At 38.0% G+C, this 576,716-nt stretch overlaps 3 protein-coding genes across 14 annotated transcripts; 1 reads left to right on the top strand and 2 right to left on the bottom strand.

The window, feature by feature from the left end:
- The first annotated feature begins 13,802 nt into the window (after window positions 1–13,802).
- Window positions 13,803–39,642, top strand: LOC131038956 (uncharacterized). 7 transcript variants are annotated; one of them, XR_009104582.2, is made up of 5 exons: window positions 13,803–14,146; window positions 22,734–22,818; window positions 22,961–23,054; window positions 38,957–39,135; window positions 39,318–39,642. XR_009104582.2 is itself a non-coding variant. In XM_057971574.2 (4 exons), the coding sequence occupies exons 1-4, from the start codon at window positions 13,886–13,888 to the stop codon at window positions 39,325–39,327; spliced, it is 450 nt and encodes a 149-aa protein (XP_057827557.2). In that variant the 5' UTR covers window positions 13,803–13,885; the 3' UTR covers window positions 39,328–39,642. The 7 variants fall into 7 exon arrangements, 5 of the variants coding, with proteins under 5 accessions (XP_057827557.2, XP_057827554.2, XP_057827556.2 ...); XM_057971574.2 differs by lacking the exon at window positions 38,957–39,135; XM_057971571.2 differs by lacking the exon at window positions 38,957–39,135 and having other exon boundaries at window positions 22,961–23,058.
- Window positions 39,643–176,887: 137,245 nt separating this feature from the next.
- LOC131038920 (uncharacterized) lies at window positions 176,888–479,526 on the bottom strand. 3 transcript variants are annotated; one of them, XM_057971506.2, is made up of 12 exons: window positions 479,311–479,521; window positions 436,794–436,949; window positions 436,466–436,648; window positions 399,848–399,930; window positions 399,467–399,665; window positions 341,330–341,451; window positions 303,085–303,151; window positions 273,241–273,291; window positions 232,736–232,788; window positions 206,614–206,824; window positions 189,999–190,169; window positions 176,888–177,193 (listed from the first exon to the last, which is right to left on the bottom strand). In XM_057971506.2, the coding sequence occupies exons 1-12, from the start codon at window positions 479,389–479,391 to the stop codon at window positions 177,134–177,136; spliced, it is 1,437 nt and encodes a 478-aa protein (XP_057827489.2). In that variant the 5' UTR covers window positions 479,392–479,521; the 3' UTR covers window positions 176,888–177,133. The 3 variants fall into 3 exon arrangements, with proteins under 3 accessions (XP_057827489.2, XP_057827488.2, XP_057827487.2); XM_057971505.2 differs by lacking the exon at window positions 176,888–177,193 and adding an exon at window positions 189,814–189,906 and having other exon boundaries at window positions 341,330–341,445; window positions 479,311–479,526; XM_057971504.2 differs by lacking the exon at window positions 176,888–177,193 and adding an exon at window positions 189,814–189,906 and having other exon boundaries at window positions 479,311–479,522.
- Window positions 479,527–544,159: 64,633 nt separating this feature from the next.
- On the bottom strand, window positions 544,160–570,573 carry LOC131038937 (putative pentatricopeptide repeat-containing protein At3g13770, mitochondrial). Of its 4 annotated transcripts, none has more exons than XM_057971548.2 (3): window positions 568,345–570,573; window positions 568,133–568,228; window positions 544,160–544,956 (listed from the first exon to the last, which is right to left on the bottom strand). In XM_057971548.2, exon 1 carries the CDS (start codon window positions 570,490–570,492, stop codon window positions 568,570–568,572), a length of 1,923 nt encoding a protein of 640 aa, XP_057827531.2. In that variant the 5' UTR covers window positions 570,493–570,573; the 3' UTR covers window positions 544,160–544,956; window positions 568,133–568,228; window positions 568,345–568,569. The 4 variants fall into 4 exon arrangements, with proteins under 4 accessions (XP_057827531.2, XP_057827533.2, XP_057827530.2 ...); XM_057971550.2 differs by having other exon boundaries at window positions 544,160–544,914; XM_057971547.2 differs by lacking the exon at window positions 544,160–544,956 and adding an exon at window positions 558,620–558,932.
- Between the last annotated feature and the right edge of the window lie 6,143 nt (window positions 570,574–576,716).

Here is a 576,716-nt window from a genome sequence, read left to right as displayed (position 1 = left end):
GGAGAGAGAGAGAGAGAGATAATTGCCCCCCAAGTGTAGGGACAATGAGAAGAGTTTACACAATCTTCTAGAGAGAGTAAACATAAGCAAATGCACAATGTACTTTCATGAATGCATGGAAGGAAAGACATTAGTATATGTAAAATACATGTCTCAAGAAGTGGTAATCTTCTAAGAGAAGAGAAAGAGTATCACATATTCCCCGAGGGGAATTAATCATAAGACCGTACCATTGTTAGAAATGATAATCACATATGAAAAATGCAGACCCTAAAGGAAACATTGATACATGAGAAAAAGGAGGGAAAATCCTTGCCCCCCAAGTGAGGAAGACAAAGAGAAACATTACACATCTTCTAATGGTGAGTATTGGCAAGTGATATGCCTTCCTAGTGGAACAAATCCTTGCAAGGAAGGGATACATACTTCTCAAGAGATCATTCCATGCCAAGGGGCGTATCCTGCTTGCTAGTAATCGAGACCATGGAAGAGGTAAGTTTCCGAGAGAATGAAGGAAAGAGAAAAAGAGCACTACTCATTAAAGAAACTGCTCTTTAGCAAAGAGAAAAACCCAAGAATAATTATATGCTCACATAGGAATGATTCTTATGCTAGAAAAGAGATCTAATAATGTATAATGCACCAAGATAGAGATGAACATAAAGAGAAATGAATTTCATGTTCCTGCCCCAAAGTATGTAAAGTTGAAACAACACCACCACAAATGATAAAAGTCCCCAAACTAAGCTGACTATTTATGTAATAAGGGTGAGGAGCAACATGAAGAGAAAATAAGTGCCAAGGCACTATTTTGATGTCAAGGAAGACAACTAGATCTATTGTAAGAGAAATTTGTGCAAGGTCATATTGCTTTTGAACAAATTTATTAAATGCATAACATTTCCCAAGAGAATGTGAATGTGAATCATGAAAATTGCAATATTCACTACCTTTCACTAGCTCTACCTTTCACTAGCTTTATATTTTTATTCTTATTTTAAGGAGGAAAGGAAATGTTCCTATCATATTTCAATTTCTAATCGATTCTTGCAGCTAGTCTTTCAGGATGATAGATATCATCTTGACATAAAGAAGAAGAATGAGTAGAAGAAGGATGTTTATCATCCACAATTCTAATTTTTCCACTGTCTATGCCATCTTGAATAGATTTTTGAAAATCAAGGCAATCATCAGCATTATGGTCATGGGTTTGATGAAATGAACAAAAAAGATGTTTTTAAGAAGAAGCGTTCTTGCGGGATCTTTTGATTTGTTATTTTTAAAGATAATTTTCAAAATTTTGGAGCCTAAGGAGTTCATCCGTAGAAAGAGGAGCATCATTTCCTAGGCCTTTTGTAGTAGTGTGTGTAGAAAGATTTACAAGGACACAAATTCCTAGCTCAAATTTCTCAATTTCGTGTCCTTTAAAACCTTGTTTTGTGATTATATGAAAGCCACAACTATAAGAATGTTGCAATTGACTAAATGGAGGAACAAGATCATGAATTTATTTGAAATCTGATGTATAAGGGGGAAGAAAAATATTTTTAGATGAATAAGGAGTATCATGTGAAATGACAATCTCCTTTCCTTTATCGAGCTTATCCTTTGTGGGGGATTGGGGATGAACATCTTCATCATCTAGAAGCTCATTTTTAGTTATTTCTATGCGAGGGGAAAGATCGTGAATAAAATGCATGACACCATCCTCCCTAAATATACTTTGATGTTGAAGATAGGTCTTAGGAAAACAAGGAGGATCTAAAGATGTAAGAATGTTAATGTTTTGGTTTTGCCCCCCTTGCTCAAGGGTATGTATAGAAGAAGGTGGGTCTTTGTCACTTTCCAATGCTTGCACTTGTTTAAAGAGAGCATTGGGTGCATTAGGTCTCGTCTCATCTGTGTAAGATACCCTAGGAGAGGTACAAGGGTTAGGATTTTTGGGTTTAGGATCTACAAAATCCTTAAGGTGATTAACATAGGAAATGAATTTTGTTAACAACATCACCATAATGCAACATAAATAGTACATGAAAGCTTGGAGATCTAATTGAAAGGAGAATAATTTGGAAATCCTAACTACATAATATGACCAAGTGCTGTGAATAAAGAGAAGCAATAGGAAATGAAAGAAACTCTTATCCGACACATGATTGTAGTAAATATATGCAAAAAGCAATGTGATCATATGCGAAAAAACAAGTAAATCCAATTTATTAATCTCCATTGAAAAGTGTCTTATTTAAAATCTTAATTTGCTAGAAAAGAAGATCTAAAATTACGACCTTTTATGAAAATTAATTTTAAATTTGTGTTCGACCTTAGGAGGTGTTAAAATTGATAAAGTATGCCAATTTTTTAGGATTTAAGCAGAAAAATATAGTCAATTCCGTTTCCCAAAATTTCGGGAAAAAAAACCAAGGACCGTGTTGAAAGTGCACACGGTACGACCAACTTTTTTTGAAAAATTTCAAGGATGATAGATATTATGATTTTATTGCACAATCCAAAAAAACAATTGATTTGGAGATGTCTAGATTGGTCAAATTGGCAGTCAAAGGTTGAAAATAAAAGGATTTTAAAAATTAGGGTTTTGTTGTTTAACCACCGAATTTCCAGAATAACAAAGCATATTTGAATTGCAATTTTGAAATAAAAACCAGATCTGAAACAAGCAATTAATATTTTGCACTTCACAAGTTTAATGTTCACAAAATGAAAAATTAGGGTTTCAATGCAATTAACCTCTAAAATTTGCAAATAGATCAAACTTGGAAATGAAAATTTGAAATTCAAATTGCACTTAATCAGATCTAATAACGAGAATTCAAAATTAATGTGTAAGACATCGGGTTCACCAAAATGTAAAGTGGAAAATTGGATCCTAGTGACTCCCCACCTAGGAGAGAGAAAGGAAGCCACTAGGATGATTTTCACTTGAAAGGAATTTACATTCAAAAGATGGGCTTGAATCCACTAGATCCAAATCCAAGGAAAACAAGGATGTGAATTCTAGGCGGATTGCAAGAGTTGAAGTGTTATTTACCCTCTTTTGTAAATGAGAAAGTTGACTATGTAGAAAAGAGATATGAAATGAGTGAATTGAGGGGCTACCGGTTCGAGATCATGTTGTAACTTCAGATCTGAGATATCTAGACTGGTACAGATTTGTCCTACGAATTTGAGGAACATTTGTGAGGACCGTGTTGAAAGTGTCCACGGTCTTCCAAAAAATCCGCTGAACGAAAAGGGTTTCTCCATCTTTGTAAATGAAGCCCAAACCTACAATTACAACTACAAACCTGCAAACTACATACATAAAAGAGGGGAAGAAGGTTTGTGGATAGGGATTTGCCTCAGTGAAACCCCGGTTGAGGAATCAACCTTGAAATAAAGTAATTGAAAATGCTTGAATGTAAACAATGGAAATGTATACTTTGTAGATCTGCAATTTATTGATAATGGTTGCTTTGCTTCTTGAATGTAATCACAAATGTTGTATGCAATGGCATTTAACATGACAAAACCCTAACACACACATATGCTTGCAAATGAATGTTGTAAATGTTGCTCCAATGGATGAATGAAGAAGACACATGAAGAAGAATACTTGATGAATGCTTGAAGACTTGAATACTTGAACTTCACCTATTGTGTATATTTATTCCTTTGTCTCTTTTTGTATTTCCCATTCATGTATATTAAAATGAGAGGATCGACTCCCTCTTATACATGCCTCAGAGGATCAATTCACCGAAGGCCGACATCAAGGAAGTTCGGAATCCCGAAATGCAAATAGGACCGGAGGGACCTATCTTGGGACCACCCTAAGAGGGTGGGATAGGGGTGCCACATCCTTGTCCTGCCCTATCTTGGGGTCTGGACAAGGTCCTGAGGTCATCTTAGGGCTTTAACAAGCAGAGGTTCAAGGTGGAAATGCATCTAGAGAAGTCCCGGTTGGGAAGGAAGATGTTGTCGCTAAGGTGATGACTTCAGATGTTGTTAAAATTGGTAGGGTCGCAATTTTATGACACTACATCCCCATAAGATCTTCTTGTTGTTATTTCTAATGATGTGGATGTACTGATACATCCATCAATTCATAATGTGTATTTGAAGTAGGAAGCCCTTTTATCTTGCTAAGAAGAGTGATCAAATCATTCACTTCTTCCTTGAAATCACTTCTAGGAAAGGACTTGGGCCATCTAACAACTGTAGGCTTGGGAGTCTTCAACCAATCATCATTAATGATTCTCTTACATTTATCTAAATGTTTCTCATAATAGGCCTCATCAGATTTTATATCTATGTCTATATATTGCCCTATACTTGGACACTTGAACAAATAATCAAAGAAATCTTCATTCAACATAATCACCTTCTTACCATCTGTATCCTTCACACTTCGACCTATAGGATCAAAATGATTAGCCATTGCAAGAATGAACTCTGGATTCTAAGAGAACATAGGAAATACTGCAACCAAATGAATACTACTATTGATGGTAGGCTCCACTAAATAGTAGTGTGGAGGATTTTCAACTCATCTCAGAAACTCATCAATGTCCATGTGGCCTATTTTAGTGTCCCTAATGTTTGTAATGTTTGACGCCACTACAAATGGTGGAAAGACTAGATGGGGGTCTTGTTTCTTAAACTTCATTGTCTTATTTCCTAGTGACGGATTTGACATTTGTAAACATCTTGAACTGCATCGGAGTTCAAAAAGGTCCTCCAGAATTAGATGAAAACATCATCATGGAAAACATCTTCAATACTTCCAACATTGATACATTTCTATACTTATAAAAAATTATAAGTATTAGGAGTAAATCTGGTCTGTAGACTCGATTTGGACATTGACAAACTAGGGTAAAACACATTGTTAAGTGAAATTGAGTTCACAAACTTGATTTACACCTAAAATGAAATGAGTATATACATTGTGTAAATCGGGTTTGTGGACTCGAATTACACCTTTGAAAAATGGTGTAAAGCATAATGTGTGGTTTGGGTCCATAGGCTCGAAGAACACATGGAAAACATGCATTTGGGTGTAGTTCAGATCTGTGGACCTAAACCAAACCATTTTAGGTTAAAGCTTAGCAATGAATTTTGGCTTGTGCAGTTCAGATCCACATATCCAAACTACACAAGGGAGCATGATGCTAAGGTGCAGTTTAGGTATGTGGACCTGAACCTTACCTTTAGCTCGAAGGTAAAACTGTGTCGACAAACTTGAACCACACCACATGACACTTGATAATTGTGTGGTTTAGGTTTGTTGGCCCGAACTACACCACATGAATTTTTAGTAATGGGAAAACGGTGTAGGTAGGGCATGTCAACCCGAGCTACACCACAAAAAATTTCATAATGTTTAGCTTGAGTCGATAAGCTAGCTACACAATACGATAGTGAATGCCACAGGCAATAAAATAAAACCAGTTCAGGTCCATGGACTCTAACCACACCTTAAAGCATTAAGGTGTGATTCGAAGCCATGGGCTTGATTCATTATTTGAAAAGATCATTTCACAATATGAGAAAGAGGGGGAGTTTGAAGCCACAAGCCCGAACTAAATACAAACCCTAAACTTGAAAGCAAATCTGAAACAAAACAAAAAAAATAAAAAGGAAGAACAACAAAATACTTGGAAGAAATGACAACTCTAAGCAAGATGAGACGGTGAAAATTTTGATGAACTTTGCCTTGAAATACAAATGGCAAGGTGAAAATAAAAGGGATTCAATAGGATAAATGAATCCTATTAAAACTCAAACTAAGAAACATAAATACCCAATACGTGTGTATTAAATGAGATGTATATCAGGTTCTTAGACCTAATTTGTACTTTAATGTGCATTTCAGGTCCATGAACCCGATATGCACCTGATCCACATTCTAAGTGTAGAGTTAGGTTTAAAATCTAACAATACACACAAATAGCCAAAAAAAAAACAAACTCTAAAATGATCCCAAAGATGAGTTAATCGCTCCAAATAAAAAATGAGCTTAGAGTTTATGGGCCACGATCTGGACAAAAACTGTGGGGGCTATCCCAAAATTTTGCTCAACTTAATTTGGGATAACAGAGTTCACTTAGAGACACTTCTAGTTAGTTTTTTTAGTTTGTAGTTGAGATTAATTTAGCTCCTACTTTGCATTGTTTTAGCTCTTCTAATTTTAGGATTAGGGCATCTCTTGATTTCTATAAAGCAAGTCTTTCATTCATTTTAATTGCACCTCCAATATTGTATCTCCAATTGTTCTGTGCAATAATATAAAATTATCTGGTTGTTATGGAGAATACAATCTTTGCTTGATTTCTTTTGTGTGATGGGTGTTTTGCTTGCAGATGATTCTTGGTTCTTGCGGTTGATCATCAACTTTTACATGGTATCAGAGTGTAATCTTAGGTCCTACATGGTATCAAAGCTTTTATGTCAAGTTCCTGTCTGCATGGTCGAGGGATCCAACTTGAGGTGAATTATTTTCAACATTTAGATATGGGAATATATCTTAGCTTCAAAATTATTTGTATGAGAGAGAAGTGGATTGGTATAGTATTTCTAAGCACCTATTTGGAGGTACCACCAAATAATTCCCATGTTAAAAATGCTAAAAAATGAAGCTAGAATGACTAAGAACAAAGCTTGAGAAGTTTTGAGTACAAAAATTAAACTACAAATTTTGAATACAAAAATTAAACTACCAATAGTGTAGCATCCTTCAAAAGACAAGTTAGTATGTCACTAACTTTGAAACTCTATTGGATCTAGCAAATTTTGTTAAAATTATCGTCAAAGTTAGATGTCAACTAGATAATTTGAGAGGAGGTTAAATTTAGGGAAATTACCAAATTTAGTGGCTTACAAAGAAAGAATCAATAATCCCATCATCAAGATGAGAAATATTTTTTCCTTGTTTTATTGATAAATCATTAAGTGATTCAAATGTTGATGCAAAACACAAACACAGTTAAATACAAAAGAACTCATACTCATCTCCATTAATTGTGAAAAACACAATTAATTAATACTAAAATATCCACAAAATTAAAAATAAAAAAAATTACCATAATACTTTCATATTGTTAAACTAGTAATCACACCTTATTATGCACTGGGTATGACAAAGAGGTGTGGAAGGTCAATTAGAAAAAAAAATTGATCTATTTTTTGAATACATATGTGTTGTATATGATGTCAATTAGTAGAGATTGATATAGGAGCAGAGAAAGGGAGATAGGGGTAGAGAGAGATGGGAGATACAAAATAGAGATAAAGGGAGAGATAAATATGAAAATATATAGATAGAGACAAAAATATATAGATATAGAGGCCTTGGAAGAGGTGGAGGGAGAGAGATGGATGGATAGAGAGATGAAGACATGTCTATAGATAGAGGGGGAGAAATAAGATAGAGTGAGAGGATGAGGGAGATAAATAGATACATATATATGTGTGTGTGCGTACATACACACACAAACATGTATGTATGTATGTATATAATACACACACATATATTGAGATATAGAGAGAGTGGGAGAGAGAAAAAGATACAAAAAAAGAAACAAACAAAGAGATGGATAAATAAGGTGACGAGGAGGGAGATATTTGGAGATATACGAGAGAGAAGGGGGAGATAGAGAGGAAGGTAGAGAAACATAGATAGATAGAGGCGGGGGGGAATTATATAGATAGAGGGTGATAGAATGAGATAGAAAGGGATAGGGAAATAGATAGAGATAAGGACAGATATAGACAGATGGGAAGATAAAGGTAGAAAAAGATACGGATAAGAGATAAAGAGAGGAGTGAGAAGGAGATAGAGAGAGAAATATAGATAAAGATATACATTGTAAGAGAGGAGAGAGTGATGTTGATAAAGGAAGATATAGAGAGAGAGAGGGATAGATAGAGATAGATAAGGAGATAGAGATAGAGAGAGGAGCGAGAGGAAGATATATATATATATATATATATATATATATATATATATAGAGAGAGAGAGAGAGAGAGAGAGAGAGAGAGAGAGAGAGAGAGAGAGAGAGAGAGAGAGAGAGAGAGAGAGAGAGAGAGAGGACCAACTACTCTAACCCGTGGGGGCTCCCCCTTTTACTAATTATTCTCCCTAATCTTTTAATATTTCATCATTTAACCATCTTCTTTTCAATAATTAATTAATAATTATATTATTTAATTAATCTTGATATCACACTTTAATTAAATAATCTTAATTATTTAATTAAATGTTCAATTTCTATCTCCCATAATTGAGCAATTTATTTAAATTACTTAATTAACTAATTTGTGTCATAATTAAGTAAATATCTTTATTTATTTAATTACTTGTCCTAATTATCCTCCTAATTCTCGAGAATGGCAACAATGTCCTAGATATTTTATGAGATTTTCCCTAATATCCTCTTTGATTTTCGAAAATCCATCTTTTTGGAAAAATATGCATTTTTGACTTTTCCCCGCTTTTTCCTCATCACACTCATCCTTCCTTTGAATGACACCTCTACTGTGTGCTCAATCAAGTTTGGTCATCCAATCAAAAGTATTTTCGATCTTGTCCATATGTCGAGTTTCTATAAATTGGGAATTCTTTGTCAATCAAATCATCTAATTTTTATGCATTGTTATTATGTTCAACGATCTAACGTTCGAGTAATTTTATTCTATCAAATTGTTTACATCTAGTTTGAGCATTGTTATTCTATCACATTAATTAGTCACCATTCTGTAAAAATAGTGTAATAATCTAGTTTTCATGTAGTGAAATCATTTCATCTTAGAAATCACACTTTCGAATTATCCTTGGTATCACCCTTGCTTTCATTCATACTTGCACCTGCACAATGAGATCAATATCAAATTAGAGGAGAAAGAAAGAACAATGGAGCCACATTGAAGGAATGATGATATATGTATCTAATTCTCATGTTTTGTTTCAATGTCTCTATTGGTAGGATTAAGATAGATTAGTATAATTGTTTCAAAAGTTTGTGATTTTCTTTAGATTATGTTATGGTTTGATTTCTCGTCTAACCCTGAATCTTTTCTTGATCTGCAATAAATAATATCTTATTTTCATTAAATAATTATAAAATAAATAGTTTCAAATATAAATAACTTTTTCAAAATTATTATTAATATTTTAGGTTGAATGATTAAATTTATTATTCTGCTAAATTCTAATATTTTTTTGTTATTTTAAAATAGTTTAATTATTCTATTTAAATATTGAGTGAGTGATTTAACACTTAGACAATTAGCAATAAAGACGAAATAGTGTAGTAACTAGCAATCACACCTTGGTGTGTAATAGGTACGTCGATGAGGTGTGAAAGGTCAATTAGGGAAAAATTTGGGTTGTTTTTGTATGCATTTGTGTAATACATGAGGTCAATTGGTAGGATGTTTGCCAAATGATGTTGTTTGTGCAAGAAAGGTCTGAATGGAGAAGTGATAACTTCAAATCAATGATGCATCCACTTATAGAACCGAAACACAACTAAAACAAAACCTCTAAATCTAGAAGATAATCAGGCTCTATTACCAATAGACTCATGTTATATTTGTAATAGGGCTCAGACATGGAGAGAGAGGGGAGAGAGGGATAGAAGTAGAGAAATATATAGGGGGCATAGAGAGAAAGGGGTAAAGAAATAGAGAGAGAGAGGGGGCATAGAGAGAAAGGGGTAAAGAAATAGAAATAGAGAGAGAGAGAGAGAGAGAGAGAGAGAGAGAGAGAGAGAGAGAGAGAGAGAGAGAGAGAGAGAGAGAGAGAGAGAGAGAGAGAGAGAGAGAGAGAGAGAGAGAGAGAGTTGTCATTGCACACTATAATGAGAAATTGTAGGTGATTGAAGGTATTGTCATTTATGGCAACCTTGCAATCTTATGGCACCGACAGGCACCGACACCGACAGACTCTACATCGACAGAGAGTTCACCGACAACGACAATAATGTTTACCGACATCTTAGCCGACAAGACTTTGATTATTGTATCTTGTATTTAATTGTAATATCTTTTTGTAAGCCGACATGGCATATTGTAATTAGAATCATATATAAGTATGAGATCTTGTAGATCATTTTTTGCGACACAACATAGAGGATAGATATGATGGATATGTAGAGCGAATATTAAGGCATACTTTGTAGAAGGGTTTATGGTTATTGTATGAGCTTAAACTGGTACTGAACCTGACATAGCAGATGATTTTTGTAGCAGTACATTAGATTGGATTTTCATAATCCATTTTGTAAGTCAGTGAGACTTCCTATTGCAATCGAGTAGTGAGCTCTAGGTAGTTGGCCTTCTTGCATGTGCATGCATCTTGTAAGTAATATCCATTCATTGGCCAGTGAGTGAATATTGTGGGTCACAAATCCCACCAAGGTCTTTCCCACACCGGTTTTCCTCGTTAAACATCTTGTGTTATGGTATCCTTTCTATGTTGTCTTTACTGTTCATATTTACTGCATTAATTCTTGTTTACCAGTACATTGTTTTGGAATGCAAAATATTTAATAAGGTTAGAAATTATGTTAACCGGTTAGATATTGATTCACTCCCCCATCTCAGTATCTTTGGGAATCCTAACAGAGGGAGAGATAGACAAACAAAGAGAAGTAGATATAGAGGTATAAAGTGGGATATAGAGGGAGAGGAAAGAGGGAGTGATGTAGCCAGTTAAAACATAATCAATATAACAAAGGATAATCGGAAATTAACACAAGTCTGGATCAAATGTTCTCCATTATTCTTCTCTTCAAACTCCAACCATTATGCGATTACAATAAAAAAGTCCCTATTTTAAACAACAACCCAAAATTTTCATTTTGGGCAGATTTTTTACAAAATTTGAAATTTGCCTTCTATGGAAATTTTCAAATCTATCCCAAAAATCATGAAATCTTCTAGAAATCTAAAAAATATTCATACGACACAATTTGCCAACTTTCTAACCCCATAAAGATTACGAGTTCAAAATTAACTAAAAAACCAACTTTCTAAAAACCCGAAAAAGAAAGTAAAAGCCAATTTTGAGGCCTTAGATGAAGGAATCCAACCCTAAGAATTTGAATGTTTTGAGGCCCTGCTAAAACTAAGTTTGGTTGACAATCCAATCAACTCCTCAAGATACACGTCCACGTAAAATTTCAGCCTAATCGAACAACCGAGTCAAAAGTTATGACCCTGCGAAGTCCCTACATCAGGGAGAGAGATATATATGGGTAGAGAGAGTGGGGAGGAAGAGAGTTAGGTATAGAGGGAGAGATTGTTCCACTAGTAGAAATATGGCCAATAAATGACTACATGACCAAATTTTTTTGTCACGAGACCAAATTTTAGCAATTTTTTACAAAAAGCTATGAATGACTAAATAAATGACTAATTTGGTCATCGGGTGAGACCACACAAATAAAAATGACTAATTTGTTAGATGATAGAGAAATTTCTAAATAAATGACTAGATAATTGTCTGGCTCTTCTCTTGAAGAAATTAGGTACTTGTGGAAATGATATAAAAAATTGATTCTAATATTTTTGTTTGTAAATTATTTATCATTCAAATATTATTTTTATTTATAAATAATAAATTATTTTATTAGCAGATGTATTATATTATATATTTTTATTTCTATTAAAAATATAATAAGAATAAAAGCAATATAACATGGCACAACATGTTCATTAACGGTGATCATAATTAATACCATCTTGATAAAATTTTGGGACATAGGACTCAAATTTGAGGTGAAAGATTGACATAAACAAATTGTAGAAATAGGACATAATTAGTTGGCCTATCTACTACAACTAGAATAGTGTTATTTCTATGTCAGTTTCTAAACAAACCTAAATCGAAATCCATGCTAACCACTAACCATTTATGTTCTAGAATGTCATGTGGATCTACAATAGGCCACTATAGTGCCCATGTTTTTCTTTTACCTTTTAGCACTCCAATTATCAAACCCCAAATTGAGTCACAATAACCTTCATTTCAAGCCAACAAATGTGTTATTTCAAAATATGCAACATTTTAGCCACTCCTAGATGAATATAATATTAGATTTTGTGCACCTCAAATATAAAATTATATGCCTTAAATTTTTATTTTATAGAATATAAATGCATCCTTTGAATCTCAATATAATATTTATATCAAAATAATATCGTATTTTTTCATTTTTTTATGGCATAAATTTATGGTAAAATGAATCCAATTTTGTTGAACTTGGCTATCTTTTTATTTATTTTTCACTTTTCCTACCTAAATATGTGAACCAAATACTGACAATCTATTTTTTATTAAAATTTTTTTCCCATAAGGCAATGACTCCATAAATCGAGAGCATGCATGAAACTGACCAACTCTAAATCATGGTTACATAATTTTTCCCATGGTCCTTGTTTTTTTGTGGCTCATAAGCCACGACTTACCAATTTTGTGTCAAAGTCCTCCAAATCCCTCTAACGAGGCATCTATCCACATGATGAACTACCTATTGTTCAAATGTAGAATCAAGATACCTACCTCTCTTATTCACTTGATCTCTCCTACTCTATTTCAAGTTGATTTGAAGCTAACACTTCTCCATTGATACCTTTGTTGCACAAACATCATCTACTAAATGACCAACCAATTGAGTTCATGTATTGTATAATTGTATACAAAAAATCGACCAATTTTTTTTCCTAGTAAATAAGGTGTATTTCAGATCTATGCATAGACAATTCACATTTCACTTTGGGCAACCTATAAATTTATAGTCAAAGTCGTCGCTACTAGCTGATACGTCCATTGTTAGTCCAATTGACCCAAAAACCGCTCACAAAAGTTTTGGAGTATTAAGAAAGAATATGCTAGCGGGAAAACTATTGTTTTTCCTAGTTATTTTTGAAAAACACAGACATGTTCTTAACACGGTTTTTCCTCCAAGCTCAGGGTTTGTAGGCTTTTTATGGTGTCATTCTGTAAGTTTAAAATAATATTGTATTTCAAAATTAATTTTCAATTAATTTTAATATTTATTTAAAATCAAGAGTTATAATTAATATTATGTAAATATAATTGAAATAATATAATCTAAAAAATAATAATTAATAATTAGATTTAAGATTAAGTTTATTATTATATTATAAATATGAATAAATTTGTAAACAGTAAAAAATATAATAAAAATTAAAAGGTAATAATTTATCTTCATAATTATAATTGATTTTTTTTTAACTATAGTTGAAATCTAAAACACGAATAAAATATCACAAACTTTTATTTGAGAAAATAAAAATTGCATCCTTCACATTATACAAGCAAATTACATAAATTCTTAAAAAATAAAATATACCAAAAAATAAAAGAGGAAATTCTAAAGATTAAATTGAATACAAATTTCTAAAATTTAAACACTTAATTTGGTGATCACTTCTAGAAAATAATAGTGATTATCATTGATACAAAAAAAAACCTAGGAAATAGCTGTACCTAATGCCGTGTATTTAAAAAATAAATCTAAGGAAAGTTTTGATTATGAATTGAAGTGGTAAATCAAAAAGATAAATTATTACTTTTAATTTTTATTATACTATTACTTATTTATAAAATTATTCATTACTTAAATTTAATATTAGATTAATTTATTAATATGTATATTATTTTTGTAATATTAAAATATATTTAAAATTTATATTTCATTTTCTTTCGGCTCTCCCTTGAACCTCCTAAAGATCCAAGTGCTAGTTTTTAATTATTTAATTGTCTCAAAATAAGACAATAAGAAAAAACATTTTTCCTGAAGTAAAATTTTTCATTTTCCCCCCTTTTTCCCTTATTCTCCCGCGTGGAATTACATTTGGCATGCAACTTTCAATAGCGGGAAGGATCATACTTCATTCAATGACTCCTTTAGATATCTGCAACAGTCGATGGAGAATCAATGGGAGAGGAAGGTTTGTGAAGGAAGGGGCAGTCACGCTGCAAGACTCGAGAAGGTACCAATTTTGCCACATACTCTCATCATTGAATGACTCCTTTAGATATATGCAACAGTCGATGGAGAATCAATGGGAGAGGAAGGTTTGTGAAGGAAGGGGCAGTCACGCTGCAAGACTCGAGAAGGTACCAATTTTGCCCCATACTCCCATTCCCCATTCGATTGGATGCATCTCTTTTGTTCATTCTCCTTATTTGACCTGTTAATTAGACACAACTAGATTATAAATGCTCTTGATTGTTACTTTCATTTTCTTCACTTTCTGTACATCCATATCTACTTTTTCTTGTCCTTGTATAAGGATTATGGACTTCGTTTATATACCCTACGCAAATATTTCTTATCGAATTAATGAATCATGTTTCTTTATTGCGCTTTAGGTTCTCAATTTACAAAATGTTTGACCAATAAATTTGTATTTCTGATTCAACCCACTGTGGTCATAATTAGCCGTTAGGCTATCCATCGGATTTGTGTGATGTCTCACGCTGGAAATATTTTCCGATGGATCCCATTTGGTCACGCTGAAAAAGTGAAACCTCAAGCTTTATACTGGCAATGTCATTGGCTAAACAGAGAATGAATAACTCTGCAAATTTTACAGTCACAAAATGACATTGCAACTCCTACTCGTCTAAATCTCATAGCATACCGCCCATTTAAAGAGGGCCAGTTGAAGGAGACGCTGAACATTCTGCTTGCTAAACACAAACCCCTGAAGACTACTCCACAGATCCCCAATTATTTCATACTTGTATTCTAAAGAACACCCTTTTTACAAGGCAAAAATGTCCACCATTTCTTCTCATTTCCTCACTCACAGGCAATTTGCCTTTGCTTCACGCACAACTTTTTTTTTCACAATAAGCTTATTAACATGTATGCCTAGGAAAGACATGAAAGAACAAGACAACACCTTATGGAATACAATTATCGCAGCATAAAGAAGATACATATATCCTAACGTGGTAGTCATACTATTTCAATATATGCAACAAACAGGTTTTCAAGCCTATAAGTTCATATTTGCTAGCGTGATCCCAGCCTGTGCCCAAATGGGAGCTTTGGAACAGGGTATGGACATTCATCAAAGCATAATGGAAGGAGGGTTTTTGTCAGATATCATAGTTGAAAATTGTCTGATAGATAAGATGTGGAAGAATGGAAAGGCACGAAAACTGTTTGACAAAATGACTCAAAGAGATGCCATCTCATAGGCTACAATCATCGCAGGATACACACAAAATGGATGTGTTGATAAAGCTTCAGAAATTTTTAATCAGATGCAATTGGCAGGTGTAAATCAAAATTCCACAACTTTTGCCTTGCCAAATTGGGAGCTTTCAAATAGGGTATGGACATCAATCAAAGCATAAGGGAAGGGGGATTTTGTCAGACTTTAAAATTTTGATTGCCTTGGTAGATATGTATGCAAAATGTGGAAGCATAGATAAGGCATGTGAGTTGTTTGATAAAATGCCTCAAAAAGATATCGTCTCATGGAATGCAATGATTGCAAGACATGCACAAAAAGGATTTGTTGATAAGGCTTGAGAAACTTTTAAGCAAGTGCAATTGGAAGGTATAAAACCAAACTCCAAAATCTTTGCCAGCATCCTCCCTGCTTGTGCAAAATTAGAGCTTTTTACCAGGGTACAAATATCCATAACAGCATAATGGAAGGGGATTTTGGTTAGATATTGTGGTTGGAAATGCTTCGGCAGACAGGTATGCAAAATGTAGATGCATATACAAGGCAATTGTAGTATTTGACAAAATACCATAAGGAAATATTATTTCATGGACTGCAATGTAGGATATGAACAAAATAGATTTTCCGAAAAAGCTTTAGAAACGTTCAAGCAAATGCAATTGGTACAAATTTTATGTCTGTGTTTAGTTTTAGTTTCGAAGATTGGAGGGTTTCTTTCAATTTATGAATAGTTTATGATTTTTCATATATAATTTTTTTAGGATCTCAATTTGGTTTAATTCTATCTAATGTTTCAAATTATTTTGTTTTGATTTTAGTATATGCGATAATTAGAGGTGGTTCCTCATTCAAATTATTCTTGTATGATCTTGATTTGGAAATTTTTCTTTCTTTCAAATGATTTAAAGTCTGAAACATATCATGGAAGCTCTTCATTTTTTGTAAGGGTTATTTTGATATTTGTTTTATTTAAATAATTTAATATTTGTCTTTTGGATCTCAGTTAATAGAGCTAGCCTAATTGTGTATGGAGCTCATCTTTTTGGGAGCAGAATGTTGCCCTGAACATGAACACTATAACACACCTCATTGTTGTATATGTGACCACATGGAGGTGAGGAAGCATTAAAAACTTAATGGAACAATTTTATGTTTGTTATTGAAATATGGATTTATTTAATGAAACATTTTACAAAATTAACCTAACTAGAATGTAAGATTTGGTTAGCGACCTGCACATTGTCAAAGTAGATAACACCCTGTTTTGTTCTGGATTGTCTATCATTTTCCACCATGACCCATTAATGCATCAAACCCATTATATTGTTTTCCTCACAAACTCTCTATTCAGCACCAGACATGCCTACCAAATATCACCACATCTTTGCTACCATTCTCATATCCAAATTCTCATTCAATGTTTCAGTATATTTGATTGATCTAATATATCTAGATACCTTTCGGTTCTCAAATTTGACTATCATCTTGCAAGAATTTGAATTTGAGATGCTTGCAGTACGAGTAATGAAGGAAACCTTGACTACAAATGTCAGGTTCTCATAAGTGTTTTCGTTGATGGCTTCATAGGGAAAGTAATCAAGTAGTTGAGCGTGTTTCAATAGTTGTTATAAGACTTGTTGGTTTAATGCCTAATATTTTGACAATATTGTACCAATAGTTATGACCATACCTTGTGTTTCCTCTAAAACAAGATAGAAAAAAGTTAGTTCACAGACTTAAAAATCCTACTTCTTCTAATGGTTGTAGTTGCCAACCCTCCTCCTCCTTTAATCTTGAAATCATAACTCTTTTAAATGTGGATAGGGAATAGAAAATAGTAATAGACATTGCATACTATATTGTTTCTTTAAAGATCTTCTATCATAACTGAAACCTCTAGACTATAAAACTCTCTTAACGATTCATTTGTGATTTCCAATGAGCATATACTTTATGCAGATTTTTTTGTTTTGTGTGTACCATTGTATTGATAGTTTATTTCTTCCTAGATCGTTAATAAATCCCAAATGGAGAGGCTAATGAATGTCTCCAATTAAGTGGGAAAGGAACATCATACTTTTTCTCGGACTATCTACCCTAAGTATTCCACTTCATAAACATCCTAAATCAAATTCCTCGCAACAAAATTTGAATAAGGAAGTGGAGAAAGACAATGCTTAACCAAAACATTTTGTATTACAAAAACATTTTGCATAGTTTGACAGTTTAAATTATAAGTTGTATCCATTCATATTTAGTTTTTCCCCATATTTCAAGATCAACTCAAATATATCCTAAATAATTACTCCTAACAAAGGTTTCTTCCAACTTTTGCCCACCCTTAAAATATATTACCCAAGGCATATCTTACTATCGACATAACTATTGCACCTCTTTTGAGGTGCAAGTGCTAGTTTGTAATTAGCCGATAGGCTATGTATAGTGTGAGATTTCAGGCAAAAACCGTCTCACGCTGCAAAACTAGTCTTCTCTTTGGTAAACTGTACCAGAAAACTAGCCTCAAACGCTCAAAATATCTCCCAAACAACTTTCAGGGGTCAACGAAATCTTTTCGATTATTCTAGATCAGATTGTTATCTTTGTAGTAAATGCAATATCAAATACTTATGGTTGATATTTATTGTCTCATGGATGATATTTATTGTCTCAGACTCATGAATCTAGTAGCTTTGAAACTCCAAGATTTGCAGATCTAATCTTCCTTGGTTGTCAGGAGATTGAACCAGCCGCCTATGTATCCACATTTGATTACATCTATTTCCACTACAATGTTGACAAAAATTCCCTTTCCATCATGATGTGATGGATGTCCATACTCAGTTTTTTTTAAGCTCTATTTTGAGCACGAGTTGAGATAATATTGTCTGAGATGTGAAATTTGGCTCTGCACCAGCCAATGATATTTTCTTGAAAGCTTCTCAAGCTTTAGCAATAAATCTAATTTGTGCATTCACATTGAAAATAGGGAAATTACAATTACAACATACAAAATTCATGCTTTGGTGACTGTCCATGCTCCTCTCCAAGCTTCATTGCAATAGGACACAACTCTCACAAATCTGCATTGTAAACTTCCCCTCCATGGTCATGGTCATGTTGGTATTATGGATATGTTGCATTGGTTTTGTCATTGATGTCAACACTTATCCTTCTGGAGATCTTTGATTATGTTCACCAACAAGTTCATTGATTTATGCACAGTCACCGATATTTGGTTCACCGACAGGTTATATTGTTCACTGACATTGAGGATGACTTGTTATCATCTAGAGATCACTTGATTATGTCGAAGACATGGTTTGGACACTTGGTTCTGGAGATTTGGTTATTGGTCTAACCGGGTTGACATATTTGCTATTACCGACAAATTGGTCTAGGTTATGGACTGACATGGGTTATCTATTCCAGATCAGCACGACACGTTATGGAGATGGTTTAATCAATTAATATTGCTGTTGAGCCGACATGATGCATCGCATCTTGACTTGTTGTAATTGATTTTATTGTAATATTCTTAGTGAGATGACCTACATATTTGGTCTTAGGTTTTGGTATATATGTAAGATCTCAATTGTGAGATTCATATAGAGGTGATAAATAATAAGGTATTATAAGGTTGTGATATTCGGTATATGCGAATATAAGCAGAGCTACTCACACATACATCATTTGAAGATTCAAGAAAGGTTTGAAGAAGACAATCAGAGCTTAACTGGTACTGAATCTAGCATTGGAGATGCTACTTTGAGAAGTACATAATCCATCCAATTGTAGTCAGTGTGACTCCTATTTTGTGATTGAGCAGTGAGCTCTAGGCAGTTGGCCTTTCTGCATGTGCAGACCCCATTTGTAAACACATACTACTGCAGTAGTATCATCTGATTATGGGTAAGGTTTCCCACCGTGGTTTTTCCCCTTACAGGGTTTCTACGTACAAATCTTTGTGTTATGTGTTGTGGATATTGTTTCTCTTTCCGTTTCATGCATTAAGTTTCACCGGTACTATTAATTTGTTTACCGACATTAAGTTTGGTTTACCTGTATTAAGTACCAAGTTTGGTTAAGTTGTATTTGAGATAAAATTATTAGACAACTGATTCACCCCCCCCCTCTTAGTTGCCTCTGGGTCCTGACAATTGGTATCAGAGCTAAGTCCTCTTTTTGCAGAAGTTTAACAACTTGAAGAGATACCATGGCAACTAACTATTTCAGGAAGGACAGTCTGAAACCTGATGGAACTAACTATGTTATATGGAAGATTAGAATGGAGACACATCTGAATTGAATTGGAAGAGACATATGGGATGTTACACAGAATGGTTATGTTGGTCCTACACCAGGTCAACCTAATCCACATACATTGGCTAAGGATCAAGAGAATGATTGCAAAGCAAGAGAAACACTCTTGAGCGCCTTGTCAGATTAGCAAATAATGGGATTATCAAATCGATCTATGGAAAAACACATTATCCTTTGGGGAGAGATTGTTACTCTCTGATTTGTATTGATCTATTCTGGTGATTGTTGGTTTTTAGTTTATTGGCATTTCTGCTTTGGCACTTAGATGGTTTTTCCATCTTGTGTTGCCATCAATGCCAAAGGGGGAGATTGTTGGTATTATGGATATGTTGCATTGGTTTTGTCATTGATGTCAACACTTATCAACACTTGTCCTTTTGGATATCTTTGATTATGTTCACCGGCAAGTTCAGTGACTTATGCACAGTCACCGGTATTTGGTTCACTGATAGGTTATATTGTTCACCGACACTGACGATGACTTGTTATCATTTGGAGATCACTTGGTTATGTCGAAGACATGGTTTGGACACTTGGTTTTGGAGATTTGGTTATTGGTCTAACCGGGTTGACATATTTGCTATTACCGACAAATTGGTCTAGGTTATGGATCGACATGTGTTATCTATTCCAGATCAACACGACATGTTATGGAGATAGTTTAATCAATTAATATTGTTGTTGAGCCGACATGATGCATCACATCTTGACTTGTTGTAATTGATTTTATTGTAATATTCTTAGTGAGATGACCTACACATTTGGTCTTAGGTTTTGGTATATATGTAAGATCTCAATTGTGAGATTTATATAGAGGTGATAGGTAATAAGGTATTATAAGGTTGTGATATTCGGTATATGCGAATATAAGCAGAGCTACTCACACAGACATCATTTGAAGATTCAAGAAAGGTTTGAAGAAGACAATCAGAACTTAACTGGTACTGAATCCATCATTGGAGATGCTACTTTGAGCAGTACATTATCATTGGAGATGCTACTTTGAGTAGTACATTATCATTGGATTTAATCATCCAATTGTAATCAGTGTGACTCCTATTTTGTGATTGAGCAGTGAGGTCTAGGCAACTGGCCTTTTTGCATGTGCAGACCCCATTTGTAAACACATACTATCTGCAGTAGTATCATCTGATTGTGGGTAAGGTTTCCCACCATGGTTTTTCCCCTTACAGGGTTTCCACGAACAAATCTCTGTGTTATGTGTTGTGGATATTGTTTCTCTTTCTGTTTCATGCATTAAGTTTCACCGGTACTGTTAATCTGTTTACTGGCATTAAGTTTGGTTTACTGGTATTAAGTAGCAAGTTTGGTTAAGTTGTATTTGAGATAAAATTATTAGACAACTAATTCACCCCCCCCTCAGTTGCCTCTGGGTCCTAACAGGTCAAGCTTTTACATGCAGTTCTTTAGTGTCATAAACATTATTTATTTTCAAAGTGTTATTTTGTGCTAGAAATAAAATATGTAGAACAACTCATCTATTCTCATAAAAACTTTGGCTCATACTCATTGCTAATAAATTATTTTTTCCCCCTCTAATAGGGGTAAATTAGGAAAATACTAAATTGTCTATGATAAATATAGCTTTTTAATATGCACGACAACTATCTATTCTTGTGATGTTTTTACTGAAGACAAAACACAAAAGAGAGAAATTTGAGCCAATATTATATTTACACAGTACTCAACATAGAGGATCTATGTTGGATTAAACCATTAAAAGTTTGTTGTAGTTGATAGTCTGTTAGACCACCAAATAAAAATGCTTCTAGTATCACTATTTTTAAGAGCATGAATTGATTTAGAATATCTCCTACATTTATTTAAATGCCAAACAATCATGTGAAAGTCCAATTCCAATCTTGCATAAAAGAATGCATTAAAAAAACTCCACTTGCACTTTTCAAATTCAATATGTTAAAAAAAATGATTTTGATATATCATTTAACCTTGAATTCTGTTAGTTGATCTTTTGCAATCTTCAAAACACTTAATGACTGCATTAATTAACCTTTTGACTGAACATGAATTGGCATCCTATGGTTCATCAATATCTTTGGAAGGCTTGGGATTGCTTATGAATCCACTGCTCTTATTCTTTATGAACTGAAACATCTCATTAGGACTGTTGCTATGTACTTAGACCTCTTCTCTTCTCTATGCTTTTAATTGCTTCTTGGACCGCTTCAGGGTTATCGTAGCAGACCTCATAACCTCTTTAGGTTGAATAATATATGGGTTTTCAAATATAGATCTAATGATAATATTGATTGGTCATCTCTTTGCCCATGATGTTGGCTTATTACTGCCCTTTAAAGTTGACAACTGTAAACTTGCTGTCATCACTTCTTTGATCTTTGGCTCTCATTATGACAGTATCTACAACTGCCTGTATTACTGTCATAATGATTTTTTGATCAACTTTTTCTATTCCTCATTTGATCTACTACTAAGGTCTGAGACCATAAATCATTACCGTCTTTTTGATATAATTTTTAAGAATCCTGCTATCATTGCAAATGACTCTTTTGGGATTGTTAAAGCATTCATACAATAACCCTTTATGACTATTTGCTGCAAGTTGAGTTCATTCATCAATGGAGCTACATTGTCTAAATCAATAGTGGTTTTCAGATAACAATCCTCCTCAAAGGGGTTGCTTCTAATAATACAGAGCTACAATATATTATCAATTGAATGAACTCAAGACAAGTAGAGTTCTAAGGAAAAACCCATAGTATGCATGAAGAGTTCTTTTATTAAAATCTCATATGCTATAATGCTGCTTTAAACGTAAGATAAAACACCCTCTAAATGCATGCCAATGACCTTTGCACGAGATATAAGAGCTTGGCCAGTGCTTGACCCTTTGCCATCATATGGTCAAGGTAGGGAACTAAGTGGAAGACAATATAGAAGCCTTATAACTGCATTCAATGTGACAAATGTTTTAATAATAGGTGTAAATTTTCTTTCTATGGTGTAATCTTAAACAACTAGATTATGAAAATCTAATATTTTATTGGCAACACTAAAGCTGGACAATTTTTTTTGGGGTAAGTCTATGTTCTAGGCATTTATCTCTATTTTTGTCTTGGTCCTTAATAAATTTACTTACAAAAAATCTCATATGTTCATGTGTTCCCAAATCTATGTAGAACCATGCACATGGGATCCAACGGGTATTCTCCCAATCTTGTTTATCACGACCTTTCCTCGAGTGTGAAATTTCATCAATAATAGGTAAGTCTGTTCCTGCTTTTTTATCGTATTTTAGATTATCCCTTTAATAGGGACATAGGTGCAAACATGTTCCTACGACTTAGGTTGAAAGATATTATGGCCAAGATTTCATTCTCCTACTGATACGCTCCTCCCATGGCAGCCACTCATCAAGGACACGTTGTTGGTCTCTCGAATGGTCTTGAAAATCTAGATTGGAGTAAAATATTTCAAGTTGCAGTTGATAGTGCCACGAGGTTGGTAAGATTTTTGCAATCTTTTAAATGAAGATATTAAATGCGAGTCTTTTCTAGTATGAAATTAGAACGTTTCAAACTACTCCAGAAGAATTCATTTAAATGGAAAAATAGATTTTGGAAGAGTTTAGGTTTGTATTGGTAATTTTGTAGCATTTTGTTGGTTAACAGATTTGCCTTTTCTTTGATTTTTATATTTTTTTTTAAAATAATGACTTGTGCATACCCTTCATGAAAAAGCAAATACACCAATAGTTGGGTGAACTGAGTTTAGGTTTACCCTCTGCATAAGAGTGCAACTCTTCATAAGATGTTCAATAATTTTTTATGCAGATTACTCAAAAACAAACACACTTTTCACCAGAAAGCGAGAAAGGCTTTCACATTCATTTGTCAAGACAAAAGAACACTACAAAATATTTATTAATAATTGTAAAGCTCACAGACTTTACTCCTGCACATATCCATTCAATATAAAACTTATTCCACCCAAAATACTCAAAGTAGTGTAAATGTTGATCGATTCTCGTTCATGCCTCACAGGACAAGGGGGGATCAAAGTCATTTAAATAACAATGAAGCACCTTTTAAACAAAAGAAAATCAATGAATTCACAGACTAAGAAATAACTCGTAATGAAATAGCATGTTCCGCACATAAGCATACATCCCAACAGAGATTGCTAATCTTTCAAACACACAGATTTGAATATCATACCAAAATATCATTTCATTCAAGTACCAGAAATATCTATACTGAAAATCCAAAAGAAAATTAAGTCTGTTCCTTTCAATCAAAATTTTTCGGACCTTTTAAAACACTTTCAAAACCATATAAATAGCCGCCAAGCTATGATAGTCTATTACAAATAAAACCAAAGTTAAATGATTAACTCTGTCCCATAGTTAAAGAAGTTTAGTTTCTTAAAACTGAAAAAGAAATAACCAAACTAGAAAAGCGACATGAGTCGCGAGCAACAGAGGCACGATCAGGCTCCACCAGATGACATGGCTTCGACCTGTTTGTCTTGTGATGTGGGAGTACTTCGAATGTTCCGCCATTCTAGGTGAGCTGAAGAGAAGTTTAGAATGAGCTGGTAATGTGGGGGGCCTATATGTAGGATTCGTTGCTTCCATACCTCTTTATTTTTGCTTACTTATAGGACCTTACCCTTATGCATTTCCAGATGATCAAAGCAGACAACCAACATATATTCAATTCTTGCAACCTTTGAGAAATCTTCAATTGTCAAGGACTTTGCTTCCTGAATCTGCTATACTTGATCTTTGAAAACTTGAATCATCTCTGATGAATCGTCAAGCGTTTGCTTATCCTCTTTTAGAAGTTGAAGGTCTATGCATTTCATGTCTTTTTGCATAGTGTCAGTCAATTCCTTCAATTCTTTTAGAAGTTTGAGGAATACCTCATGTCCTTGCTGAATGATTGAGTTTCTCCACTCAATATTTTCTTTGCCAACGAAGAGTACATTATCATCAAGGCCGTGCACTGGCTTCTCAACGAGGAAGTTCATCACTCCATACCTTTGAGTATCTCTCGTTTGCCTCAACACAACCATCCATTTACTTTTCTCTTTCTCCCAAGCAACTGTTTTTGTTTCTAATTCTTTCCCAACATACTCTGCATTCTCGAACACTTTGACCAAATCAGAAATATAGCTAGTTTCCTGCTGTGCGATCGATTCAAACCATTCGCTAAAGACATCGATAATCATTCGGGTCCTTTGAACCTGATCAAGTAACTTCTAGTTCATGGGCGATTTCGGATCGAATGATAAAGAAACTTGGGAAAGAGGTTGGGGATTTGGATTTTGGATAGCATTAATATACTGAGCCATCTGTATTATAATCTGCTTCATCTCATTCTTGTCTTTTTCATCCTTCCAAGTCCTAGTGATGATCCTTTTGGTTGAAGACTCCAAATGTTTAACATCAGTAGCCCGAGAAGTTTCCCCTAGATCAATCTTTTCAATGATAAAATATTTCTCAGTGATGTTCTCGACCTCCTTATTTGTCGGGGGTCTAGCCACTTCTGCAAACCAATGTCCCGTTTGTTCATCCACATCGATCATGGTTTTTGTTTTGAGTCTTTTGGACTTTGAAATCCTTCCCAGGCATTTGCTAACCATACCCTCCATTGGGATTGAAATAGGAATTACATTCCTCTTTTTAGTAAGTGAGGCACTCAACCACTTAGGAGTGGTGGATGTTTCCCTTGGTAATGGTGATTGTTGGTTAATGGTGATAACAACCATGGTATTCCCAGAATCCTCAGGTTGCAGGATATCCTTTCCTTTATCTATAACATTTGTGATGGGCTGGTCTAGCATCTAAGTATCCATTGCTCCTTGAGTTTCTTCCTCATAATCTAAGTCCACTACCAGTGAACTTGACAGGTTTTTTTGGTTACTTTTCCTACTATGTGATCTGGTAACATCGACAAAGGCGGAACCCACAGAAGACTCTCCTAGACTTGCAATTTTGGCCTTCTTTGTCCTCTGTTTCCCTTCACTTGCAATATCAACAACAACGTTAGAAGAAGGAAGAGATGTTTGGGAAGCCACACGAGTTCGACCAACTTTCTTATCCTTAGGTGCAGGTATAGGCTTTTGTCTGAAGTGGCAATATTTCAACCATTTTTCTATTCTACTGATCACATTAAAGGTTTTGGCCCGAATGCTATCGGCCCCTTTCCTATTCCAATCAATTTCTGGGATAGGTTGTCCCTGTATCCTTTCATCGAACTCAGGGTCAACTACTTCCTCATCTCCATCTTCTTGCACCCCAGAAACATTAATGGATAAGCCCATTGTGACAATTTGCTGAATCGTGAACCTTGACCACAACCCTATTCTAACTTCAAACTCATCAGCACAGTTCTCCCAATAATCCTCCAAATGAGGTTCATGCCGAAAATCACTATCAACCTCTAAATTCTCTATAGAAAATGCCCGACTATCAAATTTGTATCTGACAACTTACGATTGCAACTTGAACTATTTGAGTTCAAGTTCAAGGTTCAATGCATCTGAAATAGATGTACAACTATAGTGACCAAGTTCTACAGGAAATACCACCCCAGACTTCCCTCCACACTTTTTGTCAATGTATGCTAGTTGACAACAGACTTCGATTAAAACATAACTATCCAAAACAAACTGGGGTAACTTGAAAACCGCCAACTTGAATATAGGTGAACTGAGAGAATTGGATAAAGTAACTACCATAAATGCCAATGAATTCCATGGACTCCATTGTCAACCTCTTATTAGTGTTTCCCTGCAATTCGTAAACCAATCTCCTTGCAAAAATGTCATTCCATCTCCTAAAATTCTCTGCATATCTCTGTTCTTGTAGGTGAGGGTAATATTCGTATATCTTTATTCCATCAATCCAAGGTTCATGATACATGCCATTCCAATCCCAGGTACATGCAAGCATATAAAATAAATATGAAGACATAAAGAAACTACTCATTCTTGCAAACCTGTTCAGACTCTCGTGCAATCTTTCTGCAATTACCTGCCCCCAATCTAGGTAGACGCTTTTGTTTAGCATGACTTGGATGTAGAAGTACATCCATTCTTCCCAGTAGAAGGCATGGACATTTCTTTTTAACCTATTCAACAGAATGACAATGTCTCGCACCTCTGTTATGAAGTGTTCTTTAGTAAGCGGCCTTGGCAACCTGGACTCCCCCTTTTGAATCTTTAGTAACCAATCCCTGGCAATCACACTTTTACAAGTACTCTTCTTCTTAGAAAAGAATGAGTATGATGTGCCAATAGTCCAATCCTCATATGGCTCCTTATGAGGAATACCCATGGCTTCCATTATGGTCTCCTTGTCAATTTTTAACAGCACTTCGTCATTGATGTTCCTGATACACCAGTGCTTCGTGTCATACCTATTCATACATTCCAATACTAACTCTGGGCATGGTGCAACAATGGGAAATGTGGTAGCCTCAATCAAACCACTCTTCACTATTCTATCCATCATTGAATTCTGAAATGGGTTTTTGGCTCTCTCAAAAAAATTGGAGAGATCTGCTAGGGCTAATGAGGTATCTCCCATTTCTGGGAGTGAACTAACTAGGCAAGAAGTGCGACCTAGTTTTGGTAGAGTAGGCCTCATAATGGCCCCTCTCATTTTAAATAAACAATTACAGGAATGCAATGAATTTTGTACACAACAAAGGGGAACGAACAACAACTTGCTTCCAAAATAAGTAAATACAACAGAAGAGAGAATGACTGAAACTAACTTGATCTCAACAGCAAATTCTCGGAATATTTTTGTGTGCAGATACAATACCTCCAATTTTCCTCGCTTGCATTGCTACTGAGAAAATTCTAGAAACAATTGCTAGATTTCGCAACAAAGATAGACAAAATAACACTCAAGACTTAGCTGGTTGTACTAATTAAGTTCGTTTGTGTGAGCTAACGCCTGATTTGATGTATAGCCGACATGCATTTAATTTCGGATCACTCCATCACATGACTCACGAATTATTATGATTGCTTGTCATAATTTTAGAAACTAACATTTTGAATCCCCCAGAATATTCTCTTTTCCCGCCACCACATTCACTTTATGATGCATGTATCATTTCTACATAAAACTTCGGTCCTTAAGAATTCGAGCTTTGAACTTTGAACCAAGAACCAAGAGGTTCAAAAGTTTAAGTTCAATATTGAGAAATAACACAGAGCAACACAAAACACCGACTACACGACAAGACAAATTACAGTTAATGAGCAAAGACAGAACCGATGCATGACTGACTTTGAACCTTGAACGTTGAACCAAAAAGGTTCAACGGTTCAAGTTCAATACAAATTGCAACAAAGCGCTCACTTTACCATAAAACAAAGCCATGAAGAAGAAGATTTTTTAAAGTGTGTTTTGAACTTTGAACCTTGAATTTTTAAAAGGTTCAAAGACTCGGGTTCAAAGAGAGGAAATATATGACCGAAAGAGAAAAGAAATGCCAAAAGGCGACCTCCGAGTTTGAAATTTTAATGAGAATTGGGGGGAGGCTAACACATTTACTTAGCCATTTCAGGCAATTTTATATACTTGTCCTCTACACTGAGATACTGAGATACTGCCACATAGTCATTGCTTCAGATTGTATCATTGCAACATTGATTCACATTGTTGTATTTTATCAATTCTCTCAATGGTCACTTGTTATTGAAGCCTTGCCAAATATTGTTTGTTGCTAGGGTCTGCCCTTATGGTTACTTTCTTAGGTTTCAAAAAGAACACACCACCATTCTTTGATCACTATTTTGTTTATAATGCTTTGTGCCATTTTGTAACTTTAATTGCAAATGTTTGTTGTATATTATCCTTAGAAAGCTCACTTTGTATGTCTTATTTTGTGACAGTCACTACAACGGTATACATTGTTATTTTTGCTTGCTTTCACTATGATTCTTTTACAAACATCATTTCTTAGTTGTCAATAAAAGTGAAGAATTTATGTCACTTCCCAATGGTGACTGCTACAATTCATTTGACCTGTGAGATCTTCTTGACTGGTATGCTGCAACTCATTAATCTTTCATGCTTTTGATGTTGATCTTATCTGGTGCTTCAAGACCAATATTTATGCTTTTTCATTGAAGCCTAGATGATTGCCTTCCATACTGTTCATTCTTGGCAATCACTGTATTCTTTTCTATGCTCTATGACATGATTTGCCCCATTAGTTGGCTATCACTACATGGTTCTAATGACTGTTCTTCTTTGAATCTGCATTGATTTTCAATGTATTTGAAGTTGCAAATATGTATCTTTATTGGTGGCTTGTTCACTATTATATGGCCATTTTCCCTCTGTTCCCTGGCTTTGATTCTCAAGATATCAGAAAGCAAATATTTGATCATTATCTTTATGACTTTGCAACTATGGTTTGCCCTTTTAACTGTCCAAAAATGGACTATACTTTTTTGTGTCATAGAACCTTGCATTTCTTATGGAGGACTGCTATCTTGTCTCAACAAACCTTTGCACTGTTATTTTTTGATATTGCTCTTAGTTGTGGTCATGATGATCTGTTTATACACAGTCAAAAGTGACTATGTTGTTTCTCCGATCACTAGTTTGACCTTTTTTTAATGTTGTATTCAAGATTGTCCTCTTTCTCATTCTTCATGGAATGGCGTTGTGATCTCTAATATAGCACTGTATTTCTATCAAAAATGGTATCAAACAGTCTAGTAGGCTTCTTTGATCTAGCTCTTCTTGGGACTGTTAAATTGTCCTCTATGAGGTTCATTGTAGTCCTTGCCTTTATTGCCATAAACTTGTACATTCTATTATGCCTTACACCTGAAACCCTGCACTTTGATACTTGTGCCTTGGTCACTGTCACCTTATTGTCCTTGTAGGAAATGGGACTATGTCATTGACTTCTCTTTGGTACTCTAATGGCTGCTATATCTAATATCTCTGCAATTCTTCTTTTCATTTCTATTTTCTATCCTTAAACCATGGCTGCTTTCATTTACAAAAAACCTGCCTTCAACACTACATATACTGCTACCTCGATCTAACTGTACTGATCACTGATTCATCACAGACCTCTAATAAGGTCACTGTGGCATAGTGATATGAGGCATAAATGTGTTGGCTTGATGATGATTGTAATGTATTCATCATATGTTGTCATTGATTAAACACACACACACACACATGATTATATTGACTACCGGTGTAACTTCAATTGTTTACACTGTCAACCAATATGTTAGAGGTTATACTAAGAGGTTTATCTCTAACCGGTACTTTGTGCCAATTGATATGTTCATAAGAGACAACCTGTGGTTATACTAAGTCGACATCAAGATGAAGATCAAGATGGAGATCAAGCGGAGATTCAAGGATGACGGTTCATATGATTTACTCAAACCGGTATTTGATTGTTCCAACCGGTATTCGGTAATTTTGTGGTGAGTTACTAACACCGACTGCTTGGTGGTAATTTTTGTGATGAGTTATGATCACTTGTCCAGATACATTGCACCTAGGAAATTGTGTTATGATTTCTAGAGGCCGACATGAAATCATAAAGTATATATATTGACATCGCAATGAATTATTTGATATAAGTGAAAGTGTTATATTATGTACGAAGGGAAAAAGAGTTAAGTTGTAGAGTATGCAGAAGAACAGTGTTGAATATGCTTAGAAGGATCTGATCAAGCAAGTATTGTGCTACTCAGAACAGATCAAACCAATCTTGTTGTTTTTTAACAATTAAAGCAGAATCAAATCCCCTAACCGGGTAAGCTCTAACAAGCTTAAATGTATAAATCCTTTAATAGGGTGATCCATTAGTTTGGATTCAGAAATCTTCCACCGAGGTTACTCCTAACAGGGTACTACCTTTAACATGGTATAAGCTTCTAATCAAGCTTTGGGATCTCTAACAAGATTCGCTCCTAGCAGCGCACTTTGTAGACCTTAACCGACCAGTTATCTATTATTGTAGATAGTTAACTTGTGAGTTCCATCTCACTGTGGTTTTTACCTATTTGGGTTTTCCACGTACAAATACTTGCGTTATGGTGGATGCCACTTCCTTTCTTGAAGATTTTAAGGAAGAACATATTAGAATCATTTTGAGTTGAGTTCATGGAGAGAACATGTATTTAGAGAGAACTCACACATTAACTAATTAAGCCATTTAGGCTATAACTGGTTATTTGTCAACCGGTGAAATACCCGTTCGAAGACGAATTTCAAAAGATACGGTATTCTCTTTAACCGGTTCTACTTCTGATGGGCGTGCCTTTTCTGTTAACAATATTAAAGACCCTGCAGTGAAACTAGCAGCAATGGTGATAGGCTACCAAGTATTTTACTCTAGTAGACTTAATAGTGTTCCATCTGCAACAATTCATACAACTCACAAAATGATTGTTGATAATGCAAATTATGATCTCTGTGAAGCTATCAGGAGTCAATTGTTTCTAAATTTGCAATCTATTAAAAAGGACAACAGTCAAAAGTTCAAATTTGGTCAGTTATTAGCTGGGTTATTCTTCTATTTCCAGAACTTTCTACCGGGAATTGGAGACATTGAATGGTCAAAAGACCTACTAGTCTCTGCACAAATCAAGAACAAAATTAAGGCCATAAAAAATACTTTCCCTGTAGCCATGAATAAGTATTTTAATGAATTTCAGAAAAAGATGAGCATGTGAATGAGATTACCAGAAGATGTGGTAAGGCACTTTACAAAAGACATAATCTTTACTGTTACCACTGACTTTTGCTTGATGCAAGCAATTGAGCCAAGAGAAAAGAGATGGAAGACATGAGTTATGAGGTGAACTATGATCTATTGGTTGGTTATGCTAGTACCCTATTAGCATCTCCTAAAGACAAAAAGAAGGCAAAATTGGACATTGTGGCAGTCCAAGTTGCAGCAGTAGAAACCAGTACCACTCATGTTACTAATGTGAAAGGAAGGAAAAAGAAGTGTGCTTAAGCACCTCAAATGATAAAGACCACAAGGGTGATTCAGAGTATCCAATCCAAAAAGGAACAGGCACCTAAAGTATATACAAAGAAGGAGAATGCACCAAAGAAGAGAAATCGAAAACTTATTCTTCAACTAGAATGCGAAGGTTCAGATACTGAAGAAGAACCTAAGAAGAAAAAGGATACCGGTAGAGTAGAAAAATCAGTTAAGGAAGTGCCAAAGGCAACTGTGCCTATTGATATAGCATCTTACAAGCCTGAAATCCATTTTGAAAGAACAATGAAGACACTAGGGAGGAATAGGTTTGACAATGTCAAAGAGCATTTTGATTCCTTCACTGAAAATGAGAAAGAGCAAGTCATTCAACAGGTAATCACTCATTTGTGTCATTACAGTAGATATCCACATGAACTGGAAAAGGATATCTCAAATTCTTTGTACACTATTCTTTTGGGTAAATGGGAGGAAGCTATAAAATTAGAAAAAGAAATCATTGATGAAATATTTGTACAATATTTTTCTAAACTTTCTAAAGATGATATTAGTGCCTTAGTCGCTCGATACAAATCTCAGTTTATGTTCAAAGCAAGAAGACTGAAGTTACTCAACAGAAAGAAAGCAATTATTGAAACTGAGACCCATCGAATAGCCTGTGAAATCAAAAGAATGGAAGAACTCGTCCAATCCTCTATGAATGAGGATAATGTTGTAGATGATGTTAATCGATCGGAAATGGATGAAGAAGAGATTATATGAGCTGATGAGGTCTATCCTATCAGGAAAAAGGATGACTCCATTATTCATGTTGTTGATGATGTTCAAGACACAGTTGATCTATTTGGAGACAACACTACACCAGATATGGAGCCTCCTGCAATTACTAATGTACAGGTTACCTTAGTTGAGCAACTAGAAACTCAACTAAAAGTGGAAAATCCACCAGAAACAACACAACTGGAGAAACCCCAATCTCCATCGGTCATTCAAGTTACTCAGAAGGAGTCTACTGAAATTGTTGTCACACAGTCCTCTGAAAAGGAAACAGAGAAGAATATAGAGAAAGCAATCATTAAGGTTGTATCCTCTGAACCAGCAAAGCAAAAGAAACTTGATGAGGATGATGATGATTCTTTAATTATTTCAGGACCTATTGATATGAACAACCTGAGCGCATCAGAAATGATGAAGATTGCAAGTGTCATGCAATCTAGAGCGCATAAGAAGAGACTCAAAGAGCAAAGGGTTGAAGCTGAAACAATTTAGACAACAGTAGATATTTTATCTGGTCTGCTACCGGAAACATCAACAACACATCTACCTACACCTATTAGCAAACTTGGTCAGTTAGTTGCATATGCATCTGATCAAATCAAGTCACTAGAAGATGCTGCCCAACTCTATGCTGAAAAGAGTCACAAGAAGATATATGCAGAAAAAATGGCAAAGGATATTGATAATGGAAAAATGGCTTTGTCGCACAATAAAGATCTATTGAGTAAAGCTATTGAAACAAGAGGAAAGTATCTTGCTTCCACCTCTAATGTTTTTTTCTTTTATTTTGACATTTCAAAAAGGCGTACATAAACAAAGCAAGAGCTGGAAAGGATATGCAAGGCATATGTCCCACTTCAAGACTCTATATTTGCCTTTAGCAAATTTGTAGATGATTTGCATAACAAGCTGGATATCTATGATAATGAGAAGGCAAAGAGACTCTGGTCTCTCAAGGAACTCAAGAGTCTGCTCACATCACAAGTAGACATATTACAGAGAGCCTACTCAAATACAAAAGCTATCTTAGCAACTCCTGAAACCAACACACTGGACTCAATGGAAGAATTCCATTCACAACTAATGTCTACATTCGAGTATATTGAGAACGTGTTGGAGTCATGGACCAATTCTTTGTCACAGTTGAAGAAGAGCTACAATGTTATTTTCATGAGAATTGCTTATGCCTGAACTTTGATTCAAGTTTTTCAGTTCGTATATGCTAAACACTTTGATATAAAATTTCTCTCTCTCTATATATTTTGCTTTTTCAATTTGGCATTGTTGTCAAAGGGGGAGTAGAAATATGTATGTGTGTTTTTGAAAATTTCGTATAATTGTATGCATTAAGGGGGAGCATGAGTATATGTTTAAATTTGTTGTGTATGCACACTTAGCGGTATTACTGTAAAATTTTCTAGGTGATGCCATCAATGCCAAAGGGGGAGATTGTTGGCTTGATGACGATTGTAATGTATTCATCATATGTTGTCATTGATGAAACACTCTCACACACATGATTATATTGACTACCGGTGTAATTTCAATTGTTTACATTATCAACCGGTATGTTAGAGGTTATACTAAGAGGTTTATCTCTAACTGGTACTTTGTGTCAACCGATATGTGCATAAGAGACAACCCGTGGTTATACTAAGTTGACATCAAGATGGAGATCAAGCAGAGATTCAAGGATGACGGTTCATATGATTTACTCAAACCGGTATTTGATTGTTCCAACCGGTATTCGGTAATTTTGTGATGAGTTACCACAGATCGTGATGAGTTACTAACATTGACTGCTTGGTGGTAATTTTTGTGATGAGTTATGATCACTTGTCCAGATACACTGCACCTAGGAAATTGTGTTATGATTTCTAGAGGCCGACATGAAATCATAAGGTCTATATATTGACATCGCAATGAATTATTTGATATAAGTGAAAGTGTTATGTTATGTACGAAGGGAAAAAGAGTTAAGTTGCAGAGTATGCAGAAGAGCAGTGTTGAATATGTTTAGAAGGATACGATCAAGCAAGTATTGTGCTACTCAGAACAGATCAAACCAATCCTGTTGTTTTCTAACAATTACATCAGAATCAAATCCCCTAACCGGGTAAGCTCTAACAAGCTTAAATGTATAAATTCTTTAACGGGGTGATCCATTAGTTTGGATTCAGAAATCCTCCACCGAGGTTACTCCTAGCAAGGTGCTACCTTTAACAGGGTATAAGCTTCTAATCAAGCTTTGGGATCTCTAACAAGCTTCAGGCCTACAAAGCACTTTGTAGACCTTAACCGGTCAGTTATCTATTAGTGCAGATAGTTAGCTTGTGAGTTCCATCTCACCGTGGTTTTTACCTATTTGGGTTTGTGAGTTCTTTCTTTGTCCTTAGAGTTTGTGGGTCTGCTCTATGTTCTTGAAGCTCATTGCTCACAATGACTTCAAACCTGCCTCTTTGACTATCTTTGTGTGTCACTTGATTGATTTTAACAGTGATTTGTGATGAATGGTTCTTTGAGTCCCCGTGACAACTTTGTAACAACAAAAAGACTGCAACTATCTTTTAGTATCCTTATTTCTTTGCTCATTGATCGTCCACTGTTCTGTTCAAGAACTATATTGCTATCATAATACTTATAACCTTCAGCTTCTTTAAGTTGTGATGCCCTTTTTAAACAGACCTCTGCAGTTCTATGACTGGTGATTTGTATCTCCTGTGACTTGCATGGTGGGTGCTTATTACTGGGCTTGCTCCATGGATTCATTGATGCTGCACTTATCCTCACTGTTCTGTTGACTCTTTATCAGAAAATATGATTGCTACTTTGCTTCTGAAGTCTTGGACAGGCTAGTAATCAGCATGCCCTCTCTATAGCACTGATTTTTGTCTTTAAACCCTTTTTGGCTCTATTTATAGCTTTGATCAATGTCCCCTCTATTTTTTCATTCATGTATTCATGTGCCCTTTAGACTGCTGCTAAGAGTATCTAAACTCAAATTGGGCTGCTATAGAAAGACTTGATCATGACTGCATTACATGTTTTTTTTTTGTTGGGCATACTCTACGATTAATGGTGTAAAACACATGGCAAGAAGTTTCTCAAAACTACACATGATATTAATTCAAACAAAATATTGGCCTTATGATAAATCATTTAAAACCCTTTCATGAAAAACTTGAAGCCAAAAGAATAATCAATACTATGCCTCCATGAAACTCTTATTGAACAAATGTAGAGCTCTATACTCTCTGCATGGGTTTACTAACAATGCATAAGGTAAGATACATACCTAAGGCATGTGTGGAACTATTTGATGAAGTTGTATGACTAGTTCTTAACATTGGGATCCATCTGTTACAAATTCCCTTTATTACTGCACTTTGAAAACAGAGAACTCCACATTCACTGTTGGTTGCCTCATGCCATTATTTTCTCCACCAAAGCAGCTATTCTTTGTGAGATTTGTTGTTATTATCTTGTGATTTCATGGTATTTTTCACATGAATCCTTTTACATTGATTCTCATGACTTCCTTTGTTTCTATGAGTGCCCCTTCCCAATTAATGCTTATGACTGTCAATATTGACATCTCTGTCAATTTTGTTCATACATGTAGACTGCAACTTTTCTTTCTCTGTCAACATTCTTTGCTTCAAACAGCCCCTTCACATACTCAAGGTCACTTCACAACTCTAATTCTTACCACAAGAATAGGCTTCCAACATATTGGCTAAAATACCAATCCTTTTATCACTCCTCCATTGGATTAGACCTGTCCACACACACAAGCATTAGTATGAACCAAGCTTTATTGTCACTCAACATCAAATGTTACCTTCAAATCTGATTAGAGTCATCAACCCTGATCAACAAGTCTTGATTCTTGACCCTTTAATTGTTCATAACCTATAACAACCATCATGAGCCAAATTCCAATATTGATCCACACAACAATAACCAATCATTTAACAAGTTGTCCTCTCACAAATGTGACTGTCATAATTGTGACAGTCTGACAGTACCACACTCTGTTATTCACGAATTTAATTTCAGACAATATTTGGAAAATCGCTCCAGTGAAGATGTAGAGAACTAGGATTAAAAAAACATATCCAAAATATATCCAGATCCAACGGTTCATTTGAGAGTTATGCTCCCCATACTGAGACCCATTTTTACTGCCATAAAGACGGGTCTGTTAGTAAGGGTTTCATGACAGTTTTCAGAAAAACCAATGGATCTCTCATTACAGAAAATGACATGAGTTCAAACTTGCCTCAAAAGAGAGTTAAGACACCATGTTAAACAATCCAAATGATTAGAAGACCGTTCCAATCCATCTACTGACATGAATAGGCATAACAAACTGTGAAAACATGTTTGAACCAAATAATGAACAACAAATCTGCAAATTTAACACAATGTCTATTCAAAACTTTATGGAAATACTTTACAAAAATTTTGTTGATGGATACAAGCCTCCTTTATTCCATTCCTTCCCCTGTTGCAATCCAAACATGGATTTTATGCAATTCAAAATACTTGACTGTCTCCTTCTGCAGAATTTACAAGACAGTCAGAGGTGTATATGTTCCTATCATTCCTTGCACTCCCTCTAACTTGTCTCTATCCCTAACGTTCGACCATTACTGACTTTTATAATGTTCTTGACAGTTTACAACTGCCTTAACCAAGCTCAAGGACCGAATACCCTTGTTTGCAACCTTTTTTTCGCTATTTTAGCAACTTTTGAGAATGTTGCTTTGACAACTTTTTGACATGATTGACATTTTGCTACTAATGGCCTTAGAACTTTGTATAGACATATTTAACATCTTGGAATGGACCAATTATGGCCTTTTACAACACAGTTACCCTTTCATGGGTACATTTACACATTTGACTCTTTTGTCCAAAATAGGACTTTAATGGACAACTTTGACAATTTCATTAGATTGCTTTATCAAATACATCAAAATGACTTTGAATGACTCTTAGTACATCAAGAATGACTTAAGAACTCATAACATTTCATATTGATTTACTGGTATGCTTGTGTGCTTAGGTGCCTCTGCACCAGGAGGTCATCTTGGAATGACTAAAATACACATGGATCAAATCCCACAAAAATGAATAAAAATTGTTTATGAAAGACTTCAATATTTGATACAAATACGTGACTGTGTCATACTATTTGCTTGAACTTGTATTGAGATTATCATTTGATTTCCCTTAAGACTGTGATTTTCATGCTCATTGTACTCTTAATCTGCTCATTGACTGTGAAGATGCCTCAAGAAGCTTTTTCATCTGCTATGTGCCCTGTTACTTTGTCTTTATGATATAGAACTATCATCTAACAATATGCCCTGCCAATATGACTGCTCTTAATGCTCTGGGTTGTCATCATGCCACCATTAATTGACTGTCTTCTTTTTGGAGCTCATTGCATGCCTGGAATTGTCTTTGCATGCTTTTGTGATTAAGAAATGCTATTGATTGATGGTCACAAGGCTTATTCACTCCTTTAACAATCTTTCAATTGTCTTTGGTGGCTTCTTAAAAGCTGATCTAATAGCTCTTACACAGATTTAGGCCTCCTTTCTACCATTGCACACCTCTATCTATGAGAAAGATCTCATCATGTGTGTGTCTTATATTTAACTGTCTTTGATAAGACTATCTTTTGGTCTTTTTATGAATCTTTGCTCCATATTTCCAGAAGACTAACCCTAAAGGGTTTCAAGAAGAAATCTTACAAACTAATTAAAAACTTTCTTTCATTATGACTGTTACAAGTTGTCAACTCAACCTACTTGCCTACTTGCAGTGTCTTGGTTGACTTTGAGTAATTGATTCCATTTGACAATCTGTGTTCTCCTATTTTCTTGTACAACAGGTCAAATCAGGAACCTTATTTGATAATATTTTAGTTTCCGATAACCCTGAATATGCAAAGAAGTTAGCAGAGGAGATATGGGGCAAAAACAAAGATGCGAGTCAATCTTGTAACAAGGTGTTTATCATTGTATTGAGTCTGATGTTCATCGATATCTTTTGCTTCCCTTATTTTGCAGGTTCTCTATGAGGCATTGATTGGACATAGAGTAAGTTGGAAAAAAGCCCTGCAATTTCTAAATTAACGATTCTCAAAATCAAAGCAGACAAGAAAGAATGATTGTCAACCCTACATTATGCTTATAGATGAGCTTGATCTTCTTGTCACAAGAAATCAATTGTTAATTCTATACTTAACTGATTTTTTTTAATTGTAGATATGGAGAAACAAGCTAGAAATAGAGAAGGAATGAGAAACTTTCTATTTTTAAATCCATAACTTTGCAAGTTACGTCAATTGTATTTTTGTTTCCACGTGGACTAATTTTTGTATATGACATAGAATAACCAAATTCTAAAACATCTATTTCTCCTTTTTAGGTTCTATACAATATATTTTATTGGCTGATTAGAGCCCATTCTTAGTTGATAGTCATTGGTAAACAAATTTCAAACTACTACTTGCACTTACTACAAAGATCATAATAAAAGCATTGTATTTAATTTGGATTGTTGAGATGTTGATTGTTATTTGGAATTTATAATAGGTATAGTAAACACAATGGATCTGCCAAAGAAATTGCTTCCACGTATAGAAAGTCATATGGGAATGAAAAGATTGTGCTTTGGCTCCTATTCTTATCAGCAGCCGTAGGAGATTATTTCTAGTCGTTTAAATGGAATTTAGGCATTTGAAAAACAAGTTGTTGAGTTTGTTTTACGAAAGGTATGCATATAGTAATGAATTTTTTTTTATTGATACACTTTGCATAATAAGATTAAGAGCTTTGCTAGGTTTCTGTAAGAGATAAGTTGCTTAAACTAATGCAATTTTTTCTTCTTGTATCATCAAAACATATTTTAAATAGTTTCTTTCCAAGTGAACTTTTGGATAAACATGTATTGCAGGTTGCAATAGTTTTTGGAGATGCTCGTTGAGCATTGGAGCTATGTAGACGTGTTGTAGAGCTTGCAAAATTCAAAGTCCAACAGTTGGATGCTCCTCAATTTGCTATCTCGTTGCAGATTATCTCTTCCTTTGTGGATGTTGGGGATCCTCCTCTTGTGAGCTCGAGCTCTTGGTTTTTGGCTTCTTGACTGTTGGGTTGATTGGGTCTTTGTTTTGGGTTGCATCTACATGGTTGATGCTTTTTGTTCTCAACTATTACTTGTATCGGGGTTGGTAATGATCTTCATGTATTCGACTTCTATATATATTGGGGGATTTTTTGTATCTTGACTTGTGGGGCCTCTCTAATGTAATGGGTTTTTTGGCATTTTGGATAGTGTTAGGCTTTTCTTTTTGTGGGCTACAAGCAAAGGTTTTCTTCTAGATTCTTTTTTGCCGGTATGCCCTTTTGAATCCGGTTGTAAATGACTTAATATTAATTAAATTTAATGGCTTTGCCATTTTTTATTAAAAAAAAATGATTAAATTAATGACTATATGATTAAATATATGACTAAATAAATAACCAAATAACAACAATCAATGATTAAATTAATGATTAAATATATGACTTAATTAGTGATTAAATATATGACTAAATTAGTGACTATCATGACTAAATAAATGACCAGATAACAAAAATCAATGACTAAATATATGCCTAAATTAGTGACTATCATGATTAAATAAATGACCAGATAACAACAATCAATGACTAAATATATGACTAAATCAATGACCAAATTGATGACCAAATTGATCAATCAAAATAACTAGTGGTCACATGACCAAATTGATGACCAAATTGATCAATCAAAACAACTAGTGGTCACATGACCAAATTGATTTATGATTGGCAATAAACTACCAAGGGTCACGTGATCAAATTTAGTCATTTATCTGCAATTTTTGGTAGGTTATTTAGTCATATATTGTTGTTTTTGTACTAGTGTTCAATAGATAGAGAGGGAGAGATATAGATTGAGGGTGATATGGAGAGATATACATGGATAGGGAGAGAGATGAAGGGATAGGGAGATAGTAGTGAAATATATGGAGAGAGATGAATGAATAAGAGGGGGGAGAGGCATATATATATATATAGGCCCAATAGTAGTAAGTATTATAGTAGCCGCCGCATTATCCAACATTTCTGCGTGTTCATCAGCTTTCCATGAGTTCTAGTTGGGCCCTATATCTGGAAATGTTATATATATATATATATATATAGAGAGAGAGAGAGAGAGAGAGAGAGAGAGAGAGAGAGAGAGAGAGTTTCTAAATATTGTCGACATCAAAATATTCAAAATTGACATTACATTAAAATTGAAATAAATCCAATTCAATCAATATATGTATGTATGTATGTGTATATATATGTGTGTGTATATACTTACACACACGTGTGTGTATGTGTGTGTATGCATATGTGTATATATGTATGTATGTATATGTATATGTATATGTATATCTATGTATGTGTATATATATATATGTATATGTACACACACACACACACACATGTCAATTACTCAATTTCATTTTCAATTAATTAATCTTAGTTCATATTAATTTAAAATTTAAATATTTAACTAGACATAATTTTTGTTGGCATCAAAATAATCATTGACATTACACTAAGGTCAAAGTAAATCCAATCAATTTTAATATATGTTTTTTTGTCAATTACTCGATTTCATTCTTAAATAATCAATCTCAATTTATGTTAATTTACAAATTAATTATTAAACTAGACATGAATGGTATGTTTTCTTGCCTAATTTAGTAACAATTTAAAATCCTATTTTATTCACATGTATGTCAAAGTTTCATTAGAATAGTGATCATGTAAGGCGAGAGACCTACAAATCATGGACTTTGTTACATGGAGCATTTTGTATTGCCAATTTAGATATCAAATGTCACACTAACGATTTTAATAGAATTTGACATGTCCATATTAATGAAGTAGAATAACTAAGGAAAGTGGTCTAATTATAAGAAATTGTTGACTTGCTTAATTTAACAATTCAATAAAATATTGACGAGAGACAAAAGTGAGATTAGACAATCCAAAGAACTTGTATTCATATAAGGGTGGCCACCACTTTAAAGGTGTTGCCTCTTTCAAGTGAAAAATTAACTGGGGGTACTGCTACACAGTTTAAATTTAAGATTGCATTTTACAAATTTAAAATTTATCAAATTCTATAATTTTGATTTGTTATATTTTATATATAAATATATGATTATAATATTATAGATGATATTATTAGTAAATGTAAAAAAAACTACAAGTAAATACAATATAATTTTTTAATGAAAATATATACTAATTCAAAATATTTCTAAATATAAGATTATAAATAATTTTTTGTTTTAGAATATTTTAAATATTTTTTAATATCAGTATAGAGAATTATTTTCATTTAATAGCAAATTTAAGATTTTTTGTTGTGTGTGCAAGTATTTTATGTCTATCATATTTATTAGAGAAATATATACTAATTTAAGACTATGTTTTTTGTCCTTTTAGGATATTTTAAAAATTAGATCCTGACCATGTTTTAATGTCAATTTAGAAACTTATTTTTGAAGTGATCCAACTTTAATATGACTATAGACTTATTTGTAATTTAATAGTAAACTAAATTTTTTGTTTTGCATGCAAGTTTTTAGTATATCATTTTATCATATTTATTAGAAAAACACACTAAATTACAATATTTCAAAGATAAGATTACAATGTTTTTTCCTTTTAGAATATTTTAAAGATCAAATTTTGAATTTTTTTTAATATTAATTTAGAAACTATTTGAAATGATCCAACGACTCTTAAAATTGCAATCGTCTTGCAAGTCTCTCCATAAACATGGACTATAGCTCACAAAAGTTAGAAGATTTAGTTCATATAAAGAACACCTTTGGCATATTTAGGTCAGATAAATTTGGACCTTTCTAAAATTGAATGCTATTAGAAGAAGTTGTAAAGAATGTAGATTTTTGAGGGTCTTCTTTATTTTACCAGTAAATGCATATGGGTACATTACTAGAACACTTAAAAAATGCAATATATAATGCTCTATTTTTTATTGCAGTCTTCTACCAGCATCTAGCCACTCTCACCTAAGATTGTAGGAGAGTCATGTTGGAGATTGTTGGAAGTATGCTGCAAATATGTGCCCGAGAGATATTTGAGAGATATGTTGTCATTGATGTCAACATATTTCTCTGTCTATGACAGTGATGCAGCGAAGTTCAGTAAGTGAGTTGGTTTGTTTAGCATGTTGATGACCAGAGTTTGCAGATTAAAGGGTTTTTAGAGGATTGTCTATAGTTGATTCAGTGCAATTTTTAGAGGTCCGCATGAAGATTTGAGTGAGTTATGGCTATATGTGTTTTGGTTGGTTTTTCAGTTGTTCGGTGATGACAAAGTGTTAGTATTTTAATTTGCATTGCTCCACATTGTAATATATTGATCTGCAGATTTGGAGGAATGTTTGGGACATTGATGTGTGTCCTCAATTCAAGTGGTTTGTGGTTTGGAGCTCCGCAAGTGATTTTTCAAGGTTGTCAGTCATTGCAGTTAGTGTTCTTGAGGTTCGGTATGAAGATGATGTGATTCTAGTAATTTGTGTTGATGTGGATGTTGCAATAGTAATTCATGATGCTTGTGGATGTTTCTGGATTGTGTGCCTTTTGTGTTGGTGGTCCGCATTGATAATTGAGCTCGTAATTGATGATTTTCTCTGGTGCATTAGTGTTCTTCATGTTTTTGGACAACCGAATGGTGGTAGTGTGTTGTAGATGTTCAATGTATATTCCTTGGAGGTGTTTCGTATTTGAGGCGTATGATTTGGGTCCATGCTATGTCTTGGCTGACATTGCTTGGTCTGCATGTGATATTGTATTGTGTGTGGTTATATTTTTATAATTAGGTGGTGAGTGTTGAGCCGACCTTGTTGATTTTTCCAAGGTCAATGTCATGTATAAATAAATGTAATATCTTTGTCTTTGAGTGGTGTTGTGAATGAGAGTGTGAGTATATGAGTGAATAATGTATTGGTCTTTCGGAAGCAGAGAAGAAGTGTGAAGGAGAAATTGAAAGTTATGCGTTTAACTGGAATTGTAACCAACATTAAGGAGATGCTATTTTCCAATTCATTACTTCCGGATGTGATATGAATCTATCTATAAGGTAGTGATCCTTCCCTGGGTTGTAGCCCTTTTTGTTTTTGAGTAGTGAGCTCTAGGCAGTGTGCTTGAATGCATGTACATTCCCCATTGTAATACTTCTATACTTTTAACAGAGTATACTCATATTGTGGGTGTGTTCCCACCATGGTTTTTCCCTTGATCAGGTTTTCCATGTCAAAAATCTTGGTGTTATGTGTGTTCTTGATATGTTGCTGATTTATGCTTTCATGCTTAATTATCAAATCTGAGAATAAGTTTAAGTTGTATAAGTTTTTGAGATAACTGATTCACCCCCCCCTCTCTTGGTTGTCTGCCCTATTTCCATAAAGTCAAAACACTACCCAAATAGTGTTTTACATTTTCTAGCCACATGAAGTTGATTGTTTTTCCTTGAAATGGCCAATCTATGTCTTTCAAATCATTTTTCAGGCACAACTGCTTCAATTTATATACTAGTAATTGCGCTTTGGTGTGCAATGGGTACACCAAAGAAGTGTGGAAGATTGTTTAGGGAAAATTTTGGTGTATTTTGCATATTTTTTTTTAGTGCATAAGTTTAATTGGCAGGCTATTTCAAAATTGATGTTGTTTGTGCAACCAAAGTTTCAATTGAGAAGTGATAGCTTAAAATGAACTATGCATCTAGTTATAGGGATCAAAAAATGACTAAAAAAAACTTTGATTCGGGAAGATAATTATATTCCATTACCAATAGGTGGAGAGGGAGATAGATATATGAATAGGTAGAGAGGGAGGGAGAGGAAATGAGAGATGTAAAAGGAGAGAGAGAGAGAGAGAGAGAGAGAGAGAGAGAGAGAGAGAGAGAGAGAGAGAGAGAGACATGGAAAGATAAAGACACAATAACTGATATATAGAGAAAGATAGAAGGATATATAGAGAGAGTAGGAAAGATAATATGAATAAAAGAAAGATAGAGATAATGAGATATAGATAGAGAGGAAGAGGAAAATATGGGAAGATAGAGCTTGAGGGAGAAAGAGAGAGATAAAGGAGGTAATAGAGAGAAGAAGAGAGAGGGAGAGAGATAAAGATAGGGAGGGATAAACAAGGAGTGTGTATGAAAGTGTGAGAGATATTGAGATAGAGATGGAGAGGAGTAACAGGAAGTATGTAAGAAAGATTTAGAGAGATAGATAGATAGAGGATAGATAAATAAAGAGATATAGAAAGAGGGAGTAACACAAATGTAGAACACAAGATATCACTGAGAAGGGGGTGAATCAGTGATTATAAACAATTTCAAATAGTGTGTGAAACCGGTAGAATAATGAAAACACTAACAAGAAATCACACACAAGAGCACATCACATAACACTAGATATACAAGGAAAACTTAATGTGGGAAAAACCTCGGTGAGAAATGCTGCTGGAGATCTACTGCTCCAATCTAGCTTCAGAATGATACAACAATTTTACAATGTTTAGGGCACCAACCCAAGGAGCACCAACCCCTAACAATTTATGGGCACCTATCCAAAGGAGCACCAACCCTTGATCTATTCTAAGCACCAACTCAAGGAGCACCAACCCCTACACTGAGCACCCACTCAGTGAAATACAATGAGATATAAAATCAATACAATGATAAACATCTTTTTACAAATGAGTTTTAAAACCTTTGCAAGCTATTCAATGTGTCGGTTGAACTATTTTCTGTCACACTGCTTTTCTACTGGATCTTAGTTCTCTATGTTTGAATCCTCTTTAACTCAGCTTCTGCCTAGCCGGATCTCCTCTCACTCTCTCTCTGCTCTCCTTCACTCTCAGTGGCTACCTTACCAGTTCAATCTCTGTCTGTTTGATAGACTTTTATGCTCTGTAACAGTTTACCGGTTACCTTAAACCTTGGCAGTTCTTCTTCTAACACTCAGTCACTTCAATATTTTGTTGTCAACTCTCAGACTAGTCAAATATCCTCTAGTATAACCTGACGCTCTTTTCTCATCAACCATCCCATTTGCTTAAGTCTTTGATCTGGATATTTGTACACATGCTTTCCCACCAAAAACAAAGTTCAAACTTTACGCGCCTAGGGTTTTCTTCACTGACTCAATCCGTACCAAATCAAATCAGATCTTATTTCTTGGATTGACAACCTGCAACAAATCAAACATCAATGCCATTTTTTATCCCTCCAATACATGTTCACTATATTTAGCAAACTGGATCCTGTTCATCGGCCTTGATTTTGTCGATTAAAATAAATGATCTAGTTGTTTCCTTCTCCAGATCAACAAGATGATAAGATGTCCTACTTCGATCATAACAACAAAAAATCCCTACCTTTTGATCTTCTTCGAGCCGCAATCCTTTGCAATCGATCTGTGATTTCTGCAGTCTTCATTTAATATCGACCTAATCAGCAACTACCTCGCTGATGCACTATTCACCTACCACTGCATGTTCGCCACCTGGAGTCCACGTGACATCTCTGTCAGCATCCAATTCACTTGATTGTGTCGGTTCAAACTCGTTCACTGACCGAACATACTATTGGTATACACCAACCAGTTAACCTTCATATCATGCACTTCTCTGTTCTGCTAGTTAGGACTTGTTATCATTTACCGGTGACAATCCTCAACCGTTTTGCCAAAGTGGCAAACACTTCACATCCTTTCATCTTCTTATCCAGGTCCCTCAATTTGTCTCTTTGCTTGCTTACCAATCGACATACTTACCAGTTGACATCAACATGCCAACAATCTTCAATACATCTACTTGCATACCGGTAACATCAACTTGCATACTGGTTGACCTCAATGACAACACAATGCCAAAAATCTCCCCCTTTGGCATTGATGTCAACACATAATGTCAACTCACATTTTATTCACAACTGCACTCTTTCTCCCCCTTTGACAACAATGACAAAGGGCTCAACCATCAACTTCACTCCGGTTCACTCTTCGTTCCAAACTCAATACACTCTCCCCCTCAAGCCGATTGCGACTTTTGTAGAAAGACAAATTGAATAGATAACTTCTCTAAATCTCAAACCTGTCGATGGTGCACACTCTCCCTCTGTTTACAACATATGGTCCAAGAGTCAAAATATGTATAGCTTTGAACTCCCCCTGAACCACAGATCTCCATACACATTTAAGTGCAGAAAGCTAGTGGGATAACTCCTAACGTATGTCTTAGATACTCAAATGTGTTTGCTGGTAGAGGTTTTGTGAAGATATCAACAACTTGTTCACTTGTAGGGACATATTATACCTTTGCTTCTTTCTCTGCAACCTTCTCCTTGAGAAAATGGTATTTGATGGCAATGTGCTTTGTCCTTGAGTGCATAATCGAATTCTTTGAAATGCTGATTGCACTTGAGTTATCACACCGGATAGGAATAGGGTCAAATATTTCTACTTGAATGTCCTTGATTGTCTTCTTCATCCATAACACCTGAGAACAACATGTAGCAACAACAATATACTCTGCCTCAGTAGTAGATAAGGAGACGAAATCCTACTTCTTGATGTGCTATGAAACCAACCAGTTACCCAAAAAGAATGCTCCACCACTTGTGCTCTTCTGGTAATTAATGCAGCCTGCCCAATCAACATCAGTGTAGGCCTGTAATGTGAAACCTCCTTGCTTTGGATACCATAGTCCATAATTAAGTGTTCCTTGTAGGTACTTGAAGATCCTTCTAACTGCATTCACATGTGACTGTTTAGGTGTAGCTCGAAATCTTGCCACCATAAATAATGCCTACACTATATCCGGTCTTGAGGCAGTAAGATATAATAGACTACCAATCATGGATCTATACAAGGCCTGATCCACTTCCAGTGACTCATCAAATTTTCTCAACTTGCATCCGATCACCATGGGGTACTTACTGGTTTGTTGTCCTCCATCTGAAACTTCTTCAACATATCTTTGGCAAACTTGATTTGAGAGATAAATATTCCTTTATCTTGCTGTGAAATCTGCAAACCAAGAAAATATGACAACTCTCCAAGCATTGACATCTCAAACTCTAATTGCATCTGATCAACAAACTCTTTATACAAGGCATCCTTGTTGCCTCAAAATATTATATCCTCCACATACACAACAACAATAATCATGTGATGTCCATCTGCTTTGATGTACAAATTACTATTTGCATTTCCCTTTTTGAAACCTCTCTCTCAAAGATACTTATCTAACCTTGAATATCATGCTCTTGGAACCTGCTTCAAACCATACAATGCCTTATTCAATCAACATACAATAGTTTCATCATCATGCAGCAGAAAACCTTCCGGTTGTTCTATGTAGACTTCTTCTTCCAAATTACCATTCAAGAAGGTAGATTTAACGTCCATTTGATATACCTTGTATCCTTTATAGGCAGAGAATGCTAAGAACATTCTAATAGCTTCAAGTCTTGCAACCGGTGCAAATGTTTCTTTAAAATCAATTCCTTCTAGTTGAGAATACCCTTTGCACACTAATCTTGCTTTATGCTTGACAATCTTACCTTCTTCATTTATTTTGTTCTAGTAGATCCATTTAGTACCAATGACATTCTTATCTGCTGGTCTAGGAACTAACTCCCAAGTCTTGTTCTTTTCAATCTGCTGCAGCTCTTTTTTCATTGCATCCATCCATTTCTCACTTTTGCTGGCCTCATTAATTTTTTTGGGTTCCATTTCAATCATGAGGCAAAAATTCACTTGTTCATTGTTCCATGCAAGTCTTCTTCTAGTGTGCACACTGTCATTTTTTATTTCCTATAATCTGCTCTTCGAGGTGATTTTTTTGCACATATCTATTAGGGGTCTTGTTGAGTGCCTCTTCATGTTCACTTTCTTACTGCACTTCATCTTCATCACAAGAGTTATCATACCGGTTTACTAGTGTTTGTCTACCTTTATGCAAGTCTTCATCAAATCTTACATGCACACTCTCAATGACTCCTCTTAGTCTTTTGTTGTAGCATCTATAGGCCTTGCTATGAGTTGAGTAACCCAATAAAATACCCTCATCACTCCTAGAATCAAAACCACCTAAACCATCTTCATCTGTCTTGACGAAACATTTAATTCCAAACACTTTGAAGTGTTTGACTGATGGCTTCCGATCATACCACAATTCATAAGGAGTCATTCTGCTATTTACTCTTAGCTAAACACGGTTCAATGTATATACATTAGTATGAATTGCTTCCTTCCAGTATATATCTGGTATGTTTGCCTCATTTAACATTGTTCCCACCATCTCCTTGAAAGTCCAATTTTTTCTTTCTACAACACCATTTTGTTGTGGTGTCCTTGGGGCTGAATACTGTCTTCTGATTCCATGTCTCTCACAGTAGTCTTCAAACTTATTTAATGTGAACTCACCACCCTGATCAGATCTTAGACACTTCATCTTGCATCCACTTTCCTTCTCAACCATCTTACGAAAGATTTTGAACCTCTCATATGCTTGTGATTTGTCATGTAAAAAGGTGACCCATGTCATTCTTGAAAAATCATCAATGAATAGAATGAAGTATCTTTCACTGGCTAAAGCTCTTGTTTTGGTTGGTCCACACAGATTAGTATGCACAAGATCTAAGGGCCTTGAGGTATTATGTTCTTTGGTCTTGAAGGTCACTTTAGTATGCTTACCTCTTAGACATTCATCACAAAAGGTGCTTGCCGACTTGATGATCTGCGATATATTTCTCACATAGCCTTTCTTGCTTACTTTGACCAAATTGTCAAAGTTTATGTGGCCTAATATTCCATGCCACAACCAACTCTCATCCACTTGTCCCATCATGCATTGGGATGCAAAGCATTCCTTCAGATTGTACACATTTCCATTTGTCCTTTTTCTTTCTGCAACAATCTGTCTGGTACTCTCCTTTCTTATCTGACAACCAATAGACTCAAAAGTGAACTTGTATCCTTTGTCACACATCTGACTCACACTCAACAAATTATGTTTTAGGCCTTCCACATAGTATATATCACGAGCCTTCAATTTCCCATCTATATTTAGAGTACCTTTGCCTTTTATCTTGATGGATGAGTTGTCTCCAAACCTCACCGAACCTCCATTCCAATCTTCAAACTTGATGAACTTTTTTTTTTCTTCGGTCATGTGATTGGAACAACCACTGTCAACTACCCATAGATTTCTTCTTTCTCCATGCAGGGCAGTCTGGACAATCAGACTTGATTATGCTTTATTCTTATCCTTTTCTATCCAAAATTGTTTAGCTTCCTTCTCCTTTCCTGCAACACCTTTCTGCTCCGGTTTTTCTTCCGGTCTCTGATCCGATATTGACTTCTTTTGCTTAGACGTCCCGAGTTTGCAATTCTTTTCAATGTGTCCAAAATTTTGACAATGATAGCATTTCACATTGACATTGAAAGATGAACTTGAAAAACTGTTGTACGACACCGACAAACTTCTCCTACATTCATAACTTTTATGACCAAACCCATTACACTGATAACAAATAACATTCATTTCCCGGAGAGCAACAAACAAATTTCTACTTTCAAAACTATGATGGGGCTTATGCATCAAACTACAATCAACAATTCTATGTCCAAACTTATTACACCGGTGATAGTTGTAATACCCTAAAAATGGTCATCTAAACAATGAGCCCCTAATCTTGGCAACATCACCAAGGTCCAAACCAAAGGCAATTAAATTAATTTTGAGCACACAATTAATTTCTAAAATCATCAATGTCACATGGAAAATTAATCAACCAATATTAATTAAATATTTATTTAATTAGTTAAATCATTCCAAGTAAATCATTTTTAAACAATTATCCTATTTATTTTATTGAATATGCTTTGCATATTTAATTAAATAAATCAATTTGCCATTCAATCATCAAAAAAAGAATTAATTGGAAAAAAAGAATTAAAATTTGAGAAAAGAAATCAATTGGAGATAATCTTGAAAAACAAATTAAAAATTGATAAATATTCTCAGAGAAAGCAATTAAAACAATTAAATATTAAAATTGAATGAAATAGAGAATAAATCAGTTTTTTCTGATTTTATCTTAATTTTAGTTCAATTTCCTTTAAAACTGAGAAAAGCATCCAATCACATCAATTCACTTGGATTGTGCTTCCTCTTGGAAAATCTTGACCGCTCATCATCATTAGATCTTAGCCTTTGGTTTCTTTTTGAATTTTCTATAAATTTAGGCTCTCATCTCTCATTCAAGGATCCTAGAGAATACATTGCTATTATGTTGTTTTTGCTCTAGGTTCACTGAGAATTTGCATTGAGATATTTCATATTAGTTATTTCATATATTTCTTAAATCATTTAGCTTAAATATTCATATATTGCTTAAATCACGTTAGAATAAATCTTGCATTCATCTAGCTTAAATCTTGCATCCATTTAGCTTATATTCATGCTCATATAGATTAAAAATCCTTCGTTTAGGTGTTGTCTAGTCACTGGATAGCTTAGCAATCTGAGAGCAATCTAAACTCACATCTACTAGAAGGCAATGGGTCGCTTTGTAATGGTTTATTATTCATTGATTATTGATTTACTAACCATGCATCTAATGACTTAATTGAAGTGTTGTGTATTCTAGATACAGATATAGGTCCACTTTTCACACACACATTTTTGGCGCTTACCGTGGGGCAGAAGACTACTTTTTTTCGGCCTCAAAATCACTTTTTTGTATCCTACAGGTCTTGTCCATACAATCGCTTCTAAATATTGTACGAGTAGTATTACTGCATCGTACGACATTTTGTCAAGATCTTTGTTTTATCGTACGAATTAGGAAATGGACTCGTACGAATTTCTGCTCTGAATATCCGATTCTGTGTTTTGTCATTTTATGCTTAGTTATAACTCGTACGATAAAAGGCTTTTGTCATTTTATTTTGTGAGAATTGTCCTACCAGGCTGTATTCTGTTGGGTTAAAACAAGTTTAATTCTTCAGGTTTTCTGTTCAATTTTGATTGCACTGACGCTAACCCTGAATTGTCTTATGTCTGCCTAAGATTTTCACAGCCTAACCAGTAAAAAGAATTAATTGGAAAAAAAGAATTAAAATTTGAGAAAAGAAATCAATTGGAGATAATCTTGAAAAACAAATTAAAAATTGATAAATATTCTCAGAGAAAGCAATTAAAACAATTAAATATTAAAATTGAATGAAATAGAGAATAAATCAGTTTTTTCTGATTTTATCTTAATTTTAGTTCAATTTCCTTTAAAACTGAGAAAAGCATCCAATCACATCAATTCACCTGGATTGTGCTTCCTCTTGGAAAATCTTGACCGCTCATCATCATTAGATCTTAGCCTTTGGTTTCTTTTTGAATTTTCTATAAATTTAGGCTCTCATCTCTCATTCAAGGATCCTAGAGAATACATTGCTATTATGTTGTTTTTGCTCTAGGTTCACTGAGAATTTGCATTGAGATATTTCATATTAGTTATTTCATATATTTCTTAAATCATTTAGCTTAAATATTCATATATTGCTTAAATCACGTTAGAATAAATCTTGCATTCATCTAGCTTAAATCTTGCATCCATTTAGCTTATATTCATGCTTATATAGATTAAAAATCCTTCGTTTAGGTGTTGTCTAGTCACTGGATAGCTTAGCAATCTGAGAGCAATCTAAACTCACATCTACTAGAAGGCAATGGGCCGCTTTGTAATGGTTTATTATTCATTGATTATTGATTTACTAACCATGCATCTAATGACTTAATTGAAGTGTTGTGTATTCCAGATACAGATACAGGTCCACTTTTCACACACACATTTTTGGCGCTTACCGTCGGGCAGAAGACTACTTTTTTTCGGCCTCAAAATCACTTTTTTGTATCCTACAGGTCTTGTCCATACAATCGCTTCTAAATATTGTACGAGTAGTATTACTGCATCGTACGACATTTTGTCAAGATCTTTGTTTTATCGTACGAATTAGGAAATGGACTCGTACGAATTTCTGCTCTGAATATCCGATTCTGTGTTTTGTCATTTTATGCTTAGTTATAACTCGTACGATAAAAGGCTTTTGTCATTTTATTTTGTGAGAATTGTCCTACCAGGCTGTATTCTGTTGGGTTAAAACAAGTTTAATTCTTCAGGTTTTCTGTTCAATTTTGATTGCACTGACGCTAACCCTGAATTGTCTTATGTCTGCCTAAGATTTTCACAGCCTAACCAGTTTCTTGTAGAACGCTTGTAAAAGAATTTATCAATCAAACATACGCCTATCAAAGAATAAAAACAACATGACTACTGATGCATTGTTTTTGCAGGTTGCCTAAAGAGAATCAACCAAACATTGTGTATACTTTAAATTCATTTTTAGGCACCTAACTTGCTATTTGGTTAAAGAACAAATCTGTATTTTGTGTTTTAAGAGAATTCTGAGAGGTAGGAGAGTATGCTCTTGTCTATATAGATAATCAAAAATCCAGACCCTTGAGGCATTTTCTTTAAGTTTGAGATTTGTATATCTTTAGCGGGCCTGCCCTCCCGAGGAGCTAATAACTCTATAGCCATTACGACCGGTGAGAGGGGAATGACCTAAGTGGGAATGACTAAACACCACACTATAAAACAAACATGATTTGATGAAAATTAAGTCAACGACAGTGCTCGGGAATAACTCTCCTCTATACCTTCGTGTATATTAAACCTTGGTTTTCAAGGCTGGGAGACCTCTTAATTGAGTTTATACCTCAACGGGTTGAACAAACCCCTTACTAGTTCCAATTAAAATTAAAATCTACCCGGTTCACTTCCGAAAGGTTGATAATCTTTGTGCAAGAGAGATAGTAACTCTCCCAAGACACTTGTCATATCGTGCCCCCATTAGCGTTTGGAGTTGGCTAATACAACGTTGAGAATTTATTGTGTGAGACTTAGAGGCCGTATTCTGATTAGCTATTAGGTGTGTACCTAAGTCAACAAGCAAATGTTTTCTTCTCTAAGCCAACTTCCATAGGGCTTGCATGCTGTGATTGGAGTTATTATTCGTATTACGTGTTTTCTGTGTTTTCATCCCTAAAACTAAAATTGGAATACCAAAAATGGAGAAAAAAATACCAAATAACTCAGTGATAAACTTCGTCAGTGTCAAAAATTAGTCCCTGTCGGTCATTGAAAATCAATCCTATATCAAAAATTGGTCCTCGTCAGTCAGTAAAAACTCAGTCCGCCTCAAAACTGGTCATACTTAGTCATCGAAAACTCAGAATTTAACCTTTGTCGAGGCACAGTCGTATGAGTCTTCTGATTTATCGTCCTGCTTCATATTCTGTGTCGTACGATATTCCATTAGTCCTAACAGTCTATCGTTTGAGCCCGAATTTTGTGTCGTACGATACCTAATTATTTGTCATCCTGTTTAGGGAACTATCATTTTATCCTGCATCCTGTATCGTATGATAAATCATTGCATTGAACAGTTTGTCATTTCAAACATACCCATTTGTCGTACGGTACTAGGCAACAACTCGTACGAAATAGTACTGTCATTTTCTTGAAGCTATTACATTGTCGTCTGGTCCTAAAAAACCTATTGTACGAGTCTCTGATTTTGTGAGTCCAGAACAGTCAAACTTGCCTAAAATAGTCTACAGCGAGCTTAAAACTGGTTGTCATCCTCCTGAGTATAAACAACCTTGATAGTTTACCCCTGTAGTTGCGTTGCACAATTTTGTCGATCATCATTAAGCTACTTCAAACAACATCTTATCAAACCTAAGTTAACTTAGATAACATCTTACACAAGATAGATCATTCCTGAAACCAGACCAGATCTTAATTACTTCACTCAATCACTACGTTAAATGAACAACTAGCTACAATTTGATCTTGACTTCTGCAACACATCTAGCTCTCGGTCCTGTTGGTTGTAATGCCCATTCAAACCAGAAGTTCTCACAGCAAAACAAACAAAGGAAAAGAAACACCCTTTTCATCAAACGACAATCCATTCTTTGTAGAAAACCTCGTCCTGAATAGACCGTCATCATCACAAATACCAGTTTACGATCTACCAATCTTTGGTCAACCCCTATCTCCCACCATGTTTGGAGAAAGGCAGGAAAAACAAGCTACTAGACACAAAACTTATGATGACATCAGTATCCATGATACCAAGATTGATTCATTATCAAGTGAATCTGAAGCCTCTGAACGTCCAGAAAAATATATCCATAAGTGTCAAAAGGATAAAGATTAACCAAAAATGATGAAGGTTATCATGGCTAGAGAAAAAGAAGACTGTTTCCTAGAACTAGCAAAACAAGGCGCTAAGCTTCCTACTGGTTATGATGTGGAAACACTCGTCACTAAAGAGGAATTGGCACCATTGAGAATGCTAAACCAACAATTACAAGTGTTGTGAACTGAGATCACATAACTGAAAAACAAAGATAAATCGCCAAAACAATATTCTCTGGACACAATATGCCCATTCCCATTTGACAAAAATCTTTACATTGCTCCATTTCCCTCAAACGTAGAAATGCCTAAGGTTGACAAATATGACGGAAATATAGTTTCTCAAGATCATATCAGAGAATTTTGTGCTTTATGTATGGAGTTCATGCACGACCAAACGTATCTCATGCGCCTTTTCCCCAGAAGTTTAGGAGGGCAAGCTATGGAATGGTTCTTAAGTCTACCTATGGGATTAAAAACTTTTGAAGAATTAATCCAACTATTCCTACAATAGTACTCCTATAACATTCGTTACCTAGTCACTATGATAGATCTTTGCAATACCAAACAAAAAATAGGAGAACCCTTTCTCACTTTTCTCCAACGACGGAGAAAGATGTTCTCTAGATATTCACGAATAATTCCAGAATTTGAGAAAATGGATATCTTTGTTAACAACTTAATCCCTGAATTGAAATACAATGTCCAGATGCAAGTACATCCTTCATTCAACAAAATGGTAGATAATGCCCTCAGAGTGGAAGATGTGTTTATAAAAACGAGAGATATATCACTTTGGAAAGAAACATTGCAAGGTTCTAGTTATAAAGAAAAGAACAAATACTGGAAATACAACAAAGATAACAAAAATGTTGTTAATGATGGAGTGGTAGAAAATGTTAAAGCAAAAACAAAATCCACCATATTTAACTTGGCTAGTGGCATGCAAGCACTCAAGGTAGGTGAAACTGTAGCAAAAAATCCTCCGAAGAAAGCAAGAGAATGGTTTAAAGAGAAACCTTGGATTTCAAAGCCTAAGCGTGAGTTTACTCCTGTAGATGAATCATATGAATCGACTTTTAAAACTTTATTGGCAAATGATCTGATAACATTGCCAGACAATTCTAGACCATATGATTCAGAAATTAAACCCAAATGGTGGAGAGAAAATGAATACTGTGACTACCATCGGAACAAGGGACATAACACAAACAACCGCATGAAACTCCAACATGAAATTCAAGATCTCATCGACGCTGGAAAAATCATTGTTGGAAATCATGCAACTAATGCTGATCATAAGGCTTTTAAAGATCCCTTACCGACTTATGAACAAGGAGATTCCTCAAAATCCAAGGGAGGTGCTAGAGTCAATTATACCTACACTAACAACGACAACGTGATCAACATGATTGAATCTTCCCAACCTGAATATTGCAATGTGATCATAATCAAAGATAAACAAAATCAAGCACAAACTGCTAATGCTGTGACCCACGCTCAAAAGAAGGTTACTCTCCAAGGAGTTAGTTCCTCAACTTTCACTCAAACAACATCAAACCTACCAACTCCTTCAAATAGACAAACAAACACAATCACAGCCAAATCAAAACAGCTGGCTTCATCATCCTCTCTTGGTTATATCATTGTTGAACAATTGAAAAGAACTAACGCTCAAATCTCCATTTTGGAATTGCTTAAGATCTCTTCTGCTCATAGAGAGATCTTGGACAAGGCTTTGCTCACCACTAGTGTCCCTAAAGATTTAGACGTAGATTGGTTTCGATCTATGGTGGGTCACTTGACTTCTCCTCATTACCTCACTTTCTTTGAAGAAGAAGATAACTCACTGAGTTACCCACATGACCAACCATTACACATCGAAGCTATGATCCATAAACACCGAGTTAAACATGTTTTGATAGATGGAGGCGCTGGGTTGAATATTTGTACTTACAATCTACTGACACAGATGGGAATTTGTGAAAATGTTATTGATCCAACAAAGAAAATAACAATCAAAGGTTATGATGAAGAAGAAAGAACCTCTAAGGGTCTGGTACTATTACCAATCAGGGTAGGACCTGTAGAAAGAGATGTCATCTTTCAGGTCCTTGACCTTCCTCTTTCATATAACATCTTACTAGGCAAGCCATGGATTCAAAAAATGAAAGTAGTACCATCTACATATCATCAGTGGTTGAAATTTCCTTATAATGGAGTTGAAGTCAGTATTCCTGCTGATACAAGCTATACCCGCAATGCATTAATGCAGAGTGTTGATGCTTTTGTTCCTCATAATAGAGTAGCCTCTACAGTTGAAAGTTCAGAATCTTTGCTGAAAAATTTAGAGAAGAAATTGAAAATCACAAACACCGGCATGGATGGCTACAAGATAGAGCCTGTACTCTCACTAATGTCTCTTCCTCCATCACCAAGACAGTCGGGAAAACCATCAGAGGTTACGAAGCCACAAATTTCAACTCCAAAAGTCATTTATGATGGTCTCTTTATACAGTCCTCTACTTCACTTGTAGATGAAATAGAAGAGGATGCTGCTCTCAAATGGCTTTTCAAAGAAGATAATGCAAACAAAGAAATGTGAAATTGTGAGATTTCCTTGACACAATATGGTCCAGGCTATAAGATGCTTCAACGCATGGGATATTCAGGTACTGGTCCTATAGGCAAGCGTCAAGAAGGTATTGTTGAACCTATTCGGTTACAAACTAAGTCTGCAAATGATAAAGCTGGACTGAGATACGATCCAAGAAAGTCATCAGATTAGAAACGTACTCCTCACCATCAACCTAAGTAGAGAAAAAAGGTACTACCTTCAACACCACAAGATATTAATACTCAACACACTTAGGACGAGTGTGATGATGAACAAGAAGAATCGCCAACCCAGAGAGAGGAAGTAGATGGTAATCAAGTTTCAATCGTATCAGCTATAATGCTACAGGAAGTAGAAATCCCAGAGGATATAAGAGAAGAAGTATACAGGATCAGAGAATTCTTTGCACCACTGAACATTCCAGTTACATATACTGGCAGACAACAAGTAGAGGATTCATAAACTGATTCAAATGAGTATGAATGGGGTCCAGACCATCTCTCAGATACATCTACTACAAAAACCCCTGAAGAATCCAGTGATATCACAAATGACACACAAGAGCTAATATGCTTAAAAATGCAAAAGGAAATAGAAAAAATTAGACTAAAAAGACAAGAAGACTATGAACAACAGCTGGAGGAAGAAAGGACACAAGAAATTTCTTCACCTAATAACTCCCCCTCTAATGAGATATGACAAATCAGGTATGGAACTACAAAATAAGAATTAGAAGTGCTATAGAAGCAGGACTAGTTATTAGTCCAGAGGAAGCTGGATGGAAAAGACGACATGGATTAACAAAACCATCAAGGTTATGTCCACAAGTGTGTCAAATACAAGTGATCAATGACCCAAATCACGAAGGAACTTGCAACATCAAAGATGTAGGTATTTATACTATATATAATTTTACTAAACCACTTGAAGACGAGTCATAAACTTCATCTTATGACTCTAATAAATCAGACAAAAGCTCTATTTATAACAACAACTATTCAACAACACATTATGACTACTCTGTCATGAATGTTGAGATGCTGTCTGCTGACCCTGTTACTGTCACACCACAGTATGTAGTCCAATCTTAAGTAGGGGACGACACTAGGAGTAGGTCGGTTGGGTTAGGTCCAATAAATACTAACATAATCTTCGATAATCGTATTGTAACTCTTTCTGGTCTTGAGGCACCTACGCAAGGTAGTCTTCTGGAACTCGACTGGTCGGTCCGAAGTCATAATGATAGTACCGTGAACTCCCTTGAACCTGTTCAAAATTTATCTTTGATACATTCTGAACTGATTGACTGTACTCTTTATAACCAACCTTTGAATATACCCACCTTTGCCAATGACTACACACTATCCTGCTACCTTAATGCAGTAGAACCAATGAACTCTTCCACCAGTGAGCAAAGAGAGAAAATGACTGAAACAAACATCAAGTATCTCAGTCATAAAAATTAAAAAAAGAGAAATAAGATATTTGATGGCAAAAACCACATTGTGGCGATATCAGAATAAAAAATAGTAAAAATAAAGGACGTACCTAAAGGTGAAAACCTCTCTGAGGCACTTGAAGGTGAGATACTTGATATGCTGCCAAGTCACTTCCAAGAAAGGTCTTCAATATTGATTGAACCAACTCAACCAGTCAATATTGGAATTCAAGAAATGCCACATATCATTCATTTAGCTCAATCACTATCAGTAGAAGAGTTAAAAGATTTCAACAACCTCTTTTCAGAAAAAGAAGATCAACTTTGCATGGACATACTCCGATATGCCAGGACTAGATCTTGATCTCATCATGCATCATCTCTCTATTACACCAGGAGTTAAACCAGTCAAGAAAAAACTTCGTAAGATGCATCCTCATGTGGCACTGCTAGTCAAGGTTGAGCTAGAAAAATTGCTAAAAGTTGGATTTATCTTAGCTATAGACTATGCATAATGGATATCAAATATAATACCTGTATCAAAGGTAGACAAATCTATTAGAGTTTGTACAGACTTCAGGAATCTCAACAAAGAATGTCCGAAAGACGATTTTCCATTGCCCAACATTGATATGATAGTAGATATGATTGCTGTATATGAGATGTATTCATTAATGGATGGATTCTCTGGTTACAATCAGATCAAGATAGCTCCCGAGGATTAAGAAAAGACAACCTTTACATGTGCATGGGGAACCTTTTGCTAGACTGTCATGCCATTTGGACTAAAGAACGTAGGAGCAACTTACCGAAGAGAAGTAACCACTATCTTCCACGATATGATGCACAAAAACATGGAAGATTATGTTGATGACACCCTAGTAAAAACCATGAAGAGATCTATGCATATCCAAGAACTAGGCCTCATACTGGATAGAATGAAAAGATTCAAGCTTTGACTAAATCCTAAAAAGTGTGCATTTGGAGTAACATCAGGAAAATTGCTTGGCTACATAATTTCAAAGAAAGGAATTGAGGTTGACCCTGAAAAGGTCCAAGCTATAATGGAAATGCCTCCGCCCATGAATATCAATCAAATGAGAAATTTACAAGGACGTCTTCAATCAATAAGGCGCTTTATATCTCAGCTAGCAGACAAAGCTCAACCTTTCACAAATGTATTAAGGAAAGGAGTTCAATACAACTGGGATAAAGATTGTGAACAACATCTAAAACAAATCAAAGATTATCTTTCTAATCCACCCATATTGATTCCACCGATTCAAGGTAAGCCATTGATTCTATACATATCAGCTACAGATACGTCACTGGGGGCATTTCTGGCACAACAGGATGAGAATAAAAAGGAAAGGGCCATATATTATATTAGTAGAACATTGGTGTCTTATGAAATGAACTATACAATCATAGAAAAGGCCTGCCTAGCTTTAGTCTTTGCATCACAAAAATTAAGACACTACACGCTAGCACACTCTATTAAGATGGTAGCTAAAATTGATCCACTCAAATATTTTCTTAGCAAAGCAACACTCACAGGAAGAATGGCTAAATGGGTCATGGTTCTTACGGAATTTGATATTTGAATATGTGGAACGTAAAGCCATCAAAAGAAAAGTTATTGCAAACCAACTTGTTGATGCTCCACTTGAAGACAATCAACCTCTGCATATAGAATTTCCGGATGAATCCATGATGCACCTTACTCAACAATCATGAAAGATGTTCTTTGATGGGTCTTTCACTCAACATGAAACTGGTGCCAGAATACTTTTTATTACTCCTCAAAAATATTCAATCCCCAAAAATTACAAGATTCTCTTCCCTTGCACAAACAACATTGCAGAATATGAAGCTTTGGTAAACGGGATCAAGCTGGCCATCGAGTGGAAGATTGTTGAATTACACATCTATGGAGATTCTCAACTTATTATCAACCAAATCAATGATCTATATTAGACAAGAGATGAGAAACAAATGCCTTATAAGAGAATGGTGGATGATCCCAAGAAATACTTTACCTTTGTATCATTTCAACAAATAAAGCAACTGATGCAATGACCACCTTGGCGTCTATACCACAGCTACATGAATCTAATTTCCACTTTGAATTCCTGGTGGAAGAGTTACAGTATCTTGCCTATGATTCTCCCGAGTCCCAGATGGTCTGTTCTGTTATTGGACATGACTCATCTCGCTATAGCCATATTTACACTTACTTGTGTGACCAAGTAGTCCCTGCTAATCTTTCCCGAAATGAAAAAAGGAACCTAATCCGAAATGCGTCACAGTACGTCATCATTGTTAACGACCTATTTAGGCGAGGTTTAGATAGTACTTTGCTTAGATGCCTAGAAACTGAGGAGTCTCAACGCACATTATCCGAGGTTCATGAAGGTGTTTGTGGATCCCATTCGAATGATCTAACCTTAGCACGAAAAATACTAAGGATTGGCTACTACTGGCCAGACATGGAGAAAGAAGCTATAAAATTTGCTAAAACCTGTGAAAAGTCTCAGCTACATGGGAACCTTATACACGCTCTAGCAAGGGATCTCATACCCTTTGTTACACATTGGCCCTTTCAACAGTGGACGTTTGATCTAATTGGCCAAATATATCTTGCATCATCTAATAAACACAAGTTTATTATAACTACTATTGAATACTTCACTAAGTGGGCAGAAGCTGTTCCGCTCATCAAAGAAACCGGTAAACAAGTAGCTCTGTTCATCCTTAATTATATCATTTGCAAGTATGGTATACCTTCATCCATTATAACTGACAATGGAGGATAATTCAAGAACAAAGATCTAAATGAACTCTGTGAAAAATTCAAAATAAAACAACACTGGTCATATGTGTACTACCCTCAAGGTAATGGACAAGCCGAGGCATCTAACAAGAATTTGTTGACTATTTTACACAAAACAATAAATAAATCTGGAAAGGATTGGCATCTGCAGCTCAATCCTGCCCTGTGGGCTTATAGAACAAGTATCGGAACACCTACTGGGGCTAAACCTTTTTTTTTAGTGTATGGTTCCGAAGCAGTATTACCTATTGAACTGGAAATACCGTCTCTAAGAGTTTCTTTGGAAGGTCTTGTTACTGATGAAGACTATAGAATAACTACATTGCAAGAACTCGAATTGCTAGATGAACGTCGGCAAGTGGCGTTTGATCATCTAAGAGCATATCAAAAGAGAATGTCTAGAGGTTATAACAAAAAGGTTCGACAACGAGAATTTCAGGTTGGTGACCTTGTTTTGAGAAAAAATCCTAAGAATCAACAGTTTTGAGACAACAAAGGGAAGTTTGAACCCAACTGGCTCAGTCCCTACATCTTTACTGCAACCTTTGGCTCAGGTTCCTATCAACTCTCCACATCGGAAGGAGAACAACTCTGTGAACCGATCAACACCATCCACCTGAAGAAATTCTTCACCTAAATATTCTCTGCTTCAATGGCCTATACAGCTAAAAAGTCCTGAAGAAATCCTAAAAATCAGAAAAAGTCCTGAAGAAATCATAAAAATCAGAAACAGTCCTGAAGAAATCCTAAAAATTGGAAAAAGTCTTGAAAAAAATCCAAAAAAAAATCAGAAAAAGTCTTGAAGAAATCCAAAAAAAAAAAAAAAAAAAGAGAGAAAAAGAGAGAAAATGCCTTGGTGAAAACCTTGTAAACAGGCACCTTGGTAAAAAAAAAAAAAGAATCTCTGCCAAGTAGGTGAAAACTTGGCAAATAGGCGCCTCTTGTACTCAAGAGCTCCATCTATCAACACAATGTTGGCATTCCCGCTTTCATGCATCTTTGCTTTCACTTGTACATATTTCAGTCACTTTTGTGACATCCTGGTTCGTTGGAACCCTCATGGCATGAAACTGATCAATGTTCTTATCTTAGGATAATCAACAGAGCAATTTACATGTCCTAAGTAGTATCAACCAAGTCATCTTTACGTTAGTGAAACTTGGTCGTCCACTCCGAGTCAGTCACCTATCTCTTGACTACTGAAGAGTTTTATCACTAAGTACACAAGCAAAAAAAAATTACTGAAAACAATTACTAAACAGTTTGAGCTATGCATGAAATTTTCTTTGTGTGTTGTCTTTTATATTGGTTTTCGATTATTATCCCTCTGAGTAACTCGAGGACGTCTATCTTGACTAAGAGGAGAAAGGATTGGGGGCATAATATTTTCTTTGTTTTCTGCTTGTAGGAATGATTTCGATGATCTAGAAACATCTAAATTAGTTGGGTGTCTGTGATAAGAGCCTTCACATCAAGGTGAAATTGCCACACATACCTCGACTCCGCTTATTTGAATGCTACAGGGAGGTTCACATCACTTCTTTGTCTGTTTCAAGGGAATTTCTTTATCATGCAATCCAGGTCCCTACAAAATCTGTCCAAGGATATGAACGAAAAAGGGTCATTGCGGACGAGATAATTAATATTGCACATGAAAAACAAGGAACTCTAATCTGCCTGTTATGGTTGTAAAAAACTCAATGATGAAAATTAAGCATTTTAAATCCAGTGACTAGGTTTAGGTTGCATTTCATTCTGCACTTTGTGAATTGAGAGTGATTTCGGTATGGTAAAAATGATCTCTTTATCTTCTGAATGAAAGTTGGAAGCATCATCATTTCTTAGCTAAGTGGTCCCTTTTTCATCATTTCTTCGATCGAGTACTTGTGTATTGAGATGTTTAGCTGCATACATTAGCATTTTATATCGATTCATACATTCATTGTCACTCATTTACATTTATCTTATTGCATTGAAAAATGAAACAAATTTGCATTACTAGTTACTCATTCTACTCATTACTCATTTGCATCATCCATTTTATTTGCATATGAAAACAAACAAAAACAAACATCCATATTCATCTGCATTACATACATCCATACTAAACATATATGCATACATATAGAATAAAGCATATAGAAAAGCATCTCATAAATCGATTGACACAAGTACAATGAAGTCAAATCAAGATCTCGTATATATAAAATGATCAAGTCTCGGGGTACAAAATAATGTCAACTGACATATACAAATTCCCATCGGAGCAAGAATCGTAAGGGCTACAAAAAAATGGGTGTGTCTACAAAAAATATCAGAGCTACAAAAATAAAATCTATCTCTCTGCCTCTCCCTCATCGCCAGGTGGTGGAGGAGGTGGAGCCTGCTGACCCAGATCCTGCCTAGGTGCCCGAGCTCCCTCCGATCGAGCCATATACTAAGAGTATGGTACAACCTGCTGCACTACTGGAACTGCTACACTTTAAGCCACAACATAATAGGCTGCCCGACTCGTCTGATTGAGAACCTCCTGCTGAAGAGTGTCTTGCTCTGCCCTCATCGTTGCGACCTGATGATCACGCTCTACTCTGAGCTCAACTAACAAATGATCTCTCTCCACTCTAAGATCCGCCAGCTATCGGTCTCGCTCCGCCAGCTGAGTCTGTGCCACTGTCAGCTATGAGTGCAAACCCGCTAGGCATGCTCTCATCGACTGCACTGCATCGACCCCCTGATCCCTCGCAGGCTCTCCGCCTCCATTGCCTCCTCCCTCTCTGCCTCCGACTCCCCCTGCTCGTCTCTCCTTTGCCGAACATGTCTCGGAGCTGCTCTCTCCTCCTCTCCACCACCCTCTGCTACCCTCGCTCCGCTCAACCTCGCTCCAACCATCCCTAGGAATCCATCCTCTCCTCTCTGCTGCCTACCACCAGTTGGTACCCTGCTGCTGCTAGCACCGGGATCACCACCTGCTCGCCTTAGAGCCTTGACTCTCTGTCCCTACCTCTGTCCATGTCCCTACCCCTGTGCGGGGGCATCATCCTCTACCTCCTCTATGCGAGGTGCCTGCTCTGTTGGATATGTAAATCTCGGGAATGGATGCTGCTGAAACCAATCCCTATACTAGGGCAATACCCCCGCATCTACAATATCATCTAGGTAATCCCATCTCAGCCACTGTAACCTAGTCAACTCCTACATGCCCAAGGCATATGATAGCCTAGGTCCCCATCCTTGCCTCTCCTCATTTGCATAACGTGCGTATGCAGTAAACTCTTGTGAGATCCTCTAAGGTCTACCATACTGCCTCATCACTCGAGTAACAATAAACCGCTCGACCACTGTCTATGATCTGCCTATGAGAGGCCGTGTCATGAAGAGGTCTCTATGAACAACTCTTCAATCATCCCAAGGCTCCAGACCCCTGTAAGGTCTCCATGTGACAACTATCAGATCGTCCAGCTGCCGTCTCCAATAATCGGTCTTGCCCAGATTGGGCTGCGTCACATATCCAACATATGTATAAACAATAGGCTGTTGTGGATCTCTGGCAGCCATACTCTTCCCCTCCTGGTCTATGATCTCATGCATCTCACTATACATGTGTGCCAGTATACATGAACCCCATCCTAATCTCTGGGGGTTCTCCACAAGTCTCTCCAACATCTTGCCCCATCCGCATAAAAACCCATGCTGTCCCCTGTCTGGCATAAGAAACTAACCAATGAAACCTGCCAAGACACAAGCCAGTTGAAAGTCCTCACTCTATCTGGTCATCATCTCATCCCAACTGATCAACCATGTTAGAATGTCTGCATCATGAAATACCTGCCTCAGGGATAGAAGGCTAGGACGCTGTGCTGTATCATAGTCTACCTTATCCCCAGCAAAAGGGATACAAAGAATCTGGTATACATCCTCGGGAGTGATGGTCATCTCCCCAACTGGCAAATGAAATGTATTATGCTTTGAATGGAAACTCTCCACTAATGTAGTGACTATACCATGATTCACACAGATATCAGGCAACCTGAGAAGATGAGTCAATCCACACACATCAATAGGTGCCCAGTCTATATCTGATAACTGATGCACTAAAGTCATCGTAGGTGGATATACACATCTGAATAATACATGGGGCAATCGAACTTGCAAAAATAAAACAAAAGATCATTAGGAAACATTCCAAATTAGCCTATAAAGGAAGCAAAACATCATGCAAATCCCACTACATTAATTGCAGAATTAGAATTTCCAATTTACACCTTAAAAAATACTCACTATTTTCCAAACGACAAAACATCTCAGAGGCAACAACTCGTACGAGTCAGAAATTGGTCTCATACGACAAAACAGGCTGATACGACACATGACTAGCCCTTAAACGACAAAATGGGCTCTTTTGAAGGTTCTCGTACGACAGAAGGGTAGGTCTAGAATGACAAAACTAGTAGACTTAAATGATAAAACAAAATTGATCAATTTGTCGTACGAGAGAGGATCCTGTCTCGCACAACAAAACGAGATTGCCCGACTAAAACATGCCCAAAAATTGAAAAATTCAACAAAACAATTCAAAATTGAAATGATTAACAGGCTTAAGATCGATCACTTACCGCTGGCTCATAGTTCTGAGGTCGATTATGTCATCTCTGGCACTTGAATCGACACACATGAGTGAGAACCACCATTTTTCTTCACATGAAGCTTTTTGAATTTTCAAACTTGGAAGGTTAAAATGAATTGAAAATGACACTTTTACCCCATATATAGCCTAAACCCTAATTTTTCAACTTGCTCCGATGGACATGAAAATTGTACCCTTAGCTAATTTGCCCGTCCTGATTCCATTTTTGGGATCGAAATCAAAATTCAAGATCATTCTGCTAGTCAATTTCCAAAATTTGGACCACTTAGTGCTTTCATCAAAAGCTCATTCTTTCTTCAATTTTGTGCTCAATTTCTCGTTAATCAACACTAAATTTTCAAATATTCCTCTGATTTTAATCTTCAACATTAATCTTTGTGCTCAAATAACTTATCATCGCTAAACAATTGCCTATAATCATGCACCCTCGCTATCTTTCGATTTCGCTCCTGAGGGGGCATACTCATGACCTCAATGTCGAGACAATTTTCAAATCTTCATTAAAAGTCAAGCAAAAATATTTTTTAACTAAAGAAAATCAAACAAATTCTTATCGCTAAGGGCATATCAATTTTATCGCTTTATATCAAGCTGACATTGTCTTTGTCTGAATCAGTCTCTTAACGTTAATCAGTTTCATCGCTTTTTATCAAGCTGATTATTCGTTTAAACTCAATCAAAAGTTTAAAAAGTATCTTTGATCACACACTCAATCTAAGCAGGTGTTAAGTTTTATTGCATCGAATCAAGCTGGACAGTTTATCTTCGCTCATCGTATCTTGATCAATCAAGTTCAAGATCGATTTTCTCTTTGCTCACTATTTCTAGATCAATCAAGTTCTAGATTAGTAAGATCCGTTTCTTGATCAATCAAGTTCAAGTTCGATATCTTTTCTCTTCATCGATCCTAGTTCAATCAATTTTGAGATCAGTATCTCTTTAATCAACTCTGTTCAATTTCATCGCTTCAAATCAAGCTAAGCACCTCGCTCTTGATCTAGTTCGTGATCAATCAAGTTCAAAACTGGTATCTCCTAGACATCAACTATTCTTTGAACCAATGCGCCGCTCACACATTAATTCAAAGAGGGGCAAATGTAATACCCTAAAATGGTCATCTAAACCAAGAGCCCCTAATCTCGACAACGTCACCAAGGTCATAACCAAAGACAATTAAATTAATCTTGAGCACACAATTAATTTCTAAAATCATCAATGTCACATGGCAAATTAATCAACCAATATTAATTAAATATTTATTTAATTAATTAAATCATTCCAAGTAAATCATTTTTAAACAATTATCCTATTTATTTTTATTGAATATCCTTGCATATTTAATTAAATAAATCAATTTGCCATTAAATCATCAAAAAAGGAATTAATTGGAAAAAAAGAATTCAAAATTGAGAAAAGAAATCAATTGGAGATAATCTTGAAAAAAAAATTAAAAATTGATAAGTAATCTCAGAGAAAGCAATTAAAACAATTAAATATTTTTTAAAAAATAAATAAAAGTGGTAAACCACTAAATTTTATTAATATTATAAATTTTTACAACCTCGTTCAAAGAGCACTGGTAGGAAAGAACCAGGCAAAGAAAACCTCCGGTCTAGCTCATACATAAACCCAGATAGAAGCCCACTCGAGATTACAAAATTGCCATGTTGGCCAACAAAAACCCAACCCCTTGTAATGAGTATGAAAATTTCTCTGTCTGAGAAAGTTACAATGAAGAAATCATATACCACGAACTAGTGGTTTCCAACGGAGGAGAAGAAGGGGGGGTATCAATGTCAATGAGAACTGCAAGAGGCACCATCTGAATAGGCAGAACTGATGTTGGTGAAGACACTACATCGTGCATCGAGTCTAGGAGGAAGTGAATACCTGAAAATATATTTACAGCTGCTGCCAAATAATCTGGTGATACATGATCTAATAGAGCTACCATAGCAAACAAAGTATCATCATATAGGTTAGAGATCAAACCATTTCTCATAATTGAAAGAAGATCCCCATACCAGCCAGAAGATAATAACTGAGAACGAGATAGGAAACCATCATACTCAAAATTACCGAATTCAAAATGATAAAAAGATAATGCACTATCCAAATCATTAGCAGTGTAGAAATTGGAGATGAAGTATGCATAAAAAAGTGCCTCGACCATAGCAGAATCCAGAAGCACATCCATACAAATAGTGAGAAAACGAGATGCAATTTCAGCAAGAAAATAACCTGCATTCTCCACCAGCCATCGCTTTCCCAAAACCTTGCAAAAATCCAGAGAGAAATCTAGAGAATACACTTGAAACAGACGCCCAAGATTTTCCTCATCAAAAACATGAGAATCTTGGAAGTCATACTGCTTGGGAGGCATCAAAATGCGATAGCCCACAGACTCCATAAAAGGATAATGCAAAACCAAAAGAGAGCATAGGAATATAAGGAGATCAAATGCCATTATGAGAGAACAAGTTCGGCCACCAAAGGACACAATAGTAAATATCATCTCAAACAAACCCACGACATTCGTGTGAAAAAACAACTAGAGGCCGCCACCTTCATACTAAATGATGACCACTTCTGCACGAAACTCATAGCCATAAATCAACATAAGCATGCGAAACCATAAAACAAGATAGCCACATGAACGAAATCCCCCACACGAAATGAAATAGCTCAATAAACTACCACCGCAAGAGATGAGGATAAATGAATCATTAAAATTGTAAGCACGCCCCTGGGACTGAAGTACAATCATAAAGAAATCAACACAACAAAAAACACCGTACAACCATCATGATTTAGACAAACAAAAAACCACATGGCAATAAAGATAAGCACAAAGCAGATTTGAAGTGTGTAAACGGTGGAGAGCATAATTATAAGATGCTTCCGCACACCGCAAGTCCCAATAAATAACAACAAAGGCAAAAACCCGTACCTAGATTGATATTACACACAAAATGCAGACATGATGAAGTGATGAAGGCCAAAAAGGCCATCAACACTACAATATGCTGCATGGCTGAATATAATCGCCAAACAAGGTACAAGGTCGTGCTTCTGCCACCTTATTAGCTTCCTTGTAACAATGGACCATAGAGAAGGAATTGAACAATTCAAGTTGAGCAAGTATTCTTGTCCAACCAATACTTTAGATGCCAGGAGTGCGATGAGCTATTAGTGATCATGTAATACCCTTAGATTAGATCAAATACCCTAGGAGAATATCTTGAGGAATGTCACTTACCTCCACATTCTTAAGTTGAGAACCATAGTCAATTGAAATATTAGCAAAAAAATATGCAAGCTTATTAAGTTCTCTATAACAATGCGAAATCGAAAATGTATCAAAGAATGACAACTTCTCCAAAATATGATCCAATATGTACTTCAAATGCCAACAATTGCTCTTACTGAACAAAACACTCTTAATAATGACCATCGAATCCCCCTGAATTAATAGGTTTTTAATCCCTAAAGAGATAGCCAAATCAATCCCTAGAGATAAAGCTTGGCACTCAGTAAAATTGTTTGACTGGGAACCAAGGGCATGACACTAAGTTGCTATCAAGACTGCCTTATGGTCAAAAATAGCCATACCAACCCCAACCAACCCCGGATTACCCCTAGAAGCTCCATCAAAATGTAGCTTGAAATGTCCCAAAGGAGGAGGATCCCATCTAGAAGCAAGTCTCTTATTAATAGTTAAAAGACCTTTTGCGACAGACCCATGAGAAGGGATGACGAAGAGAGATTTCCAGGTCCTTGTAATCCTACCATCCCAATGAGAGAAGGATGTCAAATTCTCCAAATTTTTATGTATGTATGACAGAGCCACCTCCGAGATAGAAGCCTCAATCTTGATTAAAATGTCAGAGAACGAAGATGATTGCTTTCTAAAAATCCTATTATTTCTCTCTAACCATATGTTCCAAATGATAATCGAAGGAGAGATGAGCCAAATACAAGCATAAAAGGATGAGGAAAACAAGATAGGCCAAGCTCTAAAGTGAGAGAGAAGATCATATCCAATAACAAAGTACAGGCCTAGTTTCTCAAACAACCATTGCCAACACCCAAAAGCAAAATCACAATTCTTATTGCACAAAACAGAAGGGAAAACAACAGTCAAACCCATCCTGTCCAATCTCATTCCTATAAGAACCCTATCTTGTACAACAAGCCAAGAAAATGCACCTGCCTTAGGAAGGCAAGCCGAATGCCAGAACAATTTATAGGGCCAAGAAGACAAATCCTTAGCAGGCATAAGGGAATTATACCCATCTTTCACAGAGTATTTGCCTGAAACACTCTTAGTCCAAATAAGCTCATCTTCCTTCTCAGACAAGATGACAACTCTGTTCTTAAGGACATTACAAAATTCTAGTTTCAAACTTAAACTTCAACATTCAAATAGTCAATTGATTTCCATTTAGCCAACTTCACATGACCACATTGTTCAATATCAAAATAGTCAGCCACAAAAACTCCCCATCTGACAGAAAGGATTGACTTCAATGGGGACCAATCCCTAATGGAGTCCAAAGGACAATGACCATTCCAAGCATCATCCCAAAATCTAACTTTGCTACCATTATGCACAACCCAAGAAAGGTGAGGCAACAAGACACTTCTACATTTAACCAAAAAATTCCAAATAGCCGACCCATGGGGCAAACTCAAAGCACGAAAAACACTCTCTCTTGCCCCATTGTTGAAATACTTAGCAAACATAATCTTATCCCAGACGGAATTTGGCTTATCATACAATTTCCAAACTAGCTTAGCCCCCAAGGCCAGATTTTGATTCTCCAAGCTTCTAATCCCCGACCCACCAAACTCTTTTGGAAGACAAACTTTATCCCAGGCTAGTAAGGGTATCCTACTTTTCCCATCCTTACTATTATTCCAAAAAAAGGATCTCAGAGAATCCTTCAAACTAACAAGAACAAACTTTGGAGCTTTGAGAATTGACATTAAGTAAATTGGCACCGCATTCAACACAAACTTAATCAGAACAATTTTCCCTGCCATAGTAAGCCATTTGTGGTTCTAGGACAGGATTTTCTTTGATATCCCTGAAATTAATTAATCCCAAAAACCCACCTTGTCCTTTTTAACAAAAAAGGGGATCCCAAGGTAGGTACAAGGGAGATCCCCAAGTGGGAAACCCCAAAAATTCTGAAGCCTACCCTGAATCAAGGGATGGGTATTTAAGAAGAAAATCTTAGACTTATCCTTATTGACCTTCTAACCAGAAAATGGAGCATAATTCTTAATCACTTTATTAATAATTATAGCCTCATTCAAAGATACATTTCCAAACAATAGGGTGTCATCAACAAAAACACAATGAGAAATCCTCTGATCAAAATTATGAACTTTAATACCCCTCCATAAACCACTCAATCTAATTGTTCTAATTGCCCAACTCAAGGTTTCAGCTAGTAATATAAACAAAAAAGGGGATAGGGGATCCCCTTGCCTCAAACCCCTAGAATAATGAAAAACCCACAAGGAGACCCATTGACAAGAATCGAGAATCTAGGAGAGGAGATGCATGACATGATCCATTTTATCCAAGCCATCGAGAAACCCAACCTAGATAACATAACTTTTAATGCATTCCATTTGACCCTGTCATATGCCTTCATCATATCTAACTTTAGAATCATGGCAGGACATTTTTGAACTGATATTTAATGAAGAACCTCGTGTGCAACTATTTCCCCCTCTATTGTTTCCCTTTTTGGGACAAAACCTCCTTGGTCTAAAGAAATAATTTTCGGTAAAAGTTTAGCCAATCTTATAGAAATCACTTTCGCAAAGATCTTGTAGAGGGTATTACATAAGGCTATAGGATGAAAATTTGCAAAAGTTTTAGGGTCCTCCTTCTTAGGTATAATGACTATCAAGGTAGTATTCATTTCCTTAAGAACCGACCTATTTCGTCTTGCTTCCTGAAGGGCCAAAAGAACATCCGGTCCCACAAATCCCCAACATTTCTGGAAGAATAATGGAGTGAATCCATCAGGCCTAGGTGCCTTGTCCGGATTCATAGCAAAAACAACCCCCCTAACCTCTTCTAATGAAAAAGGAGACATTAACATTTTATTGTCATCTAAAGAGATTAAAGAGGGAATATGAGATGTAATATTATTAGTAACATCATTATTTTCTGATGAAAGTAAGTTCTTAAAGAACTTAACTGCTTCACTAGCAATATCATCCGAATCAGAAAGAATATTACCATGACAGTCCTGAATACAAGTAATCCTACTCCTAGCCCTTTTCAATTTAGTAGAAGAATGGAATTTTTTTGTGTTTTTATCCCCATCAGATAACCATATCTCCCTAGATTTTTTTCTCCAATATACCTTGTCTCTCACCAAAATTTCTTCTAACTCACTCCTAAGAGACTTAATTTCATCAAACACCCTAGGACCCATTCCGTGCTGGATCACATGACTGTTCAAGGCTTCAATCATATCCAAAATCCTTTTCTTTTCCTCAAAGATATTCTTAAAATGCAGAGAATTCCACTCCTTAATTTTTTTCTTTAAAAGTCCGAGCTTCTTAACAATCTGAAACATTCTAGAACCTCTTACGAATGAAGCCTCATCCCACCATTTCCATAGAAGGGGCAGGAAAGAAGGGTCCCTAAACCACATGGGTTCAAACTTAAAAGGCAACTTATGAGTAGATCTATCTTCTATAACAGAGAGGGAGACATGAAAGTTATCCGACCTCGAGATTGGAAGGATAGAAGGAAAAAACTCAATATCTGAGTCAAACCAATTGTTAGAAAGTCAAAACCTGTCCAATCTCTCTGCAATTTGAGAGAAATCCTTCCTCATATTTGTCCAAGTAAAAAGACCATTATTTGGCTTATAGTCAAAAAGAGTCATATTAGAGATAAAAGCATTAAAGTCATCCATAGATTTCTTATTAGGGAAAATACCCCCTGCCTTTTCTCCCAAATCCAAAATTATATTAAAATCCCCCCCCAAAATAATAAAAGAATGATCCCTTAGGGGGGATGACACCCTTATAAGTTCTTGCCATAGACTCCATTTAGCCAAAACACCCGAGGGGGCATAAATATTGAAAACCCATAATTTGAACATAGAAGTTTTATTAGACACTAATAATAGCATCCAATTAGGAGCAGAAGCAACAAGTTCTACATCTACCACAAAATCATTCCATAACAAGGCTAAACCCCTCAACGCACCTGAAGCCGGACAAGAAAAAAATTTCCACCTCTTCCAAGAGGAAAAAATAAAATTAAAATTCTCCAAAGAGAGCTTAGTCTCTTGAAGCATACATATATCCCACTTAACCAAGTCCAATTGAGACCTGATCAAGCATCTCTTGTTAGGGGCATTTAAGCCCCTAACATTCCAGGAAATAATCCTCATTTCCCTCAAGGGGAGGTCGACACTCCCCTCTTTCCATCCTTAGGGGAAGAAGTATTCTCCCCAAATTTTTTATGTAAACTCCTCTTAACAGCCACATATCTAGTAACCGGAGGACTATTTAAGCATTTCTTTTTCTTCTTAATGGAACTCGATCAATGCCCAATGTTTTTCCCCATATCCAAAGACAAGGTTGAACCCTTGTTAACCCCAGGAGAAGCGGACAACACTTGCTGAATACCTGCATCAATTTCTAATTGAGTTTTACGATTTTTTGGAGGTCTACCCCTACCCAGTGACACAAATGGGATAGGGAATTTCATCTCTTCTTAAGCAACAGGGGGACCTATAGGAGAGGATGACATTTTTCCTGAAGTTAACAAAGGAGAAGACACCATTCCCTGAGGTTCCACCTTATTTAAAACATCCTGAGAAAAATCATTATTGAGAACCTCGAAAGGGTTAAAGGAAGGGGAAATAGGAAAACTCTTATGAATTGAATTCAAATCATTCTTGATAGAGCACACAATCCTATCTGAAACCTCCTCATCTAGCTGATCCTTATTACTATTGAGAAAATTCTCAACTTGCTAAACAATATGTTCATCTGGAGAAATAACTGGAAGCTCCTGAGACTTGCCATAACCCAGATTAGGCTTACTATATGCTTTACCTTCTGAATTAAGAGAGCATCATCTTGACTTAAAGAAATAGGCTTAAAAGGAAAATTATCCCCTTCAACCCCATTATGCTCTCTAATGTTCACCTGAACACCCGACCCTTCTAAAGAAACAAAAGCCTTATCACCCATTTTACCATCTAGCCCACCCCCCTGTATAAAATTAAAAGTAATGTGAACTTGGGGGGAGGAAGGTCTTTTATGAACAAAATGCCAATGATTAACACCCTGTCCCTGACTAACAGGCTTAGAAATATTAACCCCCTTTGGACCTGCCTGATTTAAATTGTTCAAAACAACCTCCACCTTATCAGAGGAAGCGTTATGGATAAACTAACCTGCATTGTTCCCTTCAGGACCCTCCCTTGGCTGATAATCAGAGTCAAAAGAGACAAGGAGAGAAGGAGTTTTAGCAGAAAAAAGATTCAAAGGAACATAAATACCACCCTTATCATGTGTAACAGTTTTGGAATTACTAAGAAAATCCAAAAACAAAGGGGCATCCACAACAATCAGATTTTGAAGGACATTATCCAACTTGTCAATAGATTGTTTCCGAATACCCTCATTTGACTTAATATTACATGAATTCGGGCACATAGAAGTAGGGTTAACCAACACACATATTTTTACCAGAACCTTCCCTTCCACAAAATCAGATTTAGATGTCAAAAACGTCCCAAAATTATCTCCTATCGATTTCAAAACTTCTGGATCCATGAATTCAAAGGGAAATTTAGGCAACCCAAACCAAACCGAAATATTTTTAGATTTGGACCATTTTGGGACAAAAAAGGCTTCCAAGCATATAACATAAGTAAATTATTGCCAAACCAATGAAACGGATTCGTAAGAACTTCATCCCTAAAATGAGGGGAATAAAAAACAAATACAAAGGTATTTGCAGATAATAACTAAAAATAAACCAATGCAGACCAACGTTTCCTCAATTTAGAATGCAACTTAGACAAATTAGTTTGAGGACCCCAGAATTCACCCAAGAGTGGAACAAAATGTAACCTAGAAGCCCTCTCTGCCACAAAAGATCCGCTAAAATCAAAACAGGGAACATGAACCCATACCTCTTTTGGCAGGGCTCCATCAACCCCCTTACCTTTTTCCAAACCTGAAACAGAGTGGGTCAAATTACCATCATTCATCTTGTCCTTGCCAAAGCTAGAAGCCTTCAAGTTTAGAATCTCCAATGCGTCTTCCGGTTTCAAAGAAACAGATGCCCTAGTTGTTTCCATGCTTCCAGAACCCACCACTTGAGAAAATGATCTCTTATCACCTTTGTAATTGGCCCACTGATTCTTGGATTTCAAATGATGATTATATTTTCCCAAACCATTACCACCCCGATCTCGCGAATTAAACCTTCCAATGTGATGCTGCCGCCTGAGATGATTCCTAAAAAACCCTTGAAAGTATCTCGAAATCAGGTGAAAAAACCCGTTTTGCCTACCTTGTATCGCCTGCGGAGCCATATCCTCCCATCTTCCCTTTGAAAAAACCCATTGGGGCACATGTGGTGGATCCTCCCATGCCACATCTGCCCATGCACCAAGCTGCTTTATGTCGCCCATCGAAAATTCGCTCCCAGAGAAAACATTAAAACAATTAAATATTAAAATTGAATGAAATAGAGAATAAATCACTTTTTTCTGATTTTATCTAAATTTTAGTTCAATTTCCTTTAAAATTGAGAAAAGCATCCAATCACATCAATTCACCTGGATTGTGCTTCCTCTTGGAAAATCTTGACCGCTCATCATCATTAGATCTCAGCCTTTGGTTTCTTTCTGAATTTTCTATAAATTCAGGCTCTCATCTCTCATTCAAGGATCTTGGAGAATATATTGTTATTATGCTGTTTTTGCTCTAGGTTCATTGAGAATTTGCATTGAGATATTGCATATTAGTTAATTCATATATTGCTTAAATATTCATATATTGCTTAAATCATGTTAGATTAAATCTTGCATTCATCTAGCTTAAATATTGCATCCATTTAGCTTATATTCATGCTCATATAGATTAAAAATCCTTCGTTTAGGTGTTGTCTAGTCACTGGATAACTTAGCAATTTGAGAGCAATCTAAACTCACATCTACTAGAAGGCAATGGGTCGCTTTGTAATGGTTTATTATTCAATGATTATTGATTTACGAACCATGCATCTAATGACTGAATTGAAGTGTTGTGTATTCCACATACAAATATAGATCCACTTTTCACACACACAATAGTAACCATGGAATTTGGGTACATACCAATCTTGTCTCTCTGGACCGGCAAACCTTTGTCTCACCGGGTGTCGTCTTCTCACGTTATTGACTTTAGTGAACCCTTCATTATTAACCTTGGGCTTTCCTTTAGGATTTGCATTCTGGTACAATGAGTGAGCCTCCTGGTTCAAAATTGAGCATTCCGGTTCACAAGCTGATTTCTAGCAGCTTCAACATAGGTCTTCTTATCAGTATCTTTGCTGATTGTAAAGGTTTGTTTTTATTTACTTTCACTTGAATAAATAAACTATATCTCCTTCCAGGGTGTGTCTTTGTTGTTGAAACTCTGTCCCTCTTCAAATCCTATACCTTTGGTATCTTTTGAGTGCTTCTGATTACTCAACATCTTGTCCAAGGCTTCAGTGTTGCTTTCATATTTGCTCCCCATCTTTAATTCATTATTGCTCTTTTCAAGCTCCTTTCCGAGCCTTACATTTTTTTCTTCCAGATTCTGATGCTCCTTCTCCTTTATCAAATCAGAGGATGTAACTTCACATATCCTTTTAGCTTCTTCCAACTGGAGTTTTTGATCAGAATTTTATTTCTCGGACTCCTCCACAAATTGATCTAAACGATCTTGTTCTTCTATAGCAGGATACTTACACTTCTTGAGTTACCTTCTTGTTTCTCTCAACTCCTCAAGAGCGCCACTTATGATCTCACCTTTCGAGTCCACTTCAGCTTCAATGTCTTCTTCTTCATTAGCTCCATCGACCGATTCATCTTGTGCCATGAAGAGATTAATTTCTCTTTCATCCTCACAACAGTCATCTTTTGAGGCACTTTCCTCATCTGTAGCATCATCTTCAAAAGTATACAGGTTGTTCTGCTTCCGATAGCTTCTTCTTTCTTGTCGGTAGGCTTTCTTCTTTTTATCCTTACTCGAAGGTCTGCTGGTGCTTTGTTGCTGCTCTCCAACATTCTCACCATAGGGACATTTTGAAGCAAAGTGTCATATTTTTCCATAGTTAAAACATTTGAAAGGCAATTTTAGTTTGTACTTATTGGATCCTCTTTGAAGCTTCCTTACAAATTTTTCAACCACTGTATCCGAGTCTTCACTAATTTCTCTATGAGAAATTTCTCCCTTACCCTTTTTGATGGAGTTGAAAACAACCTCTTTCCTTGAAGTTTATTGAATGGGTTTTCTCATCTCATAAGTAGTTAGGGACTCAAATAAATCATCCATTGAAAAGGTTTTCAGATCATTGGCTTCTTCTATTGCAAAGACCTCTGTATCATACTTAGATGTGAGTGATCCAAGTACCTTTTTGACAATAACTTCATCATATATATCCTCTCCAAGTACTCTAATAGTATTCACCGTTTCATCAATTCTTTGAAGATAATCATCAATCTTTTCTTCATCTTTCATTTTTAATCTTTGAAGATGAGCTCTTAGTGTTTGTAGTTTAGCCTCCTTGACCTTAACATCTCCTTCAAATAATCTCTTCAACTTATCCCAAGTTTCGTTGGCGGATGAGTAGTGCATAACCTTAACAAACTCATTATCAGACAATCCATTGAGAATAACATGCTTGGCCTTGGCATTGTTTTCATACTCCTTCTTAGCATCTGGATATGTAGGGGGGGCATTAGGGATAATATACCCATTCTTCACAGACATCCAAACATCAAAACCTAGGGAAGACAGATAGGTTTCCATTGTTCTGCTCTAGAAGGTATAGTTGGTACCATCAAACATGGGAGCTTTGGAGGAGGAAGATTCATTCTGTAGCGTCCTAAAATTGCGACACTTGCAATTTCGACTGCATTTGGGTCTTCACGATGGCGGCGCAACATTGAACTTGAATGGAGACCTCGAAACCTGCTTGTGACATCAAGAACTGCATTTTTCTGCACCCTGCTGTCCCGGGAGGTGGGACCATGGCGCCCAGTGCCCTGGTCCCCCAGGACCATGGCGCTCAGTGCCCTGGTCCCTGGCCCTATTTTGGGCCCGGTCTCCTTTTGGGCATCGGGTCTTTAAGTTTGCAAATTGGGAAATAATGTTTCCTGGTCGGCCTAGGGTCGGAAAAATCAGTCTATCAACCCTAATTGACAAGTATATAAACTACTTTTCCTGTCCTAGAAAAGGAGGAAGGAAATAAGCAAGAGCAAGACGCGGAAGCAATATTCAAACATTCAAACATTTAAGCATTCAAGCATTCCTTCAAGTAATTGAGCATTCTAAGTCTCCATTCAAGGCTAAGTGTTGCATTCAAGACAAGGATTCAACCATTGAAGAGGAGATCACTTACAACACATTACATACAACATACATTACACCTTCGCATGTAAGAATACAAACATTCTTACAACAAGGTATCAGTACTTGTTTACATTACAAACATTTACATTTACAACATTCTCATTTCTTGGTTAATTCCAAAACCGGGGTTTGACCTAAAGGCAAACCCCTCATCCCTAACCCCCCAATCATCCTCTCTTTTTTGTGTGTAGGTTGCAGGTACGCGGCTGTAATTGAATATCTGGAATCCTTGTGCAGAGACGAACAGATCCACCTTCGTTTCGCGGATTTTTCGGAGGACCGTGTGCACGCCGGGCGCCATCGTCTTGTCAAATTTCGCTCAAACTTGCAGAACAACACCATCTCAACATTTTACTGCTAATTCCAGGTCCGCAGCTTCATCTCGTATCCCTATCTCTGTTTATAACTGAATCTTTCTTGCTTCTACATACATTCCTAGTTCAATCATTCTATCTATATTCTTTACAAAAGAGGGTATCCTTGATGTCTTAAACCTTGAAACTCATTTAGAATCCAATCCTGCATTGTGTGGGATTGGATCTTGTGGGTTTCAACCCCTCTTTTGAATGTAAAGTCTCTCCTAAGTGAAAACCATCAACCCTAGTGACTCTCCCTTCTCTCTCCTTGGAGTTGGGGAGGGGAGAACAACTAGGGTTCGATTTTTCCGCTTTACATTTTGGTGAACCCGACGTGAACATCCTAATTCTGATTATTCATGGTGAGGTCTAAAAAAAATTTGTTCCCTTAATTACATTTCCATGTTTGATCTTTTGCAAATTTTAGAGGTTGATTGCATAAAAACCCTAAAATTTTCTTTTTAGTAATTGAGCTTGTGAAATGTTTAATTGTCAATGCTTGTTTCAGATCTACCCTTCTATTACAAATTGTCAATTCATATTTGTGCTTTAATTCTGAAAATTAAGTGGTTAAATGTCAAAACCCTAATTTTTAAAACCTTCTTGATTCAACCTTTGACTGATAATTTCACTGATCAAAACACCTCCAAATCGGCTGTAACTTTGGATTCCGCAACAAAATCACAATATCTTTCATCCCTGAAAATTTGGAAAAAAGTTGCGAGGACCGTGTGCACCCCGAGTGCCATTGTCCCCGACATTTTTTTCGAAATTTCGGGAGCTAGATCTTACTGTATTTTTCTGCTAAAATCCAGAATTTTGGCTGATTTTATCAATTTTAACACTTTCAAAATTAAAGTCAAAGTTGGTCTAGCGATTGCTTGGATTGAGGCTTCTAATCATTCAAAAATTATTGAAATTGAAATTCATATCAAAATTGTGTTTCTTACAGTCCTAAATCTGAAAAGTGTGTTGGCATTCATTCGAAATTTCAGTGCTTTATTCAAATTTTTGCAGTTTGTGACTTTTGAAATTAAGTGTTTAATTGCAACAACCTTGATTTCCATTTTCAAAATTGAATTTTTCGTGAAATTGAGTCAATTCTTAAAATTTCAAAACTTGCATTGCTTTTAGTATTTCCTCTAAAATCATAAAATTCAAAATTTCAGTTTCCCCCTCTTTTTCAAAATTCAAATTTTACATTTTTCAACAATCTTGGTAGGGTTCAATTTTGAGATTGCAACTTTAATTTGGCCTATCTACAGATCGTAAAATCACTCAATTTTTTCAGATTAGCTTTAAAATCATCATAACTTTCATCCCTGAAAATTTCGAAAAAAGTTGCGAGGACCGTGTGCACTCCGTTCGCCACGTTCCTGGACATTTTTTCCGAAATTTCGGGAGATTGTCCTGATTGTATTTAACAGCTTAAATCTAGGAGATTGGCTGATTTTATTGAAATTTGCTACCTCTAAAATTCAAAATCTTCTCTCTCTCTTTAGTGCATGAGTTTTACAAAAATAAGCCCTACTTACACTATTCCCGTTAGACGAAGCCTTAGAATTAAGTCTTTCCAAGGTTTAATTACTGAGGAGATGGAACCTAATTTGAATGGCCTTTTTAATGAGGACATGGGTAATTCCTCTAATCCTCTTAATGATGAAGAAGCTCTCCATGAGGTTTCTGTAGAACAACTTTCGAAATTGGATAACCAATTTGATGATTTTCGACAATGGATGTCTCAAGAATACCCTGATAGCGAAGCTCTTTCATTAATTGAGGGTCTAAAACGTATGGTTCAAAGTGATAAGAATGGAATTGATATTTTGCATGGTATTGCACACATTGTGGATTCGAATGTGATGCCTATGAAAAGTTGTGCCGAAACTTTAGGTTATACACAACCTCCTACTCAAGTTAATCATTCTATTCCTTTGACAACTCCTATTGCTAGTATACCTACTTTTACATGAAACATAATGACTACTTCAATACAAGACATTCCCCCTATGATCACCAGTCATGGGGGCAATCCTTCCTCTTCAATCAATCCAACTTCTTCATTCATTCCTTCAATAAGTGTTCCTATTATATCTCCACAAATGAACATGACGCAGGGGGCAATTCATTTAGCCATTCCATTCCTCCTTGTAGTGTTCCTCCTTTCCAATCATCTCCTATGACTAACTATCATAGTGTCCCGCCACCTTACTCTCTACCTTCTTTCAATAACATAATACCTCCATCACAATCTAACACGTCTAATATGAACTCTTCGACTGAAGCGACCATTAACAATCTTGCACAAACTGTCTCTTCTTTACAGCAACAAATTGCCTCTATGAATCAATCTAAGTTTAGTGTGCCCACATTTGATGTTGCGAGCCCACTTTCTCTTGACATTGTTTGAGCTATTCCCCCTAAACATGTTGAAATTCCGCATTTGGAGCTTTATAATGGTAAGGGTGACCCTCTAACACATGTTAAGACCTTTCAAACAATATGTACCGATTTTGCTTATGACCAAAGGTTGCTTGCAAAACTGTTTACTAGAACATTAAGAGATAAAGCCCTACAATGGTATTGCTCGTTGCCTTCTTATTCTATTATTTCTTTCGAACAACTTGCAAATGCTTTTATTCAACAATTTCAAAACAATATAAGTCCTAAAGTTACTTTGATTGATTTAATGCATTGTAAACAAGGTGTTAAAGAAAAAGTGACTGATTTCATTGGTAGATATAAGCATTTGTATGCTCAAATTTCTTTTCCAGTACCTGACAATGATATTCAAAGAATCTTTATTTCTAATTTACAAAAAGATATTAGAGAAAAACTTCTGTTTTCTGAGTTTACTTCTTTCCAACAGTTGTGCGCAACTCTTCACAATTATCAACTGACTGTGAGTCAAATGGAACAAGCAAATCCTATGGCTCCGAGTGATAAGGGTGATAGTAGTCAACAACCATTTGGGAAGTTTAAACCGAACAGAGAGTCAATTAAATTCAATGAAAACATCATCAACAACAATGTGAATGCAGCATCAGGTGTACCTCCTATTTCTAAGTTTTTCAAGAAAGAAAGAAAGTCTACTCCTTTGAATGAATCATTGCATAGTATTATGAATAAGTTATTGGAACAAAATGTGCTTACTCTTCCTCCTATAAGGCAAATAGATCCTGCAAAGATTAACTCACCCTATTTTGATAACAAATATTTTTGTCAATTTCATCGTCATCCTGGGCATGATACTGAAAAATGTTTTGCTTTAAAGGGTAAAATTCAAGATTTGATTGATAATAATACTATCTCTGTTTCTGGTGTGAATGATAAAGGCAACACATCTGTAGCTCCTCCTAACCAAAATCTTCAGATTTTTACTGATCCATTGCCTTCTCATACCTCTAATGCGATTGATACTATTGACTCCTCTGTCTCACCTAATGATCTTGTGTCTATGACTCCGAATGTGATTAACTTTGTGGAAAAGCAGAAAATCCCTAAAGAACCTTCCATCACAATTGATTCCAGTGAAACTATCAGGGCACCTGATGGTCCTTTATATATAGTTGCAAAAGTCAAGAATACACCTTGCCGTGGAGTGCTTATTGATCCTTCTTGTATGGTTAATGTCATTACTGAAGAATTTCTTTTTACTTTGCAATTGAATCAAGTGATCTATGACGAAACAAATGTGGTTGTGAAATTATTTGATGCATTTTCTTCTCCTGCAATTGGTTCTATTACATTACCTATTGAGGTCCATAACAAATCCCTTGATGTGAGCTTTGCTATTATTCCATCGTCCGAACAATTTCGTGTGAAGCTAGGCTATCCTTGGCTATCTTCCATGAAAGCTATTGCTTCTCCTATTCACAAGTGCTTGAAATTTCCCCATAATGGTGAAGTTGTTACTGTCAATCATAGTCTCTTTAAACCTGCTGAAAGAACTTCTAGCATTCCTATTGATTACTTTTGGCCTAAACAATTCCAATCTCTTCCACCGCGAAGTGATCATCTTTTCAAATCTTATCAAAAGTGGAAAAAAGATATGATCCTATCTCTAAGTGAACCTAGAACACCCAAACTTGACATTCCTATCATTCTTGAGAAGGAAGTTCTTCCTTTGAAAGATAAAACTAATGTCTTTCCTCAAGAAGATTCCCAACCCATCCCTATGAATGTGACTATGCCTATATCTGATAAACTTTCTAAAAGTAGACCTATACCTCCTCGTCATGATGGACTTGGTCTCCTTCCTAAACCAAATATTCCTCCTTTATATGGAGCAGTTCCTCCTCCTTCCTCTTATGGAGAGAAGAGAGCTTCCTCTTCTCCTATTGTTCAACCTAAGAGACCACAACCTAAACACCCAAGTGATAAGGATGAGAACATTCCTCCTCCTCAATCTTCTCAACTTCCTACTAAGACTAGACGAAATCGTTCTGCACGTGAACGCCGATGAAAGCGTCGTCTTAGAGCTCAGGCAGCTGCTTCTCAAACTTTGCAATCCCCAAAAACACCTTCAGCCAGTATTATTCCATTTTCTCCTCAGCCGACGATTGAGCCAAAATCTCCTAAACATAAGATGCATGATGGTCTTGATCCTGTGCGAATTAAAGATCCTATTTTTATAAATCTTGATGATGATATAGATGAAAATGTTATTCATGATGAAAATGTTACTCCTGTTCATTTTGATAGTGAATATGAATATGTTGATGTTGATAACCATTTATCTAATAAATTTTCTAAAGCACTTATCCTAGCTCCTAGACAAGAACAACGTGGCTCGGAACATGAACATAGCCCTTGTTTGGATCTTGTGATAGCTCCATCTGCTGTGTTGGATGTTCCTCCTCTAGCGTGTTTCCTACCTTCCCGAAATATTGATCAGCAAGATCGGGGGGTAGATGACGTGCTAGACTAGTTCATTAGCATAGCAGATTCTCTCCTCTTCTCTTGATCTTTTGTTACTTCTTCTATGTGTTATTCTCATTCTTCTATTTGTTGTCCTTAGTGTTGTCTACTTGAGGATGATGCAAAGCATTGAGATCTCTTTTGGTCTCTCTCATATTGACTCAAAAGACACATGTGTTCCCTTCTTCTAGGTGACCTTCCTTGATTGGGGAATGAAGAACAATTATGCATACATACGATATACATGAATTATCATACAACATACTGACCCCAAGGAAAGCGAAGTCACCTCGTGCTTTGTGTTTTGTGTCTATTATCCTTGGGCTTATCTCACACTTGGGGGCTAAATCCTTGTGATAACGTGCTCCTTTCCCTTCTCATTTCTTATATGTATCACTACCTTAAAGCAATCACCCCCGATGAGGCGTGTGCGATCGCTTTAACGTAGGGCGGCATACATCCCATTCATATCTTTTCAAGATAGTTGAAAATTTCTTGACAAATTTAGCTTTGCCTTGAAAATTTTTGATATCTTTCTTGCATGACTCATAGTGAGGGAACCTTACTACTGACAGTCATGGTTCTCCCTCGTGATCTTCCCTTTTACTTTGTCAATCGAATTTGTAAGATCCTTAGTCCACTGGGGGCTTGGTGTATCTTGCCTCCTTGACATGGTGAAAGTTTTTCAATGTTGTTTCCTTGTACTTTACCGGAAGTATTGGCGTACGCCTATACTCCCGCTAAAGTGGGGGCTAAATGTAGCGTCGTAAAATTGCGACACTTGCAATTTTGACTGCATTTGGGTCTTCACGATGGCGGCACAACGTTGAACCTGAATGGAGACCCCGAAACCTGCTTGTGACATCAAAAACTGCATTTTTCTGCACCCTGGCCTGATCCCTCCTTGCACCCTGCTGTCCCGGGAGGTGGGACCATGGCGCCCAGCGCCTTGGTCCCCCAGGACCATGGCGCCCAGCACCTTGGTCCCCCAGGACCATGGTGCCCAGTGCCCTGGTCCCCCAGGACCATGGTGCCCAGCGCCCTGGTCCCTGGCCCTATTTTGGGCCCAGTCTCCTTTTGGGCATCGGGTCTTTAAGTTTGCAAATTGGGAAATAATGTTTCCTGGTCAGCCTAGGGTCGGAAAAATCAGTCTATCAACCCTAATTGACAAGTATATAAACTACTTTTCCTATCCTAGAAAAGGAGGAAGGAAATAAGCAAGAGCAAGACGCGGAAGCAATATTCAAACATTCAAACATTTAAGCATTCAAGCATTCCTTCAAGTAATTGAGCATTCTAAGTTTCCATTCAAGGCTAAGTGTTGCATTCAAGACAAGGATTCAACCATTGAAGACGAGATCACTTACAACACATTACATACAACATACATTACACCTTCGCATGTAAGAATACAAACATTCTTACAACAAGGTATCAGTACTTGTTTACATTACAAACATTTACATTTACAACATTCTCATTTCTTGGTTAATTCCAAAACCGGGGTTTGACCTAAAGGCAAACCCCTCATCCCTAACCCCCCAATCGTCCTCTCTTTTTTGTGTGTAGGTTGCAGGTATGTGGCTGTAATTGAAGATCTGGAATCCTTGTGTAGAGACGAATAGATCCACCTTCGTTTCGCGGATTTTTTGGAGGACCGTGTGCACGCCGGGCGCCATCGTCCCGTCAACTTTCGCTCAAACTTGTAGAACAGCACCGTCTTGACATTTTACTGCTAATTCCAGGTCCCCAGCTTCATCCCGTATCCTTATCTCTGTTTATAAGTGAATCTTTCTTGCTTCTACATACATTCCTAGTTCAATCATTCTATCTATATTCTTTACAAAAGAGGGTATCCTTGATGTCTTAACCCTTGAAACTCATTTAGAATCCAATCCTACATTGTGTGGGATTGGATCTTGTGGGTTTCAACCCCTCTTTTGAATGTAAAGTCTCTCCTAAGTGAAAACCATCAACCCTAGTGACTCTCCCTTCTCTCTCCTTGGAGTTGGGGAGGGGAGAACAACTAGGGTTCGATTTTTCCGCTTTACACATTCCTTGCCGTTGTGTTCTTAAACCAAAATCTACCCAAGCTAGAGAAAAATTTAACCAACAGGGAACCTAAGGCTTTGATACCAATTGTAGAACACAAGATATCACTAAGAGGGGGGTGAATCAGTGATTATAAACAATTTCAAACAGTGTGTGTAACTGGTAGAATAATGAAAACACTAACAAACAATCAAACACAAGAGCACATCACATAACACTGGATATACGAGGAAAACCCAATGTGGGAAAAACCTCGATGAGAAATGTTGCTGGAGATCTACTACTCCAATCTAACCTCACAATGAAATAACAGTTTTACAATGTTTAGGACACCAACCCAAGGAGCACTAACCCTTAACAATTTATGGGCACCTACCCAAAGAAGCACCAACCCCTACACTGAGCACCCACTCAGTGAAATACAATGAAATATAAAATCAATACAATGATAAACACCTTGTTACAAATGAGTTTTGTAACCTTTGCAAGCTATTCTCTCTACCGGTTGAACTATTTTCTATCACACTGCTTCTCTACCAGATCTCAATTCTCTCTATCTGAATCCTCTTTAACTCAGCTTCTGCCTAGCCGGATCTCCTCTCACACCCTCTCTGCTCTCCTTCACTCTCAGCGGCTACCTTACTGGTTCAATCTCTATTAGTTTGATAGATTGTTATGCTCTGTAACAGTTTACCGGTTACCTTAAACCTTGCCGGTTCTTCTTCTAACACTCAATCACTTCAATATTTTGTTGTCAATGCTTAGACCGATCAACTCTCCTCTAGTATAATTTTACACTCTTTTCTCATCAATCATCCCATTTGCTTAAGTCTTTGATCTGCATATTTATACACATGCTTTTCATCCAGAAACAAAGTTCAAACTTTATGCGCCTAGGATTTTCTTCATTGACTTAGTCCATATTAAATCAAATCAGATCTTATTTCTTGGATTGACAACCTGCAACAAATCAAACATCAGCGCCATTTTTTATCCTTTCAATACACGTTCACTATATTTAGCAAGCTGGATCTTGTTCATCGGCCTTGATTTTGTCAATTACAATAAATGATCTGGTTGTTTCCTTCTCCAGATCAACAAGACGATAATATGTCCTTCGATCATAACAACAAAAAATCTCTGCCTTTCAATCTGCTTTGAGCCGCAATCCTCTGCAATCGATCCGTGATTTCCACAGTCTTCATTTAATATCGACCTAATTGGCAACTACCTAGTTGATGCACTATTCACCTACCACTGCATGTTCGCCACCTAGAGTTCATGTGACATCTTTGTCAACATCCAACTCACTTGATTGTGTCAGTTTAAACTCGGTCACCGAACAAACATACTACAAGAATACACGAATCGGTTAACCTTCATGTCGTGCACTTCTTTGTTCTGCTGGTTAGGATATTTTATCATTTACCAATGACAGTCCTCAACCATTTTTCCAAAGTGGCAAACACTTTACATCCTTTCATCTTCTTATCCGAGTCCTTCAATTTGTCTCTTTGCTTGCTTATCGGTTGACATACTTACCGATTGACATCAACATGCCAACAATCTTCAATACTCCTACTTGCATACCGGTTGACATCAATGACAACTCAATGCCAATAACAGAGAGCAAAGAGGGAGAGGTATAGATAGGGAGAGATAGGGATAGAAAGAGAGAGTGATACAAATAGGAATAGTAGAAAAGATAGATGTGTGTGTGTGTGTGTGTGAGAGAGAGAGAGAGAGAGAGAGAGAGAGAGAGAGAGAGAGAGAGAGAGATGCATGGAGAGGTAAGGAGATAGAGATAGGGGAGAGATATATAGAGAGGAATGTGAAGATGGAGAGGGGAAGATAGAGAGATAAAGTAATGGAGTATTATATAAATTAAAATAAAAATTCAAAATATAACTATTCTACAATAAACTAAAATTTTAATAAGATAATTATAAATTAAATTAATTCTAATAAATTCTAATTATTATTTGTAATTTCGTAAAAAGATAAATAATAAAAAAATAAATTTCAAACTTAAATCTAAAATTATAATTAAAATAGAATAAACTAAATGCAAAGTTAAAATATATGAAAATCCAAATATTAATAAAAATAATAATTTAAATTTTTTATAATAAATAATATTAAAAACTAATTAAATAGATGTGTTCATGGGTTCTCAAGGGCTCATTCTTCGACTACACTGGTTAGGCGAGAGGAGGAGGTGTGGACCAAGCTGAAGTAGGGTTGGATGAAGATAAACTTTGATGGGGCGTCAAGAGGTAACCTGGGCATCTCGAGTGTGGTATGTGTTGTTCGTGACAAGGAGGGGGAGATCATTTTCAAAAGTGCGTAGAGACTGGAAGATAGGACTAATAATGAAGCGGAGGTACATGCCACTCTATTAGCAGTAGAATTGGTTTCTAACATTAATATTTCGAGTGTGCATTTAGAGGGAGACTCTAAAGTGGTGGTGGATGCAATTGTGAAAGGTGTATCCTTGAGCCAGAGATTAAATAAATTTATATCTATTATTTGTTCAAAACTAAATTTTTCCAGTACTTTCAAATTACTCACATTAGAAGGGGGGGGGGGGGGGAATGCAGTGGCAGATGCATTATCCAATGTGGCATGTGCATTGGATAAATGTGTGACAAGGTGGTGGGGAGCTAATGATGCCATTGTCCAGTGGTATGCTTAATCGGCCTGTACGGGTCAGTACATGTTTGTTAATGCGAAGTATGTGAGGAGGACACTTAGTTCTTTGCCCGAGCACTTAGGCTGGCTTGGATGATATTGGTAATTAATGTTGATATTTTCTGCAGTGGCGGTGGAGCCTGTGGTGATTGCATTAATGGAGGTAACGAAAATAAGGATTTTTTCTGCTGCGTTTGATGGTAGTATTTTGGTTTGTGAGCGTGGGTTCAACCAGAAAAGAAAGGTGGTTAGTCTGGCAATGAAATGGAGACAAATTTTAAGCTGAAAACAACTAAACCGCTGACTGTATTTTTGGGGTCGGTTTCAATGAGATGATTGAAGAACATGTTTCTTTCATCGAACCCCTTGTTGCTGAGGAGTGTGCAGCTAGTTCTAGGCAAAGATGTGGAGATGATTGGACACCGTTATCACATAAGGGTGGATGTTTACTATCTTATCATGGTGTGGGGGATCGAATTGGACTCCTCATGTGCAGAAGTTCATAGGGTGATGCAGGCAATCGTACTTGCAGACTACCTCAACAATTTGGAATCACTGCTGGAGTGGGCTATACTCGGTCGAGGGTTCGAGGTCTCTAAAGGAATTCTGGAATTCCACCTTGAACTCAGAGGCAGGTACATTCCTTTTCTCAGGAGGCAGGAAGTGGTGAAGGCAAGGTTCAGAGAGACGACGAGGAGAGGATGGGAGGCCTTAAAAATGTTTGCTCAGATTATGGAATTGGAGGAGGTGATTAGGCAGGATTGAGAGGTTGCAGGGGATGAGAATGTGAGCAGCCGAAGGCTAAACCGAGGACTGGATGCATGAAGGCAGAGAGGGAGAACAAGAATGTTACCCTGGCAATCATCCTAGGTAGTTCTGTATAATTTGTTTTTGTTTGTGTTTCATTGTTGGGAGATGATTCCCTTTCCTGTTTAGTGGACTATATTTTTTGTTTCAGGCTCTGTATTGATTATATGTTTTTTGTTATTTGATACAGTAGATTTTTTGGGCCGATATGAAGTTTTGTACCCAGGAGGGTGGTTTTTTCTATGTTAGTGGTTTGGAGGTGGGATGGTTTGGTAGTTTTGGACAAAAGTCGTTTCTTTTTGAAGATGCAATTCCTTTCTATATTAATAAAATCCTATATTATCGATCAAAAAATAATAATTAAATTAAAGATAAAACTATTTTTTAAAATTTATTAGAACTAAAATATTCAAAAAGTTGAAGTGCAAAATAGTCAAAACTTCATGCAAGATGTAAACAAATTATATTTCTTAATAAAACATGTACATAAAACATATAATTCATAGATTACAAGCAACATTAACATTAATTGAATCACAATCCAAATCCTAACCTTAAGATTTATCATATCTTGAATGATGCATTATGTAGTTAGCCAGAGTATGTTCTCGCATTATTTAGATCAGATCTTTGGATATTGTATTGTGTATAATAACTTGACTATAATTGTATTTTTTTTTTCAATTGGTTCTATGTGCACCTTAGGCTAGAATCAAACCAAAATTAAGTATTATAAGGGTTATGATTAGGATTGTTATAAATTTGGTATTAATAATAAATATTTATTGTACTTTAAAGTACAATTCTATTTCTATGTGGGATTAAGTATTATTGGATCTAAAATAATCAAATCACTACAATATTTTTTAAGCTTACAATCAACTCTAAAATTATAATAAATTGTAATTTATAAAATTCATAAACGTTTATTATCTAATACAAATAAATTAAATTTAAAAATAAATCAACAATTACTCATTATATAATATTAGAATAAATAAAAGACAAAAATGTAGATTTAAAACTAACTTTCAATTCTAATTTACTCTTTTCAGCATGCAAAACATTTTTTATAAGAATTTTTAAATGATTAGTAAATCAAATAAAATCAAATATATTAGATACCAAATACCAAATAGATATATATTAACTAAAAAAAATTCTGTTTTATATAACAAATCACTTTTAATGAGAAATTCAACTTAACATAAAAAAGAATTTATGTCCATAATTATCAAAAACCATTGTATTTTATGAAATGAAATTGTCTTTAAATAAAACTCTAAGATTTAATATATTTATGGAATTTAAATAACATTTTGTGGGATTTTTGTTGCTTTTCCATCTAATGGTTGTAAATGTTTCAAATGTCTTGTACGTCTCTAAGATGATATCATTAAAGGATTGTCCAATTGAGCTTGTAAAGCTCACATAGGGAATGCCTTTGGCGTAACAATGTTTTAGCTTTCTTGACCACTCATGAGACAATGGACAAAGTCTAAATGCCAATATAATTAGATTTAATATATTCATGGAATTTAAATAATATTTTGTGGGATTTTTGTTGCTTTTCCATCTAATGGTTGTAAATGTTTCAAATGTCTTGTACGTCTCTAAGATGATATCATTAAAGGATTGTCCAATTGAGCTTGTAAAACTCACATAGGGAATGCCTTCGGCGTAAAAATGTTTTAGCTTTCTTGACCACTCATGAGACAATGGACAAAGTCTAAATGCCAATATAATTTCTATATAGGTATTCCATTACAATTATAGATTAAATCTGAAGTAATTTGCATTCTAGGTTGTCAATCTGAGAAATAAATGCATGATGTAGATCCATTTCTGAATGCTTGTAACAAATTAGTAGCATCTTCACAGAAATATACAATTCTATAAGTGGTGTCATTAACGATTAATTTGGGATTGTTCCTACTACTAAACACTCTTCTCTTCTCTATACAACTTTATTAGTTTTCTGCATTGTTAATACCAAATTAGTAGTCTATATAAGTATCTTCTATACGACCTTCTTGCTGCTATACTTAAAATGCATAAAACAAAAAGCTAAATAAATTTACATTCATGCATGTTATCTTTTGTTCTTTACTTGATGTCTTCATAACCCAAGTGAAGAGAAGAAACTGAAAAAATAAACTAATAAGTAAATTGCTACATGGTTTGTCTTGAAGACGATAAGCGATGGTTGTTTTATTGTTAAGAAAAATTATATATTTATGAAATTATGTTATTGTTATTATATCTTATAAATTTTGTTTATGTTGAATTCCTTACCTTCTTATGGGTTTCAGAAGCTAAGAACATGTTGGTGTTTCCAACTGATGTCTCCAAACAACCTCTACGAGAAGCCAACCTCAATGTTCAAGGGTTTGGATTAGTGGCCACTTGACTAGATAATAACTAGGGATAAGGAACTAGTTATATCCTCTACACTTTAGGCTCTATTAGACCTAGGCGGGTGTCTCCTTAACAATAATTTTATAATCCTAATTATCTTCTTGTAGTATTGTAACGGATATGCTCTCAATGCATAAAGTAAATCAGAGCAATATTAACTTTTATCAGATATGGCTTCTAACCCTGACTTGTGCACTTTGAACCACTGTGAGAGTTAGTCTATCTACTACTAAAAAATTAAATTCAAAATAAAAACTGATTCTGAATAATGATAGCTTTTATTTCATTCCTAGTGCCAAGGATAGCAACTGGTGCAGGAGCACCTCATTGATCTTCAAGCCTCTATGAGGCAAAATATGAGGGTTTTACGTTTTTATGGATGTTAAATGTAAATAAGGTTAATTATGATCATATGTGATGTAGTAAGGTCAATAAGACCATTAGTTGTGTATTGAACTCCTAATAGGTGTTGCATAGGCGAGGTTGCTCAAAATTGTCAATTGTTGTCAAAATGTGTATAAGGTGTCTAAATGTTCTAATTTGAGTCAAAATGTGATGTAAAGGTGTTTTTTCACCTATTTGGACCTATTTGTGTCATTTGGAGTCATTGAAAATCATAGGTTGGGTCTAGGAGTTAAAATTTGCAAAATTGCTCACATTTTAAAAAAATGCTCAAAGCAACTTTTGCATTATTAGAGTAATTAGGTGTTAGTTAGTAATACAAATTCAAAAGGTGGTTGTAAGAGGTTCTAACTGCCCCCTCAAGTCTTAAATAGGCCTTGAATGGTCGGCCATTAATTTGGATGGGTGATTGTATTGAAGTTTGAAGAGCAATCAATTGAAACATAGACATTTGCTGCACTTTCCTTGTAATTTCCACGTGTAACAGTCTGATCTCAGGCTCGAATCGCATTGATTTATCATTCTTTTGTTTTGAAAACCAATTTGTGATGATACCTTGATGAGTTCTCTACCATATACAATTTGTTTCACGTGATTTGGTTTCATATTGAGGAAGATCCAATAATTTTTGTAAAAAATGTCATAATCTGATCTAGGGTAAACAGTGACCCTTAAAATGTGATATCTTTTATTTGTATTGCCAAATAAGCCCAAAAATGGGCATGAATGTATATTAAAATGTATAATTACATTTTCAATCATGTTCAGGTGTGTCTCATAAGGTTTGGCACGTGCTAATGAAGATATAGATGACTGTAACAATGTTTCAAACTGGTAAAATTCTGATTTCCGTGTATTGCAAATACTTGCATTCTTTTGTATGGAATAATTATGGTGAAAATATCATATGGTTGGAAATATTATTGATTCTACTTTCATTTTCTTCAAGTCTGATTGATTTTTATTGAGAAATGAATAAGTTATGACCATTAGACAACCTGTTCAGAAAATGATTTCCCAGAATCTGCAGTTAGAAAATATGTTGGTACGGCTATGTATGGTCAAGTAAGGATCTTAAAATTGGTGTGTAGATAGATTATGAAGTGTTGAACAAATTTTATTCTTGCCAGAAAATTTCATTTTATGATTTGAGGGGTCAAATGAACCAATCTCTAAAAACTGTTCTAAACCTATATGTGACTGTTCTAAAACAAGTTGTTGACTACCCTTAAGACAGTGGATTGAGTTGTTGAGTCTGAGTTTGTAGGGTTGAAATATTGAGTAGGTTGGAATTTGTTGATTTCAAGGGAGTGTAGAGAAGTATTGTTCCATTCCCATATGAGTTTCTCAAACAAGGGTATTGTGATTCCAAATAAGCTGTCCTAAATGTTGAATGTGAACCCAATGAGTAGTGTTATGGCAACCGGATGTGTTGAGTCCTTGAAGGATGTATGAAGGTGTTGATTCTTGTATGGAGGCATGGAAGAGAATGCACTGTCCCCTACCTGATCTATTTCAATATACTAAAATTGATGGATATTCTTCAATTAGTTATTAACAAGTTCTTATTTATTTTCCTCATTAGATGATTAATTTCATTATTTATAGTTCTTAATATAGTTATTAGGCCCTGCTACTACTTCAGTTTTAAGGGAGAAGGGTTTATGTATGTTACCAAAGCGCTTAAAGACCAAATACAATAGGTTCCCTCAAAGTTTACAGATCCAAGCCCTTACCTATCTTGGGTCTATACCCTCAAGGCTTATGGGTCGTTGATCCCCACCCTATCTTGGGACTTAATCTATTGCTTGGATTTAGACTGCCCCTCTTTGGAACATCTCCTTCCCATCTTCTTAAATATTGATAGTAATAACATGATTTAGACTATAAGTATACTAATTTCTCATGTAATGTGAATATATATGAAATTAAGTATGATTATCATGCATATTGCGGTCCATATTAATGTTACTATTAGTTCTGCATAAGAACATTATCAGGGTTCATATATTAAGCATACTTATTAAACATATCCCCATGCATACCACCAAGAACAAGGATGTTACTTCCTATTACTCAATAATAACAATTCTGATCTGATCTGCTTGATGGTGCTCTTACTGAATGCTTTTATTCCTTTCTTTTATATCTCTCAATGTGAGGGAGAGGTCACACCTTTTCATCATGCATGCCTTTTGGCAAGAGACACACACTCTCACCATTAGCACCTTTTGAAAGAGTGCAACTCTTCATTATTTCTACCCTTTGAAAGGGACACAACCTTTCATAATCAGATTTGCAGTTCTTATTTAAATCAGATCTGCACTTCTCAATTTTCAAATTCTCCCCCCCCTCAAATGAGTTTCTCTTCTCCCTTTTATATCTCACGTTTGAGGGAGTCACAACTTATCATTTCATGCCTTTTGACCTTTCATTAGGTTTAATCAAATTTAAATAATATTTAATTATATTCTTTTATATTTTAATTTTAATTTTTATATTTATTCTTTTGTATTTTAATTTTTATTATTATTTATTATTAAATTATATTTCAAAGTAGGGATATTATAGAGAAGTATCATGAAGGGTGTTTGATAATCTTTGGTTGAGGGGTGATGTGTGTTTGTGAGTCAATACAAAGGAAAGGTGTTGATGAATTAGGAGAGTGAGAGCACCTAATTGATGAAACACACCTACTAGATAGGTGAGTTGGGATAGATTGTCCCTAGGTTGTGAGTTTGTGTGTGGATGCTCTGCATCAAAGTGGTATTAGAGCTAGGCAGTATATTGTCTAAAGTTTGAGTAAGTGTGGGCAAGGGGTTATAGTCAAGATGTCTCCTAAGAGTGTTGGTACTACCAGAGAGTTGCAAGAGTTGAAAGAGTAGAATGCAAGGTTGCAAGAATCCTATAATTTTGTGATAGCAAGGCTTGAAGCCTTAGAGTCCAATCAAAGAAGGAATGTTGATATAGGAGATGTGAGTGATGAAGAGGAAGAAGAAGAGGAGTTACAAGAAGCACAGGAGGAAGAACAAATAGATCCCGAGGAGCAACAGACACTTAGATTGTTAAAGGTAGTAAAAGGTGATCAGTACAAGGCAAGAGTTGACCTACCTATGTATGGTGGGAATCTAAATGATGAAGAGTTGCTTGATTGGGTAGCAGCCATGGACATGTATTTTGAGAGTGAAGATATGCCAGAGGATCAAAGGGTTAAGGTGGCAAAGACAAAGTTGAGGGGACATGCTCTCCTATGGTGGGACTATGAGCAAGCAGAAAGAAGGAAGAAAGGAAAGGAAAAGATCATCTCATGGGATAGAATGGTGGCAAAACTAAAAGGTAAGTTTCTCCCTAGAGACTATGAGGTTCAAATGTTTAAAAGAATGCAAAGTTTAAAACAAAGGGATCTAGATGTGAAAACTTATACTGATGAATTTTATAAGTTGAGTATACGAGTAGGAAGGGATAAGGATCAAATTGAAAAGGTGGCTAGGTATCTTGGTGGACTTAGGTTCAATATTCAAGATGAGTTGGTGATTGCTAACCCCAAAAGTGTAGAAGAATGTTTCCAATTGGCACTCAGGGCTGAGGAGAAAATCAAAAGAAGGCAAGAGAAATCTACAAGAGGAAGAGGCATCAGTATTAACAGAGGAAGAGGTGCACTTCCTTCACATAAGAAAACCAATGATGAGCAAGGTGATACAAGTAAAGGTAAAGAACAATCATTTTCTGATTTTAGAGGTGGATTTGGTAACAATAGAGGTGGATTTGGTAGAGGCTCTAATCAACTCCTAGGTAGATGTTATAATTGGAATGAATTTGGTCATACTTCTTTTAAATGTCCTGAAAAGGTAGCATCATCATCATCTAAGGTTGATAAAAGGGTTGCATTTGCACAAGAAGAGGAGGTTGATAGTTCAAAGGTGGTTGAATACAATTATGAAGTTGGTGAAAGTTTGATGATCAAGAAGACTATCTTGAAGACCACACAAGGACAAGAGCCCATACAAAGAAGAAGCCTCTTTAGAACAAGGTTTCAATGCAAAGGTAAAGTTTGTACTATTGTTGTTGATTCTGGTTCTACTGATAATATGGTCTCCACTGAAATGGTTGAGAAATTGAATTTGGAAAGGATACCTCATAAGAATCCTTATAGAGTTTCTTGGGTTGATGATGATGTTACTTTGTTGGTGAAGGAACAAGCAAAGGTTGATTTTCAGGTTGGTCAGTATAAAGATAGTGTTTTATGTGATAAATTGCGCATGGAATGTAGCCATATTCTACTTGGTAGACCCTGGCAATATGATAACAATACTTGTTATGATGGTAGGAGGAGCACTTATACACTTTAAAAGAATGGGGTTAAGTATACTTTGTTGCCAATGAATGATTATGTCAAGGGTAAGAGTAAAATTGTGATGTTTGGTAAGAAGGCACTTGTCAAGGGTGATGAAGTTGTAGCCAATTCAAGGCTAGAGAAAGCTGAAACTAGTGGCTTGTTTGCAGGAGTAATGGTTGGATCTGTTATGTGTCCTTTTGTGCAGGTTAAGGGCAAAAATAAGCATGAGATTGCTAGTGTTAAGGGGAAGGTACATCAGGTAGAGACTGAAGATGTGTTGGAAAGGGTGCAAGTGCAAACACCTCATGACAATTCTTGGTGTAAACCAAGCATGGTGATAGTTTGTAATCCTTTATGGACTGATATGAAATTGTATTGTGTTGTTTATCCTTTTATTGAAAGTGTTTCAGGTGTGAAACAACATAAAGGAGTTGGGTTCCCCTCATGGGATGTGAGTTCTTTTGTAGGGGGGGAGTATGGTGCAGGAGCGCCTCATTGATCTTCAAGCCTCTATGAGGAAAAATATGAGGTTTTTATGTTTTGATGGATGTTAAATGTAAATAAGGTCAACTATGACCATATGTGATGTATTAAGGTCAATAAGACCATTAGTTGTGTATTGAAGTCCTAATAGGTGTTGCATAGGCAAGGTTGCTCAAAATTGTCAAATGTTGTCAAAATGTGCTTAAGGTGTCTAAATGTTATAATTTGAGTCAAAATGTGATGTAAAGTTTTTTTTTCACCTATTTGGACCTATTTGTGTCATTTGGAGCCATTAAAAATCATAGGTTGGGTCTAGGAGTTAAAATTTGCAAAATTGCTCACATTGTCAAAAAATGCTCAAAGCAACTTTTGCATTATGAGAGCAATTAGGTGTTAGTTAGTAATACAAATTCAAAAGGCAGTTGTAAGAGGTTATAACTGACCCATAAAGGATTAAATAGGCCTTGAATGGTCGGAAATTAAGTTGCATGGGTGATTGTATTGAATTTTGAAGAGCAATCAATTGAAACATAGACATTTGTTGCACTTACCTTGTAAAGTCCACGTGTAACAGTCTAATATCAGGCTTGGATCACATTGATTTATCATTATTTTGTATTTAAAAACAATTTGTGATGATAAATTTATGAGTTCTCTTCCATATACAATTTGTTTCACGTGATTTGGTTTCATATTGAGGAAGATCCAATAATTTTTGTAAAAACTGTCATAATCTGATCTAGGGTAAACAATGACCCTTAAAATGTGATATCTTTTATTTGTATTGCCAAATAAGCCCAAAAATGGGAATGAATGTATATTAAAATGTATAATTCCATTTTAAATCGTGTTCAGGTGTGTCTGATAAGGTTTGCCATGTGCTAATGAAGATATAGATGACTGTAACAGTGTTTCAGACTGGTAAAACTTTGATTTCCGTGTATTGCATAGACTTGCACTCTTTTGTATGGAATAATTATGGTGAAAATATCATATGGTTGGAAATATTATTGAGTCTACTTTAGTTTTCTTCAAGTCTGATTGATTTTTATTGAGAAATGAATAAGTTATGACCATTTTTGTAAGGACAACCTGTTCAGAAAATGATTTCCCAGAATCTGCAGTTAGAAAATATGTTGGCACGGCTATTTATGGTTGATTAAGGATCTGAAAATTGGTGTGTGGATATATTATGAAGTTGTGAAAAAACTTTATTCTTGCCAGAAAATTTCATTTTATGATTTGAGGGGTCAAATGAACCAATCTCTAAAAACTGTTCTGAACTTATATGTGACTGTCCTAAAACAAGTTGTTGACTACCCTTAAGATGGTGGACTGAGTTGTTGAGTCTGAGTTTGTAGGGTTGAAATATTGAGTAGTTTGGAATTTGTTGATGTCAAGGGAGTGTATAGAAGTATTGTTCCATTCCCATACGAGTTTCTCAAACAAGGGTATTGTGATTCCAAATAGGCTGTCCTAAATGTTGAATGTGAACCCAATAAGTAGTGTTATGGCAACCGGGTGTGTTGATTCCTTGAAGGATATATGAAGGTGTTGAGTCTTGTATGGAGGCATGAAAGAGAAGTATCATGAAGGGTGTTTGATAATATTGGGTTGAGGGGTGATGTGTGTTTGTGAGTCAATACAAAGGAAAGGTGTTGATGAATTAGGAGAGTGTGAGCACCTAATATATGAAACACACCTACTAGATAGGTGAGTTGGGATAGATTGTCCCTAGTTTGTGTGTGGATGCTCTGCATCAGAAACACATAACATATGACCAATGCCTGTCCATTAGGCTAGATGAACCATTATTACAATATAAATTATGTATACACTGCAACATCTTTCGCCTTGTATAACTAACACCCGATATTAGTCATAGGATAAAATGAATTATCCAATTGCATCCCAACCAAGTATGATCTCTACAAAATACGTGTGAATGAATAAAGCAATTTAATCTCCTACTTTAGAAGAAGCCAAGATTCATACACAATTAGTAGCACAGTGCAAAGGTAAAATAAAAAACCCTTGATTTATTGATTGAACAAGATTTTGGAGCACAAATGATGATAAAAACTTGAAAACCATTAAATTTGATTCCAAGATGTTTTTGTAACTGCAAAGTACTTCACATATCCATTGTAAAAAGATTGCAAATAGGACATGAAACTAGAAAATAGTACTGTATTGCAGAGCCTTTGGACTTTCTGTGTGAAAGTTCACTCTTAGTGAAAATTCTTTTACAAGACTTGAATAATACTTCTAATATGAGCCTAGAGACAACCTTCAGACCTTGAATATCCTTGATAGAATAATAAGGATGCAAGAAGCTTCAGGGCTTTTACAATCTAAAAAAGTAGTAGGTGACCGCCTGACAGAATAAGACAAACAACTTTTTGGATTTTTAGATAGGGACAACTATTCTCCTTTTTCACTTTGTAGGTGGTAGTTGTTATAGATGACTAGAACTCTCTTCTTTTATTCACACAAGCTCTCTTATCACGCTGGAGGATCAAATAACCCTACAGACCTATTGAATGCACATGAACATAGAACAACTTACCATATATTTACAAAAGATATACATTAAATAGAGAAAACATAAGTCAAAATTCTCCAAAAATGTCATAAACAGGTCACCTAATCAAAATTAATATCCCTTTACATCTATACATTTCGAGAAAACAAGAAAGACAAAAATTAAAAAAGGCGGGAAAGAATAGCTAATTGCTAAATTCAAAATTCAAAATTATAAAAATAGAGAGAGAGAGAAGAATTAGAGAGCTCCCCAATCTATTTTGCTTGTATTGTTGAAGTCTCCCAATATGCCGCTAGTAGTCTTCATCATCTATTGAAGTCCTGTATACCTCAATTATGGTCATCCCACCATCAAACTTTGACAGTGAATCAAAGTAGGTCCCAAACTTTTTCAATATATGTATTTCATCTGTAGCACCATCAACCAACACAGGATCCAAGGCAGTCTTGATCTCTACCTTCAAGTCTAATTTTGATCTCAAAACCCTTCTCCCTTTAGGATCCCTCCTTTCCCTATCAAATAGGGCAGGCATATGGCCATTGACAAGACACTGTAAGCCTGATAGCTTTGACTTGATCTTCTGAGTATATATCACGTGAGTGATGAAAACTTGTTTCATCAGATTATGCCATGATCTGAAACTCATCATAGTCTCATGTAGATGAGGAGGGAGAGGTCTAACCAAAGCAATTTCCAACATAATTATTATCTCGCTCAAATAAGATAGAGAGTGGGTAAGGAATCTTTTCCATCTCGAGTGCTCCTAATAAAATCCTAAAAGCTCCTTGTGTTCATCCCATGCTGCATTAGCATGATCAATAATTGCATCAAAATTAGATTCTAACAAGGCCCTTGCCATTTCCTGTGACTGCCTTCTTATCCATTCTTGAGGCATCCAACCTTAGTTGGTCAATTTCATTATTCATCTTTGAGATGTCTAGTCTAGCCTGAGCTAGATCTCTTCTTAATCCCACACCCTCCTTAGAAGGATATTCTTGTGAAGTAGGAGGCTTGTATGTTGGTCCTGAATATAACTACTCCTCAAGATGCTTCACTCTCTCCCTTAGGATGTGAAGTTCCTCATCAATTTTTAGTGTCTCCTTATGGGAAAACTTAGCCATATGCATTGTCATATATGTGGCCTCTGTGACAAAAGTATTTGCCACTCTCTTGACAATTAGACTTCCAAAAAGTCTATCCATTTCCTGATTTATTGTAGGTCTTTGTGTAACTGGTTGTAAGCACCAAATAGCTAGTCGATCCAGGTGATCATAAAAAATAGTGCCAAAAAGCAATTTATGCCTCTGTTTAGGATCCATAGTTTCTAGATCAATATCATGTCCTCTTCTTAGGGCATCGAATGCAATGGAAAAGGAGATATACCACCCTTCAAGAAGAAGCACACCACTTCTTTTCACCACCTACCTCCCCATTTCGGGGGTCATGATAGCTAACTGTTCTTTTGCACTTCTCAAAAGTTCTTCCTTTGCTCTAAGTCTCTCTTCTTCTCCCAAATGGTCAAGCTAAATACCTTTCCTTCTCTACATTTCATCCACCATATTCCTTATCATAAATTGTTGAAACTCCCTTGTATGGATGAAGTCATCATCACTCATAAATTCCTCACACGCATTACACTTTATATCATCAGTGAGGTACCCACCTAACTTGAATGGGTCAAGTGCCCATTCTTCAAAGGGGTCCTCTATCCTCACACTAAGTCTGGTGTCAAATCTGTGTGGGGGCATAGGTGCCTCACCTTGGAAGTCAAAACCTTCATAGGACTGCAAAGGAATGTCTCTACCAGGAGACAAAGTATGTAGAGGAGTTATAGACCTGGGACTTTTTGGAACATGATGGGGTTGTCGAATTGAGAAAGAGGATGGTACCATAGGATTCTTCATGGTGGATTCAACAAGCAACCTTGGTGGTGGAAGGATTTCTCAGGGTAGTGGTTGTGATGTCTCAGTAGTGGGAAGAGCAGTTGATGGCTTCTTAAAGCTAGGTGGAGGGGAAGCAAGGCCAATTGGAGAACCAACAAACTGAGGAGAATCAGGTTCCCCCTCTTCCACTTGTTGAACTTGGGGCTCTACCACTCTATGCCTTTGATAAGGCAAAGGTATCCAATCCACATCTATATATGCACTAAAAATGCTTCTCATCCTTGCCTTTGGTATCAAGAGTTGCTCCAATGTAGGGGAGTATGAGCTATTGGCTCTTCTTTTCTTTTGAGATCTTCCTTATCAAGAGTTGCTCCAATCAGGAGAATTCCTTATGAGATCTTCCTCACCATCCCATTGATGTTGTTGGGTCTTTTCTTTCCTAAGTCCCTGCACAAACCAGTCAGAGTCATAATATCTATATTTGGCTTGGGGGAGATTGTATCTATTCAACATATCATCCAAAATGTCACAAGCTTTTCTATTTGTAAAATGATACATTCCCACTATGACCTGAGATGGGAGAAGCAAACCCTTCTTATGAGCTCCTCTAACTAAGGACTTCTTTGCTTCAGCCAACTGATGCATAATTTCTAGAAAAGCAACTTTGTCTGGCATTGTTATAGGAAGGAGCCTAGGGGTGACATGGCTGCCAAAAATTTAGATAATTGTATGATCTTTAAAGTAAAACCATGATCCCCAATTGTGGTTAATTCCTAATGGGGGCAAAATGTCCCTAGGCATCATAAATCCCTTTGCCTCCCTACTCAAACCCCATCTCACCCCCCTTGAAGGATACTCAACAATTTCTTAACAAAATGATTTTCAAAAGCAAGATAGTTGGACTCCTTCAAATGCATATCCCAAACATAGGTCCATTCTTGGACATGGAGTGATTCACCTCTTAGAACTAGTACAACTTTGAGGTCAAGGTACCAAACCTTGAGACCTTTATAGAGAAAATGTTCATTAAGATAGAATAATACTTAAAATTCAATGAAGACCCCTTCTTAAAATCATAGAGGGTTTTGTGAAGTCCCTTGACCAACAAACTAGCATAGTCAAAAGGCCTGTTTATATCCCTATTCTGAATATCTATACACAAGACAAGCATCCAATTAGGGATTATGCTTTGAGCATCAACTCCACAAACTTGACATAAAGCATAGTAGGTATCTTTGAAGTGTCCAACAAAGAGGTTGATGCTGTAGGGTGCTACATCCTTTGAAGTCAAGGTTCTCTCATCCCTCTTCAAATGTATGGGCCTAAAATTTGGAATCTTGTCCCTATATAATCTCTCATGGGTCTTCTACTCCTTTTCAAGTTCCTCTGGGTTGATGGGCCAATCAGTATTGACATTGAGAATGAAGACCTCATCAATCACCTCCTTGGTAATGGTCACCAATCTTCCCCCATCTTTGGCCACAATTTCTCTCACATCTGGTTTGTAGTTATGAGAAATTATAACAACCAAATCAATGATTATAAAAACATTCAGGACAACTAACCTTGCCAAATTGTGGTTCCAAATATTAGATACAGACATCCATTCCTTCTTCTTATTAATAGCCCCTCCTCTAGAGGCTAAATGCCCATGGTTCAATTATGGGGTCCCTGCATCCTTTGGTAGGATCAATTATGAATTCATCTAGTTGAGCATGACTTGGATCTCTTTTGAGTCTCAGTTGACCCCAAAAGTTGTGCAATTATCTCCTCTAAAAATTTCCTCTTGCCTTAGCTAGAGGATTTGACCATCTTCTTAGGCTTAAGGCTTATATAAACAGGTACAAACAATTGCTAGGGTTTCAAAATAGAATTCTATAGAAATGACTCCTCAATAGCACTTGACAATGCAACAATTTAGAAAGATAAAGCTTTGAAAGAAAACACATAGACTACTGAAAGAAGCAAGTGTAATAACTGTTGTCCAGAAACTCTAAAGTAAGACCCTAACAATTGAAAATTCGAATTGCACAAACTATACAAACTATACTAGAATACCACAAAAGCACAATAAGATCAGAGTGAAATTAATTGAATCAAGAATCCAGGTTATAACAACAAACTTAGCTCATTAACTGCAGGCATGTCTGCAGGTGGGATGATGCGAAGTAGCCGTTAAATTTCATATTTGAATGTTGTGGCTCAAACAACTAATTCCCCTTCTTAGGTGGTGACAAATAGGAGAGGGACACATAAATTTGTTTTATATTTATAAAATAGCTACCGCTCATAAACTTTTTGGGGCTGCAGAGTTAGGTTTCACGAGCATGTTTCACTAGTTGCGCAGTTGCACACTCAATTTGAGTTGTCGATCTCATTAGATACAAGAACTTGTTATCTCGCCTACATGGTGGACATTTGGGGCCCATAATCCTATCATGCCACATAATGGTAGATATGTGACAACTTGATTTGTCTGTGTGTAACATGTCATCCATAGTGGAGCCCTTGTACCATGTCCACGGGTGGGGTTGCCCGGGAGAGCAGTTTGGCCTAATCATGCAACTACACAAGAATCATAACCATTGATCACAAGGAACTTGCACGACAAAGGGAAAAAGACTTGGACCACGATGATGGGTTGGCTAACATGTGGGCCCGATTAAAGCGATGAATTAAAAGACTTAAGTCGTAACTAAAGAGACCAGAAATGGGTTGTAGTAGGTCAACACATGAATATAACAAAAGAGAAAAAAGGATATAGGTGCCAAAACTAGGGTTTAGGGTTTAAGGGTCAAAGTTTAGCCTATCAAGATATAAATCCAAACAATTTTTCAACAAAAGAAGCAAAAATTTGCACGTCCCAACAAAACATTAGAGAGTTCAATCTCTGTTTCAAACTCTGTCAGACCTTGTTTAAACCGAATTTTCTCTTTTCAGTGCAACCAAAACACCAAAGGTTGGGAAAATATCTTTTGATATAGAAAGAACCTCAATTACACTAATGAAAGCGAAGGATCCAGACATGGGAATAAATATTACTACAAGCTAAACGCTAGGATTGACCACATTAATAGGGCACTCGTCCATTAATTGGACAATCTTAGGGCTTCCGTTTGCTGAACATTGCATAATGTTTATCTTATTGCTTATTTCATTAGAGATGTTTAGATTGGATAAGAGTTTCAAAGACCCAACATTTACAGAGAAAACGGAGGAATTCACGCTATAATGGATGAATGAAAATGGGTAGAAATAGAGTCAAAGCAATGACGACTGGGGCTAACCTCTAGAATACATTGCATTTTTATCCACTTCAAAATGATTTGCAGGGATTCCAATTAGAGAAAACATAACACTCATAGAAAACGAATCCAACCCATTTCTGGTTGTATACACCAAAAATTGGTTTGGTGATAATTGATTAAATGTGAAGTTATTTAATTAATTAAAGTCTTTTATTCCTCTACTATATAAATGAATTTAATAATTTATTTATATAGTTCACTATTTCCAATTTCTCCCACCTTAATTCATTTCTTCTATTTTCCTAATTAAATAGGCAAATTTAATTAATTTGTTTATTTAATTATTCCTCACCATTAAATTTGAATTTTGAATTCAAATTTGGGCACGTGTCCTAAAATTTAACCACCTAACCTAGCCACCTTCTAGCCTAACCCATCCCACCTAACCATGGGTTTAACTAACCCTATCTCCTCTAGCTTCCTCATCCTAACCTCTTGTGGGTTGGTTATCTTCTCTTGAGGACACATGGCATCTTTGCCACATGTCCTTTATCTCCTTGCCACTTGCCTTCTTGTTGGCATTTGATGGAAATTCCTTGACACTTGTCCCTCTAGGGATGACAAGTGTCCTATCCTTCAACCTCCTCTCTAACTTCTTCATTTCTGACCGTTGATCTCTCCAAACCAAATCCTCATCGTTGAATCTTTCCACCTCAGCTTTGGCTTTGGAAAATCTATAAATAACCCCCTTCTCAGCCATGAGAGGACTCCTAGAAATCTTAGCAATCTGGAGATCTTAGCAAATTTCAATCATAGCATCATTTTCATAGTTTTAGCATCATAATTTAGTATATAAATAGGATCATTGCATTCATAGCATAGTTATCATGATAATTTAGAATTGAACATCATCATAGAGTATAGAATTGCATCATTTCATTTTCGTTTCTTAGGTAGTCATCTTGCGATCATGTATTTGAGAGCCAACATCTAAACCCACAAGGTCCTTAAGAATAAATAACAATAGGACGCTTTGAGGGAGTTTTCTAATTAATTTATTTGTTTTAATCTCTCTTGTAATGTTTCATTGAACATGGCTTTAATGTTTGATTTAATGGATTAATACACACAAAATTTTACACTACATTATTTTTGGCACACACTTGGGGCCCAAGCCCCAAAATTTTAATATCTGTTTTTTGGTAGGTTTTTCTTGACAGGTGCATCCGAAGACTCAAGCTAGTGTTTTGACAACTAAGTTTGGTGCATTAGGCTTCCTACTGGCATATATGTCATCCAGATTAGTGTTTGGATTTCATAGATTAGCATTTTGGTTTCTCGGATTAGCGTTTTGATTTCTTAGAATAACATTTTGGTTTTCTAGATTAGCGTATTGGTTTCACAGATTAGCATTTTTATTTCTTAAAATAGAGTTTTGGTTTTCTAGATTAGTGTTTTGGCTTGCACGATTAGTGTTTTGGTTTTCCAAATTAGAGTTTTGGTTTCACATATTAGCATTTTGCTTTCTTAGAATAGCGTTTTGGTTTCCTAGATTAGCGTTTTGGTTTCTCATATTAGCATTTAGGTTTCACATATTAGTGTTTTGATTTAACATAATAGTGCATATGTATCATAGATTAGCACATAGATGAGTTGTTTTAGCGTTCTCACTCCTGCTTGCAGAATTTTAACTTCCAGAGACTAATTTACACCCTTCTATTTTGTAGGTACTTTTATGCTGCCAGAGACTAAGATTGGAAAATATTACGCAACCAAAGACCTTTATGTGAAACTACTAATCTTGTTTGCAGTCTCTGGAATATTGCATTTCTTTGTTTAATTTTGGCACATAGTATAATTAAGGGATCAATAAACACCATGTCTCATGTGTCTGAGAGAGTAGGTGAGTGTTCTCTCCCCTTCAATGGGTGATTAGAAAACTAGACCCATCAAATATTTATTTTCAAGTAGTGCAATAACTTTAGTGGGCTTGCCTTCTCGAGTAGCCCAGGGTGAGAGGGGAATGACCCAAGTGGGAACAACTAACACCAAGTTCATCTAACCCACTATAAAATAAAAGTGATTTCAATGAAAATTAAGGTCAATGACAATGCTTGGGAATAGCTCTCCTCTATACCTTCAGATATATCAAACCTTGGTTTTCAAGGCTGGGAGACCTCTTAATTGGGTTTATACCTATAAAGTGGAAAATTGGATCCTAGTGACTCCCCATCTAGGAGAGAGAAAGGAAGCCACTAGGATGATTTTCGCTTGGAGGAACTTTACACTCAAAAGAGGGGCTTGAATCCACTAGATCCAAATCCAATGGAAACAAGGATGTGAATTCCAAGTGGATTGCAAGGGTCGAAGTGTGATTTACCCTCTTTTGTAAATGAGAAAGTTGACTTATTGACTTTATAGAAAAGAGAGATGAAATGAGTGAAATGAGGGGCTACCGGCTCGAGATCGCACTGCAACTTCGGATCTGAGATATCTAGATTGGTACGGATCTGCCCTGTGAATTTGAAGAAAAGTTATTGGGACCATGTTGAAAGTGTCCACGATCCTCCGAAAAATCCACGAAACGAACAGGGTTTCTTTGTCTCTGCAAATGAAGCCCAAACCTGCAATTATACTTGTGCACTTACAACTTACACATAAAAAGAGGGGAGGAAGGTTTGTGGATAGGGGTTTGCCTCAGTCAAACCCCGGTTGGGGAATCAACCTTGAAAGAAAGTAATTGCAAACGCTTGAATGTAAGCAATGGAAATGTATACCTTGTAGATCTGCAATTTGTTGATAATGGTTGCTTTGCTTCTTGAATGTAATCACAAATATTGTATGTGTATACATATAAAATTGGCTATGAGTGATTAAATAAATATTATATATTTATTTAATGTTTATTCTTCTATTAAATAGTTAATTTGAAAAGATTAATTTATTTAATTCATTTCGTGTCTTTCTATTAATTAATATTTTATTAATTAATTCATTTATTCTATTCCTCTAAAATAATTAAATATCTAATATTTAATTATTCCTTTTAACCAAGTTAATTAAATATCTCATATTTAATTATCTCCTTCAATCAATTAAATATCTCATAGTTATTCTCCTATCCTATAGTCTCAAATATTAAAAAATTTCTTAAATTATTTAATCCCCCTCTTCCAACTCACCTTCCATCTCCACTTCATCTTCCCTTTGCCAACTCATCAAACATGTGGCTAAGGAAATTAATATTTCTTAAATATTAATTCATCATTTATCTTCATCCTCCAAATTTAATGAATATTGTGTACGTACACATATTTCATAACCATCTTCTATATTCTCTCCAATACCCCCTACATCTTAGGAAGGACTTGAGACCACTTGTCCTATCATGCCTAAATATTCTCCAACCATCCCTATATTCCTTCAGTCAGCAACCCAGTCAAGGTGAGATGAGTGAAACTTGTCTTCTCCTTCCCTCTTTCTCTCAACCTTCACCTTTTCTCACAACCATCCAAATCTGCAAATCTGATCATGACCATTGATCTAAGCCACATCATCTCATCCTCTCAAATTCTATAAAATCAAGAGCTTCAGTTGAGAGAGAGTTAGACTTCAAGTGCATTTTCAAGCAAATCATTTGTGAAACTTAGGCATGTGTGAGTATTAATCTTGAAGCAAATAGCAATTATCATATAGCCTAATCATTTTAGCATAATCATGTAGTATTTCATATCATAGCATTTGTTAACTATCAGTTATCAGTCCATTCTTCATATGCCATCTTGGAAGCTATCAATGCATTGTCTGAGAGCACACCATCTGCAACCAGGAACAGTGGAGTTAGGACACAATGAGACATAAATCATGAAGGTAATATTAGTATTTTTATTTCATATGTATTTCATGTAGTTTCATTGGTTGAGTTTGGATTTCTTGTAGTATTTCCATTGGTATTTTGTGAAACTAACTTGTTGCAGGTAGCATTCTGAGGATGAAATTCAAGTCGACACATTTTGGCACCCATCGTGGGGCTCATGGACCTCGCATATACCTTTAAAAATCTCACAAAAAGTAAAATTAACGCATTTGTAATGCAGATTCACGCATATGTGAATTCTGACAATGCTTTTGCTCACAGGTTAGCGCATTTGCATCATAGGTTAGTGCATATGCCATGCAGGTTAGCGCTTTTGTCTAAAAATCTGCGCATTAGCATCGTTGATTAGCGCTTTTGTCTTCTAGGTTAGCACTTTTGTCTTCTAGATTAGCGCATTTATTAAAGAAATCACACTTTTGTATCTGTAGAGCAACGCTTTTGCTCTACAGGTTAGCGCTTTTGAGGAGAAAGATAGTGCATGTGTTTAAATAGTGCTTTTGTTTCCAACTAACAAAATTTTCTTGCAAGTCTGAATGTCCAAGAAATTAGATTTTTTAAACTACTAACATGCATGTGCAGGATAGTGTTTAAGGCAAATATTATGCATTTCTTCATCTAGTTAATTAAAGGCCTTATTTTGGGAAGTAATATATCATGTCTTGTTCATTTAGTCTAACTAAGAGGATAAATTGATAGCATGCGACTTGCATTTTTAGTAACTTCTCTAAAATAGTTGCACATAGACTTCTAAAAAGGCATAAATAAACACCATGCTTGTTGGAGCAACATCTCCAAATAGGACTTAGCCAACAATTGCTTTGAAAAGGTTAAAAAGAACACTTATATTATGTGTCTCGAAAGTGGTAGGTATATCCTCTCCCCTTAATTGGGTGACCAAAAAGCCAAACCCACTCTTTTATGCTTTCTTTACTTTCAAGTAATTAAATCCTTTAGAGAGCCTGCCTTCCTGAGTTGCCTTGAGGGGGATAGTGAGAGGGGAACGACCTAAAGTGGAAACGGGCTAATATCGTGTCCTTCCAATCCACTATAAATAAATCGTGTTTGTGATGAAAGTCCCAAGCAACATGTGCTGATAAGTTCATACCGATGCTATGTTTCCCCATAAACCCTATGGAGTGTAACCTCTATAGGCTAGGAACCTTATGTATTTACAGATCTGAAAGTGCCGCATGTATGGCCACATGACCAGAAGCCTTTACTAAAAACCACTTGTACTAGTTGCTAAAATCCTTCTAGTTGTTGGCGCAGGAGGTCAGACCTCTAAAGCGACTCACACACATATGGTTCCTAGTAGAGATATAAAGTTTTCCATGGGGAGTTTTCATGGAAACTGGTGCTTGGTTGCCTCAAAGAAGTGAGTGCCGAGGGTGGAGCCAATGGGGTCAAGCATCTAAATATCCGCTTTGAATAGTGTAGCCTTGGGGGAAACCCCATGTGAGATTCAACAACTATTGTCTTAGCCTACCATAAGATTTGTACTTGCTTGTGCATTTTGTTTATTAGACATTGTGTCTTCTATGTCTGTTACATGTTCCAAATGTTAAAAAAAAATTGAAGAAAATTATCATCTACGAGTGAGCAAAAATCCAACAAATTGCTGAAAAAGTTTGATCTAAAGGGTAATACAAAAGCTTTCCAACACTTGAAACACTAGATCAAAACCAAAGAGTCAAAACGTCAGTATCAAAATACTTCTTGAAGTAGGTTTGTCTCTAAACCATCATGTATTTTCAAACTAGCTCAACAACTAGGTCACTAATCCAACAGGTTATTCCCAAGAGGTTTTTATAAACATCAACATTCAACAAGCTATTGATTCAAACATCTTAAGTGCAAAAAAATCAACATCATTGTGAAGTCTCTCATCAGGATAATCAAATCCTCTATCACGAAGCTTGATCAATCTATACTAGGTTCATAATCTTAGATATATCTTTCCTATTTTGAACCTAGGTTATATCAAAATCAAAATTGCACCAACATTGGAATCAAAAAAACTTGTAAATTATCAAATGCTTATATGACTTTTAAGTATCACCTTAAGAAAAGAAAACCCAGTTATAAAGCTACTCAGAAAAGAATAAGATTCTTGTATATGAATCGCAAAATCTTATTAAAACATAGGACATTCCTACACCATTTTCGTCACTACTTATGTGGCTGTGGTACATAGTTTAACGATGAAATTTTGCAAAGACTTGCTTTTCAACAAAGAGACACTTTATCACAACAAACAAACAATAGCGGTAAAATCAACAAAGCATATCTCCCTAAACCAATAATCACCTATTGACTTTGTCAATTGGAAATTTCAACAACTTTGAAATAATCACATGCCAGTTTGGACTAGAGCCCAATACGAACAACTTAGAAAACAACAACAAATGGAGGAAGAAGATAATCCTATATTCCAAACTTTTGGGTTTACTGCTGTTGACGAAGAAGCAGTCAATAGCACCATTAGAGACCTCGAGCAAGATTTCAAATTTGATAGGCTAATGGAAAAATTGTTGGCAAAACAAAAAGAGAAATATCTCTTGATGTTGGCAAAATCTGGAGGTAAACTACCACAAGACTTTAACATAGAAAGCTTGAAACAAGATGTAGAGGCAAGTAACACCCAAAACACAGATGATCCAAATAACAAAGATATGAACAAAGAAATTCATGAAGAAACAAGGAAAGAAAGGGATGACACAAGAAAAGAACGTAGTGATAAAAGAACTCACGAAGAAACAAGGAGAAACTATGTGGATAATCCATTATCAAACCTTAATCAACAAATGCAAACTTTACAACAACAGATACAAGACATGCAAAATGGAACAAGCTCCAAGAAGTATTCATTAGAAGATATATGCCCATATCCTTTTGATAAGAATTTGAATATGATACCATTTCCGCAACATTGCGAGATTCCTAAATATGACAAATACAATGGAAAATCTGATCCTTAGGATCACATTAGGGAGTTTTGTACTATGAGCATGGAATTTGCTCATGATGAAACTTACCTTATGCGTCTTTTTCATAGGAGTTTAAATGGACACTCAATGGAGTGGTTTTCAAGATTACCATCCAGAATCAAATCTTTTGAAGAACTTGTGAATAGATTTATTTCACAATACTCCTACAATATAAGGAATGAGATAACGATGCTGGATCTCTGCAATGTTAAACAAAAGAATGGTGAATCTTTTATGATCTTCTTACAATGATGGAAACACATGTTTAATAGGTATCCCTGAGATATACATCATCAAGAAAAAAAGGACATATTCATTGATAATCTTATGAGGGAAATGAGTTATCTACTAAGAATGCAATGTCCTCCCTCTTTTGCCAAAATGATCGAGAATGGTCTGAAAATAGAGAACGCAATGGTAAAGAAAGGAGAACTAAAACTTTACAATAATTCATACAACAACAATTCCAACAACAACAACAATAACAACGACAAACCCAAGATCTAGTCAAAGAATTGGAATGTTAGCAATGAAGGAAATGACGATAATAGTACTACAAAACAACAACAACCAATTTTTAATCTATCAAGTCAAATCTCACGCAATAATAATCCAAAAAACAATAAAGCCAAGTCCTTTTTCTCCAATCCTCGGAGGAAATTCACAAACATTGGAGAACCTTTGGAATCATCTCTAAAAATTCTGCTTGCCAACAAATTGATTGTTTTACCAGAAGCAAGAAGTTATGAAACACGAGTCAAGCCAAATTGGTGGAATGACAATCATTTTTGCAATTACCATCAGAATAAAGGACACCTAAAAAATGATTGTCAAAGATTGAAACACCTTATCCAAGATCTAATCGATAATGGAACCATCACAATGGATAGCCATAAGATAAATGAATCACACCTAGCTTTCAAAACTCCACTTCCAAATTATGACAAAGGTGAACCATCACAATTAAAAGATGACAAAGGGAAAGCCAAAGTGAATTACACTTATTCATATGATGATGTGGTAAATCTGATCATTGTTAAAGATAATCCATCTTCAGAGCCAATCAATGTTATTACTAGAAGCAAAGGAAAGGTTACCTTTTCAGGTATAGCAAAAGATCCAACATCCACTTCACAACAATACAATTTAGTAGAGCAATTACAACAGTTTCAAAAGATTTGGATATAAATCAGTTCTAAAACATGGTAGGACACCTTATAGCTCCTCATTGCTTATCGTTTTCTGAAAATGATGACTCATCCTTACAACATCCTCACAATGTTCCCTTACATGTTGAAGTCTTCATTAATAAAATTCGTGTCCAACGTGTACTCATAGATGGAGGAGCCGGCTTAAACATTTGTGCATTAAGTTTGATAAAAGCTTTGGGATATTCAGAAAATGCAGTGGACCCGAAAAAGAAAATAACCATCAAGGCTTATGATGAAGTAGAATGTTCTTCTAAAGGAACTGTTGTGCTACCAATAAAAATAGGACCCGTGGAAAGGGATACATTGTGTCAGGTTTTAGATTTGAACCTCTCTTACAACATTCTTCTAGGACGACCATGGATTCACAAGTTGCAAGCAGTTCCTTCTACATATCGTCAATGTGTGAAGTTTCCTTATGAAGGACAAGAGATCACTATAATTGCAGATTCTAGTCAATATTGCAATAATTTGAAGCCAACACAAGATACAAGAGTTCCACATAACAGAGAATCAATATATCCTACCAAAGAAATTCAAGCAAAGTTATCGGAAACTTTTGAGGAAAAGCTCAAATTAAATGATGAAGGAATGGGAAAATATTCTTTGCATAATTTTCCACTTCCCCTAAGTCATATGGAAAGCCTACAGATATTCAATCAAAGACATCAGAAAATTCAAAACATATGTTTAAAGGGACATTTGTTAGTGCTGGAACTCTTAAAGAAAAAAATTAAGACAAAGACATTCTTGGTTGGTTGTACAAGGATGAAGATAAAACTATAGCAATAGCAACAGAAGTCAATATTCCCATAAAACAATATGACAAAGGTTATGAAATCATGCAAAAAATGGGATATGAAGGAAAAGGACCAATTGGTAAGTGACATCAAGGTATTTCAGAACTTATTTGTCCACACTCGCAATCCAAAAAAGATAAATCCAGGCTTGGATATCTAAAATCCAATCAAAAGCAACATAATCATCCACAAGAAAAGTGGAAAGAGAAATCAGTTTCTAAAGAAGAAAATTGGCAAGAAAAGCTACATCAAGCGGCAGAAATAGTAACAAATAAACCAAAGGAGCAAGAAGAACATGAAAAGAAAGACAAGGAGATTACCATCAAGGGTAAAGAAAAATCTTGTCAACAAGTTCTGGAAATACAAAAAAATGTAAAATCTGAACAAGATATTCCAGAAGTAGTAAAAATAGAGATGGCAGAAATTAGGGAACTTTTTGCGCTAGACAACATTCCTGTATGGTATAGTGGAGTAGTCCTAGATCATGATTCAGAGACAGATTCAAATGAGTATGAATGGGGTCCAGATGTCTTATCTACTACATCAAGTAAGGAACACAATGAAGACCAAGAAGCTATCACAAAAGAAGACTTGTCTATTGCAAAACAAAAGATGGAGTTAGAAACAAGACAAGAAAAACTCAGAATTCAGAGGAAAGAGGCATATGCAAAAAAGAAATAGAATGACAAAGACAAAGAAGTAATGCCACAAGAAGTACAAACAAGGATAGATCAAGCATCTGAAAATACAAGACTTTTATCAAAAGAGGAACAAGATGTATCCAGATATGGCAGAACCATAGAAGAATTAAGAGATAGTCAAGTTGGATTGACTATTAGTCCAGAAGAAGTTGAGTTTGAAAGAAGACAAAATATAGCAAAAGAATCCTCTTTATCATGTACACAAGTATGTCAACTCCAAAATGCAAATGAGGTCAATCAAGAAGGAATTTGTAGCATTAAAGACGTGTGTGTTGATATAATCCATTCATTTAAGTGACAAACGTCAGTTGGAGAACCAGTTGAGTGTGAACTATAAAATGCTAATATTGATTTTGTTAGAACTAATTCGGAGATGCTTGAGAAAGACAATTCTCAAAAACATTTAATCTATGACAGTACCTATTCTATGCCAAGTTATGATCATTATGTCATGAACGTTGAAACACCTAATGATGACAGTGATTATGATTTACCCCTTCTTCATCCTGAACTAATTGATTGGGATAATTTAGACAACCCTGAAATGAATGTCTTTTCCAATGATCATGACTTAGCCGCGTACCTTAACGTTGTTGAACCCATCCCACCTAAGATATCTTACATTGCAGAATCAAGTGATGTTTCTCATAGTCAGGAGAATGCCAAACTTTCCAGTCGCAAAAGCGAAATAAAGCAAGGAAAGAGACCTATTGTTGAAAACCATTTCATGGCAACACTAGATCAATCAAAAGAGAAAACAAAGGACGTATTTGATGGTGAAAACCTCTTTGAGGCGCCAGAAGATGGAAAGTTTGACATTCTTCCTGCATATTTTCAGGAGAGATCTGCTATCCTGATAGAACCAACAGAAGCAGTAAACATTGGTACATCAAAGGATCCTAAAATACTTCATTATGCTGCCTCATTATCAGAAAAAGAGAGGAATGAATACATGGAATTCTTTAAGCAAAGACAAATAAATTTTGCTTGGTCCTATCCAGATATGTCGGGACTTAATCCAAATCTTATCATGCATCATCTTAATGTGGATTTAAAAGAAAAACTAGTTAAGCAGAAGCTAAGAAAGATGCATCTGCACATTGCTCTTCTTGTAAAAACTGAGCTGAAGAAACTATTAGAAGTGGGTTTTATAAGACCCGTTGCTTATCCAGAATGGGTTTCAAGTATTGTACTAGTATCAAAACTAGATAAAAGCATAAGGGTCTGTACAGATTTCAGAGATCTGAATAAAGCATGTCCAAAAGATGATTTCCCACTACCAAACATTGAAATTATAGTGGACTTATCAGCAGGGCATGAGATGTTTTCATTAATGGATGAATTCTCAGGATATAATCAAATAAGAATTGCACCTGAAGATCAAGAAAAGACAACTTTCACCTGTGCATAGGGAACATATTGCTAGAATATTATGCCATTTGGGCTTAAGAATGCAGGAGCTACTTATCAAAGGGCTATGACAATAATTTTCCATGATATGATGCATACATTTATGGAAGATTATGTCGATGACATACTTGCAAAATCTCATACAAGACAAGAACATTTGAACATTTTAAGCAAGATTTTTGACAGGTTGGAAAGATATCAATTGAGATTAAATCCAAAGAAATGCGCATTTGGGGTAACATCTAGAAAAATCCTTGGCTACATTATATCAGCTCGTGGAATTGAAGTAGATCCTGAAAAAGTCAAAGCTATCATGGAGATGGAGTCACCTAGGAACATAAGTCAATTGCGATCTTTACAAGGAAGATTGCAATCAATCAGGAGATTTGTTTCTCAGTTAGTGGATAAATGTCTTCCATTTACCCATGTTCTACATAAAAATGTTCCATTCAAATGGGATCCAAAATATGAAGAAGCTTTTTTGCAAATAAAAGAATATCTTATGTGTCCTCTAGTATTGATATCACCAACCAAAGGGAAACCATTGTTGCTCTATATCTCAGCAACAAATGTATCATTAGGATCCCTCCTAGCCCAACATGATGATGAAGGAAAATAAAGAGAAGTTTATTATATCAGTAGAATGCTTGTTGGCTATGAATTAAATTATTCCTCAATAGAAAAGACATGTCTAGCAGTTGTATTTGGAACTCAAAAGCTGCGACATTATATGTTGATTCATTCTATAAAACTAATAGCAAAGAGAGATCCTCTCAAATATTTGTTGAGCAAGTCAACATTGACAGGGAGACTAGCCAAATGGGTTATGATACTGAGTGAATTTTATATAGAGTATGTTGATCGGAAAGCTATCAAGGGACAAGTTATCACTGATCAATTGGCTGATGCACCTTTACAAAATAACATGCCTTTGCACATCGAATTTTGTGATGCAGATATCTTGACAGTAAGTACAAACTTTTGGGAAGTGTACTTTGATGGTTCTTATACAGAATATGGATTAGGCATAGACATCTTTTTTATCACACCTCAAGGATACACAATTCCCAAATCATATAGACTATAGTTTCCATGCACTAATAATACTGTAGAGTATGAAGCATTGGCTATTGGGCTTAAAATGGCTATTGAATGGAATGTCAAAGAACTACATGTCTATGGTGATTCACAACTTATCATCAACCAAGTAAATAATGAATATCAAACAAAGGATGATAAGCTTATGCCATACAAACAACTGGTGGAGGAGTTTAAAGGACACTTTAAAGAAATATCATTCACACAGATTCCAAGAAATGAGAATAAAGTAGCAGATGCAATGGATACAATAGCATCTCTCTTGCAAAATAAGGAGAATCAACAACGTTACAAATTTCTCGTGGAAGATATCTTAACCCCTACCATTCAATCCCAACATACCTACCGAATTTGCCATATATCAGGAACCAATCAATCCTCATACGGTCAAACTTATCAGTATTTAAAAGAACATATCCTTCCTCTTGACTTATCTCGCAATCAAAGAAGGAATTTTATTTGCCACTCCTCTTGCTATACTATAATTTTTGATATCCTATATAGGCATGGTCTAGATGGTGCTTTGTTAAGATGTCTTGAACAAGGAGAATCTGAAAAAGTTCTTGACGAAGTTCATGCAAGTATTTGTGGCACACACTCAAGTAGTTTAACATTTGCTAAGAAACTTCTTCGTATGGGTTACTTTTGGCCTACTATGGAGAGAGATTCATTCACATATGCTAGTAAATGCAAACAATGTCAGATCCATGGGAATCTCATTCATAGGCCAGCACAAGAATTATATCCTATGACAAGATCATGGCCATTTTTCACAATGGGCCTTGATTTGGTAGGAAAGATAAATCCGTCATCTTCTAATGGACATAAGTTTATTTTGATAGCTGTTGAATATTTTACTAAATGGATTGAAGCAGTGCCTTTAACAACAGTGACATGAAAACAAATATCATCATTTATTTTTAATTATATAATCTGTCGCTATGGAGTTCCTATGACCATTATCACTGATAATGGAAGACCATTCAAAAATCAAGATGTGAAGGAGCTATGTGAACAATTTCATATCAAACATAGGTTTTCTACTCCATATTATCCACAGGGAAATGGTCAAGCTGAGGCATCAAACAAAACTATCTTGAAAATCTTGAAGAAAACAGTTAATGAAGCTGGAAAAGACTGGCACATTCAGCTAAATCCTTCTCTTTGGGCATACCGAACTAGCATTTTCACTCCAATAGGGGAAACTCCATATTGTTTTGTCTATGGATCAGAAGCCATATTACCTATAGAAGTAGAGATACCTTCTCTACAAGTATCCTTGCAAGTCTTATACCAGAAGAAGAACAACGAGTCTCTCGACTCCAAGAACTGATTTAGGAATGTCGCCAAAATGCAACAGATCATTTGAAAGTATATTAACAAAGAATGGCAAGAAGCTATAACCACAGAGTCAAGCTGCACATTTTTCAGATTGGAGATATAGTTCTAAGGGAGAATCCAAGAAATCAACAAGATCGAGAAAAGAAGGGAAAATTTGAACCAAATTGGCTAGGACCTTTTGTCATAGTAGCAACATATGGATCAAGAGCATACAAGTTATCTACCCCTGAAGGTGATTGGTTTGATGAACCTATCAATTCTATCCATCTGAAGAAATTCTATGCTTGAGATGTAAAGTCCTGAAAAAATCAACAAAAAGCATATAAAGTCATGAAAAAATCAACAAAAAGCATATAAAGTTTTAAAAAATCAAAATATGGAAAAAAACCAATAAATTTAGATAGTGAAAACTTGGTAAACAGGTGCTATCTAAGAAGTAAGTTCCTCCATCTATAAGATTGCTTTGCGCACCTATCTACTCCATCCTATCACATCTATCGCTTCCATATATCTTAGCTTATCCATTCCATCTTTTGCATCCATTTGCTCTCAACCATTTAGCAAGAAATATGCAGCTTACCAACAATTATCAATCTTTGACATACTTGTTGTAGTCACTGTTTAAGATTTTATCAAAATCAATCATATGTGCATTTGTATCCTGCCATGGTTTGGATCTTGATCAATTCATATATCCATAATAATTTTGTTTCCACTGGGGGCAAAATCCTAATTTATTTTGCTAAGGTGATCTTTTGAATCTTTGAAAATCCCAAAACATTCGAAAAACTTAGAAAAACCAAAAACACCTAGGATTTTGAAACAGATAACGAGCAACAAAGCAACAAATCAATCAAGGCGTTTAATCAATAATTGAATCGTGAAACTCAGGAAAACAAAGAATCAATCAACAAGTAATAAAGGATTATCAAAGATCATTCATCAAGATGATTATATCAGTTAATGACCATAAGAACATGTGAATGACATGCAAGATTCATTGTTTATATCTTGATTTTATTGCTAATCATGTACTCTATGTGACTCAAGGATGTCCATGACTAGAGAAACTATGATGGGGCATGCTTATTTTTCTTTGATTGCTGTCTGTGGTTTATCTCTTACTACAATATGAACTTGTCTCAGGATATGATCGACAAAAGATCAAGGAGGACATTCCAAGTCATGCATGAAAGGAGATAATCCTTGTCTATTCTACAAGCAATACTCAGGTCAACTTGATCCATTATATCAAGTTGCTTGTATTAACTTGATATATCAAAATCCATGTAAGGAATACTCAGGTCATCTTGAATCATTATGTCAAGTTTCTTGTATTTTCTTACAACATTTAAAAGCTCAATGATGAAATCAAGCACTGTTACAAAGATCTCATATGAAGAATGACATTTCATTTTTAGTTAGATCATTTCATTAGCTCATTATTCGTCTGCATTATAAGCATTCATGGTCAGTTACATTATAAGCATTTCATTTCATTAACAGATCAACGGTCATAAATAAAGATTGAGTATACTTGGACAAACAAAAACAATTTGCATTTAATCATTGTAGGTGCATTCATTTTTAGAATCATTTTAATCATCATCCATTTTCATTTAGTTGTATATATAAATCATTGCATTAATTTGCATTCAATTAAGTGCATTTCATTCATCATATAGTGTATCATCATTATTATTTGCATTATCATTCCATTAACGATCATTTAATTGCATCTTTGCACTTAGATTCATAAACATTACATATAAAATAAAAAACATTTCATATAGATCATTTGCATCATCATAAGCATTAAAACAATCATTCATTTACATTTCCATATAGATCATTGCATTTGTATCATTTACATATCATTTAAGTTAGTAATCATTTTCATTTGCATCCAAGATCATCAAAATAAAAAATCAACAAAAGCATTTATCATTGCATCATCATATGAAACATCATCATCAAAAAGAGTAACATGCATAAATATCATCATCCATCTAATCATGCATCCATATAATCATCATATAAAGCACTATCATCAAATAGAGTAACATGCATAATAAAGATCGTCATCATATAGAGTCCATGTCTGCATATAGATCATCATAAAAACAATAAAAGTCCAAGTATACAATGATATCAAATAAACAATACAAGTGTCTCCAAATCAAGTCACGACTGTCCTGTACCACTACCACTTGATTCTATCCGTTTCTATGGCTGTGGGCGAGAAGATCCTCCAAATGCTTGTCTCCCATGATCACCACTCCTCTGAGGAGGTCCCATGAACCCACCACTGCTAGTATCCATCAACATGGTGGTATGATAACTACCTGCTCTCTGGCTCTCTACAACTGCCTCCTCATATCGTCATCCCTCGTGGGAAGTCTCCTTCCTGGCCCAAACTAATGATCTAACAGTGTCAGCTGCGAGAGTACCTGATCCAACCAACTGAATATGATCAAGAAGGCCCTGAGTATCCCACTGTCTCCTAACAGCTCTATCCCTCTCAGCCATAAGAGTCTGCACTTGTGCTTGAAGTTGATCAATCTATGCTCTAAGACTATCAATGGTCTTCTGCTCTAACATATCATGCTCTGGTGCATCCTACTCTGGCATATCATGCACTGGTGCATTCTGCAATGGAAAATCCTGCTGTGGTGCATGAACCCCAATCCCCTCCTCACCACCACTCTGTCTAACTGCTGGAATCTTCGTCCGAGTAGCTCTTGCAATCCGTCATCTAATAAGGGGAACATGATCCTCTGGATCCTCATCATCTCCAACATGATTTGCAATAACCCTAGGGTCTGGCTGAATCTGACCAAAATCAATGGCTCTCCCACAACCCCCATCCAGTCCAGTCACCCTGCCTCCTCCTGTCAATGGCAACCTCTCGGTGATCTCATACCTGCCCTACCATGCTCCCTCCCAATCCATCCAGCATCCCTCCCACCCATAGGACGTGGTCTCCTAATCCTGCCAACCGGTCTAAATGGTCCCCCATGGACTCTCAATCAACCTCCCCTCCGTCCAGGTCTCCTACCACCACCACCTCCATCCCCACCTTCATCTCCACCTCCCCCAGCCTCCTGAGTAGCTCTGAGCTCTCATCTCCATCTACGTCTCCTAACACCTGGATCATCTGAATCATCATCCTCATCTCCTGAGTTGGGAGGAGGATCTGATCAGTAATACGAGGAAATGGATGAGCTAGTATGTACTGAGCATAATCTGCAGTAACCCCAGGATCAAGATTGTGTAATCTCATATCATAAGCCATTCTCAGAGTAGCAAGAAACTCTGCATGAGCAATATCAAATGACAAGTAAGGTCCCCAATCTCATCTATCTCTGTACCACCGAGCATATATTGTCACACCAGTAGGCATAGGCTGGATGATACCAAACTGTCTAAGAATGCGACTAATCAACTATCGCTCAACAATGTAAGGAGTCCGACCAATGAGATATCTATTCTGCATGATAAATGGTAATGTCCGTGCATCATCCATCCATGGCTCACAATCAACATATGGTCTCCAAGTAATGCTATCTAATGAATCAAGCACCCAACGCCAAAACTCCATCTTACCCAGCTTATGCGAAGTAAGGATACTTGCATAAAAATACACATATGGATGCCTCTCTCCATGAACTCTGTGATGGATAGGCCGAGTAATAGCAATGTGCTCCCAGCATCAGATCTACAATAAAGTGCATCTTGTAGACAAACTAGCACTCTCATCATACACCACCTGATGAAGATCATGATATAAATGTGCCAACATACAAACACCCCAAGCATATCGAGTATGATGTTGCATCATACTTAGGGGAATCTCACCCCATCCAACAGCAAAACCTCGTGATCTCCTATCAGGACAAATAAATCCTCCAATCAAACCAACAAGAATCACAGGGAGAGTCGCGTAATACATCACCATATCCTCCCATTGGATCTCTCCTCTAGCGATGCTATCATCAACAAACACGACTCTACAAGCCTCTATCCCAACACGATCTTGAAAATCATACTGCACTAACTCGTCAGTCACTAGGATGTGCAGAATCCTATACACATCCTCGAGCATCACATTAATCTCACCAGTGGGCAAGTTGAAAGTGTTATGCTCATTGTGCCATCTCTCGACTAACACTGTCAACAATCCTCTATTATACGTAATCTCAGGCATATACAACAGATGGCGCAAACCATAGGCATATATATGTCTAACCTCGGCATGTGTCAACTCTGGCACTAAATGACGTATTGTCGGTAATTTCTCCCGACACTGGAGAACATCAAGTTTCTCCTATTTATCAAGAGAATTCAATCAAGCATCAACTATCAATCTATCAAATCAAACTGAAGCCAACCTACACTATCAATCTATCAAATCAAACTGAAGCCAACCATCAACTATCAATCTATCTAATCAAACTTAAGCCAACCATCAGCTATCAATCTATCAAATCAAACTCAAGCCAACTTACACTATCAATCTATCAAATCAAACTCAAGCAACTTATGCTATCAAATCAATCAAATCAAATTGAAGCAACTTAAGCTATCAAATCATTTTAAAACCTATCAATCATGGTTTTCTATCAATCACTGAGTTCAATCAAAACTCTGCTAAACTCTTGCATCAGAAACTAAATCGGTTTCTTAGAGCTCCTCTATCAAAAAAAATCAAATCGATCTATCCAACAACATCAATCAATCAATCAAGTCCCTATTCGTCATACATGCGCATCAAACACGTTAAATATAATCATCAAAGTAATTTTTAGCTTTTGCACTTATCAAAAACATCAATTTTGAGCAAAAGCACTCAACTATAACATTTGCACTATCTGTTGGTGTAAATAATTATTCATCTTGGATATTATTACACCTTATTTAAGTTTACTTAGGTACATGCATTTCATAATAGTTTGGGTATGAGACACTTGGGTGTTTGTGCCACATTGGAATAGTGTGTGTAAGAGAATTTCCACCTTTTGTGGACTTATCTTGTTGTTACATTCCACATTTAGTGGGTGATCCACCTCATGTGGAATATCATATTGTTTCTCCTACCTACCCACACCTATTTCCTACCTACCCTTGTTTCTTATTGAGCCACATGTCATGTTTGTATGCTCACATATCCATATAGCCTTGCCTATATAAGCAGACTCATATTCATTGTATGTAACATCGATTGATGATCCAGTTGATAGATATTTTCATCTTGATAGAATACAATTTATTTCTATCATATATTTTGTCTCTCTTATTTGTGTTTTCCATTGCTTCTTGATCTTGGCAAAAATCTCACATGGTATCAGAGCCATTAGAGTGTCATTGGTTTGCCAATTGAGAGAAATTTGATGCTATTTGGGGTTTGCATTTTGGAGCTTTCTATTGCAAGTTATTATTGAAGCTTGATGGGTCAAATCTGAGGATACCATTGGATTGAGGAGGTTCAAGAAAGTCAGTTTTGCCTTTTGTTTCATCCAAATCGGACTTCGGAGGCCAAATCTAGAGGTATTTGAAGTTTGACGCTGTGACGGAAATTTTCCAGAAATTATAATTTTGTAGGCATTTTTCAAATAGCGATATCTCACTCATTCGGACTCGTTTTTTCGAGCAATTTTTTTTGTTTTAGAGTAGAATTTTGTGATCTGTACAGTGGTGTAGAATATTTTTGATTTTCTGATACAAGTTTGTTGGAAATCATGAAATCCCGATTTTTACAACTTTGGAGGCTTCGTTTGGGCTCATATGGACTCCTTTTCAGGTGCCGTTTTTTTTGAAAGTGCATATTTTTTCATCTACTTTCATAATATGCCATCTATTTGCAGTGATTTTAAGTAGAAATTGTACTTTCAGTATTTGACCATTTTTGACATATTTGGTACTTGCATTTTGCTTGGATCTCAATTTAGATCACTAGCAGTATTTGTTGAAGTCTCTTAGATCTCATTTTGAGAAGTTGTAAATTGAAATCAGAAGTCCACTTTGCCTTGTTTTGCAAGTGGCTCATTGTATACGCACTAAGTATAAGTGCCAAAATCACCATTTTGGGGGGATTTCTTGATTGAGTATTTTGGGGGGGTGTTTTGTGTGATTGTGCCTCTCTCTATCTTGTGTTTTTTCATTTTGGTGCTATGGGTTCTCCTAAATTTCCACTTTTAACTCCTCATAATTATGCATCATGGAAAATTAAGGCATGGAGTAAACTAATGGAAAAAGGACTCATTCATTATGTAAATGAAACTATAACAACACCACCTGATCCTAAGGCTGATCCTAATGCTCAAATTGAATGGCTTACTAAGAATGCTATGGCACTTGGAACTCTTAGAAAGTATGTATCAGATGACCTCATTTTTCACATTGATAAGTGTACAACAATTAAAGAGGCTTGGGATATTTTAAAGAAATTGTATGGTTAAGTTGATGAGATTAAGGGCTACAAGCTTGATAGTGAACTCACAACTTTGGATCCCAAGGATTTTGATACAATCCAAGATTATGTCACAAAAACAACCGAGCTAAGATCAAAGCTAAAGGATTGTGGAATTGACAAAAAAGATGCTCAATTGGTTTATAACTTGTTGGACAAGCTTCCTTCAGAGTATGCAGCCTTTGTATCTAGCTTTCACACCCATAGATTAGCTCAAGGTTCCTCATACACTTCTCCCTCATTTGATTCATTCACGGAGATGTTGATACTTGAGCAATCTGAGTTGACCACGATGGGGATTCTCAAATCTTCAAAGTCACAAGCTTTGGTGGCTAACAAAGGGAATTAAAGTAATCAAGGAAAAGGCAAGAATCAAAAGCAACCTAAGTCCAAGCCACAACAAGATGGAGCACAATCTTCCTCTCCACAACAAGGTGATTCACCATTCTCACCTAAGAGGAAATCATATAAGGACAATCTTTTTTGTGGATATTGCAAGAAGTCAGGACATGATGAACATCATTGTTATAAGAAGGATATTGATGAGTTGAAGAATCTTCTTGAGAAGAATAGAATCAACCTACCTTCTAGAATGTCTACACCGACTTCTTCTTCCAAGGATAAAGGAAAGGATCACTCTTTTGGGACAGATAAAGGAAAGGGACAAGCTCTTTGTGCTACTACAAGTCATGATTCAGGGAGATGGCTTCTAGATTCAGGGGTTTCTCATCACATGGCATCTTCGCAGTCTATGTTTTCTACATTTGAGCCTTGCCGCATACCGCAGATTTTGATGGGCAATCATACATACATGGATGTGATTGGGAAAGGATCTATTGCCATTGGGGATAACTCCTTCAATGATGTGTTGTGTGTACCCCACTTGACAAATAACCTTCTTTCCATCTATCAAATCACACATGGGGCAACTAGGAAAACTGTGGAGTTCACACCTGATTCAGTTATCATTAGAGACTTGGAGAGTGGAGCTATCATTGCGACTAGGGTGGTTGATCATGCATCTCGGTTGTACTCTTTTTCAGATTTTGGTCCTATTGATAAGGTTGGTTCTTCCTATGTTGATGATTCAGATTTTGAGGAGAACTTTGGGCATTTGAACTTGGGGATTCTCACATGTGACCCCGTTCTTGAGCCTTGCATTTCATCTCCTTCTATTGATATCACACCACCTATTGCACCTGATGATGCAACTAGTGTGACCGTTTTGCCTTCTTATGATTTAGTGCAGCAGGATATTTCATGTCTTCCAGCTTCAGTTGATTGGGATGCATACTTGATAGACATTGCAGATTTGAGAGACACAATTGATGGCATTAATCTTCTCTTCTCTTTGATGATCCTTTTTCAGCAGTGTGGCGCAATTTACCACCTTTGGAGGGGGTAACCTTCAGCACTGACATGGGGACACTTGAGCAGTTTTCAGAGATTCCTTTCATCATGAGTATTTTTCCTACATCTTCCTTTCATGGTTGGGGAGATTTTTTGGATACACCTTTAGTTTTGTTTCTTCCTAAGGGGAGGAACGTGGTTCGACGTTCATGGAGCAGTTTCTTCATTCATCTTCGAGCTTCTATCATTGGTGCATATTCCAGATTGAGGGGGGTTTCCTAGTCTCTCTTCTTCTTCTCTCATATGGGGGGGGGGGGGGGGGACTTTTTCCTCACATGGGGTTTTGTCCTTCACATACTTCTATGAGAGTTCTTTGTATCTAGTTTTCATCTCTCTTTTGGGGGAGGGTTTTTTCCCATTGGGTTTTTCTCTCTTTCCCCACTTTGTGAGAGATTTCATTGCATTGGTTTGCATGCATTTGCATTTGTACATGGATACCTAACATGGCCTTGTAGCCGGGACCCATCTTGCATTGCTTAGTTGCATTGTAGAATTAAGTGCATTCCCCTAAGTTGCACTTAAGGGGGGGTGTTGGTGTAAATAATTATTCATCTTGAATATTATTACACCTTACTTAAGTTTACTTAGGTACATGCATTTCATAGTAGTTACATTCCACATTCAGTGGGTGATCCACCTCATGTGGAATATTATATTGTTTCTCCTACCTACCCACACATATTTCCTACCTACCCTTGTTTCTTATTGAGCCACATGACATGTTTGTATGCTCACATATCCATATAGCCTTGCCTATATAAGCAGGCTCATATTCATTGTATGTAACATCGATTGATGATCCAGTTGATCGGTATTTTCATCTTGATAGAATATAGTTTATTTCTATCATATATTTTGTCTCTCTTATTTGTGCTTTCCATTGCCTCTTGATCTTGGCAAAAATCTCACATGGTATCAGAGCTGGTCCATGTCTCACACTATCCTATTGAGAAAAAGTGCTAAACAAAAGCATATGCGCTATCTTTTTGATCAAATGCGCTAACCCTACAAACATATGCACAAAACAAAGCAAAAGCGCTAACTTTAGCTACAAAAGCGCAAACAAACAAAGCAAAAGCGCTATCCTAAGTATATGCGCTAACAAAATTATCATAAGTGCTAATCTATGCATATGCGCTAAATAAAAAATGCAAATGCGCTAACCTAATATCGAAAATCGCGAAAAATTTCAAAAATTCACAAAAACGTGCCAAAAACATGAAAAGTTGCACAACAAGTTGAAAATAAAGCTCGGGATAAGATACATATTGGATACCCATATTCGGGAGGTCGCTGATATTGTTGAACACACTCAAAATGATGGTTCTCCACAAGAACCACCATTTCGCCACCTCACCAAGAATATTTTCTTCACAAAGCTGACAAGGATAACAATGAAGTTAAAATTAGCCTTGGTTAATTTTATATTTACTATTTGAAGAGTAATTAATGCTACTCAATGGGGAAATTTATTTTGTTTTTTACAAATTAATTTAATTGAAAGAATTTTTATCAATTATCATGAGATCCATCGTTCAAACCAAAGTTTTGAACAATTTCACGATCAATCTCTTGAGGGGGCACACAATCAGGATTGCCATCTTCATCAGGCGCATTATCGAGTCTTGATTTAATATTTGAAACAATGTTGTCTTGACATAATTTCAAAGAGGGGCAAAATGTATACATATAAAATTGGCTATGAGTGATTAAATAAATATTATATATTTATTTAATGTTTATTCTTCTATTAAATAGTTAATTTGAAAAGATTAATTTATTTAATTCATTTCGTGTCTTTCTATTAATTAATATTTTATTAATTAATTCATTTATTCTATTCCTCTAAAATAATTTAATACCTAATATTTAATTATTCCTTTTAACCAAGTTATTTAAATATCTAATATTTAATTATCTCCTTCAATCAATTAAATATATAATATTTAATAGTTATAATCCTATCCTATAGTCTCAAATATTAAATATATTATTTAATTCCCCTCTTCCAACTCACCTTCCATCTCCACTTCATCTTTCCTTTGCCAACTCATCAAACATGTGGTTAAGGAAATTAATATTTCTTAAATATTAATTCATCATTTATCTTTAACCTCCAAATTTAATGAATATTGTGTACATACACATATTTCATAACCATCTTCTATATTCTCTCCACCACCCCCTACATCTTAGGAAGGACTTGAGACCACTTGTCCTATCATGCCTAAATCTTCTCCAACCATCCCTAGATTCCCTCAGTCAACAACCAAGTCAAGGTGAGATGAGTGAAACTTATCTTCTCCTTCCCCCTTTCTCTCAACCTTCACTTTTGCTCACAGCCATCCAAATCTACAGATCTGATCATGACCGTTGATCTAAGCCACATCATCTCATCCTCTCAAAGTCTATAAAATCAAGAGCTTCAGTTGAGAGAGAGTTAGACTTCAAGTGCATTTTCAAGCAAATCATTTGTGAAACTTAGGCATCCGTGAGTTTTAATCTTGAAGCAAATAGCAATTATCATATAGCCTAATCATTTTAGCATAATCATGTAGTATTTCATATCAAAGCATTTGTTAACTATCAATTATCAGTCCATTCTTCATATGCCATCTTGGAAGCTATCAGTGCATTGTCTGAGAGCACACCATCTGCAACTAGGAACAGTGGAGTTAGGACACAATGAGACATAAATCATGAAGGTAATATTAGTATTTTTATTTTATTTGTATTTCATGTAGTTTCATTGGTTGAGTTTGGATTTCTTGTAGCATTTCCATTGGTATTTTGTGAAACTAACTTGTTGCAGGTAGCATTCTGAGGATGAAATTCAAGTCGACACAGTATGCAATGGCATGTAACATGACAAAACGCTAACACACACATATTATGGCAAATGAATGTTGTAAATGTTGCTCCAATGGATGAATGAAGAAGACACATGAAGAATAAGACTTGATGAATGCTTGAAGACTTGAATACTTGAACTTCGCCTACTGTGTATATTTATTCCTTCGTCTCTTTTTGTATCACCCATTCATGTATATGAAAATGAGAGGACCAACTCCCTTTTATACATGCCTTAGAGGATCAATTCACCAAAGGCTGACATCGCGGAAGTTTAGAATCCTGAAACGCAGATAGGACTGGAGGGACCTACCTTGGGACCACCCTAACAGGGGCGCCACACCCTTGTCATGCCCTATCTTGGGGTCCAGACAGGGTCCTGAGGTCATCTCAAGGCTTTAACAAGGAGAGGTTCAAGGTGGAAATGTAGAGAAGTCTCGGTTGGGAAGGAAGATGTTGTCACCAAGGTGAGGACTTCAAATGTGGTTAAAATTGCTAGGGTCGCAATTTTATGACACTACAATACCCTGACACATCGAACAAATGCTCTTACTAGTAGCGTTAGAGTAAAAGCCACCCTTATAAGCCTTGGTGTGATAATTTCAATGCAAGGGGATAGCAGGTTTTCCCCCCAAGACACTCACCATTTGGCTCCTTGGAGGAGAGGCAAAACTCCTCGACTTTGTATAGGCTACTTGTAGCCTTCTGAGGAGAGGGTGATTGAGTTATCCTTACAGTCTTGGAGGCTCCTATCTCCCACCCCTTGACAACGACAAAAGTGGACATCCCCTTTTAGGGTGTTTACACTTGGGCCACAAAGATTCCAGGCTGTGGGCTCAGTTATCGCATTGTATCCACCTCCTTAGGATAGAACCGCTTGAAGTGTTTTCATTGTGCAAACCTGTGGAAATTTGGGCTTTCTTCGAGCCTTGAAAATACACTTGGTGTTTAGATCCTAGGACATAGACAACTATTTGGCTTTTGTTTTCTGTGTTTTCAGATCACAAATTAGAATATCATCCATTGAGATGTGTGAAATTTAACCTGAAACTCAACATAAAACTGTCAAACTGTTTCACATCAAACTTCACAAAGCAGAATAGCGCATAAATATCACGAAGTAGTGTATTAGTCTCAAACATTAGTGGATTAATATACTATAATAATACATCGACCGTAAACTTTAGTGCATTAAAAAAAAGGTCTAGCGCACTAGTAGTCTAGACTAGCATGTAAAGAGATCAGATTAGCGCATCACCACAACATCTAAACATATCATTAAAACATCACATAAAACCCAGACTAGCGCATAAGTGGTTCATATTATCACATAGCAGGGACAACATAGAGAATTAGTTGTTCAGATTAGTGCATTTCTGGGTCAGTTTAGTGTTTCAGGTCTCTATTTTAGCATATTGATAATCTTATACCTCAGACAAAGAGCAAAATTGGACTTTTCCAAGGAAGACAATCATAGATTTGGATACCCATTTTAGAGTACATTTTGTTTTCATCATTGTTAGATTGATTCAAAACTGAAAAAAAATGGGCGCAACAAGTGAATCCCTTTTGAAAGCATAGATCAAACGTCCTAAGTTCATAGTTATCAATCTCTAATATGTAATTTCTTAGCATAGTTACATCATCAAGATTTATCATCCTTAATCAATAAAAAAAGGCTTTAAAATCAGATCAACTTAATCTTATCAATAAGATCTTTCCTATTTGACTTATTTGAATCATACTAAACTTGCACTTCAAATAAATATCGAAGCTTAAGCATCTTTAATCACTTGTATGCCAGTTTTGACTAGAAATCAGAGGAGGAAACAAAAACAATAGAAACAAAAACAAAAATCTATGATAGTTGAAGAAATTTTTTTCTATAGATTCCGTAATCAAGATGATGATGGTGAGGAAATAATAGAAGAAACTATCAAAGAAGCGCAACAAGATCCAAAATTTGGTAAATTCGTGGAAAAGGTCAAGGAAATGAATAAAGAGAAATACTTCCTCATGTTGGCAGATCGGGGTGTTAAGTTACCTCATGACTTTGATGTCACACAATTGAAACAAAGTGAAAGAACAAGTGAGACTTGAAATGATACGAGTGAAACTCATAATGAAAGAATCCAAAATAACCGAGACAACGAAACAAGGAACAATGTGGAAAATTCCCTTTTGGCCCTCACTCAACAAATACAAGCACTTCAAACACAAATTCAAGATATGCAAAGAGGAAATATAAAGAGATACTCGCTGCTAGATATCTGCCCTTATCCTTTTGACAAAAATCTAAACATTATACCATTCCCTCCAAATTGCGAATCCCTAAATATGACAAATATAATGGTAGAAATGACCCGCAAGACCACGTGAGGGAATTCTGCACAATGAGCATGGAGTTTGCACATGAGGGTTCACTTATCTAATGAGGTTATTCTCAAAGAGATTAGGAAGACAACCCATGGAGCGGTTCTCTAAACTCCCATCAGGCATTAGAATGTTTGAAGAATTAGTGGATAAGTTCGTATCTCAATACTCATATAACATTGAACATGAGATAACCATGCTAGACTTGTGCAACACAAAACAAAAAAATGGAGAACCATTCATGACATTTTTACAAAGGTGGAGACAATTGTTTGCAAGATATCCTTGTCCGGTTCCTGATAATGAAAAGATGGACATTTTTATTGACAATCTAAATGAAGAAATGAGCTATATACTCAAATTGCAATGTCCACCAAGTTTTGACAAGATGATAAAAATTGGAATCAAGATCGAGGAAGCTCTGGTCAAGAAAGGAGTGTTAAAACTTTATAAAGGGGCTAATTCCTCCAACAACACTAATAACAACAACAATGACAAACCCAAAGTGTGGAACATGAATAGAAATATTGTCAATGATGGAATAATGGATGCTACCAATTTAAAACCAAAACAACCCATATTCAATCTATCAAGTCACATAGAGATGGTTAATCAAAACAATAATAAACCTAAACCACCTTTCACTACTTTTCCCAGAAAATTCACACCTATTGTCTTTATTTTAACTTTCAAACAAACGTAATGGGAAAATAAAAACAAAAGAGATTCCATTCTAATAATGAATTTGGCCCATGGCATACAGAATTTGCAGAGCTTGACGATAGACAAAACAAAAATTAGCAATTTGTAGTCGAAAAATTTCCACAGCGTGAGCGATCAAAACAGAGAAGATTAAAGTCACTGATAGAAATTATTGCAAGGCAGAACGTGGAAAATAAATAATCGGTGTATAAAAAACAACTAAATTCTTTGCAGCCCCTTTTGAACATTCTGTGTTGTCGATGCGCAAGTCAACAGTTCACTGCACATGGGAATTTCGGCGTAATAATCAAACATGATCTAATAAGATCAAATAATCATCATAAGAACATGCCACAACGTGGCATAAGCATCCAAATGAATGGTGCTGCAATATGCAACAAGTGAGATAATCATCAATATAAAAATTACCGTGAAAGTGAAGTAGCTAAACAAAACATCCATGACATAAAAAATAATAGTATATATTTGCATCTTCATTATGTTGAAAGCAATAAGTTTAAAAATTAGATGGTCAATATAGAAAGCTCACAACTTATAAGCATGCCTTGATTTCAAAAGCGATTACAATCCCAAATCATGGGCAGTAGTTTTGGCATTAGAGAAACTCAATGAAGATGCATTCCGCCTATTGGTCCTCTCAGAAAGAATAGGGTCACAATCACCATCATTTCACATGCCCATAGCCAAAACCATATATGGTATGGGCTATCCTGAGTATTGAGGTGGTTTCTCAACTCAAGTCACATGGGCTTATCAAATCCAAAAACACTAAATGCTAAGAAACTGAAAATCTGTTTATCTTTGAGCTTTTTGAGACAGTAGCAATGGCATTTTTATAAACAGTCCACAAAGCAACAGATTCAGGATGTCCTTGTATGATTTGGGCAACAAACTTGGCCTCGGTTATCTTCAACATAGTACAAAGTTGGGTTGGATTAACCTTCCCCGCTCCATTCATTGTTGTCATAGTTTTCAAAACTAAAAACCTGGGCCTCATTACCCTGTCCAAACTCATTGACAACATGTGTGGATGCTTTGTCACAAATTCTATAGAGATTTCCTTTTGATTGAGCATAAAGTCCATCTTTTTCTTAATGTTTTCCTCCAACTTCTGGAGGAATGAAGGGTGAACCCTAACTAATTCATAGGCTTCTTTAGGTGAGAGGCTGTAAAGTTGAAGATTGCCTATCTTAGCCTCTAAAGCTTCCATGCGGCTCTTGGCCACAATGCTCACAATGTACTTGTACATTTTGCTTTCCCTGTGAATGCCAATCTAGCTAATGAGATCAGTTGCTAGGGTGTCAGAGTATTTCGTGTCAAAATCCAAGGGTATAATGACAAAAACTTGGTAAATTCTATTCCACGGAAACCAAAACCCTCCCAAAAGGCAATCGAGGTTTCCAGAGTCTTCTGGAAGTGAAGCCCAAGAATATAGGGATCATTCATAAGTGCTATAATCTGGAAATCTCGTTTTGGGAATATAGTCTTGAGAAGCTCGAGTCTGGAGCTAAAGGTTTCCAGCTTAGAGTGGAAAGATCCTCGGGCACTTGGTTATAATATTGGCAATAACTTCCCCTCCACATCGAAATCCTTTAGCAATTGAATCTTGGGCTCCACCACTTTTACCATACTGCCAACATAAGTGAGGGCCTAGACCTGATTATGTTTGCAATTTGATCTTCGGTGCAGTCGTGTCTGTTGAGCATTTACATGAACTGTTCAACCTTATCCAACATTTTGAGCCACCCCAATGAGGGCACGAATTTTAACAATTTTGGGGCGTCGACTGAAGATATGTTAAATCTGGTGCTAACCAAGTGCACAAAAAGATTTTTGAAGGGGCATTGTTGTTGCTGCATTATTCTTTGAACTGAGGAATTAAAGAAAAAATGACTTAGGCTGGGGTCTCATGGAGGGGCTTCCTAAAAAATAGAATTGGAGCTGTTGAGTTTTTAAAAGAAAATTTTAAAGTTGTTGGTCCCATGAATTTTTTAGTGTGGTGCAGCTTAAAAATTTAAGCTCCACAATTTAAGGACGCTGCTGGTCTCATTAATATAATATCTTTGTCTTCTATATTAGGTGCATAATAAAAACAAGTAAAAATAATTTATTTTCTTACAAGACTATTTTTTAATAGAAATTAAATTTAGATGTTTGACAAGTGCTAGATAATATCCCTAAGCTGGTGGGACAATTTCTAGCCCCACCCTTTTTTCACCTGCTCAAATTTGTAGGCCTAAAAAGTAGGTGGTGCTATTTTTTTTTGGAAAAGATTCCAAATAATCCCACAACACAATTTTTTTAATTCATGGGACCACCTCTTCCTAAAAAATAGAGCTTAAGCTCCCCTCATGGGATCCTTGCCTTAGGGTTTTGAGGAAAGGTAAGCAAAAGAATAGTTTGGTGATCATGTTTCAATAGATGCCACAGAGAAAGAGCCGCCTAAGGTTTATATGCCCCATAAACCATTTATATTTTGTAAGTTAATTATGTAGATGCAATCGAGAATATATATGTGTGAGAGAGAATAATTTTTAGTGATTTCATTAATAGAGAGGAATTTATTATGACAAAGGGTGGAGTGTAATATCTTGAGTGTTCATAGTTTGCAATTTCTAGATTTGATTGTGTGAGATTTTTTGTATTAACATTTTTTATCACACTCCATGATCCATCATTAGACTAATGATGCATCACGTAGTGTGATCCAAAATGTTAATGCAAACTATGTGGAAATCTAATGTCATTATCTTGAGTGTGTTAACAAAAGCTTTTATATTTTATCTTAAATTTGACAATCATTTACATGTCAAAATATTAGTATTAATTGTAAATATAATATTCTCAAAAGAAACACCACATAAAAAGCAAGATATATCCTCATCAAAATTATAAGTTTTAGACAAACTAAAATATTAAATAAAAATAAAGATATTTAAAAATAATAATCTACTATTTCATAGTTAAGAATAATTAATTTAACTAAAAAATTTAGTTTAGAAATAAAAAAATTCTTTATTCTATAATTTTTTTTTTATCTTTGATGAATTTTTTAAATAGTAATAAGAAGTTTAAAATTTAACTATAAAAAATGAGATGTAAATAATTGATTCTAGAAATTAAAATAAAAAATTGTATTAAGAAAATAATAATTAGATACCATGAAATTTTAAGTTAAATAAAATAATTTTAAGGTAAATAAAATAGTTCCAATTATATTGGGCGATGACTCCATAACGCAGTGGTTAGCCGCAGTGGTTAGTTCAAATCATGCACTAGATTTGTGCTCTATTAGGGGTCATTTTCACATGTCTAGGTCAAGTATGTAGTCTTGGGGTCATATTCTAAGACAAAACTCAATCTTACATAATATTTGGTTCTTTTTTATCATTTACTCAAATGCTAAATATTTACTTTAATTCTTGATATTTAAGGGCAAACAGTATTTGAGAATACATTGGAAGAGTTGGGTTTATGTTCAAAGAGACAAGTTCTTCTACATCAACTTCTAGAATAGGTTGTGTACCATGCTTCTTTTATTTGAACCTGCATGAATGACTTAGTAGATATTTCAAGCGATCTTGTGGCTTTGCATTTAACTTCAGATACTTTGATCTCATTTGATGGGAAATGCAAGATGAATGGTTCTAGTACCAATAATTTGGATGTTAAGAAGTATATGAGTCAACACTCTAAATGAGGATTTAGATTTGATGTATGTGTGCATAAGAAAGTGGAGAAATTACAATAATTAAAATATAATGTTTCATTAATATGTGCCTTTGGTACATGATGATAGACTTATAAAGCACGAGGAGGGCGGGGGGGGGGGGGGTGAACCAGTGATAGCAAAAACAATAACACTTTAAACACAAACCGGTAAAAATAATTAATCAGTTTACCTAAAACTTTGCATGCAATCCAAAGTGTTATAACAAAATCCACAATAAGTAAAACATTCACCATAACACAAGTGTTTATAAGTGGAAAACCCAACAGGGAAAAACCACGGTGAGATGGGACTCACAAGTTAACTATCTGCAATAATAGGTAACTGTCCGGTTAAGGTTTACAAAGTTCTCTTTTGGGAGAGAATCCTGTTAAAGATCCCAAAGCCCTATTAGGAGCTATACCTAGTTAAAGGTAGTACCCCGTTAGGAGTAACCTCAGTAGAGGATTTCAAACCCAAACTAATGGATCACCTGGTTAGAGGATTTGTACAATGAAGCTTGTTAGAGATTATCCGGTTAGGGGATTTAATTGTTGTAGTGATTAGAAAACAACATATGGAATGATCTAGAAATAACACATATTGCTTGCATAGATCCTCTTCTGCTCACTCAATACTGTATCACCGACATACTCTGCAGTTTGCATCAACTCGAACTCATAACATCACTTGTATCTCACATCATAAAAATAGTTCATCTCAATGTCATTTTATAGACATTAGATTTCATGTCGGCCTCAAGAACCTCATCACAATTTCCTAGGCTCAGTGTATCTGGACAATCTTTCATAGCACATCACAGATCACCATCAAAACTATCGGTTAGAGATAACTCATCACAACTGGTGATAAATCATCACATAATTTGTGAAACCGGTTTGAACACCGATACCGGTAGAGTGTTAACCACTTCCAACTCATATACACATTGTCCTCCATTCACCTCCTTGTCTATCTCCACTGTATCTCCAAACTGGTAACAATGGAATTGACTAAAACAAATTGTCATTCCCCCATATACTGGTTGTCTACATATACCGGTATAGACACCTTCATACCGGTTGGACTTCACTATACAAATGATACCAGTTTGCAATACAAAGACTTAGGAGTAGTACCGGTTTGACTTAACTAATATGTGTGTGTATATGTGTTCCATCAATGACAACACATAAAGTCATCCAATACAAAAATCATCATCATGCCAACACATGACATATTCTCAAGGGAGATGTATGACTATGCATCCTCTCTTATCTATCAAATATTGACATATTTCTATGCAATGTTATAGATATGCATTTATAGATTACAAAGATTTGAGTTGTGAATAGATTGACAATGATCCTCGATCCTCAATTTTACAATCAATATAACTAGACAAATCTCCTTTAATCAAAACACCATCAAGAACTTGAGACAATGCATTGTATGATTCTATTTTATTTGATCCCATAAACTCCATAGCTTCCGCAGTAATCATAAGACTCTCTATAGGTGTAGACGACGATGCCATTTGAAATAATCTGACTTACAAGGGAAGATTGATCAAAATACCTTAATCCCTTCGAGCTGGTAGGGTTTCCGGTTGATCTCTCATTTTCACACTCGTTTTGCCTTTTCTTATCTTCGAATCCGATTCAACTTTTGATCCGTAGCACAAATCCATTCGCAATCAGCTAACAATGCTCCATTTCGCTCTGCAAGTGCTCAAAACTCTTCTTCAAATGCAATTAGGGTAATAATAACTTAGTTAAAATTTCTTTTATAAACTTACCCACTGCATTAATTACACTAACGATAGGGTAACAAACCCTAATTACTACTTAACAAACTCCCTTATACCGGTAGGCATATAACCGGTTGGTAATCCTTAGAAAACCGATAGGTAATAATATAAAAAATTCTCATGTTACAAATCAAAATGCAAAGCTCTCTTACCATACACTCTCCAAGGGGTTTGGAAGTAGATTTACCACTATGCTCCCCTTAGGCTTGTTGAAAAGCTCAGTTCACCGGTGTAGGATTCTCCACACTAGATGAAGGGTTAGATTCTTCTGCTGGCTTGTCCTCACTTTTCTTCTTCCATATTCTGTTCATCTCCACTCTGGTTTCTTCAACATCAACCTTCTATTTTCCTTTTTGATCTTCAGAGTGGTTTACCAGTTTGTTCTGCTTTGCTCTACAAAACTTAGCCATGTGTCTCGATTTGTGACAATGATAGCAGGCCATCCCAGATGCTCTCCAAGGTCCTGCATTACCTCTTCTAGTCCTTCTCCTATAGTTCATAGCCACATGACCAAAGTTATTGCAAATTGTGCAAATTACATTGGTTACCTTTTCCATCTCATAGGGACTGAACCAATTGACATAGGGTTTTTGCTAGTTCATGTTTCTCCGGTTGTCATAAGTCCTCTAGTCACTGATAGGTCTTGGATTCATGTGAGGTGTCGGATTGTTCACTCCATATTAGCATTCAACTAATCTATGTCAATACATATTACATGTGTAACAATGACCTTCAAATCTCCTAGACACATATCTAATATTTGCATTATAGCCCGTGTTCTCATTAGATTTGCTTCTACACACATTAGCAGTATGTCCAGGTTTGTGATAGATAAAGAAAACAGGCTTGAAAGCTTTCTTACCAGTAGGATTCTTAGCCTTAGGAGCAGTTTTACCTTCATGCATGTTTCTTTTGGTACCGAAAGATTCTCCTTTCTCTGATGTGTTGAATCCTGATCCAGATGTGTCACCTTTCATTCTCTGAGATTCGATCTGTTCATCCAACATAGAGGAGCTCTTGTTAAATTTGTCAAGCTTCGCATTAGCCTCAGTAATCTCTTTGGTAAGATCTTCATTATGCTTGGTAAGAGTCTCTCTAAGAGATATTGCCATCTCAATATCTAACTGCAGTGCTTCTTTCTTTTCCTTCTCCTCTTGCCAATGTTCATGTAAAGCTACATTCTCTTGCTTGATATTGGAAATCTCATGATCTATCTCTTTGGTCAGGTCTTTAGCTTCCCTCCTTGCTTCAAGTTCTTGACTCATATGGATTGTTAGGGCTTCAAGCTCTCTCCTCAGGTTTAGCTTTTCACCATTCAGTTTTTCCACTTCTTCGACCAATGCATCAATATTAGCCTCATCTGAAGAACTGTTATAAGAGATCTCCAATAATTGCTCAGCCAACTCTCTCCTCTTAACTTTTGAAGCTTTGAATCTACCTCTCAGGGTTTCAAGTTATTCCCTGGTTGCATCAAGTACTCTAGCCATCTCTCTATAACTCATATCCCCCATATTGACTGTAGGGTTTCCTTCCAAGCGGTTAGGCCTTAAGGAAGTTAGGCTCTAATACCGATTGATAGACTTATAAAGCACTGAGAGGGGGGGGGGGGGTGAATCAGTGATAGAAAAAACAATAATACTTTAAACACAGACCGGTAAAAGCAATTAACCAGTTTACTTAAAAATTTGCATGCAATCCAAAGTGTTATAAAAACATCCACAATAAGTAAAACATTCACCATAACACAAGTGTTTATACATGGAAAACCCAACTGGGAAAAACCACGGCAAGATAGGAATCACAAGTTAACTATCTCCAGTAATAGGTAATCTACCAGTTAAGGTCTAAAAAGTGCTCTGTTGGGAGCGAACCCTGTTAAAGATCCCAAAGCCCTATTAGGAGCTATACCTGGTTAAAGGTTGTACCCTGTTAGGAGTAACCCCAAGGATTTCAAACCCAAACTAATGGATCACCTGGTTAGAGGATTTGTACAATGAAGCTTGTTAGAGCTTACTCGGTTAGGGGATTTAACTGTTGTAGTGATTAGAAAACAACAGGTGGAATGATCTAGAAATCTCACATCTTGCTTGTATAGATCCTCTTATACTCACTCAATACTCTATCACTGACATACTTTGCAATTTGCATCAACTTGAACTCATAACATCAGTTGTATCTCTCATCATAAAAATAGTTCATCTCAATGTAATTTTATAGACATTAGATTTCATGACGGCCTCAAGAACCTCATCACAATTTCCTAGGTTCAGTGTATCTAGACAATCTTTCTTAACACATTACAAATCACCATCAAGACTGTCGATTAGAGATAACTCATCACGATTGGTGATAACTCATCACATAATCTGTGAAACCGGTTTGAACAACGATACTAGTAGAGTGTTAACTGCTTCCAACTCATATACCTATTGTCCTCCAATAACCTCCTTGTCAATCTCCAATGTATCTCCAAACTGGTAACAATGGAATTGACCAAAACAAATTGTCATTCTTGCATATACCAGTTTAGACACCTTCATAGTAGTTGGAATTCAGTATACAAATGATATCGGTTTGCAATACAAAGACGTAGGAGTAGTACTGGTTTGACTTAACTAATATGTGTGTGTATATGTGTTCCATCAATGACAACATATAAAGTCATCCAATAAAAAAATCATCATCAAGCCAACACATGATTTATTCTCAAGGGGGATGTATGACTATGCATCATCTCCTATCTATCAAATATTGACATATTTCTATCCAATGTTATAGATATGCATTTATAGATTACATGACCAAGAAGGCAAAAGAATTGTTATGGACGTTGAAATAGTTAAGACAATTGAACTCCCATGTGTGTCATCAACTTTTTATAGTTTGCTCTTGCTTATGCGTTTTGCCAACTAACGTCTTGTAATAAAACACATCTAGAAGTTGTGCCAAATAGTTGCTTCTATGAATTGGAATGGATGTGGTGTTTTCAAGTGTTGTACACAAGGTTTTGCATTGAATTTTGGATTGTGGGCTTTGTTTATGGTAGCATGCATTAGTTTAGATGTGGCACCACCAAACTTAATAGAGTTGCTTATGAAATTATGTGCATGAGTGTTCTAGGATATTTTGGATGTAATTTTTTATTTTCATACACTTGGAGGTGTCATGACCTTTTACTTGATAATATTCACAATATTCATTGTCTTTGTACTATGCAAGTTCTAGTTGGTTTTGTCAACTGGTATTGTCATCAAAAATATAATTACATTAGCTTGGACCAATTTTTGGAAAAACCAATACCATGGGTTCCCCAATAAAGTGTACTTATATTTAGGGTTATTGTTTTGTTTGGGTTGTCCCAATGGAATAGTGACACTATTTTGGACAACTTGTATGTTATGATTATTTTGTGACGATGATGGTGTCGTTTGTATGTGTTTTGTATATGCAATACTATTGAATTATTTATTGTTAGCATCTTTCCTCTCTTTGTAAATGTTAACTAGTCCTTTTAGCAATGAGGTTCATCTTGATAAGTATCCCTTTGTCTATGATCTCATCAAAATAATTTACATATTGGACTTGTACATGGAATCCCATTTTCTGATAAAGGTTTTGGACATATAAATTTGCTTGAGAGGTGTCTCCACCATTGCAAGAAGGTCACAAAGCTCTCACTCTTGTGTTGTTTTGTGTTGCATAAATATAGCACAATGATTTCATATTCGATGTTATACAAGAAGTGTAAAAAATAATAGCATTTGAATGGTGTTATGGAGCCATGGGATAAATGGATGAACCATTCTAAGGCTTGGCCCCCCAAATTCATGGGAAGAACCACATGAGATATAAATCACTACAAGCAACTTATTAAGAAGCCATGTAATATTCATTGACCCATTTTCTAGGTTTTCCCTTTTAAGGAAGTTATGGTAGTAGAACAACTAACTACACTAATCTTGAGATGAGGGTAATGAAAAACTTATAGAAATATTTACAACAATTATATAAACTTAACAAAAGTAAATATAAATAACATATATACCACAACACAATGATTTACGTGGGAAAACCCTTTCGAAAGAAAACCCCCACACTCTAAAAGTCGCCCAATATATTATTTAGAAATCAACAATAGATTATAATATACTTGTAGAGAAAACTTCTCAAAGGAGTATTACTAATGGAGATCCAAAGGCAACTCAAAAATTGTCAAGCTCTCAAAATTCATCACAATACACAGTCATAGTATAATGTCCTCATAAAATAGGTTTTCCTTCTAGGGCAAACAAAGTGCACAAAATATCCACCATTAGATCTACGACCTAATGATAAATGGCCACAATTCACAATGATAAATTGTAAATGAAATTTTGTCATGCCTTGTTGCAAGTATCTAATTTGTCAATGCCTGCTCATATTCCTTTAGTGGAGCTCCATGAGAATATTCTTCTACCTATGTACCATGCCATTCTAAGTGGTCAATCCTAATTGGTAGCACATGAGTGCACAAGTACCAAAGAGTTAAACACTATTAGAATGCGCTAGTGCAAAATCTTGATAGATGTCCCAGACCCATTGTTAATATCAATGTAAGCTTTGTGTAGTCCATGTGGTAGCATAACACATGAGCGTAGAGGAAGAAGAGGGGAACCTAGCACATGCTATGCAAATATGATATGGAAAAATGCATCCTCCTTCATTACGCATATGTTGCCCCATGATTGGTCTCGTACACCATGTAAAGTGACTTGATGCATGACAATTTCTTATTGAAGGTATAAGTTTTCTATAGTCCATGAATAGTAGGTGTAAACATAATTTTTATTCAAAAGTTTGCATCTACAATTTCCTATGTTACCGACTTCCAACACATCACCGAGGATTTTTTAAACCTGGTCAAACCTGCAATTGTTGTTAATCTTTCCTATGTTAATCGTAATCAATGGTTGACATTCGAAGTTAAGAATAGCTAGTTATGTATGCTTTGTTTACTTGGAAAAGTAACAATGGATTTGAATACTACCAATTTAATTGCCAATAAATACTATAATGGTCAATAAATACTATAATGGTGTTGCCATAATGACAACTTTGCATTCAAAAACATATTTGGATGATTTGTGAGTTGTTTGGTGTGTTCTAAAGAAAACTATGGTTTGCAAAAAAAAAATGTGTGCATATTTTGAGCTTTGGTTATCAAATTTTCTTCAAAATTTTGTTTCCTTACATATCTAGGATTGCTTCAATGATAATTGTGAAAGGGGAAAGGTGTTTTAAGTTAAAAATTTTAAACCCTAAGCATGTTTTAGAAAACCTACAAAATGAGTCAAACAAGCTTCCAAATGTCTTCTTTGAAGAGACCCTTAGATGAAGATCATATAGAAAAATTACCTAGGTCATCACTTATGTCCTCTAGAAGACGTATACATATTCATGACCTAGGAGTTACAAGTGAAAAATTATAAGATAGTGATAGAAAATGTAGGCACATAAACATTCCTATCACAAGTTGGTTATAGTTTGAACATTGGTATAAGAAGAGACAATACCATCCTCTCCCCTCAAATACATGGACTTTGGACCTAGCAAAGATAATCCTGTTGTAGCATTGTAAATTGTACTTGCTTACAATTTCATCCTTACCTAGGCCTCACTTTGGCGTTCCAACCTCCAATGCCTAGCTACCGTGCTGATTCTACTCACACCCCCTACCAATCTTGTATTCTCATCATTTTCTCTTATTCCCCCTCATGATGAGTCCTAATTTTTCAGGACCAGGGCGTTGGGTGGCTTGGTCCTAAATCAAGACTAAGGCTCTCAATGCCTTGGTCCTCCTAATTAGGACCCATTTTTGGGCCTTAAAACGATCATTTCATTTGAGTGAGATATTTGGCCCCGTGTTGGCATACTTCAAAAATTTAATTTTTTTTCGAGCAATCAAATATAAAAGGAGGTCTACCCCTCTCATTTGAAACCTAACCCAATTAATCACCTAATAAAAATCAAGATCTCAATTACATTTAAGTGAGAAAGCAATCAATCATTCATCAAGCATTGGAGTGGAAGTGAAGTCAAGATCAAGTATTGGAGATGACATCCATGATTAATGTTTAATAGAGATATCCTACATGAAACCCTAAAAGCTTTGTGTGAAGGTCAAACAAAACTCCATCAAGGTATACATTGTTGTTTCAAGCATTTCAGCCATTCCCTCAAAAGGAAAGTATTTTATTATAGTCTTTCATTACATTTATCAATTCAATTTCATGGTTAATTAAAAAATGGGGGTTTGACCTAAGGAAAAACCCTATTCCCAAATTCTTTCCCTTTCTTTCTATGTGTAAAAAATAGGTGCAAGAGTTGTACTTGGGAATTTCATGAGTGTCAATAGTGACGAATAGGTTTAGCTTTCGACGACAAAATTTTTGGAGGACCAGGGCAGGATTTGTGCTACTTGGTCCTGAAAAATTAGGCCGAACTCCAGGAATAGGTTCTAAACATCTTTTTTTGCGCATATATCAGTTTGTGACTCTGTGGGATATGTGTAGCAGTATGTTTTCGATAATTTAATCATACTTTTACCCTAATTTCACAATTACATTCCAAATTCAACTAAGAAAGAGGGTAACCAATTCGAACTAGTGAATCCAATTAGAATCTCAACCCTTTCCTCATTTGCATTGAGGATAGATCTATTTGGGTTCACTCCTCTTTCAATGTAGTTATGTTAATTGGATTATTTAGTGGATTTACTAGTGAAACCCTAATTCCTATTTTTCACAACATTACATTTTAGTGAACCCAACATCTTTCATGTTTAATTATGATTTATTGTCTTAGATTTGATTTTGTATGTGTTTTAAAATTCAAATTTGCACTCATGATTTTTACTTTCAATTAAATTACATAAATTTAGAGGTTAAATTCACAAAAACCCTAATTTATTATTCTAAAATTAACTTGTGGGTTGCATAATTATTCAAGTGTATTTTCAAATTTGATTATGATGACATGTTAGGTTATGATTTAAAGACATTTATTGTTCAAATTCATAGTTCACATTGTTTAATTTTTTGGTTAATCAATCATTGTTATAACAAATTGCATTGCTTAATCATAGTTTCAATTTTGGCATTCAAATTCCCTCCTTTATGCATGAATTTTGTTACCATTACTCCTACATACAATATTCCAGTGAGAAGAAGTTGTAGACTTAAGAGTTCCCAAAGTTTAAACACTAAGGACATGGGGCCTTCATTGGATAACTTGTTCCATGAGAATGTTTGTGTTTCCTCTAATCCAACAAATGACATCATTTATCCCTATTCTCCTAATACTTCTCATGATGAATTAATAACAAGAGTTACTATTGACCAATTGGAGAAGATTGACAATTAATTTGAAAATCTTCAACAATGGATGAGTCTACAATACCTAAAAAGTGAGGCAATCCCGTTGCTTGAAGCATTAAAAAGAATGGTGCAAAGTGATAAAATTGTTGTTGATTTGTTGCGTGGCCTTGCTCATATTGTTGACACTAATATCATGCAAATCAAAAGTTATGCCGAAGTCCTTGGTTACTCTCAACCCACTAGTCAAGTCAATCATTTCATTCCTATGCCTACATCCTTGCCTAGTGTACCTACATTTACATCTTCTATCATGACTACTTTCACACAAAATGTTAATCCTACACATGTTAGTCATGGGTGCAATGCTGTTAATCAATATTCTTACATATCTTCTTTCGTGAGTCTTCCATTTGCATCACAACCATGTATCCCATACCAACATACCACAATGTTCCATCTTCTTATTCTCAACCTCCACCTACATGTAATAATGTCACTCCTCCATCTCAATCCAACACGTCCAATTTCAATGCATCCACTGAAGCAACTATCAATAACTTAGCCCAAAATTTTACATCCCTAAAACATCAATTGGCTTCCATTACTCAATCCAAGTTCAATGTTCCCACATTTGATGTAGCAAGCCAGCTATTTGATGACATTGTCAATGCGGTTCTCCCTAAACATACATATGTCCCTCAATTGGAGTCGTATAATGGAAAAGGTGACCCCTTGACTCACGTGAAGACGTTTCAAAATTTGTGTAGTTATTTTTCTCATGACCAAAGACTTATGGCTAAAATATTTACTAGAACCTTTAGAGATAAAGCTTTGCAATGGTATTGATCTTTGTCTCTTTATTCTATTTCTTCTTTTCAACAATTGGCTAATGCTTTCATTCAACAATTTCAAAATAATATTGGTCCTAAAATTACTTTGAATGATTTGATTCATTGTAACAAAAGAGTTAAAGAGAAAGTGACTGATTTTATTGGGAGATATAAACATTTGCATTCTCATATTGCTTAGAAGTTCCTAATCATGATGTTCAAAGAATATTTATTGATAATTTACAAAAGACTTTAGAGATAAGCTTCTATTTTCTGAGCTTACTTCCTTTACACAATTATATGTAGTACTTCATAATTATCAACTTCAAGTGAGTCAACTTGAATCATCCTCTTCAATGGCTCCAATTATATAAGAATGAGGGTTCTCAACAATTGTTTGCAAAGTTTAAACCCAACAGAGGTTACATCAAGATAAATGACAACAATAACACTCAAGTGACAACCATAACATCAGGTGTGGCCCCTTTATCCAAATACTTTAGAAAAGAATTAACTCCTCTTTCTGAGTCTTTGCATAGTATAATGTCAAGGTTGATAAATGCTAATGTGTTGAAACTTCCTCCCATCAAGCCAATTGACATTTCTAAACCATTGCCACTCTACCATGATTCCAATGCCTTTTGTCAATATCACCATCAACCTAGCCATGATACCAAGAAATGTTACACGTTGAGGAATAAGATTCATGACTTCATTGATAATAATAATATATTCATAGCTGGTGTGAAAGACAAAGGAAAAACGTCCATAGCTCCTAATCAAAATCTCCAAGTCTTCACCAATCCTTTACCTTCTCACTCTGCCAATATAGTTGAATATAAGTGTTGTGACGTTTTCACACATCACCCCATTGCAAATGGAGACCCCCTTCTTTTTAGGCCCTTTCGGTCTTTTGGCTTTGTTTTTTGGGTCATTTTCGCAACAGTCTCGCCAGTCTCTCTGCTTTGCAAGTGTTTGGGGGTCATATTGATCAAGTCTGCTTTTCGTTTGAGCAAATTTGGTGAAGTCTAGGGTTTGTTTCATCAATTTTAGGGTTTGTACCTTTAGTCCTAGATTTGAGGGATTTTTGTTAGGGTTTTGGAAAAAATGAGCATATAATTGGAATCAGGACCCTTTAAGGAACCTCCCACTAAAATTTGAGCCAAAATGGAGCAACTTTCTATTTTTAGAAAGTTCCTACTTTTTAGGGATTTTACTGAGTCTCGAAATGTCTTCATTTTGCCAAAAATCAAACTTTCTATTTTTAGTAAGTCATCTTGCGTCCTATTTTGGGCTCTAACTCTGACATTTTGGAAAGTTCCTATTTCGGGAAAGTCTATTTGTGGCAGGATCAGGCTAGTAGACAACAAAGAATCAACATGCACAATCACTTCTAAATCTAGAAAGTTGAAAGTAGATAGGTAGGGGTCTAAAATGGCTAAGTGTGAGAATCATCCCTGAAGTGGAAGGCACAAAATTGTTCTAAGTCTGGAAAATCCACCTTCAAAGTCCCAAAGTGGCATCTCAACACAGACAGTGGTCAAAATTTGGCTAAGTATGCGAATCTGTTCAGGAATGGAAAGCTTGAAAAATCATCTAAGTCTGGAAATTCACATCAATCCACCAATGTCATCTTGATTCGAAAATGACTTGAAATTTCACTAAGTTTGAAAATGTGAAAGATCTTCCAAAATCCAGATTATGGACATGAAACCACTCTCAAACATCCTAACAATATATATGAAATATAACTTAAAGTATAAGAAAGGAAAAAGACATATTGAAGATGCCACTTATACTTAAATGTTATATTTCATATATATATATATCCTGACGAAGAGCCTGGAACTTGTGAAAAGCATCAAAATCTGACATGCATGAAGAATTCCGCCCAAGGAAATGTTTGGGTGCTGGATGAGGCAGGTTAGGAAATGTTTAGAAATTCATGAATCCTCCACAGTAGTGAAATTCTGCCCAACTGTGGACTTGGGCGCCAAAAAGAAGGTCTCAAGGATTCACAAAAAATTGTGAATTCTTCCACTTAGTGAAAATTCCGCCCTACTCCAAGGGCGGGCGCCAAAGTGGGGTGCTCAAGGAGAATGGAGAAAGTTTAGAATTCCACACCTAAAGGAGATTAGCGCCCAAGGCATGAATAAGGCGCTGAAATGAGGTCCTCAAGGAATTCATAAAAATGAAGAAATCCGTTGCATAGTGATTATAGCAAAGGTATCCATGGAGAGCAGGAAAGAATAAATATCCTCCATCAAAGTCAAAATTCTATGCCAGGTTAGGAAGTCAAAATTTTTTCTAAGGCTTGGAAATGATGAATTTCACCATGAAGAGTGAATTCCACGCCTAAGTTGGAAAACTGAAAAAATTGTCTAAGGCATGAAAATCCAAGGGTCAATAAGGAATGAACAGAAGCAGGAAATATCCTCAGCGAAAATTTTGGAAAAACTATTTTTAGACACCAAATCTTATTAGAATCCGGAAAGTTTTGCAGATTTGGACTCATGAGATAATTCTCTATCTCCGGTACCCGGGTCCTAAATTTTAGGAAAATTCCTAAAAAATAGAAAATGTGGCAAATTGGTCAAAAAGCTCCCTGCAAACATGATGAATTCAAAGACCACAAAAATTCCTTCCTAAGGGAAGAATTGCGCCCAAGAATAAGAAATTCCAGGAAAGGTGACAAATTGGCTAAGTGTCGGAAATTCCTTCCTTTAGGACAAAATTCCAGGAGAGGTGAAAAATTGACTAAGTGTTTGAAATTTCTTCCTTCAGGTCATAGTTCTTGGAAATCATGAAAATTCCAAGAAAGGTGAAAATTTGGCTAAGTGTTGGAAATTCCTTCCTTCAGGATAGAATTCCAGGAAAGGTGAAAAATTGAATAAGTGTTTGAAATTTCTTCCTTCATGACATAGTTCTTGGAAATCATGAAAATTGGCTAAGGCATGAAGAAATTCCTTCCTCAGGGTAAGGAACAAATTTCTTTCCAAAGGAGAATTTCCTTCACAACATGAATTCCATGCCGGGATGAATTAAAGGTGGAAAAACAATTTCTTGGCAAGGAAGGAATCATGGATGAACTGAGCAAGAAATTTCCCCCAAGAAAAGTTTTTAAAAATCCATTCTCGGGCATCAAATCACATCCAAATTTCAAAACTTTTTACAGATTTGGATTCATAGGAGAATTTTCTCTCTCCTAGATCGTGGAACCCTAATTTGGAAATTTTCCTAAAAAATAGGAAATGTGCAGAATTGATGAAAAACCTTCTTTGAGCAAGGAAAGTTGAAGAGACTTCAAGAAAATTCTTCCTGAATCAAATTTTCCCTCTCCAACAATTCCAGATGTGCAGGAGTGGATATACGACGGTGGGGTCCACTTGCATGGCGAGGATCTATTGAACACGTGGCAGTAGAGTGGCGCATTCATTACCAAAATATTTGACGACACGACGACCCAGTCATTGCATGTTGAATTTATGGCAGATTCCTTTTGCATGCAGCCGCTGCATGTGGAAATGATGGAGCATTTATGACATAATGGGGTGATTTTTGCATGGATGAATATTCAACACATGTTGGGTGAATTTGAAGGAGGTGGTGCATTTAATGCACAATGGATGCTATTTTGGGTACTTTTGAATTAATTGTATATGGGCATGATGGGTTATTAATTAGAGAATCCCACCTTGTTGCATCTTGAGTGGAGAATGTTTTAGGGAAAACCCTAATTAGGGTTTGCATGTAATCATGGCTTGAGGCCTATATAAAGGGGTGACCCCCCTCATTTGTAACAAGAGGGAGACTTGTATGAAATTGTTGTGATAAGTTTTGGGATAATAACAATGAAACATTGTTCTCTAATGGTGTCCACTTAAGTTATTTTTTCAAGACTTGCATGGTTTCACCTTCCTCACTTAGATTAGAAATAGTAAAGTGCTTTGACTTCAATGGAGAACGTAATGGTGTTTGATGAATTTTCATGGTTCATACTTTTTGCATCTTGTTGATTGTAAGTTGCAGTGTAAAGTTAGCCAGAACCCCCTAAATTTGTGCGAAGTTCAATTGTAGATGGGCGTTTGGATTGCATCATTTTTGGGTATTCAAATGTACTTTCTTGATTTGAAAATCCTCTAGCATCCCCAAAAGATTGCACCAGTTCTTGCGAAGTTGTAGTTAAACTTGGCGAAGCAGAGCTTGGTTTATTTGGAATTTGTCCACCAAAGCACTATTCATTGTTATCACTACCCTTAGGAGTAGATTTAGATCCTTCTAAACCCTTTCCCTTTTACTTTCAGTTCATTTTAGTCCATTCGAAGCAGCAACATCACCAAATTGCTATATTTGATGATGGAGTTCTAGCCACAACAAAGAAGTGAAATAATGATGCAAACTTAAGGCCGCTTGGATAACCAGCAATCACATCAGCCACCTGAGTCACGTCCGTAGCATAAAGGAACCTTGGATTCGATTGTTTGAACTTTCTGCAATCTTAGCATGCAATCGTACTTTGATCAAGAGAGAGTGACGTGACCGTTAGGCAAATTTATTCTGTGTTCAATGTAGTCATAAAAACACGTCGACAAAAGTGGTGCTAGAGGGAGGGGTTGATCACGATGAATTCATGTACAACTGAACTCCAAATCATATCAATTCATATTTGCGAGGAGTAATCTTAAGGACTTTTTCCACCCTCCTCCCGCAACCAACAAAATTGGCGCTAGAAGGAGGGCCTAATCACAAAATTCAATTTGGTTGGAACTACCATGAGCTTTCAAGTGCAGAATCAGAGATATGTTAGATCTCTTAAATATTGAAAAAAAAAAAAAATTAGAAAATTGAAAAAAAAAAAAAAAAAGATTTCTCAATGGAGCAAGAAGTTGATATCCTTAAACTTTGGTGGAGACTGAATGCACAGTTACATCCACGGAGTTTGTCTGAATTCGCATCAAGGAATAGTTGTAGAATTCATAACACTGGCGAACACAATGAGATGCATTGTTTAACATTTTTGTCAAGGATGGAATTAGCCTTGCAAGGGAAAGTTTTCGTTTAAGAAGTACATGAGCCTGTTGTACCGGTGAAAGTAGAACCCGAAGCTTCAATTGCTGAAAATGAATTTTTCATGAGGTTCAAGAAAATGGTTAAGGAAGGATTAAGTATTGAGAAAGACTTGTGCATAGAAGGCATCTTGCTCCTGTGTTGGTGTAGGATCCACGATGCCACTCATTCCGAAGTCACATGTTCATCATTCAGGGAAGCTACTCACTAAGCTAAGATGCAGGCAGAGATGGAAGAATTGGAAAAGATATACACTATAGAAAAGTGGCGAAATGCTCACCTTCAACCAATTGACTTAACATCAAATGAAGAGGGTATTATTGCAATATCTTGTAGTGAAGAAAGAATGATTGAGCGGGACAATCAACACAATTCAATCAAGAGAAAATTTGCATACCTTATGCCAAGGAAAGGAAAACCCGTTGAAGTGGAGGTTGACAAAGAAACGGAGAATGTTCAAATAAATGCAAGAAATGATTCCACAGTCAAGCAAGAAGAGATGCTCCTTGATGAAGAAGTCTGTTCGTGCATGCTCTAGATGGAAGAAATGATAAGCAACTCGAGGCAGGAAGGAATATGTGGTAGTCACCGGGCCGCTGAGATGGAAGTAGAGTATGAAATGTAGGTCGGATCAGTGCTTGAACCTCTACTCAAGATCCAAGAAGAATTGTTAAAAGAAATTGAGCTACGTGAGATGTCGATCAATGAACAAGTTGTCGTGATAGAAGTGAAGAATGAAGAGCAATTCGGGTTGGGGTTCAACTCATTATCAAAGATTCAAAAGGAGTTAGCTGGAGGAATGTCCACTATTTCCAAGTTCCCATTCAAATCCAGCTCACACCATAGTTTTCTTGCCATTGAATGTGATCCCAATCTGCACATTTCAGATGCAAGTGGGATGATACACCACCAGCTTCGACCTCTCGATGAAGCAATGGATGACACGCCAAAATTCTCGCCCATGCACGAAAACCACTAGGTTGTCTCTTTCCTTTCTCTTGAATTTGAAAGCTATGAATTTGATTATGGAAATTTAGGAAGAACAACTTCTTTATGGATTAATCATGGTCCCGATGAGTTGCCGTAGTTGTTAATTTTTCTTGAAGTTTTGCTTGAGTTTGAGATTTGCATTATGAAAGATTACTTTTTTGAGTATAAAGATGAATTTGCAAGGCTTCAAACCATGACTAATGCCATGTTGCTCCTACACATCCTGCAAAATCATGTTAGGAGTTGTATATATTTAGGTCTTGTGAGTATTGTCCATTCAAAATTTTTGTTAGAGTAGGTTTCCTTTCTGTTTGCTTTGTTTATTTTCCCATTGGTTTTTGGGGTTTTTGACTTATTTTGTTTTGTTTTTCTTTCTTGTTTGTTTCCCCATTGGTTTTTAACCTTTGGTGCTAGTTTCCCTTGAGCTTGTCCGCTCAAGTGGTTTTTCTTAGGTTTAGGGTTTTGGAGTGGCCTAAATTGTTTGGAGTTCCTATTTCTGGGTGCGGTGATGATGTTGTATTCCACTTATGTTATCAATTGCTCTAAGTCATTTAGATCTCTTGGGAGAAGTTATGGCTGGTGAAAATCCTAAATCTTGCTTCAACACCACTGAAATTTCCAAACCCTTAGTAGGTTTAATTTCCTACGAGCCAAAGGAATTGACGGAAATGAAATGAAATAGCAAAAGAAAAGAAAAGATGAAAAAATGAAAGAATTATCAAAATATTGGCTTTAGGGAATGTGCGGATAACTCCACCGGGGCTATGGACGCCTGGCTGGCAGTGGAGCAATATTCGTGGAATTCTAGAGACAACCTCATCGGAGCTATGGATGCTTGATTGGCAGCGAGGCAATGTATTAGATGCTTTTGAAGTATAGATACCTATAGCTTGCCATGACTAATTCTAGGAGTCAGGATGGTCTTGTGAGATGAGACTAATGCACATGCACACACATAATCAGATGAACGTGCTTTAATTTGGGTTCTCACCCTGAAGTGTTTTTCAACACTTCCCCTATGGATTGGATTTTGTCTTTGAAAAATTGAAATGTTCAGGAACATTTATTCAGGTGGGGGCTAGATGTTGTGACGTTTTCACACATCACCGCATTGCAAATGGAGACCCCCTTCTTTTTAGGCCCTTTCGATCTTTTGGCTTTGTTTTTTGGGTCTTTTTCACAACAGTCTCGTCAGATTCTCTTCTTTGCAAGTGTTTGGGGGTCATATTGATCAAGTCTACTTTTTGTTTGAGCAAATTTGGTGAAGTCTAGGGCATGTTTCATCAATTTTAGGGTTTTTACCTTTAGTCCTAGATTTTAGGGATTTTTGTTAGGGTTTTGGAAAAAAATGAGCATATAACTAGAATCAGGACCCTTCAAGGAACCTCCTAGTAAAATTTGAGCCAAAATGGAGCACTTTCTATTTTTAGAAAGTTCTTATTTTAAGGGATTTTTACTGAGGCTTGGAATGTCTTCATTTTGCCAAAAATCAAATTTTCTATTTTTAGTAAGTCATCCTACGTCTGTTTTGGGCTCTAACTCTAACATTTTGGAAAGTTTCTATTTCGGGAAAGTCTATTTGTGGCACGATCAGGCTAGCAGACAACGAAGAATCAACATGCACAATCACTTCTAAATCTGGAAAGTTGAAAGCAGACATGCAGGGGTCTAAAATGGCTAAGTGTGAGAATCATCCCTGAAGTGGAATGCACAAAATTGTTCTAAAGTGGAATGCACAAAATTGTTCTAAGCCTAGAAAATCCACCTTCAAAGTCCCAAAGTGGCATCTCAGCACAGACAGTGGTCAAAATTTGGCTGTATGGGAATTTGTTTAGGAATGTAAAGCTTGAAAAATCATCTAAGTCTGGAAAATCACATCAATCCACCAATGTCATCTTGATCCTAAAATGGCCCGAAATTTCACTAAGTCTGAAAATGTGAAAGATCTTCCAAAATCCAGAATTTGCATTATGGTTCCTATGTACCTGAAACCACTCTCAAACATCCTGACAATATATATGAAATATAACTTAAAGTATAAGAAAGGAAAAAGACATATTGAAGATGCCACTTATACTTAAATGTTATATTTCATATATATATATCCCGACGAAGAGCCTGGAACTTGTGAAAAGCATCAAAATCCTCCATGCATGAAGAATTCTGCCCAAGGAAATGATTGGGCGCTAGATGAGATAGGCTAGGAAATGTTTAGAAATTCATGAATCCTCCACAGTAGTGAAATTCCACCCAACCGTGGACTTGGGCGCTAAAAAGGTCTCAAGGATTCACAAAAAAGTTGTGAATTCCTCCACTTAGTGAAAATTCTGCCCTACTCCAAGGGAGGGCGCCAAAGTGGAGTGCTCAAGGAGAATGGAGAAAGTTTAGAATTCCACACCTAAAGGAGATTAGCGCCCAAGGCATGAATAAGGCGCTAAAATGAGGTCCTCAAGGAATTCATAAAAAATGAAGAAATCCATTGCATAGTGATTATAGCAAAGGTATCCATGGAGAGCAGGAAAGACTAAATATCCTCCTTCAAAGTCAAAATTCTATGCCAAATCAGGAAGTTGAAAATTTTTCTAAGGCTTGGAAATGATGAATTTCACCATGAAGAGTGAATTCCACGCCTAAGTTGGAAAACTGAAAAAATTGTCTAAGGCATGAAAATCCAAGGGTCAAGGAGGAATGAACAGAAGCAGGAAATATCCTCAGTGAAAATTTTGGAAAATCTATTTTTAGACACCAAATCTTATTAGAATCCGGAAAGTTTTGTAGATTTGGACTCGTGAGATAATTCTCTATCTCCGGGACTCGGGTCCTAAATTTTAGGAAAATTGCTAAAAAATAAGAAATGTGGCAAATTGGTCAAAAAGTTCCCTGCAAACATGATGAATTCAAAGACCACAAAAAATCCTCCCTAAGGGAAGAATTGCACCCAAGAATAAGAAATTCCAGGAAAGGTGACAAATTGGCTAAGTGTTGGAAATTCCTTCCTTCAGGACAAAATTCCAGGAGAGGTGAAAAATTGACTAAGTGTTTGAAATTTCTTCCTTCAGGACATAGTTCTTGGAAATCATGAAAATTCCAAGAAAGGTGAAAATTTGGCTAAGTGTCGGAAATTCCTTCCTTCAGGATAGAATTCCAGGAAAGGTGAAAAATTGAATAAGTGTTTGAAATTTCTTCCTTTAGGACATAGTTCTTGGAAATCATGAAAATTGGCTAAGGCATGAAGAAATTCCTTCCTCAGGGTAAGGAACAAATTTCTTTCCAAAGGAGAATTTCCTTCACAACATGAATTCCACGCCGAGATGAATTAAAGGTGGAAAAACAATTTCTTGGCAAGGAAGGAATCATGGATGAACTGAACAAGAAATTTCCCCCAAGAAAAGTTTTTAAAAATCCATTCCTGGGCATCAAATCACATCCAAATTTCAAATTATTTTACAGATTTGGATTCATAGGAGAATTTTCTCTCTCCTGGAACATGGAACCCTAAATTGGAAATTTTCCTAAAAAATAGGAAATGTGCAGAATTGATGAAAAACCTTCTTTGAGCAAGGAAAGTTGAAGAGACTTCAAAAAAATTCTTCCTGAATCAACTTTTTCCTCTCCAACAATTCCAGATGTGCAGGAGTGGATATACGACGGTGGGGTCCACTTGCATGGTGAGGATCTATTGAACACGTGGCAGTCGAGTGGCACATTCATTACCGAAATATTTGACGAAATGACGACCTTGTCATTGCATGTTGAATTTATGGCAGATTCCTTTTGCATGCAGCCGCTGCATGTGGAAATGATGGAGCATTTATGACATAATGGGGTGATTTTTGCATGGATGAATATTCAACGCATGTTGGGTGAATTTGAAGGAGGTGGTGCATTTAATGTGCAATGGATGCTATTTTGGGTACTTTTGAATTAATTGTATATGGGCATGATGAGTTATTAATTGGAGATTCCCACCTTGTTGCATATTGAGTGGAGAATATTTTAGGGAAAACCCTAATTAGGGTTTGCATGTAATCATGGCTTGAGGCCTATATAAAGGGGTGACCCCCCTCATTTGTAACAAGAGGGAGACTTGTATGAAATTGTTGCGATAAGTTTTGGGATAATAACAACGAAACATTGTTCTCTGATGGTGTCCACTTAAGTTATTTTTTCAAGACTTGAATGGTTTCACCTTTCTCACTTAGATTAAAAATAGTAGAGTGCTTTGACTTCAATGGAGAATGTCATGATGTTTGATGAATTTCCATGGTTCATACTTTTTGCATCTTGTTGATTGTAAGTTGCAGTGTAAAGTTAGCCTGAACCCCCTAAATTTGTGCTAAGTTCGATTGTAGATGGTCATTTGGATTGCGTCATTTTTGGGTATTCAAATGTACTTTCTCAATTTGAAAATCCTCTAGCATCCCCAAAAGATTGCACCAGTTCTTGCGGAGTTTTAGTTAAACTTGGCGAAGTAGAGCTTGGTTTATTTGGAATTTGTCCACCAAAGCACTATTCATTATTATCACTGCCCTTAGGAGTAGATTTAGATCCTCCTAAACCCTTTCCATTTTACTTTCAGTTCATTTTAGTCCATTCGAAGCAACAACATCACCAAATTGCTATATTTGATGATGGAGTTCCAGCCGCAACAAAGAAGTGAAAGAATGATGCAAACGTAAGGCCCCTTGGATTACCAACAATCACATCAGCCAACTGAGTCACGTCCGTAGCATAAAGGAACCTTGGAGTTGATTGTTTGAACTTTCTGCAATCTTACCATGCAATTGTACTTTGATCAAGAGAGAGTGAAGTGACCATTAGGCAACTTTATTCTGTGTTCGACGTAGTCATAAAAAACACGTCAACACTAAGTATCTTGCCTTTTCTCCCAATGACCTTGATATGGAGTTTAACAAAGTTGTGAATCTTGTTGAAAACCCTACACCTCCAAAAGACCTATCCATTACTTTTGATCCTAGTGAGATTATCGTTGCTTTTGATGGCCCATTATATATCACTGCGAAGATAAAAGACAAACTCTCGTGAGGGGTGCTCATTGATCCACTATGTATGGTGAATGTGATTATGAAAGAATATCTTTATATGTTACAATTGCATTAGTTAACATATGATAAATCTGATGTTGTGGTTATGGTGTATGATGTTTTCTCTTTCCCTACTATTGGTTCTATTACTCTCCCTGTCGAGGTTGGTAATAAATGCTTAGACATGACTTTTGCTATTATTCCTACACCAGATTAATTTCGTGTGAATTTGAGACATCCTTGGCTCTCTTCCATGAAATCAATCCCTTCTACAAATCATAAATGTTTGAAATTACCTCATAACGGTACTATCATAATAATTAATCATATCCTTTACCAACCCACAACAAAGCATGGTAATTTCACCCTTGATTACTTTTGGCCTAAACAACCCAAACTTCCTAAGCCTCAAAGTGACATCCTTTTCTTATCTTATCAAAAGTTAAAAAATGAAATGATCATGTCCTTGAGTAAGCCTAAAGGTCCTAAACCTATGGATATTCCTCCTCCTCATAATGAGCTTGGTATTCTTCCTATTCCTTCTATTCCTTTTATATATGTCTTAATTCTACCTCCTACGTCTGACAAAGGAAAGTGCTTGACATCTTATATATCTCAACCTAGTGGGGTTTCTCTCATTCCTCCTTTAAGGGAAGAAAATAAGCCTATGTCCATTGATCCTCAAACTTTGCAATCCTCAACTAAAACTAAAAGGTACCATTGTGCGAGAGAACGCCGACGAAGACGTCGTGCCAAGGCTCATGAGCTTTCTTCCCAAACCATTTCCTCTTTGAGGATACCAAATATTGACTTGATCCCATTTTCCCCTTTTCGTAACCCTAGAGAGGAAGTTCAACTCAAATCACCAAGTTTAAAAATACTTAAGAAAAATGATGATTCAAGTTCTTTTTGTGTTAGAGATCCTCTTTTTATTAATCTAGATGATGATATGGATGATGATGTTATTCATGCTAACAATGTTGATTCTAATGATTCTAATGATATGCATGGGCTTGTTGATGTTAATTATGATTTATCTTCATATTTTTAAAAATTGTTAACCTTAGTTCCTCGTGACAAACAAAGTGACTCGTCATTAGAGCATGGTCTTTGTTTGGAAGTTGCAATAGCTCCATCTGTTGTGCTTGAAATGTCTCCTCTTTCATCTTGTCCACCATCCCTAAATGATGTTCAACAAGATTGGGAGGAGGATGATTTGCTTGACTAACTTCATTCATGGTGTAGATTCTCTTTTGTTTATTTTCTTGTTTGTAATGTGCTTCCCTCGTGATGTGCTGCTTGCAATGTTTTTGTATTATGTTAGGTTCTCTTTGGATGACCCTTGTTACTTTGTTGGTGCAAGGTAATAAAGAGGCCAAATCGATTGTGACATTCTTCTATTTGTATCTCCTTTCTTTTATATGTTGTGCCTTGTGTTGTCTACTTTGGGACAATGCAAAGCGTTGAGATCTCTTTTTGGTCCCTTCCATGTTGACTTAAAAGGACACTTGTGCTCTTTTTCCGTTGTGTTTGTAGTGCCACTACCTTTGGGGGATGAGTTCAATTCAATATAAATATTATTGATATACATTATTTATCATAAGATCATATTGACCCCAGAGTTAGTGGATCCCTTATGTATATATTTTGTGACCATTATCTTTTGATTTGCCCTTTCGTGGGGGTATCTCATTATGGTAATGTGCTTGTCTTTTGGATGCATGCTACCCTATAGAAATTTCTCTTGATAAGGCATTTCCAATCACTTTAACGTTGGGGCATACACTTCGTTCAATCTTACACTTTTTGCACACACCATGACATGTTTTTGATGCTCAAATTAGTTTGCAAACTAAGCCTTTTGCTTTGTAATTGGGTATTTTTCTTTTTGATGACTCATAGTAAGTGAACCTTATTAGGCTAGTATTCTTATCTTGTCTCGTTTATCTTGATATTAGGGTAATAAGATCCTAAAGGCCTTGGGGCTTAGTGCATCTTGTCTCTTTGATATCTTGGTGAAGTTTTTCCAATGCAACTTTGTACTTTATCATGAGTATGCTTAGTCTCATACTCCTGCTAAAGTTGGAGCTAAATGTAGCATCATAAATTGTACTTGCTTACAATTTCATCCTCACCTAGACCTCATTTTAGCATTTCAATTTTTGATGCCTAATTACTATGTTAATTCTACTCACACCCCCTATCAATCTTGCATTCTCATAATTTTCTCTTCTTCACCCCCATGCTAATCCTAATTTTTTAAGATCAGGGCATTGGCTACCCTGGTCCTAAATCAGTACCCCTAGTTCTCCTAATCAAGATCCATTTCTGGGTCCTACAATAGTAATTTCATTTGAGTGAGAAATTTGGCCCTGTGTCAGTCTACTTCAAAAATTTAATTTGTTTTCGGGTAGTCAAGTATAAAAGGAGGTCTACCCCTCTCATTTGAAACCTAACCTAATCAAAACCAACATCTCAATCACATTCAAGTGAGCAAGCAATTAGTCAATGATGAGGAATTGGAGAAGAAGTGAAGTTAAGTTAAAGTATTAAAGATGACATACATGATCAATGTTTTATGAAGGCATCTGCATGAAACCCTAAAACCTTTTTGTGAAGGTCAAACAAAACTTTATCGAGGTATACATTATTGTTTCAAGCATTTCAACCTTTTCATAAAAAGGAAAATATTTTATTACAATCTTTCATTACATTTATCAATTCGATTTCATTTCTAATTCCAAAATCAGGGTTTGACCTAAGGAAAACCCCTATTCCCAACATCTTTCCCTCTCTTTTTGTGTGCTAAAAACAGGTGCAAGAGCTATACTCTATAATTTCGACAGTGACAAACAAGTTCAACTTTAGACGATAGTAAATTTGAAGGACTAGGGCGGATCTATGCTACCTGATCTTGAAAAATCGGGCCAAACTTCTATGAACATGTTCTAAATGTCTTTTTCCCAGATCTCAGTTTGTGGGTCCATGGGATATCTGTAGCAATCTATTTTCAACAATTTACTTCACTTATTCATACTTTTACCCTAATTTCACAATTACATTCCAAATTCAACTAAGAAAGAGGATAACCAATTCCAATCAATGAATCCAATCAGAATCTCACCCGTTTCCTCATTTGGGTTGAGACTAGATCTATTGGGTTCAACCCTCATTCAATGCAGTTGTGTTAATTGTGTTATTTAGTGGATTTACTTGGTTAAAACCCGTATTCCTAATTTTCACATTAGACATGCCAGATATTTTTATCGATGTTAATTTTATCACAACTATTGTTGGGCACTATGATGAGAAAACTAGGGTTGCTAGTTCAGAAAAAAGGTAGTGAAATAAGAAGCATCACTAAGGAGTACATTTTGTTGGAATCAATGAACACTGAGAGGGGGGGTGAATCAATGTTTTACAATTTTTAAACTTGCTAATCTGATTCTTCAACCACCATATGCATAAGAAGGAAAGAAAAGTGCATAAACATAAAACAATCAACCACACAACCATAACACCAAGATTTTTACGTGGAAATCCGAAAAGGGAAAAACCATGGTGGGATTGAGTACCCACAATATTATTTTACTATGACCAAAAGTATGATAATATTACATAAGGGGAATGCACTTGCATTCAGGTACACTGCCTAGAGCTTACTGCTCAAATACAAAATGGCTACAACTCGGGGGAAGGCTCACTGCGTTACAGGCCAATACAAAATGATTTCAATGATAAATGAACTGAAGTATAGCATATAATTGATCTGTCATTTTGCTTTGTTATTCTACTCTGTCACATATCGGAGCAACAAAATCTTCACCAAACTTACAAATTCGCTCACACAAACTTCCTTCGCTCATAACACACACCAAAATGATCAACGAAGTCGATCTTATATAGCCACACCAACAAAAATAATCATTTACTAAGTCGGCTTCCACAAACAACATAACATGCAACATGAAACATGTTCCACCAAGTCGGCTCAATCCAGATTATAAAATGATTCCCATAAGTTGACCCAATATCCTCAAGCATGAAACTGATCACTAATATTAACCCAATGATTTCACAACACACGTTACACCAAAACAACTCTTCTCTAACTGAATTACCGGATACCAGAGCTCTAAACTTGACACAATTCAACACTGGATATCAGGATCACGAAATAATCTTTCTCAAACCTCAAACCAACTACCTTGATCACTGCAACCCAAAATTACAACACCGATATCAAAATGTGCACCATGATCTCATGTTCTACCAAAATGACTATCTACAAAATGACTTCTTGTAAACCAGATTTATGCACTCCAGATGTGCTCTGCAAACTGAGTTGCCATCAATGACAACCCCTAAACATCTATCATGCACCAATCTTCACCAGAACAGTGTCTCTTGCCAACAATCTCCCCCTTTGGCATTGATGACAACATTGTGAAAAATGAATTGTACACTCAAGACTGCAAATTTTCATAATTTTAAACTCACAAAGAATATACAAGTTCCCCCTAAGAATTTTCACCATTTTTCACTCTTCTCTCTCCGCCTTTGACAACAATGCCAAAGATAGGAATCCACCAAAACTTGTATACAAGGATATGTACAATTGCTCATAAAAACTTGAAGATGTCTGCAAAAAATGTTCTAAGGGACAACAAATGATTATCCCATGCCTTTTTCAAGCTCTCCAAAATGCTTATCATCTTGGTGAAAAGGTAGGCATGCATTTCTGCTCCCTGTCTATCTACCAGAACATACTTATTAAGAGAATCCTTAGCATCTTGCATTCTAATAATCAAAGAATCTATCCACGTAGTAATAAGATTCCTCACTTCCGACACTACCCAAAACTTTGTCCTTTTCTTGATTTAAACTCTTGATCTTATTCAGTACACTCAAAACTTGGGGTTCAAAATTGCTAGTTGAGGCTGATTGTGGTGCGTATGACTGTGATATGCTCACTAGCTGGCCTTCACATTCCCTTATTTTCTTGTAAATGTCTATAGTGAACTTGGGCAAAATCATACATGACTTGTATATATTACCACCTTCATCAATTGCATCTTGAATACTTTTTAGTGTAGTAACCAAATTGACTCTATCATCTTCAATCATCTTCAAAAATTGTTTTAATTTTATTGCATTGAATTGATTCAAAACTTTAACATCTGCTGCCTTCTCCAAAGACTCAAAATGGTAACCAACAACATTTAGTAAACCCTTGAGCTTACCAGAGGGATCAGATGTATCTGGTTTGAAAGCTGGCATGATTTTCTCCAACATATCTCCTGCCAATGATATTAACTCTTTATCACCAGAATGAGACTTAAGCAAGTCCTCACTGGCTTTGGATTGAGTGAGAGTTGCCAATGTTAGTGCTTGAATAGGAGATAATGAGCTTAGATATATAGGCCCTTTGCCAAAATCATCTTAATTGGTAGCAATTTGTTTCCCTTTGGCAGGTACAGTGTCTCTTGCCACTGTTGCCAGAGCCTGATCTGCCTTCTCCTCTTCTTTCTCCTTATCTGTAGCCTTTTCACTCTTATCCTTTCCACATTTCTCACCATCATCCTCATCCTTCTCCAAATTCACTATCTCCTCAGCTACTTTCTCTGACACAACTTCAATTACCAGAGGATCCTGTATAGCTTTGATAGAGGTATCATTTGCACCATCAACATTATCTGGGGTCTGATCAATTGACTATCCTTCTAGAATGAATTTCTCAGGTGATTGATCTTTTTTCTTGCCGGGGACAACTGCATGTACTTCTGGAACAGATGTGTCCTGAGATGGTTCTTCCAAATTCACATCAACTCTTTGATCTATCAAAAACTGTCTCAAAATTGTTTTAGTATCCTTTGTCACCTCATCTATCTTCCCTAGCATAAGCTTATTCAACCTCTTCTCGCTTCAGAATATATCCTTAGCAAGCTTCAATAATCTAATAACTTCATCTCTAGAAATGAATGAGGATAAATTTACTAGCACACACTCCTTTATTCTCTCATCTTCTAAACTTGTTGCATGTCTTCTCGCATCCAAAATGTCATACAAGCTTTTAGGGATCATATATGCAAGTTCTATTAATGCCTTTCTATAGACATCTATATATTCAACAACAACTTCTTCAATTTTCATTTGATCTTTATCATCAATTTTTTCATAATATATAGACACAATTTTTAAATTTCCATCCTTAAGAGTTTCATCAGTTAACTCTTTCAAGGTCAGTGGGGCACAATTTCAAATGTACCTTCAATTTTACTAGATTTCAGAGCTGCATCTATCTCAAACTTTTGTTTCTTTCTTGCTCTGGCTTTTTTGGACGATTCACTTTTTGCTCTTGGCTTCTTTGATTACTGAACTCCACCAGATTGTGGCTTCTTTACCACTCTAGCACAAGTGGCTATCTTCTTCACCTCATTTACTGCTTCATCAGATTTTGTCTATATCCTCAGTAGAGGCAACAACTACACTTTTGGGGGTTTCTCCTTCTTCCTCTTCTCCACCCCGCCGGTTGATGATGTTGATTGTGATTTGGGTGGAGGAATGGGCTTCTGCACACCGGAAGTAGGTGCAGAATGAGACTGTCTTGACTTGGCCTGCTTTGAAGGAGTGGAAATAGGTTTTGACTTCTTAGGCTTACCCACATCTTCCTCCTTTAGTATATTTTGTTCTCTAGCCCTTGGTACAACCTCCTTGGATATACCCATTTGTTCAGCTAGCTCCTCTTTCTCCTTCCTAACTTTCCTCTTCCTTGCCGGTCTGGTAAAATTCTTGTGCAAATCAAGACCTTTTTCCTTGTAGGTACCAAACCTTTCTTCCTTATCATCCACCGGTTGACTCAAAAAATGTTGAGCCTATGCACCAAGTGTGGTAGAATCCACCTCATACCCCATGGGCATGATCCAGATAGTTCTCTACTCAATTGCCTCCATGTGACATTGGTCCTTATCAACCATGAAGCAAATGGTTTTCTCATACTTCTCAACAATCTCTTTAGGAATTCTTTCCCTACTTTGCATTGTGTCTTGAAAGGATTTGAAGTATCCCCACAAAGCGGATTTCTGTGCAACAATATCACCTAAACCCTATAAACCTTCCTTAATTTGGACGACCACCGATTTATCCTAGGCCCACTGAATCTTTCCAATATCGGGGATTTTATTTAGGAAATAAAGTGCTAAGCAAACAATCATGGAACCAAATTTGAATACATGTTTCTTGTCTTTCTTAATCTTCTTCAGATTTCTCAATAGCTCACTGAGAAGAATTGAACAAAGATCAGACTTTTTGTCTTCCTTGAGCATCTCATAGGCTACAATTATAGCGGTGTCGGATCCAGAATTCTGCCTGTTGGATTGATACACTTTATATCCAGTCACCATCAAGACAAATCTAACATCATGCTCTATGATATCACTGATAGTCATCGACCGACTATCATGCTAAGATCCGGTAACCTTTGTCACCATTGTATTCTGTACTTTCCTCAATCTAGAGGTCTCACCAGTTACATTTAAATAGTTAACCGCTTGAATGGCTTGCTTGGTGATCTTGTGAGGTTGGTCTAGCCACATGAACTCATCATGGATTTGGCTCAGAATGTATCAGACCCATTCAGGTTCATCGAACACCAGGAAGTGAATGAAATGGATGAAACCCTTGTCATGCAATGACTTGAATTCCGGCTTCAAATTTCCCATACCGTCCATCATATGCTTGGTGTAAAGTGAGAGCATATCTGCATTCCCAAGCTCTTTAATGTTGCAGTGGATGTATGCCCTAATGTATTTGTTATGAAGTACGCCATACAGGATTAAAGAAAATGCACCTTCTGGATCATGTTTAGTAGATTTGAATGGGTGTCTTTTGAATACGGGCCTTGCCCTCTCAGTAATTTCAACCACCAATGGAGTCGCAACACTAGATGTGGATGCAAATGCCATTTCTAAATAAGGGTATGAATAGATAGCTTCAAGAGCGAATAAATACCAGTGTCAAGATCTTCCTCAAGCTGTTAGGCTTCTGAAAATAGAGGACCAGGTAGAGATGGAAAACTTGATGAAGCAACTAGAAGGAGCTCTCTCAGACTATGATGCAGAAAAATTGAAAAATATCAAACTTGAAGATGATCTAAAGGCTACTCAGGATATCATTCAAGCACTTCAAGAAAATCTTACTATTTTAAGAAACAAGAGAAGAGAACTTTGTGAAAAGATGCAAAATGAGAATGATGAAAATGAAACTCTTAGTGATTTGCTGAATAAGCTAAAACAAGAAAACATGACAACAAAGAATGAGATGCAGGATATGACTATGAGATTTTGTAAAGAAATTGAAGATAGAAAGAAGAATGAAGAAGAATTGACTAGAAGACTGAATGATGCTACAAATGAAAATACAAGACTTAGTTATGAAAATGATATGTTGAAGACAAATCTAATGCATGCACAAAATGACTCAAATGAACTCATGAGACAAAAAGGCATCTTGGAAGGAGAACTGGCTGCTGCAAATCAACATAAAGAAAAATTCAAGAAAAGCTCAGAAGAACTTGGTGACTTGTTGAAGAATCAAAAACCTAATGGTGACACTAATGGTCTTGGCTTTGAAATTGGTGAAAGCTCTGGTACTGTAAACACACAGGATCATGGTAAACCGGTAAGACAACCTACTGTTTATAAATTTAATGGCAAATTCTTTAACTGTAACAAGTATGGTCATAGAGAAAATCAATGTAGATCTAGAAATTATCAGAATACCAGTACACCCACCGGTCAATGTTCAAAATGCAACAAAATTGGTCATAATTCTGAAAATTGTAGAATGAATGTGAGATGTTATGTTTGTGGAAGATTTGGACACTTATCTAATCAATGCAGAACACAAACCGGCATAGGTTATGGAAAGGCTATTCAGAAAAATAATGTGACTTGTTATGCATGTAACAAAATTGGGCATATTGCTAAATTTTGTAGAAGCAAGTCCTCACCGGTAAACAACAAAGGTCCTAGTTTGAAAGGAAAAGAAAAGGTTGAAGAAGTAAAGAAGGAATTCTCAAAACAATGGATTAGGAATTCAAAACTTTGTACAAAGATACTTGTAAGACTAACTTTTTGACAGTTGATATAGACAAGAAGATCAACAAGATACAGGAGGAAATAAATCAACTAGCTGACAATTTTATTAATTCATCTGATTCATTATCAGTTTTTGAGAAAAAGATAATAGGTTTTCAGGAAGAATTACTAAAGCTAGAAAGAGAAAAGGAGAGAATAAAAAGTAAGGCTAAGGATCTGAAATTAAGACTAAGTCCAAAACTGGACTACCTAGCATTCTTAAGGAAAGAAATATCTGATGCATTGGTACAAGGACAGAAAACACTGACAGAGCAAATGCAACACCTCACCGGTACAACTCAGAGGACAGAGGCTGCAATAAAAGACAGTAAAAAGTTCATTGAGAACTTGAATCTAGTTTTGGCAGATCTTTTTCAGATTGTAACCAATTGATTACAAGGTTGAGATAGGAAACTACACTCTATTGACACTTTGACAACCTTTGTCATTGATGCCAAAGGGCGAGTAGTGGTATGAGAAAAATCGAATAACTTAGGGATCATCTGCTCAGGGGGAGCACACATTTTTGGTAACAATTTTTGGACTTCAATTTTTTGATACACTTCTGAATTTTTCTCATGAGTGTTGCCATCAATGCCAAAGGGGGAGATTGTTGGCAAATACACACTCCAATGAGACATTGTAGGTGATTGAAGGTTTTGTCATTGATGACAACCTTACAATCCTATGTCACTGGCAAGGCAATCCACCGGCACCAACAAAGTTAGATTCTACATCGACACACAGACCACCGACACCGGCAGTGAAAGGAAGCATACCGGCACAGAAGCCGACATGAATTTTGTTGTTAATATATTTTGTTTATTATTGTAAAATCATTGTAAGCCGACTTGGCAAGTTGTAAAATGACTCTTATATAAGAGAGTTCATTGAAGAACATTGAAAGAAGATATATGTAAGGAATGGAGGAATGTAATTAAGCGAAATAAGGAGAACCTATTATGCGAATTATAGGTTAAGGGTTTATGTAAGAAGCAGAGCTATAAACCGGTACTGGATCTGACATAGTAGATGCTATTTTGAAGCAGTAAAAGACATTGGATTTATATAATCCATTTTGTAAGTCAGTGAGACTTCCCATTTTGTAATTGAGCAGTGAGCTCTAGGCACTTGGCCTTCCTGCATGTGCATGCCCCTCTTGTAGCAATAATATTCTCTTATTGGCCAGTAAGTGAATATTGTGGGTCATAAATCCCACTGAGGTTTTTCCCACACCAGGTTTCCTCATTAAAATATTGTGTTATGGTGTGTTTTTCATGTGGTTGTTTTTATCTCTGTTTATTGCATTACTTTTTGTTTACTGGTACACAGTTCTAATTTGCTCTACATGTTTTAAATCAAGAAAATCTTATTACCAGTTAGATACTGATTCACCCCCCCCTCTCAGTATCTGTGGGAATCCTAACACATCGAACACCGGGAAGTGAATGAAATGGATGAAACCCTTGTCATGAAATGATTTGAATTCCAACTTCAAATTTCCCATACCGTCCATCATATGCTTGGTGTAAAGTGAGAGCATATCTGCATTCCCAAGCTCTTCAATGTTGCAGTGGATGTATGCCCTAATGTATTTCTTATGAAGTACGCCATATGGGATTAAAGAAAATGCACCTTCTAGATCATCTTCAGTAGATTTGAATGGGTGCCTTTTGAATACGGGCCTTGCCCTCTCAGTAATTTCGACCACCAATGGAGTCACAACACTAGATGTGGATGCAAATGCCATTTCTAAATAAGGGTATGAATAGATAGCTTCAAGAATGAATAAATACCTTTTCAATCACAACTGGATGCTCAAAATTGCTGATTGGTCGCTACAGGCTCGGATTTCGCTGCTAAATCTTTTTCACTTTGCTTCTCTACTCTTTTCTCTCATTCACATTGTGAAGAATGAGCACTATTGAAATGCCTTTTTATCCAATGAAAACCTAATTTTAAGTTGTAATAAATGTACAACCCTAAAGACTTCCAGATACTATGTTTTTCATGAATTCACTCACCGGAATCCCAAACTATCATGAAATCTTCTAGATATCATCTGCACAACTAATCTCCATCATCTGCAACCATCCTCGACTGGTTACAGATCTTTGAAAGGGGATTTCTAAAGATCTGCATGAAAATATTCCCCCTAAGGCATTAGGCCTTATATATTGGATGAGGTTCCTACACCGAAATCAGGTGTGGAGCCATTCTAAACAGTAGAATCTTCTTTCTTTACCCACATCTTCTTATGCTGATCTCTGATCTCTTCCACCTTAGATTTGCCCTTTTAATTTGATTCATTCTTGTCTACTGGAGCATTCCTACTTCTGCAATATCTTGCAATATGACCAAGTTTGTTGCATGCATGACAAACAACACTTCTTTGCATAGGCCTGTAGTTCATTTGATTTGGTCTCATCCTGCATTGGTTAGAAATGTGCCCATACATACCACAAGCATAGCATCTCTTATTCTAAAAAATGTTTATCACCGTTCTACACATGTTTGACTTGTGACCAAAATTGTTTCATATGGAACAATGACTTGTAAATGTAGGACCATTGTTCATCACTTTATTCATCATCCCATTATTCATCCTACTTCTGCATTGACTCACCATTTGACCAAATTTACCACAAAGAAAACATTTACCATTGAATTTATAGGCATTAGGTTGTCTTACTGGAGGTTTCTTGTTCTTCTGCTGATGATTTCTCTGACCAGAACCAGAGGATTCTCCTTTCTCAAATCCAAGTCCTCACATCTGAGGACTTTCCAGTGTCTCATCCAACCGGGCTGAACTAGCCTTGAATTTTTCTTTATACTCATTAGCCGTAGTTAGCTCATCTTTCAGAATTATGATCTGTTTTTCAAGTTCTTTCCATCATTTTTTGTTTGCACAATTCAAGCTTCAACTGATCATTCTCATATGTCAATCTGCAACATTCATCAGATCTCTCCTTCAATGACTGAGTCAAGGTTTCTTCATTCTTCTTCCAGTCTTCAATCTCCTTGGTCAGCTTCATTATAATGGATTGCATCTCATTCTTCAAGACTGTATTCTCTGTAGCAAACTTTTCACATTCATTTGTTTTGTCTTGTAGGGCTTGATTATCAATGCTTTGTTCTTCTTTCTCCTTCAGCTTATCGATCAATTCTTTTCTCTTTTCTCTTGATGTTCTCACTTGATCTTTAAATGTCTCAGTGAAGTCTTCAAGCATTCAAATTTCTTTTCAGGGATCTTACTTCTTTTCTTGTTGCATCAAGATCTTCAAGTGCCACACTAAGCTATCTCTGCAAACTGGAGTCCATTGATTCAATCTTCTGGATCTTCCTCAACCTGTTAGGCTTCTTTCGAGGCACAAAGATTTGATACCAATTGTTGGAATAAATGAACACTAGGGGGGCGGGGGGGAATTAGTGTTTTACAATTTTAAAACTTGCTAATCTGATTCTTAAACCACCAGATGCATAAGAAGGAGAGAAAAGTGCAGAAACATAAAAAAATCAACCACACAACCATAACACTAAGATTTTTACGTGGAAACCCGGAAAGGGAAAAACCATGGTGGAATTGTGATGCAGCCATAATCGGTAAAACCCTCAAAAAGAATAAACTGACTTATGCATCAAGAGTAATGAAACAAAAGCAACAAGAAACCATAACAAGATTGCATAACAGATCATATTATTGCTTTAGAACTTCCGACAACCATCCAGTTATCATCATATAATCATCAAAGAACATTCGATAGTTAACCAGTTACATGCAGGCTATCAACCAGATACAATCCAACCGGGACTCTAAGAATCAGCTGGATCACAAAATGCGAATCTTAATCCTTATTCTCCATTCTACTTCCTTTGCCCTTACAAATGATAACATCATATTTATATACCCACCGGAACATATCCGGGTCGGCCTCATAAGATTACATTTACCAATGCAGGAAAATAAAACATGTAACTAGTTCAACCCTAAGAATTAAAGAAATAAGAAAGAAAACATTTTTTTGGTTCTGCTCTGATATCTGGTGAAATGCGAAATCTCTGTCATGCGAGATTGCCAAGGTTTTCGGCGGGGGGGTGCAGACAAGTCTTCGCCTCTTGTCCGAGGAGCATTTCAATCTTCAGCCCGCAAGGTAAGAAAAACCCTGTTACAAACGAAGGTCGGTTTTTGGTTGGCAAAGCGGGCAAGTTTGGGGAAAATGCAGTAATTAGGGCAAAAATGGATGATGCCTTGTCACTACCCTCCGACGGAAACTGGCATATCGTTTGCTCGAAAAAGGCCAGGAAGAAGATGGGCGAAAGTAGAAACATATCTTTCAACTTCGATTGGCACAAGTCCTCAGCCTCAAATCTTTATCTGGCTACCGGGGCAAACATGGTGCCGCTCGGGAAAGTTAGAAATTTTGAGCCAAAATCCAGAACAAGACAGAGGCGAATTTGTAAAATTCCGGCAAAATTGACGGAACCCCAATTCAATTTATTTAGCAAATGTGGGGTTTTTGCAAAATGGGCGGGAATTGGAGAAGATACAGGAAAAATTATTGAGTGGTGGATGGCCCTATACCCGGGACAGGTAAGTATAACTATCCTGGATAATAATTTTCTTGCAATTTTGTGTGATAATCAAAATACAAAAAATGATATTCTCCATGGTTCGGTTAAATTATATAAAGGTTATGGTTTTTTTCGTTGTGATTGGAAACCGAACTTTGATCCTCACTCACAGAATTTAATCAATTACCCTAGATGGATTAATCTGGGTACATTACCAGTTGAATATCTGAATTTTGAAATCCTAGAATATATTGGGGAACAATTCGGTTCTTTTTTGGGATGTGAAGGTCTAGAAAATGGGGTTATAAAAAAGAATATCAAAATCTTAGTTGAATCTAACATTAACTCACTGGACTTAGATCCCATCACGCTAGTATCGAACAGGGGGGAGTGGAACATCCAACCCACCTTCTATGATGGGGCTATAAATGAATCTGATATTAGGTTGAAAACATGCTCAGCGCTGGTTAATAGTATCGAACAAATGGATAACTCTCTCTCAGATCAGCATAAAAAAACTACAATAAATGCATCCCCTGTTCACGACAATAGCCTTCCTGTGGCTTACCCAGATGAAAATAGAAACAACACCTACAACAACATTAATGACCTTGATAAGATTATAGATGAGGCAAACTCTATAAAAGAAGATGCCTTAGTGGAGATGACAAAAAGAATCTCAAATTCGGTGGACTCATTGAAACTTCCATCTGACACAAAATCAGACGAAAATTTGGAACAAGAAAATGAGGCAGATCTAGAAGAAATATCTTCTAGAATGGCTGCTGTTCTTGAGGTATTCGATAATAAGGTAGTTGAAAATCTTTCTCCGGAAGAGGAAGCTGAGAAGAGGTTCCTAATTCAGGAACTCTTGGCTTCTATGGATGAGGAAGAAAATAATGAGAATAGGGCTGGAGATATAATAACTACTCCTGTCAATGACTTTGCAGTAGCTCAGCCCCAACTGGGAGAGGATAATGGAGAGGGAGTGATAGTGCCCCAGCAAACCTTAGGAATAAAAAACATATATGACGGGAAAAACTTTCCTGACTGCGCTAGAGAAGCCAAAAGTAGAGGCAGAAAATCTTTGAGCGAGTTAAGATTGCAGGATGGAAATGCTAAAGACCAAGGCAAATTGACAGCCTTCTTTGATGCTGGGAAGGGGAAGGGCCTTCCCACGGCCCCATGAAAATCTCTTCATGGAATGTTAGGGGCATGAACGCCCCTAACAAACAACGTCTAATTAGACGCAACATTATTAAATGGAAACATGATATCGTTCTCATACAAGAAACTAAATTAGCCCAGGTAGAAGCTGAGGCTTTTAAAAGGAAATTAGGTATTCTTTGCGGTGAATTTGTGGAAGCCAGGGGCGCTTCTGATGGTATTGGAATTATTTGGAATCCGCGTAGTATTATTTTTCATCCTATAGCAGGTAATAGAAATTGGCTATTGGGAAAGGTTATAAGCAAACACAACAAATTCACTTTCACCCTTATAAACATTTATGGCCCGATCCCGGATGCTGGAAAGCGCAGAGTTTGGTCAGAACTCTCGATTATGATGGGGCTAGATACCTCTTCCCCTGTTATTCTTGGAGGGGACTTCAATGCTATTATGAATTTATCAGAAAAAAAGGGTGGTATTCGTAGGGAACCGCAATCCTTAAAAGACTTTAAAGAGTGGGTAGCTTATAACAATCTTATAGATATAGAAACCAATAATGGTGTGTATACCTGGTATAATAGAAGATCAGGCTTTACACAAATCGCTGAGAGACTAGATAGATTCCTTTTTAGAGGGAACTTGACCGATCTAGCGGTTAACCTCTCTGCTTCACTTCTCCCATCATCAGGATCTGATCATTATCATGTCATCCTCAATATTGAGGGAGTGGCTACACCACGGTGTTGCCCCTTTAAGTTTGAAAAAATGTGGATGCAAAATCCAGACTTCTATGACCTGGTCTCCAGGTGGTGGTCTGAGGTAAGTTTTCAGGGATCAAAGATGTTTTGCCTTGTAAATAAATTAAAACATCTCAAGTGCAAGTTACTGAAATGGAATAGTGAAGTTTTCGGTAACATTTTTGAAACCAAAATGTCATTAGAAAAAGAAATCGCAGACCTTAATGAAAAAGTGTTTAGACTAGGAATGGATCAGGATAGCTTCCTCAAAGAAAAGGAGCTCCTCGGGAAATACGAGGATGCGTTATCAAAAGAAGAAATATTTTGGAAACAGAAGTCTAGAGAGAATTGGCTTCAAAATGGGGATAGGAATACTAAGTTCTTCCACAATAGTACAAAATTAAGGAGGAACACTAACGGTATTCACAAGATCATGAGTAATAATGGTATACTTCTGGAAGATCAAATTGACATAACTACAGAAGCAGTTAACCATTTTAAAACCCTGTTCAGCTCTGAATATTCTCTTAAAGATGCCAATTTAACTATTCTTAGGAATATTCCTAAGATCATAACTGAAAATCAAAATAAAGCGCTTTGCAACAAATTTACAGAATCAGAAGTAAAAGTTGCATTGGGGCAGCTTAACCCTGATAAAGCTCCCGGCCCGGATGGATTTCCTGCTTGCTTTTTTCAAAAATGTTGGCACATTATTGGTAAAGAGGTTGTGGAAGCTTTGGAAGCTGTTAGAAACTCTGGGAGTATTTTAAGGGAGATCAATAACACTTTCATTACTTTGATCCCAAAAAAGGAGGAATCAAGAAATTTTGAAGACTTTCGCCCTATTTCTTTATGTAACACAATTTACAAACTTTTTACTAAAATTTTAGCAAACAGATTGAAAGGCATCCTTCCGTGCATTATTTCTGAGGAACAAACCGGTTTCGTACCAGGTAGATCTATCTTTGATGGCATTATTATTGCTCAAGAAGTCATGCACTCGATACAACAGAATCGATCAGCTGCGATGATGATCAAGTTAGACATTAAGAAGGCATATGACAAGGTCGATTGGAGATTTCTGTGTAAATGTTTAGAATCCTTTGGCTTTTCTAAACAATGGATCAATTTAATCTTCGAATGCATTTCATCTCCCAGGATATCATTGCTTATAAATGGTTCCCCAGCAGGCTTCTTCCAGATATCTAGAGGGATTAGACAAGGAGATCCTTTATCCCCTTTTTTATTTATCATAATGGCAGAGGGCCTTGGGAGAATCATTTCATGTGCTCGAATGAATCAGATTGTCAAAGGTATTAAAATTACTAATGGAATGGAGGCCATTACCCACCAGCAGTTTGCTGATGACACAATGCTGATGGGATGTGCGAATAGGTCTGAAGCCATGGCTTTCAAAAGGATTCTTGACATCTATGCATTAGCTTCTGGTCAGGAAGTGAATAGGAATAAATCAGAAATCTTCTTCTTTAACACTTCGCAAAACATAGAGTCAGATATTTGTAATATCTTAGGGTTTGATAAAGGGAAACTCCCTTGTAAATATCTAGGGATTTCGATGGATAAGGGAAACAATATAAATTCATTATGGAAAGAAATCCTTGAAAAGATGGATCTCAGGTTGAATTCTTGGAAGAACAAATGCCTATCTTCGGCTGGGAGATTAACATTACTAAAAGCTGTAATGGCGGCTATTCCGATATTCCAGATGACCTGCCAGCAATTACCTAAAGGTGCTCGATTAGAAATGATAAAAAAGATGAGGAAGTTCTTTTGGAATATGAACTCAGACAAAAAGAAATATGCTTTAATATCTTGGGATAAAATTAGCCAGCCTATCAGTATAGGGGGTGTTGGCATCAAAGACTTGGGGGTTCAAAACATGGCTCTGGGGGCGAAGTTAGTCTGGAAAATGACTCAGAGGAAGCGGTGGCGACAATGTGCATGTTATTGACAGTTTGGGAAGTTCGACAATTCGGCAACTGAAACAAATTGTTTTTCAACGGACATAAAAACATCTAGAAAACAGTTGCAGGAGGTTGGATCATGTGGTGATGATTTCTATCATTGTGTAAAAGAGGATTATAGCAATCGATTGGCAATTCTGTAAAAAGTTGAATTGAAAAGCCGATTAAGATTGTAATCTTCTATACTGCTCCCTGAACAAAGATTAGATCAAAAGGTCTAAAACTTGTATGTGATTGTTTTTACTGTAATACAAGGGATTATTTTGGTGTGTGGGTTTTTCACCCATAAGGGTTTTCCCACATGAAATCTGGTGTACATCTTTGTGTTTGTGTTCTTTTCATGTTGCTTTGTTTATCCTGTATTGTGTATCTTAGTTGCTGTAATTCGAATTAAAACATTCATCTGCTTTACTTCTCTAAGAAATTGACATTAGGAAGGCGTTTTCCACACTCTTCTTTCCTTACAAGTGGTATTAGAGCCTATCTAGTTGTGTTATCCTTGTGGGTAGGACGGGTTTTTTGTGTTAATTTTGCAGTGGGAGTTTTGCAGAGGTTTGTTTAAAATTACGGACTGAGATGGTGAGCACATCAGGAAGAGTGGACATTGACAAATTCAATGACAACAACTATGTGTTATGGAAACTCAAGATGGAAGACTTGATGGTTGATAGAGACCTCTAGGTTGCACTGTCTGGATCAAAACCATCAGGCATAAAACAAGAAGATTGGGATCTTGCAGATAGGAAGGCCGAAGGGTTGATTAGATTATGCCTTGCGGATTCTATTCTCTTGAATGTTCATGAGGAGAAGACAACAACATCTTTGTGGAAGAAACTTGGTGATATTTATCAGGGAAAGTCTCTGGTAAACAAGTTGTTCCTGAGGAAGAAGTTATACTCCTTGAAGATGAGTGAAGGGACATCTGTGGCTAATCATTTAAATGCTTTCAACACGATCATTGCACAGTTAACTTTCGTGGGAGATAAGATTGAGGAACAAACTTGGTGGTAACGAAAGTTACACTTCCATTGAGTAGTGATCAATCGATAAGAGACTTGTGAGGGACCCACTATCAAGGATCGGAGATCACGTGGGACAAAGCTTGGAGAACTAGCGAGTTACACTTCCATTGAGTGGCGATATGCTGATAACCTTTGAAACTCGGTGAGGACAACGATGGACTCATTTTGTCTGCTGACGATTGGTGGAAACCAGAATGACTCAGAGGAAGTGATGGCGACAATGTGCGTGTTATTGATAGTCTAGGAAGTTCGACAGTTGGGCAACTGAAACAAGCTCTTTTTCAACAGAGACATAAAAACGTCTGGAAAACAGTTGTAGTAGGTTGGATCATGTGGTGATAATTTCTATCATTGTGTAAAAGAGGATTGTAAGCAATCGATTGGTAATTTTGTAAAAAGATGAATTGAATAGCCGATTAAGATTGTAATCTTTCGTACTGCTCCCTGAACAGAGATCAGATCAAAGGTCTGGAACTTGTATGCGATTGTTTTTACTGTAATACAAGATATTATTTTGGTGCATGGGTTTTTCACCCGTAAGGGTTTTCGCACGTGAAATCTGGTGTACATCTCTGTGTTTGTGTTCTTTTCATGTTGCTATGTTTATCCTGTACTGTGTATCTTAGTTGTAATTTGAATTGAAACATTCATTTGCTTTACTTCTCTAACAAATTGACATTAGGAAGGCGTTTTCCACACTCTACTTTCCTTACATTGTCCAAAATTATACAAAAAGTTGATGATACATGGAAGACATATTCTGATTTAAGGGCAAGGCCACACGAAAGAGGATTCCCCATGGCCACACTTATGAAAGAGGATTCCCCATGAACATTACCATTATTCTAATTATTTATTCTTATTTCTGTGCAAGTTCCAAATCAACACCTCCAACATATATTCTAGTATTCACTTTTAACTATGTTTCTACCAATTGGTTTTTAAAAATACTAAATGCAACAACAGAAATATAAGAGTGCACATTAGACATTGTTATATTTCAATGAAAAATAATGCTTTTGTATGCGTGCAATATTTTTTAAAATTAATAGTTTAGAAACTAGATTTAAATTGCTACTGTTCATTGTACTTCAAAATTTCGAGTGCATGCATATCAAAGTACTCATCTAAGTTCGGGTTTAGTTGATTTCAAAAGAAAAAAAAAGATGCCACATTTGAACCCTTTTTGTATATCATTTCCATGCACTTACCCTAATTATATAGCATTTGGTGGTATAGATTATTTGACTATTTTTATATAATAAACACAATAATCCATGTAAACCAAAATATACAATTCAATTGTCGATGACCAATATACATATACAAGAGAAGAATAATATGTACATGTTCATCCACCCAACAATCAAAACAACCCATCCTTGTAAGGCCCAGAATCAGCTAATAGTTGGATTACAAGCTTAACCTGCATAAATGAGAAACCAAACAATCTCTATAAGTTATCTCAAAAAAAAAAATCATAATTAATATTTGAATTTTATATAAACTATAATATTTTTTTGCTAGTAAAACACCAATAGTCGCAAATAATTTTACAATACTAAGATAAGAAAATCTTATAAATGTGACCATCTTAGTTTCTTCAAAGAATCTTCACGAAACAACACATAACACTTATCATCTATAAATATAACTTCTACTATTATTTGTTATTACTCATATTAAGAAAATCAAGTATTAATGATATTATTTTAAAAATAAGCTAACATATTTGTTTACTAGTTACATATTTTTCTAGAATAACCTCTAAAATTTCAAGCTATTATTCCTAGCATAATGTGACACTTACCGCAATATGTTCATAGAATTAGTCATTTCAAACGTACATTAATGATAAATAATATGTATTGTGTAATAGGAGAGAATTCTAGAATTATTAAAAATAGGAGATGATTAGGAGTTTAATCAAAATGTAACTTATATATCAAGAATTGTTTCCAATTATCTATTCCAAAAAGAAACGTAACATCTATATATTTAATTAATCATTGCAAATTAATGTGATGGATAGATCATTATGTGAACTATCTTGACAACTACCAAATTTTATCATTAAAAATTGCAGTTTTAAAAAAAAATTGCTAAATATTTGTCATTCCTTTCATTGCGCATTATATTATGTGAAGAAAAAGAGATGAAATATGGAATAAAACTCTTAAATATTTCGTCATTCTTTTCTTGTCAATGTAAAAAATTGCAAAGAATTGTGAAGTGTGTGTAGCTAAAGAGACGTGTGATCTCAAATAGGAAAATAAAGCTACGATAGGTGAGGGATGCCAAATATTATTAATATTAAGTTGGATCAAAAGCATATACCCCCTTAAAAAAGATTAAGAAAACATATTTAGCTAGGTTGGAAGCATGAAAAAATGTAGCTAACTGGGTTACATGAATGGAAATTCAGCTTGGTGGGTCGTATTGGGTTGTTGAAGGTACATGAAGAGATGGAAGAACATCGTGACACACATCCTTTGGAATATTCCACCTCCTTCACACAACTCTTTGCTTCGAAACATTCCTTGTAGGAGGAAATAGTAATTTCTCAAGTAAACAACTTCTATTTACTCCGTGGTTTGGTTTATGAAACAACTTGCATATCACATATAATATGAAATGCTATCATTTACACAAGGGTGTATTCCATTAGAGTTTCTCACTATGCTCCATTCAATGCAAATCGCTTGTAACTTCAGAGTTCTTCCATCGACCCTTGATATTCCACTGGGGGTAGAAAATTGAATTAAAAGTTTCCAAGAGTAAGACAAAATAAGTAGCGAGTCATTGAAATGATATAATAAGTATAAAGGCGTTTAACACCAACTGGAGGTTTTGGCCAACAATTCCCAAGGGTTTTTATTGTTTGCTTATTGCTTTTTTGATAGAATAGGAAAGAGTTTTCATACTTGAGGTAGGATAACTGGAAGGCTCATCCATTGCTACTATTGTATCATAATCTATAACTAGTGACCAAGATAATTAAATTGTAATGCTAGGTTCTTTTCTTTGCACAAGGTTGAGGAGCTTGAATTGGGAACTTGATCCTCACAACGATAGAATCCAGATGAAGTCAATGTTTATTTCCTTCCCTTCAACATAGTAATGATGGTGAGTCACATTACAAACCAAAATCCTTTGATTTGATGCCCATGAAATGGTTTCGGAGTGATTACATCTATATGGTTCTCAAAAAGTAGCTTTTTGGAAGCTAGGCTTCATTAATTAGTTTATCTAGACATTTAAAGATGAAAATATTTGTAAGAGACTAAGATTTGAAATAAGAACATTTGTTTGAAATTAGATTTGATTGATTTTTTATAATTTATATAAAAAATGAATATACATTTTCACTATTATTTTAAATATGCCTTGTTTATTTTAAATAGATCATAAAATAGAACAATCTCATAATTGTTTGTTGGCATGCTGTTTCGAATTTTTTTTTTGTTCAAAATAATTTGACCATAATCATATATAAAAGAAAGAAAGAAAAAAATATCATGTGATCATATGAAAATAATTATCTTGAATTTCAATTATATATATGTATGCCTCCTCTTTCAAAACATTATTTCCTACAATTATAAGAATAAATTTACTTTAAAATAAAAATAATCCATAAATTGTTTAGCTTATGTAATTGATATGAGAGTGATGAATAATAAATTTTAGGATTCTTAAATTATATTTTATGGAATTGATTTTTGCTCGTACTCTATCCTCAATGCTCTATATATAATATATTTATGATCAAACATCTAATTCAGATTATGTTCATTAGGAACATGGAAAATACAATTGATCAAATAATTAGATAAACTTGTTCTAATTCCATATTAGATATGTTTTATTTTTTATTATGTTAATAAATACTAAAATTTCAAAATTTGTTAACCATAATCAACAATTTGTCACAACCCTTTTGTGCAGTCTTTAGTAGGGACTATAGTTGCATTGCATTTCTGGAGAAGATGTGACCACTATTCATCTTTCTCTTCTCCAATCATCTATAATATTTATTCAGTTTGATTTTGCACTAAGTTATTTTTGGTCTTTTCTCTCAAGTATGTAAATATTTGATCATATGAAATTTTATGTACATTATGGATTGTGGAAAATTGATATCTCTGATATGAATTTTTTTTCATTGTGTTGAATTTGGGAGTTATGTTTTCAATAGTTCCCCTTTGGGTATAGCTATTGTATACTATTGAATTTTGTAATAAAAACATTTTGTTGCTAAATTTGTTTTTGCATTAGAGATAGACAAGTATATTATTTCTATTAGTTTAAAAAATTTACGTAATATTTTATGTAGATTTTACATATTTGTATTCATTGTCTCCAAATAAATATAATAATACTTGAAATATACATTCTTGATAAAAAAAATTAAGAAAACAAAATTTCAAACTAATAAAAGTGCCTATATTGCTATTGGATGACCAATAGGCACATATAAATAGTCATGTCGACAAAGAACTCCACAAAATGACACTAATAAAAAAATATAAATGTGCCATGATTGACCAACAAGACTATTTATATGTGCATATTGGCTATCCAGTAGTACCTATAGATGCTTTTACTATTTAATACAAAAAGTTAAGAAACAATAGATCATACAAACAAGTCAACATTATGTTGATGGAAGATGGAAAGCATTGCAGAAATGGTCAATGGTCTTATGGTGAATATGGCAGCTTGTTAGGCCACACAATTTAGGTTTAATTTAATGAGTATGATTGGGATCAATTGTAAGGTTTGATTTAATGAGGTACAATTTGGGGTCAGTTGTAAGTCTAGGTGATCTTGATGGAAGACTAGCCATTGTCATACAAGCAAGACATAATTAAAATTAAAAGTAATGGAAAGACATTCCTAGACGAAATGTAGGAATGTAGGCATCCATAAAAAAACATTATATAGGTTCCACACCATTATAGGTTTTGTACATTCTTGTTGGTTATAGAGTTTATTTATCATTTAAGTGCATATTTGTTGATATGAATCCAACAACTAGTAAACATAATTTAGGTGTGCAAAAACAGAATTTAATTTAGGTCTCAAGCTTCAAGAATACACGAAGAAAAATATTGCATTTGCTTCTATCTAGTAGCCTCTCAATATTTCAACAAGTGGGAAGAATATTCCATGCCCACATTAGCACTACGTCAACAGGGTTCAAAAAAGGCCCCCTCCCAAATAAACTTTTTGATTTTGTAGTCTAACTTCATCACTTCCTAATTCAATCATCTAGTTTCCTTTTTACAAGCAATTTTTTATTTGGGGCAGAATTTCGTGCTCTTCACTATTGTGCAATTAGTTTTTTTATTTTGGTATCTCATTTTTTAAGAAATTGCAGATTCTCACGTGCTGCTAAGCGGTTTTCCCTTTTGAGAATTTCTGAAGCTTTGTTCTTTGCTCTTGCGGTAACATTTTTTGGTGTCTTTTTTTGAAAGTGCATTATTTTTCTTATACTTTGTGATGCCATGATCAAATTGATCCTATTCTGTTTAAAATTTGTATTTTGAGCTTGTTGCCAAATTTGGCATTTGTATGTAAATTAGGTGATATCAAATTGACATGATGAATCTTGATCCAAAATTTTTTGGCCACATCCAAACTCGCATCTCCAAAATCAAGCAAAATTAAGAACATAGCTAAAAGATTGCAATTTTGGAAAAGAAAAATTACAATTGAGTTTTGATGTTTTATCCAAGCTTGGTCTAGAGTATTCAATGTTTGCTTGTGGCTTTCATACCCATCGGCTTTCTATGGGAGCATCATTTGTTGATCCTATGATGATTTCACGAATCTCCTAATCCAAGAGGAAGCAAAGTCAATTCACATGGGTCTAATCAAGTCTTCTAAACCACAAGCATTGGTGGCAAATGAGACTTAGGTAAAGAAAGGAACATGGAATCTTGATCAGAAGCAAAAGAAGAAAAAGAACAAGCTAAACAAAAAATCTGAATCATCTCCCTCACAAGGGGAATCATCTAAGAACAAGCCTAAATGTGCATACTACAAGATAACAAGGCATGATGAACACCAATATTATTCAAAACAAATTGATGAATTGAAGCATCTTCTTAAGAAGAATCAAATCACTTTCCTTCAACAATGCCAAGTGGTTCATCTTCTTCTTATTCATCAAAGTCAGAGATCTTGTTATAGTTGCAAATTTTGAGTCAATGAGGTGGATACTTGATGCAAGAGATTTACATCATATGGCTTCATCATAGAGTATGCCTCTTCATTTGAGTCTTGTTCATCACCACATATCTTGATGGCTAACAACACATATATGCGTTTTTGTGGGAAGGGTTCTATTAACATGGATGACAAAGTATTCAATTGATGTTCGTGTGCCTTAATTGTCAACAAATATCCTTTCTATCTATTAGATCACACATGGTGGAGCAAACAAGAGTGTTGAGTTCATAACAGATTCTTTCCTCATCAAGGATTTGCATAGTAGAGATATAGTTGCAATTGGGGAGGTTGATCACCAATCTCGAGTCTATACCTTCTCACATTTTGCTCCTATAGTTCCTTCCGCTAATGTACACACTATTGACATCTGGTGTGGACCCATTTGACGAGATTCAATATGGTCATTTGAATCTTGGAGTTCTATAATTTTCTAAGGTTCTAGAGTCATGCTAATAATTCATCTCCTTCATCTCCCGATGCTTCTAATGATATTTGTTTTGCCATAGTTTTGTCTTCTTGTGATTCAATGTAACCAGACACACATTGTTATCCAAAGATTGCTACTTGGGATGATCACTTGGAAAACATGGAGGTTTGTTCATATGAGTCCCACATTCCAGGTTTGCAAGACACCATTGATTGTATTCATCTTCTCTTTGATGGAGACAATCCTTCTTTAATTATTGTGAGGGAACACTCTCACCCTCTTGTTCATTCTCTATATGATCATCCCTCATAGTTTGACATGAGTGTGGATCCTTTGAAATTGTTTGAACAACATTTGGAGGAGGTTTCTTTGTCTTTAGAGAAGGCATCCTTGTCTTTGGGTGATGTTCTACATCAATTTCTAGCAGATTCTAGATTGTCATGTCCAACAGTGTGGCCTAGAATTCCTATTTGGATCATAACAACTTTTGACATTGACATGGAGACACCTAAGCATACTTTAGATAAATCACACTTCATCACTCTTCCCTCATCTTCCTTTTGGGAATGAGAAGACATCCTACATACCATCTTGGTTTTGTTTCTTCCTAAGGAGATGAATGTTGTTTGGCAAGATTAGATCATCTTCAACACTCAGTGTCAAGCATCTACCATCATTGTAGGAGACTCTGCATTAAGGTGGGGCTGCATGGTCTTTCTTATTTTAATCTCTTATGGTGTGGGGGGCGGGACTTTTTCCTCACATGGGGTTTCATCCATCTCATTTTTCATAGACAATAATTTGGTTTCATTTCTCTTTTGGATAGGATTTTTGTCCCAATTGGTTTTCTCCTCTTATCCATTTGTCAGAGATTGCATTGTATTGCATTTGTATAGGGGTACCTAACATGGCCTAGTAGTTGAGACTTTTCTTGCATTGTTGCATCTTGCATTTGTGTGCATTCTCCCTAAGTTGCACTTAAGGGGGTGTTGGTGTGATAGGGGTACTTTACCTAGCTAGTTTATCGCCTAGGTGCTAATCACACATGTTATTTAAGTTTTCTTAGGGAACACATAGGTCCTAGGAATCTTTCTCGAAGTCTTAGTTGTCATGTGATCTTATCTTATTGCATTTACTTCAAGTTTTCTAGGTTATTTAATATTTATCATGTTAGTTGTCTCAAGCTGCCATAATCTTATGCAATCCTAGGTTCAGCTTGGCCTATGTAACGAAGGGGTCTCCTTTGTAATCTGATTATGTTGTATGTAATCTATCATTTTAATCCTTTGATAGAATAGCATTATTTTTTCATTGTTGGTCTCTCTTGTGCTTTCATGAAGTGCCTAAATCTTGGCTAGCTATAATATTGAACAATCTTGCATGGTATAGAGCATTTTATACCAACGCTTATAGTGTGTACTATTTCTCCTCTTTTTTTAATGTAAAACGTCATGTTCAAAATATAGCTATTATGTTGCCCATTTTTTGTTTTTTTTCCTCATTTCCCAATCCTTCCCACTAGTGTTGCATTTTCTTTTTATCTAATAATGTTTTCTCTTCAAATTTCACAATCAAGTTTCAAAACCCTATTTTTTTTTTTATTGTATAAAATCAGCAACTGCAAGTTCAATGCAAGGTAGTTGCAAAAAAGATGCTACGTGGGGCATGGTATAGTGAGTGATACCAAAAGCATGGTGACTTGTAATTTTTGTGGGTTTTCTATGGGAAGAGGAATCAATAGGTTAAAATTTCAACAATGTTAGGAGAGAAATGGATGCCCTACTTACCAATTATGTACAAAAACAAAAGGAAGAGGGCAAGCAAGCTAAGCAATAGAAGCAATAATGAGAACCTAGAGTCATCTACAAATTGTTTTACTGGCCCACATTCAACATCCACTTTCCTCCACTAATGATCATGAGAGTTCTGGTCATCTTCCTTCACCAAATTTCTTTGTTCTTGACAATGTTCCAAGGGCACATCCTCACTTGAAGTTATTACTTGGAACAAATAAAAACACCATGAGGCTAGGATGACAATGACAAACTGTTGGTGCTATAATAATATACCCATAATGTGCCAACAACCCATTCTAGGAAGGGTTGGTAAATGTATTGATAGTTGTTGATAAGAAGTTTAAAACTCCAAATTCTAAGGACTTTAGCAGCCTATTGCAGGAGGATGCAATTCAAATTACATGGCTTGTAGTTGATGATCAAAAGAAATTATGGAAGAAAAAGGGCTACAACATTTTATCAAATGAATGGCCAAATAATAAGAATAGGACTCTCACTAGATTTTGAATGGCTTCAAGTACCACATTGGTGTCCTTAAAGTCCATAGTTACCTTGAATGAAATAAAAAGTGCTAATACAATCTATTAGAGGGAGATCCAAAAGGTTGGAATTGAAACTATTGTCTAAATTGTCACAAACAATACAATAATGGATGTAGCTATGGTGAGACATATTTGGGAGAGTCCTTGTGTTATACATTGCTTAGATTTGTTGCTTGAGGACATTGGAAAAATTAAAGGGCCAAAAGTGTAGTTGAAGATGTTAGACAACTTACCAAATTTATTTACAACCATACTTGGGTCCTCAGTTTGATAAGAGACTTGAATGACAAGGAACTTGTATGATTGGGGGTAATACAATTGGCCACCAACTTCCTCACTTTGCAAAGCATTGTAGCATTGTAGCTTGAACCCCTTCTCTCAAGCAAATGTTTGCAAGAAAAGCCTAGATGGATTCTCCATATTCTGAAAAACCTTGAGAGAAGGCCACAAAAACTGTATTTGATAAGGTATTCATAAAAAATCCAAAAGAGATACTTGAGCTAAGGAAGAATAAAAAACTAAAGTTTTACAAGAAATTACCTATTTGCTATTTTTTAATTTTATTTTAATAATTAGAAGATTAATTTTCATCTTTTAGGTGGCATAACCTCTAGTCAAGGTTTTATGTTTGATGGATGGTGATAGCATGCCAATGGCTTTGCCTTTATGAATGACAAGACCAAAGTGGTCATTTTGCATTAATATAGTGGTAACAAAAGAAAATGTGACATAATTTGGTGATCATTGATCATCGTACATGGACAAACCAACTCCATTGTCCAATACATTCCTTGACAAACTATCTAAGCTCAAATTTTTCTTCTCTGATAACCTGGAGGTCATTGGGAAGCCTTACTTCGTGCATAGAGAGGATGACAATAGATGAAGATACCAAAGACAAAATTCTAGATGAATTGGAGGCTTACAAGGGTGCAAAGGGGAGGCTTTTTGGTTTACCTCAAACCATTCAATAGAGGGAAAATCAACAGCCAAGTTTAGAAAATCAATCTTTTTATTTTTGGCTTAATATAAGAAAGTAGAAAATTTTAAGTTCTTAACTCTATACTTAGTTCTTACATCTTTTGAAAAAGGTTTACTTGCAAAATTTGTGACAGAGGATTTAGGGTGCTGGTAGACCAAATCTTCAAAAGCTAGCTATTTGTGTTTTATCTTGGCCATGTAGTGCTTTTGAGTGTCAAAACAATTGGAAAATATTGGAAAGTATTCACACCAAGCAGAGAAATTAGTCGACCCAAAAGTGTCTCAATGACTTTGTCTTTAGTCAGTACAACTTTTCTTTTGAACCATAAAGTGGAGGGTCCTGCTCATGATACCATTGACTTGGATTGATACAATTGCTGGTTGGATTGCCAAAGAAACAAATATCATGTTCACTAATGAAAATCTCATTGAATTGGACAACTAAGGCGGAGCCACTAGAAAACAGCCATATTTGAAGAAATAGTTAATCCTCATGTTGATATTGACTTACCTTCTCGTTTGAGGTTCAAGAATACTAGTACTAGGAAGGGGAAGAAAAGAATGTGCATTGCAATTGGTTGTTTCTGAAGTATGTTCATTTTCAAAGTTAAACAACAATTATTATATATAATTTTATAGTAATACGATCCAATGTTTTGTTTGATTTTAAAGCTTTGAAATTTCAAGATTTGAGCATTTAGGGTGATATGACAAATTGACAATCAACATAGACTTACGTTCTAAATGCATTAATTTCATTCTTTTATTTTCTTTTAAATGTAATTATGCCTCTGTTTCTTTTCTTTTTCTTTGGCCAAATCTAGGGTTCAAGTCAAAATTTTGGGCTTCTAGGTCCACATCTAGGCAGAATTTTTCAACTATGGTTCAAGGTTTGTCTTATCATGATGACAATTTGGAAAGGCTAGCAAGAAATCTATTCTTGCTTGACAGTTTCATCAGCATAATAATTAATATATATGGTATGAAAGATACACTCACATTTTTATGCAAAAAGAATATCCTCTTCCACTATGTATTGCACCTTAATATTAAGTGACTCTAAATTTAACGAGCTCAAAAACTTCCTTGATTTTAATGGAAAGTTGAAAAAGCTGAGTTAATAGACATTGAAGAGGGTAAAAAAAGTAGGAAACATTTCAATTTTTTTTGAAAAAATATGCATCTCTCCTTTGATGGAAATATTGTCATTGATGTCAAAGGCAATCAGTGGAGATTGTTGAAAGGTTATCATTGATGTCAAGAGTGAGAATGTCATGAGCTGTTAAAGAAATTAGATAGCTGTGAACAAGAGCTTGACACACAATACAAATAGAAATATTATCATTGATGTTACACATTTATATAATGTCCATGTGACCAAAGGATTAGATCAATCATATACCAGACAACTATGTTTGAAAATGTATCAATGAGAGAAAGTGATGATCAGCAAATATAGTGTATCATGGATAAAGCAATGAGATAGTACTTATCAAAAGAATCTAAAAGCAATAGTAGCAGCAATTACCAAAATGGTGGCAATTAAGATATAGTAGGTCACGAGTACATATCTCTCTAAAATAATTACATATTACTTTATGCCTGAAAAGAATTACAAATGAATTATTTGTAATATTAGAGCCCACTTAAGGACAATATTCATGGGGCCCACTTCTTAATATTAGAGCCCACTAAAAGACATAATAATGCTACGTAAAAAGGATAATAAGGAAGTGTTTTAAAGACAGCTCAGTAGTAATAAAGACAAAGACCGATTCCACACTAATATGCAAAGGTGGCATCTCTTTAAAATGCAATTTGAGGTGTCAGCATCTATGGAAGCCATCCATAGTATTGAAGAATGTGGGAGTCTACATGTTGCTGTTAATAAAGATGATACGTGTCTTAAGTGAGCAATTCTTAGAAGACTTATGGAGACAAATCAGACAAGTATATGAGCAGATTTCTGAGGTTAAAATCAATCTTATTTTGAAGGCAAAATTCAAGCACAAGTGATTCACGTCAAACTCAAGGAACCAGTTTATAATAACCAGTGACCAACGACATAATACTCAGAATATGACAGTGATCTGCATTACAGTGATCTGTACACAGAGTCCAGGCAGAGACCATTATGAGCGCTGACCAATTTATCCTAAGGAAATATTTAATGACAGAGATCAAAAAGAAAGTCAAGTGAATTATATAAAGCAATTATATCTGATTATTAACAGCAATGGTGAATAGAAGATAGCAGTTGATTAATTAACCAAAGGCAGCGATAATTGTTAAAATACGGCTTCATATCTGTGGTGAAGATAAGTAATACTTCATACAAATTAATGGAACGGTTTGATCATTGTTTTCAGTGACTTTGTACATGTATGCAAGTGATGCGATTAAAACAAAAAGATAGCTGATTTGGTGATGGTTTGAGACATGATCTTCAGTTGTAATTGTTAGAGAAGCGATACAGATTTAATGGAAAGATATTAAAGACCAAAAAAAAAAGGAAAGCGACAAAGATGATATATTTAAGAAGAAATATTACAGCAGATCCCAATACGTTTGAAGATGTTCTTGAGACCGCTGAAAAGTAACGACAACAATTATATTGAAATAATCACTAGCCGATAAATAAAATAAAGTATATTAATACGCATACGAATGCGGTATGACTTTATTGAGACTGATTAATAGTATACTAAATTCTTGAGGAAACAGTCAAAGTCGAAGAAGTATTCATGAAAAGGTATGAATCAAACAGAAGGTGGCAGCGATTAAGACAAAGCAACGGTAGCGATCAAGATACTTTAGACAACAAACTAATATCCTGGTTTGATTATTTGAAGGGATACGTAATATACAGAGTTTGATTATTAACGAATCTGATTAGAGGGTGCGATCGATAGTAAATGGTTGATATGAAAAGCTGTGATAAAAATCAAGATGGACGTGTCTATTCATTGTAAAGAGTTGTGACTATTAAAATAAAAGATATATATATGAGATGGATCGAGGGGTAGTGATGTGGTATGTGTGTGAATATAGTGCTGAAAAAGTGTGTGAAAATATATAACATCCACACTAATGTGTAATACGATGAGAGTGTGAATAAAGTAGGTATGGAATAAGAGAGTGGAGTATAATGCTGAATATATAATTATGTGTATAAGAAATAGAGACTGCGTGGGTAAAGAGTATGGAGTGAATAATGCTGTGAATACGTGTTGAATATAAAATTAAAGTTATTTCTGAGAAAAGAGTGATGTGAGTGGTGTATCGTGTAGAAAATACACATACATATTTTATATCAGATCCTGTGAAGAAAAGAAGACTGAATGAAGAACTTTATACAGTGAACTGCAAAGTAATTCTTGAAAGGATTAAATGCAGATTTGAAAGAAGAGTATGAAAAGGTTATTTTTGGTATTTAAGCAGGTTAAGTGAAGATAGTATTCAGACTTGCACAACAGAAGACGGTGACCATTTTGGTGGCAGAATTTTTATCAGATTATAGCAGATTTGTGAAGCAAATTCAAGCAGATTTATGAAGCAGACTTAGAGCAGATTATAGATAGAAGTATGCTCACTTAATGGGCAGATTATAGATAGATTTGTGAAAAGTTTATAAACTGATTTGTATCACAGATTGATAAGGAAAGTGTGGCCAGGTTTATATGACTGGTTAGTAATGTTCATCATAGCAGTTTGAAGAAATGAATTAAGTGTCCATCATCAGTTGAGATAGCAACATTGTCAAGATAGAAATTCAGATTTACATGAAGTGGGTTGGTGCTCACTAATTCTGGATTGGGGAGTTTGTGCTTCCAGTGGGTTGGTGCTCACTAACAGTGTTAGGGGTTGGTGCCTCTAGTAGGTTGGTGCCTACGAAATATTGTAAAAGAAGAAATATATAAAAGCATTGATTTACCGTGGTTTTCTCCCATAAGGGTTTCCATGCATATATCTTGTGTTCAACTTGTGTTCATATTAGAGAGATTACATATGAATATTAGTATGCAATGAATATGGTAATAAGATAAGTTATATACTTATTGATTGAAGTTGAAAAAGTTTAATTTGGTAAAAGATTGCTGTTATACTGATTCACCCCCTCCCCCCTCACCATCAGTATAACCGTGTGCTCTTCATCCTACACTAGCATGAGTGTGAAGGTCATAGAACTGGTAGATTTACATAGTAAACAAAAGAACTTTTAACAAATGTCTGAAGTTTTCAACTGACCTGAGGAGTTTCACGAGCTAAGAAGTCACCAATTGCTTTTTTGAAAGCATTATCCCGAATATAGTGGCAGCTATATGTTGTCACAGGCATGTAACCACGCTGAATTTTGTGTTCTCCCTGTGCTCCAGCTTCAACCTTACTTAGATTCCACTCGATGGCTGCTTCAATTGCCTATTACACACCGTAAATATTGTATTTATTGCATGTATAGAATTCGTGACAGGCAAGGGAAATTCTCAAGATTAAACATATAGGAGTAATAAAAACTGCAGCTAGCAAAAAAATATATCAATGAACAAGAGACTCTATTGATTATACCTTTTCTAGTCTTCCAATTCCCATGTCTAAATACTGTTTAAAATATTAATGCATCTTGTGTTTGTAATTACATGTCCACTCTGAAAAAAACTTTCTTTACAGTGAAACTTATTTTTTATTTTGGTTTATATAGGTCAAGTAGGCTCTAAAGATTGGAGTTCACTCAAACAGTACTCAGCATTAAGTAACCATGTAAGTTACTCAGCACCGTTCCATGCACGTTGAACATTGGAAAATTATCAAGGTTAGGACCAAAAGATAGCAATTCTAGAACTGAACCCTACACTTTTTTGATAGTTGTTATTAAAAATCTACACAACCAAAGAGCATTAGTTGCAATAGTAACAAGAGTAACTTTACAACATATAGATTATAGAAATGATCCAGGATTTATTGTAATGTCGCTATTTCCATTAGCATTGGCCAGGTTTCCAGGTTTTCCATAAGTTTCTAGGTGAACTCAGAGAACTCCAATGTCAAGTTCCAACAAATGGCGATTCTAAATCTTCAAACCTATCCTCTTTTCGACAATTTGACAAGTTTCAAAACATGCAAACTTCTCGATTATCTTTCCTTTAGTTTTTCAGTGATTTGACAAGTTTTCAAACTTACAAACTTGTCGATGATGTTCCTCTTCAAGCTTTTGACGATTTAATGAGTTTTAGAACTAATGAACTCACCGGTTTGTGAATTTCTTAATTGGACAAAACCTAAAGACTTCTTCAAACAGTTCTCTTTGAAGAACTGACCCAATGAAGAACTATTTTTGGTGGCTAACCCTTTTGGCAAACCTAATTTCCTAATGACTGGGCAATCGGTGAACCAATTGGTTCGCAAACCTGTGAAACTACCGAAACTCTATAATTTGGCCAATACTTAGCCAAATTTCACTAAATTTAAACTTTGGATATCTTAATATCCCCATCTAATCCCTGAAACCAAAAGACATATTTTATGATCCAGGTGTGGTAGGCCTTGGACACCTTCTATTTAGTTCGTAGCAGAAATGTACATAGAATAGAAAAATAAGAGATGCTTACAAGTCTTCATTAGGTATTCTTGATATACAGCAAACAGTTCAGAAAGCTCCTTGTATTATCTTTATAAATAATTCTAACAGTATACAAGACCACACGGGATTATTGGCAAAGTGTATAAACAAGTCTGTTGGCAATTGTCATTAAAACCAAATGACACCTATGTTTAGGAAATCATTATCGAAGTAAGTTTCAGATTCTAGGAACAAGGGACTCAAAAAGCAATAACACTCCAATTCATTATAATGCTCATTACTCAGAGTTGACTTCATATGGAACCTTGGTTGATTCCTATATTAAAATGTAGTGATAAGATAGTAGAATAATAACAAAGGCTGACTCCATAAATATTTACTTAAAGACAGGTATGTTATCACAATATCATGTTGAATATGATTCTTGTGACTAAGAAAAGAGGAAGAAGGTGCAATCAGTAATGATAGTCGAAACAAAGAATCATGATGACTAAGTAAGAATAGACATAAACAAAGACATCACTGAGACAGCAATCGCTATTGAAAAGGCCAGGAACATATTGATCAATGATTGTTGGTGTCGGTCTAAAACATACATCATTACTGTTGTGCGTTATGCACACCTCACCCCGTCATTGACAGGGGACCCCCAGTTTGTATCTGTCTGTCCTGGTGGAAGAGAGGAGATGTTTGAAAATTCAAGTCATAATGCAAAGGTTAAAAGCCAAACTCGGCCCTCAAAGCTAAAGTTCAAAACAGTAAAGGCAAAATCGGTGTAGAAGGTAAAATGCCAGTTAAAAATGCCTTGCAAACCCGTAGAATGCACCACAATGACGAAGTCATAAGATCGCGTGAAAGGCATCAATCGCTCGAAAATCATTCAATCTCCAAAATCACGACAATCTTCAAATGGACGAAATCGCACATTTTCCTCAACTAGCCCGAAAACACATTAGAAGCTCGCGAAATATCCATTCAACCCAAAATGCAAACTCCCCGACTTTGCAAAATGGTCTGAAAGGCCGAAAAGCCTAGTTCGGAAGAGTCGCGCGTTTTCCTTGAAATGGCCGAGTTTTATGCATTTGTAAATCTCACACATGGTTTGTTTAGGCCGACATTAGCAAATCTTTTAAATTCGGCTCATAGGCTGAAAAAGGTCAAAAATGACTTAAGTTTGAAAAATCGGCTTCAAGGTCGAAATTGACAGAGCACACAAGCTCACAAAATAAAGAGTCCAAGTTAAAAAAAAAGGCTCTAAGGCTCGAAAATCAAAAGACGTCCAACTCTCACGTTTCGACTCAGTAGGCCGAAAACCTATCGCCAAGTCTAAGTTCACAAAATAGCCTTCTACGCCTAAAACCTTTCATGAGCCGAAAAGGGTGAAAGTAATAACAAAACACGAATTCCATTAAGTTCAAAATCTCTCGCAAAGGACCTCATTTTCCTGAAAATCATAAGAGAAATCGTTCATCTCAAAATCGGCCTTTCAAGCCGAAAATCAAGCTCTCGAAAACCTTAATAGGTCGAAGATAACAAAGCTTCAAAATCGCGTGTTGAGCCTTCTAGAGCCGAAAGTTTAGTAAACCAAATCACCCAATTCAGAGTTTCAGGCCGAAATTAATAGTTTTGAAATCCTCCCAAATCGAAATTGAGGAAACTCTCTAATCGTGCATCTTGGCCATTCAGGCCGAAAATTCAACTCTTCAAACTTGCAAAAAAGCCTTAGAGGCCGAAAACTTAAAACTCATAAAATCGGCTTGTAAGCCGAACTTCACTAAATAGAGTCAAATTCGCACAAATGAGCCTATTTGGCCAAGATCAAAACAACTTCCAAATGGCAATTTAGCCCGAAATCATTACAAAAGGCTCAACTTGCCGAAAATGTGACAAGTTAAAATCCAAAAAGGTAAGGGCAATATCAGTTTATTACCCAAAAATGGAACAAAGTAAAAATCAACATAAGTTCGCCATATGCCTCCCTAATATTAAATCGTATAAAATAACTTCTTTGGCCGAAAAACATTAAAGAGATGAATTCGCACAAGTATTTAGGCCGAAAAGTTCAAATGCCTAAGTTCGCATTTTAAGGCTATTGGGCCAAAAATCATCATTAAGCCGAAAACTTCAAAGAGTTCAAATCATGCAAAAATATACAAGGCCAACTTTGCCAAAACGCATAAAGGGCTGAGTTTGCAGAACAGTGCTAAGCACCAAAAATCCAGGAGAAGGTCTTTTAAACAAGTCTCGCGTATTAATCAAGAGGCCGAACTTTGTAAGTATCACGCCTTTGTAGCTCAATCCAAAGTCTAAGTTTGCCAATACCATTTCCTAAGCCGAAAACTAACGAAAGGAAAAATCGTAAATTCGGCCCATGAATCTAAAACAAAAGAAAACGTTCGAAGACCTCTCAAATCGCCCAATAGACCCGGAAATCATGCAAGAACAAGGGGAAACAAGTGTAGATTATTGTGTTGAATGGTACGTCTGAAAAGGTTTCGGTTATGATCAATGTACGAGGGAACTAGAAGGTACAAACATCCTAACCTCAAATTCAGCTAAGGATCTAATGAAGGCATTTGAAATTCGCTTAGAGGAAACACAACATCTCTCAACTTGTCTAAAGGTCCTGAAATCTGAAAGAGGCAAAAACATTTAAAAGATACATCTCACAAAGAGCTTCTCAAGCCTGACCTCGCCAAAGAAATTTAATATTTGTCAAATTAATTTAATTAATTTTTCAAATTGATTTATTAAAGTGGAATTCATTGCTTACAGATTGGCAACGTCGAGAGAGGCTAAGGTATCGATCTAAAACGCAAGGTGAAGACCTGATCGCGATCAAAGCTCGGAACGAAGATGCAGGAGCGCGAGATCGGAACTGAGCATTGGGAAGCGTTCCATTGAACCACAGAGTTGAAGTCCACCACCGAGACCAAAGACCGAAGAACATTCAGAATGCAACAATTATGCACTCTCAAAAATGCACAACTGGAAAGATATTCTAGAAATTTAGTTTTAAAAACTGAAATTGTTTTAATCTAAAACTGCCTGTGGGCCCCACTCAAGATATTTTAAAAATAGATGGGACACAGGACAATTATGTCTATCTGCCAAATTGACCGAATTAAAGACAAATAGTGATAGGTAGTTGATATAGTGGTTGGATAGATAACTGAAAAATTGAGTGGGCATGGGTTAAAGCTGCCAGCTTCTGGAAGGCAGGTTGCGGCCCTTGGATGTAGTCAATCCTGGCCACCGGTTCGACATGTAAAATCTATATAAGGCAGGATGCCTCTCATTGTAAAGGGTTAAATTTTTGGTGCTTAGAGTTTTGTAGTTAGATTTTGGAGTTAGAATAGGTTATATTTTAGGAGTAGAGTAGAAACGCTACAGAAATTGTTGTAATAGGTAGCTGAAATCAATATATAGACATTGATTTGGTGTTTATCAACTTGTTTTCATCCTGTTTGCATGGTTTCTTTCAGCATTTTAGATAGATCTTTCTGTTTTGGGTGTGTAGGTATTTGATGGATTCACGCTCATATCATTGAGGATATACTGATTGTGTATCCTTTTGTATGGTTAACCCGAGCCTTTGAATCGTGCTTAGTTCAATTGCAGGTGCCTGTCTGAGCTGCGCCAAAATTGGGTGCTTAGCCATGCATTTGCTGTCTGAAAATCTTCCAAGTCCCTTTGAAGATTGCACCGTTCTTGCGAGGTTGTGAGTCATTCTGGCCAAGCAGGGATTGGTTATGTTGAATCCGTCTACCTGCATACCAGGCTTGTTAGTTTTAGGTCTCCTATCCCTTCCCCTTACTTTTTGTTTCGCAATTCGAGAATTGCAGCAGACCAGCTTGTTGCAAAACGTAAGTCCCCTTGTGCTCCTAGCAAAACACATCGATCACTGAGCTATCCTGCAGTCAAGAACTGACATTTGGAACCTTGAGGTTGTTCCCATTGATCAACTAAAACAACATTAGGGCTTCCTTATACAAGAGAGGATAGGATACTCGGCGAGATCATTCTATTCTGCGTTGATTGGAGAGAGTCGTAGTTCCACGATTTTAGCCACGCCAACAATTACTCCTTATCGCTGATCATAAGCTACAAATATTAGTGCTGCCAAGGAGGGTGGCTATGATTTGCATTGAGAATCTGCATTAGAATTAGTTGACCAATGACAAAGAAAACACAAGAGCTCATTCATTAAAAAGAGCACAAGGATTATATTGAGGAAATACAATTTCATGATGGTACAAACACATAACCTACTCAAAGGCATCGCCTAACTAATAAAAAGATGATAGAATAGACAAAGGTGCGATTAAGATTATGGAGGCAATCTGATCATTAGTAATTAGCTAAGGGTAAGATTACATGGTTAATTATTTGCAAAAGATGTGATGATGAAGACACAACTCTTCATATCACACCCCATCAATGGGTATGCAAGGGAAGACAATGGAGTTTCAAGAGGCATCGAATTTGGATTAATATATTTCATTCACAGCTGAGTGCTAAGACAGCCAATGAAGGTGGTGTATCCACCATTCTCCAAGGCCTTTGTTTGCCTCACTGGGTAAACAGAAAGAGTACAGAAGTAATGCAGAAATGAACAATGCAAGTACAAGATGAATATGAGAATAAGCTTTCCATTAATGACTTAGAATGCACTCAATGTCCATAGTATTATCTGTCATAAACATCACATCCTTCAATACCCGCAGGTAGTACAATATGTAACAGCCGAAGGGGTGCGACACAACCGTCGCGACTCCAACTACCTACCCGTCGGGTAAATAACGACTAACAATTAACATTACTACCAAAACATAAGATATACATATTTCCTGACAACATCATCCCCCCCAAAAAAGAAGTCATCTCCGACGACTAACAACAAAATGGGAGACAATGCAACCCATACAAATTATACATCCAAGACAAAACTAAGGAGGGGGCTGAGGAAGCGTCCCTGAAGTAGAAAGCTGAGATGTCGGTGTCTGGGCCGCCAAGCGGGCGTGGAGCTCATAAACCTGCTGAGTACGAGCAGTCACATCATGCTCCGCCACCAACACTTTCTCCAAAGCCGTCTTCACCATATGCGTGGCTTCCAGCAACTCCTCCTCTTTCGTATCCGCTGTCTCGGTCATATAGACCAATCGAGCCTACAACAGGCTCCTCTCGGCAGTGACTGCATCCAACTCCTGCTGCACGAGGCTCCTCACACTTTGCTCCGCTGAAAGGCGAGTCTCCACCTCAACCTTCTCTGCTCGGGCCATCTCAAGCTGTGCCAACAACTGTGCCCTCTCTGCTGCCCACGAGGCCTACTGACTGGCCACATCCCTCTCCAACTCGACTCGAGCAACCTCGCGGACCGCAAACTCATGCTGCGTACGCCTTAATGCATAGTAGGCGTCTTGGTAGACCCGCTCAATCTCTCGGACGACTGCCATCACTCGACTCTCCACAATGGGCTCACGCACGGTCCAAGCCTGTAGCATCTCATCCGTCTGAGTAGTCGGCCATCCCGGAGACTCAAAGCATGTAGCAAAGGCTGTGGGGCAGCCCACCCGCATAAACTGTAGGACCCTCTCTAACTCCACCACAACCTGCTGTAATGCTCGCATCTGGGCCGTGGCCACCACTCGCCTACCCCTTGTCACCATGTCAACTAAATAGGCCTCAATGTCCTCCCCCTCCTGCTCCGAAGGCTGTGACCGTGATGGAAGTGGCATCTGTGTAAGAGCGCCAAGGGGTAACTCAGAAGTCTCTGTCGGAACCGATACTGCCGCATCCTGCTGGTATGAAGGTACCTCCTCCGCCATTAGAGGTGTGGTATCCCCTGGCTCCTGGATGGCATAGAGGACCTCTCCAGCCTTGTTCCCAACGGCTGGTACATGCGCCTCTCCAAATGAATCATCCAAGTCTACTACCTCAGTTGGAGTCGCTCGACAAGGTGAGAATACAGCAGCTCCCACGGGTGGTACCACTGTCATCTGAAATCGCTGAGTCAGCCAACTCTCCATAGCCACTACCGACGGGTGTGTACTTGGGATCCTCGGGACTCTCTGCATCCCTACGACTGGAGTGTGTGTCACCGTAGCCATGGGTTCCTCCAACAAGGAGGCAGAAACGGTCACCACTGCCTCAGATCAACAACATCCAACCGCACTTGAGGCTCCGTATCAACCACCTCCCTTAGTCCCTGCTCCTCATCTACCATTACTCGATGCGGCGACCCATCTGTACACGACTCCGCCATGTCTTCGGTAAGTGCCTCCGTGGCCGGTGCCAGTCCCGAAGGTGGTGCTCGATCCTGCGGAGGTGATGCTACCTGCTGCTAGATCGGGCCAAGTGCAACTGGCGTGCGACTGTGCCCAAATGCCGAAATAGAGGTGCCTCCCACTCCAGATGACATCACAGGTGTGCCCATCGGTAGCAAGGGTGGGGCAAAAAAGACCCTCTCCTCCGTCGCCCTGCTGCTATCATCCTCCTCATCCTCTGCTTCCGAATCCTCTGTACTACTGGAAGTCTCCCTCCCACTATTAGGTTCCCCTGAGGCCGTATCTACCATCCGTTTCCCCTTCGCGTAAGAGTGCCCAATGTCAAGGTGTCTCCAATACATGATAGAAGGCTCACCTGTTGCCAACGGTCCCTACGGCCGTACCTCCAACTCTGCCTTTGACATTGCTTCCCGCATGGCCTCCAAGAACAGTCCTATGGCGTAATGGGGCATATAAAACGTGCGATGCTGCATCATCAAGAACTCGCACATTCTCTCTGCTAGCAACGCAGCCCAATCGTACACAATGTCGTTCATAAGCCCATTCATGAGCATAATTTGAGGGAGGGCGATGTCCGACGCCCTACCAGATCCCGTCAACCTGCTCTTAATGACATCCATTATGCACCGCCAGTGGCCCTCTGCAGCAAAGGTCTTGCGTATTCCTCGTCCCTTCGTGGCACCAGCCACGCTGTCCAACTCCGCTGTCGTCAAGTTTCTGGATACTAATTTAATCCAATATTCTTTCTCCTCACGCTTCATCTTCTTAGCCTTCAACTTGATTTTCCTGCCCTGTCTGCCTGGGATGCCGAACACTCTGGTAAAGTCCACAGCTTTGAAGGATATGGCGACATCCCTCCCGAGATACTCAAAAGTACTCGTCCGCGTGTGTCTGTCGAAGGTGTCTACCATGAACCGTAGGGCACCCTCATACTCTCGGATAGGAAACACGGGCATTCGGATAGCCCACTCCACTCCTGCCTTACAAAGGTTCTGCTTCACCAAATCATCGTTGAGTGTGTCCTGCCACCATTTCCTACATTCAGACCCGTTCAGTCCCTCAAAGGTGATATTCTGAGGAGTCAATGTATTTTTTCCACTTGTCGCAGGTTGTGGTGTTTTTTGCTTTTTCTTCTGACTTGTGCTGGCATCCATTGTGTTGCCTGCAATACGCACGCCTGACGACACGACCTTGGTATTTTTATTCATCTGGCTGCTGCTAGAGGAAGCCTGCAACTGCTTTTTCCAACTCCGTTTCCCAGCTGACTCCATTAATTTCTCGTGTAACTGATTTCTGGAAACACCTGCGAAACCACTTTAACTACCTCCTGGATGGCTGTGTATGCTTTGCGTGTGCCTGCCCTGTGCTTGCGTGGGCGCTGCGTTGTTGGGCGGAGTGTGTGTGTGCAGGGGTTGCGTGTTTGTGCAGTAAGTTTATATGCGGCTGCGTTTATGTCTTCGGCGCCTTTATGCCTTGCGGCGGTGGTGGTATCCACCGTCGGTGTTGCCACCACCGGTGGTCCCACCGCACGGTGTTGCCACCGCACGGTGGTTTCATTTTTTTTTTTGTGCCGTACAGATCGTATGGTTTTTTTTTTTCAAAATACTTTCAAACATCTTGATTGGAGGGTCCAGGTTCCCTCCGTTCGTGGTAAACCTTCAATTTGGACCCGTTCACGGCTTCGGTCACTTCGCAATCGTCCAGTGTCCACAGCCGAACCGATCCATTTGCTGCGACTTCGCGAACTTTGTAAGGTCCTAGCCACCTCACTTTAAATTTTCCAGGTTTAATTTCATTTCGCCCATTATATTTCAACACGAGTTGTACTGGGGTGAACTTCATTTGCTTTAGATGCTTATCGTGCCACAACTTCTCTGCTGCGTTGTCTCGGTTGCCCATTGAGCCATCATCCGCTTCTCATCAAGTTTATTCAGAGCATAAAGTCACTCCCTCAGGCTCTCCATATCGCCGAGTCTATTTTCTATTGCAATACGAAGGCTTGGTACCATGAATTCGGCGGGCACCACTGCTTCCTGTCCATACATAAGTTGGAAGGGCATTTGTCCCGTAGTCACTTTGTACGTCGTGCGGTAAGCCCACAACACGGAGGGTAACTTCTCTTCCCAATCTTCCCCTTCGACCTTGCACAACTTATAAATGACTCCTACCAGGATCTTGTTCGTGGCCTCCGCCTGGCCATTGGCTCGAGTGTAGTATGAACTCGACAGATAATGGAAGATCTTAAATTCTGTCGTGAGCAACTCAATAACATGGTTGACAAAATGGCCACCTCGGTCACTCGTCAGTTGCATGAGGATACCATAACGAGTAATGATTTGCTCATAAATAAATCTGGCTGTACTCACCGCCGAGTTATCGGGTAGGGCCCGTGCTTCCACCCACTTAGTCAAATATTTCGTGGCTACCATGATGTATCTGCACCGCCTAGCACGACTGACTTTGAGTGGTCCGACAAAGTCCAACCCCCATCGTTCAAATAATTCCTGCGCATGCGAGGGGTTGAGCGGCATAAAGTCCCGCTTCAATGGTTTCCCAACCCTTTGGCACGTGTCGCAACCAACAACCCATTCTCGAGCATCATTATATAGCATGGACCACCACAAGCCCGCAAGTAGCACCTTCCGTGTAGTAGTGTCCCCCCGCCGGCCCTTCGTGCGCCTCTCGGAGAACTCCTGGCACCTCCTCCTACATCACACATCTTTTGAGTATTTGATCCGGTCCCATCTTATATAACAGTCCATTGATCAGTTGGAATGTTCGACTTCGTAAAACCAGTTTCCTTCGTTCTCCTGGTAGCATGCCTAGCGAGAAGACTTTAGTAGAAAGATACTCCCCGATGGTTGTGTACCATGGTGGCAATGCAGCAATTTGGAATAAGTGGGCATCTGGAAACTCATCGTTCACCCCTTCCGGTGGTTCTCCTGACTTTATGCATGATAATTGGTCTGCTAGCCCATGGCTTTTCCCAGGGCGCACGATAATGGTGAACGTAAACTCTTGCAGCAAGAGTAGCCATCAACTAATCCTTCCCTGAATTATCGACTTGTTGACCAAGTACATGAGGGCTTGATGGTCTACGTAGAATGTGAACAGTGTCGCCAACAGGTAGTGTTTGAATTTTTGCACCGCATAGATCATCCCCAATGCCTCCCGTTCTGTTGTGCTATAATTTTTCTCTGCTTTGGATAACAGTCTACTGGCAAAATAGACGGGATGATCCAACCCGTGATCTCCCACTTGGGCAAGTGTGGCATCGATCGCAAAGTTTGAAGCATCCACATGGACATGGAACTCCCTGTCCCAATTGGGGTAAGCGAGGATGGGGGCAGCTACTAGCCTCGTCTTCAATTCCTCAAATGCTTCGCTCTCCGGGGTCTCCCAGGTGTACGGCTCACCCTTGCGAGTAAGCTTGTCCAAGGGGTGGGATATTTGTGCAAAGTTTTTTATGAACCTCCTATAGTAGCCGATATGGCCCGGGAAGGAATTTACCCCAGTGACATCTGTAGGAGGCTCCATCTCCACGATCACCTGTATTTTGTCAGGGTCCGTCTTCAGACCTGCTTTGCATACAATGTGCCCAAGCAATTTGCCTTGTGTCACCATAAATCGACATTTTTTTGGATTAAGGGCTAGCCTTGCCCTTCGGCATCTCTCCATGCACTCTCTGGCTACCAAATGCGTATCTTGCCCGCTATAGATGAACCAGTCATCGAGAAAGGCTTTAAAATTCCCTACTGACATCTTGTCAAATATGTGTAGTATAATTCGCTAGAATGTTGTAGGTGCGTTGCATAGGCCGAATGGCATCCGGTTGTATGCATAGACACCAACTTCGACCACGAAGGTGGTCTTCAGTTTATCTTCCTCGGCGATTGAGATTTGGTTATATCCGGAGAATCCATCCATAAATGAGTACATCTCATGGCCGGCCACCTCCTCTAGTATGCTGTTCGTAAACGGGATTGGGAAGGGGTCTTTAATCATAACTGCATTGAGACACTGAAAGTCCACACAAATCTTTATTTGGTTAGCCTCCTTTAATGAAATGACTATGGGCGACACCCATTCACTTGTCTGTACTTTGAAAATGATACCGGCCTCTAGCATTTTTTCTATCTCTTCGTTCACCCGCGCTGCATAGTTGCGGTTCATCCGATACGGTCTTTTCCGTACAGGTCGGGCCCTGGGTACCAACGAGATGCGGTGCACGCACAGTTCGGGAGGTACCCCCTTTAGGTCTCTATACGTCCATGGGAATATGTCTTTAAACTCCAGAAATATTTTGAAGGCCGTTGCCTTCAGCACGGGATCCCAGTCATCCCTGACTAATATATTCCGTCGGTCCTCCTCCTTTCCCAAATTGGTTGCCTTCAGCTTGGACTCTTCAAATTGAATTGGCTTGTCTTTCTCGAACTGATGTGCGGGTGCCTCGTCCACTCGGGCTTCCCCCTCCTTATATTCTCTGTATTCCGAAGGAAAGACCTCCAAATCGGCGGGCTCCTCTATCTGCAACATGTTGCATTGAAAAAGTTCGTAGTCCTCCATTTGCCAATGGAAGAGCCCGTTAAGTGAGCACACCTCGTCTTCAGAACATCCCTCCAATTCGAGTACCCCTTCACTGGTTGGCTCCATCGCGTTCTTGCCTTTGCTTTCGTTGGAACCCCATTCCCATTTATTAGAGTCCTCTGAGTTCGAGTCGGAAGAGGCGAGCTCTTCACCAACATCTTGGGTCCGTAGGTCAATGATATATTTCCACCCTCCCTTCTCCATGGAGAGTGTATTTTTCTTCCAGTTATGGTTTGCCCTCGCGGTGATCAACCACACTCTCCCCAGGATGGTGTCATAGCCTTTCTTTTTCAGGGGAATAACTACAAAATCTAACAGGAAGGGCTGCGTACCAATTGTCACTTGTTGGGCCATCAATATGCCAAGTGGCTTGATGCCGTTTTGGTCGGCTCCCACCAGATTAAATGTGGATGGCCACAGGGTGGGTTTCCCCAGCCTCTTCCATGTCTCTTCTGGTAGTACATTCACCCCAACACCCCTGTCCACAATGGTGTCCTTCAGAATGGTCCCAAGGATGCCCATTTCTACCACAGCTGGGTGTCTACCACTGTTCAAGGCTAGTAACATCGGGTCAATCGAAGGGTTGACGAGAACCTCCACCTGTGGTGCACTCGAAGGTGCGTGTGTGGTGCTTAGCACATTGCTGAGGATGGCAGTCCTCAAATGTGGCATGGAGGCTAGAAGGTCTTTTACCTTTATCGACACCTCCATCTGCAAGACTTGCCCAATGATATTCTTTTCCGCTTTCAGGCGAGTTGAGGGACTCATCATCTCCGTGCTCTTCTGTCCTTCTGCCGCCATCTCTCGTTCAATGTCGGCCTTCGCCTCCCACAGTCTCTCCTTCTCTGTGCGGGGGTCGGGATACGTCTTCTTCGCCTGCGTGCGAGTGATTGCTAATACTTCTTTGTGTTCGCCCATCTTCTCAATATTGAGCAGATTCACCCCCGGCTTAGGACATTTTGTGTCATCGTGATCACCGGGGCCGCACCATCTACACAGGCTCTGGGGGGTTTCAGTATTCTGGCACTCTCGAGCGAAGTGCCCCCATTGGTTGCAGGTCCAACATTGAATGATTGGCTGCCCCTTAGTGTCATACTGGATTCTGCTCCGATTGTTGTTGTTGTTGCCTCTCCCTCCTCTTCGGTTACCTCTATAACCACCGGATGATGCGGTGGCGTCGGGTTACCCATATGTGGCAAACAGCCTTTGACGCATGTAAAGAAGGATTAAGCAAGCAGGAACAACATCCACCCATATCGCAGGAGCACAAAGATCAGATCAGACACAGCGGCATATTGAGGCATATCCTCTCTTTCAATCATGAACAGATTAGGCACTGCGAAATTTAAGATTAAAGGATCAAGAAAACATTTGAATCAAAGAGAGCATAGTATTTATAAGCCATATGTATGTATGTATGTATGTATGTATGTATCTATATATATATATATATATCAGTCAATTCTCTTTGGAACATTATAATGAGATTTACATTTGATACCAAAAGATTGTTGAAATTAATAAGGTTCAAGGCAAGTTTACAAACTATAAGAAACATAAGTATAATTATAAGAAAAAGTTGTTGAAAAACATATTAAGTGAAAGATCCCAAATGGATCCTTTTGCTGTTGCTGCTGTAAATTCTTAATTAAACATACTATATTTTTGTAATTTTCCGGTGATCTAATAGAATAGACAGAAGTTGCAGAAAGGGATTGTTTCTTTTTGGGTTTTGATGTTATAAGTAAAGTAATTGATAAATAGCAACAACTGTGAAATAAAACAGTAAACAATGTTCATATGTAAGAACACTTAAGCAATCTGAAAATACTGCAAATCATACCAGGCAAATAACCTAGTTTTGTATTCAGCAAGAATCCATACATTTATTTGGAGTTGTTCTCAATCTGGCTTGATGCCAGATGGAGGATTATTACTGGCAAAGAACAAGGAAGACCAAAGAAGCTGAATACAACCCTTCAAGCCAACATACAAACAAGGCGTGGTTGCAAAGGAGGGTGGAAGCTGCTGCAAATCACGTGCCAGCTGAAATAGACCAGCCACCTTGTTGAAACCCACAATATGCACGTTGAATCTTCAGGCCAAGAAGATGTGTCTTCTACCTCTAACAATCTCTGTGAAATCCTGGATAAATCCACTGTCAACTCCTGCTGAGGGCTACGTCCCACCAAGTTCAGACCTAGGGTTTACGTCCCAGACCAAAATCACTCTTCCAGAGCAATTCCCAAATTCGCAAGTTTCAAAATGATCAAAGATACTATCAGTTAGGTTTTCATCCCCTTATAACTCCTTTCCCTTTGCAAGTCGAACCCTAAAGAATAATACAGATTGCACTTTATAATTAAAGTGACACTTTCCCAATTATGGCATCAAACTATAGAAAAATATCACTTTATTGCGAATAAATAGCTTCAAGCATCCAAAAAGACTCTGGGAGGTGAGAATCATGTAGCAAAGTTCAATGCCTTTCCAACGAGCTATAACACATAGGCATATCAAACCAGATGAAGCCAAAAACCCCTTATTACTCCGAAATGGCTATATACATAGCCTTATTTTAATTTATTTAATCGCTAACTTAGGAAATATTTAAATATTTCCATAGATCCAATAATAGCCCAAAATAACCAGCCAAACATGAATCTGACTTTGTCACCTATTTGTGATTGATGCCGGACAAGATGGGCCAACTGGTAGTCCCATCCCTAAAATCTAGGGATGCTCCTAGAAACTAATAAACACACCCAATCTTCCTGAAACTGAAACCATGGTATGGTCCCGTGGAACCTCAAATATGGAAACTGCCACAACCTCCTAAAAAGTAGGGAATCTCCCTAAAATTAAGGAACTGCTCCCAATTTCCCACAAACTGCCTGAAACACCAACTCCGGATATTGAATACCCTGTGTGAGTCTCTATCCACCATTGCCAGCCTACGAGACCCCATAATAGGCTAACTCACATGTCTCTACTAGACAAACTAAAGAGGGGACATGACATTAAGGGGCATTACAATACCCAGTAAGCCATGTAATGAGATGGCATCTTCACTTTGGCCAAATTTATCCTAGAAATGCCTCCTGAAGCAAACTCTAAGACACCCCCAAAACTAAACTAGAACAGAAAACTGAACCTGAAAATTTGTTTTTGGTTGATGCCGATTGCTTGTGCAGCCAAATTCTCTTGCATCAATTGCTGAAGTATTAGCTAATAGCTATATTAGGATTATTTAGTCTCACAAGTACTCTTACCCAAGTAAGGCCCACTTGAGGTAAGCAGCTACTCATAGTTAGTTTGTCACGATTATTTCAAAACTGGTTATCATTTAGTATATTTCGTTGTTGATACTTGATAGTAAGAAGTATATAATCATGTAGCAATTACATATGCATTTGGTATGTGTCTTCAACTGAAACCATCATTTATCTTCATTGAAACTAACATTTATCTTTTACTGAAACTATCACCATTTTTTACTGAAATTTGAAACTATCATTTATCTTTTGCTGAAACTATCATCTATCTTCTATTGAAATTGATTTTCCCTGTTGTTGTAGCTGTTATCCAATTTTAGCTGTCAATGTCATCTACTTATAACTAAGAACTATAGCTTAGCAATATTGTCCATTTCCTGCAGCCATTCACTAGTTTAGTTTAGAGTTTAGACTTAGATTAATGAATTCTTTTATCTCTAGAAGCCTAAGTAAAAATCCAAATGCCTCCTAGTATACACACAATGCAAGCTTCATCTTAAGTTTATGACCCTGGTTGACATTGAATGTACCCTGTAGTGATTATTGGTTGCTTAGTATAGGATAACCTTATCGTTAAGTTGTAGTTCAAAACCATACAGCCTCAAATCATTAGTTATTATTGGAGAGCACATAGTGGCCAGCTATCAGCTTGTCTTCTATCCAAAAGTATGCTCAAATTCTATGTCCTCCACGTAAGTAGCCCTAAATTGAATATTGAATGTCCCCATATGAGTGATGCCATAGATTTTTATATGACTATTATCTTCTAGAGTTTGTATTTATATGTGCAACCTATTTTTTGTTGCTTAGTCTTATAAAATGAATGAATGATAAAATCAATACATTAAAAAAGGCTAGATAATGTCAGTTACTTTTATTCACAGTCGTAGATTATAAGTAATTTTTACTAAGCAGAAGCTACCCAATATCTCTTAGCCTTAAATGCAATTTAATAATCTAACTATAAAACAAACAAACAAATAAAAAGATATCCTGTAGAAATGACAAGCCATCTTGGTCTTTGATCTTTCCTACAACAGAAAAGGTCATTGCTTGAATTATTATTTCATGCTAAATTGGTTCACAAAAGACACTTATATAAGTAGCACAAAATAGTGATAAACTCAATTTGGTACCTGATAGTAACAAGCTTCAAAATGCAAATTTGGAAAATAAACTTCTGGAAGGCAACCCCAAAGACGACCAAATAAAGTATCACCCCCTATAAGATTTAATGCCCCAGCTACAAGGTTTTCTCCATCCTCAGCAACAACAAGCAAAACACGATCTCCCAATTTAGAGCCTAGCATGTGGAAAAATTCTCTTGTAAGAAAAGCACGACCCCACCTAGTAACATTTGTCAACATTAATCAACTGAAAAAGTAACCAATAATGTTATTGCAAAAAAATGTTCTTCCAACTTATTATCTCACTAAGAGATCCTTTCCACCTGTTAAAGTTTACCCTCATAAGTTAGATTCAAAACATTAAGGATTTCTTAGAATCAACCAAAGAGATTTAAGCTATGCATATCAATCTCCACAGTAAAGATAAGTAGAAACACAAGTCTCTTTATATTTTTTCAATATCAATCAACTCTTTCCTACATCCAAATCATCCATTTGAAACATTTTATGTTGTAAAATCCAGGTTGAACATAAACATGCACAGAGATAAGGTTCAAACATGCTCAGAGATTTCAAATAATTATGCACCAAAATGTACATCACGTGTATTCAAATGATACTTACCCTTCACAAAAATAAAAGAATGCACATGACAATAATAGTCCACGGCCTGTGGACTGAGATACTAAAAAATCGTGCACCAACATGTCCACTGATTATGTAATCTTGGTCAAGTTTTCAATGTACATATTAATTTCACAGGAATAATAACAGCCACACAATAGATATTTCAAGCAGTTATGCAGTTACATGTGCAGTATTTTTTTTATGTTTTCTTGGTAATGTTCAGAAATTGTATGCAAACATTAAAAGAAGAAAAAGGAACTAGAATTCACATGATTCAAATTATCTGTGTTAGAGAGCCAACAAAAGGCCTTGAACTTCACATTTCCATTGCGAGCTCGCCAAAGGAATGCAGCATCCCACCAATCATATGGTAGATACAAGGCTGCATCTTGTTCGCAAGCATTAACCAACCACCAAAGATTCCACACTTCAGATTTCCCCAGTGAACAAACCAAAGCAATGCAACTTCTGTGAGGCTTTAAAGGATTCCAAGGCTGCATTTCTGCCTCACATTCACCTTAAGATGACATGTCTTGGAAGCCCAAATATTGGCCAGAAGTGCTGTTTTGGAAACTATTGTCAAATGCAAAGGATTACAGGAATCAATAAGCTAAGCACTAAACACAACTCCCAAAACGTTAATAAACAAGTCACATTGAGTGGCATATCTAACACTGGCAACCCACTTATCTTGCCATGTAAAAGATTTCCAATAAGAACAATTTCTTTATTTCCTCTTGCATATACAAGTATTCGATATTTATGTCTAAATGTAAACTTACTTGCGTTGCTTGACTGATCAAACTTTCTATGATTTCCTTGTCTGTTGGACATTTCCACTGACAAAGCTTGCTTTGTATATTGCCAATTTCAACTTACACCTTGAATACTCACGAGGTTACTCATAGTTAGCACTTAACATTCAATTGATTGCACTTGGAAAGAATTCACCTCTGAGAATCACAAAATTATATTTATATATATATGTGTGTGTGTGTGTGTGTGTGTGTATCTATATATATATGTATATGTGTGTATATATGTATATATATCTATATATATATGTATATACATACATACATACATACACACACAAACACACACACACACATATATATATATATCAAATATGGTATCGAACCAAGTTGAACCTATTTGCAAAACAAAATGCAAGAATTTGCAGTACACCCTACCATTATTTGGTGAAAACAAAAATCACGGAAACAAGACAAACAGGCATAATCTAAGTGACAACTTGTAACAAACTTCTATATAAAACTGTAGGAAATTGATCTGATAATATTAATAAGACCTATGTATTACTATAACACAAAAGCCCAGAAGTTAGATGATCAGAGACAGCTGCAGGATCTATGGCATGCAAATCAGTTGGCAGCAATCAGTTTCCTCCTGACGACAAATAACAAAGCTATTATTCGGTACATTTGCCTTTGACTCTGCAGCACAAGCCTTTATGGATATAAAAAGATGTGAATTCTTTGTTCATTGGAGTGCATGCTTAGCTGCTTTCTTTCCTTTCCTGTGAGGTAGAGATTTTCCTTGTAATCAAAATGCTCAGCGGATTGAAAACATTTGTTCTCTTAAGTAACCGAAGAGATGCACTTTTATAGAAAAAGGAGGCTCGAAATAGTAAGTCAGACAAAATTTTAAGAGATGTTGTCCAAATCAACAAGAACTCCTGTAACGAACACAGTTTTTTTAGCTGTGATTGTACACCTAAGAAACTAAACTTTCATACTCTCTTTGGTCTAGTTTGTGGTCAATAGATCATCATTTGTATGCCAATCCAATCAATTGTGGTTTCCCTCAGTCAGTTTGCAAGATCATGCTGTGAGGATCCATGTACTTCAACTAACACTTTTGGTGGGTGATAATGATGATATCAAAGATAGTCAGAGATCAGCAACATGCAAGAGCAGAGCAAGGGCAATTACAGGGCAGAAGTAAGGACAAAATAGCAAAGTGACCATATAGATGGTTTACTCCACCTAATCTTCCACCTCAGCATACATCCATAGAGTTGGCAGTTGGCGCATTGTTCCATTGGTTAAACCAAATGAAATCTCTGCCCAGGCCTGAAAAAGTGGTAATAAACGGACAAACTTTCACACAAACTCATGAAACTTAGTTCATTGATGGTGACACACATTTTGAATGGCTTGATCATTGGTAATTTCTGCCCAAACTCTCACTTTTGGCTGGAGTGTTGGTAAAGTCCACCTAAACAGTCTGGGCACACTTTTTCTAGGGCTAAAAGAGTAGTTTTTCCCACTAAAGGTGATAATAATGTTAATGATTTCTGTCCACATTTGTGAGATAGAGTTCAAGTAAAGGAGGCACACTTTTGGGTGGGTTATTCCCTTATAAAATTCCAACTAGCAGTCTTAAAAATGGTAAGATTCTAAGTGAACTCTGCCTTAGTATAGTGAAATGGGGCTGAAATGAATCAGACTTCAGACTTTTTGGTGGGTTAAAGCCTCATGCATTTCTAACCAGTCATGATGAAAATTTAGCAAACCTATAAGTGATTTCCACCAATTTACTAATAGGGAGAAATTTCCTAAGTTACTTGTTCTGGTTTCGGTTCAAGTTCAGGTTTGGCAGTTTGGTTCATGGATTTGCTCCCAAAAATAAAGTTGCCGATTGGGTTTGTCCATGCTAAATATATAAAAAACACAGATACACACATTTTGCTATTGACAACCAAGAATTCAGTTAATGCCACATAACATGCATACAATATAAAAAAGCACAATTAAAAAACAAAATATTACTTCAATATCAATTTGCAAACACAAATGCAGACCTGATTTATCTTAATATTAAACAATAGATATTTGTCATGACATTCAAGTCTAACAAATATCAATAAAATAAATTATAATGCTTGTACCTTCATTGCATTCAATTTATGGTAAGATATTCAATGTTCAGTAGATATAGTAATGAAGACTTTGATGAACTAGACAATTTATAAATATTAAGATAAGATGTTGTGTCCCCTTTTTTAGGCAAAATTAATCAGAAAACCCCTAGCCAATTATTTTATCTTCCCATAGGCTGATGGGCTAATGCAAGGGAAATAATTTAATTGTAATGTCCCCTTCTTGCATGTAAGCTTATTTCCTATAGTTTCCCATAAGCCAATTTCGATTAAACAGGGGAAAAGGAAATTAATTACTTAAGTAGTCAAAAGTAATATTTCTTATATTTTTAAATTGGCTACTTATTTAATTATTTAAAAAGTGAAAAAGTGACTTTAAGTTGTGCAAAAGAAGACATTCGGCTCAAGGGGGAAAAGGGTGGTCATTTTGCACGCTTAAAATGATTCTTAAATATTCTTTTGAATATGCAGCCAAAAAGGCAAATTAATATTTTATTCACTAGGAAAGTTATAAAAGGAGTTGTGAAGAGAAAAAGGGTTGAATTTTTCATATCTGCTTTGGCTCTAAGCAGCTTGAAATTTTCTTATTTCTTGAGGACAAAAACCACTAAAATATACCAGTTTCGAAGACAAAAAACCCTCCTACCTGGGTTTAGTAATTTCATCCTAAAGTATAGTTGTGCCAACAAGTGAACTTTTTCCAATTTATTATTGAAGATGGACATTTTTTATGTTTTTTGACATGCTAAGAGTTTGATGTTACTGTGTTGAATTTTCGGTAGGATTTTGCAGTGTTTGTAATGAGTTTTGGGAGTGCCATATAGGTCATACCATATCATTAATGTAGGTTGTACCCCTTTTCCCTTAGCAAGGCATCAACTGTATTACGAAAAATTAATGATAGAAAGATTATCAAGATATTCTATATTTGATATTAATGACCTTTATATCCTTACTATAGTTTGGGCGATGTGTCTGATTATTGCTTTCTGATTGTGTGCACTTTACCTTGTAGTGGGGTGGGTTGAGACCCCCCTCTTACTCGGTTGTCAAAAGGCTCCTTGAGAACTGTAAATATATAACAAGATTATAAAACAACTTTGATACTTTAGCAAGAACATGTGATCACCCTTAAGTATTCCGCAACAAGGCATGACGTGAGTTGTGTCTCACTTCTTGTAATGTCCCCTTCTGTAAATACCCTAGTTTTTGCCCTAAAATCACAATCCCAAGTAAGGAATGAAATAGAGATATCATTTGCCAATTGGATCCTAATTCCCTCAATCATGTTAGATATAAAATCGATATTTCCTACTAGGGTTAGGGACATTATCTTAATCATTATTGCAAATTACATAATATACATCCGGGATTCTTTTAAGGTTCTACCCAAACAGCTCGTCGTCATTATGGAACACCAGTTGGGAGATCATACGAGGCACCTCGAGTCGTTCCATCCATCCCAGGAGCACAAAATGACGACCATCATTCGGCATCCCAGCCCCACTCGGGGTGTCTCTACTAGAATGGCTTCCTAGCTACTTGCCTTCCTCATATGCATTATCTACCCTCCATAACAGAATGGCAGATTGGATACGAACTTTAAAGGGATCTTCATCATCATCAATTATGCACATATATATATGTGTGTGTGTGTGTATTAACAATAATATGTTAATTACATCCATTCATAAATGGATGACAAAATAGCAAATCAGTAAGATCATGGTCCATGCATTATGCATCAGACCCACACTTGTATAATGCATAGGGGCTGTATGCTGAATATTATTCATTTCTCCAAATTCTTATTTGATCCATCTCTCTTGATTTTCAGATATACTTATATTTCTTTATATATCTATTGATACCTTTTCTGCTATCTTATTTTCTCCTTCCCTTCTGAATTCTTATTTCAAATCCCTCCATATCTTCTGATCTAAATCTACTCTAGATCTCCTTTAATTCCACTTCATTCCCCACATTCCATTTGATCCTTCTTCCCCTTTATATCTTCCAATGTGAGGGAAAGGTCAAACCTCTTCATCATGTGATGGGGCGCCAAGCCGATCACCAAAACACATAAAGAACGTCCAGGAACTTCCAATCAAACCACAGGGCAATAATGATAGGAAGTCCAGGAATTAACCAGTTTCTACATGCTTCCTGTCATTACTGTGACATGAACAAAACAAAGAGTAGCTGAATTCTATAACATAAATATATTGGAAACAGGAACTATGAATAACTAAATTGATTAAATAGCACTATGTTTGCATAAAGACCAGGGGACAACATTATTAATCAACAATACAGATATTGAACACCAAAACCTTAACTTTATTACTGCACATCATATGATGATGATTACATTCAATGATAGAAGTCTACATTCAAACATTTGGCCATACACCTGTTCAGTCGGCTCCCTCTCTACATTTTGCTATGCCTCTGCAACTCAACAACTATCTTGCACTTCTTTTTTGTCTCTAAACACCTCCTCTCCTACTCATCACTCTCACGACTCTAACTACCATCTTTTACCAACATATTTACTTCTTACATTGCCTATCATTGTTCTACCTTTTATGTGCTCAAGTTCCTCTTTAATTTTCCTCAATACGTTCTTCTACGATTATCCTTTTGCTTGCTTATCGCTGGGTCATCCCTAGCCTGTCTTTGCCTACCGATTTCTTTTCTCCCATACGGCCTCTCGCCTTTCTATGCTGCAACCATTCTATAAAGGGTTTGTTCTGTTCCCAAAACTGATCGGCTTTCTCTACATTTGAATCGGGACTTTCCTTCCCGTCCAAATCAAACTCAACTGTTCAGCCTCTCTAGCCTCTTCCGACAAAATCATCATTTTGCCTCTGTTTTCCCATTTTATCTCTTGGTTCGGTTTCTCCCAAACTGCTCAATCACTCCTGACCATTTCATTACCATTTGTAACTAATTTTTTTTAAATGCTCATTAATTGTCCATCTCCATTTTGCCAAAGACAACTAATTCATTTTGTCCAACTTCCTACTCATGTGGCGACAAGTTCTATAACCATCCAAACTGAATCCTGGCTACACAAAGCTTAACAAAACACTTAAACCATAAGTTAACACGATGCTCCTGCATCATCATGTCTGCCTTTTGTAATACCCTCTGCTGATTTGAACCTTGGCTTGTAGAAATTGACCTCAAGGAATATTGTCGAACACTTTGCATGCAAACTAATAGAGCTGATTTCACCAATAAACTGAATTCCACTGAAATAGACTTGTGAACAACTATGTAATAACATTCAAATTGCTTAATACTCAACATGGCATTTTGTCAAACACTAGGCAAACATACTACAATATATGGAAAATCTGAAACTCCTTATTTGCTGATAAAAGACTGATTTTGCAATGTAAATGTGCACATACAATTGCCTTATAGGCTGTGACAAATATTCAGACTTGTATTCAACAACTGCAATGCATAGATATGAAAATATGATGGAAGAAACCTGGAATTGGATGCTGTGGTGATCTGCAAATGAAATGGCAGCCTCCCAAACTTCTAACCAGCAAGATGAATACCCAAGCAACAATACATCAGCTGTTGCTAAACCTCAGAATTTTGCAATAATAAATCAGCTATTGCATATGTGCAATAATACATCAGCTACTGCACAACCAAACCCTTACAATGAACAAACTAAACTTGCTGCAAACACTGTTCACATACTGTAGCAGCACTATTCATGGCACTGTAGCGAAAACACTATTCATGGCACTGTAGCGAAAACACTATTCATGGCATTGTACCAAAAACGCTATTCACAACACTGTAGCAAAATCACTATTCATTGAATTGTAGTTAAATCACAAATGTGCCCTTCTCTATTATAAAATCCAATAAACTCAATGTGTTTCCTGAGATGAAAACACCATTAATCCTCCTGACTATGTCTTCCAACAGCGAAGAGAATGCTAGCAAAGAGGGATTTCGTCCTCCAAGCCCGATAATCATATTTCTAGGAAATCCAGCAACATAACATTAATCTCCATCCAAGCATGCTAAATGGAAGCTCTTCCATCTCTTTTATAGTGTTCTCACAAGGGCCCATTCCTTTGTTTTGTCAATGGGATAAAACATAACTCCCTTTATGTAACTTATGTCTCCAATGTATTATAAAATAAAGGGGACTCTTTTATTTAAATATTTCCCACTAACTATAGTCTATGCATAAATAAAGGTAAATATCTAATTTTTAACTTTATAAAATAGCTTTATTAATGCACAATAAATCATGTCAATGATAGATAAATCTTCTTGTCGATAAACAATTACCATCAACATGTCACTGCCACTGGATGTCCAGCCATGTCCAAAATGACTTACTATAAATAGTAAGTATGCCCAAAACTGTTTGAAAATCCCTCAGAAAGACTTGCAACTGAAACTATCTAGGCCAAATGGCCTCTAAGCCCCTTTAATGTCTTGGTTAACCTACGGGACCGTGGGGAAATAGGCTAACGACAACATCATGCTATGAATGCTAGAAAGGGGGCATTACACCCTTTGGCAGGAGTCACAACCTTTCACATTAGCACCCTTTGAAAGAGTACAACCCTTCATAATTTCTGCCCTTTTGAAAGTGTCACTTCCTTATTTACTTCCCATTCTTTTCCCTTCCCTTCATCCTTCCTCAATTCACATGCTTCCTTCTTTCTTCCTTTCTCCATATCCCGCCATTCAAATGAAGTTCCTTCTCCCTTTTATATCTCATGTTTGAGGGTGTCATAACTTTTCATTTCATGCCTTTTGACCATTCATTAAACTTAACTAAATTTTACTTATTTTAATTATATTTTTTTATTTTTTATATTTATTATTAGCATTTATTATTAAATCTTATTTCATAATGGGTACATTACACTTCCACAACCTTTGCAATAATTGATAAATTTGTGCCTCTTCCTTACAACTTAATTTGTCATTAGTTAGTTAACTAATGCAGATCGTGATTCTCCTTCTTGGACAGCGATTATGTAGAAGAATAAAAATTGTTAATGCGGTTTGCATTGTCTCCTCATGGATAGCGATAAGGTGGAAACAAACTATGCCTTGGGCTGATCTGTTTTATCCCTTCAATCCTACATTGATAACTGATCAAAACATCCTTGGCCTAGCCTGCCACACCTTGGACCATACAATACTCTATTACTTGTTTTGTATTAGAAATTGGATGAGGTCATACAGTCTCCACTCCTTGGAATTGCTTGCCCACAAGCAACCATAGATTCGGATGTTGGAGGATTGGTTCATTCTCTCACACAGTATCTTCCACAGGTAAATCCTTCCACTTGATATATGTTGATGTGCTTTTTAGGACACCTCGAACATAGAATAAAATACTAAGTATTCTATCCTCTCTTGAACAAAGAAACCTTATATGCTGAATAATATGATCAAATGAGATAACTCCAAGGTTTACAATGCGAACAATTGACTTTATGCTCGGGATAGACTTAGTGATATATGATGTGATAATGTTGGAATCACAAGGGGACTTCCGTTTATGAATCTTAACTAGAACATGGAATGTTACCTATCTCACTTGGAAAATAAAGACAAAAGGAGATAGGGTTAAGAGATCTAATCAAATCATAAGGACAATGACAATAAAGGATGATGCTTTGATATATGGATTCCATAATCAAGCTTTGCTTCGCCATGCGGGAACAACTACACAAAACTAATACAATCTCCAGAGGATAACTAAGGGTTTTCATATCATGAACATTCATTCAAACACCCAATACTGACACATATCCACAATCGCACTAGTGCTTAACGAGGTTTAGGCTAACTTTGCATTGTAGCTTACAATCAGCAAACCACGAAAAGTATGAACTGGAATTCCATCACATATCATTACACTTCATCAAATACCCAAGACTGGCGCAATTCAAATGAAGATCCACAACTGAACTTGTGCCTTACGATATTCAGACTAACCATACACTGCAACTTACAATCGGCAAATTACAAATAATATGAACCAAAATTCCATCAAATACCATTGCATTTCTCCATTATAATCAATGAGCTTTATCTAAATTTGAGAAGTAACAAGAAACCATGCAACATGTAGAAACAATACATAGAAATCCACCATGCTTCAATGAAAATCATGTATTAACTTTAACAAGTCTTGGCAACAATTTCAAGTTTCCCCCTACTCTACTACTACTTTTATTCGCTTCCGCTATTAACTATTCCTTATTCACTATTAACCTTTACAAAGGAGAGGACTGATCTTTATATAGAGGTCTCATTACAATTCAATGGCTCAAATTGATTCAAGGTCAATGGCCGAGATTCCAAGATAAAACCCTAATTAGGGTTAGTTAGAACTAACTCCATTCGACCAATGAAATAATTACATCTTGATGGGCACATGTCCTTCCTTCAATTCGAACCAATAAGAAATGAGATTAGGTATGTGAAACAATATTTGATGAATTGCCATGTGTCACTTGCTCCACCTTTGGATGAGTCAAGTTCAACGAACTTGGACAAGTTGATGTGAGATAATCTAATTGATTAAATGATGACTAGGATGCCACCTCAGCTACACCATGTAAATCATCACGAGGTGTTTGTGGTTGAGCAATATCTCTTACTACTCAACGTAATCTAGTTGCTCAATGTGATGAAGATGATGGGGGCATGTTCCCAGATTGTGCCATCTTAGTAGTCAAGCATCTAACTTTGCTTAACTATTTTGAGACTATTTGCTTCCTTGATCATGTTTTCATTTCAATCCTCTATCTTGAGAATTTCGGGAATCCACCTCCTTGTAGTTTTCTCCTAAAAGATATAATGTCCATGCTTGATCACCTTGTACAAGCTCATCCTCTTGCTTAGGAACCTCAAGCTTATGAGGTATTGCACCTTAAATGCCTTAGCGGAATTCTCGAATGTGGAAAATGTCCTTGATATGATTGAACTCCCTCATAATGTTTGGAATTCCCTGTGATATTTTGCATTTCCACCTTGATGATTATTTATTTTGACTTTGTGATGCCTATGCTTGATGTACTTGACTTTACACAGCACCCTGTATTGGCTTCGAATCTTGGATTTTCAAAGGAAGTTCAAGATATTTGCAAAATATTCTCATTTCATTGCTATGCCTTGAATACCTTGATATTGCAAAACTATCACCATGTAATGGTTGTATCCTTGCTTAAGTCCTTCATCTTGATGTTGATCTGCTTGATGTTGTGATAATCCCCTTGAATACTTAACGTTGTCCCTCTATATTGCAATATTGATCTCCTTGCATGTGTAAGCGTGATCTCTCTTTTACTCCTTGAATTCTTGACTTCCTCATGTTGCCATGATGCAATGAAAGCTTTGAATGTATTGTGCTCCTCATGTTACAATGCTAGCCTTTGAATGTCTTGATTCATTGCCTTGTGTTTCCCTTGCTCCATGCCTTGATCATGGGTAGGTGCATGTGAGGTAGGCATATGCACAATGCTAGAGTGCGCATATTGACTATGTGCTTGCACAAGGAAGATAGGTGCACATGATGGGTTGCAATGCACTAAGTTAACACTTGAGCACATCCAATGGGCCTGATTACACAAAATGTGAATGTTAAAGCCTCTCTCATTGCAAGTGTAATCCTCTCCTTTGCCTTTCATACCTGCATAAAAAATAAAAGTGGATAAAAACCTCAAAGAAAATGCAAGATTACAATAAAATGTAGGCTAAAACCCATGCATCAAAAATAAAGTTGTTCTGCCTATAAATATAAGGTGAGTACCATCCTCCAAACATCATTTCAAATTAGATTAGTGATTGTTCTGCCCTGCACATTAAGATTAGGTCTCAGTTTCAGCCTCTAAGGACTAATTTTCTATGTTTTCCAGGTCTGATCCTCATGTTAAGTCTAAATTTCTATCTGATTGAGGTCTGACTTCTGGTTCTTAATAACTTCAAGGACTGATCCACATTGCTTCCTGTTGGAGTTGTGATGTTTGATCTGCCCTTTTACCACCTTTGAGTGCATATTTGATGTGGATCTGCATAATTTCCTTCTAGAGCAGGTTTGGAGGCTGCCCCTGCACTAAAGAAGAGTGCATTCCTAGGGTAGGTCTGCACAAATAAAAAAAGTTTGAGCGCATGTGAGGGGCTGACCTGCACAGCCTGAGCAGAATTAGTAAGTAATTGTGCACAAATATTCCATCATTTACCCCTAAAAGCACATTTGAACCCCAGCCCTACACAAATTGGTGAGAGGATATAAGATGCATGTATGCACAAACAAAGGGAGGAGCGTTTGAACTAGGTGGATGCATAAAATTATGAGTGCATATTGAGGTGATGTTTGCATTGGCCGGATTTAGGGGTAGGTTTGCGTAAAGTGTGCCCTATCCTTGGAGCAGGTTTAAAGGGATCACTTGCACAATTTCAACGAAAATTACAACATTTTCAACAATAATTTCTTGGTGGAATTAGCAAGTTGAGCAACAATTTTCAAAATTGCAACATTTTCAATCAATTTTACAAGAAAACTTCAAATCAATCATCCTCCTTTTGCTCACAAATTTTAAGTGTGTTGCACTATTGGGGTAAATGGAGAGGTCATTAACAATTTTAGCCATGCGAAATCACCACAAAGTATTGGTTAGTGCAAGATTTTCTCAAAATGAATGGTGAGTTCCATGAGTCAAGGTGCAAAAACATTGAATTAGAGCGCAAATAAGGAATTGCTTTGCATTAAGTTGGTATATTGAAGATAGAGCGCACTTGAGGTGGCCAACTACAGATACCTAAGGTAGGGTACATTTTGCACAAAATAGCCTTGAATGCACAAGTGAGGAGTGGCCATAAAGGGGTCATTGCACTTAATGAAACTAGAGCGGGTTCATGAGGCACCCTTGCACATGAAAGCAAGCTTGATACCAATACACAATTTTGCCCCCTTTGACCTTGCACAACTTTATACATGAAATGAGGGGGTTGATCCCTTAGACAAAATTTTACATTTTTACCCCTCTAGGTCTTGCATTAGGCAAACTTGCAATTCAGGACCCTAGGCATTGTGATTGCAATTCCTGACAGAACTACAAGAAAATATACCACTCCATGTGCAATCAACTCCTAATGCATCCTACACCCCTAGCAACTTGACAACTTCAACAACCCAACAATGTTAGAAACATTGACAATATGAAAACATAGCAACTAAGCAACTCACACCTCCTCTCACTAGCAAAGGTTAACAACTGCGAATATCGCCAAGCTCGCAAAAGACCTAACCTAAAACACCTAAGCTATCAAGCAAAAAGTGGGGGTCCCCATTTAAAATGGGGCGATGTATGAAAACATCACACAATATACTCTTTGATGATTCTTGTGATGAACCCTTGCTGGTTCAATTCTTCAACCTGCTGTAATTTATTATTCTTTTTGTGTTTTTTTTATTATTATAGATGGTCTTTCAGAAATAGACAAAAGTTGCAGAAAGGGTTTCTTTAATTTTCAACACATATTGATAGAATACATGAAATTAATCAGCTGAAACAATAAATTGGTGAATTTAGAAGCATACCCGTAGGTCCTTAGCCAATTTATTGAATAAAAAAGATTCAATCAGCAACTTACAAAGTTCTGATTTTTTTATTCAGGAAACACTTCAGAATTGCTCTTATTAAGAAACTAGACGCCCAAACTGCATGAAAGATGGTGCCAAAATGAGCAAATTGTGAGTCTTGGGAAAGAGATGCCCAACTCACAAAGAAACAACACAACAAAGAATTAAATACTATCACCGATCTGCTTGAAGAAGTTAGATCTGCCTGCAATAATCACCAATTTGACTTCTGAATGAAGTCAACCACAGCTGCAACAATTCAACTGATCTTTCACAGTCTCACCATTACCATGCACTGAAGAATGGACGTTCTCCAATGAAGAATCCAGTCTGAAACCCTCAAGCTCCAAAACCCAGAGAGGAATGAGATATCAAGTATTCAACAATTAATGAAATTGATTTCTCAAAAGGGGCGGCTTTATGCAAAAACCCACGATTTGCAATTATGGTTGCTTTTAGGGTTATAAAAATCTAATAAGTGTTAAAACACTTTTCAATATGGGCGCCCAACTATAGAGAAAGTAAATAAGCCAAAAAAATTATTTTAAGTGAAATATTTTATTAAAAAGTCAATGTGACTTTATAATAAATGCCATTAATTAAATATAACCTGTAATTCACTGAAAAATTAAGATCTCTCTCAATATGACTCCAAAAGATGAACCATCAAAAGCTAGAGATAAAGCTCACAAAACCCATGTGACCAGGGGCTTGTCTAAAAATAGCCAACTTCCCATCAATAAATAGCCAAAATGCTATATATAGCAAATCCCTCAAACGAAGTCAGAAACTACTCAAACGAAGCCTAAATTGAACCCAACATTGAACTGAAGAACATCATCCTCCATCCACTGTCTCCATGACCCTTTGTCCATACCCTGTTGGCCTACAAGGGTCCAGGAAATAAGCTAACTCATCAACTCTAAAGCCCTGACTAGGATGGGAACATCACAATTCTACTTCTCAACTTCTCTCTTATGTCTATAACCTCATTGGGAACCAAAACCAACTTGCCTTCTTCGTCCAAGGGTGGAAGTTTGGGTGGGGCGGTAACTTCTTGTCCTAGAGCCCTTTTCAGGCATCACACATGGAATACATTATGTATTTTGTTGCTCTCTGGAAGCTCTAATTCGTACACCACTTCTCCTATTCGCTTGATTACCTTGTAAGGCCCGTAGAATCGAGGCTTCAACTTCTCAGCATCGCTCTTCTTTAGGGATGATTGTAATCGGAGAGAGACCGAATCTCCAATTTCAAACCTTAGCTCAACCTAGTGCTTGTTCGCATAAATCCCACATAAGTAAAATTTGACAAAAGCTTCCCTTTGTTGATTAGCAATTTAGCAAGATTGTTGTACCCATGATGTATCCATTCCCCTATGTGAGTAAACCCTTTGATAAAATCTCCCATTGGCAGCTTAGGATATCTATTGTGGATGTCATTTATCCCTTCCTCATAACCCCAATCTCATAACATCCCATCCACAAACCAACAATACCCTTCATAGTAGACAATGTGATAAAATCCATGCTTCTTGAGCTACTATAATTCCCCATCATTCTCTATTGGTTATTAGAAAGATCTTCTACAATTGCCAATTAGAAACCTTCTTAGCTGCACTATCATATATGGGGAATTTGTGATTCGCTTTCTTTGAGATTGTGGAGTATGTATTTAAGAGGAACCCTTATTTTTTATCACTTTTTGATCACCCAATTCCCGAAATGGGCAAGGTGAGAGCATACAATGTAAAGGACCATACTCTATAACTAGAATGCATCGACTTGAAAGGAAAACACACTAAGCGACAAGTCAGCTAGTCTCACTTCTTCAATGGAGTGTTATGCAATAACTGAAAGGAAAGACACTTCAAGCTTATTCAATGGAGTAAACAATATATCAAGCACAAGCACTTCACGCTAATTCAACAAAGTGCATTCACAAAACTTCCACTTATTAAGTGGTCAACAATATGCTACTTCCACTTATTCATTAGTAATCATTAGTGTAAAGTAGTAAGTACCATCATATCTCAAATAACACTCCATACGATTCTTCCATACGATAGTAAAGTAGTTAGTAATCATTAGTGTAAAGCAGTTAGATTCTCCAATGCATCTCAAATAACACTCCATACAATTCTTCCAAAGAGAGTAGTTAGTACCATCAAATCTCAAACTATCCTTCTTGTAAGTTGCCATCTCGGATCACCTCAAGTGGTCAAGCTTCTTTGGAGGAACCTACTCTGATACTAGAGAACATGGAGGTAACATAGAGCTATCATATGGTTACACACAGTGCATTCCCCAAGATGCCACCATGGCAGCAAGTAGCGATGAAATGCAATATCTTAAATTCTACCACTACCTCTACTACAATGTACCCAAGAGCCCACTGGAATAGAATCAAGGCTTACAATGTGAAACTTATCATTCCCCAACATTTTCCAAAAACCCTTTCAATATTTTACTTCAATAATTTAATATTCTAGTTTTCTTGTCCAAATTAAGAGACATTTTTGTAGAACACAAAAGTACTACTGAGGGAGGGGATGAATCAGTAGTACTAAATTTTAAACTTTTTAAACAACTTTAATCTGAAAACTGAAAGATTTGAAAGTTGCAACAACTGAAGCAAAACAAATATGACAGCAAGAGCACAACGCACAAGATTTTACGTGGAAACCCAATGTGGGAAAACCACAGTGAGAAATGCTGCTAGGATCTACTGTCCTACTCTGGCCTCACAAATAATACTCCAATTACAATGTTTTAAGGGCGCCAACCCTAAGGAGTCTCCAAACCCTTGTCAATAAGTGCACCAACACTTTCAATCCAAACCCTTTGAGCAACAACTCAAGGTTTTACAAAAGTCATCTTTATCTGAAGGATAAATGTACAATACCACTGATTTCAACTTTAATAATCATCAAATTTTAGAGGCATAGATATGTAAAATATTTAGAATCTGAATGCCTACAATTCTTCAATAAAGTGATGTTACACAACTGATACACAAAACTTTGTACAATATTATCCAGCAAATTGTCAATCTACAAAAGTACTTCTGTCTGAAACCTGCAATGCTTCCTCAATACTATCAAATTTCACAACACTTCAATCTGTTCTGAGATAATGTAGAGACTGAATTTGAACCTTTATCTGAAAATGAAGTGACAGTATGCCAGACTGTAGAAAAGATTATACCTGAGAAGAGAAGCATGAAATATGAATCACAAATGTGGACAATTCATGATCCGATTCTCCCATCTGCAATATTCATAGGATTCTCTCCAAAATACTTGTATCCTTCACTACTCATAACATGAATCTATGATTTCAGATGTACGATAAATATTTAAGTTATTTCTTTCTTTTAAGAAGAATACTACAGCACACCAGCAACTATCCTTTATCTGACCAAGGTACCGTATTGTTGACGTGTATTTTGTACACAATCATACACAGAATAAAATACCCAAGGGTACCTTATCCTCTCTTGAATAAAATCTCTAACTGCTGAAGATATCGCAAGAAGGATCAGTTAGGGTGACTTCAATGTTCTTTTAAGTAGGGTCTCTACGTGTGGATAAGCACCAGTGGTCGTTGTGATTGCTGTTTCATCAAGGGGTCTTACGCCAAATCCGAACTGCAGGAACAGGGTTTCCTAATACTAACAAGCTCTCAAAAAAAAAAAAAAAAAGATCAAAAGAGTAGGGCTTGCAAGGGATCTAGTCTAATCTAATCCTAAGAATGACTCAATGTGGACGAGACTTGGCGAGATTCTACCAACTTCAATATTGCCATAAAATAACAACTCAATTGAAATTGATGCGATCTTCTAAGGTAACAAATGATTTTTCAATTCATCAAGGATCATAGACACTACCACGAAGGCACATATCCAAGATACAACAATGATTGAAAGTTTAAGTGATTCAAGTTGATCCAGTTGACCACGCAAGGCGTTCCTACAATCAGCAAGAAGCTAGTGGTTTGGAAAGTGAATCTCACCGACAATCAAGTCCAACACTTTGTCCTTCAAATTAAAACACTACTTTGATTGAGAATGATTCAAGAAAACGAACAACCATGAAGATAACCACAAGAATTGCAATAAAACACCATAACTTCAATATTTTATTGATCTCAAAGCCATCATGAACAACAATTGTTTGAAATTCCTTCTTCAAAGCTCAATCTTGCTACAAAATACTTGCTTCTATCAAATTGCTAATCTCTAATCACTAATGCTGATATCTAATCTCTAGTTTTTTAGTTCTAGTTACAAAATGAAAAGAAATGAGGGTATGTATAGCATCCTCAATTACAATGAACGGTCCAGATCAAAAAGAAGATCAATGGCCAAGATTATGACACCTAAACCCTAATTAGGGTTTTATTACAAAAGTTCCCCTTTTATTGCACAACATTAAATGCATAGCCAAATATTAAATTTGGCACGAAAATCTAGGAGACATAGACCAATGACAATTAAGGTGCCACATCATCTATAACAACCTCTCATCTAGAATCTTATTCCCCTTCCAATGCTCCTTTTTAGCATATGTAATGAATCTAGACACGATTCCTTCGATCTCAGCAATTGGAATCTCAGGAAGATTCTTCATTCGTTCTTCTAAGTGGATGACCTGATCAAATGCCTTGAGAAGAGCAGCGTCCCATTCAAGTTCAAGTTCCTTGGTCTTCTCAATCAGGAGCATGGTGGCAAACATCTGATCTCGTTGCTCATTTGTAATAACATTATCATCTTTGCAAAAGATGACCTTGACTCTATCTTCCAATTCCTGCAAATCCACATTTGTCTCAACTTCGATCCTCCTGCCAAGAATAGTATGTAGTACCTCAAACACTCTGTCCTGGATCGGGTGGATAACCTCCTCAACAAGATTGCATCTGGTACTGATATCCTCGAAGAGAACTTCCTTCATCTGGAGTAAAGTCGACCACTGAAGTAAACTATGAGGTCCTCCATCCATTATCTTTTCTTGCACTAGAACCTTCCTTGATGTTTGTCTGATTACTTGCAGGACAGAAATGATAACATCCTTAGTATGAGCAAAAGCAGCTACAGTTATCATCAAGTTGTGGATGACCTCAAGAACCTGAATAGCTCGGTGAATGGTCTACATCATCCTTGTTGCAAATTCAATAGCAACTGTATGGGATTTGTCAATCCATGAGCTCATAAGCTGAACCAAACTCCTGACTCTCTCTGCCTCGCCAACTGATTCAAGGGGAAGTGCCTGTGTAGGAGATACTGCTGGATCCTGACGTCTCAAAGGCTGATTGAGATGGCTAAAGTAGCCTCTCCAAGCACTGACCTCTCGCTCAAGCTTCCTATTCTTTTCCATTTCTTCCCTAAGCTTGTCCTTAAGTGCCTCAAATGAATCGGTGGCATCATCCAACGTCTGTTCGGCTGTGGGTGGACCAAGCTCAAATGTCTCTACATCATATTCCTCTGGGAGTATCTCACCTTCATACTTGTCCACTGCCGGTGTAGCTATCTGCAATTTCCTGGATCCTGTCTCATCTCTGATCATCTTGGACATCTTAGTAGCTTTCCTCTTCTCTGTCATCTTTTGAGAATCTCCAACAAGGCTCTCTAAATCAATCACACTGTCCTCGTCTTCGATCACAATCACCCTCGTAAGTCTTTCCTTTAACCAATCTGGGATGGCCGATCTTGTTTCTCTAACCTGTATCTCATTGGGCAATGTTTCTTCTTCCCTGAGAGGAGACGTTACTTCATTATCTTCCTTATCTTCATGTAGCTCATTAGCTTGGAGAGACCCACTTGGTGACCTTCGAGGTGCCTGTCCTTCTTTATCGTTCTGTACCATTGATTCCATAGACTCCTCTATCTCAAGTGTCCTCTTCTCAGGTCGAGAAGATGTGCCAGATGAACGATCTCGGTTGGCCTCTTGCTTCTTTTTGGAAGATTCTCTTTTCTCAGGTCTCTCTTTCCTTTTCGAGCCTCTTGGATGGGGATTGCCCTCACTTACACTTCGAAGGTTACCTTCGCTTGTATTTCTGGGATTAGGATTACCCTCACTTACACTTGCTCCTCCTTCAACTGGTTTCTCTTCCAAAGTGAAAGTCATAGATATACCTTGCTCTCTCAACTTCTGATGCTGCACATCAACCCATCTGCGAGTACAAGACAAGACTGGAGCCATCAAGGCATCTAGATCCACAACCTCGGGTTCATTCCAATCTAGCCTCACTGATTTGCTTTCTCGATCATAAGATGATTGGAGATGTCTGCCACTGTCCTGAGCTTGGTCGGCCACTCTGTAAATCTTGCATTTCCTGATGAAGTCTAAATGCAATCTAGAATGCATCTTTCTTTTCACTTCAAGGTCATCCAAGAGATTCATCACAAAGTCTTCTACCTGAGGTTCATGTTTATATTTTCTTCCGACCATCTCCTCTATATACCCATATGGATCAAAGCTCTCTCTCAAGGCAAAGAATGAAAATGAATATAAAGCTAACTCCTTCTCTGCATCATCCATGGCTAGAGCATTAGGACATACCTCAACTGAATTGCCCAATATGATAGGCACAGGAACTCCATTTCCATGTCTGTGTCTGAATGCTTTCACATAAGCTGCCAACTGTCTTGTTACCTCAAGTAACACTATTCTGTCTGTCGGATATCTCGGCAACATATAGGGGGGTGAAGGACATCCATGAACTCTAATATATGTAAATTTCTGGAATTGGATAAACCATGCACCGTACCTCTTCACCAGCTCTTGTGCGTCCTGAGATAATCGGTTGTGAATCCCGCCTTGCAATATCCTGGTGATGTTCATCGTGAATGTATCATTGACTAACTTGTAGTTACTCCCTGGCGGATGATGCAAGTGAACATAAGAATCACAAACTCTGACCTCGCCGGGTCCTCTTCCAATCACTCCTCTGTGAGGTAGTCCTGCATATTCAAAGCTCCTGATCAAGGCATATATGATGTATGAACTCATGTGGAAAGACTTAGTAGCCTTCAATCTCCTTAACTGTACGTCCAAGCAATGGCTAATCATTCTAGCCCAATGGATTGTTCCTTTTCCCTGAACTATCACTTGGATGAAGTAGAACATCCACTTCTCAAAATAGAAGGCTTGAGGGGCTCCTGTGACTCGGTTGAGTAGTGTTATCAAATCTCTGTACTCCTCCTGGAAGTCGATCCTATGTGGTGTATTCGGAATCTTGCTCAGGCGAGGACGACTCTTGAGTAACCAATTCTTGTTGATGATGCTTAAGCAAGTGTCTGGATCATCTTCGTACATGGACCTGGCTCCTTCTATGCTTTTATAAATCATATCTTTATGTTCTGGCAAGTGAAGAGCTTCTCTGATAGCTTCCTCTGAAAGATAAGCAAAAGTGTCACCTTCCTTGGAAACTATCGATCTGGACTGTGGATCATAATGGCGAGCACACTCGATCATCAACTCATGGCACTGGATTGCTGGAGGGAAGCCGGCCGCCTTGATAATGCCACTTTCAATTATTCTTCTTGCGACAGGTGATGGCTTGCCAATGTAGGGGACCTCTCGAAACTTCTTCACACTGAAGTTGCCCAAGTTGGTATCTCCAATGTTGCTCCACTTCGACACGATCTTGGTCTCCAATTCTTCGTTCTTCTGAGCTTCCTTCATGAGAGCTGGACGACTGGTGGATGCTCCAGCGTTCGGGGTCGCCATCGTAACACCTACACAACATTTCATAATAAGTAATAGATTTTGCAATGTATAAACATAGATTAGATTAGAGATTGAATTTAGGAAACTTCATAGATTAGATTAGAGATTGAATTTAGGAAACTTCATGATAAGTCTTTGAGTTATCATTTCCTAAATTCGATTGAGCTACAGGAAATTCAAAATTTCAAAATTCAAATTTAAGATATGACGATCAAGATTCAAAATTCAAGACAAGGGAAGACTTCGCCATACCTCACTTGAGAGCTAACTCTAAAAAGATGCAAAATTAGGAAATTCGCCTAGGCAAAATCGAAGTTTGAAGTTTTCAACGTGATCCTCCTCTGGCAAAGGCGCCTCCTTAGTTAATTTCACCACCTTGAGGACAAATTCGCTTCACTTGCAATAAAATTCGCACTCCTCCTTGGATGGAATTTCGCACTTCTCCTTGTCTTCCAAATCGCATATGAAAGGATGATAAAATGATGATTTAAAATGAGATATCACACCTCCTTTTATAGGCGCTTACCTCTTCAATCCCCATAGGCTGACTTTTGAAAATAAATAAATTTTAAATAAAAAGAGGAGGCCGACTTTTACAAAATATAGAAAATAAAACCCAAGCGCTCCAATTTTATTTATTAATAATTAATTAATTAATTAAATGCCTTGTAATTAATTATTTCGATTTTTAAAAGGCAAAATTAATTAATTAAATGCCTTGTGCGCACCCATTAAATGCAAATTTTAATTAAAAAATATCAAGGTTTATCGAAATTTAGCATTTAATGCGATTTGAAAATGATGTTGGCGCCAAAACATGGGAGAATAATGGATATTAACCTTATCGCTCTGGTCCCTTGGAGAGGGACAGGAGCGCTTTAGTATTTTGATCTTGATTTTCACGCCTTTTACGTTCAAAGTCACTTCCCTTACGTCCAAATTGGCATCTTAATTGGGAACCTTGAGCTTGATCGATTCAATCTTTTGAATGAATGTCTCTCAAACCATTTTCGCCCTGGTCCCTTGGTGAGGGACAGGAGCGAACTTTACTTTTCTCCTTGATCTTTGATCATTTTGGTTGCCAACTTACGTCACAAGGCAAGAAATAACTTCATCCATTCATTCTATGCATATTTAATTTGTTCTTTGCAAGGCAAATTTGATATTTGAGTGATTTTCGCCCTGGTCCCTTGGTGAGGGACAGGAGCGAACTTTGTATTTTAGCTCCAAATTGTCAACTTTTAACATTAACTCCTTGTTCATCACCTTTCTAATGACATTTCGGACCTTGCATGACTTCGCCTTGCTATTGTTTTTTGAAGGAAATGACTAGTTTAATGAATATCGCCCTGGTCCTTGACTGAAGGACAGGAGCGATTTTGCATCTTTGCTCAAGTTGATCACCTTTTGACGTTTGGTTCCTTGTCCATCATCCTTCCAAAGACATATTCGATCTTGTGAAACTTTGCCTTGGCGTGGTCTAGGAAGAAAAAGATTGATTTCATGAATATCGCCCTGGTCCTTGACTGAAGGACAGGAGCGATTTTTTGTTCATTGTGCTAATCCTTGATCATATCGACTTGCAATTGCCTTCGAAGTATAAAATGGTGTTCCTTACTCCCTTTTGAACGTTTGAAATGGAAGTGGCATCTCAAAATTAGGCATACTTAGACATTTCGCTCTGGTCCCTTGGTGAGGGACAGGAGTGAACTTGACCATTTCCATCACTTTTCGCGGTCCTTGCAACTTGGTTTCTCTTCGAGGCGTTCCAAACATCATTGCCACCTTATATCTTGGCCTGGAGCAACTTAAACTTGGAGGGGAATATTAGATAACCTTGATTTCGCCCTGGTCCCTGACTGAGGGACAGGAGCGAACTTTCATTTATAGGCTCATTCGTGCTTTGCCAACTTTCAAATTTGTCTTCAATGGGCTCGTTACGCTCCCCTTCACTTATCTTTAACGTGGGCCTTGCTTGAACTTGGTGGGAAATTTGTTTTGAGAAGAAATCGCTCTGGTCCCTTGGAGAGGGACAGGAGCAAACTTGGCAAATATGGGCTTCATTTGGTGTCTTGCAAACTCTAAATGATCTTCAATAGATTCGTTATGCCTCCTTTCACTTGCCTCAAACTTAAAAACTCATTTCACTTTCGCCAAAAACTTGTCTTGTGGAAGAATCGCTCTGGTCCCTGAGAGAGGGACGGGAGCTACCATTAAAATTCGCCCTGGTCCCTGGCTGAGGGATAGGAGCGATTTTGCTTCTAGGGCCAATTCTCTCCTTCGAGGTGCAATCAAATTATATTCAATGAATAAAATGTACCTCTCTTGTTATTTTCAAATTGCGAAATCGTTCAAATCTTTCAAGGACAAGGCAATTTTGGATTTCAAGCTCCGGTCCTTTAGTGAGGGACAGGAGCGATTTTTTTGTCCTTGAGGGCAAAAGTTCAACTTTTTATTGCAAACGACTCAATCCTGGCACTCTATCATGTTGATTTCACCTTCCATTACGCCCTTGACGCTTCAATTTGATCCAAATGAGGTCAAAATGGTCTAAGTGAGTCATTTCGCCCTGGTCCTTGACTGAAGGACAGGAGCGATTTGACCTTAAACTTTAAAAAACTTGCCAATTTTGAGATTAAAAATCTTCAAAACCTCCAATTCGCGTTCAACTGCATCTCCTGGCGACCCTGCACAAGACAAATGAAATAAATTAATAACCAGGATGCATAGAATATCATTTTCGCCCTGGTCCCTGACTGAGGGACAGGAGCGATTTTGCTTCCACAGGCCAAAATATCAGGTTTTTAGGACCTCAGTTACTTCACAAGCTAAAATTAGGTTATTTCCAATGCCTGGGATCAATTATCAAAAATTTCCAAAATTTGGCCAAAATCACTCAAACAAAATTTCAAAATTCCATCATCAACACTTAGGCAAAAATTCGGACTTGCATTCAAAATTCCGACTGAACCTAGACAGACTTACTTGACCCCTTGACAATTCACCTTACCTCAAAATTGCATCTTACGAGAGGAAGCTCAATAATCCTCAAAATTTGGACTGGATTCTGGCTTGAAAACATCAAAACGGAAACCCTAAGGCTTAACCCCAGTCCAGACGACTGACTCACTAACCCAAAACCCTAAAAGTAGAGAGAGAAACAGGCAAAACCGAGCAAAAAGAGGGGGTCCCCATTTCAATGGGGCGATGTGTGAAATGGTCACAACATGTATAAATAGATATTCTATCCCACAAGAAAGAGGTATGCTTCAGTTCGAACTGTTAACTGCTTTGGTAACAGTTTTAATTGGTTAGTGGTTAGTTGATAACTGCCAACTAACAACTAGAATTAGTTTCTCCCAAATCAATTTCCTTTTGGCTTTTATCGAATTGTGAAGAGACAATAATTACAACTGAATGGCTTAGTCATAATCACCACCGAACTGCTGATGCTTAATCACAATTGAATTACTTATGCTTAACCAAAACCCATTAAAGATGGTGGTTATAAAGCTTCTTTATTATTCTTTGACAATAACGTTTTGATAAGATTTGCCTTCAACACAACCGAAAAACACTTGTGATATGAACGATATGTATCTTGTTGTTTTTAGGAATACTGTCACTGCAAACTTTATATCTCTGCCTGATCAGATACAAGAAGCATCAGACTATATAACTGAAGGTATTAATAGTAATATCAAAACCAAGAACCAATCGAAATCTCTGATCTCTCTTTTCTTTTAAAAAATAAAAAGAACAAACCTTATATTTAAGTTTGCCATCTTCTGAATTTGTGTGCAGAGCAAAAACACCCACTATAAAGATCCAAGGCATAACTGCATGCAGACTAAAAGCATGCTGTGCATATCCAACCACTTTGCAAATCCCAGGCATGACTATGTGCAGATTGAGAGTGTTTTGTGCATATCCAGAAGACTAAACAACCATCACGCGCTCCTGTCTTCATTCTGTACAAAACTATCTTCAGCATATCATCATTTGCTTACTGATTTAGTTTTGTGTTCAGTTTTGACAGCAATGACAAACTAATGTAACAATTTTGTAACTTTTGAATCCAAAATAGATATTGTTCTTAGGTCTATGCATTGCTGTAAGTTTGACCTCTAACATTAGCTGTCTCTCCCAATGCATGTAATTAATAAAAGATTAAATGCACTCCAAATTCATGTAATTATGTGTTGACATTCTAAAAATGGGGTGTTAAATTTATGATAAGAGTGTGACAAACATGCCTATTCATATTTCAAATACATCACCCAAGAGGTTCATCCGCATTAACCATCAACCCCACCTAACAAGCACCATCTAATGTAGTTTGACCAAGTAATATGAAAACTCTTAAAACATTATTCTGACATGTTATGTGCTTTTTCAGTAAGGCATATATTTGATATTAAAACCATGTTACTATGAAATATTTATATACTCATAACTATCAACTCTTTGAAATTTTTGAGCACAATGGAATTGGCAAAAGGTCTTTTAAGCCTTGAAAGATAAATTTAATGTTTCCTACCACTTAAGAGAATCTAGTGGAAATCTATATCATTTTTTGCTCTAAATTACAGCATGCAATTTATGAAGACTATTTATTTTCAGCTATACAATCTTTTATAGGATACAACACAACCAGTTGGAGAGAGCAATTAAAGGTAGTCATATTATGACTATGTTTATATAAATTTAGTGCTGTGTACTTCTTTTCTGCTTAATCTACAGTACCCTTACCCTATTATCCTTCTATCACAACTAAATGCACTATTTAAATCCCACTAACCTACTTTTGGTAATTCGTGAACACCAAATTAATTTATCTCTACCCAAGTGTTCTCCAAATACTAAAGTCAATGTCCCCATGTCTTTGAGCAAAAGAAAAAATTTAATCACAAGAGCTAGAACCTGTCTTACTAGTGAATGCATTTCAACCATAAAACATATTTGACAGTATATTGTTATCATTCTTCCTTTTAATTGAATTTGTAAAGGAAATTCAAATGAAAGAAATACTTATATACTTTCCCGGTGAAGATATTTCCCTTTGTTCATTGGGTGAAAGAGAGGTAAAGTGACCGATATAAATGTAACGGATACCATTTTCTTTAACTTTTGACTCTTGAAAGAATTATTGAGAGGAATGATACATGCAACATGTCTAACACAGGAACCACAACTCTAGGTAATAACAGGATCTTACTTGTTATCTGTGGTGTTGCGATAAAACTTGTAGAAGGAATCCCAATGATGTGCCTGTCAGTACATATGAATATAACAAAATGACAAACATGAAAAAAGATGTTTGTGGCAAGTAATGGAATCCGAAAAAATGACCCACCTCTAAAAACAATCATTGTCCTAAACAAGCATATAACTTTTCATGTAATTAACAGGCATATAAATAAAAATTAGTCTCCAACATGGACAGCACAACACATGACTCAAAATTCAGGTATGAGATAATACAGAAAAACAATAGACTATTTTAGAGAAAAAATGGTCTCCAATAAACATAAAATAAGAAAACTATTGGCACTAATGTAATGTCCCCATTTTTGGAGAGAGAATAATTAATTAATTTAATTAGTTAAGTTGTCCAAATTATTATTATTTTTCATGGATAGCTTAATTATTTATTTTAATTAATAATATTAAGTTAATTATTTATAAAGTTATCAAATAAATTAAAAATTAAAAGATGACTTTATATTTTATTAATTTAATAAAGTGACTTAATTAAAAAATTAAATCATAGTCACTTAAATGAAATAATATTATTTTAATATTATTTCTAGAAGCTTCTAGAGATGAGCTGGAAAAAGTATAAAGGGAGATCTAGTTGAGCTTCAAAGCAGCTTGGTTATTGATTTGGATATTGATTGGGTTTTGTGGAACCGAGAGGTGTCTGCAGTATATTGTCTTTAGGAACGAAAACTCCCATAGATAGCATAATTGAGGGAGTGAAAGATCTCTCAAGGGGTTGCATTGAGGAGGTGATACTTCAGTCATCTCATTTGAGCTTACTGAGTTTTTACAGCAGCATTCATGGAGTATGCATGGGAAGAATGCTTCAGATTAGGTTGCATTTGATGTGTTTGAATCTGCACTTCTTTGAGGAGATAAGCGATCCATTTGGGAGCATTTCCAGGGTGTTTGAAGGCATATCTTGGAGACATTATCAGATCTGAAAAAGGGGTGATCAGACCCAGTAATTCCCACATTTATACTCATTACTTATTACTGATTGCTTAGAATTTTATGGGTACTTGTTCAAACAAATTGGCTGACCTTGGCAAACATTTCTGTCATCCATTGGAGGAGTAGAAGGACTGCATTTATTTATTACTACACCTGCAACTTAGGGTATTGGGCGGCCAGCTTCTAGTGGAACGAATTCATATGTCGAGCCTTCAAAAATTGTGGTGACATTCCCTACATATTCGCTATACTTCAACCTTCCTTTGGCAACATCAAATCAGTCAGAAATCAGAGCATCAGTTATAGCTGTTATAAGTTGATTACAGTCTGAAGCAATCTGAAACAAGGGCGATTTAGGAAGGAATTCGATTTGGGGTTCAAGAGGAATTACATTCAGATTTTGCTTGTTTCTTCATTTCCAGTGTAGGGCGCCATCTTTTACCAGGTTCTATATGAATTTGTGTTGAATAATGATATATATATGTTGCTGATGTAATGCCATTATTCTGAAAACACCATTGAATGCAAACAAGAGACCTAGTATCTACTTGTCCAATTGTAATCAATGTTTGCATATAATAAAGGAGATTAAGATGCAGGTCTCTACATGATCATCCGTCTATTTCATATTAGTATGCGTGCCAAATGTTTGTCAAAATACCACTTGGCTGTAGGTGCATGTTTGACATTGAAAATTCATCTCTATGCATTGTTAAGAACCCAAAGAGTTATTATTGCAGTTAGATATCATAGCAAACCATTTGTAATTGCATTACCTATTAATAACACACCAAGTTATCAGACTGATAACTCAGTCCAGCATGCTTAAAGAATGTATGTGAATTGTTTGCTAATATTCCTTGAGCTATAACAGTCAAACAGCATAACACGAAAGTTATCCAGCTGCCTAGCAAACCGCATAACACACAGGTTATACAAACTGAGACTTAGAACAGCAGGCTGCCAGCTAAGTGTTTGACAATATTCCTTGCATTTTTAGTCCTATAACAGCAGGGGATATTTCAACTAATTAGGAAAAACAAACCTTTTCACAATTAAAAAAGTCATAGAATGACCAAAAGACCAATTAAATGATCAAAGAGGCCCTCTTTACAAAACCAATTAGACCCTAAAAAGTGCTACCCAGAATGACATATGATGCATAAACATGACAAGACCAAGAAAACTATTCTAGCCACTTTTGCACCCTATTTGCCTCCCTAAAGAGTAAAATTGCAAAACAGAAACATTAATCCTACCAGAATTAATATTCCCTTGGCCATTAGAATTCTAGTTATTTAGTCCTAGACCCGTAAGCTAGATTTTTTAAAATTTAATATATAGGAAACTCCAACTCAACCTTTTTTTCTTTTGTGTATAAACTTTTCTTACATTAAAAGAGATTTTGTCCTTAGTGAGGTGGCTAAGACTATTATTATTATGTACTTTATTAATATAGATTATCCTACACCATTTTGTTTCTAAGCAAAGATTCCTGAAGTGTAACTCCTTTCTAGATGTCTCAGTAATCCTTACTAGCAATATTTAAGTGAAATTAATTTCTTAGGCATCTTAATATTACTCAGAAAGAATATTGGAGTGTAAATTATTTTCTTTAGACACGTGTGCACGCTCGTTGTCATGAGGAAAATGACACAGGAATACCTAATGCAAGTTGCCAAATATAAAGGCTTGGACTTATGTTCATAACTCCTTTTCACCTCTATAAAATAGTAATTTTCCATCCTTCTTTTGTTTGTGGTGCTTAGTTATCTTGTTATTTTTAAACCACTTGTGTGTTACTGTAGTGGAGAGATTTTAAGCATTTTAATATTTCAAGTGGCCAGCTTCACTAATGCATTTAGGGTTTTCTTGTCTCACTTTTGTTGTGATATGAGTTTATTCTAATTAGTTAAAATCAAGGTCACCAAGAGATGGGGGTACTTGGAGACTCCGGAGACTGGTATTGGTACTGGTATGACTAATTTTCAAAAAATAGGATGGGGGTACTTGGAGACATCAAATTTTTTCTTTAATATAATTTAATAATTTCCAAAAAATATCCTGAAATAGGACTTTGAAAACGAACAAGGGTGTCATGTCCCCTCCTTGATCGTTATTTATAATCTAAATGAAACAATTATTATTATAAACTAATACAATCAACAAATGATTATTTGAAATTATTAATATTTAATTATTAAATATTATTACTAATATCTATTAATATTTAATTACTAAATATTATTATTATTATTCACAAATTAATATTGAAAATTATTATACAAAAATTCATTACTGTCAGTTTGAAAAGATTCATTACAGAGGACAACTCTTATGTATAAACAAATATAACCTTAACAACAGCGTATAATGAAAGAATAAACTAATATAGTGATCGACTATATCCAATGGTCGATTAATATATCATGGTGAGATTCAGGACATATATTTCCTTGCTGGCAATGTCACTTATGGAAGCGACTATGAAAGAATACAATACTCAGCAAACCATTTATATACAACAGACGTCTATCTCTGAAAGAACAGTGAATATAGGAACAGACAATAGTACATACCACAAGACTATCGAAGAGTTTATGAAGAATAGATTAATTATCGATGCTGATAATAAAACAGTTTATATTTATAATAAATGCATCAATGTTAATAATCTGGGTTTACATGTATCGGGTCAATAAGTTGACCGATAATTGTTAAAAGTGGACAAGTTAAATAATCGGTCTATGAAAAATCGATTTGAAGACATAAATAAACAAATGTATTAATCAAAGCAGTGTTAGTATATGACGTGTCACCATAATTTTGAATTATAGCCAAAATCGGTTCAAATAGGAGGAGTACGTGATCTTTCACGTAAGGACATGATGAATCGTGCTTTCCATTGAGACATGATATAAATATATGTATATGTTTGTTGAAAGGGGGGGGTGTTGTGTGAAAAGAATACGCGGCATATGGAAGAATCTTTCAGAATTGAGAAATGAGAATTGTGGGTATGTGTAGAATGTGAAAAATGTGATGTGAGACGTGAGAGTGAGTGAAATAAAAGAATACAAGTGATAAGTAATAAAGAAATATATAATTCAGATATATATGCTGAGCTGACAGAAAAGAGGAGTATACACAGATATTAAAGAGGTATAAGGAAAACTGAGAACAGCAACATGGAACTGCAGATTGGGAGCCACTACTGCGGGTGCAGACAGGTAAGGGATGTCACAAATATATACGTAAATAGATATAGTTAATATTTTAATATATATATTAATGAATATTAATAATGGATATTTTAATATGTATATTAATGAATGAATATTAATGAGTATTAATCATGGATATTTTAATACGTATATTAAATATTAATAATGAATATTTTAATACGTATATTAATAAATGAATATTAATGAGTATTAATAATGAATATTTTAATACGTATATTAATGAATATTATAATACATATGTTGATAAATATAAGGAATGAACATTTTATCACATATGTAATGAAGGGTTCTTAAATGTTAATAAATACATCTCAATGCATAATTAGGAATCTACGTTAATAGATAAATATGAATATTGGATAGTGGATATTTTCTGAATATATGTTAGAGAATACATGTTAAATTAGGAGTATGTAAACATGGATTATGGAATGGAAAATAGTAATAAATTGTCAAATGCAATATAAATATGATTAAATAATGGAGGCCATAGGGGATGAACCCTAGTAAATCTACATTTGTAAACTGAAGGTCCGCAGTTCGATCCTGTGTTGAGGCACCCTAGTATAGGGGATGAACAATTTTATAATTGATAATCTGATTGAACTATGAAATATCCCTAATTTGGTTCATGGTTAAGATAGATTTACTTCCTAATCAATCTAGTTTAAGTCATAAGAATATGGAAATAGATTAATTATGGTTAAATCAGGGCTAAACCTAGTAGGGGACATTACAAAGGGTAAAGTTTAACATTAACTTTAAATACACAAATCAAAATGTCAAATCTCATTGTGTCGAAGAGTCAAAGAGTTCAAAACTCACTACATATTTCATATTAGATTTATCATTACATATTGAAATTCAAAATATTGATAGTTGAAGCTGATGCACAAACATAAAACATTTTGTACAGAGTACACCATTCCAAGTGCCTCCCTCCTTGTTGTGTTGTAGTTTTGTTCGGCCTTGGAGAGTAGTCGGTCGGCAAAGAAGATGGGATGATCCAGTCCCTGTACGCTTACTTGTGCCAAGGTGGCACTGATGGCATAGTTGGAGGCGTCCAGGTGAACGTGGATCTCTTTGTCCCAGTTTGGATATGCCAGGATTGGTGCACTCACCAGTCTGGATTTTAGTTCTTTAAACGCCTCTTCCTGCTTCGTTCCCCACACGAATGGTTTGCCCTTCCTTGTTAGTTTGTCCAGAGGGCAAGAAACTTGTGCAAAGCTTTTAATAAACCTTCAATAATAGCCGAAATATCCTAGAAAGGATTTCACTCCCGTCACGTCCAACGGACTTTCCATGTTCACAATAACCCCTACCTTGCCTGGATCCATTTTCAACCCTTCCTTGCACACAATATGGCCCAGTAGCTTGCGTTGTGGTACCATAAACCGGCACTTATTCGGATTGAGGGCAACCCGCCGACACCTCTCCATGCATTCTCTGAGTGCCTTCAGGTGGGTTTCTTGTTCATTGTAGATAGACTAGTCATTGTGGAATGCTTTAAAATTCCCGACAGACATCTTATCAAAAATGTGCAATATGATTTGTTGGAAGGTGGCTGGAGCATTACATAGACTGAAGGGCATCCGGTTGTACGCATATACTCCGTCTTCCACTACGAAGGTGGTTTTCAATTTGTCCTCATCTGCGATGCTAATCTAATTATAACCGGAAAACCCGTCCAGAAATGAATACATCTCATGGCCCACCACCTCCTCCAGGATACTATCCGTGAATGGGATTGGGAAGGGATCCTTGATGGTTACTGCATTTAGACACTAGAAATCCACACATATTCTAATCTGATTCGCCTCCTTCAGGGAAATGACAATAGGTGAGACCCAATCACTGGTTTCAACTTTAAAGATAATGCAAGCCTCCAATTTCTTCATTTACCTTTGCGACATAGGTTTTGTTCATTCTGTATAGTCCTCTCTGTGCAGGCTGGGCGCCAGGTAGGAGGGGTATTCGATGCACGCACAACTCTAAAGGTACCCCCTTCAAGTCCTTGTACGTCCATGCAAATATGTCTTTGTACTCCAGGAATATTTTGAAGGCTGCTGCTTTTAGTACAGGATTCCAGTCATCCCCTGCGAGGATCACCTTCAAATTGTCGTCACTCCCTAGGTTAACCTTCTTCACATTGGACTCTTTGTACTTGATGCCCTTGTCTCATTCAAACCGATGAGCCAATGTATCATCCACCCGGGCTACACCATCTCGATACTCCCCGTACTCCAGAGGAAAGGTTGCACTCTCGGTACCTTCGCCTGACTCCTCGTTCTCACAAATCTACAACATGTGGCACTCGGGGTGGAACATCTCGTAGTTTTCCATTTGCCAATGGAAGACCCCATTCAGAGAGCTAATTTCATCCTCTGAGCATCCTTCCAGCTCCAATACCCCTTCATCGTTGGGTTCCAGCTTTCCCCTTCCATCTTGTGAACCCCATTCAAAATCATGAGTCATCCAAGTCTGAATCAGATGATCCGAGTTCCTCGCTTACCACCTGATTTCTCTGGTCAATTACATACTTATGACCTTCACTCTCAATGGAGAGTGTATTTTTCTTCCAGTTATGATTTTCCCTCGCCACGATCAACCAACCCCTCTCGAGGAGAGCGTCGTAGGCCTTCTTTTCCAATGGGATGACGACGAAATCGAGGAAGAAATGTTGGGTGCCGACTACAACCTTTTGTGCCATGAGTGTTCCCAAGGGCTTGATATCATGCTGGTCCGCACCAACAAGGTGAAATGTTGGTGGCCAAAGAGTTCATTTGCCCAGACCCCTCCATGTCTCCTCCGACAATACATTCACCCCAGAGCCGTCGTCGACGATGGTGTTTGTCAACTTCCATCCCATTATCTCCATTTCTACTACGGCTGGCTTCCGACCAATACTCACGGTGAGTAGCATGGGGTCTGTGGCAGACGTGCCAGGTGGTTCTACTGTCGACATGGGGTCCATGGTGGACATGCTAGGTGATTTTGTTGCCGGCTGGCTACATTTCTAGCTGATGATATTATTACCGACTACATTTGTGAGGGCCATTTTCAATTGTGGCATCGTCTGCAAAAGGTCAGATACTAGTACTAGTACAGTGGCCTGCAACATCTGTTTGATTATAGTTTTTTCGGACTCTAACCGAAGTGGGGTACTAGCGGCGTTATGTGAGGCTCTTCGTTCTTCTTCCATCGCCCGTTCCACATCAGCCTTTGCTTTGCAGAGTCTTTCCTTCTCCGTACGGGGATCAAGTTACACTGCCTTGCTCTGTAATCTTGTAATTGCTAGTACCTGTTGATGTTTTTTTCATGCACATGCGAACACAGAATGAAATACCTAAAAGGTACCTTATTCTCTCTTGAGCAAAGTTTCCCGACTGCTGAAGAGCTCGCCAAAGGATCAATCGAGGCAACTCCAAGGTTCTGTTATGTAGGTTCTCTACTCGTGGATAAGCTCTTTGTGGTATGATGTGATTTTGTTGGAATCACAAGGGGACTTACACTCGATGACCTGAACGTCTGATTTGCTGGAATCACAAGATTTCACTGGCCTAGATTTTGAAAAAAAAAGAAAAAGGATGAGGGTGAGGAAAGGATCTAATTCTGACACTAAGAATGTAGGAGCAATGAATAACCTTTGGTGAAATTCTAACTAAGTCTTGTTTTGACATCCCAGGACCATCTCCACAAGGTTAGTGCGATCTTCGGAGGAAAGCTTTATGATGTTCAGATCATCGCTATAAGCATAGACACCATCAAGTTGATGCATATCAGTGAAGAAGCGACAATTGAAGTTAAGCTTAAGCTGAATGATTCCAGTTGACTACACAAGGCAAGTCTGCAATCAACAAACTGCTAGTAGTATGGATATACAAATTTCACCATCAATCAAACACATTTCTTCCACTCATCTAATAACATGAAATCAAACCTGAGAAGTATAAAGACCATGCAAATTGTTGAATCGACCCATAGATTTCACCATTTCTTCAATGAAGTTTTACAAGTCTTTTACAACAACATCTTGGCAACAATCTTTGCCTTCTCTTGCTATTCTACTCTAATTGCTATACTATTAACTGACTTATTCACTATTTCTAACTATTCACCTTCTAACTCCTGACTAACTATTAGCCTTTACAAATGAGGAGCCAGGACTTATATAGCGCCCTCAATACAATTCAATGGCTCAGATCAAATTGAGATCGATGGCCGAGATTTTACAATGAAAACCCTAATTAGGGTTTGTTATAACAAACTCAATTCTGGCCAATGAAATAATTGCATTATTTGGACGCATGTCTTCTCTGGAATATTCGACCAATGGATAACCAATGTAGGTACATCGAAGTTTGTGCCATTTTGATGAGCCAGGTACATTGAATCTGGACACGCTGAGGTGGACCAATCCGACTAGAGGAGTGATGACTGGGATGCCACCTTGTTTGACACTTGTAACTTGGTAGATATTCAATTTGATGTTGTTGAGAAGCTAGCTTTAATTAACTCTTCTGAAACTGTCTACTTCTTCAACGAACCCTTGCTTTAACTTCCTTTCTCTTCGATGTGCAGGATGGATGGTGTACCTTTCCTTCGAATGCTGGTCGTCCCTGATGATGCTAGATCGGAGAAGGCCGTCCTTGATGATGCTGGGCTAGAGAAGGTGGTCCTTGTCTTGCCCTGGTCCCCTTTTAACTGCAAGACAAACAAAAAGATGATTAAGGACACATAATAAATTCATTTCAACATAGCATTTTATACCTTAAATCATCAACAAGAAGACATCAAAATTAAGTTGTTCAAGAGTATTTCCAGGGATAGGCCCTATAGGAATTTCGCCCTAGACCCTTTGGAAGGGTCAGGAGCGAATTTTGCATTCCTGGCTCAAATTCTTCTCACCTTGTGATCATACTTGCTTAGATACATGCCCAAGGAATGTCCTCATTCAGAACCAACACCAAGCTTGATGTAAATTTGAGGCAAAAATGGAGGTTTTAAGAATTTCGCTCTAGACCCTTTGGAAGGGTCAGGAGCGAAATCCTTGGTTTGGGCTAATTTCCATCATTTTTCAACACCAATTAACTTTAAAAGGCAAGAACATGTCTCCTCGCACCCATCCAAGCCATGAAAACCTAACGTTTGACTAGACTTGCAAGGAAAATAGTTGGTTTTAAGATTTTCGCTCTGGACCCTTTGGAAGGGTCAGGAGTGAAAATCACTTTTTGGCTCAATTCCTTCAAATTTGATAATCATTGCTAAGTCAAAGTCATTCCTGAGGACCTCTCCCATCAAAACTCGCCCTAGTCAGCACTTGGCTTGGCACAAAATTGGGAAAAAAGGTGATTTAGAGAAAATTCGCTATGGACCCTTTGGAAGGGTCAGGAGCGAATTTCTTAATTTAGGCTTATTCTTCCATCATCAAGTTGAATTCACCTCAAAAGGCTAGAAAACACTTCTCCTCTCACATCCAACCCAAGTTTGACATGATTTTGCAAGGCAAAATAGGTGATTGAAGGATTTTCGCCCTGGACCCTTTGGAAGGGTTAGGAGTGATTTTCCTCCTCTGGCCTAAAATCATCATTTTTGGAGACAACCATCAACTCAAGAGCAATCTCAAGGGCATCTTTTACCTTGGTCTAGGCATAGCTTAGCATAAATTTGAAAGGAATAGGTAGATTTTGGGATTTTCGCTCTGGACCCTTTGGAAGGGTCAAGAGCGAAAATCTTGTTTTAGGGCTATTTCGCCATCCTTTCAACTTCAAATCACCTCCAAGACTTAGAACACCTTACCTCACTCCTCTCCAGGGTATAAAAACCAAAAACTTGACTTGATTTGCAAGGAAAAAAGGGTGATTCTAGGAATTTCGCTCTAGACCCTTTGGAAGGGTCAGGAGCGAAATTCTCATTTGGCTTCAAAATTTGCAATCTTGGCGACCAAAATCCACTCTAAGGCAATCCAAATGACTTCTCGCACCCTTGTCCATGTTTAACTTTGCTCAAATTTGGGAAGAAAAGATGGTTTTTAGGATTTTCGCTCTGGACCCTTTGGAAGGGTCAGGAGCGAAATTCTATTTTAGGCTCAATTACTTCATCTTTCATGGTTTCTAGCAGCTTAAAGTCACTCTCAGGGGCAACTTCTCCTTGATTTTACCTTATCCCACACTTGATCTAGCAAAAAAATTGATAGCAAAGAAAGGTTTTGAGAAAATTCGCTCTGGACCCTTTGGAAGGGCCAGGAGCGAAAATCTCATTCTTGACCAAAAATCATCATTCTTTCAACTTGAAACTTCTTTGCAAGGTAGAATTTCATCCTTCATCGCCCTAGAAACAAGGTTTTAAGCCCAAGAAAGGTCAAAAAGGTAGGCTTGTAAGGAATTTCGCTCTGGACCCTTTCGAAGGGTCAGGAGCGAAATTTCCTTTCCTGGCTAAAATCCTTCATTTTCAACTTTACCAAACACTCTCAAAGGCTAGATCATGTTCATTCTCCTTCTCATCATGCCTTGGACACCAAATTTTAGTAAAACAAGGAAAGAAATGCATCTTAGGAAGATTTTCGCTCTGGACCCTTTGGAAGGGTCAGGAGCGAAAATCTTGATTTAGGCTAAATTCTTCATTACTCCCTTTCAAAACAATCCCAAGAGGCAAAGACAAGCTATCTCACTTCCATCCACGCCATAAAAGATCAAGGACTTGACCTCCTTCAATGCAAAAATAAGAGTTTTTAGGAATTTCGCTCTGGACCCTTTGGAATGGTCAGGAGCGAAATTTCCTTTTTGGTCCAAAATCCTTCACATTTTAATGCTTTCAAACATTTCAAAGGCAACAAGATGTCCAACCTTCCTTTCAAGATGCCCTGCAAATCAAAATTTAGTCAAACTTAGGAGGAAATGAACTTTAAGAAGATTTTTGCTCTGGACCCTTTGGAAGGGTTAGGAGCGAAAATCTCATTCTAGGCTAGATTACTCACTTTTCAAACTTCAAACCACTTGAAGAAGCAAAGTTAGACCATTTTCCACCTAAGGAACAAGGTTTCAAGACCATTCAAGGCAACAACTGAGGTTTATGATGAATTTCGCTCTGGACCCTTTGGAAGCGTCAGGAGCGAAATTCTCCTTTAGGCCAAAATCTTGCTCTTCAAAATCAACCAACTCCATCTCAAGGCAAGAACATACCAATTCACCCCCAAACATGCCCTAGAAACCGACACTTAGCCAAAATTGGGAAGGAAAAATGGGCTACAAAGATTTTCGCTCTGGACCCTTTGGAAGGGTCAGGAGCGAAATTCTCATTCTTGGCTAAAATCTTCTCCTCATCCACCTTTACTCACCTCCTAAGGTTAGAACATTCACAAACACCTCCACACATGCCTCAAAAACTAGGAGTTTGGTCTTGACAAGTGATAAATTGAGGTGTATAAGGATTTTCGCTCTGGACCCTTTGGAAGGGTCAGGAGCGAAAATTACAATCTTGGCCAAAATCCCACCTTGGTTCACTCCATTCTCCATCAAACTTGATCAATTCAACTTCCTTCTTTCACTGTCAAGATATTCCATCACCCAACTTGGTCTAGGCAAGGTCCAACTGGGTTTTCAAGGCCAAGGAAGGCAAGACAGGAAGATTTCGCTATGGACCCTTTGGAAGGGTCAGGAGCGAAATCCTCATTTGAGGCTAGCTTTCATCATCTTGAGATCCAAAATTCCTCTTCAAGGCAAATATGCACCAAAACCTACCAAATCATGCCTTAGAAGCTCCTAACTTGGTCAAGCTAAGAAGCACAATAGAGGAAATATGAATTTCGCTCTAGACCCTTTGGAAGGGTCAAGAGCGAAATTCACCTTTTGAGCCAATTTCTCACATATTTCCTCCTCCTCACACCTTGGACAAACTTCATTACGCCTCCTTTCCTCATGATCATGCAAATTTCTCCTTTAGGTTGACATATAGCTCCAGTTTTTGTGGAAAATAGGGTTTTACATGAATTTCTAGGCTCAATTCAGCTTCAAGCTGGCTTGACTTTGTCCTAGGCTATATCTTTGATTTATTCCTTCCATTCCTTAGCCAAATTCGCTCAACCACTCACTGACTTCCTCGAACTCAAACGGGACACCACCAACAAAACCAAGCCTAAGGAAGACCTTAAAAAACGCCCTTAACTTGGAGCATCAACTGACTCACCCTAGCTCAAGCAAAGCCTGCTATCCAGTGATCCTCCTGACAGCACTCACCATGCAAAAGCTAACAAACTAAAACCTAAAAGACCTAGAAAACAAACCCTAGAGAGCAAAAACCAGGGGTCCCCATTTGCAAAGGGGCGATGTGTGAATACGTCACAACAATACCTCCTCGTCTGGCTCCATGACGTCCAACATATTTACCCCTTTCTGCTTTGGGCAATCACTGTCCTCATGGTTGTCAAGACCACACCACTTGCACAACAAACTTTCGTTATTGTTCCCTCTCTGACACTCACGAGCAAAGTGGCCCCACTCATTACATTTGCAGAAGTGGATCATGGGTCGCCCTTTTACATCGTATTGGATCTTACTTCTCGGCATGTTGTTATTGGACCGATTATTCCCTCATCGATTATTGCGGTGTCCTCTTGGTGAAGCATCAGAGTTTGCTGGTGGTTTAGGTAGTGTGGTTGGAAAAGTAGCTTTCTCCCCTTGGGCGAAGAGCACTTGTGTGCTCCGTGTTTTTAAATTCTACGGGCATTCCTTAATGGAATCTCCCACCACCTGACAGATGTCACAAAAAGACTTTCTTGGCCATGTTCCCTTAGTATTACCTCCTTCTTTGCAATCGGTGCACCAAAGTTCTTTACCCTCTTTGCCATTCTCCTTGTCAGCCTTCAACTCCATCATCCACATCATGTCCCTACAGAGGGCCTGTACGGTTTTGGACTCTCCATTGCTACTTCCATCTGTACTATCATCATCATTCACCCTCCTCTTTCCTTTTGATGTTTTGTTTTCACTTTCAATGTCCATTGCTCTATTATAAGCCTCATCATATGATGGCGGAGGGACCTGTTGTGCTTTGCACACACTCCCCGTCGCCGACAGGGTCACCCCCCCTTCATTTTGGTTTTCGTCTCACCCTCGGTGTGGGATTTTGATTTTTATTCGCCATGGAGGTGCAACAAGTAGTAGTATGAGGAAATGATCCTGCAAGAGAGTGAGCCCGCCCGCTTCCTTAATTCCTGAGGAGTTCGTATCAAATGTCAAGCATGATCCCGTTTGTGATGAGAAGGTTGAATCATGAATCGTATGAAGAGATGGGGCGTTTGTTAATTTGGGTTGCAGGGCGAAGGGTGAATGCAAAGAAGGAGAAAATGTCAAAAAGTCTCATAATTTAAAGTTCAAAATTCTCACAAAGGAGACAAATTTCGGCTAAGTTGGCCGAATTGCAAAAGGGAGATGCAAATTCGAAAATCGCCTAAGGACTCAACTTGCAAAAAAGGCCCATAAGTTTGAAAAATCGGCTAAATAGGCAAAAATGCCAACTATTCATGAGCTTTGCAAAAAGGCCTTTGGGGCCGAAATTAACTTTTAAAAAATTGCAAAATAATCACCTAAAGACGAGGTTTGAAAAGGCGTTATTCTTGAAACTTTGCAAAAAGGTTCCTTAGGCCGAAATCGCAAAGGTAAGAAGTAAGGCGATTAGCTTTACTTTTCAAAAAACCTCTCTGTAATGTCCCCATTTTGCGAGCATCAGAGTTTGTAAGAATTAGCCTATCATTTGACCCTCGTAGGCTAATAATTATTGATAGAGGGCTTCGTGTGGCAGTTACTTGGTGATTAAAGACATTACTCTTCAGCTGGATTCAGGGTTTGGCCTTTGCACAGGTTTTTTGACTCAGATTGGCACACTGACTATTTATAGTAAGTTAGTATTTTGGGAGAGTCAGGGTTCCTATTAATAGAAAGACACCTGAGCAAAGCTTATTGGCAGTGTCAACCTTGATTGGGCCTTTGCAGCTATTTCTAGACTCAGTTCCACATACTTACTATTTATAGTAAGTCACTATTCAGGGTTTCTATTTTTAGACAGGCATCCAATCACATGGAGAGCAGGGAGAGTCGACTCCTGGCTCAGACGGTTTAGCAATTAGACAAGTACATCAAGAGATATTAAAGTTTAAGTGACTTAAGTGATTTATTTAATATTTTAATATTATTATAAAGTTCTCACTTTAATATAATAAAGTCACTTTAATATAATAAAGTGCGTTAAGTGAATAATTTAATGTGGGAATAAATCTTTTATCCCACATTGGCCAGGAAGGTGTTTGAGCTCTCTTAAGGAAAGAATAAAAGGAAAGGCAAGAGTTCATTCTCGACATCCAGTTGATGAATAGTATTTTGATTGATTTTTATTGTGGAGCCTAGGGCTTTCGCAATTTTCTTCTTTGATCATAGGAAACGAAAACTTCCTATTGATAGCAATTTTGAAGGTGTGAAATAACACCTGAATTATTGCAGTTGTGGGAAAGAATACTTCAGTTCTTTCATTTGTGCAAATTGGTGAAGTTTTCTACAAGGATTTGAAGTTTATTGTTGAAGAACATTTATAGTTGGTTGTGAATCATCCTTCTTTGGCAACAAATTATTCAAGGTTTTAAGAGCAGATTGCAAGTTTGTTCTTGCTGCTACAGTGCGCGTGAACAGTGCGCATGAACAGTGCGCGTGAACAGTGCGCTACAGTGCCGTGAACAGTGCGCATGAACAGTGCCGTGAACAGTGCGCTACAGTAGTTTGAGTTCTATAGAAGGGGATTTAGAAAGGTTGAACAGCTATATATATTTGACAAGGGATTTGCATATGAGGAGAATCAAACCAATATATCAAGGCAGCCATTGAAATACCAGGTTTTCTATCTATGGTCATTGTATTAGAAAATCATTACTTCATTGCATCATTTTCTATTATGATTATATCATGAAATATTTGGAGGTTGCATATGATTAATGGAAATATAATTTGCATATTCCACATTCATGGTAACATTCAACGTTGATCAGCCATTTAGCTTTCATGCCAATTGTTTGCTTAAATGCCTAATGGCTGTAGGTGTACTTTGGGATGCATGACAAGTGTTTGTCTTAATGTCAACTAGCTGTACTAGTTAATTTCAGTCATTACATATGTGTGGAAAGGTCTAAAACAGCTAGTATATCATTTCTATAACAACTTTGCATTGTTAGAAGCTTTCCATAACTTCATTTGCAGCCTACAAACCCAAAGAAGACAAATAAAGAATTCACTACAGCGGCTTCAAACATTGTATGCCAAATGTTTGACAATATTCCTTGGTGTTCATATAAGCAAAACAGGGTCAGATTAGCCAAGGGATATTACACTCTCTTAGGCCGAAAATCACGGAACAAGAGAGAGAGGTGTAAACTTTTTAAAGCCTTTTAAAAAACATCTCTTAGGCTGAAAATCGCAAAATGTGAAAGAGGCGGTTTTTTAACTTTATTTACAAAAGCCCTCCATAAGCCGAAAATGTGTAAAGGTAAGTGAAAGGTTATTAACCTTCAAACTTTGCAAAAGTGTCTTTTATCCCGAAATCGCGTGAAGTAAGGTGTTTTTAAATTCAAGTTTGAAAAGACCCTTCGTATGTCGAAAACGCGAAATCTTGTGATAGGGCATTCTTAACTTTTCAAAAGGCCTTTCAGCCCAAAATTGCGAGAAGAGGTGGAAAACAATTAACTACATTTACAAAGGCCTTTCACAGCCCGAAATTGCGTGATAAGGCATGTTCAAATGTTTTGCGAAAGGGGCTCTCAATCCAATATCGCGCAAGAGAGAGGTATTAAACTTTAAACCTTTGCAAAAAGCCATACTAGGCCGAAAACAAACAATTCGTGGAAGTGTAAAGTAAGGCGTTTTAACTTCTAAAGTTTGCAGTCTTCCTTTAGCGCGAAGTTCGCGAAAAGTAAGGGCATTTTCATTAAACCCTTCAACTATTGCAAAAGCCTTTCACCGCCCGCAATCGGAAGTCGCGCAATCGCGGAGGGAGAAAGAAAGGTGTTAAACTTTTAAAAAGACCCTCCCAAGTCCGAAGTCGCGTCAAAGGGAAGAAAGGAAGGCATTCAACTTAGCATAAAGTCGCATTAAACCAAGAGAGGCCGAAGTCACGTGAGATCAGAGGAAGGCGTTTTCAAAGTTTACAAAAAGGCCTTGCAGGCCGAACTCGCACAAAACCTTTCCTAAACCCAAAGTTCAAAGAAATCGCGGGGTTAACCACCTTTTTTGCCAGGTAAGTTCATTTTTTCTCCTTTAAGTCATTAAATTGATGCAAAATTAGTCATGATGTTTAGCCTAAGGTTAGAGAGTGGGTGAGACAGTGAAACTTTGTGGGTTATGATTTTAGAAAACATCAAGCATGGCATGCAACGACAACCAGGTAGGGAAATCAGCATTTAGAATGGAATTTCAGACTTAGAGAAATTTTGGAAATTTAAATCTCAATATGAACAACACTCTTTTCCAAGTGCATTTTCGAAAGATTAGCAATCATCAAAACATTCGAACCCTGAGTCACAAGCTAGAACATTTGCTCTTTCTGTCGTAATCAATCAGAAGTAGCATTTTTTGAAACATACTCCAAGCAGCGATATTTAAACGAAACCAACTTAATTTTCTGCTTCCAATAGCATCTAGTTTACGGGTGATCAAACTCTATTTATTGTAATGTCATGTTTTTTTTCAAATTTTGATGTTCCCGTTGATCGTTAATTTTAAGCACTAACCCCGTCCTCTGTTTTGACTAACCCGTTTTTGTTGCCTTATCTCGTCTCGTAATCCGTGTCCATTTGTGCAGGTGTAATGTCCCCACTTTAGCAGTTGACCAAGTGTGTGTGCGTTAGCCTTGTTCTACATGGTCCCGAGGGCTAACGAAGGGTTTAAGGGGATCCTAGAGTGTTTTGGCCTAGTCATTTCCAGTTTGGGCCAAAACGAAGTTGATTTACTCAGTTTCAGACATACTTACTATTTTTAGTAAGTCAGCAGGACATAGTGGAGGCCAGTTTTGGTGTTTGGATTTGATACTCCTCGGTGAGAGCTTTCCGATGAGCTATCACTCGCATTATTCGGAGTCCGATTGCTAATACATTTTAATGCCTGAAGTTTTATTAAAGTAACATTTAATTTAATTGTAAAATATTAAAGTGTTACTCTAAAATTTATTTTATGGGGATCTGTACCCAAGGGAGACATAACTGAATATTTTAATATATGTTTTATATTGCTCATCTTTTATCCCACATTGCCCATGAGAGTTGAGTCGACCCTTGGAAAAAGAATAAAAGAAAGCGTTTGTGGCTTCATTAGATATGTTGAATATGAGAAGAATTGGTATGTGTGAGTTGCACATCCGTTCTTGGCATTAGAGGACGTCTATCCTCTCTTGTGACATTCTAGACGTCATTCCCCTGGGGTTTGGCCTTTGGAATCCATTGCTATCAGCTTCATTATCAGGCAGATTGGGTGCATTTCCAACTACAAGCAGATTCAATGTTTGTTCATCTCTTCTTCCCTACTTGTCCGATGCTTATGCCATTTTGAGGAGATGATTTTATGAAGATATTGGACCTGTTGAAGACAGATTAATATTGCTGCAACACTATTCACGCGGTTACTATTCACGCGGTTACTATTCACGTGGGTACTATTCATGTCACTTGTTGTGACCACTTCACACATCGCCCCATTGCAAATGGGGACCCCTGCTTTTTTGCTTTTTAGGGTTTGTTTTCTAGGTCTTTTAGGGTTTTGTCGGTTAGCCTTGGCATTTTGAGTGTCGTCAAGGGGATCACATGGATAGCAAGTCCTGCTTGAGTGATGTCTTGATCCTGAAATTTGGCTAAGTCTGGAATGTCCTGATCCTGAAATTTGACTAAGTCTGGAAAACTGAAAAACCTCAAAAAACTAGATTTTGCAATATAACTCCTGGAGGTCTGAAACCACTCTCAAACATCCTGAAAGTATATATGGAATATAACTTAAATATTCCATAAAAATTATCCTGATAGAGAGTTCAAAAAGTCAAATTCTGCTCCTGTCCTTCACTGAGGATCCAGAGCGAATTTCGCTCCTGACCCTCTCCAAGGGTCCAGGGCGAAAAGGTTTATTTGAGTCATTCCTAACCTTGTTTGGTTAAATTGAGACATCAAAGGCATGGTGAAGGACGAAATGAACGTGATAAAGCATCCAGATTTGATTAAAGACAATGAAATGATGGAGTTTTGCCTAGAAGGGTAATTTCGCTCCTGTCCCTCACTGAAGGACCAGAGCGAAATTCTTCATATACACATTTTTAGACCTTTCTTGGACTTTAACTCTTATTTATGGCGTGTAACAAGATGAAATCTTCCCTAGCAAGGACATTTCGTGGCATTTTGGCCTAGAAGACAAAATTCGCTCCTATCCCTCACTGAAGGACCAGAGCTTGAATTTCAAATTTGCACTATTTTTTGCAAGATCAAAATGATTTTATGATTTGAAGAGATCAAGGAAAACATGATTTGTGCGTTGAATATAATTTAAGTGGTCCACAAGCAAGGAAATATACCAAGATGACAAAAGGCGCTCCTGTCCCTTGCTGAAGGTCCAGAGCGATTTTCCAAAAGTGCAATTTTTTTGCAAGGACAAAACAAGTTTTGTGATTGAAACGAATGAAAGAAGGCATGTTTAGCCCGTTGAAGATAATTTGGAAGCCTAACAAAGGACGGATAGACTTGAATTTGCAAAATCGCTCTTGTCCCTCTCCAAGGGACCAGGGTGAAAAACCTAATATCCACCCTTTCTCTTCAAGTTTGGACAAATATAAGCCTTGACACAAGTGTGAAATGAGGTTTAAAATGCCTTGAGATGGAATTGAGATGCAAAGATTACAAATTTTAATGACAATTTGCAAAATCGCACCTGTCCCTCTCCAAGGGACCAGGGCGAAGTTAGTGGCATTCATTATTTTTTACCATATTTGAGCACTAATATCCTCCAGAATTGCATTAGATGCCAAATTGCTAACTTCGAAATATTTGAAAAAAATTAAATCACATTGGCATTTAATAAATTAATTTTGAGCCTTGAAAAATCGAACTTTTATTGTGAAGGCATTTAAAGTTAATTTTTTATTAAATTAAAATTGAAAATGGAGCGCTTGAGATCTTATTTTTATTTATTTTGCTAAGTCGGCCTCTCCTTTTTGCAATTTTATTTATTTTTTTAGCCTATTTTGCCAAGTCGGCCTATGGGGAAATAAAGTGGTGAGCGCCCTATATAATAGGGGTGCTTTGTTTCAAGTTCAAATCATTCATTCATCCCTTCTAAAGTGCGAAAGTGTGGAGACTAAGGAGGGTGAAATTCATCTTGAAGGCTATTGGAGAGGCGAATTTCCAGATTTTGAAGAGGCTAGTGGAGTTTATTCTTTTCCAAGCTAGAGGAGGCGTGATTCATCCAAGAGGAGGCTTTGATCTACACTTTGCCTAGCAAAATCTATTTTTACATCATTTCTTAGAGTTTAATACTCAAGAGGAGGTATGGCGAAATCATCTTGACACCCTTATTCAAGGTTTGATTTTTTTAGACATTTTTTGGAAAAATCTAAGTATTACATGGTTAATTAGGAAATGATAACTCAAGATTTATCATGAAGTTTCCTAATTAAAATCTTGAATCTTCCTTTTAAGTTTAATTTTTAGACTTCAAGATATAATACTAATTGTGAAATGTTGTGTAGGCATCAAATGGAGATCCCGGAGTTGGAAAATCAAGCCAGATTAAGGGCGACCTCCTCCAGTCTAGCATCGACAGGGACGACCTTCTTCGATCAAACATCATCAGGATAAGGGCAACCTTTTCCAGTCCAGTATTCCAAGGCGAGGTACATCATCATCCTGCAAATCAAGGACACAAGAAGTAAGAGCAAAGGGTTCGTTGAAGAAGCAGATAGTTCCAGAAGAATTAATTAAAGCTAACTTCTCAACGTCATCAAATTGACATCAACCAAGTGTCAGATGAGGTGGCATCCCAATCATCACTCCTCCAGTCGGATTGATCCAACTCAGCATGTCCAGATTCAATGTACCTAACTCATGGGAGGTGGCACAAACTTTGATGTACCTACCCCAGCTATCCATTGGTCGAATTTTCCAGAGAAGACATGTGTCCAATTAATACAATTATTTCATTGGTCGAGCATTAAATGTTATGTAATGGTTGTAACAAACCCTAATTAGGGTTCTCATTGTTGAATCCTGGCCATTGATCTTAAATTGATCTGAGTCATTGAATTGTATTATGGGCACTATATAAGTCCCGGCTCTTCATTTGTAAAAGATATATAGAAAGCAGTTAGAAAGAAGAGTGATTAGAGTCAGTAGTTAGAATAGCGAATTAGTCTAGCAATTAGAGTAGAGTAGAGGGAAAAGGCAAAGATTGTTGCCAAGATGTTGTTGTAAAAGATTTGTAAAACTTCATTGAAGAAATGGTGAAATTTATGGGTTGATTCGACAATTTGCATGGTCTCTATACTTCTCATATTTGATTTCATGTTATTAGATGAGTGGAAGAAATGTGCTTGATTGATGGTGGAATTCGTATATCCATACTACTAGCAGTTTGTTGATTGCAAACTTGCCTTGTGTAGTCAACTGGAATCATTCAGCTTAAGCTTAACTTCAATTGTTGCTTCTTCATTGATATGCATCAACCTGATGGTGTCTATGACTGCAGTGATGATTTGAACATCATAAAGCTTTCCTTCGAAGATCGCACTAACCTTGTGGAGGTGGTCCTGGGATGTCAAAACAAGACTTAGTTAGAATTTCATCAAAGATCAATCATTGCTCCTACATTCTTAGTGTTAGGATTAGATCCTTTCCTCACCCTCATCTTTTTTTCCTTTTTTTCAAATCAAAGTTAGTAAGACTTGTGATTCCAGCAAATTAGACGTTCAGTCATCAAGTGTAAGTCCCCTAGTGATTCCAGCAAATTAGACGTTCAGTCATCAAGTGTAAGTCCCCTAGTGATTCCAGCAAATCACATCATACCACAGAGAGCTTATCCACACGTAGAGATCCTACAGCAAAGAACCTTGAAGTCACCCTGATTGGATCCTTTTCGCGATATCTTCAGCATTCAGAGGCTTTACTCAAGAGAGGATAAGGTACCCTTGGGTATTTTATTCTGTGTTTGATAGTGTACAAAATACACGTCAACATCACTGTAGCAGCAAGATTGAAAATGATTGCTGGAGTATTATGTCAATAATGCTGGAATAATTAGTGAGTTGATAATCTGCCATGTATTTCATTTTATTAAAATCAGAAAATAACATCTTATCAACAGTAGTTCAATTTTCAGTTTGCATATTATTGTAGTTTCATTCTTGTCCATATTCTGTGATTTCAATTCCATGTAAAACAAACCAACATTTCATTTCCGGAGCCATATTTAAAACATTAAATGGAGAAATAAGGAGTTGGTTGCAAACTGTTTGATAAAATTCCTAGCAGCAATTGGTATGGTTTTTGGGCATTCCGGGGTGTCCATTACAGTGGTATCAAAGCTATAAGTCCTGCCATCCTGTGGAGGTCTTACAGAGACTTTGGAACAGCCGGATAGAGGGAAAAGTGTTTGACGAAATATCAAAACACTAAAATCAGAAATTAATGAATTAAAAAACATTCTAAGCATGTATGTTTAAGCATGCAACAGGGGCCTTATAACTTCCGCCATACCAAAGCAAGACAAAACAGAAATTTGAACTCACAGAGCGAGCAGTCTAGTTCATCCGTGCAGGTGGGCATAGAATCCAGTCATACAGACATAGAGGAGATATTCTTTGATCAGGATAGCAGTATGGGTGACCGAGATGATAGGAATACCGGTCCAGATCAGGGGGAGGTAATGTTCAGACAGTTACTGGGTACGTTACAGCAAGGGCAGCGTATGCAGCAGGAGCAAAATAGGCGAATGGACATCATGTTGCAACTTATGGCTAGACAGATGGGCATCAATATTAATCCAGGTGATGCCAACAATGGAAACAATAACAATGGGGGAAACGATAACAATAGGGGCAATGATAATAATGGAGGCCGAGGCAATAACAATGGCCCTGAGAATAACATTAATGGTAATAATGGACATGGCAACAATGGGAATGAGGCGGATAATTTTAGACACGTTGTACGCCTAGCTCGAACAGCGAGCTCGAGACCTCTTCTACCCACCTTCCCACCTAGGGATCCGGTTCAACCAGTGAACGAACCGCAGATTACTGAGTTACAGGGTTAGTTCAGAAGGGACTGGGAGGCCAGTGGACCCGAGTTTCAGGCAGATATTTCCCTCGAAGATTATATGGACTTGACGATGAGACATATGCCTAGAGCAGGAGGGAGGAATCAAAATTTTGAGCTGAGAAAGAAAGTTGGAAAACTTTCCTTGCCTTATTATGATGCTTCAGGGAAGATGACCGCACGAGCTTGGGTGCAGACGGTAGATACATACTTGCAGCTAAATCCTATGCCTGAGGAGGAGGCTATCAAGTATGCGGCTATGCATTTGGACGGCATTGCGCATGAATGGTGGCATCATGGCATGGTGACTTTGGGGCATAATCAGATTACATCCTATGAGGAATTCACAGAAAGATTGATTGAGAGATTTGACACTAGGGATCCCGAGTTACATTTCAAGGAGCTAGCATAGTTAAAACTGTCAGGTTCTGTGGATGCTTACATCGCCGAGTTTCAGCGTTTGTCTGTACTTGTTACTGATATCTCTCCTAGGAGATTGGTGGTGTTATTTTGTGATGGGCTTGCTGATCCATTACGTGGTTGGGTGAAGTGACATGATCCACTCACCTTAGCAGAAGCAACTAAAAAGGCACGAGATTTAGCCCCTTCGGTATACAAAGGAAAATACCATTCAACAGATTCTTCCTACCGCAAGGACAAAGACAAAAAACCATTTCAGAAAGAGTATAACAAACCCAAAGAAGGATCAAAAGGACTAGATAGTGAAACCTTGAATGAACTTCGAAAGAAGAAACTGTGCTTCCAGTGTAGAGAGCCTTGGGACTTATCTCATAAATGCCCTCTCAAGGCTAAGGCAAATCAAATGGAGTATTTTTCAGCAGAGGAGTCAGAGTCAGAGGGGGAGGATCAGCACTCCGATTCAGATGAGGGTAACACGATAGAGGAGAGCAGCATTCCTAAGGATGATAGATCGTTGGCACGCTTGACAGGGGCCCAAAAGGCAATCACATTTAAGGTCAGGGGTCCTATCCAGGGGCAAAAAGTGATATCTCTCATTGACACTAGGGCTACACATAACTTTATAGATACATAGTTGGTAGCCAAGAGAGGCTTACAGACAGAGGAGCATGATGGTTTTAGAGTCATGGTGGCTAATGGCCAAAAGCTATTATGTACTCAGAAGGTTTCAAATCTTCACATTAGATTTGGAGATGGCTATGAGCTGGAGGATGATTTCTATGTTGTGGACATGGGAGATTACGACGTCATCCTCGGTATGACATGGATGGCATCGCTAGTTGAGTTCACTTTCAACCTAGCGAAGTTGGAAATGAGGTTTCAGCATGAGGGTAGGATTGTTGTTCTCAGGGGACTTTCAGATGGGAGTTGCAGGGTAGTCTCTTTGAGGAGAATGGAGAGACTTTTTCGGCATAATGACATAGAGTGGGCAACAGAGTGCTTAGTTATGCCATCTTCACCGGAGCCTCGGGTGAAGAGTCATCCACCAGATATACAGGAGATTCTTGACAGACATGCCAAGGTATTCAGTGATATTCCTCACGGGGTTCCTCCTGACAGGGGTGCAGAGCATGTTATTGAGCTCGAGGAGGGAGCCAAACCAATGATGATCACTCCCTATCGTCATCCTAAGAAACATAAAGATGAGATAGAGAAGGCAATTAAGGAGTTGTTGGAAATGGGGCACATCAGGCCTAGCAAAAGCCCCTTTGCTTCAACTGTAGTTCTGGTAAAGAAGAAGGATGGGACAATGCGCATGTGCATCGATTATAGGGCATTGAATAAGAAAACAATAAAAAACAGATATCCCATTCCTCAGATTGATGAGTTGATCGATGAATTGCATGGAGCATGCTTTTTCACCAAAATAGACTTACGGTCTGGATACCATCAGATCAGGATGAGGGCAGAGGACATTGAGAAAACTGCCTTCCGATGTCACTATGGCCACTTTGAGTTTATGGTTATGCCATTTGGACTAACCAATGCACCCGCTACATTTCAGAGTTGTATGAACTAGGTATTCAGAAAGCAGTTGAGGAGATTTGTCTTGATCTTCTTTGATGACATCTTGGTCTTCAGTAAGACCTAGGAGGAACATTCATAGCATTTGGAGGAGGTATTATCTATCCTAGAGAGAGAGTCTTTGTATGCCAAGGAGTCTAAGTGTGAGTTTGGTATGACAGAATTACTATACCTTGGGCATATTATTAGTGCAGATGGAGTTCGAGTAGACCCTGAAAAGATTAGAGCTATAGTTGATTGGCCTACTCCTACGAACCTCACACAGCTTAAGGGATTCTTTGGTCTTTGCGGATTTTACAGAAGGTTTGTTAAGGGTTTTTCACAGACGGCAGCGCCTTTGACAAATCTCACCAAGAAGGGGGCCTTCGTGTGGACAGGGGCAGCACAGAGGTGTTTTGAGCATTTCAAGCAGGTAATGTCTTCATGTCCAGTTCTAGCTCTACCAGATTTCACGAAGCCTTTTGAGCTTCATTGTGATGCATCGGGTGATGGGATTGGAGCAGTATTGATGCAGGAGAAGCATCCCATTGCATTCGAGAGTAGGAAGCTCCGGGGAGTTGAGAGGAGTTATTCTGTCTATGACCGGGAGATGTTGGCCATAATGCATGCATTGGCCAAATTCCGATCATATTTGGTAGGTGGGCGTTTTGTGATCAAAACTGATCACAATAGTATTAAATACTTCATGAACCAGCGTGATGTTAATGACTGGCAACAGACATGGGTTACTAAATTGCAGGCTTATGACTTTGACATAGAGTTTGTCAAAGGTAAGAAAAACGTGTTGGCTGATGCCTTATCTCAGAGACCTCACTTATGTGCTCTGGCAGAGATTTCAGGAGATTGGAGAGATCGGATTATAGCAGAGTATGTCGGAGATGCTTGGGCTTCTGGATTGATTCAGGTACTATACAGGATGATCGCTATGAGGTGATAGATGGATTGATCAGAGTTCAGGAGAGGGTTTATTTGATTCCGTCATCACATTTGAGAGAGGTGATACTGAAGACATTTCATGATGCACCCACAGCTGGGCATCCAGGGATCTTCAAGACCTATAGGCAGATCCGAGAGCGGTTCTCATGGAGAGGGCTCAAGGATGATGTTCAAAGGTATGTCAGGGAGTGTGCGGTTTGTCAATAGAATAAGGGAGAGCGCACATTTCCTGCAAGTTTATTACAGCCCTTGCCCATTCCTGATAGGAAATGGGAAAGTATTTCGATGGACTTCATCACTGGTTTACCACGAGTGCAGGGAAGGGATTGTATCTATGTGGTGGTGGACCACTTGACGAAGTTCGCTCACTTCTTTGCTATTCCGTTCATTTACACAGCAGCACAGGTGGCAGATCTTTTCTTTAGAGAGATATTCAGGTTACATGGGTTGCCCAGATTCATTGTCAGTGATCGGGATAGTAAGTTTATGAGTGTTTTTTGGCAGGAGTTGTTTAGGTTGTGTGGTACAGATCTTACACCTAGCACTAGTTATCATCCGCAGACAGATGGGCAAACAGAGATTGTGAATAAATGGGTGGAGGGATATTTGAGGAACTATGTAACTGCACAACAAAAGGCTTGGGTCAGATGGTTGCATATGTGAGAGTATTGTTATAACACCACTTATCATATGTCCATCAAGATGACTCCTTTCATGGCACTCTATGGTTATGACGCACCTAGCTTCGAGGATTTAGTTTTGGGGGACAACAGAGTGCCCAAAGCCAAAAACTTATTGCAGGATAGTCAGGACATCCTGAAAGTGCTCAAGGAGAATATACAGCAGGCCCAGAATCAACAGAAATTGTACGCTAATCAGCACCGAATAGAGCGCAGTTTCGAGGTAGGGGATATGGTTTACTTGAGGCTACAACCATATAGACAGTCATCGCTCAAGAAGAGCGGAGCTGAAAAGTTGAAGCCTAGATTTAATGGTCCCTACAGGGTGATTCGCAGAGTGGGCGAAGTCGCCTATGAGCTTGAGCTTCCAGAGGGCAGTCAGGTGCACAATGTGTTTCATGTGTCGAAGCTTAAGAAAGCCATTGGTCAGAGTGTAGTGCCTTTTGCAGATTTACCCCCTTTGGATGAGGAGGGGAAGCTTGTGTTAGTACCCGAGGATATTCTGGACACCAAAGAGAGGAAGCTTAGAAACAGGATAGCGAAGGAGTATTTGGTCAGATGGAGAGACCTGCCGGAGGAGGATTCTACATGGGAGAGTGAGCAGGTTATTCAGCAGGCTGGACTGAGATTGCTTGAGGACAAGCAATTTCAAGGGGGGCGGACTATAATGTCCTCACTTTAGCAGTTGACCAAGTGTGTGTGCGTTAGCCTTGTTCTACATGGTCCCGAGGGCTAACAAAGGGTTTAAGGGGATCCTAGAGTGTTTTGGCCTAGTCAGTTCCAGTTTGGGCCAAAACGAAGTTGATTTACTCAGTTTCAGGCATACTTACTATTTTTAGTAACTCAGCAGGACATAGTGGAGGCCAGTTTTGGTGTTTGGATTTGATACTCCTCGGTGAGAGCTTTCCGACGAGCTATCACTCACATTATTCGGAGTCCGATTCCTAATACATTTTAATGCCTGAAGTTTTATTAAAGTAACATTTAATTTAATTGTAAAATATTAAAGTGTTACTCTAAAATTTATTTTATGGGGATCTGTACCCAAGGGAGACATAACTGAATATTTTAATATATGTTTTATATTGCTCATCTTTTATCCCACATTGCCCATGAGAGTTGAGTCGACCCTTGGAAAAAGAATAAAAGAAAGCGTTTGTGGCTTCATTAGATATGTTGAATATGAGAAGAATTGGTATGTGTGAGTTGCACATCCGTTCTTGGCATTAGAGGACGTCTATCCTCTCTTGTGACATTCTAGACGTCATTCCCCTGGGGTTTGGCCTTTGGAATCCATTGCTATCAGCTTCATTATCAGGCAGATTGGGTGCATTTCTAGCTACAGGCAGATTTAATGTTTGTTCATATCTTCTTCCCTACTTGTCCGATGCTTATGCCATTTTGAGGAGATGATTTTATGAAGATATTGGACCTGTTGAAGACAAATTAATATTGTTGCAACACTATTCACGTGGGTACTATTCACGCGGTTACTATTCACGTGGTTACTATTCATGCAGGTACTATTCACGCGGGTACTATTCATGTCACTGTAGCAGCAAGATTGAAAATGATTGCTGGAGTATTATGTCAATAATGCTGGAATAATTAGTGAGTTGATAATCTGCCATGTATTTCATTTTATTAAAATCTGAAAATAACATCTTATCAGTAGTAGTTCAATTTTCAGTTTGCATATTATTGTAGTTTCATTCTTGTCCATATTCTGTGATTTCAATTCCATGTAAAACAAACCAACATTTCATTTCCGGAGCAATAAGGGAATTTAAAACATTAAACGGAGAAATAAGGAGTTGGTTGCAAACTGTTTGATAAAATTCCTAGCAGCAATTGGTATGGTTTTTGGGCATTCCGGGGTGTCCATTACAGCAGGATAGATGCCTAAATTGGCAGCTAAATCCTCAAAGACACCTGCCGCAACTGGAACGTCTTGGGTTTCCAAGTCTGACATTCCCAGCAAGGTCCAAAAAATGAAGTACCAATACCAAAGGGGAGGAGTTAGGGAGTCGAAGGTCCAGAGTGTATGGGAGAACATAGGAGACATGGACTTGGGCCACATAGATATCCAAGATTTCAAGAACAGTGTGTACTCTCCAAACGCCTATGGCAGGCCCAGACGGATGATGGAGAGTGGTATTGCTCAGGCAACTGGTTTTCCTCCGGCCGTGCAAAATTATGAATTAGTGGTTGAGGCTGCTAAACATTATCAGCCAGAAACTAGATTAGTGGTGCTAGAGGGGATGGTGCTAGCTGACTTCACGCCTGAAGCCCTTGGGGAGGCATTTGATATCCCATTTCTAGATAATCCCATTGCTACAACTATTGATGAGACACAGGTCGCTTATGACATGAATCCTGCTAAATGCAAAACATTGATAAACGAAGAATTGTACAAAGAAAGATGACCCCTAAGCATTAGAATCAGTAAAAAGACCCCCAGAAGTGATTTTCACAACGAGCATGGTGATATGGTTACCTTACTCATCCGGGTCATGGGACTTCCTCAACGTAATCTTTTTGAGGAATGGATGTTCTACTTTACTAAGCAGGTCTTCGCTGGGAAGTCTAAGTTCGACTGGGCTCAGATCATCAGCGACAATATCCATAAATAGTTGATTGAGCTTGAAGAAAAAAAGTACTTTACCATGACTTCCTACTTGGTCTACATGTTTGCCTGACACCAGCCACTGACAGGGTTAATCAAGAAAGGTTAGATCAGGAATGGGCTGAATCAAGTGAAAGTGTACGAATGCTACCCTCAACTGCACTATTATGACATTGCCCAAAGAGAAAAGAATAACATCGCCTACGCAATTGGTCAGTATGAGTGTGTCAATGATGCCTTTACAATGCGCCTGGTCAGATTAATGCAAGGAGCATTGCATATAAGGCTCTCAAAACAGGCAATCACTTTGATCCGGAAATATGGTGCGTGGTTTATCTAGTTTCCTAGGTTCACTTACATCAGAATAGCAGGCTTTGAGGGAACATCATTCCGGCTTCCACGCTATCCGTCAGATAAAATAGTCCTCATGGAAGTTGCAAGACAGGCACACCTAGCAGGCAATCTACTTAGAGATAAGAAGCTTCACCTTCCCCATGATTTTGGGTACCCTTGATGCGCATTTCAAAAATTTAGTGCAAGCTGAAGAATCGTTTGTTGAATTGGCATCCTATGGCTTACGGGAACATTTCCCTAGGAAATGCTTCGATCATGATAAATTGGCAAAAAGAGCCTATGGAAGGCACTACAGAGTCAAGGCATCAATAGAGGATTATTGGAGCAACTGTTCTGATTACTTTGAGGTCTATGAGCGTGAATATTCTAGGCTGAGTGTTCAGCAAATGCGACTTTATGAGTATCGCTAGGTCCCAGATCAAGTGACGGACTATGGAAATTGCTTGCAAGTCCGAGAATTTGAGGCAGTCAAGAACCTCTTGCTAGGCATTGATTGGACTCAGGACCCAATCACAGATTTTGAGGCAGCTATGGAAGCCCCAAGGAGGTATACTAATTACTGTCTATCCCAACAAATTGAGAGACTGGCCCATGAAGGGACCCAATTCACATACAATCTAATGGGTAGTCTCGATTCCCAGTCTTCGGAAGATGAAGGAACCTCAAGCGCACCAAAGGAAGAGGTTGAGAAACCTGAAAAGAAGAGAAAGAAAGCAAGGGCCAATAGAGGGACTCGAACATCAAAAAGAACAAGGAGAGAAAAGATCCCCATCAGGAGGTCGGAGGTTAGTTCATCATCCAGGGACCCCAATTCAGAAGATGATGTGGTTGAACTTAACTACATACCCACTTCGCCTTCACAGAGTGATCTTGATACATTCGAGGCAAATAATCCTCAGACACAAAGTGAGCAAGAAGCAGAAGTAAAGGTCGTTGGCCTTGATGAACCTGGAAATCAAGTTGAAGAGGGAGAGATTGCACCTGATCAAGAGACTGGTAAGCATGAGCTCACACAAGGAAGTAGAAATGAATTGCAATTGAATAGCGGCGACAAGGATGACACCACTATTGAGGGAGAACAGAAAGGGGATGAGACTCAGGAACCCAACAAAACTGAGGAGCAACCATTATAGGAGGATACCCGACAATTGTTCAACGAGGTAGGAGAGAACTCAGCCATGAATAAAGGATTTAAAAATGCATTCGTTCCTTCTATGACCGATCAATTGTAGGTAGGTAGTGAGCCAGCTGAAGCCTCCAAAGAACAGAGTGGGAATCTGGCAATTACATCTAGACAAACCATCCCTCAGGATTGGCTAATTGCTCGTGCGAAGCGGAAAGCAGCTGTCAAGCCACCAATTAACCTAGAAGATATCTTCTCTCGAATAGGAGAAATAAAATCCAAAGGCAAGAAAAAGCAAAAAGACTTACTCCAGGATCACTAAAGATGAGCAAAGGAACCACATGATTCATATTGCCACCCGACCTGTAGACAAGCCAGCAAATCAGATTGCTTTGGCTGATTACAATGTTGCGACCATCCCGATAGGGAGAGCCACCAAAGAGCAGGAGAGGGAAGAATTCAGAGATGCCATGCAAAATATGCTCAGATAGCTCGACAAAATGACCGCTGAGAGAGATATGTACCGAGCCCGTGCTAAGCAAGTTGAGGGGTACATTGATCACCTGTAGAAACCGTTGCAGCATGCTGCTGAATCCCATGTTCTCCCATTGGCATTGGCACAAAGGACTACAACCGAGTTTGAAGGAATGCATGATACCGCCAAGGCCGTCAGGGAATGGATTCGGGACATCAAAGAAAAGGGAGAGCAGATCATTGAAGATGTGGTTTTTCCCCTCATAAGGGCTCTTTTTTGGACCCACACGCAGATTCCCATATTGCCTACCATCCTGGATCCCTATGACATCAGCACTTTCAAGGAGTGGTACTGGACTACCAACATGAAAAATGATACGAAAGATACCATTAATAAAGAGCAGGAAGAGTGTGAGGAAATTTAATCAAGCATGAAGGATCTTGGTGGAAAGATCCTCAGATCAATGGTCCCTAGCTGGAAGAATAGTATGGTGGATAATGAAGTACAACCAAGGTGGGAGGATAGGCTGAGAGTTGATAAGGTAGCATACTCCATAGAGGACTTGGAATTTGCTAGTGGGTTGCAAGCAGACATATTGGGTTTTGAGGCTCATCGATCGGTCTGGAGTGATGGATTGAGGCATGTAGATCGCCACCTAGAGGGTATGCAATACAAGATACACCATCCTCCTATGCCCCTAAACATGGTGTTGTTCCAGTTGTGCATGAGATTTCAGGATTACGTTCGAGCAGAGCGTACAGCAGATCGAGACATCTGGAAGGAGTACTTGCGCTGAATTTTCGGAAAAGGGGTCCACAACAAGGAAAAAGTGCTTTCCTAAAGTATATGTTTCTTTTAAATCTTAAAGTGCACTTTTTCAGACATAAAGTTTCTTTCTTAACTACCAAAGTTATTGTAAATTTTAAGCTCCGTGCATGTGCACTTTTTGGAGCAGCTTTATGTTTGGTAGTTATTGATTTCCTTTTGGTGGTTGTTGATATTTTGCTTCCCATTTATGGGTATGGGCAGTTTTGATTAGAGGATGAATCTGGCCCACTTGTCTAAGTTTAATCTTGGCCATTCATCCATTTTAAGAACTCTATATAAAGGAGTTAGTTTCTCCTTTATTCTAGGCAGAAAGTTAAAGATTGTTGCAAAAACTTTGGCAAAATATATACAGATTTAAATGGATGTTAAAGCTGTCTTTTTTACTATGAGTGCATGGTCCTCTTCTCCATCTCTTTTGTATTTTCTGCAACTGTATTTACTTTTCAGACAGCTTGTTTATGCATGTATTTGATGGAAATCTTGGTTCATACCACTAGGAAATAATTGATTATCATTCCCTCTGCATGGTTAGTCTGAGCCCAATTTTGTGCTATGTTCGGTTGTTAGATTTGAATGAATGGGTGTAAGAGTCCAGCGTTTGTATTTACCAGCTTGAAAATTCAAAGTTCCTAGATGATTGCACTGGTTTTTACCTAGTTGTGCTAATTAGCTGGCAAAGTAATTTCTGGTTATTTTAAGATTTTCGTCTATGTGTTCAAATATGTTGTCTTAGTTAAGTTAGCTAGCTGTTCTTATTACTCTTTATCCTTATTCCCCCTTTTTTTCCCTTTTTTTAAAAAAGAAACCTGCAAGTCAGGCTGAAGTAGCATCAAGTTAAAAGCAAATCAGATGAAATAGGACTGTAAGATTTTAGGGAACCAGTGCGAAACCAATTTCATCTAACCGTAAGTCCCCTTTGTGTTTCCAGCAAAACACATCAACCACTGAGCTATCCTGCAGTCAAGACTTGACAACCGAAACCTTGAGGTCATCCCCCATTGATCAATTTAAAACAGCATTAGGGATTTCCTTATCTCAAGAGAGGATAGGATACTTAGCATTCTATTCTGCGTTGGTCGGATGAAGTCGTAGTTCCGCGATTTTAGCCACGTCAACAGGACCACCTTCATGTTCCTTCTGAGAGACGATAGGAGCCCTTCCGCGAACCATTGTTTCTTTAGGCCATCAACTAGCTAGTTTTCCATCTTGTTCAGTAATTCTTTCAGCCTAAGGTTGTAAGCCCAAACACTTTCACTTTTGCCTTGCTTGGTATTGTAAATTCAGCCACAATCTCATTGTCATCCCTCAGGAGTTTGAATTCCTCCTCGAAGGCCTTTTTCAGATTATTCCATCTTGTTTTGTGTTGGGCATCGAGGTCGGTATACCAATCAATTGCCATCCCCCGAATGGTGGCCCAAAATGCCTTCAACCAGTAATCCTAGTCGTCTTGGCCATTTGCCTCCCAAATGATTATACATGTTTTGCAGTGTCGTATGGGATCCTCAGACCCATCCCCCATGAATCTTGGAAGCTTTTGTTTCTCCAAGGTGTTCTGATTGTGCGCCATTGTTCTCACCTGGAAGGTATTGTGCACCGCCTGGAAGGTACCATGTGCATTCGACCAGATTGGACCATTCTGCTCTATGTGTTCCGGTGTTGCACCCTCGGCCACACACGAGCTTTCTATGCGTCCACCTTTTGCGTCTTCCGCACCTTGGTCACCCTCGTTTCTATATTCTCTCCTTCCTGGAATCTTCAGCTCCAACCCTCCTAATTTTGATGGCTCCACTAGAGACAGATTCCCAATTCTATACAGATTGGTTTCAAAAATTTCAGCAACCTCGCCCTCAAGGTCCCGTACTACCTCTTCGTCACGTTTTGAGTGTTCCAACGGGCTATTCTGAGACTCGGTTTTGTACTCTTCACTCGACATCGAGTGTGTGGCGTGGTCGGCGAGATCCTCCTTTGCTACGTCTAGAAGTGGTAGGCCCCTTGCAACCTCTACCAACTGGTTCCACATACACGGTTTCGACCTCTCCCGACTCACACTCCGACTCACTCTGACTCTTACTTTGCCTTTCCGGACTTGGCGAGCCTTCAAAAATCTCCCTTAGTCGTCGTCTTCGTTCACTTTGTTCTCTGATACGTAAGGATCTTCGTACCAATCCTTCCCCTAACTCTCGGGTGGTACTAGTACGCCATCAGTTCTTATTTGGCCATAGGGGAATTAATTGCCATGGGGTACGACGTCTACTCGTATCCCTCTCCTCCTCTTCCCTACAGTTCCGTTCTTCATACCTTTGCAGTATCTGTTGCCGACGACGTTTGCGATTGGTTTCTTCCCTTTGGTCTTGTTGTTCAATGAGATTTCGTGCCAATAGCCTCAGAAGGCTCTCGAGAAGATCAAATACGACAGGATTGACTGTGAGTTTGCCACATACCGTGCCTTCAAGGACCGCTCTCTCCCGAGCTTCCCTCTGCACGTACTGGATGATCGAAACCTTCCACAGATCCACCAAATCCTCCGTTAGTTGATCCTCTCGTACTTCCTCTTGTGTGACCTCTTCGTGTGTATCACTTTTAGTAATTATTAACTTTAAAACTATAGAAAGGGGGGGTTGGGTTGGGGATCTTAGTTCCAGGGGGCATGGTCGCCCAAGGGGGGGGGACTCTAGTTGGTGGGATGAGTTAATAGTTATAGTCATAGTTCTAGTTATAATAGTAGGGCCCTAGGCAGCCCCTCCTATCGGTAGTAGTCCGATCAGGGGGAAAGTAGTTAATTAATCAGCCTACTATTCACTTCTGCTCGAATGGTTGGCCCATTAGCGTTTACCACCTACTGTCATATTGATCTCCGGAGTTCGTATCAGCAACGGTGCCAAAATGTTTACTCCCTACGGTGAATATGCTTTAACTCTACGGAATAAACAGAGAATTCCAGTATGCATAGAACATAAATAATATCATAGTAACATAGACAGAATGATATGACTTTATTGCTCAGTAATGGATAGTACAACCATATCAGAACTATTTGTTCAATCATAACTCTCGTTCCCAAATACATTGCCAGACTATATACCACTTGATCGGTTGGTGAAGGTGCCAACTATCAGAACTACCAACTACCTACGGGAACTAATTATCCATTACATGCCATATTAACATAACAAACCATGTTTTATTTAGTGATGACATAATTGTCATCTACACCCAAAAGGTGGCAACATTTAAGGTTAGAGGTGTTTTACTGGGGCATCATATAATCACTCTCATCGATACAAGTACTGTCCATAATTTCATTGACGAAGGCCTTGTGACTAGGAGAGGACTTCAGACAGAAGACCATGAAGGTTTCAAGGTGATGGTAGCAAATGGATATAAGCTCAATTGCACCCAAAAAATTTCTAATTTAAACATAGAATTCGGGGAGTATAAGCTAAAGGATGATTTTTATGTGGTGAACATAGGAGACACTGATGTCGTTTTAGATGCATTGGATGCAAACACTTGTAGAGTTCATAATGCATTTACAAAAGATGAAGATGAGTTTTGAGGCAAATGGGAAGAGAATAGTAGTTAGAGGGATGTCAAATGGGGGTCCCAAAGTAGTATCCTTTAAGAGGATGGAAAAATTGATTAGACATGATCAAGTGGAGTGGACAAAAGAGTGTCTCATAATGCCCGCAATTTTAAGTAGCAAAAGAACAACTAAAACTAGATATTCAAAGGATGCTATCTAAGCATAGCATGGTGTTCAGTACTATGCCATTGGAGTGCCACCTTAAAGAGGGATTGAGTATGTCATAGAGTTGGAGGAAGGTGCTAAACCAGTAATCATTACACCATACAACCATCTAAAGAGTCATAAGGATGAGATTAAAAAAGTCATTGAGGAATTATTGGATAAGGGGCACATTAGACACAACAATAGTTCTTTTGCTTAGGCACTAGTTTTGGCGAAGAAGGATGGCACAATGCGAACATGCATCAACTACGAAGCTCTGAACAAGAAGACAGTCAAGAACACATATCCTATTCCTAGATTTGATGAGTTGCATGGTGCTTATTACTTCTCAAAGATTGATTTGAGGTCAAGATATCATCAGATAAGGATGAGGAAGGAGGATGTAGAGAAGACCGCTTCATTTTGGTCACTTTGAGTTTCTTGTAATGCCTTTTGGTTTGACTAATGCACCAGCCACTTTCTAGTCTTGTATGAATCAGGTATTCAAGAAGCAGCTAAGAAAGTTTGTGTTAACATTTTTTGCTAATATCCTGACTTTTAGCAAAACTTGGGAAGAACATATGAGGTATCTTAAGGAGATATTGAGCATATTTGAGAGTGAGTCCTTTTATGCCAAAGAGTCTAAGTGTGACCTTGGCATGAAAGAACTTCTCTACCTTGGTCACATCATTAGTTCAAAGGGAATGAGAGTTGATCCTCAAAAGATCAAGGCTATTGTTTTTTATATTATACAGCAGCAAAACAAGAGTTCTTACCCTATAGAGAAAAAACCCATAGGCACCTTTAGCCAATCATTGTTGAGTGGCCTACATCCACTACATGTTTTGGTCTATGTGGATTATACACTAGATTCGTTAAGGGATTTTCTCAAACAGAAGATCCAATTACAGATTTGACAAAAAAGGGGGCTTCTGAGTGGTCCAACACAATGCAAAAGTGTTTTGATCACTTCAAACTGGTTATGTCAACTTGCCCAGTTTAGGCAATTCCATATTTCTCCAAACCTTTTGAGTTAGAGTGTGATTCTTTAGGAGAGGAGATACGTGTTACACTAATGCAGCAGAAGCACCCAATTTCCTTTGAAAGTAGGAAGCCGAGAGGTGCGCAGAAGAGTTACTCTATCTATGAACGAGAGATGTTCACCACCAGGCATGTGCTGGCCAAATTCAGACCTTATTTGATTGGGGCAAGTTTATCATCAAAATTGACCACAATAGCATAAAACATTTTATGAATCAGTAAGATCTCAATGATAGGCAACAAAAGTGGGTGAGCATACTATTGTTCTACGACTTTGATATTGTGTATGTTAAAGGAAAGAAAAACTTAGTTGCTGATGCACTTTCCAGGAGGCCTCATTTGTGCTCATTAGTTGAGATCACTGCTGATTGGAGAGATGATTTCCGCAAAATATGCTAAGGATTCTTGAGCAGCAGAATAATTGAGGGCACTATTCAGGATGGCAGGTATACAGTGATTAATGAGTTGATTTTTTACAAGTAGAGGATTCATTTGGTGCATAATTCACAGCTTAAGGTGAAGATACTGGAGACTTTGTAATGTCCCCGGGCTTACACTTAATGTTCATAACCATTTGTTAGGCAAATATCATATATAATGCACCAAAATCTCTTAGTTTAATAGTTCAATAGAAGGGAGATTCCAGTTTATGTATTGTAAGAATTATTGACCATATTACCAAATATCTTGAATAGCTTCAGCCTATATCCTTCCACTAATACCGTGATGCAACATTCAATCTATGTCTTGAGTATACTATAATAATATTTGTAGATTCATTTGGTCTACTTGTTTGCATATCATAGAAACGGGACTCGCCCGGACTCGGCGAGTCCCAGTCCAAGTCATGCTCGCCGAGGCTCTGGGGCTCGGACTCGGACTCGCCAGACTCGCCGAGTTGGCGAGTTTGGCTCAAACTCGTCGAGTACCAAGCCTCAAACTCGGCTACTGGCTGGGTTAGTAAAATGACAAAAAATGTACATTTTAAAAAAAAAAATTTAAATGAATGGTATCGTCTTTGTTCACTACAACCTCCCCTTGACCCCACCTTAGGGGCGCTGCCCCCAAACCCCCGTCGAAAAATATGGGGGGAAAACTGCGTCGATAGAAGTAGGGATAATTTAAGCTCCAAGTCTGACACTGATTGAATCAACCAGGTAGATATAGAGGCTGAGACTGTAGCCATGGCAGAGGAGGAGCGAAGAGCACGAGCACAGACAGGAGATTCAGAGGCAGATAGTGACACGGATGTTCCTGATGTTGGTGAGCATTGCATGGTGTCACGGGGAGCGGCTATGGCTGTCGAATCATCCAGGACCTACCTTAGACGCCTTCGCAGGGGGCCGGGGCCGGGGCCGGAGGGTGCAGGCTCCTCTGAGCCATAGGCTTGTAGTTGTATTTACCTTTGGTATTTGTATGAAACATTTGATGATGATCATATGATGACATGGATTTTTTATTCCATGAGTTTTGTAATATTGTATGCATTTGACAATATTTATATATCTATGTTTGTTATTTCCTTCAGCTACAATTTGCATTTGTGCTTATGTGATTGATGTATACTCGTGTATGTAATCAAATGAGCCGAGTTTGATGATGTTATTGTGTCTTTAAGGTGTATTCAATAAAGAGTGCCTGAAACAAGTTTTAAATCTTTAAAAATCTCTAAATTTCTTGAGTTTTTCACTTTCCCGAGTCCAGCTGAGTCCCGAGTCCGAGTCCGAGTCCGAGTCGGCCTTGCCGAGTCCGAGCTGAGTCCGAGTCCCGTTTCTTTGATTATGGCCAATTGAGATTTAGTTTCATAGTCTTGCTTGTAATTGTATAATTGAAAGATTAATATATATTGTTGAGACATGGACCAGCTAGGACTCGAACCTAGGACCTTCCATACGCTGCTGGAGTGCTCTACCACTGAGCTACTATTCCCTCTTGGACCAGTCCATTGTTGGTCTGGGTGTGGCTTATTTCCAACACCAACACCCCCCCTTAAGCCACACCTCTTGTGTGCTTGGGGCTCCTAGCCTGGACCTGGCTTTGATACCATGTTGAGACATGGACCAGCTAGGACTCGAACCTAGGACTTTCCATACGCTGCTGGAGTGCTCTACCACTGAGCTACTGGCCCCTCTTGGACCAGTCCATCTTCGGTCCGGGTGTGGCTTATTTCCAGCACCAGCATATATGACTTCTTCAATCCAAATTACTTGTTAATGAGTGATTTAAGATGAATATATGAATATAATGATAATATTAACACAAATAAGTTTCTGACCTGTAAGTAAATTTGTACACAAGTGAGAGAATTTGGATCTTGCTTATATTATGAAAGAATAGAAATTCTGACACTGGTAAAGATCTGATCACTCTTCCTGAGTTGTATCTTATATCCCTGTGTTTTAAGTAGGAACGGGTCTGCATGATGAGGCTGCAACAATGGCATTGCAATTTCATGTTGGGACAAGATGCTTACTCTCTATTTTGACATTTTGATGATAATTGGCACAATAGGACTATTGACTTTGATAACTCTTATGTTTATTCGATGTAATTATGTAATTTAGAAATGATATCCTGACGTAAATGTTTACTTTTTGAATTATGCTTGCTAATCAATGAATGCATGCTTTCATTTTGAAGATATTATTGCATTCAATGTCTTTTTGAATTTGAAGGATGGTAGTTCCTACTTTGTCTCAAAAGGGATTACAACTTAGATGCCAATTAATGAATGCTGCTGGGAACATGGTCATAACTCCAAGTTGCTGAGAGTGGGGGCTAGTTTCCATTCACCATGAATGTTGAAATCCCCTGATTTCAGCGACTGTTCTCATTGTTGCTACAAATGCTCCAACTGTCTCCAAGTGCCCCTTCAATTAGTCATAGTGATGAATCTCCGTTCTTTTGAGTCATGGCATTAATAAGGTCAATGTAAGCAGTGACCAGTTAGTTATTAGGCTAGTTGATTATTCATTGCAATTTCAAATTCTGTTATAGCTTTTCCCTCTTTTATTCAAAAACTCTGTAATTCACCCTCCTTTGGGCCCGTATGAAAGCAAGTTTGAAGCTTTTGATCCAGTAAGGCATTTCCATAGATCCCTCCAGGAGGAAGAGCAGGGCCCGCTCGACCAATGGAAGGTGATATTTATTGTGATTGTTTAATTTGTAATGTGTCAATCGAATCTTTCATTTCTTTCAGCCATAGTAGAGTTTGTTATATTCAATTAAGAGATTTGTTTAAGTTTAATGATTCTGAAGTTTCATAGTTTCCAGGATTAGCGAATTTCATTTTTGTCTTACTATAGATGTCATTTTGATGCAGTAGAATTAATGATTTAGTTGGCTATACAAAAGTTTAAATCTAGCACTAAAGTTAATCTTCAGACATAGTTATATTTTTAAGGTGTATCTTACACGAGAATACAAGGACATTAGCATGTCAAAGAATCATCTTTGAGATTAAGTAGCTAATATCAATCAATTTAATTAGAATGCACAAATGAACCCAAGGACCAATCATTATATATATGTCTATGATGTTATCATTGGTGAACCAAAGATTGCCCACAAATGCCAAATAATCCAGGAATGCAATTCACAGGGATTAACCAATGTAAATCACTGAACAATACTACTAAAAAGGCCGACTTTTGATTTCAACACTAGGCAATTGAACCCATTGAAAAGAATATCTTTGAAAAACACACTTGACACAAGGAAAATAACAATATGATTTCTTTTGATCTTATATTAAAAAATTTACAAGATTTTATTAATCACTGCTAATAGAAGGATAAAAAAAATTGAAGTAAATCATAGCTTGATGATAACTACAAAACATTTCTGGCATATCAAATAAAATTCAATGATTAAACAACACTTTCTAGCCAACTAAGTGCATGCTAGCAATGTGAAGAAGCATGTAATCCCTATCCATATAATTAACTTATACCCATTGTAATTACAATATATTGTAGAAAAGGTGATGTTTTAAAATTAAACAATTCATTTAGTTTGTAAGCATTGGCCAGAATATACAGTAATATTTGTTATTGCCACCAAAAGAAAAGATAGCAAATATTTTAGCATTATACTTAATAATACATATCTCAAAATTGAAAATGAGATGTGAATAAAACTAAATCATACCTTAATTTCACTTCCTCGAAGTCGTTTCATTTTTAAGTTTTGGGACAGAATCTGCAGCAACAAGCAGAAAATTGAGTGCTAATTTCTCACAAGATATTGGTAAAAGAACCAAAATTCTGATTGAGAAAAATTAACCAAACATGTTCTTAAATCCATGCCTACCTTCAGATATAAAGCTATAGTATGCAGTTAATGAAAAAAATGAGATTAAAAATTGAAAAACAAAGAAAGAGAACGAAACCATATCAATGTCCATATATGACTAAAGTATGTCAGTGGGACTCAACAGTAGAACCAAATTACCAATAATAATATGCGCAAGCCAAAAAGGAACTCCAGCCCAAAACGAGAAAAATGACTATAAGCTACAATTAGAGGAGTGCATTAAGGTGGACAACTCTTGTTAATTCTAGTATTGCATTGTAGAAGGCTTCCTCTATGGCCTAGCTACCATAAAGAGCTTTTATTTTTCAAAAGAAAAAAATGGAATAAAAAGGGAAGGAAGAGCACCAACTCTAAACCTCAAACAATGATATTAACTATTAAGATATAGAACTCATTTTGCTATTTTCCAAATTGTGAAAACAAAGAAAGAGAAAAGTTGTGAGATAGAAGAGAGCAGTAAAGGAAAGAAGGCAAGAGAAACTCAAATCTACATCATTTGAGGTAGATTTACTATCATTGTTCATTTTGTGTTTTTTTTGAATTTTGACCACCAAACTAAACCAAGACAACAAATAAAAATTGAAAAAAAACAACTGGAAACACATGATTATATAATGTCCTTTTTTTGGTCCATTCCAACATACTTGGAAACACCCAACTTTCTTGGAGGGGGGAAACATTATTGAGAAGATATTCTAACAGTGGTAACGAGTTCATAGAGCCCAGATGAGTATAATAGTCCCATCTGCATGCAGATCCAACATTTTGGAATCACTCCACACTTCAAGAAGCTTGTCATCTTAGGAGAATGCCAACTTGCACATAGATCAATTCCCTATGCACTTAGGGTATTGATGGTAAGTCAGATTCATAGTTTTGGTTACTTTATTATTTTTTGTAACTTTGGTAGTTGTATGGAAAAGAATTTGGCTAAACTCAAGTGACATTATCGCACCCTAGACAAGCAAGTCTCCCATCCAGGAATAGAAATTGGAAAGGGATTAATACTAGGCCTGAATAAGGACAAAACCGAACTGTACTATGAGCAACCTTAGTCATTAATTCATAATATGGGCAGCCCTCTTCATGACTTGACTTTGCATTTAAAATTGAATTTTTGGAATGAATTTATTGCTTGCTTTCTAGGTCGGCCTCCTACCTTGACACTTGCATTTGCCATGCCTTGAATGATATATACGCAAAGTGGAGTGCTCATCTTCCAAGCAAATTTCATGCTTCATGGATTTATTCCAGATGAATTTCTGTCCTGCTCAAGGGTTTCACTTGCATTTTTATCCAAATTCCCTAGAAATTTCGGGGATTTAACAAGTCATGCATAAAAACTTTCCGGGATTTCAAGCAGTCATGCATAAAATTTTTTTAGGATTTCAAGCAGTCATGCATTCAAAACAACTTATGCATGGCAAGGATATGCATTAACTCTTTGGCAAAAATCAAAGTAATCTTGCAATTTCAAGTGAAAATTGAAGGTGATTAAGGAGTTTTTGGCGTAATTTTGAAATCTTGCAAGGATTTTCCAAGCGAAACTTGAGCTTGACTTATGCATTTTATAGTAGAGTGTTCACTTATGTATGAAATTTCATGAGGAAATGCCTCTTATCCTTGCATTTTCAAGTGAAAATTCACTTAGGTTTTACATTTTTGAACGAAATTGCAAAGTGGAACCAACATTTTCAATTGGAAATGCAAGGTGGGCTTACAATTTGAAGTGGAAATGCATATGATGCTTGCAATTCCGCAAGGCAATCTTACAATTTGTATCCGTACTTCACCCATCTCTTTCAAACTTTATCCATTCACACCCATATTTTTTCACTTTCACAATTCCAAGTTTTGAGTTGTAATTTCATGATTTTCATCATTGGAGTTCACTTGCCAAACTCAAGACTTGACAAAACTAACCCTTCATTCTAAGGCCAGAGACTAAAATTATCACCAGGCTAAGAAAAACAAAGTTAAACAACTAAGACTAACAAGTGAAAAAGAGGGGTCCCCATTTGCAATGGGGCGTGTGTGTTTACGACACAATAGTAAGGCTCTTCTTTTTTATTGCTATCACTTTCTCTTAGCTAAGAACAATTTGTAATGAAGTGTCTAGATTTCCCACAATTGAAAGATTTAAATGGCAGCCTCCCTTTTTTCTTTCTTCTTATCTTTTGAACAAAAAGAGCTTCCCCTTTATCCGTATCTTCCACAGAGTCTTTAGTTACAATAGATTCTTTCTCTTTTAATCTTCTTGCAGCTTTCAAGGCTGATTCTCCTTTAAGTGTATCCCCCTTTCCAATCCTCATTTCATAAGTTGTAAGAATTCCATGTAGCTCATCCATGGATGATTTGTCCAAGTCCTTCATTTCTTCTATCATAGAGACTTTATAATCAAATATATCAAAGACTGACCTTAATATTTATTGAACTATTCTTGATTCCTCTACTTCTTCACCAAAACCTTGTATGGTATGAACTTTTTCATCAACTCGAAGTAGATATGCTGCAATGTTCTCTACCTCCAACATCTTGAGACTTTCAAATTCCCTTCTATGAGTTTGTAGTTTGGCTTTCTTTACTTTGGGGTCTCCTTCATAGATGTTCCTTAATTTGTCCCGTATGTCCTTCACAGATTTGCAATGCATCACCTTTACAAGTTTTGATTCTGTTAATTCACAAAAAATTGCATTTTTCGCTCTTGCATCACTTTCATATGCCTTCTTTCTTTTGCATCTACTAGAGGAGTTGCTGGAGCCTTAGATTAATTCACCAAAGATTGCCAAAGTTCAGAACCTAGGGCAAGTACTTATATAGATTTCCATTCTTGGGCTCCAAAAGGCATAGTTTTTTCCATCGAATGATGGAGCTTTGTTTGAGGAGAATCCTTCTTGTACACCCATGTGTTACCCTTTAGATCTTCCTTCTAGTTGGTTAGACTAATTCGAAGGGGTTGGCTATAATACCAATTGTTGAGCACACGATTATACTAAGAGGGGGGAGTGAGTCAGTATAATAATCACTTTTATCAATTTAAACTTTATCAACTGCAATTACAACAATCATACACATGCCAAGAACACAATAACACAATACATACGTGGAAACCCTTAAGGGAGAAAACCACAGCTAGTTACTTGCTTTATATGATTATTCCTTTACAAATTTAAAGGTACCAACCCCTCATTCAATTTGTGAGAACTTTCCCACTAGAGGCACCAACTCCTCATTCAAAAATGTAGTCACAAGAGTTATAATCCTCTTCTCAATCTGCAATAAATTCTTTTTCAATTCTGCTACAATTTGTCCTTAAATCTGCCACAAAAACTGATTTCAATCCTTGGCAAAATTCTGATTACAAAGTTGTCATAGACCTTCTCACAATTTCTTTCTATAATCTGCCAATAATTTTCACAACTTACTCTTCATAAGTCAGCTGCATATCAGATGCTAAGGAACAATGTAAAGTATGATTTATGTGAATGGATGAGGAGTGAATTGATGTTAAACCTTGGTAAGATCAAAGGAATCAAGAAAGGCACTTTTAGATATGGAAATTTGATTGTTTGTTTAATGCTTTACTTCCTGAATGAGCTACCCGGTCTAGGGAAGAAGTATTGGGCTCATGACATACAGGTAGGTATGCAGATCAAGGAAGCAATCACCGGTCTTGGTACCGGCAGAGATGAGAAACTTTGGGGGTATTTCAAGACATTTCAAGAAAACATGAGGCAAAGGGAGAGAATATCAAAGAACATTGTGGAGAAGTATTCCACTGATATCTGTTTTATGGTAAAAACTAATGAAACTCTTATGGAAACAGTTGAACCTAGGAAAATCTGGATTACTGAGCTTGGATATGAGGTGGATGATAGCATTTTTGAACTCTATGCAAAGATGCTGTTAGATGCCCCATTAGATGATAAAACAGAGCATTTTGGTACAGCAGGAGAGAAGGCTCTTGAAGTGAAAACCAATTTTAACAGGAAGAGAAGAGAGAAGAAAATAGAAAAGATGTCTGCATATGTACAAGATGTAATTTATAAGCTAGACACTCAACTAGGTTCAGGATCCAAACAGGCAGCTAAACCGGCAGAGGTTGGTACTCCAGAAGTGAAGAAGCCACAAGTTTACATTTCCCCTATCACTTCTAATTCTGATTCTGAGGATAATGAACCTCTGGCTTTCAGAAGGGTACAAAGGAAGAATGTGGTACAACCACCAGTAGAGCAGAGGAAGGCAGAGCCTAGGAGGAGACTTGTTAGAAAGGCAACTAAGCCTACTGCACCTCCACCACCAGCAAGGAAGCCTATGCAAAAGAGGAAACCAATCACACCGGCAACCACAAGCAAAAAGAAGAAGGATGATGATACTAAAACCGGTAAGACCACAATGACCTATGCTGAGCTTATTGATGAAATTAAAAAAGATAAAATATTGAAAAATGTATCAAAGTATTATGAAGATTTAGAAGAGAATGAGCAAAATGAATTAGAAGAGGCTATTTTGTTGTATATAGACATTTATAAGAAAGCCTTAGTTGAAATTTTGAAGGAGATACCTTTATCCTTGTTTAATAAACTTGAGGCTAATAGACTTGACGCTGTCAAGAGAGATAGGGAGATTAAGGAAGTAGCACTTTTGGAAATGTGTGGTGCTGTAAATAATGAAGAAATGAAAAGATGTATAGATACTGCAAATAGGACAATTTTCAGTAGTAAATCCCGACAGATAAGCCTTATGATGGGGAGAGTAAATGAGGTGATAAATGAGACTAGTAAGGGATGGACCAAATTCTTTCAGAAAAAACCCAGATTTTCTCACATCTCAAGAAGAATTGCAAGGGCAACAACTTCCACCATTCCTGACAAATCAAAAGGGAAAGGTATTTTGGGCAGTTCAACTCCAATTTTGACACAACCGGCAGTTAAGGAGAATGTACAGTCTGTACCGGCACAGACCATTTTTGAGAAGGCAATGTATAGGACACTGTAAATACTGTGGATAAAACTCTGCCAGCAGTAACTGACACTGCACCAAGTGGTGAAGCCACCGGTGCAAAAGAGGTTGAGATGGACAAGGTAAAAGCAACTGAGTCCATACCGGCAGTTAAAACTGATTCCCCAACAAAAGTTTTGGCAATTGACACTTCTCAGGTTGAGAAGAAATCAGTCTCTGAGTTGAGTCCAACTGAATTGACGATGATGGCTACTCAGAAATTACTGAAGTAAGGTACTATAGAGAAAGGAATAATTGATCAATCGGTCACAGTGTTGCACAAATTAATACCTGACTATCAAATTGAAGATGGAGCAAGCCCTTCCGGCAAGCTCAAGACTCTAACAGAGCATATCTCCACCAATTTTCAATATCTGAGGCAGATTGCAGACCGACAGGCTTTGGATAAATTCACAGCAGCTAAAAGAATAACTTTTGATCAGATTATAGAAACAGAGAAGAAGAAAATTGAGGACAAACTTATTCCTATTGAGGGTTGTTTAAAACAATGTACAAATATCTACAGAGTGTGTTGTAACATAGAAATTCTTACGGCTAATGTAGATGGCAGATTGAAGGAGCTATACGATAAGATAGCTAAAATTGCTAATTCTTTTGATGGATTGACTGCACTGACCACATTTGTTGATGGACAAATTTTGTCCTTATTAAACCAAATTTTTGCTTTTGAGAAGGAGAGAGATAAAATCATGCGAAGAGCAAGAAATCTAAGAGGACTAGTAAGTCCTAGACTAGATTCATTGGGTGTTCATAAGAGAGACTGCATGGACATGTTAGCTAAACCCACACCGGCAGATATCCAAGAGAAGGAAACACTTGCCCACTTACTAAGTGGACTAGCATCTATTTCTAATACTTTCAAATCCGGCTGGGATACATATCTTCAGTTATTACAAAAAGCATACCCAGAAATCTTGAAGATGATTAAGCTCATTAACAGTATTCTTTTGTTCTGGAAAACTTTCAATTCTTTCACCAGTCTTTGGCATTAATGTCAAAGGGGGAGTATGCATATATGTGAAAAACATCAGAGGATACCAGATAAAAACACATGGGAAGGAGATTGGATGGAATGTATTGCTTAGGGGGAGCATACCGGCAGGGAATCTATTTTTCACATGAGTGTTGCCATCAATGCCAAAGGGGGAGATTGTTGACAATTGACACTCATTGGAATCATTTTGTTGTCATTGATGGCAACAAGATCAGATGGAAGTCATATACCGACACTAGGAGGCATATACCGGCAGATACCGGCTTTGGAGCATTCAGGGCTACACCGGCACCGAAACCGACATCAATACTTCATTGGAAGCCGACATCAAGGAGGATTTACTTAATAAATCATTTTGTAATTATTGTCAAGGCCGACATTGAATATCTTTTGTAAATGTATTGTAAGCCGACATAAGGCATATTATTTGTAATAGGTATATAGGTGAGTCTGCTAGGTTATTTTGAAGGATATGAAATGTATGGATATAGGAGAATATTGCAGAACCGTATAATGCGAAATATATGTATGAAGATCATTTTGTATGCGTATGTTATAGCATGCAATGATCTGTAGATAACTTGGAAAGCATTCTTGGAGAAGTGATATGTTGTCAAGTAATTACACATGTGTTAATTTGTGTGTTAAAGGTCGACAGTTAACTTGACGGTTGCCAATAGTTGGAACCGGGTAACCGTGCCGACACCTATATAGTCGTCCTTGTTTCCAATTTGTGAGAAGGATAGTATAGGCTTGATGATATCTAATGTACTGGCACATGTTATCAATGAGAATGTAGTATTGAGTTCATCTATTGGTTTGCATCTATGTATATTATCATATTCTGGTTATCTGCAATGCACTAAACACACAATCACACCCGTAGGGAAAACATATGGCATTGTTGCCTAAATTAATCTAGAGCACGGGAATATACTACATGGCACGTGGATAATGGGACAACCATTGCCCGAAGGGACAAGCAATAATCCTGATGAAGAGCATGAAGAACTGTTCGAGGGAGAACTAGCACTTACGAAAGATTTCTCCTGCATCCTCCAAGCGGCGATCGAAACACACGTACGAAGAGAAGCCACCACCGAGGATGTTCCAGAGGATGTTGTGTGGAGTGCACTTGGTATAAGTCCGGCAGTAAATCGTTTGATGAGCAACTTGCCCAACCTTCTAGCACAGGCATTTTTGGCTCTTCAAAACCGCAAGGAAGACACCTATCGGGAGAACCGACTATAGCAAATCCTACGGGAGTTTTACGAGCACCAAGAAGAGGAGCACGATGAAACCGAGCGAGGGGTAAATAATCCCTGAACTGTGTACGGGCGAAGGAGAATAAACAAGAACAGCCCCATTGTAATGAGTATGTCCGTGACATACATTATATACGAGGGATGAATTAATAAAAGTGTTCTTTTTAATACGATGTCTTGTTCTATTTCATAAGGAAAATTTAGAATTAATGCCCAATCTGCTAAATAAGGACAAAAACAAAAAGGAATACGTAGCGGACTCTGAAGCCGCCCAATGAGCATTAATTCTCGAACAACAAGCAGAACAAAGAAGAAGATTCAAGACGATTGCCGAGGAAGGAAGCGGCAGAAATGGCAGCAATGGCTCTGGTGAGGACCAAGATGCGGTGCTAATCGAAACCACCAGGAAATGGTTGGGGGATTTGTCCCTCACGTTGGAGGAGATCGGTGATGGGAGTGCAGTCACTCCGTACACACCATTTAGGGGAAATGACGGGAGTGCAGTCAATCCGTACACACCATTTAGGGGAAACGAGACGAGAAGGGAGAAGGGGACCGAAACCAAGAACAAAGAGGTCGGGGATACCGGTGCGATCGAAGGTGTCAGAGGGACACAGGGGCACGGTACGATAAGCAATCTGTTTGGCTCAGCGGCATCCAATCCTAAAAGTCAAAGTCACGTAATACGAACCAACACGCACCAGTTTCTAGAGGACCAACCTCTGGAGGGTCGGGTTCGGGAGGCACAGGCATAGCGCAACCAAGAAGTGTGATGGCAAACAAACAAAAATTGCCAAAGTTCGCGGGGGACGGAAAGGAAGACCCCGTATGGCATTGCCGTACATGTGAGACCATTTGGTCCGCCAATGGGGTGGTGGACCAGGCTGAGTGGGTGCTGCAATTTCCGGCCACACTAAGGGGAGTAGCCATTGATTGGTACTCCGACATAGATAAACAAAAGGTGACTACATGAGCTAACTTACAAAAAGAATTTCAAGCAAAGTTTCGGCTACTACAAGACAATAATGAAATTGTGGCCGAAATCTATAGTACAAAACAATGCAAAAAGGAGACACTCTGTGCGTATGGCCGGAGGCTGAAAGAGTTGTTGGGGAAGATGGATAGCCAGCCAGCAAACGGGATGAAGAAAAGATGGTTTGTGGAAGGATTGAGGCCTTCTCTTTGGAAAAAAAAGAAGATTGTACCGCCCACATCATACAACGATGCGTACAATAGGGTGATGGACCTAGAGAGTGAACATAAAACATCTAAAAAGAAGGACAAATCCTCATCCGACGAAGACGACTCCTCGGAAGAAAGCAGCAGCGGCGGGGAATCCAGCAAGAAGGTGTAGGCGCTCCAGAAAGACATGGAGCGAATGATGAAAGAGTTTAAGACAATGAAGGGGAGCACGAACAGAACCGAGGAAGGCGATTTATGGTGTACTGAATGCAGAACTGACGGGCACACGAGAGGTTCTTGCCCGAAGAAGGCCTGCTGTGACATTTGCCAAATAATGGGACATTCGACGAAGGAATGCCCTTATAATATGAAGACGAGGAATCAACAGATCCTCTTTACACAAGAGCAGCCGTCAGTGTCCGCAGTAGCGGGCACGTCCCAGCCCACCAATAACAATGCATCATCTGGCGAGTATCGGAACAACCGGCGGGGAGGAAAAAGCAATAACAATAATAACAACAACAACAACAGGAGCCGGATCCAGTACGACACAAAAGGGCGACCAATGATCCAGTGTAGGGCCTGCAACCAGTGGGGGCACTTCGCCACAGACTACACAACGGAAGAGACCCCGCAAAAGTTGTGTAAGTGGTGTGGACCAAGAGATCATGACGACGGAAATTGCCCAAAATCCAGGGTCAACCTACTAAGCATCGTGGGAATAGGGAGGAAGGAGCCGGTGTTGGCTCTCACAAGGTCGAAGACGAAGAAAGCCACCTACCCTGACCCACGTATGGAGAAACAACGAACACTGGAGGCAAAAGGCCAAGTGGAGAAAGAGATGATGGCACAACAGAGGGACACCTACGAGGTAGCAAGTACCTCCCGCTCGGAGGCAGAGGAAAATATTTTGAAGCAAATGTTGCAGATAGAAGTACCCGTAAAAGTGAAGGACCTTCTGGAAACAATGCCTCAACTACGTACGACACTCTTGCGTTCAGTACAAATAACCGCGCAAAATTGGATAACCCAAGGTACGGATGCCTTTGGCGGGTCGGCAACAGACCCCTTGATCCTGACATTGAACAACGGTCGACATCCAGCAGTCGTGGAAATGGGCATAGTCGGGACCATCCTAACGGACACCATTGTAGATGGCGGGTTTGGGGTAAATGTCCTTGAAGAAACCTGGAAGGAGCTTGGCAAACCGACACTATGGCCACCAACTTTTAACTTGCTTGGCGCGGACCAACATGGGATGAAACACCTGGGAACGCTTATGGCACAACAAGTGACGATCGGAACACAACCATTTGTCTTGGATTTTGTGGTGATCCCACTTAAGAAGAAGGGCTACGACGCCATCTTAGGGAGAGGGTGTTTGGTCAAAGCAAAGGTGAATCACAATTGGAAGAAGAACACCCTCTCCATGGAGAAAGATGGATAGAAGTATGTCATTGACCTCATGAACCAGGTCGTCACCGAGGAGCTCACATCGGACTCTGATTCAGAAGACTCAAACAGATGGGAGTGGGATTCCTACGAAGGCAGAGACAACATGGAACCAAATAACAAAGGAGTGTTTGAACTGGACGGTTGCTCAGAGGATGACATATGCCCATTGAATGGACTCTTCCATTGGCAGATGGAGGATTATGAGTTGTTCCAATGTAACATGCTCCAGATACAGGAGCTAGAGGAGAATAGGTTTCCGTCAGCGTACGGAGAGTACACGGAAGGGGACGCGCCCGTAAATGAAGCACCGGCACACGAGTTTGACATGGCAAAACCCATTCGGTACGAGGAGCCTTCCGTAAAAGCCATGAACCTCGATGAAGAAGCTGCACCTAAGAATATTCTGGTAGGTGATGATTGGAACCCTGTATTAAAAGCTGTCGCATTTAAATTTTCATGGAATATAAGGATGTGTTTGCATGGAGCTATAAAGACTTGAAGGGCGTACCACCAGAACTATGTGTACACCGGATTCCTTTGGTACCGAGAGTCGTACCTGTACGGAAAAGGTCGTACAGGATGAACAAGAATTATGCGGCAAGGGTAAATGACGAGATTGAGTGTATGCTCGAAGCAGGGATCATTTTTAAGGTGCAAACCAGCGAATGGGTATCCCCGATAGTGATATCCCTAAAGAAAGAGGCCAATCAGATCAGAATCTGTGTCGACTTCAGGTGCCTCAATGCAGTCACTATCAAGGACCCGTTCCCTATACCATTCTGGAGGAAGTGGTCGGGCACGAAATATACTCGTTTATGGACGGGTTTTCTGGTTATAACCAGATATCCATCGCAGAGGAGGATAAGTTGAAGACAATCTTCATGGTGGAAGATGGCGTCTATGCATATAACAGAATGTCCTTCGGCCTATGCAATGCACCAACAACCTTTCAAAGAATAATCCTCCACATCTTTGAGAAAATGTCGGTGGGCAACTTCAAGGCTTTCTTAGACAACTGGTCAATTTACAACACACAGGATGCACATTTAGCGACTCTCGAGGAATGCATGGAAAGTTGTAGGAGGGTGCAAATGGCACTAAATCCCCAAAAGTGCAGATTCATGGTCCCCCAAGGGAAGTTACTGGGACACATCGTATGCAAGGCTAGACTGAAAACCGAGCCGGACAAGGTTCGAGTGATCGTGGAAATGGAGGCACCAGCAGACGTCACTAGAGTGAAGTCCTTTCTCGGACACATAGGGTACTATAGGAGATTCATCAAGAACTTTGCTCGAGTGTCGTACCCACTAGACAAACTAACACGGAGAGGAGAACCGTACGCGTGGGGAACGGCGTAGGAAGAAGCATTTCAAGAACTGCAGACATGGCCGATGGGTGCGCCAATTGTTACGTACCCGAACTGGGACAAGGAGTTCCATATCCACATGGACGCGTCCAACTTTGCAATCGGAGCCACACTGGCACAAGTTGGGGACCACGGACTGGACCACCGGTTTACTTTGCGAGTCGGTTGCTGTCAAAGGCCGAAAAGAACTACAGCACCACGGAAAGAGAAGCCCTGGGGATGGTGTATTCGGTCCAGAAATTCCGGCACTATCTTTTGGCAACGCCATTTACATTTTATGTGGACCACCACGCGTTAATGTACTTGGTCAACAAGCCGATCATCCAAGGACCGATCAGTTGGTGGTTACTCCTGCAAGAGAATACATTCAATATCATTGTCCAACTCGGGAAAAGTCATGTGATCGTTGATCAATTGTCAAGGATTAGGTCTGGTGAGCCAGCCGAGGGAGTCAACGAAGACTTTCCGGATGCTCATCTATTTTGAATTGCTGTCTTGCCTGCTTGGTACACCAACGTGGGGGAGTACCTTTCAACGTCACAGTTTCCAAAGGAGATGCCGCTAGGAGAAAGAAGGAAGTTGGTGCTCCACAACAGGACGTTTCAATTAATCAATGGCCTCTTGTACAAAATGGGACTTGACCAAGTCCTACGGCGTTGTGTTGTAGAAGAAGAGGTTTAGGGCGTCTTGAGAGAAGCACACGAAGGGTCGGTAGGTGGACATATGGGGCCGGATACAACTGCCAGGAAAGTGTTGTTGGCAGGACTTTGGTGGTCGACACTCTATACGATGCCCAGGAATGGATGATTAGTTGTGATACGTGCCAACGGGCCGGAAGGCCACTTAAGAGGGATTTCATGCCGCTCAACCCATCGCACGCACAGGAGCTATTCGAACAATGGGGGCTGGATTTCATCGGACCCCTGAAGCCAAGTAGAGCGCACCGATGCAGGTACATCGTGGCGGCGACAGAGTACTTAACAAAGTGGGTCGAGGCATGAGCTCTCCCAGACAACTCAGCAATCAGCACGACAAAGTTTATCTATGAACAGATCATCACCCGATATGGAATTCCTATACAACTAACAAGCGATCGGGGGGGCCACTTCGTAAACCACATCATCGGGGTGCTAACCACAGAGTTTAAAATTTTCCACACCCTGTCAAGCCCCTATTACCCTCGAGCGAGCAGGCAAGTCGAGGCAACCAATAAAATAATAGTCTGTCATTTATAAGTCGTGTGGGGTCGAAAAAGATGATTGGGAGGAACGACTACCATCGGTACTCTGGGCCTACCGGACAACATATAAAGTGACCATCGGCCAAACCCCTTTTCAGTTGATGTATGGACAAGAAGCCGCGGTGCCGGTGGAGTTCATGGTGCCGAGTCTTGGGATTGCCATCGAGAATCGGCTGGGTGACATGGAAAGCCTAAGGGAGAGGTTGTACGCCTTGAACAAATTGAACGAACGGCAAATGATGGCACAATGGGCCACAGAGGCAGCCCAGCAAAGACGGAAGGTTTGGCACGACAAGCATCTTAGGCGAATGAGATTTACTCTGAGGTAATTACTGTTGAAATTCAATGGGTGGAACGAAATCAATACTGGTAAATTTAAAGTATGATGGCTAGGTCCCTTCAAGGTGTGCGAGGTCAGTGCAAACGGAGCAATTAAATTGTGGACGCTCGACGGGAAGGAGGTGTCGGACGTCGTAAACAGGTCAAAACTAGAATTGTATCACGAGAGGCATTCGAAGGACCCCACCGGATGAGTAAGTTAAAACAAAAAAAAAAAGAACATACAAACGTAGGCCATACAGCCATACTAAAAACAAAGTTAAAAAAAAAACGAAAATCCGTACGACCATACGGAAAAGAACGTACAGCCGTACGGAAAAGCCATTATATTGGAAAAAAAGGTTGTGCTCACATGATAAGTCTGTACTATTAATCTGTATGGTATGTTGGGGGAAAATCCGTACAAAATCAATCTGGCACACATAGACAGGAGCATTCCGTACATACAATGGAGAAAAGAAATCTGCACACTATGGAATATGAATTCCGTACAATATTAAATCAAATTTAGCATATCATGAAATGAAATCCGTACATGCAGAAGGTGAAATCCGTACGGCCAAGGAAGGCATTGAGATTGGAGTGTGCCAGACAAGTTGAGATAGGGTACGAATTCTGAAAAGGATATAAGTGTGCAAGCAACGTACAAATTCATCGATGGAGTTAGGAAGCAGGAGACTGAAGAAGTTAGATTGGAGGAAGCAATTACAACAATCTGAGAACTCATTGGGACAACCGTCTGGAAGGAGCAAAATGGCAGATTTGAGCAATGCCGACAAAGCAAAAAAGGTGGCGCAACCAGATGAAGGAAAGAAAGCAATGCCAACAAAAATTATAGCATAAACAATTACATTCGAAGGTTTGAGCGGAAGTGTGTGTTGGACATGGTGGGTGGAAGCACAAACCCTAGATGACATTGCGCTGAAGACATCATTGTGCAGGGCACGCGTGCATTGGGCTATACAGATGCCTGTTTTCGCCATATGCGACTTCGAGCCATACCTCTACATGTTAATTAAAAACCTATAATACAGAGGTGCGAGTATCGGCATTCAAATACCAAGACACAGATATTGTCGTTTCCTTTGGACCAGACGCTTTCGCTCAGGTGTTTGGTATTCCAGACGAGGGCAAGGAGGTGGACAGGAGTGCCACGAAAATGTCAGCCGAGACGAAGATGCAGCTCCTACAGCGGATATGCCACAGTGATTTGTCAACAACTGGATGGGGGAAGATAACTGCACCGAAGGGTAGGGGTTTGAAGAAATCTTTCATCGTACCAGGAGGGTGGCAGTGTTTGCTTGATGTAATGAAGAGCCGCCTCATGGGAGCCAGCAGGGCATCCGACACGGCGATACCTATGATCACCTTGATGGATGGATTGCAAAACGGCACGATGTATAACTGGGCGATGGTGCTTTCAGATAGAATCAATGAATTTTTGCCTCTAAAGCACAAGGCGTTCTACATGCCCTTCCACGCCATCAGTCTCTTCTTAGATGCGGTACGCACACAGGTGGCTCCGGAACGTTGGGTATGGAAGCCGAGCAGTAGCATTGACCCCTTGCAGCCCCCCATTTTTTATTGGACCCACCTCGACACCTCCACAGGTGGTGGAGATGCACAGTCTAGTAAGACGCGAAGGAGACCAGTCCAGGTGACTGTTTCTGAGAGTGAGGCAGAGACCGCAGAAGAGGTTGATAGTAGCAGTGGGGAGTCTGATGATGGTTCATCGAGGAACAGTGGTGGAGACGATGCGTTTCACCTTACAGCTCGGAGAGAGGTGCAGGAGAGCCCTCGTATGGGGGAGAGTATTGACGGCACGATGACTTTTGGACATATACCTAGAGGAACATGGGGCCTCTATCTGGTAGAGTCAAGCCCCTAGAGGGAGTCAAGACAGGCCACATCCTCTTTACACCGACGTTTTCGAGTTTGGATGGCCAGGTGACGCCACTCTCGCGTACGGGGCTGATAGTTGGTGTCGTCCCAGTAATCCCTGTACCAAGTTTTGGACAGTTGCATCCTCCACTAACACAGGTTCCCACACAAATGCCAACACAGAGGGTTGTAGGGAGTACGCCCTCCTCCGTGGAACCGGCAGTACACACCTTGGAGGAAGGTGCGGACATGGCAGAGGATGATGCCTCTATGGATACATGGTTGGGTCGCTATGCAGCTCCCCCCCTGACGCCAGTGGGACCACCGCTCGTATCCCCACGACCACCTCCAAAGGTTGTTGTGGACTTGGAGAGGGATAGTTCTTCTCCCCAGCAGGAGAACACCATGAGACAGAGGGGTTGGGAGAGGAGGCCCCTCAGCTAGATCTATAGATTGGGGACCCTGCGGAGAGCCAACCCAGTGGGATGGGCTAGTTTTTAGCCGAGGTTGAGGCATGTGCTCGGCGGTGGGCGACTTCAGCGCAAGAGCAGACTCTCGACCCGCTAACCTTAGAGGGTCTCCTCGCATTTGCCACAGGGGGCTACACCGAGGCGTTTGGGCGATGTTTTGAGGACAGGGGTTGGCCTGAGGTTGAGCTTCCTGTGATGTTGGAGGAGTGCCAACGCTCGAGGGTGGCTAGAGAGAGTGGGATGTAGTCCCTACTTAGGAGAGTGGAGCAGTCTATTCGAGATGGTTATTATCAACTCGGGCAGACTTAGCACAGTGCAGAGATGGCGCGGGTGGCCACCCTGGCAGCTCGAGCGGAGCTGGCCACCCGTGTTCCACCTCTTAAGTTGGAGCTTGCCCAACAGCGAGCTAGGGCCAGTAGCCTGGAGGAGGAGTTGGCAAGCCACGGGTGAGTGAGCATTATTGGAGACCCGACTCACTTCTGCCCTGGACGAGCTTGACGGGAAACACAAGGAGCTTATGGAGGCTGTCCATATGGTGAAGCGGTCGAGGGAGCGGCAATTGGTCGTCAAGAGGGATCTTCGCCACCATACACATCAGGTGTACCAGCTGCGGGAGCAGATGGCAGCCACACCAAAGCGCCCTTCTTCATCAGGGACGCCCTCTGTACCCCCTTCGTCTTGAGTTTCTTTTGTTGTATATGTTACATCATTCCCATTTTGGTTGTATGTCGTCCTGAGATGACCCTTCTTTTTGGGGGAGATGATGTTGTCGGGTAATTACGTATATGTTAATTTGTGTGTTAAAGGTCGGCAGTTAACTTGACGATTGTCGACAGTTGGCACCGAGTAACCGTGCCGACACCTATATAGTTGTCCTTGTTTCCAGTTTGTGAGAAGGATAGTACAGGCTTGATGTTATCTGATGTACTGGCACATGTTATCAATGAGAATGCAGTATTGAGTTCATCTATTGGTCTACATCTGTGTATATTGTCATATTCTAGTTATCTGCAATGCACTAAACACACACACACACTCGTAGGGAAAACATGATACCGGTAGTAGTTCAGGCTTTATGAACCGGTATAGAGCAGAGCCAGAACCGGAACTCTATTTGGCATAGCAGATGCATTCTTGAGTTCATTTTCAGTAATTTACTTTAGCAGAAAGCTTGTAGTCAGTGAGGCTCTTTAGTGATGAGCAGTATGCTCTAGGCAGTGTGCCTTCCTGCATGTGCAGGCCCCTATTATATGTAATATCTTTTCATATCACCAGTGAACTGATATTGTGGGTCACAAATCCCACCATGGTTTTTCCTCTTTGAGGTTTTCCACATATAAATTATGTGTGTTATGGTGCTCATTTATGTGGATGGTTTATTTGCTTCTTGTTATATGTTTATTTGTTTACCAGTTTATATGTGCATGGTATAAAAGGATAAAAACTGTTCATACCGGCAGAACACTGATTCACCCCCCCTCTCAGTGTTTTTGGATCCCAATGCTTTGAGCTTCAATGTGATGCATCAGGAGAAGGTGTGCGAGTTGTTTTGATGCAAGACAAGCACCCGATTGTGTTTGAGAGCAGAAAATTGAGAGGAGCTGAGAGATCATATTCTATCTATGATAAGGAGATGCTTGCAATTATGCACGCTTTGGCCAAGTTCAGGCAGTACTTGGTGGGAAGCAAGTTTGTGGTGAAGACAGATCACAATAGCCTCAAGCATTTCATGCATCAAAAGGATCTGAATGAGAGGCAACAGAAATGGGTGAGTAAACTACAAGCTTGCGACTTTGACATTGAGTATGTCAAAGGCAAAAACAATGTTGTGGCAGATGCTCTTTCACGGAGAGCCCATTTGAGCTCATTGTGCAAGCTTACTGCAGATTGGAAGGACTTGTTGCTTGCTGATTATGCCAAAAATCAGTTTCCAACCAGCATTATTGAGAGTACTTTTCATGATGAAACGTACAATTTGGTGGACGGGTTGATTATGTATAAGGGTAGAATCCTTCTTTTGTCCGAATCCAAGTTGAAGGAGAAGGTCTTGCAAACCTTTCATGACATTCCCTTTGTTGGTCATCAGGGTTTCTTCAAGACCTATAGGCAGATCCGAGAGAGATTCTCTTCGAAAGGGTTGAAAAATGATGTTTTGAGGTACATCAAGGAGTGCCATACTTGTCAAAAAAACAAGGATGAACATACTGCACCTGCTGGATTATCGCAACCACTCCCTATTCCCAATCAGAAGTGGGAAAGTATTTCTATGGACTTCATCACCGGGTTACCTAGAGTGAATGGCAACGACTGTATCTATGTGGTGGTGGACAGATTAACAAAGTTTGTTCATTTTTATGCCATTACCAATTCATTCATAGCTGCTTAGGTTGCGGATGTGTTCTTTCACAAGGTGTTTAGATTGCATGGGCTGGCTAAAAATATTGTAAGTGATAGGGACAGCAAGTTCCTAAGCATTTTTTGGCAGGAAATCTTCACATTGTGTGGCACCGTGCTTACTCCGAGCACGAGTTATCATCTACAAACGGATGGGCAGACGAAGATAGTGAACAAGTGGTTGGAAGGTTATCTCAAAAACTGTCTCGGAGCAGCAGAAAGCATGGGTGAGATGGCTACATTTGGGAGAATATTGTTACAACTCCACTTATCACATGTCCATCAAGATGTCCCCTTTCATGGCATTGTATGGTTACGAGGCTCCTAGCTTTGCTGACTTGGTATTTGGTGATAGCAGAGCCCCTCGGGCTAAGGACTTGATTTAGCAGTGTCAAGATATTCTGAAAGCATTGAAGGACAATCTCCGAATTGTGCAAAACCAGCACAAGTTTTACGCTAATCAGCAACGTGTAGAGCGCTCATTCGAGGTTGGGGACATGGTCTACCTTAGACTTCAACCTTTCAGACAGTCTACTCTTAAGAAGAGTGGAGTGGAGAAACTCAAGCCGCAATTCTATGCTCTGTTCAAGGTCATCAGGAGAGTTGGAGCTACCAACGAGTAGCAGGGTGCATAATGTCTTGCACATGTCACGCCACAAAAAGGCACTTGGACATAATGTTGTGGTCTCTTCTGATTTACCTCCTTTGGATGAAGAAGGAGAGTTGGTGCTTATTACAGTGGAAAATCTTGATTTCAAAGAACATTTCTTGAGGAGGAGGACCATCAGAGAATACTTGGTGAAGTGGAAGCACTTACCTATTGAAGATGCTACTTGGGAGAATGAAGGAATTCTACAGCATCCAGCCTTACGATTGCTTGTGGACAAGCAATCTTGGGGAGGGCAGACTGTAAAGTCCCCTTCTTAGTAAGGAGAAACCAGTGGTCCATTAGCCTATTCCGGAGACCCGTAGGCTGACTGGAATCAGGAATTAGGGTTTCCTATTTTTGTGGAATACTGTGTGAGCCAATTGATGCTTGTCTAGTAGGGATTCTTCGATTCCGATGATGGATTCCTTCTGGATTTTTTGAGGGCTTCGCAAAGGTATAACATGCATCTTGTTCTGAAGAGATTTTTGACCTTACTATTTTTCGTAAGTTCGTGGCAGCTAATTGGATTTTGAGGTTTTTCTGGGTTTTCCGAGCTCATTCATGAGGTTCAACGAGCATGATTTTCGGAGTTGTTTCCATGACCTACTACTTTTAGTAAGTGTCGGTTCAGGCAATACTATTTTTGGCAGTCTTGGGCGGAGCTCCAATCCAATTCAGATTAGTGATTTCCTGCACTCCAGTTCACAGTTTGATTTGGCAGTGATCAGTAGTTGATTTATAATTGATTAATTAAATATTATTACTTTATCCTAAAGTTTGATATTTAATTATTTTATTGATCGATTTTGGAGGAACAACTTAGGAAGGAAAAATTATATCATTTATCCTAAGTCACATTTTATTTCCCTAAGTAGTTGGCGTCAAAAATGAATGTATTCCATGCTTTGTAATGTTAATGTGTTATAACATGGCGATTTTTGGAAAAAGTGTGACTAGGGAGACTGAGAAAGTGGACACCATACTTGGAGGGGGTTATGAAATGAAATGCATATGAATTTAGGGAAATTTGGTCGCCATTTTCATTTTCATTTGAGACTCAAAAATCTATAAATACAACATTGGGCGTCTCATTTTGGTTATCTTGGAGAAATTATAACGTTATGCTATCGGAAAGTCAATTGAGTTTGACCTTCGAAGTTGTGGCTTCCTAGCTTGCACAGTTTCATACTTGAAATACAATACCTAGCTGATCAGTGTGTTTGATGGAGAAGTTTTGAGAGTGTGCTTTCAGTTTTCAGTATATTTAGTGTTTTCTTTGTTGCTGGTTTGGTGTTGGCTAAAGTGTGGTTTTGTTTGTACCTCCCTGCCTATGCGTCAAATCTTTCTGGGTAGCGGCTCATCGCAAGCGTATTGGTTGGGCGATTACTCTTCTGTTTTGGCATGGTTTTTGGTGTGAGTTTGAATTTTTGGAAGCAAATCGAACTTCCAGTGCTGTTCGTACCTTGTTGAAGGTGCCTCGGGTTGCGTGTTGTTCGTTGAGGGTGTCTTTGGGGCCGGTTTGTGATCCTATCTTGGTCACCTTGGTCATATCTTCCATTTGCGTGTGTTCATGTGCAATTTGGAGCTGTTTCGAGAAAGTTGTGAGTCGTTCAGTGTTGCTGGTCCATTTCTGGAGTTGCTGGTATTTTACATCAGATTTGGTTATTTGTGTTTTAGCTTGTATTTCTCTGAGTTTCAGTGTTATGATTCCTAGTACTTCATTGTATTCATCATTGTAATTGTTGGTTAGTAGTACTAACCTCTATTGTATCTGAAGTACTTCATTGTAATTCCCACTGCATAAGTGGAAGAGGTTGGCTTGGCCGCCTTCAGTGTTTATAATTCAATTTGTAGTTCAGTCCTCCCGCTGCATAAGCGGTCAAGTGATCTTTGTTTGTAATTGTCCTCCCGCTAGATAAGCAGTTGAGTTGAGTTGTTTAGTGAAAAGTCCTCCCACTGAAATATCGCGGTAGAGTGATTTGTGTGTGAATGTGTTCTTGTTTCCTTGGTTGGTTTACCACCAAGTTTCCTTGTTTTTACCCGCTAGAAAGTGGAAGGGGCTGGCTTGCCGCCCAATATTATAATTTGCATTTTCAATGTTGCATCTAACGATCCCCTATCACCGTATGCTCTCACCCTCCCAGTCTGGGCTCTCGATGATCAAAAGGTGTAGGGTTCCTTTCAGTTGGTTTGGATTGCATTATTCTAACCCTAACGAGTGATTGGTGTGTTTGTAAAACTGTGAAAAAAAAAAATTGTTGGGGATATTACACAAAATTCCCAAGGGTAGAAATCAGTGATTTGAGGGCAGAATTAGCAAGGGATACTTCAGAAAGCTCTAAGAGCTTGTGGCTTTCGGTTCAACAAGCCCTAGGACGGAAACTCTTGGGTTTGGAAGTATTGGATGAAAACCCAATTCCATATTCTAGGTGGATACATTATAGGATTCATAATTGCATTACAATGTTCAGATTGTTAGAGGTTACAACTAGAGATCTCACAAAAGGGTTTTGACAGATAAGTTTGACAAATTTGAGAAGTCTCATTCTGAGACAAATCTGCAGTCATTGGAGATTTATTAATATTTTGCTATTCATTGAGGATGTTTTATTTGTCTCTAAGAAAATTTATTGTTCAATCTGATCAAAAAGATTAATAAGGCTTTACAGAATGAGAGCACCTGTAATGATTTTGGCGTATGGAAAACTAATGAATACCCTTTATTATTACGCTATTGTTATCAATCAATTGAATTAAAGGAAAGGCGAATATTATATAATTTATTCAAGTCGAGGGTTTTTGGAAAAATAATATCTGCGTTTGAATCGAATTTCATGACCGCTTCATATCAAAGCTATCTTTACTAGAGTATTGGCATATTTTATCCTTATTTTTGGACAACTGGACTGCTGGGTATAGCGTGACTCTATTCTACTAGGTGAATTGATTAAAATCGTGGAAATTTCTCCCTTGTTGTGCATGCCTTCGTACATGGCTCTCCTTTGCTTGGTGTCAGCTTCTGATGAATTTGTAGATTGTGAGGAGGGCTTGTTTACATTTGGCTTGGTCCTTCTAAAGCTTACTTTGCTAAATGGCATGACATATTTGCTAAATGGAGGACATGGACATCTTATTCTTTGGCATCAAGTATTTTATGAGCTGTTTGGTATTTGCTGGGCATATGATGGTGATGAGTTTGCTGTGATAAGCTTGGGTTTTCAATGCTGGCTGCTATCTCATTCTGGAGAGTGTGATTTCATTGTTTTGGCCAATTAAAGTCTGCTGGCATTTTCCCATGGCATGGCATCCTTCAGGGCTGAAGCTTCTTTGAATGGCATGAGACTCCTGAGTCGTGAAGGTCAGGATTTATTGCTGACAGCGATTCATATGTTCTTTGGCGTCATATGCAATCCCATATCTCCTAAGACTTTCTATTGGACTGAATCAATCTGCTTATTGGCATGAATCTTTTCTTCTTATTAAGCCAAATTTCAACAGTGAATAGTTGCTCTGTATTTGGATGTTGCTGCAGTCTTTTTATAGACAGAAATCTGCAAATAAAGGTTAAAGATTTATATCTCATTTTCTATTCTGAAATCTGCATTTATATGTTATCGTTTGTATTGAAAACATTGCCATATCTTTCTATCCATTGAGCAAACTTCAAACAATCTGTTATGTTACAAAGAAACAATCAAATCTGGTAAACTGAACCCCAAACAGCAGTACAAAAAGTTTTAGATAAGCACCATTAAGTGGAAAATTTTGAAAATTCTTACAAATTATCAGAAGTTGAAGTTGTGCAGGTATACAGAAAAACCTAGATGACAACTACAGGCTTCAAACTATATGATCTTGTGTACAATACGAAGAATGTACTTTGAACTGAATTTGAAGTGCAATGCTACACATAGTACTACAGGTAGGCATGGATTTGTCTAAGGCTCAAAAACAACACATTGATACCTTAGATAAGATCTACCTGCAAGCTCTTTCTTTACACAACAGTTATCCGAAAGCAAAGGAAACTATGGCATGACCCTTTTATCAAGGCCAAACAGTTCCAGTTCAGTTAATTGGGCCATATTATATGATTTGCAATATAATGATTTTAAGGTTAAGCACCTAACCAAGTGGCAAGGACCCTACAAAATCAAAACCATGTTTGACGATGGAGAATTCAAATTGTGTAGGAATAATGACGTCAAATTTTCAATGATAGTAAATGATCATCATCTAAACTTATATCACAGACCGTTGTCAAAGGAGGAATTCACTAAATCACTACAAACCTTGATGTATGTTGAGTTGATTAAAGGTATCACTATGCCTTCACCAAATTCATAGTCGCTAAGCATTTTTTTTTCAAAAAGATGGGTATGAAAAACAGTTTCTGACAGATCAAAGCAAAAATTAAATTAATCTAAAACTAGTCTCTAGAAGATCAAACCAAAAATGAAAACTCTATAAATAAACTATAACAAAGTTTCATCATCTTCAACAATGTTCATAATGCAAATGTTGCAGTAGTTGTGCAAGCAATTGTCATGTAGGAGATTGTAGTGCAAGCAATGTAGTGATTCTGCAAAAAATTGTTGCACAAGCAGTGATTGTGCAAAAACTTGCTACATAAATAGTTTTTGCTTGTGCAACAATTTCTTGCTACATAAATAGTTTTTGTGCAAACACCCTCCCCGTGTTTTCAAAATCTTCAATGCACATTCTGAAAAAGTGCTGATCCATTTTCTATTTGTAAAACCAATCCTGGTATATTATGTACATTTTATCTTTTTCCTTGACATGTCATGATGTTCTATGACTATATAACTTTAGTCACTTCATCCCCTTTCCACCCATACATTCCACTTTTCCCAAATTAATCTTACAAAAACAACAAAACACGGGCTTCTGACATCCAAGGATGAGCATGAACATTCAGTTTGGGTGGGTAAGGAAACTCATTCTAAAGTCCCATAATGATGAAAAATGGAAAAGATTTTTGTGATACAAAATTCAATATCATCAAAAATAAGGGCAGATTAATAAATGATTGAGATTTACAAAAAATAATCGTCATTGTCTAACACAGACAGCAAAGTCAAAAGCATTATTACAAGTGGATGGTAATTAGTACATACCAGCCAGACATAAAAGATGCGAGGTAAAGATGCCACCCTTATATTTCGTCAATGCGCCTTCTCGTAGAATACATTACAAGCCACATCACCATTGCCTTTTGCAAATCCAATAGAAAAAGAGAGCTACAGTCATCTATAAAGATCAAATTGTGGACATAGCAGAATTGAGAATGGGCGGCAATATAATTAGGAAAAGATTGAAAAAAATCAGGGTCACTACCATGTTACAGAGAAGCACCACACAGAACCATATTACTCCAAGACAGCATGTCTCTCTAACATAGCACACCATCCTTATCGAGTGATTTAGGTTGCATAAGCAAGCGCAATATGAGGCTAGGTGTAATGATGAGCCCTAGAAATGCATACTGATGTACATCTTTTGGCATTCCTCAAACAATGCTTTTTTAATCTGAAAAGTGGCCCAATGATCCATTTTTACATAAATATATTTGTGAAGTGATTTCAGTCTTATTTTATTATTATAACAGATGAATTGATTAACTTTTAAGTAATAAAAGGCAGAATGAACCAATTATCTAATACCGATTCATTAGAAAAAAATCAAAAATTGTTTGTGTATCTCATAAAAGTTTGGACCTGTTGCACAGAACATGCATATATGTTTTGTTGTGCACACTAATACATTCTCCTGCAAGCTAATGCTTTGTTCTGCAAGCTAATAAACTTGCTATGCAAGAGACCAAATTTTCTCTGCAAGATTGTTGCCAAGCGGTCCAAAACAACCATTTTATTGCAATAGGTAACCGCTTTGTTGAGCGACATGTCAAACAAGCTGTGCATAACTGCAAGATTCCAAAGGGGTTACACACCAAAGTAAGAATCGAAGGAAGTTACACATGTTGCAGAACATTCCAAGCTGTTCTTTGGATGTTTGTTTGGTAGCAGCTAAGGAGAATTGCCTAAACTGAAGATAATAAGAGGGTCAATCTGTTGTATCAAGTTATTTAGCATTATTATTCTAGACGTTATGTCTAAATGTCACCACTTACAAGAAAGCAAGAAAATAGTCCAGATTTCAAATTTGTATTTCTGCAATTGCTCAACAGTTCAATTGTTCTAGTCAAAGAGGTTGTAGTCAAATGGTAGGACCACATGATTCTCATGTTGGTGATCAAGGTTCAATTCTCCCCAAGGACATCTTAGCATTGTTGGGCACGTTGGAGTGATATCCCCATTTTAGTGGTAGTGTGTGGTAGCTTGTACGTGATGTAGGAGCATTAAAGGAGTACAAGAAGGAGGGAGTAGTTGCCCTATAGGCAGAGATAGAAAATGAAAGTGTTCAAGCCATAGGTGCAAAACTAAAGGTTTGTAGGAGAGAGATGCTAGAGAGAAGATGGAGTGGAACCTTGCATGAGGAGATGCGAGGGAAAAAGTAACAAGTGCTTGTAGTTCAGCAATAAATAAAATAAGCTAATATGTAATTAAGTAATTTGTCCCTAACAGTTGGGTGTTAGTTGTACTCGCCAACAGTTGGCACTCTCAACCAACATCCACTTGGCTATATATTTCCTGTTGTACTTGTAGTAACGGACCACAAACAAAATTTCCTATACCTATTGCACATCCAGTAAATAAATGAATGAATACAAAGACCTCCTTTTGGAATATTGTTGTGAGTAATTGATATCGTTCTTTTATGTTATTTTGTTACTTTTGTTTGCTTTGTAAATCATTCAAATAGAATAATCGAGTAAACAATTGGCATCATCGTCAATTCGAACTCTGGCAAGTATAATTCACAAATGGGAATCATGGTGGTGTAAAGGGACAGCTTGTAGATGAACATGTACAAGCCGATGAGGAACAAGAAGACCAACTTACACAGGACCTGGTAAAGTTGTGGGACATCTCGTTAAAAGAACACATTCAAAGGGTAGCTTTCAAGAGAGAAGTCCCTCAAGATGCCATCTGGGACAATCTCACCGTCAAGGAAAAATTTGATCGTCTACTGCACAAACTGCCAAGGCTTATTGCACACCATTTTATCATCGTACAATACTTCAAGATGAGAGAGATCAGGAGTAGCGAAGGCAACAAATACTTGAACAGTAAGAAGAAAGGAATCAGCATTTGAGGAAGAATGTGACACCAATAGGAGACGTACTCCCAAAAATTAATGCACGTGTAACCTAACAAAGACAAAACACATATTTCAAGAGATCCTAAAAGCAACAAAAGGATCAATGAGAAGATCCTTTCGATTGAGAGAACAAGAACAACGCAAGCAACTGAGAGGAATTGTCAAAGAAACCAAAGGATTCCTGACAAAAATCCCAAGCCCACCAAGAAGTAGAAGTGAAGTGATAATCAAAGTTGTAGTCGAGAAGAAAGGAAGACTTTCACTAAAGAACATATGAAGGGAGAGTGGGAGAAGATAGCTAGACACCTACCACTCCCTGACAAAGTATATCAAGACCTTGTTGACCAAATAGGCCATCCATCCATATAGTCAACATCAGATTAGGAGAAAGAAATAAACCACGAAAGTAAATTAACTGAGACATTTGAGAATAACAAATGCAGCATTGAGAAGTTATTCATTTCTATGGAGTTGAGAACTAGATGAATTGAGCCAAAGACACCTAGACGAAGGGAATGCAAGAATGAGTCTGAAGATAACCAAAGTGCAAGGGACGTTTAAGGAGGATGCAGAGAGGAACACGTTAGGCGAGGAAGATGGTGACACTATGAGACACTGTAAGACATGTGAGACCATATGGACAGTGAACAGCCAAGAAGACAAAAAAATTTGGCTGAGAACATTTACAGAAATGCTACGATGTATAACCATAGATTGGTTCACGGAACACAAAGCAACATCCACAGCCTCATGGGATGCACTAGAGAAAGTGTTTGAGGTAGAGTTCAAATTGTTGAGGGATGACAATGAGATAGTGGCCGAGATTTACAACACCAAACGAGGGAAGCATGAGGATATGCAGGCTTACAATCATAGGCTCAAAGAACTGTTGGTCAAGTTGGAGAACTAGTAGGCCAATGGATTGAAGAAGCAATGATTCATTGAGGGATTGATTCCATCACTACGAAAAAGATGAAAGTGATCCCTCCATCCTTGCATGTTGATGCCTACAATCAAACAATAGACATCAACAATGAGGGTAAGACATCCTCCTGAGGGAAGCAAATTTGTAATATCCCTACATAAATTTAATCAGATTTCTGATCTTCTTATCCTATCCTTGCACTTATTCTTATTATTGCTAATGATTAATTTATTATTTTAATTCATTAAATGCATTGACTGCATACGTTGTATTGTTATTAATATATTATGCTCCATGGGGATGGGACTCATATTCCCCAACAGCTACCACCAATCATTATAACTGTACCCTTAAAAGTCGATGAGGGCAGCAGTCAAAGGAAGACGTCTCTTCCCGAACCATCACCACCGGTTGTAGGAAGAGCTATTAAGTATTAAGGATATATTAAGGAATATCTACATTGAGAAGGAGATATCAAAGGAAAGGAAATCGGGAACGAAGGGACTACAGTTTATCTGGTCCAATCATTAGAACTGGTACGTATGCTGCCACTATCATGATTCCTTAACTTTAGTCATTATATATATATATATAATCTGGCTCAAAGATGATTTGAGTACATTAATAACAGAATAATAATTCAGGTATATAAATCAGTCTTGTTTAGATAATTCATAAACTGGAATGTAATCTGGAATACTTAATAACAAGATAGACAGTAATATAATTCAGAATATCAAAGACTACTTATAATATCCATAATACAGGTGATATGTACATAACTTTGTCCTAAGTCTTAAATCTATTCTGATTCTTCTAATCCCCAAAAGAGACGGGTGCTGTTAGGGTGAGGCAGAGTAAATCCACTCCAAGATGAAAGAGCCCCAAGGGTGAATGGGCTGATGTTCCTGACATCTGGGCTGTATTAGGGAGGTGGTGTCACAGCGCCCTAGACAAGCCCATGCCCTCTTGTGGGATTGAGAATTAGAAGTGTAATTAGGACTGGAGTAATGACAATATTAAGTTGTATTATGAGCAACTTTAATTATCTACTCTGAATTAGTGTAATATATTAGGTAATAAGACATGTTTCCCTTTGGGAATTGACAGCCTATAAATAGGGGATTTACAGAATTATGGACATTGACAGCATTGAAGACAATGGCAGAGAATCAACAACAATTCAAGCCCTGCACAAGCAACTCCACCTAGTGTGGAGAACATATAGGAGATTGCACCACAGCCACCGTTAGTTTCCCAAGAGTTGCCCATGGCTGATCCATCTAAGGATCTAGAGGAGTCAAGTGAGAGAGAGTCAAAATGCATAATCACTGAGATTGCAAAGCCAAACGAGGAGGATCCAATTGGCACCATTTGCAGAAATCTACAATGTTTACGGTCCATGGCCATAGTTATGTAAGAGGTTGGGGACATCTTGTGGCGATTGGATATGCGACATTCTACATTGGTGGCGAGAGAAGCCCGACACATCTTGGCATTCATGCAAATGGAATGCGAAGGGGAATTTGCCAGATGCTTCACTTCTCAAGGATGATCAGGGATAGAGACTCTGAAGATGATGACAGCTTGGCACCCTGCAAGGAAAACTGTGGGGTGAAGACATGAGTAATTTCAGCTCTATTTGACATGGAGACCTACCTCAGAAATCTATTTCTTAAATTGAAGCATCAGATATTCTTTCTTGACGTGACTGCACAATCCAAGGATGGGGCCCTCCAAAAGGTCCAGACAATACATGCCGAGATGGCTAACTGCATCCAAAAGTTCAAGGAACAATTGACCCAACAAGCACAGCTCACTGAGGCAAAATGGACTAAAGTGACAACCACAAAAGCAAAACTTGCCGAGACGGAGGCACAACTAGTTGCAAAGGAGGAGATTGAGCAAACAAAAGGCCAAATAGTTGAGGCTACACGTATGGTGAAGATAGCATGGGAGTGAGAGTTGGTAGTAGCTCAACATTGGAAGCTGTTCACAGAGATCGTCCACTGATTTCGGCAACTTTGATCCCCTAAACCCCCTCCTAAATAGTCTATATACCCAAGGATGTCTTTGCATCCCCCTTTTCATAGTCTTGTTTTGATGTTGTCAGACCCTGATTTTTTCAGATGTCATCTGGAAGACGACTTTCTGTTTTGAGGGGTTGATATAGTTCGGCAATAAATAAAACAATTTAATATGTAATTATGTAATTTGTCCCCAACAGTTGGGTATTAGTTAGTAGTTGCCAACGGTTGGTAGTTGCTAATGGTTGGCATTCTCAAGTTTCAACCAATGTTGGCTTGGTTATATGTTTCTTGTTGTACTTGTAGTCAAGGACCACACATAGGAGTTCTTGTATCTATTGGACATATACTAAATAAAGGAATGAATACAAAGACATGTCCTTCTGGAATATTGTTGTGAGTAATTAATATTGTTATGTTCTGTTATTCTATTATTTCCATTTACTCTATAAATCATTCAAGTAGAATACCCAAGTAAACACTATTCAAGCCAGAGGAGTGGAGTAAGTCTAGTGGCATCCTTGCAAGACGCAAGGGATCAAGGATTCCATTACCAACCCTCATTACTGGATCTTTAAAAAAAATTCATTTGTTCTCAACAAAATCATTTTATTTAAATTAATAATAGACGAGTTGTTTGAGGAGTGATTTTGTGTTCCATGCATCAGTCTGATTGAAAAAGGACTCGTGAAAATTGGTGAAATGGCCAACGTTTATTTTCTTGTTTATGTGTGTAGTTTATGATTCTAGTCCTGATTTGAATAGTTCATTATGATGTCGTTGTGATTGATGCAGTTCGCTTATTGTTTCCATTCTGATTTTAGTTGTTAATTATGAGACTGTTGATATTGTATAATTCTGAGTTAAATTCTGAATTACTGCAATTCAATGTGTTAAATTCGAAGCAATTACCCTTATTGATTGGCAAATCGAATTAGTTCTTCCTCTAATCTTATCAATTTCTTCCAGTCTAGCTGAGATCCCAAATTAAATCACACTTGCATTGCATATAGAAATTTCAAATTAGAGTAGGATTTGCAGGTCTTGCAGATAGTTTGCAAGCACCTAATGCAAACAAATGCCCCTAAATCAAAAGGATATTAAGGGTGCTCAAAACATCCTTTATATGTTCATTCACATTGACACCATGAATCATTCATGCATTTTATTAAACTTATTTGAATAGAAAATTTCTAACACAATGCTTTTATTAAAACTTGCCTATTACCTTTTTGCGTTCTTGACGAATAGTCTTTCTTTTGCTTTGTTTCAAATCCATTAGAAAATCATCAAAACTGTATACCAACAGTGCAGAGTCATTTTAAATATTTAATTTCTTCAAGGCATAAAAAAGGATTATAGTGTCATAAAAAATAATGGAAAAGAGAGTTATTTTAATGTGCACAAGTAGCCTATAAACAATCAATACAAATATAAGCATCAGGAAGTAAAAAAATGATGAAAGTAAAACCTTCTTTGCATGAAATGAGGTAACGTTCAAGTATTATTTGGGAAATAAATTAATAATAATAGTTTAAGTGGTCCACTAACTTTATTTTATAATTTTATATAGGGGCAATTTAAGTACTATTATTTTTCTCTAAAGTGGGTCAAAATGAAACTTTTATTTGAAAGTTTCAGAACACTTTTGGAGATGTTTTTAGAGTGGGAAAAAATTATTTGAAATGAGAAAGGAAGAATATAAAAGAATGGTTGGAAAGGAAAAAGGATTTTATTATTATTGCTATCACACCCTTTTTGTAAAGCTTGAGCATTCTGTTCATCTCTGTAATGTCCGCTTCTCACACATGAGCAATTATTTGGCCATTAACTTACTTTCCAAAGTTTTCACGTAAGCTAATTGGCATTGGAAAAGGGAAATTACTTTAAATAAGCTAAGTAGTCAAAATAGTTACTTTTAATATTTTATATTGACAGCTTATATTTAATAATTCAAAAACATGACTTTAAGTTATGCAAAAAAGTGATGCTAGGCTCAAGGGGGAAAAAGATGAACATTTGCACTTTTAAAAAGTTATTTATAATTCAAAAGTACAATATGGCGCCAAAAAGGGATAATAATAAATAATATTTTATTCATCCAAAAGCTTATAAAAGGAGTTGTGGACAAAAAAGGGTTACCGTTTTCTTATTTGCTAGTTTCTCTTAGTGAGACATGAGTTCTTCCCATATTTCTAGCTACTACTTCAATGGATATTTTTGGTGTGTTTTGACAAGTTATTGGTGTGCAAGGATTTATGATACAAATTTAAGAATTTTGTGGGTTTGTGAAGTGACTAGAGGTTTTGGAGCTAATCGTACCATTTCTTTCCCTGGCTAGGTTGTACCCAAAATGGATGAATTATTTCTTCTTGTTGATTGCTAACACGCAGTTGTATTATGTTTTGCCTTGTATCTAGCTCCCAAGATCCTTCATATAAGTCGTACTTCTAGAGATTGTTGAAGAGGAAGCCATACCACATTTGAGGGACTGTACCATGCTTCTAAAGGACATGAAAAGTGCAGTCCAAAGCGCCTAGGTTTTGAGGAAGCTTCTTCCATGCTCGGTGGTGCCTTGGGGTTTGTTCTTGAAACCAAGAAAAGAAAATGTGAACTTTGGTTATTTCTAAGAGTTTTATGAGCTCTATATCTCTTGTACCTATAATACCAGCAACACTAACACTGCATTTCAAACCTGTGATTACTTTGAGTGCAATCCAATCTAATATACATTGGTTTTCACCTGTTTGGAGTTAGTATATGATTGTTTCCGAACAGTTTAGATACTCCTAATTGTTAGTGTTGACATGTCTAAAATCGCATCGCTGCAACTCTATCCGACCAACACAGAATAGAATGATCTTGCCGAGTATCCTATCCTCTCTTGTATAACGAAGCCCTAATGCTGTTTGGTTTGATCATGTGGGGACAACCTCAAGGTTCCAAATGTCAGTTCTTGACTACAGGATAACTCAACAGTCGACGTGTTTTGCTAGGAGCACAAGGGGACTTACGTTTTACAACAAGCTAGTCTGCTGCGATTCTCGAACTGGGAAATAAAAGAAAAAGAGAAGGGTTAAGAGACCTAAGATTAGCCAGGCTGGTGTGCAGGTAGATGGATTCAACATAACCAATCCCTTCTTGGCCAGAATGGCTCACAACCTCGCAGGAACGGTGCAATCTTTAAAGGGACTTGGAAGATTTTCAGACTGCAAATGCATGGCTAAGCACCCAATTATGGCGCAGCTCGGATGGACACCTGCAATTGAACTAAACGCAATTAAAGGCTCAAACTAACCATACACAAGAACATACAATCAGTATATCCTCAATGGTATGAGCTTGAATCCATCAAATACCTGCACACCCAAAACAAAAAGATCTATCTAAAATGTTGAAAGAAACCATGCAAACAGAAGAAAACAAGATGATAAACACCAAATCAATGTCTATATATTGGTTCCAATTGCCTATTACAACAATTTTTTCAGCATCTTTATGCTACTCCTAAAATCTAACCTTCTAACAATCTAACCTATTCTAACTGAAACCTAACAGCCTAACTAGAGTCTAACAAAAATCTCTAACCCTTTACAAAAGAAAGACCTCTGCCTTTTATAGATTTATAGGTGGCCAGGATGGACTGCATCCAAGGGTCCTGATTTATTCCACAAAATAAGGCTGCCCATACCCGCTTAACTCTTAGTTATCCCTTCAACCACTATCTCAACTACCGACAACTATTTGGCTTTAATTCGGTCAATTTGGTAGATAGACATAACTGACCTATGTCCCCTTTGTTTCAAAATATCTTGAGTGGGGCCCACAAGCAGTTTTACATTAAAACAATTTCAGTTTTTAAAAATGAATTTCTAGAATTAATCCAACTGTGTATTTCTCGAGAATGCATACTTGTTGCATTCTGAATGTTCTTCGATCTTCAGTCTGGTTGATGATCTTCAGCTTGTGGTTCAGGTAGTGGGGCGCATCCCAATGCTTGGTTCTGATCTCGCGATCCGCAGCGCATTCTTGCATCTTCACTTCCAGCTTGGCATTGATCACGATAAGGTCTTCAATTTGAGCTCCGGGTTGATGCTTTAGCTCTTCCTCAACGTCGTTTTCCTTCGAACAATCAATTTCATCTTTAATCAATCAATTTGAAAAATTAAATAAATTAGCTCAACAAATGTTAAATTTTAAATGTCTAGCTTCATCTCGGTGGACTCCAGGATTGAGAAGCTCTTTGTGACATGTATCTTTTAAGTTAAAATGTGTTCCACCTAAGTTTTCAGCTGATAGAGGTGAAATATGAGATTTTATTTTAAATGCTCATTTGCCTCTCTTTGGAATTTAGGGATCTTTAGGCAAATTCATGCTCTCTGGATGCTTGGTGCGATTTGCATGACTCCAATTTAAGCGTCCTTTCCTAATTTCGGCCATTTAGACCACTTTGAGAGACTTCGGTTAAAAAAAGCCTTATGTCTTATGAAATTCGCGACCTTGAACAAAGTGTGAGATTTTCAGCCTATTAGACCCGACTGCGCGATTGTGAGCTCTTCTCATTTTAGGCCAAATGACCATTTTGTGTGAACTCCAGAGATATTGAACTTTTCGGCCCACAGAGCCATTTTGCAAAATTGGACCTTTTCGGTCTGTGGAGCTATTTTGCAAGAATTTGTTTCTTTCATAATGAATGAAAAGGCCGAAACTTCTTTCCTTTGCGTGATTCTAGATTTGTGTTCTCTTTCTTACCAATTTCAGGATGTTTCCTCCTTTTGCGTGAGTTCTCCTTATCAAAATAGAATCCCCTTTTATGAATTTCGGGTTATATAGTCGAAATGCATGATTTTCTTTTGCACGTTTTACACGCCCCTTTCAAACTTCAGGCTATTCATCCTTTTGTGCGCTCTTCAAACTTGAATGGTGCTCTCCAAAAAATGAATTTTTGGGAAAATTAGGGTTTTCCCACGATTTAGAGTGGTGCCATTTTCAGCTAAGCGAGGATTTCGCGCGATATTACCTTCTTTTGTTTTCGGCTTTTTCGAAGTGTTTTGTGAGCTTTCCGACTTGGAGGTTAAGCACGATCTTGGTCTATTTTTCAATTTCGGCTAAGAAGCCGCTTTTTGGAAGCTTAAGTCATTTTCGGCCTACAAGGCCTTTTTGCACAAATTTGCCCTCCTTCCATTTTCGGCCCATGAAGCCTTTTTGGGCGATTTTCCCTAATGGCCTGGTTTTCGACCTAGACGCCTCTTTTGCAAACTTTAAACGTTTTACTCCTTTCTAACAAAATCTAGTAAAGGGTTGAGTTTAGTCTTAACCCCACCTTTTGAGACGGAAATCGCGATTCTACCCTTGAGGCCTTTTTCGGCCTATAAATTTATTTGGTGCGATTTAGGAGTTTAAAGTTTCGGCTTGGAAGGTGAATTTGAGAGTCTTTTATCACTTTCGGCTCAAGAGGAGATTTTGGTGAACTTAGACCCTTTGGTTTTCATTTTCAAGCAACTGAGTTGACATGCGAACTTGCCCCTTGGTGTTTCGTTATCCAAAAGAGACTTTTGCGTAATTGTAAATCCTTTATCGTTTTTGGCTAAATGGGGAGGGTTCATATTGTGTGATTTAGACTTGCTTCTTTATTTTCGGCATGTTAGGCCGATCTTTAGTTTTAGCCTTGCATTATGGGTTTGAAGGCCGAAATTGAGAGTTTTGTTTGATATTCCTGGCTTTTAGGCTGATTTTGGGGCCTATGAAACTCGGGATTGATGGGGCTTCTAAACATTTATGTTTGGTCTCTTGAGCCTATTGTGACCTAATCACACATCACCCCTTCCCAGATAGGGACCCCCTAACTTTTAGGCCTTTTTGGTCGTTTGGTCTTGGTTTTTTGTGGGTTTTGGTGGCAGTCTCGTCAATCTCTCCGCTTTGCAGGTGTTCGAGGGTCATTTGGATTTAATCTGCTTTTCGTTTGAGCGAGTTTGGTGAAGTCTAGGGCTTGTTTTGTCTTTTTTTAGGGATTCTGCCTTTTGTCCTAGATTTTAGGGGTTTCTGTTAGGGTTTTGAAGAAACTAAACATACAACTGGAATTAGGACCCTTCAAGGAACCTCCCAGTAAAATTTGGGCCAAAATGGAGTAACTTTCTATTTTTAGAAAGTTCCTATTTTTTAGGGATTTTAGTTCCAAAAATCAAACTTACTATTTTTAGTAAGTTTCTATTTATAGTAAGTCATTCATGTGTCCTGTCTAGGGGTCTAACATTGACACTTTAAAGGTTTCTATTTTTGGAAAGTTTGTTCTGACAGGACCATTTGGGCAAGGTGACAAAGATCAGGCATTTGCAACTATTTCTAGTTCCGGAAAGTCAGAAAGCAGACAGAGAAAGCCAAAAGATGGTTGAGTGCTGGAAGCCCACTCCTGAAATGGAAAGCTCGAGAAATTTCTCCAAGTCTGGAAAAATCATCCTAAATTCTTATATGCTGGCCTGATCTGGAAGAGGCTCAAAATGCATCCAAGTCTAGAAGAAACATGAAAAGACAAAATTCCTCCTCTAAGGCAAAATTCCGCCCCAGGCCAAGGACAAGTGCCAAAATGGATGTCTCATGGAGGATTCACAAATTGATGAATTCCTCCTCCATAGCAAAATTCCACCCCAGGCCAAGGACAGGGACCAAAATGGATGTCTTATGGAAGATTCACAAATTGATGAATTCCTCCTCCACAGCAAAATTCCACCCCAGGCCAAGGACAGGCGCCAAAATGGATGTCTCATGGAGGATTCATAAATTGATGAATTCCTCCTCCACAGTGAAATTCCGCCCTACTCCTCCAGAGAGCGCTAAAACACACAAGGCATGGAATGCGTAGAGAAGTCAATGAATCCATGAACAAGGCAAAATTCCGCCCTACTCCTTAGGAGGGCGCTGAAGTAAGGAGGTCAAGAAGGGAAGGAAAAGTTGATAAATTTCCTCCACAAGCAAGAATTCCGCCCTAGAAGATACCAATGCGCCAAAACCACCCTGCCATGGAATTCATGAAAAATGCATGAATCCCCCACCAATGAGAAATTCCGCCCAAATCCTCAACTGGGCACCAAAATGAAGGGGTCATGGAGGATTCACATTTGATGAAATTCCTCCTCCACAGTGAAATTCCGCCCAAGCACTTAGCAGGGTGCCAAAATGGAGGGGTCATGGAGGATTCAGCATTTGATGAAATTCCTCCTCCACAGCCAAAATCCGCCCAAGCACTCAGCAGGGCACCAAAATGGAGGGGTCATGGAGGATTCAACATTTGATGAAATTCCTCCTCCACAGCCAAAATCCGCCCAAGCACTCAGCAGGGCGCCAAAATGGAGCGGTCATGGAGGATATAGCATTTGATGAAATTCCTTGCCTTCAGTGAAATTTCGCCCAATGCATGGTGAATGCGCTAAAAGAAGGAAGTGATGGAAGATTCCAAACAAAGTGTGAATTCCTCTGCACATGGAAATAGCACCCTAGACTAATGGAAAGCACCAAATTGAGGGGTGCTTGGAGGCATGGAAAATCATCAAATTCCAAGACATGGTGAATTCCATGCTTAAGCTTGAAAATTAAAAATTTGTCTAAGGCATGAAAATCCAAGGGTCAACGAGGAATGGAAAAGCGGAAATCCCCTCAGGAAAATTTTTGAAATTTCCATTTTTGGACACCAAATCTTATCAGAATCCAAAAATTCCTATAGATTTGGAATCATGAGAGAATTCTCTCTCCTAGACCCGGACCCTATTTTAGGAAAGTTCCTAAAAAATAGGAGATGTTGAAAAATCATTGAAAATCTTTTCCAGAGCAAGGCAAGTTCAAAAACTTCAAGAAAATACTTCCAGAGTAAGAGATTCTCACTCTTGAAGTTTTCTCTCTTCGGGGTTTTTGTCACCAAGTGGCAACCGAGTCTACAGACGCTGAATTAATGAAGCATCTCTTTGCATGCAGAGATCACATTTATGGCAATATGACAGATTCCTTCTACATGTAGCCGTCACATTCAGGAGATGATGGTGCATTTATGGCATCATGGGTGATTTTTGCATGAGGGTACATTCATTGCATAGTGGGCACTTTTTGAATGTAATGGTTGATTAATGCTTTATGGGTGCCATTTTTGGCAGGATTGTAGTTAATTGTATATGGGCTTTATGGGGTATTTATTGCCAATTCCCACCTTGTAGCATCTTGAGTGGAGAATCTTTTGGGGAGACCCTAATTAGGGTTTGCATTTTATCATAGCTTGAGGCCTATATAAAGGGGTGACCCCCCTCATTTGTAACAAGAGGAGAGATTATTATCTAAGATTGTTGCATCACGATTGTTGAAGTAGCCAACTTAATACATTGTTCGATTTTAATGATGTATTCTTGTTCTATTTTAGCAATTTGCATGGTCTTGCTCTCTTCAGTTAGATTAGATTTGTTTACATGTTGCTCGGAGAACCGGATTTGATATGAGTACTTGTTGCAGAATCCGAGCTCATACTTTTGGTGTGCAGCTGATTGTTGTATACCATGCAAAGTTAGCCTGAGCCTTTTGTTATGTGTGTACGCTTAACTTCAATCATCAATGAAGATTGTTCGATTCGATGGTCCATATTGGTGATCTGAAAAACCTCTACAAACCCTTTGAAGATTGCACTGCCTTCGCGTAGTTGTGCTCTGTTGGCAAAGCAAAGCGTGGTTTGATTTTGCATGAGTGATCCTGTCTCCTGTTCTTAGGATTAGATTAGCTTTAGCATAGTTCTCTATACCCTACTCTCATTTACTTTCTGCATAATTCGAAAATCAAAAAATCTAAAACTAAGGCTTTCATTGCAAATCATCCATATAGAAATCCTCGAGCTTGCATAAGTTTATCATCTTCTTCAATTGAACACACGTAAGGCCCCTTGGGTTAACAGCAAACCCATCAAACAATCGAGCCACATCCACGCACTGAAGGAACCTTGGAATTAGCCATTTGAACTTTATGCAATCTTAGCATACGGACTAATTTTGATCAAGAGAGGATAAGGTGACCCTTGGTAACTTTATTCTGTGTTCGACGCTGTCATAAAAAACACGTCAACAAAGCCAAACATTGGGAAGACCTTGGAGGCACCGAAAGGATTGGATTTTCTTCAGGCTCTCTCTCATTTTCACCCACCACGCGCGCAAACTAAACTAAGAACGGGGGTCCCCTATCAGCTATGGGGTGTGTGTGCTATACGCACAACAGTTAGGAGTTGGGGTTTGATGTTATTGGAGATTTATATGGTATTGTACTTGGTTTCCAGCTTCATATCAAACAGACCCGTACATGTTTGAGTTCCTATTAGCAGCTTAATATTGTTCAGTTACAGAGTTGTATCAACACTTTCCAGCCTCTTAATTCAAGGCCAATATCATGCTCCAGCTGGGTTGGTGTATATACATTTTGGTAAGATGTTCCTTATCTTAAGTCTAGCAGACTAATTTGTGTAATTGCAGCAGACTGATTTTATAATCAAAATTTTATATCAACAATATATCTCATACTTGTTATTTTGTAATGCATTTCATGATAATCTTGTAAACCCTTGATGGTAGTACCGCCAAAGGCATCCTCTTGTATGCATTTCATTTTGTAACTTGATCAGCTTACTCCCAATCATTATAGTATAGTCATTCAGCCCGTTCTAGCATTGAACAAGTTGGCATTATCGACAAATTTGGCCTAAGTCAACCATAGCCAGTCTGCCAATGGCTTGAATTGCATTCATGTAGTCCGCTGAAGAGATAGTGATTAGGCGGGCTCAGTCACCTATGTATTTTGCTTGGCTTTCCCCCATCATCTTCTTGCATACATCATAGATAGTGGTGTGGTCAAAGCAATGTATGCTCTCACCTAGCCTACTCCAAGAATTGGGTGATCAGTGTGGAGGCATTGCATATGCATTTTTACAGTGCCAAAAAAAAAAAGTTGGGTGAATTGTTACAATCTCCACACTCAAGGACGAAAACCCTTTGGTTTAGAAACATACAACTATTGATAATTTGATACAATGTTATGCAACTGAAGAATCTGCATCAAGGATTAGCTTCCCAATAGGCTAGCAAGATCACCAATTTTGATACCACTGTAATATTCACAACTAAATTTTTTTGAAGTTTCACCAACTGAAAATGTGCAATGCAATGCAATGTCCTTTCCACTTTTTAATCACCCAGTTACCAAGATGCGCAAGCTGAAAGCATACAGTGTTGAGGACCTATACAATTAACTACATTGTTGCAGCTGAAATGAAATGCACTAGGCAGCAAGCCAGCCAATATCACTTATTCAGCGGAATACTAAAGCAACTAAAAGAAAGCACACAACACACTTGTTCAATGGGGTGTGATTACAAACATCCAATTATTAGTGGGTAAACAAGGGCACTTCCACTTATGCAATGGGAAAGCAAACAGGGCACCTCCACTTATTCAAAGGGAAAGCAAATTAAAAGCATATAACTTGTTGAGTGGGGTAAGAAACAACCAAACCAACCACTTATTTAGTAGAAAAGAAAAATATAAAACTCTCCACTTATTCAGTGGGGTAAGCAATTCTAATACTTCCACTTGGAAGCAAAATACATCAGAGTACAAGAAAGGAACCACTGGCAATATTACCATCTAAGGTATTACAAGGTTAGCTCACATGCATTACAACATCATGTAGGAAGTATAATTGCTATATGCTGATATAAGTACTGAAAATAAACAAACTGCTGCAAAAACCCCAACAAGCACCAAATAACATGAAATAATCAAATCATCAATGAAACCACAGTAGAATACTTTACAAGGTTAAAGTGTAATGCTGATGTAGGTCCGGTAACACCTTGATCTATTGCCTAATTGTCCTATTGAAACTGAACACACGTTGAGAGCACACCAAAAAGTAAAAATTGTTGATCACCGAAATTTGACCAAGTCTAAAATTTTATAAGATCCTCCAAAACTAGAATTTGCATTGTAACTCCTAAAGATCTGAAAATCATCTCAAACATCCCAAAAATATAAATGTCACTTATACTTCCATTTTTATTTCATGTATGACCTCCTATAATCATGATAACTCCACAAGTTCAGCTCAATTTTGATGGGAAAATCCTAAGAGACTAGGTGCCATCAATTAGAAAGAAAAATTTCAAAAAGGTGCAGCACTTTGGTCACGAGACTCACATACCCCCTTCACAAGCACAGATCAGCATTTGGTACGGCTCACAAACTCATTCAATCTGCCCTTCTAGGATTATACAACCTACAAATAGATTAACAACAAGAAAATATTTTTGAGATTTGGTACCCATCAATAATACTTCAGAATGGTGTGGCCCAGAAGTTGTATAGCCCATAGTTGGACTACTCGCAACTCGGCTCGACTCGCCAAGCCCCTGAGATAAAAACTCGGCGAAAAACTCGGCAACGTAAAAACACGCTTAATTTTAATAAAAAATGCATTTTTTTTGCAAAATTTAATGAGAAGATGCATCCAATGAGTCAATAAATGATAACACAAAAGAAACAAGCTGATTCTAGATATATTAAAATGCAAAGTGTCTACAAAATCGCATCCTCATGAGGAATGCTGATGGCTGGAAGCAAAATAGTAAATAGTTTTTGTAAAACCAAAAGTAAATACATCATTACAAATTAAAATTACAACTTCCTCTTCCCAGCTCTAGCTAAAACTATTTACTATTCATCTTCCTCTTCCCAGTGGAGATCTTCCCAGTTCTGAGGGTGAGAAAAAGAGGGGTAGAGAGATAGGTCTAGATCTTGGTGGAGATCTACAAATGCGCAATATTTGAAATTTCATCATTCATACTGATAGTTTCAAACTTTCAACTCTAAAATGTATAATACCAAGATTTCTTCAATGCTAATTATGTTGTTATATGGAGCCTAATCAGACTCGGAGGTTAAATTTTCCCTACTTCCATCAACGCAATTTCCCCCTATATTTTTCGACGGAGGTTTGGGGGCAGCGCCCCCAAGTGGCCAAAAATACTTTTTATTATTTTATAAAGGCATCGGGTGTTATAAAGTATAAGAAAAGAAAAAGACATATTGAAATGCCACTTATACTTAAATGTTATATTTCATGTGTATATTCTGATGAAGAGAATGAAACTGACCTGAAAAAACAAAAAATGATAATTTTTTGACATGTTTCAGCCTCTTTTTTTAGTCTAGCCGAGTTTTTTGCAAAAACTCGGCGAGTTTTTGCTGCAAGTTAAAGTCATGAATACTCGCAGACCTCAAAAACTCGGCGAGTTTTGAGTGTTTAGTCCTAAATGTATAGTTGGTGAATAATCAGATAACACAGTAGTTCCTGCACGTACCAAGCATTCATGGGACAGAACAATTGTACATCATAACATAAATGACAAATGATAATAATTAGACGAGAAAGTTATATCTTTTCCAATGTCCAAAATTGTCCATCCATAATCTCCCCCTACCGAGGTTCCAACCAAACAATATATAGACCGACGGTTGGCCAAGTTGCCAACTGTCACCAACTCCCAACTACCCGACGGGAACCTCTCGGCAACAGCAAAACATAACCACACAACACACTTATAATTATTATTCATACTAACATACGTTTTTACCCCTAACATTAGCCCCCCCAAGAACGTAGTCATCTTCCAGACGACTCAGACAAGATAACTAAAAAACATAGCTAAGACCGAGAAGAGGGAGGAGACGTCCCTATAGTGGTCGCTGTAGGAGGCTGCTGTCCGGCCTGGAGTTTCAGGTTCTTTTCTGTCATCAACTGTCGTTCGTGAGCTTTCTTTACCATGTGAGCAGCTTCCAATAGCTTTTTATCCTTTTGTTCCAGCTGTGAAGTGAGTGCCACCACCTGGGCTACTAATGCCTGTGCCTCCTTCTCCTGTATGCTACAGTGGGCCTCACAGGTAGTCATCTTCATTTCCATCTCCTTCCTCAGACTCCTCTCTACTATGGCCAACTCTGCCTGCTTCTTACCCTCCTTTTCCAGGGTTGTTATGCACATCTATTGAGCCTCTTTCTCCACTTGATGCTGCCGCATCTGTAAGTACACCTCTCGGAAAACCCCCTCCATGCTGCGGAAGGTGGTGCCTAAAGTGTCTGTACCTCCTATCAGGTGCCTGTGGGTCCGATTCTGAATCATCTCGAGCGTACTATGGTCCGGCCACCCCTGCTGCTCAAAGTGTTGTATGAACTCATCCTTGCACCCCTTGGTCATGAAGTGACACAGCTGTGTAGCGTCAGCTGAATTGTTGGCCTCCATCTGTCCAGTAAGCTGAGCCATGTTGCGTGCAACATCAGAGAGCTCTTGTAGCTCCTCTAAGAATCGTCCAAGTGAGCCTGCTGGGTCATTCGGGTCGGGTGGTGTGATATGAAGTCCCATGAAAGCTCTTGCCCTCTGCTTGTCCCTTCCCTACTGCCGTTCCTGATCAATGGATCTCTCTCCTGCCAAGTCTGGGACAAAGGTCTCTCTATCTGTGGTCATGCTTGGCCCAATGGCCATGTTATGTGGTGCAGGAGAGGGGGGAAGGTGTGGGGCGAGGGCAAACTGCCCCAGCCATCCATCCAGCGAGGTGTCTATATCGTCATCTGTCAGAGTATCCAAGGCTGCCTCTAAGTTAGCTGGTACCGTACCGGTTTTTGCTGGCACCGTACCAGTTTCTACCGACACCGTACCAGTTTTTGCTGCCAACGTACCAGATTTTGCCTCCACAATACCAGTTTCTGCCGCCATCGTACCAGTTTCTGCTGCCACCGTACCAGTTTCTGCTAACATTGTACCAGTTTCTGTTGGTACCGTACGGGTTTCTGCCTCCAAGTCATCAGTACCAGTTTTTGCTCGTATCGTACCGGTTTGTGTTGGTATCGTACTAGTTTGTGCTGGTACCGTACTGGTTTCTGCTGGTACCATACTAGTTCATGCTAGCACAGTACCAGTTTTTGCTGGTACCATACCGGTTTGTACTGGTACCGTACCAGTTTTTTGTTGGTACTGTACTGGTTTCTGCTGGTACCGTACCAATTCCTATTGGTACCGTACCAATTCCTATTGGTACCGTACCAGTTCCTACTTGCATAGTACCAGTTCCTATTGGCACAGTACCAGTTCTTGTTGACATCGTACCAGTTCTTGTTGGCACCGTACCAATTCATGTCGTACAAGTACCAGTTTCTGTCGTACCAGTACATGTTGGCACCGTACCAGTTCTTGTTGGCACCGTACCAGTTTCTGTCATACCAGTACCTGTTGGCACCATACCAGTACCTGTTGATGTTGTACAAGTACCAATTACCTGTACGGCGACCTCATTTTTCCCTAGTGCGGCCTCCTTTGCCATTGTCTGGTTTCCCATACTGGTACGGACCATTGGACCAACTGCTGCCTCTATACCGTACAGGTTAACTCGTGCACTTCCGCTCCCTGGTTGTACAGCCTCTTCAACCTATGCCAACTCTTCACTCAACTCCACATGGATGGCACAAATCTCTGCACATATACCCTCAAACTTTTCATACAACTGCTCCCTACGTGTACGAACGCCGCGAAGGAGGGGATTGTACGGATCCTACACGAATGGTATGTCTGTTTTTTGACCGTACATTCTTTCTCCTTTATCCGTTGCTTGTCGTATAAGATTGTATGACTTAGTTTCCTGTGGGTGCAATGTTCCGTCGTACGGTATTCTTCCCCTTGCAGGTCGTACACCATACGGGCTATGCCAGTCTCCCTTCTTTGTTGATCGTACATCGTACGAGTGATCCAGTATGGGGTTCCAGTCATCCCCTACGAGTATCATTTACGAGTACTCGTCCTTGCCTAGATTGATTTTTTGCACATCCCTTTCCTCGTACTTGATGGGTTTATCCCGTTCAAACTGGTGGGTTGGCGTGTTGTCCATCCGTGCCATTCCCTCTTGGTATCTACCGCACTCTGGGGGAAAGGGTTGTTCTTCCATCCCGCCGCTTGATTCTCCTATCTCACATATTTGAAACATGTGACACTCCGACTGGAAGACCTCATAGTCCTCCATTTGCCAATGAAAAAGTCCCGCCAATGAATTGGTTCCATCCTCGAGACATCCGTCCAATTCCAACACTCCTTCCTCATCGGGTTCTTTCCCTCCTCTGTCTCTTTCAGAACCCCACTCCCATCTATTTGAATCTTCTGAGTCGGAGTCCGATGACGTGAGCTCTTCGCTAACGGACTGGTTCCTTAGATCAATTACATACTTATGACCGTCACTCTCGATTGACAGCGTATTCGTTTTCCAGTTATGATTAGCTTTGGCCATGATCAGCCACCCCCTTCCTAGAAGAGCGTCGTACGCTTTCCTTTCGAGCAGAATGACTACAAAATCCAAAAGGAATTGCTACGTCCCAATTACCACCTTTTGTGCCATGAGGGTATCGAGGGGTTTGATACTGTGTTGATCGACACCGACCAAGTGGAAGGTTGGTGGCCAGAGTGTAGGCTTGCCGAGGCTTCGCCAAGTTTCCTCTAGTAATACGTTGACTTCGGACCCACCATCAACAATGGTGTTTGCAAGCTTTTGTCCCATTATATCCATCTCTACTACTGTCGATTTCCGTCCGACGCCCACCGCGAGTAGCATAGGATTCATGGCATCTGTACCAGATTCCTTCACCGGGTCCGTACTACATGGTTCCGCCACCGTTTGGTGTTCCTGACCGAGGGTAGTGTCCATGGTTACATTTGTCAAAGCCATCCTTAACTGTGGCATGGTCTGCAGGTCATACACCCGTACGGGTATTGTGGTTTGTAACATCTGCTTAATGATAGTTTTCTCTGGTTTTGACCGGACTGGTGTACCGACAGCCACGTGCGAAGCCCTCTGCTCTCCAGCCATCGCCCGCTCGATATCTGCCCTTGCCTCCTGGAGCCTTTCTTTTTCTGTGCGAGGGTCAAGATACATGGCTTTCTTGTTTTGTAACCTTGTGATTGCCAGTACATCTTCTCCTAATCCCTCCACATCAAGCATGTTCACCCCTTTTTGTTTTGGATAATCTATGTCCTCGTGATTTCCTAGACCGCACCATCTGCACAACAAACTTGTTGTATCACCTTCGTTTTGGCATTCTTGGGCAAAGTGACCCCATTCGTTGCACTTCCTACACTGAATCATGGGTCGCCCCTTCCCGTCGTATTGAATTCTGCTCCTTGGTGTGTTATTATTGGATCTATTGTTATCCCTCTAATTATTCCTGTACCCTCTAGGTGAGGCGTCAGAGTTTGTTGTTGGCTTCGACGGTGTGGTTTGGTCGGGTTGGGCGTAGAGCACTTGTGTGCTCCGTGCTTTCAAGTTGTACGGGCATTCCTTTGTGGAATGTCCCGTTACATGGCAGATGTCACAGAAAACTTTACGGGGGCAACTTCCTTTAGTGTGTCCTTCAGTCTTGTAGTCAGTACACCATAGTTCTTTTCCTTCCCTACCACTTTCTCTGTCACCTTTTAACTCCTTCATCATCCTCATCATATCCTTCCGAAGTGCTTGCATGGTTTTGGATCCCCCGTCGCTGTCGTCGTCCGTGCTGTCATCATCACTGGTCCGTCGCTCCCCCCGGGATGTCTTGTTTTCACTTTCAATATCCATGGCACAGTTGTATGCTTCATCGTACGATGGCGGAGGGACCACTTTCATCGTCCTTCTCAAGGATGGTACCAATCCTTCCACGAACCACCACTTCTTGAGGCCATCTGTCGGTTGGTTCTCCATTTTGTTAAGTAGTTCCCTCAGCCTTCTGTTATATGCGTGCACACTTTCGTTTTTTCCTTGTTTGGTGTTATAAATTTCTGCCACAATTTCATTGTCATCTCGTGGTAGTTTGAATTCTTCCTCGAAGGCCTTCCTCAGATTGCTCCAGGACGTTTTATGCTGGGCATCGAGGTCTGTGTACCAGTCGATAGCTATTCCTCGCAAAGTGGCCGGAAATGCCTTCACCCAGTAGTCCCGATCATCCTAGCCATTTGCTTCCCAAATGGTGATGCATGTCTTGCAATGTCGTACCGGGTTCTCTGACCCGTTGCCCAAGAATTTTGGGAGTTTCTGCTTCTCCGGGGTGTGTGCCATCGTTCTATTCTATACGGTTTTATGCAGTGCCTGGAAGTGGCTATATGTCGGAAAGGTACTATGTGTCCGGGAAGTACCGTACGCTCCTGGTCTGGTCGAGCCTCTGCCAACCGGGCTTTGGTCACCTTCGCTTCTATAGTCCCTCCTTCCCGGGGTTTCCGGATCTGATCTTCCTATTTTGATGCCCTCTGACAAGGACAAATTTTTAATACCAGACAACGTTGCTTCTAAAATACTGGCGATTTCCTCGTGCAGGTCTCGTACCGCCTCCTCTCCTTGTTCGGAAAATTCCGATTAGGTTCTTTGTGATTCGGCTCTGGAGTCTTCTTCACTTGACGTCAAGTGTGGGGCCTGGGCGGCAAGATCATCTTCCGCTACATCTGGAAGTGGCAGGTTCCTGGCGACCTCGGCCAACTCCTTCCACATACACGGTTTTTGCCTCTCCCGACTCACACTCTGACTTCTGTTGTGTTTCTCTGGCCTCCTCGAGTCGGCAACCTCCCTTAGTCGCCGTCTCCTGTCGGCCTGTGTCTACTCCTTCGGTAGCAATGGTACGTCTGTCTTTGTTCGGTCGTAGGGGCATCAAGTGCAAGAGGTACGACGCCGACTTGCCTCCCTCTCCTCTTCCTCCCTACGACTCCATTCCTCGTACTGTCGGAGGACTTGTTGCCGCCGAAGTTCCTTTGCCGTTTCCTCCCTTTGGTCTTGGAGTGCAATCAAATTTCTGGCGAGTAACCTTGGAATACTCCCGAGTAGGTCAAAGACGAGGGTGCTAACAGTGAGTTCACCACGTACCGTGCCTTCTGAGACGGCTCTCTCCTGAGCCTCTCGCTGCACGTACTGTGTGACCGACACGTCCCACAACTCCACCAAGTCTGTCGTCAACTGATCCTCTCGTTCTTCTTTCGCGGTACTCTCTTCATGCGTGTCGCTGTCCACGACAATTAATTGTTGGTTAAATGGTCGGCCCATTAATTGCTTCCGCCTACCGCCATAGTTATCTCCAGGTTCGTTCAAGCAACGGCGCCAAAATGTTTAGTCCTAAATGTATAGTTGGTGAATAATCAAATAACACAGTAGTTCCTGCACGTACCAAGCATTCATGGGACAGAACAATTGTGCATCATAACATAAATGACAAATGATAATAATTAGACCAGAAAGTTATACCTTTTCCAATGTCCAGAATTGTCCATCCATAATCTCCCCCTACCGAGGTTCCAACCAAACAATATATAGACCCGACAATTGGCCAAGTTGCCAACCGTCACCAACTCCCAACTACCCGACGGGAACCTCTCAGCAACAACAAAACATAACCACACATAACACACTTATAATTATTATTCATACTAACATACGTTTTTACCCCTAACACCGAGTACTCTGTGAGTGTGCCATCTATGATAAATTGACTCCAAAGTATACTCCAAAATCACACAAAATAAGCACTTCAAACTTCTGAAAACTCATTGGCAAACACAACAAAATCTCACAACTCAAAATACAGCACAATCTTCATCTTGCAAAAACTTCGGAAAAATACTTAACTTGGAGGCACACTTAGTTGGGCTTTTGTCTCTAAACCCAATAATTTCAAGAGATTTTTTGTCCTCAACAAGTTTAAGAATGTGGGTTCTCTCCATATGCAAAAGCATATAACATATCATGGCTAACCTTGCAAATGAGCCCTCATCCTCCTTTACATACTTTCTAGAGGGAAATAACCTTTTTTAATAATTCATCATTAGACAACTTAAGTGAATGATTAAATTAACTTACCCAAGTTGCAGAAAGCACTGAAATGACATAGAAATCAAATTTTGATCATATCAACATGATATTGAAGACATGGAATGATAATTAGAGGAAACTAGGTGACTTTCTCAAATAAGTTTGTTCTGCTAAGAAGTTTGGAAAGCTCCCTAAGGGTAAGAAATTGATTCTGAAAGGCTCCATATAACTAACTAAACCCATTCCCACCTACTAAACTAAACCTGTGTTCTCCAAGAACTTTGGATCTCTCCCTCACACCCAAACTAGCCTTAAGAAGAACTCGAAAACTAGGCTAATCATTCACAAATCAATATTGCTTAAAATGGGGACATTGCATACTGCTGCCTGGAAATTTTCTTCATTATTTGTTCCTTCTGAAATTATTTGGCTGCTAATCCAACCACAATTCTCCTATTATCTCTACTGATACACCCCACACTTGATTTCCCTGAATTTCCACACAAGGCTCCATCAAAATTTACTTTATGCCATCCCTCTCCTACTGAAATCCATCATGCATCTGCTTGTAAATTATTTACTGGATGATCCGAAGCCATGAACAGAGGGAACGACCAATCCCTGCCACTTTTCAAGAATCTCTGTCTCAAGTTGTGAATAAATTTTCCTTCAAAATATTATTTCTAACAACATTGTTGACTACCCCTATTATGGAATTTCCCAATTTATGAAAGAAGGCTTACGAAGTCACTTATTTTCCCTAAAAAATTCTTCTATTTCTTTTTTTACACAATCCCCAAATTATCACAAATGGACTAGAAATCCAGCTACTTGAGAAGATTACCTTTTTATGGACGATTGGCCATGCACTGAACATTTTTAGGATATCTTGCAAAAGATGGTTTTTCCAATTAACTTCTCCATCATTTTTTTTTAGCAACTATTAGAAAACTCACTCCTCAATAATATGTGATCTACTATCTTCTCTTCATTTTTGCATAGAACACATCTTAAAGGGCCATAAAATCCAAGTCTTTGGAGTTTGTCCCTTGTCAATATTCTATTCTAAAAAGCTGCCCAAGCAAAGACTCCTACTTTCAATAAGCATTGTCTCTTCTAGCATAAGTGCACCAATTAATCTCGTTTCTTAATGACAACTTCCTCAAGTGTGTATCCAATCTTCCCATTATACCTTCTAGTTTTAGAGCCACAAGATTTAACTATATCATCTCCCTTTTATATAAAAATCCTCCATTCTACCAATATTTTTCTAATTGGGCTTGCTGATCAATTGGGATACTTAATCCTCGAAGTGTATTCCATCCCCATTCTATGAATCCATCCCTATCCATTTGGGTTGCACAATATCTAACGTGTTAGGCCCACAGTTATCCTGAGAGAGCAGGGGGGGGGAGTGAATCAGTATAACACACACTTTTTCAAATTTTAAACTTTATTAATCAAACAATGCGACTTAAATGCAAAGAACACAAGTACACAACATATACGTGGAAACCCTGAATAGGGGGGAAACCACAGCAATAAAATTGCTTTATATGAATGATAATTTTTACAACTTGTAGAGGCACCAACCCCTCATTCAATTTTGATCACAAGAGTTACAAGTTACAACTCCTTTATCAATCTGAAATAATTTTCACATAAATCTGCTATAAGCCTGATTTCTGAACTGCTACAATGTCTCTCTCAAATCTGTCACAAAAATGAGCATGACAATCTCCTTTAAGATCTGCACCAATTCCTTCTTCAACTCTGCTGTGAAATGATCATAATTTCTTCGCAAGACTCTATCCACCATTTGCTGTAATGAAGCTTCTTATACCACCTTTGAGTCTGATATAAATCAGACAAAAATCTACTCTCTATGTATGCAGCCTTTTCCTCTGTATTCTCCAACACACTCTCCAATCTACATTTGCAACCTCCATATATATGCCTTCATATTAAGGAGACATACCTTTTGAATATTGAGGAGATATCAAGTCATATCTTGAATCGTAGCTTTTGAGAGTTATTAATAAGTATAACTAAATCACTCCTTTTATAAACTGTACCTATCCATTTAGGAATCGCTGTTTTATTCTCTTTATGAATCATGGCATCATGATGCTTTTACTAACTCAAGCCTTTTCATTTATTAATTGTTATTTTTGGACCTCTTCACTAAGTGCTCCATTTAGTGAAGCAAATCATATCCTTGTTTAACAAATCACACCATTTGTGAATTCTTACTAACTATAATAGGATCGCATCTTTTCAATAACCGTTGCTTATGAGTTTGTTAATGAAGTTTTTTGACAAAAAGAGGCACCAAGCAGTTTTGTACTCATTCGCATCATTTGAAGTAAAAATTGTTGTTGGTTATTTCTCCTAGAGATCGTGTTGTTCTCTATTAGTCATACCATGCACAAGGTCACTACTTGCTTGTAATCTCTTATTTGTTGATTGGTGGTGCACTGCTACTTGGAATGTAGTCACAAGACTTTGGACGTGTACTTCACCATTTTTGGTAGAATTTTGGGGTGATCAAGTGTGCTGGTTTATCAGTGCTGTAACATGTATATCAAACCTGCCATTTCAGTCAAATCTGCATATGATTTTGATGATTTTTCCCTCATAATTCAACCCGTTCTCTGACCTTCAACATCAACCTCTGCTTGTCTTAAGGTCTGCTCTCCTTTTTTCAAAATTCGGATCTGTCTTTGTCTCTGCTGTGACCTAATTGCTTCTGCATTCTGTTGTGATCTGATTGCATCTTAAAACTGCTGGAATCATATTGATTTGAATTGAATTCAGTGGGAATTGTTTAACATTAGTGTTAAAAATGATTCTTTACTCCGTCTCCATTTGACTAGAACCTGATCTCTCTAACAAAATCACACTAATCTCTGCTTAAATTCACACATGTTGTGAATAAATTTGATTTGGATTGGAAAATGATTGCTTAGACTTTCCTTTATATGCTTCTCATGAAACAAACTTGACAAGGGGTCAGCCTTGTGTTTGCACTTTCAATTCATTTTTTGAATTTTCATTGCCTTGATGTACAGTCAGCTAGGTCTGATTTTGTATTTTTTTAATTACCAAACCCTTCATTTTGGAAGGTCAGCCAGCATTAATTTGTGAATCTCGCCTTGCCCAAATGCATATAAATAAGTGAAAACACTCAGCCTCAAAAACATAATTCAAACTTGCATTTAATTAGCTCTATTCTGCTATTCAAGTCTGATTTGCATGTCTGCTCCTGATTTTGATCTTATTCGCACCTAGAATGAGGTTTTGATTTTGATCTTACCCTTATAGCATTTAACATGTTTGAAAATAGCCCTCCTCCAACTAGGCCAACCTAGGAGTTAAAGATTTGCAATTTAAACTTCTATTTGTCTCAGGTTGAGACAACCTAGACACTAAGACTCCCCTAGCAAGTTTAAAGAGGACTTAAGGACAAACAAAGGGCATGTTTGAGGTCCTCTTAAGGACAAGAACAAGGGCGGGATTTGAGGATGCATAGGGGAAATGAAGGGTGCCTTTCCATGGTATGTAGGGACAAATGCAAGGCGGTCCTCAGGTGAGGAAAAGGACTAAATGAAGGCACTTTCAAGGAGGTGTTAAGCATTATGTAAGGCGGGTCTAAGCTGTAGTGAGGGACTAAGGCAGGGCAGATTTTAGGGGCCCCCAAGGACAATGTGCTAGGAAGGATTCCTAGATGTGTACGGACAAACCTTGGGCAGGATTTCTAGGTGAGCAAGGCAAGGCCAAAATTGTTGCTGCAAAGTCTAAAGGTTTAGCAGATGACACCGTCAACAGGCTAAGTCAAGGAAAAGATAAAGATGTCTCCCAATGATATTTTATTATACTTTATCTTGTATTTGTAAAATAAATTTTTTTGTTATAAATTTTTTTTTTTTAAATTTAATCTGAAAAGGAAAAAAAAAGAATAATTTTTTTTTTTCCAATATGTTACAAATGTAAAGTTATATAAGGGAGATTGGGTATAAAGAAAGGATCCTTTTTTTATTCATCCAACTTTCTCATCTACTTCTTCCTCCAAGGTTATCACTCTTCCATTTCTCTTCCATTGGAAAGTACTTTTCACAGACATTGTCCAGAAAATTCCGTAAGGACACTCTAAGCTCTTATATTTATATGCTAGGAGTACAAATTGACTTTGGCAATTCATTATAAATTGTTGTTTACTTTTCTTATATTAAATTGCAACATATTAAGGATTCCCTTACATTTATGTGAATTTCAAGTCTCTATTTTTGCATGTTGTAATCGAAACAATCACACATAGATCTTGAACTTAATCCTCTACATAAATGTTTTTTTTTCTTATGTTTAAGTAATATATTGTAGATATCTTTCAGATCTACATATTTTCAGTAGTTTCTTATGTAAGTTAATTTGAGTGTAAAAATTTGTGTTCATACCCCTCTAGAAGCATACCTAGAGTATTCATTTTCCCTTAGATTTTACTGTGTGCCTTGCTTTCTTTCTAATTAAAAGCATGTAATGTCCCCTTCTCAGTAATGTTCATTCAATGATCCAGTGGCCTATTCCGGAGACCCGTAGCCTACTTGGAAAGGAGAATTAGGGTTTCCTACCTTTGTGGCACGAGCTTTTTAGGGTTTGTCAGGAGGGAATTCTTCAATTCTGTTTATGGTTTCCTTCTGGGTTTTTCATGAACTTCAAGGTGGCATAACATGCATTTGATTCTACGGTGAAGTGTGAACTTGCTATTTTTTAGTAAGTTAAGGTTTGGCTGACTGGATGGTACAGTTTTATCGAGCTTTCCAAGCTCTTTCTCTGGGTCCGAAGATCATGTTCTTCGGAGCAGTATTTCATGACTTACTATTGTTAGTAAGTGGCAGTTTGAGCATTTCTATTTTTGGCAGTCTTGGGCATTGCTCTGATCCAGTTCAGTTCAGTGGTTCTGATTGCTCAGTTTCATCTTTGATTTTGATGGTAATCAATATTGGAGTTATAAGATATTTAATCAAATATTATTTCCTTATCCTAAGGTTTAATATTTAATTATTTTATTACTAATTAATTTTATTTTGGGCGACTTAGGGAAAAGATATATATTTGTTGTTAATATTATTATTTCCTAAGTCAGATGGCGTTGAGAATAATATAACAGTTCATGTTTGCATTATTTTTTATGTTGCAAGTGTTCACCTAGGAAAACTTCAAACTTTTGCCTAGGAAGACTGGGTAAAGTGGGCGCCATGACTTGAGGGGACATGTAAATGAAATGAAGTGAGTTTCAAATGAATTTGGGCGCCATTTGCATTTGAATTTCAAAGGGAAAAATCTATAAATACAGGTACTTGGCCTCTCATTTGGTGATCTGGAGAATTTACACCGTTATGCTGTCAGAATGGTTAGTGATTAAGCTTCGAAGTTGGAATAGCTTCCTAGTTGCTACAGTTTTGTACTTGAGATACAGTACCTCACTGGATTGTTGATTTTGGGTGACGTTTTTGAAGAGTTTGATTTGGTTTCAGTGTGGTTTTGGAGTGTCTTGTTTGCTGCTGTGATTTTTTGGTGTTGCTGGATGTGGTGGCTTAAGCAATCTTCTGTTCATATCTCCCTACCTGTTGATCGAATCATTCTCGGTATTGGCTCAATCCACCCGTACTCCCCGGGCGATAAAAATCACCAATTTGCAGATTGGGACGTGGTGATTTTAATTTTTAGCTACAAATTGAAATTTACAAAAGGGTCGTACCATTTGGGACGTGCCTCGGTTTGTGTGCATCTTGTTTGAAGCTTCAAAGTTGCTGGTTTGAGGTTTGAGATTGGTCGCCTATGTTCTATATCTCATTTGCATTTGTTTTGGTGTGATTCCAATTAGTTTTGAGTGAGTTGTGAGTGTTTTGTTGTTTCCGGCAGTGCTGGATAGTGTGTTTTCTAACTTGCAGAATTAGAACAGCAGTAGTGTTTACGTGTGGTGTGATTTTATTAGTGGTTTGCTTGAGATCAGCATTAAGCTTCTTATCTAATCTCATATCTCTATTTTGTAAGATTGTTTCAGTAGTACTAATCAATCATTCTTGTTGCTTCTTATTTGTAATTCCCACTGTGCAAGTGGAAGAGGATGGCTTAGCTGCCTTCTATGTTTGTAATCAGGAAATAATGTATGTCCTCCCGCTGAAATATTGTGGTAGAGTTGATTGGTTGTAATAAGTCCTCCCGCTGAAATACCGCGGTTGAGTTGATTTTGTTGTATTACGTCCTCCCGCTGAAATACTGCGGTAGAGTTGATTTGTTTGTGTGTTAGTGTTTCTTCATGGCTGGTTCACTGCCAAGTAGTTTAATTTCTATCCTGCTGGATAAGCAGAAGAGGTTGGCTTACCGCCCATGCATTGTAATTTCAGTTCAATTTATGGTGCTAATGATCCCCTGAACACCGTATGCTCTCACCCTCCCAGATTGAGCTCTCGGTGAACTAAAGGTTGAAGGGTTCCCTTTCAGTTGTTTTGGCTTATTTCTCTAACCTTAACGGGTTATTGTGTTTGCATTGTAAACCTATTGTAAAAATCAAAAATTTTAAGGGGAATATTACAGTGGTATCAATGTTGGTTTTCCTACCAACCTGTGAATTCAAAGTGATCAGAGTTCTCCATGAGTGATTACTACAACAGAGAACAAAGACAACAGCAGTATCAGATTCCTGCAGTGCCAGCTGAAGAGACTTTTTCAGAGGTTCTGAGAAACAGAGATCAGGAAATTGATTCAGTAGATTCAATGGGAGAAAGAATGTTTGGTTAGAATGAGGCAGTTGTGGCTGTGGAGAAAATGGAGAAAAAAATTGATACTATGATGGACATGATGTCCCAGATGATAGACACCTTTAGATAGAGTGCTCGAGGAGGACATAGTCAAGATTAGAATCAGAATATGAGTGGAAATAATGCCAGCACTTCCAACAACTCTGGTGGTAATGGAAATGGCAGCAACAATGGTAGCAACAGTAGTTGAATGCCTGTTGGATCGGTGACAAGGCCGTTGCAACCAATTTTCCTTCCAAGGGAAACATCGCCTCCTGAAGTTGAAACCCCTGTGGCTGATGAGATCCGAGCTAGTTTTGTGGAGCATGCATCACTTCCCCAAGAGATCCAAAATGTCTCGTCTCTTGACCAATACATGAATCAGAAGAAGAGGAGGGAAGGTAGATATGACAATCGATACTCCGCTCCAAGAGATTATCAACAAGCTCTTGGAAAGGTCACTCTAGCACATTTTGATGGAAGTAGTAAGAGCACAGCTAGAGCGTGGGTGCAGAAGTTGGACAATTAATTGTCCTTGAGGCCTATGCCTGAAGAAGAAGCCATCAAGTTTGCCACCCTGCACTTGGATGGAGTTGCTCACGAATGGTGGTACCATGGGTTGGTCACCCTTGGTCATAGCTTAATAACCACTTATGCAGAATTCACCAAGTTGATTGATAGGTTTGATTCTAAGGATCCGGAGGTGAAGTTTAGAGAGCTTGCTCAACTCAAATAGCAAGGCTCCTTCGACAATTACATAACTGAGTTCCAAAACCTTTCAATTATGGTTAATAGCATCTCAGAGAAGAGGCTAGTTGTTCTTTTCACAGAAGGTCTTGAAGAGCCTTTGAAGGGATGGGTTAAAGCTTTCGATCCGCCTACCTTGGTGGAGGCCATAAAAAAATCTAGAAGTATGGAGTTGGTTGCCCCAAGGAGTAAATTTCAGTCCAAGCCTTTTCCTTTTCGGAAGGATAAGAAGAAGTTTTCAAATCAAACCAAGAAGTTCCCTTCTCGGATGGATGATGAGCTCTGTCGAGAGCTCCGGAGGAAGAATCTTTGCTACTCTTGCAGAGAACCTTGGGCCCCAGGGTATAAATGTCATGGGAAGGGCAATTTACACCAAATGGAGTGCCATTCAGCTGATGGATCAGATTCTGAAATTTCAGAACAGCAGACTGAAATTGAGGACAGCGAGTATGAAGAGGCTCCTGATGGTCTTGAAAGTGAACTAGAAGATAGAGGAGTGGTTGTTCAACTCTCGAGCATTCACAAGAATGAGTCTTTTAGAGTTCGGGGAATGATACGAGAATAACGTGTCATTGCTCTCATTGACACAAGAGTGACTCACAATTTCATTGATGAGAGAATTGTCACGAAGAGGGGGCTCGTGGCTGAGGAAGTGGAAGGCTTCAAAGTTATGGTAGCTGATGGCTCCACTATATCTTGCAACCGAATGATTTCTAACATGTCACTGAAGTTGGGAAATCATGAAGTTAGAGATGAATTCTTTGTGGTTAGCATTGGAGGGACTGATGATGTAGTCCTAGGGATTCAGTGCCTGAGATCTCTTTGTGAGATCACATTAAATCTGCAAACCATGGAGCTGAAATTCATGTTTGATGGGAAGAAGGTGGTATTGAGAGGAATGTCAAATGGTAGACTTAGAGTTGTTTCATTGAAGAGGATGGAGAGGCTGATCCGCCATAACCAAGTGGAGTGGGCAGCAGAGTGTTTGATAATGCCGTCAAGTCCATTAGAAGACAAGGGCAGCTACTCTATAGACATTCAACCATTGATCAAGGATAAGATTAAGGTCTTGGGGAAACCATCTCTTGGTAGATCTCTTGAGTGTATGCTCATGCCATCTAATTCACTTGAAGAGAAGACAAGTTATTCTGATGACATTCAAGCCTTGCTTACAAAAAGGAGTAAGGTGTTTGAGAATCCGCCTCCTGGTAGACCGCCTGAACATGGTACTGAACACATCATTGAGTTGGAAGAAGGCACTAAGCCTATTATGACTACTCCTTCTCGATACCCAAAGAAGCCGAAGGACGAGATTGAGAAAGCCATTAAGGAGCTGCTAGACATGGGTTACATTAGGCCAAGCAAGAGCCCATTTGCTTTGGCTATTGTATTGGTGAAAATGAAGGATGGGACCATGCGTAGGTGCGTGGATTGTCGTGCACTAAATCAGAAAGCCATCAAGAATCGATACCCTATTCCGAGGATTGATGACCTCATTGACGAGCTACATGGTCTAGTGTTCTTCTCAAATATAGATCTCAGATCGGGCTACCATCAAATCAGAATGAGGGCATCTGATATTGAGGAGACTGCTTTCAGATGCCACTTTGGGCATATCGAATTTTTAGTCATGCCTTTTGGCTTGACTAACGCTCCTACCACATTCTAGTCTTGTATGAACAAGATCTTCCAGAAGCAGCTGAGGAAATTTGCGCTCATATTCTTTGATGACATCCTCATTTTCAGCAAGTCTTGGAGGGAGCATTTGCAGCATTTGGATGAAGTGCTCAGCATACTGGAGTCTGAATCCCTATTTGCTAAGGAGTCCAAATGTGAATTTGGAATGAGAGACCTGCTCTATCTTGGTCACATCATCAATGCAGAAGGTGTGAAGGTGGACCCTGAAAAGATTAGAGCTATCATTGATTGGCCACCACCTGAGAACATAACACACTTGAAGGGATTCTTGGGTCTATGTGGTTTATACAGAAGGTTTGTGAAGCGATATTCTCAGTTGGCTGCCCCCCTAACAGATCTCACTAAGAAAGGAGCCTTTGAGTGGTCAGAAGAGGCACAAACAGTGTTTGATCGATTCAAGGAGATTATGAGCTCGTGTCTTGTTTTGGCCTTACTAGATTTCACCAAGCCTTTCGAGCTACAGTGTGATGCATCGGGAGAAGGTGTTGGTGCGGTCCTTATGCAAGACAAGCATCCTATTGTCTTTGAAAGTAAGAAGTTGAGAGGACCTGAAAGATTGTATTCAATTTATGATAAAGAGATGCTTGCCATAATGCAAGCTCTTGCGAAGTTCAGGCAATATCTCGTGGGGAGTAAGTTTGTTGTTAAGACTGATCATAATAGTCTTAGACACTTCATGCACCAGAAAGATTTGAATGAAAGGCAGCAAAAGTAGGTTAGTAAGCTTCAGGCTTACGACTTTGACATTGAGTATGTCAAAGGAAAAAACAACATGGTGGTAAATTCACTTTCACGGAGACCACATCTGAGCTCTATAAGTGAGCTCATTGCTGATTGGAGAGATTTGTTGCAAGCTGATTATGCCAAAAATCAGTTTGCAACCAACCTAATTGAAGGTACTTTTCATGATGAAAAGTACAGTTTGGTGGATGGTTTGATAATGTATAAGGGTAGAATCTTTCTTCCACCTGAATCTCAGTTGAAGGAGAAGGTATTACAAACTTTTCATGACATACCCCTTGTTGGTCATCAAGGGTTTTTCAAAACATACAGGCAGATTCGAGAGAGATTCTCTTGGAAAGGGTTGAAAAAAGATGTCTTGAAGTACATCAGGGAATGCAATACTTGTCAGAAGAACAAGGACGAACACACTACACACGTCAATTTGTTGCAACCATTGCCGATTCTTAGTCAAAAATGGGAAAGTATCTCTATGGATTTCATCACTGGGTTGCCTAGAGCTAGTGGGAAGGATTGTATCTATGTGGTGGTAGACAGATTAACAAAATTTGCTCAATTTTTCGCTATCACTAGCTCATTTACAGCAGCTCAGGTTGTTGATTTGTTCTTCTGTGAGGTGTTTAGGCTACATGGGCTGCCTATAAACATCGTGAGTGATAGGGACAGCAAGTTCCTAAGCTCTTTTGGGCAGGATATTTTCAAATTGTGTGGTATTGTGCTTACCCCAAGCACGAGTTACCATCCACAGACAGATGGACAAACGGAGATGGTAAATAAGTGGTTGGAAGGCTACTTGAGAAACTATGTTTCAGAGCAGCAGAAGGCATGGGTAAGATGGCTACATCTTGGTGAATACTGCTATAATTCCACTTATCACATGGCCATCTGGATGTCTCCTTTCATGGCACTCTACGGTTACGAGGCCCCTAGATTTGTCGACTTGGTGTTTGGAGATAGAAGAACACCCCAAGCTAGGGATATGGTTCAACAGTGTCAGGATATTCTGAAGGCATTGAAGGACAACCTCCAGATCACACAGAATCAGCAGAAGTTGTACGCTGATCAGCAGCGTATTGAGTGTTCATTTGAGGTTGGTGATATAATCTACTTGAGACTATAGCCCTTCAGACCGTCTACTCTTAAGAAGAGTGGAGCAAAAAAGCTTAAGGCACGTTTTTATGGACCATTCAAGGTCATCAAGAGAGTGGGAGCTGTAACTTATAAGTTGGAGCTACCAGCGAGTAGCCGAGTACATAATGTCTTCCATGTGTCACGCCTCAAAAAGGTGCTTGGCCACAATGTGATAGTCTCTTCTGATTTGCCTCCTTTGGATGAAGAGGGAGAATTGGTGCTAGTTCCTGAAGCCATCCTTGATGTCAGAGAACGATATTTGAGGAGGAGGAACATCAGAGAGTATTTGGTTAAGCGGAAAGACTTACCAGTTGACGATGCTATATGGGAGAATGAGGAGATTTTACACCATCTCGCTTGCGATTGCTCGAGGGCAAGCAATTTTGGGAAGGGCGGACTGTAATGTCCCCTTCTCAATAATGTTCATTCAGTGATCCAATGGCCTATTCCGGAGACCCGTAGGCTATTTGGAAAGGAGAATTAGGGTTTCCTACTTTTGTGGAGTTTTGCACGAGTTTTTTAGGGTTTGTCAGGAGAGAATTCTTCAGTTCTGTTTATCGTTTCCTTCTGGGTTTTTCATGAACTTCAGGGTGGCATAACATGCATTTGATTCTACGGTGAAGTGTGAACTTGCTATTTTTTAGTAGGTTAGGGTTTGCCTAACTGGAAGGTACAGTTTTACCGAGTTTTCCAAGCTCTTTTGAAAGATCCCTGCTTATAATTCTGATCCAAGCTACTGAATGTTTCCAATTTTGGTACTTTGACCAACGAATGTGTTTTCGGATTTTTTGTAAGTTCTTTTCCAGTTTTTGGTTGTTTTTGGGGTTTTGACAATGCATAAAGGAAATAACAATGCGATACAAAGAAACAACTGACTGAAATCAATTGTCAGATTTCTGATTTTATTAACAGCAAATATTAAATGCAAGAGATTAATGGATTTTAACACAATAATGTCAAATATGGCCTACCAGAGGTCCAACGCCCTGCCCGAAGGCTTTGTTATTGACTACAACTCCTACTACAAGTGCCTCCAACGCACATCAACAACTTCCATAAGCTTTATTCATCACTCTAATAAATAACAAAAACAATTAAGGTCGTAGAATGCAAAAATGAAGGTTTTTCCAAATTCTTGCCAAGAGAAATCAACAATTTGTTCCAATATTCCCCTCTAATTTGCTGGTGTAGCTCGAACTTGGTGTAATTCATCCAAATAAATCCATGGTTTCCTCTTATAGGCTGCTGACAATGAATTTTGAGCAGTAAGTCAAAGCTGAAACCCTCTCAATTATTTTATTGGCTTCCACAAACAGATTGGAGGGGTACGGCTAGGTGTAGGAAGTACGGCCTGCACTAATTATCACTGAAACTGTTGAAAGTGACCTGCAAATCGCACAGATCTGCTAATTCAGACTTGTCTATGCTGATGAAAGTGAATTCCTTGTTGTTTGTAACCCTTAATGACCAAATGTTGATCAATTAATACTGTTGTAGTATTGCTGGGAGAGGTACGGCAGGCTAAAATAATGAATGATTGTTGTTGGTGACCATCCAGCCTTCTCCAGCTTACTGTGTATGCAAACCCGATGCTGATCAAACCCTTAAAACTACTGAAATTGGCCCTTAAGACCTGAAAAGTAGTATCATGTATGCCCAATTGCAAATCTGGTGAGAGGGGCTACGTCCTGACACCGCAATATTGGAGGGTTTCGTCTCCAAGAATTCTCCAAAGCTGCTTTTGTCATTGCAGATCTGAGATTAGCTGAAATTTGAAAACTCGAAAAAAAAAGAATAGCAAGAATGAATAATCTCAACACCAAAAGGGACTTTATGCCTCCAAGCCCTAATTTAATCCCCATAAGGCATCCTTAAAATATTCCAAAAGCATCTTTTTTCCCCATAAAAGTTCGCCTACCTTGAGGGTTGCTCTCTCATGATTAATTGACCACCTTTTACGTTATAACACTTGCCTAGGGAATTGAGCCAAGGGGTAAATAAAGTTATAATATTATAAAGTTACTTATATTAATATTTTCTAATAATAGAAAAATGTAACTTATAAACTTTTATAAGCTTTTTATTATAAACTTTATTGAATAATTCTTCACCAATCTCCAAAACGGGCTAAGTATGGCTCCTCCTGGTAAACCAAACATATCCTAACCCCATCAATTGCCTGCGGAGACGACTATCAAGCAAACCTAGGATTCTTCAGCTATCACTGGAAATGAGGACATTACGTTTTTATCTCGGTGCGAAGATCATGTTCTTCGGAGCAGTATTTCATGACTTACTATTTTTAGTAAGTGGCAGTTTGAGCATTGCTATTTTTGGCAATCTTGGGCAAGGCTCTGATCCAGTTCAGTGGTTCTCATTCCTCAGTTTCATCTTTGATTTTAATGGTAATCAATATTGGAGTTATAAGATATTTAATTAAATATTATTTCCTTATCCTAAGGTTTAATATTTAATTATTTTATTACTAATTAATTTTATTCTGGGCAACTTAGGGAAAAGATATATATCTATTGTTAATATTATTATTTCCCAAGGCAGATGGCGTTAAGAATAATATAACACTTCATGTTTGCATTATTTTTTATGTTGCAAGTGTTCACCTAGGAAAACTTCGAACTTTAGCCTAGGAAGACTGGGTAAAGTGAGTGCCATGACTTGAGGGAACATGTAAATGAAATGAAGTGACTTTCAAACGAATTTGGGTGCCATTTGCATTTGAATTTCAGAGGGAAAAATATATAAATAGAGGTGCTTGACCTCTCATTTGGTGATCTGGAGAATTTACACCGTTATGCTGTCGGAATGGTTAGTGATTGAACTTCGAAGTTGGAATAGCTTCCTAGTTGCTACAATTTTGTACTTGAGATACAGTACCTGATTGTTGATTTTGGGTGACGTTTTTGAAGAGTTTGATTCAGTTTCAATGTTGTTTTGGAGTGTCTTGTTTAATGCTGTGATTTTTTGGTGTTGCTGGATGTGGTGGCTTAAGCAATCTTCTGTTCATATCTCCCTGCCTGTTGATCGAATCATTCTGGGTATTGCCTCAATCCACCCGTGCTCCCCGAGCGATAAAACTCACCCATTTGCAGATTGGGATGTGGTGATTTTAATTTTTAGCTGCAAATTGAAATTTACAGAAGGGTCGTACCATTAGGGAGGTGCCTCGGTTTGTGTGAATCTTGTTTGAAGCTTCAAAGTTGGTGGTTTGAGGTTTGAGATTGGTCGCCTATGTTCTATATCTCATTTGCATTTGTTTTGGTGTGATTCCAATTAGTTTTGAGTGAGTTGTGAGTGTTTTGTTGTTTCCGGCAGTGCTGGACGGTGTGTTTTCTAGCTTGCAAAATTAGAACAATAATAGTGTTTAAGTGTGGTGCGATTTTCTTAGTGGTTTGCTTGAGATCGGCATTAAGCTTCTTATCTAATCTCATATCTCTATTTTGTAAGATTGTTTCAGTAGTACTGATCAATCATTCTTGTTGCTTCTTATTTGTAATTCCCATTGTGCAAGTCGAAGAGGATGGCTTAGCCGCCTTCTATGTTTGTAATCAGGAAATAATTTATGTCCTCCCGCTGAAATACTGCGGTAGAGTTGATTGGTTGTAATAAGTCCTCCCACTGATATACTGCGGTTGAGTTGATTTTGTTGTATTACGTCCTCCCGTTGAAATACTACGATAGAGTTGATTTGTTTGTGTGTTAGTGTTTCTTCTTCGTTGGTTCACTGCCAAGTAGTTTAGTTTGTATCCTGCTGGATAAGCAAAAAGGGTTGGCTTGCCGCCCGTGCATTGTAATTTCAGTTCAGTTTATGGTACTAACGATCCCCGGAACACCGTATGCTCTCACCTTCCCAGATTGGGCTCTCGGTGAACAAAAGGTGGAAGGGTTCCCTCTCAGTTGTTTTGGCTTATTTCTCTAACCTTAACGGTTTTTTGTGTTTGCATTGTAAACTTATTGAAAAAATCAAAAAACTTAAGGGGAATATTACAAAGCATACCCCAGAAAAACTCAAACCAATCATACAAGGGAGCTACCCCTCTCAACCGTAGAGGAAAATTGTTAATCCAATAACAATCTCCAATTGTTGTAAATTTTGTCACTGCCATTGGGTGACTAAAGCTATTTTTCAGCAAAGCATCACGGTGACAAATTTATTTACTAACACTACACAACAGTGAGAGGGCAGAAAATGTTAAGTGAATGATCCTAGATGATTCTGGTCGGATCATGAGCAATATCTCATTAGTTTCATTAAACCTATTTTGAGGATGATTCGTTATACTGACATGGACAAGCCATGCTTGGGAGAAACATATGATGGCATCGACTCAACAATTAGGAAGATATCCTTCTAGATGACCCCTGGTTTCTAGGCATGAATGGCCTTTGTCTTCAAAATTGGTCCCCTGGTTTCAACCCAGTGACAAATATATTAAAATTTCCTCTTTGGGTTCATATGTCAAGGCTGGCCTTGGACTATTGGAATGAAAATATTTTTATGATTATTGCCAATTCTTTTAAGCAATATTGTACTGCAGATAAGATCACCAAATTCATAAAGCATTTTTATTAGCTAGATTTCTTGTGTTTGTGGAGAAAAAGCAAGTGTTCCCCGCTCAGATTATGAAGATTCCCCGATTATTGGCCATTATTGTGGCCCTATGGGCCATGCCTCCATGACTTGTTTGAGAAATAAAAAACACTACTTTGTTTAGAAGAAAAAGGAACAAATGTCAACTTCAATGGAGGAATCAATTACTTCCTATGATGAGGTTTGGAAAGAAGATTATAAAAGGAATTCCCCTATAGACTGTTTGTTGATGGACACCTATTTCAAAGCTTCGGATTAGAAGAAAGTTCAGCCAATGATCTACTGATTTCTCCTTGTCTCAAGAAAAAAATATTTGGAAAGAAGGATCCTTGGACTACAGTAAAGCAAAAAAAAATGCAACAGTTTTTTAAACCACCCTGACTTTGGGTTGGTTGGCTTTGTAAGGTTTTGTAATGCTTTGCCTTTTGTAGCCACTTAGCTTTTCCTCTTGGTTGTTCTTCGGTGTTTGGTGATGCTTCATATTATATTCTTCCATTTGTACAAGGTTTTGGGCTCTTTCAAAACCCTGCTTACCTAATCAAAAACAACTAGGAAGTTGAAGACTGACATAAATGAGAAAGAGAAAGATCTTGCAGAAACTTTCTCCAAACAGGTGCACAAAATTATTATTCAAAGATGCAGCACAATGACCACCCCACTGCATCTTCTTGCCTTTGCATTGAGTTCAAAATGCTATAGTGCTAAGATTCTTTCTATGCTAAATAGGATGGCCCCATAGAAACATTTTGAAGTAAATGAAGGATAAAAGGCAACTTTTTGTAGACTCTTCCTTGATCTTAATTTGTACAACATAGTCAAAAAGAGTTCATTGACTTTGTAGACTCTAATGATCAACGTATTTAGGCTCTTCATGAAAAATTCAAAAGGATGTTCACAGTTGGTAGTAATTTTGTGGCCAAGAATTCTAACACCTACAACCTATTATGATCAAAATTTTATTCCAAGTTTAACGGATTTTTTTATCTTTGAAGTTCATTTATAATTTTTTGATTTTTAATTTTTATAATGTGTAATAACATCTCTCTACTTTGTCTTAATAAGTTACTAGTTCCTTTGCATTTAAGAGGAACTAGAGCACATACTCCTCCATCCATTAGTAAAGTGCAACCAATTGCAGTCCACAAGGGAAAATAAATTAGTGTGCATGTCAAACATGTGGCTCCTTCAACACAAACAACATGGCTACAAGGAAAGGGACATGAAATTGTGGGATATGGAGCTAGGACATACTACCTTTGATAATTCCACTTCCCAACATGCTGTACTTAAAGAGCTAGAAAGTGAGCATCCTTCTAGTGCAAGTAGAAGTGGCACTATATGTGAATCTTAAAATGGACCTACATCTATGTCAAGGATGAGGAGGAGGAGGTGTTGATTTTATGGTAGTACTCGTTAACCACAGGCAAACATCAGATCTGTTGCCTTCCCAACCATAGACGATAAGCTCTTATCATCACCCCCGAGCACACTACATGTCCATCATGTTATTGAGTTCATAACTATTGATGCAATCATGACCTTGTCTATATATAAATTGATACCTCCTAATAAACTTCAAGTTGGCCATATACTTTTGGCGCCAAGGATAGGGTCAGACCTATATATTACAACTTACATATGAGTCTCCCTTAGTTGCAAGTTACATTTAACTTAATCACAAGTTACACACAAGTGGTTCGCCCAAATAGGGCCTGCCTCAAATTAGACTCATCAACTGAGATATCCAAATGCCAAGGCCGATAGGCCACTTGGCATTTTGTGCACTAGGTCGGCCCTAGAGGGATCCGACCTAGCTACACAACAACACTCCCTCTTATCTAGGGAGGATTCCTTTTAAATAACCAAGTCACATAGTGACTACCACCATGGCTACTCCCATGAATAATACATTCACCATAGCTACTCCCAGAGGGTGAACAAGCACATCATGGAATTTCTTCCATGATACCCACCATACCTACTCGCAGAGGGTGGGCTCACCATGCCTACTCGCAGAGGGTGGAAGAGGGCTTTCACCTCAACCTTCTCCCAGAGAAGGGTGCATTACCACCATGCCTACTCACAGAGGGTGGAACGAGGGCTCTAACATCCAACTTCTCCCAGAGAAGAATGCATCTCCAACATGCGTACTCGCAGACAGTGGATCCACCATACCTACTGGCAAAGGGTGGAACAAGGGCTTTCACCTCAAACTTCTACCAAAGAAGAATGCATTAACAAGGGATTGCACCTCGAACTTCTCCCTCACAGAGAAGAACTCGTTAACAAGGGATTACACCTCGAACTTCTCCCTTACAGAGAAGAACTCATTAACAAGGGCTCTCACCTCAAATTTCTCCATCACAGAGAAAAATGCATTAGCCAAATCTTCAAGACAATGTAGCTCCCTATGAAGCTGAAACATCAGGCTCCCTCTGACGCTGAAATGTCAAGCTCCCTCTCAACCTTTTGACCTCTTCGTCCAAGGTTACTTTTGACGATATGTCAAAGTCCCTCTGAATGTTGATTCTTCCTCTGCGAAGAAATGCAAGCAATCTTCCTTCCTTGAATGCAATCTCTGATTTGTCTTGGAAGCATTTCAAAGAGAGATAATGATAGTCAGGAGAAATGTCAATACATGATTCACTATTCAATGATGTAGCATGACTTAATGAAAAATTCATGAACATTATTCAAACATAAAGAGTACTTATCTTTTATAATTTTGCTCAGCAATGGAATTTCCATTCACTTGGATTGATCACACCGAAGCACCTAGCGATGATCTGATGGCTGCGTGGCCTTTGGCCCTCGTCATCACTCATCATTTGTCCACAATATCTACTCCGTGCATAGCTTAAGCATCATCTAAAGAACTGCCTTTAATACAATTCAAAGCAAAGTGACAAACCAACCACATAAATGCGACAGAAATCCACCTATAGCAAGGTGTACCAAAATGCTAAGTTGCAGTGCCCATCCTAAGACAACCGTCAGATGATCTTCAAGAGTGACATAAGTAAGAACTCGAATAACTGGACCTTTAGTTGCAATATCATCCGATTTGCAACCCCATCCAATTATGCCTATGCAGGCCTCAGCGAAACGAATGCTTCATGTGACTCTCGAAGCTTCTAGAATGATGTGAGAGTTGTTGCAAGGTGTTATTGCACGGAGGCGTTCTCCATCATTCCTGATCATTAGGTGCCTCCATTCGCTTTCGCCCCCACACGCACACATTTCACATTTGTGTACGGCTTAATGTGATCATCACAAAACTCGCCACTATGTCGCTGCTCGATCTCAACCTTCCATTACACTAACCAGTCAATAGCACGCGTACCGACTCACGTCACTTTTGTTGAATCCTCAGAATGCTTGCTGCCACCTTGTCAATGTCTCTAGCCACGAGCGTCGTGAAGCTAGCGATCTCCGTCATTCGCTAGTAAAATGTTACGATCGCCAGAGAGAATCCTCCACAACATGTTCTCCTCCCCGAATGAAGAATTCAAATATAGAATGTTAAAACGGACAGAGATGTCCATAGCGACTCCACTTACCGTCAGCATTTCGATACCAAGCTTGGCAACTTTCAACGCCAAGGCATCAGACTGAAGTTGTCATTGAGTACTAACGACAGATCTATGTCGATCATCGGTACCTCAACGATCATTACTCGCCGCAGAGCATATGCGATGCTCATGTCTGAGCTGAGAGGCTCGGTAATCGACTTTTGCCTACACTTAGATTTCTCAGTCTGCAAATTACTTTGATTGAACTCCCTCAAAAGCACAGGATCTACCTTCAAGCGGTTAGGCTCTATAGAAGGAACCTGCTCTGATACCACTTGTTACAAGTGTGGTTGTCATTGCACCAAAAGATCGATCAATTAATGCCCAATACAACCACTAGACTTATAGAATCCACAAGAGGCGGTTAAGCCATGTCACAAACCCGAGTGTTGCGCTGCACATCACAAGGAGACCAAGGGTGCACACTTTGCAACAATCCCCCCCCCCCCCAGTGCAAGCGAGGGGTTTGAACCTGTGACCAAGCTCTGACACCATGTTGATTTTATGGTAGTGCTCGTTAACCACAGGCAAACATCAAATCTGTTGCCTTCCCAACCATAGACAATAAGCTCTTATCGTCACCCCCGAGCACACTACATGTCCTTCATGTTATTGAATTCATATCTATTGATGCAATCATGACCTTGTATATATATAAATCGATACCTCCTAATAGACTTCAAGTCGGCCATATACTTTTGGCGCCAAGGATAGGGTCAGACCTATATATTACAACTTACATATGAGTCTCCCTTAGTTGCGAGTTACATTTAACTTAATCACAAGTTACACACAAGTGGTTCGCCCAAATAGGGCCTACCTCAACTTACACTCATCAACTGAGATATCCAAATGCCAAGGCCGACAGGCCACTTGGCATTTTGTGCACTAGGTCGGCCCTAGAAGGGATCCGACCTAGCTACACAACAATAGGAGGATGATGATGATGATGATGAGTTTGAAAAACCAAGTAACACTTATAATTGATTGTTGGACTTTATATTATTATTTTAATATCGAACTTGGAGTTTGAAAAATGAAATATTTTATAGTATTTATCATTTATCTTTTAAGTGACTTTCAAGTTTATGGTGGTTTTGTTGATTACATGTTGCTATGAAGTATTCTAAATTTAAATCCTACTTTTAACCTGCAAATATGTGTGTGTGTGTGTGTGTGTGTGTTTTGTATGGATCAACCCCCTAAAAAAATTTAATGAATTTGCAAATCCAAACCAGGATCCAAGCAAAACCAGAATCTTAGATATTAAGGCATCAAAATCCAAGCAAAAATCTCATTTGACATACCTTTTATAGTCACGATTTTTCCAATGATACTGCATTCCAATACGTTGAAGAAAACCAAATTGATTCAATTTCTCCCATTCTTTTTCTGTCGGGAAGGTTATATGTAATGATGACATCTGAAACTGCATCAAAAAAGAAGCATTAATTACCAGATTAAACAATCTAATTTTTCATTAGAAAATATAGATAACTCACAGAACAGCCTCTCTCATTATATTGACTAGTTTATGTTGTCAACTGATTATTTCATAAGCTGTAGTAAACACAATTAATTATATTTATAAAAGTAGATTCATAAAAACAATATTTGAAGGACCTCATGTAAAAGATATATCCTTGATTTCAAGAAATTCCATACAAAAAGGATGATACTCAAAATAAAGTCCAGAATGCAAGAGACGCCTATGATAATATCACTGGGAAGACATAATAAACCACTCAAATGTAATGGCTAATGGCCTTGTGGATAATGGTAACTTATAAGAAGGAATAGATGTTAGTGACCTTTTTAAGTAACATCATTGCAGTCCGATCAGGGAAATGTTAAATGTTGTGTAGATATGCCTAATGATATTAAACTTTAATTAAGTTATAGGGTCTCAATATGTGGCACCCATAACCATGACATGTCATGGGTCAAATCGCTAGCTTTGGACAATCTACTTCAGGTGGTATACAAATGCATGCCTAGTTTTGCATAAGTCAATTCAACAAGTAGTGATTTGCATCGGCTTGCCAGCATTCATTGCTTGATAATTATCTTCTTAGTTTGTGTAAGAACACCTCTATTTTTACTTTTTTTAAATTGAGTCAAGTGAAAGAATATAACATTGCAAACCAAATGATTCCATTGCTGATGTAAGTTCTTAATGTCATATTACAAATGATCATACTAGTCCCACATAAGCAAGGTTTGATGACAGCACAGCTGTTACTAAATCTGCAGCATAAATCCGCTCTTCAAAGACACTTGACCCCTACCAACATCACCTACCACCTCCAGCTATGAAGAATGACTCCAAATATCCCTTTTTTACAGGTCTGATTCCTCAAACTGAAGTTCTAGACAGTCATACATCCATGGTGCAAGGCAAGGGCAACTTGCAAAAACCTCCAAGTGCCTCAAACTGAACTGAAACTCAAGTATTAACACCTCAGAAATGTTGCATAAAATGAACTTCATGGTCTGAACCCTGGTTAATGCATCACTGAAGCTTAAACATGCTCCAAACTGAGTAACAACACTACCGAACTCCAGTATAGAACTGAACACCAAATTGGATGACTAAACTCCTCTCTAGTATTCACAAAACCAAGCTACAGATTTGCAATAAAGCTACAGTCATGCCCAGCAACCCATGCACTAGGAGAATATAGGGGCAATCAATTCCTAATCATTCATTATTCCTCCAAAATCACAATATTCCACCTGAAAATGCTTGCAAGGGTTTCCCAAATGCTAGGTGCCTAACATAAACTGAAACTATGTTCCCAAACCAAAGCGTTTTACCTTGCAACTTGCCATGCCAAGCTCAAAAGAGTGGGACATCCTGCCGGAAAGTTTGACCACTAGAAAAATTAAAACAGCATATTTACCTCCAAAAGGCATCACCTAGCTGTTAGGAACAGCCTGGAACCTGTTGATATCTTTTTTATGACACCTCAAACACAAAATAAAATGCTAAGTATTATATCCTCTCTTGAACAAAAAAACCTCATATGCTAAAAAATATGATCAAATGAGACAACTCCAAGGTTTACAATGCAAACAATTGACTTTAAGTTGTGGATAGACTCAGTGTATGATCTGATCTTGCCAGTAATCACAAAGGGACTTAAACTTATGAACACAGCTGGAATGTGGAATTAACTGTCTTGGAAAATAAAAGGCAAAAGAAAAGGGTTAAGAGATCTATTCTAGTTATAAAAACAATGATGATAAAGGATGATGCTTTGATAGACGGATTCCATAATCACGCCATGCGAGAACAACTACATGTTGTGACCTTTTCACACATCACCCCATTGCAAACGGGCCCCCCCTCTATCCTACTTTCCAATTTTGTTAGTTTATGGTTTTGGCAATCAGGTGACAATTTTTGAGCTTTCACTGTCTGAATCTCGTCCTTGGATATGGACATGTTTCCAAGACTTCACAATGCAAACAATGATAAATCTCTAAGTTATGAAGTCATTAGGATCAAAATGTTGAAAAGATGTTAAAATCTCAAAATGATCCTAAACATCAGTTTATATTTTCTATGTGTTGAAGTTGCAACTTACCTTAGAATGTGAGCGAAAAATGATGAAAATGTTGCAAATTGATGTGAATTTTGGGCAACAGTGTTAAAAGTCCCTATAGGACTCATTTTTCCACTCCTAGGAGGTGAAATAAGTCAAAAATGCAGAGTCCCAATGGACTTCTAATTTCCACACTTCAAATCTTGGGAAAATTCATAAATTCCCAATGGAAATAGAATTTCCACTACATAAATTGATGAAATTGGGAGTGGGCTCTTAAAGTGTCAAAATCAACTTAGTCCCAATGGGAAACGTTTTTCCACCAAACAGTTAAGTCATGAATCACAAAGTCCCGATTGGAGGCATTTTATCACTGACCAATAAAGATGAAAATGGACAAAGTCCTGTTGTGACGTTTTCACACATCGCCCCATTGCAAATGGGGACCCCTGTTTTTTTTGCTTTTTTAGGGTTTGTTTTCTAGGTCTTTTAGGGTTTTGTCAGTTAGCCTTTGCATTTTGAGTGTCGCCAAGGGGATCACTTGGATAGCAGGTCCTGCTGGAGTGATGTCCTGATCACTTGGATAGCAGGTCCTGCTGGAGTGATGTCCTGATCCTGAAATTTGGCTAAGTCTGAAAGTCCTGATCCTGAAATTTGGCTAAGTCTAGAATGTCCTGATCCTAAAATTTGACAAGTCTGGAAACTGAAAAACCTCCAAAAACTAGATTTTGCAATATAACTCCTGGAGGTTTGAAACCACTCTCAAACAACCTGAAAGTATATATGGAATATAACTTAAAGTATCACTTATACTTAAATGTTATATTCCATAAAATTATCCTGACAGAGAGTTCAAAAGGTCAAATTTCGCTCCTGACCCTCAGAGAAGGTCCACAGCGAAAAATCGCTCCTAACCCTCAAAGAGGGTCCAAGGCGAGATTTTGATTTACTTCATTTTGCAATGGAAAAGGACTAAGTTTTGAGCATGAAAGGGAAATGAATGACTTTCTCCACCCACCTAAAGAAGTTTTGGCTAGAAATGATGGAGAACCTTGTTGAAAACAGAAAAATCGCTCCTGACCCTCAGAGAGGGCCCACAGTGAGAAATCTTATAAGGGTCATTGCTAGCCTTATTTGGTCGACTTAAGATGTCAAAAGCATGATGAAGGATAGAATGAGCATAATGAGGTATCCAGACTTGATCAAAGATGATAAATTGAAGGAGTTTTGCCCAGGAAAGGTAAAATCGCTCCTGACCCTCAGAGAGGGCCCACAGCGATTTTCTTTGTGTGCACATTTTTGGACCTTCCTTGGACATGAATTTGTATTCATAGCAAAGAACAAGACGATATCTCCCTTGGCAAAGTGACTTTTAGATGAGAAGTGAAACATTTTGGTCCAGGTAGCAAAAATCATTCCTGACCCTCAGAGAGGGTCCACAGCGAGATTTTCAAATATGCATTATTCTTGCAAGATCAAAGTGATTTTATGATTGGAAGGGATGAAGGAAAGCATGTTCTATCCGTTATATATAATTTGGAGGATCAACACAAGAGGAAATCAACCCAAAATGAAAAAATCGCTCCTGACCCTCACTGAAGGCCCACAGCGAGAAATCGCTCTGAACCCTCAGAGAGGGCCCACAGCGAGAAACCTAAAATGGGAAGTTTTCATCCAAGTTTGAGGAAAGCTAAGGTTAGGCATGGGTTAGAAACGATGTTTGAAAAGCCTTGAAGTGAAAAGAAATCGCTGAGAATCAATATTTTGAAGGCAATTACAAAAATCGCTATGGACCCTCAGAGAGGGCCCATAGCGATTTTCCAGTTTTCTCTCCTTGGTTTGAAGAATTGAGATAAAATCTTGCTTGGACAGGAGGAGAACGTGATGTGTTATGCCTTGGAGGTGATTTGAAGATTAAAAGATGAAGGAATTTGCATAGAACCAAAAAATCGCTACGGACCCTCATTGAAGGCCCACAGCGAGATTTTCAAAAAATGTATGTTTTCTTCAAAATGGTGCTAAGGCAAGGTTTGGACAAGAAGAAAAGACCTCCAAGAGCAGGATGAATATTATTTTGCATTTAAAACTTGATGATTTTGGTCAGAAAATGAAAAATCGCTCCTGACCCTCAGTGAAGGCCCACAGCGAAAAATCGCTACGGACCCTCAGAGACGGCCCATAGCGATATTGTTGAAAATCCTCATTTTACCTTACAACAACAAAGCGAATTTCGTTGGAGTGGATTAAGGGAAGGCATTGCCAAATGATGAATGAAGTTTTAATGAAAAATGATGAAGAATCAAGCCTAAAATCAAAAAATCGCTCCGGACCCTCAGAGAGGGCCCATAGCGATTTTTCAGGATCCTCTCCTTTGTTTGAGGAATTGAGACCAAATCTTGTGTGGATAGGAAGAAGAGATGATATTTTATGTCTTGGAAGCAATTTGGAATCCAAAAGATGAAGGATTAAGAGCACGATTGAAAAATCGCTCCTGACCTTCATTGAAGGTCCAGGGCGAAATTGGTGATATCCTTCATTTTTACATTTTTGAGCATTGATATTCCTTAAAATTCACCAAGGTGCTAACTTTGAGGCCTTTGGAAGGGCTAAATCAAATTCGCATTAAATTAAAGGCATTTTAATTTAATAAATTAATTTTTAGACCTTGAAATAATCAAAAATCCACTTTGGAGGCATTAAAATTAATTTTCAAATTTTAAATGAAGGTGAGCGCTCAAATACATTTATTTGCTTTTACAAGCAAGTCGGCCTTCTTTTGAGGGGGATTTTATTTTATTTTCATTTCCCTTTTAGCAAGTCGGCCTTGGAGGGAATCAAGGTGAGCGCTCTATATATAGGCGATGCTTTGTTCAAGTTTAATCATTCATTCATCCTTTCCTAAGTGCGAAATTGGAGAGCTATTTGAGGAGCGAAATCCAGAGGTTGAAGTGCAATTTGGAGGAGTGAAATCTAGCTAGAGTGGAGCGAATTTCTACTAAGTGTTGAAGATCAAAGAGGGTGGAGTCTATTCTTTTTGAAGCTAGAGGAGGCGCAATTTGTTCAGAAGAAGGCTTTGATCTACACTTTGCCTAGCGAAATTCATCTATTTTTGCATCATTTCTTAGAGTTTAATACTCAAGAGGAGGTATGGCAAAATCATCTTGACACCCTTGCTTAAGGTTTGATTTTTGGACATTTGTTTTGGAAAATCTAAGTATTGCATGGTTAACTAGGAAATGATAACTCTAGATTTATCATGAAGTTTCCTAATTAATATCTTAAATCTTCTTTGTGAGTCTTATTTTCTACCCTTTAATGCTCAAGGACTAATTTTGAAATGTTGTGTAGGTATCAAGATGGCGACTCCAAAGCCCGGAGGATCTACAAGTCGGCAGGTTCTCATCAAAGAAGATCCCGTCCAGGACAAGGATGATCTCCTCCAGCTCAGTATCATCAAAGAAGATCAAGCAAGGATAAGGGCGACCTCCTCCAGTCTAGCATTGACAAGGACGGCCTTCTTCAGTCAAGCATCATCAGGAATAACTTCTTCCAATCCAGCATTCCAAGGCGAGGTACATCATCATCCTGCACATCAAAGACAAAAGAAGTTAGAGCAAGGGTTCGTTGAAAAAGCATATAGTTTCAAAAGAGTTAATTAAAGCTAGCTTCTCAGCAACATCAAGTTGGCATCAACCAAGTGTCAGACGAGGTGGCATCCCAGTCATCACTCCTCCAGTCGGATAGGTCCACCTCAGCATGTCCAGATTCAATGTACCTAACTCATGGGAGGTGGCACAAACTTCGATGTACCTACCCCAGCTATCCATTGGTCGAATTTTCCAGAGAAGACATGTGTCCAATTAATACAATTTTATCATTGGTCAAGCATTAAATGTTATGAGCAACATCAAGTTGGCATCAACCAAGTGTCAGACGAGGTGGCATCCCAGTCATCACTCCTCCAATCGGATAGGTCCACCTCAGTGTGTCCAGATTCAATGTACCTAACTCATGGGAGGTTGCACAAACTTCGATGTACCTACCCCAGCTATCCATTGGTCGAATTTTCCAGAGAAGACATGTGTCCAATTAATACAATTTTATCATTGGTCAAGCATTAAATGTTATGTAATGGTTGTAACAAACCCTAATTAGGGTTTTCATTATTGAATCTTGGCCATTGATCTCAAATTGATCTTAGCCATCGAATTGTATTGTGGGCACTATATAAGCCCTGGCTCTTCATTTTGTAAAGGCATATAGAAAGGAGTGAGTAGATAGAGAGTAGTTAGAAGGTGAATAGTCAGTCAATAGTATAGCAATTAGAGTAGAGTGGAGAGAGAAGGCAAAGATTGTTGCCAAGATGTTGTTGTAAAAGACTTGTAAAACTTCATTGAAGAAATGGTGAAATTTATGGGTCGATTCGACAATTTGCATGGTCTCTATACTTCTCATATTTGATTTCATGTTATTAGATGAGTGGAAGAAATGTGCTTGATTGATAGTGAAATTCGTATATCCATCCTACTAGCAGTTTGTTGATTGCAGACTTGCCTTGTGTGGTCAACTGGAATCATTCAGCTTAAGCTTAACTTCAATTGTCGCTTCTTCATTGATATGCATCAGCCTGATGGTGTCTATGCCTGTAGTGATGATATGAACATCATAAAGCTTTCCTTCGAAGATCGCACTAACCTTGTGGAGATGATCCTGTGATGTCAAAACAAGACTTAGTTAGAATTTCATCAAAGATCATTCATTGCTCCTACATTCTTAGTATCAGAATTAGATCCTTTCCTCACCCTTATCCTTTTTCCTTTTTTTTTTCAAATCTAAGCTAGTAAAATCCTGTGATTCCAGCAAATCAGACGTTCAGGTCATCAAGTGTAAGTCCCCTTGTGATTCCAGCAAAATCACATCATACCACAAAGAGCTTATCCACACGTAGAGATCCTACATACAAGAACCTTGATGTTTCTGCGATTGATCCTTTTCGCGATATCTTCAGCATTCGGAAACTTTATTCAAGAGAGGATAAGGTACCTTTAGGTATTTTATTCTGTGTTCGTATGTGCATAAAAAACACATCAACAAGTCCCAATGGATGTCATTTTTCCACTCCATTTAAAGCATCAAGTTACAAATTTAATGTTAAGGATCATGAAAATCCTGATGAAGGTCGAATTTCCATTCTAGGACTAAGTTTGCAAGTGTATTGTGGAAAGTCTCGATGACTAGAGAATTTCTACTGAGGACAAAACAAAGGACAAAGTGAGTCCCAATGGAGGTTGTTTTTCCACCAAGCTTACAAGAGTGAAAATGCATAAGGAAACTGAGTCCCGATGACCCATGTTTTTCCACTTGATGGTAAAATGACCAAGAGAAGGTGAAATTTATTTCCTTATGCGGTTCGATTTTCCACTTGAGCGGAAAATGATTAAGTAATGGAAAAACAACCAAATTTTTGAGTCCTATTGAGGATCGATTTTCCACTTGAGGCTGATTTGCAAGAATTTGTATGAATTTGAGTGTTCAGTTGACCATCGATTTTCCACCAAGAGGTATGGGAATAAGTTTGGTGAGGATTTTGAAAGGGCAATTAGTCTCAATGCAAAGTGAATTTCCACTTGGGAGAAAATATGTTAAGGCAAGTGAATTAATGATGTCCCAATGGCCATCGATTTTCCACCAAGGGCTGGAAATCAACATTACTTGAGAATTTTTAAGGATCAACGAGTCCAGATGGAGTGTGATTTTGCACCATTGCATTTGGTGAATGAAATGAAAGGAAAAAAAGTTGAGTTTTAATATCCCAATGCATATCGATTTTCCACCTGGCTGGTTAACATGTCTTTTTATACCACATTTGTTGTGTGGTGAAAGTGAAAGGCAGAATGTTGAATAAGAACCCAGGCCAGCAAGCATTATTATATCATTAAGTTGCTGATTAGACTCCAAGTGAGCTGGAAGAGAGGAAGGTTGAGATCACCTAGGGTGTTGAAGACATTGCGCCACCATCGGAGGTTAGATTGTGCCACCATTGGATGACATCACAACGCCATCCTTAGAGACATTTCGCAAGACATTAAGGGGTGACGCCATTACTAGTTGGGTGAGCCATTGCATCAAGGGGAGGTCGCAGTGCTTCCAGCCATCATTACTGGCTGAGGACATCATTTCCAGCCATTATCTCAATCTGAAACACCATTTTCAGCCAAGCAAACACAAATCACATCAAACATATGAATTGCACCATCAGGAGAATCACTTCCAACCATTAAAACACGATTTTCAGAGGTGTTTTCAGAAATCATACCTGAGACAGCAAACTGGGTTGTAATTCCATTCATTTTCTGAAAATCATTTAAAATCAGAACTGAGGTCAATTCTGGAAAATCAGTTATTAAAGTTATTTTGCAAAGTTATTGACTTCTAGCTTCGTACAAGTACCATGTCAAAGGCGGGGATAGTTGCAAGTAAGACTCAGTTGAAGAATGTGCTTGAACGATACTATTCGGAGTCGCAAATATCTTCCAAATGGAGGAAAGTTGGAGACACTAACATGGAGTACCTAGATAGGAAGAGGATGAAGCGGAGGATGTATGGAACAAAGAACCAATTACCCTCTCCCTTGGCAATCAACATCATTAAGAGTGGAATCTACCATGCAACTGGCTTCCCACCATCAATACAATGCAATGAACTCATGGTTGAGTATGCAAGGCACTACGATCCACAGTCAAGAACAATTCAAACACCTAAGGGGTTAGTGCTTGCATACCTCACCGAGGAGTCAATGAGAGAGGCATTTGGAATTCCTAGCCACCAAGACATACAAGTAAGAACTAAGGAGGACGCCCAAGCTATGTTCGAAAAAGGGTCAGAGGCATGTATGACGCTCATCAATAACGAGTGGGTCCTTGAGACAAGGCCTCACCATTCCAAGTTACCTATGCAACTCCTATGTTCAGATTTCAAAGAGGAGTATAGTGACATGATATTTTTACTCAAAAAGATTATGGGAGCACCTCAAGGAGCTTTATTTGAAAGAGCCTAACCTTGAGAATTAGAACAAACCTACTTGGAATTAGAACAATTGTAAGAGCCTAATCTTGAGAATTAGGGGCAAACCTACTTCCATTCATAAGAGCCTAATCTTGAGAATTAGAACAACTGTATAGTGCCTTTGTGCATACAGGAAATCACATTCGCCATTGAGTTACCCACGCGTCAAGAACCGACATTAGGAACCTTGGAGTCGCCTTGGTTGGTCATATATTTGGCATTCGAGGTGATTTTGTTCAAGAAAGGGTAAAATACTTTGGTATTTTATTGTGTTAGAGGTGTCTAAAACACACATCAACACTACACAAAACTGATGCAATCTCCAAAGGATAACGAAGGATTTTCATATCATGAACATTCATTCAAACACCCAACATTGGCACAGTCCAAGTGAATATCCACAATCGAACTAGTGCTTAATGAGGTTCAGATTAGCCATACACTGCAACTTACAATCAGCAAATTACAAATTGTACGAACCAGAATTCCAACAAGTATCATCACATTTCAGATTTCTCCATCATAATCAATGAACTTTATATAAACTTCAATAAAAACAAGAAACCATACAAATTGTAGAAACAACACGTAAGGATCCACCATGCTTCAATGAAAATAATGTATTAATTCCACAAGTCTTGGCAACAACTTTGAGTTTCCTCCTCCTGCTCTATTGCTAATTGCTATCTAACAACTATCCACTAACTATTGTCTATTGATCAACTATTAACTTTTACAAATGAGAGGACTGACCCTTACATAGAGGTCTCTTTACAATTCAATGGCTCAAATCGATTCAAGATCAATGGCCAAAATTACAAAATGAAACCATAATTAGGATTATTTAATGTTTACAACTAACTCCATTCAACCAATGAGAAAATTACATTATTTGGACACATGTCCTTCCTTGAATGCGGACCAATTAGGAACGAGTTTAGGTATATTGAATTCTATGCCTCCACATGTGTAGCTTGTTGATGAGTTAGGTTCATTGAATTTGGACACTTTGCCTTGGACTAACTTGATTGGTTGATGATGACTAGGAGCCACATCAGCATGCTCATCTTGTAGATCATCATGAAGAAGTGTTTGTGTTGGGGCAATATCTCTTGATACTCAAGATTTCCAAGCTCGATGTAATGATCATGGGACATATTCCAAAATTGTATCATCTTAAATGATCAAGTTTCTAACTTTTCTTAACTCTTCTATTCATTCCTTGATCATATTCACTCTTCATCTTCTTGCTTGGGAATTTTCTTTGTTCTCTCCTTGATTATGTTTGATCCTCCGTCTTGGATGTCTTGAATTTTTCTTCCTTGAAGTTGTGATGATGCTAACTCACCTTGGAATGTAGAAAAAAAAATCCTTGTCCTAAATGTGTGGAACATGTCCGTGTTTTTTCTCCTACTTGCAATGTGATTGAACTACTTGTGCTGACCTTGATTTCCTTGACGTGAGTCCTCAGGTTGAACTCGAGATCCTGGAATTCCGAAGGAAATTCAAGTTAATTGTGGTAACTTCCATCTACAATCATGAAATTGTGAAGTGTATATGTTGACCTCCCCCACGCCCTAGTAAACTTGAAGTTGAAATGTTCTCCATCATGCCTTCTTCATGAATGTCCTAATGTATCTTTCAATGTTCATCCTTCTTGTGTTCCACCTTCGCATAAAAACTTGAAAGGAGAAGACAATGAATTAAGGATCATAAAAAAATAATATAATAATAAGGCAATACTTAGTCCTTCCATCCCCTTATAACATTAATCACACCTTCAAAAATCTCATTTCAAATGTGAAAATGTCAAGCCACTTGATGGAATTTGTGAGCAATTAGGTCTGCACCTCCTCTCTTAGGCGAGATTTCATGATGCTTAAGGATTAAGTGTTGGACACCATTTCATAGTGCACAAGGACAAGAGTGAGTGGGTTTACACCGAGTTTGGGACTCATGCAAGGGTGGTTTTGCGAGGTACTCTATTAGAATAATATTAGTATATCTTATATTAATGGTCAATAATGTAATTATAGGTTATTTAGATAGTTTCTGAATTAGTTTTTGCTATTCAATTGTTTGTTTAGCAAACATCTTCTGTGTAAATGCCTATATGTATTTGTACATTTTATTCTTTCAAAACATTGCATTTACCACAATATGGTATCAGAGAGGGTTAGAGTTTTCAAATTTTTCCTTTAAAAAAAAAAATTCTGAGGAATCTTTTCTTGTGTGAAAAATTTCATGAGTAATAATTTGAAATTTTTTAAAAGATTTTCTTGGATTTTGATATTTGTCTATGAAACCGCATTGGGGTTCCTGGTTTCGCATTTTTTTCTTGTCAAGGGTTTTTGTTCGAAGTTTTTGCTGTGTGTGTACAACATTCTTCAAATCTCGACGATGCGGCCTTGCTCAGAACCCACGCAACCTTTATTTCCACAGTCATTTTTGGTCTTCATTCCACGTTCTTGGTTTGCAAAAATCCAAAGTTTTTTTCCAACCCGCATCCAAGCTTTTTTTCATGCCCTCTTGGCACGATTTTCTCAAGTTTTTGCTGCAAGATCGTGACGCAATTTATTTTACCCTCGCGACAGTTTGACGCGATTTATCTCGCTTTCTCTGTGTTTTTTTCCGTGGGTCCTTTCTACAAAACTACGCGTGCCACCTGTTCCCGCCCACATTCTGTTTCTATTTCTTGTTCGTGCATGGTTGATTAGTGACCTGTGATGGCTCTGCATTTTTTCGTTCAAACGATTTAGGGTTCACAAAGGGTGCTTTCCTACCTGTTGCCTAAGAAGGTTACTGCTCGCAAATTTCATCTACAACTAGGGTTTCATCTGCCATGCAATATTTTCACATGTTTTTTCTGTGGCCAAGACAAAAATTTCAATAAAAAAAATTTTATGGGTTCTTTAGAAAAAAATTTAGGTCTTTATTACAACCTTTTGGGTGCTCATCAAAAATTTTTGGGTCCTCAGAAATCGGTGCATTATGATTTGTGTAAGAAAAAAAAATTCTACCTCGAGATTTGTGCCTGCATTCTACCTCTCTTTTTTGTGCATTTGTGCCTCGGGTTTCATGCACTCAAATTTGCACCTCTTTTGTGTACCTCATTTTCCGTGCCTCGAAAGCATGAAAAATGGCATCCTTGACCAACATTATGCTAGAAGGCAGTCAGAGGTTCAATGGACGCAACTACAACACCTAAAAGTAGTGAATGTTGACCCTCTTTGAATATTGTCATGTTGATAAACTCGTTTTGGGTACAGAATCTCATTCTGCATCACCTGGACAAGACCAGGACAAATTTGATGAGCACAACCGCGAAGCTATGATGCTGATAAAACTCTTTGTTATTGATGATCAACTGCCTCAAGTGTCCTCAGGCAAGACAGCTGCAAAGATCTGGTCTAAACTGAAGGATCTCCATGAAACATTAGACAAGAGTCATGCATTCTTTCTGAAAACCAATTGTTCTCCATCATGATGGATAAGAAAATGTCCTTACAAGAGCATCTGACAGAGATTAAGGATATACGTGATCAGTTGGAGGTGATTGGCCAGAAGATAGAGGAAGAAGACATGGTAGTCATCACTTTGAAAAGTCTACAAGAGTCTTATGAGCACTTTATTGAGACGCTCAACATTACTTCAACTAATGTTGACCTAAAGTTCCCAGAGCTTTGCACCAAACTTCTGGAGCAGGATCATTGGAAACAACAGTTTGGTAGCAGTGCTAGCTCGTCCTCCACAGAACAAGCCTTCTCAACTAAATCCTTTGCTCAGGATAAAGGGAAAAATCAGCCCTCTCAGCAAAAAGGCCTAGGTCAATCTCAGAAGAACTCCAAGAAGAAGAACATTCAATGCAATTATTGTCACAAGCATGGACTCATGAGGAAAGACTGTCGATCACGCTTGGCTTCTGGACAAAAGAAACAGGGAGGGTCTCACCCTAAAGCGACTGTTGTTGAGCACAGTAAGCAAAAGGAATTTGCCTTTTACGCCATTAAGGCTAAAAGACCTATAGGTCATGTGAAGTCCTCTACCTGGTAGATTCAGGTGCTTCTCAACACTTCACTCATTAACATGACTGGTTCACAAAATATCAACCTTTCACCAATTTTATCATCTTTGGAGGAGGAGAAGAGTATATTGTTGTCGGTAAGGGAAACATACAGATTTAGTTTGGTAGGAGGAATTCAATTTTCCTGAATGTATAATATGTTCCCAGCATGGAACTCAACCTTCTCTTTGTCAATCAGATTATGAGACGCTCTCCTCGGCTTGATGTGGTGTTTAATTCGCACAGATGCAGCATTGTTGATCGGTAGACTCGTACTACAGTTGTTGTGGGTATTGAGGATCATGGTCTTTATAGACTTGTTAACACTACTGATTCTCAGGAACATGCCATGGCAGCCAAAAGTTCTTCTATCAGCAATCTCTAGCATTGGAACAATGGGCATCTCGACATACACTATCTCTCTCAATTGGTTCAAGAGGATCTGGTTGTGGAACTATCTGAGATTCAAACTCAGAATCATAGAGTTGTGGAGCTTGTCAAGATGGAAAGCAGCATTGGACTTCATTTATAGATGGTGATTCTTGGCGAGCTTCTAAGGTATTGCAATTGGTTCATGCTGACATTTGTGGTTCGATGAACACTCCTTCAGTTCCTGGGTCCAAGTTTTTCTGTTATTTGTTGATGATTTTAGTCGCAAAATGTGGGTGTATTTTCTTAGACAAAAATTGGAGGTGTTAAGCATGTTTAAGCAGTTTAAGGTCTTAGTAGAAAAAGAGTCTGGTCAACAAATAATCACTCTTAGGTCAAATAATGGGGGGGAATGTTGAACACAATGAACCACTGAGAGGGGGGTGAATCAGTGGTTTCCAAAACTCTTAACCTTTTGATCCTAAGAGTGAGTACCGGTTAGCAATGCAAACACTAAGTAAACCTACCGGTGAGATAAAGCAAGACATCACAAAGCAACCACACAAAGGCACATCACATGACACCGATATATACGAGGAAAAGCCAAGATGGGAAAAACCTCGGTGAGAAAAGTTGTTGGAGTCTACTACTCCAATCCAGCCTCACAATGAAAACATTGGTTACAACATTTAGGGCACCAACCCAAGGAGCATCACTCCCACTGATTTAGAGCACCAACCCAAGGATCATCGAGCTCCAACTCAGTGACAACAATACATTATATCAAAATAATACAATAGTTGTATCCTAGTTACAAATAGGTTATGTAACCTCTGCAAGTAATCTCTCTCTACCGGTTTCTCTCCAACTCAGCTTTGCCGGTAGTATTCTCTGTCTTCCAATCTACCTCCTCTCTGTCGGTTCACACTCCCCTGCCTCACCGGTTCACTCCTATCTCCTGTCACACCACCTCCTCCTTTTCTAATATCTTCTTAATCTCTTCCTCTCTCTTCTTAGCTTGTTGTTGCTGCCTTACCGGTTCAGGCTCTACTAGTTGTCAATCTTTGCACCTGGTTATTGGTGACTTCCTTAATACTAGTTCAACCCTGCTTTGTCCTTCACCTTGCTGGATTTCCTTCAACACTCTCTTTGCATGCTTCACTCTTCTCTACTTGCTTCACTCTTCTCTGCCTACTTCTTACCGGTGCAAACCCTACCGCTTTATACTACTGTAAAACTCTATAACAGTTTACAGGTTGCCTTGGCCTTACAGGTTAAACCACTTTCAATCCTCTTACCGGTTGCACCTCCAAATGCTCAGTTGTTTCACTCTCACAATTAGATCGACTCTTTTCATTCAATTGGCATCACCCCTTCTGGCAGCATCAATCAATCCGGTTTTCTGCCTCCATTCTTATAGCTGAGCTTTCCCACCAAAACGCAACTTTAAACTATTGGCGTGCTAGGGTTTCTGCCACTGATCACGAGGAGTATCAAATCCAATCAGATCTCGTTCTGCACAAAGATAAACAACCTGCAAGCAATCAGGCATCACCTATCATATCTTCTTTCTTCCAAGGCACGTTTGCTATACTTAGCAAACACGGACAGTCCGTCGACATGGCACTTGGTCAATCACCATAAATGGTTCAGCAGATTGTATCACCAACCTCGTTCTGCACCTGGACATTCTGTATCGATTGATGCATCCCATCGATCACCTCTGTTCGACCTTCCTCAAGCCGCACACCTTTGCAACACATCCCATGATTTACGAGATTTGCATTTAATGTCGACTGCCTCTATAACTACCTCGTCGGTGCACACTTCATCTACCCCTGCATGCATGTCCACCATCTTGACTCCACGTGGCACCTTTGTCGACATCCACCTTAGCTTACTATGTCGGTTCGACTTGGTCACCGACAAATTACACACAATCGGTGTATGCTTCATACTACCGGTCCCTCTTTGCCTACTGACACATTAACCCTGCCGGTATATCTTGCCTTATCGGTTAACCTTCATGCCTTCTCTTCTTGCTAGTGAATCACATTTTCCCAGTCATCGAACATGCCAATCTACAGCATGCAAATCTTCATCAGATAGGAGGCTTTCGCATCTACACATTGTCAGCTTACCGGTTGACATACTTTACCAGTAATCACCTTGAAGACACCATTTCATCAGCCTTCAACAGTCTCCATCTGTCTGCATCTACAATCTGGTTGCTCTCTCTGTCTGCAATTACTTCAACTTTGCCTTCTTCATCAATAGACCGATTCTCCTATTAACTGGTTTGTCAAAGTGACAAACATATCCTTCAATCTCTGGACCAGCCACTCATCATGTGTGCCCTTGCAGATCCGGTGCACATCTCTGATTTTATGCACCTAAGGCAACTTAGCGTTTCACCAGTTCATCCAGTGTGGTCCTTCAATCTCCTCCGATGTGGTCCTTCAATCTCCTGCATTTAACTCTTGGCAACCTATACCAGAGACATGTAATGCATTCCAAGCATGTTAGGGGATAAGCTCCACTTACCGGTGTGAGTGGATCCTTGTCATCTCATCCAGCTTCCGGCATTGCACCGATATGGCTTCCCTGTTTGAGCAGGCACATCTTCAAACAGGCTCATATGATCCAATTGAGCACACTCACTGTTAGTCTTCTCTTCACCCTATGAAATCTTCTTCATTTGGTGACTGCCTCATTATCCAATGGGAGTCCTCTTGTTCCACATCCAAACATCCACCAGCATACCGGTTGCAACTTCTACATAAGCTCACCTTGCTTACACACTCGCCGATTGGCAACAATGCACTGCCAACATACCACTTACTGGTTGTTATACCATACCGGTCTCCAATCTGTTGTGCATATCGCACACCCCACTCCGTCCTTGACAAAGACCCCCTCTTTGCCCGTGTAGAAGAGAGAAACCTAACAGAATTCGTCGAGAGTCCCCATCACCTAAAATTCGTTTTAAGTCAAACGGGTAGGCAAAACAAAAATCGCGAGGTAGGGAAAATCTCGGTGTTCTTGAGACCTTTGTTATCACTCCATATCGACTCTGCAAACACCTCACTTGCCCGAGGAAACTAAGAAGACAAATTGCACAGAAAACACCTTCAAAAAATCTCGCATTTGTATCAAAGGGCCTGAAAAATGAAAGGCTTTCAAAACTCCTAAAATTCGCAAGTTTCACAAGGTAAGCTCATAAGCCGAAAAGGAGAGAATAAAAATCGCCCATTCCACACTAAAATCGCGAGCTAAGAAAATCGCACAAACAGTCTTCTTTGCCCAAAAATAATCCAAACTATAAGTCGCGATTTGTAGAAGACAAAGAGAAATCGCACATTTCCCCCTTATTGGCCGAAACTGAACCAAGGGAGACCGAATTAAGAGCATGGAGGCTTTCCGAAATTCTAAGTGTCTTTTGACACTTTCACCGCAAAGGCCGAAAAAGTCTTAATTCACCCAAAATCATTTCGTAGGCCGAAAACGACTCCAGAAATGAAGTCAAGCGAAAATATTCAAGGCATAAATCGCGCAAAACGTCTCACCTACCCGAAATCGCGTGAAAGGGGTGTATAAATCTGAGGTCACGCGTTTCATTTGAAATGCCCGAAATTTAGAAAAGGAAAACCAAATTCGCGTGTTGAAGCCCGAAAGTCTAAATTTCTTTGTATCAAAAGGGAAGGGCGTTTAGGGTAAGAGGTAAGTTGTTCCAAATCTCGCAATCTCAACAAATTAGCCGAAAATACCAGGAAGTCGAAATCGTGCTAAACCCTCAGAGAGCCCGAAAATCATTAAGTTGGGCGAAAAAAACAGGTTTCAAATCGTACAAAATGGTTCATTAATCTGAAAATGTCCAAGTTCACAAAATCTCCTTCAAGCCCGAAAATGAACAAAAGCTTCAAGATCACGCAATATCGGCCATTAAGTCGAAAATTACAGAAAGAAGACATTTGCCCGAAGAAGGTGAAAAGACTAAAAGCGTTAAGCTCATAAAAAATCTTTAAAATAAACTTATAAGCCGAAAGGTAAAGCGTCAAACTCACAAAATGGTCTTCTTTAGCCAAAAATCTCAAAGGCCCGAGTTTGACAGAAGATAAACAAAGACTCTAAGTTCGCACAAACACTTCATTTAGCTTGAAACTTGCCAATGAAAGTTTTCCAACTTAAGCATTTAAATGAAATCTCTCATTTCGTTCAAGTGACTCGAAGTTTGTAAAACAAAGCGTTTTAACTCAAGGTAAAGCCTCGCAAAAGGATGCATTTAGCCAAAGTTTGCTAAAGTGGGGGTATTTTAATAAAGTCTCTCCTCTCAACCCGCTTGAAAAATCCGAAAAACTCAAAGGAGCTAGGCATTTTAAAATTTCTCCCAAAAACGTTGAGAGGCCCGAAATTCAACTTCGAGAGAAAGTAAAACATGAAATCAAGTCTCTCAAGATGCCAGAGTCGGCCAAAAGTGAAGGCAGAGACATTTTATAAACTTAAACTTAACATCTCGCAGTTCACCTCTCAGGTCTGAATTTCGTCTCAGTTGGAGAGCGAATCAAAGCAAAGGTTCGGATTTCACATTTGATGAGAAACATTTAAAAGATACATTTCACAAAGAGCTTCTCAAGCCCGAACTCCACTAAGACGAAGCCAAGCATTAAATAGAATTTAATATTTGTCAAATTCAAATTGATTGTTTGCAGGAAAACGACATCAGGAGTTAAAGTGACGACTTAACACAAGATCAAAGTCAAACGCTCCAAGATGCAGCTGCGCGAGATTGGAACCAAGCATTGGGAAGCGTGTCGTTGAACAAGAAGTTGAAGTCCACCATTGAGACCAAAGACCAAAGAACATTCAAAATGCAGCAAATGCGCATTCCCAGAAGGATACACTACTGGAAGAAATTCCAGAAATTCAGTTTAAAAGACTGAAACTGTTTTATTGTAAAAAGCTGCCTGTGGGCCCCGTTGAAGATATTTTGAAACAAAGGGATATAGGTCAGTTATGTTCAACTACCGGATAGACCCAAATTGAATCCAAAAAGTGATAGGTAGTTGAGATAGTGGTTGGATAGATAACTGAGAATTGAGTGGGCATGGGTTAAGGCTGGCAGGCTTCTGGAAGGCGGATCAGGGTTATTGGATGCAGTCAATCCTGGCCTCTGGTTCAATTTGTAAATTCTATAAAAGGCAGGATGCCTCTCATTGTAAAGGGTTAGACTCTAATTAGATTGTTAGATTATTGTTAGATTTTTAGGCAGTTAGAATAGGCTTGATTGTAGAAGGTTAAATTTTAGTAGTAGCATAGAGATGTTGCAGCAATTGTTGTAATAGGCAGCTGGAATCAATATAATGGACATTGATTTGGTGTTTATCATCTTGGTTTTAGTCTATTTGCATGGTTTCTTTCGGCAATTTAGATAGATCTTTCTTTTGGGTGTGCAGGTATTTGATGGATTCAGGCTCATGCCATTGAGGATATATTGATTGTATGTCCTTGTGTATGGTTAGCCTGAGCCTTTAATTGTGTTTAGTTCAATTCTAGGTGTCCGTCTGAGCTGCGCCAGAATTGGGTGCTTAGCCATACATTTGCAGTCTCAAAATCTTCCAAGTCCCCTTGAAGATTGCACTGTTCCTGCGAGGTTGTGAGTCATTCTGGCCAAGCAGGGATTGGTTATGCTGGATCCGTCTACCTGCATACCAATCTTGTTAAGTTTAGGTCTCTTAACCCTTCTCTTTTGCTTTTGTTTCCCAGTTTGAGAATCAGATATGAACCAGCTTGTTGCAAAACGTAAGTCCCCTTGTGCTCCCAGCAAAACACATCGACCGTTGAGTTATCCCGCAGTCAAGAACTGACATTTGGAACGTTGAGGTTGTCCCCTTTGATCAACTAAAACAGCATTAGGGCTTCCTTATACAAGAGAGGATAGGATACTTGACAAGATCATTCTATTCTGCGTTGCCTGGATAGAGTTGCAGCAATGCGACTTTAGCCACGTCAACAAAGTCCATGTCTTCAACACAAGTCAACACTAACTTGTTTACTGGTGACTCCAAAGATCATTATGCTTGAAGACATTCTCTTCCTTACCGATGACCTGCTATGCTAGTTGATATCAATGACACCATTTCCGGTATGCATCAATGACAACACTGCTCATCAATCTCCCATACTAGTTGACATCAATGACAACACAATGCCAACAGGGAATTTGTTCTTCTACTTTCTCCGACTTTTGTGTGAAACATGGCATTAAGCTTCAGCTTACTACACCTTACACCCCTCAACAAAATGATGTTGTTGAGCGGAGAAACCACAAAATAACTAAGATGGCTCATTCTATGTTGGAACATATAAGTGTTCCAAACAAGTTTTGGGCAGAAGCAGTCTGCACTGTTGTCTATCTTTTGAACCAGTCTCCCAAAAAGGCCATTAAGAAGAAGACTCTAGAGGAAGCTTGCTCTGGCAAAAAGCCTAGTATTAGTCACCTAAAAAAATTTGGCCCTACAGCTTATGTTCGGATTCAAGATGCTAACTGCACAAAGCTAGATTCAGAGTCAGAAACTCATGTTCACCTTTTCAGCTCTCTTCTCCTGTTTTGAGCCCTGAGGATCAGCCTCTGAAGGCTAAGGGTTTGGGTGTTTGTCTTCCCTTAGGTCCACCTAATGGGAGGGATTCAGCAGACTCTAAAGTTGTGGAGTCTCCTCGGCATGTTGTTGCAACACCCGACTTTCCTCAAGAGAATCTTGAGCAGCATCCTAATGACTTTATTATTGACATTCCGGGTGATGTTGATCCACCTGAGGTTGGTACTTCTACTCTCCGGCCTAAGTGGCGGGCTAAGATTATTGGTGATCTTCATGATGATGAGCTCATTGATGATAGATCATCTAGAAACAAGAGCAAACAGCAGCATACAGTTATTTTTCCTCTCATGGCCAACATTCACAGTGTTTATGAGCCTCAAACATATGCAGAGTCTAAAGGTATACCTGAGTGGGAACGGGCTATGGAAGTTGAACATCGTAGCTCTCTGAAGAACAACACTTGGGTCTTGTTGATGTGTTTTTATGCACATGCGAACACAGAATAAAATACCCAAAAGTATCTTATCCTCTCTTGAATAAAATCTCTCAAATGTTGAAGATTAGCTTAAGGATCACTTGAGAAGACTCTAAGGTTCATGAATGTAGGATCACTACATGTGGATAAGCTCTGTTGGTTGATGTGATTATGTTGGAATCACAAGGGGGCTTACGTCAAATTGTTGAATGCTTGAATTGCTGGAACTTGATCATCTGATGTTACAATATGGTGATGCTTTATTGTCCTAACTAGCTTGATTTTGAAAAAATGGCAAAAGGTGAAGGGTTGAGAAGGTATATTCTAAGGCCTAGAATGTAAGAAGATGGATGAATGATTAGGTGGAATCGTACCGAGCAAGGTCTCACCATCAAACTGAACAATTTGACACAAGCTCGGTTCAATCTTCTAAGGACGTTTCAAAGATGTTCAAATCATTACCAGCAAACATTGCTCACCATTCAAGTTAACGCATAAACAATGGATGCATAACAATTTGAATTTAAGCTCATATCACTCTAGTTGACCACACAAGGTACACTTACAATCAGCAAGAGGCCAGTGGTATGGACTAAACGGATTCCAAATAAATACATTCAACAAATCCTTCCATTCCATTTAATCAACATCAAAACAAAATGAGAAGTACAACCATGAGGCTTGTTGAAATAACAAATTTCACCACAACTTCAATGAAAAGAGTATCTCATTTACAAGTCATAACAACAATTCTTCCTTCTAATTTACTCTAACTTCTATTCTATCTTCTATTATATTCTTATTCACTAATTCCCCTGCTAACTATTAACCTTTACAAATGAGAGACTTGAGCCTTTTATATTGAGAGCTCATTACAATGAATGGCTTAGATCAATTTGAGATCAAAGGACGGGATTTTACAATGAAAACCCTGATTAGGGTTTGTTACAACAAACTCAGTTTTGGCCAATGAAATAATTACAACACTTTGGCATGACCAATAGATAATAAGGGTAGGTGCCTCGGAGTTTGTGCCATCACTGGTGAGTCGGGTTCATTGAATTAAGACATGCTGAAGTCGAACTTCTCTGATTGGTGGAGGTAGTGATTGGGATGATGACTAGGATTCCTCCTTTATCTTGCACTTTTAGGCTTGATAAATCATTCATGAAGGAAAATTTCTTGATACTCAACATTATCCAGCTTCAGCGATGATGACGATGATCTTCTAACTTTGATTAACTCTTCTGAAAGTATGTTCTTGAATGCTTCAATCATGGAGGTGCAAGGTATAGATATTGTCTTCCTCTTAGTTTTGAAGTATAGGTGTACCTTAGAAAGAACTCCTGATGTCACCACTGTCTCCCACTGTCTCTCTCCTTCGGAATTCCTTCTCTTGTGACTCCCTTCATGTAGTTGATGTTGTGGATCAAGTCTTTGTGTAAGTGAATGCTTCTTGTGTGATCTCCTTATTTCTTTCTTCATCTTCTGCAAAACAAACAAGCAAGTATCAAATACACTTGATATATAGGTTTAATAAGAGCATATAAAGAGAATTCGCCCTCATGAAGGGACACTTGAAGTTGTTTTTTTCGCTCTTGGAGAGGAGCTCTTGAAGTTTACTCCACCCTTGATGTTAATGAAGTTGCCCTTGTCTTTTGAACTTGCTCTCCTTCATTTTATTGAACTTCGCTCATACCCTTGGATTCTTGAACTTTGTTGATGTATCTCATTTCCTGAAGTCGCCTATATGCATCGATTCGATTTTTTAAGTTCGCTCTTCATGCTCTAATCTTGAAGTCACTCATATACCTTGACTTTTGAAGTCGCTCACCTTACTGAGATTATGAAGTTGCTAATGTAGATCAAATCATGATATTCGCTCGTGTGGGTGAGTTCATGAAGTTCGCTCTTATACACCATTTTATGAAGTTCATTCGTCCTTGAAATGTAAAACTTGCTCATATACCTTGAGTTATGAAGCTGAAATTCGCTCTTGAAGCTCTCTATATGAAGTTCGCTCATGTCCCTCAAAACATGAAGTTGAAATTCGCTCATGTATGTTTGAAGATGAAGATCGCTCTAAATGGTGTGCACATGAAGTTTGTTTCGATCACCTTGCTTAATATGTTCGCTTGTCTCTCTTAACTCATGAAGTTCGCTCCAAATCTTGTATTCATGAAGTTCGCTCCAAATCTTCAACTCATGAAGTTAGAGTTCATTCTCCTGACCTTGAAGATGAAATCTCTCCCGAGGTTGAGCTTATTAAGTGGATTTCAAATCAAGACTAAACTCTCCTTTGCTCACTTTCACTTAATCAGCTTCAATAAATGAAAAAATGAGCAACATAAGGTCTTTAGAGTGAATTTTCACTTTGTGGGAGAAGTGCAAGTAATTCACTACACAAGGAGTGTTCATGAAGTGAACTTCGTTCCTCTCTATCAACTCATGACGTTCGCTCCAATTTCTCAACTCATGAAGTTCGCTCTAATTATTCAACTCATGAAGTTTGCTCCAAACTTCCAACTCATGAAGTTCGCTCCAAATAATCAACTCATGAAGTTCATTCCAAATGCTCAACTCATGAAGTTCGCTCCAAATCCTCAGGTCATGAAGTTTGCTCCAAATCCTCAAGTCATGAAGTTCACTCCAAATCCTCACGTCATGAAGTTCGCTCCAAATCCTCAAGGCATGAAGTTCGTGTTGTTGTGTAGCTGGGTTGGATCCCTTCTAGGGCCGACCTAGTGCACAAAATACCAAGTGGCCTGTCGGCCTTGGCATTTGGATATCTCAATTGTATGAGTCTAATTTGGGGCAGGCCCTATTTGGGCGAACCACTTATGTGTAACATGTGATTAAGTTAAATGTAACTTGCAGCTAAGGGAGACTCATATGTAATTTGCAATATATAGGTCTGACCCTATCCTTGGCGCCAAAAGTATATGGCTGACTTGAGGTCTATTAGGAGGTATTGATTCATATATATGCAAGGTCATGATCGCATCAATAGATATGAATTCAATAACATGAAGGACATGTAGTGTGCTCGGGGGCGACGATAAAAGCTTATCGTCTATGGTTGGGAAGGCAACAGATCTGATGTTTGTCTGTGGTTAACGAGCACTACCATAAAATCAACATGGTATCAAAGCGGGTTCCTTCTTTAGAGCCTAACCGCTTGAAGGTAGATCCTGTGCTTTTGAGGGAGTTCAATCAATGTAATTTGCAGACTGAGAAATCTAAGTGCAGGCAAAAGTCGATTACCGAGCCTCTCAACTCAGACGTGAGCATCGCATATGCTCTGCGGCGAGTAATGACCGTTGAGATGCCGATGATCGCCATAAGATCTGTCCTTAGTACTCAATGACAAATTCAGTCCGATGCCTTGGCGTTGGAAGTCGCCAAGCCTGGTATCGAAATGTTGACGGTAAGTGGAGTCGCTATGGACATCTCTGTCCATCTTAACATTCTATATTCGAATTCTTCATTCGAGGAGGAGAACATATTGTGGAGGATTCTCTCCAACGATCGTAACATTTTACTAGCAAATGATGGAGATCACTCGCTTCACAGCGCTCATAGCTAGAGACATCAACAAGGTGGCAGCAAGCATTCTGAGGATTTATCGATGCGACGCGAGTCAGTACGCGTGCTATCGACTGCTCGGTGTAATGGAAGGTTGAGATCAAGCAGCTGCATAGTGGCGAGTTTTGTGATGATCACATTAAGTCGTGCACAAATGTGAAATGTGTGCGTATCAGGACGAAAGCAAATGGAGGGACCTAACGATCAAGAATGATGGAGAAGGCCTCCGTAAAATAACGCCTTGCAACAACTCTCTCATCATCCTAGAAACTTTCAAAGTCACATGAAGCATTCGTTTCGCTGAAGCCTGCATAGGCATAATTGGATGGGGTTGCAAATCGGATAATATTGCAACTGAAGGTCCAGTTATTCGAGTTCTTATTTATGTCACTCTTGAAGATCATCTGACATTTGTCCTAGGATGGGCACTGCAGTTTAGCATTCTGACACACCCTGCTACAAGTGGATTTATGTCGCATTTATGTGGTTGGACCATCACTAAGCTGTGAATGGTATTAAAGGCAGTTCTTCAGATGATGCTTAAGCTATGCACGAAGCACATATTGTGGACAGATGATGAGTGATGATGAGGGCCAAAGGCCACGCAGCCATCAGATCATCACTAGGTGCTTCGGTGTGATAAATCCAAGTGAATGGAAATTCAATTGCTGAGCAAAATTATAAAAGATAAGTACTCTTTATGTTTGAATAATGTTCATGAATTTTTCATTAAGTCATGCTACATCATTGAATAGTGAATCATGTATTGACATTTCCCCTGACTATCATTATCTCTCTTTGAAATGCTTCCAGGACGAATCAGAGATTGCATTCAACGAAGGAAGATTGCTTGCATTTCTTCGTAGAGGAAGAATCAGCATTCAGAAGGAGTCTGACATATCGTCTGAACTAACCTTGAACAAGTAGGTCAGAAGATTGATTTCAGCTTCAGAGGGAGCTTGGCATTTCAGCTTCAGAGGGAGCCACGTCATCATGAAGATTTGGTTAATGCATTTTTCTCTGTGATGGAGAAATTTGAGGTGAAAGCCCTTGTTAATGAGTTCTTCTCTGTGAGGGAGAAGTTCGAGGTGCAATCCCTTGTTAATGAGTTCTTCTTTGTGAGGGAGAAGTTCGATCTGCAATCCCTTGTTGATGATTTCTTCTATGGGTTATTTATATCCTAAACCCTACCCAACATATACCTAAACTAGCAAGTTAGATAATAAGGATTATTATTATTGTTATTAATTATTACAATGATGTAATTTAAAATATTTATTTACTATAATGCTTAAGACTTGGCTTAACATGTTCAAGTGCACAACTTGGTTGTTCTTGTCACTTAACAATGTCCAAAAGGTTAAAGCCCTCGTTCCACCCTCTATGAGTAGGAATGGTGGATCCACCCTCTGCGAGTAGGCATGATGGAGATGCATTCTTGACTGGGAGAAGTCTGAGGTTAGAGCCCTCATTCCACCGTCTGTGAGTAAGCATGGTGGAGCCACCCTTTGCTAGTAGGCATGGTGGTAATGCACCCTTCTCAGGGAGAAGGTTGAGGTGAAAGCCCTCTTCCACCCTCTGCGAGTAGGTATGGTGGGTATCACAGAAGAAATTCCATGATGTGCTTGTTCACCCTCTGGGAGTAGCTATGGTGAACGTATTATTCATGGGAGTAGCCATGGTGGTAGTCACTATGTGACTTGGTTATTTAGAAAGAATCCTCCCTAGCTAAGAGGGAGTGTTGTTGTGTAGCTAGGTCAGATACCTTCTAGGGCCGACCTAGTGCACAAAATGCCAAGTGGCCTGTCGGCCTTGGCATTTGGATATCTCAGTTGTATGAGTCTAATTTGGGGTAGGCCCTATTTGAGCGAACCACTTATGTGTAACTTGCAACTAAGGGAGACTCATATGTAACTTGTAATATATAGGTCTGACCCTATCCTTGGTACCAATATTATATGGCTGACTTGAGGTCTATTAGGAGGTATTGATTCATATATATGCAAGGTCATGATTGCATCAATAGATATGAATTCAATAACATGAAGGACATGTAGTGTGCTCGGGTGTGACGATAAGAGCTTATAGTCTATGGTTGGGAAGGCAACAAATCTGATGTTTGCCTGTGGTTAACGAGCACTACCATAAAATCAACAGTTCACTCCGAATCCTCAAGTCATGAAGTTTGCTCCATTTGCTCAACTCATGAGGTTCACTCCAAATTCTCAACTCATGAAGTTCACTCCAAATCATCAACTCATGAAGTTCGCTCCAAATGCTCAACTCATGAAGTTCGCTCCAAATTATCAGGTCATGAAGTTATCTCTAATTTTCAAACTCATGAAGTTCACCTTTGTATGAAATTCGCTCCATTTCCTTGACTCATGAAGTTTGCTCCAATTTTCAAACTCATGAAGTTCACCTTTGTATGAAATTCGCTCCAATTCCTCGACTCATAAAGTTCGCTCTTGTGTTTGAAGTAAGTGCTCTCGAATTTCCTTTATTCCTCCACTTTCGACATGAAGAAGTTCACTCATGTGTGCTCATTGATGAAGTTCGTTCCACTATCCCAAGACATGAAGTTAGCTCCAAATTGTCAAGTCATGAAGTGAATTTTAAACTAAAATGAACTTTCCTCTCAATCACTTCATTGCTACATCAATTTAATCCTTAGGTTTTTTTTGGTCTTCATTCACAAAAAACATGTCAAATTTTCCTCATGAAGTTTGCTTTGCTCTCAAGAAGAGGTGATCTCAAATAAAAACCATGCTCACTATCTTCATTTAATCACTCCAAGGCTTTTCAAAGGAATTCGCTCCAAAAGTGATGATAGTGAATTATGCTCTTGAGGTCATGCCCCTGAAGTGAAGGCCATGACTCACCTTTGCTCTCTTTCAACATCGTGCAATGCTTATCATGTAGTCTTAGGATGAATTTTCACTCTATAGGAGAGGTATAAGAAGTTCGTTCTACAAGGGATGCACATGAATTGAAGTTCACTCCTCAAGAAGAGTTCTTGAAGTGACCCTCTAACTAGCAATTTTTCTTCACTCATGATTGACTCTCGTGATATCTAGACTTTACAAACTTACTTACTTCACATTTCACACAAGGCTATTCACCCGACACCTGGCCTCCTAACCTTATATTCCCCTTCAAATGCAAAGGCTAATAGCTAAGGACATCAAACACTACCTAGAAAGTAGGAAAAAAGTGGGGGTCCCGATTTGCGATGGGGCGATGTGTGAATACCTCAGAACAGGTCCTCTCTGATCTTCCACTTGGGAAGAAGCCCATTGGCTGCAAATGGGTGTATAAAGTTAAGTATAAGGCTCCAGAACCCTTGATAAGTACATGGCACGGTTAGTTGCTTAGGGGCTCTCACAGAAAGAAGGCATTTGACTATGAGGAGACTTTTGCTCCTATAGCCAAAATGAGTACAATTCGGCTCATCCTTGACATGTCAACCCAATTTGGATGGAAAGTCCATCAGATGGATGTCATGAGTGCATTCTTCAATAGTGAGTTGCAAGAATAAGTCTATATGACGCAACCTCCAGGATTCAAGGTGGCCAGTAAAGAACACCATGTATGCAGACTGGTGAAAGCACCCTATTGCTTGAAACAGGCTCCTTGGGCTTGGTACATAAAAAATTGATGAGTACCTCAATGATCAAGGCTTTCAAAGGAGTTCTTCTGATTCCAATTGGTATGTCAAAACTACTGTTGGTGATATTCTTGTGTTTGTCATCTATGTTGATGATCTGATTATTACAAGTAGTTCAACACTTTTGATCGAGCAGATCAAACACAGTTTGTGCTAGTCTTTTGACATGACAGACTTGGGACTTCTGCATTATTGCTTAGGTGTTGAGGTTTGGCAGACTAATTGCAGTATCTTTATCTCTCAGTTGAAGTATGTCAGTAGTGTACTTGACAAGTTTCGGATGCACGATTGCAAACCTGCCTCTACATCTATGGAAAAAGGGCTAAAGTTGTCAGCCAATTCCGATTAACCAGTGGTGGACGAATCAAAATTCAAGCAACTAGTGGGCAGTCTCATCTATCTCACCGCCACTAGACCTGACCTCAATTATGCAGTGCGCTACATCTCTCACTTCATGACAGCTCCTAAAGCTGTTCATTGGGTTGCAGCGAAGCATGTTCTGAGATATTGTAATGTCCCCACTTTGAAATACAATTTATGGCAAATAATAATAATAAAATTAAATTTAAAATATAAAAGAATATAATTAAATTTCAATTTAATTAAGTTAATGAATGGTCAAAGACACGAAATGAAAAGTTGCGACTCCAACAAACATGAGATATAAAAGGGAGAAGAGAACCTCATTTGAGGGAGATAATTTGGGAAATCACAAGTGCAGATCTGATTTAAATAAGGAGTGCAGGTCTGATTGTGAAAGTTTATGTCCCTTTCAAAGAGCAGAAATAATAAAGAGTTGCACTCTTTCAAAGGGTGCTAATGGTGAAAGGGTGTGTCTCTTGCCAAAGGGCATACATGATGAAGAGGTACGACCTCTCCCTCACATTGAGTGGTATAAAGGAAAGAAATCAAAAGCCTCCAGTGATATTACCATAGATCAGATCAGATCAGAACTGTTATTAAGTTACAAGCAGTGATTATTAGAGCAGAGAATAGCAAGACTTAATCTATCATATGCAGCAATAATAATAATAATAAATACATAAAAATAATAGTCAGCAAATGGTAGACTAAAGGCTGCAGCCCTGATATTACAATTATAATACAAAACCATAACTTAACGATGATAATCATGAAAGGTTGTCAACCATAATCTGATTAGATAACCAACAAGTGATTAGTTAAGGTAGAAGACTTGGTGAAGGGTCGCTACTCTTGGAAAGGGGGGGTCATTTGGGAAGGAACATAACCTTCCACCCTGGTCAAAGGATATATATGTGCAACACTTCAAACAGTCCAAGGAGGAAAAAAGAAAACAAGAAGATCAATGAAGGCCTGAATCTGATATAAGGAGATCAGATTTGATACTGATAATAAATTAATGCATACAGTAGACTGATCATATACTATGATTTTGGTTTCCCATTTAAGCAGATAAAGGTACTCCCCTCTAACCCTTTCCCTTAATTGGCCAAGAATTGTAATATAGGGCATTTTACAAAAAGGGGACATTACAGATATGTGAAGGGCATCTGTGACTTTGGCATTTTTTTATGGCAGAAACAACAATCTTAGACTCATTGGTTTCAAAAATTCAGATTGAGCAGGTTCTATTGATGACAGGAAGTCTACATCTGGGTATGTCTTTAGTTTGGGAACAGGTGCAGTCACATGGACCAACAAGAAGCAGCAGGCGGTAGCTCTTTCCTCGACTAAAGCAGATCAGGGAACTGTTAAAGCAACTTGTGAGACAGTTTGGCTTTGAAAGATAGTTTCAGACTTGCAAATGTCTCAAGCGGGTACTTCACCCCTCTACTGTGACAATCAAGGGGCGCTCAAACTGGCCAAAAATCCAGTCTTCCATAAAAGAACCAAGCATGTTGAGCTTCATTGTCATTTCATCAGACAGCTTGTTGAAGATGAATCAGTTTAGTTGCAGTGTGTTTCCATTGAGGATGAGACTGCTGACATCCTCACCAAGTCTTTGAGCCCGAACACGTTTGTAAAATTTAGGGGGCAACTTGGTGTAGTTGACAAATTGACCATTAAGGGTATTAGAATAATATTAATATATCTTATACTAATGGTCAATAGTGTAATTATAGGTTATTTAGATAGTTTCTAAATTAGTTTCTGTTATTCGATTGTTTCTTTAGGAAAACATCTTCTGTGTAAATTTCTATATGTATTTGTACATTTTATTCTTTCAAAACATTGCATTTACCACAATATACTCAAGGACAAGGACAAATGTGCAAGGTGGGTTTAAGAGGTACTCAGGGACAACGACAAATGTGCAAGGCAGGTTTGAGAGGTACTCAAGGACAAGGACAAATGCAAGGCGCATATGAGGTATGCTCAAGGAAAACTTTGCGAAATCATAGGTACATCCTTATGCCAGCCAAGGACTAAGGTAAATTTCTTAGGTCGCAAATACAAGGTGTCCAAGGACAAATTTTCAAATTTGATATATGCTCAAGCTAATTAAGGACGTTGTAGCGCATTTGCAAGGTGAATAGGGATTAAGTGAAGGTGGCCATGAGAGGTTTTAAAGGATTTTTCCAAGTGCAAGTCAAAGTCATCCAAGAGCTAACGCGAAATTTCAAGGGACAAAATTCAAGGTAGGATTGAGGGGGTGTCATGGATAAGGACACATGCATTGAGTGGGTTTGGAAGGGTATCATGGACGAGGAATAGTACAATCCAAAGGTTGCTAAGGACAAAAACAAATGGCACTTGAATATAGTCAAGAACCACAATGCTAGGCACCAATGTAATGATATCAAAGATGGGCGCAAATTCCACTGGTCCAAGGGCAAATGCATGGGCACAAATTAGGGAGGTCCAAGGACTAGGGACAAATAAGGAAAGTTGGGCACAATCCCTCACCAAACAAGGAAAAAACCTAGGCGCTAACTAGATATGTCCAAGGACGAACAAGCAAAGTGAATACTTTGCAAAGGAAATTTCCCAAATGTGCCCAGGATAAAATAAAATAATTTTAGCATGTCATAATTGATCCTTAGATGTTAAGCTCCCAAATTTCCACATCTTAGCCAAGGATATTCACAAAAACCTCTTAATTTCCTATCTTCACAAGGTCAGAAAATCTGACCTTAACAAGGAATTTTCCTTGTCTAAGCATCACATCCTTTGGAATTTCACCATTTTCACACTTGGTATCATTTCAAAAAATCTTGATTTCTTGACAATTTTGCAATATTCTTTGCAATTTGACAATTGCGACAACACTTAGCAATTTTGACATTCCTCACAATTCCACCATCAATACTTAGTCCTGACACTTTATCATGGATTCCAGACTCAAAACATGACTTCTTTACATGACCACACCTAACGACAAGACATTGCACTCAACCTTCACGCTATCCTGGACTAACAAGACACATCCTTCTCATAAGCAAAAGGCAAAAAACTATGCCTATTGCCAAGCTAAAGACAATTAAACTAAAACAACTATGCTAGGAAGCGAAAAAGTGGGGGTCCCCATGTGCAATGGGGCATGTATGTTTGCAACATAATAGAACCATGCCCAGAAAACATTGATAAACCCTTTTCCTTTGGCATCCAAATTGAAAGGGTATGGCATGCCCGAGGCTATGGTATGACTAGGCTATTATTGCACTGAAAAAATCAACAAAAGCCACCAAAAATCCACTACAAATATCAAGAATCAATTCTTCAAGACAATCAACAACATAACTTAAATACCTTCATTTTTGTAACCCCAGATTCTGAAAACTTCTATAAAAATCAATGTGTTTCCTGAATGAAAACACCCAAACCAACTTTGATGGATCTTTCAACATCAAAACCAGTGAATATCAATGAGGGTTTCCATCCTCAATCAACTTTGGGAGAACTTCTTTGTTCACTCCAGCAACATCTCAATAGAGTTTGGAGGGATATTGGACAATTTCAAATTTCAAATATTTCATTTTCCCTAAAAAAGGCCCTTTTAACATTTTAAAACACCTTAAGTCTCCATATTCCATTTCCCTAGGCATCCAAGTTGGCAAACATAGCTTTTTAATATTTAAGACTAAAATGAATATTAAAACATTATTTTATAACTTCAATGCAAATATTAAAATAATCCCAACCACTTTGCAAAAAGCACCACCAAGGCACTAAAAAATGAAATTAAACATGCCAAAAAGGAATTGACATTGAAGAATGATGTTGCGTGTCAAAATAGGCACTTACTAAAAATACCAAAGTTCTCCAAAAACTATGGACAGCAACCTACAAGGCCCAAAATGCTACAAAGTATGTCACTACAAACCTAAAAGCCAACTAAAGTCCAAACCACCACTAAATGCCAAGAAAACCCTAAACTAAACTCTCCAAGAAAGCTGGACTCTCTTAGCTCACTTGGAAACCTTTGAAAAACCCTAAACATAACAGTATGCCATAAAAATGGGGACATTACAGTGTGATGTTGAATATGCTAGGTAAATTATAAACAAGAGTTGATCTTGTGTCCATGTTTACAAAGAATCGCACAACCTTTTTCTTATGCCTTGTATTTACATGGAAATTGCAAAGGATTGATGAGCATTATTCATGGTGCTATGTTTCCAATTTTCTTTACATCTACAAGAATTATAATGGTTTATGGAAAGTAGGAAAGATCGCTTCTCTTGGTCATATGTGTCCTATTTTTGTACTACAATGTAAGAACCCAACTTGGCTCTCCTCTGCTGACTATTTCTTTTGAATGCAGTAGATTTGAATTTGTTTTGGTTTTTGAATGTTTATGGATTTTTTTTGTGTTTTTTGGGCAATAATGAGCAATGATACAATACTGAAATAAACTCCTATGCTTAAAATAATACTAAAACAATAATATTACTACTGGAATTAATTTACGAGACTATCAAGGGAATGTTTGTTCTGTTTTATGGCCAATATGCCTGAAAAACAAATTCATTACAATGTAAGATAAAAACCTGATTTTTGCTGTCCCAGTAGATGAAAAATCTGCAAATTGCAAATTTTAATTTTTAAAATTTTTTTACTGTTCACGCGGTACTGTAGCAGTCCGTACGGCGGCACTGTTCACATGGTACTGTAGCAGTCCGTACGGCGGTACTGTGGCAATCTGTACCATACTTGTTAATCACCAAAATTTCTTCAATAAATCTGCAATAATTTCTCATGAATTTATTCTTCAATTCTACGCAATTAGATGCAAATAAGACCTCTGAATGAAGTCTTCCTGAAACCAAATATCACTGAATATTTCATCAGCTCAAATGGTGAACATTGAAGCAACTACGTCCTCCAATGGTGGCTGAAAACCCTAGTCTCCAGAGCAAAACCCTTTCAATTTCACAAATGCCAAAATAAAAAATAGCAATCCTCCCCTTCTTTCCAAACTCAAAGCTATATATCCTTTTTGCAAATCATACCCTAATCCTCTTAATTACAATTTTGCTTGTAGTTTCATTTAATTTCACTTTGGGTGTCAAAACGATTTTAATCATTAAATGGGCATTTAATTTTAATATTTCAATAGTCTGGCTCAGATAATTTAATTAAAAACATGGCCCCATCTAATGATGAGTTGACCCTCAAGTTAAGTGATTATAATATAAAGTCACTTTATAACTTTATTATTAAATCACTTAATAATAAATGCTAAGTTATTCAAACTTGTCTAACTCCATGAATATTTTGAATTTAGCTATGCCGTCTGAAACTGGAGCTCACCAGTTGACCACCCATCTGACCGTGATGTCTGCTAAAAATAGCAGGGGTCCATCTTCAACTGCTAAAAATAGCCTGGCCAAGCCAAACTCAAAGCAAAACTCATCATAAACAAACTCTGGCAACCCGGAAGTGTACTCTGCTCTGTCCCCGGAAGATCTCCACACCAAGGTGACCCTCTATCCAATCCTACTAGCCTACGAGGGTCTTTGATAGGCTAATCACAAGCTAGAGTGATGTCTCTAGCTAGAAGGGGACATCACATACAATAGTTAACGTTACCCTTTAATAGGCAATTGGATGCTCAAGATAAATGAGGACTAATATATTTTACATGCATCCATCTCTATCTCAAATGCTTTCTGAAAATTGGTCTTAATTTCATAAATGCTTTTTGTTGTGAGGTTATCCAATTGAATGTTGCCATTGCACCTCCTTTATTAACATGTCTTAAAGGTGAAGAGAAATGTGAGAAATTAAGTAATAAAGTACAAATGCCTTATAGAAATCATCCAGCCAAATAAAAAGGGTATTTAATGTAGGCCATTCTTGAATGACATTGAACTTGTTTGGATCTAACGCACACCATCTTTTTCTAGTATATATCACAAGTATTTGATCTCCCCCATGAAATATTAATAGTTCTTTAGATTAGAATACAACTTTTGTTGAAATAGAGTATGGAGACTGTCGTGACATTTTCACACATCACCCCATTGCAAAGGGGGACCCCCACTTTTTCGCTTTCTAGGTTAGTAGTATTATCTTAGTCGTCTGGTAGTGTAATGTTCCCAGTCGGGGATTGGATTATATGGCATTCAAGTCCTGCAAACAAACGTTAGTAGACAAACAATATGAAAGATAATTAAACATATACATATATTTATTTGTGCGATTATACAAGAAAGAATGCTATACGTTATTCTACCTATTTAACAAACAGTGTTAACTGAGTTATCAAGAAAAGGATACAATACTCCATAGGACCTTACCTGGATTGACCCAACCCTCTATTGAGAAATATTTCTCAGTTAGGAGCAACCCAGGATGTCGCCCTCCTAAGGTCTCTATTTGGGATCTCTATTAATGAATGAAATCATTAATGTTCTCAAGCTTGGCAGAGATCCCACCCCTGCTCAAGCTTCCCTATCTCTAACATATGCATATGGTTAACCTCTACAATATATATATTGCCTCTAAGAGATTCATTACGAAACTCCCTCTGAATTCCTATGAAAATGTTCAACGCAGTCATAGTAACCATGCTCTTCATATTTAATACATAAGTTACCTGTTGATCTTATTGACTAATTTGCAAAATCTGGATATTTCGTATACCCTCTTTCCTTCGTCACTATGCTCTGGGCATTTGCACTGAGGTTTTATTCCTCTGCAGTTTACTGGTGACGGCAAGGTGTAGAAGTGGCAACGCACTTCCTTCTTATTCGCCTGTATGCTGGGCTACACGGGTTATGCTGAGATTTTCTCACGAGACTCCTTGCTGGTGGTGTTAACGTTTCCTGGTATACGCGCCTCCCACCCTTTTCCTTCCTTCCTCCTCCATGTTTCACAGATGCATTATTCATATGCATCTCGGTTGCTCCCTCTGCAGTCATGACTCTGGTCGTGACTTTTGGATGTCACGACTTTGGGTTAAATCGATATGTTTGTTTTAATCAAACTTTTACGCATACTCCCATTTTAATAGTTCGATTTATTTTATTTATTAACATCTTTCTTATCCTTCACTACTTTATTATTTAACCATTTAACTTAATTTATATTTTAATATTTAATTTTCACTATTGTATTATTTATTAGTTACTCTTTATTTTAAGAGAATCGTGATTTATTGTTTATTGCAAATAATGATTTATTATTTAGTATTTTTCTTTTACTTGATTTATAATAATAATTATTATTTATCATTTGTTATTATTTACAAATAACAATTATTTATTATTTATTATTATTTATTTATTATTTACTTGATTTATAATAGTAATTATTATTTAGCATTTACAACTAAAGAGTAATGATTTATCATTTATTATAATTATAATAATAATTATTAATTACAAATAATAATTTAATGATTTACCATTTTAATTAACAATGATCAATGTGTCTTTGACAAATTTAAGTACCGAGATATATTTATTAATCAGGGGTCATTGCAGTCCCTCCCTCTCGACTTTGCTTGTCCTCAAGCATTTTAAGAGTCTCTTCCTTCTCCCAAGTAGGATCTTCATTGGGTAGTCCCTTCCATTTGATTAGGACCTCTCTCACAGTTCGATTCCTCAACTTTTTCTCTCTAGTATCAATGATGACTTCTAGCTCTAGGATAAGTTGTCCCTCATCGTCAAGTGGGGGCAATGTTTCACATGGTACCACTTGTTGTCCCAAAACCTTTTTTAATCTGGATACATGAAATACATTGTGAATTCGGCTATCTCTGGGAAGCTCTAATTCATAGGCCACTTCTCCTACCCTCCGTGTTACACGATATGGTCCATAGAATCGTGGTTTGAGTTTCTCTGTCCCATTCTTTTTTATGGATATCTGTTTATATGGCTGCAACCGCAAGAAGACTAGATCCCCTATTTCAAATGATCTCTCCACTCGTTTCTTGTCTGCATAGAATTTTTGCTGATTTTGGGCATGATGTAAATTGTCTCTAAGTGCCTTCATGAGGTCAATATTCTTTTGGATAAACTCTTGAGAGCTGGGTACTTTGCTATCTTGGGTGTTCAATCCTCCAAAAAATGGGGCCTCATAACTGTATAGTGCTTTGAATGGACTCATCCCTATAGACAAATGGTGGGTGGTATTATAACAATATTCTCCCAGATGCAACCATCTAATCCAACTTGTTTGTTGGCCCGTGACATAGTTCCTTAAGTACCCTTCTATCCATTTATTTACTATCTCTGTCTGTCCATTAGTGTTGTTCCTGATAACTGATGCTTGGGGTTAAGGTTGTTCCTGCTAACCTGAAAAGTTCTTGCCAGAACTTACTAAGAAATTTACTATCTCTATCACTTACAATGTTCTGGGGAAGCCCGTGGAGGCGAAAGACTTCTCTAAAGAATAGTTCTGCTATTTGTTGTGCTTTAAACTCTGAGGAGGTGGGGAAAAAATGAGCATATTTTGTGAGTCTGTCTACCACTGCATAAATGTTGTCTTTCCCCTCAACCTTGGGTAATCTTGTTATAAAATCCATAGATATACTTTCCCATTTCTGGCTTGGAATAGGGAGTGGTTGTAGTAGTCCCACCGGATGTGATAATTCTGTTTTATTTTGTTGACATGTCATGCATTCCCGTACATATTTGTAAACGCCCTTCTTTAGTCCCTTCCATGAGTATTTTTCTCTTATATGTTTGTATGTTTTATAGTATCCTTGGTGTCTGTTGTGCGAATCGCACACCCATCCCCGTCTTGGACAGGGACCCCCCGGTTTGTGCCTTTCTGTCTTTGCGGAAGAGGAAGGAGATATGAAGGGTCAAGTTGGTGAGTGATGGAGTCTGGAATTTCCTGACCCTGAAATTTGGCTAAGTCTGGAATGTCCTGATCCTGAAATTTGACTAAGTCTGGAAAACTGAGGAATCCTCCAAAAACTAGAATTTGCAATATAACTCCTGGAGGTCCGAAACCATTCTCAAACATCCTGAAAGTATATATGGAATATAACTTAAAGTATCACTTATACTTAAATGTTATATTCCATAAAATGATCCTTCGACGAGAGCGAAATGTTGCAAAAAGACCCTCCAAGTCCGAAATTCACTTTAGACCATCAATTTCGGACCCTGGGGCAAAAAGTGAAATGTTGCGAAAGTGGCTTTAGGTCCAAATTTCACTTAAAATGCCCAATTTCGGACCCTGGGGAGAAATTTGAAAAATGTTAAAAGTTGCAAAAAACTCCTCCAGGTCCAAAATTCACTTTAGACCTCCAAATTCAGACCCTATCTCCGAAATTTCAAAATATGACAAATCGCAAAAGGTGCTGAGAGCTCCGAAATTTGCAAAAGGATGGTCTAGGTCCGAAATTCGCCTTAAGTTCTCATTTTCGGACCCTGGGGCGAAATGTGAAAAACGCGAAATCTTGCAAAATATGTTATTTGGTCCGAAAAACACTTAGAACCTCCATTTTCGGACCTTGGAGCCGAGATTGAAAAAGCGATGAAATTCGCAAAAGGGTTCAAATGCTCCGAATTTGCCAAAACGCGTTTTAGTCCGAAGTTTTTTGCGAATGGCGATAGGGTCCGAAAGCTTTTCTAAGTTGCAAAGCATCCAAGAGCTCCGAAGTTTTTTGCAAAATGTCTACAACATCTGAAATTTCCCAAAAGGTGCTTTAGGTCCGAAAATGCTTATAAAGTTTGTAAGAAACCCCAAGAGCTCCGAATTTCGCCCAAAACATCAATTTTGGACCATGAGGCTGAAATTTAATATTTGGAAGAGTTGCAAAAACCCCCAAATGGTCCGAAATTTCATTCAAAACGCCAATTTGGGACCCTGGGGGCTAAATTGGAGAATATGATGAAATTACAAGAGCGATAAATGGTCCGAAGTTTTTAAAGAGGTTGCGAAACACGTCCAAATGGTCCGAAAATGCCTTTGCGCACCAAAATGTCTTGAAACTCCGAATTTGCAGAAGTGTTTAATGGTCCGAAAATTACCCTTGAGCTGGAATAAACTCCCCATGCTCCAAAATTTGCCAAGGACGCGAAAATCGCGAAGAACGCCATAGCTCCGAGGTTTGTATAACTTGAAAGAGGCGCCCAATGGTCCGAAGTTTACCCTCAGGATTAGAAAACGCAGTTTAAGGTTTGCAAAATAGCGCCAATGCTCCAAAATTCAGAAAAGCATGAGTGTTGGGATTTTAAAATTTCTAGAAGCTCTTCAACCCTCCAGAATCGCACTATAAGAAGTTTTCAAAACGCCATAAACCCATTCAGAACGCCCAAGACTCCAAAGGTAAAATCACACAGAAATAAATCGCCCAAACACCATCAAGACCAAGGATCAGATTTCACATTCGAGGAGAAAGGAGAAGCATTTTCAAGATAAATCTCACAAAGAGCTCCTCAAGCCAAGACGTCGTAACTAAAATTTAATATTTGTTAAATTAAATTATATAATTTTTCAAATTGATTTAATGAAATGAAATTGGTTGATTAATCGCAGGACGTCATTGGAGAACCAGGAGAACGCCTCAAACGCAAATCAAGGAAGGATCGCAATTTAAGGCCAAGCGCTGAAGACTGGAAAAGAAAAGATGCAAGAGCGCGAAAGCAACCAAACATTGGGAACCGTGCCGCTAAACAAAGATGAAGTCCACCACCGGGACCAAAGACCAAAGAACACTCTGAATGCTGCAAAGTTTATGCCTTCTCGAGAAAAAGCACACAGCTGGATTTAAGTCCAGAAATTCAGTTTTAAAACTGAAACTGCTTTATTGTAAACTGCCTATGGGTCCCGCGCAAGATATTTTTGTGGATAACTATTCCCAACCACCAAGAAGATTGGATAGACCTGAATTAAAGCCAAATAGTGGCAGGTAGTTGAGATAGTTGCTGGTTCGATAACTGAGAATTAATTCGGCATGGGTTAAAGCTGCCAGCTTCTGGAAGGCAGATCAGGACCCTTGGATGCAATCCATCCTAGCGTTCGATTCAAAATTGTAATATCTATAAAAGGCAGAGGCCTCTCTTTTGTAAAGGGTTAGATAATTGGAGATTGTTAGAGGGTTAGGGATTTCAGTTAGATAGTTAGGTTTTAGAGTTAGAATAGGTTAGATTTTAGGCATAGCATAGAGATGCTGCAAAAATTGTTGTAATGGCAGCTGAAGCAAATATATGAACATTGAAATATGGTGTTTGTTGTCTTTGTTTTGGTCTGTTTGCATGGTTTCTTTCAGCTGGTTAATTTTAGAGTGCAGGGATTTTAATGGTGAAGTGTGGAGGGGTTTCTGATGCATTTATGGTTCATACCATTGGGGGTCTGCTGATTGTAGGTCACCGTGCATGGTTAGTCTGAACCCAAACTGTGCTTAGTTCCACTGCGGGTGTTCGTCTTAGGCTACGCCAGAATTGGGTGCCTAAAACGGGTGTCTCCGGTCTGAAAATCCTTCATCCCTTGGAGCTTGCACCATTTTTGTCCAGTTGTGAGGGTATCTCTGGCGAAACAAGAACTGGTTTATCGAAATCTGTCTACCCACTGCATCAGCTGTTATCATCCTTGTCCTTAGGCTTCCTGAACCCTTCCCTTTTGATTTTATTTCGTAATTAGAGAATCACAGCAGACCAGCTTGTTGCAAACCGTAAGTCCCCCTTGTGTTTCCAGCAAAAAACATCAAACCACTGAGTAGTCCCGCAGTCAAGACCTGACAAAAGAAACCTTGAGGTTATCCCCTTTGATCAAAACGTAGAAAAGAGCATTAGGGACTTCCTTATCTCAAGAGAGGATAGGATACTCAGCTGTTTATTCTATTCTGCGTTGGCTGTATGGAGTTTGCAGTGATGCGATTTCAGACACGTCAACAGTGTCCGGCTAGAGGGCTGTCATGATACTCCCTTAGAATGGTATCTTTTATTTTAGATTGAGGGGTTAGATATACCCTACCTTTGTAGAGGATAACACCATCCCATACTCTGAATCCTTCACTGGGCATCTTCCCTTCCATAATCTCGACGGTCAGGGGGTCTTTGGCGTATTCTGCTATTATATCTTTTTTCCAATACTTTGTAATTTTAGTTATAGTGTTGATGTGAGGTCATCGGGATAAGGCGTCTGCGGCCCCGTTATTCACTCCTTTAACATACTCTATATCAAAATCATATGCTTGGACCCTACTCACCCATTTTTGTTGTCTATCATTTAGGTCCCTCTGGCTCAAGAAGAAACGCAAGCTGTTATGGTCTGTTTTCACCAAGAATTTTCCACATATCAGGTATTGCCAAAACTTTGCTAAGGCGTGCATTATGGCCAACGTTTCTTTATCATAGATGGAATAATGTTTCTCTGTCCCTGTGAGCTTGCGGCTTTCGAAGGCTATCGGGTGTTTCCTTTGCATAAGAACAGCCCCGATACCTTCCCCTGATGCGTCACACTGTAGTTCAAATGGTATGGAGAAGTCAGGAATGGCCAATATTGGGCATGAACTCATGGCTTCCTTGAATTGTTCAAAGGCTTGTTGGGCTCTGTCACCCCATGAAAAAGCCCCCTTTTTGGTCAAGTCTGTGAGCGGGGCTGCTATCTTGGAGAATCCTTTTACGAATCGTCGATAATAACTGCATAACCCCACAAAACCTCTAAGTTGTGTGAGAGTTTTGGGCCTGGGCCATTCCCTAATGGCTCTGATTTTTTCTTCTCCACACTTACCCCTTCTGCATTAATTTTATGCCCTAGGTAGAGTATTTCCTTAAGGCCAAACTCACATTTCGAGATTTTGGCATATAGTGACTTTGTCTCTAGTATATTCAGCACTTCCTCAATATGTTTGAGATGTTCCTCCCATGTTTTGCTGTAAATGAGAATGTCGTCAAAAATTATGAGAAGAAACTTCCTTAATTGTTGCCTGAAGGTGTGATTCATACAAGATTGAAAAGTGGCTGGAGCGTTCGTAAGTCCAAATGGAAGCACTAAAACTTCGAAATGCCTATAATGACATCTAACGGCTGTTTTTTGCACATCTTCTTCCCTCATTCTGATTTGATGGTATCCTGACCTTAAATCAATCTTGGAAAAATAACAAGCTCCATGTAGTTCATCCATCAGTTCGTCGATCCGCGGGATAGGATATCTATTTTTTATGGTTTTCTTATTTAAGGCTCTATAATCAATACACATTCTCATAGTTCCATCTTTCTTTTTGACTAACACCACTGATGAGGCAAAAGGACTGCTACTGGGCTGAATGTGACCCATTTCCAATAGCTCCTTAATGGTTTTCTCAATTTCCTCTTTAAACTTGTGGGGATGTCTATAAGGTGTGGTAATCACTAGTTTTGCTCCTCCTTCCAATTCAATAGAATGTTCAAAACCTCTTTTTGGGGGAAGGCCGGGTGGAATGTCACAAAAAACCTTTTTGTATCTTTCAAGGATGGGTTGGATGTCTATATGAATTCTCTATTCATTTGAAGGAGTTTTACCTAGTATCATACATTGAGCTACCCATTCACCTTGATCATGTCTAAGGATTTTTTCAATTTTATTACAAGACACTAGCTTGGGACACCCATCCGGCATGCCTTTTAAGATTACTTGTTTCCCTTCATGCTCAAAACATATCTCTAAATTAGGGCTATCCATAACGAACCGCCCCAAATAATTTATCCATGGCATCCCAAGGATAACATCATTCTGTATGTTTGCTACATAAAAATCTCTTTTGATTGTATGTTTCCCCAAAGTGATTTCTACTTGAGGTACTATTTTCGTACATTGATTTATGGATCCATCTGCAAGGGCGACCTTAAATCCTGGAAAGTTTTGGGTTTTTAGTCTTCTTTTTGCCACCAAGTGTTGGCTAATGAAATCATGCGAAGCGCCTGTGTCTACTAAGGCAACCACCTTCTATCCTTTAAGAGTTCCCTTAATTCGAAAAGGTCTATTCATGTTATGAGTCATGACTGCCAGTGATCCCTCTGTTTCGTCGGTCTTAGCCCTTTTGCTAAATTCTTCTATTTGGTTTACTCTACCTCTCTTACATTGATGCCCTCTTTCCCAAGGCTCTCTACATTTGAAACATAAATTTTTCTTCATTAATTCATCCCTCTTTTGGCACCTATGTACTGCACTCCAGGGCTCCATACATAAATAACATGGTTTCGCTAAATTGTTTTTCCTTGAATCATCTCTTCGGTAGGATGATTTGGAGAGGTAGACCTTTGTCTTTTCTTTGGATTGGTTAGACTCAACCCTTCTTGCTTTCCTGATAGCCTCGGCTAAATTTTGGGGTTCGAATGGTTTCACTACATTTTTGGTTAGGTCTTTGAGGCCCTCTATAAACATATGAGTTAGCCGCTTCTGGGATAGGTCAGGAATCATAACAGATAATTCTTGGAATTTGCTAATAAATTCATCCACTGTGCCAGTTTGTTTGAGGAGCACTAATTCTTGAAAATACCATTCGGAGTCTTTTTCGTCAAATCTGCTGGTAAGTTTTTGAGAGAATTCCCCGTAGGAGTTTATACTTTGATGACCTAGGGAAACAAGTCCATTATGCCACCATTCATGAGCTGCTCCTTCTAGATGGAGAATCGCAAATTGGAGGGCGTTCTCTTCTGTCATGGGACTTAGAGTGAAATAGGTATTTAGTTTTTGTAACCATGCATGGGTTGTGAGTTTCCCTAATCCGTCAAAGTTGGGAAGGGATACTTTATTCACTTTGTGTTGGAGTTCTTTATTCTTATGCTTCCAGGGTGCTTCCCTACGCTTGTCCTCGCAGAAATCTCTAAAGGATACCACTTCCCTTATATGAGGGTCTAGATCGGCATATGCTCTGGCAATGTCCTCAGTGCTAATTCTGTGTTGTTCTACTCCCTCCTCTTCCTGAGATGGTTCATTGTGAGGTAAGAATTGGGGTTGAGGCACCCTGGACGTTGAGCATTCATTATTATTCTCTAAATGATTAGAGCTATCCCTTTTATCGGTAGTATGCCCTTTATTGGTTGAGTTTCCCATAGATTTCAAAGCTTGTAGGATGGCCTGATTAGATTCTTTCATCTCCTTAATTAGGGAGTGATTTGTTTGTTCCAAATAAGATCTCATCTCATTGGTGAATTCGTTCATGTTGGGTTTCTTCTTCCTCTGGTAGACTAACATAAACTCCACAGGATGGCAGGATTATGCTCTGATACCACTGTAATGTTCCCAGTTGGGGATTGGATTATATGGCGTTCAAGTCTTGCAAACAAACGTTAGTAGACAAACAATATGAAAGATAATTAAACATATACATATATTTATTTGTGCGATTATACAAGAAAGAATGCTATACGTTATTCTACCTATTTAACAAACAGTGTTAACTGAGTTATCAAGAAAAGGATACAATACCCCGTAGGACCTTACCTGGATTGACCCACCCCTCTATTGAGAAATATTTCTCAATTAGGAGCAACCCAGGATGTCGCCCTCCTAAGGTCTCTATTTGGGATCTCTATTAATGAATGAAATCATTAATGTTCTCAAGCTTGGCAGAGATCCCACCCCTGCTCAAGCTTCCCTATCTCTAACATATGCATATGGTTAACCTCTACAATATATATATTGCCTCTAAGAGATTCATTACGAAACTCCCTCTGAATTCCTATGAAAATGTTCAACGCAGTCATAGTAACCATGCTCTTCATATTTAATACATAAGTTACCTGTTGATCTTATTGACTAATTTGCAGAATCTGGATATTTCGTATACCCTCTTTCCTTCGTCACTATGCTCTGGGCGTTCGCACTGAGGTTTTATTCCTCTGCAGTTTACTGGCGACGGCAAGGTGTAGAAGTGGCAACGCACTTCCTGCTTATTCGCCTGTATGCTGGGCTACACGGGTTATGCTGAGCTTTTCTCACGAGACTCCTTGCTGGTGGTGTTGACGTTTCCTGGTATACGCACCTCCCACCCTTTTCCTTCCTTCCTCCTCCGTGTTTCACAGATGCATTATTCATATGCATCTCGATTGCTCCCTCTGCGGTCATGACTCTGGTCGTGACTTTTGGATGTCACGACTTTGGGTTAAATCGATATGTTTGTTTTAATCAGACTTTTATGCATACTCCCATTTTAATAGTTCGATTTATTTTATTTATTAACATCTTTCTTATCCTTCACTACTTTATTATTTAACCATTTAACTTAATTTATATTTTAATATTTAATTTTCACTATTGTATTATTTATTAGTTACTCTTTATTTTAAGAGAATCGTGATTTATTGTTTATTGCAAATAATGATTTATTATTTAGTATTTTTCTTTTACTTGATTTATAATAATAATTATTATTTATCGTTTGTTATTATTTACAAATAACAATTATTTATTATTTATTATTATTTATTTATTATTTACTTGATTTATAATAGTAATTATTATTTAGCATTTACAACTAAAGAGTAATGATTTATCATTTATTATAATTATAATAATAATTATTAATTACAAATAATAATTTAATGATTTACCATTTTAATTAACAATGATCAATGTGTCTTTGACAAATTTAAGTACCGGGATATATTTATTAATCAGGGGTCATTGCAGGTAGTGTCTTTTGCTAGTAACCTTTTACTTGAGGAGGTGCAATGTCTTAGGTTGCTAGGAAGTGATCAAGTCATGTCTTTCTCTTTAGGTAGAATTGAGGTCAGTTTAGCTTTCAATGCCTTAGAAATGAGCGATTTAGGACGATCATTCCATTTGATCATCATCACAGGCTTTGAAAATCAGAGTTAGAAATGCTGAGTCTAAGTATGGAGAGTTATCAAACAAAGTGGAATGCTTGAGGAGAGGTAGTCAAGACATGAACTTATGATGAATGAACCTTGTCAAGTCCTTGACATGGATGAAGCATGTCAATGAAACAGCAAAATGGAAAGAAATGAGGTCACTCCCAATGACCCCTCAAATCCCCGACCAGCTTCATTGTCGCTTCCAGTGACACCTAAAATCTCCAACCTGCCTCTACAAGCACTGGCGGTTGGTGGTCAAATCTCCGACCTGCCTTCTGTCATTTCCAGTTGCTGGTCCAAAGTCCGATCACATTGAGAAGACTCATATATTTGGTGAGATCAACATTTCTTGAAGTCAATGCTTAAGGTTTTAAAAGCTAATGATGTATGAGATGCATGAAGTTGCTAAGGGTAAGTGGAAGCATGTTGAAATGCTAAGTGAGAAAGTCACTCTCATACTTTGGTGTCACTTCCACTTCATCCTAAAATCTCTGATCTGCCTTATGCACTTCCAGTTCAAGGCTAAGTCCACACCTACTTCCACTTGAAGGCAAAATGCACGACTTACAAAGAAGACTTCCAATGAGGGGTGAAACTCACGACCACTGTCAATTGAACCTTAGATCTCCAACCACTGCCAATAGGGTGCTAAATCTCCGACCTCCCTTAGTGACTTCCACTCGACCCTAAAAACCCCGCCCAAGGACATGTGGATGACTTTTTCATGCCACTAGGAGGTGAATGATTTCATGCAAAACAAGTAGATGATCAAATTGATGAAAGCATGCAAGGACTTAAGGAAGGAAGAAGTCACTTCCACTTACTAGTGAGATCCACAACAAGCTAATGCTGACTTCCAATTGGAGGGAGGTCAAACCTACGACCAGCTTATAGTCACTTCTAGTTGGCCTTGAAAAGTCCAGCCTATGGTTTAAAGCAAAGAGTAATTTCGAGGAATGATCAAACAAGTGATCAAAAAAGATGAAGGATGTAGATGACAAGGATGGAACTTCTCACTTCCACTTGAGGGTCAAAACCACGAACATGGTGCACCTCTACTGTCCCCTCAAAACCCCGACCATGCCTAGATTATTTGCAGTTGCTACCAATAACCCTGACCTGCCTTAGACTACTTCCACTTAGCCTCAAGACATCCGACCAGTTGCTGATGGTGACTTCCAGTTGGTGTTGAAAACCACGGCAGTTTACAAGTACTGCCAGTACCCCCTTAAAACCATGACCTACCCAAAGTTAGTGTCAATAACACCCAAAAAGCTCAATCTGCCCATGAGCACTTCCAGTTGGAAGTGAAATTCACGACCCTTTTGAAGGTGACTTTCAGTAGGGGTCAAAAAGTCCAACTTGCCTAAGTTAGTGTCAATGCCTCTTCAAATCTACCCAAGAACCAAAGGCAAGTCTCAGATCTGAAATCAATGAATATCGGACATGTCTTAGACTTGTAACTCATTAATTTGACCTTCAAGCATCAAAATCAGACTCAAATTGATGGAAATTAGGTCGAAAGGACTAAATCAAACATGAAATCAGAAGATTAAAACATTTAGAATGCATATCAAGTTAAGAGATTTGAGAAACCTGTCTACATCATTATATGTTTAATGATGTCTTGCTTGTCTTGCAGGTATGATTAAAGAAGAGAATAAAGGTGCAGACTGCAACAGCACTAGGGAGCTTACCATTGCAAAGAAGGCTTGTGGATTGATGAACGAGTGAAGGAGAAGGAAAGATCAAGCTCAAGAACATTTGATCAAGATGGGCAAGATATGAAGATCAGTTGCAATGAACATGAAGGAGATCTCACATCATGTGATAGGACATACATGGAAAGCTTTACCAGCGGGAGAAGGATATCAGCACCTTCAAGGATGCCGTTGAACCAAGGATGAAGAAGACATCCAGGTCTAATGCAAGAAACAAGAGATGAAAGTGCTTGGAGGAAGAATATAATCAATACATTCAAGGTGAAGAAGGATTAAATAACCTTAGTGATGCAATCTCTGCCTGAGGGGTTCAACATTGCAAGTAGTGCAATGAAGAGCTCGAGCTACCCAAGCACATCATAAGGACAAAGGGAGGATCCAGCACAGATATCACGAGTCTACAGCAACATCATCAAGGAAGACTTCATCACATGAAAGAAGATCAAGGGCACTTCAGCAAGCATAAAGGTGAAATTCTCAGACAAAAAGATGAAAAGTGAGATGATCAAGAAGAATTACAATCACATACTTGTGATGAGTTACGAGGAGCAAGAAGCTAAGATGCCGCCTAGTCATCTTCAAGCAAATCACATCATCCCAATTCAAGGTGTCTAGATTCAATGCACCTAACTCATCCAACGAGACAAATAACTACCACATGTGGGCACAAAGTTCGATGTAACTACCCTCATCATCTATTGGTCGGAATTCCAAAAAGGGCATGTGTCCCATAAAATGTAAATTTATCATTGGTCAAGCATTAAATGCTATGTAATGGGTGTAACAAACCCTAATTAGGGTTTTCATATTGTAATCTTGGTTATTGATTGTGAATCAATCTGAGCCACTCATTGTAAAGAGCTATCTATATAAGGCTCAATTTTCTCATTTGTAAAGGTTAATAGTGAATAGTCAATAATTAGCAGGTAGCAAACAGTTAGCAATAGAGTAGGAGAAGGCAAAAATTGTTGCCAAACCTGTAAACAAACATACTTTCATTGAATTTATGGTGGAATGTGTTGTTTCTTCTACATAATTGCATGGTTTCTTGTTATATTCCCATGTTAGATGGTGTTAATTAGATTAATGGAAGCTATTATGGATAATTAATGGTGAAATTCTTATGTTCATACTACTAGTATTTCACTAATTGTGAAGTATCTTGCGTAGTCAATTGGACTCATTTAGCCAAGCTTAACTTCAATTGCTACTTCTTCATTGATATGCATCATCTTGATGGAGTCTATGTCCTTGGTAGTGATTTGAACATCATTTTGCTCTCCTTAGAAGATCGCACTAGCTTTGTGGAGTTGTTGCCTTGAATGGCAAAGCAAAGTCTAGCAGAGCTTCACTAAATCATTCATAGTCTCTTATGTTTCTATGATTAGACTATCTTTCTAAACCCTCATCATTTTTATCTTTTTTTAAAATGAGGTAAATTTCCATGTTCCAACAGCTTTCAAGCATTCAAGTATCAACGTAAGTCCCCTTGTGATTCCAACAATATCACATCATACACACTGAGTCTATCCAAGAGCACATCAAGACCTGACATTCAGAACCTTGGAGTCACCCTATTTGATCACGCAGTTTGCACTTGGGAGGATTTTGTTCAAAAGAGGATAGAATACTTAGTATTTTATTTTGTGTTGCATCATGCATAAAAAAACACATCAACAAAGAAATTCTAAAAATATGATTCAGGTGTCATTACCATGATGTGCTAAAGATAAGTATGTCATCCTGATCGGCAACAACAAATGAACCTATAAAAAGGCATTGGATATCATTACCCCATTCATAAATATCAAGGCATTGGCCAAGCCAAAAGGAATAACCAACCATTGAAACTAGCCTTATTTTCCTTTGGAGGTAGTTCACCATAAACTTGAGCTTTTCATAGAACCTATGGTAGCATAATTTGAAGTCTTGGCACTGCAAAGATTCTCTTTTATGTATTCATCCTTAAAAGTGCATAGATGTTCTTCACTGCAATGTAGTCAACACACAAAATCCACATGGCATCCTCCTTTTAAACATGCATAATATAGCTACCTCAAGGCAACAGGTTTAGCCAAATGTGTCCATTAATCGCAAAGTTCCTAAATGTCTTGCTTGATCTTTCATTGTGACGGTTCATCTTGCAAACAAATTAGAATATGCACAGTAACGAAAAAAAAAATCAAGCAATCTTTATTGATATTACCAAGCTGATTACATTATAGCACTTGCCTCTTCAAAGGGGCTGCCTCCTTAGAGCAATTGTCAATACAACATGATATTGCCTAGGCACCACAATATTGCTCAACTAAAGAATAATACTACCACCCCATACATGTGTGATAAATACTTTTTATTTTAATTAGTTCATGGGATGACTTACAACACATATGTGTCCAAGCATTTATTTATTAATATCCAACATGTAATAAAAGGGTTAGGACATAAGGGTCCTAACATGCCTCCCACCTTCAAAAGCCTTGCCCTCAAAGCTGTAGCTGGAGAAACTGTCGGTGAAGTTGGTGAAGCGTCTCCCAAGTCACATCTTCTAGCTGCATATTTTGCCATTGCACCAACACATTTGTTATAGTCTGATGGCAGAATTACCATGAACAACTATCCAAAATAGCTTTTATTATTTTGTGTCAAGCTCTAGCAAAATGCTTTGACCAAGGACATCCTTCAAATAAGTTACATGCTGTGTTGCATGGGTACCCGTACCCAACCCCCTAGAATGCATAGCGGAGACTGGTACGCGTCTCCCGTATTGGAGACTCGTCAGGAGACGTCTCTACACATAGGAGACTCCACGTCAACGAACCTTCCCGTCTCCACCCTAAATAACACGCGCAAAAGTCAAAAAGTTTGTCGCGATGCATGGGCAGAAGCAAAAACCACCGACGTGAGCCCCATTTTCAAACATTTGTATGACATTTTGATTTGACTCATTTCACATTTGTGTACTTAAACTTCAAAGTGAATGTCAATTCTTGTTTTGAAAGTTCAATGTCATTATATTTTCAAATTTTCTATAAATTATTAAATTATATTTATAAAAAAATTGGCGTCTCCAAGTACCCCCGTCTCCTATTTTGAAAAAATAGGCGTACCGGTACCCGTACCAGTCTCCGAGTACCCCCGTACCCATGCAACCTTGCTTACATGTAAAATAGGATGTCTTGGAAGATCATGAAAGGTCCAACTTATGCACAACCAATCAAATCCATTGTAAAACTCAATAAGGACCATAGAACTTTGGTACTAATTTTTGGCTTCCTTTAAGCTATAAGGATTGTAGAAACGAGACTCGCATGGACTCACCCAAACTCACCAAGTCGCAAGTCGAATCAAGTCTAGCAAGTCATAGGGACTCAGACTCAAACTCAAACAAGTCTGGGACAAACTCGCCGAGTCCCGTCACCTTGACTCAACCATGCTCAATTTTTTCTTCATGGATGTCTTGCTCTCGAGATCCATCGCTCTATTATATGCATCTTTGTACAAGGTTGGTGGAACAATTTTCATCTTCTTCCGGAGGGAGTGTTTCAGTCCCTCCACAAACCATCTCTTTTTCAACCCATCTGTTGGTTGACTCTCCATTTTCCCCAACAGTTCCTTGAGTTGTCGACTATAGGCTCGGACCGTCTCGTTCTTGTTTTGCTTTGTGCCATAGATTTCGGCTACTATTTCATTGTCGTCTATGAGGAGGCGGAACTCTATCTCGAACTCCTTCTTCAGGTTGGGCCATGTGCCGACTTTGGCCTTATCCGTATTGAAGTACCAGTCGATGGCCTCTCCCCTTAAGGTTGCTAGAAATTATGTTACCCATTCGTCCTGGTCGATAACACCGTTCGCTGACCATATGGTTTCACAAGTGTGGCAATGGTGGACGGGATCTTTCTTCCCGTCGTCGTTGAACTTCGACAACTTCTATTTACTGGCCATTGATGGGGGTCGTGTCGCTTGTCGTGCACCTGCACCACTCCCACCCGCGTCGGTGGTGTTTGCTATTTGAGTGACTAGGGGTACGGTGGTTTGTACCCGCGTGCTTGGTGTGATGGGTCCCAAGAGGGGGTCTTGCTTGCCGTGTGCCTGAGCCTCCTCCGCACCTACGGTCGTACGGTTGCCCTCCCCTACGTTCTCACCCTCGTCTTCTGTTCGCTCCCTTCGGTGGTCCTCCGTGCACGGTGTAAGGGATAAATTCCTAAACTGATCCCAGGTCTCTTCGACCAAATTTCTTCATAGCCTTGTTTCCTCCAAATATTCTTCATAGCTTCTCACCCTACGGTGTTCTGGCGACGCACAGAAATCTCCTTTGGCTTCTACTCCTGCACCCTTCATGACACCTCCTTGGTTCCCTTCGGCAGGTCGTCCTTCAGCAAGTTGCCTCAGCTTCCGTCTACGTTCTACTTGTTGTTCCAGAATCAAGGCTCTTTATGCGGCCTCCCACTCCTCACTTTGTGCCTTCTTATTTCTATCCTTATTTAATAAGTTGGGCATTAATTCCCGTGCATCTCCATAAATAGCAACACATAAAAAATAGAACACTCCTTTATTAATTCATCCCGCCAGATACAATATATGTCAATAGTACGACACCATTATTATAGTATAGAATGTTCTTTATTCCTCCTGGAGGTTCAAGGTTCAATTCCCCCTTCGCCTCTTGCCATCACGCTCCGCTTCCCAGCGACGATTGTTTTCTTCGTACTGTCGGAGGACCTGTTGGCATCACTCCTCATGGGCAATCTCTTCCAGGCGGGTTCGCTATGCCAATGATGCCTGTCCAAGCAACAAGGGGAGGTGGTTCATCAACTGATTCACTGCGGGGCTAACTTCTAGTGCGGTCCACACAGCACTTGTTGGGACTTCAGCCTCCGTGATATCTCTTCGGACATAGGTCTCGATGGCCGCCTGAAGCAAGATTGAGAATTCCCTCGTTGCAGTGTCTTCTCCATCGTAGAGCTTCGTTTGTTCGTCGTCGGCCTCTAGGTTAATCTCACCAACGGGTAGGTCCATATGTCTGTACGCCATCCACTCCTTCCTTTCCCGAGTATGTCTAGCCAACGGTGCCAGATGTTTACCCCGTGGATCAACAGTCAGATAATAACCATAGGATAGAATAGTAACCAGGAGCTCAGAGCAATGCTTCCATTAATGCCAAAATATCTAGTACAATAATCATTCTTGCCTTTGTGTCTCCAACAACAAGTACAAGAGCATATATAAAGACACGGTTGAGGGTTGCGGTTACCACCCGTGGGGAACCGTCGTGCAACAGACAACTACTCTCGACGACACTAACATACTTAACCAACGTAGCTTAACAAGTAATACAAAGCCCATTTTACGACCAACAAATTGGAGCTATCCCAAAGACATTCAGGCTTTGATAACCAAGAGAAGCAAGGTGTTTGAGAATCCACCTACTGTTAGACCTCCTGAAAGAGGTGCAGAACACATCATTGAGCTGGAAGAAGGAGCTAAGCCGGTTATGACTACTCCCTATCGGTGCCCTAAGAAGCAGAAGGATGGGATCGAGAAAGCAATCCAAGAGCTGATTGACATGGGTTACATACGGCCAAGCAAGAGCCCATTTGCTTCGGCTGTTGTTTTGGTGAAAAAGGACGGGACCATGCACATGTGCGTGGATTACAGAGACTTGAATCAGAAAACTATAAAGAATCGGTATCCTATCTCGAGAATTGATGAGATCATTGATGAGCTACATGGTGCAATGTTCTTCTTAAAAATTGATCTTAGGTCGGGGTATCATCAGATTAGGATGAGAGCTTCAGATGTGGAGAAGACTGCATTCAAATGCCACTTTGGGCATTTTGAGTACCTAGTCATGCCCTTTGGCTTGACTAACGCCCCTGCCACATTCCAGTCATGCATGAACAAAATCTTCAAAAAACAGTTGAGGAAGTTCGTGCTCATATTCTTTGATGACATACTCATATTCAGCAAATCTTGGAAGGAGCACTTACAACACTTGGATGAAATGTTGAGCATACTGGAATCCGAGTCCCTCTTTGCAAAGGAGTCCAAATGTGAATTTGGAATGGAAGAATTGCTTTACCTTGGTCACATTATCAATGCAGGAGGTGTGAAGGTAGACCCTGAAAAGATTAGAGCTATCACTGATCGGCCTCCTCCTGAGAACATAACACACTTAAAGGGATTCTTGGGTCTTTGTGGTTTTTATCGTAGGTTTGTGAAGGGATACTCTCAGTTGGCTGCCCCCCTCCGGTGTTGCAGGTTTGAGTTTCTATGTTGGACGCCTACGTTATATCTATCATTTGCTTTTGATTTGATGCGATTCCGGATAGTTTTGAGAAAGTTATGAGTGTTTTGGTGTTTCCAGTAGTGGCTAGACAATGTGTTTATAGCTTGCAAAATTAGAACAGCAGTAGTGTTTTATGTTGTGTAGTTTTGGAAGTATTTTGCTTGGGATCAGCATTAAACATCTTCTCTAATCTTTTATCTCTATTTTGTAAGATTGTTTCAGTAGTATTGATCAATCATTCTTGCTGCAACTTATTTGTATTTCCCACTGCATAAGTGGAAGAGGCTGGCCATGCCACCTATCTTTGTTTGTAATAATGTCCTCCCGCTGAATAAGCGGTGGAGTTGATAGTAATCTTCATTTTAGTCCTCCCGCTGCATAAGCAGTAGAGTGATTGCTCATTCCAGTTGTTTGTATTGTCCTTGGCTGGTTTACCGCCAAGTGATTTTAGGATTTTTGATTTTCCATTACCCGTTGTATAAGCGGAAGGGGCTGGCTTTCCGCCCAATATTGTAATCAGCATCTCACATTTGCATCTAACGATCCCATGTCGTTGTATTCTCTCACCCTCCCATTTTCGTCTCTCGGTGATCAGAAAGTGGAGGGTTCCCTTCAGTTGTTTGGATTTCTTTATTCTAACCTTAACGGGTTACTGTGATTGTAAATCTCATTGGAAAATATAAAAAAATTAAAGGGAATATTACAGTAACAAAGTTGTAAAGAATCCAAGTCTCTGAAGCGAAACCAAGAACAAACCCTCCTTTTAGAAATGAATGTGAATTTGACTTATATCACCCAAAAGGAATGTGCACAAGTGGTTAGAAGGTTGTGGTGCAAAGGGAAACCCTAATAGTGACTTCATTCCCTGCTCTGCAAGAACTTGTCCCTTTTTCTCTGGTGTACACGACTAAGAGGCGTAAAAGAACATTATCTGCACCTTTACCATACCTAAGCATTAATAATTTATGGGTTTGAGAGCAAAATCTTGGAAAATTGTTGTCATTGATGTCAAAGGCAGATTGAAGTAAATCATGGGCACAACCGACTTCATTAGCAGATTAGGGTTTTGAAAGGTTTCCCTCAATTTTTTTTTTATTTTTTCACAAAATACATTCACCCGTTAGCGTTAGCATGATAAAATGTAGAGAGCAATGCAAATTGGCGGTTGGACCAGCCACTTCCACTTTTCAGCAGGATAGAGAAAATTGGAATTCAACAACTACTTGGCGGTGTAACCAGTCAATTACAAATCCAAATTGATTGAAGTAAACAAACAATCACTCAACCACTTATTCAACAGGAGGACTGGAAATAACAATAACTATCTACTCAACCGCTTATTCAGCGGGAGGACAGGAGTACAATGAAATAAGATAGGCGGCCAAGCCAGCCTCTTCCACTTATTCGGTAGGTATTGTGAAATAATCCAGAAATAAGATAGTTGTTAGTACTACTAATCAGCTTTACAATACATAACATGGAGTTTCAAATCAAGAGATATCGCTGTCCAAAGCTGCAAATGATGTTCAATTCACTTCAAAGCTACAAGAGACTAGCTACCCCAAAAACAACCCCCACACTACAAAATTCTAAATCTGATATACTTTTCCAGCAAACTGAGAAACACAGACCAGCAACACCAAATCACACTAAAATGCTCACAACTTCTCCCAAACTCAACAAAATGACTCGAAATTGAGTGCAAATGAATTCTAGGAAGGAGGCGACCTAGTTAAAACCAACAAACAGCTGCAAACTCGCTCAAAGCATTAATGCACGCATTTCTAGACAACCCCAACATGGTACGGCCTGGGCATTAGGGCGATTTGCTATAATAAATTCACAACTCCAAATTAGACTCTGCAAACTGACATGAAGGATCGCCTAGGCCTTGGAAAAATATAGCAAGAATACCTAGAAGCCACAAAAATTCACCCTTGGACTTTTGATGAAAAAACCACTTCAGCTCTACAACCGACCTGCAACCTAAAAACTCACAGACACCCCAAAAACACATCAGAAAACATCAAAAGTTAGTACATCAATGAACTCCATCTGTTCTTCAGTGTAAAGAACAGTCTCACAATCTCAACTAGTTACTATCTTTCAAGCAAGAAGCCAAGAACCAACTAGGAGGTATGCATTCCTTGAAGCAATCAATTGGAATTTCAGCAGCACTTCGTTGCAAATAAACATGGATATCCAAAACAAGGCCCAAGAACTCATATTTATAACTTTTTGGAGCTCCAAATTCAAATTCAATTCCCTCCAAAATGCCACAAAATGAAATAAAAATATTTCCAACTTGGAGGCCCCAATAATAAAAAAATTTGTTTGGCAATTCTCCCTTAAGTGGCTGCCCAGATAAGCCAATATTAAAATTGTGCTAAGTTTATAATCTTTTAATGAGAAATATCTCAAGGTGGCGTCCAACCAACATTATAAAATTGATATTTTGACCACCAAGTCGAACCCCTTAAGTCATAACACAAATCACGCCTAGGCCATGGAGATTATTAAAGTATTAAAAAATACTTTTTACTTCCATATACTGAATACTGCCAAAATGAGCTAAAGGCTAAGGACTCGAAAATTGCACTGCCTGAAATAGCCTCTGAATTGGACCACTGCACCCTATCAAAAAATGTACTTACTATAAATAGCATACTGCTAAAAATAGTAAGTGTTTCCAACATGATTTTAACCACAACCTGAGCAGTTGTCGTACTTCCCAAAAATAGTAAGTCCGAAAACAGTCACCCAATGCAGATGCATGTTGAACCATCCTGAAGCTCTCTGAAAACCCAAAAGGAATCCAAAATCCAAACTGTCAAACTCCCACGAAAACACCCCTGAAAACATCAAGGAATCCTCCTAGAAAATAGGAAACCCTAATTTCTGCTTCCGACTAGCCTAGGGGTCTCCGAAATATGCTAACGGCCAACCGCACTGATTACTGCTAAGAAGGGGACATTACAGGTTTGATTTGCATTTAATAAATAGTAAACAATTTTATATTCATGTTGTTGGCCGACCTCCCCAAATCTTAATGCCCAAAACAGAATTAAATTTAAATATTACCTTTTTAAATAATTAAATATAAATTGTCTTTAATTTTCCACATTTCAACAACTTAATTATTTAACCAACTAATAATTTAATTATATTTTGCACAACCACCAAAGTTGTAGAAAATATAAACAAGCTCAAATACAAATTTTGACCACACTACCAATACCTAAAATGCATAGTATATCAAACTACATGAAGATTGGAACCTTTCCATAATGACAAACACCTCCAAGAAGTATTTAAACTTTAGTGTTACCAAAATGATGGATACGCACATGAAAAGTACCATTATACTCATCTCGGCTCTAAGAACTCTTTGCCACTATCAGAATAACCTTCCGAAAACACTGGAATTCTCCAAGAAAGTTGGAGTTTCCAAAAATATTGGAGTGGACTGAAAAAGGAACATTACAAAAGGGCATCCATTGTTACCGTTAACAAACCCCTCTTTCAGAACTTGAACATTTTTGTTCATTTCCATGACCAAAGATGAAAACCCTCTTGGTTTTCTTATTGGATTGGAGAATGAAAACCCTCTTGTCCTTTCGTGGTGATTCCATCAAAGGATTCCAATTGTGCTAAAAGATTGTAGTTATTCGAGTTTCAATTTGGTGAGTGAATATTCCAAGGAGTTTGAGAACTTCATAATTTATATCAGATTTGAGTTATTTCAGAGCATTTTATTTTATTGGGCATGCAATGACAAAACTTTTAATATTCTTCTCTTAGTCGGACTATTTATGCTGGTTATATTTCAACGTATTACTAGTCGTACCAATATATGACACTACCATAACTTATTGAAGGAGTGTTATCATTTTATAAATGATAAATACTACTCATGGGCCGCCATACATTTTGAGAAATTTAAGTTAATTGATAGTGGAGGCATTGTACAAGTCAAAGGTGGTGTGTACTTTTGTAAGGAGAAATCTGTAATCATTGGCTGCTGTACCCTGCTAAGAAGGAGCCATAATAGTTCAAAAGACTGGGTTTATTTGTTAGTATTTGCCGTACAAGGACAAGGAAAGATGGTACAATTATTATTCCAAAGTATTAATGTTGATAGGGATCGCAGCACCATTCCAGCTTAGTTCACAACTTTATGTGCTGCCCTGCTTTCCTGTGGCCATATGGCCAAAATCAGGACTTGGAATATATCAATAATCTTGTAAGAAATCTGCAGTTTGGTGTGATTTATTGTCATTCAGAATATTTTGAATATTAAGGATATCTGTAGTATTGGTTTCAGTATTTCTGGGTTTTCAAATATCGCTATTGTAATAATAATATTTGAAGTACAATAGTTGTCTTGCATTTCATATTTATTTTATTAATGCAAAATCATAAAAAAGCAAAAAATATACATATTACAGAAAAGTATAAAAATAGCAGAGAGGTCTGTTACAACTAGAATACCTTCCTCTATCATGAAGCATTTTTACCATCCTAAAAACATGCAAGAGGAGTTTTATTTTTGCTTTAGAAAAAGGGATACAAGACAAAGTGATCTTTCAATAAACTAACAATGAAAAGAATCTGGTGCTCATAATATAACATAAATGTTAGTTGAAGGCTAGTGAAAAAGTACAATCCTATAGCAGTGCTTGCCACAAGATCTTAGTTAATCAATTCCTTTCAGTCAAATGCACATTTAGCATACTAGTTTGTTTTCTTCTATACACAATCACTTCTCTCAGTATTCATCTCTTCTTTCCTCCTTTTCTCCTTTTTCCAAATTTCTTTATAGCTTTCCAAGAAAGCAAGAGTTTAAAAAATTGGCCTGCCATTGGATGGTTTACTCATACCTTCTCAGTAAGTTGCTTCATGGCAATCACAAGTTTTTCAAATATTTGATCCTTGTATTTACTATCACGCACTAGTATTCGTTGACCTGTTACTGGTGTAAAAGGCACGGAGCATTGTAGCTTTGGGTAGTATGAGGAACCAAAGTTATAATAAGCATCAGCCCAAGAGTGATCAAATACAAATTCACCATATGAGTGGCTGCAAATTGCCAAAAATACAATAGAAAAAGGAAATATATTAGTCACATAAAATTTGATTTGAAATACATTTGATTTAAAAGTGAGCAACAAGTTTAGAAACTTTTAAAGGTGAACAACAAGTTTAGAAACTATCTTTCAAACAAAAATGAATAATGCAATTGCCTAGTATACAAAGGATACCTTTTAATATACACTGGAACAACACCTAGCAAAGCACCATCTTCATCTCTTGCTACAATGTGCTGAGGTAACCATCCTGTTTCCTGATCCAGAAGATAGACTATAAGCATGATTACAAACTGGTAACAAAACTCAACATCAAATAAGTGAGAAATATAATGTCACATCAGTAACTTCACAAATAATTTGTGTAATGTCCCGTTTAATTTCTGAAGGCTAAAGTGGAGCAAAAAGAATTATAATTAATTTATTTAATCTTATTACCTAAAAATGAAATTAAAAGGTAATATTATTAATAGATAATTAAAGTGACTTTAGTCAAAAAGATTAATTGAAGTCGTTAATGAATAACTGTGCAAGAATGGAAGAAACTGAAAATAACAATTATAAAAGCAACCCTCAGAATTGGTGAAAGATATGAAATGATTTTATACTTTCTTCAGTTTGGATTTTAGAAGTTTTTCAAATTTGTCTTCTCAAGATGTGCCTGGGAAAACCATTTTCAACAGTGCAAGATCTGTCCTAGGTGGACTTTGGAAGGATCAGTCAGATTCTTCAAGTGGAGATTAACATACCATTTATGGAAATCGGTGCTATCTTTTTAGAAGACTGATTTCACAGATTTCAAGGCTTCACAGGGTTTTTAAGATCAAGTAATTTTTTCGAAGCCCGATCTCATCTTATTCTGGCGTACTGGCGATTATTTTTATTTGGATAGGAGTCACTCCAAGTGCCAGAATGACAATTTTGAATTTTCTGGCCTATCACTCCAGTTATAATTATAAATCATCAATATTAATCTTCAAATATTCTGACAGTTTAATATTGGTGTGACCTTCTCCAAAGGGAATGTTTGACTTTAAACTGTCAGAGATCTCCTGGAACGTGGTAGAAGCATATTCATAATATATTTGGGTGATATTCATTAGCATTCCCGGTTTGACATCGCAGTAGTGTTTATGCAGGAGTTTATTATCACATTTGAGCAATATACAGTGGTATTCCTAGATGCAGAAGTGACGATACAAAGAAGCAGTTTATATAGAACATGGATACATTGAATCAGGCCTTTACAATCTATGGTGATCGTGGCACTATACTTCCAGCAGAGTATTGTATGTGCATTGGTTTTCAATATTATCATCGAAGTGTTTCGATATGCTTCAACAGCTATGCACGGGTATGGCAAGGCTGAGCGTGTTTGCTCCAATTCTGGCGAGTTTGAATAAGTTTTGTTTTGAGACAGTGGTGCAAGCTTCAAACTTCAGAGCAGAGAAGAAATCGTGGGTGTAAAAGGAGGCTCGTGATGTGGAAACATCCCAACATAAAAAGAATTAAGGTACCTGATATCAGGTTATATCAGGTTCAGAAAGTCTTTACTGATGCAAGGAATCTTGTTCTTGTTCGATTACTCTTTGAAGCTTGGACGGACTCTCTGTGGATGTGAACCAAGTGGGCATGCATTCTGAATTGAGAAACCAGTAGATGCCTCCAAGTTTGGGAGACTAAAAGGTGCACCTGACAACTATTCGAAAAGCATATTTCTTTACAAATGCATTGTGTTGTAATTTCTGGTGATAAAATAACAGTTCAATATATCAGAAAAAAATGACTTGCTGTTGAAACATATTTATGTGACAGCCTGATTGCACATAATGAGTCACATGTACAGCAAATATGCTTAGCTAAATGTCTGATCATTGGAACTGGGTGTGCATCAAATAATTTGGGTTCTGATTTATATATCTGTATTTGAAAGGGAAACTGGTTTCAATCTAAAACGTATTTTATGATATTCTGTTGCTGCATTTTCTCTAAATTCTATTTTTTGACATACGGTTTACATTATTCTGAGCAAGAAGCAAACCCATCAAATCTGCTCCAAAACTCAGAAAGCAAACAAGACAGTGTGCACACAAATTGTTTGACAAAATGTCAATACAATAAAAGCAGGATGTTCAGAAATATTAAAGCTATATAAGACGGGATATTACAATTTGTAAAATATGTGTTCATTAACTACTCTGATTCTCTACATTTTGAATGCTTTATTAAAGTATCAGCTTATTAAACATTGGCTCAATTCTAAGTTTTAAACTCACTATTACGATGTAATTATCATTACCAGAGTAAACAAAGTTCAAAGTATTTCATCTTGTGCCCCAATGAGCTTCAAATGTTAACAGGAAACCTTGTTTCAATTTTTAAAATTCGTGTAATCCGTAAAACAAACGAGTATCTGCAGTGTTATGTTAACTGTTCGATTCTTAGGACATAACAAAGCTCTAAAGCATACATGGAAAACTTTGCGAAAACTTGCCAAGACTCACGAGTCCGAAGGTGTGCCGAGTCAACTCGTCGTAGACTCATGAGCCACATCCTGGCGAGTCGCCTTCGCGGACTTGCGATTTTTTAGACGAGACTCGCACGAGCCCTAGGTTAGGACTCACACGTCCCAAGCTAGGACTCCCGTGCCTGGCTTTAAATGCCCAACAAGGCATAAAATAAAATAATATTAAAATAACACTTTTCTTTCATTTCATTTTGCTCTTTGGTGTCCAAAACAGGTCTGCATTGTAAAGTAGGTTTTGAAGAAGAAGAGAAGACGAGCTTATGATGTCAAAATAGAGCCATGTACGTGATTTCTATTCTCTTTTTTTTCTTTTCTTCGTTTGAAATTCAAAAAAATCTTGAAAAATAAGGGGAAATGCTGGCATTCATAACCTTTTTCCTAGTATTTTAAGCTTGTTTTTGAATTCTATTTTTTTCAAATCATTGATTATCATTTTTTTGTTGATTTTTCACAAAACCCTACTGATTTTTCAATTTTTTTCATGTTAAAACAGTAATGTCAAGTTCAACTCCAATTGCAACTCCAACTCCAAGGGCAAGGCCATCTAGAAACGACCTAGCACGGAAGTATGTAATACTGGGGAATAAAAAGGGTGAGATCACTTGTATTGAATGTGGTAAATGGATGACAGGGCATCAATACATTAAAATACCACATTGCAAAAATAACTGGACAAAATGTGGAGATATGCCCTACATCAACTCTAGAGATGGTTAGAGAGATGAAAGCCCTTCTTGTTGAATTTGAGATGAGAAAAGAAGAAAAACAAAAAACAAAAGAAGCCATAGCAGCAGCATTGTTATAGAAATGATATACTAGCTGTTTTAGACCTTTCCACACATATGTAATGACTGAAATTAACTAGTACAGCTAGTTGACATTAAGACAAACACTTGTCATGCATCCCAATGTATACCTACAGCCATTAGGCATTTAAGCAAACAATTGGCATGAAAGCTAAGTGGCTGATCAATGTTGAATGTTACCATGAATGTGGAATATGCAAATTATATCTCCATTAAACATATGCAACCTCCAAGTATTTCATGATATAATCATAATAGAAAATGATGCAATGAAGTAATGATTTTCTAATACAATGACCATAGATAGAAAACCTGGTATTTCAATGGCTGCCTTGATATATTGGTTTGATTCTCCTCATATGCAAATCCCTTGTCAAATATATATAGCTGTTCAACCTTTCTAAATCCCCTTCTATAGAACTCAAACTACTGTAGCGCACTGTTCACGGCACTGTTCATGCGCACTGTTCACGGCATTGTAGCGCACTGTTCACGGCACTGTAGCAGTGGATGAAAAAACTTGCAATCTGCTCTTAAAACCTTGAATAACTTGTTGATAATCTCTCCCAACAAGCATGATATAACTCCATGTGCCAAAGAAGGATGATTCACAACCAACTATAAATGTTCTTCAACAATAAACTTCAAACCCTTGTAGAAAACTTCACCAATTTGCACAAATGAAAGAACTGAAGTATTCTTTCCCACAACTGCAATAATTCAGGTGTTATTTCACACCTTCAAAATTGCTATCAATAGGAAGTTTTCGTTTCCTATGATCAAAGAAGAAAATTGCGAAAGCCCTAGGCTCCACAATAAAAATCAATCAAAATACTATTCATCAACTCGATGCCGAGAATGAACTCTTGCCTTTCCTTTTATTCTTTCCTTAAGAGAGCTCAAACACCTTCCTAGCCAATGTGGGATAAAAGATTTATTCCCACATTAAATTATTCACTTAACGCACTTTATTATATTAAAGTGACTTTATTATTATAAAGTTACTTTAGAACTTTATAATAATATTAAAATATTAAATAAATCACTTAAGTCACTTAAACTTTAATATCTCTTGATGTACTTGTCTGATTGCTAAGCCGTCTGAGCCAGGAGTCGACTCTCCCTGTTCTCATGTGATTGGATGCCTGTCTAAAAATAGAAACCCTGAATAGTGACTTACTATAAATAGTAAGTATGTGGAACTGAGTCTAGAAATAGCTGCAAAGCCCAATCAAGGTCGACACTGCCAATAAGTTCTGCTCAGGTGTCTTTCTATTAATAGGAACCCTGACTCTCCCAAAATAGTAACTTACTATAAATAGTAAGTGTGCCAATCTGAGTCAAAAAACCTGTGCAAAGGCCAAAACCTGAATCTACAGCTGAAGAGTAATGTCTCTAATCACCAAGTAACTGCCACACGAGGCCCTCTATCAATAATTATTAGCCTACGAGGGTCAAATGATAGGCTAATTCTTACAAACTCTGATGCTCGCAAAATGGGGACATTACACCAAGTTCAAGACAACATTCATCTTTTGGTGAGAGTCCTAAGGTTTCTTTTTCTACTGCTAGTCAGATTCCTCCTTTATCAAGACCAAATTACTTTATTCCACAGAATGTTCCAAGAGCACAACCTTCACTTGAAGGTACTAGATGGAATAAAGAAAAACATCATGAAGCTAGGATGGCAGCAACAAATTTTTGGTACTACAATAATTAACTTTCAATGCAGCAAACAGCCCATATTGGGTAGGATTGGTAAATGCATTCACAATTACAGGCAAAGGGTTTAAGGCCCCAACAGCTAAAGACTTTAGTGGACCATTGCTACAAGAAACCGTAAAAAATACACAAGTTGTGGTTGATGAGCAAAAAAAATTTTGGAGGAGAAAAGGATGAAGCATTTTATCAAATGGATAGATAGATGGATGGAATAGGACTCTCCTAAACTTCTTAGTGGCTTCTAATGGTGCTTTGGTGTTCCCGAAGTCTATAAATGCCTCCAACGAAATAAAAAATGTTGAGACTTTGTGCAATTTATTGAGGTGGTTCAGGAGGTTGGTGTTGACAATGTTGTCCAAATTATCATGGACAATGCAGCTGCAAGTAGAATGCTTATGGAGAGGCATCCTACAAGTTCATGGAGCCCTTGTGTTGCACATTGCTTGAACTTGTTGTTGGAGGACATTGGAAAGATTGGATGGGTGAATACTTGGGTCCTTTCTTTGATGAGAAAACACACTAATGACAAGGACCTTGTGTGACCAAGAGTGACGTGATTTGCTAGCCACTTCTTCACATTGCAAAGCATTCTTGGTGTCATTCCTCATTTGAAACAAATGTTTGTGTCTGATGCTTGGTTGGAGTCTGCATTTTCCAAAAAAGCTGAAGCAAAGAAGACTGTAAGTGTTGTCTTTGATGACACATTCAACAAAAATGCAGAGGAGTTGATCAAGGTAAGTAACAAAAAGTTTTTATAAGATAATCTATTTGTTGTGTATTTTTTTGAGGGGTTAATTTTGTAATAATTTAAAATTTGTTTTCCTTTTTTTAGGTGACAAAACCTTTGGTAATGGTTCTTCATATGGTGGATGGAGAGGGCATACCAATGGGTTTCATTTATGAGGCCTAGATAGGGCCAAAGAGGCCATTTAACATTACTATGGCAGAAACAAGAGAAAACATGCAATCATTTGACACATAATTGATCATAGATGGACAAACCAACTCCACCAACCAATACATGCCTTGGCCTACTTCTTGAACCCAAAATTCTACTTCTCTGATACATTTAGAGCTGATGAGGAGGTCATAGCAAGTGTGATTTCATGCATTGATAAGATGGCACCTAATCATATGATATCCCTTGCTAATTCTGATCCAAATTTGCTGATTAGAGGCTCAAGGAATATCGTCAAACACTTTGCACACAACGTCTGATTTTGCTGATTAGGACTTCGGTTTACCTTACTATAAGTTTGTATGCTGCAAAAGATGTTTTTTGACTACTTCCAATGATGAAATACGGATTATTAATGTAATAGAAATGGTGTGCTAACTGTTCTTGACCTTTCACATGCATATAAGTGACTGGAATTAACTTGTACAGCTAGTTGAAATATTGTCAAACACTTTCCATGCATCCTAAGATAGTCAATATGCGTTCAAGGCATTAATGCAAACACTTGGCATGCTAACTTAGTTTCAATCCTTCTTATTCAAACTGAAATTATGATATGTAATAGACTGATTACAAATTCTGAGAAATCAGATTACAATGCTCAAATTATTGACTGATCCTCATTGCATAGCCTCCCCTAACATGACAGAGGACTGTCCTAGTGGCTGCGACTAGCATCAAACTGAAAACATTGCATAAGATATGGATTTATGATAGTGAGAACCTGCTAACAAGAACTGTAAGGATTTGCTGATGAAGATTCTACACTCAGAAATGCGTAGCAACAGATTATTGCCCACTTGCTCATGAAATCAAACCCTCTAGAAGTTGTCTCTGGCAAATGATGTCTCCAGATTGAATTATAATGGCAGCCAACAAGTTCTTTGATTGTAGCGTCAATGTTCACGTGTACTGTAGTGGGCACTGTAGCGTGACACTGTTCACGACACTGTAGCAGCTAACAACAACTTCTTATCTGCATATGATCAACCTTTGAAACCCTTGATTAAACCTTCTCAAATAAGCACAATCTTGACCTCTGATTGAAGCCAACTGATCTGCAAACTTTGGCTGATGATTCCACCACCTCAAATTGCCTGACAATGAAGAGTTGCACGTTCTCCAAAGTCTGAAAGTAATGGATAATCTGTAGAAACCCTTGGTCTCTCACAAATCCCAAAGCTCTCAAGGAAGACAAGTAGAATGCTCAATAATAATGGCATCAACTTCTCATTGCAGCCTTGTATACTTCTTTCAAGAAGTCGACCCCCTCCAAAAAGCATTTAATTCCAATTTTAAATGACGTGAGCTTGCACTTTAATATTTAATTTTAATTCCCTTGGCCTAGGCGTTCAAACAATTAATATTATGGCCCCTTTTTTAATGTTAACTTGATCCCTTCACTTAATGAGTAATCATAACATTATTTTATAATAAGCTTAATGATTAATCATTAATAAAATATTATTTTATTAATAATTAAAATAACATAACTCCATGAATACTCATTATTTCTCGATTTCATTTGAACCAGGGAGTCAACCACTACATTCACTATGAAAAATAATTGAATGAATGATTCAATAATTGGATAAATTAATTGAACGATATACACACGTATGTATATATAGTTTACAAGACGATGTTCTATAAAAAGAACTAATCGTTAAAGTGAACTACCAAAAAGCTAAACGCTAAATAAAGCTTTAAAGCTAATTAAATAAAAGCCAAATGACCATTAAACAAGGAACTAAATATAGGTGACTAGAATATAATTAAATATTCTAATACTGTAATATCCCCACAATTTTTTCCAATTTATTTCCAGTTACAAAAACAACAAGAACCCGTTAAGGTTGGGAAATCAAGATACAATAATGCTGAAATTGTAACCCTTCCATTTTCTAATCACCAAGTGCCCAATATGGGAAGGTGAGAACATAAGGTGTTGAGGGGATCCTTAGCTTCAAATAACTAGAAATATTACAATGTTTCGCCGGCAAGCCAGCCCCTTCCGCTTATACAGCAGGTGACAGAAAACTAAAGAAATCTCTTGGCGGTAAACCAGCCAAGGACAAGCCAAGAAACTGAAATAAAAATCACTCAACCGCTTATCTAGCAGGAGGACTAGGAATGAAATTAACAATCAACTCTACCGCTTATGCAGCGGGAAGACAGTAATACAAAATAAGATATAGGCGGCAAGCCAGCCTCTTCCACTTGTTCAGTGGAAAATGAAGAGCAATTCCAAATATTACTTGTTGATAGTACTACTATTCAGCATTACAATAATTATCATGTCTCCAACAAAGGTAAATCACTGGATACAGCTGCACATATTGCTCAATCAGCTCCACAAGGTACAAGGGACTCTCCACACAAAAAAAACACTCCAAACTCAAAAATCTCAAAATCTGATAAACTCCTAGCACGCTGAAAACACACAGACCAGCAACACCAAATCCAACTAAAACACTCACAACTCTCTCAATTCTTAACCGAATGACATGAAACTGAAAGCATATGACTCCAAGGAGGTAGGCGATCAAGCCTAGAACATCAAACTACAGCAAACTGACCCAAATACATTATTCACGCATCCCAAAGCACTCGGCCACATGGTACGGCCAGCTAAGGGGGCGATTTGCTAAAATAAAATCCAAGACACCAATTTAAGCTCTATAAACTCACAAAATGAATCGCCTAAACCAGACAAAGAGATAGAGGAAATACCCAAAACGAAAGAATAACACACAGAGACTTACGAACAGAAAACCTTCTTCAGCACACCACACGAACAGCAACTTGGACACTCTAAAACACTTCCAAAGATCATAAAACAATACTGAAAACTGCGACATTATCTTCAATCCACTCCTCTGAGATGAAAAGCAAGCTCTGGCTCGACTAGTTGCTATATTGCAAGCAAGAAATCAAGCAATGGCTAGGAGGTAAGCGTTCCCCAAATCTTCACTCTGCATTTTGACAACACTTCGTTATAAATTTGCTCAAAGATCCCAAATAAAAGGCCAACACTCATATTTATAGATTTTGAAGGCTCAAATTCAAATGCAAATGGTGCCCAAATTCCCCCGATTCACTTCATTTCAATACCTCACCAAATCGCCCAAGTAACATCCACCCTTAATTGCCACTTTGATAAATATAATGCTTATAAAATAATATTGATGAAATAGCACTTTGGCATCTCAATATGAAGGTGGAATATTTCACCAAATAGACTTAGGATAAAAATAATATTTCCCTTCTCTAAGTCGTCCAAGCTCATAACATAGTCACCATAGTAAAATTTTCAATAATGTGTAAACAGAGCGCTCAAGAATGACTTATAAATAATAATATAACTTAGGCAATCTTACTAAAAAAATCGTCTAACTTGCCTTAAGTTATAATTTAATTAATAATACCATGGCGACCCCTTGAAGTCACAACACAAATTACGCCTAGGCCATGGGGAATAATAAAGTATTAAAAAATACTTTTGCTTCCAAAAACTGAATACAGCCAAAATGAGCTGAGGCCAAGGTACTCAACTGCATTGCAAAAAATAGTCATCTGAGTTCGAACACAGGATCTTGCCAAAAATAACACTGTCAGACATAGCCACTAAGCTAAGCTGCAGAACCCCTGCCAAAAATAGCACTGCTAAAAATAGTACTTACTATAAATAGCATACTGCTAAAAATAGTGTGTCTAAAGTCATTTTCATCACATTCTGAGCAGCAGTCATGACTTACTAAAAATAGCAAGTCCGGAAATCATCTCTGAAGAATTTGCATGTCAAACCACGCTGGAACTCTCCAAAAAACCCAGAAAAACCCTATAAAGCAAACAGCCGTCAACCTGTCGCAATTTACTAAAAATAGTAAATTCAGAAATCTTCTCTGATTGGAATGTGTTGAAGATTAGCATCGGTAAGTAATCTTCTAATCTGACTGAGTCAACTAAGTTGTCTAATCAGAATTAAACAACTTAGTTAACAAATTAATTAATATGTGAATCGATAAATACATGAATCGATTCTATGTTTAACGTATTATCTAACGTCAGTAATTAGACGTATTAATGCATAACTGCTTCTAGGGGGAGAGACGTGATGGTTGAATAAGAGATGTGTTGTTTGGAACAAGCATCCTGTTAAGTATTTAATATCAATCTCTCCCTCCATGTGAATATAGATTAGAAATATATATAGCATCATAAAACACAGTCCTCATTCAATATATCAGATTCATACCGTGTTAAGAGCAGATTGATCTCCTTGTTCTGTGTATTCTATATCACTTTTCAATCTGCATGACATCAGTTATAGTTAGAGTAAATTCCCTCATTGTGACGTAATCTCTCTGTTCAGCAGATCACCATTAATAAAGCAAGTTGAACCTAGGGTTTGAACCAAGTTGATTCTCCTTTAAGAGGTGAATCTAGACAACTGTCAGATAATTTTGAAATTATAAATCTGATCACCAAATTCAACATGGTGTCAGAGCAGGATTGAGCAAAGATCATATCAGATTGATATAAGCAAGACTATCTTCTATTATTGTCTTCAAGTCCATTTCTATCAACGTCAAGATGGTGAATGGAATTAGAGTTGAGAACAAACTTGAAGAAGCATTAAACTTTGTATCTTGGAAGTTTAGAATCATGCTTGCTTTGGGGGAAAACGAATTAGACGAATTCGTGAAGGATGCGGTACCGGAACCAAAGGAAGAGGATGAGAAGCTTCAATGGAAGAGAAAGAACAACAAAGCAATGAAAATGTTGGTTGACTCCGTGAAAGATCACATTGTGCCAATCATCTCCAAGATGAAGAAGGCATGTGACATGTTCAAAACATTAGAGGAGATGTATGAGATCAACAACACAAGTTGAGCTCTCACACTAAAGCAACAACTTCACCACATCAAGATGACGAAAGGAGAATCCATCATGTCTTTCTTCATGAGGATTAACGAATTAAGAGATCAACTCTCTACCATTGGACACACCATAAATAGCAAAGAATTAACCATGTTGGCTCTTAATGGTCTTCCTTCATCATGGGAGTCATTTATTCAAGGGATAAGCGCAAGATAAAAACTCCCTAAGTTTGATCGATTGAAGACAGACTACATTCAAGAAGAGTCAAGATTGGCTACAAGAGGTATTGGCCAAAGCTCCACAAATGAAGATATTCATGTTCTTGTCACGCACTCCTCAAAGAAGAAGGGCAAGAAAGGACACTCCAAAAGAAAGAAAGATAAGGAATCAAATGGTGCTCCTACTCGCAAAAGAAGGAAGGACATTTCAGAAATCCAATGCTTTAGATGTGACAAATATGGTCGCTATGCAATGAAATGTCCAACTAGGTCTATGCCTCAAGCTTCCATTGCGGATGTTGGTGAGACTATTCCACAAAAGGACTCTGATAGATTTATATTCTGATTTGAAGGAGATAAGTTTTCTTTTTGATTGAATAACGTTCATGAATTTAATATGTAGTTTTTTTTAATTCATGCAATTACATTATGCGTGTTATTTGTGAAACAACTTGTCAGTAGATGTTCTCTTACGACAAGCTACATTTGGATACCTTGTTGTTTAAATTTATTCAATTTACTATGAGAAACTTGTCCCTTACATACAGGACATCTTTAGAATCACAGCCTATTGCTTTTCAACTTATAGAGCTTTTTGAAGTTCTATTTGTGATGAAGAGATTGAAATTCAGAAGGAATATACAAAGGACTTTAGTGAAGATTCTGAGATTTTGCATTTCCATTTTTTTATAAAACAAATATTTACCTGCAGAAGTGCAACAATTCACTTGTGAAAGCCATGGAGGCATTTGTGCAAGTGATGATAGCATCTAGGGTTACAAAGCAAGTTGAGACAAGAAGGCTCTTCCAGTGGGAGGGAGCATACTGCAAGGAGATTTTGTTCTAAATCTCAGGATGGTCATATTACTACCTAGGGCTCGATCTTATGACAATAGATCCATGGTGGTGTTTTGATCTAGCACTTCCAGCTGTATGAGGATCATACTAGATGATGAGAGTCTCTTGAAGCAAGATATATTCCATGATTGGGACCATGTGAGTAGGGGATGCTTCCGTGACAGAGGGAGCAGCTAAGAGGATGTGGTTTTATTGATATCCAAGGATCTTGGTTGGTTCGGAGGGAGTGGACCATGTCAAGATAGTTTCTCTAGTGATCAGTCAAAGGACTATGATTCATGAGATGGAGTCACATTTATGTAGGCTGTTAGGCCTTTATGCTGAGTTCTAGGTCACGATATTCCTGGATAGATGAATACTTCGTGAGCTTGGAATACACCAAGAGTGATGCAGACTCTAACCTTGTATTTCATGAAAGGTCAAAGCATGTGGAGATCAAGTATCACTATGTTAGAGACATGGTGGAAAGGTATGACATTCACTTAAGATACTATGTGAAAGGCCTTCTAGAGACATGGTGGAAAGGTATGCCATTCACTAATGTATTCTTCTTTTCAAAAGATGTTTTAAAGTGTAAACTCTTGTGATTGCATTTCTCTTTGAGAGAGACTTAAGGTGAAATCCCTTATATACACCCTCTGATATGGTTCATGGTGGATGGCATGTGTGTGACGCCATGACAAACATCACGTGAGAGAATCCGTGATGATTTTCTTGTACTTGTGTGTTTACCCTCTAGATGAACCATGGTGAATATCATTGTGAGGTGACGATCTCACAATGATGAATACTTGTACATCTCACCATTATTGTGAGGTGATGATCTCACAATAATAGTTGATATCACGTGAGTTGATATCTATGTATAAACCATAATGGTGGATGTCACATGAGGTGATGTCTATGGATATGCCATAATGGTTGATATCACGTGAGGTGATATTTATGTATAAACCATAATGGTGGATGTCACGTGAGGTGATGTCTATGGATATGCCATAATGATTGATATCTCATGAGGTGATATCTATGGATATGTCATAATGGTGAATATCATGTGAAGTGATATCTATGGATAAGCCATAATGGTGGATATTACTTGATGAGACCTCTATGGTGGATATCACGTGAGGTGATATCTGTGGATAAGCCATAATGGTGGATATCACATGAAGTGATGTCTATGAATATGCCATGATGTTTTCTATCACAGTGAGGTGATACCTATGTGACTCGGATCTTGAGTAAGATTCCTCCCTAGCTAAGAGGGAGTGTTGAAGATTAGTGTTGATAAGTAATCTTCTAATCTGACTAAGTCAACTAAGTTGTTTAATATGTCAATCGATAAATACATGAATCGATTCTATGTTTAACGTATTATCTAACATCAGTAATTAGACGTATTAATGCATAACCGCTTCTAGGGGAGAGACGTGATGGTTGAATAAGAGATGTGTTGTTTGGAACAAGCATCATGTTAGGTATTTAATATCAATCTCTTCTCCATGTGAATATAGATTAGAAATATATATAGCATCATAAAACACAGTCCTCATTCAATATATCAGATTCATACCGTATTAACAGCAGATTGATCTCCTTGTTCTGCGTATTCTATATCACTTTTCAATCTGCATTACATCAGTTATAGTTAGAGTAAATTCCCTCACTATGGTGTAATCTCTTTGTTCAGCAGATCACCATTAATAAAGCAAGTTGAACCTAGGGTTTGAACCAAGTTGATTCTCCTTTAAGAGGTGAATCTAGACAACTGTCAGATAATTTTGAAATTATAAATCTGATCACCAAATTCAACATAATGCATGTTATACCATCCTGAAGATAGAAACCCTAATTTAGTCTCTGGTTAGCCTACGGGTTTCCAGAATAGGCTAAGACTCCATCCATCAATCTAGAACTGAGAAGGGGACAATACAAATACCTTCCCTTAATGTTCATTCTATTTATGTTTTTTTAGTAATTTTACAGCTGATCTATATTAAAAATGGTAAATATTTATCTTAATTTTGTTGGTCTAAATTGCTTTTGCGTTTAGACTCACTTGAACATGAGACCAATTCAAGTAAACCTTTTTTTGTTATAAATGTTAGACTATTATGGATATGTAGCCAATCACATAATTATGGGTAACATGATCTTCTGTAGGAATGTACTGCAGTATCACTAATCCATCTTCAACATGCTAGCGGATGAAATGACAATGAAGCTCCACATGCTTTGTCCGCTCATGGAAGACTGGATTTTTGGCTAATTTTAGAACCCCTTGATTATCACAAAACAAGGGAGTAGGTCCTCGTTGAGACATTTGCATGTCTGCAAGCATCCTACGTAGCCAAATTGCCTCACATGTTGACTTAACAGTTCCCCGATACTCTGCTTCAGTCGAGGAAAGAGCTATTGCCTGTTGTTTCTTGCTGGTCCATGTGATTGCACCTGTACCCAAGCTGAAAACATACCCACAAGTTGACTTTTTGTCATCAACACAACCTGCCCAATCTGAGTCTCTGAAACCAACCAACCTAGGATCTTTGCTTCTGCTGTACAGAATGCCAAAATCAGGAGTGCCCTTCACATATCTTAGCACACACTTCACTGCAACCCAATGTTCAACTTTTGGGGTTGACATGAAGCGAGAAATATAGCTCACAGCATGTAATGTCCCCACTTCCTAAGTGATCTATCAGGATGGGGAATTCACCTGATACCCATCTCCACAAATGAATTCTAGTGTTTGGGGATGATTTACTTACCAAAGGTGTCATGTCCCCTCCTTGATCGTTATATACATATGAAGAGAGAGACCCTAAATGAAGAAATTATTATTAATTAATATAATAATTATCAATGAATGATTATTTAAAATTCATTAATTAAATATTATTATTTAATTAATATTTATTACTAATAGTATCCTTGAAATATTTACAAATAAAAATAAATTAATATTATATTATGAACATAATTTAAATACTATATATTATCGACATAATTTATATATTCAATAATAAATAATAATACAATTAAAAGATAAAAATATATATGTAAAACCAATTCCTTATATAGAAAGCCTTTTGACTGATTTCAGATGCATAAAACAATTCCTTATATACATCATACAGGGAGTATTTTCTGATTATTTATATTTTTAATCCTTGGAGCTGATATTTACATTTGGGGGCTTTTCCTTGTGGGCCCCACTTCTCCCTTCTTAATGGCTGGTAGCTGAAGATAATGGAAGGACCCAAGAAAACACAAATAAAAATTCCTCAACTCACTGGTTCTTTGAGCCTGATTGCTGCTGCTGTTTTAAGTGTCTAGCATATCAAATGGTAATCTTTATGGCAGACCAAATCTGACACATGTCAGAATGGTCTCCCTAGCAACAATATAAGCTCCTTCCAAAATCTTCTTAAAATGAAATACGAACCACTCAATGAACCATATCACCTCTTGTCCCCATTCACAGGCATATCATTTCCTATGCTGCCAATATAATAATCTTCAGAAATATAGTGGGTAACGTGGCTCATGGCAATACCATTAAGACATAGCACAGAGTTGACTAAAGCAGTGATAAGTATATGTTTGAAAGCAATTAACGTATGAAGTGATATGCAGTGATTATGTCTTACAGAGATAATATTGTCATCACTAAATGTCAGCGATAATGTCTTGAGAGGAAAGCTCAGCGACTACTCCACTTGGCAGCATGATTTGCAATCATATTAAGAAATGTATTTAATAAACTTACGTCTGTTGAGGACAAAGATAAAACAAATCAAATTTACTTATTATCAAGATGGTGGATTGGGTCAACTATATGAGAGACGGTTACATTATAATGATCGATTTGTTTAAGAATCATCAATGATCAGCAAAATCATTAAGGAAAACAAGATTCTGATTTGTTAAGTAACCAATCAAAGTATAACCAAAAGGTGCGATTTAGGACAAATTAAGAATATGTGTCTATTCAAACATCGTTTCTCATCATATATTAAGACCATCTAATTCACCCGAGATGGGGGGAAGGAGGCCAAGGTAGGATCGGGCTATATAACAATTGATTTACAGCAGCGAATAGAAGAGGACTCACGGAGGAATATATGAAGCCACGGGAAGGGTAAGGAAAAACTGCGGTTAGAGGAACCACTACTGCTGCGAACATAATAGGTAAGTAATAAATTAATATTTTATATATATGTTACTGTATGTAATATGGAGTATAAGTAATTAACGTTCTAATATATACAAGTAAGGAATGAATGTTTTAATATATATGTAACGAATGAAATTAATACATATTTAATATATATGTTAACGAATGTAATTAATACGTATAAATATGTTAAGGAATATTTTAATTTATATGTTAATTAATATGTATAAATATGCTAATGAACATGTTAAGAGATATGTGTAAACATATGTGATAAATATGTGTAAATAGATGTTATTGAATACATATTAATAAATAGATAGGAATATATTGAACATTGATATGCATATGTATGGCTTGGTTGATTAAGTTCAACCAAGAAGAGACAGATCTGGCCAATCCCCTCTGAGGACTTGGATGATGAAGGCATCACCCAAGGCAAGGAATAGACAAGGGTCTTCCTTGGATGGCTTGGGTGTAAGAGGTTACACCCAAGACAGGATTCGAACTCATCTTCGATTTCCTGGAGGGCTTGGAACCAAGGGGTTCCAAGAGGGCGAGCTTCATGGCCGCCTAAGGACATCTTGGAACCAAGGGGTTCCAAGAGGGCGAGCCTCACGGCCGCCTAAGGACATACTTTCGTATGGCATTCGTATCCTTTTTATTAGATGAAAATTATGATTATGTTAATTTAGTATTAAAGTTAGATTGCAATTTAGATTACTTCTATATATATATATGTTTGTTGTATTCTAACAATCTATTTTGCAGGTTAATGATCTCTAACTAGTAGGGACATTACAAAAGGGAATCATACACTTAGTCATTTTTATGACTATGGTAAGTTAATAAAGTAACTTTATAATTTAAAGTTATAAAAGTAACTTTTTCTAAAAATAGAAAAAGTTAATTTATAAGTTGTTTATTTTAAATAACTTTATATTACTCCCTTGGCACACTTTCCTACGTGAATTATGTTTTAAAAAGTGGCCCCATTCAATGATAGGTTGACCCCTCAAATTGAGCGAACCATTATGAAGACCAAAGATTCCATTTGGAATCCTCTAAGATGCCATGTAGGGTTTGGAGGCTTATAAGGCTTGTACGTGCCAATTGGGGAGGTATGCTTTTGGAAAATTATTGAATCTTTTACCTTGCAGCAGTCTGCCATTGCAGTAACAGCTTGGGGAGACAAAAACCTTTGATATGGGCTAGTTGGACGATACCCCAGCCATTCACACTACATCAGCACTCAAAATTCACCTCATATTTGGCCATTTGGGGTCACAAATCAGAGGTTATTGATTGTAACAGGAATTATTGGGTGAGAACCACAAATCATAGCAAATTAGAGGGTCTCTACAGCAAAATAAGTGCATTTATGACAGCCATACTACTCCAAGTAGCTGGCCGTACCATTTTGGGTAGCCTGGGGTTCCAAATAAAATAATTGGAGGGTTTGGAGAATTAGAATTGCTTGTGATTTCATTGTTGGGGTCTAAATAAGAGATCACAGTAGGTTTGGAGGGAAGAAAATATCAGATCTGAGCAGCAGCAGCAAATCATTGGGGAAAAAGGTCACAATTTGGGAATCTTGTCTGGCAACATTTTGGAATTCTTAGCTGACTTGCTATTTCTTCTCATATTTTGTTTTGGTAATTCATTATTAGTCAAATAAAGCTCATTGGAGCTATTGTAGTGCTTTGAAAGCTTCCGGTTCAGTAGTTAATTCATTTTGGGTCAATAAACGGAGGTCATCTACGCAAGCGTTGGACTCCTGGTAAGACAATTGGGCTTAATATCTCTAATTTGGTAAATTATTCTGATTTCTTTAAAAGCTGCAATAAAAATCAGAATCTTGAATTTAGTTCAGTTGATATTCTTTATGTTTGGCATCTATTTTCCTATAAGCATTGTCTATCATTCTCACATAAAACATCAAAACTTCAAAATTTCAAAACCTCATCAAATTCTAAAGTAAACAATTCATCGGTCAAAGAATTTGAATTTGTAAACAAACAGCAGATTGGATCAGATTTCTAGTAAGGGATCTTTCACAACATAACTGATGTCAGGTCTAGTAGCGATGAAATAGATGAGGTTGCCCACTAGTTGCCTGAATGAAGACCCATCCACTACAGGTGAATCTGATTTGGCTTATAATTTCAACCCTATCTCCATAGGTGTAGATTCAAGTTTGCAATCTTGCATTTGAAACTTATCCAATAGGCTCTTGGCATGTTTTGATTGAGAAATGACTATGTGGCTATCAATCTGCCAAACCTCTACACTGAGACAATAATGGAGAAGTCCCAAATCTGTCATATCAAAATCTTACACAAATTTTGTTTGACCTACATGATCCTATGCTGCTTTCCACGCTCCGCAAACTACATGATTCTGAGTTTGAATCTTAGGTAATCCTACAACTAGATCCTCTCGAACCAACTGAGAGAGATAGTGGACATTCAAATGCCCATATCATTGATGCCAAAGAGTGTTGATGGAAGTACTCTTGGCTGCCATGGTGAGCTCCTGAGAACCAATAGAATCAACAAGTCTATAAAGACCATGATCCTCAATGCCAACTGCAACTGTTGTGTGAGTCTCCTTGTCAACAATGTTGCACTTGTGCAACCCGAAGATGACATCCAGCTGTGGTGAATGTTGCATAATCTGACTGATTGACAGCAGATTAAGCTTCATACCAGGTACAAAGTATACATTGAGGAATATCAAATCCCTCCCACCAGATGAAATCCGAACGTTGCCCTTGCCGATAGCAGTATACTCTTTGCCTCCACCAAAGATCACTGAATCAATGAAAGGCATGTACTCTGTAAACCAATCCCGACGATGTGTGAAATGCCGAGAGGCTCTAGAGTCAATGTACCAAGCTGATGATTGAACATCATCAGATGGGGTTTGGACCATGAACACATAGAAGGAAGATTACTTCTAATCAGGATGCGTGGCAGAATTAGCTTTCTGCTTGGACCCTCCCTGTTTGGATTGCTAGGATGCTATCAATTTCTTGCAATCTTTCACCAAATGGCCATATATATGACAGTAGGAATACTGTAAGCTCTTCTTCTTCGAAGACTAATGCGGGTGACCTTGACCTTCTCCTTTACGCTGTAAGGATGGAGCTTTACCCTTCTTATTTGAAGCTGAGGCTGTGAAGGCCTGTTCAGTGGATGAACTAGCGTTGCTTCCAAACTGCTGCTTCCATCAATCCTACTGTAGAAGCTTGTTGCAAAGATCAGGAAACTTCAGATCAACACTAGTAGAGGAGATATTGAGCGTATCAATGAAATGCTCGTAGGATCTGGGAAGGCTTTTCAGAGTGATCACTACCATATCCTCTTCCAACTGGTCATGGATGTCCTTGATCTTTGTAAGATGTGCCTGGATAGATGACTTGTCATCCACCATGATAGAAAACAGCATATTCTTCAGAAAGAAAGCTCGACCCTTGTCAGGCGTTTCATGAAGATCCTTCAAGAGATTCCAGATCTCTTTGGCTATTTTACCTGAAGGCACCTGAGGGAGTTGATCATTTGTGACTGATAACTTGATGAGCATGACAGCGTCTCGAGTGCGCTCATCAAATTTTTTCTGGTCTGGACCTGCTGCTATAGGTCGAGTACCTTTGCCCAAAACAATCAGATCAAGGCAATGGTACTCAAAAATGGTCAACATGCGCTATTTCCAGGTGTTGTAGTTGCGGCCGTTGAACTTTTGACTATGTTCCAACATGATGTTCGTTAATGATGCCATCACGAAAATCGAGGTTGAACGAGGTCAACCGAGTGAAAGCAAGAGACAGAAGAATTTGATTAAAAAATCATAATAGAAGCAGCTACAAAAAAATTTGAAACCCTGGAGCGGAATTTGAGGCATGAATTTCGAGGATTGGGAGAAACCCAGAAATTACAATTTTCTGCAAATTTAAATTTTTCGAAAAAAACCAGAAAATAATAAATCTGCAAAAAAAAATACCTTTTATTTTTTTTTTAAATCAAAAAAAAATTAGGGCACAAGCGGAAACCCTGGGGTCCGAATAGTAGAGGAAACACTAGGTCGGCAGCACTGGAAACCCTAGCTATGATTTTGCTGTTGCTGAAAATTGCGAAAATCACTGGAAAAAAAATCACGGAACCCATAACAGAAAAAAGAAAAAACTGCGCTAGAAACAGGCACAGTAAAACCCTAATCCATGGGCAAAAAACGCAAAAAATCCAAGGCGGGATAAAACAGAGATGAACCTGAAAGAAATTCACGAGTTGTGGCTGTGAAGATCGTAAAAAACAATTTCGGGAGAGCAAAAAAATGGCCGCCTCTGGTGAAGACGAACTACCCAAATCGCGATGCCAAAAATCCCCACGAAAATTGCGTCCAGTGAAGAACTACAGAAATCCCAGAAAAAAAAAAAATGTGACACCTTTGGAAAATCGCAGCCCACATAATTAAACGTGATGTTCCTTTGAAGAAAAAAAACGCGAAAGAAAAAAAACTTCAAACCGGACCTTCCAAAAACCTAGCCGGAACCTGCAATAAATTTCGCCCAAAAAAGAGATTTTTTTTTTTTTTTAAACTCTTAAAAAAACTTTCAAAATTTTTCAATAAAGAAATCTTTCGAAAATTTTAATTTTCATACTCTGATACCATGAAAAATAATTGAATGAATGATTCAATAATCGGATAAATTAATTGAACGATATACACACATATATATAGAGTTTACAAGACAATGTTCTATAAAAAGAACTAATCGTTAAAGTGAACTACTAAAAAGCTAAACGTTAAATAAAGCTTGAAAGCTAATTAAATAAAAACTAAATGACCATTAAACAAGGAACTAAATATAGGTGACTAAAATGTAATAAAATATTCTAATACACTACTCATCCGTCTGCCTTACTAAAAATAGAAAGGATCCCTCTCAAACAACCAATGACTTACTTTAAATGGTAAGTGTGTATAACTGAGCCAAACAAAGGCTAAAACTGATCCAATGGAACTTTGGAGAAGATAGATGCCAACCACTGACCAAGAGTCTGCCTAAAAAAAACCCTCTATCGAAACCCTATTAGCCTACGAGGACCAATGATAGGCTAACCAATCATAAAACAAGAGCGGCTAAAAAAGGGGACATTACAGATCGTGAATTAAGATACAAGATTCTTGATAAGTTGTAGATGAGATTTGTAATATTGCTATATCTTATTTATGAATTCTTAATGTTGAGTCTTGACTATCTAGAAACGTCCATATTTGATTTTAATTTTAATTTAAAATTTAATTTTTTTCTATTCAAGGTCTACAAGGGTGCAGAGGGGAGACTCTTTTCTTCAACCCAAGCTGTTGATAGGAGAGAAAAACAACTAGGTATAAAATTTAGTTCAATACTACATTTACATGAAAAAATTAGAAACTTGATTCTCATTTTTTTTACTTAATTCTTATATTTCTAAATGGTGTTTTGTAGATTCATGGTGGGAGATTTATGGTGTTGGCATGCCTAATTCTCAAAAGATAGCCATTTGTATTTTGTCCCAGCCATGTAGTGCTTCTATGTGTGAACGAAATTGGAGTTTATTTGAGAATATTCACACAGAGAAGAGAAATAGGTTGACCCAGCAGTGCCTAAATGATCTTGTATTTGTCTGGTACAACCTTCACCTTCAAACTGGAAAGGTGGAGGGCATTTCACATGAGTCCATTGACTTGGATGATATTGATCCATATGGCGAATGGACTGTCAATGAACAAAATGATGATGATGTCCTCGTTACTGAAGAAGATCTTGTGGAATAGGAATGAGGAGCAGCAGAAGAAGCAAAAGGAGCAGAATTGGGTGCAAAAGAGGAGGACGAAGACAATTTTGATTTTGAAGAACATGAACAAAACAACTCATCCCATAGCACCTTCTAGTTCTAGGCCTCAAAAATTGAGTTACATTAGGAGAAGAAATAGGAGGATGTAAACATTTATTTTAACATTGACTTATATGTAAACATTTATAAACTGTGATACTGTTATTATGTTATACATTTGAAAGTTTGAAAATTGAAAATTGAAACTTGAAACTATGAGTATGACCATTGATTATGATTCATGAAAGATGAAATTTCAACTATTGAGTGTTTAAAGATCATATGACATGTGAAGTGTTTGAATTATAGCTCTTATGTTCTCTAAATGCATTAATTTCTTCTTCTTTTTTTTGTAAAACTACGATTTTCTTCTTTCCCAAGTCCTAGCAAAGTATTTTGTCGAGTCCCAAGGATACATTGTGCATATTGTAGAAAGCTAAATGTCATTTGAATAGAGATCTGGGGTTTATTTTAGTTTTTAGTTACAGGGGAGCTTCTCCTTCTGATTTAAAGAAAAGTGTTACTCTACACACTGTTTTGTTTTGTGCTACACTGTTCTGTTTTGTGTTGCCATAAAAAGACAAATTTAAACGTTAATAGTTTTTGACATACAAAATTTTTGAATAGTCATTTTCAAGTCAAAACACTAGTTATTTCTCATGTAGTTGGTCATAGCGGAATCCTCATATCCCACTTTCATGATTGTGATGTGTTTTAACCAAAGTTCCCAGACTCGGACTTGGCTCTGACTCGGCAAGGCTGACTCGACTCGTGACTCGGCTCGGACTCGGCAATGACTCGGCAACGACTCGGCAAAATAAGAAAACCCTTGAAATTTAGAGATTTTTAACGATTTAAAACTTGTTTCATACACCCATTATTGAATTAAGCTTAAAGACACTATAACATCATCAAATAGAAGCTAATTTGATCACATACATAAACATACATCCATCACATGCGTAGAAATGTAAATTGTAGCTGAAGGAATTAGAAAACATAGATATATAGAGTTATAAATGTTGTCCAATGTATATAAAATCCACGACTTCAAATGTTCCCAAACATATATGTAACTGTAAAGTGTAAACAAAAACAAGTCTATGGCTCAGGCTCTGGCTCAGCCTCGTCTATCTGCCTCCTAGAAAGGCGTCTAAGGTAGTGTTGTGACCATTTCACACATCGCCCCATCGCAAATGGGGACCCCCTCTTTTTGCTCGTTTTTCCCTCGTTTTTCGCCTTCGTTTTAGGATTTTGTTAGTCTGTCAGTTGTCTGGATTTAGGGTCAAGCCTTAGGGTTTTTATTTTTGTCTTTTCAAGCCAGAATCCAGTCGTTTTTGAGAATCTTTTGAGCTTCCTTTTCTAGGATGCAAATTTTGAATGCAATGAATTCGCCAGAATGGTCTAATTTTCAATTGGAATGTTGATGCAGAGCTTAAATTTGTCTAAGTGTTGACAGTCGAATGTGAATTTTTGTCCGATTGAATATTTTGACCAAATTTTGACTTTTTTGATTTTTGATCCTGGGCATTGGAATTGATTTGTTTTCGCCTTGTGAAGTGTTAAAATGTGAAAAATCATGTTATTTTGGCCTGTAGGAGCAAAATCGCTCCTGTCCCTCAGTGAAGGACGGGAGCTCGTTTTCAAATATCTCACTATTCCTGCAGAGTCAAGACGAATTTCAAATTGGAAGTAATGGAGAACGGCGAGATCTTTCCATTGAATATAAATTGAAGATTTTCATGAGCACAGAAATGCCTCCAGGAGGAAAATCGCTCCTGTCCCTCAGTGAAGGACCGGAGCTACAAATCAAATTTTGCCTTGTCCTTGCGAGATTTCGACGATTTGATGATTTAAGGACGTCCAGAGGGAGATGCTTTACCAAATGAATATAATTTGAGATGCAAAAATGAAGGAGAATGGTCCAGAATGCAAAGTTCGCTCCTGTCCCTCTCCAAGGGACCAGGGCGAAGTACCTTATAGCTCCCGTCCCTCTCCCAGGGACCAGAGCGATGTCCTTTATTGAGCAAAATCCAGGCAAAAATCAAGACAAGTTTACGTCCAAAGGCAAGGAAGAGCGTGAGATGAACTCATTGAATACAAATTGAATATTTTGAAACGTCAGCAAGGGTCCTAAAATGCCCAGTTCGCTCCTGTCCCTCAGGAAGGGACCAGAGCGATTTTTGTTATAATTGATTTTCTTGCCAAGTTACAAGCAATCTTAAGGCATGGACGAATGGAGTAGAGCATGACGGGTCCGTTGAATATAAACTTGGAACCTGACAAAGTGAAATAAGAGCCACAAAAGGAGGATCGCTCCTGTCCCCCTCCAAGGGACCAGGGCGATATAGTGAATATATTGCTTTTCCTCCAAGTTCAAAACCGATCTAAGTCAAGACAAGGTGGCAAAGGACATTTCAAGGCGTCTTCATCAAGCACAAGCACTTAAAGGCCATCACAATGAAGAGATTTGCACCCTAAGACCTAGATCGCTCCTGTCCCTCAGGAAGGGACCAGAGCGATGATGGATATATTGGCCACTTCATGCAAGTTTTACGTAAGGACAAGATTTTGCAGGGTCTTAGAGGGTCCATGGTGCCTTTTGAAGATGGTATATAGAGATTTTGAACGTAAAATGATCATCATTTTGAACATGGAGACCATATCGCTCCTGTCCCTCTCCAAGGGACCAGGGCGATTTGCCTTGGACTCTCCATTTTGCTTCAAGTTCAAACTAAGTTAAGACTTCACAAGGTTATGCAAGGTTCGAGGCGCTCTTTGAAGACCACATGCCGAAGTTTTGAACGTCCAAACGTTGCTAGTCAAGCTAAAAGCTCACATCGCTCCTGTCCTTTGGACAAGGACCAAGGCGATCTCATCAAAGGCACTCATGTTCCTTCAAAACGAGGCAAGGCAAGGATGAATAAGGTGAAGGACGGCGTTTGGAAGACATCACAACAAGGATCGAAGTTAGAAGTTGCCAAGGTCAAGGAGAAAACATGGATCGCTCCTGTCCCTCTCCAAGGGACAAGGGCGATGATCCCTTTAAACGTCCAAACACGTCATGAAAACAAATGGAACAAGCGCAAAAGGAACGAGCAAGGATGTTATTCGCTTCACAATGAAAGATCAAAGGTCAAAGATGCATATTGAACGTGAAAATATGGAGATCGCTCCTGTCCTTTGGACAAGGACCAGGGCGATAAACGTCCAAAGGCACTCATGAACGCATGCAAGATGGTCTAATTCAGAGGAGAGGACCCATTAAAGTGATCGATATTGAACGTGGAGATGAAGGAGTTGAACGTAAAAAATGCAAAAATCACGACCAAATCATGGATCGCTCCTGTCCCTCTCCAAGGGACCAGGGCGATGAGGTACGTCCCTTTCATTTTCATAATTTTTGGCGCCAAATAGACAATTCGAATTTCCCTTAAAATGCTAAGTTCGATAAAATTGAAAATCCATTTAATTAGCATTTAATATGGCGTTAAACATTTATTAATTATTTTGCCTTTATTAGAATCGAAATTTGCAAATTAAAAAACGTAAGGCATTTAATAATTAATTAATTAATTAATAAAAAATCGCATGGAGCGCTCATTTAAGGGAGGTCGGTTTTTTTGTTTTATTTGAAATCATTTAAAATCATTAAAAAATTGTTTTATATTCTCAAGTCGGCCTAAGGGATGAATGCAATGCAAGCGCTATATATGGAGGGTGAGAACTATTATTGTCATATCATTATTTTTTATCCTTCATGCGAAATAAGGAGAAGCGAAGATAGTGCGAAGTATTTCATGTGTGGTGCGAATTCAAACCAAAGGTGGCGCTAGTCTACCAAAGGGTGGTGCGATATTTGAAGACTTCATTGGAGCGAATTTGCCAAGGATTGAAGACTACGTCAAAGGCGAAATTGAAGATCTATTTTGAGCGAATTTGATAAGATTTGAAGACCACGCCAAAGGTGAGCTTGAAGATCACGTTGAAGACAAAGGTGGCGAAGTTGATCTTTTGAGGAGACAACATTGAGGATCATTTATACCTCCAATTTTGCCTAGGCGATCTTTTCCTTTTTGCATTCTAGAGTTAGCTCTCTATTGAGGTATGGCGATTTGTTTTTTATTGCTTCATTTGTTGATCGTCATATTTTAAGTTTTGAAGTTTTGAATTTTGAATCTCTTTGCTCAATCTTTCGTTTTTAGGAAATGATAACTCTAAAGACTTATCATGAGGTTTCCTAAGAACTTTATCTCTCTAATCAACGTTATTCATTGCAAAATATAGTTCTTATAATGAAATGTTGTGTAGGTATGGCGACCCCGAAGGCGGGAGCATCCACCAGCCGCTCAGCTCTCATGAAAGAAGATCAGAAGACCGAAGAAGTGGAGACCAAGATCGTGTCGAAGTGGAGCAACATTGGAGATACAAACTTGGGGAACTTTAACACGAAGAAGTTTCGAGAGGTCCCTTACATTGGCAAGCCATCACCTGTCGCCCAGAGAATAATAGAGAGTGGCATCATTAAGGCGGCCGGTTTTCCTCCAGCTATTCAGTGCCACGAGTTGATGATCGAGTGTGCCCGTCACTACAATCCACAGTCCAGGACAATTGTGTCCAATGAGGGAAACACTTTAGCGTACCTTTCAGAGGAAGCTATAAGTGAAGCTTTCCATCTTCCAGAGCACAGGGACATGATATATAAGAGCATTGAAGGAGCCAGATCAGTGTACGATGATGATCCAGATGCTTGCCTAAGCATAATCAACAAGAACTGGCTACTCAAGAGTCGTCCCCGTCTAAGCAAGGTACCGAACACACCGCACCGGATTGATTTCCAGGAGGAGTACAGAGATTTGATTACCATGCTCAACCGAGTTACAGGAGCACCTCATGCCTTCTATTTTGAGAAGTGGATGTTTTACTTCATCCAGGTGATTGTTCAAGGAAAGGGTACGATACATTGGGCTAGGATGATTAGCCATTGCTTAGACGTACAGTTGAGGAGACTCAGGGCTACTAAGTCCTTCCACATGAGTTCATACGTCATTTATGCTTTGATCAGGAGTGTTGAGTACGCAGGACTACCTCACAGAGGAATGATTGGAAGAGGACCCGGCGAGTTCAGAGCTTGTGAATCCTATGCCTACTTGCATCATCCGCCAGGGAAAAACTACAAGTTAGTTAATGATACTTTCACGATGAACATCACAAGGACGTTGCAAGGAGGGATTCACAACAGATTATCTCAGGATGCCCAGGAATTCATCAAGAGGTACGGTGCTTGGTTCATTCAGTTTCCCAAATTCACTTACATTAGAGTGCATGGATGTCCTTTACCCCCATACATGTTGCCGAGGTACCCGACAGACAGAATTGTGTTACTTGAAGTAACAAGGCAGTTGGCAGCATATGTGAAGGCATTCAGACACAGACATCAGAATGGAGTTCAGGTACCTATTATTTTGGGTAATTCAGTTGAGGTATGTCCTAATGTCTTAGCCATGGATGACGCAGAGAAGGAGTTAGCCTTGTATTCTTTTTCATCTTTTGCTTGGAGAAATAGCTTTGATCCACATGGACATTTAGAGGAGACAGTCGGCAGAAGATTTAAGCATGAGCACCAAATTGAAGATTTTATGATGAACCTCCTAGATGATCTCGAAGTGAAACGAAAGATACATTCTAGATTACCTTTGGATTTCATCAGGAAATGCAGGATTTACAGAGTGGCCGACCAGGCTCAGGACAATGGCAGGCACATCCAGTCTTCCTATGATAGAGAAAGCAAAACAATAAGGTTGGATTGGAATGAGCCCGAGGTCGTGGATTTAGATGATTTGATGGCACCAGTCTTGTCTTGTACTCGCAAATGGGTAGACGTTCAGCATCAGAAGTTGAGAGAACAAGGCATAGCTATGTCTTTTACTTTGGAAGAGAAACCAGCCGAAGGTGGAGCAAGTGTGAGTGAAGGCAATCCTAATCCTAGGAATTCAGGTGAAGGTAACCTTCGATGTGCCAGTGAGGGCAATCTCCATCCGAGAGGTTCGAAGAGAAAGGAAAGATCAGAAAAGAAAGAGCCTTCCAAGAAAAAGCAAGGTGCCAACAAAGATCAAACACCAGGTACTTCTTCCAGACCAGAGGATAGAGCAGTTCGAGTGGAAGAGTCCATGGAGTCGATGGTACAGAATGACAGGCAGGAGGAAGGGGAGGCACAGCATGTTTCGTCAGATGGATCTCTCCAAGACTATGAGTTAGAAGAAGATAATGAAATAACATCTCCTCCCAGACAAGAAGAAATAGTACATAAAGAAATTCAAGTTCAAGAGACAAGATCGAATATCCCAGATTGGTTGAAGGAAAGATTGACTAAGGTGATCGTAATTGAGGACGAGGACAATGCAATTGATTTAGAGAGCCTTGTTGGATGTTCACATGAAGTAACAGAGAAGAAGAAGGCTACAAGGATGTCCAAGATGATTCGAGATGAGACTGGATCCAGAAAACTGCAGATAGCTACACCGGCAGCAGACAAATATGAGGGTGAGATCCTAGCAGAGGATTATGATATACAGACTTTTGAGTTAGGACCATCCACAGCAGAGCAGACTTTAGATGATGCCACCGACACATTTGAGGCATTGAAGGACAAGTTTAGAGAAGAAGTGGAAAAGAATAGAAAGCTGGAGAGAGAGGTCGGTGCATGGAGGACATATTTCAGTCACATCAATGAACCTTTGGGACGTCAGGATCCAGTTAGATCACCAGTGCAGGCATTGCCCCTTCAATCGATCAATGAAGCAGAAAGATTCAGGAACCTGGTCCAGCGTACATGTAGTTGGATGGATAGATCTCATACAGTGGCCATAGAGTTTGTTACAAGGATGACGAAGATTATTCATCAGGCTATCCAAGTTCTTGAGATAATCCACAGATTGATGGCAACAATAGCTGCATTTGCCCATACCAAGGACGTTGTCATCCCTGTCTTGAAAGTAATAAGACATACATCCAGAAGGATTTTAGCGGAGGAGAGGATCTTGGAGGGTGATTCTCACAGTTTGTTCCAGTGGTCAACCTTACTCCATATAAAGAGTGTTCTCTTCGAGGACATCAGTGTTAGATGTGGTCAAGTTGAGGAGGTGATCAATCCGATCCAGGACAGAGTATTTGAGGTACTTCGTACCATTCTTGGCAGAAGGATCGAGGTCGAGACAGATGTGGATGTGCAGGAATTTGAGGATAGAATCAAGATCATCTTTCGCAAGGACGCAGATGTTACAGATGAACAGTATGATCAGATGTACGCCACCATGCTCCTGATTGATAGAACGAAGGAACTTGAACCTACTTGGGACGCAGCTCTTCTAGATGCATTCGATCAGGTCATCCACTTAGAAGAGAGTATCAAGAATCTTCCCGAGATTCCAATCACAGAAATCGAAGGAATCGTGACAAAATTCATTGCATATGCTAAGAAAGAGAATTGGAAAGGGAATAAGATTCTAGATGAAAGGTTGTTACAGATGACATGACATCTTATTTCTCATTGGTTGATACCTCCTAGGTTTTTGTGCCAAATTTAATATTTGGCTATGTATTTAATATTGTTCAGTAAAAGGAGGTCATTTGTAACAAACCCTAATTAGGGTTTAGGTGTCATGATCTTGTCCGTTGATTTACTTTCGATCTGGACCTTTCATTGTACCTGGGGATGCTATATATACCCCCATTTTTCATTTGAATAGTTAATAGTGTAATAGAGAAGAGAGATTAAAGCTAGAAGCAATTTTATTTTGTAGCAAGATTGAGTCTTGAAGAGAGAAATTCAAGCAATTGTTGTACATGATGACTTGGAAATCAATAAAATATTGAAGTTATGGTGTTTTGTTGCAAATTTCTTGAGTTATCTTCATGGTTGTTTGATACACTTGAATCGTGCTCAATCGAAGTAGTTTGTTAATTTGAAAGACTAAGTGTGAGATTTGATATTTGGTAGGATTCGCAATCCAAACCACTAGCTTCTTGCTGATTGTAGGAACGCCTTGTGTGGTCGACTGGAGAACACTTTGAGTCCTTAATCTTCAATTATCATTGTGTCTTGGATATGTACCTTCGTAGTAGTGTCCTTGATCTTTGATGCATTGAATACCATTATATTACCTTAGAAGATCGCACTAATTTCAATTGAGTTGTTATCTTATGGCAAAATTGAAGTTGGTTGAGTCTTGCCAAATCTCGTCCATGCTAAGTCATTCATAGGGTTAGGCTAGATTAGACCTCTTTAAACCCTATCTTTTTGCTTTTTTTTTGAAAATTCCTTTTAGTTTAGTAAAATCTTCGAACTTTGAATACGTAAGACCCCTTGGAGGAAACAGCAAATCACATCATACCACTAAAAAAGCTTGTCCACACGTGGAGACCCCACTAAAAGAACCTTGGAGTCTACCTAACTGATCCTTTATGCGAATCTTCAGCAATTAGAGACTATTTTCTCAAGAGAGGATAAGATGCCTATTGGTATTTTATTCTGTGTATGATTGTGTACAAAAAACACGTCAACAGGTAGGTCCTGGATGACTGAGTAGCCATAGTCTCTGCCTGTGATGTGCCAGTCTGAGTAGCCATAGGTGTTGTGCCTGATCATGCTCTATCCTCCTCCTCTGCCATAGCCACAACCTCAGCCTCTCTGTCTACTTGGTCAACCCACTCAAGGTCCTCATTAGTGAAGACTGGATCGGTGGACTGAGTGAGCCAATCGAACTGTAGTGTTGCCCCAATGTGATTTGTGCAAGCTTTTCACCTCTTCCTCTCAGTTGGTTGCAAAACTATGGCTTCCTATTTTTCCAGTGTTCCACGGACGTTGGGGACGAGGGGACGCGTTTCCGGGATGGGGGGACCAAGGGCCTAAGTTTGGGGACAGCAGAGGGACAGCGACGGGGGGGTGGCGGGGTGGTTGTGCTGATATAGTTATACATATTACATATACATATAGTACTTGAAAAACTAGTTTTGAAAAGATGTATGACAGTATTACAGTATAAGAATTACATTTTCAAATGAGACTATAGGAAATTTGAAATACTAAATCTAAATACCAATTACCAAGATTTCTAAGTTGTGTTGTTATATGGAGCCTAATCAGAGTCAGAGGTTAGATTTTCCCTACTTCTATCGGCGCAGTTTCCCCCTATATTTTTCAACGCGGGTTTGGGGGCAGCGCCCCCAACTTGGGGTCAAGGGGCATCGCCCCTTGTGGGGTCAAGGGGCAGCGCCGGGTGTTATAAGAAAGGGAAATGGCGAAAAAAGTCATTAAAAAATGTTATGTTTTTTTTTTTTTTTTTCACTGCACTTTATTAAGTGACTCCAGTCGGGTCATGACCCTCAGACTCGGCGAGTCACGCCCTCTGACCCGTCCGAGCCCGGGTCAGGGTCACCCAGCCCGCTAACTCGCGTGACTCATGTGACTCGCCGCGAGTCACGGAACTCTGGTTTTAACTCTAATCAATGTCATTTTATAGCCCGCATAAAAAGTTTTCCAATAATGATAAGAAGGAAAGCAAAGCTTGAGCACACAAGTTCTACCCTAGACCAATGGCAGGTTGTGCAACTCACCCCTAGACCAAAAGGGGCACCTCCTTGGCTAGTCAGGTGGCTCACCAAAGAAACAATAAATTTGAGTTTCAAGCCAAAAATGTCTTGCTAGAACACAATCATGCAACCTTGCATGCATATGTGATGTTTGCGCAAAAACAAATAAACAATGGCATCTCCTTCACAAGCAATGCACCTTCCACAATGAGGCCATAAGTCACTTTGAAACGAAAGTGGTACCCCAGACCACAGTCACATGTGAGGCCATAGTAATTCCAGAAAGTGCAAACATAACAAATGAGGGATTAGTTATGAATCACACATTGCTCTACTAAGGTATCAAAAGTCTCCAAACTCAAATGTGCAAGTAGAGGTATGTTGCCCCCATATTTGGCATACCTAAAATTTTATTTTTAAATCAATCTCAATGTTGAATGAAGATCCAATAGGTGTTTTGCGAAAACAGTGAACATGCAATCCAAGGTCCTTACCAGTCAGAATATGAAAAATGAAAGAATTTTGAGAATTACTACAAATTGAGGGAAATCAGTTGACAATCAGGATCTAAGCGTCATTTTGTATCACGTGGCCAACTTTCACTTGAACCCAGTTCATACTCTGTCATATTTTAAACTTTCAATTTTTGGTGTCTGTTGCCCCAAAATGATTAAAATATCTCATCCTAGGCTTCGTCGTGAGGTGTAAATAATTGTGGACCTATTTCCCTTTCGTTAACGCGTGTTTCAAATTTCAGGACCTAACTCCCTACCGTTTGAAAGTTACGTCATTTTTCTCCAGCCAAAGCAATAAATTTAAAATATTTAAATTATTTCTTAAATAATAATTTAATATTTTAAATTATTTTAATATGTCTGGTCATTTGCGATAAAAAGTTGTCCAAAAACATCGGTTGCATTCTTCCTTGATTCCTCTCTGTGATCAATGGTTTCTAAGGTCTAAAGGATAGTTTGTTGAAGCAGAAGGTTAGAAATGCTCACTTTTTTAGCATTCTTAACCTCATTTCTTAACCTTTTGCCAAGAAGGTTAGAAATGCTCACTTTTTGAGCATTTATAACCCATATTTCTAACCTATCACAAAAAGGTTAGGAATGCTCAAAAAATGAGCATTTCTAACCTCATTTCTTAACCTTGCGGGCCCTACTTTGTCAAGAAGGTTAGAAATGCTCAGTTTTTGAGCATTCTTAACCTCTTCCATAAATTCTAGAAAAGAGAAAGAATACAAAAAAGAAAAAGAAAGGAAAGAGCTTCAAATTCCAGGTTTTGAATGTGTGTTGAATGTAGTTGCAGATGTTTGTAATTGGTCAGCCTGTGCGAAATGGGAGCTTCAAACCAGATTGAAAATGCAATATACCACGAGGTGTTTGGGAAAGCTTGTGTGCAGAACGAGGAGAAGATTTGTGGCATGTGAATCGTTTGACAGAATGCCTTAAAGAGATGTCACCTCGTCACGGTGAGCAAAGACTGCAGGATGAACACCAAACAAACTTAGCATGGAATCTGCACGTTAACTACTAACTGCAATAATTGCAGGATATACACTGAAATGTTGTAGACACTCATCAAGGTGTAAACGTTAGAAGAGTTTTCGTCGGTTGTTATCATTGTAACTGCTTGGCTGACCTATACTCAAATCTGCCTGCCATGAAAACCAAATCGATATAAATTGCAGAAAATGAAGGCATCGTTGGCACGTGAACTACTTTGACATAATTTGCATGATAAATATTTGACAAAAGACATGTGCATCGTGGAGTAAGCATAACGGATGGAGGAATAATGACAGATGTAGTTAATGGAGGTAGTTGCGGTGATTCAATCCCCTTTCCTCACCACATAGGAATGCCGATTTGGCGGAATGGGAATAAAGAGTTTAGTATGCCTCGGAGATGAGATTCCTATTCCCCGGCACGTTGGTTTGTGCGTTGCAGCGTTGTGTGGATATTAGTTGAATTGCTGCTGCGGGATAATGGTGAAATGAACCCTAATGAACCTGGATGGGAGGAAGGTTACGACGGTTGTTTTGGTAGATATGCATGCATTGCAGAAGCATAGACAAGGCACGCTGAAAGTTTGACAGAATGCTTCCAAGAAACGTCATCTCATGGCAAAATGCCTCGCAGAAATGTGGTCTCAAGAAATGCGATGATTGCAGGATATCCACAAAATGGAATCAAAAAAAACAAAAAACAAAAACCGCACACAAAGTCTAAGATTTATCCGGATGAGGGAAGTTTTATTCTTCAATGCATAAAGAAGCGAACTGATGATCCCCTACTATAGATAGGCCGGTGAAATGGCAGAAACCTTCTCTTCCCCTTTCTTTCGTTGTTGGAAAGAGGGAGAATGGGGTTTCTCGGGGAGCTGCGGAGGATACAGAACCCGCCCTGGGGTTCCTATTCTATTTCTCTTGATCTGGCTGAATCATCTGGTCCTAGGACTCATCAAGGGGGTGGGTGGTCATTCTAGCATTATTCTTCTTCACACACGACAATGGAATATTGAGGACAGAATGGGTTTGCTAAAAAGGCCTTAGAGACTTTCAAGCTAATGCAGTTCGCGGGTATAAAGCAAAATTCCGCAACCCTTTGCTTGCATCTTCCTTGCCCGTGCCAGAATGTGGGTTTTTGAGAAGTCAAGAGACATCCATCAAAGCATGATTAAAGGCAGATCTTTGTCAAACATTATAGTTAGAAATGATCAAGTTGATACATGCAGGACAAGTGAACCGTTTGACAGAATGCCATAGGCAAAATATGGAAACATGGTTCAAGCACACAAATTGTTTGTGGAATGCCTTGAGGAGAGTTTTATTGTCGCGTGATGGTTATAGCTTGTCTCACTTAAAATTTGATGATTACATAAGAATAGGCACTTATGTCAATTGTTCTTAGGCATGTGAATATTGTAATGAAAAGATGAAGGTTAATTGTGTATAGGGATGCATTATCACTTTTCAGAAGATTGATGAAGGTGACTACATAAGAATTGATCATACCATCATATAAGCCTTCTTATTGTTCAAAGAAATACTATGATGATGAGGGATAAAGATGTTCGAGATCTAGACAAGATACAGAGAGGAGGTAATTTTGTGACTAGGATGAAGGAGGATAGAGTTATCTCTGACAGGAATGCTTCACGGAGATGTCATCTCAAAGCTTGCGGAACTTCCAAGCAAATGCATTTGGTTGGTGTAATTCCAAATATCACAACCTTTCTTCATGCTCTTGGCCTGCGCACAAGGAAACTCTCAAAATTTATTGGTGAATGAATATCTCTTTGTCAAGATGGTGGGAATGCATAAGAGATGGTTAAGCATGCAAATCTTCCGAGTAATTAAAGTTTGACTTCATCTAGTTGGATTGAAAATCACTTTGTATTTATTCTGGAAGGCTGAGCAAGTTTGATGATGTGAGTGTGAGAAAATTTGGTTATGTCCAAAACTCCTTTATGATGGTTAAATATTATCCTTATAGATGAGTCATATCATGATGCAAATTTCAATGTACTAGCATTCCAACTTGTTTATGGCGCTTTCAAGAAAAGAATGAGAAGGACAAGCTCAAAGTCTCTAGAAACTACAATGCATAGATGTTTTAGTATGCAGCTACACTCTGCAGTGTAAGCAGAGAGTTGATGATGAAAAAGTTACAAAGATAAAGATGCAAATGAAGACATGGAGGCCACCTCGGCAAAATCAACGAGTTATTTCTTCAATGTAATAGGTTTGATATTATTTTTGTAAAAAGTGACTTATGTCACATATTGTAACCCAAGGTTAGAAAGTTGACTTCTTCTGCGCATAAAAGTGTAAGTTACTAACTCATTGAGATTTACGCAGAAAAGAGTTAGTTATTAACCCAAGATTGAAGTTAGTTATTAAGGTGGTTATTCTGAGGAGCCTATAAATAGAAGGCTATTTGTAATGTAAAGGGGGAGGAGACTGACAGAGGGGGAAAACTCTGCAGAATTTTGTAGAGAAACAAAGTGGGATCTTTTGATATTCATACCTTTGACTAAGGGGTTTTTGAACTTGTATTTTCAAAAAGAATAATGAAGAATGCATTGAGTTCGTGTGTCTTGAACGTATTCATGAGTTATTGTTACTAATTTCTCGTATGTTGAATTAGTAATCCCTTTATGTATTGGCAAAATCCATTGATAAAACACATCATTTCATGGTATCTTGATTTGCATGTGCTAGTGCAACCTATCTCTTCGTGTGTCAAGGTTTATTGTACTTCTTTCATCATTGTTGCATGACTAACCTTTTTGGTGGTTACCCCTTTTGTGATTGTTATCATTCATGGAATCCTACTTGGTGTTCGTATGTTCTGTTATTAATCTTGTTTAAGTTCTATGTTTTCTCCTTTATGTACTTTCAGGTTAAAAGTATACGAAAATCCTAAATACCCCTATCATACGAGGGAGCTGCCCCTCTCAAACGCTGAGGAAGATCGTGTTTCACCAGAACGATCTCTCCAACTGTTGGAACATTTGTCACTGCTCATTGGGCAAACAGGGTCAGTTTCAGGTAAACGGCCGCAGTGACAAATCTGTTTACCAACAAGGTGAATAACACAATCCACTTCAGGCATGTCAATTACATCAAAACAGGCAACTACCTTAAAATCGGGCAATTATTAGAACCTTTTAATCATAACTTATAGGCTGAATCGGTTCATAGCTCTAACCCATAGGGCATATACATTTTGCACAGCAGAGATTTGGACTTCAGCATTTTTTAAAGAACTAAGGTACATGTTAAGAGACCTTGAATTAGTTTAATTGGATTATATAAGAAACTGCCATTCTAAACTAGCTATTCCTATCATAATGATAGAAAGGATACCACTGGATAGGAATGATTAAATTTTGTAAAACATAAAGCACAATTTTAGACAAACAACAAAAATCTAGGAAAAGAAGAACCTGGTTAAGCTTCATAATCATAACCACTGCTAAAGATTTTACATTTCCACAGACCTTGATTTTAGAAAAAAGTGTTCGTTGCAGAAATGGTGTATTGAGAAGAACATTATTGACATTTTGTGTATTCAAGACCTATCATCAATAGTGTTCTCAATAAAAAAGTCTTTTTCACTAACTGTGAACTAGAGAAAAACATAGACACTATGAACAAACCTCAACAGCACATCCAGTCTCCTCCAAGCATGAAAGAAAAGCATAGGTAAGGAATGGATTGATTTTATTCTGGCCACTTGAACCCATAGAACATGCATCCCAGTCCTCTGAAGAAAGCCGCAAAATCGATGACACCACTGATATAGAAATTTTTCGAAATGTTTCCTGGACAATAGGTTTTCCCTGTATTTACCATGGAATGAAAACTAAGTGAATGGAAAACATTTATCAAGTAAAAAAACTGTGACCCAGAGAAAAGCATTAGACAGGATAGAAGTAAAAAAATACTTAACAAAACGAACCAGATGGAGAGAAAGATCCATATAACCTCTATGACTGGTTCAATAATGTGCTCAGTGCTAAGATCAAAATCACGTCCTGGTGGCTCTACCAAACGTTTCCCTTGACCAATCCCCCAGAATGCTGCATTGATATTAAGTGCAAACATTCTCTTCCTGGTCTTTTCCCTGGAAGCGGATATGCCCTACAGTCATGAATTCAAAAAATAATTTATTAGCAAATTTCAATTACTTCAGAAAAAGAAAGCACGAGGCATTTTTAAGATAAATCATTCCTATTGAGTTCCAAAAATTTACCATGTATTTTTTTGTATATACCACAATCCAGAGAGGATGAAGAATAGGAGCAGATGAGAATTAATATATAATATTACTCAGGAGAAGAGACATCAAAAGACAAACATAAGAATACATGAATCTCTAACAGTAGACACCAAATATTTTTCTTAAAATGCTTAAAGGTAATGCAACAACATACTATTAGTTAGAATGGAACACAAGACATTATTAACAACTTAAAGAGTGGAGATAACAAGAACATCTACATTTAACTTTTGGAATACACACACCTTTAAACTAATCCATCAACAAGGTTTTATCCTCCAAACAGGAATGAAAAAGGATTGGCTACTTATTATGTTATAATGGATGGAAGGATAATCCAGTATTAAAGATCTCAGATACCGGTTCTTGGGGAAAAAGGCTGGGTCCAGGTCCTGGTTCTTGCCCGGTCCTGGTCCGAGCCTGGTTCTCCCTGGGTTCCACCTGGGCAGGACCCAAGTGGAACCCAGGGAGAACCCAAGTGGACCTGGGAGAACCAAGGCTCGTGGATTCCCAAAAACGGGACCCACGGGTCATAAAAGTCAAAAAAGTATAACCAAACATGAAAATTATAGGTCAAAAAAGTATAAACAAACTTGAATCAGTTTGAAACTTGAAACTTGAATATTATCTTTTTTGCAAATTATGAATATGATATTACATTTACGATATATGAATGGCTGGGGTATCGTCCAACTAGGCCCAGATCAAAGGTTTTCGTCTCCAATCAAGTTTCTTCAAGCTGTTCCTGCAATGGCAGACTGCTGCAAGGTAAAAGATTCAATAATTTTCCAAAAGCATACCTCCCCAATTGGCATGTACAAGCCTTATAAGCCTCCAAACCCTAGATCGAACCCTACATGGCATCTTAGAAGATTCCAAATGGAATCTTTGGGCTTCATAATGGTTCGCTCAACTTGAGGGGTCAGCTTATCATTGAATGGGGCCACTTTTTAAAATATAATTCACTTAGGAAAGTGTGCCAAGGGAGTAATATAAAGTTATTTAAAATAAACATCTTATAACTTAACTTTTTCTATTTTTAGAAAAAGTTACTTTATTAACTTACCAAAGTCATAAAAATGACTAAGCGTATGATTCCCTTTGGCAAGTAAATCATCCCCAAACACTAGAATTCACCTGTGGAGATGGGTATCAGGTGAATTCCCCATCCTGATAGATCACTCAGGAAGTGGGGACATTACAGTAAGCTCTTCAAAGTGATCACGACCATGTCCTCCATTTTCCGCCCAATGGCTTCTAACTGGTCACAGATGTCCTTGATCCGATTGAGATGATCCTGAAGGGATTTTCTCTCATCCATGACAATAGAGAAGAGCATATTTTTCATAAAGAAGGCTCTGCTCTTATCAGATGTCTCATGCAACGTCTTGAGATGCTCCCATATCTCGGCAGCTGTTTTACCGGAAGGAATCTAAGGAAGCTGATCGTGGATCATTGAGAGCTTGATGAGTATAACAGCTTCACGATTTTTTTCATCAAACTTGGTCTGATCAGAACCGGTTGCAGAAGGACGTGAGACTTTTCCAAAAACCAACTAATCAATAATGCCATACTCAAAAATTGTGAGAATCCGTTGTTTCCAGGTATTGTAGTTTCTGTTGTTGAATGTCTGACTTCCCTCAAGCAAAATATTCGTCAAAGATGCCATCAGGAAAAACTAAGGTCAAAGTTGATTGACCTAATGATGGCAGGAATATTGAGGTAGAAGTTGTCAATGCGTGAAATCGCGTTACGCGCGATGCGTAATGACCAAAACTGAGGCAAAATGCAAGCACAAATTACGAGACAAAAATGAGAATTTTGGAGAACAAATCCCAATGTACGGATTTCTGATGACGTAGAAAATTCTGACAGAATCGGTAGAGTTTTTGAAAAACCTAGATAATAGATTTTTGAGAATGACTTTTTAGAAAACCCTAGCCACAGAAAAAGAACGGAGAGTTCAAGATAAACCCTAGGCGACGGGTCAGAAATTGAGAAGAACCACAAAAAACCCTACTGCAATCATAAAAACACAGATGAGAAGAAACCAAGGTCGTGCGCGGAAAAAAAAGGAGATTTCACATGAAAAAAATCGTGGGCTGCCGAAAATAACATAACCCACAAACCCAAATCGCAGAAAAAAAAACACCTTTAGCCGCCACGAAATTACAAAAATCGTCACAAAAAAAAAAACTTCAAATAAAAAATCCCGTCGCAGGTTTGTGAACAGAGCCGTCGAAAAAACAGAATCACGCGAAAAAATATCACACGATATGTGCATAAAACATGTGCCAATAAAATACACAGAACGCGAAAAATTCATATTGTCAACATGCGAAATCAAGTGCGAAGAATACTGAATCGCGCAGGCACAAAAAAGTCGTTGTGGAAACAAAACGCAATTTTTACCCTATGAGAGTAAAAAAATTGTCGTCGGAAAGATGTTGCCAAAACCTTGCAAAAATCCGACGCGGGTTCAAGAATTAATCCTCAAAAACAGACCCACAATGCAGGAAAATGGAGATGAAGCAAAATAAACACGAAAACCCTTAAGCGGACTTTGTAGGATGAACTAGAATAATTTCATAAATTTCCACTAATTGGAAATTAGGATTAAAAAAAATTCGAAAAAAATCTCCTAAAGCTATGATACCATATTACAAAGGTAATTGGTAAAAACTGAATTGAATTAATGAATAATCAAACGATCATTAAATAGATTAAAAGAGATCAGAGTTTCTAATAAGAAACAACTAATAACAGATGCAAAATTAGAAACTACTAATATTTACATTATATTACAATATTGACCACGAAATTAACTGAATAAATATATTTTTCTAATAAGAAGTTCGCTCCAGCAACTACGCAAGGAAAAGCACACGTTTGGTTCACATAAGAAATTTCAATCACATCTTTTACCCTCCAAACTATTCCAAATCTGTCAGGAATGCTTAAATGCCTCCAAAAAATGATTTTGCAGCCTTCAAACACAAGAAAATACCTCACAAATTCCCGCATGTCAATACCCAAGTTGGGTGTTGCCTACAAGGGGTGACTTGGGCAAGAAAAATAAATGCCAAACCAAAACCCACATATTATATATCCATCCACATTGCATAGCCATTAGAAAACCTTTGAGACAATACCTAGAATAATATATGTCTTATTTTCGGAGATATGAACAAAAATGTGAATCTTAGAGTAGTTGGAATGTACGGCCAGCACTAGAAAATGTCCCCAAAAACTCTTGAAACTTGAATAGCAATAACCAAACTAGAAATGTACTATGAAATACCTGAAGATATCTCCAATAAATACCAGCCAAAGTAGATCTTTCACTACCATAGCTAGTCTTCTTCAAGAGGGATTTCTTCCTCAGGAACGTTGAGTCGAACCAAGTCCAACTCCAAAAACCACACAGCGAAAATTATCAAAAATAATATACTCGACATACCTAAATAATCTCTCAATTCCCCTTTTTAGAATCTTTTTAGGCACTTTCTAGAAAATCCCTTTTAAAATCACTTTATTAATTTATTAAACCTTTTAACTCCAAAAAGTGATTTACTTTACTTTTAAAACATTTTCAGCATTTAAACTCACTTTTAAGCGTCCTATCATTTAAAACTTTCCATTCTCCTTCCAGCGAGCTATAGCACTGATGTGCCCAAAAAATATATTAAATTAAAAAGGTAACCTTACTCAAAATAATTAAATATAACTCAATATTACAGCCATTTAGTGGAAATGGCCGAAAAGCATTCGAAATTGAAATCTGACAATGTAGGAATGATCTCAATCATAGATGGAACACTCGTAGAGTACTTGCCGAGTTTTAAAAACTCGCCGAGTTTTTACCACTTTAACTCGCAGCAAAAACTCGCCAAGTATTTTGCAAAAACCCGTCGAGTAATTGCCGAGTTTTTGCAAAAAACTTGGCAAGTTTCTATAAAAAACTCAACTAGACTTAAAAAAGAGGCCCAAACATGTCAAAAAATTATCTATTTTTGTTTTTTCAGATCAGTTTCATTCTCTTCATCAGAGAATATACATGAAATATAACATTCAAGTAGAAGTGGCATTTCAATATGTCTTTTTCCTTTCTTATACTTTAAGTTATATTTCATGTATATATTGGCAGGATATTTGAGAGTGGTTTCAGATCTCTAAGAGTTATAATGCAAATTCTAGGTTTTAGAAGATCTTTTAATTTTTCAGACAGTCAAATTTCAGTAATCATTATGCTCCTATCAACATTCTCTAGCTCTCTCTATCTCACTCAATTTATCTGCCTCGAATTTTAGACCTATCTATCTCCCTATCACTCTTCCTCTATCCCCCTCTCTACCACACTCCATCTCACTCTCTCCTCTCTCCCCCAAGATCTAGACCTATCTCTCTACCCTTCCTTTTCTCACCCTCAGACCCCGGCGAGGGGTGCTACTCTCAACCTAATTTTAATTTGCAAATGCTTGGTGACAAAGTTGGGGTGGAAATACCCCAAATCTCAAAAAATTTGCCCTCAAAATCTTATGTCAACCTTGTAGTTCATCCAATTGTGAGCGCAATTAGAGCTAGTTTGAATCCGTCGACACGAAAAAGAGGAGCAAGTTAGCTCAAAAACGCCTCAATGACCTTGTCTTTGTGCAATATAATCTTCGATTGCGCGTAAGGAAGGTAGAGGAAGTAGTAGGTGATCCACTTGACTTGGATGATATAGATCCTTACAGTGATTGGACATCACAGGAGCAACCTCCATTGTTTTCCAAGGATGACATCACTGATTTGGAGAAGCAGGCTATGGAGGAGGAGGGGGGTGGATTTGATTTCACGCTGGATGACATTGAGGAGGAAGAGGATGAGGATGAGGAGTCATTGCTAGTACCACAAGCAGGTGGAGACATAGCTTCATCCAGGATGGAGGATGAGCCAACCATACCGAGTGAGGAAGCATAGTCACGCTCACTGCAGACTTTTAGGACTAGACCCTCTAGTTCTACCTCTCCCCTAGTTTTTGCTAGAGCTGGGAAGAGGAAGTTGTAATTGTAATTTGTAATGATGTATTTACTTTTGGTTTTACAAAAACTATTTACTATTTTGCTTCCAGGCTTCCAACCATCAACATTCCTCATGAGGATACGATTTTGTAGACACCTTGCATTTAAATATATCTAGAATCAGAGTGTTTCTTTTGTGTTATCATTTATTGACTCATTGGATGCATCTTCTCATTAAAATTTGCAAAAAAAATGCATTTTTTATTAAATTTAAGCGTGTTTTTAAGTTGCCGAGTTTTTTCCCAGGGGCTTGGCGAGTCAAGCCGAGTCGCGAGTAGTCCAACTATGATCTCAATGATAAAAGAAGATAAACGAACCTAAATAGTTGACTTACTAAAAGTGGATGCTCCCTCCAAGATCTTGGAAACCAAAAGTTGAAAATAACATTTGAAAGCATCATATGACTCCTCTAAACTATCTGAGTTCACTGGAATCGTCAAAGCACCTCTCTAAACATGTTGACACAAAACCCAAAAAGTTAGCAACAATTGCACTACTAAAGAACCTAAAATTGGGGACATTACAGTCCGCCCTTCCCAAACATTACTTGTCCTCAAGCAATGCCATGCTTGTCCTCAAGCAATGCCAATACAATCCCACAATCAACAAACTGATCCAAATTGAAGCCAAAAATGATCCCAAGGTCCCATGTCAACCTAGGAGATTTGTAGCACCATCTACCAAAAGCATTGTCCTACAAGGTGCTAAAACAAAAAACATCATGAAAACCTCTTGTAAGAAAGCAATCAAGTACTGCAAAAACCCAGACAACTCCTCGAGAAATTTCTCTTCAAAAGAACCAAACAGAAAAACAATAGGAATAAGCTCAAGAAAGTCAACGTCAACTCTCTCATCTCCAACAAGTGCTAGACTACAAACCAAAGTGATCCTAGGGTTCCAAGTCAATCTTAGAAAGGAACCACCATGCTGACACTGCACCACTCTAATCAAAACTATAAAACCATCATGCCACAACAGTACTCTACTCTCCTAGAGCTCCTAGGTGTAATCATCATCAATACCCAAACTGAAATATTTGTGAGGGTTGAAACCCATACCATGAAACATCTCCTGTTGAGGCATCCTAGTAAAGCCCATAACTGCAATCCCTATATCAAACATGATCCTAGCCAACAGGAAGGAGAATTTGTTCAACCATAAAGAATAATTATCAACATAAAACCTCATGACCACCCAAAAATGAAGCAGACCAATCACCATCATAACTTTGAAATCTTCCAAGCAAGGAATTCCTCTATTGTGATCAGATGAAATCATATCATCAACACTTCATCTCCAAGTGTTGAAGGATAGGTTCCAAACACATCAACACACCCAAACCACTGCAAACAATAAAGCATCATCTGAAGATATGCACACCATCTCCATGAAGTATTTGTAGTACTTGTCACTAGCTAGGGTGGAAGCCATAAATAGGTGAACTATGTCTGGGAAAAATCCCATAACCATCTGCCCTAAAGCCTACAAAAGCTCAAAATCAATCTACTCAAAAAAGACTATCAACATAACCAATGTGGAAATGTAAGGGCAGCAATAATCAATCTGAAATCCTGCTGAAAACATAGGAGAGATGAATAAAGAAGTAGGTATTGAGTCATCTCCTATGATAAAATCATGCTATTGAGTTGGATGTCAAAGGTGTAAGTGACAAAAGGGGTCTAGAAGATCACCTATGTACTTTTAAGCGGCTAAAACCATGCAAAAACACACTGTAACTCAATTAACAAGAGTTAGGAGGCAGATGTAGCATAATGGCATGCCTAGGACATAAAAGACATGTTTTAAGTGGCAAGGACCACACGAAAGCATGTCTTTAGTGGCACAGGTGAAGTTGGGATGTGCCTAAAAGAGTCTTGTCTAGGTGTTAGTGATAAACATGAGTAAAACAAGCATCTCACACTGAAAAGAGCACCTTCTATTGGCAAAGATGCACTAAAAGCATGCCCAGGACATTGTTAAGTGACAAGAACAACCAAGGTGTGCACTTGAACATGTTAAGCCAAGTCTTAAGCATTATAGTAAATAAATATTTTAAATTACATCATTGTAATAATTAATAGCAATAATAATAATCCTTATTATCCAACTTGCTAGTTTAGGTATATGTTGGGTAGGGTTTAGGATTTGGGTACAATTTGGATAGTAGGGCGATTTTTTTCCCTTCAGTACTAGCCTAGCCACACCAAATCTGAGGAAAAAAATTGTCATACTAGCATACCCAAATCTTGAACCCAACCCCAACCTATACCTAAACAAGCAACTTGGATGATAAGGATTATTATTGCTATTAATAATTATTATATATTATTTAACATTGGAATAAAGTTTGCTCAAAGAGACATGATTAGCACAAATGTAACATAAATTGAGCTCCCTCAGAGCCAAATATAACCAATGAGAAACCTATCAAAAATATCTAAAAGTCATGATCAAAGTATATCGACCAATACTAATAGTATAGAAAAGAAACATTCCATCAAAGAGTTGTTACATGAGAGCAACACCAACCAATTACAATATAAAAAACTACATCTCATCAACATTCTTCTCAATATTCTCCTTGGATCTTATTCAACTTCCATGATCAAGATGATCATTTTTGCTAAGTCTTGCACAGCATACCACATACACTGACTTAATCATTGTTCAAGGAAAGCAAAATCAGCACATCATCAAAATCACAAATAATTTGTAACCTCTTATCAAACACCATGCTCGATCACTGGAGCCAACACACCGAGTAGCAACATCAACTTTAGCTTTGGCCTTGTTCTTTAAATGACTTCCAAAATTATGTTATAACTCTTCATCTGACTTGTTCACTTGCTCACTAGCCTACATTGAGATAACAAAACTATAGGATTTTGCCAAGATCAAGGGCACAATGAAAAGCATAAAAAGAGACAATAGAATGACAAGAACAAACTGTATCCTCATCAATATGCAAATGATCAACTGGATTAACCAATACAATGAATATAGGCCTACTTATATAGGCAAGGCCATATGGATGTATGAGCACACAAATATGACATGTGGCTCAATGAGAAACAAGGGTAGGTAAGAAATACTAGGGGTAGGTAGGAGAAATAATATAATATTCCACAAGAGGTGGATGACCCACCGAATGTGGAGTGTAACAGCAAAATAAGACCACAAAAGGTGGAATTTCTCCTACAAGCTCTATCCCTATGTGCACACTTCCCTAAGTGTCTCAAATCCAAACTACGAAGAGATGCATTATCCTAAGTTAACTTAAGTAAAGTGTAATAATATCCATAATGAATATTTATTTACACCAACACCCCCCCTTAAGTACAACTTAGGGGAATGAAGACTCAAGTCAACAATGCAAGATGGGTCCCGGCTACTAGGCCATGATAGGTACCCATGTACAATATGCAAATGCAAGAAAAACTATGCAATGCAATCTCTCACAAACGGAGAAAGGGAGAAAACCCAGTGGGAAAAAACTCCCCCCCAAAAGAGAGATGAATGTACAAAAGACTCTCAAACAAGAAGGACAAAACCTCAAAGAGGAAAAAGTCCCCCCCATAAGAGAGGAAGGAGAAGTCAGCTGACCCCCCCTAATGACACATCCCGCACCCCCAAGAGAGCTCGCAACTGCTGGAACTTACTCTCGGTGAAAGGTTTGGTGAATATGTCAGCAACCTGCTCTACTGTAGGACAATACTGCAAATCAATGACCTGCTCCTAGATGAGCTCTCGGATATAGTGCATATGGATCTCGATGTGTTTGGTCCGCTGGTGCTGGACCGGGTTCTTCGAGATTGCAATAGCACTCTGATTGTCGCAATGTAGAACTGTCGGCCGTGGAGTGGTGAATACAAACTCTGTGAGAATCTGCTGGAGCCAAATGGTCTCAATCGCTACGTTAACAGCGCCTCGATACTCAGCCTCAGTCGAAGAGAGAGCAATAGCATGTTGCTTCTTGCTCTGCCAACAAATGGGGCTCGAACCAAGGTGAAAACTGTAACCAGAAGTAGACTTGCGATCATCAAGATCGCCAGCCCAATCGGAGTCTGTGTAACCAACCAAGCGAAGTCCTGTGCCTGCTGCATAGTGAATCCCATAGTGATGTGTACCTTGGATGTAATGAAGGATGCGTTTGGCGGCTTTCCAATGAAGCTCATGTGGTTCCTGCATGAAGCGGGAAACCATGCCAACTGCAAATGAAATATCAAGGCGTGTATGAGTCAAGTAGATGAGACTACCCACAAGCTGATGATACAAAGTGGCATCAACTGGTGGAGAAGAACACTGAGCCTCAAGCTTGACTCCTGAAAGAAAGGGAGTCGGGGCAGGCTTACAATCAACCATATGAAAGCGTGCAAGTAGATCAAGAGCATACTTGGGCTGCGATAGTGTAATCCCGGAAGGTGACTGTGAAATCTCTATCCCGAGAAAGTAGTGCAAAAGACCCAAGTCAGTAATAGCAAATCTGTCATGCAAAGCAGATTTGACCCTGCTAATGATGGATGAAGTACTCCCTGTAATGATCAAGTCGTCAACATAGAGCACAAGTATCAAGTGAGAGTCATCCTGTCACAAAATGTAGACATTCGGATCGGAATGACACCTGGTGAACCCTGCGGAGAGAAGAAAGGAATCCATCTTGGCGTACCAAGCCCTGGGGGCCTGCTTAAGGCCATAGAGAGATTTCCTTAGTCTGCAAACCAAGGAAGTATCCTTGATGAAACCCTGTGGCTGCTCCATATAAATCTCCTCATCAAGATCACCATGAAGAAAGGCACTCTTCACATCCATCTGATGTACAGCCCAACCATGAGCTGCAGCAATAGCAAGTGTCAAACGAATGGAGTTCATCTTGGCTACGGGTGCAAAGGTCTCAGTATAGTCAACACCTGCAACCTGCGAGAAACCTTTCACAACAAGTCGAGCCTTATACTTATCCACACTACCATCCGCTGCAAACTTGGTCCGATAGATCCACTTACATCGAACCATCTTTCTCCTCTTAGGGAGATGGACTAAATCCCATGTGTTGTTCCTCATCAAGGAACTATACTCTTCCTCCATAGCTTGGTCCCACTCAAGAACCCCTGATGCTTCCCTAAATGTCTGTGGATCGGAAGCGGTGGCAATGAATGCATGTGGAAGATCCTGGTGTTGTGATCGAGTTCTCCATGTATCTGAAGGATCCCCAACAAGAGAACCCGCGGACTCAAGTGTGTGTCGAGTCCAACGAGGTCTAGGTGGAGGTGGAGAACGAGGCTCCTCAACTGCAAGTGGACCCTACGGAGGTGTAAACCTGCGAGTCGGAGTTGAAGGAGTCTCATCATCTGAATCACTAACATCACTATCCACAATGGAGGAAGGTGGAGGAGGTAGAGAGGCTAAGCTAGGAGAGCTTTCCTCAAAGTGAACACTCCTCTCAATGAACACCTCATGTGTCTCAGGATCCATCAATCTGTATGCCTTAACACCCTCAGGATATCCAACAAATATGCAAGGCCGACTCTGAGGTTCCAATGCCTTGCGTTTCTGTGGAGGTATGCGAGCCCATGCTGGACACCCAAAGACTCTGAAATGTCTCACAATCGGTTTCCTACCAGCCCAAGCTTCAAAAGGAGTAATACCTTGCAAAGCTTTGTGAGGAACCCGATTCTGGATGTGTGTGGCACAACTGATTGCCTTTGCCCAAAAGGCGAGATCAGGAGAACGTGCATGTATCATACAACTAGCCATTTCTTTGAGAGTTCTATTCTTGCGTTCTGCAACCCCGTTCTGCTGTGGAGTGTATGCTACAAAATGCTGAAGATCAATCCCCTCAAATGTACAAAAATCCTCAAGTCTTTTGTTCACATATTCCCTTCCATTATCTATGCGAAGAATCTTGACCACTTTCCCTGATTGCTTCTCCACACGAGTCTTGAAGTCCTGAAATCTGTCAAATACTTCACTCTTATGAATGAGAAAGTAGACCCAAGTGAAGCGGGAGTAGTCATCAATGAAGGTGAGAACATAGCGAGCCTTACTAAATGAAGGTGCTGGAAATGGACCTGCTACATCGCTGTGAACAAGTTGAAGAACTTCCAAAGCTCTCCAAGCTTTCCCCTTATCAAACTTCTCTTCGGGATGCTTGCCCATGGAACAACCTGAACATACACCCTCTAAAAAACTGATTCGAGGTAAACCTGTGACCATGTCTTTAGTGCTTAGCTGCTGAAGATAGCGGTAGTTGAGGTGACCAAACCGCTCATGCCATATTTTACTTTCTGAATTTGAATGAGTAAGCAAGGCCCTAGAAGGTGAACTTGGCACAAAGTGGGAGAATGAATAAAGCCTTGAGTTGTCATTGACTTGTCCCACTGCTACCAAGGCATCATCATCAAGTTCCTTTACCACAACTGAATCTGGTGTAAACTCAACCTTTTTCCCATTCCCATAGTGAGTGATTTGGTAGATGGAGAGAAGGTTGGTAGACAAGTTAGGAACATAGAGAACATTCTCAAATGTTCCATCATCCATGTCAACTGAACCTTTCCCTTCAACCTCTACTTGAGTATCATCACCTATGTAAATGTGAGGTACCTTAGATGGCTCCAATGAAGAAAACTGCTCCTTTGTAGAACCCATGTGATATGAGGCACCCGAGTCAAGTATCCATTGCTGTGAAGAACCTGTTGTAACCACAAATGCTTGCCCTTTTCCCTTAGACTGTGAGGAAGAGGAAGGAGATGAATCCTTCTTTGTGTAGGCGGATGGCAAGTTGATGTTGTTTTTCTTGAGAAGATTGGTTAACTCATCAACTTGCTTTGCGTGGCATCGATGCTCATCATGACCATACTTCTTGCAATATGCACAAGTTGGTTTATCCTTCTTAGGTGGTGTCCCCTTCTTGGAAGAGGATGAAAAATCACCTTGTGATGGAGAGGATGATTGTCCTTTTTCCTGGTGTGGCTTAGACTTAGAGTGCTTCTTCTTCTTGTTGGAATCTTTGCCTTGACTTCCTTGATTCCCTTGATTAGCCACCAAAGCCTTGGACTTTGAAGACTTCAGAAGCCCCATGTTCAACAACTTAGATTGTTCCAATATCAACATTTCTGTGAAAGCATCAAATGAAGGCATAACATAAAAACTCCCCACTGTCAAACGATGAGTTTGGAAGCTAGACACAAATGCTGCATATTCTGGTGCAAGCTTGTCCAACAAGTTGAATATCAACTGAGCATCCTTTTTGTCAATTCCACAATCCTTAAGCTTTGCTCTTAGCTCATTTGCTTTGGTGACATAATCTTGGATTGTATCAAAACTCTTGGGATCCAAGTTGGTGAGTTCATTGTCAATCTGATAGCCTCTGATTTCATCAACTTGACCATACACTTTCTGAAATATATCCCAAGCCTCTTTGATTGTTTTACACTTCTTAATGTGAAAAATGAGGTCATTTGATACATACTTGCGCAAAGTTCCAAGAGCCATGCAATTCTTTGTGAGCCATTCTAATTGAGCATTGGGATCAGCCTTAGGATCAGGTGGTGCTATTATTGTTCCATCTATGTAATGTGTGAGACCCTTTTCCATTAATTTACTCCATACTTTAATTTTCCATGATGCATAATTATGTGGAGTTAAAGGTGGAAATTAATTACGACTCATTGCAACAAAAATGGAAAGAGCATAAAGAGAGGCACAATCACACAAGACACCCCCCCCAAATTCACTCAATCAAAGAACCCCCTCAAAAGTGATGATTTTGGCACTTTATAATTAGTGCGTATACAATGGGCCACTTGCAAAAGATGGCAAAGTGGATTTCTGATTACAATTTTACAACTGCCTCAATAAGGCCAAAAAAGACTCAAACTAATAATGCAAAAGATCTAACTAAGATCCAAGCAATTTACAAGTACCTAATAGGCCAAATAAGACCAATATATGAAAGTACAATTTCCACTCAAAATCTCTGAAATCTGATCATAGATTATGAAAGTAGACGAAAAAACATGCACTTTCAAAAAAAACGGCACCTGAAAAGGAGGTTGTATGAGCTCAAACGAGGCCTTTGAAGTTGCAGAATTGAGGATTGGACAGGTATAGCTGAGAGAATCCGAAAATTCCGAAAAACCTGTACACCAAAATCAGAAAATAACCACAGCACTGCGAAGATCACGAAATTTTAGCCCATTTCAAAAAAAATTGCACCAAAAAAGGAGCAAAAATGAGCAAGATATGGCCTTTCAAAGTTGGACTGCAAAACTGAAAAGCTCAATGGAGGGGTTGAAAAATTTCAAAAACTGCTAATGTGGCGCTGACGTCAGCAATTCATGGGATTAAATTTGACGCTCGTCTGGCCGTCACAAAAATGTCATCCCCCTTGCGTGGCGTCCGTACTGTATAGATATGCTGACTGGGTGCGGTGACGTGGCATACGGCTGGACTGCGTGGCGCAGGTGACGTGGCGTACGGACTGCTGTGTGTGAGCCGCGTGGCGGGGTCTGGGTAGTCGACTAGGCTCCGCGTGGCGGGGTCTGGGTCTGCCGGTTTAGAGGTACACAGCGGCCGGCGGTGGTGGCTGGAGGCTGCAGGAGGTCCTGGCCGACGGCGATGAGACCTGAGGTCGCCGGAGGGTGGTCTGGGCGGCCGACGGCGGCGGCGGGAGTTTCTCGGTGTGCGGAGCGGCCGGCAAGAGTACACGGCGTGCGGAGCGGCTGGCGGGAGTACGCGGCGGCGCTGACAGCACCTGCAGAAAAGGTACGGCCCTACAACGCAGGGTACAGCAGAATATGGGGGGGTCTGCGGACCCCCAAAAAACAATCCAAAAAAAAAAAAATTTGATATTTTTTTTTTGAATTTTTTTGATCGCTTTTTTTTTTTGATTTTCCGATTTTTTTTTTTTCGAAAAATAATTGTTTTTTGAAAAAAAATTTCGAAATCCATACAATAATAGCCAAAATGGGAAAAAAAAATTTCTCACCAAAATAGGTCGACTTTATAGTCGAAATTTATGGAAACGGCCTCCCGGATTCAACGGTGATGTCCAAATCGCTGTATGACGCCCCCAAAAAATGAAGATCCCCAAATCCGAAAATAGAAGCCTTCCACGATGTCTCCAAAAAACTAATCAATGAAGCCCCAATAGCTCTGATACCATGTAAGATTTTGCCAAGATTAAGGGCACAATGAAAAGCATAAAAAGAGACAATAGAATGACAAGAACAAACTGTATCCTCATCAATATGCAAATGATCAACTGGATTAACCAATACAATGAATATAGGCCTGCTTATATAGGCAAGGCCATATGGATGTATGAGCACACAAATATGACATGTGGCTCAATGAGAAACAAGGGTAGGTAAGAAATACTAGGGTTAGGTAGGAGAAATAATATAATATTCCACAAGAGGTGGATGACCCACCGAATGTGGAGTGTAATAGCAAAATAAGACCACAAAAGGTGGAATTTCTCCTACAAGCTCTATCCCTATGTGCACACTTCCCTAAGTGTCTCAAATCCAAACTACGAAGAGATGCATTATCCTAAGTTAACTTAAGTAAAGTGTAATAATATCCATAATGAATATTTATTTACACCAACAAAAACAATTTACCTAGTGAAGCCGGTAACATCTCTTCAATAGTCTTGGAACACATGCTTATTCCTTTTAAGCCACAAGAACCAAAGAACCTCAATGGCTAAAATAGGCCATACCTTATCAAAAAATTGACTAATTAGAGGATTTAGCAATGAAACCAAATAAGATATCTTGCCAAGATATAGACTTTATACTTGCCCACTTTGACAAGATTGGGACAAAACAATTCCATACTAATTTAGCATAAACACAATGAACAAAAAGATGCTCACCAAATTCCCTTAACCCACAGACAAGGCATAAACTATGATCAGAGAAAAGAAAATCACCAACAAAAAGCTTTTTGCTCATTAAAAACAATCTAGATTTTGAATTTTTAAGACACTTAATTATGGTTGTCCACTTGGCTTCTTGATCATTTACACTACAAAACAAATTGAAGTGAGTGGAAATTTTAATATTTAAAGAACATTTGATAAAAATTCATGATAGTGACGTCAAGCAACTTATTACCACAAAACCAAGAAAATTTTGCCACAAGCTAGTGTCATCATTTCTTTCTAGCACCGAAATATTATTTCCATAAGAATCAATAATCATAGAATATGTTGTTTTCTAAGTATGAAGTAAGCCAAAAAAGCCCTGAAGGCATCCCAACAAATAACCCCATTATCATTAATAATCTGACCAAAAGTTCTAATGCCATTATTAAACCAATTATGAGTTGAGCACCCTCTATGAAAAACATGTAACTTCCCATTCAATTCAATAGACCACCAAATCGACATAAAAGAATAGAATAGATCATTCTTAATTAACCACAATTTCCTAACCTACTCCCCAACCTTCCAAATGGAGCCAAAAACCACAAAGCCATTTAGATGATACTAGAAGTTCCAAACAACAACTTTACTAAAACCCAGCCCCTTCCACATAGGTCTTCCTTTGGTGAAGCCATTCGAAAAGCTATACCTTATGAGGGCCTTCCAAGGTTCACCCTTGTCAAGGGCTTTGACAACCCACTTAACAACACAAGCAACACCTTGAAGATACAAATTTTTAAGCCCATACAACCCACACTTTTGGGCCTATAACACCTATCCATATCGACCACGTGTCTCTTCTTACCCTTTTACCATTGGACGAAAGGAAGGTCGTAAAGAACTTCTTGAGCTTAATCAAATTAACTCTATGACATTCATCACAAGACTCTCATAATGTTGGTCAAGACTCCAATTTAATCCCCCAATAATCATGCTCTTACGCATCATAAGAATCCATCATAAGTAACTCCCACCTTACAATGTCATAATGACATTTAAATGCTCTTGCAACATCTTACATGCATTTCATGATGGATGATACATGGAAAAAAGTTCCACCTCAAAGTGGGACACCTCACTCCTCATGTGAGGACAAATAAATATATGCAAATCTTGTTAAATACAAGCAATGGGAATGCAGAGTTGAGACATCTTTCCTCAACATTATGCTCCATGATTTGTTCTTCTGTAGTGTTTAGTCCTAAGTGTATAGTTGGTGAATAATCAGATAACACAGTATTTCCCGCACGTACCAAGTATTCATGAAACAGAAGAATTATACATCACACCATAAATGACAATGATAATATTTAGACCAGAAAGGTTATATCTTTATTCCAATGTCCAGAATTGTCCATACATAATAATCTCCCTACTGAGGTTCCAACCAAACAATATATAGACTCGACGGTTGCTCAAGTTGCCAACCGTCACCAACTCCCAACTACCCGACGGGAACCTCTCGGCGACAAACATAACATAAACACAACATACATTTTTATAGATCTTATTCTTACTAACATACTTCATTTACCCCTAACATTAGCCCCCCCCAAAACGTAGTCGTCTTCCAGACGACTCAGACAAGAGAAACTGAATTATAAAAACATAGCTAAGACCGAGAAGAGGGAGGCGACATCCCTGTAGTGGCCGTAGTAGGAGGTTGATGTCCGACCTGAAGTTTCAGATTATTTTCTGCCATCAACTGTCATTCCCGTGCTTTCTTTACCATGTGAGGAGCTTCCAGTAGCTTTTTATCTTTCTGTTCCAACTGTAAAGTGAACTCTGCCACCTGGGCTGCTAATGCCTGTGCCTCCTCCTGCAAGCTACAACGGGCCTCATAGGTAGTCATCTTCATTTCCATCTCCTTCCTCAAGCTCCTCTCTACTGTGGCCAACTATGCCTGCTTCTCACCTTCCTTTTCCAGTGTTGTTATGTACATCCATTGGGCCTCTTTTTCCACCTGGTTAAATGGTCGGCCCATTAATTGCTTCCGCCTACCACCATAGTTATCTCCAGGTTCGTTCAGGCAACGGCACCAAAATGTTTAGTCCTAAATGTATAGTTGGTGAATAATCAGATAACACAGTATTTCCCGTACGTACCAAGTATTCATGAAACAGAACAATTATACATCACACCATAAATGACAATGATAATATTTAGACCAGAAAGGTTATATCTTTATTCCAGTGTCCAGAATTGTCCATACATAATAATCTTTGTGCCGAGGTTCCAACCAAACAATATATAGACCCGACGGTTGGTCAAGTTGCCAACTGTCACCAACTCCCAACTACTCGATGGGAACCTCTCAGCGACAAACATAACATAAACACAACATACATACTTATAGATCTTATTCTTAATAACATACTTTATTTACCCCTAACATGTAGCTTAGGGTAGCTCTTGTTCTTCAAATTAATCTTCTTCATCAAACGCTACCTCAATATAGTGAGCATGGCCCTTGCCAAGGCATCTGTGACAAAATTCCCATGGCTCTTTCCAAGATAAGCATAGCTTCTTCCTTCTAGGTTCATTTCTAGTGTCATCATCCAACTTCTTTGCTACAAATAGTTGCGGTGTAGCTATTTGTGGGTGTCAATTGGATCTCCTATTTGATATTTGCCCTTCTGAAATCTAGTTGTGTGTGGTTTTGGCCATCATACTTCCTTAATAGGGGTGGCTCAAGTATCAACCCTCTCTTCATAGCCTCGTAAACTAATGATGATGCAAAGGCCTTAACTAGACCTTTGAGAGGCTGATATATACCCTAAAAAAAGGAAAGTGGTCCTCTTCTCTGATATATTGGGTACCATAGCTGCAACTCTTTGAAGTTCCACTACATATGCATGCACCAAAGTCTATTTCTTGATTCTAGTAAGTTCTATAAAATATTCCTCTTCATTCTTTTGCTCAAATCTATCTAGCAACCACTAACTAAAATCTTCAATAGTTTACACAAGGTCATGCTGCTGCGTGACCTTCAATAGTTTAAACATGGTGCCATCAATTATAGGCAATGACCTCTAGGTGCAATATAGGAAACTATGCTGCACCCTCTTCCATATTTGGGTTGAATGTGAAATAAGCTTGCAATTTCTACAACCAAGTCCAAGTAGATATCTTCATGGTACCATCAAAAGTTGGTATAGTTAATTTATTCACCTTATGCTTTAATTCTTCCCCACCATTATCTGCTTACTCCCTTGACCTCTTCTACACTAGGTATTTTATCCCAATAGATCCAAGTATTTGTCAAAGGGTATGGCCACCTTCAAATCTTTGGTCTTCTCTTGATATTCCAAACAATCTATCAAGATCCTTTGTACAAGAAGATTCAAACTCAATTCTAATAGATCCACGTATTTGTCAAAGGGTATGGCCACCTTCAAATCTTTGGTCTTCTCTTGATATTCCAAACAATCTATCAAGATCCTTTGTACAAGAAGATTCAAACTCAATTCTCACTTCTCCCTGTAAGAACATGGTTAAGTCTACCCACTGTTACTCTAGTTATTTCCTTGGCAACATGCATGTTAAATACTTTAAATCTCAATGACACAAAGTATCTATCAAAGGGTATGGCCACCTTAAAATTTTCAGTCTACCCCTAATATTCCAAACAATCTATCAAGCTCCTTACAGAAGAAATTCCAGGGTCTACTCTTTCTTCTTCTCTCTAAAAGAACATTATTAATTCTTTCCCATTGTTATTTTGGTTACTCCCTAGACCTCTTGTATGCTGAATATTTTATCCCAATAGCTCTAAGTATCTATCAAAGGTGTGGCCACCTTGACATCTTCAATGTTCCCCTAATATTCCAAACAATATGTCAAGCTCGTCTCTTTCTTCTTCTATTTATACAAACATGGATCTAGAGGGTTTTGAAATGGAACCACCCACTGCTCAATTATTTGCAAATGAACTTTCCCCTTCATGGTGTTCTAGTGTGACTTTAATTTTGAGAAGGGGTGGTGGTGGGTGTATTCATCTAGATTTGCAACATTCTCGTCAACAATTCATTCATTCTCTCTTGACTTGCTAACAATCTTTCTTATCCTTCTAATAGCACCTTTGTCACTCCATCTTGCTTCATATAGAGACCTATTAGGTTGTCCTAAATAAATTCCGATCTTACTTCCTCTATCATAGGTATTTTGTTTCTCACCATACACCACATGTTGGAGGGATATTAGCTCTAATACCATTGCAATATCCTCAATAAGTTTTAATATAATATACTTACTGCTTTCTAATCACCAAGGTCCCATGAGGACAAGGTGAGAGCATACAATGAATAAATATTATTATTCACAACGTTCTAATCACCCAGATCCTATGAGGGTAAGGCATACGATGGATAAATCGTGATTTTTTTACATATATAATTTCCAATGATAATAACCAAAAAGATGTAACAAAACCCTTCATTTTGCACTTTATGTAGTGTGCCTGGAGCTTTTTTTTTTCATATTTTAACAAATGTTTGATAAATTGTCCACAACATAGCAAATTTGAAACAAAGTCTTTCTTAACAATACAATATGAAATAGCAATGGATAAATTATGCACTATTAACTCAACACGTTGTTATGTAAAATTGTTGTATTGTTAAAGATAACTTTCATACAGATACAATGCCGAGATAAAATATGCTAACAACAAAAGAGCAGATATAGGGCTGCACCCACTCATAAGCTTCTGAAATACCAAATAAGATGGTGTGTCTCGGGTGTTCGAGGGTCCCACAACCTCTACAACATCAGTAGCAGCTCCTACCAATTTCCACACCTCTTCCCATGATGTACGGCTTGGTCAACCAAGTCTTAAAGCAAAATAAAAACCAGCTGCTACCTCCATGTTTGGTACAGCCTACTTCTTAGGAAGTATAGCTTGATTTATTGACTCCAATAATCACCTCCAATATATGTGCAGCTGGGTATTATTCAGCTGGTATGAAGGTGAGCACTAGGCACACAAATCCTTTACCAATATATTTCAATAATATAAGCAAGCAAATGATTTTTTTATTTTTTAATAAACCTTTTTTCTTTAATTTGCAAATCCATTGGACACCAAAGAAGCAAACCTAGAAATGATATTTCAATATTCCATTACAACTCACGAATTTCATGACATCAAAAGACCTATGAATCCTGGATGAATCCATTCATAAATTGGCTAGGAGTGTTTCCATCCTTGAAACCAACCTTTGCCATTGGATTTTTGTCCTAGGGTAGGAAAGATCAATAATTGCACAATCTCCAAAGCTAGAGTATTTTTTTAATGCCATAAAAAAATTCTCACCTTAAATCTCCCTTATATACAGTTTTTGGAAATCAATAAATATTATTTCCCACACTTCTTATTTTCCTCAAAAAGTGGACTTTATAATATAACTTCACAATTTGGGCCCCAAAATTAAGTCACCTTTAATAAAATTATCCAACTTTAGAAAATCAATAAATTAAATATAATTCATCTAAATATTGACTCTATTTAGACAACTTAATTTAATTAATTAATTAATTATTCCCTTATCTAATCTCAATTAGCCTACAGGAATGAAAATAGGCTTTTGGTCTTCACCAATCACCTACGCCTACAAAGGGGACATTACACTCTCTATCGACTCAACCATGAAATCATTGCTTCACCAAAGAGGTGAAAAATTTTCATCACAACATTTGCATTTTTTCTACAATACCTTTGATTTCTCAACTCCTCTTATTGATGAGGTGAATATTTCAAATCATTTTACACTCCTTGCGAATGGCATTCTTCCCTTCAATTCCATTGAACCATCACCAGTCTTATCCACCTCTCCTCATGTGTTGACCACACACCAGTTCATGTTCCCCAATCCCCTCAAATCCCAAATGCTTACACTAGTTCATGGTCTGGATGCAAACAAATTCAAAAATCAGAACTTAGTAATCATCAACAAGATTCAGTAATTGAGAAAAGGAAAACTGCAGCAACAAATCAGATTTACTGAGTTACCTAGTTGGCTGCCTACTTCATTTCAGACCTGCAAATCAGCTGTTTCAGAGCTTCTATCTTCAGATGTATTGAAGACCATTTTATGGGTATGCTTAAAACTGAATTGTAAGTCTTTTTGAAGTACTAAGTCACAATCCTAATAAGGAATTTTGTAATTTTCAGACCTGAAGCTAAATCTGAAACTTCTATTTCAAGTTACAAGTTCCATGTTCATTATCAATATTAATTGTATGCAATTGTTGCTTATTTCATATTGTTTCATCCAAAACATTGCAAGCACAGAAAGAAAACAAACTCTTCCGCATTCCCGTCTAGTTCTGAAAATACCATATTCAAAAAAGAAATATAGTATTGTTAATTTAAAATTAACAAGCAGGTTACAGTTTCAATGTTCCACTTGGGGTGGGCCATTACACAATCCCATGTCCAAAATCACAAGAAAAGTAAAAGAAGCCATCAATCAATCTTCCATCGATGATAACATTAAAAAACATCTCATTCCTAATTGAGAGATCATTCCCAGAAATTCATTGTGTACAAAAATCCGTAAGGTTGGCATTCCTCTAAGGCCCATTATTGATGCTACAATTTCCCCCACTTATAAATTAGCGACCTTCCTCACCAAGAAAATCACCCCCCTCATAAACAAGACTTGCTCTTTCATCAAGGGTGTTGATAATATAGCGTCAGTCGGTCTCCTTCTAGCCAACTCTGCAAATCAAAATGTGTGAATGGCCTATCGGCCTTACACATTTCACATTTCGATTATTTATATATCATGCCTTATACTTCTGTTGAGTTCTAATGTGCATGTTTAATAAGAAGTTAATATACAAAATAGTGAATTTGTTAATCAGTATAACCGATTGACTATTTGCATTAACTTGTGTTTATGACGACTAATGTCTTGTCTGCCACCCTTAGTGAATGGGTGCGATATCTTGTGACTGTCATATCTCTCCAAAGAGAGACGACTCTTGACAACGTCACCCATCGATGCATATTAATTGTTATACCTGCATTGGAGATTGATACATGATAGCACATCTAACCGAATTCAACTGATAAGGAATGGATAGCATATATAGTGAGCAATATCAGATCTATAACATATCGAATATATAAATACAGCAGACAGAGGCAACCAGATCGTATTTCAACATCAGCAAATTATATGTATCGATTACAGATCAATCACACAACATTGGATAACTCTAATAATAGACAACTATAGTTGATAGATAAGAATTGAAGTATATACCTACAGCAGATTGGTTATACTTCATTGCTGATCAAAGCCTCAATATATCTCAGATAGATTGTTCATCGGGTGAAGATATTCATCAACAGACTAATATTCATTTGTGATTGAGATCAAAGCATTAAGAAAAATTAAAATTACCTGCCTATAATAATCTGATCAAAACTCAACATGGTATCAGAGCAGATTCTTTCCTGTGCCTGCTCTTTAGTGACAAGATGGGTTCAACTCGAGCACAGAATCAACTCCCTGTTTTACATCATCAGTGAATTGATTATTGAAGTGATCTGATTATGATGAAGGCGAACCTCACTAAGGCAGTGATTTTGTGTTATCTTCATAAGCTAGTGATTTGATATCAACATTGGACAGCGACTTCATCTCTGCGAATACAGCGAACCATATCACTTTCATTATCAGTGATTTTGCATTAATGATCTGGTTAATAGGTTTGAATTCATTGAGGTCGATTTTATGTGTGGAGCAATTACTGAGTAAAGCGAGCTCCCCAGAGTGAACAGCGATACAATTGTACATACTGGAAAATTATATGTTCACGAATCTGTGATTGCCCGACAGTTCTTTTTGTTTGTGGGTTTTCCGAAAGTGGAGATTTGCAGCGATATTTGGATCCATGGCCAAATCTCACAGTCCACACTCATTGCGATACCATTGAGACAACAGTTTCATATCCTTGAGCCGATTGTGGCAGATAACATCTCTGTATTTTGCAGAATTCGCATCACTGTTCAACAGTCTGTGCGTTTGTTTCGATGGCTCAATCAACTGTTGGCTCTTTCACTTGATGGGCTTACTGTCGTGTATGGGGGGATCAGAGCGGTTCTCTTTTCAGCTTTAATTCCTGTCAGATCAGGTGTCTTTTGTGATCTACTTTGCAGATTTTATGTGTGATCGAGTCCTCTTCATGCAAATCCGTAGTCATTGCCTTGGCTTGAGGCATGACAATTTGTTGTAATTTGACTCATTGATTTCCCTGCATTGAGATCCTAGTTGGCAGCGATTTGTTTTTAAGGCAGCTTCATTTCATTTGGTTGAGATGATTTTTATAAGGCATGTATTTTTCAGCTCTTGGCTTTCTGTTTCAACATCATTTGGGTTGAACTATATTGCTTTCATCGGCTAGTTTCAAAACCATCGTCTTCATCACGCTGGCCTTCAATATCCATGGTTGGAGATCGTCATTTGTAATGGGTCAGGCGCATTTACAGCTACAGAATCTCAATGTTTCCAGTTTGCAACAACATCATTGGTGGAGACAAAAAAATTTATGCCTTTTTGAGGTAGCTATTCTTGTTTAGTTCGAATAGGCATCAGATGCTTCCTCTTCGTGAGCTTGGTCACCGTGGTGAGTGGGTTGTGTTATGCGTGGGTCATTGGTGTTTTGGCGTATGGTGACTTTGAGGCCTCAATGGTAGAGCTCATTGGCACGTGAAACTGACAGCCCATCGTCATCCAAGCCTCACCATTATTTTGCTGAAAAAAAAATAATTAAGTTACAGATCCGGTACAGCAGCGAAGCAGACCTGATTCGCCCGCCATTGGAAGTGATTTCTCTTGGTGGACTGTTGACAATTTACCTAGGGTTTAACCCTATTCTTGAGCACCACATTTGGGAGAGATGTTCATGAATGTTTGTTGGTTTTTTATGGCAAATTTGACATCACTCTTTGGAGCAGCAGACAATTCAGACCTGAGTGCATCCTTGGAACGGATTTCCTTCGCATCTTCATTAAAAGTAAAGTGGCTGCATCAGAATCAATATTAAGATAAGTTTTATGGTTGAGTAATGTTCATGAATTTCATATGTAGTTATTAATTCACGCAATTACATTATGCGTATTATTTGTGAAACAACATTGTCAGCAGATGTCCGCTTACGACAAGCTGCATTTCGATATCTTGTTTGTTAAATTTCTTCAATTTACTATGAGAAACTTGTCCCTTACATATAGGACATCTTTAGAATCACAGCCTGTTGCTTTTCAGGTTATAGAAGTTTGAAGTTCTCTTTGAGATGAAGAGATTGAAATTCAGGAGGAATATGCAGAGGACTTCAATGGAGATTCTGAGATTTAGCAAAACAATTATTTACCTGCAGAAGTGCAACAGTTCACTTGTGAAAACCATAGAGGCATTTGTGCAGGTGATGATAGCATCTAAGGTTACAAAGAAAGAAGGCTCTTCCAGTGAGAGGGAGCGTACTGCGAGGAGATTTTGTTCTAAATCTCAGGATGGTCATATTCCTACCTGTTGTGACCATTTCACACATCGCCCCATTGAAATGGGGACCCCCTCTTTTTTGCTCGGTTTTGCCTGTTTCTCTCTCTGCTTTTAGGGTTTTGAGTAAGTGAGTGAGTCGTCTGGACTAGGGCTAAGCCTTAGGGTTTCCTTTTTTGATATTTTCAAGCCGAAGTCCAGTCAATTTTGAAAGTTTATTGAGCATTCTCGCATGGATTGCAATTTTGAAATAGGACGAGTTTGTCAAGATGTCAGGTGTGTCTGTCTGGGTCCAGTCAGGATTTTGAAAGCAAGTTCAAATTTTGCCTAAGTGTTAGTGATGGATTTGTGCAATTTTGTCCGGGTGAATTTTGACCAAATTTTGGAAAGTTTGATAATTGACCCCTGGCCTTGGAGATGACCTAATAATGCCTTGTGAAGTGACTGAAAGCCTAAATTCTTGATATTTTGGCCTATAGGGGTAAAATCGCTCCTGTCCTTCAGTCAAGGACCAGGGCGAAATTGGTATTTTATGCATCTTGGTTATTGACTTGTTTCATTTGTCTTGTGCAGGGCCGCCAGGAGATGCAATCAAGCATAAATTGAAGGTTTTGAAGGTTTTTTGAGACTCAAAATGGCAAATTTTTAAGTTTTAGGCCAAATCGCTCCTGTCCCTCTCCCAGGGACCAAGGCGAAATAGCTTACTTAGGGCATTTTGGGCCTTACTTGATCAAATTGAAGTGTCAAGAACGCAATAAGAGATGAAATCAACATAATGGAGCACCCAGACTTAGTCGTTTGCAATGAAAAGTTGAACATTTGGCCTTAAGGACAAAGATCGCTCCTGTCCCTCACTGAAGGACCGGAGCTTGTTTTTCAACGTTGCACTGTCCTTGCAGGGCCAAGACAATTTTTTGACTAGAAGAGATCAAGGAGGACACGTTTTGTCTATTGAATATAATTTGAAGTAATTTGCAAGCAAGGAAATATGCTAAAATGACAAAATCACTCCTGTCCCTCACTGAAGGACCGGAGCTTGAACACCAAGTTTGCCTTATTCTTGCAGGATTAAATGATTTCGCGATGTGGAAGAGATCTGGGAAGGTACGTTTTGCCTATTGAATATAATTTGAATGGATCCCGAAAGAGAAAATCTACCCAAGAAGTCAAGTTCGCTCCTGTCCCTCTGTCAGGGACCAGGGCGAATTTTAAAGATAGCTCCTGTCCCTCTCCAAGGGACCAGAGCGATTTTCTCAAAGGACAAGTTTTGGACCAAGGAAAAGCGAATTTCAAGTTTGAGATGAAGGAAAGGTGACCCAACTAATCCGTTGAAGATAATCTTGAAGGTTGGCAATACACAAATCAGCTTACAAATGAAAGTTAGCTCATGTCCCTCTCCAAGGGACCAGGGCGAAATCTTGGTTATCTAGCCTCTCCCTCCGAATTTGAATGGGTCCAAGTCAAGACACGAAGTCAAAATGATGTTTGGAATGCTTTTAAGGAGAACGAAGTTGCAAAGGACCACAAAACTTGCTCAAATTGCCTAAGGCGCTCCTGTCCCTCTCCAAGGGACCAGAGCGAACTCTTCAGGTGTGCCTAATTTTGGAGTACTACTATCGTTTGCAAGACTTAAGAAGGAATAAGAAACAACATTTTTCACTTTGAAGACAATTTGAAGTTGATATGATCAAGGGTTCGCACAAAGAACAAAATGGCGCTCCTGTCCTTCAGTCAAGGACCAAAGCGATTTCAATAAAGTCAACCGTTCCCTTCAAAAACTACGTCAAGGCAAGATCATGCGGGATCCCAAATGTCTTTAGGAAGATAATGAACAAGGAGTTAACGTCAAAAATCAACAATTTTATGCCACAAATGCAAGTTCGCTCCTGTCCTTCAATCAAGGACCAGAGCGATTTCTATGAAATCAAACATCTCCCTCCAGAATCACGCCAAGGCAAGAATTGTGCAAAGTAAGGAGTGCCTTTCGAAGATGATAAACAAGGAATTGACCCCAAGGCTCGGCAAATTTTGACTAAAATGTAAAGTTCGCTCCTGTCCCTCAGTCAGGGACCAGGGCGAAAATCTCCAAAAATCAAGTTTGCTTTGCAAAGGACAAGATTGGCATGCGTAGAACAAACAAGGATGATCATTGCCTACCTCGCAAGTTGATTTGGCGATTCAAAAGACAAGGACCATGGAGTAAAAGCAAAAATCGCTCCTGTCCCTCACCAAGGGACCAGGGCGAAAATAGTCTAAGAGGCATTCATTTCAAAAATTGAATAGATCAAACTCCAAGTTACAAATGAAGATCCCTGTTTGGACGTAAGGGAAGTGACTTTGAACGTGAAAATCAATCCAAGTTGGCTAAGGCGCTCCTGTCCCTCTCCTAGGGACCAGAGCGATGTGGTTAGTATCCCTTATATCTCTCATGTCTTGGCGCCAATAAATTTTGAAATTCATTAAATGCTAAAATTCGATAAACTTTGAAATATTTAATTAAAATGGCATTTAAAAAAATAGCGCATAAGGCATTTAATGATTGATTGGGCCTTTTAAAAAATCGAAATTATTAATTACAAAGGCATTTATTAAATAAAAGGGAGAGTGCTTGGGATTATATTTCCATATTTTTACAAAAGTCGGCCTCCATTTTATTTAAATTTTATTTATTATTTGCCTTATTTTCAAAAGTCGGCCTATGTGCAATTAAGGAGGTGAGCGCCTATATAAGAAGGGTACTTTCAAGCATTTTAAACCATCATTCAATCATTGTTGCATGCGAATTTGGAAGAGCAATAAAAGGAGCGAATTTTGTCCAAGGAAAGGAGCGAAATTTCCATCCAAGGTGGAGTGCGAACTTTGTTTGTGGTTAGAGTTGGAGCGAATTTTCCCTTAAGGCGTTGAAGACCCCAAGGTGGTGAAGTTGATAAAGGAGGCGCATTGGCTAGGAGAAGCTCGCATTGAAGACCCCTATCTTCATTTTGCCTAGGCGAATTTCCTAATTTTGCATCTTTTTAGAGTTAGTTCTCAAGAAAGGTATGGCAAGATCTCCATTGTCCAAATTTTGAATTTTGAATCGTCCTAGCCTCAATTTTGAATTTTGAATTTTGAATCTTGAATTCCAAAATTGCATCGTTATATTTAGGAAATGATAATTCAAAGATTTATCATGAAGTTTCCTAAATTCAATCTTTAATCTAGTCTATATTTCTATATTGCAAAATCTATTACTCATTATGAAATGTTGTGTAGGTGTCACGATGGCGACCCCGAAGGCAGGAGCATCTACCAGTCGTCCAACCCTCATGAAGGAAGATCAGAAGAATGAAGAATTAGAGACCAAGATCGTGTCTAAATGGAGCAACATTGGAGATACCAACTTGGGAAACTTCAGTGTGAAGAAGTTTCGAGAGGTCCCCTACATTGGCAAACCATCACCTGTCGCAAGGAGAATAATTGAAAGTGGCATTATCAAGGCGGCCGGCTTCCCTCCAGCAATCCAATGCCATGAGTTGATGATCGAGTGTGCTCGCCATTACGATCCACAGTCTAGATCGATCGTGTCCAAGGAAGGAAACAGTTTGGCTTATCTTTCAGAGGAGGCCATCAGTGAAGCTCTTCACCTGCCAGAGCACAGAGATATGATTTATAAAAGCTTAGAAGGAGCCAGGTCCATGTACGAAGATGATCCAGACACTTGCTTGAGCATCATCAACAAGAATTGGTTACTCAAGAGTCGTCCTCGCCTGAGCAAGATTCCGAACACACCACATAGGATCGACTTCCAGGAGGAGTACAGAGATTTGATAACATTACTTAACCGAGTTACAGGGGCTCCTCAAGCCTTCTATTTTGAGAAATGGATGTTCTACTTCATCCAAGTAATAGTTCAAGGAAAAGGAACAATTCATTGGGCTAGAATGATTAGCCATTGCTTGGACATGCAGTTAAGAAGACTGAAGGCTACCAAGTCTTTCTACATGAGTTCATACATCATATATGCCTTGATCAGGAGTTTCGAATATGCAGGACTGCCTCACAGAGGAGCGATCGGAAGAGGGCCCGGGGAAGTCAGAGTTTGTGATTCCTATGTTCATTTGCATCATCCTCCAAGAAGTGACTACAAGTTAGTCAATGATACCTTCACGATGAACATCACCAGGACATTGCAAGGCGGGATTCACAATCGGCTATCTCAAGATGCACAAGAGCTTGTAAAGAGGTACGGTGCTTGGTTCATCCAATTTCAGAAGTTTACATATATTAGAGTTCATGGATGTCCTTCACCTCCCTATATGTTGCCGAGATATCCGACAGACAGAATAGTGTTACTTGAGGTAACTAGACAGTTGGCAGCTTATGCGAAGGCATTCAGACACAGGCATGGAAATGGAGTTCCTGTTCCTATCATACTAGGAAATTCAGTTGAGGTATGTCCTAATGCTCTAGCCATGGATGATGCAGAAAAGGAGTTAGCTTTATATTCATTTTCATTCTTTGCCATGAGAGAGAGTTTCGATCCTTATGGGTATATAGAAGAGACAGTCGGAAGGAAATACAGACATGAACCTCAGATAGAGGATTTTGTGATGAATCTCTCAGATGATCTTGAAGTAAAAAGAAAGATGCATTCCAGATTGCCTTTAGACTTTATCAGGAAATGCAAAATTTATAGAGTGGCCGACCAAGCTCAAGACAGTGGCAGACATCTCCAATCATCTTATGATCGAGAAAGCAAAGCAGTGAGGCTAGATTGGAATGAACCTGAAAGTTTGGATCTAGATGCCTTGATGGCTCCAGTTTTGTCTTGTACTCGCAGATGGGTTGATGTGCAACATCAAAAGTTGAGAGAGCACGGCATATCTATGACTTTTACTTTGGAGGAAAGACCAGGAGAAGGAGGAGCAAGTGTGAATGAAGGTAATCCTAATCCTAGAAACACAAGCAAGGGCAACCTTCGAAGCGTAAGTGAAGGCAATCCGCATCCTAGAGGATCGAAGAGAAAGGAGAGACCTGAGAAAAGAGAATCCTCCAAGAAGAAGCAAGAAGCCAATAGAGATCGTTCATCCGGCACATCTTCTCGACAAGAGAAGAGGACACTTGAAATGGAAGAATCTATGGAATCAATGGTACAGAACGATAAACAGGAAGAAGGACAGGCACCTCAACGTTCGTCAAGTCAAGTCAATGAGCTACATGAAGACAAGAATAATGACGAAATGACATCTCCTCTCAGAGAAGAAGAAACATTGCCTAAGGAGATACAAGTTAGAGAAACAAGATCTGCCATTCCAGATTGGTTAAAGGAGAGACTAACAAGGGTGATTGTAATCGAGGACGAAGATAATGTGATTGATTTAGAGAGCCTTGTTGGAAATTCTCAGGAAGTGACAGAAAAGAGGAAAGCCACTAAGATGTCCAAGATGATCAGAGATGAGACAGGATCCAGGAAATTACAGATAGCTACACCAGCAGTGGACAAGTATGAAGGTGAAATCCTTGCGGAGGAATATGATGTAGAGACATTTGAGCTTGGTCCACTCACAGCCGAGCAGACGTTGGATGATGCCACTGATTCATTTGAAGCACTTAAAGACAAGCTTAGAGAAGAAATGGAAAAGAATAGAAAGCTTGAGTGAGAGGTCAGTGCTTGGAGAGGCTACTTTAGCCATCTCAATCAGCCTTTGAGGCGTCAGGATCCAGCAGTATCTCCTGCACAGGCACTTCCCTTTGAATCAATTGGTGAGGCAGAGAGAGTCAAGAGTTTGGTCCAGCTTATGAGCTCTTGGATTGACAAATCCCATACAGTTGCTATTGAATTTGCAACAAGAATGATGCAGACTATTCATCGGGCTATTCAGGTTCTTGAGATCATCCACAACCTAGTGATAACTGTAGCTGCGTTTGCTCATACTAAGGATGTTATCATTCCTATCCTGCAAGTAATCAGACAAACATCAAGGAAGGTCCTAACGCAAGAAAAGATAATGGATGGAGGACCTCATAGTTTACTCCAATGGTCAACTTTACTCCAGATGAAGGAAGTCCTTTTTGAGGACATCAATAACAAATGCAATCAAGTTGAAGAGATTATCCATCCGATCCAGGACAAAGTGTTTGAAGTATTATGTACTATTCTTGGCAGGAGGATTGCAGTTGAGACAGATGTGGATTTGCAAGAATTAGAAGATAGGGTCAAGGTCATCTTTTGCAAAGATGAGAATGTTATTACAGATGAGCAACGGGATCAGATGTTTGCTACCATGCTCTTGATTGAGAAAATCAAGGAACTTGAACCTGGATGGGACGCTGCTCTTCTCAAAGCTTTCGATCAGGTCATCCACTTGGAGGAACGAATGAGGAATCTTCCCGAGATTCCAATTGCTGAGATCGAAGGAATCGTGTCTAGATTCATTGCATATGCTAAGAAAGAGCATTGCAAAGGGAATCAGATTCTAGAAGAAAGGTTGTTATAGATGATGTGGCACCTTAATTTTCATTGGTCTATGTTTCCTAGGTTTTTGTGCCAAATTTAATATTTTGGCTATGCATTTAATATTGTTCAATAAAAAGGGGGCTATTTGTAATAAACCCTAATTAGGGTTTAGGTGTCATAATCTTGGCCATTGATCTTCTTTTGATCTGGACCGTTCATTGTAATTGAGGATGCTATTTATACCCTCATTCATTTTCATTTTGATATATAGATAGATAGATAGATATAGAATTCAGAGAGAGCAATAAGAAATAGTTAGAGTTTTTGAGAAGCAAGTTATTTTGTAGCAAGATTGAGCTTTGAAGAAGGAATTTCAAACAATTGTTGTTTATGATGGCTTTGAGATCAATAAAATATTGAAGTTATGGTGTTTTATTGCAATTCTTGTGGTTATCTTCATGGTTGTTTACTTTCTTGAATCATTCTCAGTCAAAATAGTATTTAAGTTTGAAGGACTAAGTGTTGGGCTTGATCTTTGGTGAGATTCACATTCCAAACCACTAGCTTCTTACTGATTGTAGGAACGCCTTGTGTGGTCAACTGGATAGACTTGAATTACTTAAACCTTCAATCGTCATTGAACTTTGGATATGTGCCTTTGTGGTAGTGTTCATGATCCTTGATGAATTGAAAGATCATTTGTTACCTTAGAAGATCGCATCAATTTCAATTGAGTTGTTATTTCATGGCAATACTGAAGTTGGTAGAATCTTACCAAGTCCTACCCGCATTGAGTCATTCTTACGATTAGATTAGAGTTTACCTCTTGCAAACCCTACCCTTTTGATCTTTTTTGGAATTCATTAGTATTAGGAAATCTTGTTCCTGCAATTCGGATACGTAAGTCCCCTTGATGAAACAGCAATCACAACGACCACTGGTGCTTATCCACACGTAGAGACCCTACATAAAAGAACATTGGAGTCACCCTGATTGATCCTTTTTGCGACATCTTCAGCAATCAGAGACTTTATTCAAGAGAGGATAAGGTACCCTTGGGTATTTTATTCTGTGTATGATTGTGTACAAAATACACGTCAACACTACCTAGGGCTCGATCTTATGACAGTAGATCCATGGTGGTTTTGGATCTAGCACTTCCAGCCGTATGAGGATCATACCAAATGATGAGAGTTTCCTGAAGCAAGATATCTTCCATGATTGGGACCGTGTGAGCAAGGGATGCTTCCGTGACAGAGGGAACAGCTAAGAGGATGTCCTTTGATTGATATCCGAGGATCTTGGTCATATTGGTTCAGAGGGAGTGGACCATGTCAAGATGGTTTCTCTAGTGATCAGTCAAAGGAATATGATTCATGGGATGGAGTCCCATGGCCTTTATGCTGACTCCTAGGTCATTATATTCCTGGATAGATGAATACTTGGTGAGCTTGAAATACACCAAGAGTGATGCAGACTCCAACCTTGTATTTCATGAAAGGTCAAAGCATGTGATTATGTTAGAGACACGATGGAAAGGAATGCTATTAAGTTAAGATACATTAGTATTGATGAGCAGACGACAGACACTCTCACCAAACCTCTCTCCAAAATAAAGTTGTGTACTTTCGAGGTAAGCTTGGTATGGTGGTGAATTAAGCCCTAGCTGAGATTGAGTCTCAGCATCATTGATTTGTTTATATTTTTATACTAATGTATTCTTCTCTTTATAAGATGTTTAAAGTGTAAACTCTTGTTAATACATTTCTCTTTGAGAGAGACTTAAGGTGAAAGCCCTTATCTCCACCCTCTGATATGGTTCATGGTGGATGTCATGTGTGTGACGCCATGACAACACTACGTGAGAGAGTCTGTGGTGATTTTCTTGTACTTGTGTGTTTACCCTCTGTATGAGCCATGGTGAATATCATTGTGAGGTGATGATCTCATAATGATGAACACTTGTGCATCTTCCCATCATTATGAGGTGACGATCTCACAATAATGTTGATATCTCGTGAGGTGATATCTATGGATAAGCCATAATGGTGTATATCACGTGAGGTGATATCTATGGATAAGCCATAATAGTGGATATTACGTGAGGAGATATCTATATATAAGCCATGATGGTTGATATCACGGTGAGGTGAGATCTATGAAGGAGCCATGATATCACGGTGAAGTGATATCTTTCCTTTCCACATATGGATGTAGCCATTGTGGTCAAACATCACGATGAGGTGATGAGATATCACGGTGAGGTGATATGACTTGTCGAAATCAAGAAGGATTCCTCCCTAGCTAAGAGGGAGTGTTGATAATATAGCATCAATCGGTCTCCTTCTAGCCGACTCTGCAAATCAAAATGCGTGAATGGCCTATTGGCCTTACACATTTCACATTTCAATTATTTATATATCATGCCTTATACTTTTGTGGAGTTCTAATGTGCATGCTTAATAAGAAGTTAATAAACAAAATAATGAATTTGTTAATCGGTATAACCGATTGACTATTTAAATTAACTTGTGTTTATGACGACTAATGTCTTGTCCGCCACCCTTAGTGAATGGGTGCAATATCTTGTGACTATCATATCTCTCCAAAGAGAGACGACTCTTGACAACATCACCGATCGATGCATATTAATTGTTATACCTGCATCGGAGATTAATACATGATAGCACATCTGACTGAATTCAACTGATAAGGAACGGATAGCATATACGGTGAGCAATATCAGATCTATAACATATCGAATATATAAATACAGAACACGGAGGCAACCAGATTGTATTTCAACATCAGCAAATTATAAGTATTGATTACAGATCAATCACACAACATTGGATAACTCTAATAATAGATGGCTATAGTTGATAGATAAGAATTGAAGTATATACCTACAGCAGATCAGTTATACTTCATTGCTTATCAAAGCCTCAATATATCTCAGATAGATTGTTCATTGGGTGAAGATATTCATCAACAGATTAATATTCATTTGTGATTGAGATCAAAGCATTATTAAAATTTAAAATTACCTGCCTATAATAATCTGATCAAAACTCAACAAAGGGCTCCTCAAACTTCTTTAAATTTATCAAGGACAAAAGAGATGAGGAGGATGATATCCTAGTTAGCTTTGATGACATCTCTCTCTTCACCAAATTCTCGGTTGATGCAACTATTGAAATTGTGACGCATAAGTTGGATGGTGAGACAACTTCCTTAGTGGATTTGTATTTAAAATCCACATTCTTCATTTTCAAGTGGTTGTCTATGAGCAATCTTTTGGTTTGGACATGAGATTCCCTCTTTCTGCTATTGATGCCAAACTTTTCATGAAATATTTTGAAGAAACAATTCTCTACTCTTTCTAGATTAGACCTCTATTTTAAAAATTATACGCAAATGACAAAAACCTTTGTTGGCAACATGGTCTAGAGATATTTGAAGAATCTCACTCCCTCATAACCAATATTTTTGAAAGCATTCAGTTCATCGACAAAATTGAACATGACAACCAAATCCCCTTCCTTGACATTCTTCGCCTCAAAAAACTAGATGGATCCATTTCCCATTGTTTTTATTGAAAAACCAAGCACATAGACCTTCACCTTCATGTGTCTTCCCACCACCACCCAGCCTAAAAGGCAAGCCTCCTAAAAACTCTTGCCACTAGAGCTTTCCAAATTTGCATTGAGGGAAATATTGCTCAATAAATTGCTCATCTTATAAGGATTTTTCTAACTCAATGGCACAAGCCTAAACCCATTTATAGAACATTTAAACAAGTTAAAACTCATAATACCTCTCCCAAGAGTAATGATTTCTCATTAGATGTCCATGTTGCTACTATCCCTGTGTGGAAGGCATCTCAAACAAAATCTCCAAAATCCTTCTGAGAAAAGGCAAGAGGTGTTCTTTCCAACCACTTACAACCATAAGAAGCCTCGTACATTCCTTCAAAGATCCCATTGAACTCCTACACAACTCAAGGGTTAATAAGATCGAATACTCACGCAATGCCCCATATATCAATGAAACCAGTACCTCAATCAACATGAGGACTAAAGAACATGATGCTAACTTTAGACATGAGAGAAATCAAAAATCTGCCCTAACTTAACACTCTTTCAACAAAAAGCACCACATTTTCTTAAAGGAGACTCAAATCCTAGTGAAAGAGAACTTTAGATGAAAGATGAAGGAGGTGGTTGAAATTAATAGGCACACACTTAGCCATAAATGCAATGATGGTTGGATTTTAAGTTTCTCATGGCACCCAATACTTACCTCTCTCAAAAGTGGTCATTCTACTTTCTAACACAAGTTGACTTCCCTTCCCTCTTTCTATTGTTGACCTTATTTCTCCTCAAATTGTTCCTTTTCCTTCCCCCCTTGTTATCACTTCTCCCCTCAACCATGTTTCACTTCGCTCCTTCAACCTCTACTTTTTTCATTCCCTATCCCTTCTACCGTAAGACTTGCTCTCTCTCCTCTTTAGGCCTCCTTTAACCTTTTGTAGCTTCTCTGATACTATTTTTGTTTCACTTTTGTATCCTTTCCTCTTGGCATTTTCATTTTCCTCCTCTTTCTCTTAATTCTCTTTGCTAGGTTGTTTGCATCCTTTCTTTCATTCTTCCCTCTCTAATATTCCTTTCTTTTTCATCATTGATCCTCCAAGGCACTCATGTCTCTCCTTTGTTGGTTTCATTTCTTTTCCAGTATCTTTTGTAATTTTTTAAGTTGTTCCTATTTCTTCCTTTCATTTTGCCCTTTTTTTTCTGATACATAGATTGCAGTCTAGGGGATTGCTCCCTATGCATTAATAATATAGTATACAAATTTAAATTTTCCTTTCCTTGGGTCTTAGCCTAGATTCAAAAATCCAAGAGCATATGCAACTTGGAAACCACACCCTAATAGTCTTAGCCTATACATTCATTTAACCAAGCCAATCCCAAATGCTATGGGAGACAAAATGTTGATGGGGCGGTTAAGGGTAACCCAGGGGAGGCTGGTAGTGGTGGTGTTTTCAAAAATGAGCAGGGACAGCCGGTGGGTCTTTTTCCTATGGATTGTGGTGTAGTTTTACTACTGAGACCAGGGGGGGGTGAATCAGTAGTAGATAAAAAAACTTTTAACCCTAAATCAATTTAAACCTTTAACAATACTTGTCAACCTTCAATCTGAAAACTGAAAGAAATTGAAACTGAATGCAGAAAGAGATACAACCGCACAACAAATACAATGCACAATATTTTACCTAGAAATCCACAATGGAAAAAACCACGGTGAGAAACGCTGCTAGGATCTACTGTCCTAATCCAGCCTCACAAATAAATCCAATTACAATAATTAAGGGCACCAACCCTAAGGAGTCACCAAGCCCCTAAGAGCACCAACTCATCCATCACCCACTTAACAACCTGAGCACCAATCCAGTATTCTTAAAGCACTAACTTTTACAACAAGAAGTTACAACTGATTTGAAATTTCTTTTTACAACTTTTGGAACATGTAAGCAAATAATTACAATCTGAATATAAACGAACTTCAGATATCTGTAAGAGTCCTTCTGCAAACTAAGTGCAAACTGAACAATATAAATCTGATCTGAATCAAACATCAATAAATGTTACCACCCACAGCATGTTCTTTGTAAAAGTTTTATTTTCTTATACCAGGATCAAAACTTCAGATCTCTGATCTCTGCAAATACTCCTTCCTCACATTTCTGATCACAGCATGGATTTCTCCAAATAGTCTCCAATCAAACTTTCTTCATCTCTATTACACTTTGTATCAGCAATTTCATCTGGCTTTTATGATAAGTCTCTGTTCAGGAATTTCACATTACACTAATTCTTTTCATCGACCCTTCACATTCCTTTCATACCTATCGCTCATACATTTATAATTTTCTTTTTTATCAAACCTGTATGATTTCCACATATACACCCACACATTTCATCAAAAAACCACTTTCGTTAAGTGCTATCTTTTATCGGGTGAACAGTTAGGAGAAATAGTTGTTTATAACTTTTTACACAGTTATAACTAAAGCAACAACAACAAAACACTTATTTTAACAAACTTCAACCTCCAGACATAAACGTCGCTCTTCTAAATCTCTTCTATGTCGCTGTTCATATTACACAAATGCAACTGACAAAATATAGTTACCCATGACAGTTAGCAATACTATAACAGAAAGATATATTAATATCTCTGTTCGATATAGAAGATACCAGTATCGTCTTCAACAGCAAACTTCAGGATGTCGTCCATGTTTGAAAATTCTGATAGGTGTATCAATATGAAGAAGATATTCAATACTTGTAGTGTGTTTGCCAGACTCAGTTTATGCTTCAGATAGCGGTAATAATAATTTCTTTGTGGCAATATAAGAACTCTTCTCTCTGTGTAAAAACGGAACATTGAAGATAGAAACTCTTCAGAAAAACCTGATAGATGTTCATGTTTTGCATCCTCGGATTATATGAATAACAATTATATCAATTCCCCACACCTGAATATCTTCTGCAAGGTATATATGATTGACCTCTAATATTAGAGTCTATGCCAGATTATCAAACCCGATACTTGAGTCTATACAACAGTGCTGAGAATTTTGAGTGTCGTTCTCAGTCTGTCTCAATGACATCCCCTCATATAAAGTCACAGCATGTAAAGCCCCACAGTGACCCAATGATCAAATCAGTAATATCATTTTACTCCCACAACATCATATTATAATCAATCATGGGAATGTTATTTGCCCAACTTAAAACTATAATGTTTAGACCATAATCTCATTGATAGCTTCTAGAAATTCCTTACTTTTCGTGACAAACATCTCCCATCTGTAGAATAACTGCACATCTCTGTTTTGACATCAATGGCAAACAATTCCAACAGGCTGGTAGTGGTGGTGTTTTCAAAGATGAGCAGGAACAGCCGATGGGTCTTTTTGCTATGGATTGTGGTGTAGAATCTAACAACGTGGCTGAGGTGGGGGCTTTGCTTAAAGGTTTGGAATTAGCTAGGAGTCAGGAGTGGAATAGACTTTTGGTGGAGGGAGATTCGAAGGTAGTTAGTAGAGCTGTCAATGGGAGGAAAGTGATGAGTTGGCGTCTCAAGGCTGTTTTGGGGATGGCCTATTCTTCCTTGCAAGCGTTTGCTGACTATAAATGCTCTCATATCATGAGCTTGGAAAATAAGGTTGTGAACTGGGCTGCAAATTTTGGTGTGGGTCTGTTTGCTAGAATGGGAGAAAGTGTTCAAGTTTGATGGTCTAATTATCCATTTGATATTCGTCAGCTGTTGCAGGATGATATCAACGAGCACCCCCCGGACAGTTAGGCTGTTTCTTGCTGTGCCAGTTGTTCCTCATTGTTTGGTGGCTTCGGGCGTGTGTAGCTCAGGCTGTTTGTTTCTGGCTGTGTAAACTTCTTTGGGGGAATAGCGTGTAGGAAAGCAGAGCTGTAAACCTTCTTCAGAACAAATGTAGGAAAGCAGAGCTGTGGGATTGGAAGACTAAGAAAACTCTTTTTGGTTTATTAGTGGTGCCGGTTGTTCTTTACGGATGTGAAGTTTGGGGGAATAGCATGTCTAATCTCAAATGGAGGCAAATAGAAAAAATTCAAAAGCATCTTATCACCAGCAACCTCAAAGTCAAATCGATGACACCTTATGAAGTTCTTTTAGCGGAAGCGGGTATGTTCCCAATTGAGGCTTCGGCATCATTCGACTGTTATGCTACTTAAAAAAGATATAAAAGATGGATAAACATTGGTGGCCCAATTTGGTTGTTGAAGAGGACCTAAACCGTAGGAAAAAGACTTGGAAGAAACAAAATAACAAGTGGATGAACAAGTGGGACATAAATTTACATGACTGTCCTAGCAGCAAGGAGGAGATAAAAAAGTGGGTGTTAGAGAAATTTAGGAGCACCATGTGGACAAGACAGCTAGGGAGAAAAAAAGCCTACTATATTAAAGAATTTAATCCTACTTGGGAACATGGGGAAAAAGCTTACTTGAGATCTACGATTAATGCAAAGGCCAAAATTCTAATTGCACAGCTAAGGAAAGGATCTCACCATTTGAGATGCGAAACGGATAGATGGAAGGTACCCAAAGAAGATTGGCAAGAAAGGACGTGCACTTTTTGCAACAAGAGGACAGTAGAGACAGAGTGGCATTTTATTAAGGAATGTGCAGCTTACAAAGATATTCGAATTTGATAATGAGTTAAAGGTGGACAGTCTGAATGAGCTTTTTGAAGAGTCAAGGCTTCACAAAACAGTGAGTTTATTACTCAAGATTCATAAGAGAAGAACCAGCATGGAAAAGAACCTGAAAGTGGGCTAGCTTCGTGCATCTTGGTCCCTTAAACCATTAGGTCTCCTGGACGTCATTAAAATTCCTTCATTCATTCATTCATTGGTTTTTGTAATTTCTTTGTACAGTGGTGGCCTTTGGCCGTGTTTTTTTTGTTTTTGGTTACTGGAGCCTATAATCAGGTTTGTATAAAACCAAAAAAAAGAACTACCATCTGCATTGGTTGTTAACTAGAAAAATAGATAAACCAAAAATATACAGCTAAACACCCAGAATATATGTATGGGTCTGATCCTCATTGAGAATGCTATCATTCTTTATAAAGCTACATGAAATTGAGCCATACTTAGACAAGGATTTCTGGAGATTTCGTTACGATACAAATCCCTCAAATATGACTTGTAATCCATAAGATGTTCTAGGCTTGAGGTTGTGACAATAGAATATGCACACCCTACGCAAGAAGAAAATCCAAGGATTAATCCATGGACTTATGGACTTAAGCTTCCGAATGATTTGTTGAAGCAATGTCTAGAAATAAATTCAAAGTTGTAAATTTACCAAGTATCATACATAATTTTGATGATAAATGAAGCTTCATATGAGCAGTCCAAATAAATAAAAACTAAAAGCTCTCATTATACCGAAAATAAGCTACGAAACCCGGGGACGCGTCCCCTACCTGAAAACCCCCGTCCCAATCCCAGGGACGTTTCGGGGACTTGGGGACGGCCAGGGGACGTCCCCTCCCCGTCCCCAAATTGTCAGAATTTTGAGGGGACATCCCCGAAACGGGGGGATGGCTTCCCTAGCTGTGGGGGACGTCCGTACGTCCCGAGGACGGCTGGGGACGGATTGGGGACGTCCCAGCCGTCCCGGGGATGGCTAGACTTCCCCCACATCTAGGGTTAGGGAAAAATATTAAAATAAAAAGTCGTATTTTCATTTTTTTTTAATGATGTTTTTTGTGTAATTGAGGGAGTGAAATATCTCATGAAGGGTTTTTTGCCAATAGAAAAATATCACCCAACGCCTATATAAAATAATAAAAGTATTTTTGGCCTCGCGGGGCGCTGCCCCTCGACCCCGCCCTGTATCGCGACAGGGAGCGCGCAAGGGGCGCTGCCCCCAAACCCCTGTCAAAAAATATAGGGGGAAACTGCGCTGATGGAAGTAGTGAAAATTTAACCTCCGAGTCTGATTAGGCTCCATTATGTATGTTATTTCTTTAATATCTATTATGATATGCATATTGACAATGTGAATGAATTGAAATTCTGAATTATGAGTGCATATTGAGTATTGAGTCTATTGATAATGTTGTATGTTCAATGTTTGAATTCTAAAGTGTTTTCATAGTATCATACACATGCTATATCCATGTTTTCATATGAATATAATGTATAGATGCATGCTTTATCCATGTTTTCATATGAACATTTAGAATTTTCCTATATATTTTAAATTTTCCCTATATTTTATATAGCCGTCTCCTTTGTCGTTCCCCCGTCCCCAAATTTGGCAAAAAAATTTGCCGTCCTGAAAACTCATCCCCCCGTCCCCCGTCCCGGAAACTTGGGGTAACGTAGAAAATAAGTAAATTGTCAGACTCCATAGAGACCGTTTAGTTAGATGTTACAAATAATCCACACACAATATAAGAGTAGAACTTGTTTTGTAAGTATATGTGTATGATAATCGGCAAATACTTATATTCATAAAATTTAGAATGTAAAAGTTACATGTTAAATTCTTTAAGAAAAAAGCACAAATACTAAAAGTTACTAATTACACTTAAATTTTCTCGTTAAGAATTGAATATCTTTTCTTGCTCTCATGCGTTTGAAGGACCTGACAGTGAATATTTCGCACTCGAGTGGATAGGATATGTGCCCTCCAGTCTGAACACGGTCCAGGGTGGTTAAATCTGCTGTAAGCCACCCTGTAGTCTAAGTATACTTGAGTGGACAAGGAGCCAGATATTCTAGGCCTTAAATGGACCTTTCTTCGTTGTAGGAAATCTGAATTTCAGGTTGTCAGTAATCGAACAAAAACTTCATGTAGTTATCAGAACAAGATAACGGACCAACATTTATATTTCTTAATATTATAAATTTAAAATAATGATAAAGTTACTCCCTAGGCTATATGCACTACAATGATTTTACAATTATCCATTGTATATGTTTGTTTATCTATCTTCGAATCTGTCTATGTGTTTGTCTCTCTTTCTATCCATTTGTCTCTTTGTCTGTCTCTCTGTCTATCTCTCTGTCTATCTCTCTATCTCTGTCTATCTATCTATGCCTCTGTCGATCTATCTATAAAATTGCATTTGTTTGAACCACTAAAATTAATTAATGTTACGAGATTTCGTTTAAAATTGGAACAGCTATAGCAACAATATTGGCGAGAAATAAATACACTTTGTAGGCTCTGTAAACTAAGAGATTTTGTTTAAAATTGGAACGGTTATAGAAACAAAATACGCTTCCTAAGCCCTGCAGACAAATTTGGCGAGGGTGAACATCAATCTCAGCACTAGAATTTGGTGAACTTTGTAAATTTGAGTAAATTTATGCTCAAATTTGACAAATACATTCTGAACGTTTTTTCAATTTGTCTCATGAAAATTTTGAGGGAAAATGTTTACAATGACGTAATTAACCAGATTAGACAATTCTTAAAAATAGCTAAAATTAAAGTCCTGCAAATGAACAGGAAATGCCGTCTAAAATTTCCTCCGGTATTGAAAACTTTGTAAATTTACCATACAAGGAACAAATTTAAACTGAATTGACCATTTCACAGTTCAAAATACTCAAATAAAAATATAAAATCGAAATGGAATTTCTTCATAGACCAATTTACCATGTAAGTTATCAAATAATCATCTCGTTCTTAAAATTAAGAAAGGCTGCAATTAACTCACAGAATTTGTTTTAGTTGAACGAAAGCGAGTGGCGGGGGAATTGGAATAGAAGAAACCAAATGCATGCCCCGCCATAGCCATTTTGAGAAGGCAATTGGCTAGGGTTCCACTGCCTTCAATACAGTGATCACCCTCTTTTCATTTAATTTCCTGTGGTAAAGATATTCAGTTTGTGGCGCTAAGCCTGCCTTCTCTTGTATAATTAAAAAAAAATTGGCCGATCAAATTTTTTTTATCCACCAATTTTGTTGGTAACTCGCTAACCAAAAAATTTTGGTTTAAAATGTATTATTATTATTTTTATATCGGGGAAAAAATGTGTTATATTATTTTTATGTTTTATATATATTATGATAATAAATATAGTATTTTGAAATGATATAGAGATTTTTTTTTTTAAGATGTTTATGTTAAAATTATTATTTATAATAGATAAGTATTTTGAATACTTAAAATATTTTTTATTCATTTAAGAGTTTTTTTTTTTTTTTTTTTAAGTTATTTTATTTGTTACATATATTTTAAAATATGGTGTTTTACTTGTAAATGAAGGGTTTTCGAAGGATGTTGAGTCCTTCTCTCAAACTAGAATTCTAGTGAGGGCAAAGGGCAGATTTGATGCTACAAACCAGTGGCAAGGGTCAGGGATTTGTGGTTGGTGTGATCATAATTTGTTGCAACGAATGAAGTCTGTGTTCGGAGGCAAAAGAGAGGAGGGGCATGGGCATGCGACGGGAGGGAGAGGCTCTTCTAAATACCTTGGCCAAGGTCGTCAGAACCCTTGCTTTCCTAGATCGACAGGTTGGAAATGTTGGTCTTTCTTGAAGATGATGAGTGCTCTTCTTGGGTGGAGAGGGTAAGATCTGGAAATTGTAAGTCGCATATGTCGGTGGGGCAAGGTAGGAAACCATTGGGGTCGAGATTTTTTAATGGCAAAAAATGTTGTTATGGCGATAATGTTGGGGACCCAAGAAAACCTATGAATGTCATTACAAGATCTTTAGACAAGGAGATGGAGAATGAAATGGAAGCTAATGAGAGATTTTTTGCAAAATAATGTTTGATTGGAAAATTTAAAGGGTTTTGGCCGAGTCTCGATGAATTGCATAAGTGGGTGACAAAAAATTGGGGTCTTATTCTTGAAGGGGACATTCAAATATATCTAGGCACATGAGGATTTTTTGTGGTAGTCTTTGATAAGGTGGAGGACAAGAACATGATTTTGTTTGACTACCAGTCGAGTTGGAAGGATTTACACCTGCTTATGTTAAAATCATGGTATCTGACTTTCAACTCGACAATGGAATCATTTAACAAGGTACCAATTTCGTGGGTAAGATTGTTGAACTTGCCTTCTTAGTTTTGGTTTGAATCTTGCTTCAAGGCTATTGGCAATTCATTGGGTAGGTTTTTGGTGGTGCATGAAGGCTCTCTAAACTTTCTACATACAACTTATGCTTGTGTGCTAGTGGAAATGGACATGACATGAGAATATCCTGAGAAAGCCATGTTGAAATATGCCCAAGATTGTTGGCAGCAACTTATTGATTATGAAGGGATACCCTTTAGGTGTCACAAATGTTTCCAAATTGGACATATGGCAAACCAATGTGCCAAACGCAAATCTAAAAAGCCTAAACCCTAGTGAAATGAGGTTTCTCCCCACCATTACTTTTTGGAAAAAATAGTTGAGGATCGAGATGGTACCCCAAGGGCAACAAATGATAAGGGAGATGGCAATGGTATTGTGCCTTATGCTCCTTAGAGCTCCAATCTTGCCCCAATATCGACCACATGAACCATCGTAGCAGCATTGAACCAATTATATGTGGAGTATAGCAATCTCCTAAAGGGCCCCAGGTCACGATTCATGACTCCCACGCGGTATACCTCCCAGGCCTCAGCAATGAAATTCTTCTTCCTCTCCTGCTCAACCCGAGCCTCCGCAGCCTCCTTGTCCTTTGAATCAATGGTCTCATCCTGCGGATCAAGAATATAATGGATGGGGTTAAAATAACACTCAAGGTTGCTTGTCCATCCATCTGAATCCAAATATATTATTATTATTATTATTATTATTATTATTATTATTATTATTATTATTATTATTATTATTGTTGTTGTTATTATTGTTAGTTATTATTGTTATTATTGTTGTTATTGTTATTGTTAGTTGTTATTGTTGTTCTTGTTGTTGTTGTTGTTGTTGTTGTTGTTGTTGTTGTTGTTGTTGTTGTTGTTGTTGTTGTTGTTGTTGTTGTTGTTATTATTATTATTTGATTTTAATATTTATTTATTTTTTAAGCAAAAGTGGCAAGCCACTGATATATATATATATTAATAAGATAACTGATTCAAGAGCTCAATAGGGAAAGAACCAAGAAGAAAACCCTATATCCTTTCTCAGATATAATGAACAAAGAGAAATTGGGGCTATAAGAAGGAAGCCCCCAAAGATCCGAGGAGAAAGATAGGACCTACCCATAGTACAAACCTCATAGAGGCCAAGATTGAGAGTAGCGTGTCAAGACAAATCCAAAAGAAACCTCAAAAACTACCCCCATAACCGGTTATCATGAAACTTGAGAAGCAGAATTCTGGCTGCCGGAACACTATAGAGCTGCCACAACCGGTTACCGGATGTGTTATACTGGAACTTTAATACCGGTATGTTGTCCTATTAACCGATTCATAAAAGAGCCTCCATTACCGGTACTACCCAGCTGATTAACAAAATGTCTCCACTACCGGTTCTATTATACCGGTTGAATTAAACGAAGAGACTAACACCTGTTACCGGTGAGCAAATGTGAATACTGATAAACTGAAATTACCAATGAGCAGACCGGTCGAAATGCTAACCTTTTTACCTAATCTTGCTACACATTGATCGATAAGTATTACATTGCCAAAATTGGTCATTCAAATCTATACAGAGATTTGAAAAGTTGTAGCAAAATGACCATCAATTTACTCGTAGAGATCCAAAAAAGGAAATAGACACGAGCCTATTCCACCATTGCTTCTAGAACCATCTCATGTTCATCTAGCTACTCTAAGGGCGAGGTGCTTACACGAACAGTAGGCTCATGAGAAGTGGAGGCAAATTCAGCATCTCCTTGTGTTGTTACCATCACTGGCAGAGAATTGAGATCTGGCAGAGAAAAATGAGTGACCTGAGAGGTTAAAGGTTGATGAGGAGGGACCCGGGCATCTACATGAGGAGCGCTAAGTAAGATAAGAAGTGCATTCACCTTCTTCTTAATGTATGTGAAATTCTGCAACTCCAAAGTGTTTTTAATATTGTCATAAATTGAAAGGAACTCAAGTCGGTTGAGGAGGAATCTACGTGGGAAGAGGCCACCAACATGTGCTTGACCCTCCCAGAGGTCGTACTTCTGAACTGCAAGAAGGAGTTTATTATTAGGCAGAAAAACATCCTTAACAACTTTACTGGCAATGATCTCCAACAATGAAAGAGATTGTAACATATCTAGAGCATTCGAGAAGAAGATTGAAACCAAATGTGAAGGAAATATGAGCCTCCTTGCTTGGGAAACAATATTTCTTCCCCAATTAAACGGTTGATGCTCTTTCAAACCTGATAACTATGAGTGAGGAAAACTTGCCCAAGTTGGTCATCTGAGATATGATCTGTGAACAGACGTTCTCATTCTTCCACAGAGATGTTGACTCTGAAGTTGCGCGGCATATACTCCATGTTTTCTCTTCTGCAAGTGAGAAAAGTGTTGTTACTCTGCATGTCCCTTGTGTCAATAGGAAGCATTTCACACCTGCAACTGAACCCTGCCTGAAGACTGCGCTAATTTGGAACCCTTAATTGAGTGCAAAGACTAAAAAGGATGCAAGTAGGAAATGCTGAGAACTATCGATTAATGATGATGAATCAGCCACATGTATGTTGGATTATAGGTGTAATAAATATCTACATAACAATGACAATGAAAGTGAAAAAATTGAGTATGAGATCAGTTATTGGAGATTGTGAAGGCTGAAATCATGCCTTTGCACAAGGCAACAATGATGAGTGTGACAAGGTTTCCATCTCTTAGCCGCCAATTAAACCAATAGTACCTGCTCGCACATGCAACCGTAGAGTATGCGAGTGAGTAGAGCAAGTTGCATGATTTCCAATCTATGAAGAATAAAAAGGATTCAGGTAGCATATATTATAAAGATTAAATCATTAATGGTTTAAAACTCATTTTCCTGTACTTGACTCGGCTTTGATGATGTCATGTAACTAGGGGAGGATTTGGAATAAAACACGGTCATCTTTAGCTGAATCAACCTCTATCCCATCACACCCCAAATTTGCTATCCTGTTCGCTAATTTATTCCCTTCTCTGAGTGTATGCGACAAGTGGACTTCCACGAATGAATCCAATAGATCCCAAACTTGAGCTAACACATGATGAATGTGCCAAGTGAAGGATTTTCTATGTTTGCAAGCATTAACTATAATAGTAGAATACCCTTCAACATGAACTTTTGAAAAATCCATCTTCTTAGCAAGTGTCAAACCAAGCAACAATGCTTGGGCTTCCGCCATGTTATTGGTTCCCAGGGGAAAGATTGAGGATTTGAAGGCTTTCAGGTCCCCATGATGATCTCTAATACAAACTCTGGCCCCTGAGTCACCTGGGTTACCTCGTGAAGAGCCGTCAAAATTTATTTTTACAAAGTTACACAGAGGAGGATGCCAGACAACACGAGATCTATCATTTTTTAATGGATTGTTAGATGAAGAGCAGTTAGCAGTGGGAATACAAATCAATTTCCATTTCTTAACTATATATGCGTGAAAACTGAGCTACAACTAAAATACCTTTGCACATATGTATTTATAGATTCTAAGATAGATTTTCCTAAACCCTCGAGGACTTTCTCAATGGAAGAAGTAATTTTTTTGAAAATTATTTTGTTCCTCTCCCACCAAATTGACCACAGGACTGTCGTTGGGTTAATTTGCCAAATGCAAGAAAAAAAGGGAAGATTTGAAAAGGGTTGGCCATGATTGGAACAAATCCCAGATAGAACTTGGCAAGGGCATTGAGAGTTCCAAATTATTCACAATAAAGAGCCAACATTGACAAGAAAAAGAACACTGAAGGAATAAATGATCAACATTTTCAATTTCTTGACCACAGAGGACACACAAAAAAGGTTGAGCAATTTGCAACTTATCAAGTTTGTCACTAGTTAAAATCTTTTTTTGCAGAACCAACCAAGAAAAACATCCTGCTTTTGGCAAAACTATATTATTCCAACAGAAAGAATATGCTCTCTGATTCTGATGCCGGTTCACCATATGTTGTAGAGACTTGTATCCATACTTAACTGAGTAATTACCTTCTTTTGATGGAGCCCAAATGATTTTATCCTCCTTATTTGACAAGAAAGCTATTCTTTGGGATAAGGCTTGTTGCACTATTCTCTTGTGATTGTCATCAACAACGATCTCTGAAAAATCTTGCCAAATTACTTTCCCTAAATGTATTTCAACACCACTAACATAATCAATTAATTTATCACCCCAAGCACTAATGACAATTGGAATTACATCCTCGAAATATTGCAGCTATAGTGGGATATATCCATTCCAAGAGTCATTCCAAAAATGTATTGATTCTCCATTATGCACTTGCCAGGAGATATATGAAGTTATTACTTCCCTAGAGGACATCAAGAAATTCGACATAACAGACCCTTCCGGAGGGTTAGAGATAGTGAGAATTCTAATGGGGTTAGTTGAGTCCAAGTATTTAGCTTGCATTATTTGGCACCATTTTGTGTTGGGCTTAGAATACATTTTCCACACCAATTTTCCTCCAAAAGCTTTATTGCACTTAGTGGCATCCTAAAGACCTACCCCTCCCGAATGCTTTTCAATGGCCATGTTACTAAGAGAAACTAAGGGGATCTTCTTCTCTTGAGATAGGTTACCTTTCCAAAGGAAGTTCCTAATGATTTTCTCAATCTGAGTGATAATTGATTTAGTTGCTTTAAGCACGAATATGTAATAATTCGGTATGGCAGTTAGGATAGTTTTTATAAGGAGGATGCGACTTGAAAGAGAAAGCCACTAGACTTTCCAAGTTGAAACTCTAGCTTTAATCCTTTCAATAACATTTTTCCAATAGGAAGCCCTGTTTGGCCCCATGAAAAATAGAATGCCTAAATATGTGCATGGTAACTCCTCTATCTTGAATCCCGAGATTTTTGTAATCTTTCTTCTAACAACGCTTCTAGTATTAAAGATATATATCTTTGACTTTAGAGCATTAATCTTCTGACCTGAAATTGATGTATAAGCTTCCAAAATATTCTTCATGTGAGTGGCTTCTGAAATAGAGGACTTACCATACAGGAGAGAGTCATCTGCAAATAGTGTGCGAGTCACTGAAATATTAGTTCTTGGGATGTGAACACCCTTCCAGTTACCCTTTACATTATTAGATATGATTAATATACTAAATGACTCAGCCATGATAATGAAGAGGAAGGGAGATAAAGGGTCTCCTTGTGTAACTCCTTGGGTAGCTAAAAAGAACCCCGTTGGAACCCCATTAATGATGATCGAAAAGGCTTCTCTTGAAATACATGAATTGACCCATTTGCACCATCGTTCTGAGAAACCAAATTTTTGCAGTACTTTCAAAAGAAAGCTCCAATCTACTTTGTCATAAGCTTTCATCATGTCAAGCTTAAATAAAGGAGGACAACTAAGATGTATGGATTGAGTGAAGAACTTCATGAGCTACTAATGCCCCTTCAACCATTTCTCTACCAGGGACAAAACCTCCTTGTTCTAGAGAGATAATTTTTGGAATTAGATGTTGAAGTCTCAGATAGATAGCCTTAGTAAGAATTTTATAGATTGTATTACATAATGAAATAGGTCTGAATTCTACAAATGTTCTTGGTTCCTTAACTTTAGGGATGATTGATATGTTTGTAACATTAAACATTTTAAAAACTGAAGTACTCCTTCTTGATTCTTCAAGTGCAACCAGCAAATCGAGATTAATAACATCCCAACACTTCTGAAAGAAAAGGGCAGTAAATCCATCAGGTCTCGGAGCTTTATCTGGAGCTAATGAGAAACCTACTTTTTGCACTTCTTCTAATGAGAACGACTTCATGAGATCTTCATTGTCCTACTGAGAAATAGAATGAGAGATGGCTCCAAGGACATCATGATCATTAATGGTCAAATGGGGTGGGTTTAGAGAGGGTGGAGGAGCTAGGAGGGTTTTGAAAAATTTGACACCTTCTTCTTGAATATCCTTAGCATTTGACAGTGAGTTACTTGTGACAACATCATTAATTGAGAAGATGGAGGCTGCTACACTCTTTGCTGTTGTTGAAGCATGAAAAAACTTGGTATTTCTATCTCCTTCTTTCAACCAAAGCTCTCTAGATTTTTGCCTCCAGTAAATTTCCTCTCTTTTGATGAGCTCCTCCCACTTTGATTGTAATTTTTTTTGCCTAACATAAATGAGTGCGTCCATCCCATGAAGAATAATGTGCTCATGAACTTCAGTCAACTCATTGGCAACTGCTTGTTTCTCAATGAAAATGTTTTTAAACATGTGAACATTCAATAGTTTGATTTGGGATTTCACATACTGCATTTCCTTATAAAACTGATACATTTTAGTGCCCCTTTGATATGGTGCACTTACCCACCATCGAGGCAAAAGAGGGAGAAAGTGCGAGTGTCTGAACCACATTCTTTCAAACTTGAAGGATGAATGATGCAAGTAGTGAGGTGAAGATGGGGATATAGAAAAAGAAATAGCAAAATCACCTAAACATATAAGAGGTAGAATGTTCATTTCAAATTTGTAATTATGTAGCATCCACTACTGAGATATGAGAAATCTATCCAATCTCTCAGCTATTTGTGCAAAATTTATCCTCTTGTTTGTCCAAGTAAAAAGCCCTTTCTCAGGGACTATATCTTTTAATGCATTATCGGAGATGAAGGTTATAAAATCATCAATGGTCTTCTGTGGGGGGCTAATTCCTCCTATTTTTTCCTGATAAAAAACAAGTGCATTAAAATCCCCATGTAGAATAAAATTTTGATTTGCAGACTGTTGAATAAAACTTGTTAGGGTATCCCATAGTCTTTTTTTTTCATGAGTAGGAGTGGTGCCATAAAGATTTGTCAATTTAAATGAAAGATGAAAGCTCTGTATGTTCATCATTTGCCAATTATTACCTTCACAAACTGTTTCTGCTATCAAATTCTTTGAATTCCATGGTACTACAAGGCCTCCTGAAGCACCTATAGTTGGAACATGTGTTGCTTTCCATTTTGGCCATTTACCAACTTTTGATTGAAATGTATCCAGAGACATTTTTTATTCTTGTAACATAATAATGTTAGCTCCTGACGAATCAAGTTGTTGCTTAACTCGACATCTCTTGTCAAAAGCGTTTATGCCTCTGACATTCCATGAGATGATCTTCATTGGGATCGAGGAGAGCAGCATGCCCTCCTTGGCCTCTTAGTCACTGAAAATTTCCCATCTAATGTGGTTTGTATACCTGCCTCTATTACCTCTTTAACTTTCACTCAATTAGGTTTCCTCCCTCTCGGTTTTGGAGACATTGAGACCTGCCCCTGACTAGCCGGAGATTGGGAGATGGACAAGGACTGCGAAAAGTCGAATGATAAGTCATGATACTTATGGGGATCAACTGTAGACATACTATCATCATCTTCAAGATCATGAGGGAAAGGAGGATTATGTGAGTCCTGACTAATGAGAGGGAGAGCATTAAAATGTTGAGAGACCCTTTTATCTTTTTCAAATAAGAATTCATCTGCAATGTCATCAAAGAGTTGAGAACCTACATATTTCAGCAAATCATCCGCAAATTGCTCTAGGTTATCTGGTAGTTCAAGAATCTTTGACTTAGGGTTCCAGTGAAGTTTACACTGTTGATTGTGAGTTCCAAGCATAGACGAAGACATAATGTCAATAGGCTGATTATTAATGAATAGCCTCTGAACTAAATCCTCCATATTTGAGAAGGGTACGGATGAAAAATCAAAACTCCTCTTAATGAACCTTTGTAGAGGTGGTCGGATAGAAACCTCAATCTCTTCCACCTGAGCATTGATTACTTCACTGTTAAGTGATGAATGCCAAGGGAGGCTTGTTAGACACAATGCACCATTGAGAGGGGGGTGAATAAGTGGTTCTCAAACTTTTTCCCTTTAGCTATCCTAGGTGTGTATAGCGGTTATGGGATCTAACACAATGCAAACTTACCAGTTAGTGGGAAGACCAACACACATGCAAACATACACAAGGGACATCACATAACACCAATATATACGAGGAAAACCCAATATGGGAAAAACCTCGGTGAGCAATGTTGTTGGAGTCTACCGCTCCAATCCAGCCTCACAATCAAATCTTTGTTACAATGTTTAGGGAACCAACCCAAGGAGCTACAACCCCTGTCTTGTTTATGGGCTACAACCCAAAGGAACTACAATACCTGATTTAGGGCACCAACCCAAGGAGCTACAACCCCTACCTGATTTGTGGGCTACAAACCAAAGGAGATACAACCCCTACACTGAGCTACAACTCAATGATCACTATGAAAACATCAATTACAAAAGTACTTATTCTGTTACAAGTGAATCTTGCAACCATTCCAAATACCTTACTATGTCGGTGAGATACCTTCTCTGCTACACCAACTCACTCTTTTGTTGCTCTCATCTGCTTCTTAAATGTTGGTAAATTCTACCGGTACACCTCTCCTCTTCTTTTGCTTTGCTGGATCTCTACCTTAGTCTCTTCTCTTCATCGGTACAACACTCTGTCGGTTCTATGTCTGCCTTCTTTGCAGCTTCCTTCACTTCTACTCTATCGGTATGGACACTACCGATTCTGCTCTACTACCGGTTGAACACTTCAACTTGATTCTCCCTCACTCTCACTCTCTTCTCAGATACTCATTGAGTAGTTGGCTGATTTTCTCTAACATGTAGAAGTAACACTCTATCACTTCGCAACAGCACACTCTTCTTCCATTCAACAACACTTTAACTATGTCTTTGGCCTGCATATTTATAGTCTAGTTTTCCCACCAAAAGCCTATTCAAAATCTAGGCGGTTAGGGTTTCCTCATCATCCTCAAGGAAAACCAAATCCAATTAGATCTTTCCCGATCTGATCACCCAAACAGCCAACTGTACAACTCCACCATTAACGCGCCTTCTTGATCACGCCTTCTATCTCTGGCAATCCGCTTTTTCCCTTATCGGTTGATTTCTTGGTCAACCACTAAGATTGGTCTTGTTGTTTCTTTCATCCGCCTCAATCTCCTCAAACACTCTTAGCTGGCTCTAAGTTGTCCTCCAGACCTTGAGCCCCAAACCTCTGCAACATGTCCCGTGATCTGTGGGATCTTCCATTAATGTCGACCAACTCTACAACTACCTCATCGGTGTACATTTATTCTTCATTCGAATGCAGGTCTGCCACCTTGACTCCATGTGGCATCCATGTCGACCAACTGCCAGCTTGACTTCCTCATGTCGGTCTAGATAGGATCACCGACCAAACACTCTATCGGTTCCTCTTTCCTGTCGGTTTTCTAACCCTGCTGGTATCTCACATTCTATCAGTTAACTACTCATGTCTGCTCTTTGTTGAACTGTCAGTGGAACACCAAAACCGGTCTCCAGACATGTCTATCCAAAGCATGCTCAACCCCACAAGGTGGGAAGACGTCTGCATCTACACCTTGTCCATATTACCAGTGGACTTACATACCGGTAAGCACTCTTGATGACATTTTGTCATCAACCTTCACCAGACTCCATCTTCAGTCAGGCCACATTCCTCTGTTTGCATCTGTTCAGCCTTGCCTTCTCCTTGATCAACTCAGACCATATCACAACCGATTTGTCAAGATGACAAACACATCACACTCCATCTGTTCCGACAACTCAACTTGCCTTCACATCTTCTTCCTTATCTCACATAGCTATGATGCACACAGTGCATAATAGGAGATAAGCTCCACTTACCGCTGGAGTGACACCATCTTCTTTATGCAATGTACTCATGTGAATTCCCTGTATGTGTAGCATATCTTCAAAACAGGCACATGTGATCCGGTGTTGGCACTCTCATTGTCAATCATCTCTTCCCATAGGGACTACATCTTCATCCGGTGGGAGTCTTGTTGTCCTACAACCTCACAACATACAGGTGATCTATTCATTCTTCTCTTCCAGTGTTGATGTGATTCAGGTAACATTCTGCCTCTTCATCACAAACAACATCCAAGCACCTTGGCCATCTTGCTTGTACACTGGTCATGAGCATTGTCGGCTGACAACCACTCACTTGGTCGATTCGACTTCTCCATGTCAACACATCACTTGCCAGTTGACATCCTTTCCTTACTGGTGATATACTGTACCAGTATCCTATCTACCTCATCCACACAAGTCAGACACTAACTTGTGTACCGGTAACACCAATGGTCATTCTTCCTTACCTTACCGGTGTCCTGCAACACAAGGTGATATCAAAGATATGTCAACCTGTACTCCTCCTTGACAATGTCGCACATACATTACTCATACTGGTAGTCATTCCATACCGGTTGATATCAATGACAACACAATGCCAACAAGGCTAAAATATTGTTTGTCTTGATTTATGAGTGGGGAATCAGGTAGAGAAAAATAATAATTAAAAAAAGGAATAATGTACCTCAAAACTGTAAATGTTATTGCAATTTCCAATTTAATGAACAAGTTATATGTTAGATAGTGTATTTTCGATTTTTGTATTATTACTATGACAATAATAATGTCGTCTTTCTTTTCTGTAGGTCTGAAGGATGAACATGTATCGATTTCAATGTCATTCATTTTGTTTTGAATGATGTATATATAGCAAGGCAGTCATGATCAAGTAGCACCTTGATCGGACATGTCTTTTAGACATGTCCGACCAAGATGTCACTTGGTCGTGACTATCTATCGATATAACTAATCAGTGCCATTTGTATATGTTAACAAATCGAGATGAACATACTCGATAATGAATTGGTGTTAAAGTAGATTATAATGAATCAATATAAACATACCCGATAATGAATCGGTGTTAAAGAAGATTATAATGGGTCGATATAAACAATAACAATAACTAATAGCATTTATATGCTATCGGGTTAATACCCCGATAGTATATTAATGTTGATTTATGCTATCGGGTTACTAGCCCGATAGCATTTAGATCGACGCTAAACTATGTTAAGTAGGTCGTCGATCTAATCCATCTTTATCCAATATCAATATCATAATCAAGATCAAAGTTACAATCTGATAAACATATTCAGCTTGGAAAGCATAAATCAGATAATCTAATAGCATAGATGAGTAAACCAAAACAAAATAGAGGAGATTAACGAGTTAGGAAAATCTTATCTTGCAGAAGCTACTAATGCATTAACACTCCCTCTTAGCTTTGGAAGATAGATAAAGTAACCTGCATCACATTTCTTTTTCCATAATGTCAGTCTCCAAGAATATATATCATCTATACATATGATATGAAGTATCATCAGGACATAATATACAAATATAAAGTATCACTCTAAGCATGTGACATAGAGTATCACCTAACCATGTGATATAAAAGATTCATCATTTCATTATGACAAGATATCACCTAAACACATGATATCAATATTGCCTAAACACACAATATTGAGGATAAACATATGAGGATGGTCAGATTCTCATCTTATCCAGGTTGTGATATGTGCACAAACATTTCTTACAAATATTTTATCAGAACATCATCATGGCACATCCATGACATACCAGAGATCCAACATGATAACTGGTTTAGAGAATCATAAGATCGTCACCTTATGATGTCTACATACAAGTGTTCATAATCTGGGAGATCGTCACCTCTTAGATATGAACACAGGGGGTGAAACCCAAAATGTCCAGACATGACAAAAGAAGTTTACACATTAAACATCTTATTTACAAAGCAGATTACCTTTCTATCATACCTAAACCTTTTCTGAAGTGATCAACCTTCACTCTGGAAAGTGGTTTGGTCAGAATATCTGCAGTCCGATCTCATGTGCTAACATATTCCAATTTGATCACATTTTTGTTTACCATGTCTCGCACATAATGGTATGGAATCTCAATATTCTTGGATCTGTCATGAAATACTAGATTTATACAAAGCTTTATGCAGCTCTGGTTGTCACAATGGATGACGGTGGGAAGTGACTTCCTAAGCCATACTGCTTCTCGAGCAGCCATGGAAGCTGCAATGTACTCGACCTCGGTGGAACTCTGAGCTACAGAAGACTATTTTCTGTTGATCCAAGATATCATGGCTAATCCTAAACTGAAGCAACACCCTGAAGTGCTTTTCCTGTCAGTCACACTCCCAGCCCAATCTGAGTCTGTAAATCCGTGTAGGTCTAGATTGACTTTCTCATATTTGAGACCAAGGTTTAGAGTACCTTGTAAGTATCTCATAATGTGTTTCACTGCAATCAAGTGAATTTCCTTAGGCTCACACATAAACTGACTTAAGGCATTGACAACATAACAAATATCTGGCCTTGTATTCACCAGATACACTAGGGACCCAATCATCTGTCTGTAGAGTGTAGGATCAGTGGATTGTGACTCTGCTGCTGCTTCCCTAAGTTTATGTAAATTTGTTTCCATGGGAGACGTCATAGGTCTGCAGTTATGCATTCTGAATCTCTTCAAAATGTCCAAGGTATATTTTCCTTGGTTTAGTATAATATTGCCAAAATTCTGCCATACTTCCAATCGTAGGAAGTAATGAAGGAGTCCTAAGTCCTTCATATCAAATTCTTTGGATAGATCATTCTTGCATTGATCTATAAGATGATCATTTCATGTGATTAATAAGTCATCAACATATAAAATCAACATTAGCATATCATCTTTATTTCTTTTGTAGTAGAGATTAGGATTTGCATCATTTTTATAGAAGCCTAGTCCTGAGAGATAGGTGTCAATTCTTTCATACCAGGCCCTGGGGGCCTGTTTAAGCCCATAGAGAGCTTTCTTGAGTCTACACACATGAGACTCTGCATCATAAATTTCAAACCCTTCAAGTTGCTCTAGGTAGACTTCTTCTGAGATCTCACCATTTAGAAATGTTGTCTTAACATCCATTTGGTGTACCTTCCATCCTTTTGTTGCTGCAATGGCTAATATAGCTCTCACTGATGTACACCTGGAAACGGGTGCAAAGGTTTCTTCATAGTCTATTCCCTCCCTTTGTGAGAATCCTCTGGCTACAAATATGGCCTTGTGTTTCTCAATACTGTCGTCTGCAACATGTTTGATTTTGAATAACCACTTAGATGAAACCACAGATTTCTTGGTTGGCCTAGGAACAATCTCCCAAACGTCATTTTTCATAATGGATTGATACTCTTCAGACATGGCATCCTTCCATACTTGATGTTTAAGGCATCTGATACATTGTTTGGTTCAGTTTTAGAGAGATCATTCATAAGAGCAACATAGCTAGTGAATTTATTAGGTCTTTTGCTTTCCCTGAAGGTTCCTGAAGGAGCAACAAACTTCTAAGCTTATGCTACAGTCTTGGTGGCCCATAGAGGTCTTTTCTTGAGGTTTTCTCTAGGTGTGTTTGAAGTTTCACCTATGGTTTCCTCAAGATTCTCCCTCTGAAGCTCAGGAGTGGGGTCTTCTTCTATGTTAGGAGTGGGGATATAGATTTCAGGCTCTATTGTACTTAGGGCTCTTTTGAAGGCTAAGTCTTCTTCAAAGATTACATCCCTACTAAGTTCAATATTTCTTTGACCATGTATATATATTATATAGGCTTTGGATGTTTCGCTATATCCTACAAGTATTCCCCTTTTTCCAGAAGGTTCTAGTTTTAGTCTTTTCTCTTTAGGTACATTTATATAGAAAGGACACCCAAATATCCTAAGGTGGCTGATACCTGGCTTTAGTTTGGTAAATACTTCCTAAGGAATTTTATCTTCAAGATGTGAGTGAGAATATCTGTTTTGGATATACACAACAGTGTTAGTTGCTTCTGCCCAAAGATTGATATTTAGATTCTGATCAAGAATCATGGCTTTGATAGCTTCTACAATTGTCCTATTTTTCCTCTCAGCTACCCCATTTTGTTGAGGATTATAAGGTATTGTTAGCTCCCTCTTAATCCCTGAGTTTTTACAAAAATCTCTAAATAATTTTGATGTGTATTCCCCCCCATTATCAGTCCTTAGGGTTTTGATTTTATTACCTGAGTAGTTCTCTATCATTGATTTAAACTCTTTAAACCTACTAAGGATCTTTTCTGATTCTTTACACTTCAGAAAGTAGATCCAAGTTTTCCTAGAGTAGTCATCAACAAATATTACATAATACAAACATCCTCCTAGAGAGGGAGCGAACATAGGTCCACATACATCAGAATGAACTAACTCTAATACTTTGCTTGTTTTCCTAGTACTATTATGGAAGGCACCCTTGATATTTTTACCTAGGGCACATCCCTTGCATGCCTTTGAATGATATTGCTGCAGCTTAGGTAAACCTGTGACAAGGTTTCCCATAGATGACAAAGCTCTATAATTCAGGTGGCCTAGTCTTCTATGTCAGACCTCATTTGCATTTGTTGCTTCGTGAATCAGGGCTAGGTTGGGCTCTGTGCACAACTCATACAAATAGCCTCGTCTTTGACCAGACTTTAGCTTTCTTGATGGAAGAATTTTTCGGCCAAGCCAACACCTTGTTCTCCATGAAGGTTACTTTGTATCCGTTATCTTCTAGGGTTGATATGGAGACTAGATTTCTCTTGATGTTGGGGACATACAGTACTCCTTCGAGTTACAATGATATGCATGTCTTCAGTTTGATGGTGTAGGAACCAATTCCTCTAAATGGATGTGAGGAATCATCTCCGATGGTTACTTCCTCTTCATTATCCTCTGTCATGGAGTCTAACACTTCTCTAAACCCTGTAATGTGTCTAGATGAACCATTGTCAATCACCTAGGAGTTAGACTTATTTGATGCATGGCTTGTAAGTGCTGAGTAGAGGACATAGTTCTGGGAGTTATCTTCTCTTTTAGATTTTCCTGCTCTGGCAAATGTGGCTTGTTTGGCTCTCTCTGGACATTTTGCAACAAAGTGCCCGAACTTATCACACCTATAGCATTGAATATGTGATAGGTCTCTCTTTGAAGTATTCTTGACTTGATGACCCTTCCTCTTTCTAAATTGCTTCTTCTTGGTTGTCTTATTTGTGTTAGTATTTAGGATTTGAAAGTCTTCATCTATGTTCTTTTGTTTTATTCCCATCTTGTTCAATCTTGATTCTTCTTGGAGACAATCATCCCTTAATCTTTCAAACTTAGGATATTTGGACCTTTCACTGATGCCTTGGATGAATGTGCTCCATCCACTAGGCAACCCATCTAGAGCAATGAGTGTTAACTCTTTGCTTTGGATCTCGTAATCCAGAGTTGCTAGTTCATCTCTTAGAGTTGATATCCGCATAAAGTAGGCATTGATTGTCTCCCCCTTGTTCATGGTGATATGATTTATTTCTCGTTTTAATGTCAGAGTTTGACTTGCATTCAATATCTCAAATGTGCTTTCAAGTGCTTTGAACATTTTATAGGCTATCTGATGTTTTCTTATGATGGGCATTATGTTGTTTCTCACCCCATCAACTATTATTTTGATGGCTTTTTCATTTCCTTCAATCCATGCGGTTTTGTCAGGTTCATTTTCAGGGTGATTATTTTTAGTTTGAACAAATGAATCCACTTTATTCTCCTTTAAGATCATCTGGATTCTGAACTTCAAAGATGAAAAATCATTGCCACCTCCAAGTCTGTCTTCAAATCTGATAGCACTGGCCATTGGAGAAATGTGATGTAGTATATAACCTTGTTCTTAAATTATTCACAAAATTGAATAGCCTCAAGTTCGATCAACTTGGCTCTGATACCATGTAAATGTTATTGCAATTTCCAATTTAATGAACAAGTTATATGTTAGATAGTGTATTTTCGGTTTTTGTATTATTACTATGACAATAATAATATCATCTTTCTTTTCTGCAGGTCTGAAGGATGAACATGTATCAATTTCAATGTCATTCCTTTTCTTTTGAATGATGTATATATAGCAAGGCAGTCACGATCAAGTGACACCTTGATCGGACATGTCTTTTAGACATGTTCGACCAAGATGTCACTTGGTCGTGACTATCTATCGATATAACTAATCGGTGACATTTGTATATGTTAACAAATCAAGATGAACATACCCGATAATGAATCGGTGTTAAAGCAGATTATAATGGATCGATATAAATAATAACAATAACTAATAGCATTTATATGCTATCGGGTTAATACCCTGATAGTATATTAATGCTGATTCATAAATGAATCGACATTAACGTGCTATCGGGTTACTAGCCCGATAGCATTTAGATCGATGCTTAACTATGTTAAGCAGGTCATCGATCTAATCCATCTTTATCCAATATCAATATCATAATCAAGATCAAAGTTACAATCTGATAAACATATTCAGTTTGGAAAGCATAAATCAGATAATCTAATAGCATAGATGAGTAAACCAAAATAGAATAGAGGAGATTAACAAGTTAGGAAAATCTTAGCTTGCAGAAGCTACTAATGCATTAGCAAAAACTTTAGCAAAAAGGATATGCTCTTCTTCTTCAACATGAGTTCCCCATTTGCTAGCAGATGAGGAGGGAGCTCTAATCTCATCTCGCACCTCAACATTGGGGTCACATTCTTTATCTGGACTATCCACTAAACATAATAAGGGATCACAAGAGTGGTCAACACAAACCTTGATAGATGAGCAAGCCGATCCTTGACATTGGGAGTTAAAGTGACCTAAACATTCAGAGTGGTATTCTACTGCTTCAAGATCTTCTATAAAAATGGTTTGCTTCCATTTACCAAACTTGGATGCAACTGTCAGACTATCTGGAAATGGTTTTGACAGATCTAGCAATAAGCACACTTGAGATGGGAGATGAGTCAATTCAAAGGGAATGAGGTCATGTTTAACAAAGTTTCGCAGCTGATTGGAAAAAAGCTCAATTAGCTCTAGATCTCTATATTCAAATGGTAACACAGGTAATAGAATCCAGAAAGGGGCAAACTTGCAAATTTCTAAGTTTGTCTTAAAATTTGGGATCCATGGGACCGTGAAAAGAACAAATCCTTTACAAAACCAACCTTTAAATCTATGGATCAAATCCTTGTCTTCTTTAGACTCAAAGATTGCAATAAAGAAATCAAATCTGTTATCAATGTAAAAGATCTCTTTAATCCCTTTCCAAAAATTTTTGCCCAGGAAGATAAATCAGAGGGAGAGGGAGAAGACTTCCAGAACTTACCGATGAGTGCACGATCCCTGAGATGTGATATCTGCGGAAGGAGTAAGTGATCAGGTAAAGAGATCAAACAGTTTGGAGCATGTCAGCTAGGGAAAACAATAGAAGATGCATTCAGGCCTTGGAGAAGATTCCTTTGCTATACGTTTCCTCCTCCAAACTTTTAGGGTTTGATGAGAGGGTTGATTAAAAACTTCCGCACTTGACTGCAACTTAGATTTCCTCGAATTATATTGCTTGAGGGACGTTATATCCTTGGATCCTAAAGAATGAGTGAGCTCATCGTTATGGAGTGGAATATTATTAGGAGAGGAGAGAAAACTAGGTTTAAGCAGAGGAATAGAATTTGGCCATGAAGAAAAAGGCTTATGAAGAGGAATGGTATTTGGCCAGGATAAGAAGGAAGGAGTGTGACCACTCAAGAATCCCCCAAGGGAGCTATTAGAAATGAGATTAGCCTTAGATCTCTCTCACAGTTTGTCCAAGAATGCCCTAGCTTTGTTTGTCTCTCACGGAAGATCAGGCCAAATATTCTCACAGTTCAAAAATTGGTTGCTTTTGCTTGGAAAGCCTTTTGATCGGTCGATTACTCTGCCAGGATAGGTGTTGTAGAAAGATTTGAGAGTGCTTGTCCTTCTGGTTACTATAGCCACCACCAAAGTCGCCCTTCTGAACACTGTAGCCACCACCAAAGTCATAGCGAAATCGAGGCCACCCTCTATGAATTTTCTGGAATCTCTGGTACGTTTTTCCAAATTTTATTCTCGCCTGCGCCCGTGCCACCGCATGTGCTCCTTCCCACATCTTGCAAATTTATTATTTGATTTTAATATTATCTTATACTAATTTTTATAATATTATGATTTTTATATTATTATATTATAATTAGTATCATCTTTATTATAATACAAATATAACAATTCACATATTATTAGTCCCTGCCTTAAGCAGGGAACTAATGTTTTCAGCTCCCCAAAATAATAGTATTAGTCTACTTTGATAATTGTGCAAAAGTGAAAAATTTAAGCCTAAACAATTTTTTATTTTTTTTTATTAAATTGATTTAAAATTCATTTTTTTTTTATTTATAATTGGATGTTTGATATTTTGTTGGGATTTATTTTCTTCTATTTTTGTCAAAAAAAATTATAATTACCCAATTGTCAAAAAATTTCAGATATTATTAAAATATTACCAAAGGTACGTCCAATCAAATCAACCCAAAGGGTTTATGGCTACGGTGCAAATGAAGAGCCTTAAATTTAGGCATAGGCAGTGGCCATTTTTACCTCATTCCACCTCATTTTTTTGGAAAGGAATTATTTTTTATAGCCTTTAATGGGGCCACACGTTTTTAATTAATATAAGCTAAAATTTAAAGATAAAAGTTAGATTTTCTAATAAATATTTTTTATTAACAAATATATATATATATATATATATATATATATATATATATATATATATATATATATATATATATATATATATATATATATATATATATATATATATATATATATATATATATATATATAATTATTAATTTGGAATGTAATTACATTAGAGTAAATATAAAATATGTCTAAAAAATAGATATTGTTGTTTTTAAAATATTGTATCTACAAAAATATCATAATAATTACATTTGATTTGATTTAATTACATTTTGTTTCTATTAAAGATAATGAAGACACATCACAGAGATAGTCTGTTCAAAACTCGGATAGTGGCCAAATCAAGGTGTTACATAGAACTGTTTGCAAGCAGCGAGTGAATAAGATAGATATAAGATAGATTTAATACAACAAAAAGTGGTACTATGTCTTCAAGAGCATTAGGGTACTATGTCTTCCTTAGCCCACGTGGTCCATCCTAGTTGCCTGTCCATCCAGATCAACTTCTTGGGCACTTGGTCAGCAAGGGGGATGGCTTCAGGAATCTCTGAAGAGGAACTCGATAAAACAATGGCCAGTGGAAGAGCTGTTATGGCATTGGATTGTGCCTTTCTATCCTTTTTCCAGCTCCACCATGAAGTTGAGAGCAGTCTCAAACTGGGACCGAGCTTCTAACGTTCTTTTATGTGTAAATCCATGGGATATCTCCCATGTGAACATTGATGCATGACCATCACTAAAAAGTGTTTCAAACTTCTTCTTAGAAATCCCAATCAAAACTGTTACCTGCATGGAAACATTCAAGGTTATGAGTCTCTCAGTAAGCACTCTTTCAATGCCATTAAATACATCATTATTTCTAATTTTCCAAATCAACCACATGATCTCTGAGGAGAGTATAGACCAAAAGAGATTGACATTTTGGTAGAACCGACACATAACCAGTTACACACTCCCAACTAATGACATTACCATTGATATGAACACCAAAACGTTTCCACACCTCCTTTGCAAAAAAACAATCAAAGAAAATATGCATCGCTGTTTAAGGAACCCTGCAACATTTAGACAGGCTAGGAGATCCATCATAACATGGAATAGGGAGTCTATGCATCAGAAGGCACCACAGAAAGCACTTAATTTTGGGCTCAACGGGATTGTTCTAGAGCAGACTTAAAAGTTTGTTCCAAGTGGACTCACTGTGGGAAATATTCTAGCGAATGTTCCAGTGGTCAAAGATTTCATTATTATCCACTAGCTGTGAATATATGTCTTTTGCTTTAATTTTGGTAATATGTGCCTCATTGGGCCATTTATATTGCATACAATCATGTTCATTGTATTCATGTTCTCTGGGGAGGCCGAGGGCAGAGTATGCATGGGTAATTATAGTGTATGTCCTCCATTGAGATCGAGGAATCTTGAACTTCTCACAAATCATAGACCAAGAGATTAGATACCCATCCCTGGTAATATCACTTAAGCATTTGATACCTCTTGTTGCCCATTGTTTTGCAGAGCATCCCTGGATAAGAGCCAAGGGTTTACCCTTATGGAGAAGGTTCCATTTCCCACAGATCTTACCATCCTTTCTTAGAATGTTATTATCAGAGATTAGGTGTCTAACCTCTTCCCATGCCTTCCACAGGGTTTTGAAGATCATTGATCCCCTGGGTTTGACAACAAAACTCTTGGCTACTAGATCATTGATGGGCATATGTCTCCAAGTTGAGCCATGTTTAGGTACTGATTGAGAACTGCTATGCCTAATGAGGACTTTCCAAGGCTCCTCCCCTTCTAGAGCCCTAAAGATCCATTTGGTTGCCAAAGACACCCTTGCACTCTGAGGTCTTTAAGACCCAGACCTCCTTTTGACTTACTCATTGTGCATCATTTCCATTTAACCACATGCATCTTCTTATTCCCTTTGCCATCAAACCACAAGAAATTATTGACTTGTGTCTGAATGTGATTCCATTGATAGTTGCCAAATAACTAGGCTGAGGCATAGTAAATATTATACGATGATAAAATCTTCTGACATACCTGTATTCTGCCTGCCAATGAAAGGTAGTGCTTATCCCATTTTCTGATCTTCTTATCAATTTTTCTTTAATCCATTGCCACATCTCCTTGGGAATAGGATAATCAGAGAAGGGAACCCCCAAGTACTTGGTCTGGAACTCAGGGCCTCCCCATATTATAGAGTATTTACTAAATCAAGGAGGAGGGTTGCTAACCTAGCCAAGCATGATAGATTTGGATAGAGAGATCTTGCTCTCAAAGGCAATGCAAAAGATATCCAATTTGTTCATTAAGGCTGGTAGGTTGTTTTCCTCCATTTTCAATATGATAGCAGTATCATCAACGAATTGAATATTAGAGAGTTCCTCCCGATTAGGCAGAGTACCCCTAGATCCCTACTAGAAAGAGAGTGATCCCTCGGTAGATAGTGAAGAGCATCTACAACTATAACAAATAAGGCAGGGGCCAAAGGGCACCCCTGCCTGATGGATTTGGAGAGAGAAATCTTGTCTGATATGATACCATTAACTTCAATACAGGCATTGGCATTGGTCAACAGGATCTCTACCATTCTGCAGAAGCCCCCAGGAAACCCCAACCCTTCTAGCATCATGAAAACAAATCTCCACTCTATCATGTCATAAGCCTTTTCAAAGTCAAGGAGTAACATGGCAGGTTGCTGGTTGGATTCTTTGGCCCAAAACATAGCTTCCCAACAAGCAAGAAGATTTTGTAGGATGTACCTCCCCTTGACAAAGCCTATTTGAGTATATGTTACAATTTTAGGCAGAATGTCCTCCAATCTTCTGGCCAGGAGTTTAGCTAGTATCTTATATGAGACATTGAGGAGGGTGATTAGCCGCTAGTTTTTAACCAATAATTTGTCCCCCTCTTTGGGGAGGAGTTTGATGAGCCCACTGTTGATATCCTCCCCTAAAGTTCTAGCATCAAAAGCTTCTTTGTATACTTTCCATAGAACCTCACTAATCCATTCTTGGTTTTTCTTGAAAAACTCCACTCTAAGCCCATCCGGGCCTGGGGCCCTGTCATTATTAAGAGCATCAATAGCCTTCTTAACCTCCTGCACTGATATTTCCTTACTGAGATTGTCTGCTTCCTCTTTTCACACTTTTTTCGGTATAATGGACTTCATTTTGTCTCTTAGTTGGGCCTTATTGGGTTCTCCATCCTCCGACTTGAATAGGGTAGAATAGAATTTCACAAAAGATTTCGGGATACCTTTTGAGTCTTCAATGAATACACCTTCATCCTAGATGCCACCAATCTTCTCCTTATCCTCCTTGTGCTTCAATATACTAAAGAAGAATTTGGTGCCCTTATCACCATGATCTAACCAGTTCAATATGGCCCTAGTTTTTAGACCTTGGATTTTGTGGTTCCGCACCCTCCTGAGAGCATCTTTAGCCTACCATAAGGCCTCTCGGGCATTGTCACTACCCGGGTTTCCTTGGATCTCAAGTTCAGCTGCAACCAGGCTATCATGGAGAGCAGATTCTAACCTCCTAGAATCCTTGGCTTTCTTTTTTCCTACCATCTGGAAGAGTGTTCTCCAGCTTGCCACATTTTGATTCCATCTGGCCCTCTCAGATGTTAAGGACTTATTGCAGTCATTGAAAAGTTTGATGATGAGGGGAACTTGGTTGACTTCCTCATATAACAACAGTTTAGAATTCAAGAAGGAATTAGAACTCGTAGGGGTGGAATCAATAGAGGGGTTGCCTAGAGAAATAGTAGCTTGCACCGAGTGGAGGTTAGATAGAGTACAAAATTACCCTCACACTACTCCCAGCTTTGTTCCTCTTAAATCGTACTGCCTCTCTATTAGCATAAAACATGTCCAATCTACTGTAAATCCTCTTGTGACCTTGCTAATAATTACACCAGGAGTACCAGATGTCCTTCTTCTCATATTTCTTCGCAACAAGGGGGTCTAAAAGCTTGAGTTTGTTCATCATCCTGCACCAGTAGAACCTATCATCCCCTTTCTATTCAAACCTGCCCCCTCCAAGCTTATCCGAGTGTCTCTAAACCATATTGAAGTCACCACCAAGAACCAAGGGAATCTCTACCAACTGTGAAATCCATTTCCAAAGCATTGTTCTCTCTCTATAGTCATTGGAGGCATAAATGGAACTTGTCCCAAATTCTATCTCCTGCACCTTAAGCACCACCCAGACCATCTTGTTGCAAGGGCAAGAGCCCCATCTCTATATAGTCCCTCTCCATTTGTTTCTCATCAGTATGGTCACTTCCCCTCTACCCCTCAAGTGATTGTTAATGAAATAAATGGAATCTCTCCATATGCACTTAAGATTGATTTCAAGGGTGAATTGAACTGCCTTAATTTCCTGCAACATTAGAACATCTACATCCTTATACAACCTAAGGAATCTTTTAACCACATACTTTCTATCAGGGGACTCTAGTCCCCTGACATTCCACGAAACACAGTTTAGCTCCGTCAAATCTAAGAGGACATGTCCATTGGTACCCTAAATGACTTGTAGCATTTAGGATATCACTTGTTTTTGCTAGATGGGCCAGATGTAGTCCCACCCGACCCCTTAGGTCTTCCTCTTGGTCTTTTAAACTCAAAAATTTTCTCAACGCCCAATGAAGGCGGGGCTACCTTCTTTTTGTTAGCCTTTTTCTTTTTGTGTGGTTTAGATTTGGCTTGGTTTACTCTGTAAGCTTTCATGGCTTCCTCAAGAATGCTCTTCTCCAAGGTTCCTGAGTATGGGACAATGGCCCAAGTTAAACTCTTGTCTTCTTCTCTCCCAGGGCTTTCAAGCTCAGAGATCCTCATCTTATCACATTCTAAGAGTGAACCTGCCCCTCCCAAGTTTGCCTCAACACTATGGCTAACCCTTACCTCATCCCCAACCAGTGTCTGGTAAGGGGTGAAGAGAGGTGGAGAGGAGGGGACATCATTCACATCTAGATTTAGGCCTGAGGATGGCGAGGAAGGCAATGAGGCCCTCTCTAAGGTAGCAATCCCCAAAACCCCTTTCTCAACATCCTTTGCCTACACCATGTTAGGGTTGGGGGAAGCATTAGTCAGAGTGTCATACATCAGCTTGGCAGGAATAACTACAACTTCATAATCATTGATTTGCGCCTCAATTCTTTTTTGAGTGTCCCTAAGATTTCTGAGTTTTTCCAAGACAATCTACTGAGCATTCAAAGTTTTGGTCTTGGGCTGAGGACCTTCAGATCCTTCTCATTGGTCTCTAAGCAAGGTAGGGGGGAATAGTCTCACAAGATGCAGCTTTAACTGTGCCATGGAGGGAATAAAGTTTGGAGATAATGCTCTTCTGAGGGGAACCATCGGGAGCCCCTTTCAAATTATTGCACTTCTTCTCTCCATTTTGGGAAGCAACTGCTGTCGGAGGTGGTATGGAGGGGGGAGTGAAATCTGGGGTTTTAGAGGGCCAAGAAGACTCATGGGAAGCATGGTTCAAGTTCGGGTGAATAATGGTTTTGGGGTAAGAGAGGGCCTTGGAAGAACCTTCATTCTTAGTTTTAAGAGAACTGTTTTTTAGCAGATGACAATTCTATGAATATGCCTTTCCTTTTTACAAATAAAACATGCGTTGATTCCACCCAGAAGTTCTATAGGGCACACAAATACTTCTTCTTCCAGTTTGAATTTAATTTCATTCAGAATATCTATGCTTGGTTTAATGGAAATCAAGAGTCTGACATCCATATACGAGAGCAAAGTGGAGGAATTATCCATTCTAATAGTGTTGCCAATTGATTTGAGGGCTTTGGGAAGCCATTTCCACATGATGGGGGGAACATTTTTGATCGAGAGCCATCTAGAGCATGAAAGGGCGAGGATTTCATCATGAATAGCTTTGGGTTCCCACCCAATAGCCCTGAAACACCCTTTGCCTATAGACCAAAATTCTTTTTTAAGCACTTCCTTTTGGCTTTTAGAATCTTTGAAGAAAATAATGAAGAGACCCCTATGTACCATGTGACAGAATTGAAACCGAAACCCTAATTTATTAACCCAAACAAACTATAACCAATTATTCAAGAAGCTTCTAGAGGGGAGCTCAGAAGGGTCGACTACAACCAAGAATATGGCAACATACCTAAGCCTATTACACTCCTCAGACAACATTGCGTTCATTTTTGAATTAGGCATAATGATAAGGGAGGCATTGGAAGATGACTTACCTCCTCTGGTTCCTCCTGGATCCTCTCCATTTGTGGAAGATAGCACGACTTCAAAACAGACTCGTTCAAGGACGACTCTATCTCCCACGACCACTTGCAAGAACGAACTGCCTCTGTTCTCGTCTACTGCCGATGAGGAATTGAGAGTGGTAGAAGAGTTTCCATCGCCCATAAACGAAAAAGAGGCCACATGCAAGAGAAGTCACAATAAATGCGAGTACAAGACAACCTCTGAAGGCCGCCTTTGCCCGGGTCTAGGCTCATGCGAAGTTCGGTCTTGAAACGTACTTTCTCAAGTTGCAACTTTAATTACATTTTTTATTTAATTTAAATAATAAATATTAAAATAAAAAATAAAAAATATTTAATAAATTTAAATAATGTAAAATAAAATTTTATAATAATATTATGAGAATTTAACTCATCGAAAATTTAGAATAAATCATGTCTAGAAAGTATGAAATATAATATAATTAAATAATTTAGTAAAAAAAATCTTTTAAACTTATATTTTTCAATTCTTTGTAATTATAACATTTTTATTTTTTATTTATATATAAAATTTGGAGGAGGCAAAAATTTTTTAACAAGATTTATTTTTTAAAAACATTAAACCTTTTAATCTTATAATTTTAGATTACTTGTAATTACAAGATTATATTTCTTTATATATAACATTAGGAGGAGGCAAAATTTATTTAAGAAGTAATTTATGCAATAAATAAATCTTTTAAACTTACATTTGTGTATGTCTTTTAATTATAATATTGTATTTATAAATAATTTGCTATTTATTTTATAAATTTTAAATATAATTTTTATTTTAAAGATTTTAATAATTGTTATATTATAAAATATATTAACATCCATATCTCTCCCCCTCTTCCTCTTTCTAGACTTTTACATCCGTATCTCTTTTCCTCTCCATTTGTACCTCTCCATATTTCTTCTTTCATATATCCCTTTATATACAACATCAAACCCTAAATACCACTAATCCTAACTCTAATTACATATCATAACTCTATTGACAAGAACTTGACGATTTGCGTTTCTTGTTATTACTTATTACCTTTATCGGTCGCTTCTCGCCCGGTGAGTGTTTCAAATGTTGTGGTCGATTCCCGCTCGGTGGGTGTTTCAATCCCTACGTTTTCTGCTTGAGCTCCTTCATATGCGATCTATGGCATCTCTAAGTCGTCGATTTTTGATGGGGGTGTTGGGAATGTAGGTTTGGATGCAAAGGTTGTTGCGATTGCCCCCATTTCGAAGGGGATTTCTTCTCGTTCTTCTCCCTGTGCCCCTGGGGGCAGCTTCCCATATGTTGGGGTCTTGAAGAAGGTTGCTTCAGTTGCTGAGCCTTTTCATGTCTATAGATCCATTTCCCTTTCTCTGGAGGAGGATATTGTGGCCGAGATTGATCATGTTGCTTCCGTTTTTGCTGCTCATGGTCTCATTTGTAGATTCAGGGGTTTTTGGCCCAGCCTTTTGGAACTTCATTCATGGATTTCCAAGCACTGGGAGCCCCTCATATTTGGTACAATTCATATTTTCCCTTTAACTAAAGGGTTTCTCATAGCAAAATTTGACATTGTTGAGGACAAAAATTGTATTTTTTGTGATCATTTCTTCAGTTGGGATGATTATTTTGTGTTAATGGTTAAGCCTTGGCACAAAGATTTCAATCCCTCTTCCACAACCTTCAACAAGATGCCTTTATGGGCTAGAATCCCTAACCTTCCACTTCGTCTTTGGGTGGATTCTCTTCTTGAGGAAGTGGGTGAGGCTCTTGGGGACTTCCTGATGTTCAATTCTAATTCCTTTAATATTCACCATTGTACCTATGCTCGCATCTTGGTGGACATTGATGTGTCTAAGGGATTGTCTGCAGAGACAAAACTTTTGTCTCCTAAGGGCCATTGGATTAAGCCTTTGGACTATGAAGGGATTCCCTTCAGATGTAGAAGGTGCTTTAAAATGGGTCATGTTGCTGCCAAATGTGATCTTGGTGTTACTAAGAAACGCTTTGTATCTTGGTGGAACGGTGCTTCAGCTCAACATTATTTTGTTGTGAAGAATTCTTCACAGTGAAGTTTTTCCCAGGTGGTTACTGAAGACAACCCGACTGCCACAACGGTCCTGTTGACGGATGGGGTGGCTTCCCCCATGGTAGGTGGCTTTGTTTCTTCACGGCCTAAGGTGGCTATTGGGGGTTGTGGGTTGCAGGCTAGTGTTTCTTTTGTTGGGGTTGTCCCTCCCATTGTTGTTAGGAAGGAAGGTGATGTTGCTGGCTCTTTGGTTATTGGATCTGTCCTGGTTGCTGTATCTGAACGGTTTGCTGGGGCTGTTCCTGTCTCTGGGGAGATATCTGGTGCGGTCCCTGGTTCTGTTATCAGGGTTGATTATGGCCCCAGCCTTGTTGGTCCTGCTGGAGTTGTGTCATATGTTGGTCACTTAATGGTTGCTAGGTTTCCAACACTAGATTCGTTGGAGTGGCAAGATGAGGCTGCCAAAGTTGAAGACGGTTGGATTAAGGTTAAAGACAAACATTCTAAGTGGTCCTCATCTTCTTTTGACATGACCCTTCAATCCCACAAAAAGGGTTCCATAGGAAAATCTTAAGTTTGGGGGGTTGTCTTTACCCCTGTGGGCAGCTGGAACTTTTTCTCTGCTGCCTTTTGTTTGTTATGGTCTGCCTGCTTGCAGTTGGTTCATGGTTTGGTTTTACTTTTCAGGCAACTTTTCTCTTTGGGGTTTCTACCCTTTCTTTGTTTTGTTTCGTCTTGTGAACCTTATTGAATATCTCATGTTGTGGGTTACAGGAGCCCCTTTCAAAACATGTTTTGTACAGGGTTTCGGGTCCCTTAAAAACCTATTTTTGCTTAATCAAAAATATCAAACTAATAATCCTACTATAAATACCACTAATCCTAAATAAATTGGTTTCTACTTTTTGATTTGTAAGTATTTTTATAGGATGACACAAAGGTCGGATTTGAGCAAAACATATGAGAGAATTTGGTCAAAGGGACTAAGATGTTTTTGTTTAAGGGACTAAGATTTTTCGAAAATGTACACTACTACATCCAGTTATCCTTTTAGTTTCGCTCTTTCATCAAACAAAGATTTGAAGGATATAGTGGTTTCATTAAAATTTTGAATTATCTTATTGTTTTCCAAATACCTTGCAACTATTTGCAATATTTGTTTTTAGAACAACTAAATAAGTTGTACTACTTACTCTCCAATCTTTTAGCCTAAACATTGCATATCTTTGAGACTAATTATTTGACAATGCTTTGGCATGATACTACAAAGCTTACAACTTTCTTACAGACCTAGAGATTCATTGTATTGTCAAGAAAACAAATAAAATTCCTCTAACCATTCATTTCAATTGCAATATCTACACTAGAGATTAATATTTTTTGGTTAATCTCTACTATTTTTTGCAATTTTTTGCAATTGACAGGGACTCTAGTTGTATCAGAGCTCTTGTTATTATATTGTTATTATGATATTATTATGTTTTCATTAATATTACATTATTATTATATCATCTTATATTATTTTTATTTTTATTATTATATTATATTTATTATAATTCACGTATAACAATTATATATTTTATATTAATATTGTTATTTTATCATCTTATATTATAGTAAATTATTAAATTTTAATATTATCAATATTGTTTTCATTATAATATGATTATAACATTATTATACTATATTTAATGTTATCTTATAATTATATTATCTTATATTAATTTTTATTACTATATCAGCTTTTTTATATTTTAATGTCAATATTTTATATATTTTTTATATTATATTTATATTTTTAATTTAAAAAAATTGAAGAAACAAGATTACAACACCTTTAAAAAAATGGCATAGAAAAATAATATCATTATTAAAGTTAAAAGGTAAAAGACCACAACATCTCCTAAACAAAACCTAAAATTTATTGGAACACTACAAATAAGGAGGAAAGGAACAACGATGGCACACCAAATAACCTCAAGCAAATAATTGTACATTTAAAGCAATTTAAATTAATCAAAGAAGTAATGAATTTCATGAACACTTTTATATATTTATCTAAGAAGATCTAATAACCAATTTTTTAAAGTCTAAAGCCCTAAAAATGTAAAATAATATAATACAACTAAGATATTCAAGTTTACTCAATACAACCAAGCTATTCAGGTTTACACAACAAAGCCTATTACAAACCAAGTTGCTTCCTATTTCCTTCTCTGTCATTTTGTTTTGACAACCCAATGACAATCAATGAGTTTTTAATCATTTTGACTATCGAACTCCCCTCCCATGGTGTAATTGCTAATATGTTCTTTCATGAACATTAATGCCTTTTCTATTTATAAGCCTTTGATCGAAGATGAGAACCCATGTTTCTTCAACGTATTCTTTGAAATAACTTATATGTCTTGTCATTTTGACTAGAGCATATAATATCTAACAAAAATCCTATCAAACTCCATTTCAAAGCTCCCATTTTGGCATGGTCATGGAGGATGTTGGTGGAGGTTGTAATCATCAATAAATTCTAACCCTATCTTTTATTTAATGCATTTTACTTTATGAAAAGAGAAAGTACAATTACCTTGATTATTTATTAATTATGCAAATGAAAATAGATTACATTCTAATCTAGTTTTTAGATTATTCATAAAAGTTTCAAAAAATTTCATATACGTTGGCATGGAAGTTTAATATTGGTGAGAATTATTTGTACATTTTCTTAGATTTTATTTGTGATTCAGTTAGCATGTTACATATGGTATCAGAAATAACAAGTTCAACAATGGACTTAGGAGCTCAAAATTTGAAATGGGTAATATTTGAGTGTTCTAGGATGTGGATCCACACTACCCCTTGGAAAAAGGTTCGATGCCCAAAAATTATTCATCCATGAATGACCAAAACTAGTTATGATTACTCTAGCTACTTGAAGATGGAGGAAATGGGTGTTTTAATCAAAGGTTCAAACTTATTCCAACATCCAACAATGGATTACTTGTTAATAAAGCATACATAAAAAGAAAAACAAACAAAACACACACATGCATTTGAAAGTTGTTGGTAGCAAGAATGAAGGAAAACTGAGAGGGGGGGGAGGGTGAATCAGTTTTCACTGGATCTACAAACTTAACCACAAATACGGATCTAATAAATTGCATCTATAACAAAGATAAGAAAATAGATAGCACAACACACAACACCAAGATTTTGATGTAGAAAACCCAATTAAGGGAAAAACTATAGTGGGAACCTACCCACAATAAGATGATACTCTGCAGTAGTATGTTAAAATATTATAATCGGGAATGCACATGCATTCAAGCACACTGCCTAGAGCTCACTGCTCAAAAGATAATGACCCAAAAGGCTACAATCCTCAGGGAAGTCTCACTGACTTACAACAAGATTTAGACTACAATCCGGAAGGAATGAACTGCAATAATAGCATCTTCAAATGCCCGATGACGGTTCTGGTTAAGCACAATTGTCTGCTCTGCAACACCAATCTTTGCTCAATCACAATGTCGAAGGATGAATCAATTGTTCGCACATACACCACTCTCTGATAATTCAGACAAAACCTTTCTTACCCAAATTACATGACAAGATCACCTACTTATACAATTCATCAACCTTGACAACAAGGTCGGCTAAACCCTCAACTCACAATTACAAAATTACATCGCACGATACAAAGATTAACCACCAGATCAATACAATGACATACATGACATAAAATGGACCTAATTCAAATCTCCAAACACCCAACACCACCGAAAATCACGCCAAGATCAACCACAACATGCTACACCATTAGGAAAACTACGTAACACAAAGAACATTACCGGTTCAACAAAATCACCATCAACTCACACAACGATCAATGAGGATCATCAAAACAAATAGGACACAATTAGGAAACACCAGCAAGCACGTTAGAATCATCATCACCAACTGCACCAACACCACTTATCAAATCTTTATCAATCAACATTTGAAACTCAAGAACACTCAAACAACAACAATAGTCACGAAGAAAGATAACTTGTGGAGCACCAAATCACGAATCATCTAAAATGAAGATACACAAGACCATCCCAAACAATCTCCCAAAGACTCAACTCAAGATCTGATCACACCAGAATATACTGGAGGAAATACTGAACTCTACAAAGCATTGATTAGAAAAACAAACTGCAAAACTGGATCATATGATATGATCAATTAAGCTTCCCAAATCACCAAAACCATTACAAAAGAATATAGTGATACTATAGATACTCCATACACCAAACCATGATCCCAATAAACCAATCTGTAATCACCAGAGCAGGAATATGTTGACGTCAATGACAACAACATATCCTAGTAGCAGCAATGTCGAACAAAAGAAACCTCACTCCATTGCAGTCCTATCAATCAAGATCTCATATTTAATCAAAGGTGCTCTCGGAAACACATGCACAAGAGGCTATGGTGAATGGAGATCATTGATGAATGAAAATGATGTGAAAGCAAGAGAAAGTGAAAGTGTGAGAAAATAAGAATGCGAGAATGCAAAAGTGAACTAAATTGCTAGATCATTGGAAATAAGAGAGAGGGCTAGGTTTAAATAGATATCCCCATGGTGGATCCAGGTATAAGGATAGATGTGGGATAAAAGAGTTTATGTAGAAATGAAGAGTGTTTGTCTCACATGTATTAAGTGAATGTAATTGCTAGAGGTGAAATATGATAAATAGGGGATGCATTGGATATGCTATAAAAATTAGGAATTTGTGAATTTAATGAATACTGGAATGTGTATTATATAATGGATTATATTATTAATAAAATTAATGGAACAATAAAAAATGAGTATATTATTGATTTATTGGAATAATGATATGGATATGGATATGAATATTAATATAATGAATAGCATAACGAAGAATGACAAATGAATATTATAATGGATCCACCTTGATTGTTTAGGAAAATTTAAGATTAATAAGAGGATATTTTTATATGTCTACACTACACACCTCTTTTAGACATTGAAACTCTAGCAAAAGAAATACTTCGACTTCAAAGAGAAAGGCACATATGGCAAACTTCAAATAAAAAAAAAGTGGAAGCTTCCTCCACCCTTAAGCCAAACCTAAAACTTGAGTCGATTCCTGAGAACCCCTTTAAGAAACAGTTGTAATGGATGGTCAAAAGATCACTGAGCCCCATCATTGAGATACTGACTGATTCCTTCTAATTTTAATGGGCAAGAAGAGCCCATCACCAACAATGATAGTAGCTCCTAGATACGATTTAATTAATTGCAGTAGCAATCTGAGATATTTGTAAACAATTTGATTTGAGCAAAAAAAGCTATTTTTTTGTTGAGTATATAATTTCATGAATATTTACCTTTTCGTTGTAAATGTAATCTTGGATATAAAATAGAAAATCCTTAAACATTCTCAGCAAAGAGAACTATAACATGGACAACTCTAGAAATGATCATGGGAGCCTTAAACCCACAAACACACCCATGGCAAGTTGGATCAACTTTTAGCCATGGTGAACACAACTCAGATTAGACTGGTGAATCTAGAACAAAGGGTTACGAGTCAACATGAAACCAAAGAGGAAGAACATGAATCTTAGCATTTGGTAGGCATAAGCATACCACACATAGTGAGCACTGAGGGGAACATTCAAAAGATCAATTTAAAGCTGAAATGAGAAAACAAATAGCTCAGGAGTTGAAACATGATATGAAGAAGGTAACTCTACCAAAGTTTGAGGGCACGGTGTTAGGAGACACCATTGGAGCCTGGTTTATGGAAAAGGAGAAATCTTTCAAGATAAGGAAATATTCCAACAACAACAAAGCAGTTTGGGGAGCCTTTCAACTGGCTGGAGAGGCAACCACATGGTAGGAGAATAGAAAGCTAAACATAGGACGTAAACCAACCTTCATTACCTAGAAATAGTTTGTAGAAATTCTTTTGAAAACCATGGCTAACTCAATTATTCTTTGACTAGAAGCTAACAAACTTCCAAGACCTCCTACAAAGGGGAATTTTCGATTAACGAATATTGGGAGAAGTTTAATTGATTGTTAAAATATATGTCACTATATCAAGAGAATGAAATATTCTAGATCCAAAAATTCATCATGAGTCTTAATAATTGCATTGTTGGAGCCGTAGACATCTTAGTACCTACAACTATGGATGAAGTTTATGAGAAAGCAGTGAGACATGAGAAGTGGTTTAAAAAGGATGATGTCATCAAAGATAGGAGTCAAAATAAGTCTAGGTGAACTCAACCATCACGTGGCCATCACAAAAATTCCAAAGGAAGGGCGAAAAGCAAGGATAATGGAAGAAGAGTGAAAAGGGATACAAAACAAATAAATAGGACAAGAAATCATATAATAATTCTAAAAAATATGGGGACACCTCCTTCAAGGGTACTAAAAAGAGAGGAGCACTAGATGGATGTTTTACATGTGTTGAGGATCATTATGCAAATCAATGTCCATCTAAGAACCAGAGCAAACAATAGCAAATCTACTACCATTACACCAAATAACTTTCTAGTAGAGAATCCACACGACATTAGATAATAAATAGGTAGATTTTCAAATCACACCCGTTGAAACAATAGGTAAGTTATATAGGAGCCCAATAACTATTCTTGTAGACACTGGTACCACAAAATGTTTTATAGAACCTAATTTGTTAAGTAGGTTTCCGAAAAGGGGTGATTACATGGCCAACTCTTGGACAATAGAATATGCCAATCAATTAAGAGATTAGTAAAAGCAATGTTTGTTTGAGGCCATGGTTTACAAATGAGGTCAATCTATATGTATAATCCTTCATTTTAGATGACATGTCATTAGAAATGAACTAGTTGTGGAGGCATTGGGCAAACCTAGACTATTTCTCTAAAACTATAGAATATTTAGATGACCTCGAAAATAAGGTGTATCTTCAAGGAAACCAATGATATGCCAAGGTGCGATTAATTTTTGCTATGCAACTAAATCAAAGTAATAGAAGAGGGTGTCAAATGTTCATAGTCAAAATGGAAAAGTTAGGAGAACCAGGGGAGGTTGTATTTCATGACAATGTGATGATTTATGAGTCATCCATTTTTGAAGGACTGGGGTTTGAAGAGACTAGTAAGTCAAAGGATTCGTTTGCTAAACAATATTCTTATCTTCAGGATTATCAAGATGTATTTCCTAGGGAACTACCAAGACTACTGCCAAAGAGAGCTTTTGACTTTTCCATTGATTTGGTGTTGGGAGCCACACCTATATCCAAAGCTCCCTACATATGACAACCATTGACCTCAGAATAAAAATCACAGTTACAAGAACTAATTAGTAAGGGTTTGATTCAACCTATTATGTCGTCTTAGGGGGCTTGAATGATTTTTGTGAAGAACAAAGATGGGACCCTACAACTATGTATTGAATATAGAATCCTCAATTAAGTCACTGTAAGAAAAAAATACCCCTTGCCACATATTGATACTTTGTTTGATAAAATGCATGGGGCTATAGTATTTTCCAAGATAGACCTATGACCAGGTTATCATCAACTAAGATGTAAGGCGAAGACATCCATAAAACATCTTTTGGAACTCAGTATGGGTATCATGAGTGTACACACCTAAAATAGTCCTAGCCTAATTAAATAAATATTTTATTTAATTATTTAATCCCAAAGCCTTCTATTAATTAAATAAATTTTTATTTATTCAATTAATCCACTTATCCTTTTCTAGCCTTTTCTTATTTAAATAAATATTTTTATTTATTTAAATTATCCTTTCCCAAATTAAATTTTATATATTTAATTGGCCCCACTTCTTCTATTAATTAAATAGATCTTCATTTATTTAATTAATTCATTAGCTTTTTCTCTTCATGACACATGCCATTCATCTCTTAGTTTACCTTTAACCACCTCCCTAATATTTTCCTATTTTTTATACCCTACCCTCTAATCTTAGTCGACCATTTATCCTTCCACCTCTTAATCCTAGCCTTCCATTTTTAGGGCGTTTTGTATAAAGAGGGTTCTTTCTCCCATAACTAGGGTTTTGGTGAGGGCGAAGGACAAATTTGATACTGCAAACCAGTGGCAAGAGTCGAGGGTTTGTGGTTGGTGTGATCATAATTTGTTGCAACATATGAAATCTGTGATTAGAGGCGATAGGGAGGAGGGGAGTGGGCATGCGAAGGGAGGGAGAGGATCTTCTAAATTCCATGGCCAAGGTCATCAAAACCCCTGCTTTCTTAGATCAACAGATTGCAAATGGCGATCTTTTCCTGAAGATGATGAGTGCTCTTCTTGGGCAAAGAGGGTGAGATCTGGAAATTGTTAGTTGCATATGCAGATAGGGTAGGGCAAGAAATCGTTGGGGTAAAAAAAAATTGACAGTAAGAAATGTCGTTCTAGTGATGATGTTAGGGGCCCATGAAAGCCTATGAATGTTGTTACAGTGTCTTTAGATGAGGAGATGGAGAATGAAATGGAAGCTAATGAGAGTTTTTTTGTAGAACAATGTTTGATTGGATTATTTAAAGGGTTTTGGTCGAGTCTCAATGAATTGCATAAGTGGGTGACAAAAACTTGGGGTCTTATTCTTGAAGGGGAGGTTCAAATATATCTAGGTGCAATAATTTCATAGGCTCTTCAGATATGGTGACATCACTTGTTAGGCAAGTTAGTTGAACTTAGAATAGATTATCAAAGGTTAATGTACATATTTAAACAACCCAAATTTAAATACTTGTCAAAAGAGGTGGTTGGAATTGATTTTTGACTATGATTTTGAAAATATCTACATCAAGGAAAAAGAAATTTGGGTGACAGATGCCTTAAGTCGCTAAAGACACATATCTTCCATGGTTTCTATTTGCACCAATTTTATGGCATGTGTTTTACAACAACTAGAAGTTGATGAATACTATAAGAAGCTAAGAGAAGCTCTGCAAAAACCAATCCTTAAGATTTGATGTGTGAAGGATTTCGTGTTAAATTTGATGGTCTCAAGAGGTATCCAAGGCCATATGCACATGCATACAACACCATATTTAGGACGCCAAAGTGTTACCAAGTTATTAACAAATGTTAAAACAATTTATATATGGAAAAGAATGAAGAAAGATGTTGCAAGATTTGTGGCTAGTTGTTTTGAATGTCGAAGGGTGGAGGCAGAACACCAACAACCAATCGGGTTACTATAACCTCATGTTGTTCTAGGTTGGAAATGATAGATCATCAACATGAATTTTATTCAAGGTTTACCTATGTCTAGGAATAGACATAATGTTATACTAGTGGTACTGGATAGACTCACCAAGGCAAATTACTTCATACTAGGTAACCTAATGGATGCAACACCTATAATAGCCCGTAAATTTGTCAAAAAAAAAGTTTGTTTGCATGGAGTGCCTAAAAAGATTATATCTAATAGAGAAGATAGGATGACATTGACGTTGTGGAAAACACTATTTTCTACCTTGGGAACTCAAACCCTATTTGCTACATTGGGACCTCAAATGGAAATGATTTTAGCTTACCACCCAGAAATAGATGGACAAACTAAAAGGATAAATTTAATACTAGAGGATCTTCTAAGAATGTATTGTATGGATCAACAATACAAGTGGGAGTATTACCTGCTTCTAGTGGAATTTGCATATAATAGATCATATCAATCAACCATTAAGATGACACCTTTTGAGCCATTGTATGGAAGGAGGTGCAAAAATCACATCAGGTGGGCTAAGCTAGAAGATAAGATAAGCCTTGATTGAGAGACGCTCTTAGAAATGGAAGAGCATGTTAAGTTGATCAGACAAAGTTAGCAAAAGCTAATTATTGGAAAAAAAGTCATGCAGATACAATGCAAATTCCAAGACAATTATGGTAGGAGAGAAAGTACCCTTGATAGTCAAACCAGAGTAAATTTTAATTTTGGAGTCTTCTAATCAACCACCAAGATAAGTCGGACTATATGAAGTCCTAGAAGTTGTTAGTCCAGTAGCATACATGATTTCGCTACCTCCAACTCTTGCTTGGTTGCATAATATTTTTCATGTATCTTATCTAAATAAAAACATATCAAACTTTGACCATATGATTGATAGGACCTATTTGCAGGTGTAGTCACGATTGACCCACTCAGGGTGCTTGAGTTACATAAGCTTTTCTTATGTAACCATGAGATCGCATAGTGCAAGGTCTAGTGGGATATATATGCAAAATATAATACCACTTGGGAGGATTATGATGAAATCCTTCAGAAATTCCCTCATCTATTTAAATTGTTTAATAGCTAAGACTTTATGAGATGTTAATTAAAACAGACTTTTATTATCAATTATGTTGAAACATTATAATTAGGGACAATGATTCACAAGGGGGGAATATGTTGCATCCCTCTTTCATGAACTTTATATATATATATTCTTAAATTGCATAAATAGAGATGTGATAATGTTATTTGAAGCTATTGAAAATATTTGTTCACGCATTATAAATTATACCAACTAATACTTTGTTATATGGATACAAGGTATGGTTAAAATATTATGTCTAAGTGGATGCAGAAGATTTAATCGCCCTTGGAAGATATATGAAAGGAACATGTGTATGTGTATGTGTATGTGTATGTGTATGTGTATGTGCATGTGCATGTGCATGTGCATGTGCATGTGTGTTTAGTCCTAAATGTATAGTTGGTGAATGATCAGATAACACAGTATTACCCGCTCGTACCAAGCATTCATGAAACAAAACAATTGTGCATCATAGCATAAATGACAAATGATAATAATTAGACCAAAAAGTTATATATTTATTCCAATGTCCAGAATTGTCCATACATAATCTCCTTGTCGAGGTTCCAACCAAACAATATATAGACCCGATGGTTGGCCAAGTTGCCAACTGTCACCAACTCCCAACTACCCGACAGGAACCTCTCGGCAACAACAAAACATAAACACACATAACACACTTATAATTATTATTCATACTAACATACGTTTTTACCCCTAACATTAGCCCCCCCCCAAAACGTAGTCGTCTTCCAAACGACTAAGACAATAAGAGTTGAAATTATGAAACATAAACTAGGACCGAGAAGAGGGAGGAGGCGTCCCTGTAGTGGTCGCGGTAGGAGGCTACTGTCCGGCCTAGAGTTTCAGGTTCATTTCTGCCATCAACTGTCGTTCCCGTGCTTTCTTGACCATGTGAGCAGCTTCCAGTAGCTTTTTATCCTTTTGTTCCAGCTGTAAAGTGACCTCTGCCACCTGAGCCGCTAATGCCTGTGCCTCCTCCTGCATGCTGCAACGGGCCTCATAGGTGGTCATCTTCATTTCCATCTCCTTCCTCAAGCTCCGCTCGACTGTGGCCAACTCTGCCTGCTTCTCACCTTCCTTTACCAGGGTTGTTATGTACATCCGTTGAGCCTCTTTCTCCACCTGGTGCTGCCGCATCTGTAAGTATGTCTCCCGGAAAGCCCCCTCCATGCTACGGAAGGTGGTGCCCAAGGTGCCTATGGGTCTAATTCTAAATCATCTTGGACATACTATGGTCCGGCCACCCCTGCTGCTCAAAGTGTTGTGTGAACTCATCCTTGCACCCCTCAATCATGAAGTGACACAGCTGTGTAGCGTCGGTTGAATTGCCTGCCTCCATCTGTCCGGTAAGTCGAGCCATGTTGCGTGCAACATCAGAGAGCCCTTGTAGCTCCTCTAGGAATCATCTGAGTGAGCCTGTTGGGTCATTCGGGTCGGTTGGTGTGATATAGAGTGTTGTGAGAGCTCCTGTCGGTCCACTGCTCTGCTTGTCCCTTCCCTGTCGTTCCTGATTGGTGGATCTCTCTTCGGCCAAGTCTGGGACATAGATCTCTTTATCTGTGGTCATGCTTGGCCCAATGGCCATGTTATGTGGTGCAGGGGACGGGGGAAGGTGTGGGGCAAGTGCGAACTGCCCTAGCCATCCATCCAGCGAGGCGTCTATATCTTCATCTGTCAGAGTATCCAAGGCTGCCTCTAAGTTAGCTGGTATCGTATTGGTTCCTGCTGACATCGTACCAGTTTTTGTTGACATCATACCAGTTTCCACTGGCACCGTACTAGTTTCTAGTGACACCGTACCAGTTTCTACTGACATCATACCAGTTTTTGTTTCTGCTGCAAGTACGGCCAAGCTGATCTGTGGCAACGATACCCATCGTTGTGCCAATGGTTCCCCCTCTCCAATCTTCTAGAACAGTACCCCCACTGGTCGTATGTTTCCCACTGGGCTGGCTACTGCAAGTGCCTCCTGAGGTACCAGGTGTGCTGACGATAGTTTCGAGGGTGCAAACTTTACTCTCGTACTTTTCCATTGCGCCCGTAATCCTCCCTGTTTCTCCTCCTCTTCCTCTTCTTCCTGTTGCCATGACTCTATTTCCTCTTCCTCCTCTATAACTGTGTGTCTTGCCAGATGGAACCCCTCATCGTCGCTTTCTGTTTCTTCCACCTCCTTTGAATCCTCTGCGCTGCTAACCTCTTCACTCTCCACAGAAGCGTCCAGTTACCTTCTCTTCCTTGTAGGTTGCGCTGTGTCACCAAGGGTGTCCAGGTGGATATAGTAGTACATGGTGGATTTATTTGGTTCTACCCTTCCGCGTGGTTTAAATGTCCCCCATACTTCTGGTGGCACCTGTAGGCATACGCCGTCTAGGAATAAGTTGATAGCATGATGGCACATGTAGAACGTTTTGTGTTCTAGTCTCAGGAAGTCGTGGATGCATTCTTCCAAGAGTTGCCCCCAATTGTACACCTTCCCACATTTGATCTCGTTCATTAATCCTATCATCCATATAGCTATGTTAGAGGTGTTGCTGGCCCCCGTCAGACGACTTTTGACTAGGTCCATTAACATCCTCCATTCCCCAGGTGCGATAAAGGTACGCTCCATTCCTCTGTTGTCGACCTAGGCGCTTTTCCACTGCTCCTCTGTGAGGTCATCTCTACACACCAAATCCATCAACCATTTCTTCTTTTCTCTGGTGAGTTTTTTGGTTGGCTTGGCAACAGATGCTCCTTTCTCCGGTATGCCAAATACTTGTCTGAAATCCTCAGGTTTGAACGAAACCCGCACTGTGTGCTCTTGGAACTGGATGACTGAAGCTCGTTCGTGTGGAATATAGCCCGATACCATGGTTCGCAGGACTGGCTCAAACTCTTTAATGTTGAATGTGGGCATTTGCACGATGTGATCGACTTATGCCCTCTTGAGAGATTCCTTCATCACATGGTTTGGAGGGTTTTCCTCCCACCAGGTATGACATTCATTGCCAGTCACACTCTCAAATGCTACATTTGCTGCCGTCATTCCCTCTGAATCCTTTGTTGCCTTCAATCTGCTCTTGGTTTTCTTGCTCCTAGTGGGCTCCGTGGCAGTCATGGCTGCACTGCAACTGCCTTTTTTTGTTCTTCTTCCCATACCCCTTCCTGGGTCGTTATTATAACTATTTGACAGATTGTCTTGCCAGTTTGTATGGTCCATTGTATCACTCTTAGTTTCCCTGCTGTACGACTTCTTCCTCGTGTTCTTCTAGACAGGCCCTTTGCCTTTTATACTTGCATGCTGCTTGTTCCTACCGTGCAGATATCTCTGCCTGCCTTCCTGGTATCGTACGTCGTACAAATATCTCTGTTTGCCTGTTTGATGTTGTATGCCGTACAAAATTTGCCTTGTGGGAATTCTTTTGCGCATGCTGGTGGGTGCGGGTCGTTCACCGTACGCTGAAGGAATGTCGCTTCTTCAGGTTATGTTTGTATGGCAACACCGTACACCGTACGACACCTCAAGTTCACACTTCCCTGGTTTTCTTACGTTGTACTCGTACAACGAACAATAGGCTCCACTTCGTGCTTCATACTCCACAATCTCGGACACTGTATACCGTACGCGTACAGTGTGTGTGTGTGTGTGTGTGTGTGTCATACGTCGTACGGTGGTCTTTACTCACACTCATACGAACATTTTACGTCGTACACGTACGAAAAAATTTGTGCTTTTCCTCTCCGTGTTCTGTACGTCATACAATGTACGGTGACTCCAGTTCTTTGACTCGCTTGTACCCTGAATCAGTACGTCGTACGGTATGACATGTTGGCAATTCTCTGTAATCCGTACGCTGTACGATGCATCCCCCTGGCATTCGTGCCTTCTCAACTGTGTAATCTGTACACCGTACGGAATTATCCACTCTTGGGTGTCCGTACACTTGTTTCGTACTGTATATTTCGTCCGTACAGTATGCAACTGGTCTATATGGTATGCTACTTCCTTCGCTTCGCTCAGTTCTATCTGGCTGCCAGGTTCATCTTCCTGTGTTGTGTCTAATGAGGTCTCGTGGGGGTTTTTATAAGACTTTTCTCTTTCCAGGGTTAGGGTTAGGTAAAAATGCCTTATTAACCTAACATAAAATAATTGTTTCCTCAACAGTCTTACTTTTTCTCTATTGTTTTTACTTGTACTTGCCTGATATTTTAATTTTTTAATGCCTGCCAATTTGGACTTACTTGCTTTTTTCCAGTACTTCTCCTCGCCCTTCAAGACCCCTTGTTTTTTCATTTGTCTTACTTCTTTTATTAGGCACGAATTTTTCAATATTAGTGACGCCCTGCTAAATGGCACAAGGTTAGTCTAAGATCAAAGAACACAAAAACATACAAAACATTAGTGTTAGTCAATCAAAAACTAATCTAAAAAGGCATATCAAGAGAGACACTAAAAGCATGCTAATGTATCTAATAAACGAAACAAAGATTATGAGGCATCTCCAACTGCCTCTTAGCATGGTCTTAGCTCCTTCTCCCTTGTTCCTCTCCTCTCCAAGTTCCAAAATAGTGTAGCTCTCAGCAGCTTTTTGCACTATGGATGCTTATGGAGGATTGAGATTTAATATTAAGCTTCAAATATGAAATGAAAAGCCAAATACTATGCTAGTGATGCTAACATGATATATTTTAACCAAAATAACAAGATATTAGATGATTATGCTAAAATGCTCTCTAAAATGTCTATAGCTTAGATGCATACAAGTTTTCAGGATCTGGATTATGAAGGAATGGGTTCTATTTATAGGAAAAATGGAGCAATGGATGGCCAGGATTGAAAGGTTTAATCAAGGGTCAAGCTTGAAAGTTGGGGATCCATGTGCACAATTTGCACCAATGAAATGGTGACAAGTGTCAACATAAGATTGGGTTGAGAGAAGAGGTTGGAAGCATTAAATGCCTGAGGAGACCTCATGGTTATCTAGAAGGTAAGGGTCAAGCCTAAATTAGGATTACCCACTGGATTAGGAGTTAATGCAAGGATAAACCTTTGTGCAAATGTTTAAGAGATAATCATGGTCAAAGCATTAAAGGCTTGATGAGACCCTTGGGTTGGGTAGAGGTTGAGTCAAAACAAATGTTTTAACCATGTGGGAGGGTTTGAGGTAACCATTAATGGTTATTGGAGACTTTGGGGATTTAAGTGGTTGAAGGTTGAAAGCCTTCAATGGTTATCAAAGACTTTGAGCCATTTAGTGGTTGAAGGTTGAAAGCCTTTAATGGTTATCAAAGACTTTGAGGGTTTGAGAAGTGACTCCATTTTGCTTAGGAATGTGACAATAATTAGGGGATGGATTAAGTTAATTAGGAAGGTGTTAGAAGAATCTAGAAGGGGATTAGATTTTGCAAGTGGATTTGGTGGGTGAGGGAAAATAGGATTTTATTAAAATAAAAATTCATTTATTTCAATAAATGTGTGCAAGTTGCTTTTGTAGGAAAATACAAGTGGGTGGAGGATAAAGGTGATTTAAATAAATGATTTATTTATTTAAATGTGAGAGGTGGGATTTTGGGGGATTTAAATAAATATTAATTTATTTAAATGTGAGAGGTGGGATTTTGGGGGATTTAAATAAATATTAATTTATTTAAATGTGAGAGGTGGGATTTTGGGGGATTTAAATAAATATTAATTTATTTAAATGTGAGAGAAGATTTAATTAAACAAATATGATTTATTTATTTAATTAATGGTATGAATTTGGTTAAGTGAATTAAATCAAATAAATTGAATAATTTATTTAATTAATAGGAGAAGAGGGTTAAGATGAATTAATTAAATATTAATTTAATTAATTATTAATTGATGGTTAAATAATCAAATAAATACTAAGTATTCATTTAATTAAGTGGATAGATTTATGTGACTACAATTAGCTTCCTTGTCGTTAATTTACCCAGGTACCTTTTGGCCTGATTGTGTCCTCTAGTTGGCCTTCTATGAGTCACTGGCCAGTTTATTGTGTTTGTTTTTTCGGTCGAAGAGCTTCCTTGTCTCCTTTGTTTCCTTCTTGTTGGCTCCCTACTTTGTTTTTTTCTCCATTTCTCCCTTGGTTCTTTGCTCCGCGCCTTATCTTCCCTCCATTCTTGCTTGATTCCTGTTTCGGGTCTCCACCCCCATTGTTCCTCCTTTTTACCCCTGAGGTATTGTTAGGCGTCAAAATTCTTATTTCTGAGTTGTGCAACCACGTACACACATGTGGTAGCCTTCTATAGCACTCTTGTGCACAACATGTCCCTACATATTCTAGGTTCCATATCTTGTCCACCAGTGGGGCAGGTCCCACACCCTTGTAGCGGCCATCAATGTATCGGTCCCCATATTGGTGGTACCATTTTACTCTCTCTCCGTCAATCTCGGGTGGCCTAGTCGGATTGGGGATCACCCGATATAGTGAGTTAGGTCTAGCCTCTACCTCACCTACTTCAGAAGCGATGACGAATAGTTCCTGTGGCTGCGAAGGGAAGAGAGGCATGAAGTCCCTTTTGAGAGGTTTTCCCGCTCATTGGCAAGTGTCGCATTCGATCACCCATTCTCGGGTGTCGGTGTGTAGGGTTGGCCACCATAGACCTGCTAGAAGCACTTTCCTGGCGGTTGTATCTGGTCCCATATGTTTGCTTGCCAATCCGTCGTGCCTCCTTTAGTACACTGTGAATTTCCTCCTCCATGACACACCTCCTCAAGATTTGGTTAGGACCCATCTTATATAAAATCCCATTGATTAGTTGGAAGGTTTTTCTCTTTAGTGCCAACTTTCTCCGTTCCCCTGAAGGCATCTCGCTTGGAAATGTGGAGGTAGATAGGTACTAGCCTATCTTTTCATACCAGGTTTGTAGTATTGAAATTTGGAACAAGTGTGCATCTGGAAAGTCTTTGTTTACTCTCTCGGTCGGTTCCCCTGATCTGATCCTTGATAGTTGGTTGGCTATTACTTGGGACTTCCCTAGTCGTATGACAATGGTGAAGGTGAATTCCTGTAAGAGCAGTAGCCACCGGCTTACCCTCCCTTGAATGATTGGTTTACTCACTAGGTACATTAGTGCCTGATGGTCCACATAAAATGTGAACGGTGTAGCCAACAAGTAGTGCCGAAACTTCTATACTGCGTACACCATCCCCAGTGCCTCTCGCTCCATTATGCTATAGTTTCGTTCAGCCTTTGACAGAAGTCAGCTTGCAAAGAAGACCGAGTGGTCTAGTCCTTGGGCCCCTACCTGGGCGAGGGTAGCACCAATTGCAAAGTTGGAGGCGTCGACGTGTACGTGAAATTCCTTATTCCATTATGCGTACACCAATATTGGTGCACTCACCAGCTGGTCCTTCAACTCTTTGAAAGCTTCTTCTCGCTCCGTGCCCCAGACAAATGGCTCTCCCTTCCTTGTCAACTTATCCAGAGGCCAGGACACCTGCGCAAAGCCTTTGATGAATCTCCGGTAGTAGCCGACATGGCCCAAGAATGATTTCACTCCTGTTACATTCATTGGGCTCTCCATGTTGACAATTACTCCTATCTTGTCTGGGTCTATCTTCAATCCTTCCTTACAGACGATGTGACCCAGGAGTTTCCCTTGTGGTACCATAAACCTGCACTTCTTTGGATTCAGGGCTAACCTAGCCTTCCGACATCTTTCCATACATTCCCGTAAAGCCTTCAAATGGGTGTCCTGATCGCTGAAAATTGACCAGTCATCCAGAAACGCTTTGAAATTCCCTACTAACATCTTGTAAAAAATGTGCAGAATTATTTGCTGGAAGGTTGCAAGCGCGTTGCATAGCCCGAAGGGCATGCGATTATAGGCGCACACTCCTTCCTCCACCACGAATGTGGTCTTCATCTTATCCTCTGCCTCAATACTTATCTGATTGTACCCGAAGAATCCATCCAGAAATGTGTATAGTTCGTGCCCGACGACTTCTTCCAGGATACTATCAATGAATGGGATCAAAAATGGGTCCTTTATGGTTACTGCATTTAGGTACCTGAAATCAACACACATCCTTATTTGATTAGCCTCTTTTTTAAGGGAGATGACTATTGGGGAAACCCAATCACTTGTTTCCACTTTGAATATAATCCCTGCTTCTAGCATTTTATTGATCTCCTCATTGACTTTGGCTGCGTAGTTTTTGTTCATTCTGTACGGTCTCCTTCGTATCGGTTGGGCTCTTGGTATGAGGGTTATGCGATGCATGCATAGCTCTAGCGGTACCCCCTTCAAGTCTTTGTAGGTCCAAGCAAAGACGTCTTCATATTTCAGAAATATCTTGAAGGTTGTTGCCTTCAGCACAGGGTTCCAGTCATCTCCTACCAGTATCACCTGTGGTTCTGCCTCATTGCCCAAATTAATCTTCTCCACACCCTGTTCCTCGTACTTGATGGGTTTATCCCATTCAAAATAGTGGGTTGGCCTGTCATCCACTCTTGCCATTCCCTCTTGGTATCTACCGTACTCTAAGGGAAAGGATTGTTCTTCTATCACGCCGCTTGATTCTCCTATCTCACATATTTGCAGCATGTGACACTCCGGGTGGAAGACCTCATAGTCCTCCATTTGCCAAAGAAAGAGTCTTGTGAATGAACTGGTTCCATCCTCAGAACACCCGTCTAGTTCCAACACTCCTTCCTCGTCGGGCTCTTTCCCTCCTCTGTGTCCTTCAGAACCCCACTCCCATCGATTTGAATCTTCTGAGTCAAAGTCCGATGACGCGAGTTCTTTGCTAACAGACTGGTTCCTTATATCAATTACATACTTATGGTCGTCAATCTCAATTGAGAGCGTATTCCTTTTCCAGTTATGATTAGCTTTGGCCATGATCAGCCACCCCCTTCCTAGAAGAGCGTCGTACGCTTTCCTTTCTAGTGGAATGACTACAAAATCCAGAAGGAATTGTTGCATCCCAATTACCACCTTTTGTGCCATGAGCGTACCCAGAGGTTTGATGTCGTGTTGATCCGCACCGACCAGGTGGAAGGTTGGTGGTTAAAGTGTTGGCTTGTCGAGGCTTCGCCAAGTGTCCTCCAGTAGTAAGTTGACTCTGGACTGACCATCAACAATGGTGTTTGTTAGCTTTTGTCCCATTATGTCCATCTCCACTACTGTGGGTTTCTGTCCGACGCCCATCGCCAGTAGCATCGAGTTCATGGCATCCGTACCAGATTCCTTCACCGGGTCTGTGCCAAATTTTGCCATCGTTTGGTGTTCTTGACCGAGGGTAGTGTCCTCGATTACATTTATCAGAGCCATCCTTAACTGTGGCATGGTCTGTAGAAGGTCAGACACCCATATGGGTATTGTGGTTTGTAACATCTGCTTGATGATAATTTTCTCCGGTTCCGACTGCACTAGTGCATCGACAGCCAAGTGCGAGGCCCTCGACTCTCCAAACATTGCCCGCTCGATATCCGCCCTTGCCTCTTGGAGCCTTTCTTTTTCTATGCGAGGGTCAGGGTACATTGCTTTCTTGTTTTGCAACCTTGTGATTTCCAGTACGTCTTCTCCCGATCCCTCCACGTCGAGCATGTTCACCCCTTTTTGCTTTGGACAATCTATGTCCTTGTGATTTCCTGGACCGCACCATCTGCACAACAAACTTCCTGCATCACCTCCATTTTGGCATTCACGGGCAAAGTGACCCCATTTGTTGCACTTCCTGCACTGAATCATGGGTCGCCCCTTCCTATCGTATTGAATTCTGCTCCTTGGTGTGTTATTATTGGATTTGTTGTTACCCCACTGATTGTTTTTGTACCCTCCAGGTGAGGAGACAAAGTTTGTTGTTGGCTTCGGCGGTGTCGCCGACGGTGTGGCTTGGTCGGGTTGGGCGTAGAGCACTTGTGTGCTCCGTGCTTTCAAGTTGTACGAGCATTCCTTAGTGGAATGTCCCATTACTTGGCAGATGCCACATAAAACTTTACGGGGACAACTTCCTTTAGTGTGTCCTTTAGTCTTGCAGTCAGTAAACCATAGTTCTTTTCCTTCCCTACCACTTTCTTTGTCGCCTTTTAACTCCTTCATCATCCTCATCATATCCTTCTGGAGTGCTTGCACGGTTTTGGATCCCCCGTCACTGTCTTCATCCGTGCTGTCACCATTGCTGGTTTGTCGCTTCCCTCGGGATGTCTTGTTTTCACTTTCAATGTCCATGGTGCGGTTGTATGCTTCATTGTACGATGGCGGAGGGACCACTTTCATCGTCCTTCCACGAACCACCACTTCTTGAGGCCATCTATCGGCTGGTTCTCCATTTTGTTAAGTAGTTCCCTTAGCCTTCTGTTATATGCGCGCACACTTTCATTTTTTCCTTGTTTGGTGTTGTAAATTTCTGCCACAATTTCGTTGTCGTCTCGTACGAGTTTGAATTCTTCCTCGAAGGCCTTCTTCAGACTGCTCCAGGACGTTTTATGTTGAGCATTGAGGTCTGTGTACCAGTCAATAGCTATTCCTCGCAGAGTGGCCGAGAATGCCTTCACCCAGTAGTCCCGGTCAGCCTGGCCATTTGTCTCCCAGATGGTGACGCATGTTTTGCAATGCTGTACGAGGTCCTCTGACCCGTCGCCCATGAATTTTGGGAGTTTTTGCTTCTCCAGAGTGTGCGCCATCGTTCTTTTCTGTATGGTTTTATGCAGTGCCTGGAAATGGCTATATGTTGGGAAGGTATTATGTGTCCGGGAGGTACCGTATGCACCTGGTCTGGTCGGGCCCCTGCCAACCGGGTTTTGGTCACCTTCGCTTCTATAGTTCCTCCTTTCCGCGATTTCCGGGTCTGATCTTCCTATTTTGATGCCCTCTGACAAGGACAAATTTTTAATGCCAGACAACGTTGCTTAAAAAATAGTGGCAATTTCCTCGTGCAGGTCGCATACCGCCTCCTCTCCTTGTTCGAAAAATTCCGATTGGGTGCTTTGTGATTCGGCCCTGGAGTCTTCTTCACTTGACGTCGAGTGTGGGGCTTGGTTGGCGAGATCTTCTTCCGCTACGTCTGGAAGTGGCAGGTTCCTAGCAACCTCGGCCAACTCCTTCCACGTACATGGTTTTTGCCTCTCCTGACTACGACTCCGATTCTCACTTTGACTTATGTTGTGTTTCTCTGGACTCCTCAAGTCGGCAACCTCCCTTAGTCGTCATCTCCTATCGACCTGTTCTTTTATGCGGAGAGATCTCCGTACAGTTCCCTCGTTTACTCATTCGGTAGCAGTGGTACGTCTGTCTTTATTCGGTCGTAGGGGCATCAAGTGCCAGAGGTACGACACTGACTAGCCTCCCTCTCCTCTTCCTCCCTATGACTATGTTCCTCGTACCGTCGGAGAACTTGTTGCCGCCGAAGTTCATTTGTCATTTCCTCCATTTGGTCTTGGATCGCAATCAGATTCCTAGCAAGTAACCTTGGAATACTTCTGAGTAGGTCAAAGACGGGGGTGCTGATGGTGAGTTCACCACGTGCTGTACCTTCTGAGATGACTCTCTCTTGAGCCTCTCGCTGTACGTACTGCGTGACCGACATGTCCCACAACTTCACCAAGTCTTCCATCAACTGATCTCTCGTTCCTCTTCCGCGGTACTCTCTTCGTGCGTGTCGCTGTCGGCGACAATTAATTGTTGGTTAAATGGTCAGCCCATTAATTGCTTCTGCCTGCCGCCATGGTTATCTCCAGGTCCATTCAGGAAACGATGCCAAAATGTTTAGTCCTAAATGTATAGTTGGTGAATGATCAAATAACACAATATTTCCCGCTCGTACCAAGCATTCATGAAACAGAACAATTGTGCATCATAACATAAATGACAAATGATAATAATTAGACCAGAAAGTTATATCTTTATTCTAATGTCCAGAATTGTCCATACATAATCTCCCTGCCAAGGTTCCAACCAAACAATATATAGAGCCGACGGTTGGCCAAGTTGCCAACCGTCACCACTCCCAACTACCCGACGGAAACCTCTCGGCAACAACAAAACATAAACAAACATAACACACTTATAATTATTATTCATACTAACATACATTTTTACCCCTAACAATGTGTATGTGTATGTGTATGTGTATGTGTTGGATATTAGAGTTGTTGGAATGTGTTGTTGTCATTGATGTCAACATATTCCTGTGTTCTTGTGCTTCGACGTTGCAGAGAGTTGGTTTGGTTGGTATATTGCAGATATGCTAATGCAGATTTAAGGATTCAGAGATTAGTATCTTCAGTTGTTTCAGCATGAGTTTCGGTGTTTTGGAAGGTGATTTGATCGAGTTGTGTGATCTAGTGTGATGATTGGTTTTTTCTGTTGGTTTTGTATTGCATAGTTGTGATTTCTAGTTTGTATTGCTTCGGAATTGATTCATTATGTTGAACGGATTTTGGAGTGTTTGGGACGTTCTTGTGTGTCCTCAGTTCGAGTGGTTCATGATTTGAAACTTCACAAGCATATCTTTCAGTTTGTCAGTAAGTTATGTTGGTATTATTGAGCTCTGGAAGGGAGATGATAATGATTCTTGTAATCTGACTTGTTGCAGTTGTTGCGGTGTAGTTCATGTCGCTTGTTGATGTTTTTCGACCGTGTTCTATGCGTGTTGCTCGTCCGCATTGATCATTGTGCGTGTTATTAAAGATTTTATTGGTCTGGTGGTATTCTTCGTGTTGTACGACCTTTTGGCCAATCCGACAATTCTTGCGTGTTGCAGATGATCTTGGTGAGTTATTTAGTGGTGTTGCGTGTTCGAGGTTTTGATTTTGGGTCCATGCTATGTCCTTGTAGACATTGTATTGGTCCACATATTGATTTATGTATCATGTGATGTAATTTTGTAATTAGGTCTTATGAGTTGAGCCGACTTTGAAGTTAAGATTGATGATTTGTATAAATGTGTAATAATCATGTAACATGTGTGTCTGTGTTCTTTGAGAGTGTTGTATGTGCGAACAAGCGAATTGATCTTTCTGATGTGTGGAGAAGAGCAGAGAAGTGTTGCAAAGAAGACAATGTGCTTAACCGGAACTGTGATCAAACATTTGGAGATGCTATTCTTTCAGTTCATGTAATCTGGACTGTTGTTCGATCTTTGTAAGGCAATGTGTCTTCCTAGGGTTGTAACCCTTTGTTTTTTTTGAGCAGTGAGCTCTAGGCAGTGTGCCTAAATGCATGTGCATTCCCCATTGTAATATTTCACATACTACTGCAGAGTATTATCATATTGTGGTACGTTCCCACTGTGGTTTTTCCCTTAACCGGTTTTTCCACATCAAAAATCTACGTGTTATGTGTGTTGTTGATGTGGTGCTTATCTTTGTTATTGTTTTTCTTGATCATATCTGAAGTTGAGGTTAAACTATTTGAATTCGGTGAAACCCGATTCACCCCCTCCCTCTTAGTTTTCTTGCATTGTTGTTGCCAACAATATGTGTATGTGTATGTATGTATATAAACATTTACACATATACATATACATATTTTAGGTGTCTATAATACACACACACACACACACATGTGTGTGTGTGTGTGTATTCTAGACACCTAAAATTAATTAAATTAATATTTGATTAATTTATCCATCCTCTCATAATTAATTATATTAGTTCGTTATTCTTCTTGAAATCAAGTAAATTATATTTAATTACTTTTATCTCACATCCATATAATTAATTTATCAAATTAATCATATAATCCCCAATTCTTCTAAAATTTCTAACCTCGGCCAAATTTTTCAATATTTCTTCTAATCCCAATTAGTTAATTAATGAACAATTAATTAACTAATACCTTGATTCCTACAAATCCTCTATTTAATCCCCTTCATTAAGCTTGATTAACCCAACCCTGAGCATCATTAGAATTTTCCTCGATTTTAAATTCATCCCACCTACCTAGGTCTACACGTGTCTCCCCTTATAAATGAGCTTGCATGCAACAGTCACTTTCCACCTCCACCTCATCTTTGATCCAAGGGTGCTCACACATGTGAGAATGCTCTTCCCCATAAGAGTCACCCTACACTTTCCTTTTCCAGCCACATGTCATCCTCCTCAAACCTAGGACTCTTATACTTTGCCAAAAGTGTTTCCACTTGTCATCTCCATGTAATTCCCAAGATATGCTCACACGTGTGAGCACACCTTGCCCTCTTCCAAATGCCAAGTGTTCTACCCAAAACTTTACCTTATGACACATATCACAAGGCTAAGAGCCCAAGCCACCTCATCTCCTCACATTAAATCTTGGCCCTTCATCATCTTTCAATCTCGACTGTCTGTTTCAAATTCTAAAATCTATAAATTGGAGTTTCCTCCCTTCACAAAGGCATCCACTTCATTTGCAACCTTATGCTATTAGTTTGCATTAAAATCGATTCCCTTTTGCATTATCATTAGGCCGAATTAATCATTCAATCCATCCACTTTACCATCAAAATGCAAAATTATCATCATAACCCATCATCTTTATCCACTCATCCCTTGATCAACTTGTCATTTTCCCAATTGTTGTTGTGTAACTTCAAGAGCATCCCACAATCCAATCCAAAAGAGAAAATCAAATAGAGCTTGGGCGCATCCATTTATATCTCTATCCCTGGAGCTTGAAAGGTAACTTAGTTATTTTTTACTGTTTCGCATTGTTTTATGTATTTGACATGTTGAACTAGTTATTTTCCCTTGCTTTCATTTTGGCATGCCTAGTGGGACCCCATGTCCCTAAGTTTTATCAAAATTTGAGTTTTTTGTGATTTAGCACGCACAAGTAACGGGACAATGTCTGCGCTTCGAAACACCACTCGTGTTGTTGAAATGGTGTCTCTAACTTTAAATCAACATCTCCGCCTGATATTTAATTTATTTTTTAATTTAACTATTTCCTATAGATTTGTAAATCGACCTCTGACTGTGAAACATAATCTCCACCTCGAAAATAGCATCTTTGCCACTATTGAAAGGCGTCTCCGCTCTAACCAATTTCTTATCTCTGTAGGTTTTAAAATTTTTTGTTTTTCTAACCTGTCTGTTTGTCGCGGGTCTCTAAAACAACATCTCGGCTACTCTATCAGCGTGTTCGTTGCAACTAACTCTTTGTTTATGTGTAGGATTTTAATTTTTAGGATTTTAACTCTAATTGTTTGGTGTGGGTTGATAAACTGGCATCTTCGCCTCTGTAACATCGTCTCCACTTGACAAGTTTTCGAGTTTTGTGTAGGGTTTAATATTTTGTTTTGAAAGCTAACGTCCTTTCGCAAGGACCACAAACAACGTCTCCACTCCTGTAGTGGTGTTTATGTTTCGTTAATATTCTAATATGTGCAGGGTTCTAGTACTTCAAAAAAATTGAGCTAATTGTGCTTTGAAGAGACCTAGATTAGCGTCTGCACCTTTGCGTCAACACCTGCACTTCGACATCTATACAGATAAAATGGTGTCTCTGCCTGCTAAACAACATCTTTTCCTATTTATAGTTAGCTTTGATTTTTTTTCAACAACCTCATTTGTGCAGCTTGTTCGCGACTATCCAAGACCATTTTCCAAATTACTAACACTCTTGTCTTGCAGGTTTGTTTGTAGAAGACTCATTTTTGTCACTAAGTGCATGATTAAGACTTTTTTTTTATGTGAATATCTTTTAGGATTGTTTGTCATGTCTTTTTGGGTAGTAGGTATATACTCTCCCCTTGCGCAACCTTGGATGATAAAAAACCTAGAACTATAATTTTTTCTTCGTAGATTAGAACCCCAAAATATCAAGGAAGTATCTTTTCCCCTTTTGTGGGTGAGGATGAACCATGGTATTTCCTTAGAGAGCCTATCTCCCAATGCATTTCACCAGTGAGAGGGAACGACTCAAGCGATACTTTAATTCGGTCTGTTATATAAAAAAGCATGAGACGAAAGTCATAGCCCACTGGTATTAGCTTCTGTCATTCTTGTCAATGTGAAAAGAGTTTCATACTCTAAGGTTGGCTTGGGGCATGTAGGGTGTTGACAGTCCCTGAATTCTGACTAGACACCATTTGTTGTAGTGGCCCAAAATCCATACTCACTAGTTCAGGGAATGTAGATCATATCCTGAAGTTAACCCTTCATGTACCCTTCATTGTGAGATACAATATCCCTCGGTCAAAAAGTTTCCAAACCTTCGAGTGTGCCCGTGTTGTGGTGCGGGAGCTAGTGTCACTAAATCTCTACGTATCCAATTTGTCTGAGGTATTGCTATTTCTAGCGAAGGGCCTTAGTGAGTTTTATCCACTTTATAGCCTAGGTTGTACATGCTTACAAGTGTCTTCACATGTTGAAACTAGTTATTTCAAATTCAGGCTAATCTAAGCCCCTCCCTTATCTCAGACTTGTTTAGAGTGTTAACGTGACCAATGTGTATTCTTGCTTAACATCTCTTGCGAAGAAGAGAAATTCCTAAAATTTCCAAGTTTGATCAAATTTTGCCCAAGTCCTATTCAAAATTGTCCTTTGACATCTTCGTTGTTGTATCACCATCTTCGCCTGTCCAGGATCGTCTCCGCTTATCACGTACCTGACTGCCAAAACCTATCTTCGTCTCTCCATCGAAGTCTCCACGTCAGTTTCACCATCTTCGCCTAAGCAAAGAGTCAACTTGTCCCCTTGAACGTTGATGTGTCATATCCAAAAGTCCAAACACCTAAAGAAGTCCATTTACCATTAAGTCAAGAAGAAGAAGCCTAGTCTCAAGGAGATATTAAAGAGGAGAATCTTTCTACGCAAAAACCACAAGCTTTTGCCAAAACAACGAGTCTTCCTACATCGTTTGCAAGACTTCCTTAATGACTTTTGTAGAGAGTTTGAGCAAGAACCCTTGAGATCACAGGCCTACGAACAAAGAGTAGTCTTGTCTGAATGATTCAATAAGAGTGGTCATATCCTGCTATCTAGTACTCCTTAGCCAACCATATCCTATTAGAGTCTTTTTGCCATCTCGGGTAGCCTCTATCTTCTACCATCCTTTAGTTGTCAAGCCAATATTCCATAATCACCCTTTCTTGATCCTTTTGGACTTAGTGTATCAGCCAAAATCAATCTTTTGATCTAAATCCAAACCAAATCTCATCCAACAATCCTTGATCCCTAAACCAAGGTCAAAATTGTACAAAAGGATGATTTAGATCTTTTATCCTTTGAGAATTCCTAATTGGTATAGTGCTTGAGAAACTATTTGTCTCATGTATTGTGCCTAATTAACTTTAATCATTTGGGTTGATCCAAACCCTCATCATTGTTTAATCTTACTTAGGAACTTAGCCTATCTTAAGTTGGAAAAGAATCAATCCTAATCCAATCATAATTAAAAGATCTAGTTGTAACCTAGCTTAGTTTTAAACTTGCGTTTAGAACACATCATTCATCCCTACACCTCACCTAATCCTAATCAAAGGACTTAAGTGTTATCCAAATCCAATCCAACCTAATCCTAATCAAAGGATTAAGGTTTTGTTCAATCCAATCTTATCCAATCTTGCTTTAAGGATCAAACCTTTCAGCCATCAAATCAAAGCACTAAGTCTCAAGCCCCGACTTCATATTCCTTCATACCTCTTTGAGATTTCTGTATCCATAACATTCCAATCCTTTTCCATTCTTGTTGGACTTTAAGGTTACCCTTGTATGGTCTACATGCGCACACAATAGCAAAATATGGTTGCCTAAAGAGATGAACTGGCCAATCCCAACTCCTATTTTCAATACAAACATCAAGTAGACAAAGATCTTATGGACCAACCTGAACACTCACCTTTCTTGCAAGCTTTCCGAAGGGATCCACATCACCATGAGATGATAGAAAAATGATAAAATCCAATCCTAGTGGTTTCCTAACGAATCTCATTAAACATGGTGTGAGATTGCCACCTAATTTCAATAGGTCTATCCTTGATACTCCCATGGAAAAAAAAATTGTTGGTCGGCCTTTGCTTGGAACCATCCTTAATCCTCAACCAAGCATTCCACACCTACCGACACTTTGAATCCTACCATTCGACCATCCAAAACGTCTGCACCTTTGAACAATTTCACTAACTACATCACTATTAGCCATCCACCTGCTAGCATAGCATCAACCTCGCAGCCTTTGACCACTTCGCATGTAGCTATGTCTTCCTACAAATACATTGTTGGTAGTATCCCACCTGCATCTACCTATATCCCAACATTCAATTCGATTCAAGGGTTCCGTAATGTCCAAAATCAATTGTCTGACCTTGCAAAAGAAATCAAGGACATGAAGAATGTGATTAAAAACCTAAAGGAAGGGACACATAATAATTCTTATACATTTGAAGAAATATGTCCTTGTCCTTTTGATTTGTCAATCTCAGTGGCCCCCTATCCACCTAGTTTTGAGATCCCCAAATTTGACAAGTACAAAGGTAAAGGAGACCCTAGAGAATCTGTGAGGGAATTCTACATAGTTTGCCAAGAGGTCTCGTATAGTAATGTATACCTAAGAAGACTTTTCCTAGAAAGTCTAAGTGGACATGCCCTTGCTCGGTTTGCTACCTTAGCACATGGCTCTATCAAATCATTCCCTGATCTTGTAGAAAAATTTGTGGCTCATTATGAGTATAATATTGAGAATAATGTGTCCATTGTTGACCTATGTAGTACCAAGCAACAAAATGGAGAGACGTTTGCCAACTTTTTGCAAAGGTGGCAACACCTCATGAGGAAATTCCCTTGGGATATCCTCGAGCCATACCACGTCGAGTTGTTCCAGCTCAACCTTGTACCCGAGATGTCCTATTACTTGAGTTGCCAACGCCTTGAGAGTTTCGTAGAAGTCACTAAGAAAGGTCTAGCCCTAGAGAGACTCCTCCTTAAACAAGGGGTCCTTAAGCCATACCAGAAAGATTTTCAGGCATCATCCTCCAATGACAAGCCTAAGTATTGGTCCAAGAACAAAAATGTTGTTAATAATGGAGTGATCAATGTCAAGCATTTCCAAATCTTAACCATACCAACCAAACCAACCACCACCAATAACCTATCTCATAACCAACCCGACCATCAAAACCAAACCAAACCTCGCATTACCATATCCGTTCTTGGTTGATCATCTCACCCTAGCAACCAACCTCAGAGAAAGTATGCACCCCTTACCAATCCCATAGGGGTTGTTTTTGAAAATCTTATCAAAGCCAATGGTGTAGTGTTCTCCATGATTTGTCCTTACGAACCAAACCAACCCAAACCTCAATGGTATAATGAAAACGAATATTGTGATTACCATTGTGTCCAAGGTCATGATACAAGGAAATGCAAGAAGCTTAAGGATTGCATTTAGAACCTTATTCACAAGGGTGAGGTTAAAGTTGCGGTTGTGAAACCTAACAAATCTAATAACAACCTTAAAATGTATTAGGACCTCTTTTCTAAGCATGGCAAGGATAAAAGCTCATCATCTCATTTTGTCCCTTATCACTATACCAATACCATCACAAGATTTGATTCCTTGGTAGGATGCATCAAACCTGCGAAAAATTATGTCAATACAATAACCATCCAAGGAGCCGATCCCACACCTACGCCTCGCAGTTGGGGATAACCATTCAGGGAGCCCCTCCTCCTTCGCCATCTAGTAAACCAACCCAAGAAAAGGTAGTCAAGTTTTGGACCTTGATCTCCCATACAACATCCTCCTTGGTCGTCCATGGATCCATTCCATCCAAGACGTCCCCTCCACCTATCACGAATACTAAAAATTCCCATACAATGGTAGAGAAATCACCATCCCCGCCGATCCACAACCTTTCCAATATTGCAAACTCCTTGAAGTTAAACATCCCTACCATTGTCCTCTTAATACACCTGCTTCAACACCAACAAATGACACCTCCAATGTTTCCTCCAACTTCTACCCAACCCGAGATCAAGACCAAAACTATTGACAATGGGTGTGCAGAATACACCCTTTAGAATGCATTCTTCATGGGACATCTCCCTCCCTCTCCTAAGTCCTATGGAAGGCCTAAGGAAATTGAAATTCACAAAAAGCCTACCATGCAATGCAAGAAGACAAAATTCCAACAATGGGGCCCACTTGATGAAGAAAATATTCAGACCCATGTTACTTCCTCACTCTATTAAGACAAAGAAGAAGAACCTACAAACATCCTAAAAGAAATGTATCCAAAAGTATCTACTACTGTGGAAAAAAATCGTTATCAAGGACATGGTCTAGGACCTAAAGAGAAAGGAAGGAAAGCGCCCATTGCCCCAATCTCATACAAGCACAACAAAGGCCTAGTTTACTCTCCTAAGGTTACCATCATTGGTGTTCCAATAAACCCTTCTTCTGATGTCAACAACTCTAACGAAGAGGACTTCTACAAGGTGTCTTTTGAATACCTTGATGACATATTTAATGAAGAGTATGTATACACTATCACTCCCTCCACTTTACCCCATATCCCACTCGTGTACACTGAGCTTATTGATTGGGACCAACAAGGACCACCGACTCTTGACATTTGTGTTGATGACAATGCCATCTTGGCACTTTTAAACATGTGCAACCTTAAAGATCACACAATAGTACACAATATTCAACTTAATGGGGAGGCATACTTTGGTAGTCAAGTCAACTCTGTTAGTTGCAAAAATGAAAAGAAAAATGAAAAGTCCCTTGGTGAGAACCTCAATAAGGTGTCATCGGACACAGATACTACTGAAAATATGGATCAGGCGCTAGAGGATGAGGGAATCGACTGGCCTACCATGGTTCCCTCATTACATGAGAGATCCTCATTGTTGATAGAAGAAACCAAGATAGTCAATATGAGAACAAAAGAAAATTCAAAGAATGTATTCACCACCAAATCTCTTACTCACCAAGGAAAAAAGGGTATTGTGAATTTTCTCAAAGATACACAAGTCAACTTCACTTGGTCGTATCCTAACATGCTAGGATTTTATGTCAATTTAGTGGTGCATCACCTTGTAGTACACCCTAATGCAAAACTTGTTAAGAAAAATTTGAGAAACATGTATCCCCAGATAGCTCTTTTAGTCAAGGTAGAGTTGCAAAGAATGTTAGATGTGGGATTCATTCGACCTATTGACTATCCAGAACGGGTTTCAAACATAGTTCCAGTTGGCAAAATTGCTTGGGGCATACATATCTACACTGACTTCAAATATCTCAATAAAGCATGCCCTAAGGATGACTTCCCTTGCCTAACATTGACATCATAGTTGACGTAACAGTTGGACATGAGATGCTTTCCTTAATGGATGGGTTCTCTAGATATAATTGGATCAAAATTGTTGTTGAAGATCAACACAAGATGGCTTTTACTTTTCTATGGGGAACCTTTCGCTATCAAGTTATTTCGATTGGATTGAAGAGCGTAGGAACTACCTATCAACGAGCTATGACCAATATCTTGCATGATTTGCTTCATGACATTATGGAACACTATATGGATGATCTTCTAGGTAAACCAAAGACCCGAGAGGGGCACATTGTCGTCCTAACTAAGATCTTTAAACAACTAGAGAGAAGTATAAGTTGAGGCTTAATCCTAAGAAATGTGTCTTTGGGGTTACTTCCGACAAACTCCTAGGTTTTATTGTATCATGTAGAGGAATTGCAGTTGATCCAGCTAAGGTGAAAGCTATCATGGATAAGCCACCACCAAAGAATCTCAAACAAACCCGCAACCTCCAAGGAAAACTCCAATCTATTAATAGATTCATTGCCCAACTTGCAGATAAGTGTCACTACTTCGCTCATCTACTTCGAAAAGATACCAAATTTAAATGAGACTATTTGTGTTACAAAGCATTTGACAAACTCAAGGAATATTTAGCCTCTCCACATGTATTGATGCCTCCTATTCCTGGACAACCTATTATTTTGTATACCTCTACTACATTAGCGGCCTAGGGGCATTACTAGAACAAGTTGATGAGCAAAGAAAAGAACGGGCAATATACTACATCAACCACACCTTAGTAGGTTATGAGCTCAACAACACACCCATTGAACAAGCATGCCTTGCAATGGTTTTCAGTACCCAAAAACTCTGCCACTACAAGCTTAAACATAAGACAAAGCTCATCACAAAAATTGATCCTCTCAAGTACCTACTTTTTGAAGCCACTCTTGCAGGCCGCACTGCTAAATGGCTCATGATCTTAAGCAAGTTTGATATTGAGTATGTGGATTGCAAAGCTGTGAAAGGACAAATTATTGCAAATAAATTGGTCGATACCCTCTACAAGGAGAACACCCCTTGATGGCAAGGTTCCAAGATGATGCCATCATGACCATCCTGCAATCTACTAAGTGGCAATTATATTTTGATGGTTCTTGCACGCAACAAGGATCAAGGGCAAGAATCCTTTTGGTAAATCCTCAACGTGATTGCATCCCTAAGTCATACAATATAGCTTTCTCATGTACAAACAATATTGTCAAATATGAAGCTCTTATCACAAGCCTTTGCCTTGCTATCCAATGGAAAATCATCGATCTGCATGTGTTGGTGATTCACAACTTGTCATTGAACAGGTCAATGATGAATATCAAACTAAAGATGACAAGTTTCTCCCCTATTGTCGCATGGTGGAAGACTTCAAACAATACTTCTATTTTATTTAGTTTGAGCAGATCCAAAGAGAAAACAATAAAGCTACTAATGCTATGACTACCATTGGTTCTCTCCTATAGTTGCCTAATAATAGTCATAAGTGTGAATCATATGATGTACTCGAGTTCGAGATGATTTGTGCACTTGTTTCTCCTAATTCCCCTGGTATTAAGACACCTTTGCTTAGCTTAACAATAACACCATCCCGCCCCATCTCACCAAAACCCATCAACAAACCTTCATTCATCGATCCACTCGCTACATCATTCTTGGATATACCCTATTTCAAGGGCACCTTGATGGAAACCTCTTACGGTGTTTAGACAAAGAAGAGGTTGAACGAGCACTATGAGAGGTACACGAAGGCATTTACAGAGCACACTCAAGTGGTCTCACCTTCGCTAAGAAGCTTCTCTGAATGGGTTATTATTGGCCTACCATGGAACAAGATGCTTATCACTATGTGAAGAAATGTATACCCTGTCAAAAGCATGGTGATAAAATTCACGCGTCATCACAAGAATTACAGTCGTTTATTACACCCTGGCCCATCTCACAATGGGGGCTCGATCTCATTGGTAAAATCCATCCTACCTCCTCCAATGGCTACAAATTCATTATCACCACCATTGAATATTTCACAAAGTGGGTAGAAGCCATTCAACTCACCTATACCACTGGCAAACAGATCGCAAAGTTTACCTTAATACCTCATTTGTTGTTATGGCATCCCAAAGGTCATGATCACAGATAATGGCATCCCTTTCAAAAATCAGTATGTAAAAGAATTGTGCCAGAAATTTGAAATCCAAAATCACTTTTCCACCCCATATTACCCACAAGGTAATAGTTAAGTTGAGGCTTCAAATAAAACCCTTATCAAAATCCTGAAAAAGACAATCAATGAAGTTGGTCATGGTTGTCACTTGCAACTCCGTCTTGCCCTTTGGGCCTATCACACAAGCATTTGTACGCCAGTCCATACTCTCTTGTCTTTGGTTTCGAAGCAATCTTGCCTCTTGAGATCAAGCCCCCTTTGCTACAAGTATCATTGCAAAAATATCTTCCTAATGAAGAATACGGAGTTTCTAGAATCCAAGAGCTTAAATTACTAGATGAACAACGCCTCAATACTTTGAAACACCTTTAGGTTTATCAAAACCGTCTTCGTCTCAACTATAACAAGAAAGTAAGAACCCGTGAATTTGAAGTGGGTGATCTTGTTCTTATGGAAAATGAAAGTAATCTTTAGGATAAAGAAAAGAAAAGCAAATTTGAGCCTAATTGGCAGGGGCCTTACACAATCACTACTATGTATGGCTCCAGAGTATATCAGTAGGCAACACCTAAAGGAGAACTATTGGATGAGCTCACGAACATCATCCATCTAAAGAAATTATATCCTTGGGCTTCGGAGAATCACTTCAGAGAATCCCAATTTTCAAAAAATCCAAAAATCCAAAAAATTAAAAAAATCCAAAAAAATTACCTTGGTGAAAATCTGTTTCAGGCACCAAGGTAAATAAGTTGAATCCACCATCTATTTGGACACTTATGACATTCTCATTCATTCCTTCATCCCATTTCAAGTCATTCCTCCCCATGCAAGTCCATCAAGCCATCACACCCTTCATCACCATTTCATACCATTGTAGTCATACACCGCCTTGCTGCCATCACATTCCTCATACACCACATTGTTGCCATCACCTCCCACTCCCGAATGAGATGATGAGCTAGTCTAGATGCTATGAATAAGGACTCACCCAGTACACTTAGCTTTTCCTATGACACTAAGCTTTTTCCCATTACACTGAGCTTCCCGCCCATCCGAGCTTATCTTGCCTTGCGCATAGACCAAATACCTATCCACAACGTGCTAACCAAATGAGATGACGAGCTAGTGTAGCTGCTATGAATAAGGATTCACCTGGTTACTAAGCTTTTCCCATCACAATGAGCTTTTTCCTATTACATTGAGCCTCCTAACCATCTAAGCTTATCTTGCCTTGCACATAGACCAAATACCTATCCACAATGTGCTAACAAAATCCGAGCGAAAGTCCTCCCATTGGCATACCCCACATTATCAGCCTACCTTTTGCCTCCCATCAATCTATCCATTATCATGCCCATCAGAATGCATCCTTCCCATGTCTGATAATATATCCAAAGTCATGTTCTACTCTTGGCAAGAGATGTTTGTTGGCCTTGATGGATCATTTGTATGTTTGGTCTTTTCACTCTGATTTTTGTTTTGTGTCATAGGAATATACCTATTCATGGCTACCTCAATTATCCTATATCTTGGTATTTCTTAGTTGGGGTATATTGAGGCATAGTTTTTGTGGTATGGCGTGTTTCACGGTCTCTCTTGCATGATCCAACAAGTCTCCATATATTCCATCATGGTTATTTGCGAACTTGTGCACCTAGGGATAACTTATTGTTTGGGAGTCAAGTCCACTTATCAGATATTCATAATATCTTGCTTTCTATAATCAGTGGTGTTTATAATCTATTGCAATATCAAACCTAGGAATGCTCTCCACACAATACACAACAATAAACCTATTCTTCTCATTCATCCTTCCCATTTTCTTGAGACTCCAATTTATTCACTCCCCCTGCCTTCCTCTTATGTCTACCTATTTTATTGTACTATGGTTGACACATCGCACAAATCAACCCATCCATTTGCATTTTTGCCTCACACCATACCCACTTTGCAACTTGCATTCATTGCATTACATGATTAGCTTGCATTCTTTTTGTTGTTAGATTCCATTCATTACATTACTTTGATTGCATCCATTTTTCATACTAGGTCCCATTCATTTTAATCTTCCATTCCATGTTTTAGATTACATTCATTATATTGTTAATATAAAGTTAATTGCATTGTTAGACATTGCATTATCATATCAGTTTTACTTTAGGATTCATTTTCATGTTAGTATGCATACCATGTCATCTTCATATTATACTTTTCATTTTAGGATTCATATCATATTATTTTCATTTTTAGGATTCATTTCATGGTCATTCTCTTCCATCTCATATCATTTACATCATAGCATTCATTTCATTTGCCATTTTAAGATTCATCCATAATACATTGCATTCCACTTTCCATATGCATATAATAAACACAAAAATCATAAAAATACATCATAATCATATCCATCACAACCATATACATCCCTGTTGCGTTCATACACATACATCAAAGCAAAATCATCCTGCATCAATCACAATAGTCAGCCTATCATATAGGCATCATCATAGAACAACATAAAATCACATGCATACACATACTCCCCCTGAATCAAACACGTGTTAGGTCTATCCTGCATACGCACATGTCCATCAGGATCCTAAACATTTCATACAATCATAACATACATACACATCGTATCATTATAAAAACATCATGTTGAATCCATCCTGCATCACCCACGTGTTAGGAACATCATGATCATCACAATCATGTCATCCATACATATCATATAGTCCTAAACATGCATCCATCCATCCTACATCAAACACATGTTAGGAGCATCATGAGCATAAAACCATCATCCATATCCATCACATAACACCATCATATCGTCCATAGTCATATACAACAAAAATGAAACGCTGCAAAAAAAAATCAGTCATCTCATACATAAAAAAGAATAATGATGTGTCATATCATGGTATAATAAATATCATCCTCGTAAGGTCATAAAAAAAGGTTGTCCATATATTGCACCTTATCCAGTGCTCCCTCTGTCTGCAGTCATGGGATATGCCAATCTTGATGACGGACCTAGTGGTGGGGGTCGTGGTGCTCTCATTCACACTGACTCTCTTGATGTCTCTGGCCAAGTCTGCCACGTCGGTGTCCTCTTGGCAAAGGAGGGTGATCGCTGGTCAACCAACATTGCATCCTGATAAAGGCCTCTATAATACTGGGCCTCTTGTAGGGCGCTCTCTGTCGCTCGTTGTGCCCCCATGGCCTCGGTGAACACTTGTGTAGGTCTCGTTGGGGCTAGGGCCTGTCAAGCTACATCTCGCTCCCCCTACAATCTGGTAGCATCTGCCTGGGGCCACGCCAACTGTGCCCTCAAACCATCCATCTCAGTATCCGTCTCCTACATCCAGGCCACCATCTCACCACCCCTGGCTACTTGTGATGCCTCCTCCACCACCTCTGCCTCTGTCATGTAGGCTTCCCTCTCCCCCACAGCTGCACCCAAAGATACCTGCAACCTGTCCCGGTCAACTTGTAAACTGTCGGCTTGAGCCCTCGCCTTTTGTGCATCTATGTTTACGCTTCATGCATGAGCCCTCTCCCTACCAACCTCATCCTCCAACCTCGTTGCTCATGCCCTCTTGTGACCCTCTCAGCCACAACCTGATCATAAATTGCTTGAGTAATTTGTGGCTATATTGGTGGCTATGGAATCCAGGGTATGCATAAGATATATATAAGTTATTAGCTTAGTATTATTTTTGTTAGTTTTAATACTATGTAAATGTCAAAAATAAAGTCAAAAGTGAAAAGTAAAAGTAATATGTTAGTTCCTAGATGTTAGGATGTTAGCATATATTAGTAAATTGTTAATTTATTTGTTATTTGGTTAGTATTGTCCATCTCACGTTGAGATATTGGAATAATGAAATTTTGTAGCTTATTTGCAGAGAATATTGTCTTTGCTTAGAATTTGTTCTCTAACTACAAAGATTTTTGTCTCATTGGTAGAATTAAATCTCTGTTTTGCTGGTCATTTTCCTGTTTATTCCATATCAGTTGGTATCAGAGCATTCTCTGATCCATGGGTTTGGATTGTTCACTCAAATCCATTTATCGAAAAGAAAAAATTCAGTCTTGAAGCACTTTTCTTTTGTTTTTTTTTCATTTTTGCTTTGAAAATTCGTGTTGTTCTTTCATTAACAACTTTTGACATAAGAATTATTTTGTTAAGTTGTTTGTGGATCTAGAAGCACTTTTCTGGGAGCTTTCTAGAACATTTTACGATTCTGAATTTCGTTATGTTTTGAGAAAGTTATGGCCATTTTAAAACTGTTGTTGTGGTTGCTAAATTCAAATGCTCGGGTGGTTTTGTAGGTGGTTTTGAGTGCAAAAATTTGGCATTTGGTGCAAAACCGTTTGGTCATTTTGACATGGTTTTTAATTAAAGGCTATGCAATTTTAGTTTCTTCTTTCATAAAAATTCCTTTGTTAAGCTCGCCATGCTCCTCCAAATTTTTATCTTAAATAAGTTTGGAAAAGTATTGTTTCCATAATTTGTAATCCAATAGGTATCTACATTGTATCTAGTGGCAATTCAAAACCTCCTTGTAAACTGATCTTGTTACAGAAGTCAAAGATCTTTCAATTCAATTATTTTTCCCCAAATTTGGTAGAGTTTTGATCCAGAGTGTTGCTTATTTTTATTGTTGGGAGGTGTAAAGCATTTCATTGGCTTTCACTCGTAATAGTATGGCTACTAATTTAGCCGAGCGAGGTGTTGAACTTGCCAATGTGATAACCGCATTGACTGATAAAGTCAATGATATTGCAATTCAGCAGCTTCCTGGTCCTAAAAGCCACCGACCTTCAGCCAAATGTGAAGTCAAAATATATGATGGATCTTAATATCAAGATGTTCTCCAAACTTGGATTCTTGACATGGAAACATGGTTCTCCTATAATGAGACTGTTGATGTTGATAAGGTTCTTTTGCCAAATTGAAGCTCTTTGGTGTTGCTAAAGACCCTATCACCACATGGAATCAACTTTTCACGGCCTTAAAGGATACATTATATCCTTCAAACTATGAGCAAGAATTGCATATCAAATGGCTTCGCCTGCGACAAGGACGACAAATGTCAATGCAAGATTATATCTATCAGTTCAATCGACTAAGAATACTACTTCGCGTGAAAGAACTAGTTGTTGCTCTAATCTTAAAGTTCAAGAGCAGCTTACAGGAACATTTGTTTAGGGAGTTGAAATATACTACCCAAGAATCTCTGGATATTGCATTCAACCAAGCACAATTGGCGGAGGAAAAGCTAGCTGCCTAGTCTTGTGCATCTCGACCTTCATTTTCTGCAGGTCCTTCAAAAGCTTCGAGTTCTCGACCACAACAAAAAAATTCCAAAGATAAAAGTTCTTTTCCTTCCTCTTCTTTTCAATATCCTCCTTCTAATACTCAGAAATCTAAGTTTTGTACTTATTGTAAAAAGAAGGGACATGAAAAGTCTGAATGCTTTAAGTTGAAGAAGAAGAATCTAATTGTATAGTCTCGTGATGAGGCAAGGAAAAATATTCCCATTGAGACTTCTGGTGATGATAGCAATTATGATGAGTTAAAAGGTAGACTCAATAAGGTCACCTTAATGAACTATCATTCTAGCTCAGGGGGACGTGACAATTTGTTTGTAACCTATGCTCACCTGACACATGATTTTTCTGTGGATTGTATGATCGATAATGGCTCGCAGAAAAATTTGATTGCGAAGTCCATTGTCGAAAAAACTTCATTTGTCAATGGATCCACATCCTCATCCATATTCACTTGGATGGAAGGATAATGATTCGTTCTCACACATAAAACACACATGCACCATGTCTTTTTCTTTTGGTCCCAAATTCATTGATAAGGTCACTTGTGATGTGACCAACATGGACTGTTGTGGTTTGTTGTGTCTTTTTCTTTTGGTCCCAAATTCATTGATAAGGTCACTTGTGATGTGACCAACATGGACTATTGTGGTTTGTTGTTAGGTAAGCCCTATCAATATGATAGGAAAGCTCACTACGATGCCTATAATAGCACATATACACTGCAAAAAAATCAAAAGACATACCTAATAAAATGTACTAAGAGCACTAACAATCTAGTACTTAGTTGCAGATAGGCAAGAAAAACTATCAATCAAGCAAAAGAGCTTGCCTTAATTTTCATAAGGCCACAATCTGACAATTCTAAGGAAACTTTCATTATGTCTAAGCCACATGCTAGTTTGGAAAAAATGTTGCAAGAATATTCACATGTGTTTTAGGAGCCTAAGACACTTCCCCCAGAACGAGCAATCAATCACTCTATTGATATTGTCCCTATTGTGTGTCTTCCTAACGCCCCATTGTATCAACAATGAATTCTTCAAAGTGATGAGATAAAAAGACAAATTCAAGATTTATTGTCTAAAGGTTTCAATAAACAAAGTACATCCCCTTGTGCTTCACCAATTTTATTGGTGCTCAAGAAAGATGGCACTTGGCGTCTTTGCATTGATTTTCAGGCATTAAATAAGATCACCATAAAAAATCGATATCCACTTCCCCGCATTGATGACCTTTTGGATCAGCTTTAGGTACCAAATTCTTCTCTAAGATTGATCTGAAAAGTGGGTATCATTGTGTCAGAATTCAGGCAAAGGACACATGGAAGACAACTTTCACGACCAAAATGGGTCTTTTTGAGTGGCTTGTGATGCCATTTGGCCTCACCAATGCTCCTGCCACATTCATGTGATTGATGCATGAGGTTTTTCATGATTGTTTGGATAAATTTGCTATCATATACTTACATGATATTCTTGTCTTTTCTAACACTTGGAAAGTTCATCTTCAGCATTTGCAACATGTTCTTCGCAATCTTCAGCGGAGCAATTTGTATGCCAACTTTTCCAAGTGTTCTTTTGGTCAGACATCCATTTCCTATCTTGGGTATGTCATTGATGCACGTGGTATTCAAGTAGATCCTGCAATAGTGGAAGTTCTTCAAAAGTGGCCTACTCGTTCAAATCTTACTGAATTGAGGAGTTTTCTTGGTCTTGCAAAAATCTACCGCAAGTTTATTCTACACTACTCAGACATTGCATCACCTTTGCAACAATTGACAAAGACCTACTCTCATGCTTTCAAACCTTGAAAGATATATTGTGTTCAACACCTGTTCTTGTTCTACTAGATCTCTCATGCTTTCAACACCTTGAAAGAGATATTGTGTTCAACACCTGTTCTTGTTCTACCAGATCTCTCACAACCTTTTGAGATTGAGACAAATGCTTCCTAGTATGCACTTGGAGTTGTGTTAAAGCAAAATGGACACCCTGTGGCTTATCGTTCAGAAACTTTTTTTGTTGCCAAAAGGAACTACTCCAAATATGATAAGGAATTATATGCATTAGTCCAAGCCATCAAATATTGGAGGCATTACCTTTTAGGATAAGAAACAGTTGTTCACACTGATCACTTGCCTCTACAATTTCTTCAATCTGAGAATAAAATTGAAGAGGCAAGGCATAAGAAGTGGGCTTCATATTTACAACAATTTCACTTGGTCATCAAGTATAAGAAGGGGAGCACCAACAATGTTGCAGATTGTTTGAGTCGGCCTCCCACAACACATGCTTTAACTATGGTGACCACTTCTCATTTAGGATTTTATACACGGTCTTCTCAATATGCTAAGGATCCTGATTTTGGTATCACCTACACAAGTCTTCAGAATCCTTAACTTCCAATTTAACAGCTTTTCAAGATGTTCATATCAAGGAAGGGTCACTCTACAAGTTCGATAAACTTTGTGTTCCTCGAGATCATCGATCTTCAATTCTCAAGGAGGCACATTATACTCTTTATGGTGGTCATTTTGGCAAACAAAGAACACTTCATCATTTGCAACGATTATTCTATTGGCCTCATATGCTCTACATTTCCTCAAGAGATGTGCAGTTTGTTGCCGCTCCAAACCAACCAATAGAAAAATGGGCTCGAGTAATCCCTTGCCTATTCCTTCTTGTCCTTGGGAGAGCATTTCCATGGATTTGGTTAGTGGCTTTACATTAACTATTCATCATCATGATTGTGTATTTGTGGTTGTTGATCGATTTAGCAAGATGGCTAAGTTCATTCCATGCCGCAAGACAAGTTCTACACATGACTTAGCCCAACTCTTCTTTGGCTTTGTTTGGAGATCTTTTGGTTTACCAACTAGCATTGTTTTTTATCATGAATCACATTTTGTGGGTCATTTTTGGCAATCTTTGTGGAAGATTTTGGGAGCTTCGCTTAACTTCTCCACTGCTTTTCATCCTCAGTCAGATGGTCAAACTGAAGTTGTGAATTGAACTCTTATACAGAGTTTGAGGATTTATAACCATAGCTCTCCTGCCAAGTGGGATTTGAGCCTAACCCACATAGAGCATGCATACAACCAAGCAATTCACTTATCTACAAGTCACTCACCTTTTGAGGTATGTCTTGGTTTTCAGCCTTTGGTTCCGTATGAGTTGCCCTTATCTTTGCCATCTCCAACCACAATGCATTTTCAAAAATAGCAAGATAAGGCCCAAGCATTCATTCAACATTTGCAAAATCTTCAATCCAAAGTAGTTCAAATTCTTCAAAAGACTCAAGAAAAGCAAAAACAACTTATGAATCGTCATCGTGTCCCTCATAGTTTTCAAGTTGGGGATAAAGTTTGGCTACACTTGGGCAAACGTCATTTCCAAGAGAAAGCACATAATAAGGTCGAGCCACTTCATTATGGGCCTTACACTATTCTTCAGAAGGTGTCCAAGAATGCTTTCCGACTTGATCTTCCAGCTCAATTGGGTATTCATGATGTTGTTGATGTTGATCTTCTAAAGCATTACTATGAGTCAACACTTGAGATTGAGTCTCCTGTCAACCATCCTGCAGATGTTGTTCCTGATTTTCAACTTCCGTCTGAATCTATAGAGTTTTTAATACAAAGACTCGTCAGACACAACATGGTTTCACCACTTCCTACCCTGTTGCAAAGCAAGGTCAGCTTCCGCATCAGGCTCGTTGGATCTCTCACCATCAACTCTCTCAAGAGTTTCCTTCTCTCTTGCGAGCATTGGAGTCCAATGCCAATATTGTTGGGAGGAATGATGAGGATTCATAGGGTATGCATAGGATATATATAAGTTATTAGCTTAGTATTATTTTTATTAGTTTTAATCCTATGTAAATGTCAAAAAATAAAGTCAAAAGTGAAAAGTAAAAAGTAAAAGTAATATCAAATATGTTAGTTCCTAGTTGTTAGTAAGTTAGCATATATTAGTAAATTGTTAATTTATTTGTTATTTGGTTAGAATTGTCCATCTAATCACAAAATATATATGTTTTATTTTCCATCTCATGATGAGATCTGGAAAATATTTCCATATCCTTTATTTTAGGCATATTAGTGCCTATAAATTTGTAGCGTTCTCTTCACAAAGGCATATTGGAATAGTGAAATTTTGTAGCTTGTTTGCAACGAATATTGTCTTTGCTTAGAATTTGTTCTTTGACTACAGAGATTTTTGTCTCATTGGTAGAATTAAATCTCTGTTTTGCTGGTCATTTGCATGTTTATTCCATATCACTACATAGCCTATATCTATACTTGAGGAGCCTATACATGTGCCCCTAGTGGGACTTGTCCCCTCCTCCCCAGTGCTCGTTGTCTTGGCACCTATGCCCTCGATCTCCTCTCATCTCCTCTTGCCCCAGCCTTAGCCATATGGATGTCTCCATACCCTCCCTCCTCTCCCTCACCTCTTTCTTCCTGCTCAACGACGCTGCCTCATCTAGCTCTAATACACCTGGTATGCCTAGTCTAGTCAGTCCGTTGGCATCCCACCATGCATTGTAAGCCCCCGTCATGCCTACATCAATAATGTCTACTCGAGGATTCCACGGAACCGGCTTCTTCATCGCATAAAGTTGCTATAGGCATGCTCTGGCTCTATCGCATCACCCCTGGTGCTAGTCTTGTCGGTGATCCGTGGATGTGTCCTCTCCTCTCCCATAATGTCTTGTTGTGCACTGAACTGTCACATCACCTTATGAGGAAGATATTAATCAATGACATGGACCATCTGACCCATCAACCAATGCTAGCTCTAAACAAATGCAAGATAATGACAATCCTCATCCCAGGCCTCAAATGTCCTATAAGGCCTCCACGTGATATCTTGCATCTCGTTGATGCACCATCTCTAGAACCCCATCGCTTTGATCTGCGTATAGTGAAGGAGGCCACCGTATTTATCAATTTAAGGATGGTCGGTTTGTCAATCTTTGACCCTATCGACCGACATACAACAATATGCTCGAAGGGCCATATATCCAACAATGTCACCCCTATACTCAAACTCTTGTACCCTCGATATACACAGTGTGGGTATCGTGGTACAACTGACCAAGCATGACATAACCCCAGGCGTATTGTGTCCCCATATGCATCATCATGTATAAACATTTGGACCATATGATAGCAAAGGAATGACCGTTGAGGTTGAACATCAATCACCCATTGATGAGATCTGCTAAATATAACACGAACCAAGGGATCCATCGCCACCTCTCCATAGCTAGCTCCAGCCGCATCTAGGTGCAATCCATATGTAGGTCCTTGGTCCAGCACACTAGCCGCAAATAGTACTCGTCGTCCTCCAGTTTGTACTAAGGGAGGACCCCTCTAATAGGTACTCGTAGGATCGTTTAGACATCCTTGAGGGTGGTAGACGCCTCACCTGTTGGTAAATGGAATGTACATGTGTCACTATGCCATGTCTCGATCAAGAATCTGATCATCGCATTGTGCGATAGCACATGTGACCACTCTGATACATGATCTAGTTTGAGAACCATGAGTGCCATCTGCTCGGTGACGCGCAATCTGTAGTGTCTCTCCTTGACTAATCCTTTCTTTTGTGCTTCGATAGATTATACTGAATTAGTTTAGACTATTTTTGTGATGCTTTGACTAGATGTTTATGGATTTATCTATGTTTTAGATGCTTTCTCTATGAATAGTAGATGCATTATATTGTGCTTGACATTATGATTACATGTGTATGATGATATTTCTAGACTATTGAGAGGATGGATTATTCTGTGATGATCGATGTGTGTTCATTTCTATGTGCGTATCATGTTTGTTCTATGATTATTTGATGATATCTTACGATGTACTAACCCTATTTCATGATTATGATTCCATGCGATGTCTTGATGTTATATTGTGTGACTATTTGCATGAATACAGACGATTTCATATCACTCATTGCGAGCATGATATGTCGTTGCGATTTTCTATCAATTGTCTGTTTATTTATGTTTTATAAAATATTGTATATGTTGTTGTATACGTGTTGGTGGTGACAGGTACCAGACATCGACTCCACCTGCTTCACAGGTCTGAGCGTGTCTTATCCCAATGGCAAGTTGATCGGAGTTGACATAATATCCCACCCTATATACTCTAGGTTTAAGTTGATTAGGCTTGTCAGTTTATAGTCTTGGCGCAAGTCGTGGTTAGTGTAATGTTTTCTTGGATTATTTTATGGTGGCTTCGTGTAGTTTGGTAATTATTATTCAGTTAATTATTAATTAAATGATTAAATTGATTTATATAGTTTAATAATGTTACATTTAAAATAATAGATTAATATAGTTTATAATAATAAATTAAATAAATAGTTGGTATAAATATTTAAATAATAAAGTGTTATTAATATTAGTATTATGGTTTCCTTGGCTTTATATTTAATTAATGGTTTTATATTACCTTGGTTTATCAAGGATTATTTATTATTGTTTATTATTAATTGTTGATTATTATTTATTAATCATTTTTGGTATTTATTTATGCTCTTTGATTATTTAATTAATTGGGCTTTCATAATCATTTGTGTCCTTGATTTTATTGTTTATATTATTATTCTTTTCTTACTCTTTTTGGGTAACTAGTAGATTCTTTCTACCTATCGTATTATTTCATTGGCTATTTTATTGGGTAAGTAGATTAAATAATATTTTATTATTCTTACCTTGGGTATTGCAAATGGTAGGTAAGAAATATATTATTTTGTAATATTTTGATTGGTTGAGATTTTCTATAGTTTTAGTTTGATTTTCTATTTATTTGGCTTCCTGAGTATTTTGTCCGGTTAGCATTTTCGGGTTTGCTCTTGCAAGTTTGGATTTTTGGTTGAAGATTTGGAGATTGGAGGTTTCTTGGCTTGCTTGGATTGTGGATTGCGTTTCTTCAGATTTTCTTTTCCATTACTTCTATCTTCCAAGTTGGAGAAATCTTCTTCCTAAGAATTTTACTATCAGGAAAGATTGTCTTCAGGGTTGTTTGGGAGATAAATGTTTACTTAATATAGTTTTGAATAAATAATATTTCATAGAATGAATATAATATATAGTTTATAAGATAGTTTGGAAAAAATATATTTGTCTGAACATTTTGATTGTTGTGATTGTTTGGCTCTACTTTGCTGTGTTTCTGCATTTTGCTTCCTTGGATATGATTCTTGTTGGGTTTCAAGGCTAGGCTTTGGACTCTACAAGCTATTTGGTTTCTTAGTTGGCTGAGAGTTTTATATTTGGTTTTCCTGTGAGTTCCATGGCTGGAAATTGTTTGGAATAATTATTTCTAAGTTGAATCTTGCCTCTATGAGTTTATTTTGGGTGTGGATTTTATGTTCCTTAGTTTCGTATTGGATTTGCATCCCTTTTGGTTGTATTTTCGGGACTTAAACTTAATTGTCTGATTTTATTTTCCAAGTCACAATTTTAACTCCCGTTTTTTGAGGTTCTGGTCTCGGGTGCAAATGCGCTAAAACTACATAAGCGCTAATGTTGTTAGCAAAAGCGTTTTTCTTTTCGTCAAAGGCGCTAACCTGTATGGTATAAGCGCTAAACAGTTTAATGAATGCGCTAACAGATTTGATAAATGCACTATTATGTCTGATAAAGGCGTTGTTTCATCGAATAAAAGCCCTAAAACGGAAAATAAAGGCACTGCGGGATTTTCTAAAAGCGCTGCCCTACGAGGTGTATGCATTGTTTTGCCTGTTTTCGATAAGTTTGTCAATTTGATTCATTTGCCAGTTTCTGTTCTTGCTTTTCCGAAATCTAGAGGTTGTTTTCTGATACCTGAAATGTTCCGGGTCTGTTTCATTGTCTGAATTATAGGTTATTTTGTTTATTTGGCTTGTTTATATGATTATCTTCTAGCCAAGCTCATTTGTGGTATTCTTTTATGATGATTGCATTGATGTTGTATTGGTTGGATACCTTGGTAAACCAAGTCTTGTATTGTTGAGAGCCCATGGTTTTGTGGTACTATTTTGTGTTGTTACCCTAAGGACTAGGTGCATGCAAGGGGAAGAGTGGGCTTCGTAGTGAGTGACTAGGATCGCATGGAGTGGGCTGCCATGTCCATCTGGGGTCCAGATCATCTAATGTAAACAAGTGATAACTTAATTAGTAATTCTTGGTTTGGGTAGAATAGTTCATCTTAATAAGATAAGAAAATAATTAGTCCCCTTTGCCTTGCCCTGCGGTGTTTGATGGGGATAGGATTGGGAAGGCCTTGGTAACCCTAGGTAATCTAATCTCCCTCACTCCATAAAGGTTGAGATGGTTGCACATGTGCATTAGGACATCTGGGACTGGTACCTAGATACCCACATGTTGTATGTGATGACACTCTTGCTCCCTACATGTAGGTCCTAGCGCCTTGAGTTATGCTTGGTTGTGTTGCCTCTAGAGGGTTTGTGTTGATGGTTTTCATTTGTTTATCCTATGTTGCTTTGTCCTTGTTATGTTGGTCTTTCCTTTGGTTGTTAGGTGTCAACCTAGATCTAGAGTATGTGTGGGATCTTATGTCATCTCCTTGCATGGGGGGTGGTTCCTTAGGTTCCACATGGTCGGGTGGTTGAATGCCTTCTTCCATTGGGATGCTCTTCGTTGGATCCTCTTGCGTGGATGTGGATATCTCGTCTTCTCAGCTTTGGATGGATTCTTGTAGTAGATTGATGTAAATGATTATATGGCAATGTATGTATTGATTCATGATGTAATTGCAATGTAAATAGAACTATGGACTTTGATGTGAAGGATATTGTATTCATGTAATAGTATGCTAGGAGAATAAATGATGTAACTTGTAATATTGATTTATTAATGGAAATTGATTCATGGTTATGTATATGGTCTTATGTGGTGATGAAGATATGTTAGATTATCTTATGATTAGATATGTTGATAGTAATGTATAAGTAATTTAAGAGTAGGAATATTTGGTGTTGGTGCTTAAAATGAACTTAGAGGGAATGATTAGTAAGCTTAGTAGATAGATATGATTATGTTATAGAATAGTGAATGATCATGTATGCATGGATAGAATAAATCATGCTAGGAATAAGTAAGCATTTGTCTATGGTGGTATTTGTGTTATCATGCTTATTATGTTATGTTAATTGCTTATGGTTAGTTTAAGTGATGACGTTGAGATGCCCTAGAGGATGCTTTCAGATGTTATGTTTATTTCCGCTTGTGTTATGTCCTTATGTGAATTTGAATATGATGGTTAGATGTTATTTAGTTAATGAATGTTTATTACATTTGAGTAGTTGATGTTAATGGTTGCATTAGTTGATGTTTAAAAAAAAAAAATATCTCTATTGCATGTTAGTTAGTGTATTTCTCTAGGGTATTTTGGCGGGCATTACACAATCTCTGCCACAGCCTTATGGTCAATGACCAATACTCGCGAGACTCGATTGGAGCCAGCGTCTCTTGTGTCTAGCAAACCACTCCCGTCAACTCTTTTCTAGCCATTTTTCCTCCTGTGCCCACTAGGGCATCCCCTTGCTTTCCATTTCCACCTCTCCCTTATTCTCCCCTTCCCATTTGGCCCTCTTAGGTAGAGGTCGTTTGGGTCGACTAAGACGCCAAACTCGTGACGTATGCATCATTCCACAGGCGCAAACGCCACTCTACCATCAATCACCTTTTATTGCCCTAGCGTAGAGGTCAATTATTGAAACAGTGTTTGCACGTGCACCTACCTGCCCTTGCAGACAATGCCCATTTGTGCAGGTGTGACTCTCTATGCGGAGACACCATTGGAAGGGCGTAGATGCCAAACCAGTGATCGATGTTTGTGCCCTACGTTTTAGGCCTAAGTTATTATCTAGCATTAATTGTGCATTAAATGCCCTAGCGTACTAAATCACAAAGGCAAGATGAGGTACTCACGAAGGCTTCATGCTCAGGTGGTCTCTAGTATTGTCGAACGCGCTCTCCTTGTTGTTGGTAGTGTAGGATAATCCACAAAGTGATTGCACTTTAGTTCTAGAGGCTCTTTTGCTTGTTAACTGGGTGTGTGAAAGTGACCCTTCCATGGGCCCCGTGTGGCCTATATATGCCCTTCCTCCACCCTTCTACCCCTCGTTTTGGGTCCATTTTCTTTCTTCTCAGCCTGTTTCTTTGTTGCTCTCTTCTTTTTCCTCTTCTTTTCTGTTTTCCTTCTTTTCAAGAATTTCCCTATAAAATTCAAATTTTTCGATCAAATTCTTGAGGGGGCATCCCTTACCTGCATCTCGCCTACGACACTTCATTTTCCTCGCTCGGGCATCTTCTTCTTTTACCCATCGCCAACTCATTGCCGCCATGTAAAAGGGGGGCAAATTGTAGACACCTAAAATTAATATTTAATTAATTTATCCCTTCTTGTATAATTAATTTTATTAATTATGTTAGTCCTTATTCTTCTAAATATTAATTAATTAATATTTAATTAATGGTACCTTCCCAGCCATATAATTAATTATATAAAATTCTCATTCTTCTAAAATCCTCATTTAAACTCCAACCTTAGCTAAATTCCTCAATATTTCCCCTAATCCCAATTAATTAATTAATGCACAATTAATTAACTAATACCTTGATTCCTACAAGCCCTCCAATTAACCACCTTCATTGAGCCAAATTAACCCAAGCCTAATTATCATTATCATTCTCTTCAATTTTAAATTCATCCCACCTACTTAGGTCCACATGTGACTCTTCCTCATAAATGAGCTTGCATGCAAGGGTCACTTTCCACCTCCTCCTCATCTTTGACCCAAGGGTGCTCACACGTGTGAGAATGTTCTTCCCCATAAGAGCCACCCTACACTTTCCCTTTCTAGCCACATATCATCCTCCTCAAACCTAGGACTCTTACACTTTGCCAAAAGTGTTTCCACTTGTCATCTCCATGTTCTTCCCAAGATGTGGTCACACATATGTGTGCACACATTGCCCTCTTACTCATGCCAAGTGTTCTTCCCAAAACACTCCACCTTGTGACACATGACACAAGGTTAAGAGCCCAAGTCACCTGATCTCCTCACATTCAATCTTGGCCCTTTATCATCTTTCAATCTTGGTCGTTTATTTCAAATTCTAAAATCTATAAATTGGAGTCTCCTCCCTTCACAAATCATCCATTTCATTTTGCAATCATATGCTACTAATTTGTCTCCATATCCACTATCTTGTATCCTCATAATGTCCATTTAATTATCCAATGCACTCCCCTCATCCTCATAATGTCAAATTTCCTTTCTAATTCATCATACTAATCCCGTCATCCATTCACTCAATTAATCCATCTCCCAATGTTGTTGGGAAACTTGGAGAGCATCCTACATCCAAATCCAAAAGAGCAAATCAAATGGAGATTGAGTGCATCCATTTCTAGCTCTATCAATGGAGCTTGGGCGCATCCATTTCTAGCTCTATCCATGGAACTTGGAAGGTAACATGTTAAATTACATTTGATATGTTTGCATTGCTTTATGTAATTAGCATGTGTAACTAACCTTTTTTTTTTTTTTTTTCTTTCAACATGCATACATTTATAACAATAGATCATCGACATATATACATTTGAGTAAAGAGAACAAACATATAACAATACATAACAATAGATGTACATATATATATACATGTATGCATATATATACATATGGATATGCATACATATGTATTCATAGATGTATACGCATACATTTATACATATACATTTATAACAATAGATCAAAGACATATATACATTTGTGTAAATAAGAGAATAAACATATATACATTTCGGTAAACAAGCATACAACAATACATAATCGTAGATGTACCTATATATACATGTATACATATGAATATGCATACATCTCTACATTTGAGTAAAGAAGAGAACAGACATATATAAATTTCAATTGACAAGAGAACAAACATATATACATTTGATTAAACAAGAGAACACACACTATTTACTAGGTCATTGCCAAAGTAAACTCATACAGGCTTTACCTGTTGTGAAGGCTTGTTGTCTTCTATATAATTCGGAGAAGTCTCTACATGCTTACCAAAACAGGCAGATGCATCCATGTAATCGTCCAATCATATAAGAGGAACAAATTTATGAGCACAAAAAATGACAAATTACAAAAATCTCAAAGCATATAGAGCAAAATCTCTCGATAGAATGAAGTGTGTAATAAACACAATTACATTGATATGTCAATCATCTACTTGGTTCAGCTCTCAATGCTCTTGCATGCCTACAAAAAAATTGTAATAACCGAGGATAGTAACATTCTCACACGAAATAATCCTTACAAGATTGTGTGCACAACAATGTACTCATATACAAGAAGAATAATGCATACAATATTTTGATCGTCTTCAACATTTCAAATCATGCATACAATCCTTAAATAAAATCATAAGCTTTTTGTTATGATGAAGAGAACATTAATAATACAATTGGATCCTTACATAAATTTATACAAAAATATTGATATGCCAAAATCCATACATATACATAAGCACATACATACATAGATATACATATACATATCGATATACGTGCATACATACATATGCATATGCATATATACATACATACATACAAATGCAAATACATATAAAGTGTACCAAGATAAATATAATTCTGATTTATGAAAACATGACTTTGCATACATTAAATCATGGATGTCTAGAGGTGGCCTTCATATGCTCAGAATTTTATATCCATATCCATATGCATATGCATATGCGTATACATACATACATACATACATACATATAGTTCACTGAAAACGAATATATGGACTGCAAATAGTATATTGATTAATGAAAACATGAAGACAAGATCATATCATAGTTGCATTCCTAAGCTCTAGATATTCCAGAGGATGTTCGATGAAAATAGAGAAGAATTTGTAAGGAAAATGAACTTGGAAATTCCCTCTTATTAAATCATTTGAATGTGAAAAATGAGCATTCATTTGTGGTAGTTAATTTTTAAATTTGAATGTGCGTGGGAAACAATTGGTCATTTCATACTTGCATCTGCAATTTATGTTGAATTTCCGCAATGGCTTCAATGCAATCAGTTTTACAACTACATATGTGTGGGAAAGAATCAATAATTTCATAATGCAAATCCCATTTATGTCTGATATCTACGATGTCGTGAATGAATTCAATTTTTATTTTATTTTTTTGTTTGTTGGAGTCTTGCACAATTTACTGTTTTTACTGGTAGAAATAATAGATGGAGTTCATGCATAAATAGTATAAGTGTAATTGCATGTCATTGAACCATAAACATATTTCTTAATGACCAGCATAACATGTTTGTCAATAACGGAAACATAACATGCATGGTCTAGAAGGCTTAGGACTACAATGTAACATGCAATGTATCATATATATATTCACACAGTAAGACAAGATAAGCGAAGACAATGCATGATGTGTAAAACCAATCAAAATATTGTGTCAATAACTTATACATGTCATGTAATTGAAGTATATACATGTTTGACATTGTGACAATTTAAAAGCCATACATATAATTATTTCAATGTATGTATATCTAACGTATGTACATGCATACATACAAAACAATATGGGTTTCGTTGCTCCCGCCCAAACAACAAGTTTGAATCGCACTTTGGCCAACAGTTCCCCTGTATGTTCCGTTGCAGCCCTCTCTCCTGTCACAACCACTGACGCTGGCATCTGCCCTCATGCGACTCCTAGCACCGATGGTGTTGTTGGTGTGGGTGCAAACCCTTCTACACCCACACCCCCTGGTGACTATTCTCTGGTTGTGGGTGAAGTTGCCCTTCTCAGGAATGTTGCGGCTAGTGATATTCAAGCTATTGGACATTCATCTCGGCTTGGTGATGTTGATGGTGACCCTACAATGGGTGCTAATGCTCTACCTCGACCTTCCTTTGTTGTAAAGTGTAACTTTGCTCACGTGGCCAGATCTGTTGCCCAACCCTCCAAAGGGGTTCATTCTCTTTCTTGTGCCAAGTCCTCCCCTGTGGTGGTCTATAGTCAGGATGTAGTGGACAACATTAGGTTTTACCAAAGTTGTGCTCTGGTGTGCAGGTTCTCTGGGCTTTGGCCTTCTTTGCCAGATCTTCATTCTTGGATGAGTAAATCATGGAAGCCTCTAGTTGCTCAGAATATTGAACTATTTCCCTGTGCTAAAGGTTTTTTCATTGCCTCTTTTACATCTTCTTCTGATCCTAACCAGATTTTGGGCAAGATGTGGGCTTGGGGAGTTCACTCCCTCTTTGTTAAGCCCTGGACTACCTGTTTCAATCCCCTTACTGAATCGCTCAATGTGTGTCCACTTTGGGTTAGACTTATGAATCTTCCTCTTCATGGTTGATGATGCCACGACTTCTATGGGTCACTCCACCTTTGCTCGCATCCTAGTGGATATTGACATTTCCTCACCCCTCCTGGGGGATGTGGTCCTTATGGTTGGGGGCGGGCCTTGGACTCAAACACTGGATTTTGAAGGCCTCCCCTTTCGCTACAGAAAATGTTTTGCCACGGGTCATTTGGCGTCAGACTGCTCCCTCCCATGTCACAAGGGGGTGGCTACTTGGTGGAAGGATGCCACCTTGGATCACTTGACTATTTATGCTATTGACTTGGTTGATGAGCCGCCCTCTGTCGATGATATTGTTGTTCATCAAGAATCAACTTATGTGGCTCCTGATTTGGATTCAACTATTGTCACCTCCCACTTGCAGCTCCGCTCTACACCTACTGCTTCTACTCCCGATGCCACTCCTATGCAGTAGCCTCTTGTTGTACTGCAACAACCCCATGTTGTTCTACAGCAACCGATTGTTGCCTTGAATTTGCACTCTCTTGAATCTATTGATGGTTCCCAAGTGGGGACCTTACCGCTTGACAACTCTCTTTATAGTCCCAATGATAGTATTGCCTGGACTGTTGTTTGTCGCAGGTGGAAGGGGAAGTCTTCCTCGCCCCCGCAAACCTCTCCTTGAATTGGGTTTGGGTTATTGATGGTTTATAAGATTTTTGTTGTTGATGGTCTCTAACTATGTTAAAGGGTCGAAGGCCTAGTCAATGTTGTTTTTTAATTAAAAAACATATGTATATGCATGTATATATACACATGTATACATATAGCTATATACATATACATATACATGTGTAGACATATGTATATATTCATATATATAGTGAAATCGGTTAAAAAATCATTTAAATGAAATACTTGATGCTAAACAGATAATTATTTCAGTGTAATTGAAGTATAATATAACACTTGATGCCATATAGATGATTATCACAGTGTATGTATATGTACACATGTACACATGTATACATATACATATACATGTGTATACATAAGTATATATTTATATAAATATAATGAAATCGATTAAAAAAACATTTAAATGACACCCTTGATGCCATACACATTATTTCAGTATAATTGAAGTATAATGTAACACTCAATGCCATATAGATAATGATTTCAGTATATGTATATGTACACATATGTGCATATGTATATATACACATGTAACCCTACATGAAATCATATCATTGATGTGAATTTGACAAAATAGGTGTAATCAATTTCACATTATAAATGGAGACGATAATAGGTGTACTTGGCAAGATAAGCTCACAGCAAGCAGGTGAAGTGGACACACAACAAGCTCAAGCAAATGACCAAGTAGTTCAAGCAAACAACCAAGCAGCTCAAGTAGACAACCAAGTAGCTTTACCAAGTAACCAAGTAGCTCAACTAAGCAGCCAAGTAGCTCTACCAAGTAACCAAGTAGCTCAACTAAGCAGCCAAGTAGCTCAAACAAACAATTGGGCATATTACTTTGAGTAATTCTCCAAAATTTATATGACCTCGATCATTAACCTTTGACATCAACAACAATGTATTCAACATGACCTAGTTAGTCTTTTGCTTATGTTGTCATGTGTAGTGTATCAGTAAGCATGTCAGGTGTGTCATCACATTGTGACTTGACACATCATGCACCAAGTGTGCAATGTAACATGCTTACTATCACTTTTCTAGCACAAAAATTGTGTTCATCAAGTTTTTGTCCATTAATATATCTAAGCTTGAGGTACTATGTTTACTATTAGAACCCAAGTTGCAATTTTGGGAGCTCTAGATGTGTGTGTGCTATTTGTGCCTCAATTGCTAATGATGTGTTTTGTTAAGTTGCATGATATCTACGACTGTGATTCTCTTATTACTATGTTTGGCTGATGCATTTGTCGTGCTAATCTTCTAGCTTGAAAGGGAGGAAGCCTCCTAGGAATTATCATACCCGCCAATGGGGTTTGGATCAAGAATCTCCAAAAGTTCAAAGCAATGAATCTCTTGTAGTAAAGAAGAATTAGGCAAGGGGTGAACTAGGATTTACACGGATGATTGAATTTTTCTGGTAGTTGTTGGCATAGTTTTCACTTGAAAAGGAGGAAACTCAAGTAGCTAGATAAAATCTTCGCAATCTTTGGGGAGTCTCAAGGCAAATCTAATAAAAGAGAACACTCTAGGAGTTTGTCGCAATCGAGAGGAAGAAGTGCCCAAGCAAAAACAACCTCAACAAGAAGTTAAGCAAGCAGTGCAAGACTCCAATGTGTGAACAACTCAGATGAGAGACCTTTCTTGAATTCACCCATCAACTTTTGATGGTTCTTTTGGGAAAGCCTAGGTGGAAATTTAGCTCATGGCCATTGACTATTGTTTTGTGATAAACCCATATGGCAATAAAACAAAGCTAGGTATGCCATCATACAATTACACGAGTTTGCATCCATTAGATGGCACAAGGAAGACCAAAAGCATCACTTGTCCATTGTGCCAATTTCTTGGGAAACCTTTTCAAAGAGGTTTTATGGTTGGTATTTTTCAGAACATTTCATTCAGCACCAAGTAGATGAATTCCATGATCTGGGCCAATTGAGTATAATTTGTTAGTGAAACAATATGAAAATAGCTTCTTTGAGCTAAAGCCATATGCGAGGGCACTTCAGGATAAGATTTCACAAGTTTGTGAGAGGTTTCAACCCTCATATCATTGATGGAGTTTGGGTTTCAGAGTCCAAGACTCTAGAGAAGTAGTCAAGAAGGCTAGACTAGTTGAGGAAAATTTGGCTAGAGGTCATAGTGGTTAGAGGGGTACTCAAATAGTAGTACAATACCAAGGAGAGGATAAAGGTCAAGGTTATCAATCTCAACCTAAAGGGAAGTTTAAAGCACTTAAGTACCACCTAAGGCCCAACAACAATAACAATCTCAAAGGTAAAAGCCTTCTCAAGATCAATATAGTGTTCAATCTAGTAGGTCTTTCTATTTGAGAGATAAGCAAAGGCAATGCTTTAGGGGTTAGGATTCCTAGGAGCAATTGGATGATAGTTTGCCCAATGCTAGTTTTTCATATTCTTAGTTTCTAAGTTGTCAAACCAGCCTCAATTCTCTTAGCCTTCTGTAATGGGACCATGATTGTATAATGGCCAAGAAGGTTACCTAGATAGACAGTGTCCATAGAAAATAAGGGCTACTAATGGTCAAAGAGCCAAATCACCAAAGCCAACAATTGGCGATGTGGGGAGATCTCATTCAGTGCTTGCTACAATTGATAACTGCCAAGCTAAGCATCAAGGCACCATAGTTGAAACCTTAGGTACACTCGAGAGTGTTCATGTTTCTATCTTGTCTGATTCTAAAGCTTTTGATTCCTTCATATCACCATTAATAAGGAAGCGATGTAGATTGGTAGAAGCAAGATAGGATAGCAAATGGAAAGTTGAGTTGGCTATGGGACCAAGGTTATGCAAGATCATTACAGTGTGGTTGTGTGTTGATGCCTGGTACCTTCACTTCCACTGTAGATTTGTGTTCTATAATATCCCCTTTTTGAAATGAGATTTAAAAATAAATAAAAATGTAAAAAATAAATATAATCTATTTAAAATTTAATTATATTTAATGAATGGTCAAAAGGCATGAAATGAAAGGTTGCGACTCCCTCAAGAATAAAATATAAAAGGGAGATCAATTCCTTGGGAGGAGATATATATAAGAAAAGAAGGAAAAACACAATGGAGCATATGAATCAAGGAAGCATTAATAGAAAGGAATTGGAAGAAAATAAGGAAGTGACTATTTCCAAGGGCAAAAATTATGTAAGGTTGTACTCTTCCAAATGGAGGTAATTGTGAAAGGTTGTGACTCCTGCAAAGGGCGTATATGATGAAGAGGTGTGAATTGTCCCTCAAATTGGAAGATATAAAGGGAAGAAGGTTGTAATTGAGGACGATATTGAAGAGAGATCAATTTGGAAAATAATTTATTATTCTCAAAGGCAACAATGAAAGGTAGTGACTCAATTCTTATGAAAGGTGGTGACACTTTCACCAATAAGTATAAAGGAGAAATCCTTCCAAGCATTCAAGGATCACTTATCAATCATCATTCAACAATAGATCAAATCAGCGATCACTCAATCATCAGTTATCTCTCTATGAATTCAACAACATTCATTCAAAATTTCAATCATCATCACCAATATATCAAATCATCAAATCAAAGGAAATAATTTAATCATCCATCAATCATCAATTGGGAATAAAGGAATCAAGCAAACAAACCAACAATCAATTCTTTCATCAATCGAATAGGTCTAATGCCAATCATTCAAACATCCATCATGCGAACATCCACCGCTCAAACATCAACCATTCTATCATCAAATCATTTAAATATCAATCATTAAAGCATCAATCATTCAAGCACCAATTCATTTAAGCATCCCCTCATCAATCCTCTAAGAAATGGTGATAAAGAGGAATCAAGCAATCAGTGATACTCAAGAAAACTCCTTGAGCAATCAGTTTTGATGTCTTGCAAATAGGAAGGATGACCCCCCTTCCATGTCCATGAGAGTTGAGAGGATGGGCCCCCTCTCATACTCTTATCAAGTATGCCACCCAAAAAATGGAATCGATGACCAACCTTCCATGCTCGAGGACCAAGAGGTAGAATGGATGGCCCACCTTTTGTGCTCTTGGGCTTGATCAAGGGGGATGGCCCCCCTCCAAAGTGAACTGGGAGTTGTAAGCATGGCCCCCTTTACATACTCTCTACAGTATTGAGGATGACCCACCTTAAAATTGTTATTTGCAAGTGTTTCTAAGATATTCATAATATGATTTGCTAAATATTGCTATGACATGTTGATCCTAATATTACTGATTCTATGATTTATTGATCTACGTTTTATTGATCTTTGACAAGACAATCCGAAAGGACAGTTATTGCAGAAAATTAAGATATAAGTTATATCTTCTGAATTATATTCTTAGAATTTTAAGTTGACTATTATAATGAAATGTCTTCAATTATGATAAAGTTATATTTATAAATATATTGCAATTCTTGTCTTAAGTTGGAATTGTTCTTTTAGGGCAAAATTAAGGAATAATCCACAAACGAACATTACATGTTCTATCATTAGGATCTTATGGGATTGTTTTTGGCATAAATTGGCTCGACATTCATCAAGCAAGCATTAAATGTCTTCAAAAGGCCATTGTGTAACAAAGACCTTGGTAATCAAGTGGAGGTAATAGTAATTCAAAAACCCATCTCTCTATATGACCTTAGTCATGCAACTAAAGTGAAGCATGCAAAGGGGGTGTCGGTTGTTAGCTATCTAGGTGAAGAATATATCGAAAGATGAGTGTCACGAGGTTACTCTTGATGATCACCCACTCTTAAAGGACTACGCAAATGTCTTCCTGATTCTAATTCCTAGCATGTCATTGAAGTAGGACGTAGATTTTCATATTCATCTTATCCCTGTCCAACAAGGCCCATTTCTCGTGCACCATACAAGATAACCACTCAAGAGCTAAGTGATCTTAAGTTGCAATTAGAAGTGTTGTTAGAAATAAGACACATTTCTCCTATTGTATCTTAGATGTCCAAGGGTTGAGCTTAATTGGTTAAAGAATTGAGTTCTCAATGTGGAGACCGAAGTTCAAATCTCAATGGGACATCTATATGGAATTCTAAGTTGTGACTCTTGATCTTCCACAATGGGCTTCTAATATGGAGGTAGTTTCTAAAATAAGTGGATTTCTAAGTTGTGCCTCTTCGTCTTCCATAGGTGGTTTCTAGTGTGGTTGCTCAAAAGGAGCTAATATTAGTCTCATGGTTGTGTTCGCAAGAGCTTGTATTGGTATCCTGTTGATGCTTGTATGAGCATAATATTTGTAAACGATTAGCAATATAATTAAAAAAAATTGCATCCTGGCTAAAGTCCAAGATTTTGCAACTTCAGCCCAAGAGTCCAAGTAGCTAGTGTAGGGTGTAGTTTCAACTCAAGGTTGTGAACTTGGACCCTATCGCTCAAGTTTGTGCAATTTGCTTTCCTAAACACCTAGTTAGTGATGCCTAGATGTAGAATGGGTTGGTAAGCCTAAGTTTCTTACATTTTCTCCTTTGAAGTCACAACTAGTGTGGTTTGGCTTCTAATTCTACATTTCGAGATGCCTAAGGCATAGCATGCAAACTATGGAGCAAAGGTTTGTACATATGTATAAAACCCTAATTACCCTTCAATTCTAATTACTCAATGCTTGAGTTAGTCATAGTGTTTTAGGCATGTGACCTAATTAGTCTTCATCTTATGTCATCACGCACATTGCATTGGTAAGCATGTTAGATGTGTCATCATTTTGTCACTTGGCACCTCATGCACTAGTTGTTCAATGTGACATGTTGGAGCAAATAGTTTTGACTATTTATGTTTACTTAAGCACAACTTAGGTAACCAACTACATTTGTCATTTCCTAAGTGCATTGATATTTGTTATTGGGTAGTTAGGAATGGTTATACCTACTCTCCTTCATGATTGGGACGCATGTCTTTATTACATGTTCTCCTACCTACTGCCTTCACCTTTATAAGCAAGGCTTACGTGCATTATTATTCACCTCTATACATTTTTCTTCTTTGGTGAAATAGTATTCGATTGGGTTGCTTCTCTCGTGCATAAAGTGTGCTTGCAGATTGGGTTCTTAGGTTGGGTGGAAACACCAAAATGACATGCTTGATATCGTTTTTTTATAACAAAAAATTTGTTCATCCTTTTTTTTATCTGATAATGTCTTGGGCATAAGCTTGAAGCATTACACACCTTAGGCAGAAAACCTAGTGTGGACAACTAAAAGGAGAAAGCAACTCTATTTAAGGACGAGGCAAAAATGGTAAAGCCATCATAAGGTTAAAAAGATTATGAATTGTTAAAGCTACTACCTAAGGCTCAAAGTACCCCTTAAAAACCCAATACTTATGGTTTCTGCTTTTCTTAAGTTTATATGAATATATGTGTTTATGACATTTGTGCATATTAATAAAGCATTTGCCCCTCTTACCTTTGTTGGAGCTTGAAGAGATTTTTGAATTGTGGATGTGGCATCCATACGCAGAATCGGATCCGTATGCCATCAGACAAAAGTGATAATCGACGACTGTGAAAGGAAAGAGAGACAAAAATATGCAAGTCAGATAAAAACACAAACAAACGATTACCTACATATTAGAAATTATTTGCTTTACATGCATGAAATGGCAATAGAGGACTTACACACAGAACTATCATTGCAGATGTCTCATTAAGATCTTATGATCCACCAGTACAGCCATGCTTCACGAGTCTGACACATAATGCCATTTCAGCACATTAATTTTTATGCTCTAGCCAAAAACACGTGCCATAAATCTCTTAGACTCTGTTTCATTGGAAACAAAGAACCCAAACCCAATTGACCATACATATGCACTCGTCAATACACGATTGTTTAGATTAGTGTCACCAATAATCCCCACACGAACACTGTCCATCCTTAAAATGATGGAATCGATTAGCATCTCTCAAAAGGATTTCCCGCGCACCAATCCTGGATATGAACTTAATTGCAGAGTGACAATCACCACATACTCGAAGGTTCTTAATAACTCGAATAGTTCTCCGAGGATCCATATTGATAAGTCCAAATGCAACTGCCAGCTTTTCGCTATGGTGGGAAAGCATATCTTCCTTCTGTTCCTCATCCACATCATTCAACGTAAAGCTTCTATCAGGAACATAACCTGCCTCTTTCATCTGCCTGGACAATCTCTCCAATTTTAAATAAATTTCTTTTGTTTGAGGATGTGATCTGTCACCTACGAGGAAAGTATGGACCTGATGATTAAATTCAACCCAGCTGCAACCAGGATTCTTTCTCACATTCCTATCTTTCATCATTTTTCGAACCTTCTGGTTTGCATCCCACTGGCCAGATTCGGCATACATATTTGACAGCACCACATAAGGTCCAGGATCTTTAGGGTTCAGCTCAAAGATGTGTTGTGCAGCACACTCTCCTAACTCAACATTCCTATGGATTCGAGAAGCACCGAGCAAAGACCCCCACACTGTAGCATCTGCTTTCATTGGCATTTTGTTGATTACATTGTGTGCCTCATCAAGCCTACCAGCACGGCCAAGAATGCCAACCAAGCATCCATAGTGTTCCATTGAAGGTACAATGTGAGAGCACTCACTTATAGAGTCAAAAATTCGGCAGCCTTCATCAACTAGGCCAGCATGACAGCATGCAGACAAAACACCAACAAAGGTGATAGCGTCTGGAATCACCTCAACCCTTCGCATTCTCTCAAACAGCCGCACAGCCTCCTTACCTTGGCCATGCATTGCATATCCTACTATCATCGTAGTCCACAACACTGCATTCCTTCTAGGCATTTTGTCAAACAGTACGCGGGCCATCTCTATATCTCCACACTTTGCATACATATCGACAATAGCACTTTCTACAAATTCGTCAAATTGAAACCCACGTTTCACAATTTCCCCATGGACATGCTTACCTTGTTCCAGAGCCGCCAAATCAGCACATGCCGCAATGACAGTTGTAAGAGTTTTTACGTTGGGTTTCACATCCACATCCTGCATCTGCCTGTAGAGTTTCAGAGCTTTCTCACCTTGTCCATTCCGGACATACCCTGCAATCATGGCAGTCCAGGACACTACATTTCGTTGAGGCATTTTGTTAAACACCTCGCGTGCCAAATCTAGGTTTCCACATTTACCATGCATGTCTACAAGGGCATTCCCCACAACCACATCAGACTCAAACCCACTTTTCCTTATTTCCTCATGGATTTCCTTGCCCTTTTCCGCAGCTGCCGAATTCGCACAGGCAGTAATAATACTAGCAAATGTAAATTCATTAGGTTTAATGCCTTCTTTTCTCATCTCGTAGAACAACTCCAAGGCTTCCTTGTAAAAATTATTCCTAACAAATGCTGAAATCATGGCAGTCCAGGAAAACACATCTCGTTTGGGCATTTCAACAAACACATTGCGAGCGTCCTCCACGCTGTCACATTTGGCGAACATTTTGATAAGTTTATTTCCTAAAAAAGTGTCTGTTAAGAATCCACGATCCTTCATATGGTTATGGACTAATTTACTCTCCAATAAGTTTCTTTTCTTGATGCATTCTTCCAAAAGGCAGACGTATACAGAAGAATCTTTGGTGTGTTTTGTGGCCTGCAGAATTTTAAGTGTTTCCTTTATTTTACCTTGCTTACATAGCATTTTGGGATCAAGAAACTTACGACTGCCAGACGTGTATTTTCTTCGGAAGATCTGAAGAATTTGGCTGCCAAAAATTTTGTTTGGCCAAAATTTTAACGCCGCGGGCTCTGCTAATCGCACTGCCATTTGTTATTTGCTGTGCAACGCTCGTGAAGAACTAAAAAATGCCTCGATCGAAATATTAAATGCAAAAGACCATGGAGATCATTTTTTAGAAATTGACTATGTAGTGATATACTTTAGACTGATTGTCGTTAACCTCAACTGATGTATTTGAATGTTTTGAGTTTAATTGTGTGCGTCTTAGATTATTTTTTTATTGTTTAAAATTAAAAGATTCAATAGAAACAAGTGACCCATTGTATCATGTTTCTTGTCAATAGTGTTGATAGAAGAAGCAAGAGAGAGGGAGATAGTGTTATAGAAGAGGGAGATAGGAGGTGATATATAGATATAAGTAGAGAGAGGTAGATATAAAGAGAGAGAGTAAGAAAGAGATATTTAGATAGTGAGATATAGATAGAGAGGGAGAGTGGAGATTTGAAGAAAGAAATAGAGGGGGAAGAGAGAAATAAAGATCGAGATAGAGATAGGGAAGGAGAAAGAAAGAATGTAAAAGTGAGTGAGAGAGATAGAGAAATAGAAATAGAGAGGGAGAAACATGGTGTGTGTGTGGGGAAATGGGGTGTGTGTGTGTGAGTGAGAGAGAGAGAGAGAGGGGGGTGGGGGAGGCGGAGAGAGAGAGGGGTGGGGGAGGCGGAGAGAGAGAGAGGGGTGGGGGAGAGATAGAGATGGAGGGAAAGAAGGATATAGGAAAGAGAGACAAAGAGAGAGAGAGATGATACATAAATAATATAATTACACTAAAGATGATTATTGCATTCACTCACTGTTATAAAATATAAATATAAATATAATATTATTTTAAAAATAAATTTACATTATAAAAATAGAAATAATCTATAAAACTATAAAATTCTTTTTATTCGATTAAATCATTTATTTTTTATGAATAAAATTACTATTTCAAAATTTTACAACATCTATACAACTTTATCTTAATTTTTTTGTTGTATTTTACATATAAAATATTGCATGATCATATTTAGCCCCCATTTCTTCTTCCAATAAAAAAAAAATAAAATTTAGGCCCTCTTCACCATCACAATTCTCTCATGAAAAGATCATGAAAAGAATATAAATGTGAACTTGTAAAAATGATCATTATTATCTAGAATAAAAAAAAAAGAAAGAAAAAAAATACTTCTTTAATTTTTTTTAAATAATAATATTATAAAAAATTATATATATGATTATTTAAGTCTTTAAAATAAAAATAATATTTCTAAATTTCTAAATATATAATAAATCATTTATAAATATAATGTTATAATTAAATGAAACCTAAAAAATTAAATTTAGAAGATTTCAATTAATTTTATTAATAAATATAATGCTATTTTTTTCACAAATTATTTTATTATAAAAAGTGCAACTAATCACAAATGTATGTGGATTTTTAAATATCACATTGAAAAGGTAAAAGTGAAAGATGGGTTAAAATTTTAAAAAGAAAAATAATATTAATTGTAAGTTTTATTATTAAAAATAATAATAAGAAATGTAGAATATTTTTTTGTATTTTAAGAATGTAATTAATTGATTCTTCTTAAAAAAAAAAAAAAAAAAACTTTTCAAATTTGTTTTCATTATTATTTTTATTTATGGAGGAAATAAAAATAGAAAAACATAACTTTTTCTTCCACAATACCAAATACATATTTACAAAACAAAATAAGATCTAATATAAAATAAAAATAATTAAAACAATAAACAAGTATATTAAAATTGACATTTTAATTAAAATAAATAAATAAATATTTATAAATAGATTATTTAACAAATCAATTTAAACATATAAAAACACAAGATTATGAACATATATATATATATATATATATATATATATATATATATATATATATATATATATATATATATATATATATATATATATATATATATATATATATATATATATATATATATATATATATATATATATATATATATATATATATATATCACTGTAGCGTCCTAAAATTGCGACACTTGCAATTTCAACCGCATTTGGGTCTTCACGATGGTGGCGCAACACTGAACCTGAATGGAGACCCCGAAACTTGTTCATGACACCCAAAACTGCATTTTTCAGCACCCTGGCCTGATCCTCCTTGCACCCTGCTGTCCCAGGAGGTGGGACCATGGCGCCCAGCGCCCTGGTCCCTGGCCCTATTTTGGGCCCGGTCTCTTTTGGGGCTTCGGGTCTTTAAGTTTGCAAATTGGAAAATAATATTTCCTGGTCGGCCTAAGGTCGGGAAAATCAGTCTTTCAACCCTAATTGACAAGTATAAAAACTACATTTCCTCTCCCATTTGAGGAGGAAGGACATATGTGTACAAGACGCGGAAACGATATTCAAACATTCAAGCATTCAAGCATTCCTTCAAGCAATTGATCATTCTAAGTCTCCATTCAAGGCTAAGTGTTGCATTCAAGACAAGGATTCAACCATTGAAGAGGAGATCACATACAACATACAACATACAACAACATTTACACCTTCGCATGTAAGAATACAAACATTCTTACAACAAGGTATCAAGTACTTGTTTACATTACAAACATTTACATTTACAGCATTCTCATTTCTTGGTTAATTCCAAAACTGGGGTTTGACCTAAAGGCAAACCCCTCATCCCTAAACCCCCCAATCGTCCTCTCTTTTCTGTGTGTAGGTTGCAGGTACGCGGCTGTAATTGAAGATCTGGAATCCTTGTGCAGAGACGAACAGATCCCCCTTCGTTTCACAGATTTTTCGGAGGACCGTGTGCACGCCGGGCACCATCGTCCCGTCAACTTTCGCTCAAATTTGCAGAACAGCACCGTCTCGACATTTTATTGCTAATTCCAGGTCCGCAGCTTCATCCCATATCCCTATCTCTGTTTATAAGTGAATCTTTCTTGCTTCTACATGCATTCCTAGTTCAATCATTCTTTCCACATTTCTTTACAAAAGAGGGTATCCTTGCTATCTTAACCCTTGAAACTCATATAGAATCCAATCTTGCATTGCGTGGGATTGGATCTTGTGGGTTTCAACCCCTCTTTTGAATGTAAAGTCTCTCTTAAGTGAAAACCATCAACCCTAGTGACTCTCCCTTCTCTCTCCTTGGAGTTGGGGAGGGGAGAACGACTAGGGTTCGATTTTTCCGCTTTACATTTTGGTGAACCCGACGTGAACATCCTCATTCTGATTATTCATGGTTAGATCTGAAAATTTTGCTTTCCTAATTATATTTCCATGTTTGATCTTTTGCAAATTTTAGAGGTTGATTGCATAAAAAACCCTAAAATTTTCTTTTTAAGTAATTAAACTTGTGAAATGTTTAATTGTTAATGCTTGTTTCAGATCTACCCTTCTATTGCAAATTGTCAATTCATATTTGTGCTTTAACTCTGAAAATTAAGTGGTTAAATGTCAAAACCCTAATTTTTAAGACCTTCTTGATTCAACCTTTGACTGATAATTTCACTAATCAAAACACCTCCAAATCGGCTCTAACTTTGGATTCCGCAATAAAATCACAATATCTTTCATCCCTGAAAATTTGGAAAAAAGTTGCGAGGACCGTGTGCACCCCGAGCGCCATCGTCCCCGACATTTTTTCTGAAATTTCGGGAGCTAGATCTTACTGTATTTTTCTGCTAAAATCCAGAATTTTGGCTAATTTTATCAATTTTAACACCTTCAAAATTAAAGTCAAAGTTGGTCTAGCGATTGCTTGGATTGAGGCTTCTAATCATTCAAAAATTGTTGAAATTGAAATTTGTATCAAAATTGTGTTTCTTACTGTCCTAAATCTGAAAAGTGTGTTAGCATTCATTCGAAATTTCAGTGTTTTATTCAAATTTTTGCAATTTGTGACTTTTGAAATTAAGTGTTTAATTGCAGCAACTTTGATTTCCACTTTCAAATTCGAATTTTGCATGAAATCGAGTCAACTTTTAAATTTCGAAACTTGCATTGCTTTCAGCATTCCCTCTAAAATCATAAAATTCAAAATTTTAGTTTCCCTCTCTTTTTCAAAATTCAAATTTTACATTTTTCAACAATCTGGGTAGGGTTCAATTTTGAGATTGCAACTTTAATTTGGCCTATCTACAGATCGTAAAATCACTCAATTTTTTCAGATTAGCTTTAAAATCATCATAACTTTCATCCCTGAAAATTTCGAAAAAAGTTGCGAGGACCGTGTGCATTCCGTTCGCCACGGTCCCGGACATTTTTTCTGAAATTTCGGGAGATTGTCCTGATTGCATTTAACAACTTAAATCTAGGAGATTGGCTGATTTTATTGAAATTTGCTACCTCTAAAATTCAAAATCTCTCTCTCTCTAGTGCATGAGTTTTACAACAATAAGCCCTACCTACACCATTCCCGTTAGACGAAGCCTTAGAATTAAGTCCTTCCAAGGTTTAATTACTGAGGAGATGGAACCTAATTTGAATGGCCTTTTTAATAAGGACATGGGTAATTCCTCTAATCCTCTTAATGATGAAGAAGCTCTCCATGAGGTTTCTGTAGAACAACTTTCAAAATTGGATAACCAATTTGATGATTTTCGACAATGGATGTCTCAAGAATACCCTGATAGTTAAGCTCTTCCTTTAATTGAGGGTCTAAAACGTATGGTTCAAAGTGATAAGAATGGAATTGATATTTTGCGTGGTATTGCACACATTGTGGATTCGAATGTGATGCCTATGAAGTGTTGTGCTGAAACCTTAGGTTACACACAACCTCCTACTCAAGTTAATCATTCTATTCCTTTGACAAATTCTATTGCTAGTATACCTACTTTTACATCAAACATAATGACTACTTCAATACAAGACATTCCTCCTATGATCACAAGTCATGGGGGCAATCCCTCTTCTTCAATCAACCCTCTTCCTTCATTCAATCCAACTTCTTCGTTCATTCCTTCAATGAGTGTTCCTATTATATCTCCACAAATGAACATGATGCAAGGGGGCAATTCATTTAACCCTTTCATTCCTCTTTGTAGTGTTCCTCCTTTCCAATCATCTCCTATGACTAACTATCATAGTGTCCCACCACCTTACTCTCTACCTTCTTTCAATAACATAACACCTCCATCACAATCTAACACGTCTAATATGAACTCTTCGACTAAAGCAACCATTAACAATCTTGCACAAACTGTCTCTTCTTTACAGCAACAAATTGCCTCTATGAATCAATCTAAGTTTAGTGTGCCCACATTTGATGTTGCGAGCCCACTTTCTCTTGACATTGTTCGAGCTATCCCCCCTAAACATGTTGAAATTCCGCATTTGGAGCTTTATAATGGTAAGGGTGATCCTCTAACACATGTTAAGACCTTTCAAACAATATGTACTGATTTTGCTTATGACCAAAGGTTGCTTGCAAAACTGTTTACTAGAACATTAAGAGATAAAGCCCTACAATGGTATTGCTCTTTGCCTTCCTATTCTATTACTTCTTTCGAACAACTTGCAAATGCTTTTATTCAACAATTTCAAAACAATATAAGTCCTAAGGTTACTTTGATTGATTTAATGCATTGTAAACAAGGTGTTAAAGAAAAAGTGACTGATTTCATTGGTAGATATAAGCATTTGTATGCTCAAATTCCTTTTCCAGTTCCTGACAATGATATTCAAAGAATCTTTATTTCTAATTTACAAAAAGATATTAGAGAAAAACTCCTGTTTTCTGAGTTTACTTCTTTCCAACAGTTGTGCGCAACTCTTCACAATTATCAATTGACTGTGAGTCAAATGGAACAAGCAAATCCTATGGCTCCGAGTGATAAGGGTGATAGTAGTCAACAACCATTTGGGAAGTTTAAACCGAACAGAGAGTCCATTAAATTCAATGAAAACATCATCAACAACAATGTGAATGCGGCATCAGGTGTGCCTCCTATTTCTAAGTTTTTCAAGAAAGAAAGAAAGTTTACTCCTTTGAATGAATCATTGCATAGTATTATGAATAAGTTATTGGAACAAAATGTGCTTACTCTTCCTCCTATAAGGCAAATAGAGCCTACAAAGATTAATTCACCCTATTTTGATAACAAATCTTTTTGTCAATTTCATCGTCATCCTGGGCATGATACTAAAAAATGTTTTGCTTTAAAGGGTAAAATTCAAGATTTGATTGATAATAATACTATTTCTGTTTCTGGAGTGAATGATAAAGGCAACACATCTGTAGCTCCTCCTAACCAAAATATTC

This window comes from Cryptomeria japonica, chromosome 3 (genome assembly GCF_030272615.1).
Source record: "Cryptomeria japonica chromosome 3, Sugi_1.0, whole genome shotgun sequence".
NCBI classification, from domain to species: Eukaryota; Viridiplantae; Streptophyta; class Pinopsida; order Cupressales; family Cupressaceae; genus Cryptomeria; species Cryptomeria japonica.
The sequence above is the reverse complement of the archived record's forward strand: the minus strand, read 5'-3'. Positions and strand labels throughout refer to the sequence as shown.

Bases quoted from the DNA above. Each gene is read 5' to 3' on its own strand.
- LOC131038956 (XM_057971571.2), top strand. From the start codon at position 13,886: ATGCAACTTTCAATAGCGGGAAGGATCATACTTCATTCAATGACTCCT. The intron at 22,819-22,960 runs GTAAGTCTGTTC...CTCCCATGGCAG, and splicing joins TGAAATTTCATCAATAATAG to CCACTCATCAAGGACACGTT. The intron at 23,059-39,317 runs GTAAGATTTTTG...CATGTATTGCAG, and splicing joins TTGATAGTGCCACGAGGTTG to GTTGCAATAGTTTTTGGAGA.
- LOC131038920 (XM_057971504.2), bottom strand. From the start codon at position 479,391: ATGGCTATGGCGGGGCATGCATTTGGTTTCTTCTATTCCAATTCCCCC. The intron at 436,649-436,793 runs GTTATATGGATC...TGGTAAATACAG, and splicing joins TTATTGAACCAGTCATAGAG to GGAAAACCTATTGTCCAGGA. The intron at 232,789-273,240 runs GTATGATTTAGT...ATGTACTGACAG, and splicing joins TTCGAGGAAGTGAAATTAAG to GCACATCATTGGGATTCCTT.
- LOC131038937 (XM_057971548.2), bottom strand. From the start codon at position 570,492: ATGGCAGTGCGATTAGCAGAGCCCGCGGCGTTAAAATTTTGGCCAAAC.